This window comes from Botryllus schlosseri, chromosome 4 (genome assembly GCF_051294905.1).
Source record: "Botryllus schlosseri isolate E-star chromosome 4, Bs_hap1, whole genome shotgun sequence".
Lineage (NCBI taxonomy): Eukaryota > Metazoa > Chordata > Ascidiacea > Stolidobranchia > Styelidae > Botryllus > Botryllus schlosseri.
Genome location: NC_137239.1, coordinates 5,167,685 through 5,744,400, shown reverse-complemented (window position 1 = coordinate 5,744,400; position 576,716 = coordinate 5,167,685). Strand labels below are relative to the sequence as shown.

At 40.1% G+C, this 576,716-nt stretch overlaps 10 protein-coding genes and 11 long non-coding RNA genes across 27 annotated transcripts; 9 read left to right on the top strand and 12 right to left on the bottom strand.

Annotated features, from left to right (window-relative positions):
• Nucleotides 1–6,166: 6,166 nt before the first annotated feature.
• Nucleotides 6,167–8,030, bottom strand: LOC145436922 (uncharacterized). 3 transcript variants are annotated; one of them, XR_013914488.1, is made up of 3 exons: nucleotides 7,897–8,030; nucleotides 7,429–7,571; nucleotides 6,167–6,824 (listed from the first exon to the last, which is right to left on the bottom strand). XR_013914488.1 is itself a non-coding variant. In XM_080314118.1 (3 exons), exons 1-3 carry the CDS (start codon nucleotides 7,446–7,448, stop codon nucleotides 6,721–6,723), a joined length of 246 nt encoding a protein of 81 aa, XP_080170244.1. In that variant the 5' UTR covers nucleotides 7,449–7,560; the 3' UTR covers nucleotides 6,167–6,720. The 3 variants fall into 3 exon arrangements, 2 of the variants coding, with proteins under 2 accessions (XP_080170244.1, XP_080170243.1); XM_080314118.1 differs by lacking the exon at nucleotides 7,897–8,030 and adding an exon at nucleotides 7,239–7,360 and having other exon boundaries at nucleotides 7,429–7,560; XM_080314117.1 differs by lacking the exons at nucleotides 7,429–7,571; nucleotides 7,897–8,030 and adding an exon at nucleotides 7,239–7,364.
• Nucleotides 8,031–32,328: 24,298 nt separating this feature from the next.
• LOC145436916 (carbohydrate sulfotransferase 1-like) lies at nucleotides 32,329–53,012 on the bottom strand. 2 transcript variants are annotated; one of them, XM_080314107.1, is made up of 5 exons: nucleotides 52,180–53,012; nucleotides 42,111–42,238; nucleotides 38,471–38,573; nucleotides 37,083–37,197; nucleotides 32,329–32,616 (listed from the first exon to the last, which is right to left on the bottom strand). In XM_080314107.1, exons 1-5 carry the CDS (start codon nucleotides 53,001–53,003, stop codon nucleotides 32,422–32,424), a joined length of 1,365 nt encoding a protein of 454 aa, XP_080170233.1. In that variant the 5' UTR covers nucleotides 53,004–53,012; the 3' UTR covers nucleotides 32,329–32,421. The 2 variants fall into 2 exon arrangements, with proteins under 2 accessions (XP_080170233.1, XP_080170232.1); XM_080314106.1 differs by having other exon boundaries at nucleotides 32,329–32,625; nucleotides 52,180–53,006.
• LOC145436892 (uncharacterized) lies at nucleotides 48,283–49,397 on the top strand. The gene is made up of 2 exons (XR_013914471.1): nucleotides 48,283–48,537; nucleotides 49,154–49,397. It is a non-coding gene; the product is annotated as an uncharacterized LOC145436892 (long non-coding RNA).
• Nucleotides 53,013–81,786: 28,774 nt separating the features above from the next.
• Nucleotides 81,787–101,917, bottom strand: LOC145436921 (carbohydrate sulfotransferase 10-like). 2 transcript variants are annotated; one of them, XM_080314115.1, is made up of 6 exons: nucleotides 101,454–101,887; nucleotides 99,512–99,736; nucleotides 97,126–97,253; nucleotides 86,903–87,096; nucleotides 82,636–82,857; nucleotides 81,787–82,254 (listed from the first exon to the last, which is right to left on the bottom strand). In XM_080314115.1, the coding sequence occupies exons 1-6, from the start codon at nucleotides 101,541–101,543 to the stop codon at nucleotides 82,079–82,081; spliced, it is 1,035 nt and encodes a 344-aa protein (XP_080170241.1). In that variant the 5' UTR covers nucleotides 101,544–101,887; the 3' UTR covers nucleotides 81,787–82,078. The 2 variants fall into 2 exon arrangements, with proteins under 2 accessions (XP_080170241.1, XP_080170242.1); XM_080314116.1 differs by lacking the exon at nucleotides 81,787–82,254 and having other exon boundaries at nucleotides 82,658–82,857; nucleotides 86,907–87,096; nucleotides 101,454–101,917.
• A 26,206-nt stretch (nucleotides 101,918–128,123) lies between these two features.
• On the bottom strand, nucleotides 128,124–211,653 carry LOC145436912 (adhesion G-protein coupled receptor G7-like). The gene is made up of 21 exons (XM_080314101.1): nucleotides 211,517–211,653; nucleotides 209,127–209,240; nucleotides 208,968–209,063; nucleotides 191,496–191,645; nucleotides 187,324–187,434; nucleotides 172,250–172,369; nucleotides 167,626–167,772; nucleotides 163,051–163,139; nucleotides 162,827–162,985; nucleotides 156,673–156,749; nucleotides 151,984–152,123; nucleotides 149,351–149,515; nucleotides 148,445–148,641; nucleotides 144,982–145,140; nucleotides 143,108–143,223; nucleotides 137,736–137,976; nucleotides 135,055–135,212; nucleotides 132,372–132,498; nucleotides 132,130–132,304; nucleotides 129,503–129,641; nucleotides 128,124–128,469 (listed from the first exon to the last, which is right to left on the bottom strand). The coding sequence occupies exons 1-21, from the start codon at nucleotides 211,647–211,649 to the stop codon at nucleotides 128,367–128,369; spliced, it is 2,916 nt and encodes a 971-aa protein (XP_080170227.1). The 5' UTR covers nucleotides 211,650–211,653; the 3' UTR covers nucleotides 128,124–128,366.
• On the top strand, nucleotides 176,305–178,493 carry LOC145436890 (uncharacterized). The gene is made up of 2 exons (XR_013914470.1): nucleotides 176,305–176,335; nucleotides 178,242–178,493. It is a non-coding gene; the product is annotated as an uncharacterized LOC145436890 (long non-coding RNA).
• LOC145437930 (uncharacterized) lies at nucleotides 195,634–563,262 on the bottom strand. Its single transcript, XR_013914787.1, has 7 exons — nucleotides 563,196–563,262; nucleotides 559,410–559,448; nucleotides 557,974–558,012; nucleotides 553,945–553,983; nucleotides 551,221–551,259; nucleotides 195,962–196,000; nucleotides 195,634–195,682 (listed from the first exon to the last, which is right to left on the bottom strand). It is a non-coding gene; the product is annotated as an uncharacterized LOC145437930 (long non-coding RNA).
• Nucleotides 211,762–224,433, bottom strand: LOC145437979 (uncharacterized). The gene is made up of 5 exons (XR_013914789.1): nucleotides 224,253–224,433; nucleotides 220,548–220,589; nucleotides 220,093–220,134; nucleotides 211,914–211,952; nucleotides 211,762–211,769 (listed from the first exon to the last, which is right to left on the bottom strand). It is a non-coding gene; the product is annotated as an uncharacterized LOC145437979 (long non-coding RNA).
• Nucleotides 240,039–508,485, bottom strand: LOC145437978 (adhesion G-protein coupled receptor G7-like). The gene is made up of 17 exons (XM_080315346.1): nucleotides 508,443–508,485; nucleotides 506,163–506,270; nucleotides 505,554–505,673; nucleotides 504,517–504,657; nucleotides 502,529–502,617; nucleotides 502,309–502,467; nucleotides 500,089–500,218; nucleotides 498,184–498,348; nucleotides 495,789–495,985; nucleotides 494,493–494,651; nucleotides 494,150–494,265; nucleotides 492,920–493,160; nucleotides 492,414–492,571; nucleotides 486,481–486,607; nucleotides 486,239–486,413; nucleotides 244,103–244,241; nucleotides 240,039–240,867 (listed from the first exon to the last, which is right to left on the bottom strand). The coding sequence occupies exons 1-17, from the start codon at nucleotides 508,483–508,485 to the stop codon at nucleotides 240,693–240,695; spliced, it is 2,442 nt and encodes an 813-aa protein (XP_080171472.1). The 3' UTR covers nucleotides 240,039–240,692.
• LOC145436889 (uncharacterized) lies at nucleotides 253,505–255,037 on the bottom strand. The gene is made up of 3 exons (XR_013914469.1): nucleotides 254,997–255,037; nucleotides 254,810–254,926; nucleotides 253,505–254,598 (listed from the first exon to the last, which is right to left on the bottom strand). It is a non-coding gene; the product is annotated as an uncharacterized LOC145436889 (long non-coding RNA).
• Nucleotides 256,064–258,713, bottom strand: LOC145436888 (uncharacterized). Of its 2 annotated transcripts, XR_013914467.1 has the most exons (3): nucleotides 258,282–258,713; nucleotides 256,561–256,847; nucleotides 256,064–256,378 (listed from the first exon to the last, which is right to left on the bottom strand). It is a non-coding gene; the product is annotated as an uncharacterized LOC145436888 (long non-coding RNA). The 2 variants fall into 2 exon arrangements; XR_013914468.1 differs by having other exon boundaries at nucleotides 256,064–256,847.
• On the top strand, nucleotides 276,279–277,772 carry LOC145437931 (uncharacterized). Its single transcript, XM_080315302.1, has 3 exons — nucleotides 276,279–276,666; nucleotides 277,102–277,308; nucleotides 277,567–277,772. The coding sequence occupies exons 1-3, from the start codon at nucleotides 276,495–276,497 to the stop codon at nucleotides 277,770–277,772; spliced, it is 585 nt and encodes a 194-aa protein (XP_080171428.1). The 5' UTR covers nucleotides 276,279–276,494.
• LOC145436807 (uncharacterized) lies at nucleotides 278,132–279,139 on the top strand. Its single transcript, XR_013914411.1, has 3 exons — nucleotides 278,132–278,235; nucleotides 278,293–278,359; nucleotides 278,946–279,139. It is a non-coding gene; the product is annotated as an uncharacterized LOC145436807 (long non-coding RNA).
• Nucleotides 281,274–288,293, top strand: LOC145436887 (uncharacterized). Its single transcript, XM_080314083.1, has 5 exons — nucleotides 281,274–283,525; nucleotides 283,642–283,804; nucleotides 283,990–284,059; nucleotides 284,362–284,533; nucleotides 287,618–288,293. The coding sequence occupies exons 1-5, from the start codon at nucleotides 282,465–282,467 to the stop codon at nucleotides 287,739–287,741; spliced, it is 1,590 nt and encodes a 529-aa protein (XP_080170209.1). The 5' UTR covers nucleotides 281,274–282,464; the 3' UTR covers nucleotides 287,742–288,293.
• LOC145436886 (uncharacterized) lies at nucleotides 320,959–323,448 on the top strand. The gene is made up of 2 exons (XR_013914466.1): nucleotides 320,959–321,868; nucleotides 322,595–323,448. It is a non-coding gene; the product is annotated as an uncharacterized LOC145436886 (long non-coding RNA).
• LOC145436927 (uncharacterized) lies at nucleotides 396,400–422,492 on the bottom strand. Of its 2 annotated transcripts, XR_013914491.1 has the most exons (4): nucleotides 422,236–422,492; nucleotides 421,577–421,700; nucleotides 396,764–396,880; nucleotides 396,400–396,555 (listed from the first exon to the last, which is right to left on the bottom strand). It is a non-coding gene; the product is annotated as an uncharacterized LOC145436927 (long non-coding RNA). The 2 variants fall into 2 exon arrangements; XR_013914492.1 differs by lacking the exon at nucleotides 422,236–422,492 and having other exon boundaries at nucleotides 421,577–422,208.
• LOC145436885 (uncharacterized) lies at nucleotides 400,620–402,829 on the bottom strand. Its single transcript, XR_013914465.1, has 3 exons — nucleotides 402,305–402,829; nucleotides 401,785–401,918; nucleotides 400,620–400,783 (listed from the first exon to the last, which is right to left on the bottom strand). It is a non-coding gene; the product is annotated as an uncharacterized LOC145436885 (long non-coding RNA).
• LOC145436793 (beta-1,3-galactosyltransferase 5-like) lies at nucleotides 445,481–458,033 on the top strand. The gene is made up of 3 exons (XM_080314019.1): nucleotides 445,481–445,643; nucleotides 446,259–446,484; nucleotides 457,095–458,033. Exons 1-3 carry the CDS (start codon nucleotides 445,484–445,486, stop codon nucleotides 457,729–457,731), a joined length of 1,023 nt encoding a protein of 340 aa, XP_080170145.1. The 5' UTR covers nucleotides 445,481–445,483; the 3' UTR covers nucleotides 457,732–458,033.
• On the top strand, nucleotides 520,797–524,966 carry LOC145436884 (uncharacterized). Its single transcript, XM_080314081.1, has 3 exons — nucleotides 520,797–521,054; nucleotides 524,420–524,520; nucleotides 524,575–524,966. Exons 1-3 carry the CDS (start codon nucleotides 520,970–520,972, stop codon nucleotides 524,806–524,808), a joined length of 420 nt encoding a protein of 139 aa, XP_080170207.1. The 5' UTR covers nucleotides 520,797–520,969; the 3' UTR covers nucleotides 524,809–524,966.
• LOC145437977 (uncharacterized) lies at nucleotides 524,840–529,045 on the top strand. The gene is made up of 4 exons (XM_080315345.1): nucleotides 524,840–524,905; nucleotides 526,738–526,980; nucleotides 527,375–527,512; nucleotides 528,142–529,045. The coding sequence occupies exons 1-4, from the start codon at nucleotides 524,840–524,842 to the stop codon at nucleotides 528,451–528,453; spliced, it is 759 nt and encodes a 252-aa protein (XP_080171471.1). The 3' UTR covers nucleotides 528,454–529,045.
• Nucleotides 544,128–568,080, bottom strand: LOC145436932 (uncharacterized). Its single transcript, XR_013914497.1, has 3 exons — nucleotides 568,042–568,080; nucleotides 565,945–565,986; nucleotides 544,128–544,174 (listed from the first exon to the last, which is right to left on the bottom strand). It is a non-coding gene; the product is annotated as an uncharacterized LOC145436932 (long non-coding RNA).
• Between the last annotated feature and the right edge of the window lie 8,636 nt (nucleotides 568,081–576,716).

The window sequence follows — 576,716 nt, the reverse complement described above, 5'->3', positions numbered from 1 at the left end:
CTATATATGGAGGCAAGAGCTGACTGGCTTCCTTCAAACACTTCCAGAATGACATCTATTTTATTTTGCCAGATGTGTTTCAGTGTACATAACATCAGTACCGTATTTTCAGTTATTTGTAACATTGTATTGTTGCAGGATGTCAGCGACAGCCATTTTAGATACATTGAATAGTTTAAGACAGTGCTTTTCAACCTGCATGACGGTTCGCACTTGTGCGAATGAAAAATAATTGCAGTGCGAATGAGGAATCCTTAAATCCTTAATCCAATCGAAGTTACATTATGGCATCCTCTGTTGGGGGGGCTGCCAGTGAAACTGCACTCAAGCCACTGCAGAAACTACAGCATCGCCACGTTTATGTATCAGTTTGACTGTGGTCGTTACCCCGAATATTTCAATGACTTCTTTACCTCTGAATCAAAAGCGCACAAGTACAACACACGCGCGTCCCCGTCGTCCAAATATCATATGATCGACCAAAAAGATCATCGCTCTATCAAATATGCCGGACCTGATGTGTGGAACAGTATCCCGCCGGCCATCCGGCAGTCGACGAGCATGTCCAGTCCACATTCAAGTCGAAATACAAGCAATTACTACTAGATAAATACAGTCCATCCTCAAGATTACCGGACCACGGCTGACATATCGATCTCGCTTCCCATGACTTGCCGCCCTATTTCTTGTCGCTTCCTTTTTCTAAACTATCTTCTTTACTTTCATTCAGTGTGCATGCCTACTCTTTACATCGCCTAGGCCAAGGTGGGTGTCTGATTCCATAGACAACTCCTAGTCGCTTCGACATCTTCCTTTCTTTTCATTATAGCGCATTTTTTGTGGTGTATTGAACTGATAAAATTGCTAATAAACCAATGATGATAATGATGAAGGTGGTGCTAATTGTGCGAATGAAAATCCGGATCAAGCGCGAATGAAAATCGTCAAGAATTGTTAATTTTTCTGGCGTGGAATAATTCATTTCAATTATAGTTTAGAAATGGAAGTAGTTTGAACATATGCCTTGTATCTGAATACCTCGAGCATAGGCCAACACGCGACGCCGTGAAGGGTCCGTGGACATATGAGCATGCGACATTACAGCTTGCGACAATTTGGCATGCGACACATGAGAATGGGCGTCAACTTACGGGTTAGGGTTGAATTTATGGTTGGGTTAGGGTAAGGTTTTATACAGTCACATGCTGAAGTGACGCATGCTGATGTGTTCCATGCTGAACTGACGTTTTCCATTGTGTCGCATGCTCATTGCCAGTGGCGGCTCGTCCTATAGGGCAACTGGGGCATTGCCCCACCTAAAATTCTGTTCAATAACAATTTAACCAGTTATAGACGCACAGCGCTCAATATATATCGAGATCACAGCGAAACCCGCGTTCTTCTTGTGCTTTCGCTTGCAAATGCCCATACATAGCGAAGTCTCCGCGAAAATCGAATTCTCTTCTGTGTTTTCGCTTTGTGAATGCCTAGCCGGGGCTTGCCCCGGTAGCGCTCATAACAAGCTTTCACTATCTATTCTCTCAAAGCTGCGCACAATTAAGAAACGTTGCTTTACTCTCTCCTATTCGTAAAATGGCCGAGCAACCGGGGCAAATATGCTTGCTCGCCCCTAAGGTGTGATGTAACAATCGTATCTATATCTGAACTCGGATACCGTGATATGCGTTGAGTCGACCGTTGCTGGTACAGGTCGATTTTGATGGTGTTTCACACTATGATAATTCTTGAAACTTGGTATGTCATGTCGTGATGGTGGTATTTAACACTGTCCTAAGTTTCAGGGTTTCTACTCAAAGTTTAGGGTAGTAATTCCGTTTCCAAAGTCGAGTGTGTGCTGATCGGTCATGTATCGCAAACATATTTCACGCAAAGCCGGTATTGGTCTCCATTGATTTTAACGATGCTCCTTAGCTAGATCCGTCATGAACTTTTACATGGTATGTCTTGATTTTAGTATCGAACGCTGTGCCAAGTCTCAAGGTTGACACTCAATGATTAGGGCAGCAATTTCGTTATTAAGTTCGAGTATGGTAGAGATGTGCGCTGATCTGACACTTAGCCTACCTAACGCATTGCGGATTTCACGCAAAAGCCGGTGTATCTGTGTTTTATACTGAGATAGGTGATGAGATGATGATATCATGAAACAGTTTACTAACATCCTCGGTTTGCATTCAAATATTTAGTTTTATTTTATATTCTCCAATGTCAATTTCACCGTGGAATGGTGGCCTTCGGGCCATTTGCTCACAATTACAACCCCTGTCAAGCGCGACAGCTGTTTCGTTTTCGATGGCGGCTAACAGCTGATCGCTTAATCAGCCGATTCCTCAGTAAATATTACGCAAAATTCGGCGTTGATCTGTTCGTATTAATTTTGACAGTGTACCATACCGAAAACGGTCATGAGGCTATACTTCTCGATGATTTCATGTAACAGTGTACCAAGTTTTCGGCTTTCATCCACGTATTTATTCGGTAATATATTTTCCGAAGGCGATTTTGCAGCAGACATATAGACTAGGCTTACCATACGTCCTCTTTTAAGAGGATTTGTCCTCTTTTTTGACTTTTTTGAAAGTGTCCTCGGAGGACGCCCTTTTGTCCTCTTTTTTGAGATTTTGTCCTCTATAGACCGTAAGCCGTATGTGTCGTGTGACAGTCTCCAGCCTCAAGGCCAGAATCTCCCAAGCTGTACCGGGACCGAATTTCCGAGGCTGCTATCCGTAGTTCTTCAGAATGATGTTTTGGATTCAATATGACATTTCCTTGTCCAATCTATGAGATAACAATTGCGTATGTGTCCGAACTCGTTGACCTTTCCAGTTAGGCATACGCAATCTCTCGATTTATAGTCATTTCCATTTCTGCAGATAAGTAGTCAGGTCAAGTGCGAACATGAATCGTGTTGAATCTTTGCTCCGTACGCCGTTTAGCCAGCTGCCTTTAGAGCAAAAATTAGAGGTAAAGCGACTAGGTCCGTATCAGCCTAGAAATTGCCCATTGATCCAATCGTACGCCGGAGGAAAGCGCACTCGTGCCTTTTCTTCAGCGCATTTCGATAAAAATGAATGGCTTACTTATGGCGAGGATAAAAACGCCTTGTTTTGCTTTTACTGTCTTTTATTCGACAGTGCCGGTACCGGAAGCAGTGGCTCTTGTTGGAACAAAATTGGTTATCGCGATCTGAAGCATTTGTCAGAGCGTCTGAAAACGCACCAAAAATCCCAAGTGCACATGGCTAGTGCAGTTAAATATAAATTGTTTGGCAGAGTAAATGTAATGTCGCAGCTCAATGAAAGTTATCGCGTATCAGTCTGCAAGCACAATGAGCTTGTAGATAAGAATAGGCATGTTCTCTCTCGGGTGATTGATGCCATTAAATTTATTGGAGTTCATGAATTGCCCCTTCGAGGCCACGATGAGAAGGAATGCTCTCTCAATAGGGGGTATTTTTGGATCTAATTAAATACACGGCTTCCATTGATAGCATTTTGCGCGAACATCTCGACACCGCGACAGTAGCTAAGGGTACCTCAAAGACTATTCAAAATGATGTGCTTGATTCGATATATCACATCTATCTACAGCATTTGTTTACCGAGATTGTTGACGCTGAATTTCTATCTATTCAGTCTGACGAAACAACTGACATTACGTGTTTGTCACAACTAGTCGTGATTTTTCGGTTCACGAAATTTGGTATGCCAGTCGAACGATTCCACAGCTTTGTGGCTGTTGACGATCGCACTGCTGTCGGAATTTCTTACGTATTAAAAAAAACATTACAGCCCTATTCAGTTGAGTCGAAACTTATTGCGCAATAACCTACGACGGCGCAGCAGTCATGAGCGGATCGCGACATAGCGTACAAGTTTTAATGAAAGAAGTTTACCCGCATGCGCATTTTTTGCATTGCTACGCGCATCAGCTCAATCTTCCATGGATAACAGCTGGCTTTTTATAATGTTTTACGTTTATGGGTGCCACCGCTTTGATTGCCTATCTCCTGGTCGTTAACGCATCAGGATCGTGTACCAAACACTTTCGGACGAGGGCAAATCGATTTGACTCGCTTTCGGGACGAGAATCCATATACAAATCGGGTCGGAGGCGCTGCAGCACTTTACAGAATTCCTGAGCATGGAACGATTAAAACACCACAAGGTGTCATGCGAATGCTCTTTGTAGGTAGTTGGTCTGTGTATTTTTGGTATAGTCTTACTCGGCGCTTGCGTAATCTCTACCACGAAATCATAACGCATGCTACTAAGGATAACCTGATGATTGATTCGTGGCATGGGAACGATTCTTAGTTCGCGTACATTTTGTAAAATAATCATTTGAATAAAAAACAGTGAATAAAACATTTGTTACCGCACTTCAAGTCACGCCACCGGCAAACCTCTCGCGGCACCTACGTTAAAAATCATTGTTTACGGGAAATTCATGTGGCCATCATGAACGTTGAAAAACGCTACTGTGACGTCATATTGATAACAAGTCGCTTGCGGCCCTTGCCCCACCACCCGATATTGTCACGAGCCGCCACTGCTCATTGCTCATATGTCGGGCAACCGCCGTGAAGTACTCTGCTAATAGGCTCAGTATGTTAATATGTTCTGTGTTTTGTGCTACTTGTTGTTTTCTTCTGTTACGACAATACACGAATCTGTCATTGAGCTGTGTACCTGTTGTTATTGAAATCGAGTGATAAACGAGGAGCAATATGATAAGAGTTCGAGTGAAGTTGAAGACTGATGTTATTGAAAGGCTTTTCCTGGTATGACATTGATCGGCGAGGGCATAAATATGACTGCGTTAGAGTCATCATGGCTATTGATCGACTGGCGAGGGATGATCAGATGCATAAGGTGTGGGCAAGGAAAAGTTTTAGCGATACGTTGCGATGCGAAAACGGGCCGTAGGTAGTTGGTCATGATCGCTAGTCGTAGCTACTTGGATTTTGGCCCCAGGAAAACAGCTGGGTAGTAACTGTGTATGTCAGTGATTCATTCTTATTTATGTTAAACTGCTACCGCAAGATATCGGTGTCTTGAATGCTACCGCAAATTATCAGTTAAACTCATTTCTGGTATCCCTTTTCCCGAATCTGAGTAGGCCTACAGGCGAAATAACTTCAGTAAAATCGGCTTGTAGTTTAACTTGAATTGGGACACTGGACGTGGACATGCTCGACGACTGTGGACCGATTATAAACACCCTTTTCCCGGATCTGAATATAGGCGAAATAATTTCAGTAAATTCGGCTTGTATTTTGACTTGAATTGAAACACTGGACAATGACATGCTCGACGACTGTGGGATTGCCGGCGAAATACTGATCCACTGTTCTACTCCGTCCGTCAACGAATGCACTGTGAAAAAATCGTTAAGTTAAATGCCGACGCTATCAACAGCATGCGTAGCGGTTTGGATTATGCCAAAGTCACTCAACTATGACAAGTCGTCCGACTAATAAGCGCAATGTTATGAGAGTACTGGAGCGCAAAATGTTGCACAAAAGTCCGTCGGCGCTAACCTGCGGTAATGGAAATCCGTGCTTGGCGACCTTATATTTCGACTTTTAACGGTTATTTCTCGAGAATTATTTGGCTGTGTGGGATTTCAAGGATTGCAGTATGTATTTCAACGATATTAAAACAAAATATTTCTATATGGTTGACCTTCAAACGAAATATACCTTATATATGCTGCAATATCAATCTTGGCGTAGACCGAAAATATTACTAGTCGGGATGCAGGATTATTGCTGGTCATGACCGTCCAGTTTTACAGTCCACCATAGCCGCACGAATTCCATGACCTGGTATCACTGCCCAATGGAACTGGAGTACTCTCTGACTAGACAACCAACCTGCTAGCAGACAACTACCACCCTTCACACCGGGATTTCTGACTAGCCTCCGCTTCTAAAAACATGTCTGCAGCAACAACAGCAATAGATAAGAACTAACATGTAGAAACCTTATCCTCAAAGTCTTCAGATGTAAAAATAAGTTTTTTGTTATTTTTCGTCTTATACCTGACCTTGCAGCATATTTATAAGCATACTGGTTTCTCCCTCGTACGATTCTTCGTTTCTCTTCAACAATTCTAAATCTGACAACAAATTTACGGGTGCTTTCTGTGATAGATCCATGTATTTGGATGACACGAAATATAGGTAGTCCCAGCCATTTATTGAAATTTCCATCAGATCAAAACACCTCAAGATGGCAATATAAGGAAAACAATTGAATAGTGTCTAAATGATTTGGATCGGTCATCTTAATCAGTCCCGCACCTTGACCAAGAGCATGTAAATAAGAGGCATATACACTCCAGGAAAAGAAAACATAAAAAGGACTAGCAATAAAAATGTCGACATATCATATCACAGTCCTGCAGGCCGAATCGTATTCATTCAGTAGAAACAGCTTGCATGTAGACTTAAACATGCTTGACGACTGCCGGTAATGTCCATTTTCGGTAACGTCCATTCTCGGTAATAGCATTCTCGGCAATGGTTTTCTCCTTTCTCGGTATTGGTATAGGATCGGTTCATAGTGGGCTGGCTGCACGAACATCGTCCAGTGCACCACGAAAAAATGAACGATTGGTGAATGTCCAACCCACCAGGGCCAGATAGTATAAGATACGTCTGAGAGCGATTCCATGCATTCATATTCCGAGTCGTCAATTTGGGGTTCGCATGGAATATGGAATTGAGGTACCGTCATCATTTTCACAAGAAGCAATGAATTCCGTTGATGTTGCATGATAATTTCCCGCATGCAGACCTGAATAAAAATATAACATACTAAATGAATAAATACACTAAAATTGATCTCGTACCAAACTAAATAAATTTGCGAGTGCACCCTTTGTGGACTGCCCAAACAAGAGAAAATCAAGGATGCGTTTTGCAGACAACAGCAACTGCGTATGGCTACATTACAAAGTATGCTCGATAGTCAAATGCCGGCTTCAACTGGTTTCCATGAAGGCTATTATTGGAAATTTCATTTATTGACAGATGTAATCATTTGAAAAATGCTCAAGGTCACTGATAATGACAAAGCACAACAATACGATGAAAATGATATTGCCAATTAAGAAATTCAGGGTTTGTGAGAACCCCCGACACTGTTCCATAACCGAGGGATAAGGTTTCCAATGAGTAAAAGGTTGTGCAGCATCAAACAATGTCTTACCTGTGTAGTGTGCAGCTGTTCTCGCAACATCATATGGTATCGTGATTAGTGACGGATGGTTGAATATGCTTGACGGGTAACTCAAGGCTGATCTTAGATTATCAGCAGATGGTATTTCATTCCTATCTGCAAACGGTATTATACAATGCTAAGCAATGGTACTCTTCAGCAGTATACAATTGAATCTTACCAGCCAGCCGCTTTCCACATCCGCACGAAGACTCATCCGAAACAACATGTACCACCTTGACCGGTTTGTTAGCAAGCGAAAAATAATTTCAAGACTTCAAAGTCTTCTCTCCATTGGTGGAATTCTTCCAGTGAAATCATATGCTGCATAAAATATAACCCATGATTAGGATAATATAAAGACACTGAGGATGAACCATGAACGTGTCATATCACTAGGCAATGATCAATGCTGATGGTCACCTGAGACACTTCAAATTTGTATTTCAGTATTTTTATTACTCAATTGGTATATACTCATAACAACAATGGACTGTATCAAGTTAACTTCACACCATATTAGTTTTGAGAAATTAACAGTCCACATTTCATTGTGTACCGTATGTGAAAGCTAAAGGTCTCTATATTTGACTTTTACGAACACTACATGTACTACAGTAGACTTAGTACTAATACTACGGTACTGTACCTTTGATCCCACTTCTTCTGAAGTGACGACGTTGAGGATAGGATTTCTTGGGAAGCGAAATAGAACAGGACAGTCTCTGTCAGACACTATTTTGCTTCCTTCTTGAGCTATCCTTCCTTCATGCGTCATTTTCTTGACCTTTCACAGCACATCCAGCCATATTTGCGCCGCGAACTCCAAATAATCCAACCTACAACGACGTTCGCCGTAAGGCGCCATACTACATAACATCAAGTTGTGCAACATTTCTCGCTCCATGAAAATACGTTCGGACGACTTGTCATAGTTGAGTGACTTTGGATTATGCCAAGTATCACTGGGAACACTTCGTAAGTCCGAGTGGACTATTTGTGGCGACACAATGGGCTCGCGGAGTCGATCGCGCATTGTTTCGGAGATTTCCGATTGTCTAAAACAATGGGAATTTTCATCTTTGAGTTCGTTTTTGGGCGGGTTCCAGTGCCCGGAACCAGATAAAAGTTATATATTCGGAATCAGTATAACAATAGGTTTCGGATAATACCGGTTCTATTGAATTTTGAGGTGTGGCCGCCAGCGCTAAGATTACCAGATAAAGTAAGTCATGAATCTCTGCTATATCATGTAATAAGATGCGGAGCCGTCATCACACAATGTGCCAGTGCCGGTACTTTGAAACATGTTATATTTTTGTTAGCTTATTTGTCTTAGTCTTTATAATGTCATGTCCAGGTTAGGAACTTGGCGACTTACGCATGAATTCTTTTTAGTGGAACTGCAAGATATTAGTTACACACAAGGAATGAGGACGAGAGAAAGAAACAATTGGAAGTTTGGCCGGTGGTGGAATTAATTCACGTTTTCTTGAGACCACTCGTCTTACTGCATGTCTCCTAAAGAAGAATTAGACCTCCAGCAGCAATACTTCTCTATCGATAACCATTTCATCGTGAATCATGAATGAATATACAGTTTGTTCCAATGTCGTGTTGGAAGTGTGTAGAGACTTTTGCGATATTTTAGCATCGCGTTGCTTTGCGATAGGTATGGTATGTAATCCTGATTTACACGGACAGCATGTATGCAGTGTAGGTAGGCGGTAAAATTACAGTCTCGGTCGCAAATGTACAAGAGATAATGTAGATTGGATATACTGGAGGTGACTGTAACATTACAGTCTGGCGTGTACAGTGAGATTACCGGACGAGTGTAAGTTAAATTTACATTGACTAACGGTAATGTTACATTACCACGAAATGTCTGGCTACCGTGCTTCCAAACATTTCGCGGTAAATCGAGGTTATTTTTTTACAGTGTAGTTCGCCGACGAAGCTGCGTATTCAATTATTCGCGCGCGTATCGGTAATGGCAAATAGTTGGCATTTACGAGCTACCACTGACTCGCTAATTGACAGCGCTGATGATTTGAAATCGCAGATTGCGGGCGCCTAATCTCGCTGTATGGGGTGGCCGGCACCCCATAAATGTGTCATAGGTGGCTACGCCACCCCCTAACTCGGCGCCTATGTATGCTGACACGAGAATAATTATTCTCGCCGTCATGAAAATCTACCAACGAGTTGATGGAATACTGATAAATTGAGAGCAAAATTTCTCAAAAAAACCATATATGGCTCGCGAGCCCATAGGTTCCCGACCACTGCTACAGCTTGATAATGTCATCTAATTCTGTGTACATTCCAGGGCGTAGTCTCGATGATCTATATCAGCGTTTCCAAAAGTTTCCGAGCTACCCCCCCTCCCCATTGACTAGGAGTAAAGTACCCCCAATGTGACCCCTTACAATCGCACTAAAGATAATAAAGCGAAAGTAATTCAGCCTGTAATACAGCGTAATATAACGAGACGGATGAAGCTGGTGTATTGTCATCATCCTCATTATATTGTGTTTGAGCTCGGATAAATACAATTTCCTTCTAAAATCTCCAGTCTCCATGTCCCATACTGTCAGCGTATTTCTGCTGTAAGTCAGGAACTGTATCAGCGCAACGACGTAAAAGTCATCCAACCCAACTCTAGTGGGAGTACTTCTGTCTGATTCTACTAATTGTGTAATGTGTATCCAGAACAATTAATTGGATGTATTAAACTTTGGATTAAATTCAAAATTGTTCTACAATGGAATCAGCTTCTCAATTATTTCATGCTCGTGAGTGTTAGAGAATGGATTGGATATGTGGTAAGGAATTTATGTTTGGAGTATATCATGGCATTAAACTACCAAATCCTTGCGCAGTTTTCCTAGGTGATTGGTTTAAGCTTCGGTATCGAAATCAGGTATGCCAGGCGAAGGGTATGTCAAGCAGGACCGTAACTGCCGCACCCCAAACCCCCAATTGGGGGGGGGGCGAGCTCGAAGGGGGCCCCAAAATTATTTCGTGAATTAGCATAAATTATATAGTATTTTTTAAATATATGCAGCATTCTGAAAAATATTTCGCGCAGCCCGATTTCAAGTTACCAAATATCTTGATTGTTGGGTACTCTTCCCCCAAGAAAAAATACGCAAGATTTATAGAAATGGGCATATCGGCGTTGGCCACAACGAACCAAGACATGAAGTTTTAGGCCACGTAACATGCCACTCCAATAAGTGTGCCAGAACGATCGACAGCGAGAAAACCTTGGCCGAAAAGGACTGCCCTTATTCTAATCGCCAAAAAGAACTGCACTTATGCTAACCGAAAACTTCGTTATATATATCTACAAAATACATATAGGTTTTACGTTTGATTGTCCATAGGCGCCTAAATGACTGGCGCCGAATGTTCTGTCTTGGTAATCTTAACTCCACAAGACAATTACCATCGCGCAGGGAAAAATTATATGCCATCAGGGAAGAAATACCAATTTGAAATCGTGTGCGTGTTTTAGTTCAGTACGTTCATGCGATTCTTTATTTTTTGGTATAGCAGGCAGGAGGTCACGAGATAACATCATGTAACGAAGTCATACCAACGAGCCCGCTCACCTGAAGATATTTAATTATTATTTACGGGCCCAACAGTTTTAAAGACACCTCACTGAGATCTGCTGGTAAATCTAATTACGTGAGCAGAGGGGCCAAGAAATTGATAGCAATATATATGCAATTTCCGATCTTATTGACCGATTTTATCATGAATTATCGAAAATTTTCGCGCTTCGCACTTGCTCACTAAATAGTACAAATAATTCAGTGGTAAAAGCGAACAACGTTACGGGGGGTCGGTTTATCACCCAACGGGTACCCAAGACCCAAGACCCAAGTTTTTTAGGGGCCTGACGAAGTGCTGTTTCGTTCCTGCCAACGGGTATGCGCCCGAAGATCTTTAATAATATTGAGTGGTACTACCCTTTAAAGCATACTTAGCCCTACCGGTAAATCTGATTACGAGAGCAGAGAGAGGATAAAAATTGATAGCAATATATATGCAATTTCCGATCTTATTGACCGTTTTATCATGTATTAACGACAATTTTCGCGCTTTGCACTTGCTCACTAAATAGTACAAATAATTTCGTGGCAAAAGCAGAAAACGTGATGGGGGGGGGGGGTCGGTTTATCACCCTACGGGTACCCAAGACCCAAGTTTTTTGGGGGCCCTGACAAAGTGTTTTTGTTCCTGCCAACGGGTATGCGCCCGAAGATGTTTATTAATAGTGAGTGGTCCTGCCTTTTTAAGCATACTTAGCTCTAGCGGTATATCTGATTACGAGAGCAGAGAGATGATAAAATTGATAGCAATATATATGGGAGTCCCGATCATATTTACCGATTCAATCATTAATTATAGAGATTTTTCGCGCCTAGCGCGTTTAGGCGAGAAAAACTTACTCACAAAATGGACAGCGAATGCAGATGATAAGTAGCGGTAATCAGCGTATAGCGTGAGGGGGTCTGGGGTGCGACGCCCCCTAGAAGTCCGAGTTATCAACATATGGGGGGGGGCTAAGATCCACGTTTTGAGGGGTGACGAAGTGCTATTACGACCCTGATCTCAGGCAAGCTGGGGAATTGGAGCAGTTCACGTCTCGCTAAATTTTGGTGATATATCAAGGGCTTATCACCGAATCCGGACAATGGCATTTCCACCTTCATCAGGTTTCATCACTAACGGATATATTCTACTTCAACATCGTTTCTCGCAACCAGAACACCTTGTCGAAGTCACGGTCGCAGCACTGTGGAAAATCCGCGATAGTTTAAAACGGAGATTTAAATCACGCATGGCAGTGTCTCTTAAAAAGCCATCGCACCTCGCAGTGCAGCAATAACGGCACAGATACTTCGTAATTCTCACGACACACAGTGGACCACGCTTTTTAGGGATTTTGAAGACTGTTAAATTATTCCATAGATGGGAAGAATCACCATTGCTTAGTAACAATGGACTTTCTGCTACAGCTGTTTTAATAGACGGACGACCCTAAATTGCCTTAACTGAATTATTTTGCATATTCAATGCGTATTTAGCTGCCTTATTCATCAATCGATTCAACACTACGCGGCAGTTGCCTTCTAACCTACATCGCCACATATGCTCTCAGCGCCCCCCTAGCGCCCCATTTTATAGCCAACGCCCCCAATCGCTCATGGTCAGCGCCCCCTTCACGCTCGTGAACGCCCCCCCCCCCCGCGGGATCCGTCGCCCGCTTCGAGAACCACTGAACTAACTGGACGCCAAATACTCATGGTAAACTGTCAATGTCCATTTCCGTTGCGCCCCTTCACGCTCGTGAACGCCCCCCTAGGCGTATTTCACAACAGGGGTAACGAAACGACCGAGAGTTTTAAATAAGCTACAAATTCCAGACCCTGTTTGGTGGCCACCGCGAAATATCCAAATCCATTTCCTGATTGATTATAATGGTTGCATACCGAGTGGTGATCGCAGGTGTACGCAACTTTCATATTTGCTTCCTAATGTTAAATGTGACTTGTAATGATTGGTTGTCTATATTTATAGGGTAACCAAATTCATTTCTCAGTGAGTGTATTACATCTTGCGAGATCGGAAAATAATATGGATTCGTTGATATCCAATTTTGTGACATGGTGTTATTTTGTAACGGTATGGCGGATTGGTGTACCGCACATACCATCTCGACGTCGGATGAACAATTAACAATCATTGCTAATCATTGTGCGCGACCGTGTCTCTACTCCGACTATTTAAAGCAGACATTGGCCGCTTCGCCGGCTTTTTATCTGACGATCGACCGACGCTGTTTATTTTATCCAATGTTTTAGCCCTAGTCTGTTCGAGTTTATGTTGTACAATAAAGTGCTGGCCAACGTATTCGCCGACTCTCTGTTGCGGACCCTAGAGGGAACGCAGCGTATAGTCCATACTCAGGTAGCGCGCCATACTTTTGGTGAGCCCGACGTGATCCAAACTCGTTCTTGAAGAAGACGCGATTACAGCTCAACGTGATGTCTACAATAAGTCGCCGACGACGAGCCGTGCAAGATGAACGAGAGGAGCTTGCTGCCCAACCTTCCAACGCCCATCTGCGGGGAGCTATGCCTGTGGTGCAATTTTGGTCGCATGCACCGGAGTCCTGGTAAGTGTCTGCAGAAGCTGGATACCAGTCTTATGGTGTCGACGATGATGTTGCTCGGTACAACTACGTTTTGCGCTGCCTTGATGGAAATCAACTTGAATCTATCCGAATGAGGCTTCCCGGCACCGAGAACCCCGATTGCTTTGAAATTTTACGCCAAATCCTGCTTGATGAATATACTGTCCCGCTACGATATCGTGTTCAAGAGCTATATAGTGGACGCTGTCGTGGGTTGAAACCGTCAGAGATACTCAAGAAGCTGAGGAGTGCGACGGGAATGCTCCATGGAAGGCCTGGTGTCGACTGCTACCTCCGGGAGGCCTTTCTGCACCACTTGCCTGATTCCTTGGCCTATATTTTATCGTCGCACGTAACTGATACCGCGGATGAATTGGCTGTACGAGCTGACAATATCTACGCCCGTGGGTCTCATCATACTAATCACCAAGCGCCCGGTAACGTTGACTTGTATCAGATGCGAAGAGAAATTTCAAGACTGACTCGTGAGGTTAGTCAGCTTCAATCTCGACCGCATGTACGGGATACACCTCCTGTCCTTGTGCCTCCACGGCCGACCTCTGCCGATGGTGCGACGACTCGTCACCACCCTCGATTTGAAGACGTGCATACCGACTCTAGGCATCGAAATCCCGTTTCTCGTAATGACTGGCGTACTGACGGCCCTCCGCGAAGTCAGGAATGCGGTATCTGCTACTATCACGAACGGTTTGGTGATCGTGCACGAAATTGTCGCCCTGGTTGTGTACACTACGAATCTGCTCGTCCTTTTTTAGACGGAGGTACGGCGTAGGATTTCGTCCACGCCGTACAAATCCATTGGTTGTTTCGCACAACTCTCATAATGTGTCTCTATTACATGTACAGGACGAAATTTCTGGAACTCATTTCTTAGTAGATACAGGCGCATCCGTTTCACTCATGCCCAGCACATGGCAAGATCGTCGTAACAAAGACCGTGGACCAAACCTGTATGCAACGAACGGCACCGCTATTCCGACTCGTGGTATGAAATCTCGCAAGATCCGACTCTCAAACGGTCACACGTATGATTTTGTATTCTACGTAGCTGATACAAAAATTGCGATATTAGGAGCTGATTTCCTGGAGGAATTCTCTTTTGTAGTCGATATTAGGAATAACGTAATGTTGGACCCGAATTCGAACACTCTCGTGAGAGGTCGGACGAAACGTGCGTCTGTTTTCGGCCTTAACTTAGTCTCACCCCACCATAAGCAACCATATGCCGATATATTGAAGGAATTCAAAGATTTGACCACACCGAAGATTGCGTCCCTACGCGGTAAGCATGGCACTGTACACCGGATATTAACTACTGGCGGTCCTGTGCGTTCGCGTTGTCGCCCATTACAGCCGTATTTGAGACGCAAGGTAAGGGATCGATTGGACGAGCTCTTAGCGTCCGGAGACATTGTCCGTTCAAAATCGCCGTATGCGTCCCCTATTACCGTTGTTCCTAAAGGTGAAGACGACATTAGGATTTGCGTCGATTACCGTAAGGTAAACAATCAAACAATCAAAGATCGATGGCCAGTCCCCTTTTTACGAGACTTCACTAACGAATGGCACGGTTGCAGCATATTCAGCAAGATTGATTTACAGAAAGCGTACCGTCAGATTCCTCTCCATTCCCGGGACCAAGAGAAGGCCGCGTTTATTTGTCCTGAAGGACTGTTTCAACCAACTACCATGCCGTTCGGCTTGACGAATGCATGCAGCACTTTTAGCCGTTTTATCTCCGAGGTTACATCCGGAATCGAACATATTTTCGTGTTTTTTGATGACATTTTAATCGCCACCCGCACTGAACAGGAACATTTGACGACGCTCAGAACACTGTTTTCGAAGCTGCGTGAGTTCGGTCTGGTTATTAACGTTGACAAGAGCGAATTTGGTAAAAAGGAGATAGAATTCCTTGGACATTTAGTTGGTCTCGAAGGAATCCGCCCCCTGCCTGCAAAGGTTGATGTGATAACAAATTGCCCTCGCCCAGATAACGTAAAGCAACTACGATCCTTTCTCGGCCTTGTGTGTTACTGTCATCGATTTGTGAAAGACTGTGCAACTATATTGAAGCCGCTCTACGATATAGCAAATCAATCATCCAACAAACGCAGACGTATTGTATGGTCGGACTCTGCATTGTCAGCATTCGACCGCATCAAATCTGATCTATCAGGTAAAGCATTACTTGTCCATCCTATTCATGACTCGGACCTCTCTCTAGTCGTGGATGCAAGTAAAGTAGGAATGGGTGCAGTTCTGCAGCAGCAACACAAAGGTATATGGTCACCTCTTGGGTTTTATTCGAAGACCCTTAATCGTACCCAACGAACGTATTCAGCATTCGATCGCGAGCTCTTGGGAGCGTATTCTGCTGTCAAACATTTCCACGTTCAATTGAAGGGCAGGAAATTTCAACTAGTCACCGATAATGATGGTCTTGTCTAGCAGTGATGAGCATCGGAGCGGAGTTTTGCCGATTTTGTGACAGTCGGAGCGGAGTCGGAGTTTACTACAGATATTTTTTCGGAGTATTGTAACTTATGTCTCTGATATCTTTGGATAGCTCTCACCAGAATACACTCTTGATTATGATTGTAAACCAAAACACAGACAGTTGACACCTTGTAAAGTTGTAATATGTCGGGTAACATGCAAAAATGATTGCCAAGTGCATGAAAATCAGCCATCTATGCACTGCAATTGGGGACTGGAGAGTAGACAATACTATGAGGCCAACCATCTTATCAGATTAATTTAGTAAAACACATTACCAAGTGTACCATGCTTGCCACTGTTTCAGATACTTGACGATAATCATCGGAGTCTGGGATTGAGGTCTTCGGAGTCGGAGGGAGTTTTCCTCAGACACTAAAGTTGTCGGAGGGATTCGGAGTCTCGAAAAGCACTATCCGCTCATCACTGTTGTCTAGAGCCCGACCGATTATCGGCTCGCCGATAATATCGAGTCGATATCACGCTTGGAGAGAAATATCGGTATCGGCCATTGAAGGTAAAAAATATCGGCCATTTTGGTGACGTCACAATATGGTGGCAGGGAGTCAGAGAAGTCGATAGAAGACGTGAGGACGGTAAATTATAAAAATAAATGGTCAAGCTGCATATAATGCATACTGCATACAGGAGGTAGGCGTGCCTATCTGGAAAATATTTTAGATAACTAACCACCGTTATGCCCCACTGACTTCGTGGGAATCCCCCTGCAGTATTCGATCACCATGAAGACAGAGAGCAGCTGGATGGATAGTTGTCTGCAGAAGATTTCAATCGGTAAGAAAAATGAGAACTTCAATCATGCTGGACTGACCCTCGTGATGATAGAGAAAAGCGTTGCGTCGAAACATTTCACTGAAGATAGTGCTATTGGTTCGGTATCAAGAACAACAGACCAATTTATACCAGTAATGTATGAAGTCGTCTGACTGGGCCCTGCGGGGCCACCATGATAGGAAATATGCGAGCATAGAGGGAAAGAAAATCAAGCAAACGTGGAGTAAAGCCAATAATTGATACGAAAATATTTGATTCCATGCTGACATTGGCCGATTATTGGTCAATTGATTGTTGAAATGCTGGTCATGGTCAAGGCCTAAGGGCAAGGGATGGGTGGAGCATTTGCAGACGTGGACAATTTGAGTTGATTTGGTCATCCTCTTCAGCTATTGTTTAATGGTGTGCTGAAGGCTCCAGGTGCACTGCCAGAAGAATATCAATATTTAGTGAAACCTTGATGGAAAGATTCCCTGCAAGGGAGCGGTGGAACCGAAATGAAGAAAGATTTCCAATTCTTGCTGTGCCAGTAAGTGGCACTAACTATGGTACCAAGTGAAAGACTGTGTTTAGTACTATATACATCATTTATGGAAGACCACAGAAGTTCACTCCTTGGAGAAAGGGCCGAGAAATTGTGCTTCGTGAACTGTAATCTGCAACTGCTGGATTGGTGTATTTTTGATATGCTTTTACAGCCCCTAAATCATTTATTTCATGTTCAAGCATATCAATGGCTGTAAAGTTGTTGGAATAAATGCTCTGAGGTGTTAAATATGGGCCTTGAGCTAGATTCAACATCTTTTGAATATCGGCTGAATATATCGGGGTTATCGGTGGAGGTACTGGATATCGGTATCGGCTCAGAAATCCAATATCGGTCGGGCTCTAGTCTTGTCAAAGCGTTGCAGAACCCTACTGAACGACTCATCGCGCGTCAATCAAGACAATTAAGGTTCATCACAGAGTTTACGAGCGACGTCCGTCACATTAAGGGATCGCTGAACACTGCAGCCGATACCCTTTCAAGATTAGAAGTCAATGTGGTTTTCCCGGATACCGTACCGATTTCTGCACAGATGCTGTTTGACGCCCAGAAGGACGACGACGATTTGCGAGATCTACTGTCGAACTCCAACGAACATTCTTTGGATCTTGTCGAGGTAACGTTTGAAGGGTCTCTTGGCCCCGTTATTTTCGACAGGTCGCTGCCTGGCAAACATCGCCCGTTCGTGCCGCATTCTTTGCGCGACGCAGTGCTCAACGGACTTCACAACATTTCTCACCCTAGCATTCGAGCAACTACGAAGCTGCTAACGGACCGGTACGTATGGCCTCATATGAAGCGGCACATAACTGAGTTTGTTCGACAGTGTCTTCCGTGTCAGCGCTCGAAGATAACCCGGCATACTCGAACGCCAATAACCAACCTTCCAGTGCCCTCTGAACGTTTTCATACCGTAAATGTTGATATCCTTTCCTTACCTAACAGTTGCGGTTTGTCATATTTATTGATGTGCATTGATAGATTTTCTCGTTGGCCGGAGTGTATCCCTATGTGTGATATGCGCACCCAGACAGTCATTGACGCTTTTAACCTCGGCTATATACAGGGTTGCCATTCCGTCCTTATTTCTAAGAAATGTCCTTATTTTCGACTTGCGTCCTTATTTTGTCTTATTTTCAACCGCTACAAAACTTCGATCGATTTCCTCTGGTATCTATGTTGCATGTTGCATAATATTCTAAAATTAAGCTTATTCGTCTAGATTTTATGACATCTTAAATGAAAGGAACTCTCGTGACGTACACACCACAAGATTTGACTTCTAAATGGTGAGATAGCTAGGGAAGTGAGTGGGGGTACAGCAGTTTCGGCTGTACCAAGCTACCGCAGCGGACGTCATTTTAGCAGTAAACAGCAATGCAAGGTTACTGCTGTTTGGTCCACAGCAGAATAAGGTCAAGCTGTGGGGAAAGCCGCATTTATTGCGTAGTAAAAAAGGCGCAGTGCAGTCGACACATTGGTTAAAAAGTAGTAAAGCTATAAATCATTGATAAATTTCTCCAAATTACATTGCACTTGCGCATATAGTTTTAGCTACAAAGAAGACAAAATCTGATTAGTGAAATAAACAGGCGTAAAAACGTTCTTCGTGTCGATTATGAGAGAGAATTCAACGGTATCTAACGAAGATTGAAGGGCGAGTGTTTCGCACATAGCAATATCTGCAATTGTGACATTAACCTGGAGGCCATAGGAGAGACCGCTACTTAAACTTACATTGATACCCCAGAACACAAGAAGTGTGTCATGATGATTAATTTGAGCCAGTCAATGAATAATTTTTCCACTAGTCGATCAGCACCAAAGACCTCAGACTACAAGGCAGCAGCTGCAGAGGGTACCTAGGCATTCTATACTGTCAAACACCAGCAATCATTCCTCACCAACGATTACACATCGCAATTGTTCAAAGCAATATTCTCCGATTCCAACATTGCAAATAAGTTTTCTTTGGCCAGGACCAAGACGACAAGCATTGTTACTGGAGTTGTTGCTCCATACGCTCAAAAATGATTTGTCTAAACTTGGTGTGCGGTCTTTTTCCATCTCGGTTGACGCCTCGTCTTAACGAGGTGACGAAATTTGGTTTATCACCTCAGGGGGCAACACCAACGGTATATTTTTTTGGGGGGGGGCTGACGAAGTGCTGTTTCGGCCCTAAATAAAGGTAAACCTAGAACTGAGCTGTCGCGAGATCCATGAAGCACTTTCTAATAACAGGGAGTTGCTGGAGCAGATTGTTTCTGGTGAAAAGTATGGAATGTGATATGCCACGGCTCGTATAAATACAGTATATGTACAAAAACGCTTTTTCATGCTAATTTAATTTTTCGACTGTCCTTATTTTTTGGTCCATGTCAATGGCAACCCTGGCTGTATATCTAGATTCGGCGCACCCAGGAAACTTATAACTGATCGAGGTAGCCAATTTACGTCTAGCGAATGGTCCCACCTTATGCAATTACTCGGAATCCATCATATTACGACCTTAGCCCGTAAACCTGAGCAAAATTCAATGGTCGAAAGATTTAATCGCACGTTAAAAGACGCGTTGCGTACAAAGGAGAGCCCGTCCGATTGGTATCATAATTTAGGCTTAGTACTGTCCGGGTTGCGTTGTGCAATAAAAGAGGATTTAGGGTACTCGTCTTCCGAATTGACTTATGGTCAGGCCGTGTTATTTTTGGCATATGCCAAAACTGCCAAAAATAAGCATTTTTATTTTTGGCAGTTTTGGCATCGTCCTCTAAATAGATAGTTTCAGCCTCGAATTGGACACAAAAACGCTTTATTTGGGCTAGTTTGTCAAAAGACACAACAGAATGTGCAGCATCCACATATAATCAGTGCCAACAAACAATAAGAAGAAAAAACCTAACGATTTCATAGGTTAATAATATCAAACGAAACCACAAAATGCGCAGTATCCATCGGTGCCAATAAGCAAAAAAAGAAAGAAAAGCCTAACAAACACGCTCAACAGCTGATTGTTACAGCTGTTGAATAGACTTAAATCGTTTGCACTGTAACAGTGCTTCCAAACTCAGGTCAGCTAAGTTTCTCCTAAATTCATTTCTCGCCCAGCGAATCTGGGAAAAATCGGCTTCAACAGTAGCCGTTGAGGGAAAGAATGTTGTCAGTCATCCACAAAAGATTTTCAGAGCTTCAAAATCTTTGGAAGGCCGAACCGGCTTCCATGCATCATGAAAAGAGATCACTTCGCCAGTGCCATCGATCTCATCGCGGAAAGATCCTTCCCGATCCTTTTCCAGGAGTTTGCTGTGTTGTCTCTCAACACATTCTATTTAGTAGCCCGACTATCATTTCTCCTTCAGTCTACCGATATATTTTCGGAGGACTTTTGTCACTTCAGGTGGCTTTAATATTACCAACTCGCATGGAAGAGTCCTGGTAAGGTTAGCTTGTTTAAGAACATTGACATATGCTTCTCAGAGACAATATTTGAAGAGTGCGGCAAGACGGACCCATATGGACATGACAGTACGGGCCCTATTATCCAGTCCATATACAATTCAGACTGTCATTGAATTAGTATTGGCTACCCGATTAATCTAATTATTTGCGAATATATCATTTTTGCCGTGGTCTGGTGCACAAGACCTTAGCAGTTAAGCACCATTAACCCCACATACAACAACAACAACATTGACGCAACAAGACTGTCTGGCAAAACGAGACTATGCAGCTCAGAAATAGCCAGACAGTTTGTTGCGTCACAATGTTCAACTCGATCACAATGCAAAAATCGTGGTTGATTTTGGGGGTTCCAGTTCCATGAGCAGAATATTATTTTAATAATCAGTACTGCGGCAGCTTCTCATTGATACCCGTTTTATCAAATTTAATGCTCGACAAGCCGGTCAAAAATGGTCGTAAAATTGCCTTGGACAAATGGAAAGTATGACGTGAACCAAAAGCAGTCAGCTGTTCAATCTCGCTGTGCCCACACCATTTAGGACACCATGCTTTCACCCCTAATGGGTGGGCTGGACCCAGATTGAGAAACCTGCCTCTCACAAACGCTCTTCTCGCTTGTAACGCGGTCCTGTTAACACAACACCATGAACGAAATACACCGTTCGTCAGGCCGTGTTATTTTGGCATATGCCAAAAATTGCTTATTTTTGGCATTTTCAAATTTTTATTTTTGACAGTTTTGGCATCTGACTCCTGAAATGCCAAAAATAACAGGGCCTGCTTATGGTACTTCACTACGCTTGCCTGGCCAATTAGTTGATCCCGTTCCGTGTAGGAATAGCACCGACAATCCTACCTTCGTGAGCAATATGAGACGATTCTTTTCGGCCATTGGTCAAACTTCCACTAACTTTCACTGTAACCCAAAGTCACAAGTTCCCAATAGTTTACCCACTTGCACCCACGTTTTTCTAAGGATTGACGGCTCACGCCGATCACTTGAACCCGTTTATACTGGTCCGCACAAAGTGTTAAAGCGCACTCCGAAGTGTTTTACTATCGAGACTAGTAAAGGTCCTTATGACGCCTCTACTGATCGTTTGATTCCGGGTCGGTTGCCCTTGCAATGTTTTGAAAACTCCCAATATAATGATACCGCTCAGAACGCAACCCTTCCCGAATCTCAAACTACAATGATTACGAATAGTGGTCGTGTTGTCAGAACATCCAGTCACTTGCAAAATTTCGTACTCGCACCGGTGTTTGAAATGCAAATTTGAATTTTTTTTTATCGCTTTGTCGTGTCTCACTGTTATCACCCTACGGTATGTACTGAACATGTATTGTTATTCGATGTGTGTATCACATGCCTGGTTGCTATGCTATTTTTCAATCCGTTCTAAATGACTTTTCCTCTCGATCTGAATCTCTCTCGTTCTATACCTCAAGCTTTTCCAAGCGGGGGGACCCTTATGGCGGATTGGTGTACCGCACATACCATCTCGACGTCGGATGAACAATTAACAATCATTGCTAATCATTGTGCGCGACCGTGTCTCTACTCCGACTATTCAAAGCAGACATTCGTCCGATTCGCCGGCTTTTTATCTGACGATCGACCGACGCTGCACGACCAACGCTGTTTATTTTATCCAATGTTTTATCCTTAGTCTGTTCGAGTTTATGTTGTACAATAAAGTGCTGGCCAACGTATTCGCCGACTCTCTGTTGCGGACCCTAGAGGGAACCCAGCGTATAGTCCATACTCAGGTAGCGTGCCATAGCGCGCCATAACGGGATGACACGGAGTAAATTGGCTAATGTGTCTCCGACCAATCGCGGGTTGATAATATTACAATAAACAAACAAATATCGGCCTGGCCTAGGTTTGGTCAACGTCAGATTCATTTCCATAAGCGCTACTTCGCGGTATCTTGTAGAGATTTCGTTAACAGTGGACAGCGAGTGTTGGAAACCTATACCATTCCTAGACTTGGTCAGCGTTAAAATCATCGTAAATGAAGTGTCAATGTAGTGTGTATACCAGTGATTCTCAACCGCGGCTCTCCGAGCCGCATGCGGCTCTCGACTGCTCTCCGTGCGGCTCTCACTAACGATGTGAAATCATTGATGCTTCTACGGAAATTCTAATTATTCATGATCATAAATAAATCGCGCCTTCAACACAACAAATGTACGTTTATGTTCACGTTTACTGACGCGAAGGTCATTCCCTGATCACAATAGAATCCTACGTAATACAAGTTGTACGGGTTGTGACGTAACATTACCGATAGTAATTTCGGTAGGCTTTAAATCCGAACCTTTACTGCTTTACTGAAGGCTCTGACCGTCTGACCTAAGCCTAATCAGGTGTCTGTAATGAGACGGGCGAAGTTTATTTCGCTCGAGACGGCGGCTCATATTAGAATACGGGTGACAAGAGACTCGGTCAATAAGACAATCAACGTTTGGGGTAACTGCAGGTACTTTATTTTCTTACTCTTTGCTTTGATCTTGATAGCGTTAGAAAATATCGGAGACTTTGGTTCAATGATAATGTCAGGTTCAGATCAACCTGCAAAGAAATCTCGCACCCTTGTGCAAGAAAATCGGGCCTTTCAAAGTGAATGGGAAGAGGCGTATTTTCAAATTGAGGAAAACGGCAAAGCGAAATGCCTTCTGTGCCCTATAATAATAAACGGTGTAAAATCTTTCAACGTTAAGAGGCATTATAAAACACATGCGGGAAAATACGACGTCTATCAAGGTGAATCAAGGAAACGGAAGTTAGAATGTCTGAAAGCAGAGCGTAGCAAACAAGGAAAAATGTTTTTAAAAAAAAAAGAACCCGAAGAGGTAACAATAACATCATATAAGATCAGTCATCTATTGGCCAGCAATATGAAGCCATATTCTGATGGCGAAATTACGAAGCAGGCTATTGTTTTGTTTACCGAAGACAATTGTTCTCCTGCCATTCAGCAGAAAGCTAAAAAATTGTAGCTTAGCAATGATACAGTAACGCGTCGTGTCGATTGCATATCCCAAGATCTGCATGAGCAACTTATTCACAAGTCGCAAGATTTTTCTTACTACTCGCTTGCTCTTGACAGCACTAACGACATTACCGACATAGAGCAATTAGCTGTATTCATCCGGGGAGTCATGCCAGATTTCAAGATTTGCGAGGAGTTTCTTACTTTGCGATCTATTCATGGCACAACGAAGGGAACCGACATGTTTCGTGAATTTCATGCTACTCTTCAAGAAGCGCATTTAGACCCATCGAAATTATATTCATTGGCGACAGATGGCTGCCCAGCAATGCTCGGCAAAAATCTAGGTCTTCAAGGACTCGTCAACAAATGGCGTGCTGAACAGAATCTTGACGCTGTGACTTGGCAACACTGCATTATACACCAGGAAAGTCTTGTTGCTAAATCATTAAATATGTCCAATGTGACAGATATAGTAATATCGACCGTAAATTGGATTCGAGCAAACGCACTTAACCATCGAAAATTCAAGGCTTTTCTCACCGATATTGATGCTGACCATGGAGACTTGATCATGTTCACCGCTGTACGATGGCTAAGCCGAGCTGCATGCCTCAAAAGATTTTACGCGCTACTTCCTGAGATTAAAATATTTGTCGAAGGAAAGAAAGACATCCCTCAGTTGGGAAACGAACACTGGGTTGCTGACTTGGCGTTCATGGTGGATATTACCTCACACCTGTCGTCACTAAATCGGAACTTACAAGGAAATAACAAGCTCTGTCACGCCTGGTACGGGACAGTGTCTGGTTTCATTGAGAAATTGTGTCTTTGGAGAAAGCACCTAGAGGAGGGTGTTACGACACATTTTGTAACGCTTTCAAACCACCGACAGAATGGATCATTCAAAACATATGACCAGGTTATTAGTACCTTGATTGACGGGTTTAAACGTCGAATAGAGGGAATGCATCATTCCGTACCCCTGATGAATATATTTTCAAACCCAATGGCAGTAGATGCCGCCACTGCCCCTGATATTTTTCAGATGGAACTGCTGGACTTGCAGTCCGATATAGAATTGCGACTGTTGTTTCAAAGCAATGGACTCCTTGAATTTTGGGGTGCTGTTCCTGAAGAAAAATACCCCAACCTGATAGCTAACGCATCGAAGAATGCCTGCATGTTCGGTTCAACCTATGTATGTGAAGCCCTTTTCAGCAAATTAGTGAGGATCAAAAGCAAATATCGCAACCGATTGACTGATCGTCATCTGAAACAGCTCTTGTGCACAGCTTCCTCCACGATGAAACCTCGTTATGACAAACTTGTGAAAAATCAAATTCAATTTCAAGTTTCGCACTAAGTTGCAAAATAGATAGTGATCACCACAGATTTAGCGTCACGCCTTGTTCATCCAAACTCAATTCACATGCTCTCGGAACTCAGAAAGATTGTGGATTAAGTCTCAATAAACATGTTGTGACGCTAAATCTGTGGTGATCACTATCTATTTACTATCTGGAAGAATGTAAATTGTAAATCATCCGCAATCGGCTTCAACGGTGAAGGGTATACCTCGGTATACCATCGGTGAAGGGACGTGGCTGGGTAACGTCGTTTCGGAAGTTGTCCGTATGGGGAGTGCCCGCTGTCACAGTGTCGTCTGGGGAAATTGTCGTATTTGTTTTGGCCGTCGCTGTTTGAGCCAATCGCGGTTTTGGCCGTCGCTGTTATGGCCGTCGCTGTTGTGGCCAGTCGGTGTTTTGGCCGTCGCTATTAAGGCCGTCGCTATTTTAGCCGTACACCATTTCGTTGATACCATTTTTGATGATATTTTTCTATTCTCAATAAATTACGTTATTCGTGCCATCATGCGGCTCCCGACAGAGTTGAGGTTCATAAAATGGCTCCCACAGTGAAAAAGCTTGAGAACCACTGGTGTATACCCTCGATCAACTGACCGAATTGATCCCTAATGGAGATTTTTATATTCTGGATGTGGTTTGTTGACACTGCGATGTTATAGGCGATGTGTGTCTTGTGTATAGTCAAACCAGCCAATAGCTGCTCTGTGATGACAAAAGCGCTGGGTAGTGGGGAACAGGACCGTAACTGCTGCACCCCAATGCCCCCAATTGGGGGAGGGGGCGAGCCCAGAGAGGCCCAAATTTATTTCGTGAATTAACATAAATTAAAGTATTTTTTTAAATTTATGCCAGTTTTTCAAAAAAATTTCGCGCTGGCTGCGCGATTTAATATTGCCAAATATCTAATTATTGGGTAGGCTACACTTCCCCCACGAAAATATCTAGAATTTATAGAAATGGAGACTTCGGCGTCGGCTATTACTGCGCCACGATGCACCAAGGCATATGAAGTTATAGGCCATGTAACATGCAACTCCGAGAAGTGTGCCAGAACGATCAGCAGCGAGAAGACCTTGGCCGAGAAGAAATGCCCTTGTGGTGACCCAAAACTTTGATATATATACAATATACAATACATTAGGCCAGGGGTTCTCAACCCGCGGCCCGCGGGCCGCATGCGGCCCGCAGACGATTATTTTGTGGCCCGCGACATCTTTCATTATGAACGCAATTACTACTGGTACAGTATTGCTATGTAAGACCCATGTGTCATATCTGTCGAAGAACAGTTGTTGTAACGAAGCTAGAAGCTTAAAATGATACCACAACAGTTTCTTGTGGAGTTAGACATTATCACCTGATGTTAATGAAAACGTTGCTAGTTAGGTGTCAAGCCCAGCAATCCACATTTCGAGGCATTGTTAAAATTACCGACGACGTTACAGACGCATTGTTCAAAATTGCTTGGAACATCTCCAAACCCAAGAATATGCTAGAGGAGATGTGACTTCAATAAAATGTTAAGGGAACCGTGCGTATATTCGTTGTTTCCGAAATTGAACAGCAAGGCCAACATCACCTGACAAACTCCGAAGCTACTGTTGTGTGATTCAACCGTCACCAAAAGAATAACAGCAGTGTCCGTCGAATTTTTATCGCATGTTCTTAAACACGTTGCTACGTAAGCTATACTTTAACCTAGCATTGGACGAATCCATCTACTTCACACACATTGCCTAGCTAATTATCCAAGTGCATTTTATTACACTGGGCATATTACTGGAAGGAGAGAGAGAGAGAGAGAGAGAGATGATATTCTTTTTCGCCTCCATCATCGAGATGCTTTGACGACAGAGTTGCGATACGGCCGTGAGGACATCTAGTCTTCGCCCCCGTTTTTTTCTCCTCCATGATATCCGTGATTGCTGAGCGCCTAGCAGGATAGCTGCGGACACCAATTTTCGAGGCTTTGGTATGACTCAGCCGGGGATCGAACCCATGACCTACCGTTCGAGAAGCCGGACGCATAGCCATGACACTATCTCGCTCGGAAGGAAATGCTGACTGGGCAAACTTGGGAAGGGGACCAGTGAAAAACATCAACTTGACAAAGCTGACTTCTGTAACTATTGGTGCAGCGCTCCGGCCATGGAAGAAAAGGAGAAGAGCTGATTGGCTTGCTCCGAAATTTGCCCAAACGTCTGACCTCTCATATCACTGAGAGATCAAAGTGATAATGGCCTCTGTAACTAAGAAGTTACCGTAATTTTATATTTGCTCGCTCCCGCATTGAAACAGAGAGTTCGGTTCTCTGGTGGAAGGGTTTGGAGGTGCATATACCGACTTGGCAACGAATGCAATGCACGCTCCATGAAGGGATCTGCTTGCTCCGCTGGAAGATAGATATTCTCACACACACAAAAAACAGCAACTGTAAACTTACGAACGCTGTCCATTAATGCTTTAGAATGCATAACAATCTACGAAATACCCGTGTAAGACTGGTAAATAGGCTACAGTACCCTAAATCTAATAGTAGCCGATCAATACATGGTGATAATGTTTTGCGGCCCGCAGCGTCTTCTGCTGTTAAAATGCGGCCCGTTATACGAGCGAAGTTGAGAACCCCTGCATTAGGCTTACCATACGTCCTCTTTTAAGAGGATTTGTCCACATTTTTGACTTATTTGAAAGTGTCCTCGGAGGACGCCCTATTGTCCTCTTTTGACAGATTTTGTCCTCTTTTTTGAAAATTTAGGTCAGATTTAGAGCAAATTGCGAGCGATATGCCGCAAATTAGCACAGAAGTGACGCTCCGGCGGGTATTTCGGAGTGAAAAACGGTGAGTTTAGCTCTGAGCGAAAAGAAGACCTTTTTTTAGTCTTCCACCTGGCAATGTGGGAAAAATTCACCGGTTTTTTGAGAATTCTCCGGTTTTGCAAGTCTGAAGTTTCTGAAAAAGTGTCCTCTTTTCAGATTTCCAAAATATGGTAAGCCTACAATACATATATGTTGAATTGGCTAAATGGCTAGCGCCGAATATTCCTGTCCTGGCGATCTGAGCCCCACAGGACAAATGCCATTCAGCAAGGAAAATTATTCGCCAGTAAAACACTACCAATTTCAAATCGTGTGAGCGTTTTAGTTCTGGCGATTTCCATATCTTTTGACATAACAGATATAGGAGGTCACGAAGTAGCATAATGTAACGAAGTCAATATACCAACGGTCCGCCCGAAGATGTTCAATTCTTATTTAGGCGTCGTACCTTTTCCATCACACCTCACTCAGTTCTACCGGTAAATCTTATTACGTGAGCAGAGAGGGGATAAGAAATTGATTGCAAAATATATGCAATTCCCGATCATATTGGCCGATTGAAACACGAATTATATAAATTTTTCGCGACTCGCGCGTTTAGTCGACGCACTAAACAGTAGACTCAATGTAACTGATAAGTTGCAGGGAAAAAAGCATAGAGACTCAGCGGGGCTGAGGGGGGTTCTGGGGGCCCAAGACCAACGTTTTTGGCGGGGCTAACAAAGTGCTGTTACGGTCCTGGTGGGGAATGAAGGCTCGTAATAAATCTGAAGTAGGGAATGAAGACAAAAAGGTTGGGAACCACTGGTCTAGCACGTGACATATTGCTATCGATTGTGATGCGTAGTAGTGTAAGTCGTATTTTTAACGTTACCTAGTCCGGTTTGCTCCTATGTGACAACGAAAAAAAGGACATCAACATTCAATTGGGCCGCGCAATGGTTCGTAAATATCATGTGGCCCTTTGACCGAAAACGTTTGCCACCGCTTATCTAGATAGTCCGGGGGTGGCGAACTTTTCGGATAAAGGGCCACGTGCAATTGATTGCCAATAGCCTACTGATACAAATATTTTACTGTATGGGGGTTGTAGCCGAAACCCGCAGATCGCGCCACAGGGTGGATTGAAATATCTGGCTGCTTATATTCCATTTCGTCACAGATAAAAAGACTCGCTTTGTTGGTGCGTATTTTCTAATAAAAAGTCAATACAATAAGCATTGACAAATACGTCCTAAGCTAATCAAATACAAAGGATATTACTTGACAATGTGCCTTCCGTTTTTTTTTTAGTTTATTGTATTCATAGATTCACTTTGACTGTAACAAGATATCAAAACAGTGAGACAATGAATGAATTCATAGGCACCGACTTTTATTTTTGCATGGGGTGGCGGCAGGCGCGTAGCCAGGTGGTGACGAACCCCTCATTGCGAAATTTAGGTCATTGATTGCTGCGCACTCATCATTCGTGGCTGGACTGAGCAGTAACAGGGCGCGACAATTCTGGAACACGAAAAAACAGACAAGTATGCTGATTACAAACGCGCGCGGCCCATCAGTAATTATCCCTTACCGCCAACACAATGAATGTTTAGTTAGTATTGAATAGCTCTCATCGCGACAATAAGTTGCTGATTAAAACATCGATTTTGACTGCATTGCTGCATTTCCCGATTTATGTTCGCAAAGCATAATTGGAATAATATTATGGGCACTGGAATAAATTCCAACTAGCAGTGACACACAATAAAACACCGTCTAGCTATTATCAGTATTTATTGCTGATGTTGGGCTAGGAGTGTCGCCTATTGCCGTTTTCAGTCTTGAGCACCACGAATGAGAACGAATTGTCCACGTTATAATTGCTTTGTAGGTCCGGTACCCAAGGAAATACTGATATAGTAACATGAAAATTTTGAAATAATAAACTTGGCGACAGACGAACAATATTGCGTCAGCATCAGCACACTGGTAATCTTCAACGGGACTCTTAGGTTAATACATATGCCAAAAAGAGCTTAGGTACATATTATTTGCACTAGTCAAGGTTCATTAGTTCCGGTTTGTGTGAACACGAACGTTGACATGGTCGTATGAAGTCATAATGTCAAATCATAAAATCGAATTTTACCCAGCAGTCGACGCTTATGTGACTGTCATATGTGGACGATACAAAGGGCTGTGCAGCATAAACATTCGATTGCATCATGCGATTCTTTTTGCTATAGAAAAACATAATATCAAAACGGGACGGGTGCATATCTATGTTACTGACAATACGCTTAGTGGATATGACCTTTAGTAAACTCTTATTGCAATCGTATATTCGATCTGTGCAGCAATAGAAATATCAATGAAATAACTAGTGCTGATTATTCGGTTGACTACGAGAATAATAAATTACGACTAGGACGTTAACATGTCAAGCCTGAAAATAGGAACATCCAGATCAGGGGTCACCAACGCGGTGCCCGCAGGCCCCAGGTAGCCCGCGCGGAGCCTGTTCTAAAAATTGATCGAATGGCAGCACTTACCAGTGAGCTTTTATTCATGACTGTACTGATGGCAAGCAAACATTCTCTCACTACTAATAAACGGTGGCCAGAAACGACATTTAGGTAGTAGTCAAATAACATAAGTCTGCCTCTACAGTCAAGTATTCATGGACTGAGGCTATACCTGCATTCTTTCGTGAAGATTTGTTCGACCCAAGCGCCATAGCTACCTACTAGAAATATTTTTGATTTTGCCTAGTCGGAAACAGCGTTTGGTTATATTTTACAATTTCACCGACATACCAAACGATTTTGTTACTCTTTTGCAGTATCATGGCATAATTCCCAAAACATGCACCAATTGGTGATTGCATCAGCAATTTTGCGTTGGTCACGGAGATGCATCTTAAAATGTTCTTCGTCTATGCAACTGAATTGCAATTTGCAGATAAAGTCCATTGATTGTTGGTACATACAAAGACTATTCTTCACATTCATATCCTATCAGGACCAAAATATATGTGCTAAAATATTTGAGAGTTCGACTCCAGTAGAGGAAAATTAGCAGAACTCCGACTCAATAGCCCTGATACGCTCAGTCGCTCACCACTATGTTATTGACCTCATCTATTTCAACGGTTCACTTGTACTGTCGGCTTCAAGTCGTCACTGCTACATCATGAGGGGATTCAATTTTCACGAAATCATGGAAAAATATCCCAGGACAACAAAAAAACGTACATGGAAGGAATGCAACCAGCAAGAATCATACCGTTGACGATATGAAACAGCCTAATCATTATGGTAAATCTACAATTTTCTGATCTCATTCACTGTTTTCAAGATCTGCTGTTGAGTATCGAAAATCCTATATCTTGAAGTGCTTATCATTTACTTCCTAATTGTTGGATTGAGCAATCGACGGATTTACTGTAAATTCAGGATTGAATTACTAGGCCAATTCTCTAAGATTCACATTGGCCTTTCGTTAATACCCTAGTAGTCAGCGGATCCCACTTCAGGAACCCCAGCACCAGACAAAAAAAATTGTTTCCATATTAATGTATAACTTAGATAAGTTCCCAAAAGAATATTTTCAAAGGGATTGTTGGCCATGACTGATTTGGAGCCATAGCCTTGAATTGAATATGATTTATTTTGTCACATTGAGATCAGTCACAAGATAAATAAATACCCACACCTACTGCAAGATATAGCAAAGAATATTTCAATATGCATCAATCAGTTAGACCATATATATTAGCATTTTAACTTAATCAACTACTGTTATAGCCAAATGATAATCACCTACACATGTGAAGAGATTCTGGGAGGTACAAAACTTCAATATACAATTGAATACCATATTCATATAGACATGAACCCGGATATTATCCATTAACATTCGTCATTGGTAATCGTAAGTGACTTGTTGAGAATTGGAAAGAGCTTTGCATATCAGCAATCGTATCACAAAATGTGACGTCACCGGCATGGAATATCGAATGATCATTTTTTGTGTGCTTTCAAAGTACGCCAAGCAAGTCCGTGCGAACAGAAGGAGCTCTGGTACCAACTAAAACAGTGCATTGAGCTGAAGCACTCTCTTCGTAACGATTATTCGAAATTCCATGCTGGTGACGTTCTATTCTGTGATACGATTGTTGATATGCAATCTTATTTCCAATTCTATATTAGTTGCTGAAAATTAACCCTGACGAGTGTCAGCCGGAAAATTCGAGTTCTTGGTTATAAATATGACAATATAATAAAATCGTTGATTGAGTCATGGGGCTGAGGGTTGAGTAAGGGCTTCCACTGTTGCACTCGTGTTCACAACATATGCGCGAATCGCATCAGAGCGACATCTCAAGTATTTGTTTTGATCCAACTTGCTCGATCAGAAGTACAGATGGCATGAATTCAAATACCCTACAGTCGACATCTCCCATTTAGTATGACACGACTGAAAGTTCCTTCATATTTTCTTCGCCTTCAAATAGTTTATATCCCAATATTTTCATCACATCTCCGCATTCTTCCTGGATGCTCTTCACTATATCAAATGGTAGAAGGTTCCTCCATTGTTCGACGACTTTGAACGGGTCGCGAACTGTTCCGAACGCACTGTCGAATCTTTTGAGCACCTGCGAGGCCTCAAAAGAATCATTTGATTTATTATGCTGTGCAGCAGAGAATGAGTCTTTAAATTTATAGAGCTGGAATTGTCAGGAACAGTGGTTCCCACCAGATTATATAGTCAATCCTATTCCCAGCTATAAACATTGCTTATCTCACGGACGCATACATACCCATTCTCGACAGCCATAGTGCCGAACCGTCATGATGAGACATACATCTCAGCACTTGTGTCTACTATTTGCAATCAGTACACTAATGAAGAGGTTGAAGAGTTTTTGAAAAGTAGGAGGAACATAACTTTACCGAATATTATTGATAACTGTAGTGACACATTGACACGGAGTGCGGCACGCATATATTGTGAATCGCACACGAAATTGATTGAATATTTTTATTCGCATTATTTTATTTTCAATGAACACCTCGGAAACAAAAGTTCTCCGTGAACCCCTAGCAGGGATCTTTTGGTGTGCACTAATTATTGCATCGGTATAGGATTGGTTTTATACTTTGAAAATCACTTTTCGATGATGCAACCATCGTCCGATAGGATCAATGCTTGAACAGTATGATAATCACCGTGTGGCTCCTTTTTACTAGGGGATAATCCACAGTATCTGTAAGAACTAAGTAAGGTCGTTCGTGTTCCAGGATGGTGAGAACGTTTTGTTTACGTTCGAGATCGGTACGCAAACATTTTATAATAATCAGAGGTTCGCGTCAGACGTGTACAAACTAAATATTTAGTCAGTTGATGGTCAACTGACTAACGGTTTTTTGATTAGTTCTAGTTCTAGTTGCGGATTTTGCAAATTGAATGGTTCTAGGTGCAGATTTTAAATTTTCAGTGGTTCTAATTGCACATTTGAAAATAAATATTAGTTGCCGAACAACTAGAAAACATGTGTAGTGGTTTTGGGCGAATTGAGATGCCGGTATTCTGTTGAATGATGTTTGTGCAGCCATTTCCCACTGAGATCCATCACTTCTAACAGTGGCGCAGCCGGCGGGTGGCTTTTTGGGGTCGGAATATCTCTTGTTTCAAAAACCCGATCCTTTGCAATGTCGATTCAGTATCTGATATTTTCGATGAAATAAAAATTGTTGTGTGTACTATGGTAGGCTTATCATATTTTGGAAATCTAAAAAGAGGACACTTTTTCAGTAATTTGCAACTTGCAAATCTGGAGTAGAAATCCCAAAAACCGGTGAATTTTTCCCACTTTGTGATCGGTTGACTAAAAAAAAAAAAAAAAAGGTAATCTTTTCCGCGCAGAACTCAAAATACCGTTTTTCTGTCTACATTGCCAGGTGGATGACTAAAAAAAAAAGGAGGTCATCTTTTCGGTCAGAGCTAAAATCACCGTTTTCCACTCCGAAATACCCACCGGAGCTTCACTTCTGTGCTAATTTGCGGCATATCACTAGCAATTTGCTCTAAATCTGACCTAAATTCTCAAAAAAGAGGACAAAATCTCAAAAATGAGGACAAAAGGGCGTCCTCCGAGGACACTTTCAAAAAAGTCAAAAAAGAGGACAAATCCTCTTAAAAGAGGACGCATTGTAAGCCTATGCTATGGGAGAATGAAATCCAATTGTGTACGGCTCTTAACCTTTAATGTCAATCAGGAAATACGGTGGCGAGCTAAGTCAATAGTTTGCACTATATTCCAGTGCTGGGATCAAGTAACTACCTTCGAGTCACGGGTCCTTTCACATTTTGACTCGAGTCAAGTCAATTGATTTTCGAAGGTGACTCGAGTCAAGTCAAGTCACTCAATTATTGGAGGTGACTCGAGTCAAGTCGAGTCAAGTCAAGTCAAGTCAAATTGTCTTGTCACAATTCAAGTCAAATTGTCTTTTCGAGGTATGAGGCATGATTACGTCATTGCATTTTGCTAGCTGTCTGAAATACGGATTGATTGGTCGTTGATTTTGAACCGATAAACGGTTATAGAGCTAAATATAGACACAAGTAAGGCGCGGTATCGCTCACATATAAGTAGAGCTGCTAGACTACGTAAGCAATTGCACAGCCTCAGTTTATAGTTACCAGCCAAAATAGAGTACAAAGGGTTTGGTTAAGTTGAGAACACAGAACAGAAATTGACATTTTGCTATTACATTACTTTACTATACTATACTAGAGTTTTATAACAACGTAGGCTGTAAGCTTCGATCACTACGTTTGCGGTCAATATATTTGTGAGAGAACAATGAAGTCTCAGTAAAACACACGACCATTGAGTGATTGGTCGCTCTCACGAGTTACATTAGCGTTGCGCAAACAATACGAACATATGCAAGATAAGGTGATTTTCATCGACAGCGATTACTTGATGAATTGAAATGGACTCGTTAATTTTGCTCCGAGTCACGAGTCAATCCACATTTCTGATACGCCGAGTCAGGTCAAGTCCAGTCATTTTAGCAAGGTGACTCGAGTCATCCCAACACTGCTATATTCGGCGGTAAATTAATTTCTAATAATTTATAAATTTTAGGAAATTGAATTGAAATTGAAAGCAATGAATTACGTGGTTAACACAAGCTTCTGAGTGGATGTGTTACTATTACAGGCAATTAGTAATTTAGAATCAACGTAATATTTATCCCACGTAGTTATTCATAACAATATTAAACAAGAAACATTGTTAACTCTTTTTAATCCCACCAACCCATAGACAGACACGTACTTCTATTACGACACCAAAATATATGGCATGTTACCAGCCACTATCCCGAGCGGTGCGAAGGTTGGTAATATCGTCCTGATGTTTTGGTAATTTCACTGGCAGGTATTCCGAATTCGTCTTCTCTGAGCCGCAGCCGAATGACTGCGTGCTTATGTCACAATCTCGACTTAAATTACCCATGTTATATATATCGACTTTATTATGAATAAAGACTACGCAAGGTATCGGCTACCCCTGACACGCCTGCTAAAAGTGGCACGCAAGATGATTTTTCATGGCATCACGCTAAATGATTTGATGTGCATTATTATAATCATGTTTCTTGCAAAAAGTGGAACAAAATCTTTCAAAATATCAGGAGCTCGAAGGCGAATCCAAATTATTTCGTAAATCAACATGAAATGGGGTCTTTTGGGACAGGTTTTATTATTCTTCAAAATTTTCTCCGCACTTTCCACGTATAGTCCGTATTTATCCCGCGGGCCGTAGAATGTTCAGCTCTGCCCTCGCTAATCTACAAGCCTTCGTAGAACCTCAAATATTCAGGAAATCACAGAACAAAAGTCTACCACAGTGGTTCTCAACCTTTTTGTATTCGCTGACCTCTTTTGGACCGTAATGGACAACGCGGACCCCCTCAAGTATTCGTTCAAAATTAGCTTAATTAGCTCATATAATTGTAGGCTAGTGATGAACAGCGATAAAATGACTTATCTTGAAAATAACACCACACTATATGTAAAAATTGGGCAGACTTATATTATTTTGACGCGAATTTTACAGCTGGATTTATTGTTTAGGAAATATGCGTCTTCGATGTGATATGAACGAGTGCCGAAAATCAATTTTCACAAAGACATATCTATAGGTAGTGGCAAATGTACTTTTAGTGCGAAACGCTTTGGACGACAGCTTTTGGTGTAAGTTTTAATGATCATATCACGCCCGGCCCAGTCATTTCTCATCATCTCATCCTGAAGTTATTTAGTGGTTATATCACAGGATAAAATGGATTTCATGTCGAGTTTTCAATTCTTCATTGGGACAGATTAGGAAAACAATTTTCTTTCAAATGATTGTTTAGTAATTTTCTGAGACTGACAACCCCAAATCCAAAATGTTTTGCAAACATTTCGAAGTCACCCTGTTTGACCTTGCTATCTGCAACATCGAAATTTGCCACAAACTCCAATAAAAAAACTCTAAGCAATAATATGTTGGCGTTGGCAGGCTATATTGGCAATTTGACAATTAAAATGAGTTTGCACGGTCGGATATTTCAACTCAGACGACCATTTTAATGATGTGAGTCGTAATGTTTTAGCACTTGTGAAGCGAAACTGTGTCATGTTTTTTCTGATTAAAAAGAATACAAACTGGGTTATCAATCATTTTATACAACTTTAGAGGTTTCGCGGACCCCCGGTTGAGAACCACTGCTCTAGTAGAATGAGGTATGCTTGATGCAACCAGCACGAATAATTTAGTGCAGCTTAGGAAATTGTTCCTTCCGGCTGGAGCGGTTTAATAATGTCAATTAGGGACACTTTAATTTTATTGCGACACTCAATTTGTAGTAAGATCATAATAGAATATTCCACCATGGTTACTGACCCGAAGCTAACTTTCTCTGTGTAGGCGTCCGTAACTACAATTCCAAAATCAAATATTGCTGGCCCATCAATATACTTTTGATCACGATATTGTGGATACAAACTATGAGGTCTAATAATGTGTACAGATATCGTCATCACAGTACAAACATATAACTATACCTGTCGGCCATCTTTTCCACCTTTTTTAACCCTCTCTGTCAGCATAGTAACGTTTGGCTGAAGATGGTTCAGCACGTTGGAAGCCACTTCAGGCGGTAAAGTCAAGTTCATAAATCTAAATACACAATATAAGCATTAGATATGACATTTGAAGAGCTTGTTGGAGGTACAGAACTTCAATATACAATTGAATAGTATATTCATATTGAAATGAAGCCGAATATTTTCGGCTGACACTCGTCAGGGGTAATCGTCAGCAACTAGTAGAGACTCGGAAAGAGCATTGTATATCAACAATCGTATCACAAAATATGACGTCACCAGCATGAAATTTGGAATGAGAGAGCGTTCAATGTACTATTTTTAGATGGTACACGAACTCCTTGATATGACATTCAACACTATATAGATCATATGAATTTATTCGGTCAAATTTTCATAGTACTTTATGTACCCATGAATGGCAATAAGTATTCTCGCCGTTTCTGCAACTACATACTCTTGATGGATTCGTAATTTTGTACGTGAGCAATAATCAGAAACTTATAATCAATTCCGACACACTTAGTTTGATATACCTATATACCTATATTCAATAAGTGCGAAAGTGATAAGAGCTATCGATGTATCGAAAGCTACCATCGTAGGCAATCTGAAGTATAGTTTTATAGGACTTTACTTTAACTGTAAGGGTGATTGGTACATTAGGAATTTAGAATAAGTAATTGCAGATTGAGTTTTACTTAAAGTCTATAAGCTACAGCAACCTCTATAGCTAATGAACTGATTTACTCTTGATATTTCTACAGTAACATGCATTGGTAAATGTTGAAAGATCAAACGTATCTCAATATGATGTGTTCTCATATTGAAGATGAAGCGTGACAAAGTTAGCAGCAATTATCGTTGAAAGTCACCGTGATCCAGCTACACGAAAGTTATCAATTCACTCATTTCACTCATCCATCATTTATTTACACGCGCTTCGTTCAAATTGCATATTAATGGCAGGCAAGCGACTGCAGTAATCAACATTAGTACTAAGTAATTAGTCGCGGCTATTACTCCTTGTTCGTATTTCTTTCTTAGAGTGATGATAGGGGAGGGCTTTGAAACAGTCCAGATTATAAAGATTCCCTAGGAAATTAGTTCTAGTTTCTTTCTAATGCAGCTCAAAAGCTATATTTTAATGTACAGGTATCCCGGGCTGAAATACATCTCGAGAAACTCCAACGTTAAAACTCGGGTTACGTTCCAGGGGAGATCATCGATATCCATGAAGATGATTCGAATTCATGACCCTGAAGAGGTAGTCTATGGGTCTCAAAGTCGTTGGCTCTAACATCCTTGAATATTTGTACAGGCAAGTAATATTCGTGGAAACTCACTCGAAAACTTCCCTGGCCTTTTCGATTGCATTGGTCGCTATATCCTCGTATCGCAGTCTCATGTATCTTCTGTCTTCAATGATAGACGATTTTTTTGTCCCACCTGTAAATGAAATATTTTAAAACAGTATTCCTCATGCAGTGATTGTATAGATCTTATGTACATACCCCGATATATGAAATATTAAACATAGGTAATCGCGACTATAACATCAGCAGCTAAATAAAAATTAAAATATTTTTTATTCCAACGTAATTAAATCATACATTTAGGTTATCAATCCGATGTAAGGTCTAGGCTCCTCTTCGCCATATCATTCGCGTAAGCGATGTCGTAAAAAGCCTAGAAGTTGGCCGTGCTACAATTCGGCAGTTACGGAATAAACATGAAGAAAATGACCTGGTGTAAATGAACATTGTAGTTGACCAACACCATTAATACCGCAAACAAACAAACAATCCGATGTATAAGCCATTAAATTGTGAAGGAACTGCACCTCCAATAAAACTTCAGCGCACAGTTTAGCCATGATGTCGATCAGCTACTGATCAACATAATATTTACAATAGCAATGATTGGGTTATTTGAAGTATAAGCTCCATTTTCTCTAGTCGTAAGGCGGCGCTGGTCCTGCGTATGCGTTGAGACGAATACAAAAGATGTAAATGTAAACGCAGACGCTGGAATTAGGTAAATTATTAGTAACTCCCCATTCCAATTGGGACTTGCATACACCTGTTTGCTGTGGCGTTCTCGCCTCTGTGAATAACTATTGTTCTGTTCCATTTCCCAGATAAATATTAGCCAAGTGCTAATTTTTTTTCAACTTTTCGCAATTTGGTGTCAGTGATTTGATCCGAATGGTGAATAGACTGAAAACCCAAGACTGCCCTCAGATGGTTATAATGTGTCCTATGAGCAACATGAGCAATGGGCGTGCTCGAAATTTGCTGTCTTGAAGGATTGTTTACGGGGAAGTATTTCGTAATAAAATCTCAAATTGGGTCAGAAATGTGCTGGCCTGCTGGGTAATCTAGGGCTGAGCATTTAGTCCATGACACTTCCGAGGCAAGCGGAGCTCTCCATAGCAACAATTGCTTCCCCTCTCCAGGTGGCGAGATAGTGTAGTGGTATAGTCCACAGTTACATGACAAATACGTCGTGGGCTCGAGTGTGACCGAGGTCGAATCCAGAATTCCTACTTCAGTGTTGGAGGCTTATCTTTGCTTATCCTCGTCATATCGTCCGCGTAAGAGGTGTCTTACAAAAGCCCAGAAGTGGGTCGTTCTACAAGTCTGCTGTTACGGAATCGAAAATTAACAATATCGACCCGATGAAAATGTCCAATGGCTATTGAAGTCGACAAACAACATTAATACCACGAACAAAGAGATTTCTCAAATTCTGTATTCTATTCGCTAATACCGAGCCAGTATTTATCCAACTATGGTCCAACTGCTCGAATTTCATCTTGGATATTACTACTTGGGTAACCGGGATGCGGATGGTGTACTTTGTGGTTCATAACACTTGCCAGTCTTGTCTGTTTACTCTGGTGCCTCATGCTTGCATATAATAACTGATTTTCGGATGCTGGTGGCTTATGAGTCAGGAAGCTATTTGCATGTAAAATATCTTAACTTTACCAGACAATCTTTGGTTTACTGATGTAAAGAAAAAACCGCAGAGGAAATAATTGTAAACGCGCAATCAGAAAATTGTCCTCAATCAAGCCAATAAAACTATTTATTATAGGGTTACCATATTTTGGAATCGGGAAAGGAGAACACTTTTTCAAAATTTTCAAACTTATGATGTTGGAGGAAAATCTTGAAGAAATGTTAAACTTTTCCAAGTTTGTGGTCGGTTGACTAAAAAATAGTGACCTTTCCGGCTCAACCCCCGAAATAGCCGTCGGGGCGTTACTCGATTGGTGATTTACTGTCTCTCAGTCGAATTTTGCCCTATATTTACCCCAAATTCTCAAAAAATACCTAAATCTCAAAAAGGAGGACATCTAGGCGTCCTAAATGAGGACGTATGATAGGGTTACCATATTTTGGAAATCTGAAAAGAGGACACTTTTTCAGAATTTCCAGACTTGCAAAACCGGAGGAAAAGCCTTAAAAAATGGTAAATTTTTCCCACTTCGTGGTCGGTTGTCTAAATGGAAAAAAAGTCAACTTTCTCGCTCAGTGCCTCAAATACAGTTTTCCTTTCACATTATCAGGTGGTTGATTATTAAAAAAGGTCAACTTTCCGACTATGATCTAGAAATACCCGATGGAGCGTACTTCCGTGCTGATGTGCGTCATCTTGGTCGAATTTGGCCGTAAATTTGACCAAAAACTTTCAAAAAAGAGGACAATATCCCAAAAAAGAGGACAAAGGGGCGTCCTCCGGCGATCCGCCTGTTATCAATTTAAAGCAGTGGCTCTCACCCGGGGTCCGCGAAGCATATTCAGGGGTACCACGAAAGCTCTGAATTTGCAAAATCATTTATAACCTAGTATTAGGGAAATCGTGAGGCAGTTTCGCTTCATGAGTGCAAAAACTTCAGGAGACTCACATCAACAGAACGGGGTCCGATATGAAATATATCCCACTCTGTAAACTCGTTTTAATAGCCAATAGCTAAGTGGCACTAACATATTGCTGCGCTTAGAGATGTTTTGTTGGCGTTTGTGGGAAGACGAGTAAGAGTACCAAAAGATCAGTTAGGGTGACTTGGAAATGTTTGCGAAACATTTTGAATTTGAAGCTGTTGATACCCTTAAAATTGTGAACAGTAGGTTCGAATACAAATTACAGAATAAAAATTCCTAATCCGTCTCAGCAAAATGATTGAGACCTTGCCACGAAATATATTTTCCTCTGTGATATACATAACCGCTATTCTAGATTTTTGAAAATCTCTTCTTCAATATTGATGCCATATATGCTGCGAATATTCACAAAGGTATCGTCGGAAGCGTTACGCGTTTATAGTAGATTCGCGATCGCCAATCTTTTGGGAAATAGATTTTCGGCATTCGTTCATATCAAATCAAAGGCGTGGACTTTCAAGCCAGGACCACGCATTTCAATAAATGCAGCTACAGAATTTGCTTTGAAATAATATAATTCTACCGACTCTTGACATAAAGCATGATGCTATTTTCAAGAAAATACAGTTTCGCCGTTGTCACTAGCGTACAGTTAATGTTTGCACCAGGCAGATGACGGTTGCACGATAATTTGGCTATATTTGAAGTAAAGCTTGTGGGGGTCGGCGGGATCCGTGGCGGTCTAAAAGTGGTCCGCAAAGACGAAAAGGTTGAGAACTACTGGTCAACAGCTACAGAGATTTAACAATCGTTTCACCGATACCGATTGATTTATGAGATTCCACAAGTTCACCATAATTTCGACGAACTCTATGAATACACGTTGATTACAATTTACAATCCAAATTAGTAAGAGGATTTTTACTAACCACATCACGGTGGATGCTCCGGCGAAGCCGATTTGAATTGATGAATTGATTCATTGTAAATGTAATCAATGACCTTAAAGTACGACCCATACAATTGGTTTGATGAAGTTTTAAACATTTTGACTTGAATCAATACTCATATAGCATACTCTACTCCTGTCTACCTTCGGAAACATTCCGCAGATATTCGATATTGGCCTTTTGACGAGGGCAATAGCTCTCGCTGATCTCTCCTTTGACTTGCTGTATCTTCGATTTACCCTCAAGCTTGAGACGGGATGACGCAATTGACCTGTAATATATATATATATATATATATATATATAGGATATATTCCGGTGATATCTTGAGGTAAACAAGGAAACGTACAATGATGTTTGGATAGTTGCGACACCAGATTACTTGAGCGTGAGGCAGAATGCTATTCTGGGCCATTAACCCAATTAACCACCCGAAATAACAAACTATTAAACACCGAAATATTCGTTAGATGTTTATAGTAGGTTGCGCTAAAATCAAACGTGAAGGTGATGTCAACAAGTTTAAATAACCAGCAATGTCTATTCGCCAGTATCCTTGCTCCAATAATGTAATGCCAGTCTACCAAGTGGTCACGGTCCATGGAGCAAAGAAGCTACAATGTCAAATTTTCAAGTTGAAGAATAGCGGCATCATTTCAATCAGCTTTTACCTGTCTTTACGTCCTTTAGGATCTTAGCGTCCTATCAATTTTTGAATAAGCACTATAATAATTGTCCCTTACGTCCATTACACTGGTCAGTAAAATGAAAAATCTATTTTATTTTTGCAGAATATCTGAGGGCTGTTTCTGAGGTTTTCGAGGTTGCTGATTGGGAATATCACATTAGTTTTGCCGGATTAACTACCGTTCGGAAGATTTTTATACCCCTAAAGAGCCCGAAATTACTGAATTTACCCTTGAATATTTCACTTGGTAGGAAGAAAATCGTAGTTAAAAAAAATTATACTGCGCATAAGTGGATAATTGAATATGAAGAACCCTCATGTTGTTTTCAGTCATTGCATCAACATTAACATAACCTGATGCGAAATATGCGTTTGTCAAAAAGCAGTTTGTCAAGCCTAACAGTTGTACTTTTGCACAACTGAAATACACATTCTCATGTATCAGTTGTTCATTATACCTAGATTAAAGAGGAGTATAAAGCTATGAAATTTGTCCTTGAAAAGCTTAACTACAATACTCATATGTGTCTCATTTCTTTTTGCTTGTAAATGGATAATTTGCCGATGAGTCAACAAAGTGGGTATACCTAGTATAGGCCTACCTATCAAACGAGAAGCTAAAATTTGATGTCTCTGATAGATTTCAGATTTGACTACGGATGAAAGATTCACAAAGAGACGCTTAGGAGTACAGAACATCATAACACATTTGAATAAAATATTCAGATTTATTCCCGAAGCTTTTCGGCTGATCCTTGTCAGGGAAATCGTCAGCAATATTGCGAGAATTCGAATAACTATGTTCAACAACAATATGCATCGCTAATTATGACGCCACACAGAAAATCTACAAAGTTAGGAAAACGAGAGAACTTATATCTCGAAATCGCAGCATAACAATCAGCTTGTTCTCGAGCATAACCAGGCCATGGGTCAAAAATCTTCTATCGGCAAGCATTTACTAGAAAATCATACATGTGCTGCTAACTATCACGAGGACATGCTCTCTATATTGGCTAAGGGTCGCAATTTATTTGATTTGTCTGGTCTTGAGTCCACCATCATCACTATGAGTAAACCTAGTTTATGCCAACAGAAAGAATTTCTGTATCATTTGAAAATCGCGAATTAACTTGTTTTGCTTCGCTATTCCATTCCTACGCTTCAGTTCTCTCGTTATCCTAACCTTGTATATTTTCTGTGTGACGTCATAATTAGCGATGTATATTGCTGTTGAACATAGTTATTCGAATTTTTGCAATATTGCTGACGATTTCCCCTGACGAGGGTCAGCCGAAAAGCCTCGGGAATAAATATGAATATTTTATTCAAATTTGTTAGGATGAAAGATTCCAATTTCATATTAGAAAGGAGTTCACTGCATGGGATTACTCACAAGATGAAATGAATAAAACTGTTTAGATCAGTGGTCGGGAACCTATGGCTCGCGAGCCATATATGGCTCCTTTGGGTATAAGATATGGTTCTTTGAGAAATTTATATTTTGCACCTAATTTATCAATATTGCCGCAACTTGACAGTATATTTTCATGACGGCGAGGATAATTATTCTCGTACAGCATGAACATGTGTTTGAGATGTTTAGGCAGTGGGGTATCCACGGTTAGGGGAAGGACTGCCCGCTTTTCAAACTCCCCAAATATAAGTTTCTGTCGCGCCAGCGACTAACACCACTCGCAAATTCGATCTACCCACCATCGCGCGCCAAGAAATCGCGGATTGCACGATACCTTGATTGGCGAAAGAGTATAGCAGAGATGGCGACGCTTGTAGGACAATGCAATCTCGAAATAAACATTGCCTTCCTGATCTACACCGATAAATAAACTGGCTTGGAAGAGACATTGGCAATTACAAATTCAAATTAAAAGCAACGCTATCTGTTTTCTTGAATGGTTAGTAACTTTCTACCAACGCCGTAAAAATGTATGTGTGTAACGTAACGCAACGTTACGAGGCGGCATGTATATTTAGAAGGCGATCAATACTTAAGATTTTCAGAATCAGCGCGACAAATGCATGTGATTAATATCAGTGATTATAAATTCTAAGCTATTCACGAGGTGATGCGCTGTCACAGGTGAGGCTTGGCCCGTCTGTGCCTCATCTGAGCATTGCGTCTCCTTTCGTGCTTTATTTTCGAACAATAAATATGAACATTCCGTGAATTTGGTAATAAAAATGTTTAAGAACTAGTCATTAATAAACATCGATAGAAGATATCAATAACCATTGAAGGGTTCACGATTTTCCTTCACTCATCCCCAACGACATCTAGAGAACTGCCTGACTTGCCTCCCCTAACCCGACGTCGCTGTCACACGGTGGGTGTGTACTGCTAGTGACCATGTTTGGCTCCACCTACCCATATGGGCAGAAAAATATAGCGCACACTACGAATCCCATATATTAGTGCTACCAATTAGGGTTGGGCACAATGCTTTGAGTACTCGAATCTGAATCGAGCAATAATTTTAATGATTCGAGTCGAGTGGTAAAATATGATTTTTTTCGAGTACTGAAAATATACGATCCTCGCAACTGAAAGTTAATTTACTAATGAGAATTATGGTTTCGATACTATTTTCCACTGAGGAACCCTTGAAACCTTGATTGGCCGCGTCGCGGCATACGAGACATAGTACAAAAAACCTACGAACGTTACTGCAAGTACCACAATTCCGAAGTCATGATCATGCCACAACATTGTCAGGAAGTGCAACGCAATGGAAGTATATTTAATGTGACAGATACCAGGCATTGTATTCGTCGTGGTGGCATAAAAGGTACATATTTGAACTTAGTACATTCTGTTGTGATGACATAAATGAATGATACTCGAATACTCGACTTGACTCGAAGCACATTACTTGATTCAGAATCGAATCACTCGGGTACTCGATTTTGCCCAGCCCTACTACCAAGTACCAATACGCCAAGGATGTTCAATTGTGACGTAACAGTTGACTGGCATGTATGGCTCTTTCGGAGTTACAATTTCAAAATATTGGGCCAATATGGCTCTTTGGTCGAGAAACAGGACCATAACTGCCGCACCCCAAACCGCCCAATTGAGGGGCCCAAGATTATTTCGTGAATTAGCATAAATTATAAAGTATTTTTTGAAGATTTAGGCAGCTTTTTCAATTTTTTTTCGCGCTTTGCGCGATATCAAGTTGTCAAATATCTTGATTATTGGGTACTCTTCACTCAAGAAAAAATACGCTAGATTTATAGAAATGGGCATATCGACATTGGCCATTACCGCGCCACGACGCACCAAGATAGGCTATAAAGTTTTAGGCCATGTAACATGCGACTCCAAGAAATGTGCCAGAATGATCGGCAGCGAGAAAACCTTGGCCGAAAAGAACTGCGCTTATGCTGATACGTATAGGTTTAATTGTCCATGGGCGCCTAAATGACAGAAGCCGAATGTTCCTGTCATAGCAATCTGAACCTCACAAGATAAATACCATCCCGCAGGGAAATATTATACGCCAGTGAAGAAATACCAATTTGAAATCGTGTGCGTCTTTTAGTTTAGTACATTTATGCTATTATATATATTTTTTGATATAGCGGAGGTCACGAAATAACATCATGTAACGAATTCATACCAACGGGTCCATCCGCATGAAGATGTTTAATTAGCCTATTATTTACCGGCCCTGCAGTTTCCAAGAGACTTCACTCAGCTCTACTGGTAAATCTGATAACGCGAGCAGAGAGGACAAGAAATTGCTAGCAATATATATGCAATTCCCGATCTTATTGACCGATTTTATTATGAATTATTGACAATTTTCGCGCTTGGCGCGTGCTCACTAAATAGTACAACTAATTTCGCGGTAAAAGCAAACAACGTGATGGGGGGAGCGTCGGTTTATGACCCTATCGGAGCCCAAGACCCTAGCTTTTCGCCCGAATATATCTAATTATTGTTGAGTGGTCCTAACTTTTTACTCACCTCACTCCGCTCTACCGGTAAATCTGATTACGTGAGCAGAGAAAGAATAAAAATTGATAGCTATATATAAGCAATTCCCGATGATATTGACCGATTCAATCATGAATTATAAAAATTTTCGCGCTTCGCGCGATTAGTCCAGCGAAATTAGCTAATTAAACAGAATCCAAATATATATGATAAGTAGCGGTAAACAACGTATAAGCTGAGGGGGGTCTGGGGAGAAGCCCCCCAGAAGTCCGGTTTATCACACTGTAAAAAATCTGGTAGATTTACTGGGAAATCTCTGTAAATTTTACCACGAATTACCGGTCACAGCCAATTACTGTGCGTAGCTTGTCATTTTACATTTTGATATGTAATATTACCTTAATATAGCTGTAAAGTAAGTTACCAGAATTTCTTCGCAAAATTACTGACAGTTACTCGTTACTGCAGTTTACCGGGCTATTGGCAAAATTGATTAGCTTCAAAATCGCTGCAGCCAATGTATACGTAGAACTGAATGTTACTGATATATCATTCTAGAGGTGATTTGACCTGATTGAACCTCATTTGCGAGACTGGGGTCTGTCATACCGAAATTGTTAGCCCTAGTATCAATTTAAGCTTAGTAGGGTACAAGAAATAACTGACAATCGTAGCTAATGTGGTACACCGTAGCCATATTATATTATAAGGCAATGGCTGTACGGCCAGTCTCGCTGGTTACATTCGTTGTCACGGATAAGGCTGATAAGTTTGAAAATTAGTTCAGGATGTATAATATTGCTCGGGGAAACTAGAAATATCTGCACCGCATGCTCAGTTGACCATGTGTTAATGGCGGACAAGGCGACCTGTAACAGGTTACATTAGGTGACTGCTTTTTCTGAGATTCGTAGTAAACAACCAATGCACAACTGTGACATCACAAGCAGCGTCTGGTTAGGTAAGTACAGTAAGTAGTGAACAACACATGGAATATATATCAATTTATACGAAATTACATGACAAAAGGGACTATATGCAATAGGGCGGTTCAAAAATAACCTTTTTTCCTGAATCTTGCTGGTTACTTGATTAAATCGTTAGGTTGCCTTAAAAAACGACGCACACCAAATTTGAATTCATTCCAACCAATATTCGCGGATTTCGTAGAGTTTGAAAATTTTGAATTTGCCTAAAAATACAAAAAAAATTTTTTTTCAAATTTTCCTTCCAACCTTATGAAATTGTTGCGCTGTCTTCAAAGACGATGGAAAACAAATTTGACTCAATTCCAAGCTGCAGAAGGGAAGTTATTCAAGTTTTTTGATGATAATTCTGGGATGATCCACCAATCAAGGATAATCCCAGAATTATCAAAGAAAAACTGCAATAACTCCACTTCTACTGCTTCGAATTGAGTCAAATTTGTTTTCCATCGTCTTTGAAGACAGCGCAACAATTTCATAAGGTTGGAAGGAAAATTTGAAAAAAAAATTTTTTTGCATTTTTAGGCAAATTCAAAATTTTCAAACTCTACGAAATCCGCGAATATTGGTTGGAATGAATTCAAATTTGGTGTGCGTCGTTTTTTGGGGCAACCTAACGATTTAATCAAGTAGCCAGCAAGATTCAGGAAAAAAGGTTATTTTTGAACCGCCCTAATATGCAATGATAAATGTTTCTGTATGGAAAAAAACGATCCAGATCAAACATTATAACGTGGCCAGTAAATATTATTGGTGTCATGTGTCAGCGGATGAATACCATTTATTTCGAAATCGTTCGAGTGTCGTCTGGCCAGTGGCTATTGCCTATTAGTGAGATTTGAGCAAAGGGTGGAGCGAAGCTTGTTGTGCTTGAAGAAAGTGGACACGATCGTTGAAGATTCCTAGGAATGCTGAATGGAATACGCATCTTAAAAGGTAATACAGTACTATTATTATTATTTATTAATAAAAGCATGTTATGGTGCCTATAACAGCATGGTCTTTTGCACCACGTGACAACATAACTTGCAAATACAGTACATGAAACTCTCAGTCAGAAGTCAAATGTAAATAATTATATACAGTACTACATAGTATTTGTTACCGTGAATATCTGACTCTGCACACCAGCCCTCGATGACTTAGATTTCATGATTGATATATTTCATTCGCCGCATTCTCTGTTCTATTTTGGGATATTTGTCGACTTATATAGTGACCACATACTCCGCTGCGGAGGAGTTGAAACTGTTGGCTTAGTAATGTCATTTTCGGGCCATAGCATAGATATGTTTTCATCCACTGCTGGATTTGTTTGCCACACATGCCACCTTAAATTAGGAACCTTTTGCTTCAATACAGAGATAAAGTAATGAATCTCTGCTATGTCATGTAAAAGGCGGAGCCGTCATCACACAATGTGCCAGTACCGGTACTTCAAAACATGTTATATTTTTGTTAGCCTATTTGTCTTAGTCTTTATAATGTCATGTCCACTGTCCAGGTTAGGAACTTTGCTTTATATAGCGACTTACGCATGAATTCTTTTTAGTGGAACTGCAAGATACTAACACAGAAGGAATGAGAACGAGAAAAAGAAACAATTGGAATTTGGCCGGTGGTGGAATTAATTCACGTTTTCTCGAGACCACTCGTGTTAATGCATGTCTCCTAAAGAAGAATTAGACCTCCAGCAGCAATATTTTTCCATCGATAACCACTTCATCGTGATATCATGAATGAATATACAGTTTGTTCCAATGTCGTTTTGGGGATGTGAAGAAAATGTTGCGATATTTTTGCATCGGGTTGCTTTGCGATAGGTCTGGATGTACATGAATTTACAAGCTGGTATGTAATCCTGATTTACAGGGACAGCATGTAGGTAGGTAGGCGGTAAAATGACAGTCTCGATCGCAAATGTACAGGAGAACATGTAGATTAGATATACCGGAGGTGACTGTAACATTACAGTCTGGCGTGTAAAGTGAGATTACCGGACGAGTGTAAGTTAAATTTACATTGACTAACGGTAATGTTAGATTACCACGAAATGTCTGGCTACCGTGCTTCCAAACATTTCGCGGTAAATCGAGGTTTTTATTTTTTACAGTGCACTCTATGGGGGGCCCAAGACCAACGTTTTTTTGGGGGGGCGGGGCTGACGAAGTGCTGTTACGGCCCTGTCGAGAAAGGTTCCCGACCACTGGTTTAGATGATAACAAAGAACCCAACTACAGACAGTTGGTCCACAAATTCGTATCTGCATATGGAAAACTTTGAACAAACGCAAGCATAAAAGTTCATATCATGATTAGTCATCTTGATATATTTCGTGATCATCTTCTTGACTATCAAGCGGAGAAGTTCCACCATGACATAAAAACAACAAAAGAAAGATATCAGGGCAGATGAGATGAACATGGCAGACCACTGCTGGAACCTTTCGGGAAACTGTACTAATCAGCTTATATGGGGAAATCGAACAAAAAACAATTTTGCTTTAAAATAAATTAATAAAATTATATTCCAACTGATTTTTTCAAATTGACAATGGGTGGTTGACATAAAACTGATTGAATTAAGGCCACGTTATTTCAGTATCTAGATTCTTGGTAAATACTTATATACATGAATGGAGTTTATTTATGTACATGATATCCGTGAAAGTCTATAACTACGATAAATCTATAATACCCCTAAATATAGTGCTGTTGCTGTATTTTGATCTGAAAGAGTCTTATGTTTGTAAAAATAACAAGTAGATTGAATTTCTCAACTTTCTAGTACCACTGACCCGATTTTATATGCAGCCATTACAGCGAAAATGGGAGACTTCGGTCAAAATAGCCTCATGGGATATCTCCAAAACAAGAGCCAATTAAAAAAAACGAGGCCATATTCGAAATCAGTACCTTCCAGAAACCCCAAAACCACTCTTGACCAGTGTTATTGTCAAAGCCGAAAATAATGCCTCATTATTGGTAATTAGCATTGTAGGGGTATATAGGAGTTGTGGTTAGCAAATATCATAATGCATTGCCAAGAAACAGCCACAAAGACGTTCCGAATTCATGAATGCAACAAAAGATACTTTCTGATATTGATAGTAACCTTGTAAATATGTTTTCCTGTAATTTACCTGTGTGTCAGTTTATTTTCTCCTAATGGTACCCGAATTCAGCCTTGAAATGTAATACATTTATAAATTATATTGCAATCGTTTTCACGAGGCTATTTCAATGTCGTTGACTCATTTCCAAATAATCAGTGTGACAGTAATTATTAATTAATTAGCGATATCACTATACTTTATCACAGGCCATTATAAAAATCTATACGCATTAAAAAACCATTGCTTTCCTATCAGACATGTCTGGAACGCGATATTTAGTCATATTGAAGTGTCGGAATTTGCCACCGTAAAGACTATATTTGAAAAAAAATAGTCGGAGTTTCAATTTAAGATTGCACGGCTTCTACCGGGCATGACACAATTCTAAAAAATAATCAACATCAACCATGAACCATTTCGGTGCCCATATACAAATCACTGTGATTAAATCGATCTTAAGTCTTTCTTGGCTGTGAAAAATCATTCTACCATCGCAGCCAGCAAGCAATTCTATTAATTTCGCCTTTCCTGCTCGGGTAAGCTAATCGCAAGAAGAAGATGACCTATATGATATGGTTTGCCGACGATTTTGCCATTCACGCTCGGGTAAGCAAATCGCAAGAGAAAGAAGTCCCGTATGATAGGGTGACCGACCTTATTGCTATTCACAGGCACATTTCAACCACTGATGTAGCCTAGAGATGCATCATAGGGAGTATTCATATTGAACTAACTAGACGCCACACACCCACGTTAAACTGTTTACGTCCATTTCCGATGAACTCTGGACAAATCGAACTTTTTATGTCAGCTTACTATATGAGAGTAGCTACTGGGATTCGTTATAGTCGCGCCAAGCGCGTAACTTGTTTCAGATTCACGAATAAATTTCGTCATTAATCTTAGTTGTGTCAATATTTACTATCACATATTCCTATTTTCTTAGTAAATGTGATCAAATTCGCCGGTTATGAAGTTGGTGAAGGGTGTGTTTTCAGTAATCTAGGGCCAGTTATGAATGCTGATGCAATATTAGCTGGACCATTTGTCATTAGTCATTGGTGGGCATCATTTTCCTCTGATGTTTGCATTTGTACTGTGGGCCCAAATTGCAAAGGGCGCTACCAAATTTAAATCGACTAATCAAGACGCATGGAATCGTGTGTCGCTTAGAAAATTATAAGATTAATTAAAAGCTCTCAAAAAGTCGGGAGCCAATTCGTAAATTCAATTTGCATGTCGACGGCCGTCAACATATACTAATTGAATTACGTTCGACGGTGTCGCGCCGAACAAATTTCCTTCTGCAGCCGCAGATTGGACACCCCTTGCCCTATGACGATGCGTAAATGATTCAATCGTCATCGTTAGGTATCACTCAATTTCTTGGGTTTTCGAGAAGAGATGGATTTATCTGATGGCGATTCGGATCGGCTTCTGTGGACTCATTGTGTTGTACGCACCTGAGGTCTCTAACTAGATGAAGGACGTAAGTGTCCTTATTCATCTGCTTCAGATGCTGGTAAATATCTTCCAAATCTTCTACTGTGCATACCCTAGTTATTTTGGTGATGATCATATTCGAATTATCGCATACATTCTGAAGAACGTCATGTCGCATAGGATATCTGCAATTCTTCTTGTCCGGTTTCATTGTTTCGCATGTCTTTTGGTAGCTTTTTTTCAGTCCGACACTTGCCCCGGTAAAGCAAAATCCGTCTCCCCGGCATGAGGCGCCGTCCGGCCAACCCGATTGTTTAAATCCGTGCCTATATGTTTCAACGAGATTAGTGAAGTCACAGCTAAGTATTCTTTGCAATAGTTTCAATTTTTCCTCCTTGAAGGAATCGCATTTCAATCCGAATGGATATAAAGGTTCGTATATGTACATGTTGTTGTTGGTAGCGGCAAAAACCTCGCCCGTGAAGCTGCTACCGCATCGAGTTTGGGTCAAGATGATCAGCACTTTCTGACGTTTCGGACCGTGCGATAAACTATCATCATCAATTAGTTGGCTTGGTTGTCCACTCTTTGTCGTCCACTCTTCTTCACTAATCACAGCACTGTTGAAATTTGGTAGGTACTGCGCGTGCCATGATTTGACGATACTATTAGGCTTCATAAAATTCAGTATAATGATACCAATCAAGAACAACAACGTTGCAATAGCCAATTTCGGTCCGCGACTGTACATTGTGAACCTGACGTGACTTAGACTAAAGCAGAAAGAATACCTGAAAAAATATTTGCGTGTGCATTGTATTAGGACACCGTTCATAGATATCATCACTCAGGATATAGAGCGTGCAAAATACTGTTCAGTATCGGCAAGTGTAAACGCTTTCTAAACGCTTTATAGTCTATAGTTCGGATGTTTACATATGCACATCTGCAATAGGGCAGTGATTATCTACCTGCGTGATGGTACTCACTTGTGCGAATGACAAAGGTGGTACGAATGGTGCGAATGAAAATTCGGAGAAGCGCGGATAAAAATCGCAAATAATTATTAATTTTGTTGACGTGGAATAATTCAAATAAACCTAACAGGAAATTGAACTACAGTTTCTCCCTAAGTTTTGCAGATGTGACGCAAGTGTATAAACTTGTTTCACTTACGACCCACAACTAATCGTAGCTTTGACCATAACTTTGTCTCTTACAAGCCGTAATGAATTTATATTTGTGCACTATAATTATTACGTATGCAAAAGCCTGGTCCGAAAGCGGGTGTGTAGAGGCAGACATGCAGGGTCTCAGCCCGTGGAAGGCGGTGACAGGCTAGAAAGAAATGGCGTCAAATTGACTTTTTGCTTTCTTTCACTGAACAACCCTCATATTTTCGTAATAACAGTTCGATTAGCACAAGACACGAGGATAATAGTAAATATCCCCATTACAGACACTCCTTTGCAAGCTACTGTAGCGCAAATTTTTACACATTCAGGGATTAATAATGTATGGGTCGCAAAGCGTATCATTTTGGCTCGACAAGGTGCCTGAGCGATTTGTTAATATGTATGTAATATATGCTGAATTAACTGAAAAAAATACTGCTATAGTTTTTACATATCCAAGGTCACCGTGTTGGGTACTATAACCAATAAGTGAGACCCGCAGAAAATATGACTTGATCGTGAGAATTAACCGACCTTAGGCTTGAATTCGTGATAAGATTTGTCGGACTGGCTTTGCTGGAAAAAATGGTCGAAAACCGTTGAGGTGAACTAGTGTAGGGGTTTGCAACGAGCGGATTCAGGCCTATGAGTCTCATTCATTTCGAGGTTCCGCTTTGGACACATGACGGCGTAAAGTTTGGGACAACATACCGCCGATTAAATGTAAAAAAACTTCAGTGGCGACAAAACCTTGGCTGTCAATGAACGTCGCTGGATGGTAAAAATTTTCGATACGAATATACTCCGTATTTGCAATCTGAATAGACAATAGTGTAAATGTGACGCGCATGGGAATTTAATTCACCCTAATTTGAAATCGCGTGCTTCAGTCATGTTTCTTAGAGTTTTGTTGGGTAAAGTTGCGGTGTGCAACTTCTGAATGTCTTACATGTCCGTAAAATCGTAGCATTATACTACTGTAATATTATTAATGAGTTTGTTTTTATGCGTGATGCTGGGGTGAGATGCCACGAAAACTCAGATTTTAATCGTGGTCTAAAATTCAGCTGTAAGGTTATTGAACTGTTGATTGAGCTAGAAAGCCGAACACACGGTGCTATGACTTTCTTTGCTCTTCTCATTTACTCACGAGACAGAAAATTGGAAATAAAAAAAAGTTGGAGCTACTACTCTCCATGATCGTTTTAGAGCCTATTCTACAAGGCATCAGGCAAAAGCCTCAACACAAACATGTGGATTTTCACCCTCTCGACGAACTGGAGCCGCCGGCATTTTTGTGCCATGTCTTAAAAAAAATTTCTGCTGGCAAGCGTTTTTCACTCAGCGAAAATAATCTGTATTTTGGATAGGAGTGCTGCCATCCAAGAACTAAAATTTCTTGTTCCAGACCCATCATTTATTTGGCCGAAAACGGAACAGTTCTTAAGACTTGGCTATCCACGCAGTAGTATACGTTCTTGTACAAAACTCAACAACTTGTTTGGCCGAGTACTTTAGTAGAATAGTTGAAATCAAAACGAAGGAAATAAGTTGCCTTTTCAATGACACACTGTATGGGGCCCAAGTTCAAGTAGCCAATTTGTTGCACATCAGAACAAAATATTGTTAGGCATCTTAATATTAGTTTTGCATAACAATTGTCGGTTGGTTTGTGCGAATAAAATTTATTACCCAAAAAAAGGGCGAATGGAGCTCAAAAAGGTCGGAAAACAGCGCTGTAGAGAAAGCACATTCATGATGATCAGTGCAATGTTATTTATATGTTGTGAAACGGCTAATATTTTTTTGTTTAGATATTTGCACATGTAAATAAATTTTATACTTCGCTTTCTGGATATTATAGTGCATTCGTCTGTGTGGTGTCCCATGCCACCATCTCCCAAAGGTCGCTAATGGGACCACATATTTTGAACTTCGCCTCCAACGTCCCTGTTGTGATGCAACCCTACTATCAATTGGCTCATGCAGTATATATGTAGTGTACTATGTAGTAGCAAATATCGTTACATTTGAAAGCTGACATTGACGATTGGCTGACAAATGGCTGATGCGAGGGATGGGATTTTGTTTGAATATTATACTATAGCATCAAGTTCCACTTATTTTCTAGCATCAACGATTATGAGACAAATTAATATTTAATATAGGTCTTCGGTATTCATTGGAGTCTAAAAAACAAGCTACACTCAACATCAGTAAACTAGTTTAAAAATCACTGAAAACTAACTTCTCTAATTAAAAATCAATTAAAGTAGATTCAAAAAGTGTACCAGAGCCGCATTTATACCAAACGATGTTTCGAATAACTTTGTTTAAAACATATTTGAACAGTGTTTTAAACAAGTGGCTTTTTGAAAAATATATATTTATTTTTCAAACGTAGAATTATGATATATTTAATTGTGTAAATACTTTCGGAGAGCATGCAATATGAACCTACGGACGATCGGCATCCAATGTAATCGACTTATACGATATGGAGAGGCTGGAACCTCGAAATTCTCGTTGGTTCGACAGTTATAGCGAGTAGATATAATTGATACGGAATGGGTGTTGTGATGATAAAGACTGCCTAACAATGCTGTCCCGGATACAGATGTTTTTGGTCGGTTCATGACTGTGGTCTTAAGCCCTCCTCTTCAACGGATCCATATTACCCAAATATTTTAAATTGTCAGTGTCAATAAATATTATCTTAATCCAATGCGACGTCACCATTAAAGATTCCCGATGTCATGGCTAAAAAAAAAAAACAATACGAAAGCCTTGTTTTAAACATGTTTGTTTTACGATGTTATCAAGGTAAATGTTTTCCAAATGTATCAAGCAAGCATCGAGGATCCGTGAAGCATTTTCATGAGGTCTGCGAAACTCCGATTTTCGGTTGGTTACCTAAAAACGGTTGGCAACCTAATTTAGATTTCTTTAAATCAGTGGTTTCCAACGTGGGCGATATCGCCCCCAGGGGGTGATTTGGCGGTCTAGGGGGCGAAAATAACGAAGGGGGCGACAGGGGGCGAAAACGGACGAAGGGTCGATGGGGGTAAGAAAACAGGGAAGGAGGCCCAAAATTATTTCGTGAATTAACATAAATTATATAGTAATTTCTAGAAATTCATGCAACTTTTTAAAAAAAATTTTGCGCTGCGTGCGATTAAATATTGATATATATCTTGATTTTGGGGTACCCTTTCCCCCAAACAATACGCATGATTTATGGGAATGGAGACTTTGGCGTCTGCCATTACTGCGCCACGACACACTAAGACATATGAAGTTATAGGCCATGTAACATACGACTCCAAGAAGTATGCCCGAACGATCAGAAGCGAGAAGACTTGTGCCGAAAAGGAATGCCCTTGTGCTGACCGAAAACTTCGATATGTATACATATATAGTTAATTGTCCATATGCGCCTCAACGGCCGGCGTCGAATGTTCCTGTCCTGGCGATCTGAACCCTACAGGACAATGCCGTCCCGCAGAGAAAAATTATTTGCCAGATAAGAAATACCAATTTGAAATCATGTGCGTCTATATGTTTGGTACGTTTTGGCGATTTCCAGATATTTTGACATAGCAGATATAGAAGGTCACTAAAAAGCATCATGCAACGAAGTCGATATAACAACGGGCCCACCCGAAGATGCTTAATTATTATTTAGGGATCCTACCTTTTCCAACACACCACACTCAGCTCTTCCGGTAAATCTGATTACGTGAGCAGAGTGACGATAAAAAATTAATAGCAACATATATTATATGCAATTCCCGACCATATTGACCGATTCAAACATGAATCATATAAATTTATGGCGCTTCCCGCGTTTAGGCGAAGTACGGTGACTCACCAAACAGTACATGAAATAGGGTACGGCAGATATGTAGCGACAAAAAGTCCACTGGCTAGGGGGGGTCTGGGGTTTGGTTTATCGCGCTATGGGGGCCCAAGACCAACGCTTGGGGGGTTCTGTTAGTTCTGTTATGGTCCTGATTGGAGTCAAGTTGGAGAAATGACTATTTTTAGTCAACTCACGAAAATTAAGCTGCAAAAGTGTAATTTCCAGGTCGATCCGAAAAGTTGACCTTTTTTTATTAGTCAACTCGCCTGTGATCCCTGCTTGTATACCCATTTTTCGGTCCCCATCTTTGGGGGGCGATGATCTGTGTGGAGCTTCAAAAGGGGGCGATGAGTCGAAAAAGGTTGGGAACCACTGCTTTAAATTAAGAAAATCATGTGGCAGTTTCGCTTCATAATGGCTAAAACTTCTGACCTCACATCTACATAATGGCGAAACCAAATATCCTACCGTGCAAACTAAAAGTCATTTCGCAGTTTGCCAAGAGTCTACTGATACAGCCATATTTAGGTTCATAGCTACTTTGTTTGGGCTTGCGGGATATTGAAAAGGTTTTGGTAATAGAAAGCAATGTTTGCTATGACGTCGTGATGACTTTGCAATGACGTCGCAATGTTTGCAAAAATCTATTTTCTCATGGGTTATGCATAAACCCTAAACCAGAATAAACTCAAGGTGATCTGCCAGTGCTTGATGGAAATGAATTGGCTAGACGTTATAGGTTAATTCAGGAAATTTGTGTTGGTGCCATGTATGTTGCAATCATACCTAAAGGTAACGTCAAAAGCGTTACTCGTTATTATCACATTCGCCACCACCTATCTTTGTGGAAATGGATATTTGGCACATTGGTTCGGTTCGGTTCGGTTCGAAGGCGAGGATTCTCAAGACACGATCACGTATTTTAAGAAATGCAGCTGGAATTTGCTTTGAAATAATCAAACCACCAAATTTCCTACAACAACAGTATGACATTATTTTCAAGAAAAGACAATATGTTACTGTTTATAACTAGCCTAGAGTAATTATTTGCACCAGACATATTACGATTGCACGATAATTGACGTCAATTTGAACAAAAACTCAGGGAGTCCGTGACTGTCCAAAAGGGGTATGCGAAGGCAAAAATGTTGGCTATCACTGTATTAGGGTTATGTATATTGTAGCTTACACGCTGTGATGCCGAGCCTTCCTAGTGTTGACCTACTTGTGTGCTTTGTATATAAATATGTCGATATAAGCTACGCCATCGCAGTCTGCGACAAGTACCCAAAGAGCGACCAAAGGAATTTTTGTTTGCATAACAAATTATTTGTCCATCGTGAAGCGTTGTCACCGAAACGCCAACGCATCATAAACAACATAGCTGGACAAGTGGACATGTCAAACACTCTATTTTGCGTAGAGACTACAAGCGAGAGACCACCTACCCGCTGTACATGATCGAATATTGCTAGTTGCCAGAACTGATAATCCTGACAGGTATTATAAATCTGTTTATGTTCGTACATTTACGTTTGTGTAGTTTCAATCTTATTATTATCGGGATAGTCATTACCGCCAATCATTATTTCCTCGTCTGCCGTGCTTCGTATTTGTACTCTGAGATCTAGGATTTAGTGCAGTGCTCGTCAGCCTTTTTAGGAATGGTAGGCCTACATCCTTTACCGTTTTTTAAAACTGGTCCACCCAGCTCACATAATATACCGAAACCCAAGTAGTCCTGATAGGAATAAAGGTGAGTACAGATGCAAGATATATGCCATGCTAATGCTTTATAACGGGGGCGGGCGACTTATCCGGTGGGTTGGCCTGATATGGGTAAATGAAGTACTTTGCGGGCCGATACCCTGACTTTTAGATTAGAATTATACTTTGAGGGCACAAACGCTCTGCTGCCCGCTCGAAATCACCTCCTGGCGAATCGTATGATACTCAACCATGGTTTATAGAGTATATACTAATCAGCGCCCGAGATTACTAGAACAATATCTATCACAGTGGTTCTCAATCGCTTGACATCGAAGCATTTAATGGGTGTCTGTGAAACCTTTAAATTTGGAACGTGAATATATAACAATTTGTGATTTTTAGGCCGGAATGAACATTATTAATCAGTTTTGCTTCATAACTGCTAAGACTTAAGCTTTCACATCAGCGGAATGACGTACGCGCCATTCAGCCAGTGAGTAAGCGTATTAGCAGAAACATATTGGTGTTCAAAGCACTTCTGGCTTGTGAAAAAGATGAAATCTGAGAACAGGAATTTCAATGACATTCAGCATAATTCCATCTTGTTCTACTCCAAGAGTAATCATTCGCAAATATTAAATTATTAGGGTAAACATTTGATTCTGAAATCACATAACAAATCTCAAGCTGTCTGCAATTTACAATGATATTGTAACATATTGTAGCTTGCATCCAGTCAACATGCTCTCAAGCACAAATCTGTATATTTATAGTGGTAGCTAGTCATCAGCCAATACTTGTGCAGTCAGTATATGTGATACGCCAAATTACACCGACGGAAAATTATATGTACGCCCTAGAGCAGTTGTTCTTAAACAGTTTATACCGCTACCCTAATCTGAAGTTGGTGTCAACCGGTGACCCAAGCTTCATACATCGAAATGAATGCATTTTATGTTTGAGTCGCGACCCATACTTTAAGAGCGAATGCCCTGATGCTGCAGTCGCCAACTCAAAACGGGTCGCGGGTCACAACCACGCTTTGAAAACTGTACGTCAGTACAATGTTATGCTCTCTGACATAAGCGACGGGTACAATCACCACAAAAATTTTTATTAAATAAATACAAATACAACAAAAATATCATGTTCATCGATTTGGTTCTATTTTGGAATATGAACGACGCAAGTTACCTGACGACACTTTTCGGCCACTAACGTAACGATATTAGGGTTAGCTAGTCATGGTATTCGCTAGAACACGATATCCTTTTAAAGCTTAACATTGTAGAAAGGCCCAAAGTCGTATTCTAGCCGTCTCGGTTTTAGTAGTGTCAGGCGATATAGCAATACGCCAAGGAAATATGCCCTTCTATATCAGCTAATTCTTCCTCCATGGAATGCTTCTATCATCACCGATGCCTTGTCAACTAGTTAGGAATAAAGATATTGGACACAGAAAAGTAGCTCATTTTGAACCACAACATCAATATATAACTGAAATCAATTTCGGCATTCCAAAATGCATTACTCGGCTCATACGAAATCTCAAATCAATCAGGCCGCGGGGCGCAGAATACGACCCCGTGGTTCACGTGTTGGTGACCCCCGTCCTAGTGGACGGGTTGAAAAGCACTGATATACTTGTCTTTATTAATCTGAATACATTGAATTCTTATTGAAAGATAGTCGTATACGTTTGCTATTCTACGAATACCATATCACTTCACAATATCTACTAAAACCTGTCAGATTTTCATACGTACGCAACTATAATTACATATTACGAGCGTTTCTTCTTTGTGATGCCTAGTGAGAGGATATGGTACTCGAGTCCATGTAGAAATTTAGGATTTTAACGAGGTCGAGTTCGTATCTGCTCGCAGTGCGTCTAGTTGTTATCACTGGCGTGCACCCAATGGATTACTAATTTCCATACAGAAGCAGCAGCACGGAAATCAAAACAAAAATAAATTATTTCCAAATCACATAACTCATCAGAATGTTTATGCGATACATGCCTAACGGATTAGTGGGTATGTGGTATACCGAACTAAATTATCTATGCGCGGTATACCTCGAACACCCTAATCCAGGGGTGTCAAACTCAAATTCTGTCGCGGGTTGGATTCAAGCCTTCAAATCGCTCGCGGCCGGACCAGTCTACTGATTCCGAAATGTTACCTCGTGCTCTTGCTTTTCACTGAATACGTCAAAAGCATATAAAATGGATAATACACGGATCAGGGTTTTTAAAGTAGCAAGTTGCAGCACCTTTATTCGCGAACAGTGGAATTGGCAAAAATACGAAGATTGTCCGGTTGAATGCAGTTCAGAACCGCCAAAATAGTGGCGGAAACGACGATATAAGTTGGCATACTCTATGCTCCCTTTGATTCAACCGTAATCTGGCCTTATCTCTGTATATGTTAGAAATACAAGATATTTAATTGGAAACATGGCCTTTGCAATTTGGTTTATTATTATTGCATCGCGAGCCCGGTTTGTCTCATGTCTGGGGATCTATCGGTCTGGAAGTGACACAGCAGTGCGACCATAGATATTTGAATTATATATTTGTGTAACTAATATATTTTCCATGTAAACTGCATGTAGCGGTTCCGCATTGACGTTTTCGCTTCTGTCAGTAGGCCTATCTACTTTTTAGTCCATATATTTTTATACAACTCTGAGCTTGTGTGCCGTTTTAGACTTCTTGACATGGGATGTCAATTTCACCGAGTTGTTGTTACTAGTGGTAACTAGGATGAAACCACAGCACCGCAGTCGGGTGGTTATAATCGGGCCTATGAACATGGAAGTGTTTCCTGCAAAAAAGGTGATTATTTGTTGTAAATGGGCTGGAAAATATAGGAATTTTTCAATCTGCTCAGAATTGCTTCGCGGGCCGGATGAAATCGTCTGGCGGGACGGATGCTGCGCGCGGGCCGTATGTGTGACACCCATGCCCTAGTGCAAATACTTTTTTGACGTATGACGCAAACCGATTACATTACCGATCTATCATATAACATGATTTTAATTCCTGAAATATGTTTCTAGACATCGATTCGGCTGCATCAACTACATCGGTGCCACTCTTGGTTAAAATGACTAACACCGTCTACAATAGATATTGGTAAATATTAAATACATACATGACCTGTGGTCGTTTTCATAGGATCATTCTCGAAAATAACTCATTCTCGAAATTGACTCATTCACTCGCTAGTCTGAGTCAATCCTATCTTTCAGAGAGATTCCTAACTATCTGAATCACGCGTATAGAAACCGCGAACCACGAGATGCGATACGTGATGAGTTACCATAGGCGGTAATATGTGTATACTCTGCCGCACAACTGAGATGCGTATGTTTGTTGTTGGTGAATCATTAAACATGAGTCTTCTTACAATGGATACAACTGACTCTTCGATAGGCACACAGTCACACTTGGTTCGACAAAATGTCGATTTGTATGCGCTGAGCAAAGATGTCAGGACATCGAACCGTCATTGATTAAATTCGAGATACCACTGACCGACGTGACGTATTCGGAACTGTATTGCAGATTTCCGCGACCAGAACGACGCGAACCAGAATAATGGTTATTCAAACAAAATGAACTAATAAACGAGCTAATGACTAACTAGGTTGTACGCTCCAAGTCGCTTCTATTCCAGTACACCGCGACGTCCCAAATGCGTGTCGCATCTCAGCTACCTCGAGTCATTAGGCTTTATTTACTAATATAAATGACGTTACCATATGTCCTCATTTAGGCGGGTTTGTCCTCATTTTTACAGGAAACCGAAAATGTCCTCGAGGACGCCTAAATATACTCATTTTTTGGTAATCGTCATCCTTTACAGCTTCGACAGCCAGCCTAATGGACAGGCTAAGTTGATTACACGCCATGAATGACGCGAAACCTGTAATGGGGATGTTCGAACGGGTCTTTGGGAAGTAGGACGGGAAATGACCTTTTTCAGTCAATACCAGAGCACTACAATGTAAAGTGGGTCATTCGGGAATCGAGCCGCAAAAAAGACCTTTTGTTTTAGTCAACAAAATATGATATCCAGTAAACGTTTTAGAATTAGCAGTTTTTTTGCCGGTAATCTTCGCATTGAACATTTCAAAAAGTGGCCGCCTTTCCTGATCCCAAATTATGGTAATCCAAAATATAAAGTATTCGATGGCATGGCAACGCAGGTATAAGCACAGCTGATAGCTCATGGTGAACGATAGTTGTAATCGTTTTAGCGTAAATACAGAACTACCGGTGTTAAATTCTCACTTCAATAGATGTCATACCCAATAGCAATGCTACACCAAACGTGCGAACTAAACAAGAACTTACGAATGGAAGTAGCTTGTCAATTCAAGGTCAGGACGAATGCGAGAGAAGTTTAAACAGTAAAGACATGATTCCACGCAATCGCATCAGCCACAAACGCCCACGGCCGTAGTAATTAATTTGCACTTGGGCTCAAAAGTCAAAGCACAAGTTCTGTCATTTCGATTCTACATTCTAAATTAATTATCTCTACCTATAGAACCCTTGCCAATTCACAAAAACGGCCATTCTGGAACCTAACCTCTTCATGTATTGCATAGTAATTATAATTAAATTTTGACACTGAAATTTTAAAATATTACTTCAACCTCGGTATATTCCAGAGTAAAAGTTTTCAAAATTTTTACAGCAAATAAATATCATATTGACATAAATATAATAACTAAATCTGTCATCAGTAATGGAACGAGACAGTTTTACCTTGATGACTTGGATTTTTCGTATTTAACATAATGGTGTAATCTGAGTCACACCGTACAAATCCGAACCACAGAGGAAAATGATGCACTCCATAAAGAAACATCAAGTTTGCGTCTTACGAATGAAGGTTTTTCTGGTACGTTTGGCTGATCTCAATATATATTTCGATTATGGGAGGTAAAAAAATAACAATATGGCACAAAGTGATAAATACAAACCGGACGATGCACCATCATTAATTTTGTGCCAAAAATTTTCGAAGACAAACTAAATATTTGACAATATTATATGAAACAACCAATTTTCCAGATGAAAAAACATTTCTCTCTCCGCGCGACCACAAAGGCGGTCCGGTTACCTCTTCCTAGTATTTATGCTCGCGATTTTGGTGAGGAGATAGTAAGTCTGCGTGGTGCTCTGTTGGTAAAATTCAAAACTTTTATACGCAAGGTATATCTCACGAAATCAGCGATGGCACAGAACACCACAAGGGCTCTCCGCGGTGCGAAGTTCTCAGTAGCCAATTTAACATGAGTATGACCCCTGAATAGCCATGAAGACTCTACGAAGCACTGCTGTCAATAGTAAGGAGGTTGAACAGTACTGGATTAGGCTAACTATACGGAATCAGTGAGTTATGTGGTCAGGAATGTACGAGTTTCAGTACATGATATAAGGTTGTACCACGACAAAAAAAGGTTGAAGAGTACTGTGTTCGTGTACTCTATGAACCGAAAATACATCAACGTTGCCTGAAGCTCCGATGTGTTGCTGCGGCTTAATTGAACACCGACTACCACGTGTTAATCATCTATTGTGACTGTTACGCTACCGATTATATCAGTACTTTTTAAACTTTTTTAGGCATGATTCTCACTTTTATTGGCAAAAAAATAATTGTTTTCAATTTTCCATCTTCTGTCTCGCGAGTAAATGCATAGAGCAAAAAAGTCGCGATGCCATGTGTTCGGCTGTTTCGATCAATCTAATTGGAAAGTTTAGAGCGGTTTGATAACCATGAAGCATTGGTTCTCAACATTTTTGGACTGTTACCAAAATCTGAGTTTCAGTGGCATTTCGCGACCCAAGCCTCTCACATAAAAAAAAATGCATTTTCAATATTATTACAGTGTGCTACGATTTTACGGGCATGTATGACATAGGGCAGTGGTTCTCAACCTTTTTCACCTCGCGGACCGGTAAAATTTCAAAAAATGTCTGGCGGACCGGTGAACTTTCAAAATTGAAATGAAGCCAAAATGTAAAGTATGTAACCATATTTTGCAATTATATGGTTCTAGATAGTGACATTTAGAGGGCTTTGATCGTAATTAATTATCTTTATGCTGACATTCATGTGATTTTATGGTAGTCAGTCTGTTAAGTTGAGGTAAAATTGCCTTGTCCAGATGAACGTGCTACAGCCGGGAGTCGACACAGTCTTTCGCGCCGAAAGCCGTAACCGACCATATATCAACTCGAATAATTTTTTCTCCTAGAAAATATCGAGAGAAGAAGCGTTTCGAAGTCGAACCAAGCACCTTTTGTGCCACCTTGCTCATTGCCCACTGCCACCAGACGCATAGCCTACTCTGGCAACTACGAATACAATGCGTGCCGCGTACAACAGCTATACCGGTCATCCGCAAATCGGGGCCGAAAAAGCACTTTGTCTGCCCACCCCAAATACGTTGGTCTTGGTCCCACATCAGGGCGATAAGCCAAACTTCCGGGGGCTTCGCCCCTAGACCCTACAGTTGGGTGGATATTTTCACCTGTACTTATGAGCACATTCATTCTACGAAGCAGATATTTCATGCAGCCTAATCCCGCCAATAGCGAACATTATCGATCATTCAAGACTGAATCGGTTTTCTCACTGTGGAATTTTTGGCACACCTTTTGGAGTCCCATGTTCGCCGAAACTTCAATATGTGTTGGTGCGTCGTGGCGCGGTAATGGCTGACACAAAATGCCTCTTTCTATAAATAATGCGTATTTCTCGGAGAAGGGCATCTAATAAGCAAGAAATTTAGTGACACTAAATCGCGCAAAGCGTGAAAAGAAATTGAAAAATGTTGGAAAAAGTTTCAAAAAAATGCGCTATGATTTATGTTCATTTGCAAAATAATTTTGGGCTCTTTTCAAGCTTGGCCCCTTTCCAATTAGGCGGTTTGGGGTGCCCCAGTTACGGCCATGCACAAAATGAATGAATCGAAAACGAATAATCACGCAAACTGCGCTGTTTAGCGATGAGTCAGCTCGTATCTGTTCTGTACTTTTCGCTCACATGTCGTCAAATGACACGTCTTGAACTAAAAGTCAAATCGAACATGTTTCCAGCCCTACTGTTACCTCAAGAAGTTCTGAATCAGTTTAAAATTTGATTTGCTATTTATTTTATCAATGGACAAGCCTTCAACATTGCATATTGAAATTAAGGTATAAAATTGTAATATTACTGGCGGACCGATAGGAATGTCGTCGCGGACCGGAACCGGTCCGCGGACGGGCGGTTGAGAACCACTGACATAGAGAACGCGCAGCCATCAATTTTATACAACACAGCTCTAAATGACATGTCTGTTACACGTGATATCAAATTGAGGGAGTTATATCCCCCTGTGCGTCGCATTTGTACTACTTTGTAATAAGATTACGAGGATGTGACTATTCTTTGCCGACTGCCGACCATTTCTACGACCGAGCATATCAATATCGAATGTTTTCGCCAGCTAGCGGCGTCCATTTTAGACAAATTAGGTAGTAACTATAGTGCGCAAATATTAATTCACTACGGTTGGTGCGAAACACAGTTACTCCAAAAGCTACGATTATGGTGGTGTGTCGCAAGTCAAACAAGTTTTTACGATTGCTTCTCAACGACAATGGTTACGGATCCAGTGCACTTGAATAAGCTTTTGAGTTTCTTTGAAATATTCCACGTCAGAAAAGTAATATTGATTAACCACGTTTGTCATCTGCACTGCGTTTTTGTCATCCGCAAAAGTGTGCATCATCCCACAAGTTGCAAAGCATGGGACTATACTAAAGCATAATTCTAAGAGGATAAACGCCTATAAAGTTGAGGCTCGTGTGTCTCGAACATTTATAACATGTTCGTTGTGCTTTCGATAGCAATCCTTAACGAGTTAGTGCTCGTTCTAGCATAAATGTATACTGACGGATATGAAGGCGTCTCGGGCGACACCGGCTAGCCATTCGTTTTGTCATGGAGTGTACAATAGGGCTCTTCAAAAATGACTTTTTTTCTCAAATCGTACTGGCTACTTGATAAAATTGTTAGGTTACCTTATTTAAGCCTACACACAAAATTTGGTTCAATTCCAGCCAGTAACCGCTTTGCTACAGGAGAAGAAAGTTTCTATTTATTATATAAAAATAAATAATAAAAAATTTGAAAATTTTTTGTTCACCCCATGAAAATGTTAGGCTGTCTATATGTACGATGCTCACCAAATTTGGTTCAATTCCAACCAGTGGAAGCGGAGTTATTGCCGTCGAAAAATTTGGATTTGAATAAAATAGTATTTACGGTGACCGATTCCAGGTTTATTTATTATAGTTGTGGTCACCGTAAATACTATTTTATTCAAATATATATCGACGATTCGAAATATATCACACCTTTCTTATTCACACTCAACTATCTTCCTTACTCAACTTCAAAAGCGCTATTTCGCTTTTGAAATATATACCTTATCACAACCAAAAGCTAGCGAGGTATCCTTGTAAACGAGGACTTTAATATTGGCCGTTTCCGTATGATACTTTAAATAAAAACCAATTTCTTCGCTAACCTGAATCTATATTATCCTTCAAGGAGAATTTCAAATATCTCTGTAACAGTCATACAAATTACGAAGGACGATATGTAGTAAAAGATGAGTTACTGATCTTCATACCAATTGTTTCTAAGAGATTCGTATGTTTTTTATTGGTGAATCAATAAATGACAATTCTCCTAAAATGCTTTCCAAAGCCACCCTACTATGCAACGCACGTGGTTTCATAATACGCTCTGTTTGTGCTGCGCAAAGATGTAACGATGTAAAACCGTTATTGGCAAAACGCGATCTAATGATGATAGTAAAAGCCGGTAAGACGTATTAGAGGACTCCATATGCATGCATAATAAAAGCCGGTTCACAAACACACGGCTTCTACGGTAAATTCTCGCATAACGGCAATATCGCCCGATCCAATTCATACATTCATTGTTGATATCTGCAAGGTAGCCTCGCGAGGTCTAAACTAGCGTATGTTTACACAGTGTTGAAGACGAGAATTTAGTAATTTAATACAAGTGACAGAACCTTACTCCATTCAAGCTTCCTACGTCACGTATTTACCACATTCCAAAAAGGGGTGTCGAACCGTATTGGTATGGCATTGCACTCTAGGACAGTGCTCTTCAATCTTTCTCATCGCGGTACACCCTTTTAACGTTTCCTCAAAACTGACCACGTAATACACAGATTCCGTAGTAAACAGCATTTTGATTACATATATAGCATACGGCCGCATTCCACGGAGAGTCATTAGGACCCATCTGGACTGCAAAATAATACTCATGTGAAATTGACTACTGGGAACTTTGCACTGTGGAGAGTCCTTGTGGTGTTGTGTCGCATCACTGATTTCTCGATATAAACCTTGTGAATAAACGTTTCTAATTGTAGAAGCAGAACATCCCAACAGACTTACTATATCTATAAACCCACGTCGCAAGTATAAGTGTCAAGAAAAGGTAATGGGAACAGGTTTCTGGTCGCGCGAGGCGCGAAAATATTTCAAACCTCCTGACTGAATTTCGTCGAATACGATGGTAGTTCCACATGTCATTGTCAAATTTTATTCATCAATTTAACCGGTAGAGCTGATGGATGGGGAGTCTTCGGGAATGTGGGCACACAAAATGCATCTTCCGGTTTTTATTAAACACTTTGCTGCCTATTGTTATTTCTTGCCCTTCCGTCAGGATTGTCGGTATAGTCAAGTACATTGGAATTACTCAAACGTACCAAAAAACTTTTATTTGTTAGAGGTAAGCTACACGATTCCAAATTTGTATTTTTATGGGCGCATCCTCACGACAATATAATAGAAAAAACGAAAAATCCAGTCACCCTAATCCTATCACAGTGGTTCTCAATCTTGACCCTCTGGCTACGCCCCTGCAATCATGTACACTGCGCTATTTATAAGCTTGTCGCAGTAAGTAGGCTACTAATGCAAAATGCCTGTGCTGTTGTGTCGGTTTCGTCGCAAATCATCATAGACAGATATCGAAAGCTAAACACGTGTTAACACTACCCTGTCTACTCCAGAAGGAACCAATAAGTCCATTACCAACGATGATGAGGAGAAACATTTGCTTAAGACACCAAAAAAGAATGCAGTTTATAAGTTGCATACAGTCAGAGGTGGTCAAAGTAGTCAAGAAATCTACTCAAGTAGAAATATAAGTAGCGACGAAAAAATCTACTCAAGTACGCGTAGAAGTACTTCTTCCATGAGCAACCTAAAACCACTTGAAGTAGAAGTAGAATTGACTGACTTTAAAAGTACTAAAGTAATTAAGTAGCTGTGAAAACGATCCTAATTCGTTCACACGGATTGTAAAAAGATGCAAATTGAGCTATGCGAAAGGTGACGAGCTTGATTCATATTGTCGCATACCAGCAGGTATCCAATTTTCGATAGCATAAGGACAAGCATTCGTCCACATCATGGAATGAAAATGATGGTATTGACATGGAAATGCGATACTTATCCTCTGTTTACTCAAACAATACGTTTTAGAAAATATCATGGTCTTGCGCACTCCCCAATATTACAAGGCCTGTAGTTTAGTCGAAGAGCAATACGGAGATGGTGTGTTGGATAAGGTGTAAACACATTGTGAGATTTGTAAACGTTAATAAAAAATATGGTGGACCGTAAAAATGCTATATTGTGTAGCTTTATTTCTTGAAATTGAAGGCATTACTACACTTGCTTTTATACTTCAACATGTACGTTATCCAGACAAAAGGACTGATATTAATTAGAAATCAAAATATATGGTACTGGGAATGGAAAGTGAAATATAAATCTACAAACGGAACATATATTTAATGTCTTTGGTCTAGAAAGTTTCGAAAGTTGGTATGCTAAAACAGCTCTAAAACCAAAGAAAAGTCAGAGTCCAGTTTTCCAGATTAGGACACGCCATGGACAGCTATGATAATTAAATCCTAGATTGCGAAACATAAGTTTCAAACATTATGATAAGCCATATATACTGTGATGAAATATTTGATTTGGCGAAGGGTGACAATGCGGTGTGGACGGAACCACGCCAACCCGCGACCTAAATTATATTCACCGATACTTTCGTGAAATCATACTGGATACTCCGCATTCACTGCGCGCGAGGCGCGGCCAATAAGGCATATCCCGACTTTTATGAAAATTAAATGTCGATACTCCATGAAAACAGCTCCGAAATTTCTCAGGCTAACTTCCTAGTTGGAGGATTAAACTACTTCTACTTGACAAACTGAAAATAGCGAAAAGTAAGTAAGTAGATCACAAAATATTATGAAGTAGAAGTAGTGAAATTCAGATCGACTTGAGTAAGTACTAGAAGTAGAGGAAAACTACTTGAATACTTCGAAAAAGTAGAAGTACTTCGTTACTGACCACCTCTGCATATAGTTGATATGAACATTGTACGTTTTTGCACATCCGATCAACCTGTTGTGAAGCGTGTCGAATTATACAATACACAGAAGACAATACAAAAACAATTAGCGGTATATACGGTAGCGGTATAACGGCAAATACCGCTAACTGTCTCTGTAATGTCACCCGTGTATTGTATGACCAAATTTATGTTTATATATTCAGCTAGTACAATCCGCATCCAAAACCTATTCCCTATAAAAGAACCGAATTTGGGACTATTTAAGTATATGGTATTACACCTTACTTCATGGGATTTGTGAACAACGGTTCCATACTATGTTATGATGAATACAACTACATATTCCATAACCTATCAATTTCCAGTCATGTGTTGTCAAAGGAAAGTTATGGGGAATCAAAAATACTTTCGCAAATATTCGAATGGAAATACTTTCATTAAAGTGTGAAGTGTGAGTGCTGATTCAAATATGGATAGTGATGCATTTATTGACTTTGCATAATATGGAATTGCATCAAATTTGAACGTCTTTGCATAATACATAGCGTTGCCGTCTAATGAAAAATGTACTGTTTCGCACACTCGCACTCGATATTTGTGATCAATATAATTTCAGAACTACGATATTGTGCTATAGGTTAAGTATTTTCAGTGACGTGCGGTGAGGTTCATGGCTGGTGAGGCACATCTCCCCCCCCCCCCATCCATACACAAACACGCACGCATGCACGCACGTAACAATAGCTGCGAGTATAGAGAGCATTTTCTTTGCACACTGATAGCCGCTGCAATTCCATATTCTACAATACATGTAGGACTGGTCGCTATATTGTGCTAAATGGACAAGTTTAGACGGATAGTAATTACTATCTCTTCAAGTACCGGTATAATTACCCGAAGCACACGAAAATAGCCTCCTGTTACAATTTTCTTTCTGGAAAAAAACACTTGCCAAATTTCGAAGGAAAATGTACTAAGGACACTAGGTCAAGTCAAAATACACTAGATCTAGTGTAAAAGCACTAGGATTGTCACCACTGACCACAAACAACGACAACGCAGGCTATGCAAGTAGCTATCACATGCCACAATTTAACGTAGCTATGGATGTAAAATACATAACAGCTACATAAGTAAGGGAATGTATTGGCTCCGCATTACGTATTGGTCGTCGCTACTATATAATTCCTACAAAACTGCTGGATTCCAAAATCGATAGCGCGTTTCGCTGTGCTTCGATTGTCCAATTGTTAGCGAATAATGCATGAGGCATATTCGTTTGTGCCTCACCTGGCTATTGTTTCTCTGCGACGGCATTGTCTGTAATAAAGCCGAATGTCACCTTCATTGGCGATTTTGAGGGGGTTCTGGTGCTCTGAAATTGCTAATATTTGGATTTTCGGAATCAGTGTGACGATGGCAATTGATTAATACCAGTTAATATGAATTCCCAGCTATTTATGATGAATTGCATTGTCGCAGGTGAGGCACGACCCGCCCGTGCCCCACCTGTGCCTCATCTCTCCTTTCGCGCTGTACTTTTGAATTATAGTTATCTAAATTGATGATGTTGGGTGAAAAAATGGTTCAAATTTAGTTATTTATGAACATCGATCTAAAACACCAATAATCTTCGACTCATCGAGGGTTTTCTCGATTTTCACTTATTCACCCAGACGACAGGTGAAGCACTGCCACACCTGCCTCATTGGACCGCACGACACTGAGTATTTTGTAAGTTGAAATGAAACTAGAGCTACCAGAAAGACCAAAAAAGAGACATGTGGCTTCAACCGATTGGCCATGGATCGTTTATGGCACCATATCGACGTTTACAGTGATTCACTCCTGATGCCGTTGTAAATTTTGATTTCGTCAGAAACATATACATTGGCACTTTGAGAATGCAACGTTGCAGTTAACAAGAACCCAGAAACCTCACACTATCATCAATAATTATCACTAACATAAACCATTTTAGCCCTGCGGTCTACGTCACTGTATATATCTCCAGCAATTGTCATTTATATTGGAATACGATGTACCATTCTAAAGCAGAGTTTCCTAAAGCATGGTCGCGACCGCACATGAGCTATCTTTTGTATGCATATAATATCTGGTGAATTTCTTGCAACAAGAAGATTTCTCTGTGCCTCGCGCGAATTGTTATGGATAGTTTGTTCGTATATAACAGGGGTTCTCAACGTAGGGGCGAGAGAAATTTTTGTCAATTTTGTCAATGTCTGTATAAATTGTGACTATACATGTGTTTCACAACCATTCTGAAGATATGATTATTGAAGATTAAACTTAATTCGTATTCTAGAAAGCTTGCCAAACTCAAACTCAAGCAGTCGCGCTCAACGGAGTATAGGCTGACTTCAACTTCATTTGAGCAAATTTTTGATATTCTTTGAAGATTTAGTGAAATTCCTACGTGCAAGTCATTCATTACTTTATAGGTTTGGCGGTAGCCTAAATCTCTGTGCGCTAGGTAGCTGTTGTTGATATCTGGCGAACTGCACTACCTAAGACAGACTTAGATGCAATATAGGTTGCCCGGTTTCGCCCTCAATTTGGCTATAAATCAACACAATTTAATTCATTTTAAAACCTAATCAAACTTAGCATGGCAGGACAGAACGACGCCGTGCTCTTTGTCGTCACTACCAGCATCACGATTATTCTTAGTGCAACCTACCTTGAAATTAATTGATTCCTTTTCAATGTTTTTTTTTTGTTATTTTTGAAACAAGTTTGGGGAGGTTTGTGAGCAATGTAAAAGACTAATCAACTGGAATGCGGATTCAAAACTGGCGTAAGATATAACTTATGTATACTATTAGATCAGGGGTGGGCAGCTCGTACGGCCGCATACGGCCGTAGAAGGGAATTTGTGCGACCGTCGACGCCTAATTCAATTGGGATGTGTTGGCAGCCGTAGACATGCAAATTGCAATTACGAATTCACTCTTGAATTTTCGAGAGATTTTATTTAATCTTGAAATTTTCTTCGCGCTCGGCGCAATTCAACAAGACTTCATTTTTCAATTTTAATGTAGTAGCGCCCTTTTTAATTGGAGCAGGAATGGGAATCCTCAAGAAATAACAATTCATTCGCGGATCTGAAAAATCTGTGGATAACACACGATTTCTTCCTTGGTAGCTTACCCCTACTAAAAATGAAAGAAACGCCTAATTTACTCGATTGAGTCTAACTGTATTCGCAATTACGGGAGAAAGTCTTTTCGCGTTTGCGCTCGCATAAAGATCGTCGACGGTGAAATGTAGGCACAAAACGCATGTCGCATATTATCGGAGACCTTCGATATCGATGTGGCCAGACGCCGAATAGTCGTGTCCTTGCAAACTGAGCCTAGCAGACGATATACAATAGACCCGCAATATACTCAAGTAATAATAGTAATGACCTAGTTTATTTATAAACTTTGAAAATTTTACCCGCTTGGCGCGGCTAGTGGACCGTGCACTCGTTCGTCAATTTCATGTGCCCCTTTCGCCGAAGAGGTTGGCCATTCCTGGTCTATATAGATTACTAATCTACCCATAGGTTAGTTATCTATAGTAATCTAGACTCTAGATTCTAGAGTCTGTCAGCCGTCAGTAAGATCCGATGTAGCAACGAAGACATAGGTGCCGCCGTGTCGGCTTGTGACGCCATAATGAATACTTGTCAATTATCGATAACATCATAGTTGCACTAGAACAGTGGTTCTCAACCGCCGGTCCGCGGACCGGTGCCGGTCCGCGACGACATTCCTGCCGGTCCGCCAGGTATATTACAATTTGATACCCTAATTTCAAGATGCAATGTTGAGGGCTTGTCCATTGATAAAATATATAAAACATCTAATTTGAAACTGATTCAGAACTTCATGAGGTAACATTAGGGCTGGAAACATGTTCGATTTGACTTGAAGTTCAAGACGTGTCATTTGACGACATGCGAGCCGACAAGTACAGAACAGATACGAGCTGACTCATCGCTAAACAACCCAGTTTGCGCGATCATTCGTTTTCGATTCTTTCGTTTTGGTAAGGCCCGTAACTGGGGCACCCCAAACCGCCCAATTGGGGAGGGGCCTAAAATTATTTTGCAAATGAACATAAATCATAACGTATTTTTTGAAACTTTTACCAACATTTTTCAAATTTTTTTCGCGCTTTGCGCGATTTAGTGTAACGAAATGTCATGCTTATTAGGTGCCCTTCTCCAAGAAATACGCATGATTTATAGAAATAGGCATGTCCGCGTCAGCCACTACCGCCCCACGACGTACCAACACATAATGACGTTTAGGCTAACATGGGACTCAGGAAGGTGTGCCAAAAATTCGGCAACGAGAGAGTCGGATTCAGTCATGAATGATCGAAAATTTTCGCCCTTGGCGCGATTAAGCAACATAAACTCTCCGCTTAAACTGAGTAGAATACATGTGCCCACAAGTACAGGTGAAAACATCCACCCAACTGTGGGGTATGGGGGCGAATGACCCGGAAGTTTGGCTTATCGCCCTGTGGGGGCCCAAGACCAACGTTTTTTGGGGTAGGCTGACGAGGTGCTTTTGGTCCGGATTTGTGGATGACTGGTATAGCTGCTGTAAGGTCTTCTCGTGCGGCGCATTGTATTCGTAGTTGCCAGAGTAGCATGCGTCTGGTGGTAGTGGGCAATGAGCAAGGTGGCGCGAAAAGATGCATGGTTCGACTCCGAAACGCGTCTTCTCTTAATATTGTCAAAGAGAAGAATATTATGCGAGTTGGCGTGGCCGGTTAAACCCACGGCCTTATCGGCACGAAAGACTGTAAACGATTCTCGGCGGAAGCACGTTTATCTGGACAAGGCAATTTTACCTCGACTCAGCAGACTCACTACCATCAAATCACATGGATGCCATCATAAAGATAATTAATTACGATCAAAACCCTCTAAATGTCAATCTATGGCACCATCTAATTGCAAAATACAGTTGCATACTTTACATTTTGGCTTCAGTTCAATTTTTGGAAGTCCATCGGTCCGCCAGACATTTTTTGAAATTTTACCGGTCCGCGAGGTGAAAAAGGTTGAGAACCACTGCACTAGAACACACTTTACTCTATGCCATTACTGTGCACAGCATTAAAATTCAGGCCTGCTGTTCAATTATGATAAATCAGCAGATGTGGTTGTTGCATAGCATCTTATGAAATACGTCGGAGCCGGAGCTACTCCTCAAATAACGGGCTCCAGCTCCGGCTCCGGCTCCGGCTGAATTTTATGTAGAGCTCCGGCTCCGGCTCCAGCTCCGGTGAAAATGCACGGCTCCGGGCTCCGGCTCCGGCTCCAAAGCCCTGCCTACTTGGATTATTACCAAGTAAACCACCTGCAACTAACTCCCCATGATTAATTGCGACACTTTGTCATTTCACAGATCTTTTAGACATATTGTTTTTGATTAAAAACGGAATCGTGTGATATGATATTTGTAACTTCCTGTTAGTACCAGAGATCAATATTTACGCCATATGCGGTTGTGTATTGGTGTGAGAAACTGTATCTTTAAGTGCTAACAAAGCAACTGTCATGCTTGCGGCAATTTTGTATCATTTAAGTCACATTATGCAGTGAAGCATCGAGTCGAGTACGAATGGAGTCACACACTGAGACAAGCTTTCGTCCGTATTGTTACGGAGGCCATCATGGAGTAAAACTAAATTGCATCAAGAGGTAACTTGAAGCCAATTGCCAATAAAATAGTTTCGCTATTCCCAAAATTTCTTCGAACCATTCCTCTTGGTAACGCAGCCAACTGGTAGTCTGAATATTCTGATCTTTAATGCCAATTGGAGCATAGAGTGCGTCAATCGATCAATTCAGTACGTGAAGGCCCGATGAACAAAGAAGACCACGTATGCAATATGCTCAATCCACCACTCACAAGGTCCGAGGACGAATTCGAGAGTACAAGATTAGAAATGCATACACACTTCTAATACAAATATATTGTTTCAACAAGCGTTACATCTTCAAAATTATCTGAGGTCTTCCCCAATTTGCGTATAGAATAATCAATTCCGCAGTTAGTGTGTGTGAAATACAACGCAATTGGCAAATGCTGTTCACTTATTCCGGATATTGTTGTCATTACACCGACTTGGTGGATGACCAGCATCCTCTCGAGGACTTCAGACTCAATTATATGAAGGATGCTTGGGGATGGTGTATTTCTTACAGTCACTTCAATCAAAAAACATAGCAAGCCGCCCGCTATGTGTGGAGATCTTTAATGCCGAGAAATCAGAGCGGAATCCAGACCAAAACATTATTGGTCTCATTCTCGTTCTAATCATGTAATTTAAGGAAGATGTTGGAAGTTTATATAAAAAAGTAAGAATAATCTGGGTTTGAGGATTAATCAGTTCTAATGTTCAATTACAGAATGTACATGATGACAGATCACCCACTCGGTGTATAATTACGAATGATGAGTTCTTCAGATTTGTTATCTCTTGTATAACTTGTTGCATTAGTTGCCATTGCCTTGCTGTGATTGACATGTCGTTATGTCAGGGTTTGCTTTCTTCCATTCATATCTTGTGTTGGAATAAAGCTATAACTGAAGAACTGATCAGTAAGTGGTTAATTTAAAGTTCCGGTTTGCAAATGTACCGGAGAACATGAAGCTGGGTCTGCCTGAGGCATCTGTATATTACAGTCAGGCGTGTAAAGAGAGATTACCGAAGGATTTCAAGTTGGATTAGCATTGACTCACGGTAATGTTATATTACTGCCAAGTGTCTGGCCACCCTGCTTCCAGGCATTTGCCGGTAGATCGCGGTTATTTTTTACAGTGACAGCGACGTAAAACCACGAGAGAAATTATTTTCTTTTGACTTCAAATTTTAGGGCTATATTAAACTTGAGACAATTCATAAGAAAGTTTTCCGTATCGAACGAGGGACTACCAAGGTTCTTACGCCAACACGAGCCTTTGAATAATTGAGGGTCGCATAACGAAAACAAACGTTTACCAAGCACTGGAACTATCTCTGAATATACAGAGCTTAATAAGTCACAATCTACAATGATTGCTGTTTTAAACTAGATTTTATGGACACCAACCGATTTCACCTCTGAATTAGACGATCCGGTTAACTGGATAATTCTTGCAGGTATGATGAAAAATTTCATTTTCTATCTCCTAAATACAAGGGTATTTAGTTTATCGTCTAGGACAGAAATATTTACATTAGGTTTACTAGCATTTTAAAATATTCTGTCACTCTCAAAATTGGTAACGTGTCACTCTCCCAGACCTGAACACGCTGGATACTACAAGATCATTGTGGAATAAAGCATTGAATAGTGATTTCAACTATGGTTACGGGTAGGGTTGCGTTTAAAACAAAGTGTTTGTTTGCCGTAATTGTGTAAATACTTTTCAAAAATCATGTTGTATGAGCATGCGGACAATTACCACCCGATATAGCGGACGTATATCGAAATGAGAAGATTGGGACCCTCAAAATAGTCGGTTCATCTGCATTAGTACAGATATTTCGTCAAAGGCTATATTTACCCAATCTTTTCAATTGGCAATGTCACTCCACTATGCCGTCACAATTAAATATTCATGATTTCATGGCATAAAAACATGTTTTAAACAAGGGCCATGGTGCAACCCTAGTTACCGGCAAGTGTCCTACAGGGCGGGCGGATCGATGAATCACCTCATCCAACTCCGATCTCGTTTCTTCAAAATTGAATGGCCCCAATCGGATTCCAGCAGTATTATAATTAGTGGGCATCAGGGCCTAATCGGAGTCTGGCCCACACTAAAGAAATCCTGACAAAATACACCCCATGTTCAGGCTAAATCCTGCCGCTTAAAAAAAATACATATCTGGTTGCGATCCGAATTCGGCCTGAAATTGCACGAATCAGAAATTGCACGAATCCGGCTGGCATCTGGAATCGAGCAAAATTGAAAATAGGCTATTAATCGGGCGGATATCCTGTCTATGGACAATCCGGTATCGATGCTCAACACCTTTGCGCGGTATAAATATACGTATGAATAACATAACTTACTCAATACATGGGTATTTAAAACTGCATTCGTGGGATAATATTTTATATTGATAGCGAATTTCGAGTCAATGTGCGACGAAAAATGCGTATATTACATCATTTGGTCGGAAGTTAATTTGCAACGAGACCAGAATATCCTATATCTCCTTCTGAATATTTATGCCCCTTCAAAATCAAATACGTCAAGGGTAAGAACCATTGCTATCTAACATCGTATAATGAGAAGCTCGCTTCTGTAATATCGATATCAGATATGAGGAAACTAGAAATCGTCAAGTATATGTATTAGTTCCACTGCGGCCATTGGCCTGAATATTTCATTGACTTCTTTACCTCGGAATCAAAAGCGCACAAGTACAACACGCGTGCGTTCATGTCTTCCAAATATCATATGGTCGACCGAAAGATTATTGTTCTATCAAATATGCCGGATCTGACATGTGGAACAGTATCCAGCCGGCCATCCGAAAGTCGACGATCACGTCCATATTCAAGTCAAAATACAAGCAATATCTACTAAATAAATACTATTCCGCTCTCAAGATTACCGAGCCACAACCTGATCTTGCCTTCCGTGACATGCCACCCCATTTTTGTCGCTTACTTTTTCTATAGGCTACTATCTTTTTTACTTTTCATTCAGTGTTCATGCGTCTTCATTACATCGCCTAGGCCAAGGTGGGTGTCTGATTCCAAAGACCACTTCAAGTCGTTTCGACACCTTCCTATCTTTTTGTTGTACCTCAATATATTGTGGTGTATTGAACTGATAAAATTCCTAATAAATCGAACTGAACTGAAATGGTATGGCTCATGTTGCGAATAGTGTCGAGCGCGTTTTGATTAGTGACTTTCACGGATATAAGTCCAAAAGGTTCTTTCCAATACTGCTATCAAAAAAGTATATTAAAAGTTCGAAATTGAAACAATTAATCCGAGTTTTGCTGCTTTTGAGGTTTTTTTTTCAAGAATGCAATATCAATCTCTCGGACGAGATGTAGGCTGAAGATCAATTCATAACGTAAAAGGCAGACATGTATCTCCTACGACCATCTCGTCAGTAACTTAAATTGTGACTTTTCGAACAAAGTATACGGTCTTTGTTGAACCATCTACTGAACCTTCGTCATCGTTGGAACCTGATATACATTAGTTCATGGGGAAGCGAGTGGCACACTTGGTTAAGCGCCAGTGTCACGACACCAATGGCTGTGGTACGAATCCCGTTTCGAACCATCTTCCATGTGTCGGGGGTTTATCTGGGCTCCTCATCGCTAACCTCACTGCAATAGCAGTGTCTCGAAAGCCCAGTATATGATGGTGAGCCGCGCCAGTAAGAAGTCGGCAGTAAAGAACAAGCCCGGATGCATGAAAGAGAGAGAGACTGAAGTTGGGAGGGCGCGAGTGTGGAAGTCGTCCGGAAAGAATACCAAAAAGCAAAGAACTTGAACATTACTCATATCATTGTCGTAGTGTACATGACCTTAATAGGCGATAAACACCACTGTTGTATGTGTTAAATAAACCAAACCAAGCATCAGTTCATCTACTTCACCCTGATGGTGTACACAGAACAGACGGTCATATATTGTTACATTGCTGAAAATGTGATTTCTATTTGACATTCCATGCAGACGCATGTATGAAGCTCAAAGTTCCGCTTACATCGACCAACGTAATGACTCGTCCTCAAATATTCACATCGGTCACTGAGTTTATCATTAGATGTGACAAGCATATATGGGTTTTAAAATTGTTATACTAACTAGCTCATAGCACAGGGCAGGAAACTGCGACGGGTGCCCACTTCAACCTCACTATTATTCACAATAACAATTTCTAACTTTTTTCTACCAGACGCTCTAGCACAGCGGTTCTCAACCGGGGGTCCGCGAAGTAATTTCAGGGGGTCCGCGAGACCTCTAAATTTTTAAAATGGATTATCACCTAATTTTTATTTTATTTTTTTAATTTGAGAAAGCATGAGGCAGTTTCGCACCACAACTGCTAAATCCTCATAACTCATATCATCATAATAATCGTCTGACATGGACTATCGTAGTGTGGAAACTCATTTTCATTGCCAATTTTCCAATAACCTGCTGATACAAACATATTGCTTTTTAGAGACGTTTTGTTGGGGTTTGTGGAAAAAATTAAAATATGGAGATAGTAACGTCAACCAGGGTGACTTCGTAATGTCTGCGAAACCTTTTCGATTTGAAGTTGTCAGTCTCATCAAATTAGTGAACAGTCGTTTGAAATAAAAAATTTCCGAAGTAATTTGTCCCAATGCGAGGAACAGCTTCTTGGAGGTACAGAACTTTAATATACAATTGAATAGTATATTCATATTGAAATGAGCCCGAATATTTTCGGCTGACACTCGTCATAAATCGGATAATGATATACCTGCTCTTAAAGCTCGGCTATCAGATTTAGCGCATTCTTATTGCGGATGCCCTATCGACAAGGCTGATTTTTTTATGAACAAGGAGTGTTTCGTTGCTATCAAAGCATTACGATCGAACCCTGAAGTTCATATCACCAATTGGTATGCAGCCTTGTCTTGTTAATGTTCAATTGTTCATGGTCGAAAGTGTTTGCTCGTAAATATATATGTAAACTCGAATAGAACTAGTCGTTTCATGACAGTCTTTCTCTGGTTGGAAAACGTGGATCTATTCTTTGGAGCATAAAATTTGTCAATACCTTTAGATTAGAAGTTCACTTTGACGGTATAAACTCTCTGCGGGCCGAATCCGGCCCGCGGTCCGTATGTTGCCCGTCACTGCGCTAGATGCTGGGCGTGATATGTTCATAAAATATGTGTTTCTTCATTTTGGTGCCATAAATGTTGCGATCACATCAAAAGTATCGTCGGAAGCGTTATGCGTTAATATTGGATTGGCCTTCATCTATCTTTGCGGAAATGGTTTTCGGCACTCCTCGTTCATATTAAAACGAAGACGCGGATTTTCAAGACACGACCACGTACTTCAAGAAATACAGCAGCAACATTAGCTTTGAAATAATAAAAGTCCAACAATTTTTACATAAATAGTATGATGTTATCTTCAAGAAAATCAATATTTTGCTGTTTATCACAAACCTACAGATCATATTTACACAAGACAGATGAAGGTTGCACCATAATAGAGCTAACATTGAACTAAAACTTGAGGGGGTCCGCGAGAGTCCGTGACGGTCAAAAGGGGTCCACGAAGCCAAAAAAGTTGAGAACCACTGCTCTAGCAATTATCAGCGGTTCGTATACCTATATCAACGTTCGGGAATCTGTCTCTTAGATATATATTGCAAGCACAGCTAACAATTCCTATATTCAAATCTCATTTAACAGCTTGAGCAACGTTCTCATAGAGCAGCATTATTCTCAATCTCGGTTCAATCATTACACATAGTGTAGAGCAATACATTCGGCGGCTTACTGAGAACAGTATAGAAACTGATAATATATCCAAATATTCGTTAAGTACAACTGGGAAAAAGTCCCATGCGTGCACACACAGAGAAACGCCTTTACTGCAGAAAATTCATGAACGTAAACAAATACGCATTGCCTATTGCTTATCCTAGTTTTGAGAATTCACCGGTGGATATAAAATCTGGATAATCGTAGCCGAACATATCGTATTGATCCTTATAATATTTGAAGATAGCATCTCGTTTCTTGATGTCTAACACGAGATAATACTTCCGATAAAGTTCGCTTTTTCCATCCTGTAACCTTCCATATTCAGTACCTGTAAGATATACATTTATGAATGGGGGTATGCTATATTGCTTTAATATTGTTATGCTGTTGTTTAGCAAGCTTTCTTTCAATGATATAAACACATGCGTCAAGACAGCCTATTGGATGTTCTTGGTATTCCCCATGTTTAGACCAGAGGTATTCTATTTTTATTCGTAGGTTTTTTGTAATATTTTGTATAATTCACATACGCATACGCAATAAGAATTGTAATGCAAGAATAAGTTTTAGTCGTAATTTCATCACAGCATCCATTGCAATAACATAAATATAACTCCAGTTGCTTTTTGATACCACAGTCAATTGCCGATTGAAATCTGACTAGCATGGATAGTGGACTCGAAACGTTGATGATGCAATTTCATCTTACTATTATGTATCCTGTCTCTTGAGATGCCGATATTTCCAGTAATGACCTGTGAGTCATCATGCAAGGTTTCTGTCTTCGCGATATAATCGTAATTTATGTTGCAGGGATCACACAACTCCGAAAACGGTTTCCAATGCGGATCCAACTCTATCCGACGTTTCGTTGATAGTATGTAGTCGATGAATTCTTCAAATGTTGCTAATCCGGACGGGGAATCTGGGTCTAAACACAAGGAGAAAGCATATCTCGGTATAGACACGTGAGCAATAGTCGGATAATTGCAGGGGAATATTTAATACGTTTCATGGACTATTTCTATATGTCTCTATAAAAGGCGGAGATCGTAAATTTATCTGATCCGAGCTGCTAATCAAGGTGTGCTCGCTGTTATCTGATGCATCATAGTGCAAAAACGCGTTTTTGGCTATCAGTTGCCAGGTTGCTGAATGAAACGGCGGGCTACTGGTGGACGATACTGCGATTGTAACAGGTAGAATTTTCATCATCGTAAAATGAAAGTCGCGTCCAATTTGTGCTATACAGCGACAAAACCGATTAGACATTATAGATAACGACTGTACCGTACCGAATTTATGGAAAGTCATCTTAACTGTCATTTTCTGGGTAGGCATTTTCCAGCCAATATTCTTGTTTCGCTGTGCGGTGAAATGGCTCGTGTTATCGCAGAAAGCATTCAAAGCTCTTTATGCAGAAGAGATACCGAAAGTCGAGGATATCAAGGGCAATGAAAGTGGAATATGGAACAATTTAACCTTTCTCAATTGCACCTGTGAGGGTAACTAATCAGGATTTGTTTTGTGCCAGCAGTGTTTTGACGCAATAAAACAAGAGAAGCTCAGTGGCACATCACATGAAGAGGTCAGGCTACAGAATTGTTGTAAATGAAGAATTGGCAATGTTGCAGATGTAAAGATGACTGTAAATGAAAAAAGAAAACGAAGAACTGAGAATCTGGTAATTTCAGTCGGTCAAAAGATTATTTCGCCTCTTACACCAATCGACATTGACTTTTCCATCAATAGCCGCATTTAATACTTACAGTGAGTAACTTTTTAGTTCGTGTGGTAATGCCGTTACAAAAAATGGAATCAATAGTTGTATTGACCAGTTCATGGACCAGTTGGCATAATTACTTCAGATAACACTGGTCAACACATATTTTTAGGCAGACAGAGTAAGAGTGGTTTTGGGGGTTCTGAAGGGCACTGATTCCGAATATGACCTCAGTTTTTTCAAATTGGCTCTTGTTGTGGAGATAACCCATGGGGTTATTTAGACCAAAATCTCCCATTTTCGCGGTAATGAGTGGATATAAAATCGGCTTAGTCGTACTATAAAGTTTAGAAATTCAATCTACTTGTTATTTTTACACACAGAAGACCATTTTAAATGAAAATACAGCAACAGCACTATATTTAGGGGTAATAGATTTATCATAGTCACAGACTTTCACGGATATCATGTACATAAATAAACTCCAGTCATGTATATAAGTATTTACCTAGATACTCAAATAACGTGACATGAATTCCATCGGTTTTTCGTCAACCATCTATTATAAATTTGAAATAATCAGTTGGAATACAATATTACTGATGTATTTAAAATCCGAATTGTTTTTGTACGATTTTAGCTTGTAAGCTATTTAGTGCAGTTTCTCGAAAGATTCCGGAAATGGTCTGACATAACATATTCAATGGTTCATCTCATCTGCGCTAGTATCTTTCGTTTGTTGTTCTGGTGTCTTGGTAGAACCTCTTCCCTTGCTAATCAACAAGATGACTGAATAGGAAGTGAGCTTTTATGCTCATGTTTGTGCTCAAGTGTTCGAATTTTCGGAACAACGGTTTGTAGTTGGGTGCTTATTGTGATCATCTAAAAAGTTTTATTTACTACATCTTAGGAGAAATTACATGCAGTGAACTCCTTCCCAATGTGAAATTGGAATCTTTCATCGGTATTCGAATATACCAGATACCAGATTTAGGCTTCCCGTTTGATAGGGTTACTAGGTATATCCACTTTGTTAAATCAGTGGAAAATTATCCAATTACCAGTCAAAAGAAATGAGACACATGTGAGTATTGTAGTCAAGCCTTTCAATGACAAATTTTATAGTTTCATACTCCTCTTTAATCTTGGTAGAATGACCAATTGATACATGAGAATATGAATTTCCGTTGTGCGAAAGTACAATTTTTAGGCTTGACAAATTGCTTTTTTGACAAACAAATATTTCGCATCATGCCATGTTAATATTGATAGAATGACTGAGAATGACATGAGGGTTCTTCATAGTCAATTGGCCATTTATGCGCAGTATAAAATGAGAAAAAACTACGATTTTCTTCCTACCAAGTGAAATATTTAAGGGCAAATAAAGTAATTTTGGGCTTTTTTAGGGGTATAAATATCTTCTGACAGAGAGTCAATCTGACAAAACTAATGTGATATTCGTAATCAGCAACCTCAAAAACCCTGGAAACGGCTCTCAAATGCTCTGCCTAATTTTTTTTTCTTCATTTTGGGGACCAGTGTAATGCTTGGTCTTTGAGTTTTTGAATCCTTGTTTGATCTGTTTCAATCAATATTCAATACCAACCAGTGAACTCGAAACTTATTGTTACGTTGTTTTGTTTCAATTTTTAATAACAGCCCATGAGTTCTTAATGCCGTGTTTTTTTTTGCGAGATAACCTTTACTCGCATCGCAAAATTAACTGTTTATGTAGTTTAGAGGTCTCAAACTCAAATGTGCTTGCGGGCCAGTTTTCCAGTTTTGACGACGCCGCGGGCCGCAGCATTTATAGGGGTATTCTGTCTTTCCAAGTAGGCCATAATTGGCGGGAATGAATTGTTCTATTGAAAGTGAGCCGATCCAGCAGACTGACAGTAAACACACATCATGAAAATGGGATTTCCTCTTGTATCAATTTAGGCCTAGTACGAAAAGAATCATCACATTTATAACTATTTGAATGGAATTGTTGTTGTACTTGATATATATTAACTATAAGATATAGACACCATATGGGCGGACAAATGTATGATGCCATCATAAAAGCTATATGGGTATAATTTTCAGCTAATGTGAATATTTTGAATCCAACAGATTGATAATAGAGACTGATCTGATATCAAAACCTTTTCAAGTTGAGCATTGTAATTCCAATCCAGGATTCGGGTAGCCTATACGTCTGATATGTAGGCTATTAATCTCATGGCCAAATGTCTTCAAATATAGGAGCAGAAAATAATATAAATATAATATAAATATATTTATAAATGTGTCCTAGTGATTGAAATGTCTGAACGCCGAACGGCCCATGCTGTTACATCGTTGGAGCGTACGACTACGGTACTCGGTACCGTTAAGTGGCCTTAAAACATGGTTTAGCGACCAAAGATGTAACTAACAGATTGCCAATGGTTGCCATACCTGCTTGCTTAGTTAGCGAAATACCAAGCTGTGACCTTCTGATCTATTACTATTCCTCGCGCGTCCGTGGTTCTAACAAATTTACGGCATTCAGAGTCACTCCAAGTCCACTCGAGTCATTTTCATTTTGCCATCGAGTTAGCACGGTCTGAGTAATTCTAAGAAAGGTCGCGTCTAATTCCAACTCAAAAATTTCAGTCACGACTCGTCTAAGTGTCAGGTTTTGTCATCATGAATTGGAAATGTGGCGAAATAGTGAATCTTCCACTGCATGGTAGCGTTTGCAAATAATGTGATGGTGAAGTTTGGCTTTCGGAGCAATTTAAGAGGGAATTTTCACTTTATAACCTGAAAAGATATATGTGACACTTATATCTTGTCAAATTAATAAAAATCTAAAATGTCGTCGCGGGTCGCACAAAATGCCCTGGCGGGCCGCGTGTTTCAGACCTCTGATGTAGTTGAATAGAAATAGGTATTTGCAAATGATTATTATCGGAGTTCTGAGATCGGATATTGCTTATTTGAAGAATCCGACTTTGTAGTCGGATTGGAGTTGGGCCAGAGAATTGAAAAACAGGGTCGGAGTCGGACCAGTCGCACTCAGTATTTATATCGATCTATGGCATGGAGTTCTGTTCTCTGCTCGTCGGTTTATATTAGATTGGATTGAAATAGAGGGATATTGCCATTATGAGCATTGGTCATCGTACGATAGTGCTATACGGCTATGCCTGTATCGTAAATATAATTCGTAATATGTTATATAGATTGGCATATTACGTTACGGTATGCTATAGTCACTTACTTACGGCGCTGTGAATCTTCTTCGATATCCCCGAATAAAATCCATTTGCGTTCGTTTCCAGTTTTTCGCGATACGCCGAAACCAGTCTCTGTAACGGCTCCCTTGTTATCATTATCTTGTAGTAATTGTGAAGTTTGTCTCCGAAGTCATTCGTTTGTGATTCCGTTTTTGGATTAAACTTACTCCAAACGAAACTGAACACATGATTTAGCATTTTACAGCAGTGTATGATGGTAAATGACGGAGCATAGTGCCGATACACGTTGTGTTATAAATTGTTTTCCATAGGTATCTTTCACCATAGAATGTAGACCAGTGGTTCCCAACCTTTTTCGATTCATCGCCCCCTTTTCAAGCTGAACACCGATCATCGCCCCCCCTAATTTTGTGAACCGAAAAATGGGCAGACAAACTGTAATCACCGGTGGGTTGACTAAAAAAAGAGGTCAACTTTCCGGCTCGATGTCGAATTTTACACTTTTTCAACTAAATTTTCGTTGGTTGACTGAAAAAAAGGTCATTTCTCCGATTTGATTCCCATATAGCTGTTTTACCGCGTCATCGCCCCCTATCACCCCCTTCGCTATTTTCGCCTCCTGTCGCTCCCTTTGTCCATTTGCGCCCCCCTATCGCCCCCTTCGTCATTTTCGCCCCCCTAGACCGCCAAATCGCTCCCTGGGGGGCGATATCGCCCACGTTGGGAACCACTGATGTAGACGTTACTTATAATCCCTGATACGACAACAGATAATCGATTCAAGGACTTTTAGAATTATAATTGAATACCCAAAAATTGGCATGCTACTGCTGTTATTTTGCAAAAAATTATCTTTAATAATTACAACGGTGTTTCTTGACGGTCACTAAGCCGCGTAAACACAAATTTTCTGTGAGATATAGATACAAAACAAACATGTACCACGATACACATATAACTAAATATCTGATTCACTACCATAGATTGCTGGTGAGCAAAAGTAACTGTGCACCAACAGAGTGTTATCAGAACAAAACCATTGAAATATGATTTCCACACAAAAGGAAAACGATATAATGAATATCCATTGCAAATCTTTTCTTTTAGTTTAGTTCAGAAATGCAAGGCTTCAACTTTTAAAGCAGGGGTCGCCAACTCGAAACGGGTCGCTGGGTACTTTGTAAAATTCGTTCAGGCTGCTGGCCGCACGACTTCAATATGGAGAAAAAAACAGGCACCGTGGTTTCACAAACACGTTTTGGTAACCATACGTCAGTACAACGCTGTGATGTCTAACATATGAGACGGGCATAATTGAAGAAATACAAATGCGACAACAAAATCGTGATCATCACTATCATTCCATTTTGAACCACGGGCTGCGTAAGATGCCCGCAAACCATCTTCAGCAGCTAAAGTAGGGGTTGCCAACTTTCGCAAAAACGCAGGCCTACAAGAAACAGATTACCTTCGTGGGAGGAGAACACAACTACATGTTGGTATTTCGTTATGGGGGGCATCATTTTCTTCTGCTGTTTGCATCTTTACTGTGGGGCTCAGATTACAAAGAACACTACTATACTAAAATCAAAGATCAACTTTCATTGAACCTCTCATTAATCGGGGAAGCAACTCGTAATTCAATGAGGATATTGACGGCCGCTATTACATCCTAATCGAAATATGAGTTGAAGGCCGCATAATTTTTCCTGTTACTGGCGCAGATTGGTTGCCCCTGGACTAAAGATTCGATATCGGGGTTTGCTTGACAGGGTAATTGCTGGAAAACTATCTCCCCATAAAGCTTGATCTCTTGGGGAGTCCGAAGTTGTTTTCTGAACGTCTCGGTCTTGACAGTGGTAGGCCATTGTCCGTCAACGCAATACGTCCATTCACATCAGCATATTCGTCCATCATGGAATGATATTAACACCAACGAAGCCGTATCAGCTAGTGAGGAATGGTGATATTGGGCACAGGAAAATAGATTGCTTCAAGCAACAACGACAATATGTTTGAACGGAAATCAATATCAGTACTTCAAAATGCTTTACTAAGAGCTCTTACGAAATTTCAAATCAGCTTGCGGGCCGCAAATATGGTCTCGCCAACCGCGTGTTGGTGACCCTTTTTTTAAGTGTCATCGTATTGTTCGGTTGAAACACAATAGCGATACCAATTGCTTGATTACAAATTACCCAATGTATATTGCACTTAGGAATCACATTTCAGAAAGACTAGGTTTCAATTTCAAATCCAAACGTCCCCGCTTACACCATTGTACAAGACGTGCCATTACCCATCACAACATAGCCACAATTCTACTACTATTCGGCCTAATTGTCTGTAGCTAATGATGGCTAACACCCAGAAACGTAACTGTTGTAACCTTAAACCCCACACTTGGGGGGCCCGAGCTCGAAGGGGGCCCAAAGCTTTTTCCTAAACTAGCATAAATTGTATTTTTTTTTTTGGAAAACTATGCAACTTGAAGAAAAAAAATTCGCGCCACATGCGATTCCATGTTACCAGATATCCGGGTTATTGGGTACTCACCCACCCCCTAAAAATGTAACAATACACATGGTTATACAAATGGGCATTTCGGCGTCGGCCATTACCACGCCATGGCACATCAAGACATGTACGGTTTTAGGCCGTGTAACATGCGACTTCAAGAAGTCTACCAGAACGATTAGAGGAGAGAAAACCAGGCCAGAAAAGGACGGCCCATATGGTGACCGAAAACTTCGATATATATAGATAGGCCAATATGAATAATTTTCCATAGGCGCCTAAATGGCTGGCACCGAACGTTCCTGTCCTGACAATCCGAGCCCCACAAGACAAAACGGCAATCACAATTCGGCTACTAATCCCGCCAAATTGTCTGCACCAACAATTAATTGCGTATGAGTTTTGTGTGTCTAAGCCTCCTGTTTAACCCCTGAGGCTGACTCGTGGAGCCCACAGTGTGAGGAAGACCGAATAAGAACCACTCATAAGTTTGAATGAAATGTTACGGTTGTTACTCGGTGGACATTATCATTTTCGGATAATTATTATTCGAATGTAACATTCGTATCCGCTTTTATAATATTTAAAAAGCATTGTAGTAGTCCATAGAGTCAAACCGTTTTTTTCCATTTCGATCAATATCAGCGATTTTTCTTTATTTGATATTTTAACTAGATAAAAACCTAATTACCGGCTACCAGTTTAATTCTTCCACTTGTGATTTACACTACTAGTTTCTTTCCCTTTTATACCTTACTCAGTAGCTTCGGTTGTACCGACGACAATCATTCTGCACCAACCCCAGTCGCATATGTCAGATGAATTGATATGAATCTATCATATCAGATTTAGGTTCATTGCCGGACATCGCCTGTCCTGCGATGCCCGTTTTCAAGGGAGATATCTTGTGTCTGACTTGGTTTTAATAGCCTATATCAGTGCTTTTCAACCTTTTTGTGCTTCATTCGCACATTTTTTGTAAAATAAATTTCATTCGCATAAGCTAACCGAAAATTGTTGTACAAAAAGAAGATGTAAATACAACATTCATTTGCTCAGATGTGCAACAAATTGGCTACTATCTGTCTTAAGCTGTAAAGTGTCTCATTGAAAAGGCTACTATATTTTCGCTCGTTTTGATTTCAACTATTTCACTAAAACCCTTCTCGGCCAAGCAAGTTGTTGCGTTTTGTACAAGAACGTCTATTAATGCTTGGACGGCCATGTCTGAAAATCTGTTCTGCACTCCTATCCAAAATACAACGTATTTTTCACAGGGTTGTAACCAAGTCACAAGGCTACTAGTCACAAAGCAATCCCACTTTTATAGTTTGACTCAAGTCAAGTCGAGTCATTTTCAATTCACCACCGAGTCAAGTCTTCGAGTCCAAGTCATCGAGCAGAGGGGCGAGTCTGAGTCATGGTATTATGACTCGAGTCCGAGTCCAAGTCATCCTGTTGACTGCTCAGTTTCCATTCAAAGTCTTGTTAAGCCCTACTATTTATAACTCTGTTTGGTGATATCGAATGTCTGGAATTTAAAATATTATAATTTCATCGTTTTTGATAGTTTCTGGTCTCATTTTCAAGCACCAGTACCAATAGACGAAATCCCAATAGGGTAGTTACTTTACAATTCTTCGAAGTTACAATGAAATGTCGATCTTGGTCTCGAGTTAAGTCTCGAGTAGGGCAGGGCACAATGATTTGAGGACTCGAATCTGAATTGAGTATCAATTTTAATGATTCGAGTCGAGTAGTAAAATACGATTTTTTCGAGTACTGAAATTATAGGTTTCCCACCACTGAAAGATAATTTATCAACGAGAGTCATAGTTTAAATACTCACTTTCACTGTTAAGCCTCGAAACCTCGATTGGCGGTAACGTACCATACGAAACATATATGTTACAAAGCTATATACGCAGGTTACTGGACGTAACATATTTCCGAAATCATGATTATCCCACAACATTATCACCAATGAAATGAAATCTGTATGGTCGAAAAAACTACCCAAGTATCTTTTAAGAGGTGGATAACAGGCATTATATTCTTTGTAGTGGCATATAAACCGTACAGTTTTGATCTTTGACGTACTACATTATGTTATGGCGTCATAATGAGTGATACTCGATTACTCGACTCGACTCGAAGTATATTTCGTGATTCAGAATCGAATCACACAGGTACTCGATTTTGCCCAGCCCTAGTCTCGAGTCATATGACTTGGTTCGAGTCATGCGCAATGACTCGAGTCCAAGTCGAGTCAATACACAGATTGACTCGAGTCGAGTTGAGTCATTTCATATTTTGAGAAAATGACTCGAGTCAAGTCGAGTCATGACTCGAGTCATTACAACCCGGATTTTTCACTTCTGAAAAATGCTTACTGGAAGAAATCGATTTTGGTAGCTGACGAAAGGGTCTGGAAGGCTCCTGTATGTCGAAAGGGTGAAAAACCCACTTGTTTGTGTTGGCTTTTTCCTTATGTCTTTGAAAATAAGGTTCAAACGATCAAGGAGAGTAGGCACATTAGAGCTCGCTATCTTATGATACGTTGCTCCAACTTTCTGTCTCCCGAATATGTTGGAAGAGCAAATAAATTCACGATACTGTGTGTTCTGCTCTTTAGCTCAATCTACCACTAAATTCTGAGTTTTTGTGGCATCTCACGAGTCACGACCTGATCCTCACCCATGAAAATGAATTCATTTTTAAAATACCACAATTCTATCCAACACAACTCGACAAAATATATCTTACGCACCCGATCTCAAATTAGGGTGAATTAAATTCATTTGCGTGTCGCAGTTGTGCTATACTGTCTACTCAGTTTACAACAGGGTGTCAAACTCAAATTACGTCGCGGGCCGGATCCAAACCTTCCGAATGCTCGCGAGCCTCAAGCTTTGCTTTTCACGTGAATACTATATTATCAAGCATATATAGTATAGTACAACTGTATGACGGATCATAGTGGTTTTATTCTAGCACGTATCAACACCTTTATTCGCGAACAATATAATTGACGATGATTATTAGCTGGTGGATTACAAGTATGGACACTGAACCACGGCTAAAACAGTGGCGGTAACGACGATACAAGTCCACTTATTATTATGTTCCCGTTGCTTCAGTTATAATCTGTAAACTTGTGAACGCGGAATTTGGAATTTGTTGTATTCTTATTAAATAACGATTCAGTTTTTTTCTAGATTTCGGGGACCTTTTGAGTCAGAAATGATACAGCAGCGGGATCATGCACTGATATTTGAACAATACCTTTGTGTAAATAATATATTTTCCTTGTAAACTTCATATAACGGTCAAGCATTGTCGTTTTCGCTTCTGTGAATAACTACTTTTTGGCATATTATTCCATAAAACTCAACTCAATGCGCAATTTTTTCTCCTTTTCGAAATTGGGTGTCAATTTCACCGATTTGGTCCTATCGTGGTAACAAGTGTGAAACCAAAACACCATAGTGGGGTAATTGTAATGTGGCCTGCGAAAAAACTCGACATTTGCTGTCTTTAGGTAATATTTAACGGAAGTATTTTCTTTAAAAAAATCAACATTTGTGACAAATGTGCTGGATAATACCAGCATTTTTCAATCTACTTGGAATGGCTTCGCGGGCCGGAAAAAGTCGGGACTATTCCGTGGCGACAACGGAGCATATCCACATCGAATGGTTTGGCCATCCAGCATCAGTCATTTTTTGGCTAAGGTTTTGTCGACGCTTATGTTTTGACACCGCATTTTATCAGCCTTTTGTTGGCCAAAACTTTACGTCTTCATGTGACCCGACGCAGAAGGGGTTGGCCTCGAACTGAATGAGTCTCATAGACCTGAACTCGCTAGATGCACATCCCTAGTCCCTACAGTAGTCCATCCCAACGGTCTTCGACCATGTTTTCCAGAAGAAGAAAAAACAGTCGGACAAATCTCATCATGAATGCTTATGATAAAGTCATATTTTCTGCGTGTCTCGCTTACCCAACACCTTAATCTTAGATTTCTAAAAACTATCGCAGGAATTTTTCAATAAATTCAACAAATATTACATCATATTAACAGATAGCTATGGCACCGTGTCGAACACCGGTCCATACTTTAATAATCCTTAAAGGGGTGAAATTTGCGGTACAGTAACTTGCAAATGGGAGTCTGTAATGATGGTATTTACTACTATCCTCGTGCCTCGCACTAATCGAGCAGGTATTACGAGAGTATGATGCTTGTTTAGCGAAACTAAGCAGAAAATCAATTTAACGTCATTTTTCAGTCTGTCGCAGGCTCAGAAGGGCTGATATACTGTTTAGGGATGGTGTGAACCTCTGAAAGGTTCAGGTTCGTGTGAACGCGAACCTTTTTGAGAGGTTCTGTGTGAACGCGAACGTGAACCTCATGACGTCACGTGACGTCATATTGCTAATTCGAACCCTATTTTTCTATGAAGTGATAGCCTATATTAATGTACACGATACCTAGCGACGACTCGGGCCACATAATGCCACAATGCTGAAGTACATTTTGGTGTTTGAAACGTCGCTAAATGTATCAACTGAGGCAATCAAATGATATAATACTCCCATAAAATCAATATCATCTCTCGCTTTGACGATCAATTCGACGAGGAGTTGCGAGGGAATATAAGCTTACGCCTTAACGGTCTTGACCAGACCAGGCAATGTATTCGGTGTATGAGTATTGCTACATGGATATTGGGCAGAGTGTAAAACAGGTTTCTATACTTGCTACCGATATTAGGCTACCCCAAAAGTTATACAGCTGTAGCCAGCACCTTAATCGCACGGATTTGGTTTTAATGATACAGCAAACATATGAAGTGAAGATTGACCCCGTACGCTAGCTAGATTTGATACATCAAAAAAACGATATCAATCTCATTGATTGGTTGAATAAGCATCATTCGCTCTCTACATGTTATGTAAGTCGCTCGAGATGTTGTGTGATTGCGGGTCAAGCTCACAGCAGAGAGTCACTAAATATTCACAAACGGAAAGTTGGATATTTCGAGCAAATTTTTGTAACAAAGCAAGTAAAATCTTAGAGATTGTGAAGGTGCATGCTCGTTTTGAGTTGGTTTTTTATGCTGCCGGTGTCATTCATAGAGTGGCCCGCAGTTGAAATGCAATAAATTGGAACCAATTTCGTTCTGAAGTGAAAATTGTAATACATGAAAAAGGTTCACAGTGTAGAACCTACCAAGGTTCTGTTGTGAACGCGAACCTCTAAATTCCCGAGGTTCGCACACAGAACGCGAACGTGAACCTCGCGTTCACACCATCCCTATACTGTATGTCTGCCACTACACCAGCTTTCGAACAGGGTTTTGGTTACGTAATAATTATAGTGCGAAAATAATAATTCACTATGGCCTGTGAGAGCTACGATTAGTGGTGGGTCGTAAGTTAAACAAGTTTTTACTATTGCGTCGCAGCAACAAAAGTTACACTGCGTTTGAATTTCCTATTAGGTTTATTTGAATTATTCCAGGTCAGTAGAATTAACAATTGTTATTCACAATTTTCATTCGCACTCATCCGGGATTTTCATTCGCACCATTCGCACCACCTTCGTCATTCGCACTCATCCGGGATTTTCATTCGCACCGTTCGCACCATGTTCGTCATTCGCACTGTAATTTTTTTCATTCGCACAAGTGCGAACCGTCACACAGGTTGAAAAGCACTGGCCTATATTATTGTGCAACAATGCATTTTCTACGCCTCTCAACGATGCGATTATTTCGTATCGGTCTAGAGGGGTCACCAACACGCGACCCGCGATCAGATTTCGGAAAAACGCAAATTTTGGTACTAATTTAGGTATTTCAGCTTGAAATAATTGTTGTTATCGTTTCAAAATAAGCTATTTTTCTGTTTTCAACGTCACTATTTCTCACTTGCTGAAACGAGTTCGATGATGGCAACACTCCATCGAGGGAGAATCAGCTGATATAAATGGGCATATAGCCCAGACAATGGCCCAGACACTGCCAAGACCGAAACGGCTTGGATGGCTTCATCACAAGATCAGGCTTTACCAGGAGATAGTGTGCCAGCTAGTATCCTAAGTACCGTGTATCGCTAGTCCATATATAAATATGCATAAGTTGTTGAAAAGTGTTGTCACGTATCGTGCGTAACTCATAGTTCAAAATAAATGTAATTGATTATCATGATATTTTTGTTGAATTTTTTAAATCATTAATAAAACAATACTTTTTTGTTGGAACAATTCCCGTTGCCCATTTTAGACAACACATCGTTGTACTGACGTAAAGATTTAAAAACGCGGTTGCTAAATGTTTGGCATATTTTGTCACGATATGATTTTTGCGGCCTGAGAGCTATACGAAATTTGAAAATTTGCCAGCGAGCCAAAGGCTTGGTGACCCATTGTCAAGAGACAACCATATAATTGCGATACATGCATAGGCTTATTAAGTTGTCAGTCGCGGTCTCCAAACTAGGCCTCCCCCCATTGTATCGCAATATTTGACGATCAATAAGTTTTAAATTCAATTCTATATTGACCATTCTTTATCATTGCTCTCTGTAATTACAAAGATGAATTAATTTTAATAAAATCAAATCGGGGGTTGAGTCAACTTTCGAAACAAGAGGCGCGGCATGCATGTGGCTTTGATTGACTTAGTAAGTGGTGAAATATTTTGCTCAATTGCTCATTTTGATCGTTTGCTATTCCGCAGTAGATAATAAATAGCAAAATCATCTAGACAGGGGCGGCCAACCCGTGGCCCACGAGAACATTTTTAGTGACCCGCAGCGTAATTCTCGAAATTAGTTATAAAACAAAGCAAGAAATTGGCCAGGTAATTTACTGTGAACTGGCAAGGCCAACCAAAAATTTGATTAGCCTGACCGCAGAATGTTGGATGTTGATGACTAAAATATACGTTCCGACGCATTGACGTAACCAATGGCCTTTCATATTTTCGTATATCTTTGTTCATGACCAAAAAGTAGAATATTCCGTGGCCGATTAATTTGATTTGATGTATTTCTTAGCCCTGAACGTGATTTATTATCACCTGATTTCTTGCTAAAAATACGCCCAAGTTACAGAAATGAGCCTGACAACATTCGCAATTATGACAGAACGTGTCGTCCAACATACTGCAGGCTGTAATGACGAAAAGATCATCGGCGATAAAACCTTTACTCAAAATGTAAGACGCATATTCTCCAAAATATAATTTATGCCCGAACCACCGAGTAATCCAGTCCTTGCCAAATGTGCCCTGCGGTACACAGAGTCGACCCCCAATTATTGACCGAATACAAGTTTCCTCTTGAAAATTTTCGCGCTTGGCGAGGGCTGTACACACTGACTTTTCATGACACAATTGCTATTGATTCAGGTAATATAAGTATTGTTTTCACTGTTTACCTAATACGGTTCGCTCTTGTCGGCCGACTAAAAAAAATGGTGATAAACATCAAGTGGCCCGCCCAACGGTACGTAAATCTCATGTGGCGCTTTTGCGGAAAAGGTTGGCCGGCCTTGATCTAAAATTTTCATATGTTTGAGCTAAGTGTGCTAACATTAATGAAGTCGAGGTATAGATTATCTGATCTGAATCATTCTCGAACGGTCGCAATCCAACGCGAGTTATCTGGAATCACTATCGACTGAACAGAATTGCTATATCATAATATTCTAAAGACATACTTGTTTTTCTTGGACATCCCAAAGTTATCATCGGGCCCTGCTTCATAACCCGGTAAGTGCCCGTCCATAATCAACATCAAGTTTCTCCATCGATTCGTCCCGCACCGTGGCGTATCGCAGACTATTAACTGTCAATTGGAATGTATGATCATGATCATATACATATGCACGGCGGTTGTTGTTTTGGTAATCGTGCAGTTTCAACATCAATGGTAATTTTACACCATGCTGATATTGTATTTTTTTATTATTCCCGAAACGCTGACTTAGGGCCTGTAGATGACTTTATGCACATGGACGTTCTTCCGTATACTTGTCGGGAACCACGTCAGTTATACCGGCGTAGAAAACGTTTCTATACATTCTAAAACAGGGGCTCTTAAATGTTTTAGACCGCGACCCAAATCTGAGTTTTTTCAACTCGCGACTCAAGACTCACGTATCAAGATAAATGCATTTTTAATGTCAGCATGCTACGCATTTACGGGCATGTATGAAGTAGAAAAGGCGCATGGCATACAACCTGTTTTACGCAATGCAGGTCCACGAAACACGTGCGACGCACGATGTCAAATTGGGGTGCATCATTTTCCTCTGCCGGTAACATTTGCACTGCGGGGCTCAGATTGCAAGGGCGAGTCTATTCGGTGCCGACCATGTCGAAGACTGGACATATCAGTATTGAAGGTTTTGACCAGGCAGCAACGGTCATGTCAGGCCAAGCTTATATCGCATTTATCCTGAATTTTTACCACCGCATTTTGGTAAAGCCGCATGTATACCTAAACTTTATGCATCATGTGTCCCGCCGCGTGCGGAAAGGGTTGCCTCGAAATACATTTGCACACCCGTGAATTTAAGCAGCCGAACGGTCTACTAGGTCAGAGCTGCAAGGAACATTATGCTATTTTACAATTGCGAATAAGGTCGATTCGTTTCTGAAAATTATTCGTACGAAAAAATATCAGGTACGCCAATTACGGCAGCCAACCATAAGTTGGACCTTCTTGAGAAACCAATGTCAAACAATTCTTATCGTGATAGCAAACCAATTTGTGTAATACAAGCAAGAAGCAAGGATCAGCACATTTTCATGATCACGACATTGTAGTAATGACTTTTCTACGTGTATCACTTATCGGCATAGCCTACTCAATGCAGTAACTTTATATAAAGGCGGGCATGTTCTTCATTCAGTGCATGGGCTTGACATGGGAAAACGAAGTAGGCCTACTTGACGGGACGGATTACATAATCGATACATTATTCTCGTATTTATCAACCTATAATTGGGGCCTACGATAGATAAGAGAATTTCTTTAACTTATTAACCTAATGTATAGGCTACTTGAGTTGCTGTTGAAGTCAATCAGACATCTGTGATCCGTCAAAGTTGTCAACAAGTTCATTGAAGTCTGGCTACATGTCGGATGTATAAACCCATAGTAAATGTTCATGGTCAAATATGTTTGCTCGCAAATGTATGTAGAGTAGTAGACCCGAACAGAACAAGTAGTTTCATGGCCATATCTTTCTCAGGTTGGCAAACTTGTATTGATGATGTGACGCATAAAATTTGTCAATACTTTCAGATTATAACTTCACTTTCAGGGTAGAAACTCTCTGTTGGCCGCTCAAAATCCCGCCGCGGGCAATATATTGCCCGCCCCTGCTTTAAGCAAAGCACATGATATCGCGCGAATCGCGAAGAAATTTTGTTGTTGCAAGAAATTAATCAATCGCTTTGGGCGCTCGCGACCCACATTTATACCCTTCGCGGCCCATGTTTGGTTCGCGACCTATTCTTTAAGAACCCCTTTTCTAAGATAAGAGCTTTTATGAACCAGTGACTCTTCTCGTCTGATACCTACGAATTAAGAACCTTCCCAATATCAAATATTATCTACAACTTTTAGCGCGTAGGGCCCATGGGCATTGGAAATGTATGTGACTGATAGCGTATGTATAAATGGTGGCGCTTAGAATCATAAAAAAAAACTAAAACCTCGTGGACGTTGAAGCCATCATGACAGTAGCCTATATGTGACCTGAATCACACAGATATGATGGTATCATAACAAAAAAATGTGATCTAAATCCAGGTGTAAATTAACATTATATCATAATATGACTGACGAGATTGTGCAAAACACTTGTAGAATATATAGAAAAAGTTTGACGATTGCATCACTACGTGTTATTATATTTTAATATCCGCGTTAGCAGTGCCTGAAAAAAGTCTAGAGGTGGACCGTGCTGCATGTCGGCATATACTGAATGCAATGAATAATACCGGTCTGGTGTAAATGACCATTGCAGTAGATAAACGCGCGCAATGAACACCCTAAACAACATAGAACGTAAGGAAATACTTCAAGTCACGAACCTTCATAGAATCCGAGTAAAAGATTCTGGGACGAGAATTTACTTCCATGTTGGACCATCTGGTTATGGTTTCGTTCAGAGCAGGGACCTCCGACCCAGCGCAAAATTCCTTAATGGTTTTCCTTCGCCTGTTATTCAATTCCTGAACGAATCCAATTGTCGTGCCAGGCATCTGTGGCATCAAATCTTTCGGTACAATACGTGTTGTATATGACACGAAGATTGCCTGTGAATGTATACATTTATGCAATGAAATTGCCTGAATAGTAGCACATAGATGGCTGTGTCAAAGATGAAGCTATTATTCGAATGTCGGCCCATAATAGCAGAGGTTGTACGGATCGTAGTACCTTTTCGGACTGCTGAATTAGATGCTTGCTTAGTTATACTACTTTTTCAGGAGATTTTACCCTTTGTCCTTTCGGATTGCTTAGCTGAACTTATATTATTTGTCACTCTAATGAACTCCATTTTTATTTGTGAGTCGAATGAATTTTCAATCTGTTGAACATTTACCTTATACTGCGATTTCGTAACGTTGTCTCGTCATGACCTTCCACCGAGTATGATGGACGGTATAAATTAATGTCGACCTTCGTCCATAGAATGTGCAGAATGCAAATTTACCATCTTGAGTCAGTAATACGGAAATATTCCCCTAATAATTATCACTGCTTAGATTTGGCAGAAGAACAATATTTTATGAGCAAACCTTGGTTGGTCAGTCATTTTATTGCTTTCAATTGCATTATTTGCTCGTGAATCTGTTGCTACATTATCCATATGGCTCTAAATCAGTTTGTATCGGATCGGTGATAAATAGGACGATTATTTTTAACATGTCAAAATATGTCGAAATTTTGTCAAACTTGAAGCGTGAGGCGAAAAAATTTGTCAAGTTTTTTACAAAGTCAAGTTTCTTTGACTCCTGCATTTCATTTGAATCGTGGATTTTGCACTGTCAGTGATTTTGATATTTTACAGCTTGAAGCCTACTTTATAGGTCTACCGATGTAGATGGCCAATTGTCAGCTTATTGCGAATCATAAATGGTCACATGAAACAAAAACGGTGACATGGTGTTAAGGTCAACATACCGTAATATCCTATCTGAAGCAAGACTGCTTTGGCATCGCATGGTTCATATATCACGAAGCGCATGATAAAAATTGTGATGTAGAGAACAGAGTCGGGATGAAGAAACACAGTGTGTCAGTAGCAGTGTACGCACAACTTCGATGTTATCAGCTGTTGAACGTTCTTTGCCCATTCTTGACAAGCTATTTAGTAAGGACAGACACTTTATAACCGATAATATAAGAAAGTATCTTTCGTTGTACTACAGCAAATTTTAAATATCTGTACCATAATGTGTGATTTACCTACTGGAATTCTTCATACGGCCAGATTTCGTTAAAATAGAGTGTTTTTTTTTTCATTTAAAAATTTGTCAGTTTTTCAGTCAAAAACATTTTTTTAATGTCAAACTGCTTCGTAAGGACAAACAGTTCCAACCAGAAATGAAGATAAGTAGTTCAATTTTAACATTATATTGGATAACACCTAATTTACATACGTGAAGTCAGAATTTGGTCAAAGTTAGTTTTTTTTAGGTTAAAATCGCCCGTTTTTAGTTAAAAAATCGCCCTAGCAATAAAGCATGACTCAGGTTGACATTTCGATTCTACATTATAGTACTAAACCCTAGAAATATCCGATGCGGTGTATTTTTTGACTGCAATTCAACTAAATGGGATGAACATATAATGAAGTAGGGATCAGTAATATCGACAAACGTATCAATATTGCTGCAAAGCATTGCGGATGATATGGCTATGATGGATACAATAGCACGCCAATTTCGAATGCCCCAAGATACGGCGTTTTGCTTAGTTGTAACTCGCAACACATACCCCAACGGTGATGGATATTAGAGTATTTACCTTTATGTCCAGGTTTAGCTTCATCAGAACAAATATACCGAAGAGAGCCATGTACCCAATTGCAATCGCGATACACTTTTTCTTAAACATATTTTATAAATTTGCGTTCTATTGAATACAGTCGACTGCAATAAGTATATAATGACCCTGTAAACAGAATAATATTCGAAATAGTTGCATCGCGATAAATAACCCTACATTGCTACCACCACGACAATAATCAACTCTGAGGATATCTATAAGTTTAAATCTACAGCATCACTAAAAGAAATTAGGATTGTGAAATGACCATACGGAATGATCCGCTCCATCTTGAAATGCATTATCGTTGATCTATATCCGGCTTATCAAAATTGAGTACACGGGATTTACGGAATCAGTATCAGGATTTCACAGATCGAAACCCTATGCGACATTCATGGTGTATTCCTAAAGAAAACGGATATTATTCTGCTTTTCATTACGATAAACATTGAATTCGTATATGAGCTAACGCTTTATTTGAGTCGCGCACACTAGGATGGATACATCAATGATTGCTGAACTGAAATTGTTCACTTTTGACATTTAATTTTTCATTGGTCGATACATGTGTTTTGTAAGGAATTCGCATATAACATAAATTCAACATCGTTTTCTATCCCGGGTACTTTTGCTGTTATATTGCGGATCGAGCTACGTTCACTAAATACGATTTCATGCTAGATGGATTGGACTTGACGATTCCTAATATTTGAATCGCACCAGGACATCTAGATAATTCTAATTGTACTCTAGCAATTCTAGTATTCTGGCAATTCTAGCGTAATGCCTGTAATCAAGAGGCGGGCAACATACGGCCCGCGGACTGTTTTCCGTCTTAGATGATAATGTGGCCCGCGGACCCAGTCTACCGAGATTCCCCACTACTTGCTTACTAGGTCCAATTTTAGTGACTGTATGTTTTATATACGAGTGTGCGCAGCGTGCGAGAGTGGAGCTTACGCGTAAGTTCGTCGAAGCGAGAAGACTTGCAATATAGGCATTTACGATGTACTCAACCCTAATGTCGTTTGTAGTAATCATGGTGTTTGTCGACTACAATGGTCATTTAAACCAGGCTGGTATTTCTTATTTTTGATTCCGTAGCTGCCGACATGTAGCACGGCACGCTTCTAGCCTTTTGTAAGACACCGCTTATGCCAGTGCTGCCAACTCAAAACGGGTCGCGGCCAATATTCAAATTTCGTAGAGGCCGCATGAATTCAATATTGAGATTAATTTAGCCACACAGTCGAACAACGATGCTATCTCGTCACCTACTCAACCCTAACGAATAGATATCTTTGTATATTTGGGGTAGGCATACTGGACTTATCGAACGCCTTGAAATCTTAATTAAGGATTGCACCGTGTGTTGATTGAGAGAAGGAGACATGCCGGCGCCTGTATGACTACGCTATTTTCAAATCCACATTGTCTTCGTCATTATCGACGAGAAATGGCTGTGAAGTGACATTGCTGTCCGTAAAATACATTCATTAAATACGATTTATTCCTTGTATATGTGGATAAATTGGCGACTAACGTATCGATTGAGCAATCTGGCCCGCCAAGTACTCAATTTTCCTACATCCGGCCCCCCGACTGAATAAGTTGCCCGCCCCTGCTGTAATCTATTTCTAATGCAATTTTTTAAATGTTTGTTTGCTCTAATTCTAATTACAATCTAATTCATGTAATGTTTCTATGCTCCAATTGTCCTAAACTGCATAGTGTGAAAAGAACCAAGCTTCCTGTACATACATTTGTCATTCTCATGCTTATGATAATAAACGCTGATTTTGATACGAGCTGAACGTGATTCAATTTACAAGTCTTCGCGAATTCAAGAATTCCAATGCCAATCTAATTCGGAAATACTATGTATCTATAATTCTAATTCTCAATGGAAGACGAAATAGGTAGTGTGACGTAAGAACGGTGTAAAATAAATATGCAATATGCATGTATGACTATATTATAGCCAATTTGTATATCGAAAATCGCATTTTCGCCTAACGCCTTCGTTTTACGTAACACTACCAATTCTAATTCTAATTTTGATATAATTTTAAAAAGCTGTAATGCAATAAATTCAAATTCAACTTTAATTTCGGAAATATACTGTATAGCTCCAATTCTAATTCTATTTTGATTTAAAAAAAACCTATTTTTTTTCTGGTTCTGCATGTCTAATATGAGTTTTAGCGGACTTCCCTAATACAATGAAGTGATGCGGGTTGGTTGAATATTTACATGACCCTGCGCAAACTTGTCAAATAGGCTGCCATTACCGTATTGAATAAAAATAAAAATGGTGCATCGTTCCCATGTGCAAGATTTTTATAATATCATGAACTTTCTCTTCCAGGATTGCACATATATAACTATACATTGAAATATCGGAGGCAAATTTCACTATGTCTTTGAATATCGTGTAAATGTGCTATGTTTCCTAATCGTTGCAACTAATCTGCGTTGTCCGACTGCCCTATATGGTGCCAACAACTGCTATATATACGGTCCAACAGCATTTAATGGTGGCCAACATCCAGCTCTCAAAATCATCTGTAGCGATTATTGTAATCCAGCTGTAACCCTTTACCATATCTCTCTCTCGTTTGCCCCTGTTTACTGAATTGACTCAGTTCAGTTGTTTCAAATGACACACCACCTCAATAATACTTTTCGAATATCACTTTAGGAACGGTATCCCCTAACGATTTCTAGCCGTCTATAGTCTATGATCAACTCGGTGGTGGTGAACCATGTTGACATATCATGTTGATTTAGACACGGCGGATTGAGCCGACTGTCTGATTGAAAGCCGCCAGTGTTAAATCGTACTAGATCAACCGTGTCTAACCTGCGGCCGTGCATGACTAATCATGCGTCCTCCCAACTGAAGGGAATGCTGTTTTCGATTACGCATTTCCTTTGTTAATCTTGATTTTAGTAATCATTTGTGATCAAGCCTTTTTAGAGAGGCTGTTCTTACCGCTGTATAATCGTCTATGGACAACCATTTGTTGGTTATTTACGTTGACGTAAAATAAATTAAATCTTACTCGTCTTCTTACGTTGGTTCCTTACTTACTTACCTACGTTCTACGTTATGACGTTCATTCGGTCGTATGATACTGTTGCTGTACTAAGTGTCAGCTATCTTCATGCAAGTTGCATGATGCTGTTGCTACACTATTCGTCAGCTATCTTCATCCGAATCCGACTTGGGCGAGTTATTGTGGTATTAAAGTCATGGATTACGTGTATGAATTATACAACGATTAGCATCCTTAGATAACCGCGTTAGACAAGCGTCTGCGCCTATACTCGCAGGATTCAGACTGCCACAGACTGCAGAAACGAATGCCATTTTTGAAGAATTTGAAAACAATGCTTTAAAATGAAAATCAAACCAATCTGCCCGAAACATCAACCCGGTGCATTGGGTATCGCTGACAATTTTGCGTTTGCTTTCCTTCGTTACATTCGTCAATATCCCCGAAAGATCACCGACAGTGAACAGGGGTCTCAAACACTAGGGGTCTAAAACTCATATGTGCCCGCAGGCCAATCTCCTAGTTATCGATGACTCCGTAGGTTGCAGCATGATATAGGGGTATTATATGTATTTGCAACTAGGTCTTATATGACGGGACCTTGCGGACTGTCATTTCATTCACATCGCGAAAATGTGATTTAGGCTACTATTGAAATATTCATGTTTGCCACGAAAAGTCCAATTTTCAAACATTTGGATAAAATTGTTGTTGCATGTGCTGGCATAATCTGTCGAAATATTGAGTCATGGACATCAAGCGAGATGACAAAGGCATCATGACATCGTAGAAGCTGTCGCGTTGAAATTTTGCAGCCATCGGACATTTGGCTTGCGGCAACTATCAGAGCGTTTCTGCAGGGTGGCCGCATCCAAGTCTCGGGCATACTCCTTGTAAGTTAATCATGTCATAGCCAATGTTTAATTAAAGCAACTTTCGAACCTTGAAACATATCGATAAAAAGTTATATATAATATTTTTTTACTGTAATATAAACCTTCAATCGCTGTTTGCGGCCCTATACGGCAGACCAATGATATATATACAATGATTGGAAACTGCCACGCCCCTTAACGCTATCAGATAGGTTCCCGGTGAAATCAGTCCGTCGCAGGATATGCTTGAGCAGAGGTACGGATTGCGTATTTCGACTATGGTGGACTGCTGCAATCGACCTTGCCGGCGTACTAATTCAGTGATTTTCCGCAATTGGCTTAGTTTTGTTGGTTTATTGAGCATAGTGAGGCAGTGCTGCATACTAGGATGTAATAAAACTTTTTACAATGCACATTTATCAAAGTAGAAAGATTTGAAAATTTTCTGGCAGCATTTACGTCACCTGATTTTTTAAAAGAGAAGGGTTGATTACGATATTTGTGTGAGCAACTAAGTTGATTTAAATAGTATATATTGTAATATTGTGGGGCCGAATTCACCAAGGGCTGAGTTCACTAGCAGCCATAGTGATTGTACCTTCATAATATAAAATCGGAACTAACCGAAAACTATCATTGTACTGATTGCTAAAATGCTAACATATGTAACTTTTTACCGGGTCAGGCCGTTACATCCACATCAATGATGAGAATCGGCATTGTTCCAAACAATATTCAATCGGCAAAACAATGCACTGGAATGACACTAACGATAATCACTCCATAGTTGGTATTGTTCACATCGACCTGGCGTGATCTGTCGTACTCCTCTCAATAGTTGAATCTTCCACACCGGGGTGTCCGAAAACGTCTACCAATTGCCATTTATTCAAAATATACCTGGTAGACATTTTTGCACTTCTTCGATATAAACTACACGTTGAGAAGTGTTCCCCATGAACTGCCTGTAAACCTTGAAAATTAACAAGGATTGATAGCTGGAAGGATTGTACAAAATAGATGATTTATGCATTTGCGTGCAACATTCTATGGCGTCTTAATCATTGAAAGGTTAGGAAATGATTTTGTAACCTTCATCATTGTATAGTGTGTACGTCTATGGTATTTTATGTATAGCCTTCATAGCTTTTCGCTATTTCCATCACGCTTTATGACCTGAGCATGAGCATCGAATTGCATTTGTATGTACTGCTGCCTCAAATACCCAGGTTATTTTTCCAGCAATGTAACTCCGCAATCCTCCAATGCAAAATCTCTCTCTGCTCATCGCTCATATATATTGCATATGCGATAATACGGAAAATACTTGACGGCTTGAATATTTACCTTGATTTCAATTGTAGTTGACTGGCAAAACTGTGACATTAACAAATTCCCGTTCTGTAAATGTTTAATGCATAATTTTTTTACAGGACCGTTATTGACCAATTTAAAAATTGTAGTCCATTCTAACTTTCAAGAAAAGATTGTTCGTGTATTGAAACATCCGCAAAGCAACCCACAACTGCGGGGAAATTGAAATGAATTTAGGGATCTTAATAAAAGTGCAAATCATTATCTTATGGGATTCTGGCACGCCGGGCAATCTATGAGAAGCAACAATGTCATGTGCCACTCTGCTTCAGACATTCAGATATTTCCAAAGATTGTAGTCAAAATGAATAATACTTTGACGATTGCTGCTAGATTGTATTGATACTCATTGGATCGATTGATGCAGAGAAAAATAGTCTTGTTGAAAGACTATGCATATTATTCGCAGCACCGTAACTGCCGCACCCCAAACCCCCCAATTGGTGGGGGGGGGAGGCGAGCTCGAAGGGGCCCCAAAATTATTTCGTGAATTAGCATAAATCATAGAGTAGCCTATTTTTTGAAAATTTATGCAATTTTTTCAAAATTTCAATTCAGGTAGCCGTTTATCTTTATTATTGGGTATTGGGTCATTACCGCGTCACGACCCACCAAGACATACAATCAAGTTTTAGGCCATATAACATGCGACTCCAAGAAGTGTGCCAGAAAGATCGGCAGCGAGAAAACCTTGGCCGAAAAGGTCTATGCCCGTACGCTGACCGAAGACTTCGCTATATTTACAAAATACATATAGGTTTAATTGTCCATAGGCGCCTAACTGACTGGCGCCGAATGCTCCTGTCTTTGCAATCTGAACGTCACAAGACAAATACCATCCCGCTGGGAAAAATTTTATGCCAGTGAAGAAATACCAATTTGAAATCGTGTGCGTCTCTTAGTTTAAAAGCCTACGTTTCGGCGATTCTATTTTTTGATATAGCAGATTGGAAGTCACGAAATAACATCATGTAACGAAGTCATATCAACGGGTCCGCCCGCCCGAATATGTTTAATTTTACGGTCCCTCCCATTTTCAAGACACTTCACTGAGCTTTACCGGTAAATCTAATTACGTTAGTAGAGAGGACAATAAATTGATAGCATATTATATATGCAATCGCCGATCTGATTGACCGATTTTATCATAAATTATCGAAAATTTTCGCGCCTCGCGTTGCCTCACAATACAGTACAGATGATTTCGTGACAAACGCGAACAACGTGATGGGGGTTCGTTTTACGACCCATGGGATCCCAGGACCCACGTTTTTGGGAGCCTGACGAGGTACTGTTTCGTTACTGATAACGGGTATACGACCGAAGATATTTAATTATTATTGAGTAATCCTACCTTTTCAAACATACCTCACTCAGCTCTACCGGCAAATCTGATTACGTGAGCAGAGAGAAGATAAAAATTGATAACAATATACATGCAATTCCCGGTCATACTGACCGATTCAATCATGAATTCTAGAAATTTTCCGCGCTTCGCGCGCTTATGCGACGAAAGTCGATCCAGTAAACAAATTCCCAATGAAGATGATAAATATCGGTAAACAGTGTATCACCGGATAGGGGGTCTGGGGGGCGAAGCTCGGCCTATAACCCTATGGGGGCCCGAGACCAAAGTTTTGAGGGGGGTGACGAAGTACTGTTACGACCCTGATTATTCGAGTGCGAGAGGTGAAGAGATGGACACTACAATGCAATCTGTTGATAATTTTGTGTGCCTTGTGAATACGACAACCAAGTTCAGCTACAATTGCCATTTTAAGCCATATTGCATTACAGATAATATTACTTCACTTGTACTAGCTGGAAAGAGATATGCCGCTACTGCAAAACTAGAGATATTCTTATGTCGCAGAAACAGCAACGAAATTCGTGAGCGGGGAAGCTTATCAAGGAGACAAGAAAACAACAACAATGATAAATTTTATCTGGGCATTTTTGCCAATCCATCGAGCAGACTACCTCATTATCACCAAGAAATTGAGTCTTGATGCGTTATTGGAATCATTTTTAGCCTGATCAGGAAATCTGGCCTTACCTGTGATATGGTAATTTTTAAAGAATAATTGATTTCTAAAGAGGCTTGAAACATACTAGTGTTCAAATGCCATGGTACTTGATGCTTCAATGCCCGCCGATGCTCGACGCCTAAAATCGCTGCTCTATCATCCAACTGCAGTACGGCACTGTTATTGTCATTAAGAGAGAATAAGAAAGCTCGAAAAAACATTTGAGAAGATATATTTTTGTTACGTGACAAGAAACATTGACGTTATCAACTATTAGGCACAGTTATTCGATTGTTCATAATAGCAAAGCACAGTTTCATAAATTACAACAAAAATTGATGCACACAGTACATTTATCGAATGGCTTAAACATAGACAGGCTATATCTGAGATTGTAATTTGCATAAACATGAAAATCCCTTTTTGCTAGATATTGACTTGAATTAAATGCTTTCCGTTGACTAGGATTTTGGTTCTTGTTATTCTGAATTTAGATGACAAGTCTGACATAATAACAAAAGTTGTTTGTGCAGTTTTTAAGTGTTATAGTAAATGAAATATCTATACCCAGCATAAAATTCTCAATATTATGGTGTTGGCATCCTCATTGAAATTTAGGCACGACTAGTATCAGCGCATTTAGGAGTCCATGAATCGGTGAGGTATATGAGCTGTTCAAAATCCTGCTTCTGTAATACCTATCCGATGACACATTGTTATGACGCTCGGATTTGATCAACTTCTTGCATGATCACCTCGACTGTCGAAGGAATAGATGATGATGTGTAAGTCCGGAAATTTGTTGAGTGAAGGGGATTGTTGGACAGTGTCTATTCCGTCCCATTCTTCGAAGTCACCATCTTGCAAGTCAACGATTGCAAGAGTTGACATACTGGACAAGTGGACATGGACAACATTATAATTAAATGAATATGCAAAGTATATGCTGTGAACAATCATTTATATATCATTGGCTGTGCACAAATCTATCAAACCTGAAATGGACAGTGGCAGGAACTTTCTACCTATTGTGGGTTGCTCTTGCGCTCACATACACTTATAAGATATACCGTCATATCATGGTAAATTGTACTCATGAAGTAGTTTGAAAAAGTATGTTAAGACCAAATTTTGCAGACTTTTGTTAGTCAATTGGATATTGAAATCTACTTGTTGAAGCAGAAAATGAACGGTATGAAAAGTACTCGAGTAGTATGAAGAAATGAGTTAGGCTAGACTTTGTATATAACTGTTAGTCAATTGTATTCTGTATCTAAAAGCTGCTGACGATTACTCCTGATAAGTATCAAGCAAAAATTTTCCGAGTTATTCAATTTCTGTATATAGGAGCATTCGAATCACAAGATGAATCTCCGTAACAGAGGTATAATGACTATTATTACTTCAAAAACGTTTTGCCTACTTTCACATCTTCAGAAGGCCTGACTTCGAAGTCAGTTTTAGAACTTGCCTGAATTGACTTGAAAAATTTAGAAATGACTTCGTGACTTGATTAAAAATTTGCAATGACTTGAAGATAGTGACCTGATACCAACTCTACCTCGTACTATGAAGTACCTATCAACCGTTATTTGAAACTGCGAGACCACCTTCGATCACAATGCTCATCACGTAGGCCCACTGGTACATCAGTTCCGTCTGAATATTAAGCCATGCTACCGGTAGTGGCCAAAACCTGTACAGTATGCAAACATTTCACCTGCAACAAAGGTCTCGATAAAAAACTTTTCACTGCGTTAAACGCCAGTTCCTGAAGAATGATTGCTGACGAACCGATTGCTTACATCGATTTTATACCGCTGGTGAAGCATGACTCCGGGGCGTCAAAGTGCCTCAGGACTTCGATCAGAGCCAGGCCGAACGGTACCAAAAGCATTGCGTATGTCAGGCCAAGCAAGTTAAATATCCTGCCGTGACGACTTGGCATCCGCAAGCAAGGAATCAAGCATGAATACGCGCTCGAAGACCCCCTCTTGCGGAACAAACCCCCTTTGCTCCATGGAGACGACATTTCCATCGGATACCCAGCTCTGGAGACGGCGAGCGACGACGCGTAGATCTTACACAACGTCCTCGATAGCGCTATGGGTCTGCAATTGCCGACGTCTTGCATGTCGCCGTCGCGGTCCTTTGGAATTAGGATTACCCGCGACGAGCGCCACTCAAATGGAATTCGTCGGCAACACCTAGAGATTTCGAAAAGCTCGGAGAGGATTTATTCCTTGGGGTCCAAGCGCTTCCAAAATCCATAAATGAGACCGTCGTAGCCTGGTGAGCTACTTGTGTCTAAGGTTGCCAGTACTTCAGCTACCTCTAAGGAAGTAATCGGCTCGTCGCAAACAGCAGAAGCCAGGTCGCCCTGGTAACTGTGCTGAGTCATCCACTAAGGAAAAGCATCATCATCATCGGAAACCGCGGCAGCAGCGTCAGCACGAAATTACCGCTCGATGACGTCAGCAGGAATTTCGCACCTTTTACTGCCAGAATCATCCTCGATGATCTGTCTGACCGTTTCCTTCTGATTGCACCAGAAAGCGAACCTTAAATGTTGGGCTGCTCCAGACCGGTACCCGCGCTGGCCATTCAATGGGGCTATTCCACTTCATTTTTACCACGTGGTGGCGACAAAGGTAACTCGACCCAAATCTGTATTTTTGAGGAGGATGGCGCATTATAAACTGATAACGCAATATTCGATGGACTATTCAGCGATGACTGTAGCTGAGTTGCAAGTAGAACTTGGGAAAAGATATGCTCAAGTCAGTGGGAAAAAATACGATCTTCTACAGAGGTATCGTATGAGATGTTGAGTTACCCCACCGTACTACATTTCGTGGTACATTTTAAGCTCTTACATGAACCAATTTTAACTGCATTACAGGCTCCGAGCATATGACTTGAATTTGCGCGCATTAGCAGTAGCCTACCTGTTCTTGTTCCTCCGAATGGTTAAGTGTTATGGCCAGGGGAAAGATTTGCGAGTTGAACTCGGGATCTGTAAAAGTGATTCCCAGTATACCACATTCTTTGATTGAGGGATACTTTACTTATCGCCTGGTGCTGGGTAGAAAGAAAAGTGCAGACACTAAAGCATTGAATAAAGGTTGGTTAATGTATGAAGCTGGTAAACTTAGAACATGCAGTGTATTGAAGAAGGGAGAGTTTTATTATTTTTCTGGAATTGTAGCAGCTTCTATGAAGAAAAAGATTTGTGATTTCAATTGAAGCTAGGTCAATCTTGACTTTGTTGATCACTAATTAAAAAGCTGTATGTATATGCGAGAGCATAAGGGAAAGATTCACTTGCTATTCAGCTGTTCACTCCAGTTGAGAAGACGTTTTCAGCATAAGAAATGCCTTTTATTATCTTATCTAGTTGCAAACAGATTTGTGTATTTGTAACCTGTAATGCATCAGTCTTGCAGTCTAGAACAGTTGTGCGTGCATTTGAAAATTTTCAATAACTCATAAGAATATTTTTTAGGTGTTATACCCTGTTAAACTGAAATTAAAATCTTCGGGTGAAACCCTCGATACAACATGCGAGTGCCCTGCTGGAGGTGGTGATCACGGAAAATGCTAACATACTGCCTGCCTTCTGTTCACACTCAGTGAAAGTCGGAGTTTTGGCCATCTTAAAGTTGGGAAAAGCTGCACTGATGTTCTGCAGACGTTCCATCACCCAACCAAATCTTATTCGGGTATTCCATATTTCTTGATTTCATGATGAATGGTACAACCATGGTTGATAGTTTCGGTAAATTCCCACACTCTTGTTTGAAAGATCTTCTAATTTCAGGATCACCATTGAAATCAAAAGACCTGCGCACCGCTGCTAATACTTCTGATGATGAAGACCCCAGACCGTTGAAATACCGGAAGACTGGTAGTTTCGATCATGACTCTTATGTGAGAAACTCGGTGTTTAAATTCTGCTTTAACGAAGCCAAGGACATACCACTAAGGAAGCTATATACGAAGGTCAACTTGCCAGTAGCTACTATGGAGCGCGACTACTGTTAATATTCATGTTTCACAGAGTATTGGGTGGACGGAGCATGTGAGGTAAGTAGATTTTGTCTAGGAGAGAGAGTGAGGTCAAAGCTTGTCTTTTTTTGACATTGTTCGACTGTTTAGATCACCTCTGAAAAGTGCAAAGCGTTAGAGAGAAATACTAAAGAACAATCTAAGTGTGTGCTATGGCACTTGAAACGCAAGTGGCGGGTGACGGCAAGCCATTTCGGATCAATCTACCATGCTCAGAGCAAGAACAGATGGGATTCTATTTGCAGCGCAATGTTTATAAGTAGGGAATTGAATGTACCGTCAGTGATACATGGTAAAACATATGAACCAATGGCCTTGAAGCTATTTCAAAAGAAAACTGGATTGACTCTTGTGAAGTCGGGGCTCCATGTTCACCCCAGCTTTCCCTACCTTGGTGCAACTCCTGATGGTCTAGTATGGTCTGAATTTACAGTAGAAGTCAAATGCCCATATATTGGACGAGGAGAATCCCCTAAACCTGGACCTAATTTCCGTTCCTTGGTGTATGGCGAGGGTGGTGGAATTCAAATCAATAAAAACCATCCATATTACTGTCAAATTCAGGGTCAAATGGCTCTTAGCGCACGTTAAGGATGGTATTTCCTGGTGTATTGTCCTTGTGATGGAGATGCGGAAATACTCATTAACCTAGCTCCATGGGATGAGGAGTTCTGACACAGTGAATTGTTACCAAAACTGCAATGGTTCTGTTATTTTGTTATCGCCATTTTGTTGCCAAAAATTCACCAGAATTAAACTAAACGAATGTTCGAATATACCTATACGTTTTTTAGGTTCTCCATCATTGATTGTTGACAAATAAATATACAGTAAACCAGTTCTGTTCCAATTTATTTTGTTATTGAATTTTCATCAATTCAAAGTACGACAAGACTGCGATACAATGGAAATAGACAGGAAGGTTTCGAAATGACTTTGGAGCAGCCTTGGAAATTAGACACCCATCCGGGCTGAGGCGATGTGGAGAGGAGGCATGCACACTAGGGTTATGACTAGAAAAAAAAATTCAAAATTTTGTGTGTCCTGTAGTCACAAATGATGAGCTTTTGTGTCCTGATTTCAAAACTCACAAAAGTTAAGACTGTTTGAACAAAAACCTCCCGCACAAAAATTTTCCAGTTTTCACTGTATGGAGGATAGGCTTTCTTTTGTAGATACAGACTATATAATTTATTTATCGACTGATTTGAATTTAACTGACCCAATTCCAATTGCGAAGATTTAAAATAGTATTTTGGTACATTTTGACCGCCCAGATTGAATTATTCCTATCGTGTTCTCGCTTACAGTCAATATTAAATAATTATTAAATAATTATTAATTCCGATTTTAGATGTAGACTGTATATATCGTATAATTTCAATTTGTCTGGCACAAATCAAACTGGGTGTTCGAAAAGGCGAAAGTAGAACAACTCTAGGTATTTTCAGCGGTCTAGAAAACCGCTTAGAAGAATATGATGTACAGGAAAATTTGAAAATCTCATATATCCAATGTGACACCGTAGCATCTGTTGATACTGGACGGCAGAATGGCGTTGTTTCGAAACTGCGAAATGCAATGATGAGCGTGGGTTTTCATATCCCTTGCCAACATCATATTATCGATTCTTAAAGCATATATTAGAGTTCTACGATCCAACATCTTCAAGAAATCCAACTCTCAGCTACAAATTTGGAGATGATGTGGAAAAACACTACGAAAACTAGGTGCAATCCACCAAGCACGAATTTCAGATGAAAATATTAGAAAACCAAGGATGTAAGGATGATTTTAAGTTTATCTATGGCATGTGCAGAACATGCCGTTCTTTCAAAGAAAATAGTATAGATTACTACTGATCAAATGGCATAAACTTCCATCTCTACGCAATGCGAGAGGGTGCTCAAGGGTTGCGTTGCGTTCTTCCACTTCCGCAGATAGAGAATAACTCTGGAGATACTTATTTATCGCAAATGCGTGTCAGGAAGACTGGTATTCTAACCAGATGTCTAAAGATGGAATATACTAGAGCCCGACCGATTATCGGTTCGTCGATAATATCGAGACGATATCACACTTTGAAAGAATTATCGGTATCGGCCATTGGAGTTGAAAAATTAACGGCAATTTGCGTGTGACGTCACAACATGGCGGAAGGAAGCCAGAAAACTATAATCTTTGATCGCTAGACTGAAAATATTGATATATTTCATATAGCTTACACTTTACAGGTGTCCAGATGCAGCCTTTCTAGTTCATTTCATGTTCAAGTATAACAATGGCTGTAAAGATGTTCAAATAGATGCCCTCTGAAGATTTGAAAATGTGCTTATGTATACATCCAACTTCTTCTGAATATCGGCTGAATGTATTGGGGTTATCGGCTAAGGTGTGAGATATTGGTTTTATCGGTATCGACCCAAAAATCCAATATCGGTCGGGCTCTAGAATATACCAAAGATCATTTGCTGCTATCTATGCGGTCGAATGTCCTGCAGCGATAAAGTGCCCCAAAACCCCATTTGAAGTCCCTGGCACTAACATAATAACAGAGAGGGAGGTCAAATTGATGAATGGACTTTACAATAAGTGGAAAAGGACATATATTTGAAGATTAAATTTGTAGCAAAGAATATATTTGAATTTTAATTTTTTTCCATATTTGGACCAGTGTCGAAAATTTGATGTTAGTTTGTGCGGGACATTTTTTTTGATTTGAACAAAATCATTATGATTTTATTAATTTATACCAAAATGTTCATCAATTCCTGCTACAGGCCAAAAAAATTTTTTTTAGTCATAACCCTAATGCACACACAGTTGGGTGTAGTACTTACATTCTTTCGATTCCGAGGTGAAGAAGTCATTGAAATTTTTTGGGCAGTGAAGGCAATGGAACTGATCATGAACTTATCAATTTGTAGTTTACGCATATCTTATATGCAGGGTTGCCATCGACATGGACCCAAAAATAAGGACGGTCGATAAATTAGATTAGCATTAAAAGGCGTTGTTGTACCAGTGTTGAGATCAAGTCACTACCTTCGAGTCACGAGTCATCTCGAGTCATTGCACAATTTGACTCGAGTCAAGTCAAGTCAATCGATTTTCGAAGGGGACTCGAGTCAAGTCAAGTCACTCGTTTTTTGGAGGTGACTCGAGTCAAGTCGAGTCAAGTCAAGTCAAGTCACGAGTCAAGTCACAATTCAAGTCAAATAGAATTTTCGAAGTATGAGTGATGATTCAAAGTCATTACATTTTGCTAGTCGTGTGAATGACAGATTAATTGGTGATATATCTTGAATCAAATAACGAGTATTGAGTTAAATATTGTATCGCTCACGCACGCTTAGAGCTGCTCATAAAATACGTGAGCCAAAATAGAGGATCGAATACGAAGCGCCGAGAAGTTGAAACAAATTGATATGGTACACTACCCATCCACACATCAGTGAGATTATGAACGCATAAACTATATTCGTTCGATTAAAATCATACAAGAGGGTTGGCTAAGGTGGGCACTTCGTGATGCAAGCACTGAGCCGTCTCACAAACAGAGAAACGTTGCTATTAGATTATTCTACAGCTAGTACATAAATGTAAGCTGTGATCATTTCGTGTTCGGTTAACTTATTTGTGATGTAACAATGGAGGATCAGTGAAAAGGACAATCAGTGAATGACTGATTGCTCTCACAAGTCACTCCGACGTATCGCGAACAATCCGAACATAAAAAAGATGCAGCTATTTAATCGACACCATTTACTAGATGGCTTGAAATTGACTCGTAAATTTTGCTTCGAGTCACGAGTCAATCCACATTTCTGAAGCGCCGAGTCAAGTCAAGTCAAGTCATTTTTGCAAAGTGACTCAAGTCAAGCCAAGTCATGCGAAAAAGTTGACTCGAGTCTGACTCGAGTCATCCCAACACTGTGTTGTACATACTTTGTTTGTATTTATACAAGCTGCGGCATATCACATTCAATTCATCTTATTGCTTATAATTTCGTCATTTTAATTCACCGCAAGACTGCAATACAATGAAAGATAGGACGGTGTCAAAACGACTTGTAGTAGTTCCGAAATCAGACCCCCACCTGGGCTAAGCGATGTAAAAAGGAGGCATGCACACTGAATGAAAAGTAAAGGAAGATAGTATAAATACAAATATAGAAGGACAGGAGACAAAAAGTGGCATGTGTCGGAAGGCGAGATCGATATGTCAGGTCCGGTAAACTAGAGGGCTGCCTAAGATTCATTCACTATAAATTGCTGGTATTTTGACTTGAATGTGGACTGGACATGCTCGATGACTGTCGGATACCCGGCGAGATATTGTTCCACAAATTGTGTCCGGCATATTGGATAGAACGAAGATCTTTTTTGCCCACTATATGGTAGTTGGACGACGTGGACGTGCGTGTGTCGTGCATCTTTGATACCGAGGTGAAGAAGTTATTGAAGTTTTCGGGGCAGTGGCACTGATACACAAACTTGGCAATTTCTAGTTTCTAGTCTAATTTCTAGTCTTTTATGTTTAGGAGACCCAATCGTTTTAGCAGTGATTTGCTGGGCACACATCCCGGTCCCTTTGGGGCCCTGGCTATGACACGGAGAACATGAAGTTGTGTTTTTCTGCGGAGGCTTCAGTGCCCTAACGCTGGCAGCCTACCCAACAGATGATGCTATATTGTTACTTTGATTGGAATATTTTTTGCCAGAAACTGTAGTAACGTGACTGACGGTCTGTCTAATATACGAGACGTGAGTTCTCAAGCAGCCATGTATTCAGTGACGACCAAGCACCGATGCACCTGCGATGTCGTCACACCCTAGTGGCGCCATAGAGCTACCACTACATCTCCCTTCTCGGGACAAGCACAAATGCTTATAAGCAGCACAAACATATACAACGCAAGCACAGAATGAAGACAATAAACAATCCGAATTGAGGCAGTTAGCGGTACGTGAGTAGCGCCAGATATTCATCGTCACATTTTCGCAGAAGGTTTTTGATGGTCTGAACGGCACGCTCAGCCTCCGAGTTCCCCTGTGGATATCTAGGTGAGGACATGATATGTTCAATTTTCCAGCTTTCGCAAAATGACACAAAGTCGCGGGAAGAGAACATAGGTGCTCCATCGGTGAGCAAAGTCTCGCAGATGCCATGCCTACTGAAAATCTTCTTGAATTTCAGAATCGTCTCTGCTGCGTTCACTGTTTTGGAGACTATGCAAATCTCAATGTCCCTGGAGTAGTAGTCAACGGCTAGCAGGTACATGGAATTCTGGTATTGAAAGAAGTCGGCACCAACACGGGACCAGGGTCTCTCTGGGAAGGATGCTGACAGCATCGGTTCAACTTTTTCTCGCAGATGCTCCGTGCACTTTTCGCAATTTCTGACGGTTTCTTCAATGTCCTTAGAAATTCCAGGCCACCAGCATGACTGTGATGCATTGAGTCGGGATTTTGTCACCCCTTGGTGAGCATCATGAAGGTATCTTAAAACGTCTTGTATCAGCGTACAGGGGATCACCAAGCGATTCCCTTTAAGCAGGAGTCCTTCATAAGTAGATAAACAGGCTCTATCGTTCCAGTATGGCTTAAGTGGGCCATGCAGCGTCTCTTTGCATTTCAGCCACCCTGAGGATACATATTGCATCACTGTGCGCAATACGTCATCTTTCTGGAGCTCTGAGCGAATTTCATCCAACCGTTTACAAGACGCAGGAAGGCTGGATGTGACGGCATTGACATAGGCTTCTGTCTCATTATGAAGGCCATCAACGTCCTCGAAAGTTGGCAACGGACAACGAGACAATGCGTCAGCGGTATATAGCAGTTTCCCCGGAACATGAGATATGGTGAAGTTGAACTTCATCAGCCGCATTCGAAATCGTTGCACTCTGAGCGGAAGCTCATCAAGAGTCTTTGTTGACAAAAGTGGAACTAATGGTTGGTGATCAGTCTCCACGCGAAGTTGATGCAAGCCGATCAGGAGTTCCTTCCATCTCTCCATAGACCACGTTATAGCAAGGGCCTCCTTCTCGATTTGAGCGTATCGTCTCTCTGTCTCAGTCAGTGATCTGCTAGCATAAGCGACAGGCCGTAGAGAGTTGTCTACCTGACGTTGCATCAGCACAGCTCCAAGTCCATAACTGCTGGAGTCGGCAGAGATAACAGTTTCCTTATCCGGGCTGTACATAGCAAGAGTCACATCCGAGGACAGCTCTGCCTTAACCTGGTCGAACGCCAGCTGTTGTTCAGCACCCCAGAGCCACGAAGTGTTTTTCTTCAGTAGATCCCTCAGAGGCTTTGTAAGCTCAGCCAGGTTGGCTGAGAATTTCATGAGTTGATTGGTCATTCCCAGAAACCTTCTCAGTTCCGGGACGTCTGAGGGAGCGGAGAACTTGGCAATCGCCTCAACCTTTTTAGGATCCTTGCCGATGCCATCTTTACCAACAACATGTCCAAGGTATTCCAGTTTAGTCGCTGAAAAGACACATTTGTCTTTATTCAATGTAATTCCCTCATCTCGGAGTCTATCCAGTACAAGTCCGAGGGTGGTATTGTAATCCTGTGGTGAGCTAGCAATTATGATGTCATCCATGTGACATATCACATTGGGGATGCCAGCAAGCACCTGATTCATTTTCCGTTGGTAGACTTCGGGTGCGCTGGCGATACCGTATGGAAGCCTCTTGAATCTGAACCTCCCATCAGGGGTGATGAATGTAGTTAACTTACGACACTCCGGTTCAAGTTCTATTTGATAAAGGCCACTATTTGCATCCAGTTTGGTGTAAACAGTTCCTTCGGCAATCTTCCCCAGGGTGCTCTCAACTGTCGGCATAGGGTAGAGTTCCCTATCAACAGAATCATTTAGTTTCGTTAGATCCACACACAGGCGTATTTCAGAGTTTTTCTTCCGTACCACAACGATCGGTGCGCACCAGTCTGTTGGCTCGTTGACAGGCTCAATTATGTCCGCCTTTTGCAATTTATTTAGCTCAGCAGTCAAACTACCAAGCAAAGGAATGGGAACTCTGCGAGGTACTTTCAGGCTTAACGGTTTAGCATTCGCCTTCAGTTTGATAGAGTACTGTCCTTTCATTTTTCCAACTCCTTGAAAGAGTTCAGGGTAAGCTTTCATGACCTCTTCCTTAGACCGAAGCGAGGGAGTTACTGCACAGTCTACTGCACGGATGCTGACTGTACCCGGCACATCTTGCAGGAGTCCGATTTTGAATGCCCCTGGGATACCCAAGAGTAGTTTAGGCGTATCCCGGACAACGTAGACCTTTTCCACAACGGAGTTATCCTCAAACCCGAGCGTCATAGCGACATAGCCAAGGGTGGAAAGTTCCTTATTCCCTGCAGTCATCAAACGTTTGTCGGAGGGTCTGATGGATCCATATTGACGCTTGTATATGTGCAAGGGCATGACTGATACTTGTGCGCCAGTATCAACGCACCATGTAAGCAGGTCAAGGGCAACCTTGAGCTTGACAAACCAGCCAATATCTTCCGCTGGTTCCACCGTGCTAATGGTCAGCCCCTGGTGTGGGATTTCAGGCTCCATGTTAACTGTATCGGTATTGGGAGCACTATCTGCTCCAGCAACTACTTGTTATTAGAAAGTTCTTCAAGGATCTCACGACAACTGAGGTCTAAATTTACCGTGACTGGTAGCTGGGATTTGACTGTCATTTCAATCTTACGTCCATTTTAACAGGCTTGCCGAGTGCTAAATTTAATAATCAATGGAAAGCTGTATATTGATTACGAGAATATGAATTTTATTCTGCTCATGGCCCTGGAACACCCCACCCCTAAAAAATCACCCTCGAATTTTGTATTGGGATGGAGTTTGGCTTTGTGAAACAACGATGCTGTCTGGCTCCTTTCACTTGAGCTGCACTCTCGTTTTACCAGACAGAATTGCTGTGTCACAATGGAAAATTGGGGATGGTTATTGCGGTTCCTGAGCCACGAACAGAGTAAAATTTATATTTTCGTAATCAGTGCAGTAGCAGCTTTCCATTATTACCAATTCATCACGGTTAGCGCTCGGCAAGCCGGTCAAAAATGGTCGTAAATTGCCTTTGGCCAAATGAAAAGTATGATGTAAACCAGGGGCGGACAACATACGGCCCGCGGACAGTTTTCCGTCTTATATGATAATGCGGCCCGCGGCTACAGTCTGGCGAGATTCCCCGCTACTTGCTTACTACGTCTAATTTTAGTGACTGTAAGTTATTATATACATGTATGCGCACTGCGCAGCGTGCGATAGTGGAGCTTACGCTAAGTTCGTCGAAGCGGGAAGACTTGCATTATCGGCATTTACGATGTAGTCAACCCTAATATCGTTTGTGGTAATCATGGTGTTTGTCGACTGCAATGGTCATTTACACCAGGCCGATATTTCTTATTTTTGATTCCGTGGCCGCCGACATGTAGCACGGCACAGTTCTAGGATTTTGTAAGACACCGCTTATGCCCGGGGTCGCCTACTCAAAATGGGTCGCGCGCCACTTTTTAATTGTCGTAGAAGCCGCGGTCAGCATGAATTCAATATCGAGATAAAATATGCCACACAGTTGAACAACGACCCTATCTCGTCACCTACTCAGCCCTAATGAATTGATATATCGGATATATTATATCCGTATATTTGAGGTATCGGCCTTATCGAACGCCTTGAAATCTTAATTAGTGATTGCAGCGTGTGTTGATTGATCGGAGAGAAGCAGACATGGCGGCGCCTGCATGACAATGCTGTTCTCAAATCCACATTGTCTTCGTCATTATTGGCGAGAAATAGCTTTGAAGTGACATTGCAGTCGGTAAAATACATTCATTAAATACGATTTACACCTTGTATATGTGGATAAATGGGGTAATAATGTATCGATTGAGCAATCCGGCCCGCCAAGTACTTAATTTTCCTATATCCGGCCCGCCGACTGGAGAAGTTGCCCGCCCCTGATGCAAACCCAAATGCAGTGAGCCGTTCAATCTCGCTCTGTCCACACCGTTTGGGACACTATGATCTCACCACTTATAAGTCAAATCCTGTGGTGTGCACACGCCGGGCGTTCTTTTCATTTCTGATGTCATTAAATCTCCCCGTAAAATCATTATTTTAAAATATTGTGCAACACAGATAACATAGGGAAAAAATCGAAGTTCTGTAGTTGTTGAAAATAAGGACGCAAGTCGAAAATAAGGACATTTCTTAAAAATAAGGTCAGTTGAGTTTTCTAAGACCTGGCCTTTCAAAATAAGGACAAATCCTAGAAGTAAGGACGGTATGGCAACCCTGCTTATATGTTTAGGACACCGAATCTTTTGAACAGTTAACCTGGTGGTGACCCCTCGATTTGCGGTGTTTTGAAATGATGTAAATGTTATTGAACTGATACTAGTGTCTAAGCATATTGGTCGACAATGCTGTTGCGAAAATTGCATGTCATGAAACACACGAAAATGATCTGATGAGTGTCAGGTATCCTTGATATATCAAGTTCCTTCTTGAGAATTTTGAACGTTCTAGCGAGGCCAATAATACGTTCAATATGGGTACGCTTTGATGCCACTCGACTGCCCTGAATGACTTCTTTCGGATCAAGTTGACTCCTTGATTTCATGAGGTGAGGCGTATTGACAAACACTCCCTTCGTCCCAAACAAATATTGCACCATTATGCTATCCCCAGGGTGAAGCATATCAGGGTTTGATAACATTGCAGGCCTCTCCATAATTTGACGGTCTGTTGCTCTGCCTCCATATGTATCGGATACATAGCATACGAGTCCGGATGGTGAGCAGCCAATGATAGTCATTGAGGTATTACGATTTTTATAAGAAGAAAATGTTGCACTTTGCGCCAAAAGATCAGTTGGTTTTTGTATAGGAATTTCAGTTGCATCCAGGATAACTCTAGTTGTGGGAAACTATTTCTTGGAGTCAAGTGGCAATGTTTGCTTCACTGTCTCACAACTAGGCCAAACTTCCAAGTCTTTCAATTGGTAATACCAAAAATCCAGCCATGTTTTAAATATTCTTCCTGCAGTCTGCTTTGATATTCCAAACATAATGGACAGTTCAAAATCCTCTTTAGCTTGCCTCAGCTTCATTAATGCTAAAAACAGATGTTCCTCAGGATTTAATGCCAGACAGCTGTAATTCAATTCGTAGGCGGACGGGCCAAGAGTGTTAAAAAAGATTTTGAAGTGGCTGTAATTGTCGAAAGAAGTATAATATTTCACGGCTTCATCGTTCGAATAATACATCTGTAGCGGATTTAATGTTGGTTGCGTATTGCTATGAGCTATGTATTGTTCAGGGATGGCAGAATTGCTAGATTCATAGCTCTTTTCAGTATTGTTATGAGTTACCGGTACCGGTACGGTTGATTCAACAGTCTCCTCACATTGTATATCGTGCACATCCAGGAAAAAAGTACCGTGGCAGGTGAATCTTTTGCAACCGATTTAGGTGTCGACGGCGCTTTATAATATTTTATTAGGGGTCTCCTGCAAGGTCTTGCTTTCTTGAAATCAAAGAAAGACGGGACTGCATCTTGATTAAGCCTCATCAGATTACCTGTAATTCAAATAGATAATTATTATATATATAGTAGGAACTCCGGTCAGCAAATGTAAATTACATATGTTTGACTGGAATTAATAACGCTTTATGTAGCAAACTGATCGAAGTGCCTTACTTGCAGCAGGTGATATGTGATAATCCTGTTGGGTGAAATGAGCCCGGCAAACAACTGCCCCAGGACCAGGGGTCCAAAGCTTTTGTTTGCTAACAGGATCTATCCTTTTAGTAGCAATAATCCATTTTTCACGAACTAATGAATGTTTTGGGATTAAATGACTGCCACGTCTCACACAATAAGGCACACAACAACCCGGCATAATATGACTTTCGAACACTATAACGGACAATTTAAGCTGCCAGATGCCGATATTTCAGACTTGGAGGACGGATTCTAGGTGGATCAGTGCCTGATCATTGTTTTAATTTATATTTTCGGAATCGGTACAACAGTAGCTTTCGATCAAGACCAGATTCAGTAATTTCAGCGCTCGGGAAGATAGCTTTTGGATTGCCAGAAATCCTACAGTCGCTTACGCAAAACAATTCTCCACTCCAGCCTCGGCGAAGCGGAACGAAGATGCAAAATCGGTCGTTGCCGTTCCATGTTTAATTTCTATACTCTGACCGACGATAGGTGAGTCTACGATGTTTGGACTCGCTCCCGCCGACGATATCTGTTTCGGATCATCGCGTGTGGTGGGAAATGACATCCCCGGTCCAACCGGGTAAGAAGCTCTTGAGTAGAGCCGCCGCTACCCGGCAGAGGTGCCTAGAACAATTCCGACAGCGAAGGAATTGGGTCTGGTGAAGAGTCTAAACTCAAATGACTACTCACGAACGTTTGGGGTGGGGAGGGAGTAAAATCCCTGGGGTGGGAGACCACAATTTTTGGGTTTGGTGTGGTGAGACGATCTAGGGACTGGTTGCTACTCCCGGCAGTCAGAATCCAGGCACAGGCAGCGGGTAAGGCCCCAGCGACTGGCTTACGGACCGGGAATCGGCTAATAAGTATCGGGGACGGGGTTTGAGGCGCAGAAGAATTTGATGGCGTTGCGACTGTTGGCGAGTCACATGGCCCAGAGGGGGTAGTCGAAGATGAAGAATTGCGAGTGTGAGAGAAGGGATAGAGTTAGAACTATTCGTGACCATGCCCGGGAAAGTACGGTTACCCATGAAGCGGCTTCCGATGAAAATGAGAGATTGGTCACGGGTGAGAGAGGGTTCGGTATAGTACCGGGAAAGGACGTTGCAGAGTTTTCCGCTGCGTCAACGGCAAAGCGGACTTTAGAACGCGAAGAAAGGGGGTAGATTCCGTCGAGTCGCGCAGCAATCGTAGACGTCGAAGGAGAAGAGTTACTGGAAGCAGGCACGGCTCCCTGGGCGCGGCAGGGGGTCCAATAGTTCTTCGCAGAGATCATGTCTGACTGCGCAAGAATTCTCCATTGGTCACACCTGCTGCACACGACATCGTAATTTAGCGAGATTTTTGCGATGTCTTGCCTTGCCAATATATGATAGGATTACCATACGTCCTCTTTTAAGAGGATTTGTCCTCTTGTTTGACTTTTTTGAAAGTGTCCTCGGAGGACGCCCCTTTGCCCTCTTTATTGAGATTTTGTCCTCTTTTTTGAAAATTTGGGTCATATTTATAGCAAAATGCGAGTGATATGCCGTAAATTAGCACAGAAGTGACGCTCCGGCGGGTATTTCGGAGGGAAAAACGGTGATATGAGCTCTGAGCGAGAAGATGACCTTTTTTTTAGTCAACCACCTAGCAATGTGAAGAGAAAAATTCACCGGTTTTGAGAATTCTCCTTCGGTTTTGCAAGTCTCAAATTTCTGAAAAAGTGTCCTCTTTTTAGATTTCCAAAATATGGTAAGCCTAATATATGACAACGAAGCGAGTTTAGCGTTTTGTACAGGAAGCCCTGCTTGTTTCAACCGTATTTACTCTCCTTCCTAGACATATGTCATCTTTCCACTGAGGGAGATTTTTATATTATGAAGTATTTGCGCGTTCACGATTTCACATATATAACTTAACATATTATTATCGCAGGCGAATTGCCCTGCGTTCTGTGAATATCGTGTGAATGCGCTAGGTTTCTTTATCGTCGCAACTAATGTTACGTTGTCCGACTGCCATATATGGTGCCAACAATATATATTTACGGTCCACCAGCATTTATTTGTACCAACATCCTGCTCACGAAATCAGCTGTAAAGATAATTGTAATCCTGTTGTAATCCCTTACCATATCTTTTACTCGTTTACCTCTGTTTACTCAATTTACTCAGTTGTTTCAAATGACACACCAGCAAACTATTGCTTCTCGGATATCCCTTTAAGAACAGTATCCAATAACGCTTGCAACAATTTCTAGTTGTCCAATTAATGACTAATTCGGTGTTGGTGAACCATATTCACAAATCATGTTGACACGGCGGTGTGAACCGATTGTGTAACTGAAACACGCCAGTGTCAAATCGTAGAAGATCAACTTTGTCCAATCTGCGGCCGTGCATGACCAATTGTGCGGCCTCCCAATTGAAGGGAATGCCATTCTTGGAAAATCTCAAAACGATATTTCAAAATGAAAATTGAACCTACCTGCCCGAAACTTGGACCCGGTTCATTCGGTCTCGCTGGAGAGCCACGGCATTGCTGTAGCGCAGCGGTTCTCAAACCTATTTCCATATCCCCCATTGATGACAGTGAACAATTTCACGTCCCCTTATCGCAATATCCCATAAAATATTTATAAGAGCAACCGTAATATTCGCAATCCCGACGCTAGTTTATAGCATGAAAAGTTCGAACTGTCGCGAGACGTCTCACATGTGTCATTCGGACTATACAAGATGCACTAATTCCGAGCTGGAGGTAAATAATTCTGAGTAGCGCAGATTTCAGTAGAATAGTTTGTCAATAATAATTATATACAATGGTAGCACGTAGCGCATAAAGATATTTTAACGATATTGATGTCTAATCCCCTCTACTTCGCTTCGCTTCAACGTACCTGACCACAAGTTAAAACAATCACCAATGGTGCGGGACGCACGGCCTTCAAACTTGGGACGAAACGAGGGACAAACATTTTTCTCTACGGCTCGCATGTGTTCGGTAAGAGAAGAATTCAATTGATTACTTCTTGGGCTGCTATGAAATGCGCTTCTTCAGAGTGGCATTCTAGGAAATGTGTCCTAATCGAGTATGCTCGGAGTAGCTACGTTGTAAGTTACTTCAGTTCGAATCCTTGATTCTTTGATTCATAAAGCATATTATTTTATCTGGCATATGGCTGTAATGACTCAAGTCATAAGTCATGACTGGAGTAACGATTCTCTGGTGACTCGACTTGACTCGATTCATTTTCTTAAAAGTATAAAAAATGACTCGTCTTGACTCGAGTCAATTTGTGCATTGAATCGATTTGTACTCGAGTAACAAGTCATATGACTCGAGATTGTGTCTAGCAAAGCAGTCATTTCATTGTAATTTCGAAGAATGGCAAAGTAAACACACTTTTATTATTTCGTTTATAAATACTGGTACTTGAAATTGCTACCAGAAACTGTTAACAGTGAGGAAGATCATTATATTATGAATGCATATCATTCGATATCACCGAGCAGAGTTTAAAAAGTGGGTTTCACATTAACTCGGAACTGAACAGTCAACACAATGACTTGGACTCGGACTCATATCAAAACATTATGGCTCATGCTCGACACTCTTCTCCGTGACTTGGACTTGACTCGGCGGTGAATTGAAACTGACTCGACTTATTCAAAACTATAAAAGCGAGATTGACTTGTGACTCGGAGCATTTTGACTTGGTTACACTCTGGCATAATTTTATATGGAAATATCTTATTTCTCCATAACTTTCGGTTTTCTGCTCACTCTGCACAGATGCGTGACAGACTGGCCATAAACAGCATCAGCTAACTATTACATGCATTCGGTTGCTCTTTATTGTGGCGCCCCCTTTAGATGCTTTCACGACCCCAAAAGAGGTGTCCCACAGTTTGAGAACCACAGCTGCAGCGGATTACATCTTCATTCCACGAAATAAACTCAGTGTGTATTTTATCATAAGATATTTTAAACTGTTAAAGATCAGAAGGATTTCATCAAGGCTGACCACTAGATTAGGGGTGGCCAACCAATTGCCCAACACAACCAAAGTTCCGGAAGAAGCAGGAAAACAGCAAATAATGGTCTTAGGCTGGTTGAACCGATATTATCCTCCGAAAAACTCACTTGCTTTGGAGAAGAGAGAGATGTATCTTATCGTCGCAGATAATTCACATTCGGAATACAAATTTCACAATAAACATAAAGACTGGGTGAATGTAGTACGCAAAATACAGGTCATGACGGAATCGTTGTATAAAATGCATATTCGTGTGTTATGCTTTTTATCCAATCATAACCGCATCAATGCAATTGAACTAACGTTTGACCTAATACTTTCTACTACAGTCTATGCCAACTGTTGGTGTGATTTCTAATCAATTTTAAAGCTCTTGGGAAATAACTTTGGGCAGACGTCACTATTATCTCTATCTAGTCCTGGACTATATACAGTTCAGCCTATATGCCACATGATGTCATACACTGCTGTTTGTAATATTTTTTCGGTCAACGAATAGAAACACAAGTATATATATAAAAAATAGCTTATTGACCAACTGTGGATTATTTCCAATACTGAACGGAGTCGAACAGAAAAATTAACGATTTTAAAATATGGAATATATACAAGAGAAAATCAGTAAACATCTATGCGGTATACTAGAATATACGAGAAGGTACGTGCAGTTTGATAGAAGTGTTTTTGCTGATTAACTGGAAGGTCAACGGTCTCCCCAGTCGTCGATCGAGTAGTAATAGTGTTCATCCTCTGTTTCTCCCGTGTAAGGATTGTTGGGGCCAGTGAAAGTCGGGTTGGAATATGCACTGTAACGAACAAGGAAAGGGAGCATATAACACCGTGATATCACCACCATGAGTACACTAATTTCTCAAAAAGAAGAAAAGCATAGGGTTTAATTGAAAACCAGAATACGTTAGGTTTAGTCTCCATACCTTCCTTGTACTTTGTTATTGATGTGCCGTGGGTAGGTGATGGAATTTAGATAATTGCAGTAAATGAAAGCCACTCATGTTTAAAGCAATTAAAGGAGTAACACGCACGGAGGGACCATGGCCATCGTAAATCATTTCGACAATTACCACATGCGACGCTAAGATAACCTTCACGCAAAACATGAATTTGCCATGCTTATTTGTATCCGCTAAATACTTAGCGTCACTTTAAACATAATTGCCGATGGTTAACTACGTCAAGCCTTGCGGTTATCGCAGCCATAGGGTAAGCTTGTTTCATTTTTTTGTATATCATTATTAATTGACATTTGAAATTTGGCGTTCACCCCTATATTTACCGATCGACATCGATCTACGATCTAAATAACGAGAATAAATCTGCGCCTATAAGACATTATCTTGAAAGGACCGTATAAGCCAGACATTGCCTTCAGAACTGATTCATCCTTTTATTGAATATAAACGAAGCGTGGATACTGTTCGGATACAAGTGTCACCGTGGAACCTCAAGATACCAGGTAGGTTGTACCTAATAATTCAACATCACGGAGTTGGTTTGTGTTGTACTTCGACACTAAACTGGTATTGAGGTTATAGTATTAGAGTCGATGTGAAGTCTGATGTTGTAGAATTACCAATGACATAACTTGCGATTTGATAACGAAAAATATGACTTGATATTTCTAAGTGATATTTTACTATCGTTTCAACTTACTGTAAAAGCAGGTTATTGGCCCACAGAGCAAGTGTATGCGAATGAATTACAATGTATGGTGATCTTAAAAGAGAAACTACTATGCGTTCTTCGAGTTTTTACCAGCAAATTGTACCAGAATATTTGGATAGGATGGATTCGAAACTGCATATTAATTTGTTGACTTACCTATTAGCGTTTCGGATCGTTTCAGCATAATATTGACTTGGGTCCCTGGCGACTCTGTCAGTCACAGAACTAAATCTGCCTGATATTGAGTTTCCCACATCATCGTTTCGTAAAACAGTTATAATGAGAATGAAAAGACCTGTTAAAAGAGGTCATTGAGAAGATGATATAGAGACATTTATTACTTGTTGGGTAGAATTAAGTGGTCAAGTGCTACGTTCGGCATCGGTTACAGCAGGGGTGCTAGACAAACATCTTGCTCGCGGCTTCATTCAACATCTTAATTAATTTGCGGACCGCACTGTATATATATAATTCGGATTGTAAACCAAAATGCAATATTGGTATTTGATTATGTACTGAGGATATGGACATAATATATGCTTATTTATAACAAACCAACCATTGATTTGATGATATTATACACGCGTCAGAAACAGTGGAGAGTCAACCTCTTGAGCTGGTCACACTCAATAACCAATTTTCAAAACTAGGGAGGAAGGTTTGTTGTCCCGATTCTTAGAACAGGATGGTGATTTGAATCTGTGAGCAGTAATCTGTAAACAGCTTTGTTGATTCTACTTTTGCTTCGACTCCAGGACACACAAAGCTGGCAGCGTCATAACCACGTTAGCTTAAAATGCGCTCCCACTAAAATACATAGATTTTATAAATATAAATACTTTTGAACATATAGAGAACGAATCTACCTATCACTCGCGCGAATCGGTTTCTCCAAGTACAGTACTGAAACTAATGAACTTGCTGGAGTGGACAATGTAAAATTACACCCGTGATCTGGAAGTCATTCCCGTTTTGACTTTCTGTGATATTTAGCAGTTGAAAGGGTGAGGTCGGACTATCGAGTCAGCAATGAAATAATGCTAAATATATGAATACAACATATAATCATCGTGTTGAAATATAATACGGAATTTTTATTCGGGTTCCTGCAGTAATTAGATTTTCAGTACGCATTTTATCAATATTTTTAAAACGTTACTCGAGCCTTTCGCGGGCCGTGTCGATTGTCGAGTCGACTTTCCGACTTTTAGACCAGTGGTTCTCAACCTTTTTTGACACGCGCCCCCCTTGGAGGTGGTGAAAAAAATCGCGCCCCCTGACCCCCCTTGCATTTATCGTCATGTCAAAGAGAGCACATCATCTAATACAGAGGTGGGCAACGTTTTTGATAATCATGGCCGCATTTCGATTGCTTATGTAGCGTAAGGCCGCATTCCAGGGCATGGCCGCAATGAACGATCTGGATGCAAAATTCCTATGGTAAACTGTCCAGTGTCCATATCCATTCCCGGTGAACTCCGGACTATTCTGCTTTTCACAATGGCCTATTGTACGCACCGAAATCGCGAGTGGCAATGTTATGGATAGTTGCCGGGAGGTGCATATTGTCGCGCTGAGCGCGAAAATTTTTCAGGGCCGCGAACGTTGTTATTTCTTGCCGGCTCAGATTAAGAAGGGCGCTACTGCATTAAAATCGAAAAATGAAGTCTTATTGAATTGCGCGGAGGGCGAAGAAATTTCAAGATTAATTAATATCTCTCGAAAATGCGGGAGTGAATTCGTAATTGCAATTTGCATGTCTACGGCCGCCAACACATACTAATTGAATTAGGCGTCGACGGCCGCTCAAATTCCCTTCTACGGCCGCAGGCTGCCCACCCCTGATCTAATAATATACATAAGGTATATCTTACGCCAATTTTGAATCTGCATTCCAGTTGTTGAGTCTGACAAATTTCTCCAAACTTGTTTGAAAATAACAAAAAAACATTGAACAAGACTAATCCTGATGCTGGTAGTGAGTACAGAGAGCAAGGCGTCGTTCTGTCCTGCCTGGCTAAATTTGATCAGTTTTGGAAATTAATTAAATTGTGTTGATTTATAGCCTAATTGAGGGCGAAACCGGGCAACCTATGTTGCATCTAAGTCTGTCTTCGGCAGTGCAGTTCGCAAGCTACTAACAAGAGCTGCCCAGCGCGACAAGCTTTAGGCTACTGTCAAAGCTATGAAGCAATGAATGACTTACACGTGGGAATTGCTCTCTATATCTCCAAAGAATTTCAAAAATTTGCTCAAATGAAGTTGAAATCAGACTATTCTCCGTTGAGCGCGGTTGCTAGAGTTTGTATTTTGCAAGCTTTCTTAAATATGGAATAAATTTCATCTTCATTAATCGTCTTCTCATAATGGATGTGAAACACATGTTCAGACACGTACAATTTATACTGACTTCGTCAATTTCTCGCGCCCCCCTATACTGACTTCGTCAATTTCTCGCCCCCCCCCCTGATAGCCTCCCGCGTCCCCCGAGGGGGGCGCGCCCCCTACGTTGAGAACCCCTGTTTTAGACGAAGATGCTTCAATGTGTGTAATTTGGCTTGAATATAAGTCTGTCATTAAGCCATTGCTAATTAGATATTCAGTTCATCTTATAATAATATCTATTATGTAATTAAAATTGGACAGTAATCATATCGCATACGTTCCGGGGAAATGCATTCGTTACGACGTAGACCTGTATTATAGCAATCCGTGGGACCATGTGCGTGCAAGTTTCTGATATTAGCTACTGATAATTTGCTGAGAAACACGTTGTTCCTTACCTTGCAAGGATGTGGATATGGTTAATATATAAGCGAACGCTATAAAAGTATTTTCGTTTCTGGCAGCCACCATGAGGAATCCGAACACCAAAGATACACCCAGGTTGAAAACGATCGTAAAATTAGTCAAAAGTCTCCTCTTTTGTGATTGTCGGGTACTCTTCCAATACGTTCCCTGAAATTATATATTCACCACCAGTTGAAATAAGGAATCCTTCACAATGTTTAAAATACAGACTTACGTGTTCAGATTCCTTTGTCGTGCACAAATAATAAGTCAGCACAATATACACAGCAAGGTTGAAGAATATCATCAATGCCGTCGGTATTATGGCGAGATACAATACTTTTTCCGGATCCATCCAGCATCTGAAAATATATTCGTAAAATATAATTCTCTATCTTGAAAGTCATATTTATTTACAATAGGTTTGGCCCATACCGATGGAAATAGGTACATAAAGGAAACAGCAGAGTTATTATTTTCATTTTTGTGGTAGTAAATATAAACAGAAATCTTATCTGCTATGACTCAAGCTTAAGACCCACCATACCATCTTCATTTCACAAACAAGCTTGTGAGTATGTTGATTACACGTTGAGCAGTATATATTGGATTCGAACGAGTTTTTACGAATTTCAATATACGCCATTACGAAATGTGCGTCTCTGCGTAGCAAGGGTTAGCGATTGGAATGGAGGCAATGATGAGAAAGTTAAGATGGTATTCATGTCAATCAAATATTGTCGAGTACATTCAATTTGGTTTATAGATGCTGGTAAATATTGATATGGCTGAAGGGTTTTTCATTATTTGTGTGTACGATCCGAAGTGATCTTGACCAACGAAGTCCAACCTTAGTTTGTTTCAGTTACGATTACAATTAACAATCGACACAGCACGGTTCGCTTGATTTCATATAATGTAGCATGATCTATGTATGCCAGTGGTCGGGAGCTATGGCTCGCGAGCCATATATGACTCTTTTGCGTATAAGATATGGCTCTTTCACATATTTTTAAATTTGTACTTTTTATCGAAATTGCAGCAACCTGATAGTAAGTTGTCTTAATGGCCGAAATATTTATTCTCTTTGCAGCTAAACATGTATTTAAGAGGTTAAGGCAGTGGCGTATCCAGGTTTAAGGGCTCGGACTCCTCTACAAAATCTTCAAATGTAAGTTGCTGTAGCGCCAGCAACGAATATCCCTCGCGAATTCGATGTACCAGACATCGAGCGCTGCGTAATCTTAGATTGCACCATACGTTGGTTGATCATGAGAATAGCAGACATGGGGACGCCTATGACTATAGTTTTCAAATACCCCTTGTCTTCCTGATTTACGCCGAGAAATGAACTGCCTTGGAAAGGACATTCCAATTACACATTCAAATTACAAGTATCACCTCGCTATCCGCGTCCAAATTCATAAGGATATTTCTAGTACTGCCGATAAAATGTAGGCCTGTTGCGCAACATTTATGTTACCGCCGAATTAAGAAATCGATCAATATTTAGATTTTCGGAAACAGTGCTTTAGTTTTACTAGCTAGATCAAGGGTGGCCAACCTTTCCGGCCAAAGTGCCGCATGAGATGTACGAACCATTGCGTGCGCTACTTGAATGTTGATGACCTTTCTTAGTCTTCCGATAGTAGCGAACCGAATTAAGGAAAGTTGAATACAAGTCTTATATTACTACGCTTAAAAATAGATAACAAATATGTCACGAAAACTCTGTGTTCAACTGTGCAGTGTGGATTCATGTCCTGGTCGCCAGAATCGCGAACTTATTCAAAGGTATAGTGAATGAATTCGATCAATAAAAATGTTGTTTCCATATATTGGGGGTCGCCTCCCACTGGGCTTATTTGGCAAGGGCTTGATTATTCGGCGTTTAGACACAGCAATATCGAAGGTTTCGATGAACATGACTCTATCATTTTGTGCAAATGCTTTATCGCCGACGATCTCGCTGCGAGCGCACAAGCGAAGTCTCATGTGTTTGACGACACGTTATCTCCTAATTACGAATATAAATGGACTCAATTCTGTAAATCACACGTATTTATAATTTTAAAAAGGGGGATCAAATACTAAATGCAAGAATTCTAGTGACAACAAATAATGTGAAGTGCTAAGAAAAAATTCAAGTTAAGTAAATCTCCGGCGATAAATGTGTCTGGACCGTCGGATCTGATGTTTTAGTCATCATCAATTTTCGCGGTTAGGCTAATCAATTTTTGGTTGGCCTTGCAATTTTACCTGATGTTATATCTAATTTCGAGAATTACATCGCTGGCCACATTTGGCCCGCGGGCCAAGGGTTGGCCGCCCTGTATTAGATTAATATCAGATATTATAAATTCTGAGCTATTTACGATGAATTGCGTTACGAGTTTTACAGAGAAAACATGGTGGCCACGACGAATCCCATGTTTCGAGGGTTGCCCGACATATGAGCATGCGACACAATGGAAAACGACAGTTCAGTATGGAACACATCAGCATGCGTCACTTCAGCATGTGACTGTATAACCCAAAAACTTACCCTAACCCGAAACATAGCCTAACCTAACCTAACCTAGCCTAACCTAACCTAAAGCCTAACCCTAACCCAACCATAAATCCAACCCTAACCTACCCCTAACCCGTAATTTAACCCACATGCTCATGTGTCGCATGCCAAATTGTCGCATGCTGAAGTCTCGCATTCTGAAATGTCGCATGCTCATATGTCCACGGGCCGTTTCGAGTTCGAATTAGTACCACCATAACGTACCGAATTTTCAATTGTGACGTAACAATTGATTGAAATGTATGGCTCTTTGAGAGTTATAATGGAAAATATAGAGCTGGCATGGCTCTTCAGACCAAAAAGGTTCCCGACCACTGACGTATGCTAACCACAATAAGATACTCACGTTACCGAGTTATCTGTTTCGGGATCATGTCCATACACGTAGTTATCGGTATTAACTGCTGCTGATATCCCCACAAACAGTAGAGGCATAACGACTGCCCATAATATCGACCAAAGAAGCAACCGCTTGCTCTCGACGTTATTTTTGCTGTAAAACGGCTGAAAGCAAATATACAAATATTATATGAAGTAGGCGTACATTCATTCTAAGAGTCGATGTACCACACCTATAGGCGCAGTCGTAATCAGAAGTTGGAAGCATTGGAATTGCCCAAAATTTACCAAATGGTCATACTTTTTTTTACATGTCAAAATAAGTCAAAGTGTTAGGCCAAAAAAAATTAGCGTTAGGCCCAAACTTTTTTGCGACCTGCATTTCGTATGTATCGTAGATGTTTGCACACAATTTCGGTGAAGTTATCATTTCACATTTTACAGCTTGTACCCTACTTTATAGGCCTACAGTTGTAGACGGCTCATTGTCCGCTCATTGTGACGCAGAGGTGGTCAAAGTAGTCAATAAAGCTACTCAAGCAAAAGTAGAAGTAGCGACGATAAAATCCACTCAAGTACGAGTAGAAGTACTTCTTTCATAAGCCACCTAAAACTACTTACAGTAGAAGTAGAATTGACTGACTTCAAATCTACTCAAGTATGTAAGTAGCTTTGAAAACAGTCTTGATTCTTTCGTATGGACTGTCAACAGCTGCAATTTGAGTTATGCGGAAGGTGCAGAGAGCTTGAATAATATTGATGCATCCTCGGAGGTATCAATCGCCGATAGAATAAGCATTGTTTTGGATCATGGGATGCAAATTATAGTATCGATATGAAAATGCGATACCCACCCTTTGTTTAATAGAAGACCCCGTTTTAGAGAACATCATGGCATGGTGCCCTCTTCAATATTATAAGGACCTAAGTTTAGACGAAGAGCAATACGGATGAGTTGTATCGGATACGGTTTCAACACTTTCGCGATTAGTATACGTTAACAAATATTATGGATCGTAAAATTTATATTTAGTGTAGCTTTATTTTCGGAAAATAGAGGCATTAGTACACTTGCTTTTATGCTTCAACATGTATGTTCTGCAGACAAAAGATCTGAAAGTAATTAGAACTCAAAGTAAGATAATCAGAATTGAAAGTGAAATACAACTACCATTCTCAAACAAAGGAAAATATATTTCATGTCATTTGACCACAAAGCTACAAAGGTTGTAAGCTAAAACAGGTGTAAGGTTCAAAAAGCCGGATTTTTCAGATTAGCTGGACATGTCATGGGCTGCTAGATTACGATATGATAGGTAATTGCTAGATTGCGAAACAGTAGTTTCAAACATTGTGGTGGGCCATATTTACTGTGATGAAATATTCGATATGGGCGACAATGCGGTGTGAGCGGAGCCAAGCAATTAGGTACCACAATTATATTCACTGATACTTGCGTCAAAACATATTTGTCACCCCATAACCACTGTGGGTGAAGCCCAACAAAATTTCTGTACTTTACTTGACTTTTAAGAATGTTAAATGTTGGTACTCCGTGAAAACAGCCCCGAAATTCCACAGGCTATCTTTCTTATTGGGGGATTAAACTACTCTACTTGACAAACTGGAAATAACGAAAAGTTAGTAAGTTGATCACAAAATTTTACGAAGTAGATGTAGAGGTAGAGAAAATCAGATCTACCGGAGTAAGTACCAGAAGTAGCGGAAAACTACTTTAGTACAGCCCAAAAGTAGAAGTAATTCGTTACTGACCACCTTTGTTGTGAATCATATACGGTCAAATGAAACAAATAGGTTGACATGTTGTTATACTCAACGTACCGCAAATTCCTAACTGAAGCAAAACTTCGAGCGCATTGGTTTTCATATGAAGGACCGCATGATGAAAAATTGTAATGTAGACAACATTGTCAGCATGAAGTAACACGGTTTACCATCAGCAGTGTATGCTCATTGCACAACTTCAGTGTTGTCAGCCAATAACTGCTGCTGTTGAACGTTATTTCTTCATGCTTGGCGAGCAATTTAGAAAGAACAGAAACTTTCTACCCGAGAATGTAGGAAAGTATCTTTCTCTACAATTTTTCTTTAATTATTTCGACCATAATGCGTGATATAACTCCTGGAATTCTTCATAGGCAAAGATTTCTTTAAAATAAAGTTTTTCTTGTGAAAGTTTGTCAGTTTCTAAGTCAAACAGTTTTTTTCAGGCCACACTACTTCGTAATGACAGATAGTACATATCAGAAAAAGGTAGATCAGTAGTACAAAGCTAACATTATGTGGGAAAACATCTAATTTACATATACGAGGTAAAAATTTGTTAAAATACAGTTTTTTAAGGTAAAATAATTTCCAAATTTTGATTTTTTTGGTCGTAATATTCCGTTTAAGGTAAAACAAACATTGCTATAGTATTGTGTAATCATTATGTCCAAGATATAAGCAATCGATGCCGACTTAGAAGAATATATTGCCTTGCACTATTTGACTATTTTAATTCAACAAAGTTTCCTTGTTCAGAGTTTTGTCGCGATATCATATTTATCAGGAGCTTAACAACAAATATCATGCTAAGGCTTCTGTTATATGTATGTATCAAAATTTACCAGATTTCATAAGGTATATGAAACAGCTTATTTAAACTGCAGCCGATATAATACGAACCTTCACGACGTCAATTCCCAAAACCACTGCATCGCAGTTCATCCAAGCGCAAGATGACAGCATGAAGAGATGTAGAAGCATAGCAATCGTTATACAGGAAGCAGAGTCGACGTCCGTTACAGCAGGGTCAGATAGAGCGGGTAGTTGACTCACAAGTAGAGTGATATTCATTCCCAGTAGTGAAACCGACAGAGACACGAGGAGGAACGACGCGTGATATCTTTCACCTCGCCATGATAACCTGATAGTATAAGATCAGGATCGGTTAGAAGTAAAGCTGAAAAAGCAATAGTAGTATATGCAATGATAGTATGAGTCAAAATCGCATTAAATGCTGTTTATGCGTTACCATTTTGTGTCTTGACAGATAATATTTCATTACTTAGGAAGGTCACATATATACAGGAGATCGTCTCTGAAGACATGCGGAATGTATTCGAAGGCCCGAAAAGCAATTGTAGGATTGTCAGTGATGGAATTCAATTATTACTGTGGTTCCCCACCTTTTTCGCTTCATCGTACGCTTATCGAGCTCGACAAGAATTTTCACCCGCCACATTTACGGCAGTGTTGGGATCAAGTCACTACCTTCGAGATACGAGTCATTTCGAGTCATTGCACATTTTGACTCGAGTCAAGTCAAGTCAATCGATTTTCGAAGGTGACTCGAGTCAAGTCAAGTCTCTCGATTTTTGGAGGTGACTCGAGTCAAGTCGAGTCAAGTGAATTCAATTCAAGTCACAATTCAAGACAAGTTGCGTTTTCGAAGTATGAGGCATGATAACGTCATTGCATTTTGCTAGATGTATGAAATACAGATTGAGTCTGAGTGGTCAATGATTTTGAACCGATGAACGAATAGAGAGTTAAATATACACACGCTAAAGTACCTGAGTACTTGCAAATCATCAGTTTATAGTTACCAGCCAAAATTGAGAACAGAGAAATGAATTGATAACATGCGATACAGTACCCATTGACAAGTTGATATGATACAACTCGAACCTGCGCCAATGTTTGAGAACTATATAAGCTAAATTCCAATTCCATTATAATAAAACAAGTGGTTTGGTTAAGGTAAGAACAGAAAACAGGAATACACATTTTGCGATTTAATTACTTTACTATACTAGTTTGCGATAACGTAAGCTGTAACATAACACGCGATAAGACACAATGCGACGTCATGAACAGATAGGAGGATGACGAACGACACGCATCAGTACCGATCCTTTACTCTAACATCCACCTCGGCCTAGACAGTGGTTCCCAACCTTTTATTTCCCGTGGCCCCCTTGCGCAGGCTTCTAACACTGGTGGCTCCCTGCTTACCACTAAAAAAAGATTTGTTTGAACGTGCTTGCGTTTATTATTTTGATGCCATCTTTGATGGTGTTCAAAAGCAAACAAAACAAAACGAAACAAAACAAAGTCAACGAAGTTTAATTGACCATCAATGCGAGATTTGCTCTTGGGATCGTCTGACGAGGCTCTTTATATTTGGCTCAGTCTTCGACACAGCAAGACGAATGTCACTGCCAACATCGAGACGGTTTCTAGATTTTGTTTTGATGGTAGCCAGATCAGAAAACCCAGATTCACAAAGATAGGTTGTGGCAAATTGAACGAGCAGCACAGAAGCTTTCTTGCTGAGTAGCGGATATGAATCGTAAAGAGACATCCAGAAACTGGCAAAATCTTCTCTGTTTTCAAAAACCAATTTTAGCGCATTTGAAACCTGTAGTTCTGCCAGTTCCTCTGCCTCTTCTTCAATAGGGTCAATTTCGGTGTTGAACGGGTCTTTGTACCACGGATTATGCACACGTTTTTCGGGAAAATAAGATTCAAACTCAGCAGAGACGACTCTCAGGTGCTCAGAGATGCAAGTTTGGATGCCCACGGGTAACTCAACTTTTTTGATTTCCAGGTATTGGCTTAACAGAGGGAACGAGAAAGTTGAGCGTACCTTGATTCGTTCTCCCCAAACTCCAATTCGAGCGCATATTCCAGCTAGTTTATCTTGAACGTCACCGACTGTTACATCACGGCCTTGTAGGGAAAGGTTCATTTCATTAAAGCACCCAAATACATCTGCCAAATACGCCAGTATCATGACAAACTCGTCATTTTGAAAGTGGGCGTGGAGATTGTTTTTGTTTTCTCGCAGAAAGATTTCCACCTCAACACGGAGTTCATATAGCCGTGAGAGACATTTCCCTCTGGATAGCCATCGAACATTTGTATAAAATAGGAGCCGAACATGTTCAGCTCCCATTTCTTTGGTAAGAATTTGAAAGAGTCTGTGGTTTTTGGCCCTCGCACGTATGAAGTTAATCACTTTTACCGCGTCGTCCATAACTTTCATCATACTGGAAGGTAGAGTTTTTGATGCAAGAGCGTACCGATGTAATGAGCAGTGCGAGGACGTCACGTGGGGCCATTCTTTCTTCACAAGCGTGACGAACCCCCCTTTGACACCAACCATCGCTGGAGCACCATCCGTACATATATGTTTGAAATTTTGCCAGCCGAGTCCATTCGCATCGAAAAACGAGTTCACAATAGTCTTCACATCCACTGCGGTGGTGGTGCCTGGCATGGTATTGCAAAACAAGAATTCTTCTTTTATCTTTCCCTCTTTTTCATAGCGAGCAAAGGCAATCAAGTGATTTTCCAGAGCGCAATCAGTAGATTCGTCCAGCTGAAGGCTAGCCTGAATCTTGCTTTGCTTGATTTCAGAGCAAACTTGCTGACATACATTGACAGCCATATCATCAATGCGTCGGCGAATCGTATTATTTGAAAGAGGAATCTTCTGAATCTTTTTCTTTTCTGCAGGTCCTATCAGTAGTTCTACCATTTTCTCCGCACATGGCTTGATAAGGTCCTCGGCTATAGTGTGCGGCTTCTTGCACCTTGCAATCCGATATGCCACTTCATAGCTGCATTGAAGAGCTGGCTTTTCCTCCGGCAGGAATCCGAAATGGTTTAGTGTTGCTTCACGGTCGAATCGTACTCGCTTAGCAGCCAAAGCATCGTTGCCAATGTCATTTCTCCGCGGATGATTCTTGTCGTGGTGGTTTCTGAGTTTGGATGGACGTAATGACGCATTGGACATAACATACGAGCAATGCATACATTGCGCGCATTCTAGGCAATCTCGGAGAACTTTTGTAAAGCCGAAAGTAACATAACTTTCTTTCCATTTTCGAACTTTAGGCATTTTGAATTTAAAATTTACGGTGATTTCTTTTTGAGTCTAAAATAGGCTAGGTTTGACCGTTGGTTCTCTATATTTGATATGAAAAGATTCAATTCCGTTATTTTGAGCTCATGAGAACGAGACTACTAGCTGCATTTTCTTGACGTAGCGTAATACAGCTATACCGGGATACCGGCATTACAGATTTCTCACGTACGGCATACCGCATGATTTTCATACCGGCATACCGCCCACCCCATACGGCAGAACAACACACAGGTATCGTACCAACCCCTTACTCCCGACAGAGACTGATAGAAAAACTACAACTAGCCTGCTGAAGAGGTACAACCGCTAACTAGGACCTCGTCTTCGTTATCTGTATGCAAGATTCAGCCATCTCTGATCCTCGACTTTACCACAATTGTGATGTCATATTTGAAACTTCACGCGTTAGCGTAACAGTGACGTACGAAGCACCCACTGTGATGCAGTGGTTCCGATCTTACGCAGCAGACTGCACGACACCGAGGAAATAGCACGAATTCAAAACCGTCAAACGGAAAAGTTGGTGAAAAATCTTTCGTTATCGTGGCCCCCCTGCAACTGGCTCGTGGCTCCCCAAGGGGGCCACGGGCCCCCGGTTGGGAACCACTGGCCTAGAGGGCCCGATGTCACGGTTCTTTTCGATGTTTATCTTCTTTGAAGCCGGCACCCTTTCTACTAGTTCTTTCCATTCCTTGTGAGTGCTTTGTTTCGTCGGGTCTTTTTACTGGGCTTTTTTGTCCACGGCAACGGCGGGGGCAACGTCAACGGCGGGGGAAGAGGAGCCCAGATAAACCTCCGACGGGAATCGGACCCGGTACGTCAGATTGGTGGGCGCTATCTCCGATCACTCCGTTTGCGGTAAATTTATTTGTGAGAGTACAATGGAGGCCTAGTAAAACGCTCCCACGGGTTACAACAGCGTTTCGCGAACATTACGAACAGATGCAAGATACAGTGATTTTTATCGACACCGATTACTTGATGACTTGAAATTGGCTCGTGAATTTTGCTCCGAGTCACGAGTCAATCCACATTTTAGAGACGCCAAGACAAGTCAGGTCAAGTCATTTTAGCAAAGTGACTCGAGTCAAGTCATGACTCGAGTCATCCCAACACTGATTTACGGATCCGTAAAAAAGTGCACATTAAGGGGAAATTAATTAACGCAACTCTGATCGCTGTTGAATTGACTGAAAAAAAATCATTTTTCCGAGACTGTGCTCAGAAAACCGGTTTCCGCGACTACTTACAGTTTGATTGGCCCTTGTTTTTAGTCAAATGTAGGATCATATGCAGAATAAGCCGTCTTCACGTGTATTTTAGTCGTGGTAATTAAATTTACCTCACTGGACGTTCGAACAATTTCGCCCCCCATCACCCCTTTGGTTTGTGGCGAGATAGCGCACTGGTATAATCCACAACTACAACACCAATGGGTTGTGGGTCGAAGTCCGACCGTGGTCGAATCCAGAAATCCTACCCAAGTGTTGGAGGTTTATATAGGCTCCTCCACGCCATATCATCCGTGTAAGCGGTGACTTATAAAAAGCCTAGAAGTGGGCCATGCTACAAGTCGGCAGCCTGACGTACATGACCATAGCAGTCGACATACACCATGAATACCATACTACAAACAAACCCCTTTAGTGTTTTCCTCGCCTTTTCATAAATCGCCCAGTGAGGGAACTACTGAATTATTAGTACAAAAACTCTTTTGGATTGATTGATACTAATCGAATATGGACGCTATCCGCTCGTTTACGCAGTGCAAGCCTTAGTAACGTTGATTTGCTGAAGGTAAGTAAAGCGGACTAGTGGCCCATTACAAAATCTTTGAAATGAATGATTTCAAAATCACCAGAGCTGGTGCAAGTAGCCACACTGTCAACACAAGTAGAAGCGAAGCCACACATTTCTACACAAGTGGAGATACAAGCAGCGATTAGCAAGCAAGCAAAAAGTATTTATGGTAGGGCTACTTTTTTGCTAAAAAAGTGGAAATTTGACGAAGTGAAATTATTCTAAAATGATAACCACTTGGAGAACTAATGGAAAAATACGCTTGAAGTATTTGAAAATTAGATGTACTTCTCTACTGAAAACCACTGAAAGTACTACTCACGGTGCGCAGAAGGTGTATATGAATATAACGGCTATCAGGGCCACTGATGATATCGAGCAACCGACGCTGGTGATTATGTCCAGAGCATATATCGAGGTAACGACGGAAGTGGTGTCCTGTGGAAGGTTTTACTTCCTTTAAGCCAGTGGTTCCCAACCTTTTCGGCTCATCGCCCCCTTTTAACACTCCACACCGATCATCGGCCCCCAAATATTGGGAACCAAAAAATGGGCATACAGACTGAAATCACCGGCGAGTAGACTAAGAAAAAAGGTCAACTTTTCGGCTCGACCTCGAAATTACACTTTTCCAGCTAAATTTGGTGAGTTGACTAACAAAAAAGGTGATTTCTCCGACTTGGTTCCAAAAGGCCCGTAACAGCACTTCGTCAGCCAACCCCCATCCCAATACGTTGGTCTTGCCCCCCCTACATAGGGCGATAAAGCAAACTTTTGCAGCGCTCAGACCCAATTTCCCCGATACCTTTTTACCGCCACTTCTCAATTTTCAATCATTCATGATTAAATCGGTCAATATGATCGGGAATTGCATATATATTGCTGTCAATTTTTTATCCTCTCTCTGCTCATGTATTCAGATTTACCGGTAAAGCTAAGTGAGGCGTCTTGGAAATGTAGGGCCCCTACGTAATAATTGAACAGATTCGGGCGAACCCATGGGTATGTAATGACATTTCGTGTCTGCTATGTCAAAAGATATTCAAATTGCCCATACGTACTGAACTAAAAGACGCATATGATTTCAAATTGATATTTCTGCACTAGCAAATAATTTTTCTCTGCGAGATGGCATTTTTTGTGGGGTTCTGATTGCCAGGACAGGAACATTTGGCGACAGCCATTTAGGCGCCTATGGACGATTAAATATATACGTATATCGTATATATATCGAAGTCGGTCAGTATAAAGGCAGCCCTTTTCCGCCAAGGTTTTCTCGTTCTGGCACACTTCTCGTAGTTGCATGTTACATGGCCTGAAACTTCATATGTCTTGGTGCGTCATGGGGTGACAATGGCTGACGCCGAGATGCCTATTTCTATAACTGATTCTTAATATTTCTTGGAAGAAGGGTATCCAATAAGCAAGAAATGCGCGACGAAGAAATGGCGCACAGCGCGAATTTTTTTTGAAAAAGTTGCCTAAATTTCCAAAATTATAATCTATAATTATTGTTAATTCATGAAGAAATTGTGGGCCCCCATCGAGCTCAGGCCCCCCAGTCCAATTGGGGGTTTGGGTGTGGAAGTCACGGTCATGGACGCCAATATAGCCATTTCAACGTGCCATCGCCCCCCTATCGCCCCTTGGCTATTTTCGCCCCCCTGGAACGACAAATCGCCCCCTGGGGGGCGATATCGCCCACGTTGGGAACCACTGCTTTAAGCTGTCCCATGCATACCAACGGCGAGAAAATTGTTTCAAATTACATGACAAAACATGAAACAAGTGAAGATATTTATACACTACAATAATAGAAATAATGCAGGGGTGTCAAAATCCACTTGGGCCGAGGGTCGGATTAAACTCTGTACATCCCTCGCGAGTCGCACCAATCAAATGATTCCAACATGCTATCTTGTCGAAGGCCATATCCTTGTTTATCACTGGAATACTTTATCACCAGGCTTTATATTATATGATGAAATTGCATTACGCGTTTCTCTTTAAGCCGTGAAGAAATGCAATGGATGATACATAATTTTTCAATTTACACTGAATAGCTTCGCGGGCCAAATGCGGCCTGCGGGTTGTATGTTTGACGCCCCTGGATTATTGTGTCTATTTTCCAATGCATGATAGAAATAATTGGCTTCTATTACTATCCAATACCTGAACAAAGCTAAAGCTACTTACAAAAAGAGATGCGAAGTTAGTGAGATGGTTACAAGTGCAGATCAGCGACCCGTTTGTGCTTTCATCGCTAACAGTACATCCGTCCGGCGACCAATCAGTGACATGTTCGAGCCAATATGCGCATACCGGCGTTTTGTCGGTGATTTCTAAAACTGGGAGCTGGAAAAATAATTTCCAGATGTCATTGAGAAATTCCTAGTTACAAAGTAGCAGCTTATTTCTGATTATCATTGAATCTGCATTGCATTAAAACGGGTTAAACGGTAGGTCATCCCCGGGAAGCCCGGGAGTTCACTAGGGAAGTCTCTCGAGATCCTATGGAGGCCAGGATAGACATTCAACTCATGCACAAGGTTTATGGTCTCACACGGCTTTCAGTGGTAGTGGAATGGTCACTGTTGTAGCGGCACGTAACATACCTTGGCGTATGCAGCAGAAGTTGCTGTTCAAAGTTGAGACCCGATATTCCGAAATGCCGATTCTATCACCAATATTTATTACGGTAATAGTAGGGTAAGTTTTTGCAACTTTTGTAACTTTTTTGACAACTTTCGGCAGCTACTCAAATACTAAGAAGCTATGTAGTATGGTGGTTTAATCTGTTTAGAGAAATCTTATATTGTAACTTTTGGTACTTTTTTTCATTTTGTCATGCAACCTTTTGCAACTTTTTCGATTTTCATGCTAATTTCTACCACTTTTTTCGATTTTTATGCAACACTTTGCAATTTTTTCGATTTGTTAGGAAAATAACATTTTACTGAAAATATTTGGCACTATATATAAATAGATTATTAAACTGTCATTTAAATCGGAGGTCCTTGCTGTTTTGACGTACATTCAGGCTAGACCGCCGAAAATTATATTTTCACCGTGTAAATTTTTCAGGCTATTGATTTGGTCGAAGTCGCCAACATTGAGTTTTGATACAGTGCCTCGGATACGGAACGGAAAATGCATCTTTTTAGTGGTACTTTTGAGGAAATTAAACGCAACTAATACAACTCTTGTGAACAATGAGTGCACGTTTACACGGATACAGCTGCATCAAAAACTAGTTATTAGATATTGAAATAATCACGCTGTTCTGTTTCGACCTAACAATACGATTATATTCTGATACTATCAAAGTACAACATGGGTCATGCTGACTTGAAATGAATATATTGGATGTAATGTTTTCGTTGTCTGTGAAAATCATACTATATTAGCTCTGTTTTTGAGACTGTTGCTGATGCACAATCCATTAGTCATCCATAGTAACATATTAGATGTGAAGTTCGGTAACACATTCGTTCTGACTTTCTGATTTGGATATTCGCGTAAGTCAGAGGTCTCTAACTCAAATTTGCTCGCGGGCCAATTCCCGTTCGATTTCACCGCGGGCAGCAGCATCAATAGTAGGGAGATTAAATGTATTTCGAAGTATATAGGCCTTATTTGACGGGCCTTGTACATTGGCATTCGACACACACCGTGCGTTGTATTATCGTAATATTCACGCCTGGCATGATCATTAACACATTTTTAATATTTGAATAAAATTGTTGTTGTAATTGGCATAACTTGGCAAAATAATGAGACACAGGCACAATGCAAGGGGACAAATGCATCATGACACCGTAAAAACCGTAGCGTGAGAATTTCGCAGCTCGCGGACATTTGATGTGCCCCGATTATAGGTAAAATCTTTAAGAATTTACCAAGGATTGATATAATATCAGAATATTCGAACAGTGCAACCCAATCCAAGTTTCGGACTCACTCCCGATAAGCAGGCTATTGATCATGTCATTGCCAAAGTCAGATTAAATCAGCGTTAGATTTACCTTCGAATATTGAAACAGATAAATACCAATATGAATACGAAATTAATTTCTCATACTAATGGAATGTCCAATCGCCTGACAATCCGCCGGTGTTACTGTTACAGCTGTCCATTGTAGGCCTACCACCTAGTTACTCGCCACCTTCAATTGGTGATAGCAACCATTAATTGGCGATAATAACTTGGACAGAGAGACCCAAGTTGTAACTAACGATATACATCAGGGTGGCAACAGCATGCGAATGGGTGGCAATGGGTGGTATCAGGGTGGCAACAGCATGCGAATACCGACTTGCTTCGATAGGGAAATCCGATACGCTGTGCCACGCTCGCTATGACCTTTCGATATAGGCTACTACTATCCCTGACGACAGTTTGATTGCATTTGATGCATCCATGGCTTTACGAAACCACGACGTTCCAAGTCACAAGTCCTTCTCTGATTTTAACGTTTGAATCGACTCCACTGGAGTCCTCTTGATTTTATCACCCTTTCAGTCTGAGTTCGAGTAATTCTACGACATATCGCGCACCAACGAAAATCACACGAATCATCAACGGGTCATTTTTATATTCATGAACATGTAATGTGACGTAATAACAGATCTTCCACCGCATTGTAACGTTGCGATATTAAAGTTTTATGAGTAGGTTGAGGTTTTTGGACCAGTTTTAGAGTGAACTTTAAGTTCCCAATTATAAAAAAGATATGTGACAGTTAACTATTTTCGAAATCGAAAATGCTTGCGCGAGCCGCACAAAATAACCGCGCTGGCCGCATGCGGCTGCGTGCCTCGTGGTCGAGTCCTCTGGCGCAAGTGTTCCCCGGTTTAAATAACAGGAAAGCTGCAATTATATCAGATTCATGGTCCTTTTATCTCGTTGCTTTATGTGGAATTTCACTCATCTTTATCACATGTCTGGATGAGTCTGGCTCCTGCGCAGTAAACATTGAATTTGAACCAGAATATACTATGTATGCTGGAGTCGTTCGAAAATAACTACTATTGACAGAATTTTAGGCTATACGCTAACTTTTGTAGGCTGGCTAACAAAACGATCTATACCAAATTCGACACAATTCCCACGACTATTAGTTTGGAAATTTTGAATATAAAAATATTATTTTATTTTCAAGTTTTGCCGTCATGCAATGGTGCAGTTGTCTACGAAAACATTGCAAAACAAATTCGACTCAATTCTAGCTCGTAAAAGTGAATTTTCTCTTGTTTTATCCTCTATAATTCCCGGACTACACACAGTAATTTTTATTTTTTTACGAATCCGAGATTAAAACTTTACTTCTAACAGTTGAAATAGAGCCAAATTTTCTTTTTATCGACCACTAGAAATTTCCATGGAGTAGACAGTAATTTTTATATAATAAATCCATTTTTGTATAATGAATTACAAATTTTCCTACTGTGATAATTGATTCACATTTGGTGCGTAACGTATCTTTAGCTAATCTTTGTTTAGATAATAGCTGTGATAATCTGAACAAAAAAGTTATTTTTGTGCTATCCGATCGTATACACTGAGTGTTGACTCCTTTGAATGAAAAAAATAAAATCACAAAAAATTCATTCAATACGAACTACTCGTTGGTGAACGCCGATTATTTGTATTGCTTACGGAAAATGTTATATTCTCCCGACTTAGTCCCGTGATACTCGTCTCCGTCAACACATTTGCTGATAATATCATGTTGTCGGCAAGTTCGGCTTCATTTGATACGACTGTTGTGTCACTTTCAACGCGAGATGCGCTGGTATTTGTATTTCTCCGGAACAAAATGCTATTGCGGTAAACCACGATCCATGATCTGGAACCTGAAATACATTTCGTATATTTTGTAATATAATAGGTCATGGCATCATGATTGGAGTTCTCGAAATCGATTCTCGATTCTTCGACAACTGAAATTAAGCGCCTCTTTCCACTATAACAATGCTCATTGCACACCAAACCTTTTTAAATTCGGGATCCAGTTTTACTTTGCGCCACCACCATAAGATGTGAGCAAATGGAATAAAACAATTATTAGGAAACTGAACAATGCCTGCACATCAGGGTTGTCCAAAAATACCCTTTTTTGTCAAATTTTTCTCGTTTAATGATAAAATTGTCAAGTTCCCCCCAGAAAACACTACACACAAATTTTTTTTTTTTTTCCAGCTCAGGTCGTGCCATGTTTAGCCATTCTCAACTCAATAGGTTTGAGCGGCTTTCGGTATCGTTCGTATTTTGCTCATTGATATATTATGCCAGAAATGGTGTGAAGCTAGTCGTGGCCTATATATTTGTCCAAACTCACTAACATTGTAGTCCACACTAAACTAGCGCATCGATTGAATATTAAAATGTGCCCTCTTCGTGGATACCGTAATATGGACCGAGGAACTGTAAACCAATCGATTGTGTCTGTGCATAATACAAGACGACGGGTGAGTAGATTAGCATATACTAGCGATAACAAATCCGTGTCAATACATTGTAATCATATGTTAAAACCTTATCTTGATGTAGTATTTAGGTCACCCTTAGCGGCCGCTTCTCCGGGAATGAACATGGAAGCTTGAACTCTGTTTCCATCGATAAAGCTTCCAGCCGAGATCGGTTCGCCAATTAACACAATCTGATCGGATCTGAATCCTTCTCCGGTGTCAGGTCTACGAAGTACAGCTACCCCAAATCCAGTCTTATCTAACAGCAGGTTGTACAGTCAGTTCATAACTAAGGGGTAGTTCTTCTGATTTATATCTTAAATTGCCGACTACGTGTAACACGTTAGGATTGCATCAACATTTAATTGTAATATTGTAATAAAATAATGGTCAATCGTCGATCGAAAGCAAAGTTTTATGAATCAGATAAACTAGCTTACCACATTCTGCTGCTTAGTTCTGTTATGGTATAGTAACTTATTTTGCAAACACAAGATGCATGCAAACACAAGACATGCAGTCGCTTAGTAATCTGGATCTTTGGTGTGGGAAGTTCGAGACGGATCAATATAATGCTTTCCCCAGAATGCGCTATAATTTGATTCATACCAATCTCGAAGTCAAGCGATATTTGAAGCTATCGGCTAATCTACATGTATAGGCTGCGGTATCAACTATTTACGATTACTTGATTAGAACAGTACAAATGACGATTTCCTAATAAATGTATATTACGGAATATGTCTAGATCATTTTTGACGTAGTGACGACGTCATTTTATCTTGGTTACTCAGTCAAACGCGAATTTTGACGACAAAATTTTACCACAAACGAAATCCCATACATTATCTTGAAACATAATGAACTCCCAAGAAGAAAAAAACTGATAGGACTTCCTCTGATAAATATATGTAGGAAGTGTTATGTGGCTAATATTCCCACACTTTAGTGAAATATACACTCGTCGATTTACCAAAATGCTGACATTCGAACTGAAAATTTGTTCCATAAACACAGCACCGTAACTGCCGCACCCCAAACCCCCCAATTGGCGGGGGCCCGAGCTCGAAGGGGGCCCCAAATTATTTCGTGAATTAGCATAAATTATAGAGTATTTTTTGAAAATTTATGCAACTTTTTCCAAAATTTTTCGCGCTGCGCGCGATTTAAAGCTGCCAGATATCTTCATTAAATGGTACTCTTCCCCCAGGAAAAAACACGCAAGATTTATATAAATGGACCTATCGGCGTTGGCCATTAAGACGCCACTACGCACCAAGACATATAATGATTTAGGACTTATTACATGCGACTCCAAGAAGTGTGCCAGAACGATCGGCAGCGCGAAAAGCTTGGCCGAAACGGACTGCCCTTACGCAGACCTAAAAGGTTTAATTGTCCATAGGCGCCTAAATGACATGGGCCATATGTTCCTGTCTTGGCAATCTGAACCTCAGAAGACAAATACCATCCAGCAGGAAAAAAGATATGCCAGTGAAGAAATACCACTTTGAAATTGTGTGCGTCTTTTAGTTTAGTACGTTTGAGCGATTCTATATTTTTGACATAGCAGACAGGAGGTCACGAAATAAAATCATGTAACGAAGTCATACCAACGGGTCCGCCCGCCCGAATATGTTTAATTATTATTTACGGGCCCTGCAGTTTCCGGTAAATCTGATCGTGAGCAGAGAGGACAAGATATTGATAGCAATATATATGCAATTCCCGATCTTATTGGCCGATTGTATCATGAATTATCGAAAATTTTTGCGCTTCGAGCTGGCTCACTAAACAGTGCAGCTAATTTCTTGGCAAAAGCTAACACTGTGATGAGGGGTCGGTTTATCACCCTATGAGAACCCCAAACCCAAGTTTTTTTTGTGTGTGTGGGGGGGGGGGGGGCGGGGCTGACGAAGTGCTGTTTCGTTCCTGCCAACGGGTATACCCCCGAAGATGTCTAATTATTATTGGGTGGTCCTACGTTTTAAAACAGACCTCGCTCAGCTCTATCGGTAAATCTGATTACGTGAGCAGAGAGAGGATCAAAATTGATAGCAATATATATGTAATTCCCGATCATATTGCCCGATTACATTCTTGAATTACTGAAATTTTCCGCGCTTCGCGCGTCTAGGCGGGAAAAGCTGTTTCACCCAACGGACAACCAGTGTAGATGGTAAATAGCGTCAAAAAGCGGACAGCGAAAGGGGGGTCTGGGGGGCGAAGCCCCCCAGAAGTTATGTTTATCACCCCATGGGGGGCCCAAGGCCAACGTTTTGGGGGGGGGGCCTGACGAAGTGCTGTTACGGCCCTGCATAAACATAAAACGTTGTGGCGACAGTACGCAATATGCGATGTGGTGTTGGTCTCTATGTCTCTGAGACAGGCAGGCGCGGTCTAATTGGGGAGAATACGCGTTAGCGTAGGCAAGTAATCTTCTACAATTGAATAGTATATTCATATTGAAATGACGTCATATTTTGTGATACGATTGTTGATACACAATGTTCTTTCCAATTCTCTACTAGTTGCTGAAGATTACCCCTGACGAGTGTCAGCTGAAAATATTCTGGTTCATTTCAATATGAACATACTATTCAATTGTATATTGAAGTTCTGTACCTCCAGGAAGCTTCTTCAAGTAATCTTCTGTATTCAGTTCAGAACAATGTGATAATAATACTACACAGAAAACACAGCTCTGCGTAGTAGTTGACCACTCACTGTCTGAAACCAGCAGACCGACATCACCACTAATTGACGTGTAAGTCGATACCATATCCGTATTTCTGATACTGCGCGTTGCCGATGAGTTAGAGGACAATTCCACTTTTTCTGCGACAGTGTCAAGCTGAACGATGAGCCTGCACAAAATATATCAATTACTTTAATGTAATCATATTGTGGCGGTCAAAGTAGACATCTACGGTGCTCAAGTGGAAGTAGAAGTAAGCGCTCAATTTCTACTCGAGTTGAACTGTAAGTAACGGTTTGAAAGTGAGTAAAAAGTACGTATTCCAGCCATAGTTTTGCCTAAAAATGAAAACTGTCAAGTAGACGTAGCATAAAGCATCACCACTTCAGGATGTAGTGCAAATTTACTGATCAGTTCTGACGTTACCGTCACAATCACATGATTAAATAGCAATACAATTCGGTGACTATGATATTCAAGAATTGTAAAAGCGATTGCTTATCGAAAAGTGTTACAGCGTATACTGTAAGCCAGGGGTGGGCAATTATTTTTCCCGACGGGACACATGTGAAGCAGAAAGTACTTTGGCGGAGAAAAACAGTTTGACTACGTTTTCTCGACGTGGGGTTTTATTTCTAAATTAAAAGCAGTGAATTACATTGTTAACATGCGTTTATATTAGGTGGCGTCCCTAGTTCTGTGGTGCCTAGTAGAATAGCCTTGCTGTTTTGAGGTTCGCCAGCAGGTCCGCGTCAGTCAATACATATGCACTTCAGGATTTTCTCATAATGCCGACACAAATTATTTTCCTTTAAGGGGGGAGGGTACTGCTGGACTCGGAAAAAATTTCATTTTTTTTTATTGCAGAATCCAAATGTATAAAACTAGCTCTTTCAAAAAATATGCTTACCTTGCCTGATTTGTAATTAGAAGTTTGTTAAAATGATATTTGAAATCTCATGTTTTCGTATAAATACCCCCCCCCTCCTCTCATTTTTAAACAAGCTCAAAATTGTCTGTAAACAATCAGTAATCATCATTTCATACAGTGAGTAGAAGAGCCATATCTGTAATCGATTAAGCGTGACGTTCAAAACATTGTAATCCTACTACTCCTGGATTGCGATCAGCTGTTCGCTCACAAGAGAGGAGGTGAAAGTTATCCATTTTCTCTGTTTTGTTTATCATATTGGGAAATTTTCAAGATTGCATTGGTAGATTATTGATTGCTAATCGTTGTATTGATTATGAGGACAAAGATAACCACTAAGAAGGCATTTGGCAACAGGAAAAGAAAATGCTATAATCGCGGAAAAGTACCGGTAGTTCCTAAGAAATCTTTTGAGAAAAGATTGGACCTTTTATCGCCCTCAACATCTGGAAGTGGTGGTTCAGATTCTGCAGAGACGTTTTTCCTCGCAAGTTTTGCATTTTTTGATTCAGTTGTTCAAAAAATTGTGAATTGCCCCGACTGTGGCTCAACTGACAAAGGCTATTGGAACTGCATACAGCATAAAGGATTTGCAACTCAAATTATTATCGGAGTATCATGCTGCAAAAAAGAAATTTTTCGACAATACACCTCCGAAATGAAAGATATCGTAGAACTCGACGGTAAGAATCATTCCCATCACCAAATAAACACAAGAGCTGTGTTCTCTGCTCTGCAAAATTCTATGCACTTGGCTAAGCTGAATTCGTTCACAGAAATGATGGGTATTGAAAAGGGCATTTCCAAAAAATCATTCGAAAAAATTTCAGCTCTAATCTATAACAGGACCAAATCTACTCTGAAAGATTCCATTGATTCATCCAGACAGTCTGTAAAAAATATATATGATCAAAGTGATGAAAATGGCCTGACCAATATCAGTGTGTCCTATGACGGAACCTGGCAAAAAAGGGGGCACGTCAGTAAATATGGCATCGGCTTCGTCATAGAGCCGAGCACAGGTTTTGTGCTCGACTATGAAGTAAAATCTAAATATAGTCGTGTTTGCGATACCAACGAAAAAAGGTACAAGGATGAAGCATTGAAAAAGTGGAGAGAGGAACACGAGCCAGTATGCTATAAAAACCACGAGGGATCATCGGGGGCCATGGAGAGAGATATAGCCAAAATTCTTTGGCATCGTTCTGCAGAAATAGGATTTCGTTACACTACAATGATTTCAGATGGAGATTCCTCAGTGATGGCAATGCTGAAAGAATCAAAACCCTATGGGTCCATCGCTGTGGTAAAGGAGGAGTGCATCAACCACGTCAATAAAAGAATGTACACCAGATTAACAAAGGTCGTACAGACGGAAAAACTAAAAAAACATAAAATGGGAGGGGTCGGCAAATTGAGTATTCCCAGAATAAAAAAGTGGAGTCAGTACTACCACAATGCCATTGTGAATAGTGCACCCGATGCAAAAGAAGCCTCAAAAAAAGTTTGGGCAATACTGTTGCACAATTGTTCAACCCCGGAAAAACCCACTCATGGTTATTGTGATGAGGCGTGGTGTTTTTACAAAAAAGCTAAACGGGAAGGAGCTAGTGATCCGATACCACTACCAAAAAGCAAGTACCATCCACTGACACCTCAAATGTTCCAAGCAGTAAAACCTGTATTTCAAGATCTTGCAAGTTTAGATTTGCTTTCTAGGTGCATGAAACTGCAAACTCAAAATGCGAATGAGTGCCTCCACAGCACATTATGGAAGCGATGCTCCAAGGATTCTTTTTGTGGTAAAGACTACATGGAATTTGTGGTGGCTCTTGCAGTTATACGATGGAACAATGGTGCAAAAGGTTTGTTCAATGTGTGCAATTCTGCAGGAGTTCCAATGAGTCCCCGCGTCAAAGATACGGCATCTAGAGACGATGCCATCAGAATTAAACGATCTCACACTCAGGCTGACACAACGCGGGAACGGAAACGTAAAAGATTGGATGATTTATCCAAGGATAGAGAGTCTGAGAGACACGAAGGCACTACTTACAGTGCAGGAAAATTTTGATTATATTAGTGCTGCATCATTGATTCTTTCCTCACTGTTGCAACGTTCGATATTGTTTGTTTCGTTTTTTTTTTATTACATTTGATGCCGAAAATTTGCTTGTTTGAAAGATCTCGGGAGGTAAATGTGGGTGTAATATCTTCCCTCGTACCAAATGCGATCGGTATTGACAATGTTGCAGTATTCACAATATGTTATTTCGTCTATACAACATCTAACTGATGTCTGATTTAGGATTTAGAAAATTTTCAAATTTGGTATAGCAATTTTGAGTGAAAAATCATCAAATCGCACAAAATTTGTATCTTTTATTTCGCATTTAGGATCATTCAATTTCCTTCAAATTTGGCTATATACTCATTAAAGCATGCCTACAACATTTAAAGGCAACAGATTTCAAATACCTGCTCTACTTTTTCACCAAAATATTTTTCAATTTTCAAAGTTGATTTTCTCTCATTTTTAGTTTTTGGTAATATGGGGTCACGAGGACAAGAAATTTTTATATCAAAAGACCTTCAATCCTGATCAAACTTGGGTTAGTAGTAGCGGTAGGACTGTTCTACCTGCTGAAACTATTGTTTTTGCTACCTGACATTTAGTATACGCACTATGCTACTTATAATCTGAATTTTACGAAAAAAAATCGAAAATTCAGCACCTCACTAGCACCAAACGAATATTCCGTAATTTTCTTTTTGATATCGGAAGTTTCAAGCGTTTCAGCAGGTTCTTATAGGCCTCGGGACACTTTATAAAGCATTGCTTAGAATCTCTCAGCATCCATCGATGAGACAGGCGTTTTCCCGTGCTACTTGTTCGATTCGCCCATCTCCCCCCCAATTTGAGCCCAAGGAGTCATCGTAAAATGCTGAAATTCTTGCAGTATATGAAGTTGAGTATAAATAGCTCACACACCAATTTTTAGGAATCCAGCATCAATTGGTTATGAAATATCGCAATTTGAAAATTTTGTGAGTCTAGCAGTACCCTCCCCCGGACTCCTGCTCGCTGTTCACCATAAACTGAAATTATCGGTTCACGGTAAATTGAGTAAACAAATATTTAGTGCTTGATGAAAATGTAGGTCTTCAGCCGTATCTTTCATTGCTCGACATACCATCGATTGACAGTGAACATGACCGCTACTCACGTTCACTGATTGCATTCTTTTACGAATTAGGATTTGAAAACGTATGCCGAAACATTTCAAAGCACATGCATGGCAACAAATAAGATTTTAAATTGAATATGGAAATGACGACTAATATCTTTAATTGCTACGGCATGAATTGCTGTATTGACCTCCACGAATGACACGACGAATGGCCCGCGGGATGGGGGGCTCGATGCCCAGGTCCGATGTAAACGAAAATTGTGTATTGCACCGATTTTCGCAATGGTGTAGGGTTAACAACAGTTTAAGGTAAAAAATGCGCTTTCACTTTCTTCCAGGGGTAGAAATGAGTCAAACAAGCCGATTGTTAAGACGATTTATCTCAGGGAGGTGGCTCTGTACCGCCGCACGCCATCACAAAGAGGTGGTACACCTATCCGAACTAACTACGCCTGTAATATAAATATCTATAAGGATATGTTTACTTGGCTCATATTCATACGCCGCAATCGGTTTGTCAGCAATATTTCTTAACTGAAATTATAAGTAGGCTATTTGTTCGCACATCGTATATAAATGTTCTTTCGATCACTTACTCTGATGAATCCGAGTAATCTTCTATACTAGGTGACTCCATTAAATTGCTTATGGTGGTAACGACTGAATCTGCAACCTGTAAAGTAAAATGATAGCATGCGTTCCCGGAAATACCAGAGATGATATAAAACAGTGGTTCTTAACCTTTTTTCCTCCAGCGCCCCCTTCCAAAAATTATCGTGCTCCAGCGCCCCCCAACCTCATATTGTAAGGAATGTAATAAAGACAATAAGTAAGAGGGAAGGCCGTAGCAGCACTTCGTCAAACCCCCTAAAAACGATTGCCTTGCGAACTCATAGCGTGATAAACCAAATTTCTGAGGGCTTCGCACCCAAGAACCCCGTATCGTGATTTCGATGATCAGCAAAGTTTGTGTGGCCTGGTTGCCCAAGGTACCAACATTTTCTATAATGCATGAATGAATAGGTGGTAAATACATATATAAGATAAACTAAACTTCCGGGAGGGCTTCGCCCCCAGACCCCCCTTCGGCTATCCGTTATTTGCTGATACTAGTCATCTACATTGGGTGTCCATTTACTGAGCTAACTATTCTCGCCTAGACGCGCCAAGCGCGAAAAATTTCAATAATTAATGGTTGAATTGGTCACTATGATCGGTAATTCCATGTATATTGATATCAATTTTTATCCTCTCTCTGCTCACGTAAACAGATTTACCGGTAGAGCTGAGTCATGTGTGATGGTCTTGGGCTCCCATAGGGTGATAAACCGACCCCCCCCCCATCACGTTGTTCGCTTTTGCCACGAAATCAGCTGTACTGTTTAGCGAGCCAGTGCGAAGCGCGAAAACTATCGATAATTCATGATAAAATCGGTCATAAGATCTGAAATGGCATATATATTGCTATCAATTTCTTGTCGTCTCTGCTCACGTTACCAGATTTACCGGTAGAGCTGAGTGAGGTGCAATGTTCCCTCTAAGCTGCGCACGTGCGCAGTGCTGACACGGTGTCTGCGCACAGAAAATCTACATTGCGCACAATAAATCCGAAGTTATGACCTTTTTTAGTCGTTACGCAATGTTGCACAAGGGTCTGCGCAGTGAGTTGTTGAGTGTGCGCAGACTCATCAAAACGTAGAGCGAACATTGTGAGGTGTCTTGGAAACTGTAGGGCCCGTAACTAATATTTAAACATATTCCAGCGGGCGAACCCGTTGGTATGGCTTCATTGCATGATGTTATTTCGTGACCTCCTGTCTGCTATATCAAAAAATATAGAATCGCCCAAAAGGGATATCGCCCAACAGGAATATCTAGTTTTAGATATCCCTGTCGCCCAATCGTACTAAACTAGAAGACGCACACGATTTCAAATTGGTATTTCTTCACTGGCATATAATTTTTCCCTGCCAGATGGAATTAGTCTTCTGGGGTTCAGATTGCCAAGACAGGAAAATTCAGTGCTAGTCATTTAGGCGGCCATATACAATTAAACCTATATGTCTTTGGCAGTGGCGGCTTGTCTTATAGGGCAACTGGGGAATTGTCCCACCTAAAATTCTGTTCAATAACAATTCTTTACCATTTATAGACGCACACCAATCTATATGGTGGATCAGTGCCTGATCAATATTTTAATTTATGTTTTCGGAATCGGTGCAACAGTAGCTTTCGATCAAGACCAGATTCAGTAATTTCTGCGCTCGGGAAGATAGCTTTTGGATTGCCAGAAATCCTACAGTCGCTTACCCCAAACAATTCTCCACTCCAGCCTCAGCGAAGCGGAACGAAGCTGCAAAATCGGTCGTTGCCGTTCCATGTTTAATTTCTATACTTACGCTATCTCTCGAGTTATAGTCATTTCCAGATCTAGTGCGAACATGAACCGTGTTGAATCTTTGTTCCGTACGCCGTTTACGCAGTTACCACACTTCAAGTCACAGCTCACCGGCGGACCTCTCGTGGCACATACGTTAAAATCACTGTGGCCGGCAAACTCATGTTACCGTACCATCATTAAGTTACTTGTTTATGCTGGAAAACGCCATTGTGACGTCATCTTAATAAAAAGTCGCTTGCAGCCCTTGCCCCACCACCCGATATTGTCACGAGCCGCCACTGGCCTTTGGTAGTCTATATATAACGATGTTTTCGGTGTTAATTTGTTCTGAATACTCATTAAGGATATGTCCTACCACCACATCATCTACTGCGAAGCCATTTTTCTCCAGCGCCCCCATACCGCCCCCCTGAGCCCAGCGCCTCCTGAGCCCAGCGCCCCCTGAGCCCAGCGCCCCCCCCATATCGCCCCCTGAGCGTTTCCGCCCCCTTCAAAATAGCCACCGCCCTTTGGGGGCGCTGGAGGCAAGGTTAAAACCACTGATATAAAACGATCTCTGAATGCTACATCGAGTTGTGCTATTCTCACTTCAATCGTCCTGGATTTAAATACCCATCATGGGCTTTCCGATAGCAGTGGTAACCTAAAATGTTTCCCTCTTGCCACATAGATCTCATAATAAAGGAATGCAGAGTATTTTGTAAAATAATTAGCTTGAATGTAGGCCTGCGGCATTTCACACAAAATTGGTGATGCACAGTTGCTCACCCATAGATATTAAAAAGATTTTTTTTTTTTGATATGGCGAGCAAAACCATTTGCATTGTAATCGCGAATCGAAAAATAATCAACAACAACACAAAATCGGGGTTGGCGAAACCGTTTTTCATTATTATGGTCATGGTCAATTATATGAATTGGCTACATTAGACAGTCGAATACGAAGTAGGTTCTAAATTTGGTCTAGGTGCTGCAGGTAAACCTTTCGCTGCAGGAAACACTTTCGCTTTTGATCTGTGGTGGCCTATGTTGAAAACGTTATATACGACAATATGCATTTATAGTTTTAGTTTCAACATTTACCAGGAACATTGGTTTATGCGGCGTGGTTGATAGATCGAAAGGGAATTGGACACCCTGCTATACTTTGGCTGCACCCAACACCAAGGTAATTGCGAGACGGCTTTGGTTGTAATGGTTTCTGTGTGTGATCATATTGTGACAGAACAAAAATAAAATCTGGCTTAATCCAAGATTATGGAAAAGCGGTGTGATTATGGAAGGAGCGAGCAAGAATGCGAGCAAGTATGATTAGGATGCGAGCACGAGTCAAGCTCTGGAAATTAGAATAATTGATGATATTTGGGATTTTTTACAATTACACCAAGTAAATTCCATACATATTTTTAAATCTACTAGACATCGGTTCCCATAAGACAGTGCTTCTCAACCGGGGTTCCGCGGACCCCTTAGATGCGCGAAGCATATTCAGGGCGTCTGCGAGACCTCCGCATTTGCAAAATGATTGATTGCCTAATATAATTTGTGTTTTCAAATTTGGTAAATCACGAGACAGATTCGCCTCATAACTTCACGACTCACATTACAAAAATGTCCGTCGGAAATGAAATATTCTACTGCGCAATCTCGCAGCAGCCTAATGATACAAATATATATATATATATTGCTGTTAGATGTTTTTCGGGGTTAGTGGAAAAATAAAAAGTTTGAATAGTATGGTCAATCGGGATGACTTCGAAATGTTTACATGTCGTTAGTCCAAGGAAACTAGTGAGAAGTCGCTAGAAATGGAAATTTTTGATCCGTTTTCTTCTGTAGCATAACCGAGATTCAAGAATAACTTCATGATGACCGGCTAGATCAGGGGTGGCCAACCTGCGGCCGTAGACGGAAATTTGTCCGCCGTGGACACGTAGTTCAATTAGTTTGTGTTGGCGGCCGTCGACGTGCAATTTGAATTTACGAATTAATTGCTGATTTCTTGATAGATTCTAATGAATCATTAATTTTTTTTAGCACCCTGCGCGATTTCTCGATTTTAATCAAGTGGGGCCCGTTGCAATTTGAACCCCACATTACGGATTTAAACAGCAAAGGAAAATGATACGCCCCATACAGAAATACCAACTCGGATTCGTGTATACTCCTCACAAACCGACAATCCTGGTGGGAGGTCAAGAAATAACAGCACGCAACAAAGTGACTAAAAACAATGGCCCAACCGAAGATGCAGCATCAGTTATAATCCAAACTTGGTCAACTAGATAATTCTAGTTGTCTAATTTCACTAAATCAGAGCGAAATGCCAGTAATCTAATTCTAATCTAATTTGTGAAATGTTTGTATGCTCAAATTTTAATCCTAATCTAATTTGTGAATTGTTCTTATGCTCGAATTCTAATTCGAATCTAATTGGTGAATTGTTCTTATGCTCGAATTCTAATTCTGATCTAATTGGTGAAGTGTTCCTATGCTCTAATTTTAATTATAATCTAATTTGTGAATTGTTCTTATGCTCGAATTCTAATTCTAATCTACTTGGTGAAGTGATCCTATGCTCTAATTTCAATTCTAATCTAATTTTTTGTTTTCCTGAAAATTCCTATTTGACCGCGGCATGTTGCAGCGAGTTAAAAAGAATATCCCTCCCCCAGAGGGAAATCAATTGCCAAGCCGCCATCGCATTACTTACACCGTAGAGAAATACGAGTTATTGTACGAATAATAGCCACGCTGGCATATAGTAGCTTGTTTGTTTAATTGAACAATTGTGACGCTTATCGCCTAATCATGTTATTTGCGCCATGATAATGAATGATGTAATGTGTATTGATCATTATTCGCGTTCTTCCAAATTCACAGAAAAGATCGCTGGCTGCAAAATATGACCTCGCGAGCCGCGTATTGATAACCCCTGGTATAGTGCAAAACGAGCAAAGCTTGGTATACAGACGTAAATCATTCTCCTCATTATGCAAATCCACTGTGATTTGATATGAACTGAACTTTTGGCTGTATTTATTTCTAGCTCACACTTTCATTCAATTTCCAAGTTTTTCCAAATCCAGTAATTCTAATTCTAATTTTAGTCTAATTTGGAAACGGCTGTGGAATTCTAATTCTAATTCTAATTTAATTAGGAAAAGCTGACAATTTTCTAGTTGTCCATGTCTGGATGCATCATCATTTATAACCTGCCCAAAATTTTAGAAACACCCCCTCCTTCAACTCCACCGGTTAATCTGATCACATCGATAGACTTAGGAAGGATAAATGTTTTATAATAATATAGAAAACTACTAATATTAATCACGAAATTCGTTAGTAAATCTCATACCCATAATATGTCCGGTAACACTCTCGATTTCAGTGCATATAGCAAGTTCACCACAAATGGACAATTGGACATATGCACTCGAACATTGGGCATTTGACGTCCAGCTAGTTTATTGCGACTATGCCCTGGAATGCAGCCGTAGGCTACATGAGTAGTCGAAATGCGGTCGTGAATAGCCAAAAGGTTGGCCACCCCTGGGCTAGATAGAAATGGCTAGGCTGGACGTTCATTCAAAAATCTGTTACTCAATTTTGATGCTAGGTGTCGCCGGAAGCGTTAATGACTAAATATTACATTCGCCACCACCTATCTTTGTAGAAATGAATTATCAGCACTCGTTCATATCAAATCAGAGCGCGGGTATTCAAGACACAGCGACTTATTTCAATATGTGCCGCTGCTAAATTCGTTTTGAAATAATAGGAATCTCAGCAATTTCTGCATGTATGAAATTATTAAAAAGATAAGTCATTTTGTTGCTGTTTATCACTATCCTACAGTTAAATTTTGCACATGTCATATCACGGTTGAACAATAATTGAGCTAAATCGGAACAAAAACTTAAAGGGGTCCGTGGGGGTCTCTGACAGGCAAAAGGCGTCCACTGCCATAAGAGATACATTTGGTTAACTAATTTGAATGAAATCCCTGACTATGTTTACTCTGTTGGTTCTTGAAACAATAAATAGGCACCGGTGTATTATCGTACGCACTGGATTTGAAACTACGTATTTACTACAGGTGTATTTGAAAAGATCGTCACAAAACTCTGCGGTATATCAAAACGAACCATCGTCCATGCTTCCAATCGACAATGATGCGAATTACTGCCTATCCTGCGCTGTATGACTGGTTTTGGCAACATGACAGCAGAATCAACCTGTACCAAAGATTAACCATGTCGGCATAAATAATTTGAATGGTGTTAAGGATGGACCGCTATCATAACTTCATATTCTGATAATATGTGAATAAAATATTTCATATTTACCGATGTCGTTAAATTTTCTGCAGATGTGACTTCTACGATGACTTCAGTCGTTGCGTCAATGTCCTCCTCATTCAACTCCTCCGGTTCTGACGTTAGGATTTCAAGATTACTGGAAGTCTCCTCACGGTTTTCATCAGTTATATCTTCAGTTGCAATTTCCTAAAAAACATAATTCCAAGATTAGACATTGTTGGGTTTTATTTCATGGCCGGGCCATTACGTACCATTATACTTATATCACATTCGGAAAGCCACGTAGGTGTTTCCCACACACCTCCAAGAGTGCACGGTCGCGATCCGAACGGCCGTCCAGCTTCATTCAAAATTATTCGCGGTAAACATTATGGCACATATTACGATAATTGCTCAGGAGACGAGTATCATTAAGTAATAACTATTGGACGACATCATTAAAAGCTTTAATTTCAGTCAAAATATAATATATATTTTGATGTAACACTGAACAAGCAAATTGCAATAAAATTCTTATCTTTTATGCATCTATCATCGAATAGGAAGGAGACAGTCAACACCGATACATCTGTATTGCCAACTATGTTATATGAAAGTAGCGTTTCGAAAATCAATGAACTGTTCTTTCTCTGTGGAGAGACCTATTGATTCGATACTTCCAAATTGATTTCCTACATAACAGGAGTTTAACGAGTAGCAATTCCGAAGTATTAATGTGTACGGGGAAGCCCGGAAAAATTATTCGTCGTTTGTGGAATAATTTCTCGCTTGTGAGTTGATACACTGGAAACGTGAAACCATAGTGTCTTATATGGTGTGGACACGAGCAAAGCTCGCGGATCGGTGAAATTGGTCTACGTCGCACTTTTTGCCGAACGCGAAATTTGATAAAAACGGGTATCAATCGAAAGATACTGTGGTACTTGCGAAAATATGAATTTTATTCTGCTCGTGGTCCTGGAACCAGCCAAAATTGGCCTCGAATGTTGCATTGTAACGGAATTTGGAATTGTGACGAAACCATGCCGTCTGGGAGCAGATAAAGAGCAACGGAAACCGCAAGCGTATTGGTCATTGTTGCGCTAATGGTTGAGCGTGCACACTCTCAATCTCGTGCAGACTTGCTCCTAAGCCAGTGGTTCCCAACCTTTTTCATCTCGTGCCTCCCTTGGCCGAAATTTAAGCCAAAATTCCCCCCTTAGGATAAATCTGCCCGACGATTAAAAAAGATCATTTTTACCGCGCAAACACCTGTTGACTGAGAGAATAAGACGGGCTGTACCGAGTGTTTGTTTCCAGCAGTGCTGTAATAACACTTTACAGACCTCCAAAACAATGGTCTTGGTCCCAATCAAACAAATTCTGGAAGGCTTGACTCGACAGACCCCCACACTTCCATTTGTGTTTTCGAGTTACCATGCACCAATCGCTAAAACAACTGCCGTGAAAAATCAGTATGCATAAGTTTATTGGTCTCGCGATTTTTTTCTCAAGCTTGCGTATGCATTTGGCCAATAATATTGGTACTTTCACATATGGCAGGGTTTACCAGACTCGAGTCTGACTCGAGTCACCATTTTCTGATGACTCGACTTGACTCGAGTCATTTTCTCAAAATACGGAAACGATTCGCCTCGACGCGAGACAATCTGGGTATTGACTCGACTTGGACTCGACTCATTGTGCATGACTCGAAACAAGCAATATGACTCGAGACTATAAGACGGTCAAGACCGACATTTCATTGTAATTTCGAAGAACAGTTAAGTGACCACCCTATCGGAATTTCGTCTAGTGATCTTGGTACTTGACGCTGACAGTTGACAATGCGACAAGAAACTGCTCAAAGTGAGGAAAATTAATGTATCATAAATCCAAATCATTCAATATCACCAAACAGTGTTGACTTGAGTGTGACTTGGACTCAGACTTGAGTCATATTACCATGACTTGGACTCCACCCCGTGCTCGGTGACTTGGACTCGGACTTGACTCAATGATGAATTGAAAGTGATTCGAATTGACTCGAGTCAAAATTATGTAAGTGAGATTGATTTGTCACTCGGAGCCTCGGGACTTGGTTACAGCATTGATACTTAACGAACACGTGATCAGATTCCCTGCTGGAGCTCATTGAAATTTACGACATCCAATACGTTTCGGCAACATTGCACCGAGTTTAACATGTCTTTTTTCGATCAGGTTGCTGTTCACTAAAAATAAACCAAGGCTAGCGATCTCTTTGACTTGAATCGATGACGTTGAAATATTTTGTCACTGTCTGAAAATGTTGACTTGGAAATATAAAATATATATTTTCACTAGAGGCCTTGTTGTGATAGATTCGGCACGCCATTTGCTCGCTTAGGATACATTTGATTGAGAGGCCGTCGCTGGCCTACAAAATTGAAGAAAATCTGAATTAGTTTAAAAAAGGGGGGATTTGTATGTGAAAAAGAGATTTCAAATAGCATTTGAACATACTTTCAGCAAACAAAAAACAGGTATAAGGAGCATAAGTTCGATTATAAATGGTTGAATACATGACAGTTCGGACATGAACAATTTGGGAAATCCGTTACAATTCTAAAATGGAATTCCTCCCTAAAAATTGCAAAATTCCCCCCAAGGGGGGAATTCCTCCCCCGTTGGGAACCACTGTCCTAAGCTATTCAGACGGCATGGTTGCGTCAAAACACCAAACTCCGTTAAAATGCAAATTCGAGGCTGATTTTGGGGGCTTCCAGGACCACATGCTGAATAAAATTAATATTTTCGCATTCAGTACCATGGTAGCTTCGATTGATACCCGTTTTATCAAATTTCGCTCTCGGCAAGCTGGTCAAAAATCACCGTCGAATTGCCTTCAGCCAAATGAAAAGTGTGACGTATGACATGGCAATTGAGCTGATTCCTCGTCGTGGTCAATAAGTGTTCGGTTCCATAGCCATTAGCTATTGACGCTGTTAGAGCGCAAACCGTGCAATTTCGAATTGAAATTTCTACCATCTTTAAATCATAATTTTAATTTAAGAATTCTACCGATTTGAAATGAAGGAAATTCAGTTTACCTTCTCGTACAAAATTTATCAATATGCGATTTAATTCAAAAACAAAAAAGTGGAACAGCGCAATCGTATACAGTACTTGCATACAATGGTCAAGGTAAAGTACTGTTATTTTCTGATCAAGTTGAAATTGCTGATCAATGCTCCATCTAAGCTGCGCGCGTGCGCAAATACGCAAAGCTGACATGGTCTCTGAGCACAGAAAATCTAAGCTGCGCACAAAAAATCCGAATGATCACCTTTTTTTAGACGTTGCGCACTGTTGTCCAAGGTAACGCGCAGCCAGCGGAAGAACAAAAGAGAACTGTATCATAACGTGTATTTTAGTGGCGAGATTATCTATGGTGTTACGATATACAGCTGCAACCCAATAGGTTGCGGACTGGAGTCCGACCAAGACCGAATCCAGCACCCCTTCACATCTGTTGGTGGTTCATCTAGGCTCATGCTCGTCATGTGATCCACGTAAGCAGCGTCTTAAAACCTACAAGTAGGCCGTGCTACAAGTCGGTAGATACAGAGTCATAGTAAAAACTATCGACCTGATGTAAAGGAAAATTGTATTCGAAAAAACATGACTAACAGACATGAAAGCAACAACTCTTGTATTGTGAATAGGGTTGCATTTAAACCGAAAATCAAATTATAACCAACGTGTATGAAACAAGGCCCTTGTTTAAACCATGGATTGACATTGACAGTTAAAAATATAGTGTAAATATAGCTCATTAGACGAAATATATGTACTATTGTTGTTGAACCGACTATTTTGAGGGTTCTAACCATCCCATATCGATATACGTCGGCTATATCGGGTGGTATTGTCCGTAGGCTCGTACAACCTGGATATTGGAAACTATTTATACCAGGGGTGTCAAACTCAACTTGCGTCGCGAGTCGGATTGCAACCTTCAGATCGCTCGCAGGCCGGACAAGTCGAATTATTTCAAATAGTTACCTTAAAATCCGTGCCCCTGTTTTCGTATGAATACTTTATTATCAAGCCCGTGTACCATATGTCCACGGACCGTTTCAGTCGTAATCTGGCGTTGGCCTTAGGTTGGGTAAGAGTCTATGAGGTGTGACTAATACACGATATTCAACTCCATACGCGCACGTTTGAATTTAGTTCATCAGTATTAATTTCCGATCTGGGTTTATGTGGGGACCGGGTACATTTTGAGACAAAACTGATACAGAGTTTCGACAAGATATATTGCAATCATAATTTTGTGACAATTTCATACTCAATGTAGCCTGCATATAATGGTTTCGCATTGGCCTTTTCGCTTTTGAGAAAAACTACTTTTCGGAATTAGGTGTCAATGTCAGTGACTTGGTTCCTAATGGTGACCAGAGTAAAAGCATACTACTGCTGTCGGAGGGTTATAACTCGGCCCATAAACACAATTCAACGCTCGATAACTTGAATGATTATTTGGAAGTATTTCTTACTAAAAACCTGAACATTTGTCAGAACTGTGCTGGATAATACAAGTATTTTCCAATATACTCAGAATTGCTTCGCGGGTCGGATGAAATCGTCTGGCGAGCCGGATGCGGCATATGGGCCGTATGTTTGACGCCCCTGATTTACACAATTTTGGCATAATTTTACAACTTAAAAAAAAAACAATGTTTTAAAGGCCTTCGTTTAAAATGCTGTTTAAAACATGTTTTGAACAAAGTGTTTCAAAACACCGTTTGTTTTAGAAGCAAGCCTAATTGCTGATGTCATATCCATTGACATTCACTTACCATTTACTGTGTTTTCTTGGCAGGTATTAACTGTGTAAGCAGTGTAACCAGCGGGAGTAGTCGGGAATTCAATCACTTGATCTGTCGACACGCATAGACTGGCGAACTGGTCATCCTCACACGAGATAGTGGTATTTTCACACGAAACTGAATTTCAATAAATCAATATTCGATAACGTAGAAAGGCCTATATTCTCACATTCGCTCCCAATGAAATTACTAAATATGGGCAAAAGCATAGCCTACCAGTGATGAGCGGATAGTGCTTTTCGAGACTCCGAATCCCTCCGACAACTTTAATGTCTGAGGAAAACTCACTCCGACTCCGAAGAGCTCAATCCCAGATTCCGAGATACTCCGCTTAATCTCGTCACGTATACGAAACAGTGGCAAGCATGGTACATGGTAGCTACACATTTTACAACATGGTACATGTGATAATATGGTTGGCCTCAGAGTATTGTTTACTCTCCAGTCCCCAATTGCCGTGCAGATGGCGGATTTTTATGCACTTGGCGATCATTTTTGCATGTTACCCGTCATATTACAACTTTACCAGGTGTCAACTCTCTGTGTTTTGGTTTGTAATCATAATCAATAGTGTACTGTGGTCAGAGCTATCCAAAGATATCGGAGACAAAAGTTACAATACTCCAAAATTGTCCGAAAAAATATCTGTAGTAAACCCCGACTCCACTCCGACTGTCACAAAATCGGCAAAACTCCGCTCCGAATTCACTCCGACTCCGCCTACATATTTTGCATATATCCTGTGGAATCAGTCAAGCAGTTCTTTATATAGTGGAGATATGGTAGGCTACCGATGAATCAAAAATTGCAAAGTGATCTCTGGCGCCCAAATCGTCAGTCGATCAGAACACGTCGTTTGCTGGCTCACCACTTTGATGCAAGCTCTACCTACCGGACATTTCGTCGCAGTAGAATCAAAGTGACTTATGTCCATTTTATACATGTTGAGAAAATTGACTTTACGTAAAGTTTTCTTCGTCTTTCAGCCATATATTGGCCCTGATATTGAAACAGACATAACCATGGCCAAGATATGACCGAAAAAATGAAAATATTTCGAAAAGTTGATTTTTATCGTGTTTTAAAAATAGATTTTCAAAATTTGAAAACTGGACATAAGTCACTTTGATTCCACTGCGACGATATATACATGAATATCCGAGTTTTGAAAAAATATTTGTAAACGTTCAAAATTTGTTATTCGAACGTATCATCGGTCCCCACCACAGATACTGGGAGAGCGTACAAAGATCTGCGACCCTCCGTACATGACAGACTACCTGAAGTGGATACAAGGTTGGGAAACTCGATTATGCTGCGGTTAAGAACGACGCATTCCAGACTAAACCACCATCTCAACAAGATTGGATGCATCGACTCGCAACTTTGCGAAGCATGTGGTATTGAGGAAACCGTAGAGCATTATCTCATTAATTGTAGAAAATACCGCTATCAAAGAGAACGCTTACGACGCCATGCAGAGTCGAAGAATGTAAATTTCGACATGCGAACCCTACTGACTGATCCACAAGTACTGCGATATGTTGTTGAATATGTTCGATCGACTCGAGGAATATTGTAAAAGCTTTTTATGTGCACATGTGTACCTATCTTAGTTATATAATATGAACTTTCTGTAGCGTTTAACTTGTTTCTGTCCGTGGCGCAAAAAGCCTTCAGTTGTGATAAGCGCCACTCATGCCAATGTTTTTACCTATAATAATAATAATAATAATAATCGGTCCCCACCCGGTGGGTCGGAAGGAACATGACCCGGAGATCTATGAGACCTACGCCCAAAAATCTGAATGTTCCAACTTTCTTGTAGTGTAATATAATCTTATCTACAGGAAGCCAAAGAAGAATGTTTGGACGCAACCATCGAGAAAATATAATAAATAATACCTCAATTGTTGCCATTAAATCACATTTCGATTTGTACACAAACTTACAAATTTGAGGGTACATACACATTGCGCGTAAATCGAGATTTTGAACTCACAAATAGCTCATTATAGCTATAAAACATCATAGGTAAATATAAAATGCAGCGTCTATGTATGTAGGCGTCTTTGTGTTATTGAATGACTAGTTAGTCCAACTATTTTGCTTGATTTGGATGCGGTTTCATTGGCCTCAACTCTCTAAATTTTGTAATGTAATTGATAAAAGTTCACCCACGGATGGCATTAAATCAAAGAATATCAGCCGTTATTTGACTTGATAGAAACCCTACACTTCACATTCAAAATGATTGCTGGTTTGTTCGTGTTGAAGGTTACAAAGAAAAATGAATGCGTTGATCGAAATTTATTTCACACCCACCAAAACACAAACATTTGTCAGAGATCCCATGACTCATGCAGATGTAAGTTTTTTGCATGTGAGGAAGGATTCTGCCAACATGCAATTGTAGACAAACTCACGGAGTTTAATCATGGGATTATCATGAAGCATACTTCAAGTATTTTTGGTCCCAGTTTCTCATCGGTACCACATCTTCCCTAGGTCACAATTCTTTTCGTTTAACCGCCAGACGATCTAAGGTTAGAGTTACACGCTTTGTAGCCGCAGTTTCCAAATTTGTGGTAAGTGCACCACTATAGTATATGCGAAGTCCAGGCACTGAATGCATATTTTACGGTAAACGTAATTTATTCTAATGTAAGAAATGCTTTCATCGACTGCATAGCAGTGTAGGAGTGCAGTCACTACCTTCGAGTCACAAGTCACTAAAATCAAGTCAAGTTGAATTTTCAAAGTACAAGGCACTGTTCAAAGTCATTGTATTTTACAAGATGATTCAAATACAAATTGAGTTTCCATTTATTCAGAATTGAGGAACGAATATGCCGTTAAATATACCCAGAAATGTCGTTTTATAGCTCACGCCTACGTATAACTACTAACCCACGAATGTCACGGTAAAGCTCAAGTCCATTATTGTCCGGCAAAATACAGGATAGAATACGAAGCATCAGACAATTGAAAAGGGATATGATGCTATGTAATACTACCCGCCTACTTATCCGTACTATACAGATTAAGGCTGCTCCAATTGTTAATGAGTGACAAACCTATTATAAACGATATCCGAATAATACAAGAGGATTTGTTATCGGACCACTAGGCACAGTGAGCTGTTTATAGATCAGAGCTATTAGATTTCTTTATAAATAGTTTATGATAACGTAAGCTGTAAGCTCTGATTACTGCGTTTACGGTGAATTCAATTGAGATATAACAATGGACGTTTCCGACCAACTACAATTCAAAAGTATTCTCATACGAAATGATTTCGCGCTTCCTACAGAATGCTCATATCAGCGAACCTACTTACGAGTCGACGAACAGAAGTACATGGTTACTATATAACTGTAGATGAGTTTTCTAGAATGTTATATTTGAAGAGCTTCTTGGAGGTACAGAACTTCAATATACAATTAAATAGTATATTCATATTGAAATGAACCCGAATATTTTCGGCTGACACTCGTCAGGGGTAATCGTCAGCAACTAGTAGAGAATTGGAAAGAACATTGTATATCAACAATCGTATCACAAAATATGACGTCACCAGCATGAAATTTCGAATGAGAGAGCGTTCAATGTACTATTTTTAGGTGATACACGAACTCCTTTTGTTGACAGAGTTTTGGTTGGTGTATTTTGATAAAAGTTGATTCCAAGGCACACAAATGGAATTGTGAACGGCCTCGACCTACGATTCGAAATCGGTCGTCTCGATAATTATTCGCACAAATCGGATTATCCAACAGATGTTTGCCGATGGCAGAATTAATTGCCTTTGATCGATCAGCATCAATCTTAAGTGGATGAGTTAAGGGTGAGCTTTTCACATCGCGTGACGCACGTGTTCTGATAAATCTGGGGACATGTTGGTTTATGCGGTCCTGCAGACGTCTTGACGTTCTTCCCACGTAGCCACAATCACAGTGGCACCTATATTCGTACACTACATTACTTTGTTGAAGTGCAGGAAGCACGTCTTTGCGTGTTGAAGGGAGCAGTTGTGTTGTTGTAAAAATCACATTGGTTTTGACTGTATCGTAACATTTACCGACAGCAGAAATCAATTGTTTTTCAAAGCGGGTGGAAATGGGGCCAATCCAAGGTAGATGGATATAAACATCTTTTATTGTTCGTGCGGTGGGCTCTGTTCGTTTTTCTGCGTTGAATTGCGTTAATTTCCTCTCCATGCCGCGGCTGATGACGTGTTCAGGGTAACCGTTATCAAGTAAGATTTTTCGGATGTAGTCAAGTTCTAAACTCAGTTTGTTACCCGAACATATCATCAACGCTCTATGCACGAGTGTGCCTATGAGGTTAATTTTTCTGCGCCGCGGACTAAATGAATTCCAGCGAAGGTATTGGCCTGTGAATGTCGGTTTTCTGAAAACAGACGTTTCAAATTTGTTGGTATTGCGCTTTTCAACTAATACGTCCAGAAATGATAATGAGTTATTGCGTTCTTTTTCTATTGTGAATTGCAAGGCCGGGTGAAGCGAGTTATATGTTATATCATCACCGCAATTGGGACACTTCATAATATGTGTCATATTTGAGATCTTACTTTGCTCACAGCCACTGTCAGCTCTGCGATATCCATCGATGCAATCGCAGCTGAAGGATCCGGGTGAATTCCGACACAGTTCCGTAGCGTCGACACATTCGTCTCTACATTCGTCAATATCTGAACCGATTGTTGAATGTCAGTTAAAGCAGTGTTTATTACCCTTCATACCACTCGTACTCCTTGAGCTGTCATGAAATGTTTCTCGTACCGCCTATCCAAAATCGAAACAGCATTTTGTTAGGCCGTCGACAACGATGGTCTTGGGACACAGTACGGTTTTCGGCACAACTAAGGTGGATTTCAGATACAGAAGATATTTCAGCGACTGGGGGTATCAATATCGAAGGTTTCTTCCTACATGGTGTGTTTGTTTGTTTGTTTGTGGTGTTCGTGGTGTTTGTCGACTACAATGGTCATTTACACCAAACTGATATTTCCATTTTTTATGCCTAAGTTGCCGACCTGTAACACGACCAGACATGGGGTAAAGCGATTAGTAATCGTAATCGATTACGACGATTAGAGCATTTTCAAGTAATCGTAATCGCAATCGATTACAATCGATAAAGTTCAGAAGTAATCGTAATCGTAATCGACTACTTCCCATATCTAATCGATATCTTTGTGAAAGAACGATTACTTTTTATGTGCACAAGGACTATGACATAAACTGAACATTCGTGAACAAGGAAGATGTATTATACCAGGTTCATCATGACACAAACGTCTGATTTTTAAATGCCATTGCTCATTATTACGTCAGAAGTAGCCTATTAGCTTTGCTAGTCATTGCGTAAGAAGTATCCACAGTAAATAGATATTCAATGTACGTCACGTACAATAACACCCGCCGTGCTGTATATCAGGCAGTACCCCGGAACAGGATAATTAATCACCACTCTACCAAATAACTTGTGTATTGATGTTTAGTTATGCAAACGCAGTTTGACCGTTGCTGCTTGGCGAGCAGTAGGCCTATGAAGTACGTACGTACACCGGACAGAGTTTTGAAATTTTGTAGTCGTCGTCAAATATAACATTACGGTTTCCACAACGTAGCAATAAAAATCAACAGCTGCTGATATATATCACAACCGAGCCGTTTTTGCCGTTTCTCATAGCGGTAGCTTGTAGTACATTATCTGTATTAAGTTGAAGGCAGAATTTTATGTTCTCTTCATCTTATTCTCATTTGACTCTACTCGAAACATGCGTTAATCGTTATTTCATAATTCTTTACTGAACATTGGGACCTGCCGCCATAGCCATGGGCTTATATATCATGTTAGCGTATGTTGTAGCTATAATCAGGACCAAAACACCTATTCGTCTCCCTGTCCAAACTTTAGTCTTTGGCCCCATAGGGTGATAATTTCCAGTTGAAGACTGAATTTCGTCAATAATATTGGTAATCTCATTACATCATTATCAATTAATATTCCTCTCTCTCAGTCCCCGATGGTCAGATTTACTTGTAGAGATTGGGGCACGTAATTCATAATCATAACGTCTGTTAACTTGTTATAATAACTTTAGTGTGTGTTGTTAATTCGTGATTTCCGGTATGTTATATAATCAAAAGATATTGTTATATCCCTAACGTAGCAGACTAAAAAAAACTTTCGTGAGACGCACACACAAATTGTCTTGTCGTTAATGCTCTGTGATGTCCGGGTGGCATTTGCATTGTGGGCACGGATTGGAAGGACTGGACTATTAGTCACGCCCACCGAGCGCGGCTATTGACAATTCAAACATACCCTATGATTCAGCCAAGGTCTTTCTATAGCAGCATACTTCGTGAAGTCGCGTGTTGGTCGAAATTGCATACGTCTTTTGGTTTGTCGTGGCACGGTATTGACTGGAACCTAAATACCTATTGCTATAAATTAGGGTTGCATTTGAAACAAAAATAAATTTAAAGTGAGCATGTTCACAACATGCCCTTGTTTAAAACATGTTTTTTTTCAAGCCTCGATGTCACCAATGTGGATTGACATTGACAATTGAATATAGGGTAAATATATTTACTTTGACGAAATATCTGTACTATAACTGATGAACCGACTATTTTGAGGGGTTCCAACCATCTCACATCGATGTACCTCGGCCGAATCGGGTGGTAATTGTGGAAAGCATTTCCACAATTATGGCATAATTTTACAACTTAAAAAAAAAACAATTTAGTTTTTTTAGAGCCTTTGTTTAAAACACTGCTTAAAACAAGTTCTAAAGTCTAAACAATGTGTTTTAAACAACCATTTGTTTTAAATGCATGCCTACTATAAATTATGTATGCTTTTTTGTTGGAGGGGGAGACGTATGCATTCCAAAATCAAGCTTATCTAGAGATAATATTCAAGTTAATTGAATCTTTCGTGAATACTCTTTTATTTATGTTGGTTTACGATATACTCTTGAGTCCCCTTCGAGCTTGCTCCCTACCTTGAGAAATTTAGGGTGCGGCAGTCATGGACCTGGCAAGAATGCAATTGGTTGGGTTGGGTGCGATAAATCGTCCTCTATAAAAATGGGCAATGGGTACATTATGACGTAACAAGCAAATGACGCATCTTTTTTAAAGGAAGTTTGATATCTCATTTGGCCTTTTCAGCGCAATCCATATATTGTCTTCCAATATAACTTCTAAAATGCAAAATAAATGTAATCGTGAGTAATCGTGATTACTTTTCCAATGTAATCGTAATCGTAATCGACTACTTCCTGATTTTGCTGTAATCGTAATCGTAATCATAATCGCGTCATTCGGAAGTAATCGTAATCGCAATCGATTACATTCTTGAAGTAATCACCCCATGTCTGAACACGACCAGTGGTGGCCTTGCGATTTTGGGGGTGGAGTCTGGGCAATAATTCCAGGGGCCCCCTATAAGTACGTAATTGCAGTTCCCCCCAGAATCCTCTTTCGCATCTATTTTTAACAACTTCACTATACAGTACAGCTACAGTACCCAACAAAGTGACCTTTGATATGTAAAAACGATGGAAGGATTTTTTGCAATAAATTCAACCAATATTACATATATATGAACAGATAGCTCAGGCACCGTGTCGACCCAAAATTATACCCTTTACGGTCAATACTTTAATAACCGGTAAAGGGGTAAAAATATGCGGTACAGTGACTTGCAAATGTGAATCTATCTATAACGATGGTATTTACTATGATCCCCGTGCCTCGTGGTAATCGAACAGTAATATTACGTAAATATGATGATTGTTTAGCGAAGGAAAGCAGAAAGTAAATTTGATATCAATTTTCAGCTTGTCACAGCCTCAGACGGACTGATATACTGTATGTCTGCCAGTACACCAGCTTCCAAATCAGGCTTTTGGTTACGTAATAATTAGAGTGCGACAATATTGATTCGCTACGGTTTGTAAGAGCTACGATTAGTGGTGCGTCGTAAGTTAAAAAAGTTTTTACAATTGCATCGTAACTACAAGAGTTACACTGCCCTTGAATTTCCTATTAGGGTTATTTGAATTATTCCACGTAGGAAAAAGTAACAATTATTCACGATATTCATTCGCACCACCTTCGTCATTCGCACTGCATTTTTTTCATTCACACAAGAGTGAACCGTCACCAGAAGTGGTCAAAGTAGTCAATGTTATGTTCGTGTATTTATATTGGTATCGTTTCACACTTATTTGTCTAGGATTAGTAATTACCGCCAATCATTATTTCCTCGTGTGTCGTGCTTTGTCTTTATACCCTGTGTTCTGTTGTTTCGTGGTCTTTAGTTTAACTGCACTCTGGATCGTGTCGCCTATCTTAAGTTATTCTGCTGTATAATATACGGATTCCGTTATTCAACCTCGTCGTATTGAGTTATTGTTCAAACAAGATCAAGAACATAACAGTCAAGAAAGCTACTCAAGTAGAAGTAGAAGTAGCGACGAAAAAATCTACTCAAATACTAGTAGAAGTACTTCTTCCATAAGCCACCTAAAACTACTTGAAGTAGAAGTAGAATTAACTGACTTTAAATATACTCCAGTAGGTAAGTAGTTTTGAAAACAGTCTTATCAACCTCCATTTGAACAAGATCACATATAGTAAGAGACATTCATGATATGCTGCAAATGTCACTGTGTTCTTTGTCTAGTCACCCCACTCATGTAACTATTGAGGCTTCATGCCAGGATTGTAACCGAGTCACAAGGCTCCGAGTCGCAAGTCAATCCCACTTTTTTAGTTTTGACTCGAGTCATTTTCAATTCACCACCGAGTCAAGTCCAAGTCAGCGAGCAGCGGGCCGAGTCCGAGTTATGGTATTATGAGCGAGATAGTGTAATGGTTATGCGTCCGGCTTCTCGAGCGGTAGGTCGTGGGTTCGATTCCCGGCCGGGTCATACCAAAGACTCGAAAAATGGTATCCGCAGCTATCCTGCTAGGCGCTCAGCAATCACGGATAGCATGGAGGAGAAAAAAAACGGGGGCGCAGACTAGATGACCTCATGGGGCCGTATCGCAACTCCGTCGCCAAAGCATCTCGATGGTGCAGGCGAGAAAGAATATCATATCTCTCTCTCTCTCTCTATGACTCGAGCCAGAGTCATTGTGTTAGCTGCTCAGTTTCCAATTTAAGTCTTGTTAAACCAACTTTTTATATATTTTTTGTGATATCGAGTGGGTCGCATTTATAATATACGAATTTTCCTTACTTTTAGCGGTTTCTGGCCGCATTTTCAAATACCAGTATCAATAGACGAAATCCCAATAGCGATTTGCTGTACTATTCTTTGAAATAATCATGAAATGTCGGTCTTGGCCGTCTGAGTCTCAAGTCATGAGCAATGAGTCGAGTCATTTCAGTACTTTGAGAAGATGACCTGAGTCAAGTCGAGTCAACAGAAAATCCTGACTCGAGTCTTACAACCCTGCTTCATGCAATGAGCATTTACTTTGAAGATAAATAGTAATTAAATAACTGGTTGGTGGTACAAAATTTTAATACTGCTTTCAAAAGTACCTTCATGATAAAAGTTATTGAAACCCGAAGAACTTTTCGCGTGCCTATTAAAGAGCTACCGGCACCATAAAGGAAGCAAAACAGAGTTGAATTCAAAACCAGATGGAGAATTATGACGCATTAATGTCGAATTTAGAAATAACATCAATGGAGCCAGAACACAGCAACAATGCAGTGCATAACAACGGTTGCGTAAAACAGTATGACAGCGTGACACAATTCTTTAATTATTTATTATAGTGGTGCCACCGTAAATACTATTTTATTAAAATCCGAATTTTTCGATGGCAATAACTCCGCTTCCACTTGTTTGAATCGAACCAAATTTGATGAACATCGTTTCTATACATAGCCTAACACTTTTATGGGGTGAACAGAAAATTTTCAAATTTTTTCTATTTATTTTTATATAATAAATAGAAACTTTCTTTTCCTGTAGCAATGCGGCTACTGGTTGGAATTGAACCAAATTTGGTGTGTAGGCTTGAATTAGGTAACCTAACAATTTTATCAAGTAGCAAGAACGATTTGAGAAAAAAAAGTCATTTTTAAGAGCCCTAATGTCCATGTCGGAGAAACGTTTTAGGGTAGACCTACTCACATGTCTCGCAGCGTTCTCTACATAATTGTCAATTGCGATACAAACTGTTCGCTTGTATTGGTTAAGCCATCCAACTTCGAATTGTAAAATGTTGGGAGTCTTGATATCAAATTTTTGAAAGGTGCACTTTGAGAAGATTTCCGAATCTGTCAAATGATACAAAAAAATTTAGCAAATTCTTTGACATATTTCATCCATTTGGGACTCGATCAACGTAAAAGAATTAGTAATTATTTTATACAATATATTGTATTTGTAGTTGAAGTATAGTAATAATTCTTATGGTTACCGCACTTGTAACGATTCACGGCCATAACTGGAATAATTAGAATGATGTAACTTTCAAATTGTCATGTATTTTGCATCAACATTGTTCTCAATTTTCAAGGTGCTGACCATTGGAGGAAGAATCACCCTTAAGCCGGGAATTCACGATCCGTAAACGCGGCCGACTGTTTCTCTCCTCAAGAGGGAGGAAGAGAAAAAGGGAGCAGAAATAGCAAGAGTGTGACAAGTCGCGTCCATTCGCTTTAATGCGTATTTCCATCCGCTAAGCGCGAAGTAGTAGGTGGGAAAACTAATGGGCGTTTGGTTAGCGCTTTATAAGGTTGACTCCAGCGCTGTATTTGCTAAATGTTGCGGTGAAATAGGGGTGGTGTCATTTGGTATCAATATTGACTATTAAAAGACCATTTGTTAGTGGTCATGGATTTGTTCGGCCAGTATGCAGTAATTTCTGATGGTCACTTCCCGGGCTTCTGTTCTCTAACCCCTCATGATTGTTATTCTGCTTCTAGTAAGACTGTCGATTCTAATGTTTTATCGTATCATTTGTCGGAGGTTTCGCTCGCTTTTTTTACAACGTTTTGCTCTCTGCTAGGTCAATTACTGGCTGAGTATCACTACAGCCTAAGAAACTGCACTAATTCTCATTTTAATGTCTTGCTGGTTATCTTGCTGTCAATTCTAATAATTTGTTAATGTCTATACCAGTGCCGCCACTCAAATGTTTTGTTCTCTGTACACAATATTGTTAGGTCTTCAGCTTTCCGGGCAGAGTATCATTCCACTTCCTAGACTTGAGTATATATCTCTCCAACTAGCTGCCAAATAACTGACTCATTTGGATTGTTGAATTGATCATTTTTGACAGAATGTGAAGAAATTTTAGTCAAGAATTCTTTTTGTGTTAGTGGCTGTTTTCAAAGATTGCTGAAGTAGTCATCGTTGATCTTGATAATCAAGTAGAAGTGGCGATTGAAGTCAGTTCTCTAGTCATATAATAATAAAAATAATAATAATAAAAACTTGAAAACTTGAGTGGAAATAGTCCAGAATCAAATCCATTTTAGTAAGTATGGGTGAAAAAAATGTAGGAGTCATTCGTTACTCGCTACCTCTGCCATTTTCGCAGTACGAATGTCTTGGCTAATAAACGTCATTTTCATTTTATTTCTACAGGGTGTTGAAAAGAAAACGCCAGAGGGATTACCATCATCAGACGATGAAACCTTCTGATTACTGACTGTTCTCATAGTTTCATTCATGGCTACTTGGCCTACAAGTAATTTCGTTCGTTTCATTTTTTACACCGGCATTATTTACTTGCCAATTCGTTTTGAATTAAATTACCGCAAATGTGATTAATATGTAGTAGATAATGTGGTGTGTGTGTGTGTACGCAGCCGTGATCAGGTTATGCCCAGTGGTAGAAAACAGGTTATTATATCAGGATGTTCTTTTAATGTAGGATCTACATTCTACTCACCATGTTTAAAGGCTGTAGCATCTGCATAATATTTACATTATTGAAGGACATGGAAAAGACGTTGAATTGAGTCGACACAAAATCCCCCTTTCTACGACCTGCCGAGATCTAATATCTACTATATCGGGCTCGGCTTTCTACATCTTTGGTCTGTACTGTGTTTACTGGGTAATTCGTTCGCATGGACTGTCAACAGCTGCAAATTGAGCTATGCGGAAGGTGCGGAGAGCTTGATTCGTATTGATGCATTCCAGGAGGTATCAATTTTCGACAGAATAAGAATTCTTTCGCATCATGAGATGCAAGTTATAGTATTGATATGAAAATGCGATATTAACCTTTTGTTTACTAAAGACCCCGTTTTAGATAATATCATGGCATGGAACCCAGCATTATAAGGCCCTAAGTGTAGGCGAAGAGCAATACGGGGAAGTAGTATCGGATACGGTTTCAACACTTTGCGCCATTAGTATACGTTAATAACAAATATCGTGGATCGTAAAATTTAAATTTAGTGTAGCTTTATTTTTGGAAAATAGAGGCATTTACTTTTATGCTTCAACATGTATGTTCTGCAGACAAAAGAACTGAAAGTAATTTGAACTCACAGTATGATACTCGGAATTGAAAGTGAAATAGATAAATACTACTTCTAAAAATAGGAAATTTATTTCATGCCTTTTGTCCATAAAGCTTGAAAGGTAATCTGCTAAAACAGGTGTAACGATAAAAAAGCCGGATTTTCCAGATTAGCAGGACACGTCATGGGCTGCAAAATTACGGTATGATAGGTAATTGCTATATTTCAAAACGGTAGTTTCAAACGTTATGGTGGGTCATATTTACTATGATGAAGTACTTGATATGGGTGACAATGCGGTGTGAGCGGAACCAAGCAATCCGGTATCTAAATTATATTTACTGATAATTTCGTGAAAACATATATGATACTCCTTAACTACTGTGCGCGAAATTTCTGGGCTTTACTTGACTTTTATGAATATTAAATTTTGTAATCCGTGAAAACAGCCCCGAAATTCCTCAGGATATCTGTCATATTGGGGGATTAAACTACTTCTAATTGACAAACTGAAAATAGCGAAAAGTAAGTAAGTAGATCAAAAAATATTACGAAGTAAAAGTAAAAGTAAAAAAAATCAGATTTACTTGAGTAAGTAGCAGAAGTAGAGGAAAACTACTTGAGTACTTCCAAAAACTAGAAGTACTTCGATACTGACCACCTCTGACCGTCACACAGGTTGAAAAGCGCTGTTGTAGACAATATTTATATTTTCCGACTGGTTAAGATCATAATTATTGATTAAACGCTCCGATTGACTAATCCCCACCGAGAAAATCTGCAGTTTTAGCTAAAAGAGAGGTTCCAGACTCGAGCCCCTTTTTCATACAAAATTTTGAGTTTGTCAATTGTACCATGTTCGCTATAATTGCTCGCCCGTGATTTGTCGTTTTTGAATGCCACCTTTCAGTGACCTCCCAGCAAACAAATAATTGCTATGCTATGCAAGCAGTGTCCGAGTGTCCCAGTGTCCGGTTGGTCAGACGTGGGCTAATACTTGGCTATCCAAGCTCGAAAATGTCCGGTTCGGATATCCTAGGATATACATACAGAAAAACATTTTGGATAGTCCACTAAAAGTGCCAATTCAATTTTCAATGGATATCATAATCTGACAGTCTGCAGATATGTTCATGTTGTATCAGCTAAAAAGTCAACCACTCAAGTTCTTGCTGATAAGGGCACATATTTCATATTTCTAAATATTTCAAGAGTACAGTTCGAAAGAAAATCGCACATTTACACACCGATATTCGGGATAGTCCACTGAAAGTGCGAATCAGAATTCCAATGGATATCATATTCGGACAGTGTGAGGATAGCTCCATTTCGTTTCAGCTATAAAGTCAACCTCTCATTAACTCCCGACGCTGATATGCACAAATTGCACACATTTCAGTATTTCAAAATATTTCAAGAGAATTTGAAGGAAAAACGTCACTGGACGTGATTCTTCATAGCGACGTCACGTAACCGGATTATGCATGCTGGCATAGAAAGGTAAATATTCACTGTCGGGCCTACATTTCCAGCTTTTAAACTTTGCCATTTTTGTGCCCTTTTAGCTGTCGTGTTACTGTTTGCTCCTGCGGTGAACATTCGCAATTCGGAAAGATGTTACGAACTTTTCGCGTGCGTCATGCCGTGAGATGTTTAGCGGTTTTCACTTGAATGCGCTCAATGGGTCGGTAGAAATGGCGACTGCGCACAGTGAATCTGACTTGATCGCCGTTCGACTCATAGGCGCCGACTTATATTTCTACATATGGTGACGAGATGAAACAAGGGAGGGGTTTGAAATTTCTTCAAATTTACCAAGTTAGCATCATTTATTACGGTTAAGTACATGCATCTTCTGATGTTTCAGTATTGGCGCTAATCAATTACGTTCGTTCGCATCTGTTCGTGGCGAATTGCGCAGATTCCGGTATATTCAATTTGACGCTGTCAATCTTAAGTCAGTATAACATAACAATCAAATAAGTAGAGATAGCAGGCAAATCATATGATGCCTGCAGCAGACGCTATAGTTTAGGCCAGTGATGTTATCACATGCGCCAGTCCTGCTGTAGACTCAATAGTAGGGCTGTTCAAATATAACCTTTTTTCCTGAATCTTGTTGGTTGTAGAACCGGAGTTATTCCAGTTTTTCGGTGATAATTCGTGGATTATCCACCGATCAAAAATATTCCCAGAATTATCGAATAAAAACTGAAATAACTCCGCTTCTACTGCTTGGAATTGAGTCAAATTTGTTTTGCATAGTTTTTGAAGACTGCCCAACAATTTCATAGGTTTGGCAGAAAAATTAAAAAAAAAAATTTGTTTGCGTTTTTGGGCAAATTCAAAATTTTCAAACTCTACGTAACCCGCGAATATTGGTTGGAATGAATTCAAATTTGGTGAGCGTCGTATTTTAAGGCAACCTAACGATTTAATCAAGTAGCCAGCAAGATTCAGGAAAAAAGGTTATTTTTGAACAGCCCTACTCAATAGTTCAGGCTGGTAACGATATCAGGCATAACCTGGTGCACGTGATATTTCATGCCAGAGATTATAGCGTACATGCGGACGCGCTAAATCAAACCAGCGACGATAGCTCATATCAGATGTCAATGACCCAATATTGTACACAAATGATTCTCGCTAATTTGCAGTACGCAGCATCGATGATACGAATTATCAAATTGACATTTCGGAAGGATGGTATTTCAAGTTATAAGTGGGGAACTCCATGGCTATGCGCGTAGGGTTTTATTTTAATACCAATATCAGTCCAGAGCCTACGTAGGCCCCAATCAGCCAGTCGAATTTGATCGTGAAATGGTGCGATTCTAATTATCTATGTGTTATTGCATCAAAAGCAATATGGCTGCATTTGAAATTCAATCCGCGATATGGTTGAGTTCGAGTCCGTCCAGCAATGAAGTTTATTGTATTGGAAAATAGAAGGTTCCTGTTAAAACTAATCGAATAAATTCAGAATTTACGCCACAGAAAACCTCGTGTTGCATCACTATTTGACAAGGTAATTCAACGACGTGCACTGCACAATGCGCAGTATTATCAACGAATCAAACACCGACAAGTGACATCGAGGGAATGCGAGTGTCTAAACCAGACTAGAATTAGTAACCTACAGATGATAGCAAACGAGAAAGCACGCGTCCGAGGCCTACGATACGAATATTATAGGCCTCGCCTGGCGCATCTAATCAGTAATTCCCCAACTTGAATACAGTACAAAGGGTTGGAACCTATAGCCTGACAACACGACAATTGCATGTCGAAATCCCGGATTACAATTTATTGAGGCGTTTCAAGCATTAGTCTGTCGCCGCCTACGAAGCTGCGTATTCAATTATTTGCGCGTATATCAGTTAATGGTAAATAGTTGGCATATACGCGATATCACGGACTCGCTCATTGACAGCGCTGATGTCGTATCGAAATTACCAGACAATAAAGCAGTAGTCGGAAACCTATGGCTCGCGAGCCAAATATGGCTCTTTTGGGTATAAGATATGGCTCTTTGCCAAATATTTATTTTTGTACTGAATTGATCAATATGGCAAAGACAAAGACAATGCCGTCTTCAGGTTTAAGGTCTCGGACCCTCTCTTTTCATAATCATCAAATTTAAGATACTGTCACGCCGGCGGCCAATATCATTCGCGAATTCTATGCACCCGACTCGAGATCTTGAATTGTCCGATACGCTGATTAATTAAAGAGCATAGGAGACATGGCGACGCCCAATTCAAAACGCACTTTTCAAATACACGTTGCCTTCCTGATCTAAGGCGAGAAATGAACTGTTGTGGTTGTGACATTCACAATTACAAACTCAAATTACAAACAGCGCCATAGGTATCCACGTCCTTGATCGGTAAGTATAGCTCTGTGTATAGTAACGGCGATAAAATGGATGCGTGTAGCGCAACGTTATGTTACCGCCGAATACTTTGAGGATTGGGAAGTCGATTTCGATTTCTATTTTCGGAATCAGTGTGGCAGTCAAATTCGCTTAATATCAGTTATAATAAATTCTAATCTACTTGAAATGCGTTATCAACGGAGAGGCTTGGCCCGTCTGTGCGTTACCTCTCGTTTCGAGCTTTATTTTCGAACACTAAATATCAGTTCTTACAGAGAAAATATGGCGCATACGAGGAATCCCGTGTCGTGAGTTCGAATTAGTGCTAGCATGTCGTCACGAATTTGCATTTGTGACGTAACAGTTGATTGGCATATATGGCTCTTCGGACAAAAAAGGTTCCCGACCACTGCAATAGAGATACGAAAATTTGAAATCGCAGACGGCGGGTGTTTCAGCATATTGTATAGGGTGCCACCCCGTAACTCGGCGCCTATGATCATACTCATATATTTACCCTTGTTTTACCTATGTGTCAGGTTTTTTTTTCGTTTTCGTGGTCGTTAATTTTTGTGTGAAAAGTAGTTTATTTGCAAAGTATATTACCATCATTTGAACGTGTCTATTAGCTATTTCAATGAAGTCTACTAATTTCCAGCTAATCCGTGTCATATCTTTTATTCGTCAACTGGCGATGTCTTCATCCAAACTCTACCATAAGCCCATGTAAAGATGGAAATGAGTGGAAAAAAGTTTCCCTACATCTTGGGCATTTTTGATCATGTCGGAGTGGTGGAATTTTCCACCGTAAATACTATTATTTGAGAAATGATGGAAATTTCGAGGATGACCTCAGGATCTGCTGGTTGAAATGAGTCAAATTTGTTGTGCAAGGTATTTTAGGTAACCTAATGATTTGCCAGCTAAGCCAATCAAATTTGAAAAAAGTTTTTTTTTTAACAGCCCTAGTGTCCACTGTTCTATAATGATCATAAATTTTAATATACATGATTTGTGCGTTTATGCATAGTATGCTGTACTTTGTCAGTGTTTGAATGTATTTTGCAAGGCGTTCGGAATTGGTACCATTTTGAAGGAATGTTTCATGTTCACTTGTAATGATTTTCTTGTTAATTAATTCAGGACAAGAATGCAGAACAAGTCCATATCCTGTCTCAGCCTTACGCAGACGATGACGAGGAAGAGTATGCCGTATAAAGTCATTTCCCTCATACCAACTTTTGACCTCGTTGCAAGTTAAACCTGTATGAAGATTTGAAGATATTTCCAGCTGGAGAGATTGTTGATTGCAAGTGTGCATTGCTTGCTATGGAATTTTTTACAAGTTACAGTTGAATCTGCTGATCATTATTTTCATCCGCTCTAGACACGGTATATACGATCAAAAAGGGGTGGAAGTGAGTCATCCTTGCTGCTCAAGTAAAGGTCGATCAGAAATTTTGACTACTTCAGTACTTTCCATAAGTAGAACGAGTCGCACACTTGCAGGTTACTGCAGTTGGTAGAGGCCGCTTTCAAAATTGCAGGATGCGCCACCGCGAAACATATATATAATGACACTCCAATTATAGTGCGATTTCTAAATTGCATTCACTATTGCTACATTATAGGGGCTATCTAACTGGTTATGTCTGAAAAACCTAAGTAGAAGTAGTAAAAAAAAACATGCAGTACAAGTACGCAAAACCTAAGTAGAAGTGCTTTGTTTGTTATACTGCACCTTGCTCAATGTGTGACAGATCTGCACATACAGGATGTCGTAACGAGCAATTGACGAGGATAAAACATCCTAATTTTTTTGTATCGCTATTCGTATTACCTCTTCACCTTCAAAACTTGCCATCTTAAATGTCAACGTCAGGTATTTCCCTAATGTGCATGTCTTTTTACTGTCATTGAAGAACTTCAATCTGCCACTTTAAACTTTTTGTTACCGTCCCATTTCTATGGTACTCTCATATAGTGAACGTACTTTTTCAACTTGGTTTGACAGTTGTTGCTTTGACACGATGCTGTGCTTTTTTTACTGCACTGCAATTTTGAATGCATCGCTATTTCTTGTTGCATAATGATTTCCGAAACTTACCAACCTCTGTATTTCTGATACATTTGTGTATGTGCATGTGTAATGCGATGCGTGTCTTGTTTTATCCTCATTGGCAGAATTCTAGGTAATTACTTCGACCTATCTTAATTTTTCAACACTTAACCGTGTGTCGTATTCTGTAATCCTTCCAGTGTGCATGCTTCTTTATCTTGATTGATTGACAGTTGTTGCTTTGACTCAATGCTGTGCTTTACTTTGCTGCAGTTTTTATTATTGCCTATAATGATTTTCAAAACTTGCCAACCTCTGGTATTTCTGATAAGTTGTGTATGTGTGGTATTCTGTAATCCTCCCAGTGTACATACTTCGTAGTCATCTTATTTTTAGCCTGATTGATTAATTGATCGACTGCTTGTGATATTTTTGAGTCCACCTGTTGCTTTATTGTATGTCTTCAACTTGAGGGAGTGATTGATTTTGACGTGATTTACAGCCGTTGTTAATTTTACTGGTTGCTGCTTTTTATTGTCGACAATTTGATAATATAAGCTTTTTACCGGAATATCAATCTTGTGTAAGTGTATTTGTGCGTCGCCTAACCTGTGGTAAGGGAATATCCAGGTCCAGGAGCTAGCTAGTCATCTTATTTTTAGCCTGATTGATTAATTGATCGACTGCTTGTGATATTTTTGAGTCCACCTGTTGCTTTATTGTATGTCTTCAACTTGAGGGAGTGATTGATTTTGACGTGATTTACAGCCGTTGTTAATTTTACTGGTTGCTGCTTTCTATTGTCGAAAATTTGATAATATAAGCTTTTTACCGGAATATCAATCTTGTGTAAGTGTATTTGTGCGTCGCCTAACCTGTGGTAAGGGAATATCCAGGTCCAGGAGCTTGCTAGCAAGCTAGCTAGTGTTCAGAAGGTTGATCAGTGGATAGTCTATAGATATCAGTCTCAACCAGACTTTTTCCCATTCAGTAGCCAGGAAATGACTTGGGAATGACTTGATGGATGGTCAGTAGATACCCACTGGATAACACCAGGAGTCGACACGCTCGGTGCAACCGGATAGCGGTAAGATGAATTTGGGTCAAATGACAACGTATCCAACGGATATCCGCTTGCCATCATGTCTTTGCTGGGCTTGCAATATAACCATGTAAATTTTCAAACCTTTACATTGTCCTTGTCCATCCTTTTCATAGCCTCGGTTGCATACGCACTCACCGTCGGGTCCGCAAATGCTGTATTCGCCACAGTCAAGCTCGACACAGGTTTCTAGTGCTGTTTCACGAATGTATATTTTACCAAGTAGCGACTCGTGATAGCAATATATTAGTGGAAGCTAGGCCTACTTCACATACAGCAGGACAGATTAACTTGTGGCTAAAAACGAATTAGGTCTCAGTTACAGATACTAACATTATCTCTCTACTCGCACTCGAAAACTAAGATTAAGAGTCCCGCTCCTCTAACTTATAAGAGTTCATAATGACCAAATATTAAATGATAAAAACGACGCACGTACCGAGTATATTGCAGAATATTACTATTTACTGTTAGTCTAGGACAGTGGTTCTTAACCTTTTTTCCTCCAGCGCCCCCTTTCAAAGATTATCGGGCTCCAGCGCCCCCCAACCTCATATTGTAAGGAATGTACCAAAGACAATAAGTAAGAGGGAGGGCCGTAACAGAACTTCGTCAACCCCCCTAAAAACGATTGCCTTGCGCACCCATAGCGTGATAAACCAAACTTCTGAGGGCTTCGCCCCAAGAACCCTGTAGCGTGATTTCGATGGTCAGCAAAGTTTGTATGGCCTAGGACTGGTCGCTTTAGGTGCCAAAATATTCTATAATGCATGAATGAATAGGAGGTAATTACATGTCGCTATAAACTTTTTATCCTCTCAGCCCACGTAATCAGATTTACCAGTAGCGCTGACTGAGCTGTTGTATTGGAAAATAAACGGCACGTAATTAATAATAAACATATTCGGGCGTGCCCGTAGGTACAATTAATTCGTTACCAGGGCCGTAACAGCACTTCGTAAGCCCCCCAAAAAACGTTGGTCTTGGGCCCCCCGAAGGGTGATAAACCAAACTTCCGGGGGGCTCCGCCCCCAGAGCCCCCTTCGGCTATCCGCTATTTGTTGATACTGGTCATCTACATTGAGAGAGCATTTACTGAGCCAGCTATTCTCGCCTAGACGCGCGAATCGCGAAAAATTTCAATAATTATTGATTGAATAGGTCACTATGATCGGGAAGTGCATATATATTATTATCAATTTTTATCCTTTCTCTGCTCACGTAAACAGATTTACCGGTAGAGCATATATATTAATATCAATTTTTATCCTTTCTCTGCTCACGTAAACAGATTTACCGGTAGAGCTGAGTGATGTGTGATTGAAAGGGTAGGACCCTCAATAATAATTATACATCTTAGGGCGTATACCCGTTGGCAGGAACGAAACGACACTTCGTCATGCCCGCCGAAAAAACTTGGGTCTTGGGCTTCCATAGGGTGATAAACCGACCGCCCCCCATCACGTTGTTCGCTTTTTCGATGAAATCAGCTGTTCTGTTTAGCGAGACAGTGCGAAGCGCGAAAATTTTCGATAATTCACGATAAAATCGGTCAATAAGATCGGAAATTGCATATATATTGCTATCAATTTCTTGTCCTCTCTGCTCACGTTACCAGATTTACAGGTAGAGCTGAGTGAGGTGCAATGTTCCCTCTAAGCTGCGCACGTGCGCATGCGCAGTGCTGACACGGTCTCTGCGCACAGAAAATTTACGATGCGCACAACAAATCCGAAGTTATGACCTTTTTTAGTCGTTACGCACTGTTGTCTAAGGGTCTGCGAAGTGAGTTTCTGAGTGTGCGCAGACTCGTCAAAACGTAGAGGGAACATTGCGAGGTGTCTTGGAAACTGCAGGGCCCGTAAGTAATAATTAAACATAGCCGGGCGGGCGGACCCGTTGATATGACTTCGTAGCATGATGTTATTTCGTGACCTCCTGTCTGCTATATCAAAAAATATAGAATCGCCCAACAGGGATATCGCCCAACGGGGATATCTAGTTCTATATATCCCTGTCGTCCAATCGTACTAAACTAAAAGACGCACACGATTTCAAATTGGTATTTCTTCACTGGCATATTATTTTTCCCTTCCGGATGGAATTTGTCTTCTGAGGTTCAGATTGCCAAGACAGGAACATTCGGTGCCAGTCATTTAGGCGCCTAGGGAAAATTAAACCTATATGTCTTTTCTAGGCTATAAATAACGAACTTTTCGGTGTTAATTCGCTCTGAATATAGTCGTTAAGGATATGTCCTACTACCACATCATCTACTGCGAAGCCATTTTTCTCCAGCGCCCCCCATATCGCCCCGCCTGAGCCCAGCGCCCCCCATATCGCCCCCTGAGCGTTTCCGCCCCCCTTCAAAATCGCTAGCGCCCCCTGGGGGGCGCTGGAGGCAAGGTTAAGAACCACTGGTCTAGGATGTAGAGTACTTATAATTGGTGTTGCTACGCGATCTGCCTAAAGGTTCACGTGGTCTACCTAATGTGGCTCGGCGATCAACATAACCTAGTGAGCAGTCCTGACATAGAGTATAGCGTGGCTCTCATCCGAGTACTCCAATAGCATTCTCGAATTGACTATGGCGATTTCAGTCGAGTAGAAGGAGTAGTAAGTTTTTGCGGGTGCCTAAACTATAATTTATTTTCAGGAAGAATCCTTTCGGCACTTTATTCCCATCATGAAGGCCTCAAACCTCGATTTGGCTCGAGGGTAAATAAGCTAGCTCGTAGTAATGATCTAGTTGCGCGAAGAAATTGGAGGGAAACGAAACGAAAGCGAATCGTCTTATCGGACCCATAATTCTGCTACTGCAATGTAAACAACCATTTATCATTTATAGACGACAGTCACGGAAATGGCGTAATTGCAGCGGAAGTGACCTATTTATCAGAATTTTCGCTTGTGACTGCCTTGCTTGGTCAATGGTCATATATTTCTTTCCTGTGAGCGTTTATAATTAGCTTTCGTATAAATTTACAGAGAACATTGTTGTAGTTACCTGTTTTTAGTTACGTTATTTACATAATTCGGAGAAATGAGTGAACACATAGGCCATCTCTTGATTTTAACGGTTGGTTTTTCTCCTTTCCTTTATCCATTGTGTAAAAAGGGTATCTGTATATTCTCTTTCTGACATCATTGAATGTAGGCATACCATACGTCCTCTTTTAAGAGGATTTGTCCTCTTTTTTGACTTTTTTGAAAGTGTCCTCGGAGGACGCCCTTTTGTCCTCTTTTTTTGAGATTTTGTCCTCTTTTTTGAAAATTTATGCAGATTTAGAGCAAATTGCGAGTGATATGCCGCATATTGGCGCAGAAGTGATGCTCCGGCGGGTATTTCGGAGTGAAAAACGGTGATTTTAGCTCTGAGCGAAATCTGACTTTTTTTTTTTTAGTTATCCACCTGGCAATGTGGAGTAAAAAACGTTATTTTGAGCTCTGAGTAGAAGTGATGACCTTTTTTTTCCGATCACAAAGTGGAAAAAATTAACCGGTTTTTGAGAATTTCACTCCGGTTTTGCAAGTTGCAAATTTCTGAAAAAGTGTCCTCTTTTTTGATTTCCAAAATATGGTAATTGAATGTCAATGTCTACTGTTGCTTGCCTGTGTCAAACATCAATTTTGACCGTGTCTTCAGGATGATTCTTGAAACTTCGTATGGTATGCCTTGGTGGTTTAACTCCGTGTCATGTTTCAAGCGCAACACTCACTGATTAGTGTAGTAGTTGTGTATGATCTGAACACTGAACAGTCATATACCCCATGTCAGATTTTATGCTGAAGCCGGTGCTGGTTTATCTCTTCATAATAGTATGTAATGAGGTGCCAAAACGGCAATGCATAATCGTATTCACTGTAGCGCAACGATATTGCACAGGCCAGTGTCGCCGCAGCAGTAACAACCGGACCGCGAAATAGCGTGACAGTTTTAATTAAAAATAAGATTACCTGTATGCATCTTTCTCGTGCCATATCGCGCGTAGTTTGGTACGTCCAATTGACATTGTTTGGAATCAGAAGGTAACTATTGAAGTCAGCAACTTATACTACTATATATGATGCGAGAAATGAATAGTACCCCAACATTAGCTTCTACTCAAACGCAATACTCGAATATACATAACATTATTGACTAAATTAAAAGTAGCTTTTTCTTATGTTGGGAAATCACTATGTAATTGTAAATAAGCATAAATCTCATCTGTAACTGTTTAATACATCGAATATAAGAGTTACAGATCGCTTACATTCGAGGCACTCGTCATTCGTCGCATCGTAGTAATAGCCATCAGTCTTGCAATCGCACTCATATGACCCAACCGTGTTCACACAGTCGAGGGCAGACTGTATGCCATTCGGGCATTTTGCGGGTTGTTCATCTTCGCACTCATTGATATCTGTAAAAGATATGATGCGGTTTTACGAGCATGTATGAAAGTGATGAAGTGTAGAGAGCCATATCTATGCCACGCGTTGCTACTTGATTGTTGCGGGAATTTCTCAAGCTCAGGTATCCCTGCGATATGGTTATCTTCGATTGATTTTATCAAACTGGTTTTCATGAGTCACTTATTGGCTAATGCTCACACCATAGTGCAGGAGTGACCAGCCTTTTCAGCCAAAGGGCCACATTCGATTGACGAAATATTGCGCGGGCTACTGGCCGCGCGGGGCGCGAAAATTATTTGAAGTTAACAGCTCAATAATATTATCACTTGACTATATTGCGGGCCTGCTGTATATCGCTGGGCTCACTTTGCAAGGACTGCACTATTCGGTGCCTGGACATATCAATTTCGAAAGCTTTGACCAACATGCGTCAATCATTTTGTGCCTAGGTTTTATAGTTGATGGTCTTTCTGCGAGCGCAAACGCAAGGTCGCATGTTGAACGACACTTTGTCTCGTCATCGCGAATATAGTTAAACTCAATCTGATACATTAGGCGTTCTTTCATTTTCACAAAGGGGTAACAATATTAAAAGCAATAAATCGAGTGACAACATGTTGCGCGTAGCATGTAGAAAATTTTTACTTCTGCTAATTCTAACGCAAATTATTCTGCTTTATTGTAGTGTACGAAGATCTACCAAAGTGTGACTGGCTTCTGGAAATGCCAATGCGTCGGAACTTATATTTTAGTCATCACATCTCAAGTGTTGCTGACAGATTAATCAAATTTTTGGTTGGCCTTGCAAGTTGACAATCTGTGCAATACATTTTTTATAATATTACAAATTTCGGAAAATACCCCCCGGGCCACATGTGGCCCTCGGGCCAAGGGTTGGCCGGCCCTGCCATAGTGAAATTCGAAAGTTTCCACAGAATAATTTTTTTCGAAGGAAATTCAGCAAATAGTACGTACATAAAACGGTCGTTTGTGTCGCGACCTACAGTTTGAGGACCAATATATTGGGGATGGTGGGAACCTCTGAAAGGTTCTGTTCAGTGTGAACGCGAACGGGAACACGAAGTTATGACGTCACGTCATATTGCCATTACAATCCTGCATTTCCATAAAGTCTTATGACATTGTACATGTTACCAGCGACGACTCAGGCTAAATTTTGCCATAATGATGGAGTAATAGCTCACTCTTTTAGCATCACCAAATTTATCAACTGGTACAATCAAATACTATAATATTGCCAACAATCAATTTCGTTGATGTTAATAATTGACCGTTCGAGCTCAATTAGTCGACAATATATACTTACATGTAGTGCATGTCGTGAGTTACGCTATTCCGTGATTGCTAGCAAAAGTACAAGGAAGAGAGTCACCAATGATCCACAAATGAAAAACTGAATAGTTCGAGTTACCTTTACTAACAAAGCAAATGATTTTTGAAATTGGAAAAGCGCATCCTCATTTAGCGCTGAAATGTTATTCATGCTGTCATGCAGTGAGTGGTCAGATGTTGAAATGTAACGAATTTCTATCAAATATGTTATATTGACGTGAAAAATTTAGTATATGATAAAGTTTCACAGTGAAGAACCTATCAAGGTTCGTTGGCGAACGCGAACCTCCCCTATCTTTGAGGAAATGGATTATCGGCACTCGTTCATATCAAATCGACTGCGCGGGATTTCAACACATGACCGCGTGTTTCAAAGAATATATATAAATAATTCGCTTTGAAATTATTCAGGACGACTGTATTTCGGAATTAAAGTGCGTTATGATGTATTTATTCGATTTAGCATATCCACGCTGGTAGCATTAGTCTGAGGTAAGGAATATCAACAATATCGTCAATACAATACAATTTCGCCTGTACATGCTACTTGTGACTCACCGACACAGCCTTTTCCGTCGACATCATAATATCCTGATCGGCATACACATTTTTCAACCGGATCATAGCAAATTGCGTTTTCATCGCAAACAGGACATACTAAACACCAATAGAATGCGGTCGAATGAATATTATTGGCATTGTTTTTTTGTTCATATTACCTAGTGTGCAGACTCCTCCTTGAAGCTCGTAGTTGTTATCCACGTCGCAAACACACGACTCGTCCGGTAGACAAGTTTGTCCGGCCCCGACACAAGTTTCATTACAGAAGGGCTCTTAATGAGAATGATTGAAATTTTTTAGCAGCACAGCCAATGATACACAACATGACAAGTTAACCATTCGCGTGTGGATAAATTTTCACGCCCGCAAAAGAAATTTGTGAAGTAGCCTATTTCAAATCGCGCCGTTCGCATCTAAATTCATTTGAAATTATCGGGAAATGAGTTGTACAGTTGGCTAAGTGACACCGGCACCTCACCTATGGTTGTTGGCTCTGGTCAGCGCTCAGCCAAGTTTCTATGTGCTGGGGATTTATTTAGGCTTGTCGTCACTGACTTCACTGTGTAGGCTATTCAGTCTGGTACAAAAAGCCCAGATTGATCAAAGTAAGGTCGAGCTTCGCAAATCATCAGCAAAAGACACTGACGAGGACGCATGCAAGCGAGAGTGATAGATGAAGAATGGATGCGTCACTGGAAGCCGTATAGTACCAATCCATTGACCAATGAACATTACAGCATTCATTATTAACCTCATGGTTAGGCGATAATCGCCAAAATTGTTCAATAAAACAAACAATTGAAATTACCAGATCGATGTTTTCTACCCATCGTATTCGTCAGTATGTCATGCCATAACATATATCATTTATTCTTTTACCAATTCACGATGCCACCAGTACGAATTCAAAACAACTTTCATGTCAAATCAAACTATACCGGCTTGGCCGACAAAAGTGACAAAAATGAAAGACCCGGTTAAACTGGGGCATCGAGACACAATGAGTAGTAGCCTACGCTTTTTACGAAAAGAGTGCATTCACACCCATAAGGTGGTAGAAAACAACAGAAACCAACTCGGAATTATATCGTGGTAGCAAATTTTACTTGTCTAGATGCATAACGTTATTCGTCCCTATACTAATTTGGCTAAAAATGTCGTGTTTGAGTTACACCGCTGTGTAAGACTGAGGTAGGTTATGGTTTTGTGTACTACGGGTGTATATACACCTGAAATAGAGGGTAATAAGAAGTGTGAATATTAACATATTTGTAAAAAAATCGACGAAGAGACGTGTTACGACGAGATGGGAAACAGGTGAGTTTGGTATGTCAATAATCCGATAATCTCAATACATATGCGAATATACGTATCCAGTAGCAATCGTACAACTTTTTGTGTTAAGGCGAGCAACGACTTTCGCATAGGCCTAACACAGGACGTTCTGGCATCCGGATAAGGTTACACACTTATGCACTTTTTCTAGAATATAATTTGATCCTAATTTACAGTAATTCTATAAAGAGGACGAACACGTATTGTACTTAGCCGCATTAGATTATGAAGTGTCAAAATTGCCAAAATTCAGCAGGATAGTGACCGTAATTAAGTCGATACAATGAACTTAGCAATTTCTGAATTTTTGATTTTTCGTTCTTGGGCAACGTTCCTCGTGCTTATTACTATATGTATGCTAAGATAGGTGTTTTATTGGTAGTATTTACCTAGTCGATTTAGTCTACTTCCACTTCGTCAATATTTTTTCAAATTTCTGGCGACATCTTCAAATGGTGAAATAGCAATAATGATTGACTGATATATAAGTTAAGTACGTACCTGTATATTACTACAGATGTTTTAGAATATTATCATATAGTATGAAGAAGCTGTCGTTGCTGTATTTGCCCTGTATTGGTTGTTGTACTTATTGCGGGTCTACATCGTAGATTTCAGGCGCGGTAAGTTATATTTGCAAACATGAAATTGTAAAGGAAAATAAATTATAAATATAAACACTCACGTCTGCATGGTGCCGTATTATTATTGTGGATGCTGATGAATCCGAAATCGCATTTGCACAGTAGATCATCGAGGTCACATGTGGAATTATTCGGGCAATCGGGATCGCAAACTGGAAAATCCGATATTTTCATAGACAGTACATGGAAAGAATTCTTGGCGGCACTATTCGCACAGTTGATCATTTCCAGACAAGACTTAAAATTGAGAATTACATTTCAATGGTAACTGGGTATGATCCAAATATCACAACACTGAATTCTTAGGCTAGGATCCATGAAATTGCTATGGATTTTTCGGAATCAGGTAAATCCACTTCGCCAACCTACCTAAATTCGAATCCATATAAAATTTTAATTAAGACACATAACAGAGGCCTACATGAACGAACCTGGTGGAGCGGTGGTCGGATCGATAATCGTTGTGCTTTCTGAAAGGGAAAATGTTCGTTGGATTTGCAAGATGGGTGAAAATCAAACTAAATGTTCATCAAACAATATTGCTAACGTATCATAATGGCCAATAAGTGAAACTATTATTGATTCGTTTTATATTCGAGGAATATGATGATGAATCTTTGTGCTTAATTTGAATACCAAAACCTCATTTTGATCATCCTTTCTCATAATATTCAATGCTCGGATCACGCAAGTAAAAACACCGTTGCTTACTGTTCCTTGTCTATTACACTGTACGACACTATCACTGTAAAAGCTGAAAAAGAAATTATAGGAACGCTATGAGGTGTGGTCAACTCAAAGTCAATATACTCGGTAATTATAACTCTGTTACAACGTTATGGCGTAATAAGGGGTACTCCCAAGCTGTGCTGTTAATGGAATGATAACCATACCGAAAAAGTAAATGAGAATCAGGCAAATAAAGTATTAGTATTGATGAGGTGGTCACCTATTAGCACTTCTGGGATTTCGTAAATACTTTCGAGTCACAAGTCATATCGAGTCATTACACAGTTAGACTCTAGTCATGTCAAGTCATAGTCATAGTCATATCAGGGTGACTAGATGCAATTCGAGTCGCTCAATTTTTGGAGCTGACTCGAGTAATTAAGTTAATTCACTCAACTGCTGGAGGATTCGTATCGATGCCGTGTTCTCCTCTCAGCAGTGTTGGGATCAAGTCACTACCTCAATTCAAAAGTCACGTAGACACATAGTCTATTTTAAATCGAGTCAAGTCAAGTCAAGTTACCTAAATTTTTAAACGTAAGACCTTGATAGCTTTCACACCCTATTTAACGTCCACTTGTATGGATATAACTTTATTAGTTACACGAGCTTTATGATGAAGGAGCAGAGCTCCGAAAGCTCGTATAACTAATAAAGTTATCTTCATACAAGTGGACGATAAATAGGGTGTTAAAGCTATCAAGGTCTTACGTTTATATATATCGTCTGCTATCGGCGCAACAAAGTAATAATTTTTTAAAGTGAGTCGAGTCAATTAAGTCATACAATTTCTGAAGGTGACTCGAGTCAAGTGGAACAAGTCAAGTTGAGTCAATTCACGAGTAAAGTCACAAAGTGATGTCGACTTTTCGAAGTACCTGGCATAATTCAAGGGATATTTTTTGCTAGATGATATATGCAGATCAAGCCATTGTAAATTCTGGATCGAGTACTAACATACAGGTTATAGTGGCTTGGTTTGCCAATAATTCTGTATTTCTAATGTTGAAACCTAATTAAACTTCCTCTCTCTATTTCCTCAAAATTTTGTCAGCACCAACCTTTTGTTTGCGCAGTCGTTTCAGTAACCATTGTAGAATCTGTATAACAATACAGAATGTTGTATATACATGAATGTAAAACGATTTATGGCAACGATGATGATCACATTTAATTGATTATAAATTTCCGTCGTGGATAATCAAGTTTATTATTGGCTGGCGAGTGGTGTATATGACGGAGTGAGACACTATGCGAGGAACTAAGGAAATCCAAGTAGCTCATAATCTGGAATATTCATTATGTAATAAAGAAAAGCGATACGGCTATTATACAACATTGGGAAACCAACAAAATAAATTAAATTTAGAAATGTGGGAGAGTTGTTGGATACTCTTGTTCGCCCATTTTTTGCATATCCAGACTGGATTGTACTACATGTTAAAAAGACATAAAATCAGTTTCTCGATATTCTATGCATATTCGATTTTGAAGTAGTCTATTTATGTGTCTATAGAGTGAGACTGCTCTGTTTACGGCCGCTTTGTTATCTGTTCTCCATTTCCTTATTTGTGTCTGTCTTTCATTTCGCCTGAGGATAAATAGTCAGCCACTTAAAAATTTGGAAAAGACTGGCCTTCAGTATGTTATTCTAAGAATCTATCTTATTTGTATTCTATTTCCTCTAAGTCAGCACGCACCTGTCGGCTCCTGAGAGGTTTCTGTAAACGCTGTTGTCTCTGCAAAACACAAGAGAATATTGTATAATGAATATGATGAAATGTAAGAGACAGAATAATCAATCTATCCGATCATGGATATGCTGACAGTTAAAGGTAACTAGTCTGTCGACTGAAAAAAATATAGGAAAATAGGAAATAGGACGATGCCAGAGTTTTATTTTTTGACTACAACTGGGCAACAATTTTGAATTTGAAAAATTCGTTGACTTCGATTTTGCGCTTGATTTATGCTAATTTTGGCGTGAAACCGGCAAGCGAAGGATTCATTTTCGCAGCACAAGACCAATCACTTCTTACAAAATACTATTGCAAAAGAATTCTGAAGCAAAACACGGACGGCAAATGCAGAATGTGCCACAACCAAAATGAAACTGTAGCACATCTCATGTCTGGCTGTGGTGCACTTGCAGCTACCGAATACACATGGAGACACAATAGGATTTGTCACTACATTCATCTTGATTTATGCAAACATTTAAACAATACCACTTCGACACAAAATTGGTACGATTACAGCCCAGCACCAGTGACAGAAAACGACCCCAAGTAAAAATTATGTGGGATGTACCAGTTATAACTGACCGCGAAATCAGAAGCAACCACCCGGATATGATCATCAAACTAAAAAAGAAAAGAGAATGCTAATTCATATAACTGACTGTCCCAGCTGATCACAATATACAACAAAAAGAATCAGAAAAGCAATCCAAATACGCAGACCTCAAAATGGAATGTGAGAAAATGTGGAGATGCAAAATAAACATTGCACCGATAGTTATTGGCGCTACAGGGGTCGTAAGCAAAAAACTGATGAGACATATCCAACAGATTCCGGGTAACATTCGATTCGACATGATCCACAAGATCAGGTTATCGGGTACTATGCATATTATTCGGAGGGCCTGAATGCACCACTGAACTAAAATCAAACTAGTGAATTACAGCATAATTTCTGTAATTTCGATTCTTCATTTTCAATCATCTCTACCTCTGCTCTCTAACCCTTGTCAATTCTTCACCTACTGCAATTCTGTGATCAGACTTGTCCATGTATTGCATAGGAATAACAATTTGACTGCATTACTGAAATTTTCAAAATTTACTCCCATCTCGCCATTTTTCTTTGGGTGCAGGTTGCTCCCCGGATTATGTGTGTATTTACCAGTTTCTTACTGTGAATAAGGAATATAGTAATTTTGTCGATGTTAACTGATATTTGCACAAGCTAGATCACCTTTGCACCAAACTTGATCTAAAATTGAATTATAATTGAAGGGGGTCTATGACGGTCCAAAGGGGGTCCATGACGGTCCAAAAGGGGTCCACGAAGATAAATAGGTTGAGAACCACTGATTCAGGACGACTGTATTTCGATCTAGGATTTGTATTAGGAGCTTCGACGAGGACGGACGTGCAGCAATCAAGGAGATTAGCATCCTCGCGAACACAAAGGAGAGATCAGTCTGGGAGACTTCGTTTCAGGTGTAGTCGTTCTAATTTTGTATTATATTCTTGCTTGTATACTGTATAGTAATATTATAGTAGATAGGGAGCCCTAATGTCAGGTAAAAACGGGGCACATAAGCGCTCCGCTGAAGAGGACCTCTCTGGGCCTGCTTCTAAAGAGGCTGCATCTAGTAACTCGGTCGATGGAAATCAGTCGGTCATAGTGACAGGTGTGACTAAACAGATTCGCTCTTATAATCCTATTCTTGTCAACAAAAGTCTTCATCAAGTACTAGGTGGTGCATGTAAGGAGGTCAGGATTCTTCCATCCGGAGATTTGAGCGTATTATGTAACAACTACGACCAGGTGACAAGACTATTAGCTTGTAATAACCTTGGTACTGCGGCGAAACCAATAGAAGTCAAAACTGAATTATACAAGACGAAAACCCCAGAAGTGCGCGCTGTCATAACTGATGTACCTCTAGACATAACCGATAACGACATTCAAGAGGAACTTTCTAACCAAAACGTTGTGTTTGTACGTCGGTTTTCCTATAAATCCAATGGTGATACGGTACCGAGCCGATCCGTTTTGATTTGTTTCGCGTCAACAATCATTCCTACCGTAGTAAAAATCGGTTTCATGCTCTTTCGGACCAGGACGTACAACCACCGGGACGAAGTTAGCCATCAAATTCTAGCCATCAAAAATAAATATCAGAACTACTGTGTAGAATACCGCAGGTATCGGATGCATCACCAGGATCAAGTTTCCGGCCATGCCGCGGGGCAGCCATCGGCCACATACGATGTTTAGACGTAGGTTACGGTGAAATACTCATTAAATTGCCTTCAAATCAATAAAGCGTACAAATACTCGACTGATTTTATCGCATCACGTCATTTGTGAAACAACTAATAAAGAATATAAGCTCGACTAGCACCTCAACACTGTTAACTCAGTGCCAGTAAAACTGCACTCAAGCCACTGCAGAAACTACAGCATAAAGTACTCCGAATCATAGCTAGGGCCCCAAAGGGGCCTGGCTGCCCGTCCAATAAATCGCTGCTAAAGAGATTCGGCGTCCTAAACATAGAAGATGCGGAAACTAGAAATCGCCAAGTTTATGTATCAGTTTCACTGCGGTCGTTGCCCCGAATATTTCAACGACTTCTTTACCTCTGAATCAAAAGCGCACAAGTAGGCTACAACACACGCGCGTCCACGTCGTCCAAATATCATATGATCGACCGGAAAGATCATCGCTCCATCAAATATGCTGGACCTGATGTGTGGAACAGCATCCCGCCGGCCATCCGACAGTCGACGAGCATGTCCACATTCAAGTCGAAATACAAGCAATTACTACTAAATAAATACAGTCCATCCTCAAGATTGCCGGACCACGACTGACCTATCGATCTCGCTTCCCATGACATGCCGCCCTATTTCTTGTCGATTTCTTTTTCTATACTATATTCTTTACTTTCATTCAGTGTTCATGCCTCCTCTTTACTACGCCTAGGCCAAGGTGGGTGTCTGATTCCATTGACAAATCCAAGTCGCTTCGACATCTTCCTGTCTATTCATTGTATCGCATTTTTTGTGGTGTATTGAACTGATAAAATTGCTAATAAACCAATGATGATGATGATGAACTCAACACAGCTATCTCGCGAATGACTATCTCCATCATGAAAATTTCACAGCTGCAAGGTATCGCTCTGCTGCAAACGAAATTTCGCAAAATGTAGTTTTAGCACACAAAATCTGGATTTGACAAAACAAATATTGCTCCGACACGCTAAACGCCGTACCTCAATGTCTCTACTAAACTATATGATACGCTAAACTAAAGAGTCACCATAAACTTAGAATGCGGGCAAATCTGACACCACACAGATTGTCAACTATCTCCAAGCGGCGCATTCAAATTTATCACGAAAAATATTCGACACCAATTTTCAGCGATATCCAAGTGGCGCAAGGTGTCCAACGGACCCGATACGCTGGACTGCACAGTCATAAAAATGCAAATTTATTCATGAAAAATATTCGAAATTTTTCAAACTATACCGTGTGTCAAGGAATGGTTTTCAAATACCTATAGCTTACAGTTACGCCTAGCAGCACACCAATTTTCAGCGATATCCAAGTGGCGCAAGGTGTCCAACGGACCCGATACGCTGGACTGCACAGTCATGAAAATTCAAATTTATTCACGAAAAATATTCGCAATTTTTCAAACTATAACCTGTGTCAAGGAATGGTTTTCAAATACCTATAGCTTACAGTTACGCCTAGCAGCACACCAATTTTCAGCGATATCCAAGTGGCGCAAGGTGTCCAACGTACCCGATACGCTGGACTGCACAGTCATGAAAATTCAAATTTATTCACGAAAAATATTCGAAATTTGCCAAACTATAACCTGCGTTAAGGGATGGCTTTCAAATATCTATAGCTTACAGTTACGCCTAACAACACACCAATTTTCAGCGATATCCAAGTGGCGCAAGGTGTCCAACGGACCCGATACGCTGGACTGCACAGTCATAAAAATGCAAATTTATTCATGAAAAATATTCGAAATTTGTCAAACTATACCGTGTGTCAAGGAATGGTTTTCAAACATCTATAGCTTACAGTTACGCCTAGCAGCACACCAATTTTCAGCGATATCCAAGTGGCGCAAGGTGTCCAACGGACCCGATACGCTGGACTGCACAGTCATAAAAATTCAAATTTATTCATGAAAAATATTCGAAATTTTTCAAACTATACCGTGTGTCAAGGAATGGTTTTCAAATACCTATAGCTTACAGTTACGCCTAGCAGCACACCAATTTTCAGCGATATCCAAGTGGCGCAAGGTGTCCAACGGACCCGATACGCTGGACTGCACAGTCATGAAAATTCAAATTTATTCACGAAAAATATTCGCAATTTTTCAAACTATAACCTGTGTCAAGGAATGGTTTTCAAATACCTATAGCTTACAGTTACGCCTAGCAGCACACCAATTTTCAGCGATATCCAAGTGGCGCAAGGTGTCCAACGTACCCGATACGCTGGACTGCACAGTCATGAAAATTCAAATTTATTCACGAAAAATATTCGAAATTTGCCAAACTATAACCTGCGTTAAGGGATGGCTTTCAAATATCTATAGCTTACAGTTACGCCTAACAACACACCAATTTTCAGCGATATCCAAGTGGCGCAAGGTGTCCAACGGACCCGATACGCTGGACTGCACAGTCATAAAAATGCAAATTTTTATTCATGAAAAATATTCGAAATTTGTCAAACTATACCGTGTGTCAAGGAATGGTTTTCAAACATCTATAGCTTACAGTTACGCCTAGCAGCACACCAATTTTCAGCGATATCCAAGTGGCGCAAGGTGTCCAACGGACCCGATACGCTGGACTGCACAGTCATAAAAATTCAAATTTATTCACGGCTGCAGTAGAAAACACATCACCCATGAACCTGACACAACGTAACATCGGCATGGACCTCACATAACGTGACTTTAACCATCAAAATTCGACAAGTTGAAAATCTTGCAATGGAACTGCCGCGGAATTTATCGAAAATTGAACGAGCTGAAAAAATATATTTTTGACATGCATGAGAAACCAGATCTGATTGCGCTACAGGAGATCCATCTTGTCACTAAATATTCTCCGAAAATTCACGGATGGACCCTATTAAGAAAAGACCGAAACATACACGGCGGGGGCATATGCTTTTTTATTAGAAACGGTATGTCGTACGTTGAATTACCAATAGAACAGGTAAGCCCAATAGAGGCACAGGCACTGAACATCCAAGGTCTGACAATCATGAACGTCTATATCCCTCCGAATAGAAACATCTCTCGTTCGCTGATGCATAGATGCTTTACCTACCTCGGTCCCAAATTTATATTGACCGGGGATTTCAATGCCCACCATCCCCTCTGGGAAAGCAACTCTATGAACACGTGTGGAAGACATCTCCATTACTTCATCGATATGAACGATATGGTCGTGTTGATAACGACGTCGCCAACTAGAATAGACCTATCTCTCCCGAACCCGGGTCGCACCTCATTATTGGATCTAGTCTTGACCTCAAAATGCCTGGCAACGAAAGTAACGACAATAGTCACGGAAAATCTTTTTGGCAGCGACCATTACGTGGTATTGAGTCATCTTGATCACGCAATCAGCCATGCAGACGATTTCCGCAGGTCCTGGTCGCTGAAGAAAGCAAATTGGGACAACTTCAGTCGGATGTGTGAGCAATGTTGGTCTCCGAAAGAGAAGAGTCCCCGACTTCGATCGAAGAACTTTCGCGACACATAAATGTTGCAGCCAGCGTTAGCATCCCACTGACCAAACCGTTCAGAAAACCAAGCGTCCCCTGGTGGAACTCGGAGTGCTCTAAAGCAGTCAGGCTAAAACGGGCAGCGTTCCTTAAAATGAAGCGTACATTTGATATGCACGACGTTGTCAACTTTAAACGTCGCCGCGCCGCCACTAGAAAGACCATTCAAATCGCCAAGAGAAACTATTGGCAGTCTTTTTGCAGCTCGCTCGATCGAACCGCAAGTGTATCAAAGATCTGGCACGTTATTCGAGCGATGTCAGGAAATCGGACTTGGAACAGCATCAACTCGCTTAAATGCGGCCGTGACGAAGCTACCGACAGGAAACAAATAGCTAATGAGCTTGCTAGTCACTTCGCCTCAGTTTGTGGAAATCGACATCTGGAAGAGTCTATCAAGACCAGGCGAGCAACGTTCGAATCTGAGAATCTACCACCGATTCTACAAGAAACTACCCACAGCAATGAATTTAATTCTCCTTTCACAATGGAGGAACTAATGAGGGTTGTGCGTCAGCGTAAGGGTGCTGCACCCGGAAGTGATAAAATCTGTCACGCAATGATAAAGCATCTTCCTAAACCGTGCATGCGTATACTTTTGCAAGCTAGTGGTCCCGATATTAAAAAAGGGAAAAATACCGACCGAAGCAGCCTCGTATAGACCTATCTCACTCACAAGCGATCTGTGTAAAATTATGGAACGCCTGATCTGAACCGTTTATGGTGGTGACTTGAATCAAACAACCTTATCCACCCTGCTCAGTGCGGCTTTCGACCCCGCAGGTCGACCAGAGACTGTATCATCTCTTTACATGACGAACTTTATGAGGCCGTTTCGAACAGGAGATATACCCTAGCGGTATTTCTAGACTTGGAAAAAGCCTATGACAGAGTATGGCAGGGAGCAATAGTTTATAAACTCCATAGTCTTGGTATTCGCGGTAGTGCGTTACGTTGGTTGAACTCCTTCCTTAAACATCGTTCATTTCAAGTTAAGATTTTAGATCAGTTGTTTGACACTTTCCATACGCAAAATGGCACACCGCAAGGAAGTATTTTAAGCCCAATTTTGTTTGCAATTATGACGAATGACTTACCCGTAGAGGTCACTTGTCATATCAACCTATACGCAGATGACAAATGCATTTATGATTCAAATTTGAATGTGATGGACCTCCAGCAAAATATCCAGTACTCCTTGAATAAGGTTGCTGATTGGTGTAAAAAGTGGGGATTGAAAATAAACGTGAGCAAATCGGCTGCAATGCTATTCACGAGACGGCGCAAGCCGGCAAAATTTGAGCTAATCCTCGATGGGTCGCGGATCCTTTTCGAAAGGGGATTTCGGTATCTTGGTATCTTGTTTGATTCCCGACTTACCTACCGGCAACACTCTCGCCAAGTCGCTCGAAAATGTAGCAAGCGCCTGAATATTCTACGATATCTGCGAGGCACATCCTGGGGTGCGTCCACTTCATGCATGATATTACTCTATAGAGCTATTATTCGCTCCATAATGGAATATGGATTCGAGGCATATTTTATAGCACCGAAGTATGTCAGTCAAACCTTACAGAAGATACAAAACTCTGCTCTAAGGCTCTGTAGTGGGGCGATGATGAGTACTCCAGCGATCGCGCTACAGACTTTCTGTAACGCATTACCGATACATCTTCGACACTTGCAAGCATGCGCCGCATACCGGTGCACAGTGTTATGCCAACCCAGACACCATTGCTTATCGGTAACACAACACTCATGGCACGAAATTTTTTCAGACTCGGAAAATTTCAAGACATTCAACATGATATCTAATATAGACCCGCTCAGAAACATCAAAATCACCCGAAATGAACCTGCTTCTATACCACCATGGATTCCTTTGCAAATCTCAGTAGACCTAAGTCTCGGCTCTAGGACCTTGAGCATCGAACACCCCGAAGCGATCAAAATTGAGTGCGAGGAATATATATCTACCCGCTACAGTCATCTTTTGGCCATATACACTGACGGTTCTAAAACTGACCAGGGGTGCGGTGCCAGCTACTACATTCCAACACAGTGTTTCTTTTAATTTATCCTTGAGCAGCTTACAAAGTGTGTATTCTGCGGAGCTTATTGCCATCAAGGAAAGCCTGTTGTGGGCATGCAGTAACTGTCCATCAAACTCAAATATTGCTATTTTTACAGACAGTCAAAGTGCGGCCAAAGCAATCGAACGAAGACTCAACGATGACAACATGGTGATCGGAGACATCATACAATGTGTTTCTCGCCTCTCGTCAAGCGGCAGTCACACAACAATTATCTGGATCCCGGATCACAAAGGAATAGTACACAACGAAGTGGCGGATAGGCTTGCAAAAGGTGCAGCGAACATCGTCAACGATGGGATGGATGAGATTTCGCTCACGCTTAGCGAATGCAAATCCATGATTTCGGACTTCTGTCGCACAAAATGGCATAACGAGATACGAGATCCGGAATCGAGCTACAGATATGTTCGCCTGGTGAATTCGATCGGTAGTACCTCCCAGCTACATGAACTGACGCAGCGTGAAAACTCCATCCTGATTCGTCTTCAAACAGGACACTGTCAACTAAATGCACACCTGCACCGAATAGGCCAACATGACAGTGGCCTCTGTGAACGATGCCATGTGCCCGAAACGTTAGAACACTTCTTGTTTACATGCACGCGGTACCGATCCCAAAGAACTTACCTACTCGTTACATGTAATCTACAACCACTTCCTACGGACCCTCATATACTACTGAGCAATCCTTTAATGATACACCCGTTAATTGATTATGTGCTATTGACCGGAAGGGGTTTATCAACCCTCCACCCAGGCCTGGCGCACAAAGCCCTAGCTGCTGAGCGCCATAATACCCCATACCCACCCACCAACGCGGCTTGCGGCCCTCAACGATGCAAATAATGCACTTTAATTTGCAGAAGGTGAACCTATATGTGGTCGTCAAATCGCGATAGGAGATGGTGTTTCTCAGAGCGCGCGATGAAATCTCCGTTTCTAGCGATGAGGTCGAATTTGTACATCTAATAAGGATCGTTAGTTTGCTGAGATCAGCATCAGTACGCTGTGCGAAATACATAGTAGTGATCAATTTTATCGGACTGTACAATCGGTCGGCAAGGTTGCGCTGATAACGAAATTGCAGACATGCCGCAAACCTTCAATAATTACAATTACAGGGTGCGCTAGTCATACCTAAATACCCAGATTCGGCAATGACAACGAGCACAATTTGTTCAGACGCGGGCATAAGTTTTAATCAAAGATACATAAACACTAACAATAGTACACTCAGAGATTGTTACTGTTTGGCGAAAGTGATTCTGCAGACGGTAGTAGGCCGGCATGCGGGGGCGCTAAATCATACCACCGCCGATAGTACCAATGAGACATCGATGACCCATTTCGCATACAAATGATTCTCGCAAATTTTCAGTACGCAGCATCGATAATACGAATTAGTGAATTGGCATTTCAAAAGGACTGGACTTCTAGTTTATGAGAAACTCACTGGTTACGCACCTAGGGTTTTAATACCGACAACGCGCTGATTATTCAGCCCGGAACCTACGGCACACGCAAGTCCCGATCAGCCAGTCGAATTTGATCGTGAAATGGTGCGATTTTAATTATCCAGGTGTTATTGCTGCAAGAGCATTTTGGCTGCACATGCCGCAACCTTCTCAATAGAAATTCCGATGGTTTGAAATTCGATCCGCGACATAGTTGTGCCCGATAGAGTCCGTCCAGCAATGAAGTTTATTGGAACTTAGAAGATTACCGCTCAAAATAATCGAATAAATTCATAATTTCCGCCACCGAGAATCTCTTGTTGCATCAATATTTGACAACATAATTCAACGCCGTGCACTGCACAATGCACAGTGTTAATAACATATCAAACACTGATAAGTGTCTTCGAGGGAATACGAGTGTGTAAAGCAGCCAAGAATTAGTAGCCAAGAGATGATAGCAAACGAGGAAGCACGCATCTAATCAGTAATTCCTCAACTTGCGTATGGCACAATGGAGTTCCGATCTGACATCGCGACAATTCTTTGCAATTGAATATACGCACTTAGCACAGGAATGACTTTTAATTCGCAGGCATACACAAACACACTGTCCTATTTCGCGGTCCAATTGAAAAGGCTATCACGAAACTAACTCAAGAATTATTTTGTAAACGAATATGTGTGCAAATACAATTTAATTGAGATAAGTATAACGTGAATTCGCTCGTCCGGTAGAGAGAGCTGGTGTTTCTCAGAGCACGCGTGTCGAAATCGACGTCGTAAACGAGGTCGCGTCGATTGTATGATTTGATTACTAATCACGGATTACAATTTATTTGGCCGTTAATCAGTAGTTTAAGCTGCGTATACAATTAGTCGCGCGCGTATCAGTTTATCGCGTAAAATCACAGACTCGCTAATTGACAGCACAGACGGCGGGCGTTTGAGCATTTTGTATGGGGTGGCCGCAACCCCACAATTATTCCACCCCGTAGCTCGGCGCCTATGACTGCAATAAAAATTGGCTATAATATATAGCCAGAGACGCAACACTAAGGAAATACACGGAGAGAATAGAGTCGGTCCTTTTGCCGATAAAGAATCGGTTGCTCGTCTAAATTGTTGGCAAAGCGACGGAAGATATTGATGTTATGGGATTATGATATCATTTGATGCTCCAGTTCATAAATTAGGCGACGGTTATAAAGTAAGTATGTAGGCATACTTCAGCATTGTGTCATATAATGTGAACCGAGTTGTCGATAGGTATCGTCAACGTACATTAATATATCAATTCACTGACATGTAGGTTAGAATTAGCAATATGACGATACGTGACGTCATGAGGTTCACGTTCGCGTTAACACGAACCAGAACCGTTCAGAGGTTCACACCATCCCTAATTTGTATAATATTTTGAATGTATTTTGAATATCGTGGTATAATTCCTAATTTTGTAATTAAAGTACGTTACGATGTATTTATTCGATTTATCATATCCACGCTGGCAGCGTTAGTCTGAGGCAAGGAATATCATCGTTAATAAGACAATACAATTTCACCTGTACAGGCTACTGGTGACTCACCGACACAGCCTGTTCCGTTGAAATCATATCCTGGTCGGCATTCACATTTTTCAACTGGATCATAGCAAATTGCGTTTTCATCGCAAACAGGACATACTAAACACCAATAGAATGCAGTCGGATGAATATTATAGGTAATGTTTTTTTTCTTCATATTACCTAGTGTACAGACTCCTCCTTGAAGCTCGTAGCTGTTATCCACGTCGCAAACACACGACTCGTTTTTTAGGCATGTTTGTCCGGCCCCAACACAAGTTTCATTACAGAAGGGCTCTTAATGAGAATGATTGAAATTTTTTAGCAGCACAAATTATGATACACAACAAGAAGAGTTAACCATGCGCGTGTGGGTAAATTTTCACGCCCGTAATAGAAATCTGTGAAGTAGCTTATTTCAAATCTCGCCGTCGCATCTAAATTTATTTGAAATGATCGGGAAGCAAGTTGCACATTGGGCTAAGTGACACCGGCACCTCACCGATGTTTGCTGGCTCTGGTCAGCGCTCAGCCAAGTTTCTATGGGCTGTTGATTTATCTAGGCTTGTCGTCACTGACTTCACTGTGTATGCAGTCTCGTACGAAAAGCCCAGATTGATCGAAGTAAAGTCGAGCTTCGGTAATCAGCAGCAAAAGACACTGACGAGGATGCATGCAAGCGAGAGAGATAGATGAAGAATGGATGCGTCACTGGAAGTCGTATAGTACCAATCCAAAGACCAATGAACATTACAACATTCATTATCATGCCGCAAATAACTTGGTTAGGCGATAATCGCCAAAATTGTTCAATAAAACAAACAAACAATTGAAATTACCAGATCGATGTTTTCTACCAATCGTATTCGTCTGTATATGTTATGCCAAAACATATATAGTTTATTCTTTTATCAATTCATGATGCCACCAGTACGAATTCAAAACAATTTTCATGTCCAATCAAACTACCGGCTTGGCCGACGAAAGTAACAAAAATGAATGACCAAATTAAACAGGGGCATCGAGACACAATGAGTAATATCATATGCTTTTAACGAAAAGAGTGTGCATTCACACCCATAAGGTGATAGACAAAAACAGAAACCAACTCGGAATTATATCGTGGTAGCAAATTTTACTTGTCTATATGCATATCTTTTCATTAGTCCCTATATGTGCCGCAGTCTCATTTGGATGAAAATGTCGTGTTTGAGGTACACCGCGGTGTAGGTCTGAGGTAGGTTATGGTTTGGTGTACTACTGGAATAGAGGGTAATACGAAGTGTGAATGTGCACATGTTTGTAAAAAAAAATCGACGAAGAGACGTGTTATGCGAATATACGTATCCAGTAGCAACCGTTCAACTTTATGTGTCAAGGCGAGCAACGAATTGCGCATAGGCCTACTGCAGGACGTTCTGGCATCCGGATAAAGTTACACACTTATACACTTTTTTCTGTACTAAAATTTGCGCCTGGTTTACAATAATTGGATGAAGAGGACGAACACGTATTGTACTTACCGCATTAGATTCTGAAGTGTAAAAATGGCCAAATTCAGGAGGATAATGACCGCAATTAACCCTAGATCATTAAGACTTGACCCGTTACACGAATGGCAAGGTGGGGTCAATTTGACCCCACTAGTTAATATGCATTTTCCCCTAATAATTTCACTATGTACCTGTCTGATAACCTCCTGCAGGACGTTATAACGATGAATATTCCTTTTCGAGCCCTACTGTCTACCCATCTCAAAGTTCCCTCTGAGACGTAACACCATTACACGAATGGCGAGATGGGGTCAAACTGACCCCATCAAACCTGAAAGCTTGTCGTCATGCCTCGCTGACTCCACATGACATAAACAATGCGAAAGAGCCATAAACAGTTAGAATCGATCCGATTACAATGAGGAGAAAAATACTTAGTCTGCCTACTATATTTTCAAATTCTGACCCATGCTCAATCAATAGCTCATAGCGGCGAGGTATCAGCGATAATCAGCTAATGCTTTATTCCGACTGATAGTGTATATAACAATTTAGGATTACATGACTGGCAAGAACAATCCGACCGCACAAGAAAATATAGCTAACATATTTCTTCACCTACAGTCAAATTGACCCCAATCTTATTGAACCAGGGTTAAGTCGATACATGAACTTTGCAATTTCTAAATTTCTGATTCGTCGTTCTTGGGCTACGTTCCCCATGTTTATTACTACATGTAGGCTAAGATAGGTGTTTCATTGGTATAATTTACCAAGTCGATTTGCTCTACTTCCACTTCTTCAATTTTTTCTTAAATTTCTGGTGACATTTCCAAATGGTGAAATAGCAATAATGATTGACTGATACATAAGTTGAGTACGTACATGTACGATTGTACGTGCATTACTACATATGTTTTATAATATTAATATATAGTATGGTGAGACTATCGCTGCTGTTTTTGCGCTGTATTGGTTGTGGTATTTATTGTGGGTCTATATCGCAGATTTCACGCGCGTCAAGTTATATTTGCAAACATGAATTGTAAAGGAAAATAAACTATAAATAAAAACACTCACGTCTGCATGGTGCCGTATTGTTATTGTGGATGCTGATGAATCCGAAATCGCATTTACACAGTTGATCATCGAGGTCACATATGGAATTATCTGGGCAATCGGGATCGCAAACTGGAAAATCCGATGATTTCATAGTCAGTACATGGAAATAAATCTTTTAAGCACTATTCGCAGAGTTGTCCATTTCCAGGCAAGATTTAAAATTGAGAAACACATTTCAAAGCTAACCGGATATGACCCAAATATCACAACACTAAATATTTAGGATAAGATCGATGAAATTGCGATGGATGTTTCGGAATCAGGTAAGTCCACTTCGTCAACCTAGCTAGATTTGAATATATGTAGATTTTATTTTAAGATACATAACATAAGCCTACACTATACATGAACGAACCTGTTGGAGCGGTTGTCGGATTGACAATCGTTATCCTTTCTGAAAGGGAAATATGTTCGTTAAATTTACAAGATGGGGAACATCGAACTAAACTAATTCTTATCAAGCAATATTGGTAATGTGTCACAATGGCCAATAAGCAAAACTATTATTAATTGGTTTTATTTTCTAGATATCTGTTAGCGAATTTTCTCCTTAATTTGGATACTAAACCTAATTTTGTCGTATAATATTCAATGCTAGCATCACGCAAGTAAAAAAACTGTTGCTTATTGTTCCTTGTCTATTACACTTTACGACACTATCGCTGTATAATCTGAAGATTTTTTTTATAGGAACGCCCTGAGGAGTCACCTCAAAGTCTATACTCTGTAACTATATCTTGGCTACAACGTTATACCGTATGACGTTATGACGTAATAGATGGCACATACAAGCTGTGCTGTTAATAGAATGATAACCATACAGAAAAGGTAAAGGTAAAGGTCACCTATCAGCACTCCTGGGATTTTGTAACTACCTTCGAGTCACAAGTCACATCAAGTCATTACACAGGTAGACTCTACTCATGTCAAGTAATACAATTTCAGGGCAACTAGATGCAATTCAGGTCGCTCAATTTTTGGAGGTTATTCGAGTTAAGTAAAGTTCCTATATTCTTGGGGGACTACTATTGGGGCTGCTGTCATCTCTTAACAGTGTTGGGCCCAAGTCACTATCTTCAAATCGAGTCAAGTCAGGTCACTTAAATTTTTGAGTGACTCGAGTCAAGTCAACTCTCACAATATCCGGAGTTGACTCGAATCAATTCAAGTCAAATCAAGTTAAGTCAATTCACGAATAAAGTGACAAAGTCATGTTGAATTTTCGAAGTACGAGGCATGATTCACGTGATTGCAATTATTAGGATGATAAGTGCAGACTGATTGGTTGGAATCTCCGAATCGAGTACCAAATATAGAATTATTTGTGCCTTAGTTTGCCAAGAATTCTGTACTAATAATGTTGAAGTTGAAAAAAATGTCTCTTTCTTTGTTTGCTCCAAATTTTACCAGTACCAACCCATTGTTTGCGTAGTCGTTTCAGTACCCATTGTTGAATATGCAAAACAATAGAGACGTTACTACAGTGGTTCTCAACAGGGACGCCGCGAAGGGTCTAACTTAGAAAGATTATTATTAACCTAATTTGTAATTTCTGTTAAATCAGGTAAAGCATGAGACAGTTTCGCTTCATAATTGCTAAGACTTCAGGGCTCACATCATTTACATAGTCGTCTGATGTAAAATAGCTTACTGTGCAAACTCTTGCCAAATTGGCAATAGCCTACTTAAATTCCTGATTTTCTTCCTAATCTTTGACAATGAATGGATTGAAACCTCGCCACAATATATATTTCTACTGTGATAGGTATACATAAACACCAGTGATATATAGAACTTAGGGATATGACACTACGCGTGTGACGTCACAAGTAGCGACCCAACGCAGGGCAATCCAAACGCGGAACAGCCGTAGGAAGTGGAGGATTTGCCTCAAGGCTGTGCGATTTTCGCGTTCTAAGTGTAGATTTATCGAGTCTACATTTGATAACAATGTGGTATTATAGATCAAATAGCATTAGTAAAGTCATTTGAGGATTTAGTACACGCGCGGATAGCTAATTGCGACAACAGTAACTTCACTTTGCGATGCACTATACCGGTACTCTGAGTTGTTTGCTGTAATGTTGACGAATATGCGCGACTACTACGTTCTAGACCAGACCTGGGCATAGTGCGGCCCGCCGGCCAAATGCGGCCCGCGATGCTATTCTGTGCGGCCCGCGAAAAGTTGCTTCAAATTCAAACATAAAACGTGCTTTTTTTAATGTTGATGCGTGGACTAAAACCATAGGCTGGATCAACTGGACAGGAAATTCGTTTACTTTGAAACCTGTTCGTTAATACGCCACGATTACACTGCATACGTACCTCGCATGCGTAATCTAGATTCAAATTAAAGTCAATGTAGCAAAGTATGAGTAGCAATTAAAGTCACAAGAAATCACTCTCTCCATATAGTTTAGTTCAAATCTTTTTTGTTGCCATTGTCACATTACGCATTATACGGTCTCTGTTTCAATTGTTACCTGATGAGTTTCCAAACCCCTCATTTATAAAACAAGTCAATCAGTGCCAGTGATTACTACATGACTCATTATATCTATCACCCATAAATGATGAACGAGCATGTCAAAAAAAGGAAGCCGAAAGCTGAAATTCAAAGATGCTTTTGTGCACTAAATATTTGTATACTGGGGTCAATGGTAAACCTTATAGTTTGAGCCGAGCATGTCGCCGAGATTAGGATTTTAGTTAACGTCGGTCTTATGACAAAAACACGATTGCAGAGACTTGTAAATGTATCAAGTTTAACATTATCTCGAATCATTACGGCAAATAGATATCTTTTTAATTCATCGCCACTTTATCATTACCTAACATCAACACATTCACCGAGCAGCATTTATTACCAATGTAATTTAGAAATAAAATTGAAAAGCTGCAGAATTTAGCTAGAAAAATTTGACTCGGCCCGCCAACGTATTTTCTACTTCTCGTTTGGCCCGCGGACAAAAATAATTGCCCCTCCCCCCTGTTCTAGACGTAGCTTTATAGAGTTTTGATGTGTAAACGAAATGTTAATTTCGCTCAAATAGAATCAAAGGTAAGTGTTTTGCCGTTTGTTTTCATACGTGAACACTAACAGCTGATAATATTGATAGTAACGGGGGCACGGGCCACACTGTACTGGTAGTAACATGTGCCTTTTGCAATGTTGATTAATGAATATGCGCTGTCATCAACTACATAATTATGCTGTGTATGTTCACCAAAATCATAACATGTTAGCTATGCGTATGGTCTTCTACTGTTGTGCAGAGTTCTGGTTTCACTAACATATTTTATCGCAGTACATTTGGCTAAATGCTACAGAATGGACTATATTTGTTGCGTTCCTGGATGTACAACTCGTTGCAAATAGAAAGACAGAACCGACAGAAATTTGCTTTGCTTTGCCATTACATTATTGGCTGTGCAATACTTCTCGACTGTCTCAGCAGATGACGATACATTGCAAAAGTTGATGTGTTGTATAAACATTTGAACAAGCCATTTGGGGTACAGAACTTCAGAATAACGCGAAACAATAACTTCATATTGTTAACTTATTCGCTAAAAGGTTTTCGACTGACTCTCATCAGTAGCGAACGTCAGTAATAGGGTTTATCAAATTTCAAATGTAGCAACTATCTAGTCTGTATGACGTAATAATAACAAAAACAAACAACTACGGGAGCATCAGATCCCCATCATCACCAAGATAGAAGCACGTATTCAACGTCTACTATTGACCCTCAAGAAGGTGGGGGAAATCTCTTCTGCTGAATACGAAGAGATCAGACTTTACTGCAGGGATGGGCAAACTTTTCAGCTCGCGGGCCGCATTCAACATCTGAATCCATTCGCGGGCCGCACTATATAAAATTGGGAATACAAACCAAAACACAATATTGCTGGTATTTGATTATATAGTGATGACATGGAGATAATATATATGCTTATTTAAAACAAACCAAACATTGCTATGATGATATCGTGCACGCGCCAGAAACAGTGGCGAGGTTTCATAGACTGGTCGACCTCAATAACTAATTTGTCAAAACTATAGAGATGAAAGGCTGTTGTCCCGATTGTTACAACAGGATTGAAATTTAAATCTGTGAGCAGCGATCTATTCATAGATTTACTAATTCCACTTTAGGTTCAGTTCCAGGACACACAATGCTGACAGCATCATAACCATGTTAGCTTCAAACACGCTTCTACTATATGCGTGAATAAAATATAAATACCATAATTTTACGCATACAGAGAACGAATCTATTCAGGACGCGCGCAAATCGTTTTTTATAAGCACATCACTGAAATAATTAAAAACTGGAGTGGCCAATCTGAAATCACACTCGTGATCCGAATTATGTCTATCTCGTTTAGGATTTCTGTAATGTTTAGCAGTTAAACTGAATGGGGCCTTGAGATCGGACTGTCGCGCCATAAATTAAACATGGAAAATAATATGGGAGGTATTTACCTTAGAAAAGTTGTTCTCAAAGTTTTTAAGACATGCCCCCCCCCCCTTATGATGGTGAAAGAGTTCGCGCCCCCTTATCGTCATATCATAAAATGCAACCAGGATGCTGGCAAACCTAACGGATGGTTTTGTGGCATGGAGGATTGTGAATACTGACTATGGATGAGAGATTTTTAAATATGAAATACAGAGCCATAATTATGAATTATATGTAAATTGCGCAGAGCGCGAATAAATTTTTCAGTTGGGCTCAGATTCGCGATCCCCTTCAGATGCTTTCACGACTCCAAGGGGGGGGGGGGGGGTCGCGTCCTCCAGGTTGAGAACCACTGCCTTAGATTTAGCATGGTTAAATATACTAAGAAAAAGTTTAATCAATTCCCTGCATTAATTCGATTTTAGTACTCGTCTTATCAATATTTTTAATAAGTATCTTTAGACTCTCGCGGGCCGCATGCGACCCGCGGGATGTAGTTTGCCCACCCCTGCCTTACTGGCTCCATTTGACCACGGATGTATGGTTCGTATAGCAGTGGTTCTAAATATTTATTAGACACGCCCCGGCCCTTTATGATAGTGAAAAATTTCGCGCCCCCTTTATCGTGATATCACAAAAGATCCAAGAGAGAAATCAGAATCCCAACGGATAGTTTGACGGCATCAAAGGTTATAGCTGCAGACGAGAGAATTATAAAATATGAAATATGGACAATAGACAGAGCAACAACCATGAAGTATAGGCATATCGCGCATATCGGCTTCGCCACACCTTTCAGATGCTTTCACGCCCCCTAATTTAAGGACCACTGTTTATATAGTGACCGAAGAAATGTGGAGATAGTATATAAGTGGATCGTCCTCATCAGTAACCAGTTTGTAAGGAAAAACACTCGTGGACCGAGCATTCTACATCTAATTCCATTCGCCTGCCGCACTAGTTAAAATTGGGATTATAAACCAAAACGCAATATTGACAGCGTCATAACCATGTTAGCTTCAAATATGCTATATATAGATTTTGTAAATATATATACTTCTGCACATGCAGTGAACGAATCTACCTACCACACGCACGAATCGGTTTTTCCGAGTACAGCGCACTAAAACTAATAAACTTCCTGGAGATGGCCAATGTAAAATTACACTCGTGATCCAAAAGTCATCCCCATTTTGACTTTCTGTAATGTTTAACAATTGAAACCTTTTAAAATGCGTTGGCCTTAAGGTCGCATTTTTTCAATATTTTAAATACGATTCTCGAGCCTTTCGCGGGTCGCACAAAACGATGTCGCGGGTCGCATGCGGCCCGCGGGCCGTAGTTTGCCCAACCCTGATCGAGCTTATTCACGAACGTAACGTACCGGTTCAAACTACCATAGAGATTTATAGCAATGAACTGTATGGTGGTGTCCTTCTATCTCCTTCATTTTCAAGGTCTTCTTTCGTTAAATTATTTCGCTTGCTCACTTGTGATGTTGAATTTAGTTTTAATAACACCATGTATAAATAGACTGTTGATGTTGCAATGGAATCGCCTCTTGGTTCTATTCTGGCTAACATTTTCGTGGAGTATTACGAAAAAACGTTATTCGATGACACTGAAGACCATTATTATATCACCGGTATGTGGATGACAACTTCGTCATATTTAGGAATGAGGGTGATTTGTTTTTGAGTGAATTAAATGATCTTCGCCCGTCACTGAAATTCATCATGGAGAGTGAGGGAAATAATTCATTAGAATTCGTTGATGTTTTTGTTGAAAAGACGAATGCTAATTTTGTTACGTCAGTTTACCGTAAGCCTACATTCAGTGGGAAATACATCTCGTGGGAATCTTTTTGCCCGGTTAAACGTAAACTTAATTTGTTAGGAACTCTATAGTGCACAGGGCTCTGATGATTTGTAGCAGCGTCAAACTTAATTCTGAATTGGAGAACATTCGGCCAATCTTTCTGTCAAACGGTTATCCCAATAATATCGTTAAAACGACCATGGATCGTAAACTCAACGATTTCAGAAAAGCTGAACCGTTCGGACCATAGAAAATGTCGTTTTTATTTGCATCTTCCTTGCATTGGAAGAGTATAAAACAGGTTTGAAAACCAAATTAAATCATCTGTGAGGCATTGTTTTTCACACGTAGAACCGTAAATAATCTCAATGACGAAATCTCCGATGCCCGCAACGCAAAAGGATGTGCTACCTTCTACAAATCAAAGCAACATAATCTATGATTACGCTTGCCGATGTGTTAGTATGTATAGGTCGCCCGTCTCAATGCTTGCAGCAAAGAATTTGCCATCATGTTCCACGACAAATTAGAACAACTAATGTTTCTCCAACTTCATCATCGCAGTCTGTTGACACACTGCGTGATTATGACCAAGTTACTGCTTCTAGTTCCCATGCATGATTATGACCAAGTAACAGCATGTAATTCTGCCATCGGACAGCACCTATTGAAACAGCCAGAGTGTGCAAAATATTACAATATCAATCAGTTTTCCATAGTTGCTCCTGGTTTAAAGGTCCTTGAATCAACCATTAGCTGCAAAAGCCGATCCTCTGCCGCCAGAATAACATCTCTACACTCTGGGGATTTTCCATTAGTGTTGTTTTGTCATTCGGCTGTTTTACAGCTGATTTTGTGTGTGCTGTACCGTAACCGTGCGCTGTTTACTGCCGTTCACGACTTGCGTACTTGTCATGATTACGTGACAACGACAAAATTCTTCCTATATTTCGAACTTGGTTAACCTCATTTACTCGCGTTCACTGCTGAAGAGAGCCAGTCGAAAAGCTTCCAGTGGAATAAATTTAACAATATGAACGTATTGTGTGCTGCAATTTGGCTATTGGACAGCATCTCTTATCCCATCCAGAATGTGCAAATCAGTACAATGACAGTCAATTTTCTGTAGTTGCTCGTTGCCGTTCTCTTTTTCATTTTGAGGTCCTGGAATCTATGATCATAAAGCTGTCGCCAGATATGTACCAGAAGAATGTCCGGCATTTTTACACCTTCCTTTGTTAGGTCACGTGTCTAACCGATTTGAAAAACTCATTCAATCGGCCGTTCACCGATGTTATTTAAGCGCATGTGGTGTACACAACGAAACCATTGTTGCCAAACTATCGAAAATATGTACTCCCTGCCTTTAATGAAAGTAATGTTTTCTACCAATACAAGTGCCACTCTGATAGTAGGTATATAGGACGTACATACCAAAGATTGTTTGAGCGTATAAAGAGACATATCCCCAAATTGATCCGGTCAAACACATGCGCAAATGACCGCACAGAGGTCGCACGGCAATGCAAATTTGCTGCTAAAACAGATTGTTATGACGATTACCAAGCATATGCTTCGTCTATTGGTCAACATTAGAGTGGAAACCTCGCCTGTGCACAGCAGTATAATTACAATATGTTCACTGTCATTGCGCGAGGCCGATCTTTGTTTCGTTTAAAAGTGTTGGAGTCCACCTTTATTCAATTGACCAAACCTATTTTCTGTAGACAAATATATGATTACTGATTAGTTTCTTCTGTTTCGTGTTTGTACTGTAACTGTTTATTTACAAATTTCATACGTTGCTACTATAGTACCGTACACTTCAAAGTTTGTTATTGTTGCCATTGTTACAATGCGAATCTCATTGTGAAAGTAACGAGATAATTTCAATTTAATAGTGTGGGAGAGTTGTTAGATGCTCTTGGTTGTCTTTTTTTGCATATCCAGATTGAATTGAGTACATGATAAACAGTTTCCCAATATTATATCAAAATTAGTTTTTAAGTAAGTATGTCTCTATCGAGTGGGACTGCTCTGTTTCACGCCCGCTATTTAACGCTTAATTCTCTGATTCTCCATTTCCTTATTTGTGTCTGTCGTTCATTTTGCCTGCGGAAAAAAACTGGTGAAGATTGGGACATAGGTTAGGAACTGGGCAATAAATATAGATTTGGCTAATCCGCATATTGGGTGAGACATTTCTATCAACAACCTAAATGAAGAAACAATATGATGCAAGCTAACCGGGCGTTGTAATGATCGTTGTGCCCTCAACAGTTGTATCGTCTGTAAAAGAAATGGTTTGTAAACTATAAAAACTGTAACTTGATTCTCAATGCAGTAGGAATACTGTCGACTCTAATAAAGAGTTAGCATGCTTATTGCTTTTAGATTTAGCTAATCCGCGTATCGGAAGCGACATTTCTATATCAACTACCTAAATGAAGAAACAATATCATGCAATCTAATCGGGTCTAAAAACAATCTTAGTGTCCCCGAAAGTTGCATCTTCTGTAAAAGAAATCATGGTTTGCAAACTATAAAAACTGTAACTTGATTGTCAATGCAGCAGGAATACTGTCGACTCTAACAACGTGTTAACATACTTATTACTTATAGATTTAGCTAACCCGAGTACTGGGCGCGAGCGACATTTCTATCAACAACTTAAATGAAGAAACAATATCATGCAATCTAACCGGGTGTTGCAATGATCGTAGCGTCCTCAACAGTTGTATCTTCTGTAAAAGAATTAGTTTGCATACTAAGAATTGTAAATTGATTCTCAGTGCAGTAGGAATACTTTCAACTTCAACAAGTGTTGACAAATAGATTTTGCAGATCCGCTTATGGTTCGTGACATATCTAATAAAAACCTAAATGAAGTAACAGAATCGTGCATGCTAACTAGGCGTTGAAATGATCGTAGCTGTGTCTTCTGTAAGAGGAAATGGCTTGCACACTATAAAACCTAAACTTGATTCTCAAGGCAGTAGGAATACTGTCGACTCTATTAAAGTGTTAGCGTGCTTACTACTTACAGATTTAGCACAGGGGTGACCAACCTGCGGCCATACGGCCACATTCGGCCGTCGGCACGTAATTCAATTATTATGTATTGGTGACCGTCGAGAATTTGAATTTACGAATTGACCGAAGTTTTGATAAATTTTACTTAATCTTCAAATTTTCTCCGTGCTGCGCGCGATTCAATGTGACTTTATTTTTCGAAAGTAGAGCTCGGTAATCTGATCCCCGCATTGCAGATGAGACCAGCAGAGGAAATTATGCGACCCTTATCGAAATATCAACTAAGAATCATGTTATCCTATACCAACAATCCTGATGGGAGGACTATAGAAAGAACAACATGCAATAAAGTGACACATAACAATTGGCCCACCCGAGGATGCATCTTCATTTAGAATAAAACTTTCCCTTAATTTTTGAAAACACCCCTTCCATCAACTCTTCCGCTGAATCTGATCACATGTGCTTACTAAGGATAAATGTTGGATGTATAACTACCAATACTAATTACGAAATTCATTGGTGAGTCCGAGATTTTTTCGCGCAGGACGCGACCACAACCAATCCCATTACACCACCACTCGCGATTTCGGTGCGTAGAGTAAGCCGATGATCAGTCAGAAGTTCACTGGAAATGGACATCGGTACATAGGTATTTGACTCCGTGGCGCATCTGGCCTTACAGACGAAAAGCGTCACTCGCCTTTCACCATTAATTGTTATAATAATAATACTGATAGATTTAAATAATCCGCATACGACTAGTCGTGACGAGTGTCAGCCGAAAATATTCGGATTTATTTCAATATGAATATACTACTTGATAGTATATTTCTAAGCGATATTTTGACACTCCACTAAACGTATGCTGCGATTAGGAAATTTACATAGAGGCGATTTAACCTACTTTTACGTTAGGAATTCAGTACATGCATGAAATTCGCGCTTTTATTGAGACGGTAAATCAGAATACACTCTGAAAATACACGTAAATTTTCTCCTCCGTCCTACACACCATACAAGCATAACACACAGAAGAAAGGAAAATAATTTCTTTGCAAATTGCTTTCTTATTGTCGTTATATTTAGATAGTTTGAAAAATTTTCGAGATGTAGTATTATCTTTCGAGGATTTGGACTTCGGGATTTTCCAGGATCTTCACTCCTTCATCTCGGGATTATAGCAGTGCAGTAAACTATTTAACACATACAAGCTACTCCAACAGCATTTATTCCTTGTAATATTGACGTATAAAGATGAGAGAACCAATAGTATCATCGTCTCGACCAGCTTGATATGAAATAACCGGTGAAATTAGCGGCAGGGAATCTTCGCGTCGCGGACAGCCATTCTTGTGTTCTGTGCCGTCACTATTTTCTTGAGAAATACTTTGCACATGGACGATATTAATAGTTGAAGCGGAACGCCCGCGGATGAATACCATACGAACCGAAATCGAGCGTACTAATGTTTTGAAGAGTTTTAAGTAGTCGTCGACCAGTCGTGATTAAAGCGAATTTCGTTGACAATATGGGATACTGCATACATAACTATACCAAATATTTATCCTTTCGCAGTCCACGTGATCATAAAAACCATCATTCGCGAGGTACAACGATTTTATATTGATATATCTTTATGTGTCGCATCATCTGTCTCTACTATTCGCATTCGCTTACGCACATGGCGCGAATAAAGGTTCAGTCCAATTCGACAACGCGTGGATAAAGAAGTTTCTTATTGCTGTGTTGCATACAACTGTCGTCTGCACGTTCGCTATATCATACAAGCCCGTAAATACGTGTAGCATACTGATAGAGGTTTCTGGTCGCGAGATGCTACTAGACTCAGATTTTTGGTGAGGCAAAAAAAGTTCAAGAACCCTAATTGTATATGACCGCAGGTTGGCCATGCCAACCCTGGTATGGACGATTTCTTAATTTGGTGGTGAAATATCCAATACCTTAAAACACACGTTTATCCTCTACGTAAATGTTGGCTTAAAGCAATGGCTCTCAAACTTTTTTAGACGGGCCTTCATTTATGATAGTGAAGAATTTCGTGCCCCGCTTATCGTCATATCACAAAATGAAACCAGAATGCTAGCAATCCGAACGGATAGTTTGGTGCATGGACGTTTATTACGATAAAAGATTTCTCAAATATGATATTTTGACTATACACTATAACTATGAATTGCAGGTATATATCGTGCAGAGCGCGATTTTTTTCAGTTGACCGCAGCTTCGCACCCCCTTCAGATGCTTTCGCGCCCCCAAGGGGGAGAACCCCGATTTGAGAATCTCTAGCTTAAAGGTTGCCAGTGCTTCATATGAATTGCTCGGGTTTTCTGGTCGTTTTGATGGTATAATACAGCAGCATTTCTTCATGTATAGTAATGACACGCCAACATCGCTGTTTGATCTTAAACTCTTAAACTCTGCAACGAACGGAGGCAGCTCTTGTGCCAAGGTCATTAAGGTGTATGGCTAGCCGGGTCCCCATGTGGTTCAGTAGAGCGAGAGCCTCGATCTAATTCAACAGTTGGGCTTGGAAACTATCTTTAAAGAGCATCATTGCCGCCTGGAACAGGGGTGGCCAACATTTTCGGCCCACAGCCACACGAGTTTCACGAACCATTGCGCGGGCAACTTGAATGTTGATGACCTTATTTTGTCTTCAAATAGGAGCGAACGGTTTTAGGTAACGGTGAAAAGAAGACTTATATTATTATGCATCAAAGTCAATGAATATTGTGACATGAATTTTGATTGCGCGAAAACGACGATCTACGACATATGTGGTTGGCCCTCCACATGACCGCCTTTTTAATGCTACGATATTCTGTATCACTGCTACGAGTTGTATCCTACGAGGGGAGTGAATGCGTTGTTCATTGTTACGCCATAGTTGCATTTAATATCACACATAAATGAATTGTTTTGGACAATCGACCAATTCTTTTGACGCTTCCTTATGGTCAAAATAATAGATATGGAGCAACATCAGCTTTGGTATATTCTTTCTAAAAATCTAGAGATGTCATTGGAATTAATCGCGGGATCAGGGTCAGAAAAATAGGCTTAAATTCCGGGATACCGGATCCCAACAATACTTTCGAGGGCTTGAAAGGAAGGTACTATCACGATTTCCTATGTGGTGTTGACGATCGGAAAACAAATGTGATTGTAAACGGTGACAAGGGAGTCAAATTCTGTAAATGATGCTAGCGTATATTCTTAGCGGATCGGCCATATAACTTCGATGTTGTGATGTACAGTAGCATCACGTATGCCGTTATGACTTGGACAAATATTAATATACAATCCATTCGAATAGCATAAACAAATAACAATACGGTGATCAAAATTACCTGGTACGGTGACTTGTCCAACAGCAGAAGCCACGACTACAATAATAATTCCCAAAATGTTGCGTGAATATGGCATATTTAATATATGGCCCGTGGTGCTACGTCGAAATTGTTGGTAATGGCGATGAATAATCCAATCCCATTAATTCATATTTTTTACTGTAATAGAACTCTTTTCCTGGAAACAGATATGGATTTTATTAACTAGCGAGTGATCAGACTGTTTTATTTCAGGCTGGTCATCCCCCGTAACTTACTTTAACTCCTTCAGTAAATATCTGCGCATGTTCAACGTAATTATTCCAGAATTGTGTTTATGAAACTTGTTTCCACATTCAATACATTGTCACGCGGACTTCGTGAGTGGATTAATGTAGTGGTTAGCAACGTGAGCGATATTGACAAACAAGGAGGCGATGGTTGGTGAAATTGTTAGAACTTCCAGTGAAATATATTTAATCAACGAGGTAAAAATATGCATGTGAAGGCGGCTTATTCTGCATGTGACGCGAACAAGGATCCATTCAATGGAAAGTAGACGCGGAAACCATTTTTCCGAGCACCTGCCACCTCGGAGAATGGTCCCTTTTCGTAAATTCATTAGCGATCAGAGTTACGTGAGTAAAGTTCCTGATTATATGTATTTGACGGATCCGTAAATATGGAGTGGGGTGAAAATTTGAGTCGAGATTGATAACGGGACGGCGATGAGTTGAAAAAGGTTGTGATTCTCTCATCTAGGCCTACGCCCACCTAGGACACCTGCATTATGAGGCAAGCTAATGCATATGGAAAACGTTATCGTATTCACCGTAAACGAGCTCCTGAAATTGAATCGTTGCTGAATTTGATGCTCATTTTATTAGCATATTAATCTCCAACATCGATATGTGGGTTTAGAATATACACTATTGATTCTTAACCGGTGATCCACGAAACACTAGGAATTCCACGAGACAATCTCGGATGTTCCGTAGTGGTCAAGACATTTACTCAACTCTTACGTATGATTCGTGACGATACGTCGGTGGCAATCATTGGTTTCTGGCAATTATAGGCTCGATCAGTAAACGATTGTGACTATTGTGGTGGTACGTCGTGTGCAGCGGCGTACGCAGGAGAGATAGGAGGTAGACCAATTATAAATCCAATATTTATAGTAGGGATGGTGTGAACCTCTGAAAGGTTCAGGTTCGTGTGATCGCGAACCTTTTTGAAAGGTTCTGTGTGAACCAGAACGTGAACCTCATGACGTCACGGGACGTCATATTGCTAATTCCAACCCTACATTTCAGTGAAGTGATAGCCTATATTAATGTTCACTATACCTAGTGACGACTCGGGCCACATAATTCCACAATGCTGAAGTACATATTGACGTTTTAAACGTCACCAGATGTATCAATTGGGGCAATTAATTTATATAATCATCCCAGAAAATCTATGTCTTTCATCGCTTTGCCAACAATTTCGACAAATGGAATATATGCTTACGCCTTAACGGTCAAGGCCTGGCGGTACAATGTATTCGGCGTTTGGGTATTGCTACGTTGATAGTGATGCAGAGGGTTTCTATACTTGATACCGGTATTACCCCATTAACAAGTTATACAGCAGTAGCCAACACCCCAATCGCACGGATTCAGATTTTATGATACAATAAACATATGAAATTAAGATTGACCCCGTGCGCCTGCTAGATTTTTTACATCAGACAACGACATCAATTTCGTTAATTGGTTGAATAAGCATCAGTCGCTTAATATCGATACACGTAGTCGTAGTGTATTTCGCCCTTGATTTTGTGAGATTGCGGGTTAAGCTCACAGCAGAGAGTCACCAAACATTCACAAACGGAAAGTTGGATATTTCGAGGAAACGTTTGTAACAAAGCAAGTAAAATTTTAGAGATGGTCAAGGTGCATGCTCGTTTAGTGTTGATATTTTTATGCTGCCAACGCCATGCATAGAATTGCCCGCAGTTGAAATGCAATAAATTTCAACCAAAGATGTTATGATGAAGTAATAATCGTAATATATGAAAAAGGCTCACAGTGCAGAACCTACCGAGGTTCGTTTGTGAACGCGAACCTCTAAATATCGGAGGGTCACACACAGAACGCGAACGTGAACCTCACGTTCACACCATCCCTAATTTATAGGTCCATTTGTAAGTTGTTGCGTTTCTGCCGAACAATACGATGACACTTTCGAAGACGATAACTAGTATTTCTGAACTGTTATCTGAAAGACAACAGCAGACGTTTTTTCACTGATGCTCAATAAATAAATTATAAGTGTTCGTTTTGTTTGAAAATTATATATTGATTAATATATTTTTTGCCACTCTGTAAATGCACGGTTCATTATGTGCGCAAGTAATCTATGGTATTCGATCAGATGTCTAGTTTAGGTTTGCCATACGTCCGGAATTTCCCGGACATGTCCGGAAGAAAACGCTGAAATCTTCTTAAATGTACGGAATTTCGAAGACTACAAGGAAGCTTAAAATTCTTACGTAAATCAACATAAATATTTCATTTTGGGGAAGATTTATGCTCCTGGAAGTTTTTATTCGCGCTGCTCGTGATTTAGTGGCATATATTATATTAATATTAATATGGGTATACCGCAAAATTTAACAAACGGATGAACATAGAAACCAGATGAATATAGTATGCCCACCAGAAGTTGCATCGATCACTGTATGGTGGGCCCCAGACCAGTGTTTTTTTGGGTGGAATTTGACTTAAACGTGTTGTTTCGGTCCTAGCTGCAACACACAACCACATACCTGCAGCGACCTAACAGTATAGCAGAGATGTCAAACACACGGGCGGCGGGCCAGACAGTTTCATCCAGCCCGCGAAGAAGTCTGTTGCAGACCAAATGACAATACCGACCCTAGCAATTACCAAATCTCAAATTAGAGATGGCCCAATAGTCTATTTCAGTGGTTCTCAACCTTTTTCATCTCGCGGACCGGTAAAATTTAAAAAAAATTCTAGCGGGCCGGTGAACTTTCAAAATTGAAATGAAGCCAAAATGTAAAGTATGCAACCGTTTTTTGCATTCTATGGTGCTAGAGAGTGACATTTAGAGGGTATTGATCGGATTTAATTATATTCATGATTGCATCCATGTGCTTTTATGGTGGTGAGTCTGCCGAGTCGAGGTGAAATTGCCCTGTTCAGATAAACGCGCTTCCGCCGAGAGTCATTTACAGTCTTTCGCGCCGAAGGCCGTGGATTTAACCGACCACGCCAACTCCAATAATATTCTTCTCTTTCACTATATCGAGAGCAAACGTATCGGAGTGGAACCAAGCACCTTGTCAAGCTACCTTGCTCATTGTCCACTGCCACCAGACGCAGGCTACTCTGGCAACTACGAATGCAATGCTTGCCGCAAGAAAACACATTACAGCACCTATACCGGCCATCCGCAAATCCGGGCCGAAAAAACACTTCGTCCGCCCAACCCCGAAAACATTGGTATTGCCCCCCCCCCACAGGTCGATAAGCCAAACTTCCGGAGGCTTTGCACCCAGAACGTACAGCTGGGTGGATGTTTTCACCTGTACTTGTGAGCACATCGATTCTACTCCGCGTAAGCAGAGAGTTCACGTAGCTTAGTCGCGCCAATAGCGAAAATTTTCGATCATTCACGACTGAAGCGGTTTTCTTGCGGCAGAATTTTTGGCCCACCGTTCGGAATCCCATGTTAACCTAAACTTCATTATGTGTTGGTACGTCATGGTAATGGCTGACGCCGAAATGCATATAAATCATGCGTATTTCTCGGCGAAAGGCACCTAATCAGCAAGACATTTAGGGACACTAAATCGTGCAAAGCGCGAAAGGAAATTGAAAAATGTTGGAAAAAGTTTCAAATTTGATGTTTCATTTATTTTTATCAATGGACAAGCCTTCGACATTGCATCTTGAAATTAAAGTATAAGTAATATACCTGGCGGACCGGCAGGAATCTCGTCGCGGACCGGCACTGGCGGTATGTATGTATGTATGTATGTATGTATGTATGGGGAGGAGGGGGTGCTTCTCATCTAACTGAGGCCTTTTGAACCATACCATTCATGGAACTATATTACCCTTGTGGACAATATAACAAAGTCTAATACTGATTGTACCATGTAAGGACTTTTCAATAACGAACTAATCGAAAGTGGATAATTCATTGCGCAATGACGAGCCAAGCTTAATATCGTTCTTTCCCAATCAAATCGATCAGATATGTTAATAGTTTATTTCGTTGATCAACCGATGTATTCCCCCATAAACAAGTTATACAGTAGCCATGTAGCCAACACTTCAATCGCATGGATATGGTTTTTATGATACAATGAACAAATATCTAATCAAGATGGAACCCGTACGCTTGCTTGATTTTTCACATTACACAACGAATAATATCAATTTCATTGATTCGTTGAATAAGCACAGTTCGCTAACTACACGCTAGGGTTACCATATTTTGGAAATGGGAAAAGAGGACCAATTTTCAAGATTTTTCGATTCACAATACTGGGATAAAATCCGGAAAAATGGTAAATTTTCCCCAACTTTCTTTTTACCATGATCTTCCGTTGGTTGACTAAAAAAGGAAATGTCAAATTTCCGGCTCATCATCCGAAACAGCCGCCGGAGCGTTACTTCAGTGCTGATATACTGTATCTCACTCGAATTTCTCCATATATTTAAACAAAATTCTCAATAAATAGGACATTTTGGCGTCCTCCGCGGACACTTTTAAAAAGTCAAAAAAGAGGACAACACTTACTAGACCTCCTAATATACAAACATATAGTGCATTTCGTTCTTGATCTTGTATGCTTTCGGGCCAAGCGCACAGCAGAGAGTCACTAAACTTAATTCATCAACAAATACATTACGGTTTCGCGGAATACTTCTTAGCCTACTGCTACATCTTTTGACATTGAAATCTCGCTACAGAAGTAACACACGAATCACGCTATTTTAACTGACTTTTCGACAAACTACAATTTCAGAAAGACCATATAAAAGAGACATAATGCATTGATTTGCAAATTGCGGATTGTGCAAAGGCTTACTATCGTCTGATGCCGAACCGTTGCAAGATATTTCAATTGACCATTCCTCATCTCACTACACGGTGTTCAACGGACTAACTTTGTGTATTATCATAAATTACGCAATAGTTGGGATAATATAACCCTTGTACAAAAATAGATTTTGATTTCTATCTGATAACAGAGCAACAGGGTCGAGCCGGCGATTAACGAATCCCAATATTATATTGAATTACTGGGGTATATGGTGTTGCTGTGTTGATAAGGAATTCGGGACATGTGATTTCAAACTATAAGTGTATGTGCATAGCGATTGCACCAATGATTAGCCATGAGACACATTCGTGGCATGAGAGGTTAAGCAAATAAATTTCTTCTATTTCGTGTCAACAGTCCTAAGTCGAAATTGCCACTCGATGTTTGCAATAAGATATTTGTTTTTCAAGTTATCGATAACGATGGAATTCCGGCTGATATATAATAATTAACCCATTGCTGGGTTGCTGTATATTTTCGCATGGGAATATGGATATTAGGAATTATTATGCTGGTGATTGCTGATTTTGAGTGTTATATTCGTCACGGGGTATTTTTCTGAATAATAATAAAATCTTTTTGAGATTTGAGTCACATAAATAGAATTTTGTCGATTTTTGCTCAAGGAAAATCTATGAAATGGCATACATCACCGTATCTAAGACTACAACGACAACTTCGGCTATTATGTTCATCGCGTATTCAAGCCTTGTACGTTTGGTGGCATTGCTTTTGTGGACGATTTGTCATTCTCGCGCATTCCCACTCTTCTTTCACGGTTCTCAATGTCTCTATGTGAATTCGGACGTCTACATTTTTGGGTTTCAAGTAATTTATTCATCCATGTATCATGGGAAAAGAAACATGAAATTGAAAATAAAGACATCCGCGACTTAGGTCACCTCGAATATAAATGAATATAAACGGATCAATACCGCCATTTACGGTGGCGGGAACAAGATTGAAGCGATAAATATATAGGCGAAAATCACACACATGAAATGCGATATTAATTATAGAACAAGGACAAGGAAGGACGGGACCAGTTCGCCGTAAGAATATGAAAATTAGACAAAAGACACCCACCACAAACAACACGGTACATGGTGGTGGGGGCCGACAAATAACAAAAAAAGGGTGAACTGGTGAGGTCCGACTGCAGGCATTACAAAGTAGCCATTGTAGTGTTAAGTCTAACATATGAGAGGTGGGGGACTCATCCCACTAGCATTTGGGAGCCACTATGGTTATCTAAATCAAATAAATCAAACTATAATAAAAATCCCGTTTATGTTAATTTGGGGAAGAGCCCGTGACAAATCTGGTGTCTATGTGCATGCAGTCGAACCCCGTGATGGCTAGTGGTAATCCAGGCTAAAAATAAAGAGCCACTTAGACTGAGTGATAAGACGGGAGAGCTAAAAGCACATGTGCGCGCCTAGCGCGGCGCGAAAAAAAACACAAAAATGACGTGAAGGAGAGACAAGAAATTAAACATTGAATGCAAAAGAAGAGGGCCAAATCCTCTCGTTGCCCCGAAAACTACACCAAGCCTTCCAGACGCGATGTGAGCCGCGCTGAAAAGCGACTACGACTCGCTCGGAGACCAGCCTTGACTCGAAAAGTGAAACACCCACCGCCCGTATGGTGGCCAGGTTCCTGGGGTGGTAACTCCCCAGGGACCCGACCGCAAACGTGTGTATCTCCACGGTCCTGGCCGTAGCAAGACACAAGGAGTGACAGAGGTCCTCGTACTTTGCGTGTTTCAACTCAACGGCGGCGTCCATGCTGGCTACTCCATTCTCGAAGGGGCACACCACATCGATGTCCAAGACCCGGCGAGCATCCGCTAAGATGAGGTCGGGCCTCAGTCGTCTGTTTGCCAATGTGGCGTGCTACTCACAAACGCGGTCCACATCGCTTCTGGAAAAAAAGAAGAGCTTGGTATACTGTCCAGGAGCACCACAAGTACCGAATTGTGTCTGTTCGTGATGATATCCATCACTGGCAGGCAGTGGTTCAGTACGTGGGGCAGGGTCTCGGTATGCTGCCCGCACTTGCAGCAGACCACACTTGGCTCCCCACTAGGGCTGTTCAAAAATAGCTTTTTTCCTGAATCTTGATGGTTACGTGATTAAATCGTTAGGTTGCCTTAACAAAACGACGCACACCAAATTTTAATTCATTCCAACCAATAATCGCGGATTTCGTACAGTTTGAAAATTTTGACTTTACCCAAAGATGCAAAAAAAATGTTTGTCAGATTTTTCTGTTAACCGCATGAAATTGTTGCGCTGTCTTCAAAGACGATGCAAAACAAATTTGACTCAATTCCAACACGTAGAAGCGGAGTTATTCGAGTTTGTTTTCGATGATAATTCTTGGATTATCCACCGATCAAGGATAATCCCCGAATTATCGAAGATAAACTCTTTGAAGACAGCGCATCAATTCATGGGGTTAACAGAAAAATTTGACAAAAAATTTTTTTTGCATCTTTAAGCAAATTCAAAATTTTCAAACTGTACGAAATCCGCGATTATTGATTGGAATGAATTAAAGTTTGGTGTGCGTCGTTTTTTAAGGCAACCTAACGATTTAATCACATAACCAGCAAGATTCAGGAAAAAAAGTTTTTTTTTGAACAGTCCTACTCCACACGTTTCCTAAACCAACCCCCGGATCGAACGGAGCGGCAGAAGATTCAGACGAGCTTTAAGCATCCAGCTACGCTCGACTGCCGTCAGTACGTTGGAAGACCAGAGGAAGCGGTTGGAGCTCCCGTACCGGCTGTGGCACTCCACAGTTTTGCCCTGGTCGGGAAGCTCCATCCACCGTGTCTTCCAACGTTGGCTCACCTTAAGGTGGAGGAATTTGGTTAAACGACCCTAATCCTGGCAGCAGTCGGCGCCCAGTGCCAACTGATAGAGCCCGTCTTCGGTCACGAACCAGCGAGCACCGAGTCTCTTAGTAACGGGTCGGACTTCGGTCCAAAGCCCGCGCCCGTCTCCGTATGCCCTGGAATCGTGCCTCCTGTTAGACTCACGCAGTTTGAAAACTCGACTGTCAGGCAGTGTTGGGATGACTCGAGTCATGACTCGACTCGAGTCACCTTTTTCGTATCACTTAACTTGACTCGAGTCACTTCGCTAAATGGCTTAACTTGACTTGACTCGGCGTATCAGAAATGTGAATTGACTCGTGACCAGGAGCAAAATTCACGAGTCAATTTCAAGTCATCAAGTAATCGGTGTCGATAAAAATCACTGTATCTTGCATAAGTTCGGATTTTTCGCGAAACGCTGGTGTAACCCGTGAGAGCGACAAATCATTACATGCTGATCGTACGTTTTACTGAGTCTCCATTGTTATCTCCCAAATAAATTGACATCAAACGAAATGATCGAAGCTTACAGCTTATGTTGTCGTAAACTAGTAGCAAAGTAATTTAGTAGCAAAATGTATATTTCTGTAATCTGTTCTTACCTTAACCAAACCTCTTGTTTCATTGAAATTAGATAGAGTTTATATAGTTCTCAACCAACGGCACAGGCTCGAATTGTATCATATCAATTTGTTAACGGGTAATTTATTGCATCTTATCAATTCGTTTTTCTATTCTCTATTTTAGCAGGTAACTATAAACTGAGGCTATGCAATTACTTATGTAGTTTATCAGTTGTACGTAGGCCTACATGTGAGCGATACAACGGCTTCTTGCTAGTATATTTAACTCTATATTCGTTCATCAGTTCAGAATCAATGACCACTCAATCTGTATTTCAGACAGCTAGCAAAATGTAATGACGTAATCATGCCTTTTACGTCGAAAAGGCAACATGACTTGAATTTTGACTTGACTCGTGACTTGACTTGACTTGACTCGAGTCACTACCAAAAATCGACTGACTTGACTTGACTCGAGTCACCTTCGAAAATCGATTGACTTGACTTGACTCGAGTCAAAATGTGCAATGACTCGAAGTGACTCGTGACTCGAAGGTAGTGACTTGATCCCAACACTGCTGTCAGGGTCTCCGACGCCTCTGAGACTCGGTAAGTTCTCCTGACGACCAACGCCAACCTCCAACGCGCAATCGCCCGGACAGAGGGCTCAATGGAATTGACCATCTTGATGGCCTGGGAAAGCCTCAACACGTCCGCTTCGCAGCAGAGATTGGGGATTCCCAGACCGCCAGACGTCAGCCCTGCACGGAAGAATGGCTGACACGCTCTGTTCGGGAGGCATGTGTATTCACTATTACGATGCATATACCAAGCAGAAGTGGTTTCAGTGCCAAGTATAGGTTTGACTTTTAATCTGAAACCAACAAAGAGAGCAGATCCCTTTGGCAACTTCAAATTAGGTATTTAGTTCAGGCAAAGTCAGATTCACTACAAAGCCATTTAGTTTCGCTTGATTCAACTTTATATAGCTGCTGATCACCATCATACTCATTATGAGGACATTCTTCAGACAAATACTCTTGAATCCTGTTCAACTGTTGGTAAAATTTTGAAGGCAACGAAATTGCGACATTTGGCCCATGAGGAATCATTCGCATTGCGCAAGGCAAATTGGGTAATAAATTCCATGCTCATTTTCACATTGAATTTAAAAAACAACACATGAGCTGAAGTAACAATCTTTTTCATGTTTATTTTGCTCTCTCCAGACCATTGGTACACCAAATGCTAATGATGTTTGTCTCCCAATGCTTCACAGCCTCTATGTCCCTTTATTTTTCATTCCGTGTGCTATGCATGGCTTTACTTTACATCGCCTAGGCCAGTGGTTCCCAACCTCTTTCGACTCATCGCCCCCTTTTCAAGCTCCACACCGATCATCGCCCCCCCAAATAGTGGGAACCGCAAAATGGGTATAAAAACTGTAATCAGCGGCGTTTTGACTTAAAAAAAGGTCATATCTCCGACTTGACTCCAAAAGAACCGTAACAGCATTTCGTCAGCCCCCAAAAACGTTGGCCTTGGCCCCCCATATGGTAATAAACCAAACTTTTGGGGGCTTCATCCCTCAGACTCCCTCCTGTGATACCACTTTAACGCTACTTCTCAGCAAAAATTGTTGGACTCTTTAGTTAGTCGGCTTAATTCGCGTGAAGCGCGAACATTTACGATCATTCATGATTGAATCAATCGGTCAATATGATCGGGAATTTAATATCTATATACTGCTGTCAATTTTCTATCCTCTCTCTGCTCATGTATTCAGATTTATCGGTAGAGCTGAGTGAGGTGTCTTGGAAAATGTAGGGCCCGTAAATAATAATCAAACATATTTGGGCGGACCCGTGGGTATAATGATTTCGTTACGTGATGGCATTTCATGGCATGGCTGCTATGTCAAAAGATATTCAAATCACTCATACGTACTAAACTAATAAGACGCACACGATTACAAATTAGTATTTCTGCACAGGCAATTAATTTTTCTCTGCGGGATGGCATTGGTCTTGTGAGGTTCTGATTGCCAGGACAGGAAAATTTGGCGCCAGCAATTTAGGCGCCTATGGAAAATTGAACATATATGTATATGTATATCGTATAGATATCGAAGTCGGTCAGCATGAAGGCATTCCTTTTCCGCCGAGGTTTTCTCGTTCTGGCATTGCTATGCTATGTTTGGTAGCACTTATACACATGTGAACAAATGTTTTCAACACTGAAATTCACGAAGCCCAAGCCAAAATAGTGTATTTCCGACGCCCATTCAGAAAATGTGCTGTTCGTTGTGTCATCTGACAGATGAACTTTCACAAAGTAAGCAGCATCAAGTGCCACATTAATGCGGTATTGTTGAAGTGTGACTACATATATTTTGCTTTTTTTTGTGATCGGTAAAATTAAGATTACAGCAATATAGCGTACTATACTAAAGTGACTGCGAATTTTGTAGCAAAAATGAAAATCATGACCCGCCAAAGAGTTGTACACTCAATGTTTGACTCGTGACAAGCAAAAGGTTGTCGACCCCAGCTCTACAGTATGGTAGGAACTTTGCAAATTGCAAAGTAGGCTTGTAGGTAATTTGAAATTACACTTTGATGTTTCGTCCAAATTGCGCTATATGGAAATCTTTGGATGTGCACAATGTGCTTGTTTATTCGACATCCAGCAAATGGCGATATATCTCGAAAGGACCATACCCATAAGCTAGCAGTTAAACTATCCAGTGAAGTTGGCATCTCACGACGTCTTGGAAATCTAGTTCCCAAAGCGATGCTCCGAGAACTTTATTTTGCAATGGTTCCCAGACTCGTGCAATATGGAATTTTGAGTTGGGGCTTATGTAACAAAACTACTTTACATCCAATGCAGGTGATACAAAGCAACGCAATTTACGCTCTTACGGGTATATTTCGATGTTATCTTGTGAACTCGTATAGGGAGTGGAGAATATTGAGAGTAGAGGAAATTAGATATCCGGAAGTGGCTAAAGTCACGTATCGATATCACAATCAACAGATTCCCTTAGGTTTGGAAGATCAATTAAAACTATCGAAATCCACCCATAGCCACAATATTAGATTTTCAGCCGCTCCAAATTACCGCCATAATTTAGTAAGAAAGGAATTCTGCAAACGATAGCTTCTAATCAATCTTAGCCCCTTTTTACGTCTATGTCGTGTGCATATATTGATTTCTTTTATGTTGTGTTCCAGAAATTTACCATTGTGTTCCGTTCTGTCTTGTCTCTTGTGCCGTGAGAAGTAATGAGTATGCTCTGTAGGGAAGGAGTTGAATAAATGATTTTCCGGTCGGATCGTTCCTTCACTGTCCATACCGACTATTTCCTGGTGAGACGAATCTAATAAATGATCTATCTAGTACAGAGGTCTCAAACTCAAATATGCTCGCGGGCCAATTTCCTAGTTTTTATGAAGCCGCGGACGCAGCATCAATAATATGGTAATTCAATATGTAATTTCCGAGTAGGCCATTATTTGACGGGAGCTTGCAGACAGGCTTTCCACAAACATCATGAAAATATAATTTGCTATTGTACTATTAACGCTTGACACAGAAATAAATCACATTTTCAAATATTTGAATTAAAATTGAATTTGTGCCGGGCATAATTTTTTTAATTAATGAGTTATAGACATCATGCGAGTAGATGCATCATGACATCGTAAAACTGCCGGGTTATAATATTGCAGCTAGTGGACATTTGTCGTGCCACAATTTCATGTAGAATATTTTAAAATCTACTGAAGATTGATCTGATATCAGAGCATTTGAGCGGTGTAGCCTAATCCTGGTTTAGATATACTCGTGATAAGTATCGGATATTGTTACTGTCATTGCCAAAGTCAAATTAAATCAGCGTTAGATTTTGCCATCGATTATTATTGGAATACATGATTAACAACTTAAATATAATCAATATTGAGCCATAGTAATAGCATTGCTTCTCACCCTTTTTAGAGATCGTACCTCTTGTGCATCCAATAAGCTTTTTCGTAGCCACTGTCCATTTTAACCCAATTCTTATGGTAGGGCCAAGTAATTCGGTGGAGATGGAAGCTGTCATTGGTCTTCTTCTTCTGGCTGGGGTTCATAAAGCTCATGATTGTCACTTGATGAGTTTTGATATCTTCAAGGTAACAATGTCATGCGAAAGATTCCGATTCACTTTGCGATGTCTTCGGCTTGGTGACATTACCACACGCGAAGATAGAAAAAATGAAAAATTTGCGATAATTCGAACAATATCGGATATGATATTGAACACCTTCAAGAAAAATTACGTGTTGCCTGAATTTGTGACAATTGACGAAATGCTTTGGGGGTTTCGAGGACGGTGTTCTTTCCGACAGTTATTCGAAACGAACCGGCAAAATATGGCATCAAACTACATGCCCTGTGTGATGCAAAGACTTGCTACACCTACAATTTTGAAATTTATTGCGGGACGTAACTGGACTGGCCGTACAAAGTCGACAACTCGGCCAAAGAAGAAGTGACACGGCTGGTGTCTGATATATCAGGATCTGGCCGAAACATCACATTCGATTACTGGTACACCAGTATACCCTTGATGACATCATTGCTTCACGACCATAAACTGACAGCAGTTGGCACCCTTTGAAAGAACAAGAAAGAGATACCTCCTGCGTTCATTTCTCTGCGGGGAAGGGAGGTGTACAGCAGCATTTTTGGATTTCAAAAATATATGACACTGCTGTCATATCTTCCAAAGGGCAAAGGCTCAAAGAAAATTCTTACCATGGTGAGCAGCCAGCATCACGATGATAAAATTGATGAAAGCTCTGGTGACGCTCAGAAATCAGATATAATAACATTTTATAATCAAACAAAAGGTGGCGTCGACGTGGCAGACAGAATGGTGGAAAACTATTCCTGTTCTCGCAATAGTAAGCGCTGGCCTCTGACGATCTTCTTTGAATTGATGAACTTGTCTGCATGCAACGGCTATATATTATCTTTGCTGGCTAAATGTAACCGCGCGAAGAAACAAACACACAAAGGATTTGCAATGGAAATTGCACTGACCTTAACAAAGAAAAATGCAGTGTCCAGGCAAAGAAAAAAATCTCACTTACGCGTCCGCACAAAATCGCGTCTAAAAGAATTTTTCCGGGAGAAGACAGTACAATTCCACCAGCAAAGCCCTCCAAAGCTGCACGTGGCAGATGCTGTATTTGCGGTAGAGCATAAGACCGGAAAACAACAGAGAAAAGTGGAAAATGTGGGGAATTTGTCTGCCAAACATACTCTGTGAAAATAGTGACATGTCAAGAGTGCATGGAGCCGGATGATTCGGATTGAATCTACTTTGTTGTTGTCGTTGTTACTCTGTTGCATTGTTGTATTGTATTGTCTTGTCTTGTTGGTATTTCTTTGTTATTATAATTAATTGATGGGGGGTGTTTGACCCCATATCGCCATTTGCGTATTGGCGTTACGCCTCAGCCGGAACTTTACAATGGGTAGACAGTAGGGTTCAAAAAGGGAAGATGCATCGTTATAACGTCATGCAAGAGGTTATTAGACAGCTGTATAGCGAAATTGGTAAGACAAAAAGCATATTAACTGATGTGGTCTAATCGACCCCACCAGAGCGATCGTGTAACGATAATCCACCTGAGCAGTCTAGGGTTAACATCACCACTTCGACAAAAAATTGGTACGATTACAGCCCAGCACCAGTGACAGAAAACGAACAAGTAAAAATTCTGTGGGATGTACCAGTTATAACTGACCGCGAAATCAGGAGCAACCGCCCGGATATAATCGTCAAACTAAAAAAGAAAAGAGAATGCTTATTCATTGAACTGGCTGTCCCAGCTGATCACAACCTACTGCAAAAAGAATCAGAAAAACACTCCAAATACGCAGACCTCAAAATGGAATGTGAGAAAATGTGGCGATGCAAAATAAACATTGTACCGATAGTCATTGGTGCTACAGGGGTCGTGAGCAAAAAACTCATGAGGCATATCCAACATATTCCGGGTAACGTTCGATTCGACATGATCCAGAAGATCACATTATTGGGCACTGTGCATATTCTTCGGAAGGCCTTGAATGCACCACTGGACTAAAATTACACTTGTGAATCACAGCATAATCTCTGTAATTTCGATTCTTCATCTTCAATCATCTCTACCTATGCTCTGTAACCCTTGCCAATTCTTCATCTGCTGCAATTCTGTAATCTGACTTCTCCGTGTATTGCATAGGAATAACAATTTGAATGTATTACTGAAATTTTAAAATTTACTCCAATCTCGCCATTTTCCTTTGGGGGCAGGTTGCTCCCCGGATTATGTGTGTATCTACCAGTTTTACTGTGAATAAAGAATATAATAATAATGTATTTATGTGGATGGTTATATGTCTATAGAGAGCCCTCCTTATACTTGCCGGAAACCACGTCCTTATGTCGGCATAGACACCGTTGGTAAATATTCTAAGGCAACATGTTTTAAGAACCATTCATTTTTTTCGTCTGCTACTTATGAAGTCAAATATTATATCAACAATTTTTGGCACGGAGGGCCCCATGGGCATTGGAAATATATGTGACTGATATGGTTTCTGCAAGTAGCGGTGTTTAGAATCATATTTAATGACTATAACCTCATGGACGTTACAGCTATCATGACAGTATTCGATAAATGAATCACCCAAATATGGACACTTTAGCGTTAAGAATGCATCATAATACAAAATTATTATCGAAATCATCGAAAACATGTTATCGTCATTTAACTGATGAGAGTGTGCAAAACATTTGTAGAAATACTTGTACAAAGCGTGAGCGATGTCTTAAAAAAAAACTCCAGAAGTGGACCTTGCTGCATGGCGACAGATATGGAACCACAATAAACAAAATAGGCCTGGTGTAAATGAATATTGCAGTCGAAAAACGCAATGAATACCACAAATAAACAATACATGAACGCAAATACTTCGAGTCACGAGCCGCGCCTCCCAGTTTGAGAACCACAGCTGTAGCGGATTACGTCATCGTTCCACGTAATAAACTCAGTTTGTATTTTATTATAAGATATTACTGGTGAAAATCAACGTCTCCAGCATTTCTTCAAGGCTGACACCTAGCTCAGGCATGGCCAACCCATTGCTCAACCCAAAACCCAACTACAGAAAAAAAGCGGGATACCAGCATATAGCGTTCTTCGGCGGGTTCATCCGAAACTATCCTCCGATATACTCACTCGCAGTTTATTAGGAAATAGCGGGAGATAGAGATGTTCCTTATCGTCGGAAATAACAATTCAAATACGGAATAGAAATTTTACAATAAACAAAAAGTTTACTTGAACGCAGTACGCGAAATATAGCTCATGACAGAATCGTAGTATAAAATGTATATTCGCAGGTTATGTTTGTTTATCCAACCACAACAGGAAGAAGTGCAATTGAAACAACGTTTGAGCTACGTTATACAATAACAGGTTTTCCACTACAATATATGCCAAATGTGGACATGATTTCTAATCAATTATAAAAGCCGTATGCTTGTGAAGTAACTTTGGATAGACGTCACTATTGTCGTTATCTATTCCTAGGCCCATATACTACATGATGTCATTTCTAGCTCTTTGTAATAGTATTGCGGTCAATGAATCAAACAGAACTCTATCTATGAAAATTAGCTCATTGAACTACGGTGTGTTAATTCTGATGCTGAGCGAAGTCGAACTGAAAAATTAACAATTTGTAAATATGAAATATATACAAAAGAAAATCAGTAAACGTATTTGCGGTATACTAGCTTATACGAGAATATTGTACGGATTGGTAGAAATTGTTTCTGCTGGTTAACTGGAATGTCGACGATCTCTCCAGTTTTCGATCACAATCGCCCCGTCAGTGGAATGGGGATGCCGCCTATAGGTAGCCGCTCGACGAGAGGCCACGTCATAATGATGTTCATCCTCTGTTTCTCGCGTGTAAGGATTGCCGGGGCCAGTGAAAGACGGGTTGGAATATTCACTGTGACGAACAAAGAAAGAGAACATATAACTAGCATTAGTATACTAATTTCCCCAACAAAAAATCAGTCTATAGAGCCACAATTAAAAACCAGAATACGTTATGTTTCGTCTCCATTCGTTCCCTGTACTTTGTAATTGATGTGCGGTGGATAGTTGATGGGTTTAGATATTTGCAGTAAATGCAATCCACTAGACTAATAAATATTGTAGCCATCCATAATAAAAGCAGGTAAGGACGTGACACGCACGAGGGACCATTTCGACAATTAGCACATGGGCCGCACACTAGGGTTATGACTAGAAAAAAATTGCATGTAGCACGAATTAATGAGCATTTTGGCATAAATTAATAAAATTATAATCATTTTGTTCAAATCGAAAAAAAATGTCCGGCACAAAGTAACTTCAATTTTCGACACTAGTCCAAATATAGAAAAAATTTACAATTCAAAGGTATTCTTTGCTACAATTTTAATCTTCACATATATGTCCTTTTGTACTTCTGGTAAAGTTCATCCATTAATTTGACTTCCCCTTCTGATATTATGTTAGTGCCAGGGACATCTACAACGGAAATATCCGACTTCCAATGGGATTTTAGGGCACTTTATCGCTGCAGGACATTCGAGCGCAAAAATAGCAGGAAATAATCTTTGGTATACTCTAGAGCCCGATCGGTATTGGATTTTTGGTCCGATACCGGTAAAACCGATATCTCACACCTTGACCAAGAACCCCAATACATTCAGCCGATATTCAAAAGAAGTTGGATATACATAAGCACATTATCAAATCTTCATAGCATTTATTTGAACATCTTTACAGCCATTGTTATATTTGAACATGAAATAAACTAGAAAGGCTACATCTGGACACGTGTTAAGTGTAAGCTATGTGAAGTATAATAATATTCTCAGTCTAGCGGTCAAAGTTTATAGTTTTCTGACTTCTTACCGCCATGTTGTGACGTCACGAAAATTGCCGATAATTTTTCAGCTTCAATGGCTTTCAAAGTGTGATATTGTCCCTATATGATCAGCGAACCGATACACGGTCGGGGTCCAGTATATTTCATCTATAGACATCTGGTTAGAATATCAGCCTTCCTGACACGCATTTGCGAGGAATAAGCATGAAATCTCAAGAGTTACTCTCCATCTGGGGACTTGGAAGTACGGAATTATAGCCCGTGATCTCTATCTCGTAGAGATGGAAATTTATGCCATTTGATTACTGGCAATCCACTATTTTCTCTGAAAAAGCGGCATGCTCTGCACCGCACATTGATACACTTAAAATCATCCCTCTATCCTCGGTTTTCTAATATTTTCATTTGAAATGCTGGCTTGATGGATTGTACCAAGTTTTCGTAGTGCTTTACCATATCATCTCCAAATTTGTAACTGAGAGTGGGATTTGTAGTGGATGTTGGATTGAAGAACTCTGATATATGCTTTAAGAATCGATAATATTATGTTGGAAACCAATGTATTGTGGTTTATGAAAACCCTTGCTCATCATTGCAATTTGCAGTTTCACAACGCCATTCCGCCGGCCAGTATCAACAGATGCTGAGACACATATCATATGACATTTTAAAATTTTCATCATATTCCTCTAATCGGTTTTCTAGACCGCTGAAAATATGTTGAGTTGTCCTACTTTCGAAATTTCGAACAACTAGTTCGATTTGTGTCAGACAAATTGAAATTATACGATCTATACAGTCTATATCTAAAATCGAAATTAATAATTATATATAAATTATTTAATTTTGACTGTAAGCAAGAAAACGATAGGAATAATTCAATATGAGAGATCAAAATTTACCAAAATACTAATTTAAATCTTCGCAATTGGAATTGTGTCAGTTAAATTCAAATAAGTCGGTATATATATTATATAGTCTGTATCTACAAAAAAAAACGCCTATTCTTCATACAGTAAAAACTGGAAAAATTTTGTGCGGGAGGTTTTTGTTTAACCAGTCTTAACTGTTGGCGCACACCCTTTCACGGCCACGGATTTGCCACCCCTCTCCAAAAGGATGTCATCTATATCAAGATACGTATTTATATCCGCTAAATACGCGACCTCCCTTTAATATTAATTATATCAATGATTTAACATGACAAGCTTTTTGGTTTTCGCTGCCATGGGTTAAGTTTGTTTAAGTCTCATGTATAGCATTATTCATTATCAATGGACACATTGGGAATTCTCCACTAAATTTACCGATCGACATCGATCTATGATCTACTAAACAATTATGATAAATCAGCTACTTTAAAGCATTATCATCAAAGGGCCGTGTGACCCAGACACTGCCTTCAGAAATGAATCATCGTTTCCTTGAATATAAACCAGGCGTGAAATCTACTTTTCGGTTACAGGTGTCATTGTGAAATACCAAGATACCAGGTAGCTTATACCTAATTATTCAGCATCATGGTGTTATTTAGAGTTGAACTTCGACTCGTAACTACTATTGAGGTTGTAGTATTAGTGACGATGTCACGTCTGATATTATAGAGTTACCAATAACATAACTTGCGATTTGATAACATAAACTATGACTCGAAATTTTTACGCAATACTTTATTATCGTTTCAACTAACTGTAAAAGCGGCTTATTGTCACACAGAGCAAGAGCAAGTGTATTTGAAACTACACCGTATGGTGATGTTAAAAGGTGCTACCATCAGATTGTAGCAGAGTATTTGAATTATGTAGGATGTTTTCTCGATGGTACGGAGCATGGACCGGAACTGGATTGGACATCCGGCCGGATTTTCTCATCCTTTACCAAAGCCAGATCAGTACTTTTTCTGATACGGCTGGTGTCGTATCGGAGACCAATCAGTACTTTGTACTATGAATATGGCAGCCTTACCCTCTTCCACCCTCGAATCATTAGTTAAAGTGAAACTTTCATGGAAATAAAATACATGCTAAGTCCAAGTTGACATAATTACTACAGATAAGGCCTAGGTTAGATCTTCGAGTTTTTAATTTCCTGTTTGCATTGTTTCAATCAATATGCCATACCAGCCTGTGACTAGATAATTACGATCGGAGTTTTCCGGACCGAATCACGGTCATTTCTAGAATCCGGCCGAGTAGTCAAAGCGGAGTCAGACCAGAGCTTTAAAAATCAGGTTCGGAGTAGGACCATAGAATTTGTCTATCCGATCCGCACTAATTCTCAAGTCTGTAATAATTTGTGGACTCACCTTCTAACGCTTCGGATCGTTTCGGTGTTATATTGACTTGTGTCCTTACCGAACCTGCTAGTCACAGAACTAAATCTGCCTGATATTGAGTTTCGCACATCATCGTTTCGTAAAACAGTCAAAAGGAGAATGAAAAGACCTGTTGAAAGATGTCATTCAGAAAATGATATATACACATTAATTAGATAGAATTCTTCGATCAAGTGCTACATTTCACAATAGGCAATATCAGTGTGGTGTAAAATGACCATTAGGGTTGTCCATAATTTGGAAAATCTCAAAATTTATGCGTATCCATGTCTCATTCTATAGATTATTGATAGAAAACGTCAATGAACCTGCAATAAGCTCACGGGAAAGTCGTTAACATTTGTCTAAATGTGTTTGAAAGTAGCTGCCCTAGAGTGGGCGTGTCAGCGACCATAGAACGGGAAGCAGACTGGTAATCACGAAATCACTGCGTTTGATTGGCTAATCTGTTATGCTTCAATGATCACGACGTTGGCGGCTTGTTGATCAGCTGGTCAAGGAGTCGGCTAACGGCGGTGATTCTGTAAGCGCATTGTGGTTTGGTCCACAAATAATGATTTAGGATTAATTCATAACATGTTGAGTACGAAATACATGATGAACAAAGAACAGCTGCTTCACAATATCTTTCAATACATGACTGGATGGCTTATTGTGAAGGTGACCGTTGTATCCTGTATGCCTTGATTTCATTGATGGAAAGCACAAAAGCAAGCAGAAAAATATTGCAAAGACGCTTATGGAAGTGGCAAACAAATTTCTAGTTTCAGGGGGGATGTACCATCATTGAATGCAAATATAAAGCTTGAGATTGTCACTACTTTGTCTGATCTTATTAGGTCGTTGTCGTGGTATATAATTGAAGTCTTGAATGCTGTAAGGACTGGATGAAATCTGTCATTTATGCTTGGCACGTGTCAGATTATTGCAGCATAATGAATCATACCCGCAAGTGCTGTAAAAGTCCTCAATGATGCCGTGCAAAGAGATCTAAAGATTAGCGCAGACTATCCTGGTGGGACCAGCAAAAAGACAGTTTGCTTGCATTGCTTAGCATGTCCTTAATGAATCTTAGATCATTACCGGCTGCATCACGACTAATGCTTGAATAAAACCAGACATGGACATAAAAGGATGTATTGAAGCGGCGTGGTAGTTACACTCTTCTTCAGAAATCCAATGTAAGCTACCTGGTCGAGCCACGTATCTTCTGAGCATACAGGATTGTGTCCAGAATCCATCTCACACGGTATGCTGCACCAGTTTGCGATGTCTAATATGCCTTACCTGCACCCAGAAGAGCAGGACCACTTGGCGTAATCTCAAGCAGACATGGGGTGATTACTTCGTGAATGTAATCGAATGCGATTACAATTACTTCTGAATGACGCGATTACGATTACGATTACGATTACAGCAAAATCAGGAAGTAGTCGATTACGATTACGATTACATTGGAAAAGTAATCACGATTACTCACGATTACATTTATTTTGCATCTTAGAAGTTATATTGGAAGACAATATATGGATTGCGCTGAAAAGGCCTAATGAGATAACAACTTTCTTTAAAAAAGACGCGATAATTGCTTGTTATGTCATAAAGTACCCATTGCCTATTTTATAGAGGACGATTTATCGCACATAACGATTTGCATTCTTGCCAGGTCCACAACTGTCGCACCCCAAATTTCCTAATAGGGTGAGGAGCGAGCTCGAAGGGGACTCAAAAGTATTTCGTAAACCAACACAAATTATAGAGACTATTTGCGAGAGATTTCATGAACTTGAAAATTATCTACGAACATCGCGATTTAAATGTATCTACTAGATTTTGAAATACATACGCCAAAAAAAAGAGCATGCATAATGTAATAATAGGCATTTAGGTGCCAGTCAATATCGCGCCACGTTACACCAAAACACATATGCAGTTTCGGCCAACATGCGAATCCGCGAAGTGTGCTACTAATGAAAGACATAGGCCGAAACTTGGGGTATGTGTCCATTGTCAATAGCCGCGCTGGGTGGGCGTGACTAATAGTCCGCCAGTCCGGTCCTTCCAATCTGAGCCGACAATGCAAATGCCACCCGGACACCCACAGAGCATTAAAGACATGGCAACTAGTGTGTTTGTTTGGGGTATTCATGGTGTTTGTCGACTACTATGGTCATTTACACCAAGCCGATATTCTTCTTATTTTCCGTAACTGCCGACTTATAGCACGGCCCATCTCTAAGACACCGCTGACGCGGATGAGGTGGCGACGAGGAGCCTAGGTAAACCTCCAACACTTAGGTATCGTAATTCGGAAGTCGACCTCGGTCGGACTCGAACCCGCACCCACTGCTGCGCTATCTCGCCACACGCATTTAGTGTGTGCGTCTCACGAAAGTATTTCTTTTATTCTGCTACGTTTGGGCCACAACAATATCTTTTGATGATACAACAGACCGGAGGTCACGAATTAACAACATACCCTAAATTAACTAATTATTACAAGATACCAGATTTTATAAATATGAATTACGTGCCTTCAGCTCTTCAGGTAAATCTGACCATCGGGGGCTGAGAGAGGAATAAAAATGTTAGTAATATAATGCAATCACCAATATTATTGACGAAATTAAATCTTCAACTTGAAAATTTACTAATCTATGGGGGCCCAAGCGCAACGTTTGGAGTGGGGGACGATTTGCTGTGTTTGTCCGGATTTTAGCTACATGCCACGCTAACATTTTACATAAGCCGATGGCTATGGCGGCAGGCCCGAATGTTGAGTAAAGAATTGTGAAATAACGATTAGCGCCCGTTTCATGTAGAATCATATGAGAATAAGAGAAAGTAAACATAAAATTCTGCCTACAACTTCATACAGATAATGTAATGCAAGCGGCCATTTCGAGAACCAGCTCGGTTATGATATATATCAGCAGCTGTTGATTTTAATGCTTCGTCGTGGAAACCGTAATGTTTTATTTGACGAGCAGGCTACAGAATTTCGAACCTTTGTCCGGTGTACGTTCGTACTGCATAGGCCTACTGCTCGCCAAGCAGCAACGGTCAAACCGCGTTTAACTAAGCATAACCAAACAGCAATACAAAAGTTTCTATTTGAAATTAGGCAGAGTGGTTGTTAATTATCCTGCTGCGAGGTAGTGGCGTCTGGGATGTATTGATAACCTGATATACACTACGGTGAATGTTCCTACAATCACACTAATGCACATCGAATATCTATTCGCTATGTGTGGATAGCTGGATACTTCTTACGCAATGACGAGTAAAGCTAATATAGTCCCCTTCTGACGTAATAATGAGCAGTGGCATTTGAAAATCTGACGTTTGTGCTATCACTAACTCGTATAATACCTCTTCCTTGTTCACGAATGTTCAGTTTATCTCATAGTCCTGTACAAATAAAAAGTAATCGTTCTTTTGCAAAGAAATCGATTAAATATGGGAAGTAGTCGATTACGATTACGATTACTTCGGAATTTTCTCGAATGTAATCGATTGCGATCACGATTACTTGAAAATGCTGTAATCGTCGTAATCGATTACGATTACTAATCGCGATTACCCCATGTCTGATCTCAAGCATATCAGATTGGTATCTCTGGGATCCATACTTAGTTCTATAAGTTCACAATCATTCGCTGTTTCACTTCTGTCATGCCTGCAAGAGGCTATTGTTGCTCTAAACCTATCGGAACCTAGTTTTAACACTAAAACATTCAATGACCAGATGTCTCATTTTATTATAAACTCATCAACGTACAATGCGCTTACAGAATCATTGCCGTTAGCGAACTTCTTGAACTAGTAGAAGCACATAATCAGCAATCCGCTGTGGTCGTGATTATTCAAGCATAGCTGATCAACCAATCAAGAGACGTGATTTCGTGATTACTAGTCTTCTCGCCGTTCTATGGTCGCTAACACGCCCACTCTACGGCAGCTACTTTCAAACGCATTTAGACAAATGTTAACGACTTTCCTATGAGCTTATTGCAGGTTCATTGACGTTTCTATCAATAATCTACAGAATGAGACATGGATACGCATCTTTTTTGAGATTTTCCAAATTATGGACAACCCTAATGACCATAGATGTCGAAGATTGGGCGACATGATGACTATCAAGAGAAACCAAAAACTGGTCATCAGCCTCCATATTGTTGTGGTACAGCCTCTGGCAATGATGGTGGTTGCTAACGTTCGGACACAACTCGATAAATCGTGATGACCTTCTGCTTATTTATCACCGTCCCAACTAGGCTACTACTATATACGTGGACGAATTAGCATATCACCATCATTAACGGTGGAGGCCCTATAGTTTCATTCATGTCAGTAGGGGGAAGGGATTGGCGCAGTTGGTTATACGCACCATCGTTACAACAATAATGGCACTGGTTTGAATCCCTGTTCGGACCAACTCCTATGTGTCGGGGGTTGTATTGGCTCCTTCTCGCCGACCTCACTGCAGTCGCAGCATTGACTTAAGAAGGACCATAGCTATAGTGCCTCGCCAATCACAATCATTAAATCCGCACCGCAAGACACTGACACATGGGTTGTAAGTCGATACGCTAACCCACCCTGCCTACACTACTCACGCAGTCACGGTGCAACTGCTATTACCACCATAAACGGAGAAGGTGAACCCCGTACGCCCGGACTCATCCGATAGCGTGTGATGAGACTGGCTAAAACCCTACTGTTGTAAACAATATTATTAATAAACATTGTACCGATAGTCATTGGCGCTACAGGGGTCGTGAGCAAAAAACTCCAACATCCAACAGATTACGGGTAACGTTTGATTCGACATGATTAAAAAGATCACGTTATTGGGCACTGTGCATATTCTTCAGAAAGCCTTGAACGCATCACTGTAATTTCGATTCTTCATTTTCAGTCATCTCTACCTCTGCTCTGTAACCCGTGTCAATTCTTCATCTACTTCAATTCTGTAATCTGACTTCTCCATGTATTGCATAGGAATAACAATGTGACTTTATTACTAAAATTTCGAAAATTTACTCCAATCTCGCCATTTTCCTTTGGGGGCAGGTTGCTCCACGGACTATGTGAGTATTTACCAGTTTTACTGTGAATAAAGAATATGATAATAATAATATTATTGATAATTCAGTGTCGCCGCAAGTTACGAGGTGTCGGAGGTTAAGATGGGATTCTGTTTCCCAATGTCCCAGTTGTCGCAGCTTATTTACAATAAATAGACTAGTAAAAGACCCGAGCAAAGACCATTCCAAAGAATAGAATGAAAAGAGCGATGAAGCATACAGAAGAAAGATAAAGATCGCACACCACGATGTCATTAGACTGAAGGGGATGCCAGATTGAGAGACCGCAACTTATTTTTCGACATCCTTGTATCTGTTCATACGTCGCATTGTACATCGTGTGTAGAAGAATAGAAACACCGATCTGGCAACACTCAGAATATGGTTGCATAATTTTTATTATACGTTGACCTTGTTGACCACATTTGCTCGCGCACATTTGACCCCTGAGCATTCCAATTGGCAGACTAGTGTGCAACGGCACTCCAGTTGAGAGCCACTGGTCTATCCTATTCATAGAGTTGGTGATTGTAAGAAAATATTAGGGATGGTGTGAACGTGAGGTTCACGTTCGCATTCCGTGTGTGAACCACATACATTTAGAGGTTCACGTTCAGAAACGAACCTTGGTAGGCTCTGCACTGTGAACCGTTTTCATATATTACAATTTTCACTTCATTCTAACATCTTTGGTTAAAATTAATTGCATTTCAATTGCGGGCCACTAGTTCATGGCGCTGGCAGCTTAAAAATTAACTACAAGACGATCTCGAAAATTTTACTCGATTTGTTACAAAAGTTACAAAGTTACAAGTTACAAGTTACAAAGTTACAAAAGGTTAGTAACTCTCTGCTGTGGGGTTGACCTGCAATCACACAACATCAAGAGCGAAATACCTACCTAGTAGGTAGTCGGCAAAATGATGCTTCTTCAACCAATCACTAAAATTAATATCGTTTTCTGATATGAAAAATATAGTAGGCATACGGGGTCAATCTTGATTTCACACGTTTTTTGTATCATAAAAACCAAATCTGTGCGATTGGGGCGTTGGTTACTTCTGTATAACTTGTTAATTGGGTAATATCGGTAGCAAGTGAAGAAACCCGTTTTACACTTAGTTCGATATCAAAGTAGCAATACTCCGCCAAATACATTGTCTGGTCTGGCCTAGACCGTTTAGGCGCAAACTTATATTCCCTTGCAAGTCCTCTTCGAAATTGTTGGCAAAGCGACGGAAGATATTGATTTTATGGCATCATTTAATTGCCTCAGTTGATACTTTTCTCGGCGTTAAAAACGTCAATGTGTACTTCAGCATTGTGGCATTAAGTGGCCCCAGTCGTCGCTAGGTACCGTGTACAATTGTACATTAACAGAGTCTACCGCTTCACTGAAATGTAGGGTCGGAATTAGCAATATGACGTCACGTGAAGTCATGATGTTAACGTTCGCGTTCACACGGCACCTTTCAAAAAGGATCGTATTAGCACGAACCTGAACCTTTCAGAGGTTCACACCATCCCTAGAAAATATAAAAAACGAAAACTATTTTGATTCTACATATCCCGCCATCAGCACATATACTGGAAAACGTGGCACAGGACGACATAAATACGAATTTGGAGAAACCGAAAGGTCCTATTGTATGAAAGCGAACCTTTTTGAAAGGTTCTTTGTGAACGCGAACGTGAATCTATGACGTCACGTGACATCATACTGTTAGTTCCAACTCTACATTTCAATGAAGTGATATATATATGTACGTTGTACACCAGGGGCGGGCAACATACGGCCCGCGGGCCGGATCCGGTCCGCGAAGGGATTTTGTCCGGCCCGCGGACAGTTTTCCGTCTTACATGATAATGTGGCCCGTGGCCCAGTCTGATGAGATTCCCCACTACTTGCTTACTACGTCCAATTTTAGTGACTATATGTTATTATGTACGTGTATGCACATTGCGCAGCGTTGCGAGAGTAGAGCTTGCGCATAAGTTCGTCGAAGCGAGAAGACTTGCATTATCGGCATTTACGATGCACTCAACCCTAATGTCGTCTGTGTTAATCATGATTTTTGTCCACTACAATGGTCATTTACACCAGGCTGATATTTCTTAATTTTGATTCCAACCACCGACTTGTAGCATGGCACACTTCTAGGCTTTTGTAAGGCACCGCTTATGCCAGTGGTCTCCGACTCAAAGCGGGTCGTAGGCCACATTTCAAATTTCGTGGAGGATGCGGGCCGCATGAATTCAATATCGAGAATAATTAGGCCACACACAGTGGAGGCCCTACGATTTGGGGGGGGGGCTGGGCGAGACTTCCGGGGGGGGGCTATAAGTATATAATCACAGCTTCTGGGGGGCTCCGCCACCCAGACCCCCCTTTTGCGCACCAACTTAACAGGCATGCAGAGACTTTATTGTCATGGTATGGGACTTTAATAACAAATGCGGAGATTTGAAGATTGACTCATCTGAACGGGATCATCTTCTTGATTGGTACAAGGATTTACACGTCTATTCGCTAGAACCATTGAAAAAAGCGGTAAAACCAAAGAGGGGGGGGCCTTCAACCAGGGCGACCACCCGCCTCGCCCACCCCAAAAGCCACCACTGGCCACATAGTTGAACAACGACGCTATCTTGTCACCTAATCAAATCTTATGGATTGATATCTTGGTGAATTAGGGTTACCGGGCTTATTGAACGCCTTGAAATCTTAATTAGGGATTGCACCGTGTGTTGGTTGATCAGAGGCGGCACCTGTATGACAATTTTATTCTTAATTTCACATTGTATTCGCCATTATCAGCGAGAAATGGCTTTGAAGTGACATTGCTGTCGTTAAAATACATTCATTAAATACGATTCATTCCTTGTATACGTGGATAAACAAGCGAATATTATATCGATTCAGCAATCCGGCCCGCCAAGTACTTAATTTTCCTATATCCGGCCCGCCGACTGGAGAAGTTGCCCGCCCTTGTTGTACACGATAGCTAGAGACGACTCCGTTCACATTATGCCACAATGCTGAAGTACACGGTTACTTTTTAAACGTCACCAAATGTATCAACTGGTGCAATCAAATGATATAATATTCCCATACAAATCAATATCTTACGTCGCTTTGCCAGCAATTTCTACGAAGACTTGCAAGGAAATATAAGATTACGCCTTAACAGTCTAGGTCAGACTGGATAATGTATGCGGCGTCTGAGTGTTGCGACGCTCATACTGAACAGAATGTAAAACGGGTTTTTATACTTGCTACCGATCCTACCGGGGTTGTAATGACTCGAGTCATGACTCGACTCGAGTCCGACTCGAGTCACAATTTTCGGATGACTCGACTCGAGTCATTTTCTCAAAATACGAAAATGACTCGACTCGACTCGAGTCAATCTGTGTATTGACTCGACTTGGACTCGAGTCATTATTGACTCGAGATTCAGACGGCCGAGACCGACATTTCATTGTAATTTCGAAGCCAAGCCACTATTGGGATCTTGTTTGTTGGTACCGGTGCTTGAAAATGCGACCAGAAACTGCTAAAAGTGAGGAAAATTCATATATTATAAATTCGAACCATTCAATATCACCAAACAGAGTTAAAAAAGAGGGTTTAGCAAGACTTTAACTGGAAACTGAGCAGTCAACACAATGACTTGGACTCGGACTCGAGTCATAATACCATGACTCGGACTCGATCCTCTGTTCGGTGACTTGGACTCGGACTTGACTAGGTGGGAATTGAAAATGACTCGACTTGACTCGAGTCAAAAATATAAAAGTGAGATTGACTTGTGACTCGGAGCCTTGTGACTTGGTTACAACCCTGGATCCTACCCCATTAACTAGTTATATAGGCTGGCACGCGTGCCAAAAATCGCACGCAAGATCATTTTTTCTCACTGTAAATTTTTTCCCGTTGGTGACGACACCAAAAAGAACGCGTTTCGTGTAAAAAAACTAAACACCTGAAAAGATGTTTCGCGTTGTGGTTTGGCGTTGTCAAATACTGTGTTGTGCCATATAGCCGGTGTCAAAAGATGTGTTGTCTCATTTAGGAGTTTTCTACACCGTGCATGAACCCCAATATTCACTGAATAATCTGCCCTACATCACCCTCTCTGTAGCTCTTCAAATTGATCACTAAACAATCTGGCGTACACGACCTCCCCCCGCAGTGATTAAAATGAATTACTAAATGTTCTGGCATACTCGGCACACACCCCGCCGCTGGTTACGCAGCATAAAAATCATTCCATAGTTTGCAATGAAACCATCATATTAAAAATCAACGACAGTAAAAAGCAATGCTAAATGCAAGTTACGCACAATGAAACAGTACTGTTGCTAGTAAAAATAAAGAATTGTGGCACAGCATGAAATAATTAGTTTGAAGCTATTAGAGCAGTGGTTCTCAACCTCTTTGTAGACACGCCCCTATTTATGATAGTGAAAAATTTGGCACCCCCCTTATCGTCATATCACAAAATCCAACCGCGATGCTAGCAACCCCAACATATTGTTTGATGGCATCGAAGGTTATGACTGTTTATGAGAGAATTCAAAAATATGAAAATCGGTCTATATATTGAGAAGCACGCGTGAATTGGATGTGAATCGCGCGAAATTTTTCTTTCAGTAGACCGCTTCTTCGCGCCTCCCTTCAGATGCTTTCACGCCCCCCAGGTTGAGAACCACTGCATTAGAGCATGCGGTAAATAAGCATAAGGAACTGCCGCATATGACTTAATAACCCCCGAACTTAACCCAACCCTCAAATTAACCTTTACATATAATCAAACTGACCCTTATCTACCCCTAAATGTAACGCTTACCCAGCATAAGGCAGAATTCAACCCATATGCTAAAGTTTCAAAAGCTATCACGGGACATGCTCATATCTCAACTGATCTGCTGGAATGATGTAGTACCTTAGCGAAATACTGCAAAATAAAACAAGACAGTGTGACAAGATAAAAGGAAGTACGAACTACTGTGAAATCTTGGACAGTACTAACCAACCAAAGAAAGAGGCTTATTATGCCCTTAATGCATGTGTTCAAATTTCCCAAATAAATTATTCAATTTTTCGGAGACATATTGGGTGTTTTTGTCGCCAACAACGACCCTCTTAACAAATGCCAGGATTTGAAATTCCTTGGGGTATGACACATCCCAGGCATAATAACATGCCATCATATCAATTAAAACATCTAAAACCGTTGCGTCTTCATCACCGCAAGGAATCGATTCCTTCACAGCTAGAATCCAGCCTTGGATCGAACCATCCTGATGTCTTGCGGCAACTAAATGTGAAGTATCATGCTTCTGACTCTTGGTCTCTATGTCGAGGCCCTGAAACACAGACACATGTTCAAGTGTACACTACACCTACATGCGAATTTTGATAATCGCTTTGAAAAAAATCTGAAATCATCAGTTAAGGACATCCAGGAAATACACTATTAATAGGTTTCTTTCTATTCCGTTATGCTTTCCCGTCCTATGCAGTAATGTTTTCTCATCATATATTAATTGAAGTAGCAATTCGGTATTCATAATGCACCTGTTGAACCAGCAGCGCAGAAAACCCGCTCTTTTGTCAGCAGTTAATTTTGGCATCCGAAAGTTCCGACTGTAATTCCAGCAGCTTGGTCAGCTCATCCTTGTCACCTCCACTGGACTGATGAAATTGAATGATAAAACGGTCACTACTAATGCTGAATCAAGATCAATTTTAGGTTCCAATTTACCTGAAAAATCTTATCCAATATATTCATTATTTGTTGATAATAATATAAGTAATACCGACACGAAACACTAATAGAGGTGGCTGATAAAATAAGAGGGCCTTGTTGCTATTCACGTCAATGCTATTCATGTCAGCATTTTGATTATCTATGTAGCCTGCGGCCGCATTCCAGTGCATAGGGTCAAGGAACTAACTAGGCGCCAAATACCCCTGTTGAAATGTCCATGGTCTATTTTCAGTGGGCTATGGACTAATCTCTCTATTCATGTCATCTTACTCCACGCACCCGAATCTCCAGGGTTCTAATGAGTCGATTCAGGATGTTCTGATGACTCGAGTCATTTTCTCAGAACACGGAAATGACTCGACTCGAATCAATCTATGTCTATCAACTCGACTTGGACTCGAGTCATTGCGCATGACTCGGACCAAGTCATATGAAATGAGACTCAGGCGGCCAAGACCAACATTTCATTGTAATTTCGAAGAATAGTAAAGTGACCACACTATTGATATTTCGTCTATTGGTACTGGTACTTGAAAATGTGACCAGAAACTGCTAAAAGTGAGGAAAATTGGAATAGCATGAATGCGAATCATTCGATGTCACCAACCAGAGTTGAAAAAAAAGTGAAGTTAACAAGAATGCTGAAGAGTCCCAAGCTATCCAGTCACACGCTCATGCCCACGGATCTAATGTACTGAAACATATAAATGAAATATTGCAAAAGAAAGCAAGACAGTGTCGCAAGATAAAAGTAGGGTATGAACTACTGTTCAACAACTTGCACAGCAATAACCAAGTGAAATTAGTGGGCCTATCAGGACCTTACAGTATGTGCTCAAATTTGTTGTTGAAGAAATTATTCAATTTTTCACTGACGATAAATTAAACCCATATCTGTCATGCACTATCAAGTCGCATGCTATGTCCAAGCTAATGGGATGATGTATACTAACGAAATGCTGCAAAATAAAACAAGACCGTGAGCCGAGATACAAGCAGAGGATGAGATACTGTTTAACATCTTGCACAATAATAACCACAAGTCAAAGAAAGAAGCCTATTATGCCCTCACAATACGTGTTCAAATTTCCTAAAAAAATTATTTAATTTTTCAGAGATATATTGGGTGTTTTCGTCGCCGACAACAACCTTCTGAATAAATGCCAGGAATTGAAATTCATTCGGGTATGACACATCCCAGGCATAATAGCATGTCATCATATGGATTAGAATATCTAACACCGTTGAACCGCCGTTACCTCACGGGACGGATTTCCCAACAGCTATGATCCAGCCTTGAATTGACCCATCCTGATGTCTTGCAGCAACTAGATGTGGGGATCATGCTTCTGACTCTTGGTCTCTATGTCGTGAGCCTGAAACACAGACATACTGGATAAGTATGTACTTACATACGAATTTTAGTAATCGCTTCGAAAAAATTCAAAGTCATGTGATGATATCCATGAAATACATCTGTTAATAGGTTAGCCTTTCATACCTAAACATATTCCAATTACATATTAATGGAAGGAGCAATTATGTATTTGTTATGTACCTGTTGGACTGGCAAAGCAGTCAAACCGATTCTTTGTCGGCAGTTAATTCTGGCGTCTAAGAGTTCCGATTGTAGTTACAGCAGCTTGGAGAGTTCATTCTAGTCACCTTAAGTGGACTGATGAAATGGAATGATAAAATAGTTATTACTAATGCCGAAATACACTAAATTTGCACGTACAAATTTACCTAAAATCTTACATCCAATATATCTATCATATTTTGATAACGGCTTTTCATGTCTTCAATGGTTGTTGGCGCGATTATGTTCTTGAACTTTTTTCTGATCTGAAATGAAAAGTAAAATCATCACAAAACACTCATAGAAATGGCTGATAACATTAGGCCAGGACCGGCCAACCTTTTTTGTTATTCACGACCGCATTTCGATTTCCTATGTAGCCCGCGGCTGCATTTTAGTGCATAGTTATAATGAACTATCTTGACACCAAATACCCACGATGAACTTCCCATGGTATATTTACAGCGAGTTATCGACTAACCATGTCGTCATAACGTCTTACTCGACGGACCGAAATCGCGAGTAGTCGTCAAGTTATGAATAACTGTAGTGGAATTAATGTTGTAGTTTCCCATATTACTATCAAATATGTAAGCAGATATGGTAGGCCGTATCTATGGCTGCCATAATCTTTTACGCAACAAATGTTGAGGCCTAGAAAAATGTGACGCTGAGAATGTTAGGAATATATGTGCTCACATAAAAGCAGGGTTGTAATGACTCGAGTCACGATTTTCAGATGACTCGACTTGACCCGAGTCATTTTCTCAAAATACGGAAATGACTCGACTCGACTCGGCTCGGACTCGGGTCATTGCGCACAACTCGAACCAAGTCAAATGACTCGAGAGTCAGGCCTAGCCTACACTTCATTGTACTTTCGAAGAATAATAAAGTAACCACACTATTGGGATTACGTCTATTGGTATCGGTATTAAAAATGTGAGCAGAAACTGCTAAAAGTGAGGAAAATCAGTTTATTATAATTGCGAACCATTCGATATCGCCAAGCAGAGTTATAAAAAGTGGATTAACAAGACTTTAACTGCAAACTGAGCAGTCAATACAATGACTTGGACTCGGACTTGAGTCATATTACCATGACTCGGACTCGATCCTCTGCTTGCTGACTTTTACTTGACTCGATGGTGAATTGAAAATGACTCGACTTGACTCAGGTCAAACTATAAAAGTGAGATTGACTTGTGACTCGTAGCCTTGTGACTTGGTTACAACCCTAGGCATAAAAGACTAAAATCCATGAATGAGTTTGCAATTGTTCTAGTTTTATTCTTATTTATGGTTTTCCGGAAAGAGCTACAGAAGAACTGTATAGTGCGGACCAAGGCAATCTTGCTGAACAAACAATTTTCTATTCCCATGCTTATGAGATTGAACTCTGATCTGATATGAACTCAGCTTGATTGTATGTCCGGTTTTCAAAAATTCAGTAAATCTATTTATAATTTAATTTAAAAAATACCGTTAGCTACAATTGGAATATAATTTGGGAAAATGCAGTACAACCGTATTTCTAATTTGTCTAATTCAGGAAAAATGTGCAGCCAGACTTGTAATCTAATTTGAAAAAGCTGAAAATTTTCTTGTCCAAGTCTGCCTTGCCTTACCGTCTACCACACGAGTACGATGAACTATGAAGTGATTATAAAATGATTCCATGATGTAATACCCACACTCACCAGTTTGATATCGGTCAAGGAAGGACACCGATCAAGTATTCCCGACAGAGGATTGTCTTTTTGCATTATCTTAGAACGTCGATGTCCGTACAGGTGGCGATTCTTGTGGCACTTCAGCAAGTGTTTTCTAAGCTTATTCGGGCTTTCAAAAATTAGCACAGCCAACAGGATTGTAGACAGGACATTATTTGATGAACTTATTATCGACGAAGCATTATTTCTGCATTAATAGCATATATCTGTCAAATTAATATTCATGATTACATTTGGTAAAACCTTTCAACCCCACCCAAGATGCATTGAATAATAAAGCAGTGTAGAAAGGTTTCACACGGTCAATCAGGAGGAAAGATATCAAAACACGTGAATAAATCGAATCAACTACATTGTCGATTCATTGAATCCAAGAAAGTACATCAATAAATCATCACTGCCAACTATACATCATGAGGCGAAGCAACAATTATGGGGATTAAATAATTAATATTTTGCTGAACAATTTGCATAAAACATGTTCATAGGGAACACTGATTCGTGGTGATCAAGTGAGCTCGTATCAATGTTTACAATGGATCAAACCACGAATAACAAAGAATTTACAAGTGGATATAAACTCTTCTAGCAGAGAGTTATCAGAGCATAGGAATAAAATCATCACTGTCGACTGAATTATCATGTAGACCAGTGGTTCTCAACCTTTTTCACCTCGCGGACCGGTAAAATTTCAAAAAATGTCTGGCGGACCGGTGAACTTTCAAAATTGAAATGAAGCCAAAATGTAAAGTATGCAACCGTTTTCTGCAATTAGATAGTGCTAGAGAGTGACATTTAGAGGGTTTTGATCGTGATTAATAATCTTCATGATCGCATCCATGTGATTACTACCATAAGGTTTCTAGATATCCCTGCATAAGGTAGTGAGTCTGCCGAGTCGAGGTAAAATTGCCTTGTCCAGATAAACGTGCTACCGCCGAGAGTCGTTTACAATCTTTCGCTCCGAAGGCCGTGGGTTTAACCGTTCACGCCAACTCGAATAATATTTATCTTTTTGATAATATTGAGAGAAGAAGCGCTTCGGAGTCGAACCAAGCACCCTGTCGTGCTACGGCTTGCTCATTGCCCACTGCCACCATACGCAGGCTACTATGGCTACTACGAATACAATGCGTGTCGCAAGAAAACACCTTACAGCAGCTATCCCGGCCAACCGCAAATCCGGGCCGAAAAAGCACTTCGTCAGCCCACCCCCAAAAACGTTGATCTTGGGCCCCAACAGGGCGATAAGCCTAACTTCAGGGGGCGAAGCCGCCCAATAGTTGGGTGGATGTTTTCACCTGTACTTGCGAGCACATTCATTCTCCTCAGTGTAAGCAGAGAGTTCATGTAGCTTAATCGCGCCAATAGCGAAAATTGTCGATCATCCATGACTGAATCGGTTTCCTCGCCAACGAATTTATGGCTCATCTTACAGACTCCCATGTTAGCCTAATCTTCATTATGTGTTGGTATGTCGTGGCGCGGTAATGGCTGGCGCCAAAATGCCTATTTCTAGAAATTATGCGTATTTCTCGGAAAAGCAAGATATTGAACAAGCAAGATATGTAGTGACATTCGCAAAATAATTCTGGGCTTTTTTCGCGCTCGGCCACACTCCAATTGGGCGGTTTGGGGTGCTCCAGTTACGGTCCTGCACAAAATGAATTAATCGGAAACGAATGATCACGCAAACTGCAATGTTTAGCGATGACGCAGCTCGTATCTGTTATGTAGGCCTACTTGTCGCTCGCATGTCGTCAAATGACACGTCTTGAACTTCAAGTCAAAACGAACATATTTCCAGCGCTAATGTTACTACGCGAAGTTCTGAGTCAGTTTTGAAATTTGATGATTTATTTATTTTAACAATGGACAAGTCTTCAACATTGCATCTTCAAATTAAGGTATAGAATTGTAATATATCTGGCGGACCGGCAGGAATGTCGTCGGTTGAAAACCACTGATGTAGACTATACACAGACTTTGCAGAAATAGATTCTCCATAGGATATGTTGTTTGCCAATTAACACTTCGTGTACACGGCATGTTCGGGGGGAACACGAATAGGTGATGGTAATGTAAAAACCATTCTATGTCTATAAGTTGGCCAGGCCCTGAAAACGACATCAACCACCTAAACCACATCTCCTTCGAGTCTTCAGTGCTTCATAATTAAGCAAGCAAATGGTGCAATGCCTGACCATGTTGTAAATTTCCTCAAACTTTCGAAAGTCACTACACCAGCCTAACTAAGCCCTGATTGCACTAATATTGTAGCATACCATGAAGTAACATACTAAGGAAGGCGACAAATACTTTAGCTTTTACCTTCCAATTTATCGATATGGCGAGATGCGATACCAGTAGTGTTGTTAAGCAATTTTGTTGCAGGCCAATCAGAGAGCGCCACGTCATCCTAATTGCCACGCCCATTTTCATCCCATAAGGGAACATTCATCTGCTACGTCATCTGTGCCACATCATCAAGCGTCACGCCTATAGTGCCACATCATCCATCCATTGCTATATCATCGCTGCATTGATTGCCGCATCTTGATACTTTTCTCAGATATTGTATTATGTGTATTTAGGACTAATATCATCCGTCCATATTTTTTAAACTTGATTTTATGTGTACAAGTTACGGTTTCTGCAGTTTCCACATTTTACGACTTATGATTGCTGCGTCAAAACTTACCTTGCCTAGAATCGACAGATTTTCTATTATGTGTATTTAGGACTATGTATTTAAATTCCTATTCAGATTATACATAAATGCGAAAACTATGATGTCTATGTAAGGTTATATTCTCCGGATAATATTATTAATATCAAAATTCTACACATCATCACTAATTACTTAATATAAAATGCGATTTTGAGCGCTGCGACTTGATAATATGAACCCCTACGCTTCTGATGCATGATTTTTTTGTGATAAGGACCTAGGTAACATTCAGAGTCTGCAACGATTGTTTGGATATACATTATAGCAATACCCACTAAACTATAGGCGGTTATATTACTCTATTGGTCAGAGATAACTCATCCGTCCATATTTTTAAACTTGATTTTATGTATACAAGTTACTGTCTCTGCAGCCTCCACATTTTACGACTTATTTTCATTAGACGCAGGCAAGCGATTCTCCAGTTCGGAGCTACGGAAACAAATCACTCGCATGTGCGTGTTCTGAATAGTCTTGTAGAATTTTCTAAAGTCGTAACAGCTTAGTAGCATGTACGCGAATCCCAAGGTGAAAATAATCGAACGAACTATAGCCGTAGGCGTGCGATTCGCAGGGCTTTATTCATACAAACTCTATCGATGCCTGTACGCGAACCCCAGCGTTTAAACGATTAGGTCTAATTAACACGTTCTGAAGCCGAAAATTTAGTCAACATCATTGAGATAGCCATGATTTGAAGATGGTGATCGAGTGTGACAATAGCACTCGCCAAGGTTAGACAAACATAACCTTAAACTACTCTCTACTTCACAAAATATAAAGTTATAAAAGTAAGCAGATTTCTATGAAAACCCGTGAAATAGAAGTAAAAGTAGCCTAGAAACATAACTACTTGATGAAAAATCGTGATTCTTGAAGTGACCACATTTCATACGATTCAGTCCTTTTCATGTCACTAGAATAGGTGATTAAACTGACAGTGAAACGCCTCACTAGAATAAGGGTGATTAAACCGACCGAGGTCTCCACATTTTAAGGCTTATTATCAGCTCGCAGTACAACCGCTACCTGTATAATGTTTGCATGTCGAGTATAAGGGTATTTAACTCAGCACAAAAATGCCAACGAACGAGGCGCATTGGCGTTGGACTTAAGTTCCAATGAACAAGTGTTCACGTATAGGTTCGAGGTCTGAATGAGTCTTTTAAAGTAAATAGAAACGAAAAAACTAATCGAAAAAATTTACGAAGTTTGGATGCGGCATATTTAGGTTTTTTAAAAATTATTCATACCAACGATTCGAAATATTGTCAACTAACATATGTTTTCGACATAAGATAAGCGTGTAGTGTACAAATTTCGATGTTGCGCGAATACCACAAACTTTGCTTGCTTTCAGTGCTGACAACTAAATGCAAGACAGACTTTACGGAAAAAACTTATACTTGAGCACTACGAAATGTACAAGTACTTTACCTTTACACATAGTTTTTTGTAAAATGAATACTAATTTTAATAAAAAAGAGCGAAAAAGTACATTTTATCCCGGAACGCAACATGAGAAATCGTTTCGATAATATCCAACATGCTGGTTCACTTCGAGGGTAATTTGTAAAACTCAAATATTGCATGGTAGGACTTTGCAAATTTTCGATTTATTTTTGCTATTTTTCTATTTCTCCGCCTTCAAATATATTTTTTCAATAAAATTAGTATTCATTTTACTAAAAACGCCGTGTAAAGATAAAGTACTTGTACATTTCGTAGTGCTCAAGTATAAGTTTTCAAACCATTACCTTAACAAAATTTTCAGAATAGCAACTTTTGAGATATCAACTCTGAATCGACGAACCAATGAACAATATTCAAACATGTTACACCCCCCTGTTTCCATGAAAATAACAAGACATTACACATTCAGTATACTTCACGATTGTTCATAGATACCAAGTATTCGCGTAAACGAGGCGTTTAGGACAGTTCGATGTCGCTCGAACATTTCATCCCCAACTCGACGGCATTAGTATTCATTTTACAAAAAACGCCGTGTAAAGATAAAGTACTTGTACATTTCGTAGAGCTCAAGTATAAGTTTTCAAACCATTACCTTAACAAAATTTTCAGAATAGCAACTTTTGAGATATCAACTCTGAATCGACAAACCAATGAACAATATTCAAACATGTTACACCCCCGTGTTTCCATGAAAATAACAAGACATTACACATCCAGTATACTTCACGATTGTTCATAGATACCAAGTATTCGCGTAAACGAGGTGTGTGACATTACATACATCATGGATAGCATCATGGCCGGCACTACAAGCATCATGGATTACAAATTCATGTTCTGAAGTCTCATACATGCACCGACTCTGTGCATTCAATGTGGGGGTAGCTGACTTGGAGACAGAAAAACACACATATTTAACCGTAACATGGTCTTAGTATGAACCGACATGCATTCGACTTGTGGAAAAATGTGTCGCACACTATTTCACCGAGATTACACCCTTTCACGGTTCACAACTTGATATATCAACTTCACGGGGTAGTTCGGATTCTCAGGTAGACTTGAATCGTGATCCGGATCTCGGAATATAGTAAAATCGGGGTATGTAGTATAATTACTCACTCACTACTCTATATGTTGGTGGTGGTCATACCCAGCAAACTTTTTTGCTGCGAACGTAGTGTTTCACCTTACATCAGTTGGTTCAATGTATGTATCGGGTTGTGAAAACTGTCGCTGTTTTGACTATGTGTCACAATAAATACTAAATACGAGAATTCGTTACTCGTCGAAACGCCGCAGTCAGACATCGTTAACAGCGATTCCGTGTATGGCAATCTTGAGTTCAATTGCGGTTTTGTGATGTTAACCAAGCGGCTGTGTTTCTGCGGTGTGAAGACTGAATTCGTGTTGTTTCCCCGCAAGAGTGCGATGTCTATTTCACACCTAGAGCAATTATAAAACGCATCTTCGAAACTTTTGGTCTAGTTCATCCGCTTGCATTCCAAAACGGACCATCACGACAAGACTCTAACCCACCACATCCGTGGTTTCAGTTGATCATATCGAAGAATATCATGTCCATCCGTGTTACCACCCACAGATTTCGCCATCCTCACACGGTAGTGCTAAGACACAGACAAGACGCGGTGGTGGAAATATTGAAAATGAGAAAGCAGACCTTGGTGTCATTTGATTTGGATTTTACACCCGATGAACCCACCATTCGTACTGCGCATTGGGATGAGGATTCTATCATTGATGTCGAGGGAAAGGAGATGTACAGATTTGCTGGTGTCGTGAATATTCAACGAATGTCGAGGTATATGGTTGTGCATGGTTCGCGTATTTGACTGTGGAGATATCGCTATACATAACGCGCTGTTCACCGTATCGATAGCACCAACTAATATCCGTGAAAGGGTTGTAATCTCGGTGAAATAGTGTGCGACACATTTTCCCACAAGTCGAATGCATGTCGGTTCATACTAAGACCATGTTACGGTCAAATATGTGTGTTTTTCTGTCTCCAAGTTAGCTACCCCCACATTGAATGCACAGAGTCGGTGCATGTATGAGACTTCAGAACATGAATTTGTAATCCATGATGCTTGTAGTGCCGGCCATGATGCTATCCATGATGTATGTAATGTCACACACCTCGTTTACGCGAATACTTGGTATCTATGAACAATCGTGAAGTATACTGAATGTGTAATGTCTTGTTATTTTCATGGAAACACGGGGGTGTAACATGTTTGAATATTGTTCATTGGTTTGTCGATTCAGAGTTGATATCTCAAAAGTTGCTATTCTGAAAATTTTGTTAAGGTAATGGTTTGAAAACTTATACTTGAGCACTACGAAATGTACAAGTACTTTATCTTTACACGGCGTTTTTTGTAAAATGAATACTAATGCCGTCGAGTTGGGGATGAAATGTTCGAGCGACATCGAACTGTCCTAAACGCCTCGTTTACGCGAATACTTGGTATCTATGAACAATCGTGAAGTATACTGAATGTGTAATGTCTTGTTATTTTCATGGAAACAGGGGGGGTGTAACATGTTTGAATATTGTTCATTGGTTCGTCGATTCAGAGTTGATATCTCAAAAGTTGCTATTCTGAAAATTTTGTTAAGGTAATGGTTTGAAAACTTATACTTGAGCACTACGAAATGTACAAGTACTTTATCTTTACACGGCGTTTTTAGTAAAATGAATACTAATTTTATTGAAAAAATATATTTGAAGGCGGAGAAATAGAAAAATAGCAAAAATAAATCGAAAATTTGCAAAGTCCTACCATGCAATATTTGAGTTTTACAAATTACCCTCGAAGTGAACCAGCATGTTGGATATTATCGAAACGATTTCTCATGTTGCGTTCCGGGATAAAATGTACTTTTTCGCTCTTTTTTATTAAAATTAGTATTCATTTTACAAAAAACTATGTGTAAAGGTAAAGTACTTGTACATTTCGTAGTGCTCAAGTATAAGTTTTTTCCGTAAAGTCTGTCTTGCATTTAGTTGTCAGCACTGAAAGCAAGCAAAGTTTGTGGTATTCGCGCAACATCGAAATTTGTACACTACACGCTTATCTTATGTCGAAAACATATGTTAGTTGACAATATTTCGAATCGTTGGTATGAATAATTTTTAAAAAACCTAAATATGCCGCATCCAAACTTCGTAAATTTTTTCGATTAGTTTTTTCGTTTCTATTTACTTTAAAAGACTCATTCAGACCTCGAACCTATACGTGAACACTTGTTCATTGGAACTTAAGTCCAACGCCAATGCGCCTCGTTCGTTGGCATTTTTGTGCTGAGTTAAATACCCTTATACTCGACATGCAAACATTATACAGGTAGCGGTTGTAGTGCGAGCTGATAATAAGCCTTAAAATGTGGAGACCTCGGTCGGTTTAATCACCCTTATTCTAGTGAGGCGTTTCACTGTCAGTTTAATCACCTATTCTAGTGACATGAAAAGGACTGAATCGTATGAAATGTGGTCACTTCAAGAATCACGATTTTTCATCAAGTAGTTATGTTTCTAGGCTACTTTTACTTCTATTTCACGGGTTTTCATAGAAATCTGCTTACTTTTATAACTTTATATTTTGTGAAGTAGAGAGTAGTTTAAGGTTATGTTTGTCTAACCTTGGCGAGTGCTATTGTCACACTCGATCACCATCTTCAAATCATGGCTATCTCAATGATGTTGACTAAATTTTCGGCTTCAGAACGTGTTAATTAGACCTAATCGTTTAAACGCTGGGGTTCGCGTACAGGCATCGATAGAGTTTGTATGAATAAAGCCCTGCGAATCGCACGCCTACGGCTATAGTTCGTTCGATTATTTTCACCTTGGGATTCGCGTACATGCTACTAAGCTGTTACGACTTTAGAAAATTCTACAAGACTATTCAGAACACGCACATGCGAGTGATTTGTTTCCGTAGCTCCGAACTGGAGAATCGCTTGCCTGCGTCTAATGAAAATAAGTCGTAAAATGTGGAGGCTGCAGAGACAGTAACTTGTATACATAAAATCAAGTTTAAAAATATGGACGGATGAGTTATCTCTGACCAATAGAGTAATATAACCGCCTATAGTTTAGTGGGTATTGCTATAATGTATATCCAAACAATCGTTGCAGACTCTGAATGTTACCTAGGTCCTTATCACAAAAAAATCATGCATCAGAAGCGTAGGGGTTCATATTATCAAGTCGCAGCGCTCAAAATCGCATTTTATATTAAGTAATTAGTGATGATGTGTAGAATTTTGATATTAATAATATTATCCGGAGAATATAACCTTACATAGACATCATAGTTTTCGCATTTATGTATAATCTGAATAGGAATTTAAATACATAGTCCTAAATACACATAATAGAAAATCTGTCGATTCTAGGCAAGGTAAGTTTTGACGCAGCAATCATAAGTCGTAAAATGTGGAAACTGCAGAAACCGTAACTTGTACACATAAAATCAAGTTTAAAAAATATGGACGGATGATATTAGTCCTAAATACACATAATACAATATCTGAGAAAAGTATCAAGATGCGGCAATCAATGCAGCGATGATATAGCAATGGATGGATGATGTGGCACTATAGGCGTGACGCTTGATGATGTGGCACAGATGGCGTAGCAGATTATTATTATTATTATTATAATTCACATCAGTGGTGCTTATAGCCTGTTTTAAGGCTTTGTGCTCCACGGCATTACAAGTTATACAGTTCAATGAATATGCATTTCTTCGTCTCTTGAATGTTCGTTCTTGCACTCTCTCAGGCACTCTCTTCAGGCAGTCTCTGTCACGCGCGCTTTTATCATCGTCTCGTTTTTGCTGCCGACTTATAGCTCGGCCCACTCGGATTGGGCTTTTCAAGGCACTGCGACTGCAGTGAGGTCGGCGATGAGGAGCCCATAGAACCTCCGACACATAGTAATTAGTCCGAACCGGGATTCGAACCACCACCATTGGTGTCGTGACGCTGGCGCTTAACCAACTGCGCCACTCGCTTCCCCGGCGTAGCAGATGAATGTTCCCTTATGGGATGAAAATGGGCGTGGCAATTAGGATGACGTGGCGCTCTCTGATTGGCCTGCAACAAAATTGCTTAACAACACTACTGATACCGGAAATGGCTAAGAAAGTCCTCAAATCGACGCACACCGCACAGCCGCATACTCCACCTGTCATGGCGTCGTATCGCAAAAGAACCACATGGCTGTGTGCGACAGGTGATGACGTTGTCAGTATTGAGAAAAAGTGGACGCGAAAAAAGGGAAGACATCAAATTTCTCTCGATCGCGGCGTTGTTTACACGATTGGCCGTTGCCACCAACGGGAAATAAGGCGGTTGTGTTGTCTCGAATTTACAGTGTAGTCTGAATTTGGCCCGCGGCCCGTAAAATGCACAGGCCTGTCTTACGCTTGTCTACAAGCCTTCGGGGAACCCCTAATTTTGAATGAGTCACAAAACAAAGGTATACCACATGTGTGCATACGATATGTGTTGATATCTGTAGGACTACCAGTGACGCTACTCTAACAGTCCTGTACAAACTACCTATTTAGTTTGTTGATGGTCGACTAACTAACGGTTTTTGAGTAGTTCTAGTTCTAATTCTAGTAGTTGATTTTCAGAATTGTAGTTGTAGTTCTAGTTGTAGTTGCGGATTTTGAAAATGTACTAGTTCTAGTTCTAGTTCTAGGTGCGGATTTCTAAAATGGAGTAGTTCTACTTCTAGTTCTTGTTACGGATTTTGCAAATTGGGTAGTTTTAGTTCTAGTTGCAGTTGTTTATTTCGAAAATAGGGTAGTTCTAGTTATAGTTATAGTTGGAGTAACAAAAATTGAGTAGTTCTAGTTCTAGTTTTAGTTGCGCTTTTGGAAAATTTCTACAGGTATGACAGTGTGGCATAAGAAAGCATAAAATACGGTGTCAATTGTAGATTCTACTTTCCCACTTTTGGGCGAAGATGCTTCAGTGTGTACAATTTAACTTCAAAACAAATCTGGACTGAAGTAATTGCTAGTTCGATATTCAATTTATGTCATATTATTATCTATTATGAAATTTTACATATCGCAGACGTTGTCGGGAAAAGCATTAATGACGACGCATACCTGTATTGTAGCAATCCGTGGGACTATGAATTGGCAAGTTTCTGATATTAGCTACCAACCATTTGTTGAAAAATACGTTGTTCGTTACCTTGCAAGGATGTGGATATGGAGAATATATAGGCGAACACTAAAATAGTATTGTCGTTTGTGGCAACGGTCATGAAGAATCCGAACACCCAAGATACGCCGAGGTTGAAAACTATCGTAAAATTACCCATAAGTCTCCTCTTTTGCGATTGTCGAGTACTCTTCCAATACCTTCCCCGAAATTAAATATTCACCAACATCTGAAATAAGGACTCCTTCACAATGTTCAGAATAAGGACGTCGTGAAAGCTGTCGCGGTATAATATTGCAGCTAGCGGATATTTGATGTGCCGCAATTGTAGGTAGAATTTTATAATTTTACAAAGATTGATCTGATATCCGAGCATTGGAGCAGTACAGCCTAATCCGGGTTTCGGGTATACTCCTAATAACTATATGGGCTATTGATCAGCGCTTTCCAACCTGTGTGACGGTTCGCACTAGTGCGAATGAAAAATATTTTAGTGCGAATGACAAGTGTGGTGCGAATGGTGCGAATGAAAAATCCGTATGAGTGCGAATTAAAATTGTCCATGTTCCCATGTTTGAAATAATTCAAATAAACTTAACACGATATTAAGTACAGTGAGCCCGCCAATTTTGTCGCTTGGAAGCAACTCTAAAAAGTTTTTGCAAAGTTTGAGAGAATATTTCCGCGCGAGAGAATTACGTCACGGCATGAAAAAAAGGGTGGAATCGGTATCAGTTGCCCGGAAACATCCATCGTGTACGGACCTTGTTGGAATGTGGGTAATAGTGGCCGATGCCAGTGTTGTTATTTGGCAAATTTGAATGCAAAATATTGGAATTTGGGCACACATTCATGTTGGTTGACAGCAGAATTTAGCGTTTCTTCAACTATAACAATTAGCACATTAGACCTATAACAAGTGTTGTTTACTCGTGTACCTACCAAGGATTAGAGTCTGTTAAATATAAAATTAGTGTAAGCACATTAGTGTCTTACGTCCAATGAATATTTATCTTGCATCACATCGAATTATTAGGTCACTAGGCAGTTTATCTACTGACTAGTGCAATGGCGTGTTTGTATAATGCGAACTCCACCATTTAGGCTTAGACACGCTTTCCTGTTCTTGGACTGATGATCTCAGGCCATTTCTTGATCGTAAAGGCATAGGCCTATATATAACATATTGTTGATGCCACTAAGCTTGCTGATCCATAGGAAACGTTTGCCTAGTTCGTGTTCGTACCGCCTTCGTACTACAAACTTTGTAATATTCCGAACTCTACCGATTTAGCTTGAGCAGATGAGCAGTGAGCAGTGAGCACCCTCTGCAGAGCAAAATCAAATCCACCAAGCCGTCTGTCGTCTGCAGCTTAATTTAAGCTTAATTACACCGTTGAACCTTTACTCTTTATGTATAAGGATATGTGGGATAGTAATGATAATGTGGCATTATTTCAGTCAGTTTTCCAATATTGTACGATTGACCTAAGAGCCATCCCGCAGTTGGCTACCCGGGCCGATAAAACTGTGTGTTAATCATAAATCTTATGTAAGTAACAATTATTCAAGAAGGTGCAAGTGCTGGCTTTGACAACACAAGGATGCCGAGCGTTGTTATTGAAAGATATGTTGATTTGTGTTTTGCATAGATAAGAAGTGAATGAAGCCTAAACTTATCCATAAATAACAGTCATCGATTACTCGGATTGTGTGGGTTTGTATAGCAATGCATTTCTGATTTCAACGCCCACCGTACCATCCAATCGGCTAACATATCTTAGTACGCGAAGCATCTTTTCGAATGTTGTCAGAAAATGAACCAAACGTGCTAGTCGCAACACTGATGCTACGATTCAAATGCTGTTTCACTATTTTGTGCGTTCTAAATGCGAGCATATTCACATCGAGATGACGTAACATGTGGATTTAGTGGCAAAGTGATATGGTTGCGAGTGAATATTGTTCTTGGGTTCGCCGTTTAGGCTTCGAAGGAAATCACCGCACGATAGCCCCGGAAAATGCAATGAACTTGAGAATAAATGGAGTGCGATATCTGTGATTTTTCTACTGCAGTGATTTTAGTGCTTGATTAATCAATAATACGCTGCGATGAATGCAAAACAATGAAGCTCTGTACCTCCTAGAAGCTCTTCGAATACAAAAGTGATAAGTCTCTTCATTATCTTTTCGTGTACTAAATTTCGGCTGACTGGTGCGAATGAAATTATTTTTCAAAAAAAAAGTGCGAATGGAGCTTAAAAAGGTTGAAAAGCACTGCTATTGATCATGTCATTACCGAAGTCAATTTAAATCAGCGTTAGATTTACCTTCGGATATATGAACAGATCAATACCCACTTGAATCTATTTGTTATTGTGCCATAGCAATAGAAATGTCTAATCGCCGAAGAATCCATTTGTGTTACAGCTGTGCTACGTAGGCTACGACTACTTTATACTCACCACAATTAATTGGCGATAATAACATGGATAAAGAAACCCAATATAACACAGAATATGGCCAGCTATTCATCAAGAGAGCAACATAATACTAATGGTTGCCATACCGACCTACTTGGATATCTAAATATGCTACGAAACGCAATCTACGACCTTTTGATATTTAACTTTTTCCATAGCAGTTTGATAGTTTGTTGCGTCCGTGGTTGTACCAGGACACGGCGTTCCGAGTCACAACAGTCCTTCTCTGATTTTATCTTTTGACGCGACTCAACTCCTGTCATTTTTATTTTATCACCCGTTGAGTCCGAGTTCGAGTAATTATACGGAATGTCGCGCCTAAGTCCAACTTACATTATTCAGTACCGATCAGCCACGGGTCATGTCTGACCATCATAAACATGCAAGTAATGTTACGTAATAGGTAATCTTCCACTGCGCCGTAGCTTTTCCAAGTCGTGTAATATCGTGAAGTTTGATGAGTATAGCTTCCGGCTTCTGGGGTAGTTTTAGAGCGAATTTTAAGTTCTATTTTAAAAATATTTTTAGTTAAATATTGTCGAATACCTCGAAATCCAAAATGCCGTCGCGGGCTGCAAAAAATGGTCTCGCGGGTCGCGTGATGTTTGAGACCTATGACTTACAGCATGGATTTTCATGTTTTTTCGAAAAGTGATAACTAAAAAAATGAGAATTGATGATTGATCCCTTTTTAAGGTAGCGTACCATATTCTTTATGGATACGAGGATTTCCACTGTTATTAAGAAAATGGTAATAGTTGGAAAAAAGTACGTAAACCGGAAAAATAGTTGAAAAAAGCGCGTAAATCGAGGGAGGTGGGCCTCGAAAGCGCGTAAATCAACAAGGGGGCCCTGGGAGACCGCCCACCTTGCCCACCCCAAAAGCCACTACCGATGCCATCCAGGGATAATTCGCCTCGAGCCATTTAAGCTCCTATGGACAATTAGACACACATATATATACTGAAGTTTACGGTCAACATAAGGGCAACCTTTTTCGGCTAATGTTTTCTCATTGACGATCTTTTTAACAACCTTCTTGGTAACCCATATTGCTTCAAACTTCATATGCCTTCGTGCATCGTGGCGTGGTAACGGCCGACGCCCAAATTCCTATTTTTGTTTTCTATAAATTATTTATCATCATTCATTATCTTTTTTTCGTGGGGGGAAGGGTACCAAATAATCAAAAATTTGGCAATGGCGGGATCCTCATCAAAATCTGGGAAATTGGCCCGCGGGCACGTTTGATTTTGAGACCCCTGGTCTAGATAATCCCCCAGCACTTGGTAGATATTAAGTCCACCTTAGTCGGACTTGAACCCAATGTTGCTAAATCAATGAATCATATCACAAGCTAGTCACCACTTGTAGCAAATATTCTTATCCGATTAATCAGCGCCGTGCCCTGTTTGCTTAAGGTTTCCCGAACGGTATTGATACTACATATACATTGACCTCACATGGGCGATAATATAGCGAAGTAAATATTGAATTTCGCTTTTCATGGTAAATAAAGTAACTGATAAATTTGGCTGCCGCATCTCGGAGTATAGACAGCACTTGTTTTCACGCTACTAGATCTTGTCATGCTACGCCTGGACCCACAAGCAAAGAGCGTGCAGTGGCAGCAAGCGTTCGGACCAGAGTAAAGTCATGCTTAAAATTCTCAGTCTAGTTTTTCACGCTTTGACCACCTCTGGACAAACATAAGAACGGACTTTGTACAAAGCATAGCAAGATTGACCTAGTTTGGCGATGTGGAGACATGCAGAAACCAGTACGCGTATGGAGCAGCCGTGTGGTGTCAGCGGTTTTCCGTAGTAGTCAGGAGCAGTCTCATTTCATTTCAATATTGCAGCAATGCGTAGACCAACATTGTAAAATGTAAAGTATAAACACTCAACATGTGACTCCTTCAGTAGTATTTTGTAAGAAACATGCGATCATCAGTATCTCTAAAAGCTCTAATATTCGACGATTCTTCCCGATAATTCTAGTCCTCCAATTGGCATAATTAAAGAAAGCCAGCATTTTCGGCCCACGGGTCACATGAGATTTACGAACCACTGCGCGGGCACTTTAATGTTGACCTTTTTATTCGTCCGATAGAAGCGAATTTTCCTGTCACACCGGGTCATCGGCCCCTACTTCGCAATTTATACCGACGTCGCTCAATCACCTATTTCATGGCCGGCCCCCACTTAGGGAATTGCCGAGCTAGTCGCCTCTTGTCGTCATGTATATACGCACATGTCGGTATTCGATATTGCTGACGTCTATAGTAGTCATTATTACAGAATAGATATTTGGTAGTAAATCACGACTCTTATGGCTGTGGTTTTGATGAAATGTATCACAGGTTAATTTGTTCGAGGAAGAACCCTAATTCGCGTCTATTATTGTGCGAATGAGACTCTTCGGAGCCCACTAACTAGTTTGTACCACGATCGCAAATATTCCATTTATCTAACATCAGAAATATATCACTATAAGAAATTGCTGGGTTATATAGGCCAAGGGTTGGCAAACAGAAGCTCTTTTTGAACTTGATTGTGGATCTTTGATGATTGCACATGAGTTTCACCATTATTCTAGAGAAGTTCAATCTGATTATAAATTATGCATTTTATCGCGTATTGTTTCCGCGTTATTTCTTTCTTCATGGTTTATGTAAGACTTAGGGTAAGGTGTTTGTACTTGGGAATTCACAGGGTTGTAATGACTTGAGTCATGACTCGACTCGAGTCCGACTCGAGTCACGATTTTCTGTTGACTCGACTTCACTCGAGTCATTTTCCCAAAATCTGGAAATGACTCGGCTCCACTCGAGTCAATCTGTGTATTGACTCGAGACTTGGACGTCCAAGACCGATATTTCATCATAATTTTGAAGAATAGTAAAGTAACCAGAATATTGGGATCTCGTCTATCGGTACAGGTACTTGAAAATGCGACCAAAACTGCTAAACGTCAGAAAAGTTAACAATTAATCACGATTTTCATTCGCATTTGATCCAGATTTTCATTAGCATCACCTTCGTCATTCGCACTGAATTTTATTTCATTCGCACAGGTGCGAACCGTCACACAGGTTGAAAAGCACTGACCTAAATCAATCAGCATTTTAGTATTAGACGGAGATTACAGCCTTGCGCAAATTGTCGCCCCCCTTATTTTGGGCTGGCTACGCGCCTGGGCCCACCATTAGGTCATGGGCTCATGGCCCACCCGTTGAGAACCCCTGGCCTGGACGTGTGCGTCAAAATAAAGTCGGCCAGCCATTATTAGGTCAAAAAGGGTGAGAACCGCGGCTCTAAAGGATTGTGGTTTTGCAATCTCAAGTAGCTAAAATCATTTGTTTGTTTTGTTCAACAGTTAACTATAATGGTTCAATGGTTTGACCTATAAACCTAACCGATATCGTCCACGCATCATAGCATCTCTAGCTGCAACTTCGCGTAAATAGTTGGGCGGGGAAATAGATGGAATGCTGATTCTGAATCACGTATTATGCTTCGAGTAGAGTATTCAAGCATCACTTATGATTAGGGCTGGGCACAATGATTCGAGTACTCGAATCTGAATCGAGTAATTATTTTCATGATTCGAGTCGAGTAGCAAAAGACGATTTTTTCGAGTACTGAAATTATTCGCTCCTCGCTACTGAAAGTTATTTTATCAACGAGAATTATGGTTTTGATACTATTTCCCACTGTGGAAGCCCTGAAACCATGATTTACCGTATCGCAGCGTACGAAACATAGTACAAAGCTACTAAGGTTACTTGAAAAAAACATTTCCTAAGTCATGATCCTCCAACGACATTGTCACAAAGTGCAATGAAAGCGGTAGCGTCGGAGAAATGCCGAAGTATCTTCAATGTGATGGATATCAGGCAATATATTCTTTGTGGTTGCATAAAAGGTACATATTTGAACTTTGACATACTACATTTTGCTGTGACGTCATAATGAATGATACTCGAATACTCGACTCGACTCGAAGCATAATACGTGATTCAGAATCGAATCACTCAGGTACTCGATTTTGCCCAGCCCTACTTATGATGACGTCCTATCAGAATGCAATCTGTCAAAGTTCTAATATGTACCTTTTAAGCCACCACAAATAATATCATTGTCGCGCGTTCGGCAATCATTACTAGCCTGATTTACCGCGTCTCCAACAAGCCTAATTCCGCTGGCTTGAATAATCACATCTGCAATAGGCCCTGTGCGCACGATATCGTCACTGGCCTACACAATCGCATCTGCAATAGGCCTAGTACTACAGATATCGCTAGCCTAACTACCGCGTCTTGGGCATACCATGCTTCGGCTTCTATTTCCCGATGGCTCGGATAAAATGGTCGTTAAGTATATGCTGATTAGCGATTGTGATTAAAGAGTGACATCTCGAAACTGAATTACATCGAATGTGCGCAAACATATGCGACGCGTGCGTACGTACAATGTACATTGTACGTACAAGTACATCAGTAATTGATTTTCGCGAGTAATTGATTTTCGCTAATACTTGAACATAACCATCAGAATATGTGTATCAACTTGACTTATAAAAGAGGACAGGTTTGAAGCACGTGAACTCGGCGTCATTATGGCACATATTCCCTAAAAACTCAGACATTTCGACTTGCGCATATAGTCGACGAGGCTGCGTAAGACGCGTTGATGAGCGCACGTATATAATTGCGCGACGCTTTGATAAACGCGGGTATTTAATTGTTGACGACAGATCAGGAAGTCGCTAATTAAAAGCACTTCCGAACTCGTCGACAAGCTTATCAAACGCGTATAATCGCGAACACGATGAGATTGTATAATGTATAATCGTCATTTACGCATGTACTTAACCCTAATGAATTGACGCTATATTAGTAAATTCGCAAAACATCGAAACCACGCCCTTTTATTTTAAACCCCTTCCTTATTTTTCGGCTGCCTACGCGCCTCGTGAGGCTATAGCGATATCTTCAGTACTAGGCCTATTGCAGATGCGATTGTGTAGGCCATGCGTCACATTGTGTATAGTGTACTGCGCGTGGGCGAATCTAGGTAATTAGCAACACGTATAATGCAAGAAAATTACGGGAGTTTAATTCGTGCACACATTTCGGAGAATAAAGTCTTGACTCACGTCCACAAATCGAGTTATATTATGACTTCAGAGACTTCAGAGTGAATCAAGTGAGTCTATAGTTACTAGACATCGGCAACTTTATTTGAAAATGAGCCGTCTCAACACCGAAATCTAATGAAAAGATTAGCGATTATGACTGCGTGCTTTTTCTTATTCATGATCAGTATAAAATGGATGGGACGAAATAATTTTAACATTATTTGCAGCAGACAGACGATTTTGAACTCTTGTAAAATGAATGCAGTTGAAGAATTCTTCCAGATGTATCGGCATGAACTTGAATCAGGTATACACCGAGTATGCTAAAATTATATATGCAATTCAATTCAATTTATTGCTAAAAATCTAATCATTTCAATATACCACAAGACTGTGATACCATACAGCCTATGGGATGTAAAAAGGGGGCATGTACACTGGGGCTCTTCAAAAATGATTTTTTTTTTCAAATCGTACTGGCTACTTGATAAAATTGTTGGGTTACCTAATTTAAGAAAAATTTGGATTTGAATAAAATAGTATTTACGGTGACCGATTCTTTGTTAATTTATTATGGTTGTGCTCACAGTAAATACTATTTTATTCAAATCCAGATTTTTCTTAAATTAGGTAACCTAACAATTTTATCAAGTAGCCAGTACGATTTGAGAAAAAAAGTCATTTTTGAAGAGCCCTATGTACTCTTTGGACACCGAATGGAAAGTATCAATTTTATTCGCAGGCAGAAAATCCATGAGAAAATCAATACCTTCTTCAGCGGAACGTCTACGAACGAACATCAAAGGACCCATTTTGACACCATATACCCGCTACAGCAGGTTGATCAATCTCAATGATCCCGGGGAAATCCCCCAATCTTCAGGTGGCCAAAGCACGTTTATCGATTTCAATGAGGCTGTTGGTACCTCTCGGCCAGCTTGGAATTCAGGTACATTTAAAGCAATATATTTCGTGTGCCAAGGCAGTTTAAAGTGTCGCACCTGTGTGCAGTGTGTGGAACAGTGGTTCTCAAACAGAATAACTTCAAGATGCGCTGCTAGATAAAAATGAGTAGGCTGGACGTTATATGTTCATTGAAATTGTCATTGCTAACTTCCACTCCACTGCCGTATATGGCTCGCAAGCGACAGGTTCCCGGCCACTGTGATAGAATAAACTTGGGACAAAAATTTTACATTACTTTCAGACCGCTCAGCTGGAGCTAGATCATTTACTGCATTGAACTGCAACAATTTGCACAAGAAGAAATGGGCGACCCTGGGACCTATGCCAGAAAGTTTGATCCGCGAACTTGAGATATACAAATCCAACTGTACACCCATTACTCATTCGACAAGATCAAGGATTTTGGATTACATCTTTGAAGATATATCAAGATTGGAAGGGTATTAATTTTAATAACGCTTTCCATTTTAATAAGCATTAGTTTGGACCAAAAAACTAGGCTACTCCTGTCATGTTTATTCAATAGTGTAGGCCGAATGTCTATCGCCTCATTTGTACCAACGGTCAACAAACTAAATGGTGCTTTGTACAAGTCTGTAGAGAATGCAACCAGTCACGCAGTATCACTCAATATTTGCTAAGGCATATAATTGAATAGTATTTTCATATTGAAATAAACCCAAATATTGTCCAGCGACACTCGTCAGGAGTGTCAGCAACTAGTAGAGAATTTGGAAGAACATTCTATATTCGATATCATATCACAAATTATATGATGCACGCATTAGCCGCACATTTTTATTCCAGATATGAAGCCTCTCCTGAAATCATCAATTCAGCTTGTCGGTATTTGATAGATAAATACCCATTTCTCAGTGACCCGGCACAAAATTATCCCGACTACAAATGCGTGAGTTACATTGCAATAAATATAGTTAATGTTTTCAACAAATATTATATTATATAGGCCAGCTGGAAAGTCAAATTGGGGAAAAAATTCAGCTACAAACGTAAAACTGGACCTCGCACTTCCGGTATGATAATTATATGTACCCCAGGGGCGGGCAACTTCTCCAGTTGGCGGGCCGGATATGGGAAAATGAAGTATTGGCGGGCCGGATTCATGGATCCATACATTAATCACGGATATATCGGCCTATACATAGAAGAAATCATATTTAATGTAAACCTAAGTTAATTTTCGATAAATGCTGAAGTCAATGAGACATCTGCGGTCGATCAAAGTTTTCAATTTGTTCTCTGAACTATGCGTGTTTCTGTCGGACGTATTAAATACTACACGTAAACATCAATCAGATTGTAACGCAGCCTTTATTGTTAACGTTCATGTTCGAAAATGTTTGCTCGCAAATGTATGTAGACCCGCGGGCCACATCATCAAGTAAGACTGGAAAGCGCGCCGCTCAAAATCCCGTCACGGGCTGGATCCGGCACGCGGCCCGTATGTTGCCCGCCCCTTACGAGCCTATGATGAAATAATTGCAAAAATCTGTTTAACCATGAAATATCGTGCCGATGATTCACTCATTTCACTGAGATAGAAAATACTTGGAAATCTCCCTCTACTCGTCAAAACTTATGTCTGTTCGTAAATTTCAGGACATTGAAGCTGGACAATTGACATCGACGATCCAAGCTATGCTCAGCCCGCATCAAACAACACGCATCTTGTCTTATGCCCTGTATAAAAATGCTGTATATAGGCCTATACCGAACTGAACAGTTTGAGTGCGAACTGTGTCGACGATACGGACTGAAACACTTTCTGATGTATGCTGGTTGTTGGGCTTACAAATCATTGCAATATATTCACATTTCAACTATGAAGTTCTATTGCTATTAGTTTGACTGCTAGCTATGGTAATAAACAGCTTAGCCAGATCACCTTGTCTAAAGATAGAATAGAAGAGCCTCTTGAACCAGACATAGAATGAGGTCAATTCCAATATTGTTAGCGTACTATGCAAACTGTCTACACAAAAATTGCGAACCCTAGTTTCAAGAGGAACTACACATTACCCAAATCGCCTACTGCTGACTACAAAATATGCTCATACTTTGCTGTACTAGCTAGAGGCCTACCACAAAAGAAGTAGGCTAATAATTTATCAAGGGAATACAAATACAACAACAATCATGATAATCTATTTAATTTTATTCGGATCTTTGAGCTGTCAACGATATCTGTCAACGTTTTTCAGCGACTATGGAATCGATATTGGAGCTTGGCAGACTTGATTTTTATGATACAATAAACATATGAAGATTGGCCCCGGACACCCGCTGGGTTTTTTAGATCTGACAACGACATCAATTTCATCGGCCGGTTTAATAAGCTTCATTCGCTGACTAATACATCTAGTGTAGTTCGCTGTTGATGTTGCTCAAGCTTACAGCAGAGATTAACTAAATATTCACAAAGGGAAAGCTTAATATATCGAACAAACTTTTGTAACAAATTAAGGAAAATTTTCGAGATTGTCAAGGTGCATGCTCGGCTACACTACCTTGCTTTTGCCAGGCTACACTACGCATCTACACATCCGCAGGAATATTAACGAATAGAATCCAAGTTGGTTCGAATTATATAACAGGGTTGGTAAAAGTGAGCACTGCGCAATGTATGAACTGAGCCGTCCAAGAAACAAAGATACGTTGCTATTTTAGATTAATCTAATCCCACTAGGACAACGTAAGCTGTGATTGTTTCGTTTGCGGCCAATCGCCAATTTACAATCAGTGAATGTCTGAATGGTTGCCCTCACAAGTGATATCGGCATATCGCGAACAATCCGAACATACATAAGATTGGGTGATTTAATTTTTTACACCGTTGACTTGAAATTGACTCGTAAATTTGGCTCCGAGTCACGAGTCAATTGACATTTTTGAAGCGGCGAGTCAAGTCAAGTCAAATCATTTGTGCAAAGTGACTCGAGCCAAGTCAAGTCATACGAAAAAGTTTACTCGAGTCTGACGCGAGTCAAGTCATGACTCGAGTCATCCTAAAACTGCTACAATATCCGACAACGTCTTAAAGCAGGGCTGGCCAACCCTGTGGCCACTGGCCAACCCTGTGGCCACTGGCCAGCCCTGTCTTAAAGCGACATGTTACTTTTACTCTAGCTGAAAAACTGTCTCACCCTGAAGATTGATATTGTGGGGACGTGCCTATGCTGTTTTCTAATTATAATCTAATTTGGAAAAAACTGTATTGCTATAATTCTAATCTAATAGGGAAAAGCTGAAAATTTTCAATATGCTTCAAATCTGACTAAGGCTGCGAGTCAAGTCAACATGACCTGCTCACGAGCCCCATCTGACGTTTGTTGACTGACTTACGAGCGCCATCTGATGTTCTCGTGCTTTAACCCTTACAATACCGGTAAGTATCATTATGAGAGCGTTGGTTCACTGGTTAACCCGTTAAATAGGAGTAAAGTTACGAATATTTCTAACAGTGTACGCGGGCTACTCATCTAGTCCTCGCGGGCTACCTGAGGCCCGCGGGCACCACGTTGGTGACCCCTGGTCTGCAACATAGAAAAAAATAATAAACACAAATATATAACAAAGACAGTAACCATGGTAACATACTAGTTAAAGCAATATGAAATCAATGAATACATGTATAATATATAAATTAACGGGTAGCTTCGAAGGTTTATCCGAGATTTCACTCCTCTATGTTGCTGCGCTCACAGCGTCTTTACAATGAAACCACAGAGAAACATAACATAAAGGACCTATTCCAGGAAGAGAATGAAAAACCCAATAAAAGAAAGATAAAGATCTATTACTGGCATTAAAATGAAGGGGATGCCACATTTAGAGACCGTACTTGGTCGCTTCGACATCCTACTGTCCGTTCATTGCATCGCATTGTATGTGTATCTTGAGCTTTTATTCCACACTCATAATTTCAACGAACTCAAATATTTTCACGTGTGTGATCCTGGGCTCCCTCCCTGTATCGGTCACGACCTCTTCGAAGGGCTCGTCTCAAAAGATATGATGGTTTATATAAAATGCTTGGTGGAACTAGGATTGTTTACCATTGAAGATTTGAATGAGAAGATAATGAGCTTTCCGTATGACTGTCACAGTTCGTCATCTCGTCCGATATCAATCAGACCAGATTGCAAGAAAATGCTAGGAAACGCGAGTCAGAATTGGTGTTGTGTGCGATTCTTTCCTCTATATGTAATGGATAAGGTTCTTGACTTTGAAGAGCCAGCATGGAAAGCCATTATAGTTCTACGTCGGATAATCGAAATTGTTTGCTCTCCACGTGTGACAACTGGAGATATTGCTATGCTAACCCAGGATATATGTGAATATTTTCGCCTTCGCAAATCGTGTGCTAATGACTTGGAATTTCTACCAAAACACCATTTCGTAGCACATTATCCTGCCCTAATATCACGATATAAAAATTTAATTTGGTTCTGGACGCTGCGTTTTGAGAGTAAACATTCCTATTTCAAAAATGTTGTAAGATCTGTTAAAAATTTTATTAATATTGCAAAAACCCTTTGTGAAAATCACCAGTTATTTCAGGCGTACCTAATTTCAAACTCGTCATTGTTTGAAGCCGAATTGAGTGATAAAAAGCATTTTGAACATCCATGTCCCGATTGGATTCTGCCCATTCTGTCTGAACAAGGAGGATTTCAGCAATGCCGGCTTTTCCGTGAGGTCACTTATAAAGGGACACGATACATGATTGACTGTTTTGTTGTATTGAGCCGTGATGGCCCCAATTTGAATATCGGAAAAATTCGAATGTTGGTTCAACATCTACAACATATGGTATTTCTGGTAGTTGATCCGTGTGAAGCTACCTATTGCTCACAATATGGCTGTTTCCAAATTTACGGGCCTTATGAAACTACTGTTTCAAGACGAATTGATTTTTCACAGCTATTGGATTATTACCCGCTGCATGGATTTCATATCGGACTGTCGCAGTATACAGTGCTCAAACATAATGTGTAATGTGTTTATGTTGATTTGCAATGATTTTCGATAACTCAGTAACAGTTTCCTGTTTTATTATGTTGAAGTTTTTTATGGTATAATAGCCCATGTACTGTTCTTTTTTCAGTCTAATTAGAAATGGAGAAGTGTGTCCGTGAATTGTTAGCTGATCAATCTGAGGAATACCATGAGATGGTCATTTCCCATCTTAAAACAGTTGGAGCTGCGAACATAAAGGAGGCTCAATATTTGGATGAATCCGATTTAGATGGTGTGCTTCCTCGCGTACGTACTCGGTATCTGATTGATGGATTTAAAAAGTATGCGGCCAAATCCACAACACTGGTAGATGCTGACCTTTCCGATATCGCGCATACATCAGGAGATTCTAGTCTCAGTGACTTGACAAGTACCCCACGGAGGTCCGACAACTCAAAAAGTGATGATGATTCGTCCAGCAGTTACATGAGTGAGAGTGGTGCACCGTTTCGTATGCCAAGCTCTGATTCAAATTGGTATTTCAAATTCGAAGTGCCTTGGGATGCCATGCCGCTCAGTGTGAAGAGATGCTGCGAGGGAAAGGCAAATGCAGATGACAGCACCCGTCAAGACTTGGTTAGGGTTATCTGTGACAAACTAATGAAACAGACTGAACGCCCTAAGAAGAAGGCGTTGGAGTACATTGCTCGTCTAGTCGTTGAAAAATATCCACACTCTTTCAAGGATGTGGCGTGTGGCACTACTGTTGCAAACGGTTCTTATTTGCTATTCACACAGCTTCATAACCGAATTGGCAATCAGCGTAAAGCTTCACTCAAAAAGTTGCGTCAAAAATCAAACAACGGGAACATTGTCAAGAAAAGCCGAAAGCGGAATGTCAAAGAATATGGATGTGTTTATTTTTCACCACCTGCTGACACTATTACTTCTGACATGGAAGCTGACCAGCAGTGGCTGATCAGTGAATACAGGAAGACTCCTCGAGACATACGAAAAGTTCGAGCTCTAATGGGGTCAACCTATCCATTACAGAGAAAAAATATCAATGATCAGGCCACAATATCAATACTCATGAAGGAATGGCCTCTTCTCTTCGAAGAAGATTACCTGTTTCAGCATTATTCCATTCTTACTGGGACAGCTGATCCAAAAGCATCCATAATTCAGAAGATGAACGCTTCTTGGCCAGATCTTGAAAAGTAAGAAACATTTTTCTGTAATCTCATAAATACATGCACACGCGATTCGCAAATTTTGATGGCAATTATACCAACAAGATACCTGTCATCTTTGCTAAAACCCATATTCTTCACAGAACTTTCAAGGATTCGCAGTCCGACAACGTGAAGCGCGTGTTTAACTATTTTGAAGTCCTACAACAATTTAAAGAAACCGAAGAATATCATTCCTCTGTTGATATGCTTGAACTGCTCTGTGCATTCTTTGACGAACCAACATCTGAATTATTCAAGTATACGGTAAGCACAATACAGCCCTTATTACTGTGTACTTCACTAATTATTCAGAGCTCATAATATTTCACAAGCCCCACCATCAGGCTTCGCCATCACCTCCATAGTCTTTAGTAAAGCCCTAGTTTAGGTGCTCGATTGGTGAACTCGAATGAAACGTGTTCTGGGCTGTGATGTATATCTGTTTTCAGAAAATTGCTCCAAGGGGAGATCCTGTGCAAGAGCCAGGCGTGCCGAACCATCCATTTTTGATTGTAGTCGGTAAGTATGCAACAGAGCAATATAGTTCTAGTTCTAGTTGGACATTTGTGTTTTGGGTTCTAAATGACTGGCGCGCAGACCAATCATCAGAACTGAAATTGTAGAGATGGCGCAATAGCCTAAATAATCACTTGATAGGCAAAGCATTCCTATTGCTACGTCATGTGTGTTCATAACTCATTTTAAAACCTGCTAGCTGGCGCTAAAGAATGTCCGTAATTTGTGCCACGAAAATATGGTAGCCCTATATTAGACATTACCTGAGTAAGTCTATACTCACCACTCTCTCAATTCTATTTTAGCCCCAGAAGGTGCATATAAATTGCCAAAAGAATTTGTGGTCACTGCAGAAAAAGCCGCAATATTTTCCACTGAAAGCTTCTGCGTTGCATTAGCTTATCTGTTTGCCGCATTCTACGTCTTTAACATGGAATACCCGGAGCAACTTATAGCTACTCTGGAGTTCATACAGAGGTAAGCGCAGTGTTGGGATGACTCGAGCCAGACTCAAGTCACTTTGCTAAAATGACTCAACTTGACATGACTTGACTCGGTCTATCAGAATTGTGGATTGACTTGTGACTCGGAGCAAAATTCACGAGTCAATTTAAAGTCATCAAGTAATCGGTGTCGATCAAAATCACTGTATCTTGCATATGTTCGGATTGTTCACGATGCGCTTGTGTAACCCGTGAGAGCGACGAATCATTTCATGATCGTGCGTTTTACTGAGCCTCCATTGTTCGCTCACAAATAAATTGACCGCAAACGAAGTGTATATTTAACTCTATATTCGTTCATCTGTTAAAAATCAACGCCCACTCAATCTGTATTTCGAACAGCTAGCAAAAAGCAATGAGGTTATTATGTCTCATACTGCGAAAAGTCAATTTGACTTGAATTGTGACTTGACTCGGGACTTGACTTGACTCACCTCCAAAAATCGAGTGACTTGACTTGAGTCACCATTGAAAATCGATTGACTTGACTCGACTCGATTGAAAATGTGCAATGACTCGTGACTCGAAGGTTGTGACTTCATCCCAACACTGGGTAAGCGAGAGTGAATCTATTGCATTTCCATTTGACCTATAAGGCAACTTTACAGCAATTTTTTGCCGGCCTGTCGAGCGCTAATTTCGATGACGCAAAGCTGGAAAGCTGCTGATGTATACGTAAAATTTATGTTTTCGTAATCAGTGCAGCAGTAGCTTTCCATTAATATCCGTTTTATCAAATTTAGCGCTCTTCAAGCCGGCCAAAAATGGCCGTAAAGTAGTCTTCGGTGAAATGGAAAGTATTACGTATACCCAAATGCAAGCGAGCCTTTCTATCTCGCTGTGTCCACACCATATAGGACACTACGGTGAAACCAATGTAAGCAGCAGGACCATAACGTAACTACACTACAAAAAATAATTTGCATTTTTGGTCTTAAATTTAAGACAATAAGATGATTAAGTCTTATTTTAAGCAATTTTCAGTCCTACTGATGAATTTTGGTCTTAAAATTGAGACTTTTGGAGCTTGTTAAGACCATATTGAATTGGCATGACTATTCTGTCTTGAAATAAGACTAATAAATCACATCTTATAAGACACATTGTGCTCATTAAGACAGTTTTTAATTCAACATTTTTTTTTGTCTTGTATTCAAGACCAATTTTGTTAATCAAGAAATATCATGGTTTGTGGGCTTAAAATTGAGACCGAAAAATTGTCATTAGATACGAATTTAAGACATAACCTGCTAATTGAGATAATTTTTGATGCTTGAGTATTTTTTGTCTTATTTTCAAGACCAAGTTTGCTAATCAAGAAAATCATGGTTTGATGGTCTTAAAATGAGACTGGAAAATTGTTTTGTGATAAGAATCCAAGACATAACCTGCTTATTGAGATAATTTTTATTGCTTGAGTATTTTTTGTCTTATTTTCAAGACCAATTTTGCTAATCAAGAAAATCATGGTTTGATGGTCTTAAAATGAGACTGGAAAATTGTTTTGTGATAAGAATCCAAGACATAACCTGCTTATTGAGATAATTTTTGATGCTTGAGTATTTTTTGTCTTATTTTCAAGACCAATTTTGCTAATCAAGAAAATCATGGTTTGATGGTCTTAAAATGAGACTGGAAAATTGTTTTGTGATAAGAATCCAAGACATAACCTGCTTATTGAAACAATTTCAGATGCTTGGGTCTCTTTGGTCTTATTTTCAAGACCCATTTTGCTAATCAAGAAACATCATGGTCCGTGGTCTTATAAATCAGAAAGGTCAACTGTCATGAGCCAGGAGCACAAGACGTAATTACCTTTCTTTGACAAATTTTGATCCATCAAAGGTCATTGCAAATACAATCTAGCGGTGGCTTGAGAGCAGAGAGCCAAGACGTATTTGGTGGTGCCATGTTTGTCCATTTCTCGCTGGTCACATGTCACACTTCAAATAAGTCAAATGCAGAATGCATTTGCGCCAGAACAAGAATTCAAAGTACTGTACCTTGTCACTTTTCACTGACACAATGGTGGTGGCATGTCGCACCCACCACAAATACTATTATATACTCTAATTACACTATATATTGTTTTGAGGATTGTATACAAAGAGGTAAGTGGAATGTACAATGATAATGTTATGTAATAGGTATCTAGTGAATTGCAAATCCAGGTACGTTAGGCTTCCCTTCATGCAGAGCCTAACACTGACATGTGAATACCCCCAAAGCACTCGGAGTATTTTGATGTATTTCTCTCTTGATTTTAAGCGACAACGGTCTTATTTTCAAGCAATTTCAATCTTAATTTTGAGACGAAAAATTCTTAAAGTGACTTTTTATTAAAAAAAAGTCTTATTTTCAAGCAATTTCGGTCTTAATTTTAAGACGAAAAATTCTTGTTAAGACCGATTAGTCTTTAAGACCGATTGGTCTATAAGACATTTTTTCATAAAAAGTCACTTTAAGATAATAAGACCAAAATTGTCTTATTATTTTTTGTAGTGTATAATTTCAGTACTCGAACGAATCATCAAAATTAATACTCAATTCAGATTCAAATACTTATTGTGCCCACTGCCCAGGCATATATGGATTTTCAAAAAGCGTAACTATAGAACTATTATACCCGATTCAACAGAACACCGCCCAAAACCATATGCCACATTTTTCTAGTTGTTCGGCAACTAATATTTTTTTCAAATGTGCAACTACAACTAGAACTACTGAATTCCAAAATCTGCAACTGAAACTAGAACTTTGAACTTTCGCAATTAGCAACTATAGTACTACAACTGCTCAATTCTCAGAATCAGCAACTGGAACTATACTCAAAACCGTTATTTAGTTGACAATCAGCCTTTGCAAGTCTTCTACAGGCAATCTTTCAAGTATCAATATAGCAATGTTTCTTAACCTTGTCTCCAGCGCCCCCCTGCGGCCGGTTTTGGAGGCAACAGAGATGCAATCGTCCGGCGGTCACTGCTTTAATCACTGTTACACTATGGTGTAATAGTTTTGTATACTTTTGTGTTTATAAGATGTCTTTCATTTGTCACAGGATCTTTGCTGAGATATCAGGAGACGGGTCGCGGTCTAGCACAATAAAGAAAAAAGACCTTATCCACACCAAAGTCCGACAACTTATAAAGGCACTTCGTGTAACCAACCAAGGCAAATGCTGAACCTGAATGCAACCCTTGAAGAAATTTCAATCTGCTAATAAATGAACCCGGGGAAATCCCTGAACCAACCCTTGAATAACTTTCAATTGCGTGAATTATGCGTAATTATGAGCTGCTGCAACATTTGATTAATATACAGAAGTTTGCATTATCCGATGTACTTTTATGGCGAGTTTGCGTTGAGTTAAGACTTGGTCGAATTCGCGTTTACAAGCGTGAAAAGGACGTCAGAAAACAGCCATGCATCGCACAGCACTTCAGGCAGTCAGGACTGCATGCTTTGGCTTCACCAGACTTACTAGTGGCGTAACCTGAGTTCAGGTTATCCAGGCTACCGATTTCTGATATCAAAGGTGACCGGAGACAGGTAACCGGGGGCTACCGGTAATCGGTAAGGCTGCCGATTTCTGATATCAAAGGTGACCGGAGACAGGTAACCGGGGGCTACCGGTAATCGGTAAGGCTACCGATTTCTGTTAGCAAAGGTGACCAGAGACAGGTAAACGTCCTGCCTCTACTGAGACAGGTAAATTTACCTGCATTTTTCGAACAGTGTAGCTTGTTCTAAAAATATATCGTATAGCAACATTTACCAATATTCGTCCGATTATTACCAGTGAGCTTTTAAATATATAGATTGATTGATTTAGCTATTTTTTGAATCACACTAACATGTAACTTAGAAATACATATATGTATAAACACTTAAATTGATGATATCAAATATCCTCAATTACAATTAGTAATATACCAACGTAATTGAATCACAAGATATCGAAGATGTAGGATACGTCGCACTGCCTATACAGGCGACATGACGGAATGCCATCCACGGTCTTCTTGAAATGGCGAGGGGTTTCGTTATGGTAGCTCGATGCCAAGGACGATGCCGAAGTAGTAAACAGCATTACTAGTCGGTAGCAGTTAGCCGTGAAGTACTAGCGGATTTTCAATATCTGTGTGCCCATTACGTACATCTCTAATGCACATCTGGAACACTCACTCAGAGTTGCAGTGTCAAGTTCCATACCAGAGTACAGCGCACCAGTTGATAGCATGCAATGCCAGGCTTCCCACTGACTAATATTGAAACAGATAACAGGATGTCCAGTCCAGTCTAATGTGTGACATCATATATTTTAAAATTTGAGTTGACTGTTGTTGTTTGATTTATACAGACATGGTGCGAAGTAATTCATGACTTGAAATGAGATGTTTTGATTTAAAAGACTCTCTTAGAAGTCTTGGCGCATGTGATTCCTGCCCAGTGCTATGAATATCACAGCGGAAATTCAGTCTGGTACGGGTAAACGGCGAGAGTAAATGGTAGCCCGTCGCTTCAATCAGTACCCAAAAGTAGCCCTTGGTTGCAAAAAGGTTGGCGACCTCTGTTGCAGACTGTCCACTAGGGTTGTCAAAAATTTGAAAAATCTCAAAAAGTCTCCGTGATTGTGTCTCATTCTATAGATTATTGATATAAAAACAACAATTAGCCTGAAAGAAGCTTACAGGAAAGCCGCTAAGATTTCGGACAACGCGTTTGAAAGTAGCTGCTCAAGAATGGGCGTGCCACTGACCATAGAACGGCGAGAAGACTAGTAATCAAATAACCACGGCTCTTGATTGGCTAATCGGCTATGCTTAAATGACCACGGCAGCAGCAGCTTGCTGATTAGGTGTTCAAGAAGTCTGCTACCGATGGGGATTCTGAGTGCGCATTGTTAGTAGTTTGGCAGGTGATGATTTAAGATCAGTTCAGGACATGTTGAGGTACGAAATACATGATGAACAAACAACATCTGCCTCACAGAAGCTTTTACAGCATGACTGCTTTATTGTGAAGGAAACGGCTGAAGCCTACATGTCGTGTTTTCATCGAGAGAAAGCAAAGGCGCATATGGAAGTGTTGAGCGAATTCACCGTTTCAGTACGGATCCACCATCAGTGAATACAAATATATAAATCTTAACAATGACACTATGCTTTGTGTGATCTTATTGAGCTGAAGCTGTAGTATATAGGTGACGTTTTGAATGCTCTAGGGATCGGCGGAATCAGCCGGTTATGCTTGGCACTTATCAGATGCTTACAACAAATTGAATGCACTTGTAGGCGTTGTTAAAGTCCTTAATGATAACGCAGAAAAGAGGTGGTAATGTACGCACACTCGCACAGGCTGTGCTGGATATGGTATGTCAAAGTCCTTATTGATCCCGCAGAAAAGAGGTGTAAAGAAAAGCACAGACTATGCTGCATATAGTATCCAGCATAGTTTGGATATCATATTCAGCATAGCCTGTGCTTACCTTACACCTCTTTTCTGCAGCATCATTAAGGACTTTGACAACTCTTATAAGTGAATTCAATTTGCTGTAAGTATAACTGCCAAGCATAACCGGCCGATTCAGTCGATCCCTAGAACCTTCAATACTTCGACTATATACTACAACTTGGGTCCAATCAGATCACACAAAGTATAGTGTCATTGTTAAGCTTTATATATTTGTATTCACTGATGGTGGATCCGTACTGAAACGGTGAATTCACTCAACACTTGCATAAGCGCCTTTGCTTTCTCTCGATCAAAACACGACATGTAGGCTTCAGCCGTTTCCTTCACAATAAAGCAGTCATGCTGTAAAAGCTTCTGTGAAGCAGGTGTTGTTTGTTCATCATGTATTTCGTAATTCAACATGTCCTGAATTGATCTTAAATCATCACCTGTCAGACTACTAACAATGCGCACTCAGAATCCCCGCCGGTAGCAGACTTCTTGAACACCTAATCAGCAAGCTGCTGCTGCCGTGGTCATTGAAGCATAGCCGATTAGCCAATCAAGAGCCGTGGTTATTTGATTACTAGTCTTCTCGCCGTTCTATGGTCAGTGGCACGCCCATTCTTGAGCAGCTACTTTCAAATGCTTTGTCCGAAATCTTAACGGCTTTCCTGTAAGCTTCTTTCAGGCTAATTGTTGTTTTTTATCAATAATCTATAGCAGTGGTTCCCAAACTTTTTCGGTGTGAGGGCCAAATTTATAATTTCAGAGTACGGTCGGGGCCGCACGCATACTACGGCTTGGAAACGGACCCAAACAGTCATCATAGCGATTTCGGAATAGTTTTATTGCCCTGGCGAGATTTTAAAACTGTCCACTGTTTACCGCTACTTATCTGCTGCATTGGGTGTCCGTTGAGTGAATCAGCTTTTCCCGCCTAAACGCACGAAGCGCGAGAAATTTATGTGGTTTCATGACTGAATTGGTCAATATAATCGAGAATTGCATGTATTGCTATCAATTTTCATCCTGTCTCCGTTCACGTCATCTTATTTACCGGTAAGGCTGAGTGAGGTGTGTTTGAAAAGGTATAGGCCCCCTCAATAGTAATTAAACATCTCCGGGGATATACTCGTTGGCAGGAACGTAACGGCACTTATTCGTCAGGACCCCGCGCTCCCATAGGGTGATAAACTGACCCCGCATCACGTCGTTCGCTTTTGCCACGAAATTAAAGTTGTACTGTTTAGTGAGACAGCGCGACGCGCGAATATGTCGAGAATTCATGATAAAATGGGTGAATAAGATCGGGAATTGCATGGTTGTCCTCTTTGCCAACGTAATCAGATTTACCGGTAGAGCTGAGTGAAAGGTGTCTTTGAAACTGCAGACCCCCTAAAATTAAACATCTTCGGGCGGGTGGATCCCTAGGTATGACTTCTTTACATCAGGGATATCTAGAACTAGTTCTAGATATCCCTGCTTTATGCATGATGTTATTTCGTCACCTCCTGTCTGCTATATCAAAAAACTGAAACATCACACGATTTCAGATTGGTATTTCTTCACTGGCATATAATTTCATATCTGCGGGATGGTATTTGTTTTGTGAGGTTCTGATTGCCAAGACAAGAACATTCGGTGCCAGTCATTTAGGCGCCTTATGGACAATTAAACTTATGTGTATTTTGTATATAAAACGAATGTTTTGGTATTTCGAAGTTTTTGGTCAGCGTAAAAGCAGTCCTTTACGGCCAAGGCGTTCTCGCTGCCGATCGTTCTGACACACCCCTTTGAGTCACATGTTACATGGCCTAAAACTTTATATGTCTTGGTGCGTTGTGGTGCGGTCATGGCACACGCTGATATGTCCATTACTATAAATCTTGCGTATTTTTTATTGGGGAAGAGTACCCAATAATCAACATATGTGGCGAATTGAAATCGCACACAGCGCGAAAATTTTTTAAAAAAGTTGCATAAATTTTCAAAAAATACTCTATAATTTATGCTAATTCACGAAATAATTTTGGCCCCCCCTCGAGCTCAGCCCCCCTCATTTGGGAGGTTTGGGTGTGGCAGTTACGGCCCTGACTATAGGACTATACCAATTATGCTGCTTTTTGCCGGCTAAGCAGTATGCATCTCGGCGTATTCAACCGTGAGCCACGTGTTGCACATCTAGTTATCACAGGGTTACCATACGTCCTTTTTTAGGATGATTTGTCCTCTTTTATTTTTTGTCATAAATCGATTTCTTAATATATTTTGGGGGCCGCAAGAAGGCTATCTGAGGGCCGCATGCGGCCCTCGGGGCCGCACTTGGGAATCACTGATCTATAGAATGAGACACAATCACGGAGACTTTTTGAGATTTTCCAAATTTTGGACAACCCTACTGTCCACTGTTATATTTATTTCAATGAATACACACGTTTACTTCACTGTCATGGAGGTGACGAGTAGCAAGGCCTTACCATACGTCCTCTTTTAAGAGGATTTGTCCTCTTTTTTGACTTTTTTGAAAGTGTCCTCGGAGGACGGCCTTTTGTCCTCTTTTTTGAGATTTTGTCCTATTTTTCGTGAATGTAGATCATATTCATAGCAAAATTCGACTGAGATGCCGTAAATCAGCACCGAAGTGACGCTCCGGCGGGTACTTCGGGAGCGGAAAGTTGACTATTTTTTTTAGTCAACCGCCCGACAACGTGAAGGAAAAACAGTAATTTGGTATTTATTTTAGGGAAGTCTGAAAATTTTGAAAAGTGTCCTCTTTTCAGATTTTCAAAATATGGTAACCCTATCTATAGGCCATAACGTCACCTCTAGTCAAATTTATATGTTATACCGCAATATCCTAACTGATGCTAGACTGAGTGTGCATTGTATTGTTCTTATATCAAGAAGCGCATTATGTAAAATTGTGATGTAGACACCATTTTTAGAATGAAGGAACACGGTGTGTCACCAGCAGTGTACGCACGCACAACTTCAGTGTTGTCAGCCAACAACTCCTACTGTTGAACGTTCTTTCTCCATTCGTGGCAAGCTACTTAGTAAGGACCAACACTTTCTCCCGGGAATGTAGGAAAGTATCTTTCGTTGTACTACAGTTGATTTTGTTCATTTCTACAATAATACGTGATGTAACTATTGGAATTTTTCATAAGACCAGATTTCGTTAAAATCAAGTTTTTTCATGAAAAAATTTGTCAGTTTTTAAGTCAAAAAAGTTTTTTCAGGCAGACCTACTTCGTAAGGACAGACAGTTCGAACCAGAAATGATATTAAGTAGTACAATTCTAACAATATGTGCAGAAACACCTAATTTGCATACGTTAGGTCATAATTTGATATAAATCAAGTTTTTTAAGGTCAAAAAATGTCAAAATATTTATTTGTTAGGTCGAAAATTTCCGCTTTTTAGGTAAAAAAATGCATTACTCATACCAATGAATATATTCGAATTACCTGCGCGTACAGTTAAATCTCTTTTACTGTATTTACCACAATGCACACGATGGGTTAACGCCAACATCATCACAAACACGAATGGAGCACAGAAACATGCCAACTTATATTATCTTGACCCGTCGTCGCAAGTCACTTTTATAGTAATTCATATTAGTTGTGATCAAGCGGCCAATCATTGTATATTTCTAATTTCCATTCTTCGCAAATACAGGTGTAGCTATAGGTTAGAGCCCCTGTGATTCGCAATCATATATGTTATATTCATCTTGGATAATGAAGCATTCCACTGAAAACCAAGGCTATGGATTTGGAGGTAATATCTATAGCAGTGGTTCCCAACCTTTTTCGGTGACAGGGCCAAATTTAGAATTTCAGAGTACGGTCGGGGCCGCACGAATAGCAGGGCAATGAAAGGAACCCAAAATAGTCACCAAAATGTGAAAATTCGCATTGTCTTGATCATTCGCTTGACGCCATTGGCCATTGTGTTGCCGCGCTCCCGTTGTTCAGAACAATCAACCTGTCCTGGCTATTTCGGAGTAGTTTTGTTGCCCTGGCGAGATTTCAATTCGTATTTTTGGAATCAGTGCGACACCTCCTTTCGATAAACACCGTCATATCAAATTATACGGACGCTTGGGTCGCGAGCTATAGGACTACCAATTATGCTGTTTTTTGCCGGCTAAGCAGTACACATCTCGGCGTATTTATTCGTGAGTCACATGTTGCACATCTATCCGTAAATTAGCTATCAATACCCGGGGCCGTAACAGCACTTCGTCAGCCCCCCCTAAACGTCGCTCTTGGCCCCCTCAGGCTAGATTGCTGTTTACCGCTATTAATCAATCATCTGAATCGGGTGTCCGTTTCAGGCAGCTTCTCTCGACTAATCGCGTGAAGCGCGCAAAATTTCTATACATCATGATTGAATCGGTCAATATAATCGGGAATTGAAAATATATTGGTATCAATTTTTATCCTCTCTCTCCTCACGTAATCAGATTGACCGGTTGAACCGAGTGAGTTGTGTTTGAAAAAGTAGGACCACTCAATAATAATTAAACATCTTCGGGCGTATACCCGTTGGCAGGAACGAAACAGCACTTCGTCAGGCCCCTCAAAACACTTAGGTCTTGAGCTCCCATAGGGTGATAAACCGACCCCCCCCCCCGTCCCGTTGTTCGCTTCTGCCACCAAATCAGGATTACCGTTTAGTGAGCCAGCGTGGAGCGCGAAAATTTTCGATAATTCTAAATATAATAGGTCAATAAGATCGGGAATTGCATATATATTGCTATCAATTACTTGTCCTCTCTGCTCACGTAATTAGATTTAACGGTAGAGCCGAGTGAGGTGTCTTGGAAACTGTAGGGCCCGTGAATAATAATTAAACATATTCGGACAGGCGGACCCGTTGGTACGACTTCGTTACATGATGTTATTTCGTGACCTCCAGTCTGCTATATCAAAAAATATAGAATCGCCCAAACGTACTAAACTAAAAGATGCACACGATTTCAAATTGGTAGTTCTTCACTGGCACGTAATTCTTCCCTGCGGGATGGTAGCCTATTTGTCTCGTGAGGTTCAGATTGCCAAGAAAGGAATATTCAGCGCCAGTCATTTAGGCGCCTATGGTCAATTATACCGATATGTATTTTGTATATACATAACGAAGTTTCCGGTCAGCGTAGGGGCAGTCATTTTCGGCCAAGGTTTTTTCGCTGTCGCTTCTTGGAGTCGCATGCTATATGGCCTAAAACTTTATATGTCTTCGTGCGTCGTGACTTGGTAATGGCCAACGCCGATATGCCCACTTCTATAAATCTTGCGTATTTTATCTTGGTGGAATAATGAAGGTACATGGAAACTTGAAATCGCGGCCAGCGCGAAATGTTTTTGAAAAAGTTGCATAGAATTTCATAACATATACTCTCTATAATTCATGCTAATTCACTAAATAATTTTTTTGCCCCGTTCGAGCTCGTTCCCCCAGATTGGGGGACTTTGGGTGAGGCTGTTACGGTCCTGTCAATACCTATATCTATACCTATATCTATAGGTACTTCTCGTTCAACTGGAAAGTTAGGGAACATTGCATTGAAACATAGCATTGAAACATAGCAGTGACGTAATCTTAGCAGTCTACTCACAATTTTCCTGCAATCCTAATTGAAAACTCCAGACTCCAAGCCAAGCAAGAGTATTTTATAAATATAATTTTTTTTTTCATAAATCGATTTCTCAATATTGTTGTGGGGCCGCAGAAAGGCTAGCTGGGGGCCGCATGCGGCCCTCGGGGCCGCGGTTGGGAATCACTGATCTATAGGCATGATTTGACTGGTCCGGCCCGCAAGCGATCAAAAGCTTTGACCACCACCCGCAACGCAATTTCACACCTCTGGCCTACCGGGTATACTCTGATTACGAAAAACAAGCGGCGATTTTGAAAAAACAAGCGGCGAAAAGGGTCGACTGGGGGCGATCGGAGGCGAAAATGTTAAAAATTTCATGGGATATATTCGGTTAACACTGTGATAAAATGGACGTGAAGACGGCTTACTCTATGGATATAACCCAAAACTGGTCAAATCAGCGTACAGTAGACGCGGAAACCGGTTTTCCGAGCACCTACCATAGTGATTTCCAAACTGTGCCGCCACAAATTCTAAGGTGTGCCGCGCATATTTTTGTAATATATTTCAATCAAGGGACGCAGGAAATGCACATGCGGAAAGGCACTCTAACCCAGTGGTTCCCAACGTGGGCGATATCGCCCCCCAGGGGGCGATTTGGCGATCTAGGGTGGCGAAAATGACGATGGGGGCGATAGGGGGCGAAAATGGTCAAGGGGGGCGAAAGTAGCGAAGGGGGCGATAGGGGGGCGATGAAGCGTCAAAACGGCTGACCTTTTTTTTTTTTTTTTTTTTTTTTTAGTCATCCACCTAGCAATTCGGAGAGAAAAAACGTTATTTTAAGCTCTGAGCGGAGAAAGATGACCTTTTTTTTTTAGTCAACCCGCTGGCGATTACAGTCTGTATGCCCAATTATCGGTGCACAAAATTTGGGGGACGATGATCGGTGTTGACCTTGAAAAGGGGGCGATGGGTCGAAAAAGGTTGGGAACCACTGCTCTAACCGCTTCATATCTGACAAATAAGCTCATATGGATATTACAATGGAACCAATCACGAGATTTCCGATGAGTAGGTTGATTTTCACGTTATATAACTGGGCTGCTTCGAGGATTCGTTCCACGATCATTGGGATGCATCTCCTCAACATGAAATTACTCCACAAAACCCGAGCACACTGCCTGGAATTCAACTTCCCTTGCAATATTTCGTCTCACGATTTGTTGTTCACAAATTTAGATGGGTAGTAATTCCATCTGGGAGCAATGAATCGAGCAATCTCATTGAAGAACAGCTCATTGATATATACGAAACATCCCGATTTTTTAAACGCTGTTTACGCAAAAGGACTTTCTCCTTTCAAATCCTGACCTATATCATGATAGGCACACAAGCGATCCGAGTCGCACTGCCATTTGTATCTCCATGACTATGTCAACATATCTTCTTCGTCTTGAATGATAATAAAAGCTGTGCTTGCGAGAGAGACTGCTTGAAATTGAGGACGAAATACGGGTATGTCATCAACAATCCAATGTAACTACTTCTTTTCAGTTGCATATATGTTCGTATAAATGAGCATAACCATCGCATTAACATGTAAAAAGCAGATTTTTTGTAAGTGCCACAAGCAAAAAAGGGAATCACTTACCTACCCCCTCTGAAAAATGGGTATTATTTAGTATATTAACCATCGATCAGAGTTAGGTGGATAAGTCTTCCGTTTATGTGTCCTCTTTTTTCGGATTCGTAAATATGAGGGGTGAAAATGACAATGGGGAAGAGGGAGGGCTGTAACAGCACTTCGTCGGTCCCTCTAAAAACGATTGTCTTGGCCACCAATAGCGTCATAAACCAAACTTCTTGGGGCTTCGTCCCCAAGAACCCCGTCGCGTGATTTTGTTAGTCAGCAAAGTTTGTGTGGTCTGGTCGCTCTAGTAGTCAAAATTTTCTACAATACATGAATGAATAGGTGGTAATTGCATATATATGTCGCTATAAACTTTTTATCCTCTCAGCCACCGTAATCAGATTTACCAGTAGCGCTGAGTGAGCTGTAGTCTTGGACGATGAAGGACACGGGCATGCCCGTTGGTACAAATTACCTCAATACATGTTGTTATTTTGTCACCTCTTGTCCGCTATCAAGTCAAAAGATATTGAAACGTATAAACGTATTAAACTAAAGCAGGGCCGGCCAACCCGTGGCCCGCGAGAAGGATTTGAGTGGCCCGCGCATTAATTTTAGAAATTAAAGTCTTGCGCAGATTGTGAACTTGCATGACCTTCCAAAAATTTGATTAATATGGCCGCAACACTTGGGATGTGACGACTAAAATATCAGATCCGACGCATTGGCAGATCCATGGGCCGGTCAAATTTTGGTGGATCTTTGTACATACAATAAAGCATAATATTCTGCGGTGGATGTATCGAAGGTAAAAACTTTCTTCACGCTTCACGCAGTATGTTGTCACTCGATTTTTTGCTTTTAATATTGTTACCCTCTCCTGAAAATGAAAGAACGCCTAATGTACCAGATTAAGTCGAATTATGTTCGCAATTACGAGAGAAAGTGTCGTCCAACATGCGACCTTGCGTTTGCGCTCGCAGAAAGACAGTGGGCAATGAAACATAGGCATAAAATGATTGACGCGTGTTGGCTTTCGATATCAGTATGTCCTGGCGCGGAATAGTCCAGTACTTGCAAACTGAGCCCAGCAATATACAGCAGACCAGCAATATATTCAAAGTAACAATAATATTGATCACTGAACTTTGAGAATTTTTTGAGCCTTGCACGACTAGTGGCCCTCGCGATGGTTCGTCTATGAAATGTGGTCCGTTGACCGAAAAGATTGGCCACCCCTGAAGTAAAGTAATCACACGGTTCAAAATTGGTATTACGTCACTGGCAAATAATTTTTCTCTGATAGATGTTATTTATCATGTGCGGTGCAGATTGCGACGACATGGTAATTCGGCACGAGTGATTAAGCACTTAGTGACAAATTAGACTTATATACATCGAAGTTTACAGTCAACATTGGGGCAATCTTTATCGGCTAAGGCTTTCTCGCTGACGATAATTTTGGCGCAATTCTTGGAGTCCTATGTTGGCTGGAACTTCATATGTGTTCTTGCATCGTGGCGTGGTAACGGCCGACGCCGAAATGCCTATTTCTATTGTCTATAATTATGCGTATTTTTCGTGAAGAATTCGTTAAAACATGGTGTGTAATTTATCTTCATCCACCAAAATAATTTAGGACACCCTTCGAGCTCACGCTCTCGATTGGGGGTTTGGGTTGCAGCAGTTTCGGTCTTGGTAAGAGGTCAAAGTCCAGTCGGTCTTTTCGGGACTTAAGTATTGCACATATTCCGCGATTTAATCGCGCTCGCGGGCTACTCGACTATAATAAACCATATAATAATTGTATGTCGCATATAAAGGGTCAAATCATGGTTGTTATAACAACAATCGGGTACGGTCTCCTACCCTGTGGTTAGAACCAGATGTAGGCTACACATCCCGAATTCACATCTGCGATTGGCAATACGGGGAAATTGGTGGTATTGGATTTTGTTTTATTGCTTTGTGTGACTAAGTAAATCAACTGCGAATGGGATGCATATATCTGCTCACATCGAATTTAGTACTGAACACATTTATTAATTTTAACATGAATGTATTCCAAACAAAGCAACTCTTATTATTAGGGCGATTTTTTTTTTGACATGTCAAAAAAAGTCAAAATAAGGTCAAAATTTTAGCGTTAGGTCAAAAAATGTCAAAATTTACTGAATTTTTCGCAACCTGCATTTTATTTGTATCGTAGATTTTCCGCAATCGGTGAACTTATCGTTTGACATTTTACAGTTTGTAGTCTACTTTATAGGCCTACCGTGGCAGACGGCGCATTTTGTCTGCTCATTGTGAATCATAAACAGTCAAATGAAACAAATAGGTTGACACGGTGTTATGCTCAACGTACCGCAATATTCTAAGTGAAGCTAGACTGCGTGGGCATTGCATGGTTCTTACAAAAATTGAGATGTACACCATTGTCAGAATGAAGCAACACGGTGTGTCACCAGCAGTGTACGCACGGTCGCACGCACAACTTCAGTGTTGCCAGCCAATAGCTGCTACAGTTGAACGTTCTTTCTCCATTCTTCTTGATGTTGTTGTTTGTATATTCATGGTGTTTGTCGACTACAATGGTCATTTACACCAGGCCGATATTCCTTATTTTCGATTCCGTATCCGTCGAGTGTCTGCCGATTTGTAGCACGGCCCACTTCTATGCTTTTGGTAAGACACCGCTTACGCGGATGAGATGGCGAGGAGGAACCTAGATAAACCTTCAACACTTGGGTGGAATTCTGTAGTCGACCTCGGTCGGACCAAAACCTAAAACCCATTGGTGTTGTAGCTGTGGATTATCCCACTACGCTATCTCGCCACAACTTCATCCTTGGCAAGCTACTTAGTAAAGACAGACACTTTTTAACAGTGAATCAGGGATATCTAGAACTAGATATCTAGATATCCCTGCCGAGAATGCAGGAAAGTATCTTTCGTTGTACTACAACAAATTTTAATTATTTTCACCATAGTACATCATGTACTGGAATTCATCATAGGGCTAAATTTTGTTAAAATAATATTTCGCCATGTATAAATTTGTCAGTTTTTGAGTCAAACAAGTTTTTCAGGGAAAACTACTTCGTAAAGCACAGACAATTCAAACCAGAAATGAGGATAAGTAGTAAAATTCCAACATTTTTGGGGAAACCACCTAATTTGCATACGTTAGGTCAAAATTTGGTCAAAATTTAGTTTTTTAAGGTCAAAAAATGTCAAAATTTAGATTTTTTAGGTCAAAATCTTTCGTTTTTTAGGTCAAAAAAAAATCGCCCTACTTATTATATACCGTTCATGTGAGGTTTGGTACCACAGCACTAGATAGTATCATCCTTCATGATACGATGAAGAAATATTTTGACCATTTTGACCAATTTTGTAGCTCCGAAATACAAGTATATTTAGTTCGTCTTCTCTTGCACAAAGCATATTGTATGTACAAGGGGCTCTCACTCTCAAAAGTGATATACAGTGCCTCCTTCTTCGGTTTTCAGACGCTGTGCGTTGCAGGATATGATCTAGTTCGAAACATTTTGTTGAGAATAACCCTAGCAAGCGCGAAGGTAGTGTTTCAACGGGAAATTGGCGATCTAAAAGCACGCGCAATTCCTTTTACGTGAATAAAAAAAAACTACATTTATGAAAACATATTTTGCAAACGTCGCCGCGTAGCGCGACCAAAAATTTCAAGATTCGACATGTTTTGTGGAATGTTAATTTGCTCTGAATACACATTAAGATATGTCGTACTGCCATATCATCTACTGTGAAGCCATTTTTCTTTAGCGCCTCCCATATCGCCCCCTGAGCGTTACTGCCCCCTTCAAAATCGCCATCGCCCCTTGGGGGCGCTAGAGGGAGGATTAAGAACCACTGATCATTCTAAATAATGTGACTTTAATGTAATTCGTGGAATCAAAATAGGATTGTGGTGTTATTGCATTTTAGATAACTACTTTTGCCGGTCAGGTAGAACATTTATACGGTACAGAAATGTAATGTTAGAAATTAGTAATATGATGTTATTGTTCGAGGTAGTGCTCACGGGCATCTTTTAATGAAAGTTTGCGTTGTGCAACTGAATTGTGTGCCGGACGGCATGCACAATATGAATTCGATGACAGTGCAACTGCTGGTTTCTTAATCTAATTCAACTGTTAGTCCCAGCTCAGCAAAGTCGCAGTAAAGATGCTCGTACATTGTTGTGATTATTCATATTAATCATTAATGATAATTCTATTGACAACTCTAACCGTATATGTTGGTTTGAGGTATTCATGGTGTTTGTCGACTACTATTGGTCATTCACATCAGGCCAATGTTTTTCGTTTGTCACTTTTGCTGAAGTGGCATACTTGAAATAAACCTAATAGAAAACTTGAGTGGAGTTCAGAAGGTCTCATCAACTTTAATCGTTGCGACGCATTTGTAAAAACTTGTTTGACTTACGACGCACCACAAATATACTTCATATATATGATTGGCGAGTGGCGAGAGATAACGCGAGTATATTATTCCTGTAAATCATAGTACTGCATTATCCGTGATCAAGCGAGCAGCGTTGTGGTAATTGTTAAATTTCAATCGTAAATGTTGCAAACAGCGGTTGGATTATAAATTAGTTGGTCCAGATTATTTTGGCTCGTAGACTACACACAAACGACGAAAAACCCTTCAGTCTTATCAATATTTGCCGGTACTCGAAAACACTTGTGTGAGATAAATGCCATTTTAACTTTGTTAGCATCGTCCCATTCCAATCACTAACCCTTACTATGCAGAGACGCGGATTTCAAAGTGGTGTATATTAAAATTTGTTAAAACTCGTTCTAATTCTGTACACTTCTGAACGTGTAATCAACGTACTCACAATCTTCTTTCTGAAATAGAGTTAGTTATGGTGCTTCTAAACTTTCAGATGATAACATTTCGAATAAAATTTTATGTTACAAAACTGAATACAGTAACTGTATAGCAGGTCTACATAATTTCATAGTTCTAGCGATGCCTTTGGATTCTACCATCTTCTCATCATAGATCACGAGAACATAGGGTTGTAACCAAGTCACATGGTTCCAAGTCACGAGTCAATCTTACTTTTGTGGTTTTGACTCGAGTCAAGTCGAGTCATTTTCAATTCATCACCGACTCGAGTCCGGGTCCAAGTCACCGTTTAAAGGGTCAAGTCCGAGTCATAGTGTTATGACTCGAGTCGAGTCCAAGTCACAGTATTGAAGTCATGTTCAGCTCATGTTTTCAATCCTGCTTGGGTGATATCGAATTCCTAGCTTGCCAAACATGCTCATTTTGTCCCTATCAGAGTTTTGGCACGTGTTTATTTAGGCAGTTAACGGGCAGGTCCTGGCCTCATTTACCGATGCTACAGATAACTTCACTAAGTTAGAACGTAAAATCAAATATCTGTATTGTCAGTCTGATACATCACCAATTCAAGCATTCAGTTTTTATGATAAGCACATCGACGATAGGTCATAAATTGCTGATAGAGAACCAACGAGTTCACGTCAATACCAGCTGATAGAGAATCAACAGATGCATGTTTATGTAGAGGTATTTACACCAAGCCAGCATGCTGTAAAAGCGTGCATGCAACTATGTGCATTGTACAGTGACAAAAAACAGATACCTTTTGATATTACTTAAGGTTTTCCCAATTGCATTACAGACTACATCGCGGTTACAGCATTGGAGAAATAATTGTACAATGGAGCTGTTCAAAAACATTTTTTCAAGTTTTCCGGCTACTTCTTAAAATTGTTAGATTGCCTTAAAAAATCAAATTTGGCTCAATTCCAACCAGTAGAAAGCAATGCTATGAAAGAAAATTTTAGATGAACTACAAATAGAGATTTTCGAATTTCATGATATTGTTATATTGTGTAAAAATATGATTCATAGCAAATTCCAACTAGAAGAAATGAAGTTATTATAGTAGAATATTTTGGATATGAAAAAATAGTCGGCTTACTACTAGTATGTAATTATATTATATGAAAGAATTTCTCACTAAAAATACTTCATTTATTTTCAAATCCAAGATTTTCTCCTATCATATCAGTGATTCTACTTTTTAAAATTGAACCAGATTCAATGTTCTGTTTATGCAACGTGTAACAATTTCATCAAGTAGCCACCGAGTAAAATAAAAAAGAAGATACTTTTGAACAGTCCTATTCTACAAACATCACGCAGCATTAGCCATTAATTATTGCTCACGTGCACAATGCACAAACCTAACAAAACCTCAAATAGACAGAGGGTATTGTGTGTTTTCACAGAGAGCAGATCACATCAATCATGAGTTACACTTTAAAAATACCAAATTGGAAAGGAGATCCTCAGATATATTAGAGCGGCATGGCCTTAGAATAAATCCACCTCTACTGAATACGTTCCACTGGTGCACTAGATGCAGGAATTGATAAGGATTTTTGAACCACACTGAAGAGCATAGGATACTCATTCTTTCGAGTCGACCAAAAATGCAAAGAATCATAGCTTTCAAATCTATACATGAGCTTATCAGTCTCTTCCAAGTACTTGACTATGACTATCTGAGTCACTGCGTTGGCTCTAATTGAACTTTGCTTCGATTGTTTGCTTGTATAATTGAAAAGTCCTGAATACTTTGATTGCGGAGGATCTAACTAGTACCTCTTCGCCAGATGATTTTGTACCTTGGCTGGTGATCCTGTATGAATGAGTGTCAGTCTCAGTCATCATCAACTCGATTATTTTCTGCAACAGTGCAATTCGGGATTGTTCTGAGCAATTTAGATCCATAAGCTAATGGAAAGCAAATTTCGGATCGAACACGCATGATGTGAAGAAGATGGTTTCACCAAACGGTTTGGGATTACCGATAGGCCAATCCAAAGACTCATCAGTAGGGCCATTTTTATATGACCTTAAAAAATCAATTATATGACTTTATTTTTGGGAAAATATGACTTTATATGACTTTATGCGAAAATCGTGTATTTTACATGTAACCAACGTCACTCATGGAACTGACGAGTAAAACATGAACAACATAACAGTAATACACATCCATTTTTATTTTAAACCACTTTTGTAGTACAGTTTCATGTAGTTTGGAATGTTAGAGTCTTTGAAGTTCCGATTTGGACGTAAAAATGACTTTAGTAAAGAAAATGAGCGCTCCACAGACGCTGATGTTGGTTGACACTTCTGCAGTTTTGCATACAGCGCTAGTGAAATGTGTTTGTAGCTCCATAATTTGTTTCACATCGTTTTTGTCCAATCGCTTCTTAATGTAATTTTTGAGCTCAAGCGGATCTTTTCCGAATTCGAGGGCATTTAGATCAGCATGAGCCTCTTTGATAGTGTACGTACAACTTTACATTTTCAGTAACAAGATTGAAATATTGTTGTAGTGGAGGCATAATTCTGTTAACTCGTCAACTTTGGATCATTCACTGAATCTTTGACGCACTTTACAATAACACCTTCAGCTTCCCATGCGTTGACAATTGCTTTCACTTGTGGAAGTCTCTGAACTTCAAATGACGTCCCACTTCAGTACACAGAAGTAAAACAGATTGTGTAGCAACACAATGCAATGTGTGACCTCATAATGCAATGTGTGACCTCGTAGTCGTAGGTCTGCGACTGTAATGTTGTAGAATGTAGGCTAACCTTACAGTTTGCCTTCGTTCAATCAGAAATTGCCTTACTTTCTTAGTGCGTAATTGCTTCAATTGGCACTTTTTATTAAAATTATACAACAATATGACTTTATAACTCAAATATGACCTAACCAGGAAAATATGACTTTATATGACTTTATAACTTCCTTAATATACCCCGTATGGATGCGATTTTCGCGTTAAAATTGATTTCACGACTTACTGATGCATAGAAAAAAATATGACTTTAATGACTTTAAATGGCCCTACTCATCAGTTGTGATCATGTTCACATTTACAAACACTCCTGCAAAACGCTTTAAAATATAATTTTTCAATTCTTCCACTAATGAGCGCACGTAATTGACAGTGATAGTGTGCCTAATTGCATGGTTGTAGAGTGAGAGTGAGAGCAGGGTTGGTAGTTGGTACTACCCTGATTGGCATTGGGACGCAACAATGCTGTCTGGCGAAACGAGAGAGTAGCTCAAGAGCAAAAGAGCCAGACAGCATTATTGCGTCCCATGCCGATCTCCATAACAATGAAAAATTCGAGGCTGATTGTAGGGGTTCCAGGGCCAAGAGCGGAATAACATTTATATTTTCGTAATCAGTGCAGAGTCAGCTTTCGATTTATACCCGTTTTACCAAATTTAATGCTCGCCAAGCCGGTCAAAAATGACCTTCAAATTGCCTGTAGCCAAATCGAAATTGTGACGTGAATCAATTTCTGAGGCGTGAGATTTAGTTGCGTCGACACCATATAGGACACTATGGTACCATTGTCTGTTGTTTTTGCGGCGGCATATCTGATATCAGACGAGTGCAACGAAAGCAGTGGTGACAAATAGCGTTGTCGGCAGAATTCGTCAGATGTGTTGAACTAACCATTACGATTCGCAAATTTATTCATCTTCAAGTCATATAAAATAAGCCGAGTCATTGACTTGGGTCGAGTCATGCGTAATGACTCGAGTACAAGTCGCGTCAATTCAATTATTGACTCGAGTCGAGTCGAGTCATTTTCCCATTTCCAGAAAATGACTCGAGTCAAGTCGAGTCACAAAAAAAACGTGACTCGAGTCGAGTCATGACTCGAGTCATTACAACCCTGCGAGAACAGCGCCAGGTTTCCTTTACACTTCAGGTGATTTACGTCATCTAGAAAATAGTACGGCCGCAGACTTGTCCATGTTAACTGTAAATCCCCATTTCTGACACCAGCGTGACAGTTGTATAGCGATTGTTGCATTGTATCGATATGACTATTGGCATTCAGACCTGACTCCCACATACATACGTCATCGGCGAAAAGATTGATATTTGACGTCACCGCACCTGGAAGGTCATTTATCATCACCAAAAATAAGACTGGACCAAGAATGCAACCTTGAGGTATGCCGTTTTCTAGCTGATGGATATCTGATACGGAACTATCCAGGCGGACTTGAAATGACCTTCAATTTATTATTTTGTTAATCCAGTGAAGCATATAACCTTTTATTCTTAATGAGTGAAGTTTATAGATTAAGCCGTCGCGCCATAACATATCATACCCTTCTCGAAATCGATGAACATAGCCAGCGTCGATCTTCTGTTAGCCAAGGACTTATATATTTCATGGTTCAGTATAGCAGGATACATTCACTCGTGGAATGTTTCATCCTGAAACCACTTTGCGCTTGATGGATGAGGCCATTGGTCTCAAGGAACCGCCGTAATCTATTCGCAATCATCTTCTCCTTATGCCTTTACTGTTGGTAGGGATAGCTGCAGCAGTTAATATCGAAAACTATGTATATAGAGTAGACATAATCCCGCAACGGATGCATCGATAACGCGAGTATCCTATTCTTGTAAATCAGAGTACTGCATTATCCGCGATCAAGCGAACCGCGTTGTGTTAATTGTTAAATTTCAATCGTAAATGTTGCAAACAGGGGTTGGATTATAAATTAGTAGGTCCAGATTAGTCTGGATCGTAGACTACACACAAACGACCAAAAACCCTTCAGCCTTATCAATATTTGCCGGTACTCGAAAATACTTGAGTGAGATAAATGCCATTGTACCTGTGTTAGCATCGTCTCCATTCCAATCACCAGTGGTGGCTCTATGATTGGGGGGGGCTGGACGAAACTTCCAGGGGCCCCAATATATCTATAAACGCAGCTTCTGGGGGCTCCGCTTCCCAGACCCCCTCGCCTCTCCATAAAACTATTGTATATTGCATGTCCACAGATACCGTGATACTACATGGAATGTTGATGCTGTATATAGGTATTTATTATAAAATCAATCACAATGTAAATACGCAACTGTGTCATTCAAGTTCAAGATGTGATTTTCATGCGTGAAAGTAAAATCACATACAGTGGCAACAGAAACTAAACGAGAAAAAGCTCATACGTTTTCAAGGAAACGATGGCAGGATTCCAATGACTCGAGTCGTGATATTTTAGTGACTCGACTTGGCTCAGATCGAAATATAAGAGTAGAATTGATAGTTGACTCGGTTACAAGCCTGAATGAGGACGAAGAGCTAAACGATTACTAAGGTGAGCAAACAATGAAGTTTATAGAACACATACATAGAATTGAAACTTCCAATTAATTAAGAAACTCCTATGATGGGACAATTGAATTGATGCATTAAGTTCTTCAAAAAAGTAGAAATCAAAACGTTGATAGCAGATATGACACCAAAAGTAAAAAAGAACAACTAAATGGAAACTATCATACGGGTACAAAATGATATTGGCTTGGTGTAAAGTTACCGAAGCAGTCGAGACATTATGATTCATGAATACTCTAAACAACAACAACAACAACAACAACAACAACAAGAACAACAAACAACAATGACTTCCCTTCTTTGACAAGATGAATCAACCAAGAAGAGTTTATGGCAGGGGTGGGGAAACTTTTGATCTCGTGGGCCGCATTCAACATCTGAATCTATTCGCGGGCCGCACTATATAAAATTGAGATTATAAACCAAAACGCAATATTGATATTTGATTATATAGTGAGGCCATGGAGATAATATATGTGCTTGTTTAAAACAAGCCAAACATTGCTTTGATGATATCGTAAACGCGTCAGAAACATATAGTGGCGAGATTTCATGGGCTGGCGGACCTCAATAACCAATTTTTCAAAACTATAGAGATGAAAGTCGGTTTTCCCGATTCTTAGAACAGGATTGAAATTTAAATCTGTGAGAGCGATCTGTGCATAGATTTAATAATTCCACTTTTGGTTCAGTTCCAGGACACACAATGCTGAAAGCATCATAACCATGTTAGCTTCAAACATGCTTCTACTATGTGCAGTTAAAATATGAATACCCCAATTCTGCGCATACAGGCAACGAATCTACCTAAGACACGCCAGAATCGTTTTTATAAGCACAACACTGAAATAATTGAAAATGGAGTGGCCAATCTGAAATCTTACTCGTAATCCAAATTATGTCAATCTCGTTGCAGCTATTCTGCTGTGATATTAAGTATTTACCTTAGATCAGTGATTCTCCCTATGATGGTGAAATATTTCGCGCCCCCTTATCGTCATATCACAAAACGCAACCGGGATGCTAGCAAACCTAACATGTAGTTTGATGGCATGAAAGGTTACGACTGTGGATGAGAGATTTTTAAATATTTATTTCAGACTAAATACAGAGCAATAACTTTGAATCGGATGTAAATCGCGCTTAGCGCGAAAATATTTTTCAGTTGAGCTCAGCTTCGCGCCCCCCTTCAGATGCTTTCACGCCCCCAAGGGGGACGCGCCCACCAGTTTGAGAACCACATACTGTCTTAGAATTATCATGGTGAAATATACTAAGAAAAAGTTAATCAAAGCCCTGCATTATTTCGATTTTTAGTACGCATTTTATCAATACTCAAAAAAAAAATTTCTTTAGACCAGGGGTCACCAACACGCGGCCCGCAAGGTCATATTTTGCGGCCCGCGACTTGATTTGAGATTTCGGAAGGAAGCTAAGAACACCATTTTGAAATGCTGAAATTGACTACAGTTTCAACATATTGTTGTTGTTTCAAAATAAGGTTTTCTCCTGAGCCCAACATCACTATTCATCACTAGCTAAAAACGGCTTTGGCGATGGATACAGCATTCTATCGATGGAGAATGATCAGCTGATATGAATGGGCTGGGCAGTGGGCATATTCGCTCGTGGGAGCGTGAAAGCATCAGAAGGGAACGCGGGGTTGCGGTCAACTGAAAAATCTTTCGCGCTCCGCGCGATTGACATCAAGTTTAAATTTGGTGTATAGTAAGGAATTCTGTCATCAACAGTCATAGCCTTCCATGTCATCAAACTATCCGTTGGGATATGACGATATAAGGGTGGATGAGCGAAATTTTTCGGTATAATAAAGGGGGGCGTGTCTAAAAAGTGTGAGAACCACTGGCTTACGGCTTCCCACAAGACAAGGGAGATGGCCCTTCAGCTAGTAACGTATCTCGCTAGCTTGCTCGCTTGTATTAGTATTCCTTTAAAAAATATTGCTTCTTTTGTGGTCACTATGCCTGTGGCCTATGTTAGGTAGCACGGTGTTGTACTTACGCACAGTTTTAAAACGTGAGTGCCTAGTCTAAATCGATTTTGAATTCGTGCGGCCCGCGGCCGCTACGAAATTTTAAAAGTGGCCCGCGACCCATTTTGAGTTGGCGACCCCTGCTTTAGACTCTCGCGGGCCACACAGAACGGTGTCGCGGGTCGTAGTTTGCCCACCCCTGGTTTATGGTCATTAAGAATTATTACCGGATCTCTCAACAATAAGGATCAACTCATGGACTATATTTGTACAGTGAAAGTAAAATTATTTATTCCTAACAGCCAGTGGTGGGTTTTGGGGTAGGCGAGGTAGGCGGTCGCCTAGGCCCCCTGGTTGATTTACGCGCATTCGAGTGCCCCCCCTTCTCAGTTTACGTGCTTTTTTCAACTATTTCTCCGGTTTACGCGTTTTTCTTCAAGTATTACCATTTTCCGAATAACCGCGGAATCCTTGTATCCATAAAGAATCTTGGTATCGATACCGTAAAGAGGGGTCATCAATCCACATATTTTTTGTTATTATTTTACGAATAACCACAAAAATCCATGCACCAATGTAGAATATGGTACCATAAGCAGTTTTCGATCAATAAATTTCTGCACTTAGTGCAAGAGCTCACTTCGATTTTATAATCTCTATCCATTTTGCCATTAGTTAAAGGTTCTCCCCTCCTACACTTAGAGGCGAATGTTATCATTTTGCAAATAAGTGCGAAAATACATGCAGAATATAATACCCATGTAGAATATAATACCGTAAACACTAGTCACCCGCTAAAAGAGCTTACTTTGATTTTATAAGGGGGCCCCCCTCCTACATTTATGCAAATTTTAGTTATCATTTTGCGAATAGCCGTGAAAATACATGTAGGTCTACTGCCTACATATGTAGAATATAGTACCGTAAGTAGTAGTCGATCATTAAATTTCTGCACTAGTTGCAAGAGCTCACTTTGATTTTATGATCTCTAACCATTTTGACATTAGCTAAAGGGCCCCCTCCTACAGTTACGCGAATGTTATCATTTTGCAAATAACTGTGAAAATACATGTAGGCTACCCCTGTAGAATATAATACCGTAAACAGTAGTCAATCATTAAATTTCTGCACCCGCTAAAATGGCTTACTTTGATTTTATGAGGAGGGTCTTCCTTCTTCAATTATGCGAGTTTTTATTAATCATTTTACGAATAACCGTGAAAATATGTGTACCCATGTAGCATCTGGTACTGTAAACAGTAGTCGATCATTAAATTTCTGCACACGCTAAAATGGCCTACTTTGATTTTATGAGGAGGGTCTTCCTTCTTCATTTATGCGATTTTTTGGTAATCATTTTACGAATAACCGTGAAAATATGTGTACCCATGTAGCATCTGGTACTGTGAACAGTAGTCGATCATTAAATTTCTGGATCCGCTAAATAGCTTACTTGTATTTTATGAGACCCCCCCCTACATTTATGCGAATTTTTCGTTATCATTTTGCGAATAACCGTGAAAATATATGTGCCGATGTCGAATATGGCACCGTGAACAGTAGTCAATCATTAAATTTCTGCACCCGCTAAAATGGCCTACTTTGATTTTATGAGGAGGGTCTTCCTTTCTCATTTATGCGATTTTTTGGTTATCATTTTGCGAATAACCGTGAAAATACATGCAGGCCTACCGATGTAGAATATGGTACTATAAACGGTGTTCGATAATTGAATTTCTGTGCTTGTTAAAAGAGCTTACTTCGATTTTATGTCAATGAGGTCGTATTATAACATGGAATAAATTATTACTGAATATATACTTCCTAGTGGCAGCAGTTTATATTTCAGTGCATCAAAATTTTCCAGTATATGTTTGTGTGAGATTCTACTTGCTAGCTCTTGATGCCAGCTTTCATATGATATGTTAATTTCTAATGAAGCGAGTCCACACTGAGCCTGAATATCCAAAATATCAAAGGAAATAGTCATTTGAAAAGCCAATGAAAGCATGTAGGCCAGGGGTTCTCAACTTCCCTCGTACAACGGGCCGCAATTTCACACTAAAAGACGCTGCGGGCCGCAGAACATTATCACCATGTATTTGTGGGCTACTATTAAATTTATGCCTATTTATCAGTCTTATTCGGGCATTTAGTACATTTTTATGCATTCTAAAGCATTAATAATGAGCGTTCGTAAGTTTGCAGTTGCTGTTCTTATTTGTGAGAATATCGATCTTCAAGTGGCTCAAGTAAATCCTTCATCGAGCGTACATTCCATTCGTTGCCATGTCGGTATAGTATATGCACCCTTCAAACCCTTCCACCACCAGAGAACCGAACGCTGTTTCAATGCGTGAGCGAGCAAGTATAAAATTACGGCGACTTTTTCGTTACTGAGGTCATTATCACTTTGAGCTCTCAGTGATATGAGAAGAATTGAGACGTTAGGGGTCATTTCTGAGCTAATCAATCAGCTCTTCTCCTTTCCTTCCTTGGCTGGAGCCCTACACCAATAGTTACAGAAGTCAGCTTTGTCAAATTGATGTCCTGGTCCCCTTCCCACGTTTGCCCCGTCAGCATTTCCTCTGGAAATATGCCCATGCCCACTCTGATAAAAAGCACCTGGATAATTAGCTATGCAATGTGTGTGTACTGTGTGCATCGATGGATAGGTCCAATGCTAGGCTAAAGTAGTCCACGTGGCAACGTGTTACAGAACATGCGATAAAAGATCGACTGAGAACGCTGTTACTCTTCTGGTGACTGTTGAATCAGACAACTGTAGCTTCGAAATTTGTCAGGTGATGTAGGACTTGCTGCTAAGTTCCGGAAACAGCGAATATTCGCACAGTAAGTTTTATTGAAGTCATACCTTCTCTAGCAGATACTTGGTTTTAGCGATATTCCAAACAATTTCGAACAATGCGTCTGTCACGTCGTCGGCAATTTTTAAAATGATTCGGAATATGGATTGCTGGGCTTGAAACCAAGCTAGCAACGTTTGTTATGTATAACTCCAGATGAAACTATCGTGCTATCATTTCAAGCTTCTAGGCTTTGTTACAACAACTGTTCTTCGACAAATGTAACACATCGGTCTTCCATAACAATATGGGGCCAGTAGTAATTATATTGAAAGATGTCGCGGGCCGCGGGTTGAGAACCCCTGATGTAGGTTATTATAGTCTATATATTGTTGTTTACTGTGCCATTCTCATGACTCAACATATTTGTTGTGAATTAGGCCTTTTCTGAGTGGAAATCCATTCTCAGGGTTGTCATGATTTGTTCATTTATTGTCTGGCAGCTTCCTAAATACTCAAAAGTTATGTAGTATGGTGTTTTAAGCTGTTTGCAGGAATCTTAAATTGCAACTTTTCATTTTTTCAAGCAATTTTTGCAGCCTTTCGATTTTTCATGCAACTCACTTTTTACAGGAAATATTTGGTACTATATGTAAATAGATCGCTTGATTATTTAACTGTCGTTTGAATTTGAGGTCATTTCAGATTTGACGTACATTCAGGCTAGACCGCCGTAAATTATATTACCACTGGGTCAATTTTTTCAGGCCATTGATTGCGACGGTGCCTTGGATACGCATTGATTCGAGTATCGCAAACCTTAATAATTTCAAGGAACTTATCTATAAATGTACCGTTTTAGTGTAACTTTAGTGAAAAAGAAATGCAACTTTCCACGGATTTGACTGCAACCAAGATTTGCCCTAAGATCAGGTGTTGCATAAGACAATTTTGACTATTACATTCTTCAAATGGGCTACCAGTTCAATATAAATATGACTCGGTAAACAGCATATTAAGTAAGGTGCACTCGTCAGTTGACAACCGTACATTTCATTAGCTACGATGAGTTTGGTATCACTCATTTAAAAGTTATGTTGTGATTGGTAGCATCAGTATCTCCTAATTACCGTACCCTAGTCAAGTATCTGCTACAATTCCGCGAGTGCATGCTAAATGTAAGTCAGGATCTCAGAAAAGGACGTGGTTCAGATTCAGAAAGAAATGACAATGCAAATTTTGAACTGCTACACAAATATTTTAACCATCAATGTCAGCTCAGGAATGTTCTGCACAAATTGAGGATGATGCTGTTTTTCCAACAAATATAATGCCTTATGACTAGGGCGGTTTTTTTTTACCTAAAAAATATAAAATTTTGACCTAAAAAATCATTTTGACCAAATTTTGACCTAACGTATGCAAATTAGGTGTTTTCCCACATAATGTTAGAATTGTACCACTTATCTTCATTTCTGGTTGGAACTGACTGTCCTAACGAAGTAGTTTGGCCTGAAAAAACGATTTTGGTTTAGAAACAGGCAACTTTTTACATGAAAAAAACAACATTTTAATGAAATCTGGCCCTATGAAGAATTCCAGTGGTTACAATATGTATTAGGGTAGAAATAATTAAAATATTTTGTAGTACAACGAGAGATACTTTTCTTTGGGTAGAAAGTGCACGTCTTTACTAAGAAGCTTGCCAAGGACGTTCAACAGCAGTAGTTGTTGGCTGACAACACTCAAGTTGTGCGTACACTGCTGGTGCTGGTGACACGCCGTGTTGCTTCATTCTGACAATGTTGTCTACCTACATCACAATTTTTCATCACGCGCTTCTTAATGTAAGAATGATGCAATGCACAAGAAGTCTTTCTTCATTTAGGATATTGCGGTACGTTGACCATAACACCATGTCTACCTATTATTTGTTTTATTTGACCGTTTATGATTCACAATGGGCAGACGATTAGCCGTTTACAACGGTAGGCCTATAAAATAGGCGAAAAGCGGTAAAATATCAAATTATAAGTTCACCGACAGTGCAAAATCTACAATACAAGCAAAATGCAGACGTCAAAATTTTTTTGACTTCATGAAAAATTTTGACAAATTTTGACCTAACGCTACAATTTTGACAAAATTTTGACAAATTTTGACATGTCAAAAAAAAAACCGCCCTACTTATGACTTGAATGATGTAACACTGCTTTCAAATACGTATATGGTATTTGATTGTAGTGGTCTTTTGTCCATGCTATTTGTGGCATTTTAGGTTTAATCCAACCAGGCAAGTTCTTACAGACAAAAAGATTGTCTCTATAACTTACAAATTTCTCATTAGTGCGTGTTGTTTCGTGTGTGTAACTGTTTATTTACAAATTGCGCTGCTACTATAGTACCGTATGTCCGTATACTTCAAAGTTTGTTGTTGTTGCCATTGTTACAATGCGAATTTCATGGTTTGTGATTTTGATAGTTGCAACATACTTTGCCTTTTTGGTTTTCCTTTTAAATCTGTTTAAATCCCTTTGGTGTGCCGTTAACTCTTTAAAAGTGGCACCCGAAAATTCTTCGAGTGCAAGAAATATTATATTACAATGAATGTTGTATTGAAAGCTATATTCTTACTGATTGTGGAACTAGCTCTTCGTAGGTTATAGGCTACCAGTGCTGATGTATTCCTGTGGTATTACCGGTGTTGTACCACGTTGCCGCACATTTTGCTCTATGCCTAATCATGCAACAAAATCTTCTAGGTAGAAAAAAGATGGGCCCAATCCAGCACCTGGCTGAAACCTTGACGTGGTGTGCTGGCTTATTACTAATGTCAGCCGACAGCTTTCTGGATTTATTTTTACATGTCCAATTTGGCGTGCAGTTGCCTTGGTATACTAATATTATGTCATGCTACATCCCATAATTCTTCTAAATAGGTGGGTCGCGACACGCGCTATAGTCCACTTGAGTCACTTGTTTTCAAATATGACAAGTAGTACTTTGGCATGGCAATATCATTATTTTATATGGTTAAAGTTTTATCATGATGTACACCAGAAGTACCTACAGAAAAAAAAATACCGGTATATTACAAATCACCACTTGGCCCAGAAGTTACCTAACCAAGACAGCTGCATGATCATGGTAAAGTTTACAATCAATGCTTGCAATGGTATCGGTCATAAAACAGCTTAGCCAGACAACCTGGTCTAAAGGCCTGAAGAAAGAATCGATGAAGCTCTTGAACCTGACAATAAAATGAGGCAAGGGATCGGAACTAGGCTCATAATAATTTTCAAAATCAAGTCATACACAGCGTCAAATTCAAATATTGTTGGCGCGACACTGCCCACACGAAGATTTCCAACGCTAGTTTTAGGAGGAACTGAAGATTATTCAAATCGCCTACTTCTGCCTATAACATACATTGCTGTCACAGCTTAAAAATTATATATTCAATAAAAAACTAATTTTTCAGCATTCTTATAATAGCTTCCGCATGATGACTAGTGATGAAAATTTTGAAGTTGACAGAAATGAGAGGGGTACTCCAATGATTTTCACTGGCAATGACTTCAAACTTGAGTGCCGTACACAAAAAGTTAAATTGTAACTTGAATGATATATTAGATCAACGTCTACAAGATAGCTCATGTACAGACCTACCAAAAATTCTATCAATTTTACGATTGAATGAGCCGGAAAAGCTTGTTTTTTATCATGCGCCGGCTTGAAAAGCTGGATATCGAATTTACAAACTTGAAATTGTGATGTAGGCCACTCGGATATATTTCAAAATCACTTGATCCTAATTTCTGTCAAATCTAAAAACTTAAATAAACCATTAATTTGTTTTAGGGCTACTGACATGGAGTTAGCCTACTACTATAGAAATTAAACATGGAACGGCAGCGACCGATTTTGCAGCTTCGCTCCGCTTCGCCAAGGCTGGAGTGGAGAAATGTTTTGCGTAAGCGACTGTGGGATTTCTGGCAATCCAAAAGCTGTCTTCCCGACCGCAGAAATTATTGAATCTGGTCTTGATCGAAAGCTACTGTTGCACCGATTCCGAAAATATAAATTAAAATAATGATCAGGCACCGATCCACCTAGAATCCGTCCTCCAAGTCTGAAATATCGGCATTGTTTGAACAATAGGAGAGTCGCAACGGATCATTGTTATGGCCATTGTGTTGCGGTTACCCGATTGTTCTGAACAATGCCGATATTTCAGACTTGGAGGACAGATTCTAGGTGGATCAGTGCCTGATCAATATTTTAATTTATGTTTTCGGAATCGGTGCAACAGCAGCTTTCGATCAAGACCAGATTCAGATTCTGCGCTCGAGAAAATAGCTTTTGGGTTGCCAGAAATCCTACAGTCGCTTACGCAAAACAATTCTCCACTCCAGCCACAGTGAAGCGGAACGAAGCTGCAAAATCGGTCGTTGCCGTTCCATGTATAATTTCTATACTATTACTGAAAATGAATGAGACGCACCAGTCATTGATACTTCCTGTATACACTGTGGTATTTTCTTGTCAATGTTATTGTAATTTTATAGCACTGAGAAAAAGGTGTTCAATATTATTCAAAAATATCATGGTAGCGAAATTCAGTCACGACATAATTTTACTTTAGCGGATGCGATCGCGTCTTTCACACAAATCACCAATTTGATGATCGACAACCGTTCACGGTACCATATTTCACATGGGTAGGCTACATATATTTTCACGGCTATTCGCAAAATTATAACTATAAATTGCATAAATGTAGCAGGGGTCCCGCTCATAAAATATAAGTAAGCTCTTATAACGTGTCCAGAAATTCAATTATCGACAACTGTTTACAGTACCATATTCTACATCGGTAGTCCTGCATGTATTTTCAGTAATTCGCAAAATGATAACCACAAATTGCGTAAATGTAGGCCCCCCTCTCATAAACGGAAGTAATTTCGTAGAACGCGTGCAGGATTTAATGATCAACAACGGTACCATATTTTATATCTGTACATATATTTTGCCGGTCATTCGCAAAATGAAAACGAAAAATTGTGTAAATGTAGGAGGGCCCCTACTCATAAAATATAAGTAAGCTCGTACAACGCGTGCAGGATCTAATGATCGACAACTGTTTACGGTACCATATTCCACATGGGTACATATATTTTCACGGTTATTCGCAAAATGATAACCATAAATTGCGTAAATGTAGGAGGGGCCCCCTCATAAATCGAAGTAAGCTGGCACGCACAACACGTGCATAAATTTAATGATCGACAACTGTTTACAGTACCATATTCTACATGGGCAGGCCTGCATGTTTTTTCAGTTATATCCAAAATGATAACCAAAAATCGCGTAAATGTAGGATCCCCCTAATAAAATTAGAGTAAGCTCTTTTACCGCACAAAGAAATTTGATGATCGACAACTGTTTACGGTGCCATATTCTACATGGGTACATGTTTTGACGGTTATTCGCAAAATGATAACCAAAAATTGCGTAAATATAGGAGGGGCTCCACAAAAATCGAAGTAAGCTCGCACGCAGAACGCGTGCAGAAATTTATTGATCGACAACTGTTTACATTACCATATTCAACATGGGTTGGCCTGTATGTATTTTCAGTTATTTGTAAAATGATAACCAAAATTCACGTAAATGTAAAAGCCCCCCCCCCCCCCTTATAAAATCAAAGTAAGCTCTTTTACCGCGCACAGAAATTTGACGATCGACAAATGTTTACGGGACCATATTCTATATGGGTCCATGGATTTTCACGGTTATTCGAAAAATGATAACTAGAAAAAAATGAGAATTATAATTAAAGTAATCAGCAGCTTCACAACTATCGAATCCAAATTTTCGAGGAATCAATTATAGTATACACATACAAATATTCCGGAGATCCTCAACATCAATATAGTTATTGAATCAGTTAGTGAATTGTCACATCGTAATGGAACATACAAACCGTCGTCACCAGAACAGCTGCTGCACCTAAGTTTCGCTACAGCTATGTTTCGTTATATGCCATATACGATACCATACTGGCTATTGAGTGACCGTATTAGTTGTCGTGAATCGGTGAAGAAAGCTTCTTTCGAGATTGAAAATATCTGGATGGTGAGTTACATTTCGTATCGGTACTATAGTAATAAAGAACATTTGATCCGTTGCGTTTCCGGTACAGATCCGATTCCTAGTACTCAGTGTTGAAGCCGTACTGAACAGAATTATATGTAGCAAGTTGGAATTTTTAACGTACCGATCGTGACGATACACTGAACCCACATACATTGTTGTACCACCAGTACCAGTGATGAGCGGAGTCTGGTTTTCGTAGGCTTACCATATTTTGGAATCTAAAAAGAGGACACTTTTTCAGAAATTTGCAACTTGTGAAACCGGAGTAGAATTTTTAACATCCGGTGAATTTTTCCCACTTTGTGATCGGTTGACTAGAAAAAAAAAAAAAAAAGTCATCTTTTCGCTCAGAGCTAAATTCACCGTCTTTCACTCCGAAATACCCGCCGGAGCTTCACTTAGGTGCTAATTTGGGGCATATCACTCGCAAATTGCTCTAAATCAGACCTAAATTTTAAAAAAAAGAGGACAAAATCTCAAAAAAGAGGACAAAAGGGCGTCCTCCGAGGACACTTTCAAAAAAGTCAAAAAAGAGGACGTATGGTAAGCCTAGGTTTTCGAGACTCCGAGTCCCTCCGACAACTTTGGTCTCCGAGGCAAAGTCCCTCCGACTCCGGGGCTCTCAATCCCAGACTCCGAGATAACCCGAAGAATCTTGTCCAGTCTCCGAAACATCCATATCGGTAGAGTTAGTTATTCAAAACCATTGTCGAAGAATCCCAATCGGTGTTTTCCATAGCCTGTTTGATATTCAGACCAGTTTTTTTAGTATCCGTGAATTGCCGAACAGTCGCAACATTACTTCTGAGATTCAAGTTCTCTCCAACAAAATGGACAGTCGAGCTAATGGAACTGCGACCCTTCAGATCGGTTCGCATATCTGTGGTGATGCCAGCCAGCCCATAAGACTTGATGGCAACTCTTAGTTCCTTTGACAGCTTATGCTTCAAAGATGAAGCCTCCTCATCCAACTTACGTTTCACCGTAAATCTGGATGGCAAAACGTCTTCTGCACAACACCGCGGCAAACCGGCACTTCTTCGGTATTCTCCACCCGGCGATCAGTGTTCCCCATGATCACCTTCTCCTTTGATTTCTTGCTTACTTTTTTGTTGGAAAAAAGAAAGGAACTTTCTTTAACTGCGATCAATTCTTCTTACACGCTTCACTATGTCTTCGAAGATGCGACGTACCACTTGTCGACTTGTGATGCTTTAGTTCAGTGGTTCTTAACCTTTTTTCTTCCAGCGCCCCCTTTCAAAAATTTTCGTGCTCCAGCGCCCCCCAACTTCATATTGTAGGCAATGTAATAAAGACAATGAGTAAGAGGGAGGGCCGTAATAGCACTTCGTCAACCCCCCTAAAAACGATTGCCTTGCGCACCCATAGCGTGATAAACTGATCCTCTGAGATCTTCGCCCCCACGAACCCCATATCGTGATTTTGATGGTCAGCAAAGTTTGTGTGGCCTGGTCGCCCTAGGTACCAAAATTTTCTATAATGCATGAATGGAAAGGTGGTAATTACATATATAACTCGCTATAAACTTTTTATCCTCTCAGCCCACGTAATCAGATTTACCAGTAGCACTGAGTGAGCTGTTGTATAGGAAAATAAAGGGCACGTAATTGATAATTAAACATATTCGGGCGTGCCCGCAGGTACAATTATTCGTTACCAGGGCCGTAACAGCACTTCGTCAGCCCCCCTCCAAACAAAAAACGTTGGTCCAGGGCCCCCATCGGGTGATAAACCAAACTTCCGGGGGACTTCACTCCCAGACCTCCATTAGGCTGTCCGCTATTGGCTGATAGCCTATTAGGTATCTACATTGGGTGTCCATATACTGAGGCAGCTATGCTCGCCTAGTTGCACGAAGCGCGAAAAATCTCACTAGTTATTGATTAAATTGGTCAATATCATTGGGAATTGCATGTAAATTGAGATCAATTTTTATCCTCTCTCTGCTCATGTAAACACATTTACCGGTAGAGCTGAGTGAGGTGCAATGTTCCCTCTGAGCTGCGCACGTGCGCAGTGCTGACGCGGTCTCTGCGCACAGGAAATCTACGTTGCGCACAACAAATCCGAAGTTATTACCTCTTTTTAGTCGTTACGCACTGTTGTCCAAGGGTCAGCGCAGTGAGTTGTTGAGTGTGCGCAGACTCATCAAAACTTAAAGCGAACATTGTGAGGTTTCTTGAAAACTGTAGGGCCCGTTACTAATAATTAAACACATTCGGGCGGGCGAGCCCGTTGGTATGACTTCGTTGCATGATGTTATTTCGTGACCCCCTGTCTGCAATATCAAAAAATATAGAATCGCTCAACGGGGATATCGCCCAACAGGAATATCCCTGTCGTCCAATCGTACTAAACTAAAAGACGCACCAATTTCAGATTGGTATTTCCTCACTGACATATAATTTTTCCCTGCCAAATGGAATTCGTCTTCTGGGATCAGATTGCCAAGAACAGGAACATTCGGTGTCAGTCATTTAGGCGCCCATGGACAATTAAACCTATATGTATTTTGAACGCTATATGTAACGAAGTTTTCTGTGTTAATTTGCCCTGAATATTCATTAAGGATAAGTCCTATCACCACATCATCTGCTGCGAAGCCATTTTTCTCCAGCGCCCCCCATACCGCCCCCCTGAGCCCAGCGCCCCCCATATCGCCCCCTGAGCGCTTCCGCCCCCCTTCAAAGTCGCCAGCGCCCCCTGGGGGGCGCTGTGGGCAAGGTTAAGAACCACTGCTTTAGTTGAACATTGCAATTTTGACATCTCGCAAACCCAGTATACTGCCGTTATTATCATGCAGCATCAGAATGAAATCCTTCCACACGTCATTCTTTTTCTGCGTCTTTGTGGGTAACCCACTTGACGTCGATGGTGCTTCAGCCATTATATTAAAACGACGAAGGAAAACCAGTCTGTTCGAACTATCTACCACTAACACCACTGAAATCGACGATCACATCACAGGTTTCAGTAAATTAAGTTCCGCATCGCCATGAAACAGTTGATGGAACTGCACTGCACTAAACATACATGATGCATCACTGACGCACCGATCGGCGCTACTTGGAGTTGACTAAATGACTAGTGAGAGTGATTCCAATTTTGAAGCTGATACATGATAGCTGGAATTTGGAGTCTGAGACAGACCAGCAGCCGAAACTTGATTGCGGTGCTGATTTTTCTTATCACATCAAAGTCATTTCTCAATCAAACCAAACATTACATGACGAAAATTCTGAAGAGTTCTGGATGACTGACTACGTCAATCAATATTGAAGGAAGCGTAGTTGATGAGAGCAGAGCAAAACAGATGGTTGTAGTTATTTAGTGTGGCTGTTCAGAAATTCGGAATATTTTGTTTTTACAGGTGTAGCGTACCCGTTACGGCGTATACCATAGCAACAACGGGGATCGCGAGTGTCTTACTGGGCTCGGGACCTCGTCTCTTTGCAACTGCCGCCTGCTCAAAAGACACTTATATTCGCGGCACAACCGACAACACCACAAGTCTATGCGGTTATAAGATTATATTAATACGACACAAGAAACTCATAATAACGATACTCACGGACGCATATAACGGAACCCAGACGATCTATAACTCCTATACGATACACACTGCACAGGAAACTGTAACAAAACTCCACACAAGCCTCACGCACACATACCTATCAGCCTAAACCTAGCCCAGCAGCAGCCTTATCATCTACAAGCGAGTACGAACTACCAACGGGGCAACATCACTCCCTAGGTGCTCGCGCAGCACCGTCAGTGACTAGGCCGTGCCGCAGCCAACCATCCGCGCAGAGATTCCGACCGGTACGTCCAACTCAAGCCCGCCAATACAAGACCAACTACCTACTAGTTCACGCCCCAACTGCCTAATACCACCACTACTTCACGCTGCTTCCCCCAAACTACTAATACTTCACGCTACCAAACACAGAGACATACTCACTCGCATCCATCTTCATCCACGCTCTCAGCCAACTCTCTAATCAACTCTAAACATGCGGTCTCCCGCCATCCCATGCGCAACAATATTCTAAACGGCAAATACAGAACATTCTGGAAACCTCGGGTTTCCACACAGGGTAAGATCAGCTTACCTTAGTGATTTATGTATTGTTGAAATCTTTAAAGCGGGCTTAGATGCTGGTATGCCTCTGTGAGCGGATCTTACTAGCGAAAATTCGTCGCAATGTCATCAAATCATTGTAACACATTGCATAAGGGTTATTATTGTTTCCATCCAGAAACTTGCTTGTTGTATGTATATTTCTCACAGATATAAAGGTAATATTGATGTAACACTTATTATCGATATCTCTCACTGCAAATTGCAAGTACGATGAAAGTTGCGAAAAGTTATCACAAAAGTGGTATCGGATATTATCTTGTTTCAACTGATACCAACGTTGGGAATACATTTTCACAAAATGAACCTATTACTATGTTGAATGTCATCAGGATAATGGGATATATTCCGTTATGATCATGAACTTGCTGGAAGAATCAGGGTAGCTAAAGGTTGTACCCATAGCGAAGCTCCGCTGTATGTTGCTGATTGTAAATGTTTCGCACAATTACTGGGGTGGCATGAAAATCAGTCACCAAACAGATACGCAAGGAGGAATGTGACTATAGAAGACTGCAATGACAGCAACGTGGAAGATTCTTGAGATCTTATCTCATATTATGGTGACATTCAGCTGTGGATTCAAAGACTGCATCTCAAGGCAGGGAGCAAATGATGCACTGCGAATGATATTGGGCGCCTTTAATTTTGTGAACTACAGACACTGCTCAACGAAAATGCCTTGCTAGATCACTAGGTTACTCTCCAGTCCCCAATTGCAGTGCAGATGGCTGATTTTTATGCACTTGGCAATCATTTTTGGATGTTACCCGTCATATTACAACTTTACAAGGTGTCAACTGTCTGTGTTTTGGTTTGCAATCAATAGTGTCTTCTGGTCAGAGCTATCGAAAGATATCGGGGGCAAAACTTACAACACTCCGGAAAAATATCTGTAGTAAACTCCGAGCCCACTCCGAGTATCACAAAATTGGCAAAAGTCCGCTCCGGAAACACCCCGACTCCGCTCCGACGCTCATCACTGACCAATACCGCTACCAGTATCCAAGACACGGTACCTCAATGGCTCCAATGGAGATATTACTGTTGACTGGTCCAGCAAAAGCTATGATTATAATCTACGGTAATTTGGGTTTGAGCAACATCGTTTGTAAATGCATTGAAAAAAATCAATTCTATTGTCGTTATATAAGTATTATGATTACCAAAGCACATCGCGATCTGTAGTGTAAATGGTAGCCTACCACTGACTATACAGAGTTATGTTATTTGCCTATCACCATGTCATGATCACTGAGCTATATAAACATTACATGTTATGTTATTTTATGGTGGGCAGGTAAACATATGTTCTATTCTACTTCACACTTGGTCAAAGATCGCTAATTTGTGGCTGTTGAAGAATGAAATTATCGATTTATCCTCATGAGAAAACAAGGGTTGCATACAAACATGAAAGCAATTCCAAGAACAAATTTGCGGGAAAGGGTTGAAGCAAATGAAGCCTTGGTGTTTGAGGTGAGCAATGGACATTTGATGCAAGCTTTCGATTCCCATAAATCGGGGCCGGTAAATCAATGATATTATGACACGAGTGAAAATATGAGGATGATATATTTCTATGCCATGAATATGAGACACTTGATTGGGAACAGGCTTGCCTTATTGAACAACCAGACTACTTATTTTGAAACTACTTCTCTGAGTTCTGTTCATATATTTATTTTCATTTGAAGCAGTTTGACCTGGAATTGACATTGTCACTTCTATGTACGTGTAATTGAGTAGAAATTTACATCTACTGCTTGAGTAGAAATGCGCACTACTGCGGTCAACTCGGTGTGCAACAGTGCACGGATTACCTTGGTCTTCAATGTTTTTACCAATGTGAAGAGACAAACATAGCCTTGACAAAGTTTATCAAACTGTCCTTTTGATCAATATAAACAAATCCTAATATATGCACTTCTTGACTCATGATATGACATACACACGATCTGTGCATTAGCACAAATCAGCTTATTGTTAGATTCTAGGACTGAATGCTAATAGTGGCAGACTCTACTCTGGGAATGTTAAATCAAATATGTTGTTGGTGAGTAATATACTATACGTAGGAGAGTTGGAAAATTGTGTTTTAACTCGCTTATTTACAAGCATAACGCAAGTAAAGGCTGCAATATCAGTACACATTTCAGACATGTCCGGAAAATTCCAGACGTATGGCGACCCTGCCGTAATAACTATTTTATTCAAATCCAAAACTTTTCGACGGCAATTACTGCGCTTCCACTGGATGGAATTGAGCCAAATCTGTTGTTTCTATAGACAACCTAACAATTTCCTGGGGTAAAGAGAAAATTTTGGATTTTTTTTATTCATTTTCACATAATAAATAAAAAAAACTTTCTTCTCATGTAGCAATGAGGCTACTGGTTGGAATCGAACCAAATTAGGTGTGCAGGCTTCAATTAGGTAACCTAACAATTTTATCAGGTAGCCAGAAGAATTTGAGAAAATTACATTTTTGAACACCCCTACTGTACAGTGTACAGACATTTGCTATTTTCATGCTCATAACATGAGCTATGATTTGATATTGACGAAGTTTGATTCAAATTTTCGCGATTTCAGTAATTCTAATTCTAATCTAATTTGAAAAAAAAACTGTTAGCTATAATTATAATTTTAATCTAATATCAAACTGTGTAGCTACAATTTTAATTCTACTCTAATTTGAAAAAAAACTTGTAATTGTAATTTAATTCCAATCTAATTTTGAGAAGTTGAAAGTTTTCTAGTTATCCAACTCTGCCTGTTACATGCGGTTTTCATGAAAACTATCCATAAATTCCCATCTTGTCGATGCCTAATTGCGCACGCATACCGTATTCGTGTGTGAATATGTTTCTTCTATTTTTGTGGTCTTTCGTTAAGTTCTGCATGTTAGCATATGTGCTTGTTAATTGGGTTGTGAATATGCATTTTGATTTCAGGATGATGCCACAATTTCTTGCTGAAGATAATGACTCAACCTTCGCCGTACAAGAGTGTTTTGATGAAACCTGGATGAGGCGACTTCCCAATATTACATGGGCAATGTTCTTCGAGCAGTATTTTCAGTGATTTTTTTTCTCCGTCGCTGGGATCTCTGTTTTTGTTATTTCACGAAATATATTTTCCATTCTATGTTATTATGGTTCAATTTATATCGAATATATGCAATCAAGACTGTTTATTTGTAATAGTATGCCATTTGGAAAAGGATACAGGATTTCAAGTAGGGTGTATATATTGAAATTACACCCATATCAATTCTAATGGTTGAGGTGAAATATCCGATGTACACCCCAAGGTATGGGGTGAATTCTGGTCATATGAACCAGCAGGGTTACGTAGGATCTGTTTTCGTGTACAACCTTTGAGGTGTATATACCCACTCTTTGCGATAATAGTGTACAAGTACATTCACCTCATATGAGCGACAATATACCAAAGTAAATATTGTTTTTCGCTTTTCATGGTAAATAAAGTAACTGATAACACTTGTGACTGCATCTCGGAGTACAGAGAGCACTTATTTTTCACGCTGTTAGACCTAGTCATGCTACGCCTGGACCCATAAGCATACATCGTGCATTGACAGCAAGCGCTTGGACCAGAGTAAAGTCAAGCTTAAAATTATCAGTTAAGTTTTACACGCTTTGACTACCTGTGGACTAAGATAAGAACCGAGTTTGTACAAGGCATAACAAGATTGACCTAGTTTAGCGACGTGGAGACATGCAGAAAGCAGTATATGTATTTAGCAACCGTACGGCGTCTGCGGTTTTCCGTAGTAGTCAGGAGCAGTCTAATTTCATTTCAATATTGCAGCAATGCATAGACCCACATTGTAAAATGTAAAGTATACACCGTCAACATGTTACATCATCCAGTAGTATATGTACGAGACATGCGATCAGTTTCTGTAAAAGCCTTAATATTCTACTTGACTTTAGTCATAGCAACAAGATCGATGACGATTCTTCTCGATAATTCTAGTCCTCCGATTGGCATAATTAGAGCAGAGTGGGCGAACCTTTTCGGCCCACGGGTCACATGCAATTTACGAAACATAGCCCGGGCGATATTATTGTTGACTTTTTTATTCGTCTCAAAGGAGCGAATTTTCCTGTCACAGCGGGTAATCGTTCCCTACTTCGCAGTTTATAACGGATGCCGCTTAATCACCCATTTCATGCCGGCAATCACTTTGGGAATTACCGAGTTACCCGCTCCTTGTCGGTATGTAAACGCAAATTTCGGTATTCGGTATTGCTGGCGTATATAGTAGTCATTACTTACAGAATAGATATTTTGTAGTGAAACACCACTCTTATGGCTGTGGCTTTGGTGAAATGTATCACAGGTCAATTTGTGCGAGGAAGGACCCTAATTCGTGTCTATTATTTTGCGAATGAGACTATACGGAGCCAACTAACTAGTTTTTACCACGGACGCAAATATTCCATTTCCTCAACATCAAACATAGATAACTGTGCGACGTTATGTAATATAGAAGCCACGGGCAGCAGAGTAACTGCCGCACCCAAAGCAAAGGGGGGAGCTAGAAGGGAGCCCAAAATTCTTTCGTGAATTAACATGGATAATAGAGTATTTTCTTAATTTATACAACTTGTTAAATAAATGTGTGACTTTTAGGTACTCTTACATCAAGAAAAAATACGAAAGTTTATAGAAATCGTCATATTGGAGTAGGCCATTACCATACCACGATGCACCAAGACATATAAAGTTTTAGGCCATGTAACATGCGACTCCAAGATATGTGGCAGAACGATCGGAAGTGAAAAATCTTCGACCGAAAAGGACTGGCCTTATGGTGACCAAATACTTTGTTATATATGAGAGATCTGGTACCGATTGGACACTGGGACCAAAAATACTTGAAAAATTCGCTGTTATAGTCCCATGATTACAATACGTGAATTTGTTTCCGATGGAATGCTTGTGGAATATGTCCTCACATGCAAAAAACTCCGGCCTGTGTGGGTTATGGGGTCAGTGACAAATTATTTACGTGTTAGGGGGTGTAAAATTAATTTGGATCGATATATACATTTTTCTGTACCACCTTTCTCACCAACAAACCAGCCATAATTTTGATGTAGAGCATAGGGATTGCATCAGGGTATATGGTTTGAACTATTTTTAATTCAAATAAAATATTTATGGAGTGGGGATCTATGGCACCAGAGCCAAATCAAGCAACATAGTTGGACAACAAAAACACGCCTACATATTTAGGGGCTGTAAATCATAGTTATCTGTGGTGTTTTGTCGCTATTACGAGGTATTTGAAAGTCAAAATGTTGATTTGTGGGAAATATGTATGTGGCATTGATTTTGTAGGTTTGGGTGTAATTCGAAACGGGATTTTATGCCGACATTTGAGTTGATATAATCTATTTTGTTGTTGAAGGTGGTGACGGAACATTATTTATTGGCTTGCTGTAGCTGAGATTATAGTACACTACAAAAAACGTTGAAAAAATTGAGTTTTTGAGCCTTGGTCTCATAGATCCCATGATCGCGTGCCTTCGAACCCACTGGGTGGGGACCGATGATACGTTCGAGCAACAAATTTCAATCTTTCGAAAATAATTTTTGAAAGATCGTATATTCATGTAAATGCCCTTGATAGGTAGAGCTTCTATTGAAAGTGTTGAGCCAGCAAATGATATGCTATTCTCGGCTGAAGATTTGAGGGCCAGGGATCATTTTGCATTTTTTGATTAATCGGTACCACATCTCCTTACAAAGTACTTTCTGGACAATCTGAACCTCACAAACAAATAACATCCCACAGGGGGAAAATTATACGCCAGTGAAGAAATACAGAGTTGAAATCGCGTGTGCATATAGCCTACGTTTAGGCGATTCTTTATTTTTGATATAGCAGACAGGAGGTCACGAAATAACGTCATGTTACGGAGCCATACCTAAGGGCCCTGCAGCTTCCTAGAGACCACACTCAGCTCTACCAGTAAATATGATTGCGTGAGCAGAGCGGACAAGACGTTGATAGCAATATATATGCGATTCCCAATCTAATTGACCTATTTTATTATGAATGATCGAAAGTTGTCGTTCTGCGCGCTTGCTCGCTATACAGTTCAGCTAATTTCGTGTTAAAATCGAACAAGGTGATGTGAGGTAGGTTTATCACCCCAAGACGCAAGATTCATGGGGGGGGGTCACTGACGAAGTGCTGCTTCGTTGCTGCCAACGGGTATACGCCGGAAGATGTTTAATTATTATTGAGTGGTCCTACCTTTTCAAACACACCTCACTCAGCTCTCTCTGTAAATCTGATACTGCTCCATAATACAATGTTGTTACTTCAATATATAGTGCTCCCGACATGGAAATAAGTTATTTGTATTTGTACGTCTAAAATAAACCAAATATTGCTTTGATGATGACTTATAGAAGCTGGTCGCCCTCACTGTAAAAATAAGGGATGAAAGTAGGTTGTCCTGATTCTTAGAAATGGGCGCAAATTTGAAGTCTGTGATCAGCGATCTGTTTCGATATTTGCTGACTGTACGTTTGGTTTAATTTCAAGACACGCAATGCTTACAGTATCATTACCATATTACCTTTAAATGCGCTTCTGCGATATATAAATATAAATACTACGGCAAGTTTTTGTTGCACCAAAAACCTGAGAAAGTTGCATTTTTTTTTAATTTCAACAAAAGTTGCAGATGTTGCATTTATACAATTTTTTGAAATCATGAGGGTATGAGATACTCGAAAGGTTCCAGCAGTTTAAAATTTGCATGGTGTCTGCTTGCTCCGTTTCTCCCTTCGCTATTCAATCGATCATGGCTACATTTTTTATTTACATAGGGTTCGCACAATTTACCAGTTAGTTCAGGGAGTTTCATGACTAACGGAATAGTGGGTATGCCGCATACCCGATAAAATTGCTAGGTAAACACGGCATATCCAGTATACCTGCGTCTGGCGCCTATGGTGGGGCGCATTGTCACTTGAAATCCATTAATTTAGTCTTTATTATAGTTTTATATCATATTTTGCGCAATACTTGATAAAAGTTGCAGAAAAAAGTTGCATGAAAATTATAGATAAAAGTTGCAAAAAGTTGCAACATAAAACTTCTCCAAACAGATTAAAACACCATACTACATATATTATGAGTATTTACGAAGCTTCCAGAAGCTGTACAAAAAACTTGCGAAAGTTGCAAAAACTTGCCCTCATAAATACTTCTACACTTACCAAAAACGAATCTATCGAACACACTCACAAACCGATTTTTCCAAGCACGATACGATGCGATGCAATGGACTCATAGGAAGATGTCGAAACGACCAACTACGATCTCCAAATGTGGCATCCCAATCATCTTAATACCAGTGTTCGATTTTTATCTTACTTTTATTGGGTTTCTCATTCTATTACTTGAATCGGTCCATTGTCGGATGTTTATCTAGGGTTTTATTGTAAAGACGCTGTGAGCGCAGCAACATAGGGATGTGAAATCTCAGAAAAACCTTCGACGCGACCCGGCAATTTAAATATCGTACAGCTGTATATTTATTTCATATTGCATCACCTAGTCTGTTACAAGGTTACTGTCTTTGTTATATATTTCTGTTTAATATTTTCTTCACTGTCATGGAGGTGACGAGTAAAAAGGCCTTTACAGTCCATATCGTCACCTGCAGTCAAATTATTATGTTTGACGAAGCAATAATAGTCTGTCTGTCTGTGGAACTTGCTATACTGTCAATATTTAAACCGCGGCCTCCACCATTAATTGTGTTGGTACGCTAACTCGCTCACATATTGTAGCACTCGAAATGGAAAATGATATGCATAGAAAAGGTCATAACCATGGCAAGTGGGTCGCGATGTTGAGGTTTGACGTGGTCGAACTCGAACCCCGCCTCATTTGTGTTGCAATGTTATAACCAACATACCGTTATGTTACTTGCAAATCATACTAATCGAAGTAATATGGGGTGCATCAAAATATTTTCTTTTTGGGAGGGTGCCGCGAGGTTGAAAAGGTTGAGATCCACTGAACTAGTCAGTGACATCGATAAAAAAATCGCAGACGGTAAAATAGTTCTCACTCTGTTCAGGGTTTGTAAAGAAAATGGGTTGAAATATATTCATTTACTGGACCCAAACGCCAACGCTAAGCATGCAAATCATTTGTGCAGCATGACAATTCGGTACCATTTACTTCGACCAGAATATTATCCGTGGGAATCCAATTTGTAAGCTTATAACTAGGACAATGTTTTTGACAAGTCGAAAATAATAGAAATAGGTCAAAGTTGTAGCGTTAGGTCGAAAAATATAAAAATGGTAAACAAAGTCAAAATATTAATACAGCCTGCATTTATTTTATCTGTATAGTAGAGTTTTTACTGTCGGGAAACGTATCATTTGACATTTTATTGCATGTAGCCTACTTCATAGGCCTACCGTTATGAACAGTCCATTGTCTGTTCAATGTGAATCAGAAACATTAAAAAAATGTTTACATGGTGTTATGTCGACTCCAGAATTCCATCACAAGTATTGGAGGTTTGTCTCGGCTCCTCCTCGCCACTTGTAACGAGTAAGCAGTGTCTAAGAAAATCTAAAAGTGATCCGTGCTACTAGTCTGCAGATATGGAATCATAATTATAATGGATAAGGCCGCACAGGTGCAATTGACGACTGTAGTCGAGAAAAAAAACTGAATGCCGCCACAAAAACAATATCTTGTGTAGGGTGAATGTGGTGCCGATGGATCAAAAATAACAAAAAGCTCTTCAGACCCCAAATTTCCAGTCGATGACGGCAGATCTTTCATTGGCTCAACACTCTGATCTGAGTTCTATCTACTGCGGATATGAATATACGCATTTTCAAAATGTATCCATGAAAGTCGCCACCGGGTGGGACCAAAGGTTCACGACCTAGGGACCTTTGAGACATACGCTAAAACATGGGATTTTCCTAGTTTACTTTCTGTGTTATATAATCTAAGCTACAGAAATTCAATGAAAAATGTTTGGTCGCAACTTTGGAAAGATAGAATAAAATATTACCCCAAAAGTTGGCAGAAAATGACGTTTCGATTTAGGCTAGAACTAACACATTTGTGGCTACTGCCCGTATATGAACATTTGACTTCATCATAGCTCGTAAAATATATGAAATGCCAAAGCTCAATATTACATGCACCCTTTCTGTATGTAGGCATGTTCCCGTAGGAACATATTCAATTGGTTCAACTATTTCGCTTGATTTGGCTATGTTATCATCCACCAGCACGCTATTAACTTTATAAGTGAATGGAGAAAAATCCACTCAATGATGGTATTGATTCAAAATAATATTTGTCGTCATATAGTCTGATACAAGCCGTATAATTCACATTTGAAATGATTGCTGCTTTGTTTGTGTTGAAAATTGCAAAGAAAAATATATAAGTCGATTGAAATTTACCCGAAAAACTGAAACCCGCCACAGACCCCAAAACTCGGACAGGTCAAAGTTTTATTTGCATTCGAAGAAAGATTTCGCCGGATGCATCTGTATCAAATTCACAGATTGCTATTATGTGGTTATCAAGAATAATTATTCAAGCTTTCTCAGTCCCAGTCTCAGTCTCATCTGTACTACATCTCCCATACATACTAGGAAGTAGTCATGAAAATTGTAAGAAAATGCCCTAAAAAAAAGTGGTTGAAATAACAAACATTTCATAACGTCAATACCAAATTATGTAAATTCAGACAAACTGCCCCTACAATATCTATAGCAGAGGTTCTCAACCGGGGGTCCGCGGACCCCTAGGCGTCCGCGAAGCAATTTCAGGGGGTCCGCGAAACCATTAAATTTTTAAAATGGTTATTTTTATTTTATTTTTTAATTTGAGAAAGCATGAGGCAATTTCGCACCACAACTGCTGAAACCTCATGACTCATATCATCATAATAATCGTGTGATATGAACTATCGCAGTGTGGAAATTCACATTCGTTGCCAATTTTCCAATAACTTGCTGATACAAATATATTGCTGTTCAGAGACGTTTTGTTGGGGTTTGTTGAAAAAAGAAAAATATGGAGATAGTATCGTCAATCAGGGTGACTTCGTAATGTCTTGTCGATTTGAAGTTGTCAGTCTCATCAAATTAGTGAACAGTCGTTTGAAATAAAAATTTCCGAAGTATTTCCCTAATTTGTCCCAATGCAGGGATTGAAACCTCGCCACCAACACCATTTTATCCTGTGATATGCATAACCACTATTTGAACAGCTTCTTGGGGGTACAGAACTTCAATATACAATTGAATAGTATATTCATGTGGAAATGAACCCGAATATTTTCGGCTGACACTCGTCATAAATCGGACGATGATACACCTGCTATTAAAGCTCGGCTATCAGATTTGGCGTATTCTCGTTGCGGATGCCCTATCGACAAAGCTGATTTTTTGATGAACAAAGAGTGTTTCGTTGCTATCAAAGCATTACGCTCCAACCCTGAAATTTATATAACCAGTTATAGTGGTATGCATAGCCTTGTCTTGTTGATGTACATTGTACAATTGTTCATGGTCGAAAATGTTTGCTCGTAAAAATATATGTAAACACGAACAGAACAAGTCGTTTCATGACAGTCCTTCTCAGGACGGAAAACTTGGTTCCATTCTTTGGCGCATAAAATTTGTCTATACTATTAGATTAGGATTTCACTTTGACGGTAGAAACTCTCTGCGGGCCGATCAAAATGCGTCGCGGTCCGTATGTTGCACGTCCCTGGGCTAGATGCTGAACGTGATATGTTCATAAAATATATGTTTCTTCATTTTGGTGCCATAAATGTTGCGATCACACCAAAAGTATCGTCGGAAGGGTTATGCGTTAATACTGCATTAGCCTCCATCTATCTTTGTGGAAATGGATTTCGGCACTCCTCGTTCATATCAAAACGAAGACGCAGATTTTCACGACTCGACCACGTACTTCAAGAAATACATCAGTAAAATTAGCTTTGAAATAATAAAAGTCTACCAATTTCTACATAAATAGTATGATGTCATTTTCAAGAAAAATCATGATTTTGCTGTTTTAAACAAGCCAACAGTTCATATTTGCACAGGACAGATGAAGGTTGCACCATATTAGAGCTAACATTGAACTAAAGCTTGAGGGGGTCCGCGAGGGTCCGTGACGGTTAAAAGGGGTCCGCAACGCCAAAAAGGTTGAGAACCACTGATCTATAGATTTAAGATACACAAAGTACGGCCCGTAGAAGTACATTTTGGCACGCAATTTTCCACACCATATTTTAGATCAGTGGTTCCCAACGTCGGTGATATTGCCGTCCCAGGGTTGATGGCTAAAAACAAGATGGCGAAAATGCCAAAGGATCGACTGGGGGGCGATGGGAGGGAGAGAAAATGTTAGAACGTCTTTGAGATATATTTATTTAACCCGTTGATAAAATATACGTGAACGCGTCTTACTCAGAATATAACACAAAATTGGTAAACTCAGCGGAAAGTACATGCGCGGAAACCGGTTTCCGAGCACCTATCACAGTGATTCCGAAACTTTGTGCCCCACAGATTCTCACGTGTGCCGCGAGTATTTTCGGAATTTGTTGAGATGAAGGAAGCAGGCAAGCACATGCGGAAAAGGCACTCTAACCGTTTAATATCTGACAAATAAGTTCATGTTGTCATTACAATGGAACCAATCATGATATTCCCTATGAGTAGGTTACTAGTCACGTTATATAATTGGGCTGCTACATGTACCAGATTTGTTTCACGCTCCTCGTGAAGCATCTCCTCAAACCTGAGAAGACTGCCTTGTCTTCAACTTCCATTGTAATATTCCGTCTCATGATTTGTTGTTTACAAATTTAGATGGGTATTAAGTCCATCTGGTAGCAATGATTCGAGCAATTTCACTGGAGAACAGCATCCCGTTTTTTAAAACGCTGTTTCCACAATAAGATTCTCACATTTGAAATCCTGAACTGTATCTTTCGATAGGCACAAAAGCGATCCGAGTGGTATTGCCATTTGTATCTCCGTGACTATGTGAACATAGATTCTTTGTTTTGAATGATAAAGGCTGTTCTCGAGAGGGACATGATTGAAATTGGCGACTAAATACTGGTATGTCGTCAGCAATCCAATGTAACTACTTCGTTCCAGTCGTATGTATGTCCCTGATAACCATGATATTATCTGTAATTTTTTATCAAAAAGAACATTTTTTGTGAGTGGACCGCCAGCGCTTTATAATTTTTGCCACAAGCGAAACCACTAACCTACCATCTCTGAAAAATCGGCTTTATTCAGTAAAGTCACCATCGATAAGAGTAAGGTGAATATATATTCCGTTGATGTGTCCACTTTTTTCTGATCCGTAAATATGGGAAGGGTGGGCAAAAAGTTGTATCGAGATTGATAAGTGGCGATGAGTCGAAAAAGGTTGGGAACCACTGTTATAAATCTAAATCAGTGGTTCTCAACCGCCGGTCCGCGGACCGGTGCGGGTCCGCCAGGTAAAATTTCAAGATGCATTGTTGAAGGCTTGTCCATTGATAAAATAAATGAAACATAAAATTTTAAACTGATATAGAACTTCGTGAGGTAACATTATTCCTGGAAATATGTTCGATTTGACTTGAAGTTCAAGACGTTTTGATTTGACGACATTCGAGCGACAAGTACAGAACAGATACGAACCGACTCATCGGTAAACAGCGCAGTTTGAGCGATTATCCGTTTTCGATTCATTCATTTTGCACAGGACCATAACGAGGGCACTCCAAACCGCCCAATTGTAGATGTACCGAGCTTGAAAAGAGCCCAATATTATTTCTCAAATGAACATAAATCATAGCGTATTTTTTAAAACTTTTTCCAATATTTTTCAGTTTTTTTTTCGAGCTTTTCGCGATTTAGAATGAATGTGCTCACAAGAACAGGTAAAAACATCCACCCAACTGTATGGTCTGGGGGCGAAGCTCACGAAAGTTCGACTTATCGCCCTGTGGGGTGGGGCTAACGCTTTGGGGTGGGCTGATGAAGTGTTTTTTTCGGTCCTTATTTGCGGATGGCTGGTATAGTTGCTGAAAAGTGTTTTCTTGCGGTAAGCATTGTATTCGTAGTTGACAGAGTAGCCTATACGTCTGGTGGCAGTGAGCATTGAGCAAGGTAACACGAGTAGGTGCTTGGTTCGACTCCGAAACCCTTCTTCTCTCGATACTGTCAAAGAGAAGAATATTATTCGAGTTGGCGTGGTCGGTTAAGCCCACGGTCTTCAGCGCCAAAGATTGTAAACGACCCAAGCCAATTTTACCTCGATTCGGCAGACTCACTACGATAAAATCACATGGACGCCATCATGAAGATAATTAAATACGATCAAAACCCTTCAAATGTCACTCTCCAGCACCATATAATTGCAAAAAAACGGTTGCGTATATAACATTTAGGATTCATTTCAATTTTCGTAAGTCCACCGGTCCACCAGACATCTTTTGAAATTTGACCGGCCCCGCGAGGTGATAAAGTTTGAGAACCACTGATCTAAATAATGTGACTTTAATGTCATTCGTGGGGATCAAAATAGGATTGTGGTGTTATTGCGTTTTAGATTGCTCATTTTGTCAGGCAGGCAGAATATTTATACCGTAGAGAACCGTAATGTTAGAAATTAGTACTGAGTGGTTAATGTTCGACTTAGTGCTCACGGGCATCTTTTAATGAAAGTTTGCGTTGCGCAACTGAATTGTGTGACGAGCGATATGTACAATCTGCACTCGATGACAATGCAAATGTTGTTATCTTAATCTAATTCAATCGTTAGTCCTAGATCCGCCAATTCGCAGTAAATGTATAAATTGAGATGCCGAGATGCTCGTATATTGCTGTGGTCGTTTATATTATTCATTAATGATAATTCTATTGATACTCTACGCGTATATGAATGTTTGTTTGAGGTATTCATGGTATCCGTCGACTACTATTGATCATTTATTTAGGCCAATGTTCTATATTTGTAATTTTTTCTGACGTGGCATAGATTGAATAAACTTGATAGACAACTTGAGTGGAGCTCAGAAGTTCTCATCAACTTTTATCGTTGCTGCGCATTTGTGAAAACTTAGGAGGCATCACTAATCGTACATTTTACAGTAACCCGTACTCGTTCCGGCCTTAGCGAATGAACATTTGTGCAATATTATTATTACATATTCAAAAAGTTGGTTCAAAAACAAGTGTAGGGGCTGCTTTCTTTCACTCAAAAATGGCAATATTGGGTAATGACTGTTCGAATGGCACGAGACATGAAGCTAGTAGATACTAAAACTATATTCAGAACAAGTAAATGTTACGCTATAGTTGAAATTAAAATGATGGAAAGGAGTTGTCTTTTTAATGTGACACTTCGTGGCTTGAACCGTTAGCGCACTTGTGGCTGACCTGCTATATACATATGAACAAAACATTGATACGTATTTTCATTTTTTTGTATAACAATTTTCCAGTGTTGTAATTGTAACCAAGTCACGTGGTTCCGAGTCATAACTAAATTTCATTTTTATAGTTTTGACTCGAGCGCGAGTCGAGTCATTTTCAATTTACCACCGAGTCAAGTCCGCTAGAATATCGTCGAGTCTGAGTTATAGTGTTCTGACTCGAACCTGAGTCCAAGTCATTATATTGACTGTTCAGTTTTCAGTTAAATCCGATTCTACCAACTTATTCCATCTCTACTTAAGTGATATATCGAATGACTCGCATTTATAATATAGTAATTTTGCTCATGCACAACAGTTTTTGGCCCTATTTTCTAAGTATCAGGACCGATATACGAAATACCAAATATTCGTTACATTCATTATTCTTCGACGTTACAACGAAATGTCTGTCTTGGACGTCAAAATCTCGAGGCATATTACTTGCTTCTGGTCATACATGCAAAAGGAATCGTGTACATGTCGAGTCAATACTAATGACTTGACTCGACGCGGGTCATCTAATAATCGATACTCGAGTCGAGGAATGGGTCGGTTCATTACAACCCTGGCGGTAGATTGGTGTCGATGAAATTTATTTTGCATACAAATCGTGCATGTTGCCTGAAAGTTTGTAAGGCACTGCACAATATGACAATGCTACTGGACTCGAAACATTTCAATGACCACTTTACTGGGATTAAGTTAATGTTGCGGAATCGATGTGCAACGACATACTTATAGTCAGGTAATTTCACAAGTGCATTGTCTTCTATCGTATGTATCCTAAATCCTTATATCGGTCCACACCGTTCATATAATCATATCGTTTTTCACCAACATCATATTTATGCCTTGCGAAATATCAACAGTCAAACCGTCTAATAGAGATTTGTGCCATGAGAATACCAAAATCGCAGGGTGCGCTTTTGGTATCAATATGTGCTCTGTCCACCTTCTCTTTGCTCATCCACTATACCGATAGAATCGCGGATATACCGAAAACGGAAAAAAACTCAATTACGAAGGAACTAACTGAAAACGCGGATGCATTTAATGTACTTTTGCCTGGAGATACTATGACAATCACCCGAACAGTTCGTTGCAACGAACTTACCATGATCAGATCACTCTATTGTGATGCTGGAGGTTTGCAAGGAAAGATTCACGTTGATATGGATTCGTCGGAGAAAAATTATTGGAATGAACTGGGGGATGATTATCTTATGAATCGCACCTCTGCGTATCTGGGAAATTTTGTCAACAATTTCAATGTAACATTGGACAGTGTTGCGGTTATTCACGGGCCGCGGAGCAGCGCTCGGGTGCAACGGATCGCTGTCATCATTCCGTTTCGTGACCGCGAATCCCATTTGAGAATACTTCTGGGACACACCATGCCCGTTTTAAGGCGACAAGGAAACGCGTGAGTATTATGTCCTCCTTGATTGAGTGTTTTAATCATCTATGAATATTCGTATCGTAATACATTACTGGGTTTCGCACAACTCTTCTGGCGATACCAAATGCTGCAGTTAAAGACTGCTGTATCGTTGTAATTTATAGAATCATTGTAACGAAACCGTTCAGGAAGGAAGATCGTGGAAATCTTTTACCCGCAGTTTCAATACTTTGGATATCTAAGATGAATAGTTGAACGCCTTTATCAATGAAAAAAAATGCATCATATTTAGAGAGCAGTTCCTCTTTGACGAAGAACCGCTTAATCCAAACCATCGCCAGGCAAAGAATATGTCGTCAAATTTTTTCGTGTACTGTAAAATCTCAACTAGACTGTGAGTTGTGATGACATTATCCGACAGGTTCGGCATCTTCGTCGTGGAGCAGATTGGAAATGAAACCTTCAACAAAGGGCGAATCATGAACTCGGGATTCAAGCATGCGCGTGCAGTCGGAAAAAAACTCAACATCGCCTTCGATTGCTTTATATTCCACGACGTTGACATGCTGGTGGAGAGTGATAACCTGCTATACAGGTAGTTTCAATTTTCCCGCGCATGTAGGCCTACGCTGTGAATGCATGGGTGGTGAAGGATTGTAATTTACAGGTTTTCACCATAGGGTGGAAGCCGGGGTGCATATCAGGACATCTGAACTTTTTGGTAACAAATTTTGTTTTTCCGCTCTTTCTAATTGATGGAAACGACACATACTACAGAGGACTCTTCAGCGAACTCTCCGTACGTTAGGGTGGTCCTTAAAAACGAATTTCGCAAAGTTGTTCAGCTCACCCAGCAAAAATCTCCTCGCCACCTCATCCGCGTCAGCGGTGTCTTACAAAAGCCTAGGGGTGGGCCGGTCTATAAGTCGGCAGTTACGGAAAATAAGAAGAATATCGGCCTGGTGTAAAGAACCATAGTAGTCGACAAACACCATGAATACCCCAAAACAAAACAAAAAAACAAAACCCCGCAAAAATGTTCCTTTTGTCTAAAAATCAGCATGTGGGAAATTTTATTGATATCCATTAATGCTTAGTGGTGGCTCAATGGATCCGACATTGAACCCATTTGCAGTATAAAGCTCATAAAGTAACTTCTATAGCTGCTCTCTAACCAACGTTCAAGCCTGGATTCCGTCGCGTGGGTACTAGCTGCTCAGTGACTGGGGTGTCTGATGACCAATAACAATGGCTGTGACAAGTAAGGTCAGCTTAAGGGTGATAGGGAGCCTTTTGCGTAGCCTTTTCGCGTCGGTCACCAAAAACTCTAATTGCAAATTGCAGTCGCTCCTTGTCCTTTGTAATATGGCCATAAAACACTCCAACTAAGGCAATGGAACGTTAAACCTGATAGCTGTTGACAGTCAATGTGCTGATCAAAGTTTTTACGGAAATAAAACTAGGTTGCTTCCCATCTAAACACCCTAATATTTAGGAAAAACATATAATTGATGCAATTCAGTGACGTGCGGTCCAATGAAAAAACCCTCCCATGAGTCGATGATTATTGATATTTTATATCGATGTTCATAAATACCCAAATTTGAACATTTTTTCACACAACATCATCAATTTTCATAATTATTATTCAAAAATACAGCGCGAAAGGAGAGTTGCGGCACAGGTGAGGCACGGGCGGGTCCTGCCTCACCTGCGACATTACAATTCATCATAAATAGCTCGGAATTCATAACAACTGGTATCAATCAAATGCTATCGTCACACTGATTCTGAAAATCCAAATATTCACAGTGTCATACCACCAAAAACCCCTAAAAATCGCCAAGGAAGGTGATATTCGGCTTTATTACAAATAATGCCATCGCAGAGCAACAATTGCGAGGTGAGGCACAAACGAATTTGCCGCATGCACCATTCGCTAACAATTGGACAATCGCAGCACAGTGAAACGCGCTATCGATTTCGGAATACAACAGTCTTGACTCTTGACTGTCTTGTAGGAATTATATAGTAGCGACGGCCAATACGTAATGCGGAGCAATACATTCCCTACCTATATGTAGCTGTTATTTATTTTCCGTTAAATTGTGGTATGTGATAGCTACTTGCATAGGCTGCATTGTCGTTGCTTTATGATTCGAATAATTGATACCGGTACTTGAAGAGATAGCAATTACCGTTTAAACTTGCCGATTCAGCACAATAGCGACCAATCCTACATGTATTGTATAATGGGGAATTGTAAAGGCTATCAGTGTGCAAAGAAAATGCTCTGTACGACCCGCTGTTGTTGTCATTCACATTTTGGATCTCTTTATCAGAGCCTACTTTACGTGCGTGTTTGTGTGTGGGAGGGGGGATCCGTGCCTCACCAGCCATGAACCTCACCGCACGTCACTGACGCATTTTTTTTTAAATAATTGGTAATTTCTTTGTCGTAAAGTTGAAAAAAGTATTTTACCGTGTATTTTAAAGTTATTGCTGACTCACTTTGCTGGTAGAATCATCTCACAAGAAATTTAATATTAGTAAAGGGTTGCCATACGTCCGGAATTTCCCGGACATGTCCGGAATTTCACTGTTAAAACTGCGTCCGGGAGGAATTTCTAAAATATGCCTAAATGTCCGGAATTTTGAAGGCTTGAAGTAAGCTCATAATTTTTTTCCTAAATCAACATAAACAATATTATTGTTGGGCAGATTTATGCTACATAACATTTTTATTCGCGCTGCGCGCGATTCAGTAACACACATATTGGTTTTAATATGGGGACTACCACCCTCTAAAAAACTGCGATCAAAAATAAATAAAAATAACATTCATTTACAGGAATAAGTCTAATTGTAATCGCAATTACAAGATAACATTGAGTCGGTTTGGATGCTTTATTGGATGCTTTATTCTAAGATAGTGGTTCTAGACCTTGGAGTAGGCTAGTTGTTGAACGTAATCACCTTCCAAAATAGGCCGTGAGTAAGTCTGGGCAATTGTGCCGCCCTTTAATTAGTAATAAGCGGATCAAATTATAAGCTGGGCCACGGAACATTTTCAAATTGGAAATGGAGACGCGACCATAAAATGTTGGAAACCACCTGGTGTGCGGTGTTTATATAGCTCAGTGGTGTAGTGCGCATCGGAAGTAGGCTGATAAATAATCATATCGGTGTGGAATGAACATGACGCCAGTCAAATCATTTAACGACCAGATGCATTAAGCCCCCAGAAATTGCATCGATAAACCTACGGTGGGCCCAAGATCCGTGTTTATTTTGGCGGGAGGGGGCTGAAAAAATGTGACTTCGGTCATGGTTACAACTTACAACACATACTCCTGAACCGGGTCGTGAACACCTCTAGTCGATAGACGAAGCTTTGCTGTTGTGACGTCATATTGACCGACAGTGTGCTCACTGCTCATACCTCATTTTGAAATCCGCTAGTGGGCGCTAAAAAGCGTCCGGAATTTTTGTTACAAAAATATGGTAACCCTATATTAGTTAGACCCGCAGTATCCACTCATTGTGCACTGGGATGGCTAAATAATCCCATATGTCACTGTAATGGAGACTGTTGATGAAATGCCTGTGCTAGGGACAAATCCTGACCAATCACAGTGTGGTTTGCATGCGTTGTATGTGCACCGTGACCTGCGAGAGGCACTGGTGTGGGGAGAACGTGAGAGCGGCAGCGGTGGTATGTCGGACTAAGTTTGCCTGTACTGATTCTGTTAATACAATTACTATCTACAAGCTATCGCGGCAATATGTCGACGGTGAGGATAACGGACATTATGCCTATGTATGTGGACTTCGCTACTTCGGGGGATGTGGCTGTGTGGCTGGATAAATTTGAGACCGTTATGAAACTGCGAGGTAACAAGCCAGAAGAATATGTTCCTCTATTGTTGGACACTGCGGCGTTCTCAGTATATAGGCAATTAAGTGATGAGGATAAAATAGAGTACAGTAAAGTAAAGACTGCTCTCTTGGCAGCATTTGGCGTCAATTGTTACGATGCGTACTGCCAGTTTCAGCGCAGGACTCTTCAAGAACGTGAGAGTGTTGATGTTTTCGTAGCTGACCTCCAGAGACTGGTTACTCTTGTGGGTATGGACCCTGCTGCTTCTGAACCGATAGTAAAGTGCGCTTTTGTGACTGGGCTGCCGATCGATGGGGCATGCCAGCTAAAGTCTCTTGCTGAAATTGAGAAACTGGAAATTGGTCAATTGGTGGTACGAGCTAGAATGATCATGTCCACCAGGGTGCCCGTTGGCATGCTCTGTGCAGCTGGCACATACAAAGGAAAGACTTTTGAGTGCTTCTCTTGTGGGAAAGACGGACATTTAGCACGCGAGTGTCCAAATAGGGATATTAGGAGACGGAGTTATGGCCGTGGGCTGCCGCCAACAAAGTGTTTTGAATGTGGTAACCCTGGTCATATAGCTCGGTTTTGCAAGAACGGTGCTACATGGCCAATCAATCAGGGGAACGGCAATGGAGAACGGTCAGCATCGGATGGGTTCCCCAGCCACCGACAGTGAAGAAAAAGGTGCTGCCAATCATTTCTGTAAAAATATTTGGAATATCTGTAGAAGCTCTCGTTGATAGTGGTTGCCAGAGATCAGTGGTGCGAGAAGACGTGTGTAAGCAATTGGGCGTGCCAGTGAGGGGACCAAAGCTAGTTGTGGAAATGTTGAATGGCGAATTAACATTTTGTCATGGTGACGCGACAGTCAAATTGGAAATTGACGAAGTTGACCTCTGTATGGAAGTTTTAATAGCAACCCGTCTGGTTTGCAATGCAAAGGTGATTCATTTCGGATGTGATCGAGAGGATGGATGGGGTGTTTGTTGGTCCAGATCTTCGAGTACGGTTTGGTGCACTTCCCACATATGCTGCTGTGGGAGTGAGTTGTCAGGAAGAAAATGAGAAGTTGAGTGAAGAAGAAGTTGAGAAGCCGGTTGAAGTAGAAGTCGAGAAGTTGGGTGAAGAAGAAGATGTGAAGTTGATTGAAGAAGAAGTCGAGAAGTTGAGGGAAGAAGAAGAAGATGAGAAGTTGGTTAAAGAAGAAGTGGAGAAGCTGGTAATCGATGATAAAGATTTTGACGCTATTTTTGATGGTTCAAAGTGGGTTGTAGAATGGAAATGGACGAATGAAGAACCAACCTTGTCAAACCGCTGTCCAGGATACGCGATTCCACCTGAGTGCCAAGAAGAGTTCCATCATGAAGTGAATCAATGGATTCAAAATGGCTGGTTGGAAGAATACAACCCAGACGTTCATGGACGTCAAAAGGGTCTGATCCCTCTGATGGCAGTAAAATAACCGAACAAATCAAGAAAGGTGCGGCCAGTTATGGATTACCGTGAGATGAATAGTCATGTGATGAGTCATCCCGGTGCAGATGTTGTGGTGTGCCAGGAAAAACTGAGAGAATGGCGGAAGAAAGGCACACATGCGTATATGTTAGATCTGCAGAAAGCATATCTACAAATTCACGTTACAGAGCGCTTGCACACATTTCAAATCGTGCAGCATGGTGAGAAGAAATACGTCATGACGCGTATGGGATTTGGTCTCAATGTTGCGCCAAAAGTAATGTCAAAGATCCTATCGGTGGTGTTGTCGCAAAGTCAAGAGATAAAGCGTGGAACAGATCATTATATCGATGATATATTTGTTGATGCCAGTATTGTGGATGTGGAAACGGCGAGGAGGCACTTATTACGGTATGGTCTAAGAGCAAAGGAGCCTGTCCCATTGAACGAAGCACGGGTATTAGGACTGAGAGTCACTGCGGTGGCTGCGGGGTCGTATGAATGGGCCAGAGATGGAATCCTGCCAGAGCCGGCTAAAGAATGGTCAAAGAGGCAGCTCTTTTCTATGTTCGGTAAACTTATTGGTCACTATCCTGTGGCAGGCTGGCTGAGGATTGCTTGCAGCTACGTAAAGCGCCTTGCTAATGAAGTGGCATGGGACGAAACAGTACCACTTCATGTGTTACAACTAGCTGGCGAAATCCTTGCAAGGGTGAAAGAGAAAGATCCGGTGGGGGGAATTTGGCAAGCTCCTGCTGGAGGAAGGGTGCAACTTTGGTGTGATGCGAGTAACCTAGCAATTGGGTGTTGTCTAATGGTGGATCGCCATGTAGTGAAAGATGCGGCCTGGATGAGAAAGCAGGATGACGGTGCTCACATCAACGTCGCAGAATTGGAGGCTGTGGTGAAGGGACTGAATCTAGCGCTAAAATGGAAAGTAAGGAAAGTAGAGATTATCACTGATTCCGCAAGTGTCTACAACTGGGTGAGATCAATTTTGGAAGATTTGAACCGGCCAAGAGTGCATGGCCTAAGTGAAATGATTGTTAGAAGAAGGCTGGGATTGATGGCACAGTTGATTGAAGAATATGATATGAAAGTCAGTATTCGTTTGGTTCCCTCTGCAAAAACATAGCTGATGCTTTGACACGGGTACCACGGAGCTGGCACCCAAAGATTTGTGTGGGAGTCGCCACGCAAAGTCAAGCGGTGGAAGATCGTCTCAAGAGAATCCACGAAAAGCATCACCTGGGAACAGATAGAACATTGTATGTAGCAGAACGCTGCTTGGGGCGGGAAGTAAGCCGGGAAATTGTTAAACAGGTGGTTGACAATTGTAACATATGTCGCCAAATTGATCCTCATCCAGTCAAGTGGGAACACGGGCAGTTGTCAGTGGATAAAGTATGGAGAAGGCTGGCATTAGACATTACATACGTTGGTGGGCAGCCTTACTTAAGTATGATTGATGGTGGTCCAAGTCTATTTGCGATATGGAGGAAGATAACAACCGAATCTACCGAACAAGTCATCCAGCATCTAAGCCAAGTGTTGCAGGAGCGTGGGGCTGTCGACGAAATTTTGAGTGACAATGGTAGTTGCTTCAAAAGTCACAAAATGTCACAATTTTTGTGGAATTGGGGAATTGGCCATGTATTCAGCTGTGCTTACAAACATTCCGGAAATTCGATTGTTGAAAGAAATCACAGGACCATCAAACGGATGGTGGCCAGGACTGGTGGTAGTGTGAGTGAAATGGTGTATTGGTATAATAATACCCCAAACGTTGAGAATTTCGTACCAGCTGAGAGGGTATTTCGTTATGAGCAGGCCACTTTAAATTGTACTTTTGTGTCTCAAAAGTACAATTTAGTATAAAATAAAATTTCTGTCGAGTATAAAATAAGGATTTTTTTGTTTACCGTTTTTCGGTGTTTGTCATTTCACCGGAGTCTCTAAGAACGCATTGGCGGGTTTATCGCTTCCGTTCGGGCCCTGCTAGCTCCCACAGGTGCTGCCTGGCGGTTGGGTGGGGAGACCGCAGCGGCGGGGTGCAGATGCCGCACTGCACTGGGGTTCTTCCTGCGCAGTGCTGTGTGTGTGGCTTTACTCGCACGGCGGGATTGATTTCCGCTTCATTTCATTCCACGCTCAGCTCATTTTCCTCTTCCTTTGTTCATTTTTTCTGTTTTGTGATCTATCGCAGCTCAAATTAAATTGCCATAATAGGCTTCCGAATTTCATCTTTCTCGCTCGCTATAATCTAAACTCTAGTGAGTGAGTGAATTATCTCAACTATAGGTTGTAACTTGGCAAGGCTGACGATGCCTGCTGAACTGGACAAGACCGGAATATACTGTTGCAGTGTATATAACGGCAGTAGGTTGCTTGGTTGAATCAGTTCTTAAGGGGGGAAGGTCCACCCAGATCATCAAAATGATTCATACTTTTTTATGACAGAATTACAAAGTATGAGGACTGGCTCTTTCATAAAATATAATCATCTTGCATGATTTCAAGCAATAAGTAGGTTAAAATTCCATTTAAAATCTCTCATTTTCGTGAAAAATCGAGAATCCCCCCCCCATTTTTTTTAACTAGCTCAAAATTGTCACCAAACACCCCGTCCCTGTAATCGCCGGAGAGGTCCTGAAAGTGGTCAAGTCCCTGCAAGGCAAGAAAACTCTGGTCACCGAGGAGCACGACAAGCTGATGAAGTTGCGTGACAACCTGAAGGACTTGTGTTCAGTAACTACAGAGCTTTGTGAGGAGGATGGCTTCCAGGGTCAATTAGAATACGTCAGAGTGGAATCAGTTTCTGTTTCCATGACAAATGTTCAGGAATTCATCCTCGACTTAGGACTTTTTTTGTAGGCCAAACTTGATGAAATCTTGGGGGCTACAAGGAAAACTGTTCAAAGGGGAGTCGGCCTTCTGGTTTGCACCCTATTTCATGGCGTCTGTGATCTCCTGGCAAACAACGCGGACATCAAAAACAACGAGATACCACCGACGCTCCGAAAGGAACTGGTTAAGTTGCGTCGTTCAGCTGTCTCTGACTTGGTTCGCGAACAGTCAGGACGGCTTCGAGCAGCTGGGTGGGCCGAAGAAAAACTCGAGGATGTCGAGACGGATCACGCTCAACTGCGGGACTTTTACAGAGACCATGACAATGTCCGCATTACGCAGCTTCAGGGACGCTTGGGGTGTCCTCGAGGGCATGAACATACACCTGCCCACCCTAAAGGACTTCTGCGGAACGCTCTCGACCGTGTTTCCAACGACGGCACCTGCAGTGGAGGCGGATTTTTCCGCCATCGCAATTGAAAAGGATGACTACCGGGAGAGCCTGACCGATTTCTTGCTCGAAGGCCGCCTTCATGCAAAACAGTTTCAAGAGCTGCAGAAACTTGTGTGATTTTTGGTTAGATCATTAAACTTGAAACACCGGGAGGTGGAGTAACGCAAAACACGAGCTTGTTTTCACATAAAAGTCTCAGTATGGTACCCTCCTATGCAAGGAAAGAGCCATTTTTCATAAAAGTATAATTTAGTATAATTTAAAATTCTGGTTGAGTATAAAATAAGCTATTTTTGCTAAATTGTACTTAAGTACCATTTATAGACCCCTGGTTATGAGTCTACTCTTCCAGATGGAGAGCGGGACGTAGCAAATGACCGCAATTCCAGACAGAAACATTTAAAGTGTAATGGGTTGCGGCCCAGATCAGGAACGAAGCCAGAGCAGAATGCCACATCTGATTGACTTATTTTCAACTGATGACGAAAATGCCAGTGAATCGACAATGGCTTCGGAAGGTGAACCGTTGGGTGAAGAATTGATGCCAGAACAAAGACCATCTCGCAGAAGGGCACAACCCGGCTGGTTGGCAGACTTTGATATGGGATAGCATTATATTCTAGTTTGTTGCATTGTTTAGTGATTTGTTTCATTTCGTTTGCTTTTGATCTTGAGATCAGGGGTGTATGTGGTTTGCATGCGTTGTATGTGCACCGTGACCTGCGAGAGGCACTGGTGTGGGGAGAACGTGAGAGCGGCGGCGGTGGTATGTCGGACTAAGTTTGCCTGTACTGATTCTGTTAATACAATTACTATCTACACACAGCTACTACTGCTTGTTGTTCTCTTGGTCAAGTGCTTCAAAAGAAAATGACGTCGTATTGACCAGACTACATTTGAGGACTCGTTAACTGATCATTATACATCCGATGCTGTTACTGGCATGATAAATGAAATGTCAAAGGCATCGGAGACAGCTGTGAAAATCACCCAGACGATAAATCATTGCAGAGAACTACTTGATTTGACTTTTACATTCCTTGTTCCTTGTCCCTTTTCATGGCATCCACTTTTAAACTCCGAGAGCCATGCACCAAGACCTATGAATGGAAAAAGTGATATAAACTTTCAAAGGCCTGATAGTTTCTCTCACAGTTTAAGTAGTTATCGCATAGCATCGAGGCTTGCGCGAACTCTGTAATCTGCATTGGCCTATTCTTTTTCGTATCTACGTTGAAGGATGTGCAACAATAATGTGAATGTTTAAAGCTGCTAGAGAAGCTGCAGAAGTATCATGCGACTATTGTCGACATATCTAGAGCTACAGTGAGGAAGATGGTAAGGCAACTGTGGTTTTCGTCTGCGGGGCGATTGACGTGGCGTTATTTGATGACGATCTGGACAAGGGCACCAAGGTTAAGATAGTTTTTGCTGTAAAATAGGCTGAATTGGAAGAATAACTAATATGGAGTGTGCTATTATTACCTTTAAAGACATTTCCGGAGGAGATTTAAATTGACAAAGAAGCCAACACTGATTTTTAGAAAGCTTGCGTCTTTCCGATGATATTTTTGAATGTCCGGTAGCTCATTAGAAGGTGCAGTCTAGTTTTATTGCTGCAACAAGCTTCACACTCACATTGATTGTCTCCAAACATTTGAGGACCAACTTCAGGTTGCATTTGGGGTTGTTGCTGACCTGCGCAAAAGTGTTACCCAACACTCTGAAGCAAAGCTTACTTGGCAATAGGGTTAGTTCGAATATCAATAATTTCCACTATCCGGATAACGGATATTTGGAATTTATCTAACCGGTTAACCGGATAATAACTGCTAAGTGAGACAATCGATTTCACAAGGTCTGCATGAAAAACGGATCGCAAAATCATTGCACAGTGTTATTGTAGAACTATATGTACGTACACGCACAGTACGAGCAGATACGAGAAAATCCCCGAAAATTTAATGTTCACTGCTTCTGCAACGCCCTCCTTATAAAGCGTAATGCATCAATTGTGGCATCCTATGTAGCCGGCCGGAATTTTGTAACAAAACGTTCATATGCATTGAATGCTCTTTCAGCTTCCACAGAAGTGGGCTGAATAGTAAGCAACACTTCGTAGAGAGTCGAAAAGTTGGCAGGTCGTTCCCCGGAAACTTCAACGACTTTACATTCCTTTTGACCATTCTGCTGATTAGGTGTGGAGTACTAGAAGGGCGAGTAGCTGATATTGGAATTGATGCCGACATGATACCTGGTTCTAAATAGTCTAATTCCTCCGTGAGAAATTCACGTTATCAGGCACCCAGCCAGCCGAAAATTAATGGAGGGGGGGGGGTGGGGTTGAAATAAAATGAGGGGGTGTCGATTTTTTTTCGAATTAGGTATCAGCGGATATCAATTACGATTGCACGCACGCACATGTTTGCTAACATTCGGCGTCATTCAGTTTTGCGATGTCACTCTCACAATCGCTAATCAGAATACACTTAGCGGCAAATCGTCGCAAAGCCCTCGAGACATAGGAGTCAACCCATGCCAGGCCCGAGACGCGATGGTTAGGCCAGCGATGATATCGTTCGTAGCCCTATTGTAGATGCGATTGTGTAAGCAGCGATAATATTGTGAGCACCAAGTCAATGCAGATGTGATTGTGTAGACCAGAGGTGGAATAGTGTGCACACTGCACAGGGCCTATTGCAGATCCGATTCTTCAATCGAGCGGAACTAAAGGCTTGTTAAAGTCGACAGTATCTGCGGGATTAAATTGGAGACGCCGTTCCTTTCCGCTTGGAAACATTACTGGTCAATTCTCTTACCATGGGCACTCTGATAGAATATGCCCTACTAACCGGTCGAGAGTTATAAAGATATAAAAGGATACCTGATACTCTCATCATAGATCTGGTGCAAAAGACCATTAGAAGTCGAGCACCAATATTTAACTTATACAACAACAACAACAACAACAACAACTGAATACGACTTATTGAAGTTTACTAAAAAGTGTAAAACGCATTAGCAACGATATTCTTTTATCCGGCTAACCGGCAAAATTATATCCGGATATCGGATATCGAAGAAAACCTGCGGTTAACCGTTATCCAGGTAATCCAACCCTACTTGGCAAAGTAATATGATATTGGTCATCTGTCAAATGTTATGTCACAATTGAAATACTAGACGTCATGGTAGCAGTAATCCGAACTCACTACATGGGATTCGTCGTGTGCTTCACATTTCTCTGTAAACACCAGTATTTATTGATCGAAAATAAAGCTCGAAACGAGAGGTACGACACAGACGCATCACACCTCACCATTGAAAACGCAACTCGTAAATAACTTTAATTGATATTAATCGACCGTAACTGTCACACTGATTCCGAACATCTACATAGGGGAGATGTGGTACAGATGGATCACTGGGACCGAAAATACTTGAAAAATTCTCCATGATAATTTCATGATTATAGTCCGTGAATTTGTCTACAATTACATGCTGACAGAATCTTTCCTCACATGCAATAAAATTTTACCTGCGTGAGTTATGGGGTCTGTGACGAATGATTTACGTTTTAGGGGGTGTAAAGTAAATTTGGACCGACATATGCATTTTTCTATATCATCTTTCAGACTAACAAACCCGCCATAATTTTTGATGTGAAGTATAGGGCGTGTATCAGGGTATATAATGACACATAGTTTTTGAATCAATACCATCCCCGAGTGGACTATTTTCAAGTTAATTACAAAATTTAAGGGGTGGGGGACCTACGGTACCATAGCCAAATCAAGCAAAATAGATAGACCAACTAATCACTTAACAACAGAAACTCGCCTACATATATATAGGCTGTAAATCATAGTTACACGTGGTGTCTCATCGCTATTACGAGGTATTTGAAAGTCAAAATGTCGATTTGTGGGTAATATGTATGTCGCATTAATTTGGTAAGTTCAGGCGTAAATCATAATCTGATTTGATGCCAACATTTGAGTTGATATAATATATTTATTCTTGAAGATCGCGACGAAATATTCTTCATTGGCTTGCTGTAGCTTAGCTTATAGTACACAACAAAACAAGTTAACAAATTTGAGTTTTGGAGCGTATGTCTCATAGGTCCCATGCAATGTTCCCTCTAAGCTGCGCACGTGCGCAAATGCGCAGTGCTGAAACGGTCTCTGCGCACAGAAAATGTAAGTTGCGCACAAAATATCCAAAGTGATGACCTTTTTTTTTAGTCCTTACGCACTATTTTCCAAGTCTCTGCGCAGTGAGTTGGTGAGTGTGCGCAGACTCGTCAAAAAGTAGAGGGAACATTGACTCCCATGGTTGTGTGCCTTTAGGGCCACCGGGTGGGGACCGATGACACGTTCGATAAACAAACTTTAAACCTTTATAAATATTTTCTGAAAAGGCGGATATTCATGTAAATGTCCGTGATAGGTAGAGCTTGTATCGAAGTGTTGAGACAGCAAAAGATCTGCTATTCTCGGCTGAAGATTTGAGGGCCAGAGATCATTTTGCAATTTTTGATCCATCGGTACCACATCTCCCCTACTCATCGACATTACAATTCTCAAAGTGTTCGGCGATAACATAACGTTGTGCCACACGCATACATTTTATCGCTTATACTACATAGTTATTACGAATCGAGAGTAAGGTAACTAATTTTCAGACTTGCAAAACCGGAGGAGAATTTTCAAAAAATGGTAAATTTTTAACCACTTTATGGTCGGTTAGCTATAAAAAAGGTCAACTTTCTCTGTCGGTGTCCGAAATGCAGTTTTCCATTCACATTGTATGGTGTTTGACTGAATAAAAAAAATGCCAACTTTCCTCTCAGATCCAAAAATACCCACCAGAGCGTCACTTCGGTGGCGATTTATGGCATCTCAGACGAATTTTGCAATAAATATGAATAAAAGAGCGTCATCCGAGTACACTTTCAAAAAAGTAAAAAAGGACGTATGGTACCCCTAAACAAAAGCTGAAATTAAACCGGTACGGAACACTAAAAAAATGTTACAACTTTTTTGCAACTATTGCAACTTTTCTAAAGCTTCCGACAGCTTCCTAACTACTCAGAAGTTATGTAGTATGGTTTTTGTTATGTTTGGAGGAATCCTAGAGTGCAACTTTTCGCAACTTGTGTTTCTTTTTCAGATTTTTTGTTTTGTTTCAACTTGATCGATATTTCATGTACCTTTTTTCATTTTTCGTGTAAGTTTTTTCAAGATTTTGTCGTTATTTCATACATCAAACTTTTTACTAGAAATATTTAACACTGTATGCAAATAGATCGCTTGAATATTTTACAGTCGTTTCAATTCAATTTGCCGTATATTCAAGCTAAACCGCCGAAAAATTATATTATATTTTCATTCGTTTTATTTTTTGTGGGTATTGAATTTGTTGAAGTTTTCAATACAGAGTCTGACTGCAGTGCCTTTGATACGGATTAAATTTAGTACATAATTACCTCATAGTTTTAAGGATCTTGTTCATAATTGCAACACTGTAGTGCATCTATTGTGAAAAATAAGTGCAACTTCCGTCGGATTTGACTGCAACAAAAACTTGCCCAGGTAATTAACCATCACATTTCTTTGCCTAAAATCAACACATCCACTGGGGAGCATTTAATTAAGCTATGATAAAAAAAAGAAAATTTATATGCTGGAAAATATGCCTCAAATTTTTAAGTCGTCCCGTCATGTATTTTCCGCATCTCATTTGACCAGAGAAAAGTTATTGTCAACCCCTGGTGTGATGTATACCTTTAGCGAAAAGGGTACGTATACAGAATTATATCGCGTTTATAAATCATACGTGCATGCCGCAATGCATCGTTAGGAGCAAGCATGATTTGGATTCAATTATTGTTTTTGATTTACACCGTGTGTAATACTGAAGTAGGTTCTGGCTTGGTGTACCACGAGTGTATATTCACACCCGTAAGTCACTGATGGCAGGCGGGTCTGAAAACACACTCTTTGCGCTAAGAGCGTACAGTAGGGTTGTCCATAATTTGTAAAATATTTTATATTCTCCGTTGTAATGTCTTATCCCATAAAATATCGGTAAAAGAAACAACACTGCGCCAAAAGAACACACAAGAAAGCCGTTAAGATTTCGTGAAATGGGTTTGAAAGTAGGTGCCGAAGAATGGGCGTGCCACCGACCATAGAACGACGAGAAGACTAGTAATCACGAAACCACGTTTTCTTGATTGACTAATCCGCTATGATTCAATGATAACGACAGATGCAGCTTGCTGATTAGATGATCAAGGAGTGTGCAACCGGTGGCGAATATGAAAGCGCATTGTAGGTTGGCGGATGAGGATTAAGGAATAATTCATGGGATATTGCGACGCGGGAATAGGATATTGCGGCGACAAGCATTTTGCGGCTAGTCGGTCTTCACATCGGTCGGTCTTTACGTCTAATCGTTATTTAATTCTATCGGTTAATTTAATTGTCGTGGCTTCCGGTTTCGTTTTCCTTTATATTCCATTCTTCCTGTTACATTTCTCTCCAATCGACTTCCATATCCGACGAGCAAGCAATCTTGCGAATCTCGCTATTTACGTATCTTCATATTTTGGACAAGCTGTACCGTATATTCGTTCGGACTGCTTGTATTTGACCACAGAATAGAGTTGATAGGGAATGGTTTGACTAGTCAGGGACAGATTTAATGTACAGCAGATACGATCCAACACCTGACAAAGCGCCACTCATTGACATCATTGCCGCGTCGGAACAGGGCCTATTGAGGTACGAAATACATGCAACAACAACTGATTCACAAAAGAGTCTATAAAGCATGACCGCTTTATTGTGAAGGAAAGCGCCCGCAGCCTACATGCCTTTAATTCATCAAAGGAAAGCAAATGTTCTTATGCAAGTGGCAAACGAGTTCCTTGTTACAGAAGGGATCCATCATCATTGAATACGAATATAAAGCTTAACAGCGACAATATGATTTTTGTGATCCATATTTGGCTCAGATTGTACTATATACTTGAAGTTTTGAATGCTCTAGTGATCGGTTGAATCAGCCGATCAGCAAGTGTTGTTAAAGTCCTAATGATGCTGTAGAAACGAGATGCAAATGTAAGCACAGACTATGCTGGACCCAAGGCGTTGCAGAAACATTCACTCTTGGTGACATTTAACCAAATCAATAGCCTGAATAAGGCTACCAAGTAAAAATGTAATTTCCGGCGTACTTGCCTGGGCGTTCGTGAAATGGAAAACTAATATCTCAAATTTAAACGACATGGGTAATAAAGCGATCTTTTACACGTTGCTCGGACACAGCTGAGCCTGGCAAGGGTAGTTGAACTTTTTGCTTGCGAACCATTATGTCATAGATAACAGTGAGGCGCGGCAAACCCATCATACAGCTATCTGCTATGCAAATAAATGAGAATAGAACCACGATAGGAATAGTTAATAACATACTTATAAATCATTCCTTCACATTTTCCCCCAATATTTGATCAAAGTTAGAGCGGAAATTGGTTTGAAAAATAAGGAAAGTTGCAAAAAGTTGCACTATAGAATCACTCCAAACAGATTATAACATCATGGTACATGGATTCTGAGTATCTAGGAAGCTGTGTGAGTGTGTCACCACCAGAGTTGGATCAATTGTAATTTGTAATTGAGCTGAATGTAATCAATTACATTTCTTCATGTAATTGTAATTGTAATTGAAGCATTTCTATTTGAGTAATTGTAATTTGATCAAATTTCGCTCAATTACAATCTCAATTACATTTTCATGGAAACCTGACAAACACAACATAAAATAATCAATTAATCAATCATTTATTCGTCGCACCAGTGAAAATCCGGTACGAACCAGGATGATGACGAGGGGCCGGCCTTAGTAAACCAGTGCTGGGATCAAGTCACTATACCTTCGAGTCACGAGTAAATTTGAGTCATTGCACATTTTGACTCGAGTCAAGTCAAGTCAGTCGATTTTCGGAGTTGACTCGAGTCAAGTCTAGTCATGTCAAGTCAAGTCACGAGTCAAGTCACAATTCAAGTCAAATTGCTATCCCAGTCTTACCTCCAACCTTGGCCAAATTTACTGGTGCCAGAAACTTTTCGCACCCCAATGTTCATCAAATACAATCCAACAGTTTCCGAGTAAGTAAAAATGCACATGCTAACCAAAATATTGTAATTCTTAGTTATCAGGAGGTTTTTTCTTTTTGCATTTATTTTAATTTCACGCACCTTATCGGTATCATCCTTATCGCTGACGCCTTACCAATTGCATTTCATTATTCTGACTCAGCTCCGAGTAGCCTAATCGTTTGATTACATTTCATTGACCGTCCTGTAGCCGATTCGCTGTTAGTCGCTCAAACATTTGGTTCTTACCAGTCGCTTGAAACATTTTTTAGTGCTTGTAGTTTTCAGTACTGGTGATTAGGAATAGTTTTTCTTAATTAAAAGGTACTCTACATATCACGAATGAAACATGAATAGCTTGAGATCGTTGCTAATTACGTCGCTACGGTTGTCAAAGAACACCTCTTTACTGAATCAATTGCCTATTTAAAAGTAATTGTAATTTTAATTATAATTGTAATTAAATACATGTTTAACAGTAATTGTAATTGTAATGTAATTGAAACATGCAAGGAAGTAATTCCAATTGTAATTGCAATTGTAATTGTAATTGAATTATAATATTGTAATTGATCCAGCTCTGGTCCCCACCCGTGTACTACCCCCGATCAGGGTTGTAACCAAGTCATAAAACTCCGAGTCACAAGTCAATCTCAATTTTATAGTAATGAATCCAGTCAAGTCGAGTCATTTTCAATACACCACCCAGTCAAGTCCGAGTCCAAGTCATCGAGCAGAGGTTCGAGTCTAAGTCATGGTATTATGACCCAAGTCCAAGTCATTGTGTTGACTGTTCAGTTTCCAGTTAAAGTCTTGTTAAACCCACTTTTACAACTCTGTTTGGTGATATCGAATGGTTCGCATTTATAGAATACTATACTCACTTTTAACTGTTTCTGGTCGTACCATTAGACGAAATCCCAACAGGCTTGTTACTTTACTTGTTCTTCGAAATTACAATGAAATGTCGGTCTTAGCCGTCTGAATCTCGAGTCTAAGTGGAGTCAATTCACAGATCATGACTCGAGTCATTACAACCATGCCCCTGATATACGGCTGTGAATATAAATCCATGGTGCACGAAAACAGAAACTTTACCTCAGACTCACAATCGATATAAATCGAGTAAAACATTTCAATCCAAATTCTGCATGTACGAAAGTCACCTACGTCGGAAGGTATGCACGCTGGCATGTAGGAGTTATGACCACGATATAATTCTGATTTCATTTCGGGTTTCATGTAGCCCCTTTTCGACCCTTTGGGAGTGGATGCAAACTATACGTGTAGGGCGAAAGCCAGAGGTTAACCCGCTGACGAATTTGACCTGTGATTCTCAGCCTGCAATTAGGCTACCCTAAAACAACATAATTTAATTCAATTCCAAAACTGATCATATTCAGCATGGCAGTCACCGTGCCAGCATTAGGACTAGTCTCAGTGCAACCTATACCTTGAAATAAATTGATGTCCTGTTTAATGTTTTTTTGCTATTTTCAAACAAATTTGGAGATATTTGTCAGAAAAGACTCAACAAGTGGAATGCGGATTCAAACTTGGCATAAGATATACATTATGTATACTATTAGATCAGGGGTGGGCAACTTGTTCCCGTACGGCCACATGCAGACGTAGCAGGGAATTTGTGCGGCCGTCATCGCCTAATTAAAATTATTATTTGTAACGGGCATAGAAATTCAAATTGAAATCACTAATTCACTTCCGAACTTTTGAGAGATTTTAATTGAAATTTTCTTCGCGCTCTGTGCAATTCCACACGAATTCATTCATCGATATTAATACAGTAGCGCCCTTCCCAATCTAAGCCGGAATGGGTATCGTCAAGAAGTAACAGCATTGAACAAACTGACTAATAACAATTTACCAGCCCGAAGATGCATTAGCGTTTACTTGCCCTCAATTTTCGAATGCACTCCTTCCATCAACTATATATATATATATCGGCTTTCAATTAAATAAAAGGGCAAAAGAAAACAGAAAACAAAGAAATGTGGTTGATGATGGCGGCGGCTTCCATCAACTCTACAGGTGAATCTGATCACGTTGGCTGATAAATGATTAATATTTGGTAGTAATATGTGATACTGCTAGTCTGCTACTATTATTTACGAAATTCATTCGTGGCTCGGAAAAATTTTCACACTCCACACGACAACATGCAATCGGCCTACCAGCAACTATTCATAATATTGCCACTCGCGATTTCCGTGCGTACAATAGACCGTTGAGAAAAGTAAATAGTACAAAAGGTTGCCCCCCTCTGTATTAGATGATGCGTTCTTTTTGACATGACGATAAGTTCAGAGGAAATCAGGGAACGCATTTTTTTGACCATCACCATGGGGGGCAGATGTCAAAAAATGCCGAGAACCGCTGAATTAGACAATCCTTTCGTCATCACGATGCGTACGCATCCAGACTGTGCATATATATAAAGTTAAGCGTTGCTTACAAAGTAGATACTTAGTAATCTTGCGATGATTAGGTTTGTCTTTTACAGCACACGGGCTTGAACTATGACGAATCGCATATCGGTTTTGATATGCGGAATCGCGCAGAAATAAGTTAATATCCGTTCGCTGATTAGTATTTAGGAAGTGGTGCATGAGCAATGTATGAATGTACGGAATACATGTTATGCATATGTTCATATCGTGTGTATGTGCATCACGGCGTTGCAACATTCAGGGGTAATTGAAAGTTATAAATATATCGATAAAGTCCGCCTGAGTAAGTTATATTGTCTGCATTGGCCATTCTCTGTAATGTCCATACTCGGTGATGTCCATTCTCAAAAGTTTCCATTCTTCGTATTGTCCTTTCTCGATGGTGTCGATTCTTGGAAATGTGCATTATCGGCGTTGTCCATTCTCGGTAATGTCCATTCTCGATGGCGTCAATTCTCAGTGGTGTCCATTCTCGGTAGTGTCCATTCTTGGCGGTGTCCAGCATCGGTATTGTTCATTCTCGCTGTTGTCCATTCCCGGTGTTGTCCATTCTCGGTATTGTCCATTCTCGGTGGTGTCCATTCTCGGCGGTGTCCATTCTCTGTGTTGTCCATTCTTGGTAATCTCCATTCTCGGTGGTGCCAATTCTCCGTAATGTACATACTCGGTCGTGTCCAATCTCGGCATTGCCCATTCTCGGTGGTGTCCATTCTCGGTAGTGTCCATTCTTGGCGGTGTCCAGCATCGGTATTGTTCATTCTCGCTGTTTTCCATTCCTGGTGTTGTCCATTCTCGGTATTGTCCATTCTCGGCGGTGTCCATTCTCAGCGGTGTCCATTCTCTGTATTGTCCATTCTCGGTAATCTCCATTCTCGGTGGTAACTATTCTCGGTAATGTACATACTAGGTCGTGTCCAATCTCGGCATTGCCCATTCTCGGTGGTGTCCATTCTCGGTAGTGTCCAACTGTCCATTCTTGGCGGTGTCCAGCATCGGTATTGTTCATTCTCGCTGTTTTCCATTCCTGGTGTTGTCCATTCTCGGTATTGTCCATTCTCGGCGGTGTCCATTCTCAGCGGTGTCCATTCTCTGTATTGTCCATTCTCGGTAATCTCCATTCTCGGTGGTAACTATTCTCGGTAATGTACATACTCGGTCGTGTCCAATCTCGGCATTGCCCAGTCTCGGTGGTGTCCATTCTCGGTAGTGTCCATTCTTGGCGGTGTCCAGCATCGGTATTGTTCATTCTCGCTGTTGTCCATTCATGGTGTTGTCCATTCTCGGTATTGTCCATTCTCGGCGGTGTCCATTCTCTGTGTTGTCCGTTCTCGGTAATCTCCATTCTCGGTGATGTCAATTCTCGGTAATGTACATACTCGGTCGTGTCCATTCTCGGCGGTGTCCATTCTCTGTGTTGTCCGTTCTCGGTAATCTCCATTCTCGGTGGTGTCAATTCTCGGTAATGTACATACTCGGTCGTGTCCATTCTCGGCGGTGTCCATTCTCTGTGTTGTACATTCTATGTAATCTCCATTCTCGGTGGTGCCAATTCTCGGTAATGTACATACACGGTCGTGTCCAATCTCGGCATTGCCCATTCTCGGTGGTGTCCATTCTTGGTGGTGTCCATTACCGGTATTGTCAATTCTCGGTGGTGACCCTTATCGGTAATGTCCAGTATCGGTAATGGCATTCTCGGTTTGCTCGGTATTGACCGGTAACCAAGGTTATCGATGAGGGGCGACGTGATGCGACGCTGCCCTCGCGTCACGTCTCGTCATTTTAAGCTGGTAATATACGTCATTTGACATTTTGATGCATGCGCGTTCTACTGGTATGCAATGCATATACGTCAATGTGTATTATGTACCAAGAATAGTCCAACATGATGACATTTCGGTCGAACAAGCGTTTAGTCGTGAGCTTTCTTATCCCTTCTATATGTTGCAAATGGTTTTGCAAGTGAGCCGTTTAGCGAGCGGAGCGCAACGAAGCACCGCTCGATAACTATAATTATTCGCAATGCAATGGAGATGCACTTTCCCGACCTCCCTCTATTTGAACGCCTTTTTTTCATCTTCCAAAATCATCAACCATTTATGGTGAGTCGGTAGTACGATCTCTAATACTACGAACTTACATAGCTCCAGTGAGTTAATCGACACCGTTTACTTAATGAATCAAGATTGACTCGTACATTTTGATCCGAGTCATGAGTGATTATGCATTTTAGAAGCGCATAATGATTATTGAAATCAAGTCAAGTCAATTCATTTTTGCAAAGTGACCCAAGTCAAGTCACATGAAAAAGTTTACTATATTCATCCCAACAGGTGCAAAAATTTGTCGGCATATATTTCTAGATGTGACAGATTTTGTCGAATGTTTATTTGCGATGAGAACTCTGTTGTATACAGAACTTCTGTTCTACTATATAATCATATGTGTCCCCATATCGCCCCCTCAGCGTTTCGGGCCCATGTATATATTAAGATTTATCACTCTATATTCGCTGTCATCTGAATTTGTTATTTCTGGGCGTATGTAAGTGCTCCATCTTCCTAGGTGTTCAAAGGGAGATATCGTCAATCACTTGTCAACGTCAATCAGCAAATTTGAATACAAACCCCTCGATCATGGAATCACAGTGGGAGGTGTGCTTGCGATGACCTCGGAGCAATACGAGAAGGTAGGACTAGTGCTGTTGTTGCACAAAATCCCCGAATTGTAGAGGTTGTCAATATTTTATCTGGCAATGATAGCATTGTGGCAGATATGCCCGTGGGTATGTATCGCTAAGGTAGGCTAATAGATATCGTGATGACGGTAGTATATCTATAGCTCGAATGGAAATTGAAGAATTATCAAACGATGCGGTGATGTGGTGAGCACTCATCAGACGTGGTCAAAGTGATATGCGATGCTACCAAAGTTGTAGTAAAAGTAACAGCATTATTCTAGTGGCGAGGTAGCGCAGTGGTATAATCTGCGGCTGCAATACCAATGGCTGCGGGTTCGAGTCCGACCGAGGTTAACTTCCGAATTCCGATACCCAAGTCTTGGAGGTTTACCTAGGCTCATCCTCGCCACCTCATCCGCGTCAGCGGTGTCTTACAAAAGCCTAGAGGTGGGCCGTGCTATAAGTCGACAGTTACGGAAAATAAGAAGAATATCGGCCTGGTGTAAATGACCATAGTAGTCGACAAACACCATCGATACCCCAAAACAAATAAACAGCATTATTCTAAATACTCATTAACAAGTAGAAGTAGCTATTTCTAATGGATATGTTCTCAATTCGACATATACTTTATTTAGCTTATTCTGTAATGAGGGATTATTAAAAATGCACCGTACGATAGTTCAAATACTACAACTCAAAATGGATTACTTACAACATTACATAATGAGAGTGAGCGAAATCAACGTGAATAGATCAAATACACTGGTCAACACATATTTTTAGGCGGAATATGACCTTGGTTTTTTTCAAATTGGCTCTTGATGAGGAGACAACCCATGGGGCTACTTTGACCAAAATTTTCCATTTTCGCGGTAATGACTAGATATAAAAATCGGCTTAGTCGTACTATAAAGTTTAGAAATTCAATCTACCTGTTATTTTTACACACAGAAGACTCTAATGTCCTTTCCTTTCCTTTAATGCAGCAACAGCACTATATTTAGTGGTAATAGCTTATTCATAGTTACAGACTTTTACAGATATCATGTACATAAGTAAACTCCAGTCATGTATATAAGTATTCACCTGGATACTCAAATAACGTGGCATTAATTCAATAAGTTTTACGTCAACCACCTATTGTAAATTTGAAATAATCAGCTAAATTAAATCAATTGTACGATTTTTGCCTGTAAGCTATTTAGTGCAGTTTCTCGAAAGGTTCCGGCAATGGTCTGACATAATATGTGCAATTGCTCATCTCATCTGCCCTGACGTCTTTGTTTTGTTGTCATGATGTCTTGGTAGAACATCTCCCCTTGCTAATCAACAAGATGAACGGGAAATATATCAAGCTGACTTTACAGGAAGTGAACTTTTATGCTCATGTTTCTGCTCAAGTTTTTGATATGCAGATACGAATTTTCGGACCAACTGTTAGTAGTTCGTAGCATTGTGATCATCTAAAAAGTTTTATTTACCACGTCTCAGGAGAAATGACATGCAGTGAACTCCTTCCAAATCTGAAATTTGAATCTTTCATCGGTATACGAATATACAAGATACCAGGTTTAAGCTTGTCGTTTAATAGTGTTACTCGGTATAGCCACTTTGTTGACTCAGCGGAAAATTATCCATGATGATTCGTGACTGAAAATAGTGATTTGGTTTGGTGCGACCTTTCGTAAAATTATATTCTATTTCGGATTGACTGGGTGTTTAAATAAATATGACTCGAGTTGAGTCGGATCAAGCGTTAATATCAGAGAAGGACTTGCGACTCGCAACGGTGACTTGCTATTTATAAGGACGCAACAATGTATGAAACTGTCATGGGGAATAGTAATGCATACCCAGGTCGTAGATTGCGTTGCATAGGGTTGCATTATATAAGCTATAATCCAGCGTGTCTGGCAACCATTGGCAATATGTGACCCCCGTAATGTATAGTTGATGGCGTGCGGGTTTTCTTTGTTCTCTTCATACATGTTATTATCGGAGGCGAGTAAGGTAATAAATAGTACGCTCCACTGCTGTAACACCAATGCATTCTTTGGCGATAGGACATTTATGTTCCATGGGTTCTTAAACAGGGTCCGTAGAACCCATCGAGGTACGAAGAACCACATTAGGGGGTACGAGATGCATTGTGAAATTAGGCATATATGCTGCGGAATGTTTTCTTTGGCCAATTTATTCTGCTATCAGATCAATCATCATTTTCGATACCAGAACAGGATTTTGATAATATAACAGGAAATAACCTCGCGGGCCCCTCAAAACCCCGAGCCACATTTGGTCCTCCTGATATAGACAGACCCATTCCATAGTTTTCAGAGCCGGAGCCGGACCTTGAGCCGGAGCAGTGGTAACAATGCGGCTCCGGAGCTGGAGCCAGAGCTTATGTATCATAGAAGAAAAGCTCCGGAAATGGAGCTGGAGCAGTTAAAATTTACGGCTGCTCAAAAGCCCTGCTTATATCGCCCTTAGAGCCACTGTTTGAACGGTTTATAACGGTCTATTGCAGGGGTCGGGAACCTTTTTCTACTGAAGAGCCATATTGGCCCAATATTTCCAATTGTAACTCCCAAAGACCATACATGTCAATCAACTGTTCCGTCACAATTGAAAATACGTGACATATTGTTAGCACTTCAGAGTATGACATAGGCCTACTCTATAGTAGCACTATGGAGGGGGGCAACCTTTTTGCTAATCACGGTCGCATTTCGATTACTTATGTAGCATACGGCTGCATTTCAGGGCATAGCCGCAATGTGCTAACTGGACGCAAAATACCTATCTTAAACTGTCCATGTTTATTTCCGGTGAACTTCGGACTATTCTACTTTTCATATCGGCCTGTTATACGGACCGCAATCGCGAGTGGTAATGTTATGAATAGTCACTGGGATTGGATATGGTCACGCAAAGCGCGAAAATTTTCCAGATCGCCGATGGATTCCGTCATTAATAGTAGTAGTATCACATAATGCTATCATATATTTATCCTTTTTCAGCCCATGTGATCAGATTCACCGGTAGAGTTGATAGAGGGAAGGAATGCTTAAGAAAATTTAGTGTAAGATACACGAATGATAATGCATCTTCGATGGGCAAATTGTTTTAGTACCTTTGTTGCATGCTGTTATCTCTTGACCCGTCATCAGGATTGTCGGTATAATGGAAACATATTGGATTCGCCCAAATGTACTATAAACAAATTTCTTTCGTGAGGAACACACAATTTCGAATCCGGCACAGATTGCAAAGGGTCCTCGGGTACTATATTAAAATCGAGAAAAGAAGTCGCAATGAATCGCGCTTAGCGCGAATAAAATTGCAAAATTAATTGAGATCTCTCAAAAATTCGAGAGTGAATTCGTAATTTCAATTCGCATGTCGACGGCCACTAACACAAACAAATTGAAAAACGTATCGAGGGCCGGCCGCACAAATTTCCTGCTACGGCCGCAGGTTGCCCACCCCTTCACTAATATGTGAGATTCGTAATGTGCGCCATATTTTTCTGCTCACATGCGTCAAGAACATGGATAGCTATTGCGTTGCTTTTAAGTTGAATTTGTAATTGTGAATGTCACTTACAAGGCAGTTCATTTGTCGGCGTAGATCAGAGAGACAACGTGTATTTGAAAACTGCATTGTTCTACAAGCGTGACCACGTCTGCTATTCTCTTTAATCTACCAAGGTATCGTTCAATCCAAGATTTCGAGGCTCGCGATGGCAGGTGGATCGAACTCGCGATTGGTGTTAGTCGCCTTGAGTAAATAATGAAAGTAGTAAAATCTACGTGAGAATTCTGCAAAAAATAGGTATTTATATTTCGTTACTGAACACCTCGGCACTCATGACGTCAAACTACCCACCGGTCATGATGCAGCAGTCAAAGTTCCTTATTTTCCTCTCGACTATGCGGCCGACCGTACTCTACATAATTGACATTGTTCAGTGGTTACAAACCGAGGAAAACCCTTCAGGGAGAATTCTAAAATGTTTAGGGGGCCTGGCTATTGGATTGTATGGGAAGATACACTACGTTCAAACGGATTTTAGATTTTCATGGTAGAGCTCTTAAGTATGAAGCTATAGTTCTTTACAATTGTATGTTTCGTTTGGCGGGTTTTTAGCTGGATGATTGCTTTAATGCGCTGCGTAATAATTCCACCACTGATAAAGTGAGGCCAGCGAGACGATTAAGTTGGGCTCGTGACAGCCTCCCGATCAAATCGCCACGGAGAAGAGAAAGTGAGGCCGAATTCATCACAAGGCCGCTGATGAAAATGTGTACCATTTTAAACCAATATCCGAATTAACGAGAGAAACATATAAAATACATCGACTCTACTCAAGACCATCGCAAACGAATGGGTGATCACATAATTTATTTTATTTTAGGTCACTTAGTTTTAAATAATTGACACGGAAGTATCGCCCGCGCTACATTGCCAATGTGTAACACGGTCCGCATTCGACATAGTTTGGACATGTCTGAATATGCTTGGACATATATTGCTCAGTCAACAAATAACTGTGCGTACACATCACATTTCTAGGCACCGGGTAACTTTTTAATAGGGGTAAATTTCATCTATCTATCAACCAAAGGGGTAAACGGGACAAAAACGTATAGAACCACTGATATAGTTGCTTACATTAGATGTTCCATTACAGGTAAATGGATTCCCAAATACCTTATGGGGCTGGGGTGGTGAGGATGACTCCTTGAACGCACGGATAATTAAGAAAGGCCTGGTGATATCTCGACCAGATCCGGAGTTGGGAAGGTATCTGGTGTTGCTTGAAGTAACTAGAGTATTGATTTTGACTTCGACTGTGATTCAAGGATTTTTACGATATCTGCAAATGGATTTGAATTGGTTCTTGGACATAGAATTTCGCAGAATTTATAATTTTCTAACGACACTCGAGTACATTTTGTACAGAGGAGGACAAACTAGTCAACATTGATACTCACGTATAAGTATAACAAAGGCCTCAAATTACTACTCAGACTGGAAGTATAAAATGATGTTACAAAAGTAACTAATTTCAAAAGGTTGATTTAGTCGATGGAAATAATCATTTTTGCGATTAATCACATTCTTTAATCAAATTTTGTACTTTCGAAGCAGATGCAATGGAAGTGGAAGCTTAGTCATATACATAGCATATTGAGTAGGTAATGCAAGAATGGAAACATAGTTCAGTACTCTGGCGAAGTCGTACGTCGTTACTGACCCGTGGCTCTGGCTATGGTACGAAATATCAGCACTTTTTCGATATACCCCCGAGATCAAAATTTATGAACGGAAAAATAAATTTTTTTCGTGTTGGGTACGTAATATTAGGGTTGGAAGTGGGTAAGTAATAATGTTGGAGTTAGGGTATCCCAATATTAGGGTTTTGGCTTCGAGATATTAGGGTTCTGAGTTATAGATATTGGGGTTATTTAGGGGATTACAGATATTAGGACTCTGTGAATAACGTATATTAGGGTTGGGCGTAAAGAATATTAGGGTTAAGGGTGATAAAATCCCCGAAGAAACGTCCGCAACCCCCAACCAATGTTCCCTCTAAGCTGCGCACGTGCGCAAATGCGCAGTGCTGAAACGGTCTCTGCGCACAGAAAATCTAAGCTGCGCACAAAAAAATCCGAAGTGTTGCTTTTTTTTAGTCGTTGCGCACTGTTGTCCAATGGACCACGCACACACAGGCGCGCAGACACGTGAAATAATAAATGGAACATTGCCAGGGTCAAATAGTGTTATCACTGAAGTCTGAAATCGAGGTACAAGTGCGGCCCGCAAAGGTACATATTGCGTTCCGTGACGAAATGAGAATTGACAATCACGTGCGCCTCACGGAAGAGTTTTTTTAGTATGGTCTCGTACGCGTGAGCGATACTGATATCATTTCAATCACGCATTATTTTCTGGGAATGGCGAAATAACATGGTGTAACAAAGTTATAAATAACAACGGGCTAGCTCGAAATTAATCAACTAGCAAATAGTCCTCTCCGCGTGGCATGAACAGTGCGTAAGATTTACTCAAGACCGTAACTGCCGCTCCCCAAACCCGCTAATTGTAGGGGCCGAGCACGGAGGGGGACCAAAATTATTTCGTTAAATAACATAAATCATGCAGTGTCTTGATTATTGGGTACCCTTTCCCAACAAAAATTACGCATGATTTATAGAAATGGGCACTTCGGCGTCGGCCATTACCGCACCATGACGCGCCAAGACATATGACGTTAAAGGCTATGTGACATACGACTCCGCGAAGTGCGCCAGAACGATCATCAGCGAGAAAACTTTGGCTGAAAATGACTGGCCTTGTGCTGACCGATAACTTCGATATATAAACATACCGTATATGTTTAATTGTTAACGTTTGGGCGATTTCAATCTCTTTTGACATAGCAGCTAGGAGGTCACCCACGAAATAGCATCATGTAACGAAGTCATTATACCAACGGGTACGCCCGAAGATTTTTTATTATTATTTAGAGAGCTTATCTATTCCAACACCCCCCTCGATCAGCTCTACCGGTCTATCTGATTATGTGAGCAGGAAGAGGATAAAATTGATAGCAACAAATGTCATATATGCAATTCCCGATGATGTTGACCGATGCAGTCATGAATTATATAAATTTTTCGCGTTTCGCGAGTTTAGGCGACACAATCACTAAACGGGCACCCAATGTAGATGGTAAGTAGCGGAAAACAGCCTATAGCTCGAGGGGGTCTGGGGGCTAAGCTCCCCATAAGTTAGTTTCATCACCCTATTGGGGTGGTTGCGCACTGTTGTCCAAGGGCCTGCGCAGTGAGTTGGCGTGTTAGCGCAGACTTGTGAAAAATTAGAGGGAACATTGCCCCTAACGCTAATAAAATTTACCCCTCAACCCTAACATCAGTCATCCTCCAACCCTGATATAATATCGCACTCACAAGCCTACTATCTCTCCCCCGATTCTGATATCTCCTACGCACAACCCTAATATCCCTTCCTACATCCATATTATATCATACCCACAACCCTAATGTCTCCCACTCTCAACCCGAATATATCCCACCCACAACACTAATATTGTGGTACCCTTACCAAAAGCCTAACCCTAATTCAATTCAGCTCCCGCAACTACAATCCAGCCTACACGAAATATAAATGATTTTTCCGTTTATAAATTTTGACATGTTTGATCTCGGGGGCATATCGAAGAAGCGCAGAAATATATTGTTTCGATATCAGATTGGTATCACGAAAGTTTCTCCTTTCCCACCTCATATATTTTCATTCTAGATTCACTATGATCACCCACGGAGTCGACAAGTTGAATCCACCTAACAGCGGAAGGATTCAAGCATTTGAAAAGTCGATAGAAGCGTACGTTATAATAGGTATATAGTAGTAGGGTGGAGTGAAAATGACTTTATTTTTCCAAATCGAAAAAACGGGTTTCTTAAATTCCAACAAATGACCTAAATTCGATAAAGATTGGTTTTAGGGGACAGCCCCCATTTTTCATCTGGCAACCCCCAATTTCTGCACGGGAGAGGGTAGAATTGCCCATCTCGGCAACCACTGGTCGCAGAGTCATGATATATAGCTGGTATACTGCAGTAAAATCATATTCATATAAGTCCTAAAATGAAATTTATATCTATTGTGAACCCAAAACGAGTTACAGCCAGAAAACGCTATAATTGTGAAGCGGGTATGTTACATGTTACATGTTAGTGTGATTTACACAAGAACAGCAAAATAAATCAATATCGTTATGTAAAAGCTCACTAGTAAGGGCTGTTACTCCATCTATTTTTATAACAGGCCCGCGGGCAATTCATCTGCTTCTTACGGACTATCTGGAGAGCGTGGGCAACGCATCAGCCCCCTGATCTATAATATGACTGTGGAAAGAGACCCTTAGTGGTCGCCGAGCCCCCTAAGTAGGGTGGCTGGACACGGTCATAATGCAAGTCCATACCCCTGTGGGCCATGTTGGTTTCCACTCAGGGCTTGACAAGTTACATACGATCTTAGGAGGAGGCCCGATAGGCATCAGCTCGCGCACACACTCCGATACCCTTCAATGCCTGCCGAGCCGACAACATGACGTTTTACTTGCATCATCCTGGCTAAGCCCGGCTTGTTTCTCCTGCCGGATTTTCCTTTAGACCAGTGCTTCTCAACCTTTTTCACCTCGAGGACCGGTAAAATTTCGAAAAACGTCGGGCGGAGCGGTGAACCTTCAAAATTGAAATGAATCCAAAATGTAAAGCATGGAACCGTTTTTTAAAATTATATGCTGCTAGAGCAGGGGTGCGAAAACTTTTGAGCTCGCGGGCCGCATTCAACATCTGAATCCATTCGCGGGCCGCAGTATATTTAATAAGGATTATAAGCGAAACGAAATATTGGTACATGAGATAATATAGATGCTTATTTAAAATAATCCAAACATTGCACTGATGATATCGTACACTCCTCAGAAACAGTGGCGAATGGTCGACCTTAATAACCGATTTGTCAAAACTATAGCGATGGAAGTCGGTAGTCTCGATTCTTAGAACAGGATTGAAATTTAAATCTCTGAACAGCGATATGTTCATAGATTTACTAATTCCACTTTTGAATCAGTCCCAGGACGCACAGTGCTGATAGCATCATAACTAGGTCTGGGCAAAATCGAGTACCTGAGTGATTCGATTCTGAATCACGTATTATGCTTCGAGTCGAGTCGAGTATCACTCATTATGACGTCACAACATAATGTACTATGTCATAGTTCAAATATGTATCTTTTATGCTACCACAAAGAACATAATCCTTGTTATCCATCACATTAAAGATACCTTGGTATTTTTTCGACCATACGGATTAGATTGCACTTCGTGACAATGTTGTGGGATGATCATGACTTCGGAAATGTGTCATTACATGTCAGTAACATTCGTAGTTTTGTACTATGTCTCGTATGCTGCGACACGGCCAATCAATGTTTCAAGGCTTCCTCAGTGGAAAATACCATCAAAACTATAACTATCGTTAGTAAATTAACTTTCAGTTGATAGGAGCGTATAATTTCAGTACTCGAAAAATTTCTCTTTTACTACTCGACTCGAATCATTACAATTAATACTCGATTCAGATTCGAGTACTCGAATCATTGTGCCCAGCCCTAATCATAACCATGTTAGCGTCAAACACGCTTCTACTAATCCATTATGTGTTGACAAAATATAAATACCCTAATTCTTCGCATACAGAAAACGAATCTATACCTAAGACACGCTTGAATCGTTTTTTATAAGCACATCGCTGAAATAATCAAAACTGGAGTGGCCAATCTGAAATCACACTAGTGATCCGAGTCAATCTGGTTCAGGATTTCAGTGATGTTTAGCAGTTAAAACCCTTTAAACTACTTGGGCCTTGAGATCGCGCTTTCGCGCCAGAAATCGGACATAACAATAATATAAGTGCTTAAACTTTTTAAGACTCTTCCCCACCCAGTTATGACGGTAAAAGAGTTCGCGCCCCCTCATCGTCATCACAAAACGAAACCAGGATGCAATCAAACCTAACGGATAGTTAGATGGCATGCAAGATTACGACTGTGGTTGAGGGATTTTTAAATATGAAATTCAGACCAAATACTGAGCAAAAAATAGGAATGGGATGCAGAACGCGCAGAGCGGAAAAAATTTCAGATTAGTTCAGCTTTGCGCCCCCTTCAGATGCTTTCACGGTCCCAGTCTGAGAACCACTGCCTTAGATTTATCATGGTGAAATATACTAAGATAAAGTTTAATCAAGTCCCAGCAATAATTCGATTTTTAGTACGCATGTTATCAATATTTATAATACGTTTCTTTAGAATCTCGCGGGCCGAACAGAACCGTGTGGAAGGCTGCATGCGGCCCCTGGGCCGTAGTTTGCCCACCCCTGTGCTAGAGAGTGACATTTAGAGGGTGTTGATCGTAATTAATTATCTCCATGATGACATCCCTGTGATTTTATGCTGAGTCGAGGTAAAATTGCCGGTCTAGATAAACATGTTACCGCCGAGAGTCGTTTACAGTCTTTCGCGCCGAAGACCGTGGGTTTAACCGACCACGCCAACTCGAATAATATTCTTCTCTTCGACAATATCGAGCGAAGAAGGGTTTCGGAGTCGAACCAAGCACCTTGTCGAGTTACCTTACTCAATGCTCACTGCCACTAGACGCATAGGCTACTCTGTCAACTACGAATACAATGAGAAGATTTATGTTCATTTGAAAAATAATTTTGACTCTTTTGAAGCTCGGTCCCTCTGCAAATGGGCGGTTTGGAGTGCCCTCGTTATGGTCCTGTACAAAATGAATGAATCGAAAACGGATGATCGCTCAACCTGCGCTGTTTACCGATGAGTCAGCTTGTATCTGCACCGCACTTTTCGCTCGTATGTCGCCAAATGACACGCCTTGAACTTTAAGTCAAATCGATCATCTTTCCAGTCCTAATGTTACCTCACGACGTTCCTAATTATTTTAAAATTCCATGTTTTTTTTTTAATTTTGTCAATGGGAAAGCCTTCAGCATTGCATCTTGAAACGAAGGTATAAAATTGTAATATACCTGGCGGACCGGCAGGAATGCTGTCGCGAACCGGCACCGTGGACGGCGAATGAGAAGTACTGCTTTAGACCTAATTCTGTTGCCACCAGAGAAAGACCCCTCCTCCAATGAGGCTGGGAGACCATTGCTGACATGATGTATTTGCTCCTGAGCCCTCAGTGTAAGCATGACTTGCCTCATCTTCTTTCTCATGGAGACGTCGCCCTCCTGGGTATTCCGCAACAGTATTCAACCGATCGGGTAGTCAGTGGCACTCTCCGGAGCACTGACGGATATCCGCCATGCATTCAGGAAGAGCATGGATATTATTTTACTATTATTAACGATTTTGCGCATGGCGCCGCCCACACACCTCGGTATATCTTGTACGGAACCTTGTACACTTCATATTTCAAGGAATATTAAATCACTAGGGGCTTGGATGTCAGAGCCTCGCCTATATTTGCTACTAAGGTAGCAGTCAAAGCACGACTGTGTCCTTCCATCCCGTTCAAGGATTCCGACGACAACTCAGGGTCTCCTTTCACAATCTAAATTCTACAGCCATATTCCAGATCAGGCGTCACCATGCGGTGCCCAAGGTCCCCAGGTAGCCCGCAATTTCCAGATGAATCGCCAGGGGGCCTGTTCTAAGTGACAACCCTCACTAGTGAGCTTTTACATAATGGCATTGATGTATTTTGCTGTTCTTGTGTAAATCACACTAACATTAACATAGTTACCTCTGCCATTTACCCGCTTCGCAATTTTAGTGTTTTTTGACTGTAACTCGTTTTGTGTTCACAACAGAGAAAACTTTCTTCTTAGGACTTATATAAACATGATGTTTCTGCAGCTTTTTAGATATATCATGACTAGGGCGGTTTATTTTTTACCTAAACTACGGAATATTTTGACCTAAAAATCCAAAATTATGACTCTTTTCACTTTTTAAAAATTGAATTTTGACCAAATTTTGACCTGACGCTACAATTTTGATAAAAATTTTACAAATTTTGACAATTAAAAAAAAATCGCCATAATCATGACTGTACGACCAACAGTTGTCGAGATGGGCAACGTTAGCCCCTCCCGCGCGGAAATTGGGAGGCTGCCGGCTGGAAAATGGGGCAATCTCCTAAAATCCTTTATTTTTCTTGAAGGTTTAGGTCATTTGTCAAGATTTAAGAACCCCGTTTTCAATCTAAAAAATAGTCATTTTTATTCCACCCTAATATTATAGTATGTTAGGCTTAGGGTCCGAAATATGCGACAATATAGCCCGAAATAAAAGTTCTCCATTTTAACGATGCATCGACACGAATAGTGTGTCCTAGTTGGCTAAACCCAAACCCAAATTCCTAATTTGGCAAATTCCTGCTACACAGAGCTTTAATCGCATGAGAACCGGATTTTTGGCATACCAACATATGCAATACGTTTTGATAAACAAAATTTCCGTTTATGGTGTGGGCGTTAGAAGTTATTGTTATGAATTATGTTGGTGACACAACAAACTTGGTGACATATCTGATATTAGATTATGGCGAGTAAGCGTTGCTATTCTCTTCTTCCCGCGCATTTGCTGTCGGTGCTCGGCAAAGTATATGCTGTTGTCTGAGATTAAGCCTCTCCGGTAGTTTTGTGTTCGGAACGCATTTAGATACACAAACTATAAATTAATCTAGATCAGTGCTTCAACCTGTGTGACGATTCGCACTGGTATGAATGAGAGAAATCCCAGCCCTAATGACAAGCGTGGTGCGATTGAAAATCCAGGATGAGTGCTAATGAAAATTGTCCATATTTCTCACTTTTTCTGATGTGGAATAATTTGAATAAAGTTGATCAGATATTAAGTACAGTGAGTCCCGTAACTTTTGACGTTTCGACACAATTCCAAAAACTTTTGGTAGCTGCGCTTTTCTAGCTCACAAGTGAGAAACGCTTTTGATGCGTTTATATTGCAAAGTTTGAGAGAATTTTTCTGCACGGGTGGATGACGTCATTTAGGCTTAGACACGCTTTCCTGTGCATAAACTGATGATCTAACGCTAAGTCTATTTCGTTAAGGCACAGGCCTATATGTAATTAGTAGGTAATGTCACTAAGCTTGCTGATCGATGGGAAGAATTTGCATGGTTCGTATTCATATGGCCTTTGTCTGTACCATCTGTATGATATTGCGAACTCTATCGATTTAACTTTGAACACCCTCTGGAGAGCAAAATCAAATCTACCAAGACGTATGTCTTTCGATATGCCTTCTGCAGCCTAATTGAAGGTTAATTAAGCTGTTGAAAAATATTACTCTTTTTCTATAAGGACATTTTGGATATTAGAGATAATTTGGCAATATATCAGTTAGTTTGCAATTTTGTAGCACTTTTCTAGGAGCCATCCCGCAGTTGATAACCCTGGCCGATAGAACTCTTATTAATCATGAATCTTATGTGAGTGACATAATATTTCAGGTGTTAGTGTTGGGTTTGACAACCACAAGGATATCACACGTTGTTCTTGAACGATCTGTTCATTTCTATATAGCATATATATCAGTGAATAACCGTCATCAATTACTCGGATTGTGTGGGTTTGTATAGCAACGCTTGCCTGTTTTTAACGCTAACCGTGCCATCCAATCGTCTAATTTATATTTAGGTATTTCGTCGTCGGTCATTACCGTGCCACGACGCATCAATACATATACTGTTTTAGATCATGTAGCATACGACTCCAAGAAGTGTGCTAGTACAATAGGCAGCGAGAAAACCTGGGCTGAAAAGTTCTGACCTTATGCTGACCGAAAACGTCGATAGTTATACATATGCCTGTACGTCTAATTGACCATACAAAAACATGTGGCGTACCGGTGAACTTTCAAAATTGAAATGAATCTAAAATGTGAATTATGCAACCGTTTTTGGAATTTTATGGTGCTAGAGAGTGACATGTAGAGGGTGTTGATCGTAATTAATTATCTTCATGATAACATCCCTGTAATTTTATGATGAGTCGAGGTAAAATTGCCTTGTCCAGATAAACATGCTACATCCGAGAGTCGTTTACAGTCTTTCGCGCCGAAGACCGTGGGTTTAACCGACCACGCAAACTCGAAAAATATTCTTCTCTTTGACATTATCGCGAAAAAAAAGCGTTTCCGAGTCGAACCAAGCACCTTGTCGTGTTACCTTGCTCAATACTCACTGCCACCAGACGCATAGGCTACTCTGGCAACTGCGAATACAATGCTTATCGCAAGAAAACACATTTAAACAACTGTACCAGCCATCTGCAAAGCCGGGCCGAAAAAGCACTTCATCAGCCCACCCCAAGGCGTTAGCCTTGGAACCCCGCAGGGCGATACGTCAAGCTTCCTTGAGCTTCGCCCCCGACCTCACAGTTGGGTGGATGTTTTTACCTGTTCTTGTGAGCATATTCATTCTAAATCGCGGAAAGCTCGAAAAGTAACTGAAAAATGTTGGAAAAAGTTTTAAAAATACGCTATGATTTATGTTCATATGAAAAATAATTTTAGGGTCTTTTCAATCACGGTCTCTCTGCTATTGGGCGGTTTGGAGTGCTCTCGTTACGGTCCTGTACAAAATGAATGAATCAAAAACGGATGATCGCTCAAACTGCGCTGTTTACCGAAGAGTCAGCTCGTATCTCTTCTGTACTGGTCGCTTGAATGTCGTCAAATGACTCGTCTTGAACTTCAGGTCAAATCGATCATGTTTTCAGTCCTATAATGTTATCTCACGACGTTCTTATTCATTTTAAAATTCCATGTTTTATTTATTTTATCAATGGGCAAGCCTTCAGCATTGCATCATAAAATAACGTTATAAAATTGTAATATACCTTACGGGCCGGCAGGAATGTCGTCGCGGGCCGGCGGTTGAGAACCGCTGCCCTAAAAATTCACTGAACTGGAAAGCAGCTGGCCCTGACAAGATCAAAAATCTCTGGCTAAAAAACTAACTGCAACACATAAATACCTAGCGGCAACCTACAATAAACTATTATCCTCAACCAACTCGCACGAGATTCCAGCCTGGTTTACACAAGGGATTACCTATTCGTTTTCCGAACACCGTTACTCGTGTACCAACTGGGTATCTAAGTCATGAAGGTTGTTAATTTCGACATATTGACTCTGGTAAATCTAAAGCACGAAGCCGGACATGCCACACATCATATCGAAAACTATTGTCCTATTTCCAAAACATACATGTCAGTGTTCAGCAGCGCATTGTGTTTGCATGTGAATAACCGACGATTTTGATGAGATGCACCTTAACAAGTGAATATACGATTACACAAATGTATCGAAATCGTTGTCCGTGTATATTTTCTTGACTATTCGTTGCAATCAATCTCAAACTGTCATAAATACAAAAATACCAAATTCTCGGGTGTGGTTATCAGATCTCAAAACGAAAATGGTATTTCTTTCTCAGATAAACGGTACAATTCAAAAGGAAAATGGTATTGTTACGCCTGAAAGGGTAGATTTTCAAACGAAAATGGTATTGTTACGCAGGGAAACGATAAATTTCCAAACGAAAATATTATTGCTACGTATGGAAACGGTGGTTGTCCAAACGAAAATCGCAATTTCACTCAGGAAAACGTCGTTTGTTCAACGTTGGCAGTGTCATCGGTCTTGTTAAACGTAGTTGTCTAGTTGCACAACATACCTATCGTGGGTGTACTATTACGAAGCGGGGAGAATGAAAATGCTGTTACGACTGTAAGAAGCTTGTTATATGCAGATTTGATTTGTCGTGACAGTAACCCTATCACTCGCACACGACGAAACACAATCATTACTGTGAATACACGTAACCGGCTCGCTCGGTCTCAACCGATGCAAAAGAGATGGTTTGTTTTTTGAAACCGTAATCATTACTGGAGTGGCGAGATAGCGCAGTGGTTTAATCCGCGGCTGCAACACCAATGGATGCGGGTTCGAGTCCGACCGAGGTCGACTTCCGAATTCCGATATCTAAGCGTTGGAGGTTTACCTAGGCTCCCCTTCGCCACCTCATCCGCGTCAGCGGTGTATTACAAAAGCCTAGAGGTGGGCCGTGGTATAAGTCGGCAGTTACGGAAAATACAAAGAATAACGGCCTGGTGTAAATGACGATAGTAGTCGATTAAAACCATGAATACCCAAAACAAACAAACAATCAATCATTACTATGAATACACGTGACCGGCTCGCTCGGTCTCAACCGATGCAAAAGAGATGGTTTGTTTTTTGAAACCGTAACGAAGAACACATGTAAATCGATGCGATATATTTCTACCTCGTGCATTCAATCATGTCGAGTTCATTTTAATAAATGTCCTCAGTTATGACTCACTTATTAACATCGTAAACGGAAGTCGATAATGTGGATTTATAAAAATATTTCTCAACTACATGTTCAATCAAATCGGAATTTAGATGTTGTAGAAAGTAAATTATTGTATTGAGTAGTGTGTTTGATTAAAGCGATTGGTTACAAGTATGTTTTGGTGTTCGGGAATGATAATTTATTTTTCTGTATATGAGAGTTTGTGACAAAATGAAAATCGATTCATGGTTTTAATTGAATTGCGATTGTGCTGTTTAATGGATGCCTCAACCTGGAGACTTGACGCTGAACAACAATTCGATTCACAAAACATATCCATTGCACAATTTGTCGCTGGGGTGCAAAGGGTTACGAACATTTTTAATACAGTTCCATATACTAGTTGTTTTGTAGTGAGAATAACCATTTGATGACTCAGTAATTTTCGTTAGCAAAGTAGATTGTTTTGTGTGTATTATTTGAGAGTCGTGGCTGGGTATCATATATACTTTTTGTTGGAGCCACTCTATTACTGTGATGACATTGATTTATGACTGTGGTTTTGTTTTTGAAAGATGTAGCGACGCCATTATAATAATTGCTAAAAGTCAAACTAGGACAGATATCATGAATGTGTAGGACTTACGATAAACATATATTGCGCAGATGCCATTTCCTCATAATGTTACCTCACGACGTTCTTAATCATGTCGAAATTCCATGTTTTATTTATTTCATCAATGGGCCTGGGCAAGCCTTCAGCATTGCATCTTGAAATTAAGGTATAAAATTGTAATACACTTGGTAGACCGGCAGGAATGTCGTCGCTGACCGGCACCGGTCCGCAGACCGGCCGCTGAGAACCACTGATATAAAGTATGTAATTCCTTATCATATTGACGATTAGATCATGAACTATTGAAAATGTTTGCGCTTCGCGCATTTAGACGTAGTAATACGTCTAACAATGCCGAGTAAAAGACGCGGCGAACACTACTAACCTGGTGATGATTTTGGGGGTAATGCCCTCCAGATGCTTGATTTATCACCCTATGGGGGGCCAAGATCAACGTATTGGTAATGGGTGACGAAGTGCTGTTACGGTCCTAACTATACCACTGACGTTTTGCTTGACAGGTTGGACGAGGATGGACTTAGTAGTTTGAACACTGCAATTGAAGAGGTTCAGATGTACGCCACTTTCGTTAAAGTTCGTGTGAATGTCGGGTCTCCGGAATGAATCGGAAAAACTTGTGGAAGTCTAAGGAGACCTAAACCGATCTCACTTATCAGTCTGATAACCGCCATTAATGATCCACTGATACAGGGACAATTTTCGTTACACATAAGCATTTTTACTGTTATTTATGCGCCATAATTCGCAATAAAACACGAGGAAGACAGTGCGGAGAGTTGGCAATAGTGTGACTGGTCTAAACAGGCCCAGTTATCACTAGTACAGTCTCCGAGCCGAGCGAGATAGTGTCGTAAAGGTGATGCGTCCGGCTTTTTGATCGGAAGGTCGTAGCTTCGTTTCCCGTCCGGGTCAGCCCAAAGACTCGAAAACTGGTATCCGTACTAGGCAGAAATCAATCACGGAGACCATGGAAGAGAAAAAATGGTCGTGCAGACTATAAAGGCCGTACTATAAAGGCCGTATCGCATCTCTGTCATCGAAGTATCTCAATGGTCCAGGAGAAAAATAATATCATCTGTCTCCCTCGCTCTATCTCAGCCGGTAGCGTAAAATCAATATATGCCTACCTCTGCTTCCTTGATACTAATGGGTGGCTTCTTACTTCTTACTTCTTCTTACTGCAGCAAACAATACGTTCATATTGTCATATTTATTCCACTAGAACAGGGGTTCTCAAAGGGTGGGCCATGGCCAACTGGTGGGCCACAGAGCATTTTGAGGTGGGCCACAGAGCTATTTAGAAAATTTCAGAATTAATGTAAGTTTAGTTATATTTTTTATGTTATTCGCTAAAAATATATTCGTATTATCTAATTATACGTAGGCTACATAGCTACAAAGCTTTACACCCGCTCTGATTAAACGTAGTGGCACGTATGAAGTCAGCATGTATACAAATCGAAAACGTTAGGGAGAAACGGTGGCTTTTTCTACTGGCTATGACATCCTACCGTTAACAGCAACCAAAATAATTTCAAGCTTATAATAACTGGAAGATATTGCTGAAGTAGCCAAGTATTACGGCAGCGTCATATGCCGTATGATGTTAAAAGGGGTAGGGGAGATGTGGTACCGATGGATCACTGGGACCGAAAATACTTTGAAAATTCTCTATGATAATTTCATGATTACACTCCGTGAACTTGTCCACAATTGCTTGCTGGCAAAATCTTTCCCCACATACAAAAAAATTCGACGTGCGCGAGCTATGGGGTCTCTCACAGATGTTTTTTGTTTTGGGGGGTGTAAAGTAAATTTATATCGACATATACATTTTTCTTTGTAACCTTCAACACGAACAAACCAGCAATCATTTTTATTGTGAAGTGCAGGGCTTGTATCAGGCTATATAATGGCACCTATTATTTTTTTCAGGACTTTCCTTGAGTGGAATTTTTTTCGATTCATGTATAAAATTCGTAGGGTGGGGACCGAAGATACAACAGTCAAATCAAGCAAAATAATCAAGCATACTAATCATAAAACAAATGAAACATGCCTACGTACAGAAAATCTTTATGTAATAATTGCATATGATGTTTTATCGCTATAACGAGGTGTTTGGAAGTCACACTGTCGATTTTCGGGTAATATGTATGTACCCTCAAATTTATAAGTCCGAGCCTAAATCGAAACGTGATTTTATGACAACATTTGAGTTAATATTTATTCTATTTCTTGACGGTTGCGATCAAACATTCTTCTTTGGCTTACTGTAGCTTAGATTATAATACTGAGCAAGAAAAGTTGTCTCATCTGACTTATTTAGGGTATATGTGTCATAGGTCCCAAGGTCGTGTGCCATTGGACCCACCGGGTGGGGACCGATGACACGTTCGAGCAACAAATTTTGAACGTCCATAAATATTTTTTGAAAAGACGGATATTCATGTATATGTGCGCGATAGGTAGAGCTTGTATCAAAGTGCTGAGCCAGCAAAAGACCTGCTGTTTTCGGCTGAACATTTTGGGGCCAGCGATCATTTTCCAATTTTTGATCCATCGGTACCACATCTCCCCTATGCAATGAACTCGCAATGAAGTAAAATTGATGTACAGATTTACTGTACTTCGGCAGGCCGTATTATTGCAAGCTAAAATAGCCATAATTGCAAATTATTAGCAACTTCTGGCGAAGGTATACTGCACCACCTCAACGAATCTTAATGGATTGAGGATTTATCGGAGCGTATTAATCTTTGAAGTCGGTTTAAAATGTCCGGCCTGGAAATCATTGTACATAATGAAGGATGCACAGGAATTGATTGTATCATTGGATTGAATATTCTGACATCGCAACTTCAGTTGTTTTGGTACAAGACATACAAAAAACATAATGCATATTGAAAAATATTTCTTCACTTCTCTGTAGTACCCCATCCACCAATTAATTGTTCGATGCTGGCCCAGAATGAATATAATATTCCCCACAATAGTATCACTAAAGTCCCAATCACACAGTGCGGGGATGGATCTGATCATTGTGTTTCGCGACGCGAATGGAGCAGTGGACGAAAATAATCTACTTAGGAGTTATAGCTTATAAACTACCGCACCCACACCCCCAATTGCGGAACTCGAAGGGGCCCAAGATAATGTCGTTGGTCGTTTGTTAGAGGATATTTATTCAACTTGAATTTTTTTTTCGCGCTTCGCGCGATTTCATATCCCGGGAAATCGAGATTTAAATATCATCAGTTAGAGAAAAATGCGCATGTCTGAGAGAAATAGGCATATCGGCGCTGTCCATGACCACGCATTAAACAGGATTATGACTCTAAGATATCAGGTGAGCCACAGCACATTTTGAAACCGGAAAATGGGCCACGGCCAAGAAAGGGCTGAGAACCCCTGCACTAGAAGCGTTTCGACTGGCTCTCTTCAGCAGTGAACGCCAGTAAATGAGGTTAACCAAGTTCGAAATATAGAAAGAATTTTGTCGTTATGACGTAATAATGACAAGTACACAAGTCGCGAACGGCAGTAAACAGCGCACGGTTACGGTACAGCACTCACAAAATCAGCTGTAAAACAGCCGAATGACAAAACAACACTAATGTAAGATTCCCAGCGTGTAGAGATGTTTCTTCCGGCGACAGAGGATCGACTTTTGCAGCTTTATTATAGTTGATGCAAGGACCTTTAAATGAAAAAGAGAACGACCACGAGCAACTATGGAAAACTGATTGTTACTGCAATGTTTTGCACACTCTGGGTGTTTCAATAGGTGCTGTCCGATGGCAGAATTACATGCTGTTACTTGGTCATAATCACGCATGGCAACTAGGGACTGAGATGATGAAGCAGACATGTCATCATCCTGCGAATTCCTAATTTGACGTGGGACGTGTCGACGAATTCTTTGTTGTAAGCGCTGAACGACCCACATACCGACTGTCGCATCGGCACGTATATTGGTAAATTATGTTACTCTGATCAATCGCAGGTAGCACATCCTTACGCGTTGGTGGTAGTAAAGATTTCGTAGGAAATATGACACGGGGTTCCACTTGTGGGAAACAATGACTCACGGAGGACTTATTCTGTTTTTCAAACCTGTTGCAAGCTGTGCCTATCCATGGAAGATGTGAATAAACTGGGCACCTTCTCGGCCCAAACGGCTTATCTTTGTGTAAATCTTGTATTTTACGGGGGGAGACTACCCCTCGAATTGAAAAATCAGTGACATGCTTTTAACCTGAATACTAATAGCGCTATAAATCTGAAATTTGGGCACAAGGGGTTTTGTCGGATATTCTAATTTCCATCAAAATTTGGCGAAATTTGGTGGAAGATTTTTTGATGTGTATCGAATTTTGTGATTTTTCAGACTCATTTCTAGGAAAAATTTTCACATCAACATTTTTTAACACATTGTTTCCTAATGCTCTTTACGGATTAAAATAGATCTAATGCACGGGATAGTACTTTTTTATAGCCCAACTATGGGTCACATTTGAAAAAAAATCATTTTTTATAAAAAATTGAAAAAGATGGCATTTTTTGATTTTATCGAAAATATACATTAAAATCCATTCAGAGCAATGGAACTCGCTTGAAATACACCTCAAAGTCTGAAAATCGGCATTGTTCCAAACAATCGCAGCGACGCAGCACAATGACTATAACGATGGCCCTTGCCTGGTTGCGATTGTTCAGAACAATGCTGATTTCAGACTTTAAGGTGTATTTCGAGGGGTCCCATTGCCCTGGTTAGATTTTGATGCATATTTTCGGAATCAGTGCGACAGTAGCTTTCAATAAGATCAACTTCACTTAATTTGAGCGCGCGGGTCGTCAGCTATGGGATTAGCAATTATGTTGCGTTCAGATTGCTGAACAGAACGACGGGTGTTGCGTATCTATCCGTAGGTTAGTTATCTATATTCTATACTATGTTTACATCACTGAGCTATATAAACACTGGAGTGCGCTACTCGCGATATTTACGTGGTCACTAGAAACAGTTGCATTGTGGGTAGTAGGCCGGACGATTTAGTACAGGAGCTTATGGAAAAGAATCCAGTGTTTAAATATATTTGATTCATATTGGGTTTGTAGTATTTTATACGAATGGAGCTTTGAATGAATAATCATCGTAATATTCAGGATTTGTTTCAGCCCAAGATCTCGTGTTTATATCGGTGTTATCTGTGTAGTTCGACATGTCGAAGATATAAGTGGTTTCGATTGTTCGTGGTAAAATAAGGTTGTCTATGTGTCATCGTATGTATTTATTTGTGGTTATATTCCTGATGTAGATTGCTTTACTAGTTGTATCCAGCTAAATAATCATACTTATGTCCATAAATTTCTATGGTCGCTGAGTGCCTTTATCACAATTGCTTGGATAAGGCGATTGCCATGGCATTAACAATTTGACTTGGGTATGATACCGTTAATCCCGAGGGAGTTTTCTCTGATGCTGTCTTCTGACTCCTTACCTTCAGTTTCAGCTCAGCGTATATGCACTGATACAAATACACATTGCAGTTTCCTTTTATTACTATTGTTGGATAGCAACAAACTGGTATATTTTACACGTATACAGAAATAACCAAGCCATCAAAAGATTCTATAATGCCAGTTCAGTTATGTTTCCGATATATGTATCTATAGGAAGTAAGAGCATCTGCGATTGCCAGCTTGAAGTTATTACTGGAGAGTGCCTCGGAATCACCTATCCTGGATTCAAAATCTTCATACTTAATTGGAGCTGATGTGAATGTTGTAACTGCCAGCTACATAGTGGCTTTGAATATTGCTGATGGAGAAAATTCAGCATCATGGGACATATCAAAAGGCACTGCTGAAATCAATTGCATGCCATATTGTGGTTATTCTACGTATTCATTGTTTCAGCGTATTTAAATAAATTCAAAAAAGAGAAAGTAAAGATATGTCTTCTATGGGTAGCAATGGGGTAGTGATTTCTGCAGAAGTGACCGAATGAGTTCATTGAATGAGAGAAACAAGAAATGCATGGGTCCTTTTTCAGACGAAGCTAGAATTGCATAATTCACACTGAAATTGAGGCTATGTTGGTTACAGCAATCTGTGCACTGTAGGAGTTTATAATAAATATTAATTTTATCTGATCAATACGGCACAAGATACAATCTAGATGGCCTACTTGTATTTGATCATAATTACACCCATAGCTTTTCTATCCATATACATGTGTACATTAAGCTTGGCTCGTTTTGCACTTTCATGAAACCAGAAATTAGATTGTATTCAAAACTAACTGGACATGTGAACATTTCACACGCAGTTTTTCTGCCCTCGATACTTACCTACCCTACTAGATGAAGCACTCCAACCTGGCTTTAGATCAGCCATTTCTGTGATCACACGAAATAACGCGCTGTACTACGCCTCGTACTAAAATACTGAACTTTCTTTTGCAGAAACAACATCTTTAGTTATAAGAAACGCAAGGTTTTGAGTAATTTAATGATCTTAAAAGAACATTAAAAAATAAAGACAGAATTAATTAATTAATGGTATATGATTTCACGTCGCCCTCGACGTAATTGAGGGTGATCTGAAAATAAAAAAGTGAGATAAGTTAGGGCTTAATATCTGCGAACGAGGTATTATAAACATACCGTTTCAGATTTGAGTTCCAGTGTAATTGATTTTTTTTGTTTTCGATATGGAACTGTCACATTTACTCCCGTCCTACGGCTACGGCGGCGGCGGTGCCGACGACGTGTGCGTCGTGGATGAGGGTTTGGGGAATTCACACTGTTTAAGATATATGAATTAAAATTCGAGAAATTTTTGACTCAACACATTGATCGACATACCTTGGAGTTGCGTCGACCTCCCTCCCTTGTTTGTTTTCTTTCGGTAGGGGAGGGAGGTCATAGACCAGGCCCGGCCAACCCGTGGCCCGCGAGAAGGTTTTGAGTGACTCGCGAGGTAATTTCCGAAATTAGTAATATTATCAAATATAGATTGCACAGATTGTGAACTTGCAAGGCCCATTAAAAATTTGATTAGTCCGACCGCCGCACTTTAGATGCGATGACTAAAATATCAGTTCCGACGCATTGGTAGATCCGTGAGCCAGTTACATTTTGGTAGATCTTCGTAGACTACCATAAAGCATAATATTTTGCGATAGATTTATCAAAAGTAAAATATTTCTACACGCTTCACGCAACATGTTGTCCCTCGATTTCCTCCTTTTATGATTGTTACCCCTTTGTAAAAATGAAAGAACGCCTAATGTATCAGATTGAGTCCAACTATATTCGCGATTACGAGACGAAGTGACGTTCAACATATGCGACCTTGCTTTTGCGCTCGCAGAAAGACCGTCGACTAGGAAACCTAAGCAAAATAAGATTGCCACCGGTTGGTCGAAGCTTTCGATATCGATAGGTACCTTGTCAAGGCGCCGAATTCCAGTCCTTGAAAACTGAGCTCAGCGATATACAGCAGGCCCGAAATATAGTAAAGTAAAAATATTATTGACCGATGGACTTTGAAAAATTTTCGCGCCTCGGGCGGCTAGTGGCCCGCGCAACAATTCGTCAATCAAATTTGGCGCTTTAGTTAGCTGAAAAGGTTGGCCACCCCTGTCATAGACGGTCGGAGTCCTGAACAATATAGATAATTGTTTGTATAATGATAATTACATTGGCGTCATATTCACTGGGATACCTTTCGACTTTTTTTCAGACGGTATGTTCTCATTCTGGCTGTATGCAACCTGTTTTTAATTTCTGCCACCCAACGGCGTTGCTGTTGAACGACTTTTCTAGGAGATGTATGCGCACAGTAGCTGTGGTGGTGCGCATAGTAGCTGTGGTCGTGAAGAACTACTTCAGGTTCAGCGGTTTGTGCTTCATAATGCCGTTTCTTATCTGGAACTGCTGCAGGTCTCACTCGTCGGTTGTTCGAAGCCTAAACTTTGTGAGTTGTAGCCTACGTTAACTAGGGCTAAAATAAAGGTATAGTAATTGGAACTCAACTTTAAAAATATATAGTCACTGTCTAGTAGTGTCTACGGTACCTTTGGCCTCATATATTTTGGAAAATTCAGAAATCTTGTCGGCACCCCATTCGTCTTTAAACGAGTTCTCCCGCCAACACGGTAGATATCACTTTCTGGAAAATGATCATAGCAGATGACCGACGATATTTCTGGCACCCAGTCTTTTCTTCTAATACATTCCATCCATCTTTCTTTCAGGGAATCATTGGTAGGAAAGCTGCGTTGTACGGAACATTGTATCAGTTCACAAGTAATTCTATGATACAAAGCACACCAAATTGACCATTCTTTGTTATGAACGACGATAAAAGTAGCAGGAACATATGTGAAATTATCTTGTTTAATTTAAATATATCTGTTACTTAATACCCCAGAAAGATAGACTATTAGGTAACCTTTTCAATCCAAAGCCGAAGGTAAACCTAGAAAAAACATCTTTCGAGACAAATCGAACATATCTGTGCCAGGGCTTTGGAGCCGGAGCCGGAGCCCGGAGCCGGAGCCCCGGAGCCGTGCATTTTCACCGGAGCTGGAGCCGGAGCCGGAGCTCTACATAAAATTCAGCCGGAGCCGGAGCCGGAGCTGGAGCCCGTCATTTGAGTAGTAGCTCCGGCTCCGACCTATTTTATAAGATGCCATTATATATATATGCAACAACCACATCTGCTGATTTATCATAAGTGAACAGCAGGTCTGAATTTTAATGCTGTGCACAGCAATGGCATAGATTAAAGTGCGTTGTTGTGCAACTATGATGTTGTCGACAATTGACAAGTATTCAGAATGACGTCACAAGCTGGCACGGCGGCACCTATATGTCTTCGTTGCTACATCGGATGTTACTGACGGCTGACAGACTCTATAGATTGCTATAGATAACTAACCTATGGGTAGATTAGTAATCTATATAGACCAGGAATGGCCAACCTTTTCGGCTAAAGGGGCACATGCAATTGAAGAATGAGTGTGCGGTCCACTAGCCGCGCCAAGCGGATAAAATTTTCTAAGTTTATAATAAAATAGGTCAATAATATTATTACTTGAGTATTGCGGGTCTACTGTATACCGCCCGCTAGGCTCAGTTTGCAAGGACACGACTATTCGGCGTCTGGTCACATCGATATCGAAGGTCTCCGTTAATATGCGACAATAATGTTGTGCCTACATTTCACCGTTGACGATCTTTATGCGAGCGCAAACGCAAAAAGACTTTCTCGCGTAATTGCGAATACAGTTAGACTCAATCGGGTAAATTGGGCGTTTTTTTCATTGTCAGTAGGGGGTAGGCTACCAAGCAAGAAATCGTGTGACAGTTAAACACGCGAGGCGTGAAGAAAAATGTCGCTACTATTTTAGTTTATTGTAATGCACGACGATTTACTGAAAATGTGACTGGATCGTGGATCTGCCAATGCGTCGGAACTGATATTTTAGTCATCAACATCCCAAGTAGTCGCAGCCAGAATTGTAATTTTTGGTTTGCATTGCAAGTTCACAATCTGAGCAATTCATTTTCGATAATATAATAGGAAATTACCTCGCGGGCCACGCAAAACCTCTCGCGGGCCACATTTGGCCCGCGGTTTGGCCCCCCTGATATAGCTAGGCCCATTCGATAATTTCAGAGCCGGAGCCGGAGCTGGAGCCGGAGCAGTGGTAATAATGCGGCTCCGGAGCTGGAGCCGGAGCTAATGTATGATAGAAGAGAGCTCCGGAGCCGGAGCAGTTTAAATTTACGGCTGCTCCGAAGCCCTGATCTGTGCACACGAAGCTATAATGAACTCGACCACGGCATTAGCAATTTGACCTGTATTGTGGGCATCTGGCACCAGAAAAATAGAATTAATACTCAACTATGCTGGACAAAACCGTGTGGCCGTTAATTATACTTGTCCTTCTAGTCCTACCTCCAACCTTCACAACAATTTTAAGCAAGGACTTAGTACTAAGCTAGTTATTGGCTGACCTTCCGATACAGAATACAATCAGTGACCTAGCTGGTCATGCTATTTCAGGTATACTGATGAACTGACATTGTGCTGGGACTGCTGATATTGTCTGCTCTGATCATACCAACATCCATATACTTGTGACAAAATGTTCTGGTATACTCACACTTTAACATGGCCTATTCAATAATGCTGTGGCTTATCTGGACATTGATATAGACCAGGGCTGGGCAACATACGGCCCGCGGGCCGGATCCGGCCCGCGAAGGGATTTTGTCCGGCCCGCGGACAGTTTTCCGTCTTATATGATAATGTGGCCCGCGGCTACAGTCTGCCGAGATTCCCCGCTACTTGCTTACGACGTTAAATGTTAATTACCGTATGTTATTTTATACATGTATGCGCATGCGCACATTGCGTAGCGTGCGAGTGGCGCTTGCACGTAAGTTCGTCGAAACGAGAAGACTTGCATTATCGGCATTTACGATGTACTCAACCCTAATATCGTTTGTGGTAGCCTAATCATGGTGTTTTTTGACTGCAATGGTCATTTACACCAGACCGATATTTCTCATTTTTGATTCCGTAGCCGCCGACTTGTAGCACGGCACACTTGTAGGCTTTTATAAGACACCGTTTATGCCAGGGTTCGCCAACTCAAAACAGGCCGCGGGCTACTTTTCAAATTTCATAGATGCCGCGGTCCGTATGAATTCAATATCGAGATAAAATAGGCCACACAGATTAACACCGACGCTATCACGTCACCTACGCAGCCCTTACGAATTGATATCTTGGTAAATTTTGGGTACCGGGCTTATACCGGGATTGCACCGTGTGTTGATTGATCAGAACATAGTGTCCTATATGGTGTGCACACAAGCAAATCTCACAGCTCAGTGAAATTGGTCTACGTCAGACTTTCCCTTTGATCAAAGGCAATTTGACGGTAAATTTTGACCGGCTTGCCGAGCATTAAATTTGATAAAACGGGTATCCATCGAAAGGTACCGCGATACTGATTTCGAAAATATAAATTCTATTCTGCTCGTGATCCTGAAGTCAGCTTCTAATGTTGCATTGTAACGGAGTTGGTATTGTGACACCACCATGCCGTCTGGGAGCAGGTGAGGAGCAGAGTAAACCGCAAGCGTATTGGCCCTTGTTGCGCAACCGATTAAGCATTATTCACACTCTTACTCTCGTGCGCGCTTGCTCCTGAGCTGCTCTGACTGCATGGCTGCGTCACAATACCAAATTCCGTTACAATGCAACATTCGAGGCTGATTTTGGGGGATTTCCAGGACCACGAGCAGAATAAAATTTATATTTGCGCAACCAGCTCCGCGGTAGCTTTCGATTGATACCCGTTTTATCAAATTTATTGCTCGGCAAGTCGTTCAAAAACTACCATCAAATTGCCTTTGACCAAATAGAAAGTGTGACGTAGACCAATTTCACTGAGCCGTGAGATTTGCTTGTATCCACACCATATAGGACACTATGATCAGAGAGAAGCAGACATGGGGACGCCTGTATGACAATGCTGTTCTCAAATCCACGATATATCCTCGTCATTATCGGCGAGAAATGGCTTTGAAGTGACCTTGCTGTCGTTAAAATACATTCATTCAATACGATTTATAACTTGTGTATGTGGATAAATGGGCAAATATTGTATCGATTCAGCAATACGGCCCGCCAGGTACTTAATTTTCCTATATCCGGCCCGCCGACTGGAGAAGTTGCCCGCCCCTGATATAGACTGTGATGGTCAGGTGATATTAAAACTGATTCTTCAAAGATAGCCTTGCTGCCCTGCTTATTCTGCCATTCACTCACCGGTGAAATGTTCTTGGATGCCGACGCTTTACCACACTCTTAGCGAAAAGAGTGGTTATACACACCCCAAAAGGTGGTACACGAAAACAGAACTTACGTAACCCTGCGGGTGTATATGACCAGAATCCACCCCATTCCTTGCGGTGTACATCGGATATTCCATCCTAGCCAGTAGAATTGATAGGGGCGGAATTTCAATATATACACCCTACTTGAAATCCTGTATCTTCTTCCAAATGGCACACTATTGCAAATGAACAATTAACATTCTTGATTGCATATATTCGATATCAATTGAACCATAATAACATAAAATGGAAACATATTTCGTGAAATAACAAAAACAGAGATCCCAGCGACGGAGAAAAATATTCACTGAAAAGACTGCTCGAAGAACATTGCCCATGTCATATTGGGAAGTCGCCTCCTCCGGGTTTCCGCAAAACACGCTTGTTCGGCGAAGGTTGAGTCACTATCTTCAGCAAGAACTTGTGGCATCATCCTGAAATCAAAATGCATATTCACAACCCAATTAACAGGCACATATGCATCAAAATGCATATTCACAACCCAGGCACATATGCTAACCAGAGTTGGATCAATTACATTATTTCAGTTCAATTACAATTACAATTACAATTACTTTCATGCATGCTTCAATTACATTACAATTACAATTACTTCATGCTAAAAATATCAAATTACAATTACAATTACAATTACTCCTTGCATGCTTCAATTACATTACAATTACAATTACAATTGCTGCTGTTGAGCATGTAATTAAATAATCATAAATTCAACCGTGCTCCTTGACAACCGTAGCGTCGTATTTAACAACAATTCAAGTCTAGTTCAGATTGTGTAGTAATAAATGCGTTTATGTGCGTACATAGTATGCTATGTAAGATGTCACCGTGACGTAATATAAGCGTGTTTTGTATTCTCGGTAATTATGGCTCACGTAATTGGAAATGTAAAATATTATTTACCTAATTTCCTATGGGTTAGGATTAAGGATACGGTGCAGTATGTCGTTGAAAAAAGTATTATAATATATGCACGTGTTGGATTTGCGTATATAGTATATAATTAAAGAAATATTATCATTTTTATCGAGGGACGTAGGAATTAGGATGAGGAGTAAAAACAAAACCGTGCTTTGTCAGATAAGACGTTATATAATATCCAGTGGTCTGGTTAGTTAGCTAGACGAAGTAACGATGCAGCATCGTGATCTGAAATCGTATTGTAGATTGCCAACCCACGGATAGATGCGCAAGATGTGAGTCACGGATGAATGCACCGACAAACGTACTGCAGAGCCGGCTAAAAGCAGCAAACTTTGTAGTCCTAGAGCTGGCGATCCAAGCGTCCAAATTTGATGCATCTGGTTTTTTATCGTAAGCTATTGATATACTAATTCGGAAAATACAAATTAAAATCTCGTTAGGGCAATGTAACTGCTCCAAAATAGCCGTTTAAGGCCGACTGTTCTGAAAAGTGAGAGCGCCGCAGCAGCATGACCACAACAATGACCAATTACGCCCAGCGATTGTTCAGAACAATGCCGATTCCCAGACTTTCACGACTATTTTGGGATGGTACCATTGCCTGGAAATATACTTTTATTGCGGAATCAGTGCGACACTAGCTTTCGATTAGGACCATACATATCAAATTTCGACGCTTGGATCGCGAGCTATGGGACTATCAATTCTGCTGCTTTTAGCCGGCTCAGCAGTTCGCTTCTCGGCGTATTCAATCGTGAGCCACGTGTTTCGAATCCATCCGTTGGTTAGTAATCTAAAAATTGTATACAATGGCAGCCGAGGCCAGCATAGCGGTAAAAATTAAAAAAAACTTCGCCCGCAAGGGCGCAGTCAAGGGCTTCCGCGAATGGATCCACCAAATTCCTTGTCGACATTTAAAGAGAATGCATTACAAGTCAATTATTTTATGTTGTGCTTGTCAGGTCTCAATAGCAATTTAATGTAATTGAAATTGTAATTGAGCAAAATTTTTGTCAAATTACAATTACAATTACAATTACACAAAATAAAAATGCTTCAATTACAATTACATTACAATTACATTGAAAAATGTAATTATTACATTCAATTACAATTACAAATTACAATTGATCCAACTCTGATGCTAACATGCATAAACTGGAAAATGATAACTTAACGAAAGACCACAAAAATAGAAGCCGTTACGAAGTATATATATTTTCACAAAGTACTTACAAAAAATGAGATGTTTCACAAAAAATAAGATGTTTCATTGCTAAGGCATTGTAGCACAGACTGTGGCCCGATAGGGTGAACTTACCGCTATAGGAAACATATTCACACACGATCACTGTATGTGTGGGCAATTAGGCATCGAAAAGATGGAAATTTATGGATAGTTTTGATGAAAACCGCATGTAACAGGCAGACTTGGACAACTAGAAAACGTTCCCTTTTTTCCAAATTAGATTGGAACTAAACACAACTACAACTTTTTTTTTCCGAATTAGAGTAGAATTAAAACTATAGCTACACAGTTTGAAATTAGATTAAAATTATAATTCTAACTGTTTTTTTTTCAAATTAGATTAGAATTAGAATTACTGAAATCGCGAAAAGTTGAATCAAACTCCGTTAATATATCAAATCATAGTTCATCTTATGAGCATGAGAATAGCAAATGTCTGAACAATGTACAGTAGAGTTGTCCAAAAATGACTTTTTCTTTCAAATTCTATTGGCTACTTGATAAAATTGTTAATTGTTTTATTTATTATTTAAAAATTGGTAATAAATAAAAAAAATTCTTCTCCTGTAGCAATGCGGCTACTGGTTGGAATTGAACCAAATTTGGTGTGTAGGCTTCAATTCGTTAATCTAAGAATTTTTATGAAGTAGCCAGTAAAATTTGAGAATAGAAAGGTATTTTTAACACCCCTACTGTACAGCAAGCTTGGCTTGTTTCGCACTATACAGTTCTCCTGTAGCATTTCCAGGAAAACCAGACATTAGATTAGACCATAGAAAGATTTCATACATTCGATTAGAATTGGAATTAGAGCATAGAAAGATTTCACAAATTAGAATAGCTTCAATTTGTATAATTAGACAACCAGAATATCTATAGTTGTCCTAGTCTGGCAACACCGCCTGTATCAGGAATAACTGAATACGGTATATTTTTGAAGATTCTTTCTGTTAGTAGTGTGATATGCCATTAGTAATTTTATATTACACGCGAAAATTCATATCGCAATTTTCGAAGTAGAAACCTCCGAAAAACTGCTTAGTGCTTACCATACTTGTCTATTTTTCCGACATTTCGTATTCTACTTCTACTTGACTTAGTTTTGACTTGTATTGGGAACTGTTGCATCTACTTGTAATCGAGTATAAATTGACGGCGGTATTTCTGCATCGACTTGAGCAGCATCGCTGGTAACTTTGATCATCTCTGTTTGGTTTACCTCATATATGCGACTACGAAAGTTGACATCAGGGGTCGTTAACAAAGTTGTCATACCTGCTGGCTTTATAACAAGTCTTTCAGTTTTCGCAGCATACTCCTATACTCGGTTAGTTCCTGTGATATAATCTTGCTCTTGCAGCATGCAGTCTTTAAGCAGGTTCCTAAAATTTGAAGGAAATCAGAGAAAGAGATGCATGGACTTGATTTAAATTTGACTACTTGGTATCAGTGTTGGGATCAAGTCACTACCTTCGAGCCACGAGTCATTTCGAGTCATTGCACATTTTGACTCGAGTCAAGTCAAGTCAATCGATTTTCGAAGGTGACTCGAGTTAAGTCAAGTCACTCGATTTTTGGAGGTGACTCGAGTCCAGTCAAGTCACGAGTCAAGTCACATTTCAAGTCAAGTTGCCTTTTCGAAGTATGAAGCATGATTACATCATTGCATTTTGCTATAGCTGTCTGAATTACAGATCGAGTGGTCATTGATTCTGCACCGATCAACATATGTACAGTTAAATGTACACGAAATAAGGCGCTGTATCGCTCACATATACGTAGAACTGGTAAACTACGTAAGTAATTGCATACCCTCAGTTTATAGTTGCCAGCCATAATAGAGAATAGAGAAACAAATTGGTAAGATGCAATACTTTACGCATTTTTACATATTGATATGATACATTTCGAGTCTGCAGCAATGGTTGAGGAGTGTACAAACTATATTCGATTTCAATTTCAATAAAACAAGAGGTTTAGGTAAGGTAAGAACGGAGACCAGAAATAAAAATTTTCTATTAATTCACTTTACAACAACGTAAGCTGTAAGCTTCGATCATGTCGTTTGTGGTCAATTTATTTGTGAGAGAACAATGGAGGCTCAGTAAAACGCACGATCATTGAATGATTGGTCGTTCTCACGGGTTACACCAATGTTTCGCGAACAATCCGAACATATAGAAGATACAGTGATTTCTATCGACATTGATTACTTGATGACTTGATATTGACTTGTGAATTTTGCTACGAGTCACGAGTCAATCCATATTTCTGATACGCCGAGTCCAGTCAAGTCAAGTCATTTTAGCAAAGTGACTCGAGTCAAGTCATATAAAAGAGTGGCTCGAGTCTGACTCGAGTCAAGTCATGACTCGAGTCATCCCAACACTGCTTGGTATTAATCCAAAATACGAAACGTTTCCTGGTTGGGCAATATTGACTTTCAGAATGGATTCAAAGCGACCACAGATACAGGTCTGATTAGAAAATCTTGACTTGCCTTATACATGGAAAGTAGCAAATTAGCTGGATGCTAATGATTACCTTGCAATATGTGCTGTTTGATAACGATCCATCACTGCTTCGCAGCATACAGTTGTACGGTTCAATGCGGCGTCGACTTGGTTGAAATGCCCTGACATGATCTTGAAATGCCCTGACATGATCTTGTATAGTAGCATCCTAAAATTGAAAAAATAACCATGAGGTATAAACGTTTAGTTGACAATTTGGATTGGATTCTAAACTCATCTGATATGTGCACTAGGGGTCTTCAAAAATGAATTTTTTTCTCAAATCGTACTGGCTACTTGATAAAATTGTTAGGTTACCAAATTGAAGCCTGCACACCAAATTTGGTTCGATTCCAACCAGTAGGCGCATTGCTACAGGAGAAGGAATTTTTTTTATTTATTATATGAAAATGAATAAAAAAAAATTTAAAATTTTATGTTCATCCCATTAAATTGTTAGGTTGTCTATAGAAACAATGTTCAACCGATTTGGCTCAATTCCAATCAGTGGAAGCGGAGTTATCGCCATCGAAAATTTTTGGATTTTAATAAAATAGTATTTATAGTGGCCGATTCTATCATTTATTACAATTGTGCCCACCGTAAATACTATTTTATTCAAATCCAAATTTTTCGAAATCAATTACTCTGCTTCGGCTGGTTTGAATTGAGCCAAATTTGGTGGGCATCGTTTCTATAGACTTTCATGGGTGAACACAAAATTTTGAATTTTTTTTACTAATTTTTAAATAATAAATAAAAAACTTTCTTCTCCTATAGCAATGCGGCTACTGGTTAGAATTGAACCTAATTTGGTGTGTAGGCTTCAATCCGGTAATCTAACAATTTTATCAAGTAGCCAGTAGAATTTGAGAATATAATGTCATTTTTAACACCCCTACTGCACAGCAAGCTTGGCTTGTTTCTCACTATACAGTTCTCCTGAAGCATTTCCAGGAAACCAGACATTAGATTAGCCAGGGGTTCTCAGCCGCTCTTCGCCCGTGGCCCATTTTCCGGTTTGAAAATGTTCTGTGGCCCACCTCTTATTCACCCTAAAGTCATATAGTCTCGTTCAAGGCATGGTCATCGCTGGCGCCGATATGCCTATTTCTCCAAAATATGCGCATTTTCTCTAACTGATCATTACAAATGTAGATCTTCATATTGAAAATTTTCAAGTGGAGTAAATCTCCTCCAACAAACAAACGACCAACCAACGAAATTTGGGCCCTTTTGAGCTCCCCCCAATTGGGAGTTTTAGGTACGGCAGTTACGGCCCTGGTAGATCGTATAACTCTTGCGTAGGCCTACATTAATATGGCCGCTGTTCCACTCACGTCGCGAAACCCAATAATCTAATCCCCGCCTCCACTAGGTGATTGGGTTTTAGTTCCACTATGGTGGGATTGGGGCTGGTCCAGCTTCAAACAATTCTTTTGTGAAAGGGATACTGCACAGATGTGGAGAAAGAATATTTTAATGTTCAAGCTGTACAATGTAGGCCTACGTATAGTGTGTCCTGTATCTACTGAAGTTGCGATGTCAATCATTTCATATCAATCTTACATTATCTACAGGGATTTCAGGGCCGGAAATTTTAAATCAACTCCAATACATTACGATTCGTTGCGGTGGTGCCGTTAACTTCGATAGGAAGTTGATAATTAATAATAAATTGCGATTATGGCTATTTTGATATTACAATATTACGACCTGCCAAGGCACCGTAAATCTTCTTCAAATACACTTCTGTCCCAGTTTAATGCACACCCTTTGCAATAGCATACGACACACGACCCTGCTGGAATACTTGGTCACTTCAGCACTAACTTCAAGTTAATTTATAATAGAAATTATTTTCGTTGCCGTCAGCCGTAGGTTGTCGTAGCCGGTGGATAAAAGCCCCCGTTTCCCCTCCCATTTACGACTTGTAGCCTACATTGTGAATCCATACGTGCCCCTACGTCCCATTAGAGTCGGATGAAAAACTTAAGGTAGCCTACGTATAATTTGATAATATGAATATATTTTTGAACAAATAACATAACAAATATAACCAAATTTTCACTAGTTCTACAATATTCCAAATAGCCCTGTGGCCCACCTAAAATGCTCCTGTGGCGCACCAGTGGGCCATGGCCCACCCTTTGAGAACCCCTGGATTAGACCATAGAAAGATTTCATACATTCGATTAGAATTGGAGTTAGAGCATAGAAACATTTCACAAATTAGAATAGCTTCAATTAGTGTAATTAGACAACTAGAATATCTATAGTTGTCCAAGTCTGGCAACACCGCCTGTAACACGAATAAATGAATTTATTTTTGAAGATTCTTTCTGTTAGTAGTGTCATATGCCATTAGTAATTTTATATTAGTCGCGAAGATTCATATCGCAATTGTCAAAGTACAAACCTCCGAAAAACTGCTTACCATTCTTGTCTGTTTTTCCGACATTTCGTATTCCACTTCTACTTGACGTAGTTTTGACTTGTATTGGGAACTGTTGCATCTACTTGTAATCGAGCATAAATTGCGGCGGTATTTCTACATCGACTTGTGTAGCAACGCTGGTAACTTTGACCATCTCTGCTTTGGTATACCTCATATATGCGACTACGAAAGTTGACATCAGGTGTCGTTAACAAAGTTGTCATACCAGCTGGCTTGATAACGAGTCTTTCCGTTTTCGCGGCATATTCCTAATCGGTTAGTTCCTGTGATATAATCTTGCTCTTGCAGCATGCAGTCTTTAAGCAGCATCCTAAAATTTGAAGAAAATCAAAGAAAGTGATGCATAGACTTGATTTACATTTGACTACTAGCTATTAATCCACACGAAACGTTTCCTGGTTGGGCAATATTGACTTTCAGAATGGATTCAAAGCGACCACAGATACAGGTCTGATTAAAAAAACCTTGACTTGCCTTATACATGGAAATTTGCAAATTAGCTGGATGCTAATGATTACCTTGCAATATGTGCTGTTTGATAACGATCTATCACTGTTTCGCAGCAAACGATTTTACGGTTCAATGCGACGTCGACTTGGTTGAAATGCCCTGACATGATTTTGTATAGTAGCATCCTAAATTTGAAAAAATAACCATGAGGTATAAACGTTTAGTTGACGATTTGGATTGGATTCGAAACTCATCAGATATGTGCACTAGGGGTCTTCAAAAATGACTTTTTTTCTCAAATCGTACTGGCTACTTGATAAAATTGTTAGGTTACCAAATTGAAGGCTGCACACACAATTTGGTTCGATTCCAACCAGTGGCCGCATTGCTACAGGAGAAGAAAGTTTTTCATTTATTATATGAAATTGAATAAAAAATAATTTAAAATTTTCTGTTCACCCCATCAAATTGTTAGGTTGTCTATAGAAACAATGCTCAATTGATTTGGCTCAATTCCAACCAGTCGAAGCGGAGTTATTGCCGTCGAAAAATTTTGGATTTTATTAAAATAGTATTTACGGTGACCGATTCTTTAATCATTTATTACAGTTGTGCCCACCGTAAATACTATTTTATTCAAATCCAAATTTTTCGACATCAATAACTCCGCTTCGGCTAGTTTGAATTGAGTCAAATTTGGTGGGCATCGTTGATAGACAACCTAACAATTTCATGGGTGAACAGAAAATTTTGAATTTTTTTTTGACTCATTTTTATATAATAAATAAATAAACTTTCTTCTCCCGTAGCAATGCGGCTGCTGGTTGGAATCGAACCAAATTTAAAGTGCAATCTTCAATTAGGTAACCTAACAATTTTATCAAGTAGCCAGTAGAATTTGAGAATAAAAAGAACCTCCCTACTGTACAGCAAGATTGGCTCGTTTCGCACTATATATACAGTTCTCCTGTAGCCTTTTCAGGAAAACCATACATTAGATTAGATTTAAACTATACCATGGAAAGATTGTATAAATTCGATTACAATCAGAATTAGAGCATAGAAACATTTCACAAATTAGAATAGCTTCAATTAGTATAATTAGACAACTGGAATATCTAGTTGTCCAAGTCTGGCATCACCACCTGTAATAACTGAATATAATTTTGAAGATTCTTCCTGTTAGTAGTGTCATATGCCATTAGCAATTTTATATTAGTCGCGAAGATTCATATCGCAAATTTAAAAGTAGAAACCTCCGAAAAACTGCTTACCAGTCTTCTCTATTTTTCGGACATTTCGTATTCTGCTTCCACTTGACGTAGTTATGACTTGTATTGGGAACTGTTGTGTCTACTTGTAATCGAGTATAAATTGACGGCGGAATTTCTACATCGACCGACTTGAGTAGCAACGCTAGTAACTTTGACTTGACTTGACTCGGCGCTTCAGAAATGTGGATTGACTCGTGACCCGAAGCAAATTTACCGAGTCAATTTCAAGTCATTGAGTAAACGGTGTCGAATAAATCACCCTATGTTATGTATGTTCGGGTTGTTCACGATACGCCGGTGTCACTTGTGACAGCAACCAGTCATTCACTGATTGTACTTTTAACTGATCCTCCGTTGTTATATCACAATAAATTGACCGCAAACGAAATGATCACAGCTTACGCTGTCGTATAGTAGCAATAGATTACCCAGCTAGCACGCCCACTTGGTATCCAGGTGGAATTTAAGTGGTTAGGTGGGATGGATGATCGGAATGGGTTAGTAACATGTAACCCACATCGAAACCAAGCTGGATTTCCATCCATAATGATGCGTGGTTATACCATACCAATCCCAGGTAGATTGCAATAAGTCTCTTCTAATTGTACCTATCAATTTGAGCTCGGGGAAGGTTTACTTGTTGAGTTTTTGATATCAAATCATCTTGAAACATGAGAAACCCACTTATAGAGGAGCTCAGATTTCCCATATATCACCCACACAGGAACCAACCTTATTTTCCATCAATGTTATTTGGTTTATTTCATCGAATAATAAAGGTGGTTCCGTATGTAGTAAAGTTTTCTAGCTATTATGCTATCCCTGTTGGTTGCTCGAACCTCGAACATTAAAACCCCTACCATGCTTTACCTCGTCCATGTGATTTGAACTATTTAAAATTGACCGTTTGTCACACTGAAGTGAACTTAAATTTCCGTTGCTAGAGTACTCAATTCCTCACAGCGTGCGTTATAATTTTCTTGCGTAGATCCCATTACCTTTATATCCCTTATCTGTATCTATTATTTTTAACTCAGGATTAATTTTACTCGTAAAATTTCTGTGATCAAATAATTGGAACTTGTTATTTTCGTCAATGAAGAATGGTCGACTTTTCATACGGCTCCCACATGTGACCGAGTAGTTTTCCGAAATAGATGCTTCTTTTATATTTTCCTACAGTAAGGTTTGTTCATCTATATATAGTAAAGTCATATTATAATCGGTTTCCGATTTATTCATTTGCGATGCTGGTCGCTGGGACATTTCCCAATTGAATTCCACCTCCACATGAATTGAATTCGGGTACTGGTGACGATAAGCGCCTAAGAATCGGGCGGCCTCGGTTCGACTCCCGTCGGAGGTTTGTCCAGGCTCCTCTTCTTGCGACATGAGACCCGAGAATGACTCGACGAAAGAATGCACTCACACACAAGTTATGGAAATCGCTAGCAAGGGCCCTGGCTTCGAAAATGATCAACATCGAGAGTAACTGTGACGGCGGGCACTCTAAGCCGAGGTAGATGTCAGTCTAAAAGACGGCAACTGAGCGTCGGTCGGCATCCTCCTATCTGTTCATTACATCGCTTTCTATCTTATCGTATTGTACATTGTGTGTGTCTTGTTCAGTTGAAAATATAACCCAACGATTACACTTAAACAGTGCATGATGACGGCCTCACTCACCCACCGTAAAGGTTATTATATACTCAGATTACCGTATATATTGGTTTGCGTGATTGGAGGTAGCAGGTTCCAGGTATGTACTGTACGGTATACGATGCTAAGTTAACTAACGAGTAGGGTTTACCTAACATCGCCTAGCACATCTCTACGTCAACTTCTCGGCCCACTTACACTGCTACTTCCACTGCTACAAGAACCGGGTCGTAATATTGTCTTCGCTGCCTGCTAAGTGGGTTACCCACATGGTCCCTCAGAAAATACCTCTGTAATATGGGGCCAAAAATGTACGGTTCCCGCTTGGTTTCCCCAGCTGGTTACCACAATTCATCTCACCTTGATACCTTGTGGTACCCAAGTAGGCGTGCTACCTGGGTAGTCTCATAGAAACGCATCTTTGTTTCTTAGACCGCTCAGTGCTTACATTGCACAGTGCTCACCTTTACCAACACTCTTGCATGATTTAAATCGAACGAATATATAGTTTATGGATTTATATTCTCACGGATGTGTACATGGGTAGTGTTACTAGCGTACCACATCAATTTGTTCAACTTCTCGAGGCTTCGTGTTCAATCCTCTACACTGTAAAAAAAAAAACCTCGATTTACCGCGAAATGTTTGGAAGCACGGTATAGCCAGACATTTCGTGGTAATTTAACATTACCGTTAGTCAATGTAAATTTAACTTACACCCGTCCGGCAATCTCACTTTACACGCCAGACTGTAATGTTACAGTCACCTCCAGTATATCCAATCTACATTGTACACTGTATATTTGCCACTCAGACTGTAATTTTACCGCCTACCTACATACATGCTGTCTGTGTAAATCAGGATTACATGCCAGCTTGTAAATTCACGTACATCCCATACCTATCGCAAAGCAACCCGATGCTAAAATATCGCAAAAGCTTCTCCACACCGCCAAACGACATTGGTACAAACTGTATATTCATTTATGATTCATGATGAGAAGATTATCGATGAAAAAGTATTGCTGCTGGAGGTCTAATTTTTCTTTAGGAGACATGCAGTAACACGAGTGGTCTCCCACCATCGGCCAAACTTCCAATTGTTTCTTTTTCTCGTCCTCATTCCTTCTGTGTAGCTAGTATCTTGCAGTTCCACTAAAAAGAATACATGCGTAAGTCGCTATATTAAGCAAAGTTCCTATCCTAGACATGACATTATAAAGACTACTAAGACAAATAGGGTAACAAAAATATAACAATTTTTGAAGTACCGGTACTGGTACATTGTGTGGTGACAGCTCCGACTTTTACCCGATATAGCAGAGATTCATGACTCACTTTATCAAATGCAGCAGGCAAGTTATAAATCATATTGGATCTTCGTGTGGGCCAATTATTATTAGTCATGCACTTTATTGCATGCTGTTATTTCTTGACCCCTAATCAGAATTGTCCATCGTATCGGTAGTGGAAATATATTGAAATCGCCCAAATGTATCATAAAAAAATTTCTTTCGTGAGGAGCACACGATTCTGATTCCTGCTCAGATTTAGAAGGGCGCTACTATATTAGAATCGAAAAATTAAGTTATGTTGCGTGGAGCGCGAAGAAAATTTCGAGAATAAATAAAAATTTTAAAAAAATTTGGAGTGAATTAGTAATTTCAATTTGCATGCTAACACATAGCCTACTAATTGAATTAGGTGTTGACAGCCGCACAAATTCCCATTCACGGCAGTAGGTGCCCATCTCAGATCTAATAGTATACGTATGGTATGTCTTACGCCAAGTTTGAATACGTATTCCAGTCTTTAAGATTTTTGACAAATTTCCCCCAACTTGTTTGAAAATAGCAAAAAAACATTGGATAGGACATCAATTTGCTTCAAGGTCGGTTGCACTGAGACTAATCCTAATGCTGGTAGTGACTACAGAGAACAAGGCGTCGTTCTGTACTACCATGCCCAATTTGATCAGTTTTGGAATTGAATTAAATTGTGTTGATATAGGGTAGCTTAATTGAGTGTGAAACCGAGCAACCTATATTGCATCCAAGTTTGTCTTACGCAGTGCAGTTAACCAGCTATTAACAACAGCTACCCAGCGCAACGAGCTTTAGGCTACTGCCAAAGCTATGAAGTAATGGATGACTTACACGTGGGAATTCCTCTAAATCTTCAACAAATATCAAAAATTTGCTTGAATGAAGTTGAACGCGACGACTGCTGGAGTTTGAATTTGGCGAGCTTTCTTGAATACGAAATAAGTTTCATCTTCAACAATCGTCTTCTGAAAATGGTAGCGAAACACATGTTTAGTCAGAATTTATACAGACTTAGTCAATTTCTCGCGTTCCCCAGGTTGAGAACCACTGATATTATGTATTGAAGCAAAAGGTTCCTCATTTGAGGTGGCATGTGTGCCAAACAAATCCAGCAGTGGATGGAAACATCTCTATTCTATGCTATGGCCCAAAAATGACATAAACATGCCAACAGTTTTAACTACTCCGCGGCAGAGTATGTGGTGTCACAGGTCAGTATATAGGTCGACTAACATCCCTAAATAGAACAGAGAATGCGGCGATGAAGTATTTCAATCATGAAATAAAAGTCATCCCGGTGGTGTGCACAGTCGTAGATATTCACGGTAACGAATACTATGTAGTACTGTACCTTTTACGATGCGTATCCCAATCAGCATTCCTAGGAATCTTCAATATTCGTGTCCACTTTCTTCAAGCCAACAAGCTTCGCTTCACCCTTTGCTCAGACCTCAATAATGGCCAGACGACGATACGACGACACTCTAACGATTTCGAAATAAGTGGTATTCATCCGCTGACATGCGACCAATAATATTTACTGGCCACTGCGTTATAATGGTAGATTTAGGTCGTTTTTATCATACAGAAACATTTAGCATTATATCTAATTCCTTTCTTTGTCACCTAATTGCGTATAAATTGATATTTATTCCATGTGTTGTCACTACTTACCGTACTTACTTAACCAGACGCTGCTTGTGATGTCACAATTGTGCATTGGTTGTTTACTACAAATCTCAGAAAAAGCAGTAACTCGTAACGGTAACCTTATTACAGGTCGCCTTGTTCGCCATCAACGAATGGTCAACTTAGCATGCGGCGCTGATATTTCTAGTTTCCTGAACAATATTATACATCCTAAACTGATATTCTAACTCATAAGTCCTATCCGTGAAAACGAATGTAACCAGCGAGACCGGCCGTATACACTGAAAAAAATCAGGTAGATTTACTGGGAAATCTCTGTAAATTTTGCAACGAATTACCAGTCGCAGCCAATAACTGTGAGTAGCTTGTAATTTTACATTTTGATATCTAATATTACCTTAATTTAGCTGTAAATTCAAGTTACCAGAATTTCTTCGCAGAATTACTGGCAGCTACTCGTTCCTGCAGTTTATCAGGCTATTGGCAAAATTGATTAGCTTGAAAATCGCTGCGGCCAATGTTATACGTGGAACTGAATGTTACTGCAATATCATTTTTGTGGTGATTTGACCTGATTCAACCACGTTCGCGAGACTGGGTTTATCATACGCAAGTCGTAGGCCCTAGTACCAATTTCAGTAAAGTACATGCTAGGGTAAAAGAAACAACTGACAATCGTAGCTAATGTGGTACACCATATCCACTATATTATATTATAAGGGTATGGCTATACGGCCGGTCTCGTTGGTTACCACGGAAAGGACTGATAAGTTACAATATCAGTTTAGGATGTATACTATTGTTCGGGAAACTAGAAATGTCAGCACCGGATGCTCAGTTGACCATTTGTTAATGGCGGACATGGCGATCTGTCATAGGTTACAGTAGGTTAGGGTTACGCGTTACTGCTTTTTCTGAGTTTCGTAGTAAACAACCAACGCGCAACTGTGACATCACAAGCAGCGTCTGGTTAAGTAAGTACGGTAAGTAGTGACAACACATGGAATAAATATCAATTTATACGCAATTAGATGGGAAAGAAAGGAACTAGATGTAATGATAAATGTTTCTGTATGAAAAAAGCGACCTAAATTAACCATTATAACGCAGTGGCCAGTAGATGTTATTGGTCGCATGTCAGCGGATGAATACCACTTATTTCGAAATCGTTGGAGTGTCGTATCGTCGTCTGGCCAATATTGAGATTTGAGCAGTGTTGCCAATTTAGCGATTTTAGCGCTCGATCTAGCGATTTTTCATTTACTTTAGCGCCAAAAAATATGGATCTAGCGCCTAGCGATAAATCTAGCGATTTTTTAAGAAGCATTTAGCGATTATTTAGCGCTTTTTTACCGAAAATAATTAATAAAGATCAGTTCTGGCCGACGATTGCATTGGCTACACCGGTCACCAGAGTGCGGACTCCGATGATATATAATATTGCATGGTGTTCTAAGAACACTATGAATATAGATTACTAACCTACGGATAGATACGCAACTCCTGGCGGTTACGCATGGGCAAACAGTGTCTCTTCTTGTTGAGTAATCTAAAAGTAACATAATTGGCAGTGCTACATCTGGCGACCTGAGCGCTAAAATTTATTATAATTGGCACCGATCGAAAGCCAGTGTCGCAGTGATCTCGGAAATACAAAACAAAATCTCGTCAGCACAATGCATGCGTCCCGAAACAGCCCTCAAAGTCTGAAAACCGGCATTGCTCCAACAATGGCACCGTCGCAACACAATGAACATAACAATGACCAATTTCGTCCAGTGATTGCCCTGATCAATGCCGATTTCAGACCCCTCGGGCTGTTCTGAGGTCGTTCCATTGTCCTGACAAGAGCCTAATTCGTATTGTCGGAATCAATGCGACACCAGCTTTCGTCCATGCAAGACCAAGTTCAATGAATTTCATAGCCCGGGTTGGTCCCCGTGGTCCACGGATTATTTTCTTAAGGTCTCCACTTATAGTGGCTGGTAAACCCGATTCAAGTCGTGTTGTGTCGGGTCAAGTCGCTTGTCGTGTACAAGTGTGTCCAGTGACATGTCGTGTTCTAGTACTCACACACAGTTTAGAGAAGTCAAGCGCATTTCCAAAGTACATCGCATCACGTATTCACGGACGCATCGAGCAAGGCAGGCTTATATAGTGAGCGGTTATGCCTGCATACCTGGTCAGTGGTCACGTATAGCGATCATTGCGCAAAGCGATCTCCTTTATCGAAATGCACTGCACGTTTTGTCCCGCTTAGAGATGACTATTACCATATTACGTATTATGAGCAAGAAATATGATAAGTGACTTTGGCCCCATAGACGAGTAAAATATAGCTGAGAAGAATGTATTGATATTATGGTCCAATTTAACACCTTTAGCAATTGTTGCAGATTTAGCGCTATTTTTTATCGCTTTTTTCTCAATATTTAGCGACATCTAGCGATTTTTGACACCAGTTTTAGCGATTTTCTTCCATCTGGAGTTGGCAACACTGGATTTGAGCAAAGGGTGAAGCGAAGCTTGTTGGCTTGAAGAAAGTGGACACGATCGTTGAAGATTCCTAGGAATGCTGATTGGAATACGCATCGTAAAAGGTACAGTACTACATAGTATTCGTTACCGTGAATATCCACGACTGTGCACACCACCGGGATGACTTTGATTTCATGATTGAAATACTTCATTCGCCGCATTCTCTGTTCTATTCAGGGATGTTAGTCGACCTATATACTGACCTGCGACACCACATACTCTCCCGCGGAGTAGTTGAAACTGTTGGCATGTTTATGTCATTTTTGGGCCATAGCATAGAGATGTTTCCATCCACTGCTGGATTTGTTTGGCACACATGCCACCTCAAATGAGGAACATTTTGCTTCAATACCCCAATATCAGTGGTTCTCAACCTGGGGAACACGAGAAATTGACTAAGTCTGTATGAATTCTGACTAAACATGTGTTTCGCTACCAATTTCAGAAGACGATTGTTGAGGATGAAACTTATTTCGTACCGGTATTCAAGAAAGCTCGCCAAATTCAAACTCCAGCAGTCGCGTTCAACTTCATTCAAGCAAATTTTTGATATTCGTTGAAGATTTAGAGGAATTCCCACGTGTAAGTCATTCATTACTTCATAGCTTTGGCAGTAGCCTAAAACTCGTTGCGCTGGGTAGCTGTTGTTATTAGATGGCGAACTGCACTGCGTAAGACAGACTTGGATGCAATATAGGTTGCTCGGTTTCACACTCAATTAAGCTACCCTATATCAACACAATTCAATTCAATTCCAAAACTGATCAAATTGGGCATGGTAGTACAGAACGTCGAACGACTCCTTGTTCTCTGTAGTCACTAACAGCATTAGAATTAGTCTCAGTACAACCGACCTTGAAACAAATTGATGTCCTGTCCAATGTTTTTTTGCTATTTTCAAACAAGTTTGGGGAAATTTGTCAAAAATCTTAAAGACTGGAGTAAACTTGGCGTAAGACATACCATACGTATACTATTAGATCTGAGATGGGCACCTACTGCCGTGAATGGGAATTTGTGCGGCTGTCAACATCTAATTCAATAAGTATGTGTTAGCATCCGTCGACATGCAAATTGAAATTACTAATTTACTCCCAATTTTTTTTAAATTTTTAATTATTCTCGAAATTTTCTTCGCGCTCCACGCAACATAACTTAATTTTTTGATTCTAATATAGTAGCGCCCTTCTAAATCTGAGCAGGAATCAGAATCGTGTGCTCCTCACGAAAGAAATTTTTTTATGGTACATTTGGGCGATTTCAATATATTTCCACTACCGATACGATGAACAATTCGGATCGGGGATCAAGAAATAACAGTATGCAATAAAGTGCATGACTAATAATAATTGGCCCACACGAAGATGCAATATCATTTTATAACTTGCCTGCTGCATTTGATAAAGTAAGTCATGAATCTCTGCTATATCATGTAAAAGGCGGAGCCGTCACCACACAATGTACCAGTACCGGTACTTCAAAAATTGTTATATTTTTGTTACCCTATTTGTCTTAGTAGTCTTTATAACAGGGGTGGCCAACCTTTTCAGCCAAAGGGCCACATTTGATTGGCGAACTATTGCGCGGGCCACTAGCCGCGCGAAGCGCGAAAATTTTTCAAAGTTCATAGGTCAATAATATTGTCACTTGACTATATCGCTGGGCTCAGTTTGCAAGGACTGGACTATTCGGCGCCTGGATATATCGATATCGATAGCTTCGACCAACATGCGTCAATCATTTGGTGCCTAGGTTTCATAGTCGACGGCCTTTCTGCGAGCGCAAACGCAAGGTAGCAGATGTTAAATGGCACTTTGTCCCGTAATCGTGAATAAAGTTAGACTCAATCTGATACATTAGGCGTTTTTTTTCATTTTCACAAAGGGGTATCGATATTAAAAGCAAGAAATTGAGTGACAACATGTTGCGCGAACCATGTAATTTTTTTTACTTTTGATAAATCGCTCGTAAATTATTCTGCTTTATTGTAGTGTACGAATATCTACCAAAATGTGACTATGGCTCATGGATCTGCCAATGCGTCGGAACTGGTATTTTAGTCATCACATCTCAAGTGTGGCGGCCAGACTTATAGAATTTTTGGTTGGCCTTACAAGTTCACAACCTATGCAATCCATTTTTAATAATATTACTAATTTCGGAAATGACCTCGCGGGCCACTCAAAACCTTGTCGCGGGCCACATGTGGCCCGCGGGCCACGGGTTGGCCGGCCCTGCTTTATAATGTCATGTCTAGGTTAGGAACTTTGCTTAATATAGCGACTTACGCATGTATTCTTTTTAGTGGAACTGCAAGATACTAGCTACACAGAATGAATGAGGACGAGAAAAAGAAACAATTGGAAGTTTGACCGATGGTGGGAGACCACTCGTGTTACTGCATGTCTCCTAAAGAAAAATTAGACCTCCAGCAGCAATACCTATACATTGAATATCCCGATTATTGATGCTGCGGCCCGCGGCGTCATCAAAAACTAGGAAATGGCCCGCGAGCACATTTGAGTTTGAGACCTCTGCTCTATATCTATGATAGAGGTACCATCCCCGTGACTACGAATAACTTGAAATTTTAAATTATCCACACCTATGAGTTGAAATGTTGTTAAGTAACTCATGTTTTCAACATAACCTAAACGCAAAGTGCACGAATTTCCATGTTGATCAAATACCACAAACTATGCTTGCTTTCAGAGTTAGTAACTAAGGGCATAACAGAATTTACCCAAAAAAGTCCTATATCGCAACACCGCAGTATGTGTGCGTACAAAACGATACACAGTTATTTTAGTGCCATCTGTACGACTTATGTTCAACTTGCAGTGCAACTGATGATTTAAAGATGGTGATATTTGAGTCTTTTAAAGTAGATAGAAACGAAAAAACGAACCGAAAAAATTTACGAAGTTTGAATGCGCCATATTTAGGTTTTTAAAAAAATTATTCATACCCACGCTTCGAAATATTGTTTACTTGGTACGTAGTTGCAGGACATTGTGATTATGCAGCATACCAAATTTCCTCACACATTTCATGATGGAACAACTTTAAAACTAACGCGGCTCTGCATCGACTTTGTGCGTACATCTGTTTTGCGGGAGCGCACATAGTCAACTTTAATAACGGAATTACCATGCTGAACATTGAATCCCAACTTTAAACTTGATTCGTAGTTGTGAGACATTATGGCAATGCACCATGCTAAATTTCATCACACATCTAATGATGGAACACCTTTAAAACTAACGCAGTCGAATACCGACTTTACGCATATTTGCTTTGCATGAATATAGCATATACCTATACATAGTCAATTTTAATAACAGAATTAGCATGCTAAACATTAAATTCTCACCTTGAAGGTTGGTACGCAGTTGTAGGACATAATAACAATGCACCATACCAAATTTGATCACACATTTCATGATGCAATACCTAAAAAAACTAACGCAGTTCTCTACAGACTTTTGCGTAAATCTGCGTTTCGGTAGCGTAGCACGTACCTATACATAGTAAGCTTTAATAACGGAATTAACATGCTAATAATCAAATCCCCACCCTGAAACTTGGTACGCGGTTGTAGGACATGAAAATACAATATACCAAATTTCGTCAGACATTTTATGATGTAACACTTTTAAAACCAACGCAGTTCTATACCGACTTTTGGCTAAATCTGTTTTCCGTAGCGCAGCACGTACCTATACATAGTCAACTTTAAAACGGAATTACCATGTTAAGAATCGGCTTTCCACCTTGAAACTCGGTACGCAGTTGTAAGACATTATGACAATGTACCATGTCAAATTTTGTTACGCATTTCATGATTGAGCAACTTGAAAACTAACGCAGTTCTATACCGACATTTGCGTGAATCTGTTTTGCGGGAGCGTAGCACATACCTATGCGTAGTCAACTTTAATGACGGAAATACAGATGTAATTAAGTTTCAACACTTTTACAACGATTCTTCTTGCTTCCTATAACATCCCACTCGAAGCCCTCGTTATTAGGCTATGATCTCAGCCTGAGCTATGTCTTGAAGCCTACGGGACTCTGCAAATTGTTTCGATTTATTCTGCCCGTTTTAATTTAAGGAAGCGCATTTCATTCAATGTATCAATGCCTACGGTACTCTACAAAATTTTCTGATTAATTCTCCCTGTGTTAATTTACCATAAGAAAGACAATTTGACTCCTAAAGTCCGAAATACTTGTTCGCTTGAGCTAAGCCGCAGCGCCTGGAGTGGAATTTTATGGTTCTTGTAAAAAGTTGATTGTACACAATATATGTTAAAGGTAAGTCCTACGCATTCATGATTTCGTCCGAGTTTGTATTTTAGTAGTATATACTAATTTACGATAACGCGTTTGTAACTTGTGCAAGTACAGGAATATCATAGTTCTTGAACCGTTCTCAATGCTTAATAGACCATTTTTACTATTTTTCATCGCCATAAGTCATTCTGGACCGCGTAAACGCATAATACGATATAGATGAAACTTATGCAAATCCTAGGAACCTCATTTTCAAAGTAGTCTAGATCTCGAAATAAGCTCTGACTCGCTCTTCTATTCAAAGCATGGAATTATCACGAGTATCACCTTCGATCACTGAAGAAAAGGATGAAATTATATCCGAAGCATATTCCTTGACCAGGAATTTTATCATGTACGAACTCGACGGCTCATGCGTTAAGGTATATACGAAAGCAGAGAGAACCTTACGTCGAGTTGGGGATGAAATGTTCGAGCGACATCGAACTGTCCTAAACGCAGTCTACAAACGTCTCCGCTATAGCGATGTCGAAGTCAATGAAAAATATAAAGAATATTCACCCGATGAGCGAATGTTCCTGATGATAGCTGATGAAATTTGCAAAGATTCCCAAGAAAATTGGGGTAAGATTGTCTCCCTTTTTGTGCTCGGCAGCATTCTTGCTCGCAAGAACGAGGATGAACATCATGGGGAGCATAAAGAAGCTATCATACGGACAATCGGAAATTACATTGCTAGCAGAAGACTAAAGTGGATAGTGCAATATGGAGGATGGGTGGGTGATTTACATGCTTTGCTTAGGATTTATAAATTATCTTTTAGCATGAGATATATAGTGTATCCGCTCTCCAGAGCCCATATCATCTCTCGATGATGAAACTCAGCTTTACCTTCCAATTCGGTTCCTGACACGATAACTTTCCTCCGTATGATCATTAAGGCTTCTATTTTTGTTGCAGGGTGGCTTTGTAGAATTCTTTGATAATACCGCTTTCGACTACAATAAAGTTTGAAAGGGACTCGTGTTTGTCGGAATCGGACTGACATCTATTGCAATGGCATTATCAAGATAATGGATGTTCGCATGTTTTGTCTCATGTAATATTTTAAGAATAAAATTCTCCATCGTTTAATCGCAACCATTTTACTGTAGGATCTATACAGTTTCTTCTGAGAATACTCGAAGGATTGCCCCATATGGAAACCTTCTTTATACTTTTAATTTTTCAAATTTCTACAGCTACGTGAGGAAATTGTTAGGGTTACCCAGAATACGTTGCAGGTCAAATTTGATTCGATTACGAGCATTATAGCGACAGAGATTTATGATAGTGTAAAATAACCTACCTTACGACATCAAATTTCGTCTTCTCTCCAAGTGGAAATATCATGTTCTATAATATTGTCTATACCGAACAAATATAAATTTGCCTGTGCTGTTGCTTTGCAAGAATACTTCGCTCACATAGTAACCAATTTCTGGTGAATTCCGAATCGATATAGACAGAAATGCGGAAAGTTACATTGACATGTGTCAACTTCTGCTAATATGTGGGCCTACCTACCTATAAACTTATCAGGCCGTAGCGCTCACGCAAGGCATTATCAAGTAAAGGAAAAATCTCCCATTTCTCATCTAGATACATATTTATTCGGAAAATATCCCCTTACAGGGCGAGAACAGTTTTTTTCTCAAGGTCTTCATATCTTCCCCACTCAAGCGCGGTAAGACTAGTTTGACTTTGCGGCATTCAGGATTATACCTCACGAAGCTCTGAATGGAATTCACGTATTTCTCATCGATTACACTCTTCATCCAGCTGATTGTAACTAATGTCAAGATATTGGAGCTGAAAAATATCGGAAACTGTAAATTTACGATCAGCAATGATCAGGCCTAAAAAATTCAAACTTATAACAGAAAAAATGTTTTTTAGTCACTCACGTAATAATATAGGCTAAATGTGCTAAGATTAAACTAGAATTTCCCTCATCCATCCCTACACAGCCGCTCATACAGAATGTGATAATTAACAACTGTACCCAGCAATAATCGCGCAGACCTTAATGTTTTTGAGCTGCATAGAAATAAAATCTGTTGACTGCAAGCGCGAGTTCACAACTGACAAATATGTTAGATCGCTCGAAATAATATTCCCGAGTTGCGTAAAGGTAATGTTGTCCCTGTAGCTGAGATCGAGGTTTTTCAATTTCACCTACGGAAATGAGGAATTAGGAAATATCACTTCGAGAGGCTCTATACTAGATTAGCGCCTAGCTTTTTCCATCACCAATACCTGATGGTGCTGGATAAGTTTATTCAAAATAATCAGAAAATCATCGGATCCACCACTTTCTTGCAGATTGAGCTCCGTCGAAGCACACTCCTTCATCAGCTCGCAGATTATTGGGATGAGTTTTTCAATGTCGTTGTGTGCTGTAATGCCGAGTTTTCTTATTTCGACCTGAACGAGCGCAAAACTTAACGCATAAAACACTAAATGATCTATGAACAGCCTAACACTGATCAACTCTGACTATAGTCTATCTAGTAACGCTATCGAGACTAATGCCTATACCAGTAGCAAATGAGCATTGTTCGCTGCGATACCACCAATTCGCGCGTTAACACATTAGTAACACAGAACAATGCGATGACGATAATGCTGTATCTCAATATTTTACGGATAACATATACTTAAATTGAACGTGGATTTAAAATGATCAATGACTACGAGCGGAATGTGCGAAGGCGTTTACCCCAAATTCAAACCCGCGAATTTTATCCAATAGAATCTTGAGGAGGTTTTCATTGAGATGACATTGACGAAATTTTAACTCATACACGTGAGATTGGCGAATAAGAGAATTCGCGATATTATTTATGTCCAATTCAGTCATAGTTTGGTGATAGAGCCCATAAGGAATTTTCACTTCATCATGATCCGTAGGTACTAATTGATGGTACATCCTCTTTTCAGCTTGATGATGTAGATTATCATAAAATTATTTACTTTTATAACTCTATATTCTATGATGTAAAAGTAGTATCATAAACGCTATCGGATGGTATTCAACGTCGAGCAATTTTTCTCGAATATATGTACAAGTAGCGATTTCAAAGTGAGTAAGTAAATGTTTGTAGACTATCTTCACCTCTAGCGTTCAGAGACGATGAGTGGAGAAGTACTGAGTACTCAAGTAGGTTTTCCCTACATACAGAAAATACTCGAATGTTTGTGATATAGGATCGTTTCTACTTCGAGACTGTTTCAGTATTAAACAAAAATTAGACCCCTGAATACTAACTTTTGACTTATGCAATAGCGATTACAAAGTAAGTAACTAACTGAATATGTTTGTAGACTATATCTCCACTTGTACCGATCAGAGATGTTGAGCAGAGAAGTATATGTACTTCTTGAAAGTACTCAAGTAGGTTTTTGTCTACACGCACCAACTACTCAAGTGTTTATGGCACAGGAATGATTCATTAAGTATAGCGCAAGCAGGCCAAACCTATACTTGAGTACTCCAAAATGTACAAGTACTTCGCTATGTACTCCCTCCACGTAAAAAGTGGCTAGGTTACTTTATCGTTACTTGACAGTTTCAGTTTTAGATAAAATTTTGTAAGACTTTAAATTTTAAAGTAGTTTGAGCTTACGTTTGTATCACCTTGACAAGTAACATTATCAGACATTAAAATGATATTATCACCTAATACAGAAGTTAACACACGTCAATGTGCTTCGGAATTGACGAGAAATTGCTTACTAAGAGAAGTATATTCTTGTATACACAATAGTGAAGAAAATCTTTAAAATGTAGTAAGCAGGCCGATAGGTATTCGTTGAGTTGTATAAGCATAAAAACATTCCCGCACGTCTTAGTATTAGGTGGTAGGGTTAGGAAAAGTTTAGGTTTAGGAGCGCGCGGGAATGATACTACTTTTACATCATAGAATATAGAGTTATAAAAGTAAATAATTTTATGATAATCTACATCATCAAGCTGAAAAGAGGATGTACCATCAATTAGTACTTACGGATCATGATGAAGTGAAAATTCCTTATGGGCTCTATCACCAAACTATGACTGAATTGGACATAAATAATATCGCGAATTCTCTTATTCGCCAATCTCACGTGTATGAGTTAGAATTTCGTCAATGTCATTTCAATGAAAACCTCGTCAAGATTCTATTGGATAAAATTCGCGGATTTGAATTTGGGGTAAACGCCTTCGCACATTCCGCTCGTAGTCATTGATCATTTTAAATTCACGTTCAATTTAAGTATATGTTATCCGTAAAATATTGAGATACAGCATTATCGTTATCGCATTGTTCTGTGTTACTAATGTACAATTAAATAGTATATTCATATTGAAATGAACCCGAATATTTTCGGCTGACACTCGTCAGGGGTAATCGTCAGCAACTAGTAGAGAATTGGAAAGAACATTGTATATCAACAATCGTATCACAAAATATGACGTCACCAGCATGAAATTTCGAATGAGAGAGCGTTCAATGTACTATTTTTAGGTGATACACAAACTCCTTTTGTTGACAGAGTTTTGGTTGGTGTATTTTGATAAAAGTTGATTCCAAGGCACACAAATGGAATTGTGAACGGCCTCGACCTACGATTCGAAATCGGTCGTCTCGATAATTATTCGCACAAATCGGATTATCCAACAGATGTTTACCGATGGCAGAATTAATGGCCTTTGATCGATCAGCATCAATCTTAAGTGGATGAGTTAAGGGTGAGCTTTTCACATCGCGTGACGCACGTGTTCTGATAAATCTGGGGACATGTTGGTTTATGCGGTCCTGCAGACGTCTTGACGTTCTTCCCACGTAGCCACAATCACAGTGGCACCTATATTCGTACACTACATTACTTTGTTGAAGTGCAGGAAGCACGTCTTTGCGTGTTGAAGGGAGCAGTTGTGTTGTTGTAAAAATCACATTGGTTTTGACTGTATCGTAACATTTACCGACAGCAGAAATCAATTGTTTTTCAAAGCGGGTGGAAATGGGGCCAATCCAAGGTAGATGGATATAAACATCTTTTATTGTTCGTGCGGTGGGCTCTGTACGTTTTTCTGCGTTGAATTGCGTTAATTTCCTCTCCATGCCGCGGCTGATGACGTGTTCAGGGTAACCGTTATCAAGTAAGATTTTTCGGATGTAGTCAAGTTCTAAACTCAGTTTGTTACCCGAACATATCATCAACGCTCTATGCACGAGTGTGCCTACACACAAAAAAATCTGGTAGATTTACAAAGAAATTTCTGTAAATTTTACAACGAATTACCCGTCGCAGCCAATAGCAGCGCGTAGCTTGTCATTTTACATTTTTATATGTAATATTACATTAATTTAGCTGCTAAGTCAAGTTACCAGAATTTCTTCGCAAGGTTACTGACAGTTACTCGCTACGGCATTTTACCAAGCTATTGGCAAAATTGATTAGCTTCCAAGCCCCAGCAACCAGTGGATACGTGGAAGTGCATATCACTGTGATATCATTCTTGTTGCGATTTGACCTGATTCAACCTCGTTCGCGAGACAGGATTAGGTCACACGGAACTGGTTGACCCTAGTACCAATTTCGGTATAGTGCATAGTTGGGTGCAAGAAGCAGCTGACAATGCAGTTACACCGTAGACATTATATTATATGGCAACGCTACATGGTCGGTCTCGGCGGTTAGATTTGTTGTAACAGATAGGGCTAATGAGTTACAAAAATCAGTTTAAGATATGTAATCTTATTCCTGAAACTAGAAATATCAGCACAGCATGCTCAGCTGACCATTTGTTAATGGCGGACAAGGCGACCTGTAATAGGTGACTGCTTTTTCTGAGATTCGTAGTAAACAACCAACGCACAACTGTGACATCACAAGCAGCGTCTGGTTAGGTAAGTACAGTAAGTAGTGAACATCACGTGGAATATATATCAATTTATACGAGATTAGATGGAAAAGAAAGGGACTATATATAATGATAAATGTTTCTGTATGAAAAAATACGACCTAAATCAAACATTATAACATGGCCATTGAATATTATTGGTGGCATGTCAGCGGATGAATACCACTAATTTTGAAATCGTTCGAGTGTCGTATCGTCGTCTGGCCATTATTGAGATTTGAGCAAAGGGTGAAGCGCCAGCATGGAATCGGTGTCTCGCTAAACGTACCGGGATTCCAACCCGGGTGGAGCGAAGCTTGTTGTGCTTGAAGAAAGTGGAACGTTGAAGATTTCTAGGAATGCTGAATGGGATACGCATCGTAAAAGGTACAGTATACTGCATAGTATTTGTTACCGTGAATATCTACGACTTCCCTTTGGTCACACCACCGGGGTGACTTTGATTTCATTATTGAAATATTTCGTTCGCCGCATTCTCTGTTCTGTTTTGGGATATTAGTCGACTTACATAGTGACCTGTGACACCACATACTCCGCCACAGATGAGTTGAAACTGTTGGCTTGTTCATGTAATTTTCGGGCCATAGCATAGAGATGTTTCCATCCACTGCTGGATTTGTTTGGCACACATACCACCTCAAATGAGGATTAGGGTTGTTCAGATTTGAAAAATTGTCAGGAAAATTCGATGCTTGTGACCCAAATGAAGGTTTAATACATAAAAACACTTTTATGAACAATTTTGGTCATCTTCGTCGTGATCTTCTATCTCCGAAAACCCCCCAAAGATCCATGGGGCAATTCTCCTTACTACTGGATATGTAATGTTGACCACGTCACCGGTTTATAGCTTTTGTGACGTTGTCAATTGAAAACGGCCGTGTAGAGATGATATATTGCAATAAACTAGCCATGATTTCAAAATCGTACTTAAATGCAGTCCCATAAAGGCCACATGCATAACGATTTCACTCTGCACAACCTGTCTATCATGCTCATGGGAATCATGTATTGGTTGCACCATTGACATCGGCTTGTTTTGGATCGTACATTGAAGAAGCGCCGTTGGGTTGCAATTCGTGAACAAATACTGATATTCCCAGCTAGTTTCCAGCCATAAGGTATTATTCAAAGGTATATAATGTCAGTAATACTTTTCTCAACTTCAAATCATCTGTAAAGTACCAAGTTATCTTATTTTATGGTAGACTGCAATTTAGTTGCAGAAGAATGTGTGAAACAAAGCGGATATGGGGTTTGCGGACCAACCATGAACAAGATTCAGGTCTGCCCACTATTTGGTCTGATATTCTGGTCACTATTCGGAAGGATATTTATCTGAGTGTATTAGTCACTCCAAGTTACCGACTCTAGATGAGGTTCTACTACATCCGCCATATCTGAAAGAATATTGCCCCGAAACTACCACAACGCAAGACTGTGTCCTTCTAACTGTTGAAGACGTTGACAACGTATAGAATATGACAAGAATATCTATAAGGAAAGCGCTGAACATTGTGTTGATGCGTTGTTTCAGGCATTCTTCTTCAACTAAATTGCAGTCCACCATAAAATAAGATATCTCGGTATTTTACAGATGATTTGAAGTTGAGAAAAGTATTACGGACATTACATACCTTTGAATAATATCTTATGGCTGAAAACTAGCTGGGAATATCAGTATTTGTTCACGAATTGCAACCCAACGGCGCTTCTTCAATGTACGATCCAAAACAAGCGGATGTCAATGGTGCAACCAATACATGATTCCCATGAGCATGATAGACAGGTTGTGCAGAGTGAAATCGTTATACATGTGGCCTTTATGGGACTGCATTCAAGTACGATTTTGAAATCATGGCTATTTTATTGCAATATATCATCTCTACACGGCCGTATTCAACTGATAACGTCATAAAAGCCATAAACCGGTGACGTGGTCAACATTACATATCCAGTAGTAAGGAGAATTGCCCTGTGGATCTTTATGGGGTTTTCGGGGATAGAAGATCACGACGAAGATGACCAAAATTGCTCATAAAAGTGTTTTTATGTACTAAACCTTCATTTGGGTCACAAGCATCGAATTTTCCTGACAATTTTTCAAATCTGAACAACCCTAATGAGGATCCTTTTGCTTCAATACATTAGATCAGTGGTTCTCAACCTGCGGGGCGCGAGAAATTGACTAAGTCTGTCTGAATTCTGACTAAACATGTGTTTCACAACCATTTTCAGAAGACAATTGTTGAAGAAGAAACTTATTTCGTATTCAAGAAAGCTCGCCCAATTCAAACTCCAGCAGTCGCACTCAACTTCATTTGAGCAAATTTTTGATATTCTTTGAAGATTTAGAGCAATTCCCACGTGTAAGTCATTCATTACTTCATAGATTTGGTAGTAGCCTAAAGCTCAGTGCGCTGGGTAGCTGTTGGTAATAGCTGGCGAACTGCACTGCTTAAGACAGACTTAGATGCAATATAGGTTGCTATGCGGCGGCTATGCCCTGGAATGCGGCCTTGGGCTACCTAAGTAATTGAAATGTGACCGTGATTAGCAAAAAGGTTGCCTATCACTGTACTAGATGATGTGCTCTTTTTGACGTGACGATAAGTGCAGGGGGCGCAAACTTTTTGGCCATCGCCTAGGGTGGCGCATGTCCAAAAAGGTTCAGAACAGCTGCATTAGATAAAGTAAGTCATGAATCTCTGCTATATCATGTAAAAGGCGGAGCTGTCATCACACAATGTACCAGTACCGGTACTTCAAAAATTGTTATATTTTAGCCTATTTGTCTTAGTAGTTATTGTAATGTCATGTCTAGGTTAGGAACTTTGCTTAATATAGCAACTTACGCATGAGTTCTTTTTAGTGGAACTGCAAGATAGTCACACAGAAGGAATGAAGACGAGAAAAAAGAAACAATTGGAAGTTTATCCGGCGGTGGAATTAATTCACCTTTTCTTGGGACCACTTGTGTTATATTTGCATTCCTCCTAAAGAAGAATTAGACCTCCAGCAGCAATACTTTTTCATCGTGAATCATGAATGAATATACACTGTTATATATTATACAGTTGTCCCAATGTCGTTTTTAGAGCATGAAGAAACTTTTGCGGTATATTGGCATCGCGTTGCTTTGGGATAGGTATGGATGTACGTGAATTTAGAAGCTGGCATGTAATCTGATTTACAAAGAACAGCATGTAGGGTTGTAGGTACTAGGTAGGCGGTAAAATTACAGTCTCGCTCGTAAATGTACAGGAGAGAATGTAGATTGAATATACCAGAGGTGACTGTAACATTACAGTCTGGCGTGTAAAGCTAGATTACCGGACGGGTGTAAGTTGAATTTACATTGAGTGACGGTAATGTTATATTACTGCCAAGTGGCTGGCCACCCTGCTTCCAGACATTTCGCGGTAAATCGAGGTAATTTTTTTTTTGTGTGTAGGCATAGCCTTATAATATAATATAGTGGCTATCTACGATTGTCATTTGTTTCTTTTACCCTACTATGTACTATTGTACTATACTGAAATTGGTACTAGGGCAAACAATTTCCGTATGACAGACCCCAGTCTCGTGATCGAGGTTGAATCAGGTCAAATCACCACGAGAATGATATCAGTAACATTCATTTCCACGTATACATTGGCTGCAGAGATTTTCAGGTTAATGAATTTTGCCAATAGCCTGGTAAACTTAAGAAACGAGTAACTGTCAGTAATTTTGCGAAGAAATTCTGGTAACTTGACTTTAGAGCTAAATTGAGGTAATATTACATATCAAAATGTGAAATTACAAGCTACGAACAGTTATTGGCAGCTACCGGTAATTCGTTGCAAAATTTACAGAGATTTCCCAGTAAATCTACCAGATTTTTTACAGTGTGTATTGGCTGATAATAACAGAATAACAGACTGTAGCATGTAGCTATACAGTTACTCACGTATTTTATAAGCAATTCTTCATGTGCGTGAGCGATACAACACCTTTTTGCATCTATATTCAACTAGATATTCGTTATTTGACTCAAGATAAAAGGTCAATTAACCTGTTCTTCACCCAGTTGGCAAAATGTAATGACTTTGTATCATCATTCATACTCCGAAAATTCAATTTGACTTGAATCGTGACTTGACTTGACCCGACTTGACTCGACTCGACTTGACTCGAGCCACCTCTAAAAAAAACGAGTGACTTGACTTGACTCGAGTCACCTTCAAAAATTGATTGGCTTGACTTGACTCGAGTCAAAATCTGCAATGACTCGAGATGACTTGTGACTCGAAGGTAGTGACTTGATCCCAACACTGCTAGGCTATGCGACTACGAAAGTTGACATCAGGTGTCGTTAACAAAGTTGTCGTACCTGCTGGCTTGATAACAAGTCTTTCAGTTTTCGCAGCATACTCCTAAACTTGGTTAATTCCTGTGATATAATCTTGCTCTTGCTGCATGCGGTCTCTAAAATTTAGAGAAAATCAGAGAAAGAGATGCATTTATGCAAAGAGACTTTTATATGAATTTAATATTGATTCAAAACACGTTTGAAACGTTTCCTCTTAAGGCAATATTGACTTTCAGAATGGATTCAAAGGGACCACAAATCAGGGTTGTGCTGACTCAAGTCATGACTCGACTCCGACTCGAGTCACGATTTTCTGATGACTCGACTTGACTCGAGTCATTTTTTCAAAATATGGAAATGATTCGACTCGAGTCAATCAGCGTATTGAATCGACTTGGACTCGAGTCATTGCGCATGACTCGAACCAAGTCATATGACTCAAGATTCAGACAGCCATGACCTACATTTCATTGAAATTTCGGAGAATAGTAAAGTAACTACACTATTTGGATTACGCCTATTGGTACTGGTACTTAAAAATTCGACCAGTGAGGAAAATTAGTATATATATAAATGCGAACCATTCGATATCACCAAACAGAGTTATAAAAAATGTATTTAACAAGATTTCAACTGGAAGCTGATCAGTCAACACAATGACTTGGACCCGAGTCATAATACCATGACTCGGACTCGACCCTCTATTCGCTGACCTGGACTCGGACTTGACTCGGTGGTCGAAGGAAAACGACTCAACCTGTCTTGAGTCAAAACTATATAAGTGAGATTGACTTCTGACTCGGAGCCTCGTGACTTGGTTACAACCACGCCACAGATACATGTCTGAGTGTGTCTTGATTAGAAAACGTTGACTTGTCTTATACATCGAAATTAGCAAATTAGCTGGATGATAATGATTACCTTTGATTATGAGCTGTTTGATATCGATCCTTTACTGTTTCGCAGCATACACTTCTACCGTTAAATGTGACGTCGATTTGGTTGAAATTCCCTGATATTAGCTTGTACAGCAGCATCCAAAAATGGAAAAAATAACCATGAGGCATAGTTGACAATTTGGATCGGATTCGAAACGCCCAAGACAATTTGTACTGATGTTGTAGCCTTGACTTGCTTTATGCTTGTAAATAAGCGAGATAAAATACAATTTTGCAACTCTCCTACGCATAGTATATTACTCACCAACAACAAATTTGATTTCACATTCACAGAGTAAGAGTCTGTCACTAATAGCAATCAGTCCTTGAATCTAACAAGAAGCAGATTTGTGCATATGCACAGATCGTGTGTATGTCATATCATGAGTCAAGAAGTGCATATATTCGGATTTGTTTATATTGATCAAAAGGACAGTTTATTAAACTTTGGCAAGGCTATGTTTGCCTCTTCATATTGGTAAAAACATTGAAGACCAAGCTAATCCGTGTACAGTTGCACACCGAGTTGACCGCAGTAGTGCGCATTGCTACTCAAGCAATAGGTGTAAATTTCGACTCAACGACAAGTATATAGAAGTGGCTATGTCAAATCCATGTCAGACTGCTTCAAATGAAAATAAATATATGAACAGAACTCAGAGAAGTAGTTTCAAAAGAAGTAGTCTGGTTGATGGGTCACATACTCTTAGCAGATAGTCTGAGGGGGCCACTGCAAAATATGTTCAATAAGGCAAGCCTGTTCCTAGTCAAGTATATCATATTCCTAGTGATAGCAATATAGCATCGTCATATTTTCACCCGTGTCATAATATCATTAACATTTACTGGCCCCAATTTATGGGAATCGAAAGCTATCATCAAATGTCCATTGCTCACCTCAGATACCATTGCTTCATATGCTTCAACCCTTTGCTGTTTGTATGTTACACTTGTTTTCTCATGAGGAGAAATCGATAATTTCATTCTTCAATAACCACAAATTTGCGATATTTGACTAAGTCTGAAGTAGAATAAAGAATGTGTTTACCTTCCTACCATAACATAACATATAATGTTTATATAGCTCTGTGATAATGACAGGGTGATAGGCTTATAACATAACTCTGCATAGTCAGTGGTAGGCTACCCTTTACACTTAAACAGGTGATGTGCTTTGGTAATCATAATACTTACGGTATATAACGACAATCGAATCGAATTTTTTTCAATGCACTTATACAAACGATGTTGCTCAAACCCAAATTACCGTAGTTTATAATCATAGCTGATGCTGGACCTGTCAACAGTATCTCCATTGGAGCCATTGAGCAACGGTATTGTGTCTTGAATATTGGTATCGGTACTGGTGATACAACAATGTATGTGAATTCAATGTATCGTCACTACCGGTACGTTTAAAATTCCAACTTGCTACAGATAATTCTGTTCAGTAGAGCTGCGACACTGAATACCAGGAATCGGATCTGTACCGGAAACGCAACGTAACAAATGTTCTTTACTACCGTACTATAGTACCGATACGAAATGTAACTCACCATCCAGATATTTTCAATCTCGAAATAGGCTTTCTTCACCGATTCACGACAACTAATACGCCAATACGGTCACTCGATAGCCAGTCTGGTCTCGTAATCGCGGAAATACGGCATATAACGAAACATTATGCATAGCTGTAGCGAAACATAGCAGCAGCTGTTCTGGTGACGACGGTTAGTATGTTCCATTATGATGTGAAATGCAATACCTATCACGGTATCGAAGTTAAGGATCTCTGGCATATTTGTATGTATACTATAATTAATTTATCGGAAATATGGATTTGATATCTGTGGAGCTGCAGATTACATCATAATAAGCTTTAAAAAGTCTTGCAGTACTAGATTTATCTTCATAGATCGAACCATTGATACGATCCGAAATCTGTATGCGAATTGTCGGTTAGGCTCAGTGTGCAATTCATAAAGCTACCAAATAGTGAATAACACAACAATATAGATATGAAAATAACCAGGAAAATGATTGTTCCGTGACGTAACCTCGTGTCCCATTCTAATTTGAATTCTTTAAACGCCCATATTGCGTAGCCTACTGCTCAAGTAAGTTTGTGGGCTGAAATTTAACTCCTTCTAGTATTCCCAGCTCTAAATACCCTTAACCTGCATTATACTGTGGTTTTACACTAATGGGCCGCCGTGCGGAATAGGCCCGATATTTGACGTGGCATGAAAGAAATTATAAACCAATATCGTGGCAACTTCATAATGTGTCGTATTTTTGCCACACACTTGAGATACATCGGTCACACTCTATTAGCCAGGGTGAAATTTCAGCCAAAGCACGAGTACCACAGTGTACGATAAATGTGAATTAAAATATGATATTGCGGTCTTAGCTATTATTCATTCATGTCGATGTAGCACATGAACTAATACAACGAATGCTTATTTGTCACTGAAGCTATATGCGTAGGCGAATTTACTTGATCGAACCGGGTTAAATCGATAAAAACTGAACAATGCAACATTGCCGAAGCCTACCCAAGCCTTAAAGACACGGACAACAATAAAGTGTGCGAAAACACGCATTTCGGTGGATAATTCAAGCCCAAAGAAAATATGTCCTACACGACCTACAGTTAGACACAGCAGAGAAGTTCTCAAGTGTCCATACAGTGATCAGTACAGTGATCCGACTGAATTTTTAACAAGAATGCAGACTTGCCGCACCCCTGCCTGTTTAACCAGGCTGCTGACCGACACAGACTTAAAACTTCAACAGTCAAGTTTTGGGGAAGCGGTTAGCGCGGATTGAATCCCAAACTTCATATCTGTCTGACAAAAGGTGTAATCTCTAACAATTCAAATGCCAATGCTTGGGGTGTGTATTTTATGGTATGTGTGTATAGGGGTGTATTCGGCTTATTTCCACCAATAGCTGAGGGGTAAATGACAAATTTAGTACCCAATAGGTGTGATGACTCAAAATACAACCTAAGCTAGGGTGTGAATTGCGAAAACACACCATTTTCGTTTACAGTGCAAAGACTCTTCATCGCTACTACCATCGCTATTACTTCTCCTATATGACTCCGTGGATATCTTTTTCCGCCTTTTACCTCACCCATAGGCGCAACAAACACTACCACCAAAACGAGATGTCTTCGACATGTCGAAATACACAGATAATACAGATATAAACACGAGGTATTGGGCTGAAACAAATCCTGAATGTTACGATGATTATTCATTCAAAGCTCCATTCGTATAAAATACTACAAACCCTTTACGAATCAAATATATTTTAACACGTGACATTTTTCCATAAGCGCCTGTACTAAGTCGTCCAGCCTACTACCCACAATGCATCTGTAAGATGGTGATCACGCAAATTTGCTTATCCGGAGATGGCAGTGGTTCGAGGCTTGGTTTACATATGTTGTAACGCATCATTGATCAAACCATAGATCTCGCAAATAACACTAGATCGTCACGATCAAGCCCTGGGACCAGACACTCGGGTTATCGGCTGTTGTTGCGCGGTGAGTTGATAATTAGGGGGCTGCGATGACATGGATAGGATCATAAAATGTTAAATTTGACACACTTAGGCTTATCCAATCATTACAAAACTTGTGTAGATGAAAGATAAAATCTAATAGTACAAATATCAACACAAATATAATTTTTGATTTTTTTTTTCATTTCCAGGGGTAGTCTCTCCCCTTCAATAGTTAGTTTGACAATATGGTCAGTATAGCCATTGGCAAGGAAAATGGATTTGATAGTATTTATTTCAAAATCCAGTTTGTCATTACTGTAAATCATCAGAGCCCTGTGTACCAGGGTTCTTATCAAATTGATTTTACGTTTCACAGGGCAAAACGAATCCTATGAAAGATACTGACCACTGAATGTAGTCTTACGGGGGACAGATGTAACAAAATTATTGTTTATCTTCTCAACAAAGACATCCAAAAACGATATCGAATTGTTATGCTCTTTTTCAACAGTAAACCGAAATGAAGGGTGAAGGTTATTTAATTTGGCCAGAAACAAATCACATTAAGCTTCGTTAGCAAACATGACAAAGGTGCCATCAACATAGCGACAGTACAGCAATTGCCGATCGGTACAATCCAACAATCTCTTTTCAAGAAACCCCACAAAGATGTTAGTCAAAATGGAGCCAAGTGTAGAACCCATGGCCACACCATCTGTCTGTTTGTAAATGGTGTTAAAACTAAATTCAACACCGCAAGTCGCCATTCGCATAATTTGGACGAACATATATTTGGGAAATGGCGGAGATGGAAGCTCAACGCCATAAAGTGCATTGGCGAAGACCTCTACGGTTTTTTCAATAGGGACATTGGTAAAGAGGCTCGCTATATCAAAGGAGCTGATGTATATCATAGTTGCTCGTGGTACCGGACGAATAGCCGTAGACCCATTCTTAGGCCATTCGTCCAGCAGATCTGTCAGCCATCCCAAATGCTTGTATTCCAGAATCTGACACCTATATATATATATATATAACAAAACGTTGTTGTTGTTATACCATTCTTACGTCACACTACCTATTTCATCTTTATATTTCGAATTGCAATCTCCGTATTATACTGACGGCCACTACCGACGAGGGTCAGTTGAAAAGCTTATGGTGAATAAATTGCGAATATGAATGTGTTGTTCGTTGCAATAGTCAAATTCTGTACCACAAGGAACCTATTTAAATACATTTATGTAGCACATACCCAGACTTACCGAGATGCAGCACGGCGCGAGCACTATGGGTCGCACAACAGTGACTTAGTACGAACATTCACATATTTACAGCGTATTTTGCGACTTGAGTCCCGATTGTTTGCAAATAAAAGCACGAGATTTGCATCCAAGGGGAGCAGTGACCACCGATTTCTGAGCTGATTAAAGATTGATATTGAAGGAAGCACTTGGCATTGAAGGGGTGCTACCTATTGCGCGATTGATGACTGGCGATTGAACACCAGACTAGAGGTCGACCGATATTGATTTTTACAGGCCAATACCGATATCGATATATCGGCTCATCCTCAAGGCCGATACCGATAGGAGCAGTTAACAATTTCACCAAAAATATTATATATTAGGCAAGATGGCACTTATACATGCCACAAAAAGCTGAACAACAAACGAGAAAACTGAAATAGAAAATATTTATTGCCTAATTGTGCACATTCGATGAAATTTGGGATAAGATTGTAATGCAGTAATCATAGTTTCTCTGCATGCTCACCCAGCTAAACTCATCCTGCAAGGGTAAATCAGACATATATCGCATTTTGCGTCGTCGATTTCTTGAGATTGAGAACACGGAGCATTGAATTCCCGAAATTTTTGAATTTTTTTCAAATATAAAATATCGGCCGCGACATCGGCCTGCATACAGGTGACCTTTCAGTGTGCGTTGTACGCTGCGGTACTCAGTGTTGGGATCAAGTCACTACCTTCGAGGCACGAGTCGTCTCGCGTCATTTCACATTTTGACCCGTGTTTAGGTTCAATTAATCGATTTTCGAAAGTGAGTCGAGTCCATTCAATTCACTCGTTATTGGAGCTGACTCGAGTCAATTCACGTCGAAGTCAAATTGAATATCCGAAGTATCAGTGATGCTGCGAAGTCATTACATTTTGTAAATATTCGGGCTCATTTCAAAATGAATATACTATTCAATTGTATTTGCTACCTGGGTGAAAGACAGATTAATTGGGTCTTGATCTTGAATCATATAACGAATATAAAGGCAAAAATAATTTTACATGCAAAAAAGCGTTGTATCGCACAGACACACGTGCAACTGCTAGTAATATACGTGACTAACTGTATTTCCGCATGACACCGTATGTTATTATAGGCCAGGATCGAATAAGATACCTCGAGAAGTTGAAACAAATTGATATGCCACGAGAGAATATAAACGCATAAACTATATTTTTTTCGATTTAAATCATACAAGAGGGCTAGCGAATGTGAGCACTGCTCAATGTAAGCATGAGCTCTCTAAGAAAAATATATACTTTGCTATTAGATTAATCTACAACTACGACAACGTAAGCTGTCACGAGTTCGCTTGCGGTCATTTTATTTGTGATGTAGCAATATAGGATCAGTGAAACGTACATTCTGTGAATGGCTTATTGCTCTCACCAGGGCTTTGGAGCCGGAGCCCCGAAGCCGTGCATTTTTACCGGAGCTGGACCCGAAGTAGGAGCTCTACCTAAAATTAAGCAGGAGCTGGAGCCAGATATTTGAGGGGTTGCCCCGGCTCCGACGTATTTCGTAAGATGCTATTATATATGAAGCAACCATATCTGTGGAGTTCACATAATTCAACAGCAGGCCTTCGCGAAATTCAGAATCTTTTCCTCTTTGGCGCTACCTTTTCCGACTAACCATGTTCCTGTGGATTTAACAGCAGAGCAGTCATATATTCAATGTTCAATTTTCATACATGAGTGCCGAACCTCGGTATGCGAAATATGCCTGTGAATATTGTTGGTATTCGGCATAGCCGCAAATTCATCATCAGCACAACCTTGCTGGCCAATTGTACGGTTCGAAAATAAGGACCACAATGTAATACACGAAATGGGAGAGAGTATAAAAACGTGATTTCGTTGCACATGTCGATATGACGAGCACGTTGACGAGCATCGTTGCTATGAATCGAATGAGCAAATATTCACCTTTCTTTCGTGATAGTTCTTTAATCGGGCCGCGAAATTGGACAGGGTTATTGAGTATGCAATCATGCATGCTAATTGGAATTCATTACTGCGCATTATCGTCATTCACTCCAGTAAGGATTTTCGAGCGTAGGGGGATGGCAGAAGAGTAGCCCAAAACGCCGTTATCCTGTGAAAACAGTTGTCGCGGTGCGAGCTACTCAATGCGATGTCAGGACCCCATGGTATTTTTTGTTGGAGACAAATTACTGATTTGATACGCGATTTCCAATTTGTAATCATATGTTTCGTAAATTCATTCTTGATGTCTTCTTGGAACTCTAGTATTCCCGGATAATAGCGGAATGTGACTTGTTAATGTGCATTGTGCAATGTGCATACTGGATAGTTTAATTCGTTATGGGCATGGGGCAATGTGCATGACACAATGTTTAATTCGATTATTCAATTCGTTTCAGCGGGAAAATATTTTCTCCCGTCAAACTTGATCGACACCGGATGACTGGTAACGAGTGCACTAATATCGATCGTCAAACCGTTGCCCATATTGCTCTTACTACAGTTACAGTTGAATAATAATCGCACATTTAAAGATTGAATTGAGCTGTACCGGTATGGCTTAATGTTAACGAGTACAGTGCCAGTGTTAGAACGCCGCATCGGAATTTTAATGATGTAGGCCTACACAGCAATGATATGGAGTAAAGTGCGTTCTAGTGCAACTATGATGCTATCGACAATTGATAAGTATTCATTATGACGTCACAAGCCGACACGGCGGCACCTATGTATTCGTTGCTGCATCCGATGTTACTGACGGCTGACAGACTCAAGATTACTATAGGTAACTAACCTACGGGTAAATTAGTAATCTATATAGACCAAGGGTGGCCAACCTTTTCGGCTAAATGGCCACTAGCCCACTAGCCGCACCAGGGGCGTAAAATTTTCAAAGGTAATATTATTATTACTCGAGTATATTGCGGGTCAACTGTATTCCACCCGCTGGGATCAGTTCACAAGGACAGAACTATAGGGCATCTGGAAACATATATATCGAAGATTTCCGCTAATATACGACAGTAATTTTGTGCCTACATTTCATCGTCGACGATCTTTGTGCGAGCGCAAACGCGAAAAGACTTTCTCTCGTAATTGCGATTAGAGTTAGACTCAATCGTTCGGGCGTTTTTCATTTTCAGGTGGAGGTAGGCTACAAATCACGAAAGTGTGTGACAATTAAACACGCGAAGCGTGATGAAAAACTTTACTACGTTTTTAGTCTATTGTAATGTACGACGATTTACTAAAACTGTAACTGGACCCTCGATCTGCCAATGCGTCGGAACTGATATGTTAGTAATCAACATCAACAAGTGTCGCGGTCAGACTAATCATATTTTTGGTTGGCGTTGCGAGTTCACAATCTGAGCAATTCAATTTCGATATTATAACAGAATTCAGATAATATAATGGGAAATTAGCTCGCGGGCTACTCAATACCTTCTCGCGGGCAACATATGGCCCGCAGGCCGCGGGTTACTCACCCCTGATATAGACAGACACCTTAGATAGTTTTCAGAGCCGGAGCCGTGGTAATATTGCGGGTCCGGAGCTGGAGCCGGAGCTAGTGTATGATGGAAGAAAGCTCCGGATCTGGAGAAATGCAAATTTGCGGCTGCTCCAAAGCCCTGGTAGTAATATAAGTTTGGTTTTCGCCGTTACCTAATCCTGTTGGCTCCTGTTGGATGACTACCGAAAGGTCACCAACATTCAAATGGCTTTCGCAATGGTTCGTAAATCAGATGTCACCCTTTTGCTGAAAAGGCTGGTGACCTCTGATCTATTCAATTCGCAACCACAGGAGCGTGCAATTATAGCTTAGTCGTTTGGGACAGGTGATTTAGGTTCGACTGGAAGTCATCTGCGATCTAATCCAACCCAGTAAAAAAGCGTTTAAATTCACTGGCGTAGCCGAAATCTCCGGAATGATTAGCCTATACTACTATAAGTGGGATTGACTAATTGTTGAGGTAACAGATTGAAGTGTCATACAAATTACACGTTCTGTGATGGTGGAAAAAATTTGACAAAGCAACTGCTAAGGGATGAGATTTTTTAGAGTTGTGTGACTGCAATCGTTGTCTAATCCTGTTGACATGTAGGTACTGGTAGATTGCGACAGTTATTGGCCACACGTGAAATGTCATAATTCGCTCACATAAGTGGAACTTCACACCAAGTGATGATGAAACTGGCAACAGTTGTAAGATACGCAACCTGAATAGTAAATTAATGATGACGCAATATGCATTAAGCATGTCCTGCACAAAACTACATTATAGTCAATGCGAAAGCAGCCAATCAATGCGAAGAAATACCTAAGTACACAACTATTATAACGGAAAAGTATGACTGCATCTACGACTTGTAGCCTTTCAATAATTAACCTAACGACGCTGGCAACGGGTTATCAGTATCACCCACTTTCGGCACCACTGCTGTTAGCGCTATTGGCGTTATTGACACGAACTCAGCCTTGTCGCGCTTAATATTCCGCAAATCGTGTAGTTGAAGTCTGTGAGAAGTGTAGTAGATTTCCGAATAACGCAGAGCAGAACGTAGAATGTCTCTATGCCGCAATGGCGAGGAGACGAGGGGCGTTTACCACCATAGACCTGTCAAGATGATAGGTTGGTTTCAAGCCGTATGTTATCTCGACATGATTGAGTGAGTCATGATCTGCGATTTGAACGCATTTCCCGCAGTTCCTGACGACTTCATGGCTATTCAGTTCGGTTCGTGGTGCCAGCAGCAATAATAGCTGAGTAGAGTTTCGTTCGGCTAAGCCAGTGGTTCTTAACCTTTTTTCCTCCAGCGCCCGCTTTCAAACATTATCGTGCTCCAGCGCCCCCCACCTCATATTGTAAGGACTGTAATAAAGGCATGAAGAAACGAAGGCCACCTAATTCATAATTGAACATATTCGGGTGTGCCCGTTGGTACAATTAAATCGTTACATGTTATTTTGTTACCTATTGTCCGCTATATAGTCAAAAGTTATTGAACCTCATAAAAGTTTAAAACTAAAGTAAGCACTCGTTTAAAAATTGGCCTTTCTTCACTGACAAATAATTTTCTCTGATGGATGTTATTTGTCCTGTGGAGAGCAGATTGCAACGACATGATGGTTCGGCACGAGCGGATTTAAGTACCTATCGACAATTCTACCAATATACGTCGAAGTTTACGCTCAACATAAGGGCAATCCACTTCGGTTTTCTCGCTGACGTACTTTTGACACACTTCTCGGAGTCCCATATTCACCGGAACTTCATAGGTCTTCGTGGATCGTGGCGTAGTAATGGCCGACGCCGGAATGCAATTTCTATTTTGTATAATTATGCGTATTATTCCGTTGGGGAGTCGTAAACACATGATGTTTATTTATGTTCATTCACCGAAATAATTTAGGGCACCCTTCGAGCTAATCGATAGGGGGTTTGGGTTGCAGCAGTTTCGGTCTTGGTAAGAGGTCAAAGTTCAGTCGGTATTTTTGGAACTTTGGCAATGGAAATATTTCGCGATTTAATCGCGCTCGAGCACCAGTCGACTATAGTAAACAATATAATATTTGTGTGTGGTATATTCAGGGTCAAATCGAGGTTGTTATATCAACAATCGGGTACGGTCTCATACCCTGTGCTTCGAACCCTCCCGAATTCACATCGGCGATTGGCAATACGGGGAAATTAATGGTATTCGATTTTGTCTTAGTGCTTTGTGTAACTATAAGTAAGTCAACTGAGAATTTGATGCATTTATCTGATCACATTGAATTGACTACTGTACCCAGTTATTAATTTTAACATGAATGTATTCCAGACAAAGGAACTCATATTATATAACGTTCATCTGAGGTTGTGAACCACAACACGAGATAGTATCATCCTTTATGATACGATGAAGAAATATTTTGACGATTTAATTGGCGATCTAAAAGTACGCGCAATTCGTTTTATATGAATTAGAATAACTCGATACATTTTTCCTACTACCACATCTTCTACGGCGAAGTCATTTTTCTTCAGCGCCCCCTTATCGCCAACCTGAGCCCAGCGCCCCCCATATCGCCCCCTGAACGTTTCCACCCCCTTGAAAATCGCCAGCGCCCCTTGGAGGGCGCTGGAGGCAAGGTTAAGAACCACTGGGCTAAGCGTTCGGGTAACAAATAAAATGCGTAGTGAGACAATAGTTACGGCTGCCGTTGTCTGTAGGTGGCAAAAACAAATAGGCGAGATGTGATACCGAGTGATCAAAAATTGCAAAATGATCTCTGGCCCTCAAATCTCCAGCCGAGAATAGCAGATCTTTTGCTGTCTCAACACCTCGATACAAGCTCTACCTATCGCGGACATTTACATGAATATCCGCCTTTTCGAAAAATATTTATAAACGTTTAAAGTTTGTTGCTCAAACGTGTCATCGGTCCCCACCCGGTGGGTCCAAACACACACGACCATGGGACCTATGAGACATGCGCCCAAAATCTCAAATTTGTTAACTTGTTTTGTTGTGTACTATAAGCTAAGCTACAGCAAGCCAATGAAGAATGTTTCGTCCGGACATTCAAGAATAAAATAGATTGTATTAACTCAAATATTGGCATAAAATCATGTTTTGATTTATGTCTCAGCTTACAAAATTATTGCCACATACATATTACCCGCAAATCGACATTTTGACTTTCAAATACCTCGTAATAGCGATAAAACACCATAGGTAACTATGCTTTACAGCCTATATATATGTAGGCGAGATTATGTTGTTAAGTGATTTGCTGATCTATCTATTTTGCTTGATTTGGCTATGGTACCATAGGTCCCCCAACCCATAAATATTGTAATTGACTTGAAAATAGTACACTCGAGGATGGCATTGATTCAAAAAATATGTGCCATTATATACCCTGATACAAGCCCTATACTTCACATCAAAAATTATGGCGGGTTCGTTAGTCTAAATGGTGATATAGAAAAATGCAAATGACGATCCAAATTTACTTTACACCCCCTAAAACGTAAATCATTCGTCACAGACCCCACAACTCACGCAGGTTGAATTTCTTTGCATCTGAGAAATGATTCTGTCAGCATGTAATTGTGGACAAATTCACGGAGTGTAATCATGAAATTATCATGGAGAATTTTTCAAGTATTTTCGATCCCAGTGATCCGTCGGTACCACATCTCCCCTATGCACTAAAAGGCCGGCGATCGCAGATATGAAGTACCTAAGAGAATTCAGCCGTGTACGAATATGCGAGTCAGCAAGTGATGAATTAGGATACTGAATTTGGGCTCAGATTTATATCGTGGTCATAAATCCTACGTGCCCGCGTACATGCATAATTTGGATTAATATGATATAATCGGTTCATACCGCGCTTTATGTTTGAGGTGGCTTCTGGCTTCGTTCGTAACAGGTGTTCATTCGCACACTACATCAGGGGTAGTACACGAGTGTACCTAAAATCTAAAAGGGGTACCACTCAAATGGAGTGTAGGCTTACCACTGTACTGGATGTATCAGATTCGCTAGTCATCACAATAATTAGGCAAGTTCATGTATCAGAAAATGTTGACCGGCTGTCCAATATCATACAAAGTTCAAATTGGGTGTGCGTAGCTTGTATAAATCACATTAATTCTGTGATGCCAATACACAAATGCTTCTTATTCTCATCATTTTTACGTTGGTAATGGACTTATTGGTTCTTTTAGGAGTAAGACACGAACGAGTTTACATGTGTTTAGCTTGCGATATCTAACTCTAATGGTTTCAAGGAAACCGCCGCGAGAGCTCATGAATTTTGAATTGGTACTTCCTTCGAGATGCTTATGAATAGCGAAGTGTACGAAGTGTAGGTCATGGGTTCGATCCCAGGCGGGGTCATACAAAAGACTCGAAAATTGGTATGCGCATCTATCCTGCTAGGTGCTCAGCAATCACAGATAGCATGGAGAAGTAGGAAAATCGGGGGGGGGGGGGGCGCAGTCTAGGTGACGTCATGGTCGTATCGCAACTCTGTTGTCAAAGCAACTAGAGAGTGCAGGCGAAAAAGAATATCAATAAATCAAAAAATACAGATTGGCTTGATCTGAACAGTAATAACCGTGAATCGGGATTGGCATGTGATAATTGAAGAAAGAATAAGAAACTGTAACGAAGAAAACATACGTAGCCTACACCACAGTCGGCACAACAAATAAATTACCCAATCAATCGATTCAAACGGAACCATTAGGAGTTGTCGATGAGGAAAACGAAATGCAAATCAAAGACAGTGGGCTGATTCAGTAAGACAGAACTCGAAAAGACTACGGGGTCTCTGGTGGGGCGGGGGGTCGAGTTTGAGAAGCACTGTGTTGGATGGTGGTCCGACCAATAACTTCGATCATCGATGAAAATTGATGAGAAACGCTGTGTGTTCTGTTGAATTTAATTCTAACAGTATCATTTAGAGACAAATTGATGGTGAACCTATAGGTTCCCAATTCGGTCTTATTCTAGCCAATATATTTGTAAGATTTCATGAAGATAAGCTCTTCTCTTATTGTAGTGAACCGCCCTATTATGCCATCGGTATGTCCATGACACGTTCGAGATATTCAATAATGAATCTGACCGTGATAGTTTCCTGGGAAATTTAAACAAATTACATGCAGCATAGCAACTCACGTCAGAAAAAGAAATTAACAATCGCCTGGCATTTCTTATCGTTCTTGTGGAGAAACAGGATTGTCAATTCATTGCCTACGTTTGTAGGAAGCCCACATTTTCAGATCATTACCTTCGGTGGAACTCTTTCGGTCCAAAACGTCGTAAAATTAATTTATCAGCACCTTGGTCCACCGGACGTTGATGATTTTTTCCGACGTCAAATTGAATTGAATTTGAGTATATCCGTAAAACTTCCATTGACAACGGATACCCAAAGTATATCACCAAGCGGACAATAAATAATAAGTTAAGTCATCGGAATGATACCAAACCAAAAGAAACTCACGAAGAAGTTTCTAGTGAAAGTAAGGATGTGTACATACATCCACATTGGATTAACCAGGTTTCTTATCGATTTGAGGAACAGATAACTTCAGCAGTCTACCGCTGTTATCCGGCAGTGAAAACCAATGTGGTTTTTACAACGATACCAATGTTTCCTGCGATCCGAAAGGACTTTCTCCCGGCTTTACAACAAAGGAATGTAATTTATAAATTCAAGTGACACTGCGATTGTCGGTACGTAGGGAGAACTTCCAAGCGGTTGCAGAACCGTATCAAAGAACACATCCCACCGTCTGTAAAATCCTATGTCGAGAAATCACAACATAGCAATCTGCTTGTTCTTGAACATAACCAGGCCATGGGTCAAAGTCTTTTGTCGGCAAACATTTACTCGAAATCACACATGTGCTGCTAATTATAACGAGGAAATGTTCTCTATATTGGCTAAGGGTCGCAATTTATTTCATTTGTCTGTCCTTGAGTCTCTAATCATCACTATGAGTAAACCTAGTATTTGATAACAGAAATATTTAGTGTGTCATTTGAAAATCGCGCATTAATTGTTTTTGTTTCACTATCTCCATGCCAACGCTCAATTCTCTCATTTTTTTTAGTTTGTATATTTTTGTGTGAAGTCATAATTAGCGACATATATTGTTGTTATTCGAATTCTCGCATTATTGCTGACTATATTCATTGACGAGGGTCAGCAGGCCAGCAATTTCCAATACGTTGAAACTTTCTTCATCCTTATTTCACTATACCAGAGGTGGACAACGTGGAAGAGGATTGGTCGCCTGCAGCCGTTTAACAATAATTATGCTGCCCTCTACACTTAATTAAATTTGCATGTGTTGGCGGCTTGAGTTGACGAATTAGTTCCCAAATTTTTAAAAGAATGAAGACTTGAAAATCTCATTCACGTTTGGCGCCAGTCATGGTGACTACGATATTTCGTTTTGAATATGATAGTGTAATCCAGGGGTGGGCAAACTTTTGAGCTCGCGGGCCGCATTCAACGTCTTAATCCATTCGCGGGCCGCACTATATAAATTGGGATTATAGACCAAAACGCAATTTTGGTATTTGATTATAGTGAGGACACGGAGATAATATATGTGCTTATTTGAAACAAACCAAACACTGCTTTGATGATATCGTACACGCGTCATAAACAGTGGTGAGATTTCATAGGCTGGTCGACCTCAATACCCAATTTAGGGATGAACGTCGGTTGTACGGATTCTTAGAACAGGATTGAAATTTAAATCTGTCAGCAGCGATCTGTTCATGAATTTCCTGATTCCAAATTTGTTTCAGTTCCAGGACACATAATGCTGACATATTCATACCCATGTTAGCTTTAAACGCACTTCTGTTATGTATCGTAAAAAACCGTACCTGCCGCACACAACCCCCCGAATTGAGCTCGAATGGGGCCAAAATTATTTCGTAAATTAGCTAAATTACAGAGTATTATTTTGGAAAATGATGCAACTTTTTCAAAAATTTTGCTGCTTTTTTCACGTTGCCAAATATCTTGATTATTGAGTACTCTTCCCTCAGGAAAAAATACGCATGATTTATAGAAATATGCACTTCGGCGTCGGCCATTACCGCGCCATCGCCGACAAAGACATATAAAGTTTGATGACATGTAATATGCGACTCCAAGAAGTGTATCATAACGATCGGCAGCGAGAAAACATTGGCCGAAAACGACTGCCCTTATGCTGTCCTAAAACCTCGATATAGATACATATACAATCATACATAAATGTTCAATTGTCCATAGGATCCATGGCTGGCGCCGAATGTTCCTGTCCTGGCAATCCGAATCCCAGAAGACAAATGCCCGCCCGCAGGGAAAATTATTTGCCACTGAAGAAATACCAATGTGCGTCTACCTAATACACGGGCGAATCGTTTTTGTAAGCACAACACTAAACTATGCTGGACTGGCCAATCTGAAATCACACTCGTGATCCGAATTATGTCAATCCCGTTTAGGATATCTGTGATGTTCATCATTGTTCAACAGTTGAAACCTCTCAAAAGGCGTGGGCCTTGTGGTTGGGCTGTCGCGACAGAAATTAAACATGAAAAAATAATAAAGGAAGTATTTACCTTAGAACAGTGGTTGTTAACCTTGTCTCCAGCGCCCCCAAGAGGGGCGGAAACGCCCAGGGGGTGAAATGGGGGGCGATGGGCTCAGAGGGTGGTATGGGAGGCGCTGAAGAAAAATGTCGTCGCAGTAGATTGTGTAGTAGGGGCATATGATTATATAGTAAAACAATAGTTCTATATATCAATGAGTTGTCATTGCAAATTAACATTCGACAAAATCTGTCAACTCTCGAAAATTTTCGTCGCGCTGCGCGCGCAACTTATTCATAACATATTTCCATGAATGCAGTGGTTTATTATAATCCATGTAAAATGAATAGCGCGCACTTTTGGATCGCCAAGTCACGTTAAAATACTCCCGTCAAGCTATAGCACGGGTTATTTTCCACAAAATGTTTCCAACTAGGTATATTGTATACTGCAGCGCATATCGACTCGAAATCGAAGTGGAACTGCTGTACCACTTTTGAGAGTGATGCCCTTTGTACAATAAATATGCTTTGAAGCTTTTTGGTCGGAATGAATAACTAAATATATTTGTATTTGAGAGCTAAAAATATAATTTTCAGAATATTTCTTCATTGTATCATAAAGAATGCTATTGATCGGTTTTGTGACCCACAATACACATGAACATTATATACTATGGTGTCATTTGTTCAAAATACATTCATCTTAAAGATAAGGGCTGGAGCAGTACTAAATTCAATGTGATCAAAGATCTCTGCCACATTCTCAGTTGAGTTACTAGTAACAAAAAGCAATAAAACAAAAACCAATACAATTAACTTCCCCGTATTGCCAATCGCTGAATTGAATTCGGGAAGTGTACATTGGACTCGGACCTGATGGTATGAGTAGTTATTATGATCGCTCGTGAGCGGCCATTGGTTATTATGGGCCCTCTGGTGATGTGCCTCGAAACTCGTGTGGTGATGGTACCCTTCAGACCCCCTATGTGCCTGTCAGGTATTCTTACGGGGTCTCTGGTGATTCGCCATGTCTTCTTATGGGTGCGGTCGTGAATCGTCCTTTCAGGCATCTCTCGCACGGTGTTGAATATGTATCAGGTATGGTAAATAGTCACGTGGTTGGTCCTTAGTTGTTGTGTATATCCCAAATTATTATATATGACCGATTCGAGTTAATCCTAACGTTTACGGTGATTGCGACTTCGATATATCGTTATTCTTATGGGCGCGGCGATGATTCGTAATTTCGGGTATAGGCTGCGAAGGCATATCGTACTTTCAGCAAAAAAGGTGTGCAGGAATCAGTCGCATGGTAATGTTTTGGTAATTAGTTTGCAACGGAGCCGGCGTAGAAGGCGATTCGAATATCTACAATAACCACGCTAACAAACTAACACTTCAAATAGGTGTGAAATATATTACAAACCCCGCGATCGCTCACAAGATAACACCTAAGACATAGGCCTAACCATCTCTCGCAAACCAATCGCAACAGTGTAATAATTTGATAGTTTTTACTATTAAGTAATAAGTGACGAATAACAGAACCTTCGCAGACGGTGATTCGAAAACTAACAATTTGACACTTGCCCGCGATCGCTACATGTTTTCACATCCTTGGAATAGTGGTCGACTTTAGCTGAGTGATACGAATCATGAGAATATTCAATCAATGTGTTAATTTGTCAACTTGAAATGAAATTTACTACACAACTCAAGTTGATTCGTATATGAATGTGTTAATTTGGTCAAACTCTAATCCTTTGAGAAATCCTTTTAACGCGATCTGTTGAATCGGACGTAACCTGAATATTACTGACGCCAACTTTCAGCCACATCGAATTATTCGTACATTCCGTACCGCTGTTTTCACACCTATAGAATCAATACCAACTAGCTCAACAAGAATCAAGAATCACAAGTATGCACATACAATCATTGTATTTATTACTGAGAAATCAAACGCTTAACAAAAACACGCAACTAATCATTTGCCAACTCTATAGCATTACTAAAAAATTCGGGTATTGTTGATTGCAAATCCTTGAGTCCTTATTATCAAAAATGTTATAGTACGGGGTCGGAATCCATTCGCGAGATGTACAAAAGGTAAATTCAGATAATCCAAAATGAAATATTTTGACTTTGACATCGTATGAATTGAAATAGATTGACAAACATAACTACCAACTTTCAACCTAGTCATATTTAGAGATTATACGCATATTGATTTGAAACAAGTAATGAAACCTTACAAATCTATTCACGTTTCAGTAAATAATATCACTATGACATCGCGATATTTTAATGTATTACTACACACAATCGATTCAATCAATGAAATAGCGCCTGTTGTTGTAAATATTTCTAACTTGACAACCACTTGTGCATACCGCGACCGAGTTGCGACGCGATGAGTTAAATCGGAATATTTCAATCTATTTGTCGAAACCTCGAACAAACTATCTAGTTATTTTTTGTTGCAATTGAGTTAACGGAAATAGTATTACGTCTCGGCATTTTAACATCGTACCATACTCCAAAGAGTCAACAAGGAAAAACCTTGTCAAGTAAATCTGTTTGTAACTCACCCAACCAACTCAACAGTATCCTATGAAAAGTAGACAAGATTACGCGAGTACATACAATCGCTACAATCTAAAATCCATATCAAGTTCGGTTGTAGTCATATACCGCCAACTCGTCTTTTTTGTTCAACTGTAAAAGTCGTTACTATTCTGTAAGATAAAGGAATTACTACTCGGTTTATTCTGTAACATATAGTAATTACTACTCGGTGGACACGATTTGAGATTAACATAATATGTTTGAGTATACGAGATTTGAATGTCTGTCCAATGTAGTTGAGAATTCATTTCCTACGATCGAACACCGGTGTTACATTGCAAGTTATCATGTTGTAGCCTATACATAAGGATTGACTCATTGGTTTGACATACGAAAATTTGTAATAGTCGATCATGACGTGATTATTAAATTACGGCGTAATCAGACCGGGGTTGTGTTAAAGGTTATTATGACAGCTACAAACTTTCACTACCATGGTTATTAACATGTTGAGTTGTAAAACTATACGTGTCTGAAATGTTCTTGATTGGAAAATTATTCCACCTTGGTACAAATATATTTGTTTCCAGTTACCGAGACTAAAGATCAAACAACAATTTCGTTTGCTGGTTAGCAACCGGTGCAATACTTTATTGTCAGAATCTGTGACAGCGAATTGAAACATACGCACCTTACACAGTACGAAAAAATCACTTTGGACTCCGGGCGACGGCATTGAATACGTGTTAAACTCTGTTCACACTCTCTGTCGAATGCGTGAAATGTAAAACATTACGAGGTTACACTCTAAGACTTTGATCAGCAAACAAGTAAAGAGAGGTATGCTTGTTGGATACATCCTATTCAACAGACTTGGTTAATACAAAACTCATATCAATATTAAAATCGAAGTATGTGCTACACTGATATCTACAAAAATGTGTTTGTATTGCTGTTCATAGTAGTGATATCGATTTGAACCTCCAGAATAATTGTCATCATCTAACCAAACTACTGAAAGTCGTTGTCAATTTGTATGATGTTCACTGATTGCATACTAGAACTATTTGTGCAACGCACACGATCAGAGAAATTGGAAATTTTCCCATTGTCATTCGTCAAAGTAAATGTCGTCACAATACTCAGTCATATACTTGTATGTGATTGAATCACCGGCAATTAAATAGCTAAATCAAACCCCTAAGAAATTTCACTGACTCATTGGATATTAAACAGCGTCGCTTAATCGGTGTGGGTCTTTTTTGCTAAATACAAATCATATCTGTCCAGCCAAAAACAATTTTCACTCACTTGGGTAACGAAACCGGTGTGCAATATCAATACAAGATATTTCCCTCACACAAAAAATAATCAACTTTACTCGATATTCTCGTAAAACGAAACTGTACAATGGTTTAATATTTTTTGTATGACATGGAATTAATACCGATCGAAGTAACCGTATTGGAAATGACTTTCAAACAAACACACTCTACGTGGTTAACATTCTCATCGATTCTATTGTGATTAATGTATACTTCATGTGTTCTGGATTCATTTCGATATGGTTAAACATTGAACCCCTCGACAGATACGAATTGTCACACACTCAACTAATATCATACCAAATAGTTATTTACAACAACCAAGACACAGAAAATTTGTTTTGGCCGTTTCGATTTTATTACTGGAGGTACTCATCACTTCGCTTAATACAATCTAGATTTAAACGCCATCGAACCTTTGGTGCCTATCGTTTTGCTGGATACGAATTATGTTAGTCTAACAGTAAACAATTTTCACTATCTTGGGTTATGAACTCAGTGTGTTAGCGGTCATTCAATATTTTGTAGTATCAACTATAGTTACTTTGTAGGATACGAATGATCATCCTCACAGCTCTTACAAAAGTACAAAGGATTTTTACATCACACAAAGTAATCGACTTTACTCGACACCCTCACACTACGAAACTAAATGGTTGGTTAGACTCTACCAACTGTTTTTGATGTCACAAGAACTTTTTTACACGAATGGTAACGCATCTAAATATTCAAATAATCCAACACACAACTATATTACTTACAGAAATATCATAGTTCTTGTAACAAAGTTGTATAAGTATAATGTTTATCGTAATTCTTACACATTCATGATATCTGTCGAGTTCGACTTTTAGAAAATATTATATCGATATCGATACATCTTTCAAAAACAAAAAACATGGTCGCTGCTTGAGAGACCTACCAACGTCATCGCAGTAATCTTGTTACTTCAACAAAAGAGTATATATTCGACTTACTTTCCACGAATCTAACGCGCAAAACAATTTACTTTGCTAACGAAAAGTGCTGAGTACAACTAAAACATTTTATCATACAAAATGATCGTTATAGTTTGCACATCAACGGTACATCGTACAAGTAACAAGTCTCGAGAATCGAGTTATCGAATAACGTGAAAGTGTTTTTTTTTTTTTCAATGTCAAGTCGTTATGTTGATGAAAGCGTATATTGTAATATCATGATCCATTTGCATTCGTTGGTCACAAACTGTCACTACTCTAAATAATTCTTTTTCACTCAAACACAAAAGTATACTTGTCACCATTCGTTTTCATCGAGCACGAGTTCAAGAAACTTACTTACTACAACATGAATTGTTATTTTTATGTTCTGTAAATAGATAATAATTAATTTTAGTAACACTATATCAATGTCATCGAGTTGTGTGAATAGATTTACATGTGGTCTTGCGGCTCTAATCGAAGCATACAGCATGGTCGAATGTAAAGTCTTCTCTATTGTACAGCAACTCGGTAATCGAAATGCATACATTAACATCTGAACAACGATCTTGTTTCGTCAGGCGAAAAATATCTTCACTGAGCCGTGAGGTCTGCTTTTGGCCACACCGTATAGGGTACCATGGTTGGATACTATTATATCACTATTTATTTTAAATCCTCTCTCAACATGTTATAGTCAGATTTACCTGTAGAGCTGGGGGGAACTAGTTCATAATTATAACATCTGGTATGTTGCTAATTCTTGAGCTGCCGTCTGTTATATAATCAAAAGATTTAGTAGGCCCAAACGTAGCAGACTAAATGATAAACTTTCGTGAGACGCACACACAAATTACCATACCCTTAGTTCTGGCCTTTAGTAGCACACTCCGTGGAGTGTGCTGGCCAAACTGCACTTGTCTTTTTGTGTGTCGTGGCGCGGTTTATGAATGGCACCGAATCGCGTATTCCCTAAAATTATGCATGTTTTTTTTCTAAGGGAGGAGAGTGGAGAGTTCTGTATTTCCAAATCAAACTATCTAGAGACGATTAAATGGCAATCTCAAAGAGAATTTTCTAGTTAATGAAATCAATCAGAAATACTCTATAATTTATGTTGGTTTAGGAAACACTTTCAAGTCCCCTTCGAGCTCGCTTCCCACGCTATTGTGGCGTTTGGGGTGCGGCAGTTACGGACCTGGCAAGAATGCAAATCGTTAAGTGTGATAAATCGTCTCCTATGAAGTTGGGCAAAGAGTTCATCATGACGAAAAAAGCAACTGACTCATTTAGAAAGAAAGTTGCTATTTCATTACGCTATTTCATCGCAATCCTTATATTGTCTTTCAATATATCCTCTAAGATTAGTTCTAAGAAGCAAAATAAAGGTAATCGTGAGTAATCGTGATTACTTTTCCGATGTATAGTAATCGTAATCGACTACTTCCTGAAGTAATCGTAATCGCAATCGATTACATTCATGAAGTAATCACGCAATGTCTGATTTCGACCATTATATAACAAACTAGAGATACAATTGAATAGTATATTCATATTGAAATGAACCCGAACATTTTCGGCTGATACTCGTCAGGGGTAATCGTCAGCATCTAGTAGAGAATTAGAAAGAAGATTTTATATCAAGAATCGCATCACAGAATATGACGTTACCAGCATGAAATTTCGAAATAGAGAGCGCTCAATGTACTATTTTGAGGTAGTACACGGACTCTTTTTGTTGACAGAGATTTGGTTGGTGTATATTGATAAAAGTCGACGGCCGTTTTCGACTGATAACGCCACAAAAGCTATAGACCGGTGACATGGTCAACATTACAGATCCAGTAGTAATGAGAATCGCCCCGTAGGTATTTGGGGGCTTTTCGGGGATAGAAAATCACGAAAAAGATGACCAAAATTGCTCGTAAACGTGTTTTTATGTACCAAACCATCAGTTGGATCACAAGCATCGAAGGTTTCAGACAATTTCTCAAATCTGAACAACCCATTGCTCATCACTAGTGGCGTAGGAGCATATACTGGCGCCCATGACTTTCGATGTACATTTTAAAATAAATTCAATCTTTTTAATTATATTTACTGGAAATCTTGTTGACCAAAAAATAAAAATAAAAAAGGTCACCACTCCGCCCCGACTTCTGAACTACCCACCTTTTTTCAGTACTCCTGTAGTGGTGACTAAAAAAGAGGTGATCACCTCACACTTTGTCGTTGCCATATTTTGGAAATCTGAAAAGTGGACACATTTTTAGAATTTTCAGACTTGTAAAACCGGACGAAAATGGTAAATTTTTCCAACTTTGTGGTCGGTTGACTAAAGATAAGGTTCACTTTCCACTCAGCTCCTGAAATTACCGCCGGAGCGTCAATTCGGTGCTAATTTACGGCATCTCAGTCGAATTTTGCTATGAGTAGGATCAAAATTCTCAAGAAAGATGACAAAATCTCAATAAGAGGACAAAAGGGCGTCTTCCGAGGACACTTTAAAAAAGTCAAAAAAGAGAAAAAATCCTCTTAAATGAAGATGTATGGTAAGCCTACCCTATAGCAGCCTGGCGCCCATCACGCAGAGCCATAAGCGCCAGGGGGTGCAACGTCACTGCATCGAAGGGGTGTCTATTCATCAGGCCGGTTTTTATAATATATTCTCATCATTGCGCTCCTGTAGCCAATGCGCCCCATCGTCCCGGACGCTGCACGCTATGATCGATGTGATGATGGACGCAGATAAGGTTTCCATGGTCGATCGTACCAGTACCAACTGAGAAGCACCGTCGCGATGTCTGTTCTAGAAATACTAAATCGTTTGGAATTGCATTGAGCCAACTTGTGTGTATTTTCCTGGTGAGTTCATACAGCAGCGGCGTGATATAGGGGTCTGAATATACATCAGTAGTACACGAAACCAGCACAACGTATCTCATACTTGTGTTTCCGCTCGAAAGTGACAGATATATCTGGATTTCTCCCTCCCCGTGTAGCTATTAAAACAGAAAGCCCGGGGAAGGACGTATCCAGAAGAAGAGGACTAAAGTGCGCAAATGCGTCGTAAAAAAGGGAAGGAATGCAATACTAAACAATACCAATTACACCGATATGTCGTGCAATAATACTTTGCCATATTATAGACCAAAGTGGGTAGAGATGAACCACGCTCGATCGCTTTGACACCGTCAATTAGATAGATAGATATAGATAGAAGTCTTTTATTCGTCACATCAATAAATAAAGAGGTATACAAAACAAATTACGGTATTGACTGGGAGACGACGAGGGGCCGTTCGGCCTTCAAAGTCAGTCGCCACCCGTTTGGAGTGTTTGATGTATATATAAATAATTACGTGAAACATATACATCAAATCACACACATACACGTAGAGTCCACATTCAGTAAATATATGACTAACGACACGATATTAAGCTTTAATAAAGGTGTAATACAGAATAAATTTTATTGTATAAAAGAAAAAAATATATCAATAGTACGTTTGGAGTAGATAATTTTTATATATTTTTTTAACTGCCATGGCTGTATTGGTATCAGCTCTACAGGGAGTTCATTCGAAGTTTTCGCACCGACAAAATGTAAACTATTGTGTTCATTACATCACAATGTCATTTGTGTGGAGGCTTGTATATTGTTCAACCTGAGATTTACTGACGCGCCGTTGGTTTTGTGCATCAAAGGTTTTAGCACACTTGAAACCATCAGTGTTGGCTCTTCTGTCATGAAACGTTCTAAATTTGTGAAACAGTTAAGTACGTTTCTTTGCACTTGCAGTACACATTGCAAGCGGCTCGTCTGGTTATCGCAGATGAGTTACATATGATTTCTCTGAATCCAGATTCACGCGACGGTGAGAGTAGTTTGCGCTTGTACGACAGTTATCTATCATATTTTAACTCACCATGCTATATCCAGGGCTCAATAGTGAATATGCCGATGTATATGTAGTGGTTTTATACAGGGCAATAGAATATCCCGCCTTCTATTATCTCGTGATTGCAAGAGCCAATGATTATGTGTAAGATCCGAAGGCTTTCGCTCGTGTTTTTGATTCTCGTATCCACGGCATCCGTGTACCACCTGACAACGAGGCGGTCATCGGAGATCGGAAACTTAAAGCCATCTTATCAATTCCTTTTGGAGCCGTCTGTTACGATAAACCCACAAGGTATTGCGGATATGGCCAAGTAAAACGGTGTAGATAACATATTTAAAGTATTTTTGTTGTCCTGCGAAAATGTTTTTCATTCATGCTATGATTGTTTGATTTTGGTGGAGTTTGGCTGCCCTAGTACAAAACTATATTTTGTAGACATGCCGTAAAGATATAACCTGTGTACGTGGTCAACACGTCGATGTCGTGCCAGGTTTTAATCTTCTTACAACGTTCAATTTATTCGTTCTAACGCTACCCCGCAGCAAAGATTGCTTTCGCTGACTATCCGACCGTCCAACATTCAAGTGGAAATGCAAGCATTTTTCATTCAATGAATGCAAGTTAGCCCCTCTAGATTACCGGGAATCGATCTGACATATAAATCCTGCTCATAGACACATGTGTAATCCCTTGTTTCCCTCTAACCAGTGCATGTGCCGCTTCTTTCAAGTGCATAGACCCGGATTCGATTTCATAGGTCACTACAAGACGTTTCGATCTCCTCATATCATTTCATTTTATTGCAGCCTTGTGGTGTTTTGAAATGATAAAAATTAATAATAAACTGATACTGAAGGTAAAAATATGATGATTGTTCATTTGTTGAATAAAGAAATTTAATTTCAGCTCGCTGGACTTCGGTGACGTTTGTAAAATCCGCGCACGCAAACAAAGACCGAAGAGACGTTATTAGGGACACATGGGCAGGAATGAAGTCATATCAAGACGCAAGATTCGTTACAGTCTTTATAGTCGGAAGAAGCACTGGCGAGGATGATATTACTAGCCAAGTGCGGTCCGAACATGAGCGTTACGGAGACATTCTACTTCTGGATCTACTCGACACCATCGAGTGAGTCAGACCTTTGGGATTATTTTTACCCAGCTGCATTGCATTCCTGAGTTCTTACCAACATAAATCATCATGGATTTCGCGTCATGTGAAATTGAGAAGTTATCATTAGTGTAACTCAAAACGTATCCGCAAGCACACACATTGAGAAATATATTCATGTCGATATCTGTATTATGCATAGAACCGAGGGAAGGAGTCATCAAGACGTACTCGTATTGCAATACTATATATTCACTGTACACTCCATTGTACATTCTACATTGTACGTGCATTACTAAAAGTACTTCTACTTTTTCGAAGTACTCAAGTAGTTTTCCTCTACTTCTGGTACTTACTCAAGTATATCTGAGTTTCGCTACTTCTACTTCTACTTCGCAATATTTTGTGATCTACTTACTTACTTTTCTCTATATTCGGTTTGTCAAGTAGAAGTAGTTTAAACCTCTAATCATGAAGATAGCCTGGTCAATTTCGGGACTGTTTTCACGTAGTATCAACATTTAATTTTCACGAAAGTTGAGTAAAGCCCAGATTTTTTGTCGCGCTTCGCTTTAATGGTTACGGTATAACCAGTATGATTTCACGAAAGTATCGGTGAATATAATTTAGGTAGCGGGTTGACGTGGTTCCGTTCACACCGCATTGTCGCCCTTCGCCCATATGAAATATTCCATCACAGCATATATGGCTCATCATAACATTTGAAAGTGATGTTTGTCAATCTAGCATTTACTTATCATATCGTAATCTAGTAGTCCATGGCGTGTCCTAATCTGGAAAACTGGACTTTTACTTTTTTTAGTTTTAGAGGGGTTTTAGCATACCTCATTTGAAACTTTATGGCCTAAAGACATGAAATTCATTTTCCGCTTTTAGAAGCAGTATTTATATTTCACTTTCAATTCCCAGTATCATATACTTTGAGTTTTGAATAATATCAGTTCTTTTGTCTGGATAACATACATTTGGAAGTATAAAGGCAAGCGTAGCCACACAATATGGTATTTTTACAATCCACCGTATTTTTCACTAACGTTTACTAATCGCGCAATGTGTTTACACCGTATCCGATACAACTTCTCAGTATTGCTCTTCGACTAAACTACGGGCCTTATAATATGGAGGAGGCCGCCATACCGTGATATTTACTAAAACGTGCTGTTCGGAAAAACATAGGATTAGTATCGCATTTTCATATCAGTACTATCATTTTCATCTCATGATACGGACGAATGCTTATGCTGTCGTAAATTTGATATCTCCTGGTATGCATCAATATGAATCAAACTCGGCACCTTTCGCATAGCTCAATTTGCACCTTTTGACAATCCATCTGAACGAATTAGGATCGTTTTCACAACTACTTACTTACTTGGGTGGATTTAAAGTCTGTCAATTCTACTTCTATTTCAAGTAGTTTTAGGTTGCTTATGGAAGAAGTACTTCTACTCGCACTTGAGTAGATTTTTGCGTCGCTACTTCTACTTCTACTTGAGTAGCTTTCTCGACTACTTTGACCACCTCTGGTAGTAAGCTATAAAATTGATGACATTCGATAGAATTACTGTGTAGTGTCAGCAATAATATAGCTAGACGATATAGAAAACAACACCCTATGCAGGGATCGGAAACTTTTTTGTCCGTAGAGCCATATTGGACTTTTTTTGCATTTTAACTCCAAAAGAGCCATACGGGTCAATAATCTGTTACGTCACAACTGCGAATGCCGGAGGTCATGGTAGCACCAATTCGAACTCTCTAAAATGGGATTCATCGAGTGCGCCACATTTTCACTGTCAAATTCGTACTAATCATGCTGATGGCCTTATTTGAGCATGCGAAACTTCAGGTACGAGAACGTATGTTCGTTTCGATGGTCCTTCCAGATGCTACAATCCTAACAAATCTAAGCTGTGATATATCGGTGACGTGGGGCCAGGAAAGACAAGTGAGACCTGTCGTCAGCAAATGGAGTGAACAAAAACTGTGGAACCTTCAATTTTACTCTTGTTATTTTATGTCACGTTCTAGATCTTGTTTGAACAATAACTCAATGTGACGAGGTTGCAATAAGAAATCAGTATATTATCAGCAGTATAACTTTGCGGCAGCGACATGATCCAGAGTGCAGTTAAATGAAAGACCACGAAAGAACAGAACACAGGGTATAAATACAAAGCACGACACACGAGGAAATAATGATTGGCGGTAATTACTAATCCTAGACAAATAAGAGACAAACGATACCAACGTAAAATGCACGAACATAACAGTCCTCCCCTGTAAGTTGAAAGTACAAGGTACTTTACGTTGGCTGATAGAAATCAGTTTGCTTCCTTATTCTAACCGGATAACGTCTGCCCGACGTTCGAGCAGGATTAGCTACAGGACGTTGTGCCCCATGTGTGACCAATGGTTGCTCAGCTTGTGACGGTTGCGGCTGAGCAACTTCATGTGTGGCTGTATCATGACCAGTGAAAATCAAGCGTGGTTGGAGTTGGTTTTTGTGCCTCCTCCAATACCCATGATCTGTTTTTACAATGTACACAACACGCCCCAGTATTTCCGTCATCACGCCAGCAACCCACTTTGGTCCGCTTCGGTAACTGCGAGCGTAAACCGAGGAACCAATCTCGAAATGAGTGACCGATTGTCCAGGCGTAACGGGTTTCGATTTGTCGAAGGGCGAGCACAAAATTAATAAATTGCGCGGCTGTCGACCATGTAAAATCTCAGCAGGCGTTTACCAGTCTATGCCCGGATGCGGTGCACATCGGTGAGTTGCGAGAAGTGTTTGGAGCGCGAAGTTGAGATCTTTTCCCCCGTTGCAATTTTTTATTAATCCAGCTTTTAAAGTCTGGACGAAACGCTCCGCTTCCCCGTTTGAGGCAGGGTGAAAAGACGGTGATACGATATGTCTGATTGCCAAATTAGAGCAAAACGTATCGAATTCATTCGATGTGAATTGCGGCCCGCCATCCGTGACAATTGTTACGGGCAAGCCTTCAACAGAGAAGACTTCCCGCAAAGCGTTGACTACACACAAGGTTGTGGTAGATCTGACATTCATTACTTTAACGAAAGGATATTTCGAATGCGCATCGACGATGACAAGAAACATTTTATTGTTTATTGGACCTGCGAAGTCCAAGTGAATTCGATCAAAGCTTTCGGAAGTTTTGGGCCATTCGCGATATTGACGATCAGGCGCTTTCATTACTTTGCGGCAAGCGTCGCAACTCTTTACGAGATTTTCAATAACGCGATTAATAGAAGGCCACGCGATGTAACGTCGAGCCATCTGCTTCATTTTCGTGATACCCCAATGTCCTTCGTGCAACAATGATAAGACTCGAGAGCGAAGTGACTGCGGAATTACTACGCGCTGAAAACCATCAATATTGAGCATGACTATGTCTTCGTGCAGGGAAAGCGAATGTTTGCGAGTCGAAAACCAAGAAAAATCATCAATGTGCGTCTTTGGATTCCAATTACCATGAGTGACAGATAATTTTACTAGTTTCATGGTTTTGTCTTCCAGCGTCGCGTCGCGAATTTCATTGCGAGTTAACGGCAAGCCATCGAATGCCATATTAATAGCGTGAACGATCTCCGCGTTTTCACGAATTTCCAGTTCGTCAAACTCAGGGTCTGGACCCTTTGGTAGGCGAGATAAACCGTCGGCGTTACCGTGCTGATTAGTCGGTTTATAGCGAATATCGTATTGGTAAGGCATGAGCGTTAGTGCCCATCGCTGTAAGCGTTGCGCTGTAATCACGGGAATTTTCTTGTCTGGCGAGAAAATAGCTAGAAGCGGTTTGTGGTCCGTTACGAGCGTAAATTTTCTACCATACAAGAATTGACGAAATTTAGTGACTCCGTAAATAATTGACAGAGCTTCCTTCTCTATTTGAGAGTAGGATTTTTGAGAATCGGAAAGCGTTTTCGATGCGTGCGCGATCGGTCTCTCTTCGCCATTGTGCTCGATTGAGAGGACAGCGCCGATTCCGAATTGAGAAGCATCCGTTGACAAAATGAGATGCTTGTTTACATCATAATGAGCTAACTGCGTAGCGCCGATTACGTCGTTTTTGAGAATGCGAAAAGATGCGTCACAGTCCGTATTCCAAATGAATTCCGCGTATTTTTGAAGAAGACGGTACAAGGCAGCGGCTTCATTCGTGAAATTAGGAATAAACGCGCGATAATAATTGACTTTGCCCCGGAATGCCTGTAGCTGGCGAACATCCTGAGGTTTAGGCAACTGTTTGATTGCTTCAACGGATTTGTTAGACGGGCGTTTACCATCCTTGTCAATTATGTGACCAAGATACTCGATACTACTTTTGAAAAATTCACATTTTGCGAAGTTGACGGTGAAACCATATTCAGTGAGGCGCTCAAAGAGTAGCGATAAGTTGCGAAAATGGTCGCGTTCATCAAGGCCAGTAACGATTATGTCATCGATAAAACTAGCAACACCGGGTAAGCCGGCGATCATGGCATCAATACAGCGTTGAAAATTTGCGGGACTAGATGCGACTCCGAAACACATGCGTCGCTAACGGAATAGACCGAATTGCGTGTTGATGACACACAAATTCTTCGCATCATCATCTAATTCTAGCTGAAAATAAGCATAGGCAAGATCAATTTTCGTGAAAATACAGCCACCCTATAACTTGTGAAGGATTTCATCCATAGAGGGCAGGGGAAGTTATCTATCTGGATTTGTTGATTCAATGCTTTGAAGTCACCACAAATGCGTACTGATCCATTAGATTTAGTGACGGCAACAATTGGTGTTGCCCAATCACTGTAATTGATTGGTTCGAGGATACCTTGATTGACTGATGTATTCAATTCGGTTTGAACAGCGATTTGCCTTGCAAAAGGCAAAGGACTTGGCTTGTTAAATACGGGCTTGGCATTAGGTTTCAAGTGAATTGTCACCTTTGTCTTGGTGCATCGTCCTAATACATTAGAGAAAACGGAGGGAAATTTGGACTGAAAAGATACCAATTTGTCGTTCGAATCAGAAATGTCAATAGTATTACATGATTGCGATTTGACCATCTGCGAGGAAATTGCATCCAAAGCAGAAGTTCCCTTAGCGGTCATGGAGAAAGCATCGCTCCAATCAAGACCAAAAATGTTTTGCCCACGGTGTTCGTCGAGAACTACCAATTTTAAGCCAACTCGAACTTCAGAATCCACCTGTACAGTCACAGTGCAAATACCTTTCACTTTCAAAGGCTTGCGTTGTCTAATCGCCGTCGCCATGTCTGCTATTCACTTTGAGTGCTTTTTAACCTGTGAGACGGTTCGCACTTGTGCGAATGAAAGCAATTGCAGTGCGAATGACGAAGGTGGTGCGAATGGTGCGAATGAAAATACCGAGTGAGTGCGAATGGAAATCGTGAATACTATTTGTTAATATTTTGACCTGGAATAATTCAAATAAACCTAATAGGAAATTCAAGGTCAGCGTAGCTTTTGTTGTTGCGACGCAATTGTAAAATCTTGTTTAAGGTACGACGCGCCACTAATCGTAGCTCTCACAAGCCGGAGTGAATTATTATGTTTTCGCCCTATAATTATTACGTAACCAAAAACCTGGTTTGGAAGCTTGTGTAGTGACAGACATACAGTAGCCTATATTATCCCGCTTGAGCCTGCGACACGCTGAAAAATGACATCAAATTGACTTTCTGCTTTCTTTCGCTAAAACATCATCATACTTTCGTAACAACTGTTCGATTAGTGCGAGGCACGAGTATAGCAGTAAATACCATCATTACAGACTCACACATGCAAGTTACTGTAATGCAAATTTTCACCATTTCAAGGTTTATTGAAGTACAGTATGGACCGCAAAGGGTATGATTTTGCGTCGGCACGTTGGCAGAGCTATCTCTTGCTATGTATGTAATATCTGTTAAATTTATTGAAAAAAATCCTGCGATAGGTTTTACAAAGTTAAGGTCACGGTGTTGGGTACTGTGGCCAATAAGCGAGAAACGCATAAAATATGACTTTATCATAACAATTCATGATAAGATTTGTCCGACTGGTTTTTCTTGAAAACAGGGTCGAAGACCGTTGGGATGAACTAGTGTAGGGGCTAAAGATGTACAACGAGCGAGTTCAGGTCCATGAAACTCATTCATTTTAAGGCCAACCTCTTCTGCGTCGGAACACATGAAAACGATAGGTTTTGGCCAACAAACCGCTGATAAAATGCGGTGTTAAAACATAAGCGTCGACAAAACCTTGATTAAAAATGCTGGATGGCCAAACCATTCGATATCGATATGCTCCGTTGTCGGCGCGGAATAATACCGTTCTTGCAATCTGAGTAGACAGTAGTACAACTGCGACACGCAGAGGAATTTTATTTCACCCTAATTTCAAATCGGGTGCGTAAGACATATTTTACAGAGATGTGTTGAATAGAATTGTGGTGTGCGCTTGCTGTATGTCATATATGTCCGTAAACTCGTAGCATATCACTGTAATATTAAAAATGAATTCCTTTCCATGGGTTTGGCTCGGGTCGCGAGATGCCTCAAAAACTCAGATTTTGTTGGTAGTCTAAAAAGCTATAACCGTTAATAAACTGTTATGAATTCTCAAGTTAGATTGAGCTAAAGAGCACAACACCCAGTATTGTGAGTTCATTCGCTCTTCCCACATACTCGCGAGACCGAAAATGGAAAATCGAAAAAAAGGTAGCGAGTTCTAATGTGCCTACTCTCGCTGATCGTTTGTACCTCATTCTCCAAGACATAAAGGCAAAAGCCTTAACCCAAATAAGTGGGTATTTCACTCTTTCGACATGTTGGAGCATCCTAGAACTTTTTTAGCTCTCAAAATTGATTTCGTCAAGCAAGCATTTTTCACCCGTGAAAAATACGATGTATTTTGGATAGGAGTGCAGAACAAATTTTAAGACCTGACCATCCAAGCACTAATAGACGTTCTTGTACAAAACCCAACAATTTGTTTGGCCGAGAAGGGTTTTAGTGAAATAGTTGAAATCCAAACCAGCGAAAATAGTAGCTTTTTTTAATGAGACACTTGAGACCTTAAGATACATAGTTGTCAATTTGTTGCACATCTGAACAAATAAATGTTGTATTTTCATCTTGTTTTGTATAATAATCTTCTGTTGGTTTGTGCGAATGAAATTTATTTTACAAAAAAAAGTGCGAATAAAGCTCAAAAAGGATTAAAAGCACTGACTTTGAGCAATCAACGTATTGCGCATTCCAAGATATTGATCGTGTCCATCGAGTGATATTAGTCGCCGGCACAAAAACTTAAATTTGAGGACTGTGAAAAGAGGGGGTCCGAGCCTCTAAACCGCAAGTCGGCGTTGCATATACCTCTCAAAGACATTCTTAAACGGCCACAGGAATAATTATTCTGGTCGTGATGGAACTTGGCAGGGAAGTCGCTGCAAAATTCAATTCAGTATAAAAATAAATATTTTGCAAAGAGCCATATCTTATAACCGAGAGAGCCGTATATGGCTCGCAAACCAAATGTTCCCGACCTCTGTCCTATAGCATATGGCAGAAAACAAATGCCTGATGGTTATGCTGAAAACTATGATTGTGTTCACTATTGCAGTATCAAATGCCTGAATTTTATTTCAAGTTATGCACTCGCCAGCTGCCGTACATTTACGTGAATCCAATTCTAGAAAATATCATAAATCTAACTTATACCGGTGTATTCTTTTTATTCGTATCTTTAAAATTTCACACCGTCTCCACATTTTATAAGGACGAAAATGGATAACGACCTATTCCTGTTATTTCCACTTAAATGATATAGCTAACATTGGTCAACACAATTTTTGTTGACTTCGATCAGACAAATCATTTTGACTAACTTTTGGGCGCTCAATTAAAAAATGACTTCCGTTTTTCTCTATCACGTCAAGTTCTTGGATTAGGCACCCCCATTGTTTCGTAACCCAGGTAATAAACCACTTTTAATATTTTGTGTCCATTGTGTAAAACGTTTAAAAAAAACTACAAGCAGTCGAAAGTAAATCCATAGTCAACAAACAATAATTCTGTAGGTTGTCCAGTTTGATACTCGAGTAATATAAAGTTTACAATGTAAGCTCCAATCTACTCCAGTATCTCATCGCCATCATCTTCGGATATTAGGTTTTTTTTTCATTGCATATATCTGATTATGCTAAGGTTTCAGGGAAAGTAGTAAGACATTTTTTTCAATGTCTGCTGACGACATAAACATATGGCAGTGGCAACGAAAACTAACTGACTTTGCAATTGTTACTGCATTTAAGACCTCGGCAATTTGGAGAATGCCACACCTTAGGATCCTTTTTGATCCATCTATAGGCAGTTGGCATCCACTTGAGCGGCATATCGGGATTCTGTAATCCATGGTGGCAGTATCATGCCAATACCAGTATCACGTCAATAGAAAAAGATACCGAAAGTAAGCCAACGAATAAGAACGGATTCTCCTGATCGGAAGTGAGATACCGTCTCTACCGTGTCAACCAATCTTTTCTCACTTCGTAGGGATATTGAAAGTTCCAAAAATTTATATCCCAAATTCCAAAGCTTTTCTCAGATCAATACCTTGTGTTGATGGACTACTCTACTTTCTGAATCATTTTCGATTTCGAAATCTTCATCATTAGGCCTGCTATCCCTAAGATCTTCATCTTGATATAAATATATCGACCATATAGCAGTTTCAAATTACACTGGATAAGTTTAGTGGGGCGTTGGACCCATCGCTGATAGTAAATGTAATGTTAATTTTTCGTGCCATATCCTGTAGTTTGCATCAAATATGTGTGTGAAATATCGTCGGGTGTTTGCATCCTTGAACCAAAAATGGGTGAATGCATCGGCCTAGATCAGGGGTTCTCAACCTGGGGGGCGCGGGAGGATCTCAGGGGGGGCGCGAGAAATTGACGAAGTCAGTATAGGGGGGGGGGGCGCGAGAAATTGACAAAGTCAGTATAAATTGTACGTGTCTACTGTCTGAACATGTGTTTCACATCCATTATGAGAAGACGATTAATGAAGCTGAAATTTATTCCATATTCAAGAAAGCTTGCAAAATACAAACTCTAGGAACCGCGCTCAACGGAGTATAGTCTGATTTCAAATTCATTTGAGCAAATTTTTGAAATTCTTTGGAGATATAGAGAGCAATTCCCACGTGAAAGTCATTCATTGCTTCATAGCTTTGACAGTAGCCTAAAGCTTGTCGCGCTGGGCAGCTCTTGTTAGCTTGCGAACTGCACTGCCTAAGATAGACTTAGATGCAACATAGGTTGCCCGGTTTCGCCCTCAATTATGCTGTAAATCAACACAATTTAATTATTTTCCAAAACTGATCAAATTTAGCCTGGCAGGACAGAACGACGCCTTGCTCTCTGTACTCACTACCAGCATCAGGATTAGTCTCATGGTGACCTACCTTGAAATTAATTAATGGATGTCTTGTTCAATGTTTTTTTGTTGTTTTCAAACAAGTTTGGAGAAATTTGTCAGCAATGTAAAAGACTCAACAACTTGAATGCAGATTCAAAATTGGCGTAGGATATACCTTATGTATACTATTAGATCAGGGGTGGGCAGCCTGCGGCCGTAGAAGGGAATTTGAGCGGCCTTCAACGCCTAATTCAATTAGTATGTGTTGGCGGCCGTAGACATGCAAATTGCAATTACGAATTCACTCCCGCATTTTTGAGAGATTTTAATTAATCTTCAAATTTTCTTCGCCCTCCGCGCAATTCAACAAGACTTCATTTTTCGATTTTAATGCAGTAGCGCCCTTCTTAATCTGAGCCGAATGGGAATTGGCAAGAAATAACAATTCGTTCGCGGCCCTGAAAAATTTTCGCGCGTCGCGCGAAAATATGCACCTCCCGGCAACTATTCATAACATTGTTACTCGCGATTTCGGTGCGTACAATAGGCCATTGTGGAAAGTAGAATAGTCCGGAGTTCACCAGGAATGGATATGGACAGTTTGCCATAGGAATTTTGCGTCCAGATCGTTCATTGCGGCTATGCCCTGGAATGCGGCCTTGCGCTACATAAGCAATCGAAATGCCGCCATGATTATCAAAAACGTTGCCCACTTCTGTATTAGATGATGTGCTCTTTTTGGCATGACGATAAATGCAAGGGAGGTCAGGGGGGGCGCGATTTTTTTTGACCATCTCCAAGGGGGGCGCGTGTCAAAAAAGGTTGAGAACCACTGGCCTAGATCGATACCAGTACCGTTTGTCTTTAAATATTCAATCGAGCCCTTGGCTATATAAATTATTATATGGTAAAGGTGTGGATTTTTCTATGGTATGGAAAAGTAATATAGCTAAGTTCGTGAAAAGTTGCATATTATTGGTATATGTCGCTGACCAAGAAAAATCGACGTGATAGGAGAAAACCACTGGCAATTTTGGAATCAACACGAAATCAAAGTCAACAAATTTTCATCGATAATTGTTGCCCAGTGTAATAGCTATTCTGTTAATTCTATTATTAGACATTCCGGGGTATTTTTGTGATGTTTTTACATATACCAATCCTTTCGTACAGAAATGTTCCCAAGAAAACCTTAGCGGGTATGCAATGGGCTGCAAATCATATTCCCAAAACTTGGATATACTCCAGTACAGATGACGATATGTTGCTACACGTACCCAATTTCGCCTCCTACATCGACCGAGTCATCCAAAAGACTTCGCCAAGTACACAGAGCCAAGCACATTCCACGATCAATATGCCAATGATGTGCATATACAGTTACCAGGAGAAAGATCCTCCGGCTAGAGACCCGAATAGTAAATGGTACATGTCCAAGGAAGTATATCCTGGAACTTACTGGCCGCCATATTGTCGCGGTGGATGGTATTCGATGCCGGTTTATTTAACCGAGGAGTTACTTCGCATTTCGAATCGAATGAAATTCCTTTCGTTAGATGATGTTTGGATCACGGGATTGATGAGAATTCGCTACCTGAATGAGCTCCACCGCAATGAAAGCTTTCCACTGAATGAAATGTTGGATGCAGCACCGCTTTCATTGCGGACAGATGAGCAGCTCAAAAAAAATATTGGTGAATCGGTTTCACGAGTGATTGTGAGTCACTCTTGGGGCAATATCGAGGGCAGAAATGTCGATGTCAAAGAGTGCTTGAGACTGAAATGGAAAGAATGGTCGGCATTCTTCTGAATAGGATTGAAACGGATTAACTTTCGCTCATACGGACTGCGTCCACGCCCAATAGTGGATTATGCATATCTCTGAATAATTTTGCTGGCTGTACTTATTATTTTGTGTGGATAAGTTATTTTTGAAAAAACTCTTGTCTTTTCCAAGTTTAACAAGCTAGGTGGATTGGCGAAGAAATTGATAGGTTGACTAAGCAAGTGAAGCTAAGCCGTAAAGTTGTCGCTCAATATGCGCGCTATGTCGAATGGTAAGTGTCTGTACGGAAAGTATATACTCAATTATGGCATATTTCACGAATTACAAAAAAAAACATTTTGCTCAAAGGACTGTGTTTAAAACACTGTTTCAAACATCTTTACAGTGCTTTAAAACGCCGTTTGTTTTGAATACAACCCTAGTGGTCACAAAATTATAGTTTTCATGTGTCATCCGACAGCAACTTGCGCCTCTCATATAAAACACTGAAACTGATTTACAGTCCCCTCTTGCTTTGAAGACCTCAGTAATGGGTCAAACCCAATTTTGATGTATGCTCAGTTAGCTTATTGCTTATGGTAATACCTAATCCGTGCAGGAAGTCTGATTTCACAATAATTAACGTCTGCTTCACCATATTTGTGATTTACTTAGGTTTCGCTATTGACCTTAGATATGCTAAGCATCTGACAGACTAACGGACAGTTTCCGCACAGCAGCGATTATGTCATCATTGCGACCCAAGTTTACTTCTGGGCATTGGAGTCTTCCGACTAGGGTTGCATTCAAAACAAACAGCGTTTTAAAACACTTTGTTTAAAACATGTATTAAACATTGTTTTAAACAAAGGCCTTTGAAAGGAACAGATTGTGTTTTTAAGCTGTAAGAGGATGCCATAATTGTGTAAATATACTTTGAAGAGCTTCTTGGAGGTACAGAACTTCAATATACAATTGAATAGTATATTCATATTGTCATATTTTGTGATACGATTGTTGATATACAATGTTCTTTCCATTTCTCTACTAGTTGCTGACGATTACCCCTGACGAGTGTCAGCCGAAAATATACTTTCCAAAATATAGGTTTTATAAGCACGGACAATTACCACCCGATTTATGCTACGTATATCGATACGGGATCGTTGGAACCCGCAAAATAGTCAGCTGAACAGTTATAATACAGATAATTCACCAAAGGAGTTATAATTACCCTATATTTTCCATTGTCAATGTTAATTGTGAATGCCAATACAATATGACGTCGCATTTGAATATTCGTGACCCTGGGGGCCCAAAAACATGTTTTAAATAAGGGCTTTGTTTTGAACGTGTTTTTGTTAATCGATTTCTGTTTTAAATGGAACCCTATTTGCGACATCGAAGACTTAAGTCGGGACTTGTCTTCTCGCTCTTGTTGTTAGCCTTCACAACCGAGTCTCAAATTTAGGTATCTGTGTTGATATTTTAATGTCGATATGGTGAGAAGTAACCAGGGATATAGAGATGGATAGTTTTATATATCCTGGATGAAACATGTACAATTATTGTAAAAGTACATACATAAGCGACGCATGTTGGGAATTGGGATGAGTAATAGAATGGATGAATCGGTATGAAGTACAATGTGTACGTTTCTAACTGGCATGTAATATGAATACATGAAATTGAGCTGTGTCCAGTCTTTGCAAAATATTCCGCCTTTATATGCGAACAAGTCTGGTTAACATAGTGTTGCCATACGTCCGGAGTTTCCCGGACATCTCCATGTTCACTGTTCAAACTGCATCCGGGAGGAAATTATAAAATATGGATGAATGACCGAAATTTTAAAGGCATGAAATGGATCAATTTTCTTTTCGTAAAACAACATAAATGATATTATTTTTGAGCAGATTTATGCCACTTGAAATTCTTCTTCGCGCCGGTAACGGTATATTCCTAAATTCAGTTAAGGCTATTTAGATGCTTTGGTCCAGTGGTTCCCAATCTTTTTTAGACTTGCCACTCTTTATGATAGTAAAATTCTTCGCGCCGCCTTATCGTCATATCACCAGTGTTGCGATCAACTCGCTATCTTCAAGTCACGAGTCCTTTCGAGTCATTGCACATTGTGACTCGAGTCAAGTCAAGTCAATAGATTTTCAAATGTGACTCGAGTCAAGTCAAGTCAATAGATTTTCAAAGTTGACTCGAGTAAAGTCGAGTAAAGTCGAGTCAAGTCGAGTCAAGTCACGAGTCTAGTCACATTTCAAGTCAGGTTGTCTTTTGGAAGCATGTATGAGGCATGCAATTTGCTAGTTGTCTGAAATACAGTTTGAGGGGGTCTTTGATTCCGAACCGATGAACGAATATAGAGTAAAATATAGACGCAAGAAGGCGCTGTATCGCTCACTTATACGTCGAACTTAAACTACGTAATTGGATAGCCTCAGTTTATAGTTACCAGTGAAAATAGAGAATAGAGGAGTCAAATTGATAAGATGCATGACGTTACCCGTTTACAAAAGGATATGATACCATTCGTCGAGGGCTATATAATAGGGTTTCCATACGTCCTCCTTTAGGAGGATTTGTCCTGCTTTTTCTAGTTTATGAAAATGTCCTCCGAGGACGCCTAACCGTCCTCCTTTTTGGCAATTAGTCCTCCTTTACAGCTTTTAGAGCTAACATCGTGGATAGATTTTAGTGAGAATGGCCATAAATGACACTAAATAGTAAATTCATGGTTCGAACGAAAGTGACGAATTTTTTTCCCCGAATTTGGCTCCACAATTCTGGGTTTGAAAATTTTGAAAAAGTGTCCCCCTTTCGCGATTACAAAATATGGTAACTCTACTATATAAACTATATTCGACTTCAATTTCAATAAAACAAGAGGTTTACATACATACTTTTTGCTATTCTATTACTTTACTACTAGAATTGCGACAACATAAGCTGTAAGCTTCGATCACTTATTTTGCGGTCATTTTATTTGTGAGATAACAATCGAGACTCAGTCAAACGCATGACCACTGAATGATTGATCGCTCCCACGGGTACACAAGCGTTTCGCGAACATATGCAACAGGCCTATACAGTGATTTTTATCGACACCGATTACCTAATTACTTAAAATTGACTCGTGAATTTTGCTCCGAGTCACAAGTCAATTCACATTTCTGAAACGCCGAGTTAAGTCAAGTGAAGTCAATTTAGCAAAGTGACTCGAGTATAGTCAAGCCATGCGAAATAGGTAGCTCGAGTCATCCCAACACTACATATCACAAAATCCAACCGGGATGCTAGCAACCCTAACATATTTTTGATGGCATAGAAGGTTATAACTGTTGAATTAAAAATATGAAATTCGGTCTATATATGTAGAGAAACACGCGTGAATTGGGGGGAGCGAGTGGCGCAGTTGGTTAAGCGCCAGCGACACGACACCAATGACAGTGGTTCGAATCCCGGTTCGGACGAACTGCTATGTGTCGGAGGTTTCTCTGGGCTCCTCATCGCCGACCTCACTGCGGTTGCAGTGGATTGCAAAAGCCCAGACCGAAAGTGAGCCAAGCTTAAAAGTCGGCAGCAAAGACCACGACGGGGACGCATGGGTGCGAGAGAGACTGACAACTGACTGAGCGAAAGATTGAAGAAGTCGTCCCCAACATTACCAAAGACCAAGAAAATTGAACATTACAAAAATCAGTGTCGTGGTGCACATAGCCTGGAAAAGGCGAGAAGCACCACTGTAATATGTCAATAATAATAATAATAACGCGTGAATTGGAGGTAAATCACGCAAAACGCGATTTTTTTTTGAGTTGTCCGCTTCTTTGCGTACCCCTTCAGGGAGCTGAAGAAACCACATACTCCGATGCTGATTAGGATCGTGATCACCTCTGGTCGGTAGGCAAAGCTTAGCTAGTGTGACGTCATATAAGCTTTGGGATCAAGTCACTACTTTTGAGTCACGAGTCATTTCGAGTCATTGCACATTTTGACTCGAGTCAAGTCAAGTCAATCGATATTCAAAGGTGACTTGAGTCAAGTCACTCGATTTTTAGAGGTCACTCGAGGCAAGTCGAGTCAAGTTAAGTCAAGTCACGAGTCAAGTCACATTTCAAGTCAAGTTGCATTTTCGAAGTATGAGGCATGATTACGTCATTGCAATTTGCTAGCTGTCTGACATACAGATTGACTGGTCATTAATTCCTAACCGATGAACGAATATAGAGTTGAATATACTCGCAAGAAGATGCTGTATCGCTCACATATACGTAGAACTGTTGAACCTCGTATTTGCATAGCCTCAGTTTAAAGTTACCAGCCAAAATAGAGGATAGACAAGAGAATTGAGAAGATGCAACACATTACCCGTTTACAGATTGATGTTACAATTCGAGCCTTTGCCAATGGTTGAGAACTATATAAACTATATTCGATTTCAATAAGACAAGAGGTTTGGTTAAGGTAAGAACAGAGAAAAGAAATATACATTTCGCTATTTTATTACTTTACTACTCGACTTACGACAACGTAAGCTGTAAGCTTCGATCACTTCGTGTGCGGTCAATTTATTTATGAGAGAACAATCGAGACTCAGTGAAACGCACAATATTTGAATGATTATTCGCTCTCACGGGTTACACCATCGTTTCGCGAACAATCCAAATATATGCAAGATACAGTGATTTTTTTTCACACCGATTATTTGATGACTTGAAATTGCCTCGTGAATTTTTGTCCGAATCACGAGTCAAACAACATTTCTGATACGCCGAGTCAAGTCAAGTCAAGTCATTTTAGCAAAGTGACTCGAGTCAAGTCAAGTCATGCGAAAAAGGTGACTCGAGTGTGACTCGAGTCAAGTCAGGAATATTGACAGACAATGAGTTGATAACTCATATTAAAAAGAGTGTCTGTAATTTGATTCAAAAAATATGGTAACCCTAGGTTAACATCAGTGGCGGCTCGTCCTATAGGGCAACTGGGGCATTGCCCCGCCTATAATTCTGTTCAATAACACTTCTTTACCATTTATAGACGCACAGCAATCTATATATACCGAAATCATAGCGAAAGTCGTATTCTTCTTGTCCTTTCGCTTGTAAATGCCCATATGTAGCGAAGTCTCTTGGAAAATCGAATTGTCTTCGTGTTTTCGCGTTGCGAATGCCTAGCCGGGGCATGTCCCGGTAGCGCTCATAACAAGCTTTCACTGTCTATTCTCCGCGCACAATAAAGAAACACTGATTTACTCTCTCCTATTCATAAAATTACCGAGCAGGTGGGGCAACATAGCCTGGTCTCCCTTAAGGTGTGATGTAACAATCGTATCTATATCTGAAGTCGGTTACCGTCATATGCGTTTAGTCGACCTTTGCTGGTATAGGTCGATTTTGATGGTGTTTCACATCATGATAATTCTTGAAACTTGGTATGTCATGTCGTGATGGTGGTATTTAACACTGTCCCAAGTTTCAGGGTTTCCACTTAAAGTTTAGGGTAATAATTCCGTTTCCGAAGGTGAGTGTGTGCTGATCCGTTCTATATCGCAAACAGATATTACTCAAAAGCCGGTATTGGTATCCATTGATGTTGACGATGTTCCATACCGAGATCGGTCATGACTAGGGCGATTCTTTTTTGACATGTCAAAAAAAGTCAAAATTAGGTCAAAATTGTAGCGTTAGGTCAAAATTTGTCAAAATTGTTTGCAAAATCAAACATTTTTTGTCCACTACATTTCGTTTGTATCGTAGATTTTGCGCTGTCTGTGAACTTATCATTTGATATTTTACGGCTTGTAGCCTACTTTATAGGCCTACCGTTGTAAACAACCCATCGTCTGCTCATTCTGAATCATAAACGGTCAAATGAAACAAATAGTGACATGGTTTTATGGTCAACGTACCGCAATATCCTAACTGAAGCAAGACTGCTTGGGCATTGCATGGTTCTTACATCAAGAAGCGCAAGCTGAAAAATTGTGATAAAGACAACATTGTCAGAATGAAGCTACACGGTGCATCACCAGCAAGCAGTGTGCACACAACTTCAGTGTTGTCAGCTAACAACTGCTGCTGTTGAACGTTCTTTGTACATTCTTGGCAAGCTACTTAGTAAGAACAGACACTTTCTACCCGAGATAGCGCAGTGATATAATCCGCGGCTGCAACACCAATGGGTATGGGTTCGATTCCAACCGAGGTCGACTTCATAATTCCGATAGCTAAGTGTTGGAGGTTTACCTAGGCTCCTCCTCGCCACCTCATCCGCGTAAGCGGTGTCTTACAAAAAAAGCCTAGAGGTGAACCGTGATAGATGTTAGTAGTAGGATAAAGCAATTTATACGCCGTCCAATCAGAGAGCGCCACGTCATCCTAATTGCCACACCCATTTTCATGTCCCAAGGGAACATTCATCTGCTACTTCATCATCTGTGCCACATCATCAAGCGTCACGCCTATAGTGCCACATCATCCATCCATTGCTATATCATCGCTGCATTGATTGCCGCATCTTGATACTTTTCTCAGATATTGTATTATGTGTATTTAGGACTAATATCATCCGTCCATATTTTTTAAACTTGATTTTATGTGTACAAGTTACGGTTTCTGCAGTTTCCACATTTTACGACTTATGATTGCTGCGTCAAAACTTACCTTGGCTAGAATCGACAGATTTTCTATTATGTGTATTTAGGACTATGTATTTAAATTCCTATTCAGATTATACATAAATGCGAAAACTATGATGTCTATGTAAGGTTATATTCTCCGGATAATATTATTAATATCAAAATTCTACACATCATCACTAATTACTTAATATAAAATGCGATTTTGAGCGCTGCGACTTGATAATATGAACCCCTACGCTTCTGATGCATGATTTTTTGTGATAAGGACCTAGGTAACATTCAGAGTCTGCAACGATTGTTTGGATATACATTATCAGAATCAATTTATGTGTATTTAAGATTATATATGATACACAAAACCTCCGTAAATATTGAGAAATGGCATCATCACTAATTAATTAATGTTCATTTATTTCGAAAAAATCGCAATCTATACAGACAGACGCATACACTTTGCTGCATCTGAAGTAGAATTTCAGCGTCGGTATTTGTTATAAGCCGAGAAATGTACCTTCGCGCAATTTTTACAAGTAGTCGCACATACTTTGCTGCATCTGAAGTGGAATTCCAGCGTCGTTGTTTGCTATAAGCCAGGAAATTAGAGTCGACGCTTCGCGCAATTTTGACAGTTAGTCTCACACAATGTGGTTTTATATGATGATATATCAAAATTATACACATCATCACTATTTACTTAATATAATATGCGGCAGTTATATTACTCTATTGGTCAGAGATAACTCATCCATCCATATTTTTAAACTTGATTTTATGTATACAAGTTACGGTCTCTGCAACCTCCACATTTGACGACTTATTTTCATTAGACGCGGGCAAGCGATTCTCAAGTTCGGAGCTACGGAAACAAATCACTAGCATGTGCGCGTTCCGAATAGTCTTGTATAATTTTCTAAAGTCGTAACAGCTCAGTAGCATATACGCGAATCCCAAGCGAAAATAATCGAACGAACTATAGCCGCAGGCGTGCGATTCGCGGGACTTTAATTATACAAACACTTCCGATGCCTGTACGCGAACCCCAGCGTTATAACGATTAGATCTAATTAGCGCGTTCTGAAGCCGTAAATTTAGTCAACACCATTGAGATAACCCTGATTTAAAGATGATGATCGAGTGTGACAATAGCACTCGTCAAGGTTATACTAACATACCCTTAAACTACTCTCTACTTCACAAAATATAAAGTTAACGATTCCTAACTCGCAGTTACGAAGCAAAAGTCGATATTGCTTTGTGATGATTTTGATGTTGTTCCATACCGATTGGGAAGATAGCACACCTAATTTCGTAACTAACTACATAATCCCTAGTAACGTAGTAAGACGCATAACGGAATTTACGCAAAATCGGTATTGCTCTGCGATAATTTTGATCACTATCTTTTGATAATGACTTGCTTCCGAGAAATAAATCACATTCATTATACGTTAGATGATACTTTTCCTTGATATTCTATCATGTGTATTTAGGACTAATGCGACATCACTATGTTTACGGCAGGTCTGATTTGAACACACTAATTTTGCGTATCACACCACAAACTGCGCAAGCCTTCAAAGTTGATAAGTAAACAAGTATTTGAACTCCATCAGAATACTAAAGTAGCTTTTCGCGTATATATACCTAATACTAAAGTGTTTATGATTTCAAATTGCTTCAACTTCATGACATTTTCAGTATTAAACAGAAATATAGACCTAGAATACTAACTTTTATTCGTAAATAGCTACTTCCTATACCTTAATTTAATGGATTTATCTGAGATCATTCCTTTACTTAATCCCTCCAGAATGTGCATTATACAAGTACGTCACCATCGAAACCCTCTCGCTATAACTATCTGGCAGTATAATTGCATTTAAGACATTATGGCAATGTACCATGTCAAATTTTGTTACGCATTTCATGATTAAACAACTTTAAAACCAACGTAGTTCTATACCGACATTTGCGTGAATCTGTTTTGCGGGAGCGTAGCACATACCTAATCGTATGAATTTGTAAACTACTTATTCATGACATAGTAATAATTCTACTTGTGTACTTTTTCATATTTTGCAGCAATTTTAGTAGTACTTAAATAAAATTCGGAATATAAACTAATCGAAAAATTCGGTAACCAATTTCGCATAGGCTATGCATACAAACGAGGAAAGTTACATCAACGCGTGTTAACTAATTGAATTATGTAGCTTGTAATTCATGCAAGTTTCGAAACTTCTACACTGAATCCTTTAAAGTAGATAGAATCGAAAAAACTAATCGAAAATATTCACGAAGTTTGGATGCGACATATTTGGGTTTTTTAAAATCATTCATATCCATGATTCGAAATACTTTAACTAACTTATGTTTTCGACATAAGATAAGCGTGAAATGTACAAATTTCTATGTTGCGCAAATACCACAAACTTTGCTTGCTTTCAGAGCCGGCAACTAAATGCAAGACAGAATTTACGCAAAAGTTGCTATTCTGAAAATTTTGTCAAGGTAATAGTTTAAAAACTTACACTTGAGCACTACGAAATGTTCAAGTACTTTATCTTTACACGACGTTTTTTGTAAAATGAATACTAATATTATTGAAAAAATAAAAAATAAAAAGAGCGAAAAATTACATTTTATCCCGGAACGCAACAAGAAAAATCGTATGAATTTGTAAACTACTTATTCATGACATAATAATAATTCTACTTGTACACTTTTTCACACTTTATAACACTTTAAGTAGTACTTAACAGTTTCAGTTTTAAATAAAATACGGAATATAAACTAATCGAAAAATTCGGTTACCAATTTCGCGTAGGCTATGCATACAAATGAGGAAAGTTACATCAACGCGTGTTAACTAGTTGTATCGAGTTATCGAATGATTTTTTTCTTTACATCAAAATAACTAGAGTGTGTAACTACATTAAAAACGTATCTAAATGAGCTCCAGGTCATTGTGATTATGCAGCATACCAAATTTCATCACACATTTCATGATGGAACAACTTTAAAACTAACGCAGTTCTATAGCAACTTTTGCGTAAATCTGTTTTCGGTAGCATGTACATATCCATAGTCAGCTTTAATAACAGAATTACCATGCTAATATGTGACTCCTCACCATGAAACTTGGTACGTAGTTGTAGGACATTGTGATTATGCAGCATACCAAATTTCTTCACGCATTTCATAATGGAACAACTTTAAAACTAACGCGGCTCTACATCGACTTTTTGCGTACATCTGTTTTGCGGGAGCGTATAGCACGTACCTATACATAGTCAACTTTAATAACGGAATTACCATGCTTAACATTGAATCCCAACTCGAAACTTGATTCGTAGTTGTAGGACATTGTGGCAATGCACCATGCTAAATTTCATCGCACATCTAATGATGGATCACCTTTAAAACTAACGCAGTCGAATACCGACTTCTAAGCATATCTGTTTTGCGTGAACATAGCATATACCTATGCATAGTCAATTTTAATAGCAGAATTACCGTGTTAAACATTGAATTCCCACCTTGAAAGTTGGTACGCGATTATAGGACACTATAACAATGCACCATACCAAATCCCATCACACATTTCATGATGGAACAACTTTAAAACTAACGCGGCTCTACATCGACTTTTTGCGTATATCTGTTTTGCGGGGGCGTATAGCACGTACTCATACATAGCTAACTTTAATAACGGAATTACCATGCTTAACATTGAATCCCAACTCTAAACTTGATACGTAGTTGTAGGACATTATGACAATGAACCATGCTAAATTTCATCACACATCTAATGATGGAACACCTTTGAAACTATCGCAGTCGAATACCGACTTTTACACATATCTGTTTTTCGTGAACATAGCATATACCCATACATAGTCAATTTTAATAACAGAATTAGCATGCTAAACCTTAAATTCTCACCTTGAACGTTGGTACCCAGTTGTAGGACATAATAACAATGCACCATACCAAATTTCGTCAGGCATTTTATGATGTAACACTTTCAAAACCAACGCAGTTCTATACAGGCTTTTGGCTAAATCTGTTTTTCCGTAGCGTAGCACGTACCACGCGCTCCTAAACCTAACACTTCCTACCCTACCACCTAATACTAAGACGCGCGCGGGAATGTTTTTTATGCTTATACAACTCAATGAATACCCATCGGCCTGCTTACTACATTTTAAAGATTCTCTCCACTATTGTGTATACAAGAATATACTTCTCTTAGTAAGCAATTTCTCGTGAATTCCGAAGCACATTGACGTGTGTTAACTTCTGTATTAGGTGATAGTATCATTTTCATGTCTGATAATGATACTTGTCAAGGTGATACAAACGTAAGCTCAAACTACTTTAAAATTTAAAGTCTCACCAAATTTTATCTAAAACTGTCAAGTACCGATAAAGTAGTCTAAACCCTAGTCGCTTTTTACGTGGAGGGAGTACTTGTATATTTTGGAGTACTCAAGTATAGGTTTGGTCTGCTTGCGCTATACCAAATGAAGTGATTGACTATTTACACTGCATCTACTTCTATTTCAGAGTTTTTCGGTTTTCGAGCAAACTATACCTTCAATACTTACTTTTTAACTCACTCGGAAATCATGACTTCTTGTACTTTAGTAGGACTTTACTGTTCCTAAAATGTTGAAATGTACTTTTTGTCAGTGGGCCAGTGGTCTTGGTGAGTGGTGTCAGTTTCATCTATATCCAACGAAAAGCTACTTGAGTACTTTACGGGTTCGTATCATCGCAAATAATATATTCTAAACATGTTTAGATAGTGCGGAGTGAAAGTGACAAATTTTATCAAAAAATTGAAACTGTAAAGTATCGATAAAGTAGTCTAGAGTATTTTTTATGTTTATTCAGCTCAACGAATATCTTCATATTGGCCTGCTTACTACATTTTAAAGATTTTCTACGCTAGAAAAATCGCTCCAACATGATAAGTATATTATAATTAATCTTATCAGCGCGGCATAGTACATTCGAGTAAATTCATTTAATTAGCTTATGTTTATGAAATTATTTGGTTTCCGAATTCTATCTAAAACGGAAACTGACGAGTATCGGTAAAAGCAGTCTTAAACCGTAGTCACTTATTACGTGGAGGGAGTCGATAGCGAAGTACTCGTGTATTTTGTAGTACTCAAGTATAGGTTTTATCTGCTTGCGCTATACTTAATCAAGTGATTAACTATTTACACTGCATCTACTTCTATTTCAGAGTATTCGGTTTTCAGGTAAACTATACCTGCAATACTTACTTTTTAACTCACTCGGAAATCATCACTTCTTGTACTTTACTCGAAATTTACTGCAACTAAATGTTGAAATGTACTGTTATCAGCGGTCTTGATGAGTGGTGCTAGTTTCATCTATATCCTACGACGCATTTTTGCGCAGCAGATTGACTTATCGCAATAAAAATAACAAAAATACTTCGATAATTTGCGAACTCTCACTGCACAAAAACGTTAGTACTCTAGGTCTATTTCTGTTTAATACTGTAGCTATCATGAAGTTGATGTACTCCAATATCATAAGGACTTGAGAGTATTTGGTACATGTAGGCAAAAAACCTACTTGGGTATTCTCAAGACGTACGAGTACTTCTATACTTAACAACTCTGGAAGTTAGCGCAGTTTGTGGCATTTGTATGCAATCGAAATTTGCGTGCTTCTCACTTACCTTATGTTAATAGTTTTCCTTTTCTATCTACTTTACAAGATTCACTGTAGAAGTTTAGTGAAAGTGTAAGAGTTTAGCAAAAGCATTTTTTGATAATAGCACTTGTCAAGGTGATACAAACGTAACCTCAAACTACTTTAAACTAATTGTACTTGTATTCCAGCAAAATTACGAATCTTCTTTACTTTCATTCAGTGTGCATGCCTCTTTACATCGCCTAGGCCAAGGTGGGTGTCAGATTCCGTAGACTACTCCTTGTCGCTTCGACATCTTCCTGTCTTTTCATTGTATCGCATTTTTCGTGATGTATTGAACTGATAAAATTGCTAATAAACCAATGATGATGATGATGACGTTGAGTATCGAGCGATAGCCTCTATCATACTTGCGGAAAATAGGGATTTGGTACACGAGTATCAAATTAGAGTAAATTGAGTACACTTGAGAGGTTATTAGTGATTCTGCTGGAGTTTATATGAAGGGAAGTCCTGATAAAACCTTGATTATTTCAGAAAAGAATAGCGGGCTTCTTTCGATATTTTGATAGTCTTCGTCGTAATGTCGGATGTCGTGAAATTGTATACATGCCATCTAGTACTACGGAAAATGTCAAGGCTGGTACTCAATGGTTCTGTTAGTAATTATATGGAATGTGTGGGAATCGAATTGGAGCGTAAAGTATGCTCCTATGGCATAGAGCCCTACGAAATGAGTCCACATACCCCGTAAAATTCCACTCCAGGCGCTGCGGCTTAGCTCAGGCGAAAAAGTATTTCGTACTTTAGGTGTCAAATCATCTTTCTTGTGATAAATAAGCATAGGGAGAATTAATCAGAAAATTTTGTAGAGTACCGTAGGCATCGATACATTGAGTGAAATGGGCTTCCTTATCTTAAATTGAAACGGACAGAATAAATCGAAACAATTTGCAGATTGGGTAGGTATCGTATGTTTAGTGTCGTTGGTATTGTTAAACGTTGTCGCCGGTAGCCGTTGGTATACTATTACGAGTGTGAAAAGGATTTGCATGCCCTGTGCAGAGTATCGCAGTAGTGAACATATTTTTCGCGTGACGAAACACGATCGCTGTTTAAATGTTAATGCATGCATTTCGATTACCGAGTTGCTATACAATAGAGATGACTCTACATTAGATCGTGCAGTGTACTTCGATTAAAACCATAACACCACATGTAAATCTATTCGCACAACTCGATGATGTTGGTATAGTGTTACTAAAATTAATTATTACCTATTTACACAACATAAAAATACCAATTCATGTCGTAGTAAGTAAGTTTATTGAACTCGTGCTTGATGAAAACGAATGGCGACAAGTATGCTGTTGTGTTTGAGTGAAAAATAATTATTTAGAGTAGTGACAGTTTGTGACCAACGAATGCAAATCGATCATGATATTACAATATACGCTTTCGTCAACATAACGACTTGGCGCAGGAGAAACACTTTAACATTTTTTCAATAACTGGAATCTTGAAACTTGTTGCTTGTGAGATTTACAGCTGGTGCACAAAGAGGTTAGCGACCATTTTGTACGATAGTATGTTTTAGGTGTATTGTTGCGTGGATAATGATATGATGACTCAGCACTTTTCGTTAGCAAAGTAAATTGTTTTGCGCGTTAGATTTGTGGAAAGTAAGTGGAATACATACTATTTTGTGGAAGTAACTAGATTACCGCGATATCACTGGTAGGTCTCTCAAGCAGTCACCGCGGTTTCAATTTTGTAAGATGTCGCGATGTCGGTATAATGTTTTCTAAAAGTCAAACTCGGCCGGATATCATGACTGTGTAGGACTTACGATAAACATGTATTGATATTAAAGTTGACTATGTATAGGTACGTGCTACGCTACGGAAAAACAGATTTAGCCAAAAGCCTGTATAGAACTGCGTTGGTTTTGAAAGTGTTACATCATAAAATGCCTGACGAAATTTGGTATGGTGCATTGTTATTATGTCCTACAACTGGGTACCAACGTTCAAGGTGAGAATTTAAGGTTTAGCATGCTAATTCTGTTATTAAAATTGACTATGTATGGGTATATGCTATGTTCACGAAAAACAGATATGTGTAAAAGTCGGTATTCGACTGCGATAGTTTCAAAGGTGTTCCATCATTAGATGTGTGATGAAATTTAGCATGGTTCATTGTCATAATGTCCTACAACTACGTATCAAGTTTAGAGTTGGGATTCAATGTTAAGCATGGTAATTCCGTTATTAAAGTTAGCTATGTATGAGTACGTGCTATACGCCCCCGCAAAACAGATATACGCAAAAAGTCGATGTAGAGCCGCGTTAGTTTTAAAGTTGTTCCATCATGAAATGTGTGATGGGATTTGGTATGGTGCATTGTTATAGTGTCCTATAATCGCGTACCAACTTTCAAGGTGGGAATTCAATGTTTAACACGGTAATTCTGCTATTAAAATTGACTATGCATAGGTATATGCTATGTTCACGCAAAACAGATATGCTTAGAAGTCGGTATTCGACTGCGTTAGTTTTAAAGGTGATCCATCATTAGATGTGCGATGAAATTTAGCATGGTGCATTGCCACAATGTCCTACAACTACGAATCAAGTTTCGAGTTGGGATTCAATGTTAAGCATGGTAATTCCGTTATTAAAGTTGACTATGTATAGGTACGTGCTATACGCTCCCGCAAAACAGATGTACGCAAAAAGTCGATGTAGAGCCGCGTTAGTTTTAAAGTTGTTCCATTATGAAATGCGTGAAGAAATTTGGTATGCTGCATAATCACAATGTCCTACAACTACGTACCAAGTTTCATGGTGAGGAGTCACATATTAGCATGGTAATTCTGTTATTAAAGCTGACTATGGATATGTACATGTTACCGAAAACAGATTTACGCAAAAGTTGCTATAGAACTGCGTTAGTTTTAAAGTTGTTCCATCATGAAATGTGTGATGAAATTTGGTATGCTGCATAATCACAATGACCTGGAGCTCATTTAGATACGTTTTTAATGTAGTTACACACTCTAGTTATTTTGATGTAAAGAAAAAAATCATTCGATAACTCGATACAACTAGTTAACACGCGTTGATGTAACTTTCCTCATTTGTATGCATAGCCTACGCGAAATTGGTAACCGAATTTTTCGATTAGTTTATATTCCGTATTTTATTTAAAACTGAAACTGTTAAGTACTACTTAAAGTGTTATAAAGTGTGAAAAAGTGTACAAGTAGAATTATTATTATGTCATGAATAAGTAGTTTACAAATTCATACGATTTTTCTTGTTGCGTTCCGGGATAAAATGTAATTTTTCGCTCTTTTTATTTTTTATTTTTTCAATAATATTAGTATTCATTTTACAAAAAACGTCGTGTAAAGATAAAGTACTTGAACATTTCGTAGTGCTCAAGTGTAAGTTTTTAAACTATTACCTTGACAAAATTTTCAGAATAGCAACTTTTGCGTAAATTCTGTCTTGCATTTAGTTGCCGGCTCTGAAAGCAAGCAAAGTTTGTGGTATTTGCGCAACATAGAAATTTGTACATTTCACGCTTATCTTATGTCGAAAACATAAGTTAGTTAAAGTATTTCGAATCATGGATATGAATGATTTTAAAAAACCCAAATATGTCGCATCCAAACTTCGTGAATATTTTCGATTAGTTTTTTCGATTCTATCTACTTTAAAGGATTCAGTGTAGAAGTTTCGAAACTTGCATGAATTACAAGCTACATAATTCAATTAGTTAACACGCGTTGATGTAACTTTCCTCGTTTGTATGCATAGCCTATGCGAAATTGGTTACCGAATTTTTCGATTAGTTTATATTCCGAATTTTATTTAAGTACTACTAAAATTGCTGCAAAATATGAAAAAGTACACAAGTAGAATTATTACTATGTCATGAATAAGTAGTTTACAAATTCATACGATTAGGTATGTGCTACGCTCCCGCAAAACAGATTCACGCAAATGTCGGTATAGAACTACGTTGGTTTTAAAGTTGTTTAATCATGAAATGCGTAACAAAATTTGACATGGTACATTGCCATAATGTCTTAAATGCAATTATACTGCCAGATAGTTATAGCGAGAGGGTTTCGATGGTGACGTACTTGTATAATGCACATTCTGGAGGGATTAAGTAAAGGAATGATCTCAGATAAATCCATTAAATTAAGGTATAGGAAGTAGCTATTTACGAATAAAAGTTAGTATTCTAGGTCTATATTTCTGTTTAATACTGAAAATGTCATGAAGTTGAAGCAATTTGAAATCATAAACACTTTAGTATTAGGTATATATACGCGAAAAGCTACTTTAGTATTCTGATGGAGTTCAAATACTTGTTTACTTATCAACTTTGAAGGCTTGCGCAGTTTGTGGTGTGATACGCAAAATTAGTGTGTTCAAATCAGACCTGCCGTAAACATAGTGATGTCGCATTAGTCCTAAATACACATGATAGAATATCAAGGAAAAGTATCATCTAACGTATAATGAATGTGATTTATTTCTCGGAAGCAAGTCATTATCAAAAGATAGTGATCAAAATTATCGCAGAGCAATACCGATTTTGCGTAAATTCCGTTATGCGTCTTACTACGTTACTAGGGATTATGTAGTTAGTTACGAAATTAGGTGTGCTATCTTCCCAATCAGTATGGAACAACATCAAAATCATCACAAAGCAATATCGACTTTTGCTTCGTAACTGCGAGTTAGGAATCGTTAACTTTATATTTTGTGAAGTAGAGAGTAGTTTAAGGGTATGTTAGTATAACCTTGACGAGTGCTATTGTCACACTCGATCATCATCTTTAAATCAGGGTTATCTCAATGATGTTGACTAAATTTACGGCTTCAGAACGCGCTAATTAGATCTAATCGTTATAACGCTGAGGTTCGCGTACAGGCATCGGAAGTGTTTGTATAATTAAAGTCCCACGAATCGCACGCCTGCGGCTATAGTTCGTTCGATTATTTTCGCTTGGGATTCGCGTATATGCTACTGAGCTGTTACGACTTTAGAAAATTATACAAGACTATTCGGAACGCGCACATGCTAGTGATTTGTTTCCGTAGCTCCGAACTTGAGAATCGCTTGCCCGCGTCTAATGAAAATAAGTCGTAAAATGTGGAGGTTGCAGAGACCGTAACTTGTATACATAAAATCAAGTTTAAAAATATGGATGGATGAGTTATCTCTGACCAATAGAGTAATATAACTGCCGCATTTTATATTAAGTAATTAGTGATGATGTGTATAATTTTGATATATCATCATATAAAACCACATTGTGTGAGACTACCTGTCAAAATTGCGCGAAGCGTCGACTCTAATTTCCTGGCTTATAGCAAACAACGACGCTGGAATTCCACTTCAGATGCAGCAAAGTATGTGCGACTACTTGTAAAAATTGCGCGAAGTACATTTCTCGGCTTATAACAAATACCGACGCTGAAATTCTACTTCAGATGCAGCAAAGTGTATGCGTCTGTCTGTATAGATTGCGATTTTTTCGAAATAAATGAACATTAATTAATTAGTGATGATGCCATTTCTCAATATTTACGGAGGTTTTGTGTATCATATATAATCTTAAATACACATAAATTGATTCTGATAATGTATATCCAAACAATCGTTGCAGACTCTGAATGTTACCTAGGTCTTTATCACAAAAAATCATGCATCAGAAGCGTAGGGGTTCATATTATCAAGTCGCAGCGCTCAAAATCGCATTTTATATTAAGTAATTAGTGATGATGTGTAGAATTTTGATATTAATAATATTATCCGGAGAATATAACCTTACATAGACATCATAGTTTTCGCATTTATGTATAATCTGAATAGGAATTTAAATACATAGTCCTAAATACACATAATAGAAAATCTGTCGATTCTAGCCAAGGTAAGTTTTGACGCAGCAATCATAAGTCGTAAAATGTGGAAACTGCAGAAACATTAACTTGTACACATAAAATCAAGTTTAAAAAATATGGACGGATGATATTAGTCCTAAATACACATAATACAATATCTGAGAAAAGTATCAAGATGCGGCAATCAATGCAGCGATGATATAGCAATGGATGGATGATGTGGCACTATAGGCGTGACGCTTGATGATGTGGCACAGATGATGAAGTAGCAGATGAATGTTCCCTTAGGACATGAAAATGGGCGTGGCAATTAGGATGACGTGGCGCTCTCTGATTGGACGGCGTATAAATTGCTTTATCCTACTACTTATGTTGGCAGTTACGGAAAATAATGAAGAATATCGGCCTGGTGTAAATGACCATAGTAGTTGACAAACACCATGAATACCACAAAACAAACACTTTCTACCCGAGAATGTAGGAAAGTATCTTTCGTTGTACTACAACAAATTTTAATTATTCCACCATAATACGTAATGTAACTACTGCAATTCTTCATAGGGCCAGATTTCGTTAAATCACTAGTTTTTTCATGTAAAAATTTGTCCGTTTTTGAGCCAAAAACGTTCTTTCAAGCCAATCTACTTTGTAAGGACAGACAGTTCCAACCAGAAATGGAGATAAGTAATACAATTTTAACATTATGTGCGAAAACACCTAATTTGCATACGTAAGGTCAAAATTTGGTCAAATTTCAGTTTTTTTAGGTAAAAAAAAGTCAAAATTTAGATTTTTTAGGTCAAAATCTTCCGTTTTTTAGGTCAAAAAAAAATCGCCCTAGTCATGACATTTGGTACGGTAAGTCTTAATGTTAGTATCGAACGCTGTACCAAGTTTCAAGTTTTTCACTGAACTATGTAGTGGTAATTTCGTTTCCTAAGTCGAGTGAGAGCTGACTCGTCATTTATCGCAAACATATTTTACGTAAAGCCGGTATTGATCCCCATGGATTTTAACGATGCTCCTTACCTAGATCCGTCATGAGCTTTTGCATGGTAGGCCTATGTCTTGATTTTAGTATCGAACGCTGTGCCAAGTTTCAAGGTTGGCACTCAATGATTAGGGCAGCAATTTGTTTATCAAGGTCGAGTATGGTAGAGATGTACGCTGATCTGACACTTGGCCTACCTAACGCATTGCGGATTTCACGCAAAAGCCGGCGTGTCTGTGTTAACGCTAACTGTATTCCATACTGAGATAGGTGATGAGATGATGATATCATGAAACAGTTTACTAACATCCTCGGTTTGCATTCAAATATTTACTTTTATTTTATATTCTCCAATGTCAATTTCACCATGGAATTGTGGCCTTCAGGCCATTTGCTTTCAATTACAACTCCTGTCAAGCGCGATAGCTGTTTCGTTTTCGATGGCGGCTAACAGCCGATCGCTTGATCAGCCTATTCCTCAGTAAGTTTTACGCAAAATTCGGTGTTGGTCTGTTCGTATTAATTTTGACAGTGTACCATACCGAAAACGGCCACGAGGCTACTTCTCGATGATTTCATGTAACAGTGTACCAAGTTTTCGGCTTTCATCCACGTATTTATTCGGTACTATATTTTCCAAAGGCGATTTTGCAGCAGACACATAGACAGTTAGACACTCGTAACCCGTATGTGTCGTGTGACAGTATCCAGCCTCAAGGCCAAATCTCCTATGCTGTACCGGGACCGAATTTCCGAGGCTGCTATCCGTAGTTCTTCAGAATGATGTTTTGGATTCAATATGACAAGCCCAATCTATGAGATAACAATTGCGTATATGTCCGAACTCGTTGACCTTTCCAGTTAGGCTTACGCAATCTCTCGAGTTATAGTCATTTCCATTTCTGCATATAATTAGTCAGGTATAGTGCGAACATGAACCGTGTCGAATCTTTGTTCCGTACGCCGTTTACGCAGTTACCACACTTCAAGTCACAGCTGACCGGCAGACCTCTCGCGGCACATACGTTAAAATCACTGTTGTCGGGAAGTTCGTGTTACCGTACCACCAAGTTACTTGTTTACGTTGGAAAACGCCATTGTGACGTCATCTTGATAAAAAGTCGCTTGCAGCCCTTGCCCCACCACCCGATATTGTCACGAGCCGCCACTGGTTAACATGGTAAGGAAATAGGCGCAATGGAATCATTTGCTATAGACCGCGACGTTCGGATGACAATATTTATAACTGGAATCAATTACAGTATTCGAAGCTGCTTTAGTAGACGTTCTTCGTACATCTCAAATCAGATCGCGTGCCTTAGGAAGCATGTGACGCAGTGTATTAAGCACCACCGTCACGACTCCAATCACGGTGATTCGAATCCCAGATCGGACCAACGTCCATGAGTCGGAGGTTTATCTGGGCTCTCCATTGCTAAACTCGCTGCAATTGCAGTGGATTTAAAAGTTCAGAATGAAGGTGAGCCAAAAATCGACAGCAAAGAGACAAGAGACCGAGGGTAAAACACCGAGGGCGAGAATGAACGTCGTCCGAAATCTGACACAGAGACTTCGAAAGAGTTAATGAAATTACTGTGCAGGTGCAAATGATCGAATAAGTTGATAAGCCACAATGACATTAACTAAAGAAGCTAACAGCTCACGGGCTGCCAAATATGACCTCGAGACATCGTCAGCTGCGTGTTGGTGTGCAACATTTTTTGTTGTTGATAATCTGATGTCACCGATAATTTGATTGCGAACGATGTTGCAGCTAGTATAGTCAAGCAATCTATAGCAATGTATTTCTCTTCTATAAAATGCTCAGCGCTCACGTTAGCCAACATTCTTGTATGATTTTGAATCGAACGAATACAGTTCATACGTGTATACTATTCATCGATATATAAGGCGATTTTCTTACTTAAAAACGGAAGATTTTGACCTGAAAAAATAAAGATTTTGACTTTCTGACTTTAAAAACAAATTAATTTCGACCATATCTCGACTCCACGAGACAAATTAAAAGTTTTCGTACATATTGTTCAAATTTTACTACCTATCTATCTTCATTTATTGTTGGAACTGTCAGTCCTAATCAAGTAGTGTTGCCTGAAAAAAAATAACGTTTTGGACTTGGAAACCTGACGAACTTTTACAAGAAAAAATAAGTATTTTAATGATATCTGGCCCTATGAATAATTCCAGTATTTACATCATGTATTATGGTGGAGATATTCAAAATTTGTTGTAATACAACGAGAGATAGGTTCCTACACTTTCGGGTGGAAAATGTATGTCCTTAATGAGTAGCTTGTTAAGAAGAATGGAGAAAGAACGTTCAGCAACATCAGCTGCATCACTGATGTTGTGAGTACAATGCTCGTGACACACCGTGCTGCTTCATTCTGACAATGTTGTCTACATCACAATTTTTCGTCATGCGCTTCTTTTATATAAGAACCAAGAGATATGAAGTTATATGCCATGTAACATGCGACTCCGAGAAGTTTCCCATGACGATCAGCAGTGAAGTAAACATTGGCTGAAAAGGAATCTCCTTGTGCTGTCCAAAAACTTCAATATATATACATAGGCCTACATGTTTAATATTCCATAGCAGCCTAAATGGCCGGCGCCGAATGTTCCTGTCATTGCGATCTGAGCTCACAAGACAAACATCATCCCGCAGACAATATGATTTGCCAGTAAAGAAATACCAATTTGAAATTGTGTGCGTCTTTTAGTTTAATAAGTCTGAGTGATTTCAATGAATTTTGACATAGCAGAAAGGAGTTCACGAAATAGCATCATATAACGTAAATATACCAACTGGTGCGCCAGAGCATGGTTAGCTATTATTTAGTGATCCCATGCCTTTTCCGCCACACATCTATCAGCTATACCGGTCAATCTGATTACGTCAGCAGAGAGGGGATAAAATTGATAGCAATATACATGCAATTCCTGATCATATTGACCGATTCGATCATGAATTGCAGAAATTTTTCGCTCTTCGCGGATTCGGGGGATACAAGCTCACTCACTAACTAGACAACCAATGTAGATGATAAATAGCGGCAAAATGTGGAGAGCCTGGGGAGGGCTCTATGGTGCCCCAAGACCAATATTTTTTGGGGCTGACAAAGTGCTGTTACGGTCCTGGATACACATACACACGATCTCATAGATCTGATCAGATGAAAGTAATTGAGATAGGAAGTTGATCGTTCATTAGAGATATCCATGCCAGTAAATCGACGGAATTCATCATGTCACACTTTCTTTTCTGGCTCTTAACCATATTAAACCCTTTTGAGATACGAATCACAGCAGGTTGTTTCATATTTGCGCGCCAGTGAAGCGGAATTATTCATTGTTATTCTGTAGTTGCTATCATCATCACACGAATGTGGAGAGTCCGAGACAATCTGATGATATTTCTAAGATACTTTAAACCAGTGGTTCTTAACCTTTTTTCCTCCAGCGCCCCTTTCACAAATTATCGTGCTCCAGCGCCCCCAGCTCATATTGTACGGACTGTATTAAAGACAATGGGTAAGAGGGAGGGCTGTAACAGCACTTCGTCAGCCCCCCCCCTAAAAAAACGATTGACTTGCGCACCCATAGAGGGATAAATCAAACCTCTGAGGGCTTTGCCCCAAAAACCTCGCTGCGTGATTTCGATGGTCAGCAAAGTTTGTGTGACCTGGTCGCGCTAGGCACCAAAATTTTCTATAATGCATGAATGAATGCGAGGAATTGCATATATATGTCGCTATAAACTTTTCATCCTCTCAGCCCACGTAATCAGATTTACCAGTAACGCTGAGTGAGCTGTTGTAATGGAAAATGAACGCTACGTAATTATTATTGAACATATTCGGGCGTCCCCGTTGGTTCAATTAATTCGTTACATGTTGTTATTTTGTTTCCTCTTGTCCGGTATATAGTCAAAAGATATTGAAACAACTAATGTCACGTATAGGTAACCTTCCACTGCGTTGTAACTTTTGAAAGTGATGTAATAGTGAAGTTTGATGAGTAGTTTCTGGCTCCTGGAGTAGTTTTATAGCGAATATTAGGTCCTCAAATTATTAAAATGGTAGGTAAATATCGTAGAATACTTCGCAATCAAGAATGTCGTTGCAGACCACACAAAATAGTCTCACGGATCGCAGTGTGAGACCTCTGATCTAAATCAAACACCAACTGTGCGGGACGCACATAATACAAACTTGGCATTTCTTCAAGGAAAGAATTTTTTCTCTAACGGGTCGCATGCGTTCGGCAAAAGAATTCAATTGAGAGCGAAATGTGTCATAATCAAGTATGCTCGGAGTTGCTACGTTGTTAGCCACTACAATTTAAATACTTGATTCCTGGATTCAAAAAGCATGTTATTATACCTGGCATGTGGCATACTTTTATAAGGAAATATCCTATTTCTCAACAACTTCGAGATTTCTGCGCACTCTGCACAGAGAGATCATAAATAGCATCAACTAACCATGGTTTTACTACAACAGGCTTTATACTACAGCAGTGGTTCTTAACCTTTTTTCCTCTAGCGCCCCCTTTCAAAAATTATCGTGCTCCAGCGCCCTCACCTCATTTTGTAAGGACGACCGTCTTGGCATCCACAGCGCTATAAACAAAACTTTTTGGGGCATCGCTCAAGAGATGCCCGTTGCGTTATTTCGATGGTCAGCAAAGTATGTGTGGCCCTAGGTTGTCGCCCTAGGTGCCACAATTTTCTATAATACATGAATAAATAGGTGGTAATTGCATATATATGTCGCTATAAACTTTTTATTCTCTCAGCCCACGTAATCAGATTTACTAGTAGCGCCGAGTGAGCTGTTGCATTGGAAAATGAAGGCCATGTAATTAATCATTGAACATATTCGGGCGTACCCGTTGGTACAATCAATTCGTTATTTGTTGTTATTTTGTTTCCTCTTGTCCGTTATATAGTGAAAAGATATTGAAACGCATAAACGTATTAAACTAAAGTAAGCACACGATTCAAAATTGGTATTTCCTCACTGGCAAATAATTTTCTCCGATGGATATTGCGGTTATCCAACTGTTCGAACAATGCCGACATTTCAGATGTGGAGGGCGGATTCTAGGTGGATCAGTGCATTATCATATTTCAATTTAAATTTGCGGAATCGCTGCGACAGTAGCTTTCGATAAAGACCAGATTCAGTAAATTCTGCGCTCTGGAAGATATCATTTGGATTGCCAGAAATCCTACAGTCGCTTGTGCAAAACATTTCTCCACTCCAGCCTCAGCGAAGCGGAACGAAGCTGCAAAATCGGTCGTTGCCATTCCATGTTCACATTCTATACTCAATACTCATACCCTGTGGTTCGAACCATCTCCAATTAACATCTGTGATTGGCAAACGGGGAAATTAATGGTATTGGATTTTGTCTTAGTGTTTTGTGTAACTATAGGTACGGAAACTGAGAATCGGATGCATATATCTGCTCACATTGAATTTAGTACTGTACCTAGTTATTAATTTTAACATAATTGTATTCCAAACAAAGCACTCGTATTATAACGGTCATGTGAGGTTGTGAACCACAACATTAGATAGCATCATCCTTTATGATACGACGAAGATATATTCTGATGATTTAATTTCGTATCTCTCAAATACAAGTGTTTTTAGTTATTCATTTCGTGCACAAAATTTCCAAACTTATTTTATATACAAGGGGGCTCTTACTCTCAAAATTGATATACAGTGCCTCGTTCTTCGATTTTCACACGCTGTGCGCCGCGGGATATAATACCTTATTCGATACATTTTGTTGAAAATAACCCTAGAAAGCGTGACGGCGGTGTTTTAACGGGAAATTGGCGATCTAAAAGTACGCGCAATTCGTTTTGCATGAATGATGATAACCCACTACATTTATGAAAACATGTAGCGAACATCGTAGCGCCACCAAAAATTTCGGGACTTGACATGTTCTGTGGAATGTTAATTTGCTCTGAATACTCATTAAGAATATGTCCTGCTACCCCACCATCTACTGCGAAGCCATTTTGCTTCAGCGATCCCCCCCATATCACCCCCTGAGCCCAGCGCCCCCCATATCGCCCCCTGAGCGTTACCGCCCCCTTCAAAAGGCAAGGTTAACTACCACGGTACTACAGTATATGCTGAATGTGAGGATGATTTTTAATCAATCATCAGGCTGTATGCTTGTGAAGTAACTTTGTACGGACGTCACTATGTCTCTATCTAGTCATGAACTATATACAGCTCGGTCTATATGCGACATGATAACATAATCAGCTCTTCGTAATATTCTTGCGGTTAACGAGTAAAAACACAAGTTTACATATGAACTGCTGTGAATTATTTCCAATACTGAGAGGAGTGAAACTGAAAAATTACCAATTTCAAAGTATGAAATATATACAACAGTAAATCAGTAAGGATCTATGCGGTATATTAGGATATACGATAATGTACGTGCATATTGATAGAAATGTGTCTTCTGATTAGCTGTACTGTCGATGTCTCCAGTTTTCGATCACTATCGCCCCTTCAGTAAAATGAGAATGCCGGTTGTCGGTAGCCGCTCTACGAGAGGTCACATCGTAATGATGTTCATCCTCTGTTTCTTGCGTGTAAGGGTTGCCGGGGCCAGTGAAAGACGGGTTAGAATATGTACTGTAACGAACAAAGAAAGAGAGCATATCACTTCATTATATCACCACCATGAGTATACTAATTTCCTCAAAATAAAAACAGGCTATACCGTTATATTTGAAACCACAACACCTTTAGTTCAGTCCTGAAACCTTTCCTGTACTTTGTAATTGATGTGCGGTGGGTAGGTATTTAATTTTAGATGATTTCAGTAAATGAAATCCACCCATGTGGGAAGCAATTAAAGAACTGATGCGCACGGGGGACAGTGGCCATAGTAAATCATTTCGACAATCACCACATCGATCACCTTCTCGCAGGCCATGAATTTTCCATGTCTGGCATAAAGGATGTCAAGGGTATCTGTATCCGCCAAATACGTGGCGTCACTTTAACCATAATTATCAATCGTTAACTACATCAAGCCTTGCGGTTATCGTTGTCACGGGGTATGCTATCTAAAGTTTATCGTTTATCATTGTTAATTGACACATTTGGCGTTCACCCCTGTATTTACCGAACGACATCGATCTATCATCTAAATAATGACGATGAATCTGCACTTTTAAATGCATTATATTCAAAGGGCTGTGTGAACCAGACATTGGTTTCAGAACTGATAAATCGTTTCCTTGAATATAAACCAAGCTGTTTGGATGCAGGTGTCACCGTGGATTGTCAACATACCAGGTCGGTTGTACTTGATTATTCAACATCATGAAGTTAGTGGTATTGAAGTTGTAGTGTTAGAGTCGATATCACGTCTGATATTGCAGATTTACCAATGATATAGCTTGCGATTTTATAACGAGAAATATGACTTGATATTTCCACGTGATATTTTACTGTAGATTCAACTTACTGTAACAGTGGCTTATTTCCACAGATCAAGTTTATGTGAATGAATTATAAAGTAAAGTGATCTTAAGAGAGGACCTACAGTGCGTTCAACGAGTTTTTGCCAGCATAATGTACCAGAACATTTGGATAGGATGTATTCACAACTATATAATACTTGTTGACTTACCTACTGACGCTTCTGATGGTTTCGGTATAATATTGACTTGTGTCCTTAGCGACTCTGCCAGTCACATACCTAAATCTGCCTGATATTGACTTTCGCACATCATCGCTTCGTAAAACAGTTATGACGAGAATAAAAAGACCTGGTAAAAAATGTCATTCAGAATATTATATATATAAATTTATCACTAATTGAATAGAAGTCATCGCGCAAGTGCTACTTTCGACATCGGCTACAGCTTGGGTGGGCGAACTTGTTTACTCGCAGGCCGCATTCAACATCATAATCCATTCGCAGGCCGCACTATATGAAATAGGGATTGTAAACCAAAACGCAATATTGCTATCTGATTATATAGTGAGTATATGGAAATAATACATTCTAATTCAAAACTAACCAACCATTTATTTGATGATATCTCACACGGTGGAGAGTCCACCTCCTAAACTGGTCAACCTCAATTACTAATTTTCAAAACTAGGGAGGAAAGTCATTTGTCGCGATTCTTCGATCAGGATGGAGATTTGAATCTGTGAGCAGTGATCTGTTTACAGATTTGCTGATTCCACTTTTGCTTCGACACCAGGTCACACAAAGCTGATAGCGTCATGTCATATTAGCTTCAGTACGCTCTAACTGAAATACGTTGATTTTTTAAATCCAAATACTTCTGAACATATAGCGAACGGATCTAACTAACACCCGCGCAATCGGTTTCTCCAAGTAGAGCACTAAAAGTAAGTGGTGCTGGAGAGGCCAATGTAAAATTACACTCGTGATATGAAAGTCATTCCCGTTTTGATTTTCTGTGATATTTAGCAGTTGAAACCTTGAGGTCGGACTATCGTGCCAGCAATGAAATAAAACTATATTTATGAATATAATATATATTTATCGTGGCGCAATATAATAACAAAAAGTTTACTCGAGTCCCTGCAGTAATTAGATTATTAGCACGGATTTATCAATATTTTTAGTATACGTTTCTCGAGCTTTTTGCGGGCCGCACAAATCGGTGTTTCGGGCCGCATGGAGACTCGTTGGCATTAGTTTTCCATGTCTGGGTTACAGTCTCATGCTTACCGTTTTATAACGTGGTTGATTAGAATAAATTATATTTAACGAGAACCTGTTTTTATCCCACATGACCTGTGATCAGCACATGATGATCAGTAGCTTGATTTGAATTTACACTCATAGTTGAAGATTCGGATAGAGAAATCCGTGACACAACACAACATAAATACTAATCTGGACAAACTGAAAGATCCTATCTGCATGAAATACAGTGTCGATGGTCGATTATACTTCCCGACATTTTGGTGAAGATTCTTCGATGTGTGTAATTTGGCTTCAAATCAAGTCTGGAATTAAGTCATTGCTAATTCTATATTCAGTTTCTCTTATATTAATATATATTATGAAATTAGAAATTTTACACTAGCAATATCGCAGACGTTGCCGAGCAAAGCATCCGTTGCGACGTACACCTGTATTGTAGTAATCCTTGGGACTATGCGCATGCAAGTTTCTGATATTAGCTACAAATCATTTGTTGAGAAACACGCTGTTCGTTACCTTGCAAGGATGTGGATATGGTGAATATATAAGCGAACGCTATATCATTAGTTTCGCTTCTGGCAGCCGCCATGAAAAATCCGAACACCAAAGATACACCCAAGCTGACAACGATCGCAATATTAGCCAGAAGTCTCCGCTTTTGCGATTGTCGAGTACTCTTCCAATACTTTCCCTGAAATTGTATATTCACCACCAGTTGAGATAAGTGATCCTTCACAACGTTTAAAATACAGACTCACGAGTTCGGATTCCTTTGTTGTACACAAATAATAAGTCAACACAATATACACAGCAAGGTTGAAGAATATCATCAATGCCGTCGGTATTGCGGCGAGATATAAGATTTTCTCGGGGTTTATCCAGCATCTGAAAATATATTCGTTATATTTATTCATGTTAGGTTTGTGTTATGTTCGTGCATTTTACGTTGGTATCATTTGTCTCTCATTTGTCTAGGATTAGTAATGACCTTCAATCGTTAGTTCATCGTGTGTCGTGCTTCGTATTTAAACCATGCGTTCTGTTGTCTACAGGTCTTTCGTTGATCGTGTCGCCTGTCTTAAAGTTATTCTGCTGTATAATATACTGATTTCATACTGTAACGTCGTCGTATCAGTTATTGTTCAAACAAGATGAAGAACATAGCAATTGGTGTCAGAAGTCGGACTGATAGTTATTTCTGCGACGAATATAAATCATGGAATCTGGTATTTTGAGAATTATTGAGAAACAGCAAGAGATGATTGGGCAACAACAACCAAAGCAGCACGAAACAGTGGCAAAAGTCATGAGAGACATGGCACAATTAAAGCAGAGGTTGAGTCCCGGTGCGTCAACATCTGAAGCAGCCGCTCCCAGGTTTGATTCGTTCTTAAAATTAAAAGGGAAATCGGACCAATATCTGCAACGATTCAACCATCGCCTAGCCAACCTCGCTCCTTCGTAATTTTGTTGGTGCTGCTGATCTCAGTGCGCAAACCTTTGACGTGTTGACTGAGAAGTTGTCTACACACTTCAATGACTCCATTCATGTGCAAGCAGCCAAGTACGAATTTTACGATTGCAAAATGCAAATGGGACCGCCATATGCCGATCGGATCACTACTCAACGTGGAATCTCCAACGATTGCAACTTCGCATGCTCAAGGCAAGGATGTGATCAGAGCTACGTTGATGAGCTAATGCGCGATCTCATCATTAAAGAAACGCTGCACGCGGATGTGTGACGACATTGTCTAACACAAACCAATCCATCCCTTGACGACGTTCTCAAAGTAGCCGCAACCTACGCGAGAACGCTGGAAACTGATAGGTTTATCCAGGGCGAGAGTAACGGCAAAGGAACTTCCATCGTCAACAAAATGACAGGAGGCCTTCCAACTCCATCCAAGGAAACTCCCAAGAGAAACTGAAATCCTGCAGCAGCTGTTTCATAGATCACCAGAGAAAAGACTGTCAATATGGGCATGCAGTATGTCAGAAATACAGTCGTAATGGTCGTATCAAACCTGTATGCATGTCCACCAAAGCTAGTGTTACGCAACAGGTCACATCTGTCAATTTCTGCTCAGCGCCGCTTCCTTCGACATCGATCAACTATATCGACGCGTAGGAATCCATCTCTGGATCAACTCCAGCATCAACAGCATTCCGTTGCCGACACAGCGGGACACTGGTGGACCGTCCACCATGGTGGGATTAACTGGGTACCAAACTTTGCGCTCTCTGAAACTCACAGCATACAATTGCTTTTCCGTAGGGTAAGGCGACAAGCCTTTGAAAGTGAAAGGTATTTGCACTGTTACGGTGCAGCTGGGTCCCAAAGTTCGAGTTGGCTTGTAATTGGTAGTTCTCGACGAAACACCGTGGGCAAAAAAAACATTTTTGGTCTTGATTGGAGCGTTGCATTCTTCATTACTGCTAAGGGAACGTTTGCTGTGGATGCAATTTTCTCGCAGATGGTCAAATCGCAAGCATGTAATACTATTGACATTTGTGATTCGAACGATAATTGGTTGCTTTTCAGTCCACATTTCCATCCGTTTACTCTAATGCAGTGCTTTTCAACCTTTTTGTGCTCCGTTCGCACTTTTTTTGAAAAATAAATTTCATTCGCACAAACTAATCGAAAATTGTTATACAAAGAGTTGATGAAGATAGGCCTACTTGACAACTTTACGTCTTCATGTGCCCCGACGCAGAAGGGATGGGCCTCGAAATGAATGAGTCTCATAGGCCTGAACTCGCTCGTTGCACACCCCTACACTAGTTCATCCCAACGGTCTTAGACCATGTTTTCCAGTAAAAACAGTCGGACAAATCTTATCATGAATTCTCACGATAAAGCCACATTTAATGCGTGTCTCGCATATTGGCCACAGCACTCAACACAGTGATCTTGAATATGTAAAAACGATCACAGGATGTTTTGCAATAAATTAAATAAATACTACTACATACATATTAACAGCTAGCTCTAGCACCGTGTGGACCCAAAATTATACCCTTTGCGGTCCATACTTTAATAACCCCTGAAAGGGTAAAAATTTTCGTTACAGTAACTTGCAAATGTGAGTCTGTAATGATGGTATTTACTACTATCCTCGTGCCCAGCGCAAATCGAACAGTGTTACGAAAATATGATGATTGTTCAGCGAAAGAAAGGAGAAAATTAATTTGACGTCATTTTTTCAGCCTGTCGCAGGCTCAGACGGGCTGATATACTGTATATCTGCCACTATAGAGATTGTATAGATGTCTATACTGCCACTACACCAGCTTCAAACCAGGCTTTTCGTCACGTAATAATTACAGTGCGGGAATATTCATTCACTACGGCTTGTGAGAGCTACGATTAGTGGTGCGTCGTATTAAGCTTTTACAATTGCGTCGCAAGTACAAAAGTTACACTGATCTTAAATTTCCGATTAGGTTTATTTGAATTATTCCACGTCAGAAAAGTTAACAATTAATCACGATTTTCATTCGCACTTGATCCGGCTTTTCATTCGCACTATTCGCACCACCTTCGTCATTCGCACTGCAATTTTTTTCATTCGCACAAGTGCGAACCGTCACACAGGTTGAAGAGCACTGCTCTAATGTATTAGGACGCTGCACCATGACCAATGTGACAATTCACTTGAAACCTAATACCAAGCCCGTATTTAAGAGCCACGTCCTCTGTCTTTCGCAAGGCAAATCGCTGTTCAAACCGAATTGAATAGATTAGTCAATCAAGGTATCCTCGAACCAATCAATTACAGTGAAGCTATTGTTGCCGTCACCAAGTCTAATGGATCAGTATGCATTTGTGGTGACTTCAAAGCATTGCATCAACATCCCCTGCCCTCCTTAGATGAAATTCTTCACGAGTAACAGGGTGGTTGTATTTTCACGAAAGTTAATCTTGCCGTTGCTCGATTTCAGCTAGAATTAGATGATGATGCGCAGAATTTCTGTGTCATCAACACGCAATTCAGTCTATTCCGTTATCGACGCATGCGTTTCGAAGTCGCATCTAGTCCCGCAAGTTTTCAACGCTGCCTTCATGCCGTGAACGCCGGCTTACCCAGTGTTGCTGGTTTTATCGATGATATAATCGTTACTGGCACTGAGCGCGACCATTTTCGCAACTTATCGCTACTTTTTGAGCGCCTTACCGAATATGGTTTCACCGTCAATTTCGCTAAATGTGAATTTTTTAAAAGTAGTAGATAGTATCTTAGTCACATTGACAAGGACGGCAAACGCCCGTCTAACAAATCAGTTGAAGCAATCAAACAGTTGCCTAAACCTCGGGATATTACGCGAGTTCGCCTATCCGTTATATCGCCTTCTTCAAAAAGACGCGAGATTCATTCGAAATACGGTCTGTGACGCAGGTTTTCGCATTTTTAAAAACGACGTAAGCGACGCCACGCAGTTAGCTCATTATGATGTAAACAAGAATCTATCTCATTTTGTCAACGGATGCTTCTCAATTCGGAATCGGCGCTGTCTTCTCAATCGAGCACAATGGCTAAGAGAGACCGATCGCGCACGCATCGAAAACGCTTTTCGATTCGCAAAAATCCTGCTCTCAAATAGAGAAGGAAGCTCTGTCAATCATTTACGGAGTCACTAAATTCCGTCAATTCTTGTATGGTATAAAATTTACGCTCGTAGTGGACCACAAACCGCTTTTAGCTACTTTCTCGCCGGACATGAATGTGATGACAGCGTAATGTTTATAGCGATGGGCACTAACGCTCATGGCTTATCTAAATTACATTCGCTATAAACCAACAATCAGCACGGAACCCCAGACGGTAAACGCCGACGGTTTATCTCGCCTACCAAAGGGTCCAGACCCTGAGTTTGACGAACTGGAAATTCGTGAAAACGCGGAGATCGTTCACACTATTAACTTTTCATTCGATGGCTTTCCGTTAACTCTCAATGAAATTCGCGACGCGACGCTAAAAGACAAAACCATGGAACTAGTGAAAGTATCCGTCGCTTATGGTAATTGGAATCTAAAGATCAATATTGGTGATTTTTCTTGGTTTTCTACTCGCAAACATTCGCTCTCTCTGCACAAAGACATAGTCATGCTCAATATTGATGATTTTCAGCGCGTAGTAAATCCGCAGTCACTTCGAACGCGAGCCTTATCATTGTTACACGAAGGACATTGGGGTATCGCGAATATGAAAAGGCTCGACGCATGGCCTACCATTAATGGCGACATTGAAAATTTCGTGAAGAGTTGCAATGCATTGGGACGCAACAATGCTCTCTGGCTCTTTTGGTCTTGAGCTACTCTCTCGTTTCGCCAGACAGCATTGTTGCGTCCTACTGCCAATCTCCATAACAATGGAAAATTTGAGGCTGATTGTGAGAGTTCCAGGGCCACGAGTGAAATAAAATTTATATTTTCGTAATCAGTGCAGAGTCATCTTTCGATTGATACCCGTTTGCCAAATTTAATGCTCGGCAAGCCGGACAAAATTGATCGTCAAATTGCCTGTAGCCAAATGGAAATTGTGACGTGAATCAATTTCACCGAGGCGTGAGATTTGCTTGTGTCGACACCATATAGGACACTATGATACAACCCCACAGGAAGTTGTTCAGCCTCAACAGTCTCAAGCTGAGCCGCCATTGGTCAGAAATAGTGCCCAACGTCCTGCAGCTAGTTTTCCTCGAACGTTAGCCGATTAGAATTAGGAACCAAACGGATTTCTATCGGCCAACGTATATTACCTTGTACTATTAGCTTACAGGGGAGGACTGATATGATCGTGCATCTTACGTTGGTATCGTTTGTCTCTTATTTGTATAGAATTAGTAATTACCGCCAATCATTATTTCCTCGTGTGTCGTGCTTCGTATTTAAACCCTGTGATCTGTTTTCTACTGGATATCGTTTATCTGCACTCTGGATAGTGTCGTCTGTGTTAAGTTATCCTGCTGATAATATACTGATTTCATATTGCAACCTCGTCGTATGAGTTATTGTTCAAACAAGATCAAGAACATAGCAGTTGGGCCCATATCCCAGGAACTATTACATAGAGGAAATGTAAAGGAAGCCATTTTCTGCGCGGTTGTCATGCTCTGCGAAGGCGAGATGGTAGAGTCCAACAGCATCGCTAGGTGGCTGGAATTGGTAGACCTGCTATTATATATACCAGTTACCATTTTCAGGTTTGTGCCAGCAATTATAAACCGAATTTATCTCAAGACTCAAGACACACCATACAATCTCTATTTCAGAAACAAGCTTGTGAGTATGTTTTATACAGGTTTAACAGTATATTGAATTCGAACGAATTTTCACGAATTTCAAAATACGATATTAAGAAATGTGCAGCTCTGCATAGTAAGGGTTAGCGCTTGGATGGAGGTAATGTTAATAAAGTTAAAATATGCATTTATGTCAATCAAATATTTTCGAGTACATGCAATTTGCTTTATAGATGCTGGCAAATATTGATAAGGCTGGAGGGCTTTTCGTTATTTGTGTGTAAGATCCGAAGTAATCTGGCCCAACGAATTCTTAGTCCAGCCCTAGTTTGTTACATCTATGATTACAATTTAACAATCGACACACAGCGGTTCACTCGATTTCTGATAATGTAACATAATAAGTATTATCGACATTTGCTTACAATAATAAGATACTCACGTTATCGAGTTATCTGTTTCTGGATCATATCCATACACGTAGTTTTCAGTAGCAACTGCTGCAGATGTCCCTACAAACAGCACTGGCATAAGGCCTGCCCATAATATTGACCAAAGAAGCAGCCGCCTGTTCTCGACGTTATTTCTGATGTAAAACGGCTGTAAGCAAAAATACAATTATATTTATATGAAGGACAATCATTCTAAGAGTTGATGTACCAGATGTATAGTCACAGTCGTCATCAAAAGTTGGAATTATTGGAATTGCCCAAAATTTGACGTGTGTAATCATTATGCCCATGATTGCCATGATATATTCAATCGCTCTACTTTTAGTACAGAATTTTAATTTGCCAAGGTTTTTTCTGTTCATAGCTTGTCTCGCGATATCATAGCCTATTAAACAGAACCTTATCAACAAATATCAAGCTATGGCTTATGATATATATTTGTAATAAAATTTACGAGATATCATAGAGATAATGAAATTGTGGATATAATACGAACCTGCAGGACGGCAATTCCGAAAACCACTGCCTCGCAGTTCATCCAAGCGCAAGATGACAGCATGAAGAGATGTAGAAAAATAGCAATCGTAATGCACGAAATGGAATTGAATGCTGTTTCAGCAGGGTCAGAGAGAGATGGTAGTTGACTCATGAGTAGAGTGATATTCATTCCCAGTAGTGAAACCGAGAGAGACACGAGAAGGAATGACACATGATATCTTTTTCCACGCCATGATAACCTGATAGTATAAGATCTAGAGGGGTTAAAATTAAGGCTGAAAACGCAATACTGAGTTGTATCTAGAATATTTCATTACTTCGGAACGCCATACATATGCAATGCATTGTCTCTGAAAATGTGCGCAATGCATTCGAGAGCCCGAACATTAAATGTGGGATTTTCAGTGATGTAATTCAGTATTACAGATCCCGACCTTTTTCGCCAGATCATCCCCTTAGCAAGACCTACACAAATTGTCGCACTACACAATTACGGACTCGTAAAAAGTACATATATAATTGGGAAAATCATTCACGTAACTCTGATCGCTGATGAATTGATTGGAAAAAGTTCATTTTTCCTATACGGTACTCGGAAAACTGGTGTCCGTGACTACTTTCCGTTGGGTTGTCCTTGTTTTTTCGTAAAATTTCGCGTCGCATGCAGAATAAGCCATCATCGCGTGTTTTTGTCGTGGTAAAGACATTTATCCCACATAGCGTTCTAACATTTTCGTTCCTTATCGCCCATTTTTTTCTTTTAAAATCGCTCAGTGTAGGCGTGATATCACCCTTGTTGGGAACCATTGGGTTATTAGTACCACAAGCTATTTCGGAATGACTAATACTATAGGGAAATGTGGACGATCTCAACTCGTGTACACAGTGCAAGCGTAAGTAAAGCAGAATATAGATGATTACAAAACCTCTGAATAGTATGATTTGAAAATTTCTAGAGCTGGTACAATTAGTCACCCTCTCAACTGCAAGTAGAATTGACGTCGAAAATTTATACTCAAGTAGATAGAAGTAGCGATTAGGAATTAAGCAAAAAGTAAGTATTGGTGGCTCACTTTTCCATAAAAAAGTGAGAACTTTTACGTAGAAGTTGAAGTATTCTAAATTGATAACCACTTGACGAGCTCTTGCAAGTATGCAAAATATACTTGAAGTATTTCGGAAAGTAGATGTACTTCGCTACTGACCACCTCTGAAAAGTAATACTCACGGTGCACAGAAGGCGCAAATGAGTATAACCGCTATCAGCGACAGTGATGATATCGAGCAACCAACGATGGTGATTAAGTCCAGAGAATATATCGCGGTGACGACGGAGGTGGTGTCCTGTTGAAGGTGTTACTTTCGCTAAGCTGTCACATGCATACCAACGGCGACGAAATTGAAATCTGCTTCATAACTATATCAAATTATACTCGTGATTGTGCGACGAAACAACTAAAAAGTCGAAATATTTATACAATACAACTAATATGATTATTGTAATATTTTCCGATGCATAAAAAACAGTAATTGATTGTATTACTTACGAATATTCGAGCTAAGCTACTTACCAATAGGGAAGCGAAGTTAGTGAGATGGTTGCAAGTGCAAACCAGCGACCCGTTTGTGCTTTCATCGCTAACAGAACATCCGTCCGGCGACCAATCAGTGGCATTTTCGAGCCAATATGCGCATACCGGACTTTTTCCGATGATGTCGAAAACGGGAAACTAGAAATATAATTTTCAAATGTCATTGATGAATGTTAGTCACAAAGGAGCAGTCAATTTCAAAATGGCATTGAATAAACTCTGTTAAAACGGGTTAAACAGTGATGGAAAGAACGAAATATGGTTTCCGGGAATCCCGGGAGTTCACTGAGTAAGTCTGGCAGGATCTTATGGATAGACACGCCGTGCCACGTAGTGTTCCGTGGAGTATGCAGGGGAAGTTGCTGTTCAAAATCGATACCCAGCATTATGAAATGACGATTCTATATCTATTATTTATTATTCTATAGGTGTTGAAAAATTGGCATCACGATTTCCCGTTTTGCCTTGCTTTTCTGAACAGGAATCTAGAAGGGATCACCAGAAGTCAATAAATATTGGTTATAATTTTTTCATTTTTTGTGAAAACCAAACTTTATTTATTCTGCTTTTGCCGCTATATTGTTGATGCACAGTCCATTTTGTCCACTAGTAATCCATATTAATGTATTAGATGTGAAGTCTGGTAATATTTTCGTTCTCACTCATGGAAAATTTTGGTTACCTCAAGACTTGCAGATTCGCGTAAGTGTTACCCGGTTTAAATAAAAGGAATGCTGCAATTATATGAAATTAATGGTCCTTCTAACTCGTTGATTTATGTGGAATTTTACTCATCGTTATCACATGTCTGGGCGAGTCTGGTGGTTCTGCGGTAAACAATAAATGTTAACAAGAATATACTATGATACTAGGGTCGTTCAAAAATAACTTCTTCTATTCAGAATTTTTCAGCTATTGCCTAAAATTATTAGGTTGGCTACCAACAGTAGAAGATAAACTATTCTAGTCTGTATTTTGAACTTGTTTAAAAAAATTATATTTCATTTTTCAAATATTACTTTCTGACTCACGAAATTGTTAGGTTGTCTACAATAACAAATTTGACTCAATCACAGCGCGTCGAAGTGAAGTTATTCGTGTTTTTCATTAATAATTCTTGGATTACCAACAATATTCATTATTTTGAACTATATTTCTGAACTACCCAAATTTATACATTGAGTTATTGCTTCCTTTGGCTAAAAAATTAAATAAAATTGAATTTATTCAATGCGAACTTCTCTCTGGTGAAAGCCGATAATTCATATTTCTTACGGAAAATGTTATATTCTCCTTCCTTAATCCCGTGATACTCTTCTCTGCCAACACGTTTGCTGATAATATCATGTTGTCGGCAAGTTCGGCTTCACTTGACACGACTGTTGTGGCACTATCAACGCGAGGTACATTACCAGTTGTATTCCTCCGGAACAAAATGCTATCGCGATAAACCACTATCCATGATATGGTACCTGAAAATACGTGTTGTATACCTTGTAAAATAGTAGTGCTGGACATTGTGATTGGACAGCTCGAACCCGACTTCGCGAATTTTGCGGCAACTAAGATCAAGCGACTCTTTCCACTATAACAGTGCTTAATTACCTTTTCCTATTCGCGCTTAAATGCAAGTTTTATTGCGCGACTACTATAAGATATGACCTAATGGACGAAAAAATATGAGAAAACGAAACAATGCATGCACATTGCACATGCGCAACGCATGCAATAAACTATTAGAAGAGCTTATTGGAGGTACAGAACTTCAATATACAATTGAATAGTATATTCATATTGAAATGAACCCGAATATTTTCGGCTGACACTCGTCAGGGGTAATCGTCAGCAACTAGTAGAGAATTGGAAAGAACATTGTATATCAACGATCGTATCACAAAATATGACGTCACCAGCATGAAAGAGAGAGCGTTCAATGTACTATTTTTAGGTGGTACACGAACTCCTTTTGTTGACAGAGTTTTGGTTGGTGTATTTTGATAAAAGTCGATTCCAAGGCACACAAATGGAATTGTGAACGGCCCCGTCCAACGATTCGAAATCGGTCGTCTCGATAATTATTCGCACAAATCGGATTATCTAACAGATGTTTGCCGATGGCAGAATTAATGGCCTTTGATCGATCAGCATCAATCTTAAGCGGATGAGGGGTGAGCTTTTCACTGAGCGTGATCCACGTGTTCTGATAAATCTGGGGACATGTTGGTTTATGCGTTCCTGCAGACGTTTTGACGTTCTTCCCACGTAGCCACAATCACAGTGGCACTTATATTCGTACACTACATTACTTTGTTGAAGTGTAGGGAGCACGTCTTTGCGTGTTGAAGGGAGCAGTTGTGTAGTCGTAAGGTTTTGACTGTGTCGTAACACTTACTGACCGCAGAAATCAATTGTTTTTCAAAGCGGGTGGAAATGGGGCCAATCCAAGGTAGATGGATATAAACATCTTTTATTGTTCGTTCGGTGGGTTCTGTTTGTTTTCCTGCGTTGAATTGCGTTAATTTCCTCTTTATGCCACGGCTGATGACGTGTTCAGGGTAACCGTTATCAAGTAAGATTTTTCGGATGTTGTCAAGTTCTAAACTCAATTTGTTACCCGAACATATCATCAACGCTCTATGCACAAGGGTGCCTATGAGGTTAATCTTTCTGCGTCGGGGACTAAATGAATTCCAGCGAAGGTATTGGCCTGTGAATGTCGGTTTCCTGAAGACAGACGTTTCAAATTTGTTGGTATTGCGCTTTTCGACTAAAACGTCCAGAAATGATAATGAGTTATTGCGTTCTTTTTCAATTGTGAATTGCAAGGCCGGGTGAAGCGAGCTTAAGCGAATAAGAAATTGATCACACTCCGACTCATTCCTGGAAATGACAAAAGTGTCATCTACATGTCGGCGATACAACAGTGGTTTTATGGACTCACGCTGGGAGAGAAGCTCGGCCTCATAATATCCTACGAAAATGTTGGCCAAAATAGGTCCCAGGGGACTATCCATTGCCACGCCGTCTAATTGGCGAAACATGACCTCGTTAAAGCTAAACTCCACAGAACAGGTTGCCGCTTGTAAAAGTTCAACAAAGACGTTTCGCGGGATTGATGGTGGCGGTAACTTACCACCGTACAGCGCGTTGGCACAAATATCAATAGTCTCATGCAGCGGAATAAACTATTAATGTGTAATTGAACTTGCATATTGGATATTTTCAGATCAAGTCTAGGCATGATTAACGTGATTTCCTGTCCCGGAAAAGTCCTAAGCTTTTGATTGAGATATGCTGAATGTTAAACGCATTTTATTTTCATTTACTCGGCATTGCGCTTCGGTCCGTGTTCTTGACATCCATTGTATAGATATTCTTTGATCAAAGTAACGAGCGGTTTTAAATAATCGTCAATACCGATTGTTATATTATACCAGAAGTGGTGTGGTGTTAGACGTAGCCTTGATTCTTCAGTGAAAACTGACCACGATTGAAATCCACTCTAAATTAGCCCATCGATTGAATATTAGAGTGTGCCGGCTTCTCGGATGTGGACCGAGGAGCTGTAAACCAATCGGTTGTGGCGGTGCATAATACAAGACGACGCTTGAGTATAGATTAGCATACAATAACCTGATGTAATATTCATTTTACGTAATCTTCATTTTACCATTAGCCGCCGCTTCTCCGGGAATGAATATGGAAGCTTGAACTCTGTTTCCGTCGATAAAGCTTCCGGCTGAGGTCGGTTCGCCAATGAACACAATCTGATCCGATCTAAAACCTTCTCCGGTGTCGGGTCTCCGAAGTACTGCTACCCCGAATCCAGTTTTATCTAAGAACAGTGGCTACAGTCACCTCATAAATAAAAAAATTGCAATCGGTACATTTTTGTGATAATGCGTTCAGAATGTTCGTCAGTCATCAATCGAAAGCAATGTTTAATAAATTATCATGCAATGGATAAATGACCATACCACATGTTGCTGTATTTTCTGAGTATGGTTAGATCAGGGGCGGGCAGCATACGACCCGCGGGCCGGATCCGGCCCGCGGAAGTTTTCCGTATTACGTGATAGTGTGGCCCGCGTCCCCAGTCTTCCGATATTCCCCACTACTTGCCAGAGATGATCATGGATTAGGGTTAGGTTTTGAAAAAACAGGATTTGTGAAATTTTGTCGGATTTGGATTGGATTAGAGATTTTTTTCTGAACGGATTAGGATTTGGATTGGATTTACCGATTTTCAGGGAGATTGATATGTCGTGTGGCGAATGGCGACAAAATTTATTCAGATCAGTTTTTGATGTACTTATAGTACACTACATTATGGTTCACTCGGTGCAATTGAACATGAGAGGTGCAGCCCTATGCTAAGTTATCTTAAATCAAGAGAATCGTTGGTTGTGAAAGTATATTTTCCAATCCCTCCCTTGCATAAATTAGCATTATTTCTGAATTTCAAGTTGGAGTCGGATTAGGATTGGACATGGACTTTAATATGAAAAAGTTATGGATTAGGTTTTGGATTTGGATTGGATTAGGACATAGAAATTCCAAATCGGCTCATCTCTGCTACTTGCTTACAGACGTCAAATTTTAGTTACTGAATGTCATTATACACATGCATGCGCAGTGCGCACTTGCGCGGCGTGCGACGGTGGAGCTTACTCGTAAATCCGTCGAAACGAGAAGACTTATTGCATTATCGGCATTTACGATGTACCCAACCCCAATGTCCTTTTTGGTAATCATGATGGTGTTTGTCGACTACAATGGTCATTTACACCAGGCAAATATTCCTTATTTTTGATTCCGTAACCATCGACTTGTAGCACGGCACACTTCTAGGCTTCTGTAAGACACCGCTTATGCCCGGGGTCGGGTCGCCAAGTTCTTAATTTTACTATATCTGGCCCGCCGACTGGAGAAGCTGCCCGCCCCTGGGTCAGATGATAGTACGGTAATTTCTTTCCACACACAAGATTAGCCTATAGTAGAATATTCATTCACTTAGTAATCTGAATGTTGGGAGTGATAATTTTAAAGACTCAGCAATATAATCCTGCCCCAGATACGACATTATTACATCGATACGAATCTCGAAGTCAAGCGATATTTCAAGATATCAGATACTGTATGTGTATAGACTACGATATCGACTACTTACGATTACCGGATAACTTAATTGCTTCAGTACCAATGAAAAATGTCTTATATCTGGCAACGACGAAATACATTAAGATTATTTTAGTAGTGCCGACGTCATTTTACGTAGGTTACTCAGTAAAACTCGAATTCTTACGACAAAATTCTCTATTTTAGTGATATATACAGTATACACACATCGCTGAAAGTATTACTGACATTCCAATTGACAATTGGTTCCATAAACACAAACTTGGCGTGGACGGTACTCAATGTGTCTCTGGGGTGGGCAGGTGCGGTCATACAGGGGATAATACACGTCAGCGTAAACAAGTAACTTTTTGGATTCATGTAAAAGCAATATGATGATAATAATACTACACATAAAAACCCACAGCTCTGCGTATTAGTATAGGTAACCACTCACCGTCCGAAACAAACAGACCGACATCGCCACTGATTGACATGTAAGTCGATACTGTCGCCGTATTTCTGAAACTGCGGGTTGCTGATGAGTTAGAGGAGGCCAATTCCACTTTTTCTGCGACGGTGTCAAGCTGAACGATGAGCCTGCGCAAACTATATCAATGACTTTCATGCTATGGTAATGACGTGGTCAAAGTAGCCATCCTCTGTACTCAAGTCAATGTAGATGTCGAGATGAGCAACTAAGTCAAAAGTAAGTATTCTATAGTAATAGTTTTACCTAATAAACTGAAAATTTTCAAGAAGAAGTAGTATTAATCATAACCCTTGAGGAAGTAGTGCAAATTCGAAAAATCTACCTCAAGTACTTCTAAATACAGAAGCACTCGCATTCTGATCACTTCTGGTATTACCATCAGAATCGTATGACTTATGAACAGTATAATTTTGTGACTATCATATTCAAGTAATGTAAAGTTGTATTGCGAATGAAGAAGTGTTACAGCGTGTACGGTACAAGCCAATTGTGTATTTCATCGATTTGCACAATAGCCTACAAGGTATAAAGTCGGTTAACGGCAATTTAAGGTAGAACATTGTGCTCCCAATATCAGTCGGTGAAAATGAGTCTACACGCCGGTCGTTATTACTATATATCACAGTAAGGTGTAGCCTACCGATCACCGCAATAACAATAAGGTTGTACGTACACTGTACAGTCTTAGCTGAAAGAGTGTGTATTTCTACCCGTGTACCAACTCTGATATACGGTTGTGAATATAAACCCGTGGTACACGAAACCTGAACCTACCTCGAACTTCCACCGTGGTACCGATCGAGTACAACATTTTCATCCAAATTATGGGCACGTAGGCACGTTGGATTTATTACCGCAATATCAATTTTGGGGGTGAATGCACACTCTTTTCGTGCAGAATTACGCTGCAATCCAGCTACATCATTGGTTTAGCGATCAGCTTACTCGATTCATTTTCGGGGGTTGAGATCGGTGCGGAAGCACTATTTGGTAGTTGAAAGTTGTTGTTGTGTGGGGTATTCATGGTGTTTGTCGACTGCTATGGTCATTTACACCAGGCCGATATTCTTCATTTTTATTTCGTAACTGCCGACTTGTAGCACGGCCCACTTTTAGGCTTTTTGTAAGACACCGCTTACGCGGATGAGGTGGCGAGGAGGTAGTTGAAAGTACTAGTGCACTAGTATTTTTCGGATATTGCATATGAATTTTTTCGATCACTTACTCTGATGAATCAGATGTATCTTCTATAATCGGTGACTCCAATAAATTGCTGATAGTGGTAATTACAGAGTCGGCAACCTGTGTTGTAAAATGATAACAAAAGCGACGTCAGGCTTTATCCAATGCCTGTAAAAAGTGGTGTGATGGCGCTCGACTGCACAGGAACCGAGCAGGAATTACGCTCTTTAACAGATTAATTGATGTTGTCATGGAATCGCTTAACTCACTCGCTTATCTAATACTTGCTAGGTACTTTTACACAGACCAAGGTAATTGATTGCTTGGAATTTTCTTTTTGAAGAAACTCGGCATCAAATTTAAGCAATCGTACATTAGGGTTACCTATTCGAAACAATACCTCAATATCTGTGCTTTGTTCTTTCCGTAACCAGTTTTGGTTCTTCATACATTAAATAACCTACGGTATAATATTGTGCTATGGTATAATATTGTGCTAACTGGGGTAGTAACGACGAAATCAACCGGATTTCTAATGAGGTTTACGTAACTCTGCATACTTTACTATGTTTTGTAAATATAAAGAATATTAAAAGTCCACGATGAAATAAAAATATATCGCTAAATTTAGCTCAATAAGTTGATTAAAGCCTTCATTTGTAATCTTTAGTATAGAATACGTGGAACAAAATACACAAACAAATTTATCGGGAATCATTGTAGAGGAATATTGAATCCATTTCAGAAAAGCGTCAAGAATTTTAATTCACGATCGTTCATAATATTGTTGTGAATCATAGGATTTCATGAAGTTTGCATATCAAATCGTAACAACTCGACAAGCTTGCAATTGACAATTATAAAAAATACTGTCCAACCACCAGTATATATAACTGGATTTCGGAACTTGCATAGCGTTTATTTTTGTCATGCAATATAATTGAACGTGTGAAAAGGTTAAACTGTTCTCAAAACACCATATTGTGGAAACAACATATTTACCAATGTTGTTAAATTTTCTGCGTTTGTAACCTCTCCAATGGCCTCAATCGTGGCGAAAATCTCCTCTTCCTTCAACTTGTCCGGTTCGGACGTGAGGATTTTAAGATTAGTTGAAGTCTCTTCCCGGTTTTCGTCATTTATTTCTTCAGCTGCGATTTCCTAAAGACCATGAATCCCGAGATTAGAAGTTGTTCGATTCTATTTCACGGCTTATACTTACTGTTATAGTTACGTCGCAATCAGAAAGCCATGTAGGCGTTCCCCATTCACCCCCAAGAGAGCACGGCCGTGTTCCGAAGGGCCGTCCCGCTTGAAGAAAGATTTTGTTCCGTTAAAAATGGGGAACACACTGAGGAAACGGATTTTATTTGACAATCACAAATGTACTACATGTCTATGCATTTGAATTTGTTTGTTACTGATATATAATACTTTTAAGTCATAACCCCAGGTAAATATTACTCCAAAAAGTACATATGGTTTTTAATCGTTCATGTTGTGTGTGGTATTCATGGTATTGTCGACTACCTATGATCATTTATGACAAGTCAAATTTTTTTGTTACCGTATCTGCCGACTTTCACGACGGCCCACTTTTAGACTTTTTAGGACACCGCTTACGCGAATGACATGGCGAGGAGGAGCATAAATAAGCCTCCAACACTATAGGTAGGAATTCTGGAGACGACCTGACTCGTGATCAAATTTAAATGGGGCCAATTCACTACTAATACCTATATAGTGAGCCGCACTTCGTCAATCGAACGGGGCGTTATGCAAATGTAAAGACGCATTTCAGCTTATATACATGAAGTATATGCCTGGTTACGCCCATAATAATTTAAACCATTTCACCCTACGCGTCAATAGCCACAATCAAATCCTCCATGAACGTAGTTAAACTCTTTCAATTGAATTATTTGAAGTCACTGTTCGACGCCACTGACAATATGGTCTTCCCTAATCTTGCAAATGTTTTATGGCATTAGAATTAGATGAAATTTTATGAATGATTTTTCAGTACAAATAATCAGGGGATGCAGCATGGGATTCTGGATAATGGGTTCCAAACGTTTTTATGGTCTCGACTTGAAATGTCGATTTTAATATTTTTCGTGACCCACCACTCAATTTTTCTTATCCTTCAATTTGGTGTACTGATTGCTAAAAATGGGAAGCACCTCTCCCAAGCATACTTTTTTTTTTAATTTCCGATATGCAGGTCAATGTGCGATGTTATTAAAGGGGCACTGCGCTCTAAAAATGATGTGGTCTCAAAATGAATAAAAAAAACGAACAAAAATTTTTGGCCGCGGCCATTTCCTTCAGAACGGCACCGTAATGGAGCTGCAATTTATTGAAATTTCTACAAGACGAGCACCCGCGGCTGCTTAACCCGTTACATGGCACGATATCTTCACCGTCGCACTTGCTCGACGCGATTAGGCAGTCACGCAGGGAGCGAATTTTAGATAATTGTCAGCCGATGCTATGAAGGAAATGTGTCAAGTTTCGTTCTCTGTGCGACTGCCTTATCTTGTAGATATTTCAATAAATTGCAGCTCCATTACGGTGGCGTTCTGAAGGAAATGGCTGCGACCAAAAAATTTTCTTCGTTTTTACCTTCAATTTGAGACCACATCATTTTTAGAGTGCAGTGCCCCTTTAATAGATAGGAGGGTTTTTAAACAAGGCCAGTTGCGGTCTGTTTATATAGGATCCACCTCGGCCTGGTGGTCGATGTCAGTCCTCTCTCAAAGTTCATATTTTGTCACGGCCTGTGTAGGAAGCTGGTGACTTATCTCACCTCCTGTTTGCCTGGTTATGATTCATCGAAGATCGATTTTATTTGAATCTTGAAAACTTAAACGAAGTTAATAGGAATGAGATTATGACACTATCATGTGAATTATCATTCTCGTAATAATCATATTTATTCATTTATTTTCGTCTACTCGACCTCCAAGGAATAAGAAAATGATAACATGGGGGTAGTGATCGCTCAGTTTCGAAACCGCTGTTCTAGACAAATAAAATTTCTAAAAAATTTCGCGGAGTGGTGAGCTTTTAAAAATCGAAATTAACCAATAAAATATTTGCGTGTCACCTCGTACAATGGAACAATCGGAATGATATGTTAGATAACCTTGTAAGCATGCCTGTTGTATCTATAATAGCTCCGAATGTTGAACATCTATATTCTCTTACCATTTGCCGTATTGTTCGCGCAAGTGTTAATAGTAACAGCAGAGTATCCAGCGACTGTTTCCGGAAAAGTAATCTCGTCATCCACTGCTACGCATAGATTGTCGAACCCCTCACACGATATCTTGGTTTGTCGGCACGAAACTGAATTTCAAATGGTTAAGACTCGATAGTATAGCAAGGTCGGGGTTACGTATACGTGCTATAAATCGTCATGGAATGATAGCTAGACGTGCTAGAGTAGGTGTCGCCCATTTAAAACGGACCGCGTGCCACTTTTCAAATTTGGCAGGGGCCACGGAACGCAAGAATGCAATATCGAGATAAAATAGGACACACAGTTGACCAACCACGTCTTAAATATTGACGTCAGTACAACGCTGCGCTATCCAACAAAAGGGGCGATGGACATAGTTACCACAAAGGATACAATAAGAAATATAGTGTTCATAAACCTCATTTAATTCTGGAATTTGAGCTGTGCACGATGCCTGATAACGCATTTCAGCGTCTGATCAATTGATATTGGGTCTAGCGACACACGTTATTAGCTGAAATACTCTTAAAGCTTGAAATGGCGGAGACGCCCAAGCACCGCTGGTTACCCATGTGCTAGAGCATCTATAACGGTAACGGTATATATTACCGAAGATTACACTAATTTGTAGCTGCGTCTCTTTGAAATACCTTACATTACTATTTTTAAACTTTTGTTTTATATCTTTCTACTAATTCCACAGATTTGAATTGAACCAAGTTGTTTAGACAATCCAACAATTTCATGTTGTAGTCTGATTCTCCTTATAATTTTTATAATATAGATATTAAAAACAAGTATACGCCAGTACAATCTACATGTTCAAATTAACCCATATTTGTTATGCAGCATTCTCTAGCCAACAATAATTTTATTATCAAACCAGTAAAATTTAATAATTAAGTTATCTTTGAACAATCCTACAGTACATGATTTTTCTGGGACGTTATAGCAGGGTCGCAATCTGGACATGCAATAAGATATTTAATATTCCCGTCCTCACTTTGCTCACACACGCTGTCAAGTGTTCGATATCCATCGATACAACCGCAGCTGTAAGATCCAATGGAATTCTCACACAGTTCGGTTGCATCCCGACACTTTTCCGCGCATTCGTCAATATCTGAACCGATCGTAGAATGTCAGCTTGAGCGTGATTATTGTATTAAACACAGGGTGGTACGTGGGCCTAACAGGATTATAAAGGTATAACAGTGCGTTCCTTATTGTGGAACAATAATAAAAATATTGATCACTAATAAATCTCCCGTTAGCATTTTATTATTTCAATGACTCATAACTCTAACTCTACAAAAAATTGAGTATCTGGATAATTAGAGTTTGAGTCGAATTATTAGCTTCGAGTCGAGTCGAGTATTCAACTACCCATTGTTATGAAGTAAAAACAGTAATAATAGTAAAGATTGGTATACATATCGCTAGGCGTCAGTCGACGTGTTTTACTTCGTATAAGCTAATAGTGACTTCCACAACCGTATTCCGAGTTTGATATCACAGCTTTCAAACAATCCGTTATATTCTCGTACATGATTTCTCCTTCCGGTGACCCAAATTATAATGATCGTACTATATGTCAATGTAATTTTCAAACCTATGCAATCTCCATGCGTGTTCTTTTCAAACCCCCGGTTGCATACGCAATCATTGCCGGGCCCGCAAACGCTGTTAACCCCACATACACCACCACAGTCTTCATATGCTGTTTAACAAATATAACATGTTAACGATCATAACAAGTATACTGTATACAGACTTTCGATATTGCGTCAGTACGATGTATTTCACAAAGCGATGAACTGCTACATATTTGTAAGAGATCGACCTACCTATCGGGTGCTGATAAACCAGTAAACAGGCTACTAGCTGGTGTAAAAACAGTTTTTAGGTATTTGATATTTTATTGATACTGAAAGAGCATTTGTACTACCAAACTATTCCACAGTTTTGTACCAACATTAAAAAAAAGCTAACAGACAGCACATATCTCGCAGACATGGGGCTATTACTGTTTCAATATATCCCATTGTAACTACGATTTCTTCCCAAATGCGCGATTATGATCACAGTGAAATCTAGGGTTGCTAGACATATATGAGCATGCGACACAATGAAAATGACAGATGAGCATGGGATATTTCCACATGATCCACTTCAGCATGTGTCTTCATAACCAAAATCTACCGCTAACCTGACACGTAACTCAGAAAATAACAGTCATGTATATCCTAGCGGCTAGCATCGACAATACCCGTAATTTAATACACATGGTCTTGTGTCATATGGACAATTTTCGCATGTAGATGTGTCGCATGCTACGATGTCGAATGCTATTATAGCCATGGACCATACTCTGAACATAGTCAATAAATAATACGAATACATGCAAAATTAAATTGAAACTATCGGCATTGCAATTATTTTTATTCCTTGGAATTACGGTTAACATATATTCGTAGACAATATATCCTATCAACATTAACCACTGAGATGAGGCTGCATGGTGAAGGAATAAATATTTGAAAACTCTGGCAACTTTATGACGAACGACCACATTACCATGCAACGGCCATGCAAACATGAAATATAAGAGAGTGACTGCTGATGGCAGATATAAATATTGAGTGAGGGATGGCGATAAAACAAAGCATTCCCCTTCAAGTTGCACCATCGCAGAGTAAGACTATACGAGCAGGAAGTTCAAACATTCTTGCTCCATGAAAGTTAGACCAACACACGTAGGCCACTAGGCCTATACCCGCAATCCATATAATACGGATATTGCAAGCAGCCTTCACGATTATCGCAAATTAATGGCTCGGTTATATTTAGGTCTTATATAAGCAACCTCAGAGTTGTAAAGTTGGACCATAGTGTCCTATATATGGTGTCGACACAAGCAAATCTCACAGGTCAGTGAAATTGTATCACGTCACAATTTCCATTTGGCTACATGCAATTTGACTGGCTTGCCGAGCATTAAATTTGGTAAAACGGGTATCAATCGAAAGCTGACTCTGCACTGATGACGAAAATATAAATTTTATTCCGCTCGCGGCCCTGGAACTCCCACAATCAGCCTCGAATTTTTCATTGTTATGGAGGTTGGCATTGGGACGCAACAATGCTTTCTAGCTCTTTTTTTCTTGAGCTACACTCTCGTTTCGCCAGACAGCATTGTTGCGTCATGAGCTACTCTCTCGTTTCGCCAGACAGCATTGTTGCGTCCTAATGCCAATCTCCATAACAATGAAAAATTCGAGGCTGATTGTGGGAGTTCCAGGGCCACGAGCGGAATAAAATTTATATTTTCGTAATAAGTGCAGGTTCAGCTTTCGATTGATACCCGTTTTACCAAATTTATTGCTCGGCAAGCCGGTCAAAAATGACCGTCAAATTGCCAGTAGCCAAATGGAAATTGTGACGTGATACAATTTCACTGAGGCGTGAGATTTGCTTGTGTCAACACCATATAGGACACTATGGTTGGACGCTTAATTTGAAAAGTATTTTGTTATTTGATATTTTATTGATACTGAAAGAGCATTTGTACGGTTCTTAGCAACTAGAAAAGTATACCGTACCAATTGAAGTCAAAAGTGGTAGTTTTCAGCAGAGGTGGCCAAAGTAATCAAGAAAGCTACTCAAGTAGAAGTAGAAGTAGGGATGAAAAAATCTACTCAAGTACAAGTAGAAGTACTTCTTTCATAAGCAACCTAAAACTAATTGAAGTAGAAGTAGAATTGACTGACTTTGAAAGTACTCAAGTAAGTAAGTAGTTATGAAAACGATCCTAATGCGTTCACATGGATTGTAAGAAGGTGCAAATTGAGTTATGCGATAGGTGACGAGCTTGATTCATATTGATGCATACCAGCTGATATCCAATCTTCGATAGCAAAAGTATTCGTCCACATCATGGGATGAAAATGATAGTATTGATAAGGAAATGCGATGCTAATCATCTGTTTTCTCGAAATGCACGTTTTAGAAAATAGCATGGTATAGCGCCATTCCCCATAATATAAGGCCCATAGTTTAGTCGAAGAGCAATACAGAGAAATTGTATAGCTGTATAGGATACGGTGTAAACACTTTGCGCGATTAGTAAACGTTAATAAAAAATATGGTGGAACGTAAAAATGCCATATTGTGTAGCTTTATTTGCAGAAATTAAAGGCATTGCTACACGTGCTTTTATACTTCAACATGTATGTTATCCAGACAAAAGAACTGACAATAATTATAACTCAAATTATATGATACTGGGAATTGAAAGTGAAATATAAATACTAATTCTAAAAGCAGAACATGTATTTCATGTTTTTAGTCCAGAAAGTTTTAAAGGTGGTATGCTAAAACAGCTCTAAAACTAAAAAAAAGTCGAGTCCACTTTTCCAGATTTGGACACGCCATGGACATGCTAGATTACGATATGACAAGTAAATACTAGATTGCGAAACATCAGTTTCAAACGTTATGATGAGCCATATATACTGTGATGAATTATTTGATATGGACGAAGGGCGACAATGTGGTGTGAGCGGAACCACGCCAACCCTCTACCTAAATTATATTCACCGATACTTTCGTGAAATCATACTGGCCACTTCGTATCCAGCACTGCGCGCGAAGCGCGACGAAAATTGTGGGCTTTAATAAACTTTTATGAAAATTAAATGTTGATACTCCGTGAAAATAGCCCCGAAATTCCTAAGGTTATCTTCCTGATTGGAAGATTCAACTACTTCTACTTGACAAACTGGAAATAGCGAAAAGTAAGTAAGCAGATCACAAAATATTACGAAGTAGAAGTAGAAGTAGCGTAAATCAGATCTACTTGAGTAAGTACCAGAAGTAGAGGAAAACTACTTGAGTACTTCGAAAAAGTAGAAGTACTTCGTTACTGGTTTTCAGATAGTTCAAAATTTATTTGCTGCCATCGTTTCATTGCGAATCCGCAAAACAAGCCAATCAGTCCATGCGAGTAGAAGTCAGCCAAAAACGATGAACAGGCATGGTAAAAATAGATGTGGAGGTTATTGAACATGTAACGTCCACCTTAGTCATTTCTATCCAGCGGCTCATCTTGAAGTTATTCTGGAATAGCGGTTGTCGATATCACACGAGAAAATGGATTTTTGGAAATGATTATTTTCCAAAACCCTAACAAAACATGTATAAACAGTAATATGTCTGTGTCAGAGGGCTATCGGCAATTCGGCAATTGAAACGAGTTTGCACGATAGTAAATTTAATCTCCGACGGCCATTCTGTTTATATGAGTTACGAAGTGTTAGCAGTTATGAAGCGAAACGGCATCGCGATTTCTCAAATTAAAAAAAGCGAATTCGGTCATCAACCAATCTGCATATTTGGAGGACTCGCTGACCCTCTGAAAATCCTTCACGGACTCTTACTGGTGCACAGGTATAGACATATAAATTGTAGCCAATTGACAGAATCATAACAACATATTAGGTAAACAGATAAAACATATACGCATAAAATACAAAATTGCCATATATAAATTACTTCAGTTCGACAGTCCCATTACATTTGTAAAGACACATCATATCAATTACAACTGTTCAATATACATATATGAATCATAGATTAGAAATCTCTTACATGTAAAGCACGAGTCGGTGTCCTTATCGTGAAAAGTGCCGGTTTGGCAATCACACGTATATGAGCCTATAGTGTTAACGCAATCGAAGTTTTCCTTTGGACAATTTTGAGGTCCTTGTACGTCCGCACACTCGTCAATATCTAGAAAAGATCTTTTACAGTGAACATACCTTCTACACTCCACAGCAGCAGTGTCAAACATACGGCCCACGGGCCTGTATACGGCGCGAGAGGCAGTTCTGAGTAGATTGGAACTGGTTGTAATATCCAGCCAGCATATATTTCTATTAATTTTTGAGAAATATTTTTATTACATAATACCCCAAGACTTCATATGCCCAGTATATAAGAACGCCCGCACTACATTATAACCATCCGATAGCAGTATTCAGTAATCACTCTAGTCATCACTAAGGCCATGTCGCTAAGATTTACAACTGATTCCGAGAAGTAAATAAAATCCAAACATAGTCTCGAGATTTTTTCTGAAATACTCACATAAGAGTGAACGCAAATGCGAAACCTCTGTATACAGGTTAAATTGAACGCACTTACATGTAAATCGATTGCACTAATTACAACGCATGTACGCAGGACAAACGCTAGATGATGAAATTTTAAAAAGGGGGCATACATCTATGCCAGGATACATCTTCATTGTTTTGCGGTTTGTAGTTGTTTTGAACCGACTAATAATCATATTTTATCAATTTTATTGCATGCGAATACAGGTTTTGCATTAAATATTAGAACCCATATGATCCGTAATATATTTTAATATAATATTGTGTATATAGAAGGGGCGGGCAACATACGGCAAGCAGGCCGGATCCGGCCCGCGAAGGGACTTTGACTGGCCCGCAGAAAGTTTCTACCGTGAAAGTGAAATTCTAATCTGAAAGTACAGTTGGATAGCATATAAATATTGAAATGAACCCGAATATTTTCGGCAGACACTCGTCGGGGTAATCGTTAACAACCAGTAGAAAATTGGAAAGAACATTGTTTATCAACAATCTTAGAAAACGTGCATCACGCTCGGTGAAAAGCTCACCCATGACTCATCCACTCAAGCTTGATGCTTAGAGATTAAAGGCCAGAAACTATGCCGTTGGCAAACATTTGGTGATAAACCTGCTTGTACAAAAAAATATCGTGACGAAAGATTTCGCGTCATTAGAAGGTGCCGCTCACACTTTCATGTATGTGCCTTGGAGTGGACCTTTATCAAAATACATCAACCTAAGCTTTGTTTACAGAAGAAGTTCGTGTTCCACTATAAAATGGTACATTGAACGCTCTCTTATTTGAGATTACATCCCAAGCAGGTGACGTAAGAACTTGTGACACGATAGTTGATATACAATGTTCTTTTCAATTCTCCACAAGCTGCTGACGATTACCCCAGACGAGTGTTCGGCTCCTCAGTCCTGACCTGCTTCCAGATGGCATCGTTGCGTCACAATACCAAACTACGTTACAATGCAACATTTCGGGCCGATTTTGGGAGGCTCCTGGAGCACGAGCAAAATATAATTTATATTTTCGCAATCAGTACCGCGGTAGCTTTCGATTGATATCCGTTTTTATCAAATTTCACACTCGACAAGCCGTTCAAATATTATCTTCGATTTGACCTTGGACAAATTGAAAGTGACGTAGACAAATTTCACTGAGTCGTGAGATTTGCTTGTGCTCACACCATATAGGACACTATGATAGAACCTGAATAGGCTTTTCGAAGTACAGAACTTGAATATTGCAGCAAACAATACGTTCATATAGGTAAATTTATTCCACTGGAAGCTTTTCGACTGGCTCTCTTCAGCAGTGAACGCCAGTAAATGAGGTTAACCAAGTTCGAAATATAGAAATAATTTTGTCGTTGTGACGTAATAATGACAAGTACGCAAGTCGCGAACGGCAGAAAACAGCGCACGGTTCCGTTCACGTTAGCTAATATTATCAATAATATCGATCACGATGCCTCCAAGGTATACCTCAGCTCCTTTGATATATCAAGCCTATTTACCAATGTCCCTATTAAAGAAACCATAGAGATCTGTGCCAATGCACTTTATGGTGGTGAGCTTCCATCTCCGCCATTTTCCAAATCCATGTTCGTAAAACTTATGCGAATGGCCACTTGCGGTGTTGAATTTAGTTTTAATAACACCGTGTAAAAACAGACAGATGGTTTGGCTATGGGTTCTCCACTCGGCTCCATTTTGGCTAACATCTTTGTGGGGTTTCATGAAAAGAGACTGTTGGATAGTGCCGATCGGCCATTGATGTGCTATCGCTATGTTGATGACACTTTTGTCATGTTTATTAATGAAGCTCAATGTGATTTGTTTCTGGCCAAATTAAATAACCTTCACCCTTCTTTGAAGTTTACTGTTGAAAAAGAGAATGACAATTCGATACCGTTTTTGGATGTCTTTGTTGAGAATATGAACAATAATTTTGTTACATCTGTCTACCGTAAGACTACATTCAGTGGTCAGTATCTTTCATGCGAATCGTTTTGCCCTGTGAAACGTAAAATCAATTTGATAAGAACCCTGGTACACAGGGCCCTGATGATTTGCAGTAATGACAAACTTGATTGTGAAATAAATACTATCAAATCCATTTTCCTTGCCAATGGCTATCCTGAGCATATTGTCAAAGTAACTATTGAACGTAAAATACAAGATTTCCACAAAGATCAGCCGTTTGGACCGAGAAGGTGCCCTGTTTATTTGCATCTCCCGTGTATAGGCACAGCTTGCAACAGGTTTGAAAAACAGATAAAGTCCTCCGTGAGTCATTGTTTCCCACAAGTGGAACCCCGTGTCATATTTACTACGAAATTTTGACTACCAGCAACGCGTAAGGATGTGCTTCATGCGATTGAACAGAGTAACATAATTTACCAATATACGTGCCGATGTGACAGTCGGTATGTGGGTGGCACATCTCAATGCTTGCAACAAAGAATTCGTCAACACGTCCCACGTCAAATTAGGAATTCGCAGGGTGATGACATGTCTGCCTCATCATCACAGTCTCTAGTTACCATGCATGATTATGACCAAGTAACAGCATGTAATTCTGCCATCGGACAGCACCTATTGAAACACCCAGAGTGTGCAAAACATCACAATATCAATCTGTTTTCCATAGTTGCTCGTGGTCGTTATCTTTTTCATTTGAAGGTCCTTGAATCAACCATTATAAAGCTGCAAAAGCCGATCCTTTGCCGCCAGAAGGAACATCTCCACACGCTGGGAATCTTCCATTTTTAGTGTTGTTTTGTCATTCGGCTGTTTTACAGCTGATTTTGTGTGTGCTATACCGTAACCGTGCGCTGTTTACTGCCGTTCGCGACTTGTGTACTTGTCATTATTACGTCACAACGAGAAAATTATTTCTATATTTCGAACTTGGTTAACCTCATTTACTGGCGTTCACTGCTGAAGTGAGCCAGTCGAAAAGCTTCCAGTGGAATAAATTTAACAATATGAACGTATTGTTTGCTGCAATATGATAGAACCATTCGTGACATGGCTACTCACGATTTCGGTGCGCATAGTATGCCGATATCGGAAATAGATTAATCCGGAGCTCACCGGCAATGGACAATGGACAATTGGACACGCAGTTTAACGTGGGTATTTGGCCTTCAGTTAGCTCAGTGGTTCTTAACCTTGCCCCCAGCGCCCCCCAGGGGGCGCTGGCGATCTTGGCGGGGGGCGGAAACGCTCAGGGGGCGATATGGGGGGCGCTGGGCTCAGGGGGGCGGTAAGGGGGGCGCTGGAGACAAATGGCTTCGCAGTAGATGATGTGGTGATAGGACATATCCTTAATGAGTATTCAGAGCAAATTAACACCGAAAACTTCGTTACATATAGCTTTCAAAATACATATAGGTTTAATTGTCCATGGGCGCCTAAATGACTGACACCGAATGTTCCTGTCTTGGCAATCTGAACCCCAGAAGACGAATTCCATCTGGCAGGGAAAAATTATATGTCAGTGAAGAAATACCAATCTGAAATCGTGTGCGTCTTTTAGTTTAGTACGATTGGGCGACAGGGATATTCCTGTTGGGCGATATCCCCGTTGAGCGATTCTATATTTTTTGATATTGCAGACATGGGGTCAGGAAATAACATCATGCAACGAAGTCATACCAACGGGTTCGCCCGCCCGAATATGTTTAATTATTAGTAACGGGCACTACAGTTTCCAAGAAACCTCGCAATGTTCGCTTTAAGTTTTGATGAGTCTGCGCACACTCAACAACTCACTGCACTGACCCTTGGACAACAGTGCGTAACGACTAAAAAAAAAATTAATAACTCCGGATTTGTTTTGCGCAACGTAGATTTTCTGTGTGCAGAGACCGTGTCAGCATTGCGCACGTGCTTAGCTTAGAGAGAACATTGCACCTCACTCAGCTCTACCGGTAAATGTGTTTACGTGAGCAGAGAAAGGATAAAAATTGATCTCAATTTACATGCAATTCCCAATGATATTGACCAATTCAATCATTAATTAGTGAAACTATTCGCACTTCGCGCGAATAGGCGAGAATAGCAGCCTCAGTAAATGGACACCCAATGTAGATACCCAATAGGCTATCAGCAAATAGCGAACAGCCTATTGGGGGTCTGGGAGTGATGTCCCCCGGAAGTTTGGTTTATCACCCGATGGGGGCCCAGGACCAACGTTTTTTGTTGGGGGGGGGGGCTGACGAAGTGGTGTTCCGGTCCTGGTAACGAATAATTGTACCTGCGGGCACGCCCGAATATTTTCACTTATTAATTAGGTGTCCTTTCTTTTCCTATACAACAGCTCACTCAGTGCTACTGGTAAATCTGATTACGTGGGCTGAGAGGATAAAAAGTTGATAGCGAGTTATATATGTAATTAGCACCTATTCATTCATACATTATGGAAAATGTTGGTACATAGGGCAACCAGGCCACACAAACTTTGCTGACCATCGAAATCACGATATGGGGTTCGTGGGGGCGAAGCTCTCAGAAGTTCGGTTTATCACGCCATGGGTGCGAAAGGCAATCGTTTTAGGGGGATTAACGAAGTGTTGTTACGGCCCTCCCTCTTACTCATTGCCTTCATTACATTCCTTACAATATGAATATGGGGGGCGCTGGAGCACGATAATTTTTGAAAGGGGGCGCTGGAAGAAAAAAGGTTAAGAACCACTGAGTTAGCTCATCACGACCATGCACTGGAATTCGGCCGCAGGCTACATAAGTAGTCAAAATCCGGACGTGAATAGCAAAAAGGATGGTCGTTGGTCACCCCAACTTTAGTTGCTGAGAGTGTTGACAGGTTTCGTGAGCAGCTCAGATCTCAAAATAGAAAGCAATGGATGGTCATGGTAGTTTTTGTTGTATGTTTATTTCTTTATAAAAATGTTATTTCTTTTGTGGTAATTATGCCAGTCGCCCATGTTAGATAGCACAGCGTTGTACTGGCCTAGAGTTATCAAATCGTGGTAGTTAAAGTTAGTTGCCTATTTTTATCTCGATAGCGAAGTCATGCGGCCCGCGACCTCTACGAATTTTGAAACGTAGCAGTCGACCTGTTTTGAGTTGGTGACCCCTGGCTCCAACCTTGTGTTGCAGCTGAGTCGCAAGCTGTAATTACTAGAATCCTCAATTATTCCACACGAAACAGTTCGCTTCCAAAATGCGCATTGGATTGGGAGTGGGTCGTGTTCATAATATCAAATACTGTGACTGCATAACTGTTTTTAATCTAGCTTTTTTGTTCTGCTATAGTGTCCCTATACCAGCGGCGGGCAAACCACAGTCCCGGAGCTACATGCGGCCCGCCACAACATTTTGTCTGGCCCTCGAAAGCCCCGAGCGACGATATTAAAGTGAAGACTTGATTAAACTGTCCTTCAATATATTTCCTCCTGAAATGGGTATATGCCTGCAGGATTTTTTGATTTCATTTATGGCCGAATAGCCCGACCTAGTGGACAACGCGTTTTTATAGGTTTTGAATGCTAAACACATTATAAAACCTAGGGACGCGGGTGGCGCGGTTGGTAAAACACTACAGTCACGACACCAATGGTTGCCGGTTCGGGGCTCTGTCATGTTTCTATGTGTCGGAGGTTTATCAGGGCTCCTCATCGTCGATCCCGCTATAAATACAGCGCCTTCAAAAAGCCCAGAGGAAGAGAGAGTCGAACTCTTGAAAGATGGCAGCTAAAGATCACGGTTGAGGAGCAAAAAGCAAAAAAGACATCTGACAATAATGAAATTCATGTACTGGGCGACAAATGACTGTAATAGCGATAAGCGCCAATCATGTGTCACTAAAACACACAACAAACATTATAAAAACGGAACGAAAATGACTTAATTCGGATAGCAATTCCTATTTTGTATCGACAACTGCGACTTTCAGTGCCGTACTAGAAAAAAAAAACGATCGCTGCATGTGTTGGGCAGATTCGTGCTCTATATCTGCACTTAAGTACTAGTCAATCATAGCTAGCTCATTGCCGAAATGAAATCGAAAAGTTGATGATATGCTTCGCTATCAATAACAAGCGACTTAAAAATATATCTGTCTCAGCGTCGGAGGTTTTGTTTGACTAGTCAGAAAATGAATTTGGTGCTGCAATTTGAAACAAAACTAATCATTTTAAATTTTAGCACAGTTTATCAAGTTATGAGGTGCAAAATTAATCAGCATAATCGATGAAATGTTCCAGACAACAGTAAATTATGTCGCCTTCAACAAATGACGTGAAGAGGCAAATTAAACACAGAGAGATCTTTTCTGAAGATTGTTTAAGGGTGAAATATTACACCAAACTCAAAATCATCAAATCTATAAGCTAATCGCTGCTCACATATTTAAATTTCCAGCCTATTGGAATTGGAACAAGTTATAATTTATTCCTAATTTTGACAAATTGGTTATTGGGGATGGATAGGTTTCAAAATCTCGTTAATGTGTCTGATGCGTGTGACGATTGATCAAATCACCATATAAATTATTTTGAACATACATGTGTATCATCTCAATGTCTTCAGTTACAATGTAATCAGGGAAAAAAATTTGCGTTTGACTTTGCAATGCCGATTACACTATAGTGCGGTCCTCGAGGCAGACTAATTCAGATGTTGAATGCGACCCTCGAGTCCAAAAGTTCGCCAAGCTCTGTCCAAGACGGTTTGGAGAGGAGACGTCCCTCCAGTGAAATAAAAGAAAACACGATGGAGTGTATGCAGAAAATCGTATCGAATGGATATGACTCTTTCGAAACTGATTATAGGTAGAATGCAGGCTGGATTTGGACATGGATTGTGCCTATATACACATATGGATTTCAAGATTGCGTAATTGTTATCGCGCATAGTAACCCACTCTGGAACATTGTTCGGTCAGGAGACTTCTGGTTTGGCGCAACCAAAAAGATTGAAAAATGGCAAACTGCACATACGATGATAATATCTACATGTGGTCATGTTTTCAGACTACTTGAAAAGTTTTCGAAGTCAAAACAGTCGCTATTAAGTTATCAAAAAATGTCTAGGTTTGGCTAAATCTCAAATACACTGACTATGCGAATGTATGCATCGTTACGCAACCTGCGTAATAGGTGTCAGTTTCTTTATTCGGCATATACATTGATTCATTCTTAATGAGACTTAAATTATATTCATGCATTATTTTGGAAACAACATATGTAATTGTTCAAATTGAAATGACAGACCTATGGTATTCAATTCGGTATATACTGTATATATACCGTCAAACCACGGTTCACCAATCCAAAACGGTTATAAGGACGGGTATCAAACATGGTAGGTACCGCGGGCCGCAATATTGCCGAGGATACATCTTAAACGTGATAATACGTCGCTTAACAGTTAACACATCGTTCTGCCCTCTAGCGCAAACGATAGACATATTCATGTATACTATGCCTGGAGCTTCAATAAACATCCGGAGACTTGCATATTACAATGCACACCCGACATTTATTTAGTATTATGAGTCGGGCGATGATTTTCGTCCCAATAACGGAAGATATTTTTATCTTGAAAGACTTAATTATGAAAAAATTGGCCCTCATGTATGTAAATTAGGTGTTTTCTCCCATGGTGTTAGTATTGTACTACTTATCTTCATTTCTGGTTGTAACTATTCATCCCTACGAATAAGTTTGGTCTGAAAAAACTTTTTGGACTTAAAAACTGACAAATTTTGACATTAAAATAAATATTTCAACAAAATCAGGACCTATGAAGACTTCCAGTAGTCACATCACGCATCATGGTAAAAACAATTAGGATTCGTTTTAGTGCATCTAAAGATACTTTCCTACGTTCTTGATTCTCGGTTCGAAATTGTCTGTCCTTACTAAGTAGCTTTCCAAGAATGGAGAAAGAACATTCAACAGCAGCAGTTATTAGCTGGCAACACTGAAGTTTTGCGTACACTACTGGCGCAACACCGTGTTGCTTCTAGGGATGATGTGAACGTGAGGTGCACTTTCTTGCTCTATCTGTGAACCTCGGAAATTTATAGGTTCACGTTCATAAATGAAACTTGGTAGGGACTGCACTGTGAACCTTTTCCATCAATTGCAATTTTTACGTCATTATAACATCTTTGGTCGAAATTTATTGCATGTTCACTGCGCGCAACTCTATGCGAGGTGCGGGCAGCATAAAAAAGCAACGCTAAACTAGCATGCCCCTTTGCAATCTCAAAAATTCCACCGGTATTGTTAAAAAATTTGCTCGAAATAACCAGCGGTTTGTTTGTGAATATTTAGTGACTCTTCTCTGAGCTTGATCAGCAATCACATAACATCAATAGCGAAATACCCTAAATCAGTGCTTTTCAACCTGTGTGATGGTTCGCACTATAGTGCGAATGAAAAAAAATTCAGTGCGAATGACAAGCGTCGGGCGAATGAACAATCCGGATGATTGCGAATGAAAATTGTCCGTGTTTCTCACTTTTTCCGACGTGGAATAATTCAAATAAACTTAACACGATATTAAGTACAGTGAGCCCGTAAATTTTGTCGCTTGGAAGCAATTCTAGAAAGTTGTTGGTAGCTAGGCTCTTCTAGTTCACAAGTGAGGAACGCTCCCGATGCGTGTATATTGCAAAGTTTGAGAGAATATTTCCGCGCGAGAGGATTACGTCACTGCTTGGAAAAAAGAAGGAGTGGAATCAGTATCAGTTGCTCGGAAACACCCCGCGTGTATGGATTGGATATTCTATACCAGTGGTTCCCAACCTTTTCGTCTTCATTTCGCACTTCGGATTTATTCCAAGCTTTCATTCCCCATCAGGACCGTAACAGCACCTCGTCACCCCCCCCCGGCCCCCCAAAAAATAAAAATAAAAATAAAAATAATTTGGGTCTTGGGCCCCCCACAGGGTGATAAACCCAACTTCTTGGTGGCTACCCCCTCAGCCACCTGATCCTGTACACTTTTTCGCCGCTACTTATCCTCTACATTTGGTCTACTGTTCAGTGCGTCGCCTTATTTCGACTAAACACGCGAAGCGCCAAAATTTCTATATAATTCATGTTTGAATCGGCCAATATGATCGGGAATTGCATATATCTTGCTGTCAAATTTTTATCCCCTGTTTATGCTCACGGTATCAGATTTACCGGTAGAGCAGAGTGAGGTATGTTGGATAAGGTAGGACCCAGGGTTGTAATGACTCGACTCGAGTCCGACTTGAGTAACGATTTTCTGATGACTCGACTTGAATCGAGTCATTTTTTCAAAATACGGAAATGACTCGACTCGACTCGAGTCAATCTGTGTATTGACTCGACTTGGACTCCAGTCATTGCGCATTACTCGGACCAAGTCATTGACTCGAGACTCAGACGGCCAAGACCGACATTTCATTGTAATTTCGAAGAATTGTGAAGTAACCATCCTACTAGGATTTCGTAATGGTACTTGAAAATACGACCAGAAACTGCTAAAAGTGAGGAAAATTAGTATATTACAAATGCGAAACATTCGATATCACCAAACATAGTTATATAAAGTGAGTTTAACAAAACTTTAACTGGAAACTGAGCAGTAAACATAATGACTTGGACTCGGACTCGATTCATGATACCATGACCCGGACTTGACCCTCTGCTCGATGACTTGGACTCGGACTTGACTCGGTGGTGAATTGAAAATGACTCGACTTGACTCGAGTCAAAACAATAAAAGTGAAATTGACTTGTGAGTCGGAGCCTTGTGACTTGGTTACAACCCTGGACCCCTAAATAAAAATTAAGCATCTTCGTGCGGACCCGTTGGTATATTGACTTCGTTACAATATGCTATTTCGTAACCTCCTATATCTGATATATCAAAAGATATGAAAATTGCCAAAACGAAAAAGCACACACGATTTCAAATTGGTATTGCTTTGCTGGCAAATAATTTTTCTCTGCGGGATGGCATTTTTCCTGTGGGTTCGGATCGCCAGGACAGGAATATTCGGCGCCAGCCATTTAGCCGCCTGAGGACAATTAAACATATATGTATATTGTATATTGTAGGCCTACACTATAAATTTGAGATCCCACCACCGCGAAATTATACGCTAGGAGCAGCGCAAAGGAGAGCTTTCAGCGCATGGCCGCCAACGAAGCTAGGCGCGATAGCGAAAATTTCTCTTTTTTCCCGCTTTGCGTCAGTTCTGTGTTCCCCGTCTCGCTCTTTTACGATTCAACGTGCTGGGAGGATGACAGGAACTTGGTGTGCTGCAGGTTTCAAAACTTTCTTGGCGAGTAACGGCGTTGCATCGCGCCATATCAAGAAATTGGAAGGTAGATAAATAGCTTTAGCGTTAATGTACCCTGTTATATAGATATCTGATATAAAGTACGATCCTAATCTGTATATAGCTCACGCATAGCTTCAGCAATATGCCCGGTTATAACGCAGCTATAGCTATATATAGCTCTCCGCTTTAAACTTGTAACATTGTGTAACTAGCGATTAGGGCTGGGCACAATGATTAAAGTACACGAATTTTGAATATGTATCAATTTTACTGATTTAAGTGTAGTGGTAAAAGACAATATTTTCAAGTATGAGACGCTCTTCGCCCTGAGTACCGGCATCAATTTAACTGGAATTGAAGTTGCGATAGTTTTTTCTACTGTGTTAGCATTGATTGGCCGTATTGCAGCGTACCAAACATGGTAAAAAGCTTGGAATCTTGTCAATTTACATTCTGGTATGGTCTCATAATGAGTGGTACTTGAATAGTCAACTTGAAGCATGAGCCTTGATCCAGAATCGAAGAACTATGGCACTCGATTTTGCCCAGCCCTACTAGCGTTGGTAATCTACACAATTTAGTGAGCAGTTGTGATCGATGCATCTTGTAGTGGGTTAAATGGTGTTACCATAGTGTCCTATATGGTGTCGACACAAGCAAATCGCACGGTTCAATGAAATTGTATCACTTCACAGTTTCCATTTGGCTACAGGCAATTTGACGGTGATTTTTGACCGACTTGCCGAGCATTAAATTTGATGAATCGGGTATCAATCGAAAGCTGACGCTGTACTGCTTGCGAAAATATAAATTTTATTCCACTCATGACCCTGGAACCCCCACAATCTGCCCCGAATTATTCATTGTCGAGTAGATTGGCAGTGTGACGCAACAATGATGTCTGGCGAAACGAGAGACTAGCTCAAGAGCAAGGATGCGGCCGAGCGGCGAGAGTGGGATCAGCTGACGTCGCGGCAATAGCAATGTGCAACCTCGCCACAGAGAAACGCTGCGCTGTTGATACTTTTTCTATGCGTTTCGGTACAAGTGAGCACACACCAGCCTTTCCTTGACTTGTAAGAGTAGAACTGGGTCCACGGAATGTATTAGGGCCCGACCAATTTTCGCGCAATATCCGTCAGCTGATAGAGATATGTAGGCTACGTCTAAGTAGTCTACATTGGATATGTCAGATTATTATGATATCGATTGCCTTAGTCCGCTTGTTGCGTAGGGCTCCAGAGATGCGTGGCGCTGTTGATACTTTTTCTATGCGCTTCGCTGAAAGAGAGCACACGCCAGCCTTTCCTTGACTTGTAATGGTAGAACTGGGTCCACAGAATGTATTTGGTCCCTACCAATTTTCGCGCAATCCTTCAGCTGTTAGAGATATTTCTAGTAAGAAAAATATACTGTCAAGTAATAAGATTCACTCAAGACAGCAAATTTACATAATGTAAATATATCATATTGCAGTAATACAACTACAGTGTTGAGTTTTCACTCTAGTCCCCATAAGCACCACGTCGGTGACCTTGCCAAATTCCGAGAAGGCGAAAAAGTGCAAACTCTGTTGGGCCGAATGGACAATGGACATTCAGTTATTCACAGATGCGAAAAAATACTGCAAATCCGTTTTACGTAAGTTACATTAGTAATATATATACAGGCTACAGAATGAATATAATTCAAATATCTGTGATACCACTGTATTACTTTTGACGCAAAAGGTCCCCGGCATTTAAAAAAACTATTTGGTGATTGAAAAATGCTAAACCAAATTCCAACGTCAACGTTTATAGTGATATCAGATATATTCCAGTGAAAAACAAAGGTATGAATTTGGTGGTAACATTTTGGAATCATTTGGCAGGTATGGCCCGCAAGCTTTCTAGTAACGGATTGAATCCGGACAGCGATGCCAGTTTAATTCGACACTCCTGCTGTTAAACTTTATTCAACAATCAACATTTTACCTGCTGCATTCGCGGACCAAGTCCTACCCATACGGATCAAATAAAAGCTTGTAATGTATGCTCATGCTCAATGCTCCTTGCTCACACTTAACCATAAAAGCGACTATAGAAAGTATCGACACCCGCCATCAACAGCGCGACGTGTCTCTGGAGCCCTACGCAACAAGCGGGCTAAGGCAATCGATATCATAATAATCTGACACATCCAATGTAGACTACTTAGACGTAGCCTACATAGCTTTATCAGCTGAAGGATATTGCGCGAAAACTGGTAGGGCCCTAATACATTCTGTGAACCCAGTTCTACCCTTACAAGTCAAGGAAAGGCTGGTGTGTGCTCGCTTGTACCGAAACGCATAGAAAAAGTATCAACAGCGCAGCGTTTCTCTGTGGCGCGTTTGCACATCGCTATTGCCGCGACGTCAGCTGATCCCACTCTCGCCGCTCGGCCGCATCCTTGCTCTTGAGCTAGTCTCTCGTTTCGCCAGACAGCATTGTTGCGTCACACTGCCAATCTACTCGACAATGAATAATTGGGGGCTGATTGTGGGGGTTCCAGGGCCGCGAGCGGAATAAAATTTATATTTTCGTAATCAGTGCAGAGTCAGCTTTCGGTTGATACCCGATTCATCAAATTTAATGCTCGGCAAGCCGGTCAAAAATCACCGTCAAATTGCCTGTAGCCAAATGGAAACTGTGACGTGATACAATTTCATTGAACCGTGCGATTTGCTTGTGTCGACACCATATAGGACACTATGGTGTTACGAATTGTGATCTAGAATGTTTTTCTTTGCATTTTGTCTGGAAGTGATTATAGAGTGTCGTAAATGGAAAATGTTGGCTGTGCCCGTATGCGGGAGTTAAGATCAGATTACAAAATTTTCCTGAAACGTCACAAGGACCATCCGAGTCTGATTTATACATGCAAGCTCTGTGGAATAGTGTTTCATGATCATCATCAGTTAGAAAATCATTGCCAGAGACGTCATAAGAATCAACAGAATTAGATTTGTGTGATATGCTCGATGAAACTACTAGTGGAAATAGCTCATTAGAGGTTATATGGAGTGTGATCAATCATCACAGGTCGTTGAAAGTCCTGTTGCGCCCTTCTGATTGCTTACCAGAATTTATTTGTATTGATAAACTGTTGTATATAAATGATCAATTATTTTGCAACTATACCATAAACTGGATGTTTGTGCTTTCAATTTCACAATGAATTCATTTGTTATTACACATACACATAGCAATATCTGTGGGTTGCACTGCATTTCTGGTCATGAATTTCGGTGGCCTCAAATCAGTCATATTATTGATGACCAGCAGTTTGTAACGACGAGGTATGTTGCACATGTGTACTGCTTGTAACGATGGGGATTATCTGTCATATTGATGTTACGTTCAAAACTGTTCCATTTTTTTTTAGAGAATGACGTCAATTCGTATAATTTTTCCGGGCTTTGTGATAAAGACTTCTGGCAAATATTCACCATTGGTGTGACGCGCCATCTGTTGAATCTGCAAGAAGTAAGAAGCTAATCAACTGAAATGTGTTCATGCAACTAAGTCTTGATGTTACAGTTATGGAAAAAGTTGTCAACAAATCGAGGTCAAAACAATATGTCCGATGAATCAGCCTCGATTGCTGAATCGGATACCAGCTTGCCGGGAGAAGCGTCAGTTGATGAGGATTTAGATACCACCATGCCGGTAGAGCCGTCAGTCAATGACGATTTAGATACCACCGTGCCCGTAGAGCCGTCAGTCCGTTGTGATTTAGCTTCTTCAGAAGCAGCTATGCCAGTAAGTATTTGATAAAATTTTGCAATTAATTTAGCTAACCTGTATGCCTCAGCAGTCCATACTTCCTCAAGAAGATGACAACTCGACAGATCTCCTTGTGGATGATATGGTAAATATCCACATTATTCTAGTAGGACACCAACTCATATTTTCATCAATTAACAGCCACCATGCAGTGATGTGCGCCGGTTTAAATTACAGCGTAGTTTGTACTGCGAGTATATAGAAGTAGTCCGGTGATGTGCGTCGGTTTAAATTACAACGTAGTTTGTACTGCGAGTATATAGAAGTAGTCCGGTGATGTGCGCCGGTTTAAATTACAGCGTAGTTTGTACTGCGAGTATATAGAAGTAGTCCGGTGATGTGCGCCGGTTTAAATTACAACGTACTTTGAACTGCGAGTATATAGAAGCAGTCCGGTGATGTGCTCCGGTTTAAATTACAACGTAGTTTGTACTGCGAGTATATAGAAGTAGTCCGGTGATGTGCTCCGGTTTAAATTACAACGTAGTTTGTACTGCGAGCATATAGAAGTAGTCCGGTGATGTGCTCCGGTTTAAATTACAACGTAGTTTGTACTGCGAGCATATAGAAGTAGTCTCATGATGTGCGCCGGTTTAAATTACAACGTAGTTTGTACTGCGAGCATATAGAAGTAGTCTCATGATGTGCGCCGGTTTAAATTACAACGTAGTTTGTACTGCGAGCATATAGAAGTAGTCTCATGATGTGCGCCAGTTTAAATTACAGCGTAGTTTCTACTGCGAGTATATAGAAGTAGTCCGGTGATGTGCGCCGGTTTAAATTAGAACGTAGTTTGTACTGCGAGTATATAGAAGTAGTCCGGTGATGTGCGCCAGTTTAAATTACAGCGTAGTTTGTACTGCGAGTATATAGAAGTAGTCCGGTGATGTGCGCCGGTTTAAATTACAACGTAGTTTGTACTGCGAGTATATAGAAGTAGTCCGGTGATGTGCGCCGGTTTAAATTACAACGTAGTTTGTACTGCGAGTATATAGAAGTAGTCCGGTGATGTGCTCCGGTTTAAATTACAACGTAGTTTGTACTGCGAGTATATAGAAGTAGTCCGGTGATGTGCGCCGGTTTAAATTACAACGTAGTTTGTACTGCGAGTATATAGAAGTAGTCCGGTGATGTGCGCCGGTTTAAATTACAGCGTAGTTTGTACTGCGAGTATATAGAAGTAGTCCGGTGATGTGCTCCGGTTTAAATTACAACGTAGTTTGTACTGCGAGTATATAGAAGTAGTCCGGTGATGTGCTCCGGTTTAAATTACAACGTAGTTTGTACTGCGAGTATATAGAAGTAGTCCGGTGATGTGCTCCGGTTTAATTACAACGTAGTTTGTACTGCGAGTATATAGAAGTAGTCCCATGATGTGCGCCGGTTTAAATTACAGTGTAGTTTCTACAGCGAGTATATAGAAGTAGTCCGGTGATGTGCGCCGGTTTAAATTACAACGTAGTTTGTACTGCGAGTATATAGAGGTAGTCCGGTGATGTGCGCCAGTTTATATTACAGCGTAGTTTGTACTGCGAGTATATAGAAGTAGTCCGGTGATGTGCTCTGGTTTAAATTACAACGTAGTTCGTACTGCGAGTATATAGAACTAGTCCGGTGATGTGCTCCGGTTTAATTACAACGTAGTTTGTACTGCGAGTATATAGAAGTAGTCCCATGATGTGCGCCGGTTTAAATTACAGTGTAGTTTCTACTGCGAGTATATAGAAGTAGTCCGGTGATGTGCGCCGGTTTAAATTACAACGTAGTTTGTACTGCGAGTATATAGAAGTAGTCCGGTGATGTGCGCCGGCGTAATTACAACGTAGTTTGTACTGTGGATATAGAAGTAGACCGGCATTGTTCATGGGCATCAGAGCGTTGTGGGTAGCAAATTAGACCAGACCCTGTTTGCGGTAGCACCAAGTCATCTTGAGTATTGTGTCACTACTAATATTTACACATTCAGGTGAATTCAAGTTGACTGTTGGAGAAGCGACTCGTCAGCTGCAAAAGGAATTTGACAACGAGGACTGCAACTGGCAGAAAATCGTGACTCTTTTCAAACAATTGTATGGACACCGGCGTGCTCAGCTAACGAAGAAAGGGATCCCTCTCAATGAAATTCTGCAAACGTTCCCTACCTTGGGTGATATCAGACTGGTGAGTGAGCGCATGTATGATTTATCATTAGGCCTCTGCGATATCGAGTGTGGGTCAGTGTATTGACTCTGAATTGATTATTAGGGTCGAGACTAGTATTCCTGTATCAATCATTCTGATGTCACAACATGAATGATGTGGGGTAGGAATTATGTGCCTTTTATACGGCCACAAAGAATATAGTGCCCGTTCTTAATATAATACTCGAAAAACTCGTATTTTTACAGTTCAGGGAAGATTTCTGGAAGTTGATCGCACCAACTACAATTGATGAGATGAGAACTAATTACACAAAAATGAGCATACATCAAGATATTTAGGGTAAATTGGGACTTGCAAAGCTATTATGATTTAGAACTGATTTATAATAACTTCTCGATTTTTTGTTTTTCAGTTCAGTGTGAATGATCAACTGAAAAATCTGCTGAAAGTACAATCGCAACTCGCCGATGGCAGAGTAAAGTGGAAGAAGACCGACGCCAGACTGAACTCTAAAAAGAAGTCCACAGTATCTGCATTGTCAGTGGAACAGGTACTTGATAATAACTAAGTTTATATAATGATGTCAATCACTGATACATGCAGCTGACTTTGCGTCAGTGGTGAGCAAGATACTGTAATGGTAATGCTTCCGGCTTCTCGATCGGTAGGTCGTGGGTTCGATCCCCGGCCGGGTCATACCAAAGACTTGAAAATTGGTATCCGCAGCTATCCTGCTAGGCGCTCAGCAATCACGAATAGCATGGAGGAGAAAACAAACGGGGGCGCAGACTAGATGACCTCGCGGTTGTATCGCAAATCCGTCGTCTAAGCATCTCGATGGTGCAGGCGAAAAAGAATATCATGAAAGCATATGAAGTGGGGGGGGGGGGGAAAGCAGTGGTCAACAACAAAAAGTTTTCTCGCTTCTTGCCATTTACGTACAATTCATAGTTATTGTTCTGTGTATACTCTGAATTTTATACTTGAGAATTTTCTCATTAAAAGTCATAACGTTCCATGCAATCAACTTTTGTGACATGACGATAAGGGGGCGTGAAATTTTACACTTATTGTGTGGCGTGTCTAAATAACTTGGTGAATTACTGGTGTAGAGATGTTACCCCTGTTATTGACAGTCGTATGCATTGTTTGAATTTTTAAAAAATACTTATATTTCAGGCTCAAGATACTCAAATCCACTGCAAAAGATCACAACCTCCGCATTTGATTGTCGCAAAGCACGAGAATGGAAAGATTCAGGGCTGGATTCTGGCTGATGGCCACAGAATTTCGTGTCAAGAATATGATACGGTCTTTGATACGCTGATTAATATCATGGCATGCTGTTATACTTGGGACCTATCGTATCCGAAAGATTTTCAGCTTCTGGCTTTCGTCCAACATGTCGTAATAGGCGACAAAAGTGCTCAATATGTGTCTACCAAATTGGCCGATTTCTTTCTCAAATATCAACAATCTGCTCCAGAATAGGACTTTTTCCAAGCATGGGTTTCTCACTAATACATTCGTTTTTTGAGCAGTACTTCACAAGTACAAGTACGTTACAAGGTACAAATCCTGTGAGGTTGAGTTTCTCACCACATTTGTTTATTGAGTATAGTACTTTGGAGTACGTTTCAGTACTTTCAAGTATATTGCATGATCCAAATTCTGTAACTAGTTTTTTTGTAATTCTTCAATTGAAAAATTACAAAATTCGGCTCGGATCTATGCTGCAAGTCCTATTTCTTGCCTTCAATTTCTTTGAGTGCATTTTGTTAATTTCTTTGCAAGCACGTTCATTTTTCCGTTTATAATAAAATGTCCGATGTGGGATTCGAACAGTTTTCGATGTCGAGCACACCAGGTAGTTTTAGTGTTGTTTCGAGGACAGAACGGAGGTCGACTCGACATGTACGCCAGATTATTTAGTATTCTACATCATGCCGCAGTGAGGTAGCACCTAGGTCGGAAACCCCTAAATATAAAGCACAATCGACATCATCTAGGACATTTTACGTGGGATCTTTTTTGACGAAAAAAGTGTTGTCTTTTCTGATTTCAATGACATGAAAAAATTTACAGTGTATAATATATATATATCGAAGTTTTCGGTCACAACGAAGGGAATTCCTTCTCGGCCAAGGTCTTCTCGCTGCTGATCGTTCTGGCACACTTCTCGGGGTCTCATGTTACATGGCCTATAACATCATATGTCTTGGTGCGTCGTGGCGCAGTAATGGCCGATGCTGAAATCTGGATTTCTATAAATTCTACACATTTTCGTGGGAGAAGGGTACCCAATAATCAAGATATTCGGCAATATTAAATCGCGCACTCAGTGCGAAAAAAAATCGAAAAAGTGGCATAGATTTACAAAGAAATACTCTATAATTTATGTTAATTCACGAAATAATTTTGGGTCCCTTCGAGCTCGCCCGCCCACTCCCCCAATTGGGGGTTTGGGTGCGGCAGTTACGGTCCAGTTCCCCACTACCCAACACTTTCATCACACAGCAGCTATTTACTGATTTGATTACGCAAGACACACAACCACACCAGTACGTAAGACAATCGCCTATAACTGCAACATAAAACGTATTGTGAACCGATACCAGTAACTCTCAAAATTTCGCGAAAGCGTTATTTCACGTCAAACTAGTCGTGCTGGATGCGATTGTGACGCCATCATTGGTCAATGGTTATCCTGAGTTAAAAATGAGGTTTTGTGAACAACCCACAATATAACTGTCAAGACAATCGCCTATAACTGCAACATAAAACGTATAATGAACCGATACCAGTAACGCTCAAAATTTCGCGAAAGCGTTATTTCACGTCTAACTCGTCGTGCTGGATGCGATTGTGACGCCATCATTGATCATCCGGAGTTGAAAATGAGGTTTTGTGAACAACACGCAATATAATTGTCGATACATACATTCCAGAGCAGGTAACTTGTAACGGTAATTGCGCATGTTTCTCCGAGAATATGTAGACTGTCCTGTACATAATTTTGAACGAATGCGTCTATTCCCCACCAGAAACCCTTGAATTCCCCACAAGTGGGGAATTCCCCACCGTTTGGGAACCCCGTGGGGAGTTGACTATTCCACGGCAATGGTTCATTGAAGGTATGCAAAAATAATTCAATGACGGCACCACTTATTATTCGAATACGAGCGAGCAGAATGATGCTCAACCAAAGCAGAATGCTGCTAGTATGTGAATGATGAAATCAAATGTTTCAGAATCATTTCAATACCAAGCCGCATGACGTGATTTATTCTAGAGGTATTTTGAATGACATCAAACAGTTGTCTGGCTCAAGCAACACTTCGGGAAATGAAGCCTTCAACGCCCTTCCGATTCACTTTGCTCCCAAGCTATATCATTAGGCCTACAGATACAGTAGTCAGCGTGCAAGGCAAGTAGGCTATGCAGTTCTGTTTCATTCGAATATCTGTCCAATGGAACCACCACCTCTTTAGGATGCGACTAGCTGTTCTGCACTTGAATGAGAATAGCTGCAGGGATCACAAAAGAAGCAGGTCAGGAGATCCGCTTTTTGCGGTGAAGTATGTGAAATACAAGGAAGGGTGTCAGATAAAAAAAATGCTGACGGATGCTACACACAGTAAGCCGCTGCAGTCTTTGATTACTCGAAAGCACATTATCATACCACTTTTCCATACCACAAATGATACTGTACAAATGTGCAAAAGGATGTTTGGAGGCGTGTCCGACATTCAATCACTGATCAGGAGGTAAGACCCCTCCACTTGCTGCTGCACGAGTAAGATTGCCACGGGAGCAAGCCATCAGGGAGCAGAGAAGGCGGTACAGCAGATAAAGATACGGGATAAGTATTTGATATTTTGAGTTTTTTCAACTTAACGTACCAATATCGAAATGACCTTGCGTGTAGCCCCATATTTTGCTGCTTAGATATCTAACTTGCGTTACAATGAAAAGTTCTTGATTGTACATGGGGATTGAATTTGCTGAAAATAAATTGTTATTTCAGTCCGATTTACAGTTACGGAAGAGGACATCATTCTGGCGCATATAACCAATGAAGATACTGTCCAATCCTCGGAACATCAGAATCTTCATTATTTGCTAGGATTTTTCGCAAATTTTTTACTAAAACGAGATGCTCATTGATATTCTATCTGCATTTTTATTAAGTAAAATCTTGTCAATCGGATCATTTTATTTTGTACAATAATGATAGACAAATGCAGCTGTCAGAATGCATGCGAATTGATCGGCGGTGTAAAAACTATGAATCTAGTTTATGCAGTGGAGATGGATTCTGGTGTGATCGTATGTCGCTATAAGTTCAGTCCACATCCACACCTTCAGATGTTGACATTATAGTGATTATACCAGTACAGTCACGGCGCCAGGAATCATCATGCTGCTGACGTCATCGATACGGCTCACTGATTTTACCAGCGTTTTGCTGGTGGTGGGATTTTGCCATCTTTACGGCTTCATATCTCGGAAACTCAGGGTTGTAATGACTCGAGTCAGACTCGAGTCACGATTTTCTTATGACTCGACTTGACTCGAGTCATTTTCTCAAAATATGGAAATGACTCGACTTGACTCGAGTCAATCTGTGTATTAACTCGACTTAGACTCGAGTCAATGCGCATGACTCGAAGCAAGTCATACGACTCGAGACTGAGACGGCCAAGATCGATATTTCATTGTAATTTCGAAGAACACTAAAGTAACCACCCTATTGGGATTTCGTCTATTGGTACTGGTACTTTAAAATGCGACCAGAAACTGTTAAAAGTGAGGAAAATTAGTATTTTATAAATGCGAACCATTCGAGATCAGCAAACAGAGTTATAAAGGGGGTTTAACAAGACTTTAACTGGAAACTGAGAAGTCAATACGATGACTTGAACTCGGACTGGAGTCATAATACCATGACTCGGACCCGACCCTCTGCTCGCTGACTTGGACTCGGAATTGACTCGGTGGTGAATTGAAAATGACTCGACTTGACTCGAGTCAAAACTGTAAAAGTGAGATTGACTTGTGACTCGGAGCTTCATGACGTTGTTACAACCCTGCAGAAACTAATTAGTTTTGGAAGGTAAGATAAATCTTGTTGGAATCAGCAGAAAAAACTCTATAGAATTAGCCACAGTCGATTTTTTTTCGTCGATATAGTTGACCTTTAAAGTTACAGTAATTATACTATTACCATTACTTCGTTGAGATTCGCGAGAAAGTTGCGTTGGCTAATCAAAATGCAGTGACAAAACATCAGTACATGTTTAGTTTCTGAGTATTTTTTTATACTATTCAGCCCATTTTCACCGAAGAGCATGTACCGTGTGAGCATATCTTGCTCATTTCATAGAGGGATGCTTATCTTTATGATATTGTTTGGGCGACTGGAATAGTTGTGACGAAAGATTGTCTCTGGCGAGTTACAATGTGTCATATTATCAAGTATGGCATTGGCTATATGGTAATGACTCCGCAGGTTAGTAGTATATCACAAATAATATCAACTTTTGGTGGTATAATTTGTTAAATACGGGCATTTTAATGAAGAAGCAGTGTATCTTGCTATGGTATGTTTTACATGTATATTGTTTGGTCTACGTTCAAAGCAGTCCAAACAATGAATGAGACTCACTCCTTTGGTGAGAAGATATAAGCAAAATGTCTATCACTTACCAACACATGAGTTGCCATTGCCCATGAATCCCGGTAAACATTCGCATCCGACTTCGGGATCGGAGCAGAGTGCATACAGGGCACAGGATTCTGGACACACTGAATTGCAGAGCATCATATCTCACGATAGACGTGTACATTTTATATAGTCTATATCACACAAACCGAGAGTGCAGATTCCATCTCTTGAATCATACTTTTCATCGCAAATACAAGTGTCATTCACATCGCAGATTTCTCCATCTCCAATGCACGTGTCGCTGCATCGCGCTTCTAAAAAATGTCTCAAAATCGCGCATCGCATAAAGTAACCGATATCTGTAATGTATACTTTTCGGAGTTTGCTTAAATTCATTCCGTAATTAGCGGAAAGGTGGGTTACGTTTGGATTTCGGGGGAAAACTATTGACCTACTGACCCTTACTTATGATTTATAGTTTAGCGCTGTAACGAATATGTTCTAACGTCGGAGGGGCAAATAATACGATCACTAAAGCCCGAATAAGGCAAAGCCATCAGCCAACTTGTGACAGTATAGCTTCCAAAACAGCCCACTATGAAAACCAACAATCCAGCAATATATTCGAAAACCGCAATAAAGATGCTTCAAAGAATGTTTGTACTGACTTTGTGAGTGCAAAATGTAATATAAACTGGCACACTGCTGTTATACCCGAAATAATTTACTTTCAAACTACACGGCTACAAACAAGTCACAATTGGAGGAAATGTATTTTAGTTTCGCCTGCGCCATCAACTTGCAAGCACGAGTAGGCTGCACAGGAACCTCGCCGTTATCGTGTCAGCACCACCATATTACTGTCTGCGAAATCTAGGTCTACGAGAAAACGCCTATCCGAATAGAATTCGTCTGATACGTCGAACACAAAAAGGATATGAGTAGCTTGTCGGATTTCACGCTTCACTCAATATGATTGTGACTAAAATATAAGTCACGAACTATTGTGAGCGTGGCAACATGACTTGTGGCGCCTGTGGGCTCATAACAATTAAATTGGGAGTATAAGAATGTATATATACACTTCTAATCTCAAGAATATCGAGTGTTTGGAATATTTGGAAAGTTGAAACGAAAGTGTAACATTTTAAACATGGGTATCAATCATGCGGCCCGCGAAGCAATTTTAAGTGAATTGAAAAATTCTTATATCATACAGCACATTTGGAACAAATGTTGAGATTTTTTGCAGCAAAGACTTTCATTGAATATTCTCTCAAGACAGCAAATGTAGAGCATGGTCACATTGGTTATAGGCTACATTATAATTGCCAGACAATGGGGTTGTGGCTTCACTCTATCTAAATCGAGCAGGCGAAAAGTTCACACTGATGTAATAGTATGATGAGAAAATGAATCCAAACGTAGTTATTCGCAGTAGGGGAAACGCCAATATACGGAACCGTTATATGCAGTTTACATAACAAATATATTTGTTACACAAATATATCATTCAAATATCTAAGATTGCACTGCTGCGTCACTTCCCACCTGATCGGTCCCCGGACTTGAGAGAAACCCAATTTGCGATTGAATATTAATAACCAAAATTCCAACTTCCGCGTTTACAGTTGAATATATTGTATTCCTTATAGCGTAAACGCTGGGCCATATTACGACTACAGCATAGGGAGCAACTTCAATCGTCGTTAGCGCCACTGCTTTATCGGTTCGTAACAGTATTCAACCTGACAATCATCATATTTTTTGTCAATTCCATTCTTCGCAAATAAAGGTGTTGCGACTTGCTAGAATATATGCTGATAATTAGGGCAATTTTTTTTGACCTAAAAAACGGAAGATTTTGACCTAAAAAATCTAAATTTTGACCTTTTTTGACCTAAAAAAACTGAAATTTGACCAAATTTTGACCTCACGTATGCAAATTAGGTGTTTTCACATATAATGTTAAAATTGTACTACTTATCTTCATTGCTGGTTGGAACTGTCTGTCCTTACAAAGTAGCTTGGCCTGAAAAAAACGTTTTTGGCTCAAAAACTGACAGATTTTTACATGAAAAACTAGTATTTAACGAAATCTGGCCCTATGAAGAATTCCAGTAGTTACATTACGTATTCTGGTGGAAATAATTAAAATTTGTTATAGTACAACGAAAGATCCTTTCCTACATTCTCGGGTAGAAAGTGTCTGTCCTTACTACGTAGCTTGCCAAGAACGGAGAAAGAACGTTCAACAGCAGCATTTGTTCGCTGACAACACTCAAGTTGTGTGCACACTGCTGGTGACAAACCGTGTTGCTTCATTCTGACAATGTTGTCTATATCACAATTTTTCAGCTTGCGCTTCTTGATATAAGAACCATGCAATGTCCAAGCAGTCTCGCTTCAGCTAGGATATTGCGGTACGTTGACCATAAAACCATGTCACTATTTGTTTCATTTGACCATTTATGATTCACAATGAGCAGACGATGGTCCGTTTACAACGGTAGACCTAAAAAGTAGGCTACAAGCTGTAATTTGTAAAATGATAAGTTCACCGACAGTGCAAAATCTTCGATACAAACGAAATGCAGAGGTCAAAAAATGTTTGACTTTGTAAACAATTTTGACAAATTTTGACCTAACGCTACAATTTTGACCTAATTTTGACTTTTTTCGACATGTCAAAAAAAAATTGCCCTACTGATAATAAACTATCCATGTGAAAATCAAGGGCACATTTTGGAATCAATTGACTGATCCGGCCCCACGGGCGATTCATAGCCTTGAATCTGGCCCGCAACGCAATTTGAGTTTGACGCCCCTGATTAAAAACGTCCTTGCGACCATGCTGATAAAGCTTCGCGACCCAACGCTTAAGAAGTTATGACCATGCGATGAAGTATCTAATTTGACCTGTACAAGGAATGAAGCCTCCAACTACCAAGCAGGATTCTGGACGCTGTACCATTATGAGCTGTACAAGGAATGAATCCCCCCCCCCAACACCCAAGTAAGAAGCTGGACGATGTACCAATATGCTATCTATATTCAAGTAAGTAACTCATAGATTCATAATTAGTTACCAGTGAAACGTTTAGATAGGGTTTTATAAATTCTTATATATTTGCATCTGCCTGTGTGAATACAATGAAAAAACAGTAGACTTACCTCTGCATGAAGGAGGTTCATCCATTGCATTGTCATCGACCAGCCCAAAATTGCAAGTACACCGAGGTGGCTCGATGCAAGTTGAGTTTACTGTGCAAAGTGACGGGTCGCATTCTGAAAATTCCAATAGTGAAAACAAATCATACCGCACATATTATAAAATCAGTTCCAGTTTTTTTCTAATTCATCTACGGTAGACGTATAATTGTTGGTCTCAATCCATCAGGTTGGTACAAAAATGACCGTCACAATGAAGGTAATAACGAGTGCGCGGTGTAGACAGGCAAGATATTCCGGTTAAAACACTCGATCTCACCGAAAAATGAGTAGAAACTAGCACTCGTGCTCAGATATGACATAACATGTAATACACGCAATGCAACTACATTTGCCATGATAGCTTCGACCTACGACAATCAACCACGCAAGGACGTTTAAAAGAAGCGAATGTAATGACAATTGAAGAGCGCATAAAGAAAGACAGCCGAAAGATAATGATCTGATACTGTTACATTGTAGACTAGAACATAGTGGTGACTCTATAGTCTGAATGGCCGCTTCAACATCCTCGTATGTGCTCAGGTCATCAAATAGTGTGTTGCATAGGCTATGTTGTGGTTGATTTGGTGGTAAGTGTGAATAAATTACTCTTGAGGAATTAGTATGATTAATCATCATCATTATGAGGTTTATATGCAGGGGTGTGGGGTCGGTAAATTTTACCACTGACTCCGACTCAAGATATTTTCAATATACTGACTCCATACCCGACTCCTACTCCCGAGTCTTTAAACCAGTGGTTGTCTTCATTCCCCACTTCAGATTTATTTCGAGCGGTCATTCCCAACCAGGAACGTAACAGCGCTTTTTCAGCCCCGCCCAAAAAACGTTGGTCCTGGGCTCCCAGAACCCCCCCAGCCCCGCTGAGCCTGTACGCTTTTCCCTGCAACTTATCAGCAGGGCATGGTATGGTATGGAACAAGGATTTTCCATACTCCATACTTGCCTTACTCCCTCCATACCATACTTGCAATTTTCCATACCATACCAACATTGTTTCATACCATACTTGATACATATTCCATACTATACTTGATACATATTCCATACTTTCAAATACTTCAATATCACAAGTATGGTACCTTTTCTAGCACATGCATTATTGATATTTCGGGTGTAATTATTGCTAACCAGCCATGATGCGAATCTAATTCCCAGTAATAGTTTTACAGAGTCTGTTTGGTGAGGTTTAGTTCACGGTGGTGAGGTGTCGACGTGTCGTGTACATCTACAGCAGGGGTGGCCAAGCTTTTCAGCCGAAGGGCCACATTTGATTGACGAACTATTGCGCGGGCCACTAGCCGCGCCAAGCGCGAAAATTCATAGGTCAAGAATATTGTCACTTGACTATATTGCGGGCCTGCTGTATATCACTGGGCTCAGTTTGCAAGGAATGGTCTATTCGGCGCCTGGACATATCGATATCGAAAGCTTCGACCAACATGCGCCAATCATTTTTAGCCTGGGTTACATAGTCGACGGTCTTTCTGCGAGCGCAAACGCAAAGTCGCATATGTTGAACGACACTTTGTCTCGTAATCGCGAATATAGTTAGACTCAATCTGATACATTAGGCGTTCTTTCATTTTCAGAAAGGGGTAACAATATTAAAAGCAAGAAAGCGAGTGACAACATGTTGCGCGAAGCGTGTAGAAAATTTTTACTTTTGATAAATCTATCGCAAAATTATTCTGCTTTATTGTAGTGTACGAAGATTTACCAAAATGTTACTGGCTCATGGATCTGCCAATGCGTCGGAACTGATAATTTAGTCATTACATCTCAACTGTTGCGGCCAGACTAATCAAATTTTTGGTTGGCCTTGCAAGTTCACAATCTGTGCAATCCATTTTTCATAATATTACTAATTTCGGAAATTACCTCGCGGGCCACGGGTTGGCCGGCCCTCATCTACAGCTTCCACGAGCAAAATCAAATAGTCATCGGATTGTTATCTAGGACCCTCCACAAGAATATCATCGCATTTCCGATACATTTGCAAGAGGCACATGCCAGTTTGAAGTAAATATTTGCACAATAGTTTATAATATAGGCTCACCCACATAATATTCCAGCTGCAGGCGATCAATACTGCGATCTGCGTGATTATTAGTATTTGTTTGGGGTTAGCGTGGCTAGAAGTTCCAACTATATCTACCCCACTTCCTGATCTATAATCCTAATGCGGGAGCGTTTGAAAATGACTTTTTTGATGATTCATTTGTATAATTCGTTCCCAAAATCAAAAATGAAGCACTTGAAATCACACCATCACCGCAAGAATATTAACACCGAACAGGCATCAAGGGAACACCGATCATTTGATCACGTTGTTACAGAAATCGATTATGACGATGAATGTCATTCTTCAGTACCGTATAGATAGGTGGATCAACGTGACTACAGTCCAATACACTATTGACAATGCGGTCATTCTAATTTCGGAGTACGGTAACAGATTTCACTGTCAAAAAGACATTGACCAATAAGATATCTTGAAATGTAAATGTGGCGGGCAATGTTTCAGAATAAATGCAATTATCAATCACATCAAGCTATTAGTACGTTGCAGCATGATTGCTTGTAAGCTGTCGTCACTCAAGGAGTTGCGCAAATCATTCAAAATGAATTTAACGTCACTAAAAAGTCTTTCAACGGAAACCTGCGTAGTCGGGACTGCGAGAGCAGTCCAAGCAAGCTGCGACAATATTTTGCTGTCTTGTTGGGACCAATATTTGAACGGACATTCGACATGCTTGTACGATTTCCCATCAACAGAGTCGATAATTGAGCTGATACGTTTCGACCCAGAGCTAGCAGCCTGAGTCGACATCTCTTTTTCCTTTGATAACAGCATTAACTGCATAGGAGACAGTGACTGCGTGTCGATGTCGCTTCCGAAGTCTGTCACAGCACTTTCGGAGCTGATCCCTCCATCTAAATCGAAATTCTGGCCATTTAGTAACTGAATCTTTCTATACATAGCTTCAAGCTCAGTTTTTGCCAACTTTCTTTGGTCTTCATTCAGAAGTACCCGGTACTCTGGATCTAAATAGGTTGCAGCCAGTATAGGCGGAGTTAATAGGAATCTTCCTCTTGCTGACATACGCTCTGCTAACGTCGCTGCTAATGGTGTAGAACGTTTGCCCAATGATAACATTGTCAACTGCCAGTGGCCGATAGTTTGACCAGGTGTCAAGGAACTGTTTTGAAGTTTTATTGTAAGTTCGCGTGCAGGCGCTAATGACTCGACCAATTCCTCCAAACTTCCCCATTCATCTTCCAGTAATTTCAGTCGTTCGATAAGCATCTCATTATCCTCGCAAAATGTGGAGAGTTGCATGAGACGCTCAAGCATGTCGTAGGTTGATCCCCAACGAGTTTCAACATCTAGTATGGCCATAGGCAAATTCTGTCGCTTCAACTCCTTCCGTATGTTGTTTGTGCGAAGAGTGCGCACCACAGATCGTGCACGTTGTAGAAAACAGTTGGTAGACTCGGGTGCCTTCTGGCCGATACAATCATTGACTGCGAGAGCCAACGTATGTGCAGCACAGCGAACCTGATGTACTCCGTATGTCGACATCAGAAACTCCGCGGTGCTCGATTGGAGAAGTCCCTCAATCTTCTCGTCATCTTGATCATCTCTATTTTCTTCCTGTACTTCAACCCTTGATTCTACACATGCAGCACTAATGAGTCTTCCGGTTAACAGTGCATTTGAACCATTGTCAGTGGTTATTCTATAAATTTGGGTCAAGGTAATGTCGAAATCGTCCTGCAGTATGTTCACTATCAACTTTGATAATTCCGCGCCTGTGCTGGCAGTCAGTACCTCCCTCACAGCTAAGGTCCTGATTTGTATGCCCGTAGAGTCTGCATATTGTACGTTCAACCCTAGGAGACTTCTTCATAATCATGTGGCCATATCAAATTTTAAACACAACATTCTACCACTAATCTCCTGTTTGATTCTTTGCTTTAATTTGACAGCTCCCTCTAAAACGATGTCGCGGACTTGATGAGACGTTAGCGAAATAGGCTGACCTGATTCCCTCAGCTGTTGCACAATAGGATTAAAGATTTGCGACATGCCGGATTTTTCAAACGTATTGAATGGAAGTCCATCGACGGTACATATTTGACGAACGTATTCCTTCAATTTCTGAACATTCAACTCCAAGACAACACCAATCATCGTCATGTTTTCCCCTCCATTATCATCCAGTTTCTGTTTCTTGAAAAATGACTCCATGGTGCCAGCAGACTCAGTAGATGACTCTAGCGATCTCAACGCTTCCGAGTATTTAGCCTGGTGACAATTGAATATATGCTTTCGCATATTATTCCAATGAGGATATACAGTTGTCTTGCCCGAAACAAGTGTTCGTCTTTCCGGTTTCGTTACCGATTTCTTTTTCTTGCTTAAGCATAGCTTACAAGTACCAACGGTTGAAGATGGATCAATGTTCCAAAATTGCCTTATATTGACTTTACTGTTATATGGCATTTCAAACCCACGAGCAAATATTTCATGAACAACGTATATGCCAGTCTACTGTTGATCGTTTGCGAGTGAGGTAGTTGGAGTAGCCTACTTACCAATTATTGCGTCATATGATAGACTATACTCGGCGACGTCGTGTCTAGACTAGGATTGCCATATTTTTCTGGAGCAAATTCCGGACACTCTTAAGCGCCCACTAGCGGATTTTAAAATGAGTTGTAACACATTGACCGTCAATATGACGTCACACTAGCAAAGCATTGCCAATCGACTATATACACTTTACAGGAATGAAGTCGAACATAGGTCATGAATTGAGCCCTCTGTAATGTGAGCTCTGGTGATTACTACTTGCTAGGGTTTGCAATAGATTCCTCCACGCGCCGGATGAAATCATCTGGCGGGTCATGTCTGGCCTGTCAGGATTGTGTTTGACAGCCCTGCTATACAGTGAGGTCGGTGCGGCTATCTGCTCATGTGTTTTAATCAGATCCGAAATAACATTTTCCTCCCCCCCTACCGCCCCAAAAGCACTGATCTTGGGCCACCATAGGGTAGTCTATCTAACTTACTATATGCAGTTGGCTGTTGAATTTTATGTATGAATTCTGTCAATAATATTGATTCTTCGATATATTAGGCTATTATAAAATGCACCAGCAGGTTGCACATCCGGTGATTTCCAACGTTTTATGCTCGCGACCTCGTTTCCCACTTGAAAATGTTCCGTGGCAAAGCTCAAAACTTGTGAAGCTGATTACTAAAACAATTCAGCTTGCCTAGGAAGCTGATTACCTCCAACATCATCGCGATCTCCAGATAAAGGCGGACGAGCCCTAAATCTGGAACCACTGTCTGTGATTGAAGCATCCAATCGGCTTTAACCAACTCTAGGAATATACTGTTAGCTTATAATTGCGATTACAATCAGACTTATTTCAGTAAATGATGGTTATTTATATTTATTTTGATTGCATTTTTTGGCGAGGGTGGTGCCTGAAGCCCATACTAATATCATTATACGTTGCATTAACTCGCGCGCGGCGCGAAGAACAATTTTGAATAGCATAAATCTGCTTGAAAATAACATTGTTCATGTTGATTTACGAAAAACTTTGGAGCCTGCTTCAATCCTTCAAAATTCCGGACATTTAGGCATATTTTAGAAATTCCTCCCGGACGCAGATTTTTCGGTGAAATTCCGGACATGTCCGGGAAATTCCGGACGTATGGCAACCCTAGTCTAGACTCAGTAGAATATCGGTTCAACATTATACTTTGTCATTATTGCATCACAAAATCATGTCATTCCAAATGCTCCTAAAACCGTTGCACAATCGTGTATTTGTGCCTACACAGCGTTCAATAGTTCACTCATAACAAAAGCAATCGTATTCCGTGAACTGCGAACAACGCTTCATGAAGCTTGCACACATCACGATAAAATACCGAAGTATGGAAGTATGGAAATGTCGTTCCATACCATGGATTACAATCTTCCATTCCATACCATACTTGCACTGTTCCATATTCCATACCAAAATAGCTACATTGGTTCTACTGTTTACAGCGTCGCCTGAATTTGACTAAACGCGACAAGCGCGGGAAATTTATATAATTCGTGTTTGAATCGGCCAATGTGATCGGGAATTGCATATATTTTGCTATCAAATTATTATAAGGAAGGACACCTAAATTAAACGTCTTCGGGTGGACTCGTTTGTATATTGACTTCGTTACATTATGTTATTTCGTGTCCTCCTATATCTGCTATGTTAAAAGATATGGAAATCGCCAAAACTACAAGGCACACACGATTTCAAATTGCTATTGCTTTACTGGCAAATTATTTTTCTCTGCGGGATGGAATTTGTCCTGTGGGGATCAGAACGCTAGGAAATGCCTTTTAGCCAAATAAACATTTATGTTCATTTGTTTATTGTATATATATCAAAGTTTTGGGTCACCACACGGGAATTCCTTCTCATCCAAGGTCTTCTCGCTGCTGATCGTTCTGGCGCACTTCTCGGAGTTGCATGTTACATGGCTTATAACTTCATATGCATTGGTGCGTCGTGGTGCAGTAATGGCCGACGCCGACGTCACCATTTCTATAAATTCTAAGTATTTTCGTGGGGGAAGGGTACCTAATAATCAGATATTCGGCAATAGTAAATCGCACACACAGCTCGAAAACATTTTGAAAAAGGGGCATAAATTTCGAAAAAAAATACTTTAATTTATGTTTATTCACGAAATAATTTTGGGCCCCATCGAACTCGCCCCTCCCAATTGGGTGGTTTGGGGTGCGGAAGTTACGGTCCTGTTCCCCAGTACCCAGCACCTTTGTCATCACAGAGCAGCTATTTGCTGGTTTGACTACACAAGACACACAACCACGCCGTAAAACGTAAAACGTATTGTCAACCGATACCAGAAACGCTCAGAATTTCGCGGAAGCGGTATTTCACGTCAAACTATAGTCGTGCTGGATGCGTTTGTGACGCCATCATTGTTCATCTAGAGTTAAAAATTAGGTTTTGTGAAAAACAAGCAATATAATTTTCGATACATACATTGCAGAGCAGTTAACTGGTAACGGTAATTACGCATGTGTCTCCGTGAATATGTTTGACTGTCCTGTATATAATTTTGAACAAATGCGTCTATTCCCCCACCAGAAACCATTGAATTCCCACCGTTTGCAAACCACTGCTTCAAAAGCACCGACTCCGACTATTTCCCTCACGGAAACCCGAATCGACTTCAACAGTACTACGAATCAACTACGAAAATTGAATGCCGGAGTTATGGTGCAAATAATTCGAAATAACCATTAGACATACCCAAACATATTAATCACAAATTCATGCAAAATTCTTTCATTGCGGTACACGGCGTCGAGTTTGAGACCAACTGTGCTAGATAGTGGTCCAGTAATCTCGAGCCCTGAAGATAGTATTTAGTAGGGAGGGTATGAACGTGAGGTTAACGTTCACAAACGAACCTTGGTAGGTTCTGCACTGTGAACCTTTTTCATATAATACAATTTCCACTTCATTATAACATTTTTGTTTAAATTTATTGTATTTCAACTGCGGGCCTATCTATGGATGACGCTGGCAGCATGGTCCCCATTTTATTATTATTCTAAGAGAACCAACAATCTCATACATACTAACCAGTCGTTGGGACGATCGTAGGGTCCACAAATGTCGTAGTTCCTGCAAATGAAATGATTTGCAAACTTCAAAAATTGTATCTGAATTCCTAGGGCTGTAATGATACTGTCGACTCTAATTAAGTGGTAGCAGATAGCGTTCGCTCATCAATGTATGGTTGGTCCACTTTCTATCACTATTCTAAGAGAACCAGTAATGTCAAACAAACTAACCAGTCGTCGGAAAAGCTGTAACTATGGATTGTCAAAGCAGTAATGATATTGTCGACTCTAATTAAGTGTTAGCAGATACCACTAGCTAAGCACTCCACGATTGGTCCCCATTTTATTATTATTCTAAGAGAACCAACAATCTCATACATACTAACCAGTCGTTGGGACGATCGTAGGGTCCGCAATGGTTGTAGTTCCTGCAAAAGAAAGAATTTGCACACTTTAAAATTTGTATCCCGATCCCTAAGGCTGAATTAATATTTCAAACGGAAATCAAGTGTTAGCAGAAGGATATGGCCAACCAATGTATGGTTGGTTACATTTCTATCAATATTCAATGAGAACCAGCAATGTCAAACAAACTAACCAGTCGTTGGAATGACAGTAGGGTCCGCAATCGTTGTATTTCCTGCAAAAAAATGATTTGCGCACTGTAGAGTTTGTGTTTGGATTCCTAGTGCCGTATTATTACTGTGGACTCTAATTAGGTGGTGTTAGCAGGTAGCATTAGCTCATCAAAGTATGATTGGTCCCATTTCTATTAGTCTTAGAGAAACAGTAATGTCAAACAAACTAACCAGTCGTTGGAATCATTGTAGGGTCAACTATAATTGCATTTCCTAAAAAAATGGTCTGTACACCAAAAAAGCTGTAACTGAATTGTCAAGCAGTAATGATACTGTCGACTCTAATTAAATGTTAGCCGATACCATTATCTAAACCAGGGGTGGGCAATTTTTTTTCTCCGCCGGCCAAATGAGAAGCAGAAAATATGTTGGCGGGCCGAGTCAGAAATTTTAGCTGTATTCTCCAGCGTATTGATTTTATTTCAAAATTGAAAGCAGTGAACTACACTAATTGGTGCTCAGTGGATGTGTTGATACTGGGGAATGAAAAAGGGACGGTTAATTACCAAAAAGTATTTATTCGCCGTCATATTTTTAAACAATGTTAATTATGATTCATTTAGAACTCTACAGCAGCCTGACAAACTGACAGACCAGACTGCGTCAGGATGCAAGTTTTTAACACTACTTCTGATTTCTTTTATACACTAATATGGCAACGGGTAATGCCCTAGTCGCGCGAAGCGCGGAATTTTTCCATGATTCAATCGTTCAATAATATTGGTAATTTCATAAATATTGCTATATTTTTATCCTTTCTCAGTCCACGTATTCAGTTTTACCGCTAGAGCTGAGTGAGGCGATGTCTTGGAAGTATTCGGGAGGGCCCGTTGGTATAATTACTTCGTTACATGTTATTTCGTGACCTCCCGTCTGCTATGTGAAAAGATATTGAAATCGCCAAAGCGTACTAAACTAAAAGACGTGCACGATTCCAAATTGGTATCACTTCACTGGCAAATATTTGACATCGTGGTTTTTTGTCAACATAAGCGCAGTCCTTTTCAACCAAGGTTTTCTCGCCGTCGAACTTTTTTCCTTTTGCCTAATTAATTTGATCAGCCGTTACAATTGTAGCGCATTCTCGGAATCCCGTGTTGGCCTAAACTTCATATACATCTTGGAGCGTCGGGGCGTGGTAATGGCGGACGCCGAAATATACCCAATTCTATAAGCCCTTGCTCTCTAAATCGGGAGTAGCGCGAGAAAAATTTGAAAGAAGTTGCATAAGTTTTTGAAAAAAAGACTCCATTATTTATGTTCAATCACGGAATAATTTTTGGCGCCTTTCGATGTCGCCCTCTAATTCAGGGGTTTGAGGTGTGGCAGTTACCGTCCTGGGGATACTATGAAGCTTATTGTCTTGGTAGCTGGTTTCCGAGAAGTGTGAAGTTTGCCGAATAGCCTGTTGTTGAGCCAAGCTTGCAGTTATTCCGAAATTAAGCGTCCCTTGATCGAGTGTAACCTATGTCTTCGTGTTTTTTTTAATAGAACCGACTCAAATTACACTCCTTAAACACGGTGACGTGCTCGGCACTAACCACTAACAAGAAGGGTAGTAAACAAATATTTAGTCGTCCGAACCTTCTTTGAATTTAAACTTTCGGCTTTCTTTTTTGACATCCATATTGCGTGGTGATATAATCATAGAAAATACGGGCACTGGTTGTCTTGTTTCACGAATTAGGGATTTGGAAACGCATCACGTAACAATTAAAAACACAAACCATGTAATGCGTATTGTGACAATGGCAAAAAAGAAGGTATATGTGAGGCCTGACTTACTGGTAAGTTCTTCGAAGCGAGAAAACTTGCATTATCGGCATTTACGATGTACTCAACCCAAATGAATTGATATCTTGGTAAATTTTGGGTAAAGGAGATTATCAAACGCTTTGAAATCTTAATTAGGGATTGCACTGTGAGCTAGTTGATCAGAGAGAAGCAGACATGGCGTCTCCTGTATGACAATGCTGTTCTCAAATCCACATTGTATCTTCATTATCGGCAAGAAATGGCTTTGAAGTGACATTACTGTCGATAAAATACATTCAATAAATACGATTTATTCCTTTTATATATGGGCGAATAATTTATCCATTCAGCAATCGGGCCGCCAAGTATTTAATCTTCCTATATCCGGCCCGCTGACTAGAGAAGTTGCACGCCCCTGCTCCATAACAATATCATCGCATTTCCGGTACATTGGCATGAGGCACATGCAAGTTTGAAGTAAATACTCGCAAAATAATTTACAATATAGGCGCACCCATAAAATATCCCAGCTGCAGGCGATCAATACTGCAGCGTTATGCGTGATTATTAGTACAGTATTTGGTTGGGGTTAGTGTGGCGAGAATTTCAAACTAAATCTACCCCACTCCCTGATCTATAATCAGGATTGTCATACCGTCCTTATTTCTAAGATTTGTCCTTATTTTGAAGGGCCACGTCTTAGAAAACTCAACTGTCCTTATTTCTAAGAAATGTCCTTATTTTCGACTTGGGTCCTTATTTTGTCTTATTTCCAACCGCTACAGAACTTGGATCGTTTTCCTCTTGTATCTGTGTTGCATACAGTGTTGGGATCAAGTCACTACCTTCGAGTCACGAGTCATTTCGAGTCATTGCAAATTTTGACTCGAGTCAAGTCAAGTCAATCGATTTTCAAAAGTGACTCGAGTCAAGTCAAGTCACTCGATTTTTGGAGGTGACTGGAGTCAAGTCAAGTCAAGTCAAGTCACGAGTCAAGTCACATTTCAAGTAAAGTTGCCTTTTCGAAGTATGAGGCATGATTACGTCATTGCAATTTGCTAGCTGTCTGAAATACAGATTGAGTGGTCATTGATTCCGAACCGGTGAACGAATATAGAGTTAAATACGCACGCAAGAAGACGCTTCATCGCTCACATATACGTAAAACTATTAAACTACGTGAGTAATTGCATAGCCTCAGTTTATAGTTACCAGCCAAAATAGAGAATAGACAAACGAATTGAGAAGATGCAATACATTACCCATTTACAAATAGATATGATACAATTGGAGCATGCGTTGAGGACAATATAAATTATAATCGAATTCAATTCAAATAAAACAAGAGGTTTGGTAAAGGTAAAAGAACAGAGAACAGAAATTGACATTTTGCTATTTTATTACTACTAGAGTGAACAACAACGTAAGCTGTAAGCTTCGATCACTTCGTTTACGGTCAATTTATTTATGAGAGAACAATCGCGGCTCAGTGGAACGCTCGATCATTGAATGATTGATCGCTTTCAAGGATTACACCAGCGTTTCGCGAACAATCCGAACATATGCAAGATACAGTGATTTTTATCGACGCCGATTACTTGATGACTTGAAATTGACTCGTGAATTTTGCTCCGAGTCACGAGTCAATCCACATTTCTGATACGTCGAGTCAAGTCAAGTCAAGTCATTTTAGCAAAGTGACTCGAGTCAAGTCAAGTCATACGAAAAAAGTGACTCGAGTCTGACTCGAGTCAAGTCATGACTCGAGTCATCCCAACACTGTTGCATAATATTATAAAATTATGCTTTTTCGAACTCTCGTGACGTACACTCCACAAATTTTACTTTCAAGTTGTGACATAGCTAAGGCGGTGAGTGGTGGTATAGCAGTTTCGTCTGTACCAAGCTACCGCACAGCGGATGTCATTTTAGCAGTAAACAGCAGTACCAGGCTCCTGCTGTTTGGTCTACAGCAGAATAACCTCAAGCTGTGGGGAAGGCAGCATTTATTGCGTATAGTGAAAAAAGGCGCAGTGTAGTCGACACATTAGTTAAAAAGTAGTAAAGCTATAAATCATTGATAAATTTTTCTAAATTGTATTGCACTTGCGCATATAGTTTTAGCTACAAACAGTGGTGGCCCTGCGAACGGGGGGGGGGGGCGAGCGAGACTTACCGGGGGGGCCCTATAAGTATCTAACCATCACTTCTCGGGGGCTCCGCCCCTCAAACCCCACTTTCGCATCTGTTATTATTAACTATCTTTAACCGCGTCAAGGTTTGGCCAGATGCTGGATTCGGCCATATCTATTATTGCATATGTGCAAGGATACACTTTATCAAAACTAAGTAATTCTACCGCATGCAGAGGCGTGATGATTATGGGGATGCGACACTTTTCTAACAAATGCAGATATTTGGTGATGATTGACACATCTGTAAGGAATCATATTATTGCTTGGTACACGGGTTTCCATGTTTATTCGCTATTATCCTGGAAAAAAGCGCATGAACCAAAGAGGGGGGCCCCGGGAGACCGCCCACCTCGCCCACCCCAAAAGCCACCACTGGCCACAAATAAGGCTAAATCTGATTAGTTTAAATGAACAGGCTTAAAAACGTTTTCCGTGACGATTATGAGAGAGAATAGAAAGGTATCTAACAAAGCTTGAAGGCCGAGTGTTTCACGCATAGAAACATCTGCAATTGTGACATCAACCTGGAGGCCATAGGAAAGACCGCTATTTTAACTCACATTGATACCCCAAAACACAAGTGTGCCATGATGATTAATTTGAGACAGTCGATGAATAATTTTTCCACAAGTCAATCATCACCCACGACAACAGACTACATGGCAACTGCTGTAGAGGGTACCTTGGCATTCCATACTGTCAAACACCAGCAATCTTTCCTCACCAACGATTGCACATCGCAATTGTTCAATGCAATATTCCCAGATTCAAACATTGCAAATAAGTTTTCTTCGGCCAGGACCAAGACTACAAGCATTGTTACTGGAGTTTTTGCTCCATACGCTCAAAAATGATTTCGTCCAAACTTGGTGTACGGACTTTTCCCATCTTGGTTGACGCCTCTAACGACGGGAAGAAGTTTGGTTTATCACCCTATGGGGTCAAGACCAACGTGTTTTTTTTGGGGGGGGGGGCTGACAAAGTGCTGTTTCGGCCCTGAGTAAAGGTAAACCTAGACCGGAGCTGCCGTGAGATCCATAAAGCACTTTCTAAAAACAACGAGTTGCTGGAGAAGATTGTTACTGGTGAAAAGTATGGAATGTGATATTTCACGGCTCGTATAAATACAATGTATGTAAAAAAACGTTTTTACATGCTAACCTAATTTTTCGACTGTCCTTATTTTTGGGTCCATGTCGATGGCAACCCTGTCTATAATCCTAATGCGAGAGCGTTTGAAATATGACCAATAAGATATCTCGGTATGTAAATAGTATAAATGTGCGGATAATGTTTCAGAAGAAATGTAATTATCAATCACATTGAGCATTAAGTGCGTTGCATCACGATTGCTTGTAAGCTCTCGTCATTAAAGGAATGAGGTAGTTGGAGTAGCCAACATTACCGATTATTGCGTCACATGATAGACTACGCTCGGAGACGTCGTGTCTAGACTCAATAGAATATCGGATCAACATACTCATTGTCATTATTACATCACAAAATCATGCCATTCCAAGTGCTCCTAAAACCGTTGCACAAGCGTGTATTTGATCCTACACAGCGTTCAATAGTTCACGTTCACACATAATAAAAGCGATCGTATTCCATGAACAGCGAACAACTTGCGCTTCATGAAGCTTGCACAGATCACGATAAAATGTATAAAACACAAAAGTATGGAAGTATGGAAATGTCGTTCCATACCATAGATTAAAATCTTCCATTCCACACCATACTTGCATTGTTTCATATACCATACCGAATTATCGATCCATACCATACCATACTTCCATACCATACCATACCATACCATACCATGCCCTGGTTAATGGAATGTATTGATGACGTGTTCACCTATTAGCACTGCTGGGATTTCGTAACTACTTTCGAGTCACAAGTCATATCGAGTCATTACACAGTTAGACTCTAGCCATGTCAAGTCATACTATATCAGGGTGACTATATACAATTCAGGTCGCTCAATTTTTGGAGCTGACTCGAGTAATTAAGTCAATTCATTCAATTACTGGAGGATCCGTATCGAAGCCGTGCTCCCCTTTCAGCAATGTTGGGATCAAATCACTATCTTCGATTCAAAAGTCATGTAGACACATATTTTAAATCGAGTCAAGTCAAGTCCAGTTACCAAAGTTTTTAAAGTGAGTCGGGACAATTCAAGTCACACAATTTCTGAAGGAGACTCGAGTCAAGTGAAACGAGTCCAATTTGAGTCAATTCACGACTAAAGTCACAAAGTGATGTCGAATTTTTGAAGTACGGGGCATAATTAAAGTGGTTGTATTCTGCTAGCTAGATGATATGTGCAAATTGAGTCACTGCAAATTCTGGATCGAGTACTAACACAGAGTTGACAGCGGCTTGGTTTGCTAATAATTCTGTATTTCTATTGATGAACTCTAATTAAACACCCTCTGTCTATTTCCTCAAAATTTTGTCAGCACCAACCTGTTGTTTGCGCAGACGTTTCAGTAACCATTGTAGAATCTGTGAAACAATACAGAATGCTGTATATACATGAATGTAGAACGAATTATGGCAACGATGATGATCTCATTTAATTGATTATCAATTTCCGAAGGAGATAATAAAGTGTATTATTGGCTGGCTAGTGGTGTAAATGACGGAGTGAGACACTATGCGAGGAACTAAGGAAATCCAAGTAGCTCATTATCTGGAATATTCATTATGTAACGAAGAAAAGTATTACGGCAATTATACAACATTTGGAAAGCAACGAGATCAATTCAACTTAATAATGTGGGTGAGTTGTTGGATACTCTTGTTCGCCCATTTTTGGCATATCTAGACCTGATTGATGATAAATAGACCTAAAATCAGCTTCCCGATATTTTATGCATATTCAATTTTGAAGTAAGTATGTCACTATAGAGTTGGACTGCTCTGTTTACGGCCGCTTGGTTATCTGATTCTCCATTTCCGTATTTGTGTCTGTCATTCATCTTGCCTGGGGATATATAGTCAACGGGTTAACAATTTGGAAAAGACTGGCCTTGAGTAGGTTGTTCTAAGAATTTATCTTCTTTGCATTCTATTTCCTCTAAGTCAGCAAGCACCTGTGGGCTCCTAAGAGCTTTCTGTAAATGCTGTTGTCTCTACAAAACACATGAGAATATTGTATATGATGAAAGTATGAGAAAAAAAGGAAAAAAATAATGAATATATCTGATTATCGATATGCAAACATTTAAAGGTTACTCGTCTGTCGACTGAAAAAAATATATAGGAAAATATGATTATTTTATTTTCTGATAAAGAATCAGGAATAATTCTTTTTCTACGCAAAAGAAATGCCAATTGAAAACAAACATTGCCAATTTTGAATCGATCCAAGTTAAGTCTAACTATGAATCAGTAATAATTAATTTTCTATGAAAAAGAAGATTGCCAAATGGCAAACAAACTTTGGCAATTTTGAATCAAGTCTATTCAAGTGACTTAATTTTTCAGGGTGACTCTAGTCTACGGTTTCCATATTTTGTGACGCAAATTTCAGACATTATTCAGCGCCCAATATCGGGTTATGTAGTGAGGTATTAACATCGCGTCTGTCATTCTGTCTGTCACTGTGTTTTACAGTTCTACTCCACGGTGCAGTCATGTGGTTGCGTATTGTAACCAATATCAACATTTTTCAACTGGTCTTAGCCCACCATCGTCTAATCCAGAGGTCTCAAACACGCGGCCCGACAGAGCATTTTGTGCGGCCCGCGACGACATTTCAGATTTTCATTAATTTTACAACATATAAGTGCCACATATGTCTTTTCAAGTTGTAAAGTAAAAATTCCCTCTTAAATTGTTCCGATAGCCTAAAACTATTCATCAAACTTCACGATCTGAGACCATGCAGTAGAGATACACTATTTCGCCACATTTCCAATTCATTTTGATAAACCCTGACCCTTAGACGATAGTCGTTTACAGCACTATGCTTAGACGATTCGTGACTGAAATTTGTGAGTTAGACTTGGACGCGACCTTTATTAGAATTACTCAGACTCGGGCTGACTCGATGACCAATTGAAAATGACCGGAGTGGACTCGGACAGCCGTGACGTGGTTAGTACCATGGACGCGACAAACTATTCGCGTGTCATGGGAATAGTAGCAGATCAGAAGGTCGCAGCTTAACATTCCCTAGCTAAGCAAGTAGTTATGGCAACCATTGGCAATCTGTTAGTTACAGTTTGGGTCGCTAAACCATGTTATTAATGCCACTTGAAGGTACCGAGTATACCGTTGTGGTACGCTCCAACGATGTGACGATGTTGTTCGGCGTTCCGAAATTTCTATGACTATGACACATTCATTAATATATTTATATTGTTATTTTTCTGCTCCAATATTCGAAGGTATTTGACCATGAGCCCCACTTATTAGGAGTATACCCGAGTCCTGGATTGCGCTGCACTGCTAAACGCCAAATGCCGTGATAGCAGATTATTCTCTATTATCAATCCGTTAAATTCAAAATATTCATAGTAGCGGCAAAATTATAACGTGATAGCTTTTAGGATAACATTATATATTTGTCCGCTCACATGGCGTCTATATATCTATAAAATACAACAACACTTCTATTCAAATAGTTATAAATGTGATAATTTTTTTCATGCCAGGCCTAAATTGATACAAGACTAAATCCCATTTTTACGATGAGTGTTGAATGTCAGTCTGTTGGACAATTTCATCCCGCCAAATACGGCCTACTTTGAAAGACATGGAATACACCTGTTGATGCTGCGGCCCGCGGCGTCGTCAAAACTGGAAAATTGGCCCGCAAGCACATTTGAGTTTGAGACCTCTGGTCTAATCGATGCAACTTCTTGGGGCATTACTCAATGCATCTGGTATCTATATACATCTGGTATTTCCATATATTACTATGAAATGCAGCAGCAGGTTGTCCAATCGGTGGCTTCCAACCTTTTATGATACCTTCTTTATTTTCAATTTGAAAACGATCCGAGGCACAGCACAAAATTTGATAAGCTGGTTACTAAAAAATATCCGCTTGCCGATATTTTCTCACTGCCTATTAGAGAAGCTGATTACGTACAACATCTTCGTGATCCCAATATTAATGGCAAAGAACACCCAGTTTTATAACCGCAGTCTTTGACTCTAGTTTCCAAACAGATTTTACCGATTCCAAGAATGGACCGTGCTCCAATTAAGACTTATATCAGTGGACGGTGGATAGTTTCGTTTATTTTGGTTGCATTTCTTGCAAGGGTGGTGTTCGTCATATTGAAATTAATATGCTGAACCCTAAATCGCGCACTGCGCCAAGAATGACTTCGACTAGCATAAATCTGGGTAACAATAATATTGTTTGTGTTGATTTACGAAACAATTTTCAGCCTGCCTCAAGCCTTCAAAATTCTGAAAATTAAGACATATTTTAGAATTTCCTCCCAATGCAATTTGAACAGTGAATATCTGGATATCTCCGACAAATTTCAGACGTATGGCAACCCTACTACTCTAGTCAAGTCAAGTATTTCAATGTTTGGAGGTGACACGAGTCAAGTCAAGTCGATTCAAGTTATGAGTTGGGCCACACAGTCATATCGAAATTCCCGAGTACGAGGCATGATTGACGTGATTTACTTTTGTGACATGATAAGTGCGGATTGAGTCCCTGGAAATGATGAATAGAGTAACAAATATATAATTAATTGTGCCTCGGTTTGCCAATAATTCTGTACTTCAAATGTTGAAGCTTAAATAAACTCTCTCTTTCTTTGTTTGCCTAAAATTTTAGCAGCACCAACCTGTTGTTTGCGCAGTCGTTTCAGTAACCATTGTAGAATCTGTAAAACGATAAAGACCTTAGTGAAGGGGCGGGCAACATACGGCCCGCAACGCGATTTTATAAGGCCCGCAAAGAGTTACTTCCGCGAAAGTGAAATTGTAATCTAAAATTATTAGCAAACTTTATGCGTCACAGAATGATCCAAGTTTGCTAGTCCGACAGAGATCGTCATGAAACTACTTGATCTGTTCGAATCTATATACATTCTCGGCCATGAACATTAACAGGACAAGGCTGCGTTCCAATATAACTGATGTTCACATGCAGTCTATACTAAGGTTTTCTGCATCTGTATGCTTTAAAATTAAGGCAGTGTTCCTTAACCTTCTCGCCAGCGCTCCCAAGGGGGATATGGATTTTTAAGGGGACGAATACACCCAGTGGGCTATATGAGGGGCGCTTGGTTCAGTGGGGCGGTATACATCCCTGAGTTGTCATTGCAAATTAACATTCGACAATATCCGTCAAATCTTGAAACTATTCGCAGCGCTACACGCGAAATATATGTTGGCCATTTTTGCAACACGTATCTGTGTATGCTGGGTTTATTATATTTCATATAAAAGAATTGCGCGTACTTCCAAGTCGCCAACTCCCCGTTAAAATACTACCATCACACTACCTCGGGTTATTTTCCACAAAATGTTTGGAACTAGGTATTTCATTCCGCAGCTAACAGCGTGTCAAAATCGGAGAAAGAGGCACTGCACCACTTTTAAGAGGGAAAGTGAGAGCCCATTGCACATGAAGGATGCTTTGAAGCTTTTTCGTCGAAATGATTAAATACATATATTTATATTTGAGAGCTGCAAAATCAAATCTTCAGAATATTTTTTCATCGTTCCATAATGGATGATGCTATTTAGTGTTGTGACCCGCAACCTTACATGGACTTCATACAATACAATTTGGGTTTCTTTGTTTGTAATACATTCATCTTAGAGTTAATAACCGGGTGCAGTACTCAATTCAATGTGAGCAAAGATCGCTACCACTATCCCAGTCCGTACCCGATGGTTGTTAGGACGACCTTGATTTCATCCCTAATATAGCTATATACCAGTGGCGGCTCGTCCTATAGGGCAACTGGGGCATTGCCCCACCTAAAATTCTGTTCAATAACAGTTCTTTACCATTTATAGACGCACAGCAATCTATATATACCGAAATCACAGCAAAAATCGTATTCTTCTTGTCCTTTCGCTTGTAAATGCCCATATATATAGCGAAGTCTCTGCGAAAATCGAATTCTCTTCGTGTTTTCGCTTTGCAAATGCCTAGCCGGGGCATGCCCCGGTAGCGCTCATAACAAGCTTTCACTGTCTTTTCTCTCAAAGCCGCGCACAATAAAGAAACAGTGATTTACTCTCTCCTATTCATAAAATGACCGAGCAACCGGGGCAACATAGCCTGCTCGCCCTTAAGGTGTGATGTAACAATCGTATCTACATCTGAACTCGGTTACCGTCATATGCGTTTAGTCGACCTTTGCTGGTATAGGTCGATTTTGATGGTGTTTCACACCATGATAATTCTTGAAACTTAGTATGTCATGTCGTGATGGTGGTATTTAACATTGTCCCAAGTTTCAGGGTTTCTACTTAAAGTTTAGGGTAGTAATTCCGTTTCCGAAGTTGAGTGTGTGCTGATTCGTCATGTATCGCAAACAGATTTTACTCAAAAGCCGGTATTGGTATCCATTGATTTTGACGATGTTCCATACCGAGATCGGTCATGACATTTGGTACGGTAAGTCTTAATGTTAGTATTCAACGCGGTACCAAGTTTCAAGTTTGTCACTGTAGTGTGTTAGTGGTAATTTCGTTTCCTAAGTCGAGTGAGAGCTGACTCGTCATTTATCGCAAACATATTTTACGCAAAGCCGGTATTGGTCTCCATTGATTTTAACGATGCTCCTTACCTAGATCCGTCATGAGCTTTTGCATGGTATGTCTTGATTTTAGTATCGAACGCTGTGCCAAGTCTCAAGGTTGGCACTCAATGATTAGGGCAGCAATTTCGTTATCAAGGTCGAGTATGTTAAAGATGTGCGCTGATCTGACACTTAGCCTACCTAACGCATTGCGGATTTCACGCAAAAGTCGGCGTATCTGTGTTAACGCTAACTGTGTTCCATACTGAGATAAGTGATGAGATGATGATATCATGAAACAGTTTACTAACATCCTCGGTTTGCATTCAAATATTTACTTTTATTTTATATTCTCCAATGTCAATTTTGACCGTGAAATTGTGGCCTTCAGGCCATTTGCTCACAATTACAACCCCTGTCAAGCGCGATAGCTGTTTCGTTTTCGATGGCGGCTAACAGCTGATCGCTTGATCAATGATAAGCCTATTCCTCAGTAAATTTTACGCAAAATTCGGTGTTGGTCTGTTTGTATTAATTTTGACAGTGTACCATACCGAAAACGGTCATGAGGCTACTTCTCGTTGATTTCATGTAACAGTGTACCAAGTTTTCGGCTTTCATCCACGTATTTATTCGGTAATATATTTTCCAAAGGCGATTTTGCAGCAGACATATAGACCGTAAGCCGTATGTGTCGTGTGACAGTCTCCAGCATCAAGGCCAAAATATCTCCTATGCTGTATCGGGACCGAATTTCCGAGGCTGCTATCCGTAGTTCTTCAGAATTATGTTTTGGATTCAATATGACATTGTCCAATCTATGAGATAACAATTGCGTATGTGTCCGAACTCGTTGACCTTTCCAGCTAGGCTTACGCAATCTGTCGAGTTATAGTCATTTCCAATTCTGCAGATAATTAGTCAAGTCAGGTATAGTGCGAACATGAGCCGTGTGAAATCTTTGTTCCGTACGCCGTTTACGCAGTTACCACACTTCAAGTCACAGCTCACCGGCAGACCTCTCGCGGCACATACGTTACATCACTGTTGTCGGGAAGTTCGTGTTACCGTAGTTCGTACCAATAAGTTACTTGTTTACGTTGGAAAACGCCATTGTGACGTCATGATAAAAAGTCGCTTGCAGCCCTTGCCCCACCACCCGATATTGTCACGGGCCGCCACTGCTATATACTAGCTATTCTATTATCATAGCAATAATTATTCGATCGTGTTTCTCGAGCGCAATTCAAGCTATTTCCAATAGTGAAGTCCCAACCCGAAAATACCAACCTGACTTCGAACTCTTGCCCCTTACCGTCCTTAAAATATGGGGGACACCAGAGTCAGGTAATTTTAGAAATGGGGCGCTGCAGGAAAAATGGTTAAGAACCACTGACTTAAAGCTTACATCAAATACGATTGATTACTTGAATAGTTTGATAAATACGCGATTATGTATCGATTCTGTAATCAGGCCCGACAACTACTTTATATTGACACATCAGGCCCGACGACCAAAGAAGTTCCCCGCTCATGCTTTAGTAAATACATGAATGTAGAACGAATTATGGTAACGATGATGATCACATTTATTTTAATTTTAGTGGGAGGTAATCCAAGTTAACTTTTGGCTAGCTATAGTGGTGTAAATGACATTGGGAAACACCATGAGATAAACTAAGGATATCCAGTACGTAGCTCATAATCTGAAATATTCAATACCCAATAGATACGAAAAATGATACGCCAGTTTTACAATAATGCGAACGCAACGAGATGATTAAATTTCATAATGTCGGAGAGTTGTTGGATGCTCCTCTTCGCCCATTATTTGCATATCCAGACTGAATTGGAGTACACCAAAAAAAGTTTCCTAATATTATATGCAAATTATTTTTTGAAGTATGTATGTCTGTATTGAGTGGGACTGCTCTTCTCACGCCTGCTAATTAACACTGCTTTATCTGATTGTCCATTGCCTTATTTGTGTCTGAAATTCATTTTGTCTGCGGAAAAATAGTCAACGGGTTAAAAATTTGGAAATACTGGTCTTGAGTAAGTTATTCTAAAAATTTATCGTTTTTGTATTCTATTTTTTTCCGAGTCAGCACGCACCTGTCGGTTCCTGAGAGGTTTCTGTAAATGCTGTTGTCTCTACAAAACACAAGAGAATATGGTATAATGTATAAGAGGAAATGTAAGAGACGAAATGGTAAAAATAATCAAAAATCTTATAATCGATATTTTATAAGTTCAGTAGACTCGTCTAATTATGAATCAGTGATAATTCTTTTCGTGCGAAATAACATTGCCAAATTGCAAACAATCATTGCCTATTTTTATTCGAGTCAATTGAAGTCACGTAATTTTTCAGGGTGACCCTGGTCTAGGGTTGCCATGTTTTGTAACTCCAATTCCGGACACACTTTAACGCCTACTATCGGGTTATACATTCAATGAGGTATGGACACCACAGCTGCTGATATGACGTCACAATGATCGACTGCATAGTGCAGTGGTTCGCAACCGGATGGCCGTGAACCCCTAGGGTCAGCAAAGCCTCTGACTTTACAACATAAGTGAAAACGTAATTTGTATTTTTTTAAATTGGGAAAATGACTATGCAGTTTCGCTTCATTAAAAAGCAAAAAACTCACATCAACAGAATGGCCGTCTGAAATGAAATATCCTGCTGTGCAGTGTGCATACTCATTTTAATTGCTGAAATGCCAATATCCTACTGATACAAATATTTTGCTGTTAGAGATGTTTTGTTGGGAATTTTGGAAAAATTAAAAAGTTGAATTAGCAAGGTAAATCACGGTGAATTCGAAATGTTTGCAAAAAATCCATTTTCTCCTGTAATATACATACGTAGCCTTTTTTTCCACAAGAACTTCAAGATGAGCTGCTAGATAGAAATGGCCATTTACCGGGCTTGCTGTTATATGTTCATTAAAAAATTTGTTTGTCAATTTTGGTGCCATTGTTGCGATCATACCCAAATGTGTCGTCGGAAACGTTACACGTTATTATTACATTCATTACCACCTGATTTTGTGGGTTTCTAGTCACGACCACGTAAGAAATGCTGTTGCAGAATTCACTTTGGAATAATAAAAGTCAATACAATTTTATATAAATAGTATACGTTGTTATTTTCAAGAAAAGTCATTTTGTTGGTGTTTATCACTAGCCCACAATTATGATTTGCACAGACCAGATTACGATTATACGATAATTGGGCTAAATTTGAACTGAAACTTCAGGGGTCAGTGAAGACAAAAAGGTTGAGAACCACTTAAATAGTGTATACAAGAGTGGAACATAGGCCATGAATTGGGTCAGCTCTGGTGATTAATAGGGTCGGCAACAAATTTCCTCAAATTTTTTAAGATGACAAGTGCAGATTGAGTCGCTGCAAATTCTGAATTGAGAAACAAATATAGAATTAATTGCGTCCTGTGTTGCCAATAATTATGTACTTCTAATGTTGAAGCTAAGAAAAATTCTCTCTTTCGCTGTTTGTTTAAAACTTCATCGGCTCCAACCTGTTGTTTGCGCAGTCGATTCAGTAGTTATTGTTGTATCTGCAAAACGATAAAATCGAATGTAGGCAATATACGGGAATATAGAAGGAAATATGGAGATGATGATGATCACTTCTAATTCATCTATAACTTTCATGGTATATATTAGATCCGTTGACTGGGAAGTGTTGTCAATATCGCTTGGTGACACTATGAACAGCCATTAAGTAAATTCACGTGGTCACAATACGTTTAAGGTAACAAGTAGGGATGGTGTGAACCTCTAAAACGTTCAGGTTCGTGTGAACGCGAACCTTTTTCAAAGGTTCTGTGTGAACACGAACATGAACCTCATGACGTCACGTCACGTTATATTGCTAATTCCAACCATACATTTCAGTGAAATGATAATGTATTATGTACAGTTGTATATGTACATTGTACATTGTACACGATACGTAGCGGCGACTCGGGCCACGTATTGCCACAATGCTGAAGTACATACTGACCTTTTAAACGTCGCCAATTGTATCATTCGGAGCTATCCCGTAGGCTTGCTAGATTTTTTACATGAGAGAACGATATCAATTTCATTGATTGGTTGAATAAGCATCATTCGCTGACTACCTACATGTAGTGTATTTCGCTCTTGATGTTGTGTGATTGCGGGCCAAGCTTACAGCCGGGAGTCACTAAACATTCACAAACGGAAAGCTAGATATTTCGAGCAAACTTTTGAGAGAAATATTTTAAAGATTGTCATGGGTCATGTGCCAGGTGTCGATTTTATTATGCTCCTCGCACCATGCATAAGTTGGCCAGCAGTGGAAATGCAATAAATGTCAACCAACTATATTACAATCAAGCGAACATTGTATTATATTAAAAAGGTTCACAATGCAGAACCTACCAAGGTTCGTTTGTGAACGTGAGCCTCTAAATTTCCGAGGTTCACACACAGAACGCGAACATGAACCTCACGTTCACACCAGACTTGGACAACTAGAAAATGTTCAGCTTTTCTGAATTAGATTAGAATTAGAATTAGAGCTCAACAGTTTTTTTCAAATTAGATTAGAATTAGAGCTACACAGTTTTTCCAAATTAGATTAGAATTAGAATTAGAGCTACACAGCCTTATCCAAATTAGATCAGAATTAGAATTAGAGTTACTAAGCTTTTCCAAATTAGATTAGAATTAGAATTAGAGCTACTTAGTTCGCAAAACTTGGAAATTGAATGAAATTGTACATGGGAAATGAATACAGCAAAATTCAGTTCATATCAAATCACAGTGCGTGGTGCAAAAGATTGTCACGGTCAGGCGATGAGCGCCGCATATTTTTGTTTAATAAACAGCAACAACAACAGTGCATTCCCATAACCATGAGAATGGTTAACTTCTGTACACCAAGCTTGGCTCTATTTTTACTATACTTTAATAAAATATTACTTCTTTTATGGTAACCATGGGTATCGCCCATGTTAGACAGAACGGCGATGTACTAACGTAAAGTTTTAAAAACTAGAATGTTGTTCGCAGACTACAAGCTACTCTAGCAGGCTATTATTCGTCATAATATCTACTACGACTGCACGGTGTAAGTTAGCCGATGGCGGCTTGACACTGGATTTCCCTGCGCAAGAGGTATATTCTTGTTAACTCACTGCAATAGTGCAATATGCATCGGACAAAGAGTCATTTTCAGGAAAACAATAATTAGATTAGAACTAGAATTAGGGAATAGGGACATTTCATAAATTAGATTAGAATTAAATTAGAGCATAAGAACATTTCACCAATTAGATTAGAATTAGAATTAGAGCATGGAATCATTTCACAAATTAGATTAGAATTTGATTACTGGCATTTCTCTCTAATTTATTGAAATTAGAAACTAGAATTATCTAGTTGTCCAAGTCTGGTTCACACCATCCCTAGTACCAAGGACTGAAAACGGCAGTTATGCAACATTTGTGAAAGAACAGTATATGATTTCAATTCGAAATCAGAACGCACATGTGAATATATTGCATATGATTAAAAAAAGGAGAGACATGGGTGATAATAATGATTATATCCGATCATCGATATGCTATATATTAGTTAATGGAGACTCATCTGTTGACTGTGTGAAAATAATATTGGAATATGGGAAGATAGCAGTGCGTGATTTTCTATTTATGAGTCAATTACCGTGTATTGACTGACTGAAGTTTAGTCAGGTGGTTTGTGAAACTTGACTCCAGTCATGTGAACATTGTCTACAAGATTGTTTGTGAAGCATGTTTGGTAATCATGCAGTTTTAAATGCATTGAGAGTATTTCCTATTCCTAAGTAGTTTTAGGTTGTTTTCCAACGCACTACTTCTACTTGTGCTTGAGTATTTTTACGGCACTACTTTTACTAGAGTCGCTCTCTTGACTATTTTGACCAGCTCGGGATTTTGTTCATCAAACAGAATAGCCCCGACTGCTCAACACTATATTGGCGGATGGATTGTAGCACCATATGCTTGTAATGGATTTCGTAAGCCAATGAGCTCCATGATGGGGTTATTATATTTTGAGATCCCGCAAAGAGGACTCATATACAAATCACGAAATCTATAATACCGGACGACAAGACGTGTAATATGCAAAGGCTTACGATACATAATGTTTTGGTAGTTATTTTGTAAACTCGGCTTCCGAACTACCCGCTCGAACATCCAGATTCCAGATTTCGCGTCATTTATCGTTATTGTCATTTTTAGTTGTTCCAGTGCAACCGCCTACCTCTCAAAATTTGGACGTACAGTAACCCTACTCTATGACGATAACTGTATTCGTGAAACGTTCACGGCTTCTTATCAGTAAGGTGAAACAAGATGCTTCTCAGCCACGTTGACATATCGATTGTGTTCCTCGGGAATAAATTACAGAGATTTGCCACAAAAATATCAATATTTTCTTAAGTCGAACCTCGTGTTATATTTACGACTGAGTCTTTGACGCCTGTGACGCAAAATCATGCGATAACTGTGATTAATCGCAGGAACAATATTTAACAATATAAATGTCAGACTGTGTCAGTCGGTGTGTGGATTTCAGACGCAGATCTCAGTATTTGCAACGAATGCATCCTTTGCCTGTCCAAAATATATTCAGGAAATAGATTGATGATGCACGCATAACTTACGATCATAGTGCTTATATACCATTCGTGGCTATGACCGGAGTGTAATTCGTTCATTGGTCAATACCCATACCCTAAATGTTCCCAATATATTATTATAATTATTTATATATTGAACATTTTTCGTTTTGTCAGATCGATCGTTGTAAGCAAGAAATCCCACCAACTGCTTATAGGAAGGTATTATTAGCCCCAACATTCGTTACGTCAGTGGTTCTCAAAGTCTGGATCGCGAAAGTTATAAATATTGGTCGCGACCGTACCAAAGTTATCGTTGAATTAATGTAATAAATACCTAATTCCATGCAAACAACGTATTCGCGCTAATATCTATCTTCTGTGAAATAATTGACAGTTTCCTAGACTACTGTCTTCCGAACCAAAATAAATTAGTACACAGGTGGCGCAGTCATATTATAACAACTTCGGATTATGCTGCAATATTCGTGAATCACTGCAAGAATCAAGTATGAGCATGAAATACTATTTTTCTTTGTTTATTACGTATCTCATATTGATGACTCTTCATGGCGAATCAACAAAATACGTAGTACCTATTCCTGTTAAGAGAAAGTCTGTGATATGCAAGCATACCAGCATGTACCGCCAATAATGAATTTTCACTGACTTGTTACAGGTTCATCAGTTGGGTCATCTCCAGACGGGTACCAAGAGGAATCTGTGTGACGGAACATAAATTATTCCCAGATTTAAACAGTCATATCACGAAAATCGCAAGAGGACGGAAACAGTGATTTCACATATTATAACGATAAATGATATTCTGATTTTGTGAGAAGCAATACGACCGCGTGGTGGTCGAGAACTGTGAGAATATCGAAATGGGAAGGTTAATAAAGCCGAATGTTTTTTATCTTGTTTAGTTGTGGATGCGTTGCAGATTGCGATACATCAATACAATGATGATTTCAAATCAAAAGATTTTTTATGAACGGAAGCAAGATAATCAATCGCGCGAAGGAAGGGGGATTATCTCAGTTGCAGTAAAATCCATTTATGACTGACGTCGGTTAACATATTAGATAATATACTATTCTAGATAGATGAAAAATAAAGAGCACTGAAATTATTTCGTTACTCTATGTCAGGGATGGGCAATCATTTTCCTCCGCGGGCCAAATGGGAAAAATAAATACGTTGGCGGGCCGAGTAAAAAATTTACGCTATATTCTCAAGCGTATTTTAATTTTATTTCTAAATTAAATTCTTAATAATGCTGCCCAATGAAGGAGTTGATATTAGGTATTGAGAAAGTGACGGTTAATTATAAAAATATCTATTTCCTGTCATGATTTGGAACAATGTCAAACAAGACGTGTTTTTGCTCTCTTAAAACCCCTATCCACGTTCTCCTATTAGGACTTTAAAACAGTGGTTCTCAAACTTTTTTAGGCACGCCTCCCTTTATGATAGTGAACAATTTCGCGCCCCCTTATCACGACATCACAAAATAATAGAAAGTGCGATCGGAATGCCAGTAATCCCAATGGATAGTATGACAGCATGAGAGATCATGCTGAGAGAATTGTGACATAGTTAAATTTGGACAATACACAATGGAATAAGTACAAGGTGGGGATATATCGCGCAGAGCGCGAAAAGATTTTTCAATAAACTTCAGCTTCACGACACCCTTCTGGTACTTTCACGTCTCCCCGTTTGAGAACCACTGCACTGAAATGTATATGTAATAGTGCAAAGCTTATTTTCATGGTCGCTGCCTTCCGAGCACTGTGCAGCTCAAATAGCCTTTATGTTAAGCGAAGTTGGCCGCTTGAACTTCGCCCTCCCTTGATCGATTGTTTCGTGTTTTTATCATAAAACCGACTTTAATTAAAATCCTTAATCTCGGAGACATTCTCGGTAAAAACTGAAAAGACGGGTTACCCCTGACTTCAGTGTAGTGTATTTAATGTTCTATATTCTAAACCTAAACCTTCTTTGAATAACCAATGTATGGTTGGTCACATTTCTATCAATATTTAATGAGAACCAGCAATGTCAAACAAAATAACCAGTCGTTGGAATCATCGTAGGGTCAATTATAGTTGTATTTCCTCAAAAGAAATGGTCTGTACACCAAAAAAGCTGTAACTGGATTGTCAAGCAGTAATGATACTGTCGACTCTAATTAAATGTTAGCCGATACCGTTATCTAAACACTGCACGGTTGGTCCCCATTTTATTATTATTCGAAGAGAACCAACAATCTCATACACACTAACCAGTCGTTGGGACGATCGTAGGGTCCGCAATGGTTGTAGTTCCTGCAAATGAAATGATTTGCACACTAAAAAATTGATATCCCGATCGCCATGATAATTCAAGTGGAAATGTAGTGTTGGCAGAAGAATATGGCTAACGAATGTCTTGTTGGTCACATTTCTATCAATATTCAATGAGAAGCAGCAATGTCAAACAAACTAACGAGTCGTTGGAATGATAGTAGGGTCTGCAATCGTTGTATTACCTGCAAAAATGATTTGCACACTGTAGAGCAGGGCTGGCCAACCTTTTCAGCCAAAGGGCCACATTCGATTGACGAACTTCTGCGCGGGCCACTATCCGCACGAAGCGCGAAAAATTGTTGAAGTTCATGGGTCAATAATATTGTCACTTGACTATATTGTGAGCCTGCTGTATATCGCAGGGCTAAGTTTGCGAGGACTGGGCTATTCGGCGCATTGACATATCGATATCGAAAGCTGCGACCAACATGCGTCAATCATTTCGTGCCTATGTTTCATAGTCGACGGTCTTACTGCGAGCGCAAACGCAAGGCCGCATATGTTGAACGACACTTTGTCTCATGATCGCTAATATAGTTCGACTCAATCTGATACATTGGGTGTTCTTCAATTTTCACAAAAGGGCAACAATATTAAGAACAAGAAATCGAGTGACAACATATTGCGCTAAGCTTGTAGAAAATTTTTATTATTGATAAATCTATCGCAAATTATTCTGCTTTATTGTAGTGTACGAATATATACCAATATATGAATGGTTGATGGATCTGTCAATGAGTTGAAACGGAGATTTTAGTCATCACATCTCAAGTGTTGCGGCCAGACTAATCAAATATTTGGTTGGCCTTGCAAGTTCACAATCTGTGCAATCCGTTTTTGATGATATTAGAAATTTCGGAAATTACCTCGCGGGCCACTGAAAACCTTCTCGCGGGCCACGGGTTGGCCAGCCCTGCTGTAGACTTTATGTTTGGATTCCTAATGCTGTATTGATTCAGTCGACTGTAATTAAATGTAGGCGGATACGATACCATTAGCTAAACACTGCACGGCTGGTTCCCGTGTTATTAATATTCTAAGAGAACCAACAATTTCATACATACTAACCAGTCGTTGGAATGATAGTAGGGTCCGCAATCGTTGTATTTCCTGCAAAAATGATTTGCACACTCTAGAGTTTGTGTTTGAATTCCTAATGCTGTATTGATACTGCCGACTCTAATTAAGTGTAAGCAGATACCATTAGCTAAACGCTGCACGGCTGGTCCCGTTTTAATATTATTCTAAGAGAACCAACAATTTCATACATACTAACCAGTCGTTGGAATGATAGTAGGTTCCGCAATCGTTGTATATCCTGCAACAAATGATTTACGCATGCTGTAGAGTTTGTGTTAGGATTCCTAATGCCGTATTAATACTATCGACTCTAATTAAGTGTTAGCAGGTAGCATTATCTCATCAATGTATGATTGGTCCGATTTCTATCACAATTCTAAGAGAACCAGTAACGTCAAACGAACTAACCAGTCGTTGGAATCATCGTGGGGTCAACTATAGTTGTATTTCCTCAAAAGAAATGGTCTGTACACCAAAAAAGCTGTAACTGGATTGTCAGGCAGTAATGATACTGTCGATTCTAATTAAATGTTAGCCGATACCATTATCTAAACGCTGCACGGTTGGTCCCCATTTTAATATTATTCTAAGAGAACCAACAATCTAATACACACTAACCAGTCGTTGGGACGATCGTAGGGTCCGCAATGGTTGTAGTTCTTGCAAATGAAATGATTTGAAAATTTCAAAAATTACATCTGAATCCCTATGGATGTAATGATACTATCGACTCTAATTAGGTGTTAGCAGGTAGCATTAGCTTATCAATGTATGATTGGTCCCATTTGTATCACTATTCTTAGAGGAACATCAATGTTAAACAAGCTAACCAGTCGTTGGAATCATTGTAGGGTTAACTATATTTGTATTTCCTAAAAAAAGGTCTGTACACGAAAAAAGCTGTAACTGGAATGTTAAAGCAGAAATGATACTGTCGACTCTAATTAAGGGTTGTCAGATACCATTATCTAAACACTGCACGGTTGGGCCCCATTTTAATATTATTCCAAGTGAACCAACAATCTAATACACACTAACCAGTCGTTGGGACGATCGTAGGGTCCGCAATGGTTGTAGTTCCTGCAAAAGAAATAATTTGCACATTTTTAAATTTGTATCCCGATCCCTGAGGCTGTATTGATATTTCATACGGAAATCAAGTGTTAGCAGAAGGATATGGCTAACCAATCTCTGGTTGGTCACATTTCTATCAATATTCAATGAGAACCAACAATGTCAAACATACTAAACAGTCGCTGGAGTGATAGTAGGGCGCACAATCGTTGTATTTCCTGCAAAAATTGATTTGCGCAAACTGTAGAGTTTGTGTTTGGATTCCTAATGCCGTATTAATATTATCGACTCTAATTAAGTGTTAGCAGGTAGCATTAGCTCATTAATGTATGATTTGTCCCATTTCTATCACTATGCTCAAAGAACCAGTAATGTCAAACAAACTAACCAGTCGTTGGAATCATCGTAGGGTCAACTATAGTTGTATTTCCTCAAAGGAAATGATCTGTACACCACAAAAGTTGTACTGGATTGTCAAGCAGTAATGATACCGTTGACTCTAATTAAATGTTAGCCGATACCATTATCTAAACACTGCACGGTTGGTCCCCATTTTATTATTATTCTAAGGGAACCAACAATCTCATACACACTAACCAGTCGTTGGGACGATCGTAGGGTCCGCAATGGTTGTAGTTCCTTCAAATGAAATGATTTGCACAATTTAAAATTGGTATCCCGACCCCCTAGGCTATATTGATAATTCAAACGGAAAATGAGGGTTAGCAGAAGAATATGGTTGTTGGTCACATTTCTATCAATATTCAATTAGAAGCAGCAATGTCAAACAAACTAACCAGTCGATGGAATGATAGTAGGGTCTACAATCGTTGTATTACCTGCAAAAATGATTTGCACACTGTTGAGTTTATGTTTGGATTCCTAATGCTGTCTTGATACTGTCGACTCTATTTCAATGTAAGCAGATACGATACCATTAGCTAAACACTGCATGGCTGGTCCCCGTGTTATTAATATTCTAAGAGAACCAACAATCTCATACATACTAACCAGTCGTTGGAATGATAGTAGGGTCCGCAATCGTTGTATTTCCTGCAAAAATGATTTACGCATACTGTAGAGTTTGGGTTAGGATTCCTAATGCCGTGTTAATACTATCGACTCTAATTAAGTGTTAGCAGGTAGCATTAGCTCATCAATGTATGATTGGTCCGATTTCTATCACTATTCTAAGAGAACCAGCAATGTCAAACAAGCTAACCAGTCGTTGGAATCATTGTAGGGTCAACTATAGTTGTATTTCCTCAAAAGAAATGGTCTGTACACCAAAAAAGCTGTAACTGGATTGTTAAAGAAGCAATGATACTGTCGACTCTAATTAAGGAATGTCAGATACCATTATCTAAACACTGCACGTTTGGTCCCCATTTTATTATTATTCTAAGAGTACCAACAATGTCAAACAAACTAACCAGTCGTTGGAATGATAGTAGGGTGCACAATCGTTGTATTTCCTGCAAAAAATGATTTGCGCATACTGTAGAGCAGTGGTTCTTAACCTTGCCTCCAGCGCCCCCCAGGGGGCGCTGGCGATTTTGAAAGGGGGCGGAAACGCTCAGGGGGCGATATGGGGGCGCTGGAGAAAAATGGCTTCGCAGTAGATGATGTGGTGGTAGGACATATCCTTAATGAGTATTCCGAGAAAATGAACACCGAAAACTTCGTTATATATATCCTACAAAAGACATATTAGGTTTAATTGTCCATGGGCGCCTAAATGACTGGCACCGAATATTCCTGTGTTGGCAATCTGAACCCCAGAAGACGAATTCCATCCGGCAGGGAAAAATTATATGCCAGTGAAGAAATACCAATTTGAAATCGTGTTCGTCTTTTAGTTTAGTACGATTGGGCGACAGGGATATCTAAAACTAGATATTCTTGTTGGGCGATTCTATATTTTTGGATATAGCAGACAGGAGGTCACGAAATAACATCATGCAACGAAGTCATACCAACGGGTTCGCCCGCCCGAATATGTTTAATTATTAGTTACGGGCCCTACAGTTTCCAAGACACCTCACATTGTTCGCTCCACGTTTTGATGAGTCCGCGCACACTCAATAAACTCACTGCGCAGACCCTTGGACAACAGTGCGTAACGACTAAAAAAGGGTCAAAACTTCGGATTAGTTGTGCGCAACGTAGATTTTCTGTGCACAGATACCATGTCAGCACTGCGCACGTGAGCAGCTTAGACGGAACATCGCACCTCACTCAGCTCTACCGGTAAATCTGGTAACGTGAGCAGAGAGGACAATAAATTAATAGCAATATATATGCAATTCCCGATCTTACTGACCGATTTTATCATGAATTATCGAAAGTTTTCGCACTTCACACTGGCTCGCTAAACAGTACAGCTGATTTCGTGGCAAAACGAACAACGTGATGGGGGCGGTCGGTTTATCACCCCATGGGAGCCCAAGACCCAAGTTTTTTCGGGGGGCCTGACGAAGTGCCGTTTCGTTCCTGCCAATGGGTATACGCCCGAAGATGTATAATTATTATTGAGGGGTCCTACCTTTTCAATCACACATCACCAGGCCGTGTTATTTTTGGCATATGCCAAAACTGCCAAAAATAACTTATTTTTGGCATTTTTCGATTTTTATTTATGGCAGTTTTGGCATCGTCCTCTAGATAGATAGTTTCAGCCTCGAATTAGTCACAAAAACGCTTTATTTGGGCTAGTTTGTCAAAAGACACCACAAAATGTGCAGCATCCACGTATAATCAGTGCCAACAAACAATAAGAAGAAGAAAAAACCAAACGATTTCATAGGTTAATAGTGTCAAACGAAACCACAAAATGTGCAGTATCCATCGGACTCGGTGCCAATAAGCAAAAAAAAAGAAAGAAAAGTCTAACAAACACGCTCAACAGCTGATTGTTACAGGTGTTGGATAGACTTAAATCGTTAGCACTGTAACAGTGCTTCCAAACTCAGGTCAGCTAAGTTTCTCCTAAATTCATTTCTCGCCCAGCGAATCTTGGAAATATCGGCTTCAACAGTAGCCATTGAAGGAAAGAATGTTGCCAGTCATCCACAAAAGGTTTTCAGAGCTTCAAAATCTTTGGAGGGCCAAACCGGCTTCCATGCATCATGAAAAGAGATCATTTCGCCAGTGCCATCGATCTCATCCCGGAAAGAATTTTCTTCCCGATCCTTTTCCAGGAGTTTCCTGTGTTGTCTCTCAACACATTCTATTTAGTAGCCCGACTATCATTTCTCCTTCAGTCTACCGATATATTTTCGGAGGACTTTTGTCACTTCAGGTGGCTTTAATATTACCAACTCGCATGGAAGAGTCCTGGGAAGGTTAGCTTGTTTAAGAACATTGACGCAACAAGACTGTCTGGCAAATCGAGACTATGCAGCTCAGAAATAGCCAGACAATTTGTTGCGTCACAATGTTCAACTCGATCACAATGCAAAAATCGTGGTTGATTTTGGGGGTTCCAGCTCCATGAGCAGAATATAATTTATATTTTAATAATCAGTACTGCGGCAGCTTCTCATTGATACCCGTTTTGTCAAATTTAGTGCTCGACAAGCCGGTCAAAAATGGTCGTAAAATCGCTTTTGCACAAATGGAAAGTATGACGTAAACCAAATGCAGTCAGCCGTTCAATCACGCTGTGCCCACACCATTTAGGACACCATGCTTTCACCCCTAATGGGTGGGCTGGACCTAGATTAAGAAACCTGCCTTTCACAAACGCTCTTCTCGCTTGTAACGCGGTCCAGTTAACACAACACCATGAACGAAATACACTATTTGGCCGGCCGTGTTATTTTTGGCATATGCCAAAAATTGCTTATTTTTGGCATTTTCAAATTTTTATTTTTGGCAGTTTTGGCATCTGGCTCCTGAAATGCCAAAAATAACACGGCCTGCACATCACTCAGCTCTACCGGTATATTTGTTTACGTGAGCAGAGAGAGGATAAAATTTATATCAATATACATGCAATTCCCGATCATATTTACCAATTCAATCATTGATTATTGAAATTTTTCGCGCTTCGCGCGTCTAGGCGGGAATACCTGGCTCAGTCAATGGACACCCAATGTAGATGACTATCAGCAAATAGTGGATAGCCGAAAGGGGTCTGGGGGCGAAGCCCCCCGGAAGTTTGGTTTATCACCCGATGGGGGGGTAGGCTAAGACCAAAGTTTTTTGGGGGGCTGACAAAGTGCTGTTACGGCCCTGGTAACGAATTAATTGTACCTACGGGCACGCCCGAATATGTTTATTTATTAATTACGTGCACTCCATCTTCCCATACAACAGCTCAATCAGCGCTACTGGTAAGTCTGATTACGTGGGCTGAGAGGATAAAAAGTTTATAGCGACTTATATATGTAATTACCACCTATTCATTCAGGCATTATAGAAAATTTTGTTGCCTAGGGCAACCATGCCACACAAACTTTGCTGACCATCGAAATCACGCTACGGGGTGAAGTGCTGTTACGGCCCTCCCTCTTACTCATTGTGTTTATTACATTCCTTACAATATGCGATTGGGGGGCGCTGGAGCACGATAATTTTTGAAAGGGGGCGCTGGAGGAAAAAAGGTTAAGAACCACTGCTGTAGAGTTTGTGTTTGGATTCCTAATGCCGTATTAATACTATCGACTCTAATTAAGTGGTAGCAGGTAGCATTAGCTCATCAATGTATGATTGGTCCGATTTCTATCACTATTCTAAGAGAACCAGTAATGTCAAACAAACTAACCAGTCGTTGGAATCATTGTAGGGTAAACTATAATTGTATTTCCTAAAAAAAGGTCTGTACACCAAAAAAGCTGTAACTGGGTTGTTAAAGCAGTAATGATACTGTAGACCAGAGGTCTCAAACACGCGGCCCGCGGGCCGCATGCGGCCCGCCAGAGCATTTTGTGCGGCCCGCGACGACATTTTAGATTTTTATTAATTTTACAAAATGTAAGTGTCACATATATCTACTCAGGTTATAAAGTGAAAATTCCCTCTTAAATTGCTCCGAAAGCCTTAAACTATTCATCAAACTTCACTATCACATCAATTGCAAACGCTACCACGCAGTGGAACATTCACTATTTCGCTAATTTCCAATTCATGATGACAAAACCGGATCCTTAGACGATTCTAGACTGAAATTTGTGAGTTGGACTTGGACGCGACCTTTCTTAGAATTACTCAGACTTGGGATAACTCGATGGAAAAATGAAAATGACTCTAGTGGACTTGAAGTGACTCGGAATCGGAATGCCGTAAATTTGTTAGAACCATGGACGCAACAAACTAATCGCATATCAGGGGAATAGTAATTGATCAGAAGGTCGCAGCTTGGTATTTTGCTAACTAAGCAAGTGTAGTTATGGCAACCATTGGCAATCTGTTAGTTACATCTTTGGTCGCTAAACCATGTTATTAAGGCCCCTTGAAAATACCGAGTACCGTATTGGTACGCTCCAACGATGTAACAGCAATGGGCCGTTCGGCGTTCCGACATTTTAATCACTTGAACATATTCATTAATATATTTATATTATATTTATATTTTTTCTGCTCCTATATTTGAAGATATTTGGCCATGAGATTAATAGCCTACTTATCAGAAGTATACACGAATCCTGGATTGGAATTACAATGCTCAACTTAAAAATGTTTTGATATCAGATCAGTCTCTATTATCAGTCTGTTAGATTCAAAATATTCATAGTAGCTGAAAATTATAACCTGGTGGCTTTTATGTTGGCATCATACATTTGTCCGCCCATATGGTGTCTATATCTTATATTTAATATATATCAAGTACAACAACAATTCTATTCAAATAGTTATAAATGTGATGATTCTTTTTGTGCCAGGCCTAAATTGATACCAACGTAATTCACATTTTGACGATGTGTGTTTACTGTCAGTCTGCTGGATCGGCTCACTTTCAATACGAAAATTCATTCCCGCCAAATAAGGCCAATGAAAAGACATAGAATACCCCTATAAATGCTGCGGCCCGCGGCGTCGTCAAAACTGGAAAAATGGCCCGCAAGTACATTTGAGTTTGAGACCTCTGCTGTAGACTCTAATTAAGGGTTGTCAGATACCATTATCTAAACACTGCACGGTTGGTCCCCATTTTATTATTATTCTAAGAGAACCAACAATCTCAAACATACTAACCAGTCGTTGGGACGATCGTAGGGTCCGGAATGGTTGTAGTTCCTGCAAATAAAATAATTTGCACACTTTAAAATTTGTATTCCAAACCCTAAGGCTGTATTGATAATTCAAACGTAAATCAAATGTTAGCAGAAGAATATGGCTAACCAATGTATGGTTGGTCACATTTCTATCAATATTCAATGAGAAGCAGCAATGTCAAACAAACTAACCAGTCGTTGGAATGATAGTAGGGTCTGCAATCGTTGTATTACCTGCAAAAATGATTTGCACACTGTAGAGTTTATGTTTGGATTCCTAATGCTGTATTGATACTGTCGACTCTGATTAAATGTAAGCAGATACGATACCATTAGCTAAAGACTGCACGGCTGGTCCCCGTGTTATTAATATTCTAAGAGAGCCAACAATCTCATACATACTAACCAGTCGTTGGGACGATCGTAGGGTCCACAATTGTTGTAGTTCCTGCAAATGAAATTATTTGAAAATTTCAAAAATTGTATCTGAATCCCTAGAGCTGTAATGATACTGTCGACCCTAATTAAGTGGTAGCTGATGACATTGGCTAATCAATGTATGGTTGGTCACATTTCTATCAATAATAGAAGAGAACAAAAAATCCCACGAATACTGAGCAGTCGTTGGTATCATCGTAGGCTCAACTATAGTTGTATTTCTTCCAAAGAAATGGTTTGTACACTAAAAAATCTGTAACTGGATTGTTAAAGATGTAATGATACTGTCGACTCTGAATACGTGTTAGCAGTTAGCATTAGCTACTCTATCGACTCTAATTAAGTGTTCGCAGGTAGCATTAGCTCATCAATGTATGATTGGTCCCATTTCTATCACTATTCTAAGAAAACCAGCAATGTCAAACAAACTAACCAGTCGTTGGAATCATTGTAGGGTAAACTATAATTGTATTTCCTAAAAAAAAGGTCTGTACACCAAAAAAGCTGTAACTGGATTGTTAAAGCAGTAATGATACTGTCGACTCTAATTAACGGTTGTCAGATACCATTATCTAAACCAGGGGTCACCAACCTTTTCGCAACAGAGGGCTACTTTTGCGTAATGATTGAAGCGGCGGGCTACTATTTACTCCCGTCGTTTACCCGTACCACACTGAATTTCCGCTTTGATATTCATAGCAATGGGCAGGACTGGACATCATGTTATCTGTTTCTATAGCAGTCAGTGGAAAGCCTGGCATTGTATGATATCAACTAGTGCGTTGTACACTGGTATTTAACTTGACACTGCAATTCTAAGTTAGTGTTCCAGATGTGCAATAATTAAGCGTGATTTGTGTTTGTTTTTGATGAAGTTCATGTCCGAAAAGGCTGATTCACAACGATAAGTCGAACAATAGACGCTTGCAACCTTCATAGTTGCTGCGCATACACCACTGTAGTTTTCCGTATCAACAATGCACCAAACATTTTCTGCACAGTGAGGTGGGGGTCATTTTGCAGTGTTACAATTTCAATCTCCTACTGTTCAGCATCCAGAATTGACAAGATTTCATTATACCGGACAGCAGCAACGATTACAGAAAGTTAGAAACATGGTATATTAAACTGCGTTTAGTGTAACAAAAACCAGTTGTGCCAAAAGATGCAATACGTAATGGGTATACAGTTACTGAAAATCTGGTATTACTTCACGGCTATCTGAGTCCGAATAGTAATATTGTTTACTACTTTGGCATTGTCCTGGTCGTCGAGCTATCGTAACGGAACCCCCCACCATTTCAAGAAGACCGTGGACGGCATTCCGTCATGTCACCTGTATAGGCAATGCGCCGTATCTTGAATTTCTGGTGATTCTATCACATACATCTATATTACGAATTGTAATTGAAGATATTTCCAAGCGTTTATCCACATGCTAGTGTGTTTTAAACAAGAATAGATGAATCAATCAATCTATATTTTTAAAAGCTCACTGGTAATAATCTGACGAAAATTGGTAAATGCTGCATTCCACCTATTTTTAGAATGGTCTCGCGGGCTACTCATCTAGGCCTCGCGGGCTACCTGGTGCCCGCGGGCACCGGGTTCGTGACCCCTGATCTAAACACTGCACGGTTGGTCCCACTTTTATTATTATTCCAAGAGAACCAACAATCTCATACACACTAACCAGTCGTTGGGACGATCGTAGGGTCCGCAATTGTTGTAGTTCCTGCAAAAGAAATAATTTGCACATTTTTAAATTTGTATCCCGATCCATGAGGCTGTATTGATATTTCAAACGGAAATCAAGTGTTAGCAGAAGGATATGGCTAACCAATCTATGGTTGGTCACATTTCTATCAATATTCAATGAGAACCAACAACGTCAAACAAACTAACCAGTCGTTGGAATGATAGTAGGGTGCGCAATCGTTGTATTTCCTGCAAAAAATGATTTACGCATACTGTAGAGTTTGTGTTTGGATTCCTAATGCCGTATTAATATTATCGACTCTAATTAAGTGTTAGCAGGTAGCATTAGCTCATCAATGTATGATTGGTCCGATTTCTATCACTATTCTAAGAGAACCAGTAATGTCAAACAAACTAACCAGTCGTTGGAATCATTGTAGGGTAAACTATAATTGTATTTCCTAAAAAAAGGTCTGTACACCAAAAAAGCTGTAACTGGGTTGTTAAAGCAGTAATGATACTGTAGAGTCTAATTAAGGGTTGTCAGATACCATTATCTAAACACTGCACGGTTGGTCCCCATTTTATTATTATTCTAAGAGAACCAACAGTCTCATACATACTAACCAGTCGTTGGGACGATCGTAGGGTCCGCAATGGTTGTAGTTCCTGCAAATAAAATAATTTGCACACTTTAAAATTTGTATCCCAAACCCTAAGGCTGTATTGATAATTCAAACGTAAATCAAGTGTTAGCAGAAGAATATGGCTAACCAATGTATGGTTGGTCACATTTCTATCAATATTCAATGAGAAGCAGCAATGTCAAACAAACTAACCAGTCGTTGGAGTGATAGTAGGGTCTGCAATCGTTGTATTACCTGCAAAAATGATTTGCAGACTGTAGAAATTATGTTTGGATTCCTAATGCTGTATTGATACTGTCGACTCTGATTAAATGTAAGCAGATACGATACCATTAGCTAAAGACTGCACGGCTGGTCCCCGTGTTATTAATATTCTAAGAGAACCAACAATCTCATACATACTAACCAGTCGTTGGGACGATCGTAGGGTCCACAATTGTTGTAGTTCCTGCAAATGAAATTATTTGAAAATTTCAAAAATTGTATCTGAATCCCTAGAGCTGTAATGATACTGTCGACCCTAATTAAGTGGTAGCTGATGACATTGGCTAATCAATGTATGGTTGGTCACATTTCTATCAATTATCGAAGAGAACAAAAAATCCCACGAATACTGAGCAGTCGTTGGTATCATCGTAGGGTCAACTATAGTTGCATTTCTTCCAAAGAAATGGTTTGTACACTA

Bases quoted from the DNA above. Each gene is read 5' to 3' on its own strand.
- LOC145436916 (XM_080314106.1), bottom strand. From the start codon at position 53,003: ATGATATCTATGAACGGTGTCCTAATACAATGCACACGCAAATATTTT. The intron at 37,198-38,470 runs GTGAGTTTCCAC...TTGTGTATTTAG, and splicing joins AAGGCCAGGGAAGTTTTCGA to ATTTATGAACTTGACTTTAC. The intron at 32,626-37,082 runs GTATAGTTATAT...GATTCTTTTGAG, and splicing joins GTGGAAAAGATGGCCGACAG to GCCTCGCAGGTGCTCAAAAG.
- LOC145436921 (XM_080314115.1), bottom strand. From the start codon at position 101,543: ATGTTTAAGAAAAAGTGTATCGCGATTGCAATTGGGTACATGGCTCTC. The intron at 97,254-99,511 runs GTTCGTGACTTG...TCCAATTGACAG, and splicing joins TTTACTCGGATTCTATGAAG to TTAATAGTCTGCGATACGCC. The intron at 82,255-82,635 runs GTAAGATGAAAT...TATATCTTACAG, and splicing joins AAGAGACAGGATACATAATA to GTACTGAATATGGAAGGTTA.
- LOC145436793 (XM_080314019.1), top strand. From the start codon at position 445,484: ATGATTATGTGTAAGATCCGAAGGCTTTCGCTCGTGTTTTTGATTCTC. The intron at 445,644-446,258 runs GTATTGCGGATA...ATTTAATTTCAG, and splicing joins TGTTACGATAAACCCACAAG to CTCGCTGGACTTCGGTGACG. The intron at 446,485-457,094 runs GTGAGTCAGACC...CCTTTCGTACAG, and splicing joins GATCTACTCGACACCATCGA to AAATGTTCCCAAGAAAACCT.
- LOC145436912 (XM_080314101.1), bottom strand. From the start codon at position 211,649: ATGAAATCATCGGATTTTCCAGTTTGCGATCCCGATTGCCCAGATAAT. The intron at 143,224-144,981 runs GTAAGTAGCTTT...AACCTTCCACAG, and splicing joins CTAACTTCGCATCTCTTTTT to GACACCACTTCCGTCGTTAC. The intron at 129,642-132,129 runs GTAAGGAACAAC...CTCTTTTAACAG, and splicing joins CATATCCACATCCTTGCAAG to GTCTTTTCATTCTCATTATA.
- LOC145437931 (XM_080315302.1), top strand. From the start codon at position 276,495: ATGAAAAGATTAGCGATTATGACTGCGTGCTTTTTCTTATTCATGATC. The intron at 276,667-277,101 runs GTATACACCGAG...TTTTATTCGCAG, and splicing joins TCGGCATGAACTTGAATCAG to GCAGAAAATCCATGAGAAAA. The intron at 277,309-277,566 runs GTACATTTAAAG...CATTACTTTCAG, and splicing joins TCGGCCAGCTTGGAATTCAG to ACCGCTCAGCTGGAGCTAGA.
- LOC145436884 (XM_080314081.1), top strand. From the start codon at position 520,970: ATGACAGGAACTTGGTGTGCTGCAGGTTTCAAAACTTTCTTGGCGAGT. The intron at 521,055-524,419 runs GTAGATAAATAG...ATTTTTTTTTAG, and splicing joins CCATATCAAGAAATTGGAAG to AGAATGACGTCAATTCGTAT. The intron at 524,521-524,574 runs GTAAGAAGCTAA...TTGATGTTACAG, and splicing joins ATCTGTTGAATCTGCAAGAA to TTATGGAAAAAGTTGTCAAC.
- LOC145437977 (XM_080315345.1), top strand. From the start codon at position 524,840: ATGCCTCAGCAGTCCATACTTCCTCAAGAAGATGACAACTCGACAGAT. The intron at 524,906-526,737 runs GTAAATATCCAC...TGTTTGCGGTAG, and splicing joins ATCTCCTTGTGGATGATATG to CACCAAGTCATCTTGAGTAT. The intron at 527,513-528,141 runs GTACTTGATAAT...CTTATATTTCAG, and splicing joins CTGCATTGTCAGTGGAACAG to GCTCAAGATACTCAAATCCA.
- LOC145437978 (XM_080315346.1), bottom strand. From the start codon at position 508,485: ATGTGGACGAATACTTTTGCTATCGAAGATTGGATATCAGCTG. The intron at 502,618-504,516 runs GTAAGAGAATAT...TCTTTCTTCAAG, and splicing joins CGCGAACAATACGGCAAATG to CGGGACGGCCCTTCGGAACA. The intron at 498,349-500,088 runs GTGAGTGGTTAC...CACTGTTCTTAG, and splicing joins CGGTCTGTTTGTTTCGGACG to ATAAAACTGGATTCGGGGTA.
- LOC145436887 (XM_080314083.1), top strand. From the start codon at position 282,465: ATGGAGAAGTGTGTCCGTGAATTGTTAGCTGATCAATCTGAGGAATAC. The intron at 283,805-283,989 runs GTAAGCACAATA...ATCTGTTTTCAG, and splicing joins CTGAATTATTCAAGTATACG to AAAATTGCTCCAAGGGGAGA. The intron at 284,534-287,617 runs GTAAGCGCAGTG...CATTTGTCACAG, and splicing joins ACTCTGGAGTTCATACAGAG to GATCTTTGCTGAGATATCAG.
- LOC145436922 (XM_080314117.1), bottom strand. From the start codon at position 7,271: ATGATGTTGCGAGAACAGCTGCACACTACACAG. The intron at 6,825-7,238 runs GTAAGACATTGT...ATTTTTATTCAG, and splicing joins AACAGCTGCACACTACACAG to GTCTGCATGCGGGAAATTAT.